At 39.1% G+C, this 566,637-nt stretch overlaps 24 protein-coding genes, 2 long non-coding RNA genes and 2 other non-coding genes across 54 annotated transcripts; 9 read left to right on the top strand and 19 right to left on the bottom strand.

The window, feature by feature from the left end:
* Nucleotides 1-116,738: 116,738 nt before the first annotated feature.
* pou4f1 (POU class 4 homeobox 1) lies at nucleotides 116,739-118,253 on the bottom strand. Its single transcript, XM_026320206.1, has 2 exons — nucleotides 118,131-118,253; nucleotides 116,739-117,722 (listed from the first exon to the last, which is right to left on the bottom strand). The coding sequence occupies exons 1-2, from the start codon at nucleotides 118,251-118,253 to the stop codon at nucleotides 116,739-116,741; spliced, it is 1,107 nt and encodes a 368-aa protein (XP_026175991.1).
* A 910-nt stretch (nucleotides 118,254-119,163) lies between these two features.
* obi1 (ORC ubiquitin ligase 1) lies at nucleotides 119,164-126,914 on the bottom strand. The gene is made up of 6 exons (XM_026320560.1): nucleotides 126,772-126,914; nucleotides 126,445-126,580; nucleotides 123,691-123,782; nucleotides 123,236-123,457; nucleotides 121,875-121,963; nucleotides 119,164-121,577 (listed from the first exon to the last, which is right to left on the bottom strand). The coding sequence occupies exons 1-6, from the start codon at nucleotides 126,841-126,843 to the stop codon at nucleotides 120,215-120,217; spliced, it is 1,974 nt and encodes a 657-aa protein (XP_026176345.1). The 5' UTR covers nucleotides 126,844-126,914; the 3' UTR covers nucleotides 119,164-120,214.
* A 42,925-nt stretch (nucleotides 126,915-169,839) lies between these two features.
* On the bottom strand, nucleotides 169,840-182,096 carry rbm26 (RNA binding motif protein 26). Its single transcript, XM_026320230.2, has 22 exons — nucleotides 181,658-182,096; nucleotides 181,333-181,451; nucleotides 180,517-180,635; nucleotides 180,269-180,360; nucleotides 179,902-180,173; nucleotides 179,326-179,601; nucleotides 178,638-178,880; nucleotides 178,129-178,269; nucleotides 177,897-178,037; nucleotides 177,371-177,479; nucleotides 177,087-177,243; nucleotides 176,035-176,229; nucleotides 174,874-174,975; nucleotides 174,708-174,776; nucleotides 174,523-174,621; nucleotides 174,309-174,383; nucleotides 173,911-174,078; nucleotides 172,509-172,613; nucleotides 172,209-172,412; nucleotides 171,448-171,534; nucleotides 171,153-171,266; nucleotides 169,840-170,515 (listed from the first exon to the last, which is right to left on the bottom strand). Exons 1-22 carry the CDS (start codon nucleotides 181,714-181,716, stop codon nucleotides 170,426-170,428), a joined length of 3,036 nt encoding a protein of 1,011 aa, XP_026176015.1. The 5' UTR covers nucleotides 181,717-182,096; the 3' UTR covers nucleotides 169,840-170,425.
* Nucleotides 182,097-183,396: 1,300 nt separating this feature from the next.
* Nucleotides 183,397-189,387, bottom strand: cyp27c1 (cytochrome P450, family 27, subfamily C, polypeptide 1). Its single transcript, XM_026320080.1, has 9 exons — nucleotides 188,985-189,387; nucleotides 187,259-187,449; nucleotides 186,847-187,046; nucleotides 186,460-186,669; nucleotides 185,827-185,990; nucleotides 184,931-185,097; nucleotides 184,645-184,723; nucleotides 184,245-184,448; nucleotides 183,397-183,719 (listed from the first exon to the last, which is right to left on the bottom strand). The coding sequence occupies exons 1-9, from the start codon at nucleotides 189,261-189,263 to the stop codon at nucleotides 183,597-183,599; spliced, it is 1,617 nt and encodes a 538-aa protein (XP_026175865.1). The 5' UTR covers nucleotides 189,264-189,387; the 3' UTR covers nucleotides 183,397-183,596.
* Nucleotides 189,388-192,717: 3,330 nt separating this feature from the next.
* On the bottom strand, nucleotides 192,718-204,557 carry ercc3 (excision repair cross-complementation group 3). The gene is made up of 15 exons (XM_026320549.1): nucleotides 204,420-204,557; nucleotides 203,778-203,977; nucleotides 203,429-203,665; nucleotides 203,274-203,323; nucleotides 199,730-199,865; nucleotides 199,144-199,305; nucleotides 198,396-198,600; nucleotides 197,973-198,287; nucleotides 197,620-197,804; nucleotides 196,624-196,826; nucleotides 196,440-196,536; nucleotides 195,948-196,065; nucleotides 195,712-195,830; nucleotides 194,915-195,064; nucleotides 192,718-194,818 (listed from the first exon to the last, which is right to left on the bottom strand). The coding sequence occupies exons 1-15, from the start codon at nucleotides 204,445-204,447 to the stop codon at nucleotides 194,672-194,674; spliced, it is 2,352 nt and encodes a 783-aa protein (XP_026176334.1). The 5' UTR covers nucleotides 204,448-204,557; the 3' UTR covers nucleotides 192,718-194,671.
* A 716-nt stretch (nucleotides 204,558-205,273) lies between these two features.
* gpalpp1 (GPALPP motifs containing 1) lies at nucleotides 205,274-208,107 on the top strand. Of its 3 annotated transcripts, XM_026320036.2 has the most exons (8): nucleotides 205,274-205,448; nucleotides 205,585-205,723; nucleotides 205,901-205,990; nucleotides 206,118-206,382; nucleotides 206,566-206,730; nucleotides 206,833-206,934; nucleotides 207,062-207,294; nucleotides 207,447-208,107. In XM_026320036.2, the coding sequence occupies exons 1-7, from the start codon at nucleotides 205,364-205,366 to the stop codon at nucleotides 207,278-207,280; spliced, it is 1,065 nt and encodes a 354-aa protein (XP_026175821.1). In that variant the 5' UTR covers nucleotides 205,274-205,363; the 3' UTR covers nucleotides 207,281-207,294; nucleotides 207,447-208,107. The 3 variants fall into 3 exon arrangements, with proteins under 3 accessions (XP_026175821.1, XP_026175822.1, XP_026175820.1); XM_026320037.1 differs by lacking the exon at nucleotides 207,447-208,107 and having other exon boundaries at nucleotides 205,274-205,445; nucleotides 207,062-207,405; XM_026320035.1 differs by lacking the exon at nucleotides 207,447-208,107 and having other exon boundaries at nucleotides 207,062-207,405.
* A 215-nt stretch (nucleotides 208,108-208,322) lies between these two features.
* gtf2f2a (general transcription factor IIF, polypeptide 2a) lies at nucleotides 208,323-216,467 on the top strand. 2 transcript variants are annotated; one of them, XM_026320282.1, is made up of 9 exons: nucleotides 208,323-208,457; nucleotides 210,145-210,218; nucleotides 210,502-210,526; nucleotides 211,087-211,225; nucleotides 213,286-213,345; nucleotides 214,109-214,190; nucleotides 214,738-214,837; nucleotides 215,214-215,357; nucleotides 215,715-216,467. In XM_026320282.1, exons 1-9 carry the CDS (start codon nucleotides 208,392-208,394, stop codon nucleotides 215,835-215,837), a joined length of 813 nt encoding a protein of 270 aa, XP_026176067.1. In that variant the 5' UTR covers nucleotides 208,323-208,391; the 3' UTR covers nucleotides 215,838-216,467. The 2 variants fall into 2 exon arrangements, with proteins under 2 accessions (XP_026176067.1, XP_026176071.1); XM_026320286.1 differs by lacking the exon at nucleotides 213,286-213,345.
* LOC113138123 (uncharacterized) lies at nucleotides 216,455-219,100 on the bottom strand. Its single transcript, XR_003296426.1, has 4 exons — nucleotides 218,940-219,100; nucleotides 217,789-217,998; nucleotides 217,399-217,480; nucleotides 216,455-216,975 (listed from the first exon to the last, which is right to left on the bottom strand). It is a non-coding gene; the product is annotated as an uncharacterized LOC113138123 (long non-coding RNA).
* LOC113138307 (small nucleolar RNA SNORA31) lies at nucleotides 217,234-217,367 on the bottom strand. Its single transcript, XR_003296437.1, has one exon. It is a non-coding gene; the product is annotated as a small nucleolar RNA SNORA31 (small nucleolar RNA).
* Nucleotides 217,581-217,716, bottom strand: LOC113138308 (small nucleolar RNA SNORA31). The gene has a single exon (XR_003296438.1). It is a non-coding gene; the product is annotated as a small nucleolar RNA SNORA31 (small nucleolar RNA).
* An 820-nt stretch (nucleotides 219,101-219,920) lies between the features above and the next one.
* On the top strand, nucleotides 219,921-249,692 carry LOC113137873 (protein TANC1-like). The gene is made up of 28 exons (XM_026319803.2): nucleotides 219,921-219,996; nucleotides 221,439-221,642; nucleotides 223,314-223,406; nucleotides 224,974-225,104; nucleotides 226,639-226,927; nucleotides 227,612-227,893; nucleotides 232,881-232,997; nucleotides 233,118-233,402; nucleotides 233,966-234,093; nucleotides 235,967-236,198; nucleotides 237,106-237,272; nucleotides 238,602-238,910; nucleotides 240,418-240,618; nucleotides 240,788-240,891; nucleotides 241,005-241,113; nucleotides 241,480-241,602; nucleotides 241,684-241,920; nucleotides 242,181-242,390; nucleotides 242,582-242,663; nucleotides 243,967-244,100; nucleotides 244,200-244,323; nucleotides 244,414-244,589; nucleotides 245,141-245,273; nucleotides 246,077-246,106; nucleotides 246,190-246,281; nucleotides 246,425-246,571; nucleotides 247,564-247,664; nucleotides 247,819-249,692. Exons 1-28 carry the CDS (start codon nucleotides 219,921-219,923, stop codon nucleotides 249,170-249,172), a joined length of 5,670 nt encoding a protein of 1,889 aa, XP_026175588.1. The 3' UTR covers nucleotides 249,173-249,692.
* Nucleotides 249,693-250,578: 886 nt separating this feature from the next.
* On the bottom strand, nucleotides 250,579-260,693 carry wdsub1 (WD repeat, sterile alpha motif and U-box domain containing 1). Of its 5 annotated transcripts, none has more exons than XR_003296418.2 (14): nucleotides 260,511-260,646; nucleotides 259,462-259,873; nucleotides 257,977-258,164; nucleotides 257,291-257,377; nucleotides 257,042-257,135; nucleotides 256,497-256,530; nucleotides 256,341-256,381; nucleotides 254,648-254,754; nucleotides 254,481-254,498; nucleotides 254,027-254,053; nucleotides 253,437-253,616; nucleotides 252,120-252,254; nucleotides 251,743-251,975; nucleotides 250,579-251,592 (listed from the first exon to the last, which is right to left on the bottom strand). XR_003296418.2 is itself a non-coding variant. In XM_026319805.2 (13 exons), exons 2-13 carry the CDS (start codon nucleotides 259,857-259,859, stop codon nucleotides 251,824-251,826), a joined length of 1,461 nt encoding a protein of 486 aa, XP_026175590.1. In that variant the 5' UTR covers nucleotides 259,860-259,873; nucleotides 260,633-260,693; the 3' UTR covers nucleotides 250,579-251,823. The 5 variants fall into 5 exon arrangements, 3 of the variants coding, with proteins under 3 accessions (XP_026175590.1, XP_026175592.1, XP_026175589.1); XR_003296417.2 differs by having other exon boundaries at nucleotides 251,749-251,975; XM_026319805.2 differs by having other exon boundaries at nucleotides 250,579-251,975; nucleotides 260,633-260,693.
* Nucleotides 260,694-261,685: 992 nt separating this feature from the next.
* baz2ba (bromodomain adjacent to zinc finger domain, 2Ba) lies at nucleotides 261,686-324,318 on the bottom strand. 11 transcript variants are annotated; one of them, XM_026320426.2, is made up of 38 exons: nucleotides 324,083-324,318; nucleotides 312,442-312,485; nucleotides 289,773-289,961; nucleotides 285,909-286,100; nucleotides 285,664-285,825; nucleotides 284,942-285,138; nucleotides 284,625-284,831; nucleotides 283,720-284,355; nucleotides 281,257-282,007; nucleotides 280,617-280,886; nucleotides 279,855-279,915; nucleotides 279,609-279,717; nucleotides 278,720-278,821; nucleotides 277,926-278,148; nucleotides 277,482-277,574; nucleotides 276,054-276,115; nucleotides 275,713-275,778; nucleotides 274,970-275,035; nucleotides 274,626-274,670; nucleotides 274,344-274,376; nucleotides 272,428-272,493; nucleotides 271,951-272,091; nucleotides 271,228-271,482; nucleotides 270,613-270,836; nucleotides 270,023-270,097; nucleotides 269,713-269,944; nucleotides 269,553-269,615; nucleotides 269,124-269,268; nucleotides 267,926-268,740; nucleotides 267,543-267,795; nucleotides 267,171-267,326; nucleotides 266,712-266,872; nucleotides 266,255-266,586; nucleotides 265,556-265,691; nucleotides 265,291-265,437; nucleotides 264,334-264,632; nucleotides 263,336-263,479; nucleotides 261,686-263,147 (listed from the first exon to the last, which is right to left on the bottom strand). In XM_026320426.2, the coding sequence occupies exons 3-38, from the start codon at nucleotides 289,957-289,959 to the stop codon at nucleotides 262,991-262,993; spliced, it is 7,263 nt and encodes a 2,420-aa protein (XP_026176211.1). In that variant the 5' UTR covers nucleotides 289,960-289,961; nucleotides 312,442-312,485; nucleotides 324,083-324,318; the 3' UTR covers nucleotides 261,686-262,990. The 11 variants fall into 11 exon arrangements, with proteins under 11 accessions (XP_026176211.1, XP_026176216.1, XP_026176222.1 ...); XM_026320431.2 differs by having other exon boundaries at nucleotides 266,360-266,586; XM_026320437.2 differs by having other exon boundaries at nucleotides 266,360-266,586; nucleotides 274,350-274,376.
* LOC113138189 (uncharacterized) lies at nucleotides 323,254-326,356 on the top strand. Its single transcript, XR_003296430.1, has 3 exons — nucleotides 323,254-323,883; nucleotides 325,651-325,774; nucleotides 326,013-326,356. It is a non-coding gene; the product is annotated as an uncharacterized LOC113138189 (long non-coding RNA).
* An 11,648-nt stretch (nucleotides 326,357-338,004) lies between these two features.
* On the top strand, nucleotides 338,005-346,097 carry marchf7 (membrane-associated ring finger (C3HC4) 7). Its single transcript, XM_026319603.2, has 11 exons — nucleotides 338,005-338,250; nucleotides 339,850-340,049; nucleotides 341,436-341,582; nucleotides 341,733-341,895; nucleotides 342,140-342,337; nucleotides 342,430-343,615; nucleotides 343,922-344,091; nucleotides 344,192-344,295; nucleotides 344,809-344,913; nucleotides 345,188-345,236; nucleotides 345,434-346,097. Exons 2-11 carry the CDS (start codon nucleotides 339,867-339,869, stop codon nucleotides 345,523-345,525), a joined length of 2,397 nt encoding a protein of 798 aa, XP_026175388.1. The 5' UTR covers nucleotides 338,005-338,250; nucleotides 339,850-339,866; the 3' UTR covers nucleotides 345,526-346,097.
* A 425-nt stretch (nucleotides 346,098-346,522) lies between these two features.
* On the bottom strand, nucleotides 346,523-367,625 carry ly75 (lymphocyte antigen 75). The gene is made up of 35 exons (XM_026319602.2): nucleotides 367,376-367,625; nucleotides 365,990-366,358; nucleotides 364,515-364,688; nucleotides 364,172-364,333; nucleotides 363,174-363,293; nucleotides 362,257-362,397; nucleotides 361,491-361,688; nucleotides 361,228-361,388; nucleotides 360,976-361,083; nucleotides 360,318-360,406; nucleotides 359,941-360,110; nucleotides 359,401-359,600; nucleotides 358,734-358,876; nucleotides 358,052-358,130; nucleotides 357,767-357,838; nucleotides 357,010-357,133; nucleotides 356,736-356,771; nucleotides 355,998-356,167; nucleotides 354,722-354,789; nucleotides 354,552-354,628; nucleotides 353,944-354,080; nucleotides 353,488-353,596; nucleotides 353,141-353,301; nucleotides 352,775-352,904; nucleotides 352,199-352,419; nucleotides 351,962-352,124; nucleotides 351,253-351,417; nucleotides 351,040-351,162; nucleotides 350,610-350,795; nucleotides 350,290-350,513; nucleotides 349,921-350,125; nucleotides 349,656-349,817; nucleotides 349,448-349,564; nucleotides 348,707-348,883; nucleotides 346,523-348,073 (listed from the first exon to the last, which is right to left on the bottom strand). The coding sequence occupies exons 1-35, from the start codon at nucleotides 367,446-367,448 to the stop codon at nucleotides 347,898-347,900; spliced, it is 5,190 nt and encodes a 1,729-aa protein (XP_026175387.1). The 5' UTR covers nucleotides 367,449-367,625; the 3' UTR covers nucleotides 346,523-347,897.
* A 674-nt stretch (nucleotides 367,626-368,299) lies between these two features.
* Nucleotides 368,300-391,051, bottom strand: pla2r1 (phospholipase A2 receptor 1). Of its 2 annotated transcripts, XM_026320407.1 has the most exons (30): nucleotides 390,742-391,051; nucleotides 389,293-389,673; nucleotides 389,047-389,220; nucleotides 388,293-388,457; nucleotides 387,820-387,933; nucleotides 386,506-386,655; nucleotides 386,008-386,196; nucleotides 385,738-385,901; nucleotides 384,990-385,100; nucleotides 383,203-383,312; nucleotides 382,678-382,847; nucleotides 382,341-382,549; nucleotides 381,806-381,951; nucleotides 380,961-381,045; nucleotides 380,739-380,874; nucleotides 380,608-380,643; nucleotides 380,164-380,324; nucleotides 378,772-378,836; nucleotides 378,106-378,209; nucleotides 377,882-378,018; nucleotides 376,605-376,722; nucleotides 376,303-376,442; nucleotides 375,888-376,005; nucleotides 374,585-374,814; nucleotides 372,806-372,980; nucleotides 372,547-372,681; nucleotides 372,050-372,172; nucleotides 371,787-371,963; nucleotides 370,972-371,007; nucleotides 368,300-370,778 (listed from the first exon to the last, which is right to left on the bottom strand). In XM_026320407.1, exons 1-30 carry the CDS (start codon nucleotides 390,887-390,889, stop codon nucleotides 370,561-370,563), a joined length of 4,425 nt encoding a protein of 1,474 aa, XP_026176192.1. In that variant the 5' UTR covers nucleotides 390,890-391,051; the 3' UTR covers nucleotides 368,300-370,560. The 2 variants fall into 2 exon arrangements, with proteins under 2 accessions (XP_026176192.1, XP_026176193.1); XM_026320408.1 differs by lacking the exons at nucleotides 368,300-370,778; nucleotides 370,972-371,007; nucleotides 371,787-371,963; nucleotides 372,050-372,172; nucleotides 372,547-372,681 and having other exon boundaries at nucleotides 372,812-372,980; nucleotides 374,566-374,814.
* A 391-nt stretch (nucleotides 391,052-391,442) lies between these two features.
* On the bottom strand, nucleotides 391,443-400,601 carry itgb6 (integrin, beta 6). 4 transcript variants are annotated; one of them, XM_026320337.2, is made up of 16 exons: nucleotides 400,568-400,601; nucleotides 400,386-400,455; nucleotides 399,972-400,051; nucleotides 399,578-399,776; nucleotides 399,235-399,481; nucleotides 398,941-399,106; nucleotides 398,618-398,779; nucleotides 398,327-398,422; nucleotides 397,990-398,079; nucleotides 396,663-396,797; nucleotides 395,432-395,849; nucleotides 395,135-395,357; nucleotides 394,574-394,662; nucleotides 392,501-392,617; nucleotides 392,251-392,417; nucleotides 391,443-391,995 (listed from the first exon to the last, which is right to left on the bottom strand). In XM_026320337.2, the coding sequence occupies exons 2-16, from the start codon at nucleotides 400,438-400,440 to the stop codon at nucleotides 391,897-391,899; spliced, it is 2,343 nt and encodes a 780-aa protein (XP_026176122.1). In that variant the 5' UTR covers nucleotides 400,441-400,455; nucleotides 400,568-400,601; the 3' UTR covers nucleotides 391,443-391,896. The 4 variants fall into 4 exon arrangements, 3 of the variants coding, with proteins under 3 accessions (XP_026176122.1, XP_026176120.1, XP_026176123.1); XM_026320335.2 differs by lacking the exon at nucleotides 400,568-400,601 and having other exon boundaries at nucleotides 400,386-400,541; XR_003296427.2 differs by lacking the exons at nucleotides 391,443-391,995; nucleotides 400,568-400,601 and having other exon boundaries at nucleotides 392,388-392,417; nucleotides 392,501-392,802; nucleotides 400,386-400,541.
* Nucleotides 400,602-409,928: 9,327 nt separating this feature from the next.
* Nucleotides 409,929-423,152, bottom strand: rbms1a (RNA binding motif, single stranded interacting protein 1a). 3 transcript variants are annotated; one of them, XM_026319965.2, is made up of 14 exons: nucleotides 422,705-423,146; nucleotides 420,626-420,768; nucleotides 419,361-419,419; nucleotides 418,065-418,156; nucleotides 416,839-416,996; nucleotides 416,200-416,279; nucleotides 415,985-416,085; nucleotides 415,572-415,621; nucleotides 415,392-415,473; nucleotides 413,985-414,035; nucleotides 413,087-413,188; nucleotides 412,723-412,791; nucleotides 412,407-412,481; nucleotides 409,929-411,841 (listed from the first exon to the last, which is right to left on the bottom strand). In XM_026319965.2, the coding sequence occupies exons 1-13, from the start codon at nucleotides 422,753-422,755 to the stop codon at nucleotides 412,413-412,415; spliced, it is 1,107 nt and encodes a 368-aa protein (XP_026175750.1). In that variant the 5' UTR covers nucleotides 422,756-423,146; the 3' UTR covers nucleotides 409,929-411,841; nucleotides 412,407-412,412. The 3 variants fall into 3 exon arrangements, with proteins under 3 accessions (XP_026175750.1, XP_026175752.1, XP_026175753.1); XM_026319967.2 differs by lacking the exons at nucleotides 409,929-411,841; nucleotides 412,407-412,481; nucleotides 412,723-412,791; nucleotides 413,087-413,188 and adding an exon at nucleotides 413,199-413,659 and having other exon boundaries at nucleotides 422,705-423,152; XM_026319968.2 differs by lacking the exons at nucleotides 409,929-411,841; nucleotides 412,407-412,481; nucleotides 412,723-412,791; nucleotides 413,087-413,188 and adding an exon at nucleotides 413,199-413,656 and having other exon boundaries at nucleotides 422,705-423,152.
* A 5,744-nt stretch (nucleotides 423,153-428,896) lies between these two features.
* On the top strand, nucleotides 428,897-434,623 carry psmd14 (proteasome 26S subunit, non-ATPase 14). The gene is made up of 11 exons (XM_026320439.1): nucleotides 428,897-429,034; nucleotides 429,864-429,919; nucleotides 430,400-430,471; nucleotides 430,569-430,688; nucleotides 431,059-431,129; nucleotides 431,277-431,427; nucleotides 431,582-431,689; nucleotides 432,028-432,102; nucleotides 432,238-432,363; nucleotides 432,802-432,864; nucleotides 433,131-434,623. Exons 2-11 carry the CDS (start codon nucleotides 429,872-429,874, stop codon nucleotides 433,227-433,229), a joined length of 933 nt encoding a protein of 310 aa, XP_026176224.1. The 5' UTR covers nucleotides 428,897-429,034; nucleotides 429,864-429,871; the 3' UTR covers nucleotides 433,230-434,623.
* Nucleotides 434,624-451,766: 17,143 nt separating this feature from the next.
* Nucleotides 451,767-473,785, top strand: fn1b (fibronectin 1b). Of its 2 annotated transcripts, XM_026319622.1 has the most exons (46): nucleotides 451,767-451,998; nucleotides 452,169-452,291; nucleotides 452,448-452,585; nucleotides 452,901-453,032; nucleotides 453,441-453,578; nucleotides 453,664-453,810; nucleotides 453,906-454,094; nucleotides 454,208-454,390; nucleotides 454,969-455,145; nucleotides 456,066-456,221; nucleotides 456,368-456,496; nucleotides 456,618-456,761; nucleotides 457,427-457,548; nucleotides 458,543-458,711; nucleotides 458,798-458,974; nucleotides 459,372-459,500; nucleotides 459,723-459,812; nucleotides 459,914-460,108; nucleotides 460,242-460,520; nucleotides 460,615-460,878; nucleotides 461,005-461,099; nucleotides 461,636-461,804; nucleotides 461,942-462,028; nucleotides 462,241-462,432; nucleotides 463,395-463,673; nucleotides 463,892-464,083; nucleotides 464,221-464,310; nucleotides 464,485-464,751; nucleotides 464,896-465,012; nucleotides 465,103-465,264; nucleotides 465,382-465,537; nucleotides 465,631-465,747; nucleotides 466,340-466,609; nucleotides 466,713-466,900; nucleotides 466,986-467,073; nucleotides 467,170-467,349; nucleotides 467,474-467,563; nucleotides 467,971-468,159; nucleotides 468,346-468,435; nucleotides 468,878-469,323; nucleotides 469,444-469,582; nucleotides 470,097-470,258; nucleotides 470,347-470,472; nucleotides 470,564-470,670; nucleotides 470,792-470,884; nucleotides 473,073-473,785. In XM_026319622.1, exons 1-46 carry the CDS (start codon nucleotides 451,866-451,868, stop codon nucleotides 473,148-473,150), a joined length of 7,383 nt encoding a protein of 2,460 aa, XP_026175407.1. In that variant the 5' UTR covers nucleotides 451,767-451,865; the 3' UTR covers nucleotides 473,151-473,785. The 2 variants fall into 2 exon arrangements, with proteins under 2 accessions (XP_026175407.1, XP_026175408.1); XM_026319623.2 differs by lacking the exon at nucleotides 463,395-463,673 and having other exon boundaries at nucleotides 451,774-451,998.
* Nucleotides 473,786-473,976: 191 nt separating this feature from the next.
* Nucleotides 473,977-481,353, bottom strand: atic (5-aminoimidazole-4-carboxamide ribonucleotide formyltransferase/IMP cyclohydrolase). Its single transcript, XM_026319625.1, has 15 exons — nucleotides 481,194-481,353; nucleotides 480,866-480,992; nucleotides 480,624-480,767; nucleotides 479,914-480,002; nucleotides 479,598-479,749; nucleotides 477,828-477,984; nucleotides 477,478-477,603; nucleotides 477,280-477,387; nucleotides 477,102-477,187; nucleotides 476,928-477,017; nucleotides 476,710-476,835; nucleotides 476,481-476,573; nucleotides 476,209-476,391; nucleotides 474,996-475,151; nucleotides 473,977-474,319 (listed from the first exon to the last, which is right to left on the bottom strand). Exons 1-15 carry the CDS (start codon nucleotides 481,210-481,212, stop codon nucleotides 474,200-474,202), a joined length of 1,776 nt encoding a protein of 591 aa, XP_026175410.1. The 5' UTR covers nucleotides 481,213-481,353; the 3' UTR covers nucleotides 473,977-474,199.
* Nucleotides 481,354-485,703: 4,350 nt separating this feature from the next.
* Nucleotides 485,704-489,684, bottom strand: mnx2b (motor neuron and pancreas homeobox 2b). 2 transcript variants are annotated; one of them, XM_026320254.1, is made up of 3 exons: nucleotides 488,963-489,684; nucleotides 487,350-487,510; nucleotides 485,704-486,120 (listed from the first exon to the last, which is right to left on the bottom strand). In XM_026320254.1, exons 1-3 carry the CDS (start codon nucleotides 489,423-489,425, stop codon nucleotides 485,704-485,706), a joined length of 1,041 nt encoding a protein of 346 aa, XP_026176039.1. In that variant the 5' UTR covers nucleotides 489,426-489,684. The 2 variants fall into 2 exon arrangements, with proteins under 2 accessions (XP_026176039.1, XP_026176040.1); XM_026320255.1 differs by having other exon boundaries at nucleotides 488,993-489,684.
* A 20,423-nt stretch (nucleotides 489,685-510,107) lies between these two features.
* Nucleotides 510,108-516,444, bottom strand: stk16 (serine/threonine kinase 16). The gene is made up of 8 exons (XM_026319773.1): nucleotides 516,329-516,444; nucleotides 515,898-516,022; nucleotides 514,001-514,220; nucleotides 513,781-513,914; nucleotides 513,496-513,583; nucleotides 512,587-512,715; nucleotides 512,314-512,435; nucleotides 510,108-512,071 (listed from the first exon to the last, which is right to left on the bottom strand). Exons 2-8 carry the CDS (start codon nucleotides 515,981-515,983, stop codon nucleotides 511,933-511,935), a joined length of 918 nt encoding a protein of 305 aa, XP_026175558.1. The 5' UTR covers nucleotides 515,984-516,022; nucleotides 516,329-516,444; the 3' UTR covers nucleotides 510,108-511,932.
* Nucleotides 516,426-519,529, top strand: pcnp (PEST proteolytic signal containing nuclear protein). The gene is made up of 5 exons (XM_026319774.2): nucleotides 516,426-516,550; nucleotides 517,085-517,311; nucleotides 517,806-517,880; nucleotides 517,971-518,026; nucleotides 518,213-519,529. The coding sequence occupies exons 1-5, from the start codon at nucleotides 516,505-516,507 to the stop codon at nucleotides 518,322-518,324; spliced, it is 516 nt and encodes a 171-aa protein (XP_026175559.1). The 5' UTR covers nucleotides 516,426-516,504; the 3' UTR covers nucleotides 518,325-519,529.
* On the bottom strand, nucleotides 518,444-526,358 carry LOC113137855 (interleukin-18 receptor accessory protein-like). The gene is made up of 12 exons (XM_026319772.2): nucleotides 526,096-526,358; nucleotides 525,747-525,975; nucleotides 524,474-524,624; nucleotides 524,216-524,384; nucleotides 523,095-523,166; nucleotides 522,519-522,648; nucleotides 522,191-522,345; nucleotides 521,396-521,533; nucleotides 521,073-521,186; nucleotides 520,848-520,991; nucleotides 520,639-520,754; nucleotides 518,444-520,168 (listed from the first exon to the last, which is right to left on the bottom strand). The coding sequence occupies exons 1-12, from the start codon at nucleotides 526,181-526,183 to the stop codon at nucleotides 519,953-519,955; spliced, it is 1,722 nt and encodes a 573-aa protein (XP_026175557.1). The 5' UTR covers nucleotides 526,184-526,358; the 3' UTR covers nucleotides 518,444-519,952.
* A 1,733-nt stretch (nucleotides 526,359-528,091) lies between these two features.
* LOC113138289 (uncharacterized) lies at nucleotides 528,092-544,883 on the bottom strand. Its single transcript, XM_026320608.2, has 19 exons — nucleotides 544,624-544,883; nucleotides 541,184-541,439; nucleotides 540,805-540,976; nucleotides 540,511-540,655; nucleotides 540,365-540,418; nucleotides 540,142-540,265; nucleotides 539,860-540,005; nucleotides 539,540-539,683; nucleotides 539,422-539,489; nucleotides 535,194-535,416; nucleotides 530,937-531,186; nucleotides 530,489-530,666; nucleotides 530,124-530,271; nucleotides 529,982-530,044; nucleotides 529,762-529,885; nucleotides 529,497-529,642; nucleotides 529,132-529,275; nucleotides 528,863-529,015; nucleotides 528,092-528,772 (listed from the first exon to the last, which is right to left on the bottom strand). The coding sequence occupies exons 1-19, from the start codon at nucleotides 544,679-544,681 to the stop codon at nucleotides 528,411-528,413; spliced, it is 2,958 nt and encodes a 985-aa protein (XP_026176393.1). The 5' UTR covers nucleotides 544,682-544,883; the 3' UTR covers nucleotides 528,092-528,410.
* Nucleotides 544,884-544,940: 57 nt separating this feature from the next.
* On the top strand, nucleotides 544,941-556,009 carry LOC113137827 (coiled-coil domain-containing protein 81). Of its 2 annotated transcripts, none has more exons than XM_026319689.2 (16): nucleotides 544,941-545,412; nucleotides 545,531-545,592; nucleotides 545,679-545,832; nucleotides 547,395-547,579; nucleotides 547,684-547,758; nucleotides 547,878-548,049; nucleotides 548,782-548,893; nucleotides 549,317-549,410; nucleotides 550,991-551,137; nucleotides 552,195-552,293; nucleotides 553,019-553,188; nucleotides 553,280-553,358; nucleotides 553,816-553,926; nucleotides 554,470-554,579; nucleotides 554,995-555,120; nucleotides 555,608-556,009. In XM_026319689.2, exons 1-16 carry the CDS (start codon nucleotides 545,334-545,336, stop codon nucleotides 555,744-555,746), a joined length of 1,914 nt encoding a protein of 637 aa, XP_026175474.1. In that variant the 5' UTR covers nucleotides 544,941-545,333; the 3' UTR covers nucleotides 555,747-556,009. The 2 variants fall into 2 exon arrangements, with proteins under 2 accessions (XP_026175474.1, XP_026175472.1); XM_026319687.2 differs by having other exon boundaries at nucleotides 544,943-545,412; nucleotides 548,779-548,893.
* Nucleotides 556,010-566,637: the final 10,628 nt, after the last annotated feature.

Below are 566,637 nucleotides of genomic sequence, written 5' to 3'. Positions count from 1 at the left end.
ATCACAGATTCGATCCCACTTGGAGATCCCACCCTAGATATAAAGGTTGTTTGGTGTGACACCGATGCGCAGCGTGCATGTGCCGTTTATCCGTGCACTCTCACTCCCAGAGCAGAATATCTTGCACTAACTCTGTGTAAACCCATAGGAGGAGTGGTGAAGTACACCACACCGACGCCCCCCACACCCGCCGAGGCTCGTCATTGGACACCGCCCCTCGCATTCGCTGGCGTCGACAACACAGGCAGAAACAGGATTGGCCCGGAGTCACGTCATTTAATACAGACCGGAGGGTTGTCCGCTGTGAGATGCTCTGTGAAGATGCTGCAGGCTGCAGGGACGCTTAACCAAAAACCCTAAGGCTGGAGGGGGAGGATGATGGCGATGATGATGATGAAGCTGCCAGTGCGGCGGATGATAATGTACACACAAAAAAGAAAATTAGAAAAAAAAAGAAACAGAGTGTTTGTCCTCTAGCTTTTACACTGTGAATGATTATGTAAAGGCAGCAGTCATTGGCTCCAAGGGGACGCATCAAACGTATAAACCAACCTGTTAGGCTGTTGTCAGGTAGGCTGCACTAATTGGGCTGGACATAGAAAGACTGAAGCACATACAAACATGCGCTCCAGCGGTTTCCCGGCGATATGACTTGCCCGGAAGAAACACATGCATAAACAATACAAGCCTTGTGTCACAGTCACTAATAATTGCACTCTAGACAGAGAAGCCGTTGTCTAAGCATATTTACGCGGGGCGCATATTCGCGCTCTGTGCGTCACAATTGGCACCCTGCAGCCAGTCATCAGCATTTGTCCGCAGGAAATAACCTTGACAGTTATCCCACACATCAAACTGTACAGCAGCAGGAGGCGCGTGCTCTTTTGCACAATAGGTGAATTGCATTTCTTTTTTTAAGTTTCCTGCCTCGCGCTAGAGTTGTGATGATCTGAGGAGGCTGTGATGTGAATTGCCCACAACCGCAGATGATCTTACTTTACAAGTTTCAAAAGCAAGAAGAGGAGGCTGAACTGTGAAACTGAACCCCAAAATAACACATCACAAGTGCCACGAGGTAGACTAGGAAACAGGAGATTTAAGAAAAAAAAGGGAATCAGACCCGACCATACTTATCCAGCCGCCAATCGACACCCGACTATGGCTTAATTGTAAATCGGTAGTTAACCTTCAATTTCAATCGCGGCTCTCTGCCTATGTGCTGTTGTTGTTGCTGCTGCTGCTGAGAAAGGCGAGCTGTTGAGCTCAAAGGCTGAGTAGCCAGTCACGGTGAACACTGCCATCTAGAGGTAGGCCTTGACAAATGCCTGAACTGAACTGTGAGCCTCAGATCTTCGCAAAATATAACCAACTACACATCTCTGAATCAAGTCTTGATTCTTCCTCTTTGACAACCTTGAGAAGTGGCCACAGAATAAATGACACAACTAGTGAGTCAGTAAGAAGCAAATTGAAGAGACAGCTAAAGTGAGAATAAGCCCAGGTGTTGGCAAACGGTGATGGAAGTGATGCAAAGGACACCAGACCCACACTGGTGAGGTGAGAACTAGGCTGCAAATGTCTCCTGAGAAGCTGGCTTATTGCCTGGTCAGCAGTCCATTAGCACAACCAGCCCGGTGGCCTGACCTTTCTGCCTCTGGATCTAGTCGTCAGTGTCTTTTCCATAGAGAGAGTAGTTAAAGGAGTGATCTGTCACTTCAGTTTAAAGTCTGACACCCTGATGTGGAGGGGAAAGTGACAACATTACTGTCTACAGATAAAACACTTTCTTGCTGTGCTGGCCAGCTGGAGTCATTAGGAACACACTGCTTTCACTTTCTCACTGGGAGTGTGTGTATGTGTGTCTGGGGCTTGTGTGCAAAAATTTTTCTGTTGAGTAGAAATTTCCAATGTTATAGGTCTCTAAGGTGTAAATCATGAAATGAAATACAAAACAGAAAATGCACTTTAAATCTAGAAATCCCCACATCTTCTAAACCCCCATAGATGTATTATAGCCATGTTATGTCATGGATCAGTAAAATCTAATTTACTGCACCTTATACTTAAGGTGAACTGTGAAATATAATGGTCTTTATTTTTGTCGTTATTGATTTATTTTTTTATTTCTACTGTGATTATATGTCATGTGACCTTGACTCAGACCACCCAAAGAGGCTAACAGCTAATGCAGCAACTGCACAGCTGCCAATTCCAAATTTACACTGTCTCTCAGCTTTGTTATCTCCTTATTTAGTCTGTTTCGAAGTGACTGTGGCTAATGTTTCTGCCAGTCAAGTTTCTCACAAGTGATGAATAATGTAGTATGCTAATAAATGCTTTAGGTCTTCTGGTATACATCCTACAGTCTCACATCGAAGAGAGCCTAAGGGAAGGGTTCAAACCTAAGGCCTTATGATTCACCATGTACCAGGTGCAGTCAATCATACTATTCACCTTGGTTTGATTACCACACTGACTTATTGACTCATTCATGCTGTTGGCTTCATGAATAATACAAGGAACAAATATGTTTATCTTTCATGTCCATTAAAGTACAAGGTCAAGCAGGTAATTTATGTTTTTTTTTTTTTTTTTACTTAAACAAGGTCTGAGGGGCTGGTGCCAGAAAATTTAAACGTTTGTTTTGCAACTTTGATACTCAGCCAAGGTGTAGCGAGCGTGGCTGACAGCTGAAGCCAGTGTTAAAAAGCTTTAAGATGCTGCTTGTCTAAGTGCATTATTCCCTTTTCTGAAATAGATATCAACACCTGGCATTTTAATGTGCAAATTTTTCCTTCTACTATATATAAAAAGACAATTTGCTCATGCATTGTAATCAGTGTTATTTCGCGTAGCATTGTGATACTTTTCAAGAACATCAGTGAGAGATTATTGTTGTTACTAGAACATGATGTTTTAAGATTCCCAGTGAGAAAAATCCTTCTTGCTATGAGTATGTTCTCACTGAGAATATTGTTTACAGCTGTAATGGAGGTTTTTAAAATGACAAGTTTTGGTCAGAAGACAGTTCAGTTTTAAAATGTCTCTGGCTCTGGATGCACCGATTATTCTTTAACATAATTGGGGTTATTCTCTGTGAGGCCCTTCACTAGGACAGGTGAGGAAAAAAAACTCTTCAGTGTCAGAAACATACAGTGAGGACATTTTAGAGTGTGACAGCTGTTTGTCTCTTTCCACGGTGTTGCATGTTCAAAACAATACAGTGTAATGCAGTCTGAAGAACTCTATCCAAACCCCTTGTAATATCTAAAAAGAACAACTACAGCTTCTCTTAAAAGAAGCGACAACTGTAATTAATACATGTTTTACTCTTTACTTCCCCTTTCCTGCTATTAGCAGAGGAAAACATGGGGACAATTTTGACAAGAGTTAAATCCTGCTGCTTGTGATACTGCATCACCTTCCAGCTGAGCATTAGCACTTAGAATTGGACCTGTGCAGTAATCTAATCTTTTGAGGTGTTTTATTCAGAACCAAACCTCCTCTGTAGAAAGTGTTATTTACTTTTTCTTTTTCCTTTCTTTCATTGCCTAACTATAACACTGGCACTGCATAAATAGAAAGTAACCACTTTCTATTTCTATGGATTGGCACACTTTTTTTTCATCCCACTGAGTACATTGGTTTTATTTCTCCCTTGTCAATACCACCAAGAAGCAAGTGCAACTGCTGATGAAAATTTAGGCCTCTTCCCTTATAACCCGGTGCAACTTCTCTCAGGAGTGGTAATGGCCCAGTGGATAATTGGCATCACACATGCTGTGGATCTTGAATACTAATCAGAACTTCTAATCATGCAGCTCCACCTTAAAATTGTAGATACATAGGAATCAGTTTGAAAAGGAACTGTTTTTCAGTTCCTTTGAAAGGGATTTCAGTGAAATCTAACTCTGAATTCCCTTGAGGAACTGATGTTACTGTATAGTGCTTGATAAGGTATCAACAACGTACTTTGATATGTTTGGGGACAGAACATTACAGCTGTGAGCTTAGGAGTTAAAATGTAAATGCTTGTTCAAGGTAATTTCTGATTCACCATATGGCAACACATGGTTCCAGCTGAGCTTTTTCTAATTATTGTAAAAAAAAAAAAAACATTTTAAAGACATTTTTCATGCATCCAGCAAATCCTTTACCTGCCTCACAGTTGGCATTTGAGAAGAATAATGGCATTCATAATAATCCTTTGAACACTGATTGACATGTTGTTTGATCAAAGAAGATATCCTTGTGGATTAGAGTTGCAAGATTTCATACATTTTCTGTGACTGTAATTTGCTCTTTCCCTTTGCTTAATGTCTCTCCTCATTTTTACTTCTCCATGACACATTTGAATCACATATGACTTTCCAGACCGTGCACCGAAAAAGGTCAAACATTCCCCACCAATCTCTTTTCTCACTGATGTGAAAACCAGAAGCCTGCCTGTAGTGGCTGAAATGGATCCTGGGCAAAGACCGCTGAGAACCAGGGAAGGGAAAGTTGAGCAAGATTCTTCTCTGCTCAGTGCACAGGCTGATTTGACCTTGTGCAGTATGAATGAAGAGATAGCAAGTTGTAAGATACTTGAAATGCACTCCAACACCAGTGCTTTTTCAGATCCTGTCAAAGTGAGTTGTATTTTTTTGACAGGGACTATGTACCTAAAGTTCATCTTTAAAACAATTCAGAAGAAGCTACTGTATCCCACACTGTTTTGTTGTTTTGTTTTGACTAAGAGGTTGACATAAAGCATAGAATATATATGCAAGACCCCACAAGTCACAGTTTTGAAGTGTTGAAGAAATTTCTACATCAGGCTCCAGTCAAGTGTGAAATATATGACAATTTTATTTAGTGCTAGATGTGCAGCTACAGACCTAGTGAGCATATCTTTTAAGTGTCTTGATCAACATGTGAATGTAGTGCTCATTGGACTCATTTATTTCTAGTAGTAATTACTATGTGTCTCTGGCAGTGAAGCCAGCTCATGACAAGAGGAAAGATGGCAAGAAAATGCCTACATATATACTGAGACTCTAATGTGTCATTCTAAAGGTCAGACTTCTACATGGCAGTTTTTGTCATGCATCAGCCAAGCAGCTCCACATTTGCTAAGAGGATGTGGCTAATGATTCATTTGCACAGACACTGGGCTACTTGACTATTTTGTTCTGCCTAGACATGTAACATAGTTTCTGATAAAATACAGTTAAGTGTGCTACTCTAGTTTTCCACAAAAATGGATTATGTAATTGATACAGGAATATGCTGCAATGAATAAAATTAGGAAAGTTGAAGGATTGTCTTTAAAGACAACTTAGGTATTCATGTAATCAGGAATTTGGTATGTGATCCTTGTGCATTACTGCCATAATATTCCTGAAATTAGGAATGAGTTATTTCAGTTTTTCAATTTCAGTTGCATAAGTAGTATTTTCTTATAGACCTGTATTAAATCACCTAAAGATGGTTGTGTACTTTATCCTTTTTAAATATTAAAGTAATTAATATATAGTTGAATGGATGTATTTTTCCAAAATTGTCATGCAAGTATGGCTTTTCTGACTGTCTGATTTGTCTATACAGTATTTGGCTATAAAGCTTTAAAGCATTAGGCTGGATGTGCTGTACATAACATGTAACATACTGTGTTGGATACATCAAGGCAGATTTAAAGACAATGTTGTTGCAGACTATGGGTTTTAAAGAACCTGTGTTAATGAGCCTAGCATGAGGAAAAATCTGCCCACAGACTACAGTAAAAAGCTCAAGCCTTTTGTGCACCCTGGGTACCACCAAAATAACAGTAATGAACGGCATCTTCTACCAAATGGCTTTAATCACATCCAACAAAGATACAAAGAGAAATAAAACAAACCCCCCTCTGTTGAATTACACTGTCAAAATACTAAGATCACCCTGTAGGTGTGCACCTAAGCGTTTATGTAAAATACACCCACTTATCAGTTTTAATCACTGGTCTACAACAGCAAGTGACTCATTCCCTCAGAATGAGGTGCAATGGATTTGTCCTGTAATTACTAAAGTGAATTCAGATGCTGGGTATGGACAATGCAAAGAAAGAAAGAAATAATATAGTGTTTCTTAAATTTAAAAGAATCATAGTCCTGACCCCGACGTAGAGTCTTTTCATTTTCGTAATACTGCATTCACATCACATTCAACAGTTTCTAACTTGTAAATACCGTTTGAATATAATTACACCAGACTATAGTGTGATTCTTCTTTTTCTGAAAGTGCTGCTATAGCCAAGTTGGTCCTAAATAATATGTCCTTGAAAGGTTTACCTCACCAAAATTATACCTTTATTTAATACTGATTTGGTAAATGCACAGTTTTCTATCCCTACTACTCTGTATATATGACCAACTCCTACTATCATGCAGCCATAGCTCAGCAGTCTACAGGACCTTCAGTCATTTTATCTGTTGTATAATTCAGATAAAGTTGCAATACATTTTTTTGTTCTATGTCTTCCTACATGCTAACAGATACCAGTAATTTAGGTTGGTTGAGGAAATGCCAGAGTGACACTACACATAATTTTGCAGACAACACAAGCTTTTAGCATTCAAATCACTGCCCAGAGGGATAAGGTATTATCAGATGACAACATACAATTTATGTTTAGCAAATGAGACGCAGAAGAGAAAATGTCACTCTCCATGGCTACATTTCAAAAAAAGCACAGATTCAGCTGAGAAAATAGTGTCATGTGTTGTTGTCACTCACTTTGTATGGTGTGATATCGGATGCAGGACTGCCAATAATCATGTCTGCATGGTGAATACAGCAAACCATAACCACTTGAAGGCCCTTTTTCATATGTTCATATACTCTTTTGGTTCTTTGCCCTGAGAGGTGTTGTGAAACATGAATGTTTCTAATTTCATTATAAATACTAGTTAGTTGTAACAGTCAATCTGTTAGAAACGTTGTGGTTGTCATGTCTTGCAAAAACTCATGAGAGACAGCTACAGTATATTTTATGTTTGGTTTTGTTGTATATTTGATTTTTAGTGCCCATAAGTGCTACAATCTATTCTTCTTTCAAAAAAAAGAGCACTGAATATCTCAGCTATCATCCACCATATTTTGCACCGCTCATCCATGTCTGGGTCACTGTGGCAACAGGCTAAACAAGATACTTTTCACTGAAAACCATTTGCTATTTTATCCATAATAGATACTTAAATTTAACTATTACCTCTGGCCTTTAAGGGGCTGCAGCTGGTGAAGAATCACAGGTGCAGAGTGATGCGTTTAATTTCTTTCCTTTCCAGGTTTTTATTCTTCAACCTGGGACAACCAGTGAGACTGCTCTGTGGGGATTCAGAGGAATTTGTGACTGTAATTGTTTCCTAATGTGCTTCCTCTCCCTGCTAATGGAGAATCACATCGTCTAATACGATCTATGGTTTGCACACACCAAGATCAGCAAAATGTAACCACAACTGTTGACTAATGAATTGTGTCATGCCCATAAAACATCCAAAGTAAATTCAAACACAAGACTCCTTTCTTCAGCTGGAATTCAGTCTACTGGCCTTGAACTTGTATTTCTGTATGAGGTATGCCTAGTTCTAGGTATGTAAAAAAAAAAAAATTTAAAAGGCATGGTAAAAATCAAATAGTTGGACCAATTGAAATCCAAGCAGAAATGCTCATGTCAATAGTACCAAATTGCCATTGCAACTGATGATGTAGGCCTTTTCTTTTAAAACCCTTTTGCCAGTGTGACTCCTCTCAAGAGTGTAATGACCCAGTGGATAATTGGCATCACACATGCTATGGATCCTGAATACTAATCAGAGCTTCTAATCATGCAGCTCCACCTTAAAGGTTTAAATACAAATATGGAAAGGAAATGTTCTATTTAAATTTCTTTAAAGGGAATTTTAGTGAAAGTAAAACCTCAAATTCCCTTGAGGAACTGATGTTACTGTATAGTGCTTGATAAGGTATCAACAACGTACTTTGAAATGTTTGGGGATGGAATATTACAGCTGTGAGCTTAGGAGTTAAAATGTAAATGCTTGTTCAAGGTAATTTCTGATTCACCATATGGCAACACATGGTTCCAGCTGAGCTTTTTCTAATTATAGTAAAAACCATTTTAAAGACATTTTTCATGCATCCAGCAAATCCTTTACCTGCCTCACAGTTGTATTTCAGAAGTATAATGGCATTCATAATAATCCTTTGAACAGTGATTGACATGTTGTTTGATCAAAGAAGATATCCTTGTGGATTAGAGTTTCAAGATGCCAAAAGTGCAAAATATCGCTTATAAGCAATGCTTTTACTGTCTTCATACCTTCTCCTGACTGTAATTTGCTTTCTTCCTTTGCTTTCCATCTCTGCTCATTTTTTCTTCTCCCTGACGTGTTTGAATCACATGTCACTTTCCAGACCATGCACCGAAAAAGGTCAAACATTCCCTCCCATTTTCCTTTCTTACTGATGTGAAAGCCAGAAGCCTGGCTGCTGTGGCTGAATTGGGATCCTGCTTAAAGACCCCTGAGAACTAGGGAACAAAAATTGAGAAATAGCTTTTAAATTCCATAGTCAAGTCTGAATGATTTTTCTTTATTGATTGTTCTCTTATTCAGTCTCTCAAAAAGAACAATAATGTGTATTAAGGTTCAAGATGTCCATCTGAAAATACAAAAGCATCTTAAAATATGAAATTATGTCATATTAACTAGATGCACATACTAGATGCACATACACTTAGTGGCTCCTTTATTTGGTTTCAACCGTATGGTTCAGTGCTATCCAGTTCAGCAATTGTCTTTGCAATGCTTATTATGTGTGGTTTTTGGTATGGATGGAAACGTGTAAATTCAGTTATGTGCTTATCAGTGACACTGTAATAATAGGCAGTGTTGTATCATATTGAGAATTTTGTTTGTTTCTTTCTTTCTGCCTCCTTACTGACATCATCATAATGCAGTTCATCACTTTATGGCAGAACAGTTGTATGTAAAAGTAATCCCCTATATCATTCTATTAGTACTTTGAACATTTATGATATCTTATAATCATTAGAAATCCCAGGCAAGACTTCTGTCCTCTTTAGTCCTTATGAACAATATGTACCTCCTATGTTGTAGTGATGGTCATATGCACCACATTTCACAGCAATTTGCACTGTTGCCTCACAGCTAAAAGCTCCAGGTTCAAATCCAATTTCCCAAGCCCCTTTTGTGTGGAGTTTACATGTTCTCCCTGTATCTGTATGGGATATGTCCAGGTACTTCAGCTCCCTTCCACAGTCCAAACACATGACCCTGAAGGATAATAGATGGATGGATGGTGGTACTAGATGAAACATCGGTGGATAACCAGAGCAATTAGATTCATCCTCAATAGGCAATGACTTTATCCAACAGTTGTCAAGATATTTCATTACTGTACTGGACCAACCAACCAAGTGTTAGATTGACACTGCTATGCCTATAACCATGACACTAACTTGGCTAAAAACATGTCCTCTATAGAAAATGTGAACACATTAGACAAGGAAAAATCTTCTGACTGGTCTGGAACACAGCTCTTTAAAAAAAAAAAGTAAAAAAAACAACAGTTATGTGAAAGCCTCAGGCCAGTTATTTTCACTGCAGCTAGAGGAACACTTGTGTAATATTCTCAGAGCTTTCTAATATGCATCAAAATTGTTAGGGAACCTGAAAAAGTTGTTCTTATACTCCAAACTCTATGTAGACAGTAACTATAGATACAACCTTTATTTTCACTTTAGCAGAAACAACTAGAGCAAAATATTAAACTGTAGACAAATTTAGGAATTTAAAGTCTGTTTCAATTGACCTGCTTATTCTCAGTTTATTAGACACATTGGACAGAAGATATTGATACAAGCAGCAATTGCAGGGGCAAGGCAGAAGCCTATCAAGCAGAGTGTGCAGCAAACCAATACAGTGAAGACCTGTCTACCTGTCTCCTGTCTCCTGAGCAGTTCTGATCATGATCGGAGCACTGCAGCATTGATATGGCTCACTTCCCATTCATGCCTTTGCTGCCAACTTTGTCACACCTAAGTGATCCCCAATAAATGACACAAGTGTTTCTGACAGAACTGTTAACACTATTCACTCACCTCGATAAGGAACTGATTACTGTGGACTCTTCAGCTGTCGTGCATTGTGGCTTGTCAGACAATCAATTATTGTAAATACTGCATGCATCTTCAATTCAGAGTAGTTCTGGTAGTAATATTTTTTTTCTCCAACACACTGGTACTTACCTGCAGTAGTAAACCCTAAAGCCTTAATTCTACATATCACGTCTCCAGACCAAGCATATGTGGCTTATGAATGCTGTAATATGTTTGGTAAAAACTGTAGATAACTAGTGGATATAATTTACATTTTTTGTCAGTCACAATTACTCTGTATAAAAGTATATTCAGCCATTTCCTCTTCAGGATCAGAGGAAAGCTATGACAGATGAAGATATTCTCTATGAGCAGCTCATGAAATATGTTGTTCCAGAGGGACTTAATTTTCATGGCATAAGCTTGGAATCTATTATTATAGTTTGACAGTGTAAAGAGAGTACAGACCATTTTCCTCTGGATTGAGCAGAATAAGAGTGGATATCTTTAACTGTGCTGAATGTTGGTGCTCGCTCACAAGTAGTTCATACATGAGTTAGTGTAAAGTCAACATGACATTGCCCTCCATCACAGCATATTCTCCTTATAGCTTATTTGTAGGTTACTGAGGGTTCTTCCAATATATTTCCATACACATGCAATCCAGGCAGAAGAATCAGATAACTGTAGCTAGAAGGTACAAATTTTGGTAGGAGTGCAACACATAGGGACAGACATCTATTCACATTCACACCTACAGGCAAATTGAGAGTCACTAGTCAACCTTAACTGCATGTTTTTGGTCTGTGGGAGTAGCTAACCCACACAGACAATGGGAGAACATGCATTAAACAAGTTGACAACCTTTCTTTATCTTTAACCAACTGCTGTAAGTCTTAAACATAACCATAAAAAAAGTTTAACAGTGCTCTTGTCACTGCGAATACATATTACATTAAGAATGGATATTGTGGTGAAAAACATGTCTTGTCTGACAATAATTTTACTCAGTAGAATGCATTTCTGACTTGTCAAATATGTACAATAATTTAACATTTCCTCATTACATTAATAGATGGTCACAATTAAGTTGCTGTTGCAAGTTATTTAGGCATTGTTAGGAAACCAAAATGTCTGTTTTTATCTGCAATTAATTGTACATTAAAATAGTTTTGGATTAATTCTGTGTTGATTGACTAGTTGATTCATGGAGCAATCATTTCACATCTGCAATCTGGTGAGAAAATGTGAAAATTACATGTTCACATTTACAGTACTGCCCTCTTAATGGGGCGAAGTCAATAGACTAAACATTTTTTTGTGAGTGTGGCGGGGGGGGTAAGTGTTAGTCCAACTCTGTGGTCATTTTTGATACTGATTTCTGTATTAGATTGTATCATAATGAACTTCTAGAGTTTGCTTCGGTAATCAGGTTTTTAATGCCTTCTGGAAGTGTTCCCATCAGGATTCTATGTGTTTTTGCACATAATCACCTAGGTCATGTTAATAACAGTTGCTCTATAGGTTTCAGCCAGATAAACCTGATTGCCGACAATTTTATGTAGCCAAACATTCCCCTGATTCTCCCTCTCATCTCCCTAGACAACAGGTTTACAACACAACAGGACTTCAGAATCAGCAGGGTTAGATTTGGGGTGATCATATGAAGCAAGCTATTCTGTGTGTAATTGTAAGAATAATTTTTTGCACACAGTCTTTGTTTTACACTATGTCAGTTTTTAAAAGGTATACAGGAAATACAGGGTCTGGTCACTGTAATCCAGCATGATGGATCATGCCGCAGGTTCCTGATATTATCAGAATTACAGGGACTAGCCCTAAGGTCTTTGCATTGTTTCTTGGTTCATGGTGCATGTACGGTTTTATGTCTTGGACATCATTCATCCCATTTATGGAACTTCAGGGAAAAGCACTGGTCCATTACAATGTTGACATTGTTAATGCTGTTACTTTAACTAATGGTAATGGCTCATTAACAATCATAGAAAATAAGGTAATCAAAACGAGACGTCCTAATATTGTGAAGAGAAGCTAATCTTATCATTTTTTTAATAGATGGTGTGTCCAAACAGGGGACCAAATACGGTAATTAAAAACATACTATTGTGCTAAGGTTTGTGATAGGATAATAGCCTCTCTATTGTGTTTACGTGCAGATCATGGCAAATCCCCTTATAAATAAACCGCTTTTCCAACAAACCACACCACTGTGCCCCACCGTGATTTTCCATGTATGGAAAGCTTAACTCTGTAACTCTGTGTCTGTAGTGTTTTGGATTTTTCCTCCACAAATTAAATTTGAATTGTTCTACAAGGGGTCAAACATCTTGAAAGAATATATACAACACACCATGAAATTAGACTGCTGTTGGAAAAGGCAGAGGCATACTTAGATACAAATTTCTTATTATAGAAGTGTTTGCTCACAGATCTGTGCTGTGGCTGACTGGTCTGCTGCAATATTGAGCAGACAAACATTCCCCTTTTCATCTTCATGGTACACAACAGGTTTACAAGTGCAGTGATATCCAGCTTTACATGGGTAGATAAAACCTGATAAAAAATGGGTTTTCTAAATATGATTTTAATTTAATGAATGTGTTTTTTACAGTTTTGAATAGAACAAAAATCATAAGAACCATTAACCACTATGTTGATTTGAACTAAACCAAAATAGCACTTAAGAAAACCAAATTTCCATTCTAGATAGAAAACCAACCAAACAAAAAATGTTTTAAGCATACTTCTAAATGTTTTTTGCCTAATATGATTTGGAGGAAACATAATTAACATGTTTTTACACACCATAAAACATGTAGTATGCATGTGGATGACTTAAATGATCATCTTTTTCAAAACCTTGAGTTTAACCATTAATTATACTTTAGTTGCTAAGAGCAGATCTGACCGATAACATACACAGAAAATATGGTTTATCCAACACGTGGAAGACTTTTATATTGCCTTTAGTTGTTAATGTTAATTAGGTTGAATGTAACACAGCATGAGAATTGGCTTTATGTATTTGTGCTATTTGTAGGGGGCAGTTAAAGGCACATTCTGTCCTTCTACATGACCAACAACACTGTCCCAACTCTCTCTAGTTGTGTTTGGACACCACTTTGAACATAGTTTTCACAGCAGCAGAGAGAAGACGTGAAGACAGTGTTTGCGAGGTGCCTTGGAAACTGCCCAAACAGCCTGTGTATGCCAGATCAGTCTTTCCAATACATAGGCCTTACCTGGGCAACCTGCCCAGGCAAATGTGCTCCCAACCAGGAAGATTCTTTTTAATTCAAATTCAAATTTACATCACATAATACTGATCTGGCTGTGCAATGGGGACAAACTTCCTGTGCAACAAGAGTATATACTGTCCCAGATCACCACTGGACTCCAATCATTTAGCTAAGGGCAAGTAATTAATTCACAATTCATAAGAGGATATGATATATGAAGGGCTTATCTACTGAGTTATTACTGTGTCACTGGAGACTACTATCTATCTATCTATCTTTCTATCTATCTATATAATATATATATGTATGAGTCATTTAATTCTGAGCTTCTTCCATGTCATGGAAACTGGAAAACATGCCATCATTACCACTTTATGTAAAAGCACATTTCAGCATGTTAGTGCTGCTGACTACACATGTACAATAATCCTCTAAAACAATTATCAGTTTTCATATGACACCATTACATTAGTTAAATATTAAAAGTCATAAATAAATCTTCAAATGTGCTTGTGCATAAACAAACAGCATTTTGTGCCGAGGTTGATCATTTTGCTTTGATGTGTCATTTTCCAGGCAACACACTTCCCAGGGGTGTCACTATCAGATTTCTGCTCTATGACGGATGTTAATCTTACTTTTGGATTACATTCTAACTTTAGTTACTGTGCACATCACAATTTGTTTTTTTAAGTGTATAAGCTATAGTATAATAAACATATTTCATTAGGCATCATTTCACAAAATTAAATTTAGGTTGTTTTAAAAATTATCTAAATTCTGCTTTATTAAAAATTCTCCAGTTGTTACTGCTATTTAATCATTTACAGTATTTTAACTATTGTCATTCTCTATGTGTAACATTAAGTTGTTTATTTATACGCCATTGGCTTACTGTGTAATTTTAGTTCTTAACTGCGGTTGTTTTACAGGAGACAGATGTAAGAATAACAGAATGGGGGTAAAATGTGCAGTGATAGAGTTTGATGAGGACCCTGAGAGAGCGTTATACAGTCTTTTTATAATTCAAAGTTTATTACCCATTGACTAAAGTGAATGCCTACTCCCATCAAGTAATCATAGTGATAATACATTATTGCAACACTAGTTTGCTGCTGTTCAGATTTTTTTTATTTTGTTTGATGAGGCTAAGCTAGGCAGTCATTTAAAGTCACCTATGACTGAAGATTTTTATTTTCTGTCCTAAATGTGTTCAGTCCAAATCATCAGCTACACAGAGAATCTCTAGTGTGCAGCTCACAGTGATGTCTGTCTCAATTCTGCATCCACTTTTACTTAGCTGGAGTAAAAACAATTAACACTCCATTTGTTGGATCACAGGATTCACCACGAAAAAAGCTGACAGCTATATAAGTAGTTGTACTGAAGTTCAGTTATTGGCTTGGGGAAATGAGCAAAAGAACAGGGTGCACATCACTTGTGGCTGGCTACGTGAAGTGTGGCTAGGACCAGTTTTGGCGGTCCTCCAGTCCTCACTCATACAACAAAAGTCCCTTGTACTTTAAACACACACACACACACATACACATTAGAATTTCCAACCTCATTCTGTGGGAGGATGCTGCCAAAATGACAGCAAGTGTTTTCAGCAATCTACCAGAAGAATTAACACCTGTTTTTTCTTTCTTTAAATGCATTGTGTTCACAAATATTTTCACAACTTTGTAAAATGAATTTCACACATTTAGAAATTCTTGTTCCTAACATCAGAACACAACTAAAAGTTTGCAGAGTGTGGCAGAAACTTAAAGACCTTGATGCACACACTCACGGCATTGAATCTGAAAATTTATTTTACAATTGTGCACATGCAGTCCCTTTGTTCCATTTGTTTCTTTTTTTTTCATCCATTGCATCCAACTCTGTATATGATTCATGGGCCGTTGACAAGCTCCTCCCCTCCAGCTGCAACTCTTCCCACCTCTGATTGTCTGTCAGCCTCAACAAAGGAGCAGGTGCATGACATGTGTTGCAGCACTGAAGTGGAAAAGTAAATATAATGTGGTCTGAGATTTAATATTTGACTGTAATAAGACAGTACTGATCCCTCCAAATTAAATGACACCTACTGAGACCTACAGTAAAGGGGATGTGTGGAGGGGGCTTGTCACTATATGAAATTCTGCTGAGGCCACTGCATGTAGCTTATCTGAAGCACCCAATAAATATACTTTAAATGCATTTCATGAGTGTAACTCAAGCCACTCACACAAAGAGAAACTGACTTTTTTTTCTCTAAACTAAAATCTAATAAATGTCTTTGTAGTAAATCCAACAAGAGCCATGCTAATTCCTTGCCACTGCTAGTATTAAGAAATACATTAAACATACATCTTTAATGTTTAGTGGAGGACAAGGTGAAGCTGAATTGTGACAGAAGGCACTGCTTGTTGCCTTGGAATTAATGGGTTTTCGCTTCTTTTTTTTCTTTTTATTTATTAGTTTATTTGAAACAAACATAAATAGGGTTGTATAAACGGTATATAAATATTATTGTGCCAGTGTTTAATAATTTATCAGTGTAAAGTGTTTTGAGGGGATTTATATAATTCTACTCTGATTAGTCTATTCAAAGTTGAAATTGGATAGTGACAGGAAGCATTGTCTATTTTACAAACGTCCATTTTGGAGCTAGGTGTTCACTGCTGTATGTCAGATGTTGTATATGCAGCGTATGTCTGGATCCAGAAAACTTTTTTTTATAAGGTTGTAGATATTAGATATAAGTCTTCAGTCCTACTAAGTCCTTTGCTCCTTTAAATTCAAATGCTACCACATAAACTTATCGGTTTATCCATGGTATCTAGTATTTATTGTTAACATCCAATGTGTAAAAACATGGATGGTGGGTGCAGTGGTGGACCCTGTGGCTCCCTGCGGGGACTGGTTTCTGCCATATTTCTTGTTCCAGTGCTGAATGCTCATTGACTGTCATGTGTTGTATTTTGCCAGGTGCAGTGATAATTAGCTTGAAGGGAATCACCTCTGTGTTTACTATTTTGTGACTGTCATTGATGAAGCCTCAGCAGCCAACAAAGGTTCGTCTTCTGTGTATAAACTCATTTACATACATTTTGAACATGTAAGCTTATACAACCTTCTTTATGCTATTCAGGCAATTTGTGAATAGTCACTTAGCAGACTCGCACATCCAGTTACAAACTGTTTGACTAAGCATAACTGAAGCTCATAGCAAACACGATGTTGCTAGGGAGTCTACTTGATGCAGGTGAGGTGGGATTTTTCAATTTAGGTAGTGCTCATAATGCAGTACAATATTGTTTTTTAACCACAGACACATTTTCAAAATGATTGCTCACCTACAGTTTTGAATAGTTATCCTGTGTAAGTGAGAAACAGAAACAGAAACAAGAAATAGGCCCTTCTCACTGGGGACATTGGGACTTGTCACAGCAGGAATGTTACTAATAACATTAATGGTTACTCTGTTCTATTCGAGCCCTGACAGTGAGCTAGCATAAACAATATTAGGGCTCTAAAACAGAAATATCCAAAGAGTATTCATACACCATTTATTTTAGCATGTACACCTGTACTGTTCCTACACTAACATGTCAAAATATATTCAATAAAAAAAATGCCTTTGGCCCTGTTGTGTCAGTACAAAGTATTTACAAAGAAGTAAAGATATTTGAACATAAGCAAAAGCTAAAATGGTAAACATTTTGCACAGTGTGTTCATACCCTGTGTTTGAAAATAATATGATGACAATATATATGTACATATGATGAAAATCAGTTCGTATTTATTAATGGCATAATACACATGGGGAAAACATAATGGTCTGTTTCTTTGTTCTTGTGATTAGTCTTGTTAGATAGGTGTGGTTGTTCACTAAAAATAAGTTCATTTATATTTATTCAAACAGATTTCCAGAGACATCATTTGCATGTGTTTCCTCTTTGTTTTTCTTATTGCATTTTGTTTCATTTAAATAATCCTCTACTGGGTTGGCACAATTATGTTTTATCTTTGTTATAGGAGATGACAAATATGACAATAGGAGAAAAAAATGTCTTTTAGAGACCTGAACACCTTTCTAACAGACTGTGGTCAGCTTTCCCTCACTATTTGAACTGTAGCAAATTCTGTAAAAATGGCACAAAGGAAGGATGAAAATAGAAATTGCGTCTCTCTTATATCCCAAGTGTGCTTGTGAAACCAGGACATGACCTCTACATCTGTAGGCCTGTTAAGCTCCTAAAGCTGATATCACCTGTCAGTCTGCTGTTTGCCTAAGCACTGTGTACATAAACACACCTGGCTCAAGATCACACTGAATTCTGATTATAGCCCTCTATCATTTCCTTGGGACTTATTTACCACATCTCCTGATGGTGTGTTAACAGGCTGTAGAGAAATAAAACCTTCTTCCTCCTCGTACTTTTTAATAGCCCACAATCTCCAGAGTCTCCCCGCTGCCGTCACTTTTGTGTTGACCAATTTAGATAGCCTTCTTTTATTTTTTTTCATTTTTTGCACTCATTCTCTTTTGTCTCTCTCAAAGCTAGCAGAAGGATGCCATCGATCTTCATGAGGTTTTGATACACATCGTTTCACCTCCTGCAGTACCTGCTTTATCAGGAGATTGGAGGAGGACGGATGACTGATCAGACTGATATAGCTTCTCTCGCGTTTCAGTGACAACCTCCTCCCTTCTCTTTTCTTATTCTGCTTCATCCTCTTGTTCTTTCTTCTTCTTACCTCCTACAGGGTAATTGAAATTTGAACAGCTTTAGCTCTGTTTGACTCATTTTGACATGATCACACCTTTACTTTTTGTGTATTTCTACTCAATGTTGTTAAGCCACTTGCAGCACATAATTTGAAATATTATTCATGAAGTTGTGGTATCACCTTTATCTGGTTTTTGATTCTCATCATTTTAATACATGTTAAAGCTGTTCAGAAGATCCAGCATCTCTGCTGAAATTAAATTCAGTGCATCATGTGAATGCTGAACAAACCAACCAACCAAATAAGCAAATTTGTTCAACCTTCAAAAGGGGAAATAGCTAAGCCCTTGAGCAGGGAATCAAAAGTCCCATCACTTCCCTACAATATTTCATCTGCAAACAGGTCAACTTGACAAAGGATTTTGTATGAGGATGATTGATTTCCTGGAATGACTCATTTCCTTTATGCAGCTGGTATCAGTGAGTTGATTTTACATTGGAGAAAAGCAAGAGCTTGAAGAGAATAAGATGCATGAAAAGCTCACATGGCAAGTTAACTTGTCAAGAATCCCAAGCAGGGGGTTAACCTTGACTGAATGATCAATAAATCCATAAAAATAAAAATAAGGATATATGTTAAAAACTGGTAGTACCTAATGCAAAAGCCCATCTGACCAATGGAAAAAAAAAATGCCATACATGATCTGATCTACAGTATGTACTGTTATGTACACTGCTGCTGGCAAAAATGAAATGAGCCATTTCTATGACTGATAAACCTTTGCCAAGGCCAAGCAGTAAAAGTTTAAATTACTATAGGACAAGTCCCTCTGTCTATTCTCTCTAGAGGAAAAGCAGTTTCTGCACATTATTTGCATCAAGGCAAACTGCTCCTGCATTATAGAGTGCCATTATAGGTTTTCAGATCATTTTAAAATAACGTAGCCACAATAACACCGAGATGGAGAGAGCAAAAGGAATAGACTGAAAGAAACTGAGAAGAAAATAGAAACCTCTGTAATGGCTATTTCTGAATAAAGCATTTGAAAGTTTGATGATGTCACTTTAACAGTAATGAACAGTACATAGTGTACTAATTAGTGACCCTTAGAAGATGGATTCTGCTATTTCCCATCTTTGTGCTAAACTAAACTAGATTCATATTTAATACAGATGTGAGAGTGGTGTCAATTTTCACATCTAATTTGTAGCAAAAAAGTAAACTTGTATGTGTTGTATGTCAAAATAGTTTTTTGAAATGCTTTTTTATATGTTGAAGCAATGACAAATGTCAAACAATGATTTTTTCCTTATAGCAGGAGATATTAAAACCACTTTGTGTGTAGACCTATAATGAAACTTATGCTGCACAGTTATATTACATTCTGCATGACAAAAGGAAATGGAAAACTTCTTAAGATCCGGGTACGAATTATGTGGGTGTTTGGGGGAGTTTGACAAGTTACGACTTCAACTCTCCCAGAGAAGCTAAAAATAACAATCTAGGGCGTTGAAACATTTACACATTCTTCAAAACTTAAAGTGTATTATCATATTAATGGCCCAAAGAAGCATTTAATACAGTATCACACACCCCTCAAATGGATCATACCATTACTAGTAGGCAGTGTAAGTAGTGCTGTGTGGTTCAGACTCCCTTAAGAGGAGAGCAAAAGTTGTAATTTCAGTCCTGAAGCAAAAGGGTGCTGAATCACAGCAACCTTCATCCCTGTAACACTTATTTTGCAGCTTTTAAGGCAAACGTAGGGTACATTCATTTTAGTTTTATATTCACTTGATGCCATATTTGGAAGCATGGTGGCTCTGTATTTTCCACTCTCAGCTCATAGTCGCTTCACAGCACAGGTTTAAATTTCAGTCCTTGTTCTTACAGTGTGGCATTTACATCTTCTCCCCATGTTTGTGTAAGCTTCTTCCAAGTGCTTTGGTTTTCCAGCTGCACAAACATGGAGTTCAAGTTTAAATGAAATGAATTTAACAGGTGTAACTGGGGGTGTGAATGTGTACACGTGTACTGACTAGTTGGCTGACTAATGCAAACTTTCTGGGTGACAGGTGCACTCTCTACAACATCAGCAGTAAAATAATACAATTTGCATTATCTTAACTTACAATAACTGCCATTTTTGAAACCCGAACCCAAACCAATCCATTCTCACCCATGGTAGGAAATGAATCAGATTATCACAATATTACTTCACCAGCGCCACCATCATCCTGCCCCACAAATATTCAGTGCCTGAAGATGTTTTAATATTACATGCCATCCTTTTGATTTGAATAATTAAAGACCAGACCAGTGATGGCGATGGTTTTCATTCGGCTTATAAGGGAAAACAGCTACATGTAAAGAAGACATTTTTCATTATGTTAAATGTGATTTGATCTAAGACACATTCTCAACGCACTTCAACACTGAGCTATTTTTTGTGTTGTCACAGTGTACTAAAGCAGGCTATTCAGGTACATTTTCAAAGAGTGAAAATAACTTGCCTTGGTCTTTGGGCTGCAGACCAACAGCTCAGAACCTCATGCCTTGTAATAATACTCCTTGCGGTAGCCGTGGTAACTCCATAAAGCATGTATTTTTGTGCAATCAGAGCCTAAACTATAGCTACTCTAAGATATAAATGTCCAGAGCTGACATTACCATTAATGGTAATTTATTCATCTAAGGTTTCCCACTGAGGTAAAGTGATACAGCTGAACTGAGAATAGAAGTTGTTCCCATCCAAAAATATAACAAACATTTTGCACATGGACAAAACATGAAACAGATTGCCTTGATCAGGAACAGTGACTTCCCAGATGGACTGTGCATTAACACAACATGGACAGTTTTTCCCACATTGAATGTGGAAAGGTTACAATAACTGCTACCAAAAATAACAGAGGACAAAGGTATTTTCTCTGGTTAAATTACCAGACATTAATTTTAGGCAGATAGAACAGCAGGTTCTAGCAAATCCACATGTGCACAACAGGAAAAGAGACTGTGTTAAATTAGGAGGATGCTAAATGAAGGATAAGGTCAGAAACAGAAAACCAAAGTGTTGGAAACACTTGGGGAGGAAAGGGAACAAGAAAGGGTGGGGAAGCCAAGCCTTTGCAGGTGGCCCCATCACCACCCAAACGTGTTGGTAATAGCTGCCATTCATTATCAAATGTGCGACTGCCTGGTGCAGGACTGAGTACCCCATCCATCCCTGTCACCTAGTGGCATGTCAATGACAAAACCTTAATTACACCATTAATTAATAGAAAGATTTTTTCCAACGTGCACTCTGTGCCTGATGTTCGTTAAGCCTCCTCCTGAGCGATTGCTCATGCCACAATACCATTTAGCTGACAGACGTACACAGAGAATAAACAAGTCAATGAAATGGCATCCTGAGGAAGGGAGGCCTGAAAAGAACCACAGAGCGCTATTGATTAACAAGATAAGGAGAGAAAGTGGTTGATCTTGTTAGAAACATCATCAATTAAGATAATTCACATCCTTTCAAAATTCCCATTGTTTATTTGACACGCAACAAGAATGTCAAACTGTGCTGGAGAGTAAAGTGTTTCTGAAAGAAGAGAGTTGGCCAGAGCAGGATGAACAACAGAGAAAGAAAAGCTTGATATATATGAAGTCAATAAGGGAGAGATGCACACCAGGCCAAAATACAATAAAAGGTTATATGTGAAGGAAAAAATCGAGGGCCACTAGAGCAACCCTTCAGGCTCTTTACCCAGTTCTGCCCAAGAACTAACCAGCTTCAAAATATTTTCTTATAAGAGCTGTAAAGGGTTCAGCTTCTGCTTTCATCTAAACTGTAGCAAGTCCTATTACAGCTGTGTCCTACAGTTAATTCATGACCACTGACTGTTCAGTGCAGGAATACCTACAGTGCAACATGGAGACTTACATGTCAAACACACTCTGCAATAATGTTACAAAAAGCTTTTCCTTTTAAATCCATGTTAACCTCAAAGATTTTTATATAAATCTACAGTAGAAGATGTTTAAATATCTACAGGATGAGTCACATTTCATCCACTGTTTCAACATATCTTTTTAACCATGTGATGAAAACTGACTGGACAGATAATCTCATACTATTAGTCACTGCACACTTTACACACCACACCATCAAAGAAATATTAAGGTCACAATAGCAATAATGATAAATGTGAGGCAATGCTGTATGACTGCACAGTACTTAGTTTGTCTGACACTATCTCTCACTGCAACAATGGAAAACATTAATGGTCAGTCTCTTTAAAATCTTCATGAAGACATCTCACCTTTGATAAACTCATTCAGAAAAACGAAGCAGCATCAAATTAGCCCTGCCACAGAATCCAGGAGAAAAAGGCAAACAAAACTGAAAAGGCTGAAATGCTTGAAATTGACAGTGGAGTGTAGAGAGTCTGGGTACAGAGCTGTGACCGGTGTCAAGGCCTCATCAGTTACAAAGAAATGGCAGGCCAAAATGCTGAATAAAGCATCAAACTACCTGACTGTGGCAGAGAGGAAAAGAAAATGGCCATGGCTGTGGAGAAAACCCAGCTGCAAGGAGAACAGTGAAATAAAGCAGTTTTACAAAATCAGTTTCACTCCCAAGGAAGGCTGGGTTAAGAGGCAAATTATGAAAAAATTATACAATATTATACACCCGAAAAAGTGCCACAGGCGTCTTTTTATTTATTTTAGAATAGAGTAGTCTTCAGCTGTTAGTTTTGTTTATACATCAGTAGTATCATCCCACCATTAACACCGCTTTCACACCAAAATTAATACTTTGCAGGATAACAGTCAGTATAAGTCAAACGCTTTGTACATCCTCAAACCATCCGGTCCTCCTTTCTATCAGCCTGTGTGCTACAATGGCATTTTCTTGTAATGTTATGTACCAACAAAAAGTGATTGCTTGTCAGAAAATATCAACATAGGTTGTCTTATGTAAAAACTTCCGGTGCTGTCATTTTTATAATAAGGACAGTCCTTAATATGTTCCAGGGTATTTAAAAATGTAACATGGACTTCTGGTTATGAGTACGTACTGGTTTATCTTTTTATTTATCCACAGATATAGATTTATCACTGCTAAAAGATTCAATCCATAAAAATGTATTACATTTTTGAAATGTTGAAGCAGCAGCTCATGTTCTATAGTGAAGTTCAAATTTCTGTCTTTGTCAGCCAACCCCAGCTGACATTGGGTGTGATCATTCAACTGTTAAGTAGTATAGCCAACTGATAAATAGATGTTTACATTGAAATACCAAAACCAAGCAGTGTTAGACCCATGTCAGAACCAGAGCAGAGTGGCAAACCAGTCCAGACGATGTATTCATGCTAAATGTGGGCTCTGGCTATGATCTGAAGAAGGCTGGAGATAGAGTCAAAGATCTAGTCAGTAGTCAGAAAAAAAAGAAAAAAAACATGACATTTGGACATTATGTCCAGATGTCATGTAAACTGGTGCCCTTTAAATAATCAGTTGCACTGACCTGCTTGCATTTGTAGAACATTATCCTTAAGGCTGATAATGGAGTATACTGCCATGTTTGTGTTACATGGATAGATAGGTCCCATCACTATCGTAAAGCATTGCAAAGTCTGTGCTGGACTTGCTCCAGTGAGCACTATTTTGTTCTTAGCTTTTCCTCTGTGCTGCAGTTGATTTACTGCTTTACTGATGTAACAAATGCTCACCGGTATTAAAATAAATTCAAGCTAAGAATGCCACTATAGCTGAAAAGCAAGCCAAGCCTCCCTCATTCAGAGAACTGGATCTTTATTACTGTGTGATCCGCATCATTATTACAATAAGCACACAGGATAATCACACCTCATTAGTTATGTTTGATATTAATGGGGGCAATATAAATAAATTCCCCCTGTGTTTCAAATGGCTAAGCAAGAAAACTCATAGGTCCTTATCTTGCTGCTAATGCAGTCTGGGTAAATGATGGGGCTTTGTGCTGCTAGAGCCTGGGAGAGTGAATACGCAAACATTCTTTATTGATCCTCTGAGTGATTCTGAGCCGAGCGTCTGCACACATGACCGTATGCTGACAGAAACAATCCCAGTCTAACCCTGAATGAACCTATGTATGTTCAGGCTTTCACAGAAGTGGAATCAGAAATATTACAGACATGTTTTATTGATAAAAACAAGCTGTGATGTGTGTATGTGTGTGTCTTTGGTTGTGTGGGCGAATTTTAATTTGGTAGTATTGTTGTGAGGACATTTTGGCCATTCCTCATACCTTCAGAGGGCTCTTTGAGGATCACAAATTGTACAGTAGATTCCATTGGGTTAAGATTAGGTTTAGGGTAAGATTTGAGGATTGTCATTGCGATGCTTAAGGTGAGGGTAAGAGGGTTGGTAATGCGTGACATCAATGAGTGTCTTTACAACTTTAATAAGAACAATGTGTGTGTATGTGTGTGTGTGCTGATATTATTCATGTTTATGCAGTCACATTGTGGGGACTTAGGGTTAGGGTTAGACTTAGTTCAGGGTTAAACTAAGGCTTAAGTGGGAACTTAAGGCTAAGGTTAGGGGTGTTTCTCCAAAAAATCAAAATTTTGAGCAAAAGCAGTGATGAAAACACAGCTGTATGTGCATACGTGTGTGTGTGTGTGTGTGTGTGTGTGCATTTCTATCTTTGCGAGGACCATTTTGAGCCTCATTCTGTCAGAGTGATGATGTTTTGACAAAGCGAAGGCATTTTGTTCAGTCCTCACTTTATCAATTGGTTTTAGGGTTAAAGTTAGATTTAGGTTTGGGGTTAGGGTTAAGGTAAGAATTGGGGTTAGGCATTTAGTTGTGATTAGGCTAAGGGTCTAAGGAATGCATTATGTCAGTGGGTGTGCTCACAAAGATAGAAGTACAAGTGTGTGGTGTGTGTGTTTGTGCACATACAGTATGTGGAACATATGTGCAATGTTGGTAAGGAGAACAAGAGAGCATAGCTGAGAAAAAAAAGGTCATGGTCTGATTCAGTAATAGAATACAGCATGTGTGATGCTGAAATCTGTCAGATCTCCCTACCCGGGCTTACTCTCTGTGTGTCCTGCTTGAAATTTCTGTTTGATTCTTTGCTGGAGAGAAAGGCAGTCATTAATACACTGCAATATCTTCCATGTCCTTTGGTGCTAAGGGAATCCTTTACCGCATCCCTCCTCCAAAGTTATGTAAATCAAAATGTGCATCAAAAGCCATTTGCCACATTAAGCACAGCCTGCAAATATATGTGTACATGCAAGCAACCTTGACAAGCCTAAGACTCCCTGTTGTATTTCTAATTCCCTCAATTCATTTAAAAATCAACCATGCTTAAAAAATGAAGACATAATCAAGCAGCTTGCTTTGAAAATCAATGGTTTTGACTTGTTTACTTATGAATAAGAGAAATGTAATTTTTAAGTCCACCAGAAATTCTCTGTTTCATATTTTCCATCTGAGATATACAGAATAAAATAATAATACAATATTCAAACTACAACACTTGCTGCAGTGCTGTGAATATTCAACACTAGGTCTCCGATTGTCTCAAATAAGTACTAAAAGTATTTTTTATTCTGTCATTTCCAGTGTGAGATCTGTAAGTAAAAACTCCCCATGACATTGACCTTTGGTAAAGTCAGATTCGTACGTGTGTGTCAGAGTTGCTGAGTCTCTGGTTGGCGTGTATCTCCTCTAATATCAACAAAGGACTTTGCTTTAGGGGCTGTGGTGATATTACTTGATAATGAAGAACAAAAAAAATATGTTTTTACTGTTAATGATTTACAGGTTTATGTCTTATAATAACACAGCAAATATTTTGAAGTACTAGAAAAAGTCAGTTCTAGTCTTAATAATAACATTTTAAATTTACAAAGACTAGTTACTATACCAAATTTGCAGAAATAATATTTATTTAGGAAAGCATGGTGCCTTAGTGTTTAGCCCTGTTGTCTCACAGCAAGAAGCTTCCTGGTTCGAAACCCAGCAGGGGCCTTTCTGTGTGGAGTTTGCATGTTCTCCCTGTGCTTGTGTGGGTTTTCTCCAGGTACTCTGGTTTCCTCCCACAGTCCAAAAACATGTATGTCAGGTTGATTGGTGACTCTAAATTGCCCATAGGAGTGAGTGTGAGTTTGTGAGGTTGTTTGTGATTGTGTGGCCCTGTGATGGACTGGATGGATGGATATTTATTTATTAAGCTGACTTCATAGCATTTAAAAGAAAATTTCTCGTCCATGCCACAGTATGACACTGTGACACAACAACAATCATTTACAATATCTAAATTCAATGTCTAGCATGTTATTGTCAGTTTTTATGGCCACTGTAAATGTCCAAATATAACAATATGAAAGTTACCATCCATCCTTTGGAAGATGAATGTACAAAATTTGTTGACCAGCAGGTTTTTTCTCTGTGAAGCGATTTGGGCATAGAAGGGCGGAGCCTAAAGCAGGCAATAAAAATATGGGCAAGTAACTAGAGTGAATAGCTTCAGAGGAAAAGAAATCTGTTTCATTGGATAGAAGTACTTTTTGTGGGTCCCAGCTCATATAGTAGATAGCAATAAAGAAGCTGATGCAGTAGCAAAACAAGCATTAATGGATAAAAAAATTTAGTAGAAATCCCTACAAGTAAAATGCTATAAATTTAAAAAGGCACTGTACCAAGAACAGTGGAAACAGGCAGACATTTATATAAAATACAAAGAAGGTTAGCTTAAATTATAGTGTACATAAAATAGAAAAACATCCACCAGCCCAATGTCTTTCAGAACTCCAGGTCAGTAGGTGGCAGTAGTCACAGTAGCCAATAAACAACACAAGAAGAAGAAGAGCGTTTGCAACTGGGACCTGGATAGGTAAGTGTGGAATGAATTGCAAACTGCAACATATGTTTAGACTAATATTGGTAAATCTGAGGGGAAAATGAAAACAAAGACTAGGTTGTTACCAAATGTTTGGTGAGGACTGTTAGTTTTGGGGTAACATGGTTTGGAGGTAGTGTTAGATAGAACATGCAAGCTAACATGAAGTTGCAGAAGAGGGCTAACTTGTTTGAGTAAAACCTAAGACAGAATAGATACTGGTTGTTTACAAAAGGTGGCAGATAAAGCTTGGATGGGTTATTTGAAGTGTTTGGTGGCTACTTGCTGCCTTTAACAAGTGGAACAGTTCCTATGGTGACAGTTTGTTTAGGTTTGTCATCATGCCTGCAATAAGACTATTCTGGTCACACTTTAAACAAGTGGAAAAAGAAAAATGAAGAGTAGTCTCCTATACTAAAGGTTATTATTTTTTGACCCATCTATCTATGCCAGACTTGCAGTTTTAAATGAATATGACCATGTTGAACACATTTCCCAGTAATCTTAACCAAACTGTTTGCACTGCCTAAATATGACAAAGGCTTTAACTGTTTACACCTAGAGCTCACCCCAGCACAGATTGCTTCTTTCTGTTTAAACTTAAACATAACTTACTCATTTTCATGTTACTAAAGTGAAGTCACCAATGCAATATCTATCTGGTAGCATTTTGCCACAGTCAGTAGGGGGAGAAATCACTTCCTGTTTTCTTTTAACAATAACTACAGTCTGGCCTTAACCAAGCAGATTTTGTGCCTATCTAACTGTACAGAAAACAATGAATATTCTCTGTAGTCTGTTGTAACTTTTAACTTCTTAAATTGGAAAGCACAAAGGATGATATCCCGCTAGTAGGGACATCAGATTAGAAAAGACACCTATAAGCTGTTTTGGAAAGTAATGACAAACTGTGTGTTTTGGTGTTTGGAGGCCTGTTGGAAAATGTGCATTGTTTCTTGATTCTGCAGAACATTCAGTGATGGCAGGGCTGTCTTTATGTTCTGTGTAAAGCTAAGTTATAAACAGAGGATATTTTAAAGGCAATGCAGTGAAAGGATATCTGTAAGAAGCCATTTTATTGCTCAAATGGATTTGTGTGATGGAGAAGACCACTGAAGTGGAGGTGGTTTAACCGCAAGAATTAATATGTACAAAAGGGGCAATACAGGAGAATAGATTGCTGTCACAGTTGGTAATTCCACATCTTGATTGATTGCTGGCGTATTGTATTACTCATACTGAGGTGATTAATCCATCTTTGCATAGTTCAAAGCCTCTGTGACTCTGACTTGTTTGCCTTCCCAGCAATGCTGTCACATGCAATTGTATGTCACTTTGCCCCTGATTCCATTATTCTTATTTTTTATTCATCTTTAAATATCATTACCTTTACTAATATTGGTGAATCTGTGTACACACATTTGTGAGAAAGTGACTGAGTGAGTGAGGGGATGTCTGAATGATATTGACCTTGCATTGTTTACTCAGCCTTACATTTATGCATGAGTTGGCAGTCGCTTATTCCACACTGATAAAAACCGTTTAAATTTTCAGACAGAAAATGAAAGCTGTCATAAATGTACACAATTGAAATTTGTTAAATTAATGAGATGAAAAGAATATGAAAGGGCAGCAGCAGGTAGACCAGATGACGGGGTCAATGGGAGACACTATAAAACTGATTATGATTGATGATGAGAGATCAGAACATTTGTGCAGGCAGAGGAGAAGTAATTGGAAAATTAGTAATCATGGTTAAGTCATTTTGAGCCAAAAAACAAAAAAACATGCATACATTTTATAAAGATTTTAATATTTTGGGTGAAAAATGTTATAATACCACAACAGCAGGCCTTGTCTTTGAATATATAACACATGTTTATTTCCTATATTTTTCTATAAAAATGGTAATAGTCATCATATATCATACATAAATGGAAAAACAGTCAAATGGGAAAGTGTGCACTATACGCTCTGCAATTACATCTGCTCATATCCTGGTAGGCATGTTTTACGATGCAGATTGATTAACAGATGACTTCCCTGACTGTCGATTTTATTTCCTCACAGTATGCCATCCAATAATCTGCAGGTCAGAGTGAATTTTCATAAATAACTCAGTTCAGTATTTTCTAAGAGCATGGCATGATATTACAAATTCCTCCCTAAGATTGTGAAGTTCAAAAAATAATTGGACATTCAGGCAGTCATTTAATGTAATCAGATTCCCGTGGAAATTCTGATATGCTGCATGTTATTGTTTCTGTACACCACTGGCAGTACTGTGAAGACAGAGATTTTTTTTTTAAACTCCTAAAACGGGGGTTCTGAAAAATAATAATTATTATTATTATTTATAAGCTTAAAATGTCTTTTAACTTTCGATCGGTCTAATTATATTCATATTTCTAAAATTCAGAGATCAAATTCTTATTTCTACATACGGTAAAGACAGGAGTCTAAATATAGACTTTAGTGAATATATTTCTCTCTTCAGCCATGAAGCCGCAGGGTCATTAACATAGACTTGGCTTAATTTCTATCTAATTCATTATTCCCAAATGGCAACACATGGTTAAGTGATTTGGCAGGACTTTGCTGCCCAGAGCATGTCCCCCAGTATCTGGAAGAATGTCATGATCACAGCCATTGACAGCAACAGAGGTAATATAAAAATATAAACTCAAAAGGAGTTTAAAGCCGCAGAAAATAAGCCATTCTGAAATAAGCTAAATTAAAATGATAAATTAGCCATCCCTCATACCCAACTCACTTTTGAAGACAACTAAACCACACATATGCATATGCCCAAAAGCTGTGGATAAAGCTGTATTTATAGTTTATAGATTTATCGAATTCCTTTATAAGAGATATTTCAGTTTGCAATTGTGACACCTTTCACATGACAAGACAACACAACAGCTACTCTTTTGAAGCCAACATATGACTGCATCATACAGTATGCTATAATTTAAGTTTGAACACTAACCCTGTGATTTTACTCAAACTTGAATTATAACAGTATTACTTACTAGCCATTTGCAGTGTGTGCACAATGCTTTAATGGCACAAAACAAAGGGCGAACAAAAAAATCTGGATATAGCTATGGTTTGCACAGAAAGAGGATGTATATAGTTTATAAGTCTGATCAGAAGTTGCATGTCCTAATTAGTTGGAATCATTTTATGTGGTATGTGAGATCATCAGGCACTGCTTTTAGTGACGTAAATCATAATTCAGTCGATCAAGAACTTGTTGAACTGAGTGAACATGACAGATTTTACTATACAATACCTGTATATAGTAGGTTTTAGCTGTTATAACTATTGAGGCATGTCTGTCAGTTTTACTCTTCAAAGCACTGTGTGCACGGCAAAAATATAAACCACAGATTTTAAACATTGCAAAAAAAGAAGTAAAATATGTTTCTCTTTCTGTTCTCTGCTGAAGAATCTTATAATCAGGAAAAGTCAAACGAAAGCAAAATGTTTTTAAATGGGATTAAAGACTAGAAGAGTAGAAGCTTGTATATATATATATATATATATATATATATAGTGGTTGGTCATTCCATGGTTTTGGGGCTTTTACTGAAAAAGCAAGTGAGGCCTGAATAAAACCAAAATACTGTGTTGCAATAGTCCAGATGATATATGACACAAGCAAAGGAGAAAATGAGGTGACATAGTATAGAAGGAGAAAATCAACATCAGGGAAAGATGTGAGTGGATGGAGGAGTCATTAAACATTGCATTTCCCCACAGTAAAATAGTATTTAACCCTAGCAATGTGCTTTTCTTCAAACTAACCATATAGTTTTTGTGCTAAAGCAGGTACGCTTTCTTTGTTATTGTAATTGTGAAAACAGTATGGGATGATAACTTAATGCACCTCCTCACACACCACTCAATGATGTGATGACACCTGAAGCAGCTGAAAAAATGTGCAGATTATAGGTTCAGCAGTTTACAACAAAAGACATGTAGGCAAAAGGTGCAGGGTGCCTCTCAATTTAACAAGAATACAAGCAGATGATTTCAAACAGATGCCCAAGAGGCACCCAGTGGATCAGACATGTCAAGACTGAAGTCTTGTGTGCTATGAATGTATCACTTGTCTGGGAGCCCCCTTCTGAATGTATGCAGAGGCCAAATCAGCAGCACTTCTCTTCTACTGAGTGCTCAGCTTAAGCAACTGGAGCATTAGGTGGAATTGAATGAAATTTACTGCTGCGTTAATCAACTCTGTCCCAGCTGACTCAAAATAGTTCCTAACACATACAGTACACTAGTAGCACTGACCTAGAATAAGATACATTCATAAATAGTACCGGTGAATATGCATTGACTAGAAAATATAATATAGAAATATAATGCAGTCTTATGTTTATTAAAATAACTATGACAAATTTACATTGAAAATATCTGCAGAATGTTTATCCTTTTTATTTTCAGCTTCTGGCAACTAAAGCATGATTGAGCTTGAGATGATTGATTGAGATTCTTCAAATAATATCAGGTAAAAATTAGGATTGAGAGGTGGCAACAAAATCAAATTCACAGAACACAAACCCTAAACTCTTAGATTAGATTTTACAGTTCAGTATCTGTCATTTTATTGTAATTGTGTTGTCTTGTCATTCTTACACTGATTTTATAATGCTGTAACTCTTTGTGTGTAAATCTTTGTGTTTTTCCTTTCTAAGTGTGTTAAGACTTTTAGGGAAATGCACTAGAAATAAATGTTAAAGTTATGAGTTATATGAAAGTTAAAGTTAAAATGAACTATATGGGGCTAAAGACAGGTAGCCAGGTACCCACATACAGCAATTAGATCAGTGGCTCATGGTGATTTCCTAAAATGGTCTAAATTCATACAGATTTTTTTAGTGTAGGCCAATACTCTTTAACTGCCTAAAATTACATTAAAAAAATAAAAGTTTCTTACACATCACACAATACTGGAAGCTCAATTTTTACAGTGGACAATGCCTTATTTGTTGTGATGTATTATGACAGTTAGTAGTGGATATAAACCTTCCCTCACATGAAGTGAAGATTTTGCTTTGAAGGCACTGTTCTGTAAAAATGCAGCAGTGTCTAAGTGCACATGGTGTGATGATGCAAAACTTGACCACATGCATAGAAAGAAATGTGCCAATCCCGCACTTTTCTCCTTGTTACTTACCCCTGACCTGTTCTTAAAAAATATAGTCAGCAGCATTTCACTGCCTCTAATGATGTATAATCACAGTGGTTTCCTGCATAATGCCTTCAATGTTGGGAGAGATCATCAAGCACCACTGATATCCAGGGACATTTTGGGCAGATGGTGATACTCTACTTCGCTTAACAGGGAAGACATATTTTTACGCCTCAAAAATAGACCGTTGAATACATTCATATTTGAAACAGAAAGTGATGAATTTGCCTAATTTCCTGCTGATTTTATGCTATACTGCATGTTGAAAATCATGAATGGCTTTGATAGATATTTTCCTTGTGTGCTGTATGTATTCCATCATTTTCCTGAGAGCAGGGAGGGAAAACTATCAAAGTTATTCACATCAATCTTTAAGCTCTTTAGAAAAAAAAAATGGTGAGCAGAGCTGTTTGAAAACTCATATCCATGTTTACTTATGCTCATTTCATTCCGCCTTCTACCCCATTCTGTTTCAAAGCAACTGAAAGCAAAGTAGAGCCACAGTTGAATTCAAATGGAGATGCAATTAAATGCAAAAAGACTGAGAGAAAATGTGAGTATGGGCATGTTTATGCATATCAGACTTCACTGTGTCATTGCAAAGACTTTTGACATACACTGTAGAAGTGATCTGTTTCATCAAATGTATTCTGAAAATTATTGAAATTATTGTCCTGCAAAAGTTTTAAGTAACCAATTGGAAAAAAAAGCACCTAATTTGATCTGTGACATTAAATTTCATGCAAATTACTTTGCAATTTTAATTTGCACTGTATGTTTGTGAGATGGTGAAAATGGCAAACATAAGATAAGGCCAGAAATGCTACATAAAAACAATTTATTCTTGATGGGTCTGTATGAACATAAACACAGCCCAAAGCATATTTCTAGACTAGTACTATTTTTTCTGTTTGACATGCAGTACTACAGTGATTATGCAGTGATTACGTTTGGCCTGTAGCGAGTGACCTACACTAATTACTGTGCATGAACGGATTTTGTGTGGACAGTTGCTGTTGCTCTGTTAATGTGCTGCTCACACTACACCTACTGTGTCACCAGGTTTAAGTCTTCTTAGAACAGTAAATCTAAGCGCTTTGGCCTACGAGTTCACTATTGTGTGATCTAATTTGGTGAGTGCAGCAAAATAATGAGATACAAAGTTACAAGTTAATGGATTATTATTCTTTTAAAAATGTCCACTTTGTACACAAAACTAAATAAAAAATAAATCAAATTATGTGCTTAGGTGCAAGAATGAGCAGTATAAAGTTTGTTTGCTGTTTCAGGTTGGCAGTGCATTAATATGAATTAAGCAGTCAGTGTGTGTTGACTAGCAGCTGTTCTGAGCCCCAAGTGCAATCCCCAAGAAGCACCTCAGTCCCCAACAAGTGCTATCTGCAATGAGGTACATCATAGTGACTTTTAATTTCCCTCTTCACCACATCATATTTGCAGCAGGCCAGGGAAGGGAGAAGAAATAGATCCCCAGATTATTTCCATCTATAATTTCTTATCTGGTGGTGTTCGCTCCTTCTGCCTGTCCTCTGTTCTCTCCTGCAGGCACAGCCCTTTACTCCCTGGGTGTGCCACCAATCTAGAAATTGAATTTGAGGAGAGGAAATTAGAAATGAGGGCATTTTCATTTCAATTTATCTTTCCAATGAGGCAATTTTTGATGTAGAGCCTTACAAGCCTACAATATCGAACTACCATACACTTGATACCCTTCACCTTATAACCTTGTCACCTATACCCTACTGTCATCCTTTAAAACCCCTATACCAGACTCTCCCTGTCTGCTCTCCCACCCTTTTAAAGAGCTCTACCTCTTAAAAACAGTCAATTTCCAAGCCAAAGTGTGCCACCTGCTTTTGGCAGCTGGAAGCCCTGGCAAATGTAGATAAATGAACAGAACCACCTGAGGGATTTTATGAATCTGCTGCTGCTTGGCAGATTTATTTGCTACCCGCCACAGAGAGCTGCACTAGTAAGCACAGATTACGGTCTACAGCACAACTACTCCTGCCCATTCACTCATCCTACCATACAAGTACTCAGAGGTTACTGACCTGTAATTCTTAAGTATTTAAATTTGTGAACTGCAGCCTTGTGTTTTTCTAAGGTATGTCTTCTTCCGCCTTATCATTACAGCTGTATAGCAGAACCAGTAGCACTCTTGGGATGCCATGAATATAATTTGTTTAGTGCTACATCTAAACTTGCATTATCATGCAAACGTGTATTCAAGTTAATCTTATAGAACAGTAATTAGGTGTCTGTTAAATGCACACTCCTCTATACTATACAGTATGTGTCTATGTATGTATAGGTATACAGTGTATTGCCTCAGCCAAATTCATTGTGGCACATTCAGTTTGCTTTCCCATTAATAACTCATAATTTATAACCTAATGATTTGTGTTAGAGATTGGTTTTTGTCCCTCTTTAGGGTAAAATCAGACAGGTTGTAGTGTTACTTTAATGTCTGTCTTGTCAACCCTGTCTTCTAGATATAATCCAGTTATTTTGAGGGAAACATAATTTCTGCCATGCTTTTTTTTTCTTTCTTTCTTTTTTTTTTTAGGAAATGTAGTGCTACATATTCTCTAACACAGAAGATGTTAAGATGTGTAAGTTAGTATACAATATGTAGTAATAGGGTGTGAACTAGGATGAGACGAGAAAATAAGGTTGTAACTTAAATCCACTTGTCACACCTGTTTCACAGGTGCCATCTTATAAAGACAATCATATACTTTGGAGTGAAACTCAACTAAACAGATGTTACAAAGAAATAGCAAAGCCCAACTGAGTGACCAATAAATGGCCTCAGTCACTGACCTCACTGACACACAGGTCTGTGTGCTGGTTTACTTTGCTCATGTTACAAATAGCATTGCATAAAATCACCTATGACAAGTTTAATAATTGATTCTACCTTTTACTGAAAGGTGTTTTGGAGTGCTCAGTTTGAGCTGTAACATATAGCAGTACTCCACCTTACCCCTTCATGACCTCTCTTATGTAAATTAAAATCACTTTCAATTCAAGAGACAACATTGCATTTCAAAATAATTACCTGCTATATTAATTGCAAATTACTGAATATGAATTATGACCATCATGACCTAAGTTAAGTTGTTTTGTGTAAATGTCACTTCATTTTCAGCCTGAATGCTGTTCATTTGTCATCGACTGGCAAAATTACAGTTGAGCTTAAACTAGAATTAGAATAGAAATTTTACACAGAACAAGAAATCAACACTAAAGCAGCTGTCACAACCATTATACAGTACATTTTTAGAAAATACATTGTGCCTTAATTTTGTTCTGTGTCAATATAACATAAACCATTTTTTAATGTAAAAAAAAAATCACAAACATGAGGAATGCACACAAGTATACTGTAGTTTGATTTTATGTCGTAGTATTAAGGAAACAAAATAGTCCCATTGTGTTTTGTCTGCATTAAAAAGGTCAATAAGACCAATTTAGGTTTTACTGTAAACGTCATTTTCATACTTGCCTGCCTAATAATGATGCTATTCATAATTGAGTCTGTAAAAATAAGCAAGATGATGTTCTGAAATTGACCAACCTATATGGAACAGAAATCACTCAGTTTTCCAAAGAGTCTTAAAGTGCCAGTAATTTTGTACTCTGATCACATCATTCATCATCATCAAGTCAAATTCCATATTTTTTTATACAAAGTTTTTAAGAAACCCGAGACCCGAGTTTGTTTGGAATAATGTGTGAACTTGTGTGTTTGTGTGTTTGTGTGGCCTAGTGTGCAAGTGGAGAGAAAAGAGACTGGAGAGAAAAGAGAAAATCGAAGCGAAAATAAAAGTCTTCCAGGACTCTGCTGTTCTGTTAAAATATACTCAAAAATATGATTGTTTACAATTTGCAGTGTACAACATTGGGTCTGTGTGCAAAGGCAAAAACAATAGATCATGAAGAATAAAGCTGTATCCACATGCAAAGCATTACTTTTGATTTCATTCAAAATAAGAGCAAGGTTATGTGGTTCTTTTAAAATATATAGAGTATATTTTCATGTATCTGTGTACATGTAATTTACTCTTACAGTTTTGATGACAGTTTTGTGTACATTTTCATCAAAGCATAAAATGGAATCTTTGCATGATTTTGAGTCTTTGAGTTGAATCTTTACCATAGGAGTTAATACAATCATCTTGAATTACTTCTCATGCCCTTCTCTCCTGCCTTCCAAATTATGGATGTTTTAGTTATGCATTCTGCACGTTAATTCATCCTGTTGTAGGGAAACTATCATACTTGTTGTGTATAAGCCATACTAATTGCTGTTCTGAATATCATATTCACAAACTTATGGCCTTGTTTTCAAATTAGTAGTAACCCCAGCAGTCCACAGACACACAGTTTTTTTCATAGCACACATTCACAATTCACAGTTTGTTGACTTTTGCATGTATGTATATTTTTATATAATACACTGTAATAGTATATATATGTTTATTTATTGAATTACTTGATTTGATCACAGCACAACAGCTGGAATATATTGTCATAGGAAAGTTTCATTCTGCCAGTCTATCATTGCACATATCAGGCTACTACAAAAGTTGAACAGAATTTAATTTTACAGCAATACATGTTTTTTTGGGTTTTTTTTTTTTTTTTTGGTAGACTAGAGATGAACTGACATCCTTCCTTCTCTTATCTTAACACCACAGAAGAAAAGCAAGTTGAGTACATTCCCACTATGTTAAGTGAGCACACTCATGGGATAGCATTTAATATTCTCATTAATTAACTCTATGTTGGAAAGACTTAAACTAATATTGAAGCAGACAGTGGCTGAAGGAATGCCAGACAGTGTCTGCAATAAACTTCTCATTTTACGTTTACCCACCAGTACTGTTTCTGAGTTCATGCACAGAAAGTGTACAGAGTCATTTTGTTAGAAAATATAATTTTACGTGTGTGCCTGCAGACTGTATTAACATTTCACTGAGGATTGGCTTACCATATTCAGTTCGCAAAACAGTGAAATTTAAACCCACTTCATTAATAATCATATCACATTTTAGTTGTTAATAATTTGCCTCCGAATCTGTATCTTATTTGAGAGAAGTTTTTTGCAATTTTTTCAGGAAAAACCTACAAATATGCTTATTTGGAATAGTTTGAAATTTGTTCAATCGTTCTTTACTGTTAAAAGGAAATTTAAATTATTATGTGGTTGGAGTTTTCATTAATGTTGGTAAAACTGACTGGCATGAGTGACTGCTTTTACAAAATATATTCAGCTCACACATCAAAGTTGATGTACAGTCAAAAGAAGAACAGGTAACTCTTGGGTCTCTCTGAGGCACACCGAGAGGTGCAGAGAGTGTCCCAGCAGCTTCAGCTTAATTCTTTTTACTAAGCTATATGTTTTGTTTTTGTAGGCAGATCTATTCTAATAAGCTGTTCTCACATGCATATGATGAAGGGGAAAAGTTTCTCAAGGCAGCAGTCAGCTGCTAATATGAACATAGGAGTTTTGCTTTCTGTATTCACTGTTGACCATTAAAAAAAATCCCTTTCTGTTGTGCTTTTAGTCTAAGTAATGGAGCAAACAATTCACAGTCGTCAGTGTGTGTATTTCATATTTTATCTGAAGCCTCATCACACTTGATTTGATTGACTGAGACTGCTGAAGCCTCAGTATGTTTGCATCAACCAGTACTGGGGGCTTTTGGTCAAATTCGGTCAGTGCACTATAATCTGGTATAGACTTAGGTATAGAGATCTTATGTCTAGAAGTTAAACTTGTCAAATGAAACATATTTATGTATTTAATGATTGTGGATTTTTCATTAAGTTAAAATGAGTAAATGTAATTAAAAAAAGACAAATAAATGCTTATTCCAAACAGAATATCTTTAAATTTAATAAAAATGTTTGGAGAGGATTATTGAGTGAATGTATGCCTTGATTCTGTATTCCCATTTTTTAAATCTTAGAAACTACATTTTCTCTAGTGTGCTGTGTCTGATTAAGCAGTATACTGTCTATTTTCTGGTTTCAGTATGTCGAGTGTCTTTGGCAGCCCAGTGTTATAAGTGGTCAATTTTGAATAAAGCAGAAGTTGCTAAAACATCTTGTTGCTCTATAACTGCACTGTTACCATGGCAATACTTGCACAAATGCAGTATTTCCAGCTATTTATCAGGACACGGGATGTAATGCAACGATCCCTTGTGCCATAATCAAAGACAAGTTTGCACAGACTCAGACATGTTTACCATAGAGAACAGAGGCAGGGCTGCCATGATTCTAGCAGACCATCAATCAAGGAACATGCTTACCGCCTAATTTACATTTAATAGCTAGTGGTAAAAACAAGATTAAATATGTGGCTGTGTGTGTGCATTTTTACAGTTAGGTTCTCTCCCACAGAGAATACTTGCATTTCATCAGCAACTCCATCAGAAAGCTCACAATTATGCTTATCAGCAGTCTGATATCATCCTAAAGATGCTGGGATCCTGCTGTGATAGTTCTGTCAGGGAGACTGGTCGACATGGTGGGAACTATGAATAGAGGAGGTCATGAAGAAACCCTCCATAGCACTAACATAATCTGAGACTTGAGGCACAACGCCATTAATATAACAACTAAAGTATACAAACCTCAAGAACACAGACAAGAGCTGCAGAAATTAACTGTCTAATACAACAAAATGTGGTAAACATTAAAGGAACACAATTGAATACTTAAAGCCACTTCAGAACAACACTATCTTTAAGGAGTGTTCCTGAAGCCCGTCATCAAAGCTGGCTTCGGACACTCACAGTTCAGGCTCCACCACCGTTATTTTTTCCACTCCACTGCTAATTTAGTGATTCATCATATCACATATCAATAATAAACGTTTTTTGATGTTATCTGTTTTAGTTATGTTCTGATACAGGAAAAAGGTCCAAATTGTGAAGTGAAAGTATATTACAAAGGAGTAATGTATGTTTTATTTAATGTTGCCTTTAGAGATGGCCAAAAACAGAGTAGTTGTCTATTATTGCATCATTTCCAGTGAAGACATTTGGCTTCTGTTCAATGGGAAACATGACCACATAAAACAAAGACAAAAGCCAATAACAACACAAGATATTGCTGTTCTTGATCTAGCTGTAGTTAGAGATATATGCTATTGCCTCAGGCCGTGTCCACACTATAACAGTGTTTTCACACACATAACTGCTGCTTTTCAAAAACTGCTCCCCAGAGGAGATAAATGTGAAAATGCTGGACTTGCTCGTCTTAGATGCCCCCATTTATCCAAATATCCACTACACTGCTGCCACCCACACTCACATTTCCCCGGCACTCTTAATGTTTCTGCAGTCTCAGGCTAATCAACTGTAGGCGTAATTAAGGTAACCATGAAGTAACTATAGTACTGAAAATCTTAAAACCCACATGAAATATAAGCCTATTCACCTTAGACTGTACAGTATAATGGTATGGACATTATTAAGAGGCCCAAACTGCTGCATTGCCTTGGATTTTAAGATGATGCAACTATTTGATCAGCAAAATGTTTTGGTGTGGAAACCATAGGCTTCTTGCACTAGCTTGCTTTAGACAACTTTCTCTTTAACTGGTCCAAATCCAGCCTCGGTTTGTACCTCTGATGTACAGTGCTGTTATTATATTTGACTCACAGAGCTACACATCCCATTTTCGAAAACAATAAATAACCTATCATTTAAAAACAATGAGGGATTAGTTAAACATTTGTTTTTAAAATAAAATAATCCTTAAAGACTCATTTGCACATTAGTTTCCTATAAATAAAAAAGGAATAAAAAGTTTAACATCCATTATATTGGTATATATTTATGTTGTTCGTTGTTATATTGTTATTCCTCTGGGCTTCCACACAATATTTTCATCCTCAGCAGGTACAAATTTATTGATTTAAGAATTTGTTGTTTTCAGGTGTTGCTGTGAGGCAAACATCTCTTGGTTGTCCTTTTATAAATCAACCAAATGTGTAAAAGTGGCACCAAAGTATACATACAGGCAGGACGCATTTCCAGATTTGGTGCTAGGTCAAAACTAATGAGGATGAGTGGCCTGATCTTTCAAAGACATCTGTGGGTAATGTTTTTCTAACACAAAATATGCTGTATACAAGGTTCTCTGTTACTACAGTACATGCAGGTGCTGTAATTAAAAGTCGTGTGTTAATTGTATTTAACAGAGCTAATTAACAAACCTGTTTAGCAAAGTTGGTGTTTGCAGATATTAAAACATAGCAAATCATATGTTTCACAAAGTACTATCTCCATTTTCAGTGCAGAGCTTTGATAAATTTACCTTCACTAACTTTATTAGTATGGTTCACCTGAACTCAAAGTTATGTATAATATTTCTTTAATATTCCAGATATAGTTTTAAAAAGCAATGTAGTGCAGTTGTCCATAGTTAATTTAAGCAATTAAGTTCTAACAGAACCACATGTTCTGTTAGAACTTAAATAAACCCAAACAATGAACACTGCTTATGCATGTTTAGATTTTTTTTTCAGTGCCCCAGTTCTCTTGTAACCTTTATGCTGTGGCTTGTGAGTGTATTTAGGTTGTTTAAAGTCATTTTTCCTTTTATATATATGCCCATTCCACTGGACAATTATTCATGGTTCAGTGAAATGTGAGCTACACAGCCTTGAGAGGGAGGAAAATTATCTAAAGGCAAAACACGACCCTGAAAATTCAGAAGCACGAAAACTAGTTTGGTAATTAGATGCTAAATTAGTCCATGTGGACCAATTAAGCAAGACAAGACATGGGGGCTCTGTAATGCTTTGTCAACAGAAATGAAACCAGTACAAGGAGACAGACGGGTTGAGGAGAAACAAGTCTGAATGAGAGACAGAAAAGGGAGGGGAGCATGAGAGCATGTACCCTGATTAAAGGGGAGAAGAGGATCAAAGAGATTTTATTTGGCATGTGTGTGAAGATTAAACAAACCTTTAGAAGAAAAAAGGGTCCCATCATTTCCTGTATTAAGTTTGAATTAAATTTTAATGCAGAAGCATTGCTTGATCTCTTTTACAAATGATCATGCTTTGATTTGGATGCTTAAAATATGGAGTCCTCTAGCCCTGTGCTGGCTTGCTATATGTTATTTACATTTCTTTTTAATCTATTCTTCTCATAACTTGATTGTCCGTTTTGCTTTTTTAAATTTGATTGATATTTAGGGAAATTACAAATAATATAGGTGAAACTGTTTTAATTATCCAAATACTCTCATATAACCCTGCTAGACTAGCCATGTAGACAGTGTTGTTCTCCAGGTTTTCTGAAATGGATAAGGGATTTTTTTGTGCAACAACTGCCAAATTGCATTTTGAAAAACATTCATCAATAACAACAATATGTCTTTCCAGGAAGAATGTTTTATAGTATCTGTAGTTTGTGCCAAAGAGATAGTTCTTTCGAAAACTGTCCACAGTGAGGTTGGTGGATTATTCAGAATCACAAAGGTGCTAATTTAGGAAAGAGGTGTGAGTTTAGAATTTTTTTGCTGCTTAAGGTCAAAGTTGTTAATCTGATGGCCATTACATAGATTGCCTTGAAATCTTTTATTCATGGTCTCAAGAGGATGAATTCTACTAATTTTACTGATTCCTTGACTTTTTAACAATTTTCTCCAATTCAGTGAAATATCTGAATAGTATATTCAGTATATTGCCAGAGTTCATTCATGGTTCCCAAATGATTTTCATAGAAATGCCATGACAACTGCTGTATGGAATGCCCTAAAATTTGTTTCAGGAATTAATGACGCCGTCAATATAAACTCTAATAACTTTTGTGGTCCAATTGTTTCAGTATCATCAGTGAGATCAAAGGATTGTTTTCCCCTAAACTTTAGTTTATAATTAAATACCTGTGAAATGAGTAACATTTCAGTCAGCATCAGTTTAGACATACTAATTAGCAGGCATTAGCATGCAAACATGCTAAATTAAAACGTTAAGCTTTCACTTTTAGCATCTTAGCATGCGGATAGCAGCATTTCACTCAAAGCATCTCAGTGCTTAGTTGCAGCCTAGTGTGACTTTAGACTGTTTGTCTTGTTTAAAACTCTATTTTCACTGCTGCAAGCAAAATAAAAAAAAATCCATTCACACCTACAAATCTTAAAGACAGATTTTTAAAAATGGGAAAATTCAGGCAACCCTATCTTATATTTCACTTCAATTACAGTGTTCTGCAGTAGACCCAAAATAATGAAAAACATGCTACTGCTTAATATTTATATGCCACTGCAGGTAATAAAAGAAAATATTTGGTATACCACAATCACAGCACAAAGCTCTGACCATTTTTTTTTCACTGTCTCTGTTCTATACCACTTCTTTTCATTTGAATACATCAGTGGTGTCATTATTTTCAATATAATCTACTTTGGAATATGCTAAATATTGCTCTTTTATGTGTTTTAAGTTGATCACCTGATATAGTTACATGTCTGCTGCAGACGGCCATAAAACCTTGACTGGCAGGACGTGCAAGCTGTTTTCGTTGTGCTGGTGCCACCTGCAAGAGGAAGATAAGGGTGCTGATGATAACAACCTGTCTGCATTCTGACATTTCTCTGGACACTCAGCAATGAGCTGTTGGCCACAGCCCTGCAGAAAGAAAGGGGAACTGCAATTTAGAAGGAAAAATGGGTCTTTGTCACATGTCTTTTACAGAGAGAGCAAACCACACAAAATTTTAATACCATTTTACAATGGTAGCTACATTGTTGATTTCTCCAAAATGACAATAATACACAGTAAACAAATGATACTGTTTAATCATCCACAGTATATATGAAAAACAATGGGCTGCATGCACAATACATAATAACACATAAAGTTGATTTACAAAATATCACTTACCTCATTCATTTGCATGTTAAACAAGACCCATAAGTAATTACATTGCTCAATTTAATGTAAATATCATTTTAACAAATATCACTATCACACTGTCATTTTAATCAGTAGAAAAGATTTCACTTACACATAATTAGCCACTTTGCGTACATGATACAATTCTTCATGGCCTGTATCAGTGGGAATGATGGCAAGGATCTAGAAAAACCCTGAGGTCAATATCTATCAAATAACAATAAAGGACTACTGGATGTGACAGGTGTCATTATGGACATTGTGAATTCCTCAAGTACAGTATTTTCCTTACCATGTAGTTTAAAATATAACAAGGTCAATTCAGAGCCAAATTCATGCTGTAAAAAGATTCAAGTCTCCTTTTGTTTGTCTGTAACAGGCTGTAGCAATAATCCAACATGCCTGTAAACTACACTGATTGAGATTTTTGTAGCTAGTATTCTGTTGGGTCTTTGGTGTAGGAAAATAAATATGTAAAATGCTTTTCCAGTGTTTCTCACTCTTGACATGAAATAGTCTTAGTAAACATGTATTTGATCTATTTTTGAACTGCCTCAAAGGTGCAGCAGTGCAGCTTAAAATCCACAAGATAAATACAGTTGCATTTCTTTGTTACAGTCGATTTTATGAGTTTTGTTACATTAATCCACGTTTGGGACAGCAGCCCGCAGTGTGCCGGGTGTGGTAAATTATGTGAGCTAGAGGTGTTTACATTATTTAAGGTTTATAGGTCTTGACATTTACAAGGTCAGAATTGCTCAGAAGTATTTCTTGTGGTATTGTGCAGCTTTTGTGATGTTTTATGATCTCAAGTTTTTCTTTCCAAATACAGATACTGTATATTATTGCCTCCTGGAAGTGCCCTTTTAGACTACTGAGAAATCTGATAAATGCATTCATTGGTAGAGCACACATCACACAGTGTCAATTCCAGTGATAACAGGAATATATATATATATATATATATGTGTGTGTGTGTGTGTGTGTGTGTGTGTGTGTGTGTGTGTGTATATATATATATATATATATATATATATATATATATATATATATATATATATATATATAAGAGAGAGAGAGCAGAGATGTTTTCAGTTTGAGTATTGAGACATATCCATACTAAATTATAATAGGCTAATAATAAATAAACTATTTCTTTATCTAGTTTATTTATTTATCTGGAGTCTTTGTCACTGCTATCAGTGTTACCAGATTACACTGCTTGTTATTTAATTTTGTGGCAGGTCTGTGTAGGTCTTGTAAAAGCAACAGGAAGTAGGTTATAGCGGTTTGGTCTCCTTCAGCAGATCAACAGTGGCACCAGTGATACACATAGCTTAGCACGTGGAAGCAATTAAGGTGGGTTGTTGTAAAAGACCTTAGCATTTGTATGCTGAAATTTGTATTAAAAGTGAGTCATTCCAATCTTTTTCTATTTATTTATTTATTTTTGGGCAGTTTCTGGCTTTACTTGATAGAGGAAAGTAGAGAGAGAGAAGAACTGAGAGGAGGAGTGTAACGGGAAACATGTAGTGCATGACAACTGGTCCAGGAGTTGAACCAGCATCCCCACATCCATGGACGGGCACACTAAACACTACACCATACCCAGACCCCAAAGTCATTCCAATCTGAACATACAGGATGCGCCCTACTTTTAGATTCACTGTAATTTATGCTTTGTGATGATGTTCATCGAAAGTAAAACTCTGCATATTCACTTAAAAATCACAGAGAAACCTTTCTTCCCATAACTGCAGAATTTGCCTTAGAATAATCACATTTATTGGTTTTCTTCAGTATCTTCAGTAATTCATTTGCATTGTCAGCACATCCAATGGCAAATAGCAAACAGAAATTTTTCAAAACTATTTTGGCATATTTAATTTTCCAGAACTAAATAGACAGCACTAGCTGCAATTACAACCAGTGCGAAGCCAAAGTAGGCAGGTGAAGGTTTGTGATAATATGATAATATTTGTTCCGTCACTATACCGCAAAAGTACTGCACGGTATGACTGGTAAAGAAAAATGCACACAAATGAGAAAGATGTTTAATCACATGCAGCGACCAGAAGATTGGCACATTTTCCAGTTTTTCTGATATTGACTATTATGATTTTGTCAGGTCCCTGGCATCAACAGAAGGAAGACAAAATGGTTGATGAACAATACAACTTAATGTGACAGGAGGCCACTATACTGAAACCAGATGAGCACCTGCTGAAGAAAGAAGCCAAAGGAACACTGAGGACAGGAGATGGACTAGCAACTGTGCCCTCTGTGGTGGAAGACCTCCAGTCCAGTGGGAAATTATATCCTGTTGGTTGCTAAACACTGTCACCATGAAGCCTTCGTCAAACACTGGTAAGTGAAGCAATCCTGCTTGTCTGTATTAATATAAGGTTCCTGTGCCAGTATTGATGGTCATTTGAATGGTAGTTTGTGGTTTTCTGTCCTTTTGTGACAATGTAACAATATAACCTGCATTATTTATGCAGGGGTGGGCTGAGACAGTAATTCAGTCAGGAATCCGACCCCAACTCAGGCCACTCTGCAAATGCAAACCAATAGGCAGCCAGTTTTGTAGGATAACTTTGTTTGCTGATATAACAGGTTCAGGACTGGTTTTAGATTTGGCCACTATGTTCATCTGGGAGGAAATACAGAACATTTGTGAGCTCAATCCATCAGACTCCAAGCCAGAGACAGAGGCAAATAAACAAAAAGCAAAAATGTCTTCCTTTCCTAAAGATTGGTACGCACAGTTCCTGTGGTTGACTGGCAACAAAGTTAGCAATACAAAGTATTGCATACACTTTAAAGAATGCGGCCAATGCATATTTATGTTGTGTGTATGTTTCTGTGTTTTTCGCTGACTTGGTCATTTGCTGGCCGAACAGCATCTAGTTGTGTCTATGGCATTGGGCCTTTTCTTTTTGATTTTCTCCTCTGTGCCTCCTTTATTTTTCTGCGTGACATGACGATCATCCATTTTGTGTTCTGTCGATTTGTGCTGCTTTTTCGAAAATAGCTGCCTTATGGATTTTCATTTCCAGTTGTGCATTACCCATAAAGGAATAACTCTCACAGTATGACAACATTTTAATTTGTATCTTGTATTGCAAACGGTTCAATCCATGTACAATGTAAGACTATGGGGAGCATGTTTTGTTACTATTAATATTAGCATTAATCAGGGGTAGCATATTTTGATAAACTACTTTCCCTTATCATACTCCCAGTGAAGAATCACTCTACATTACACCACTACTCATTCCATGTACAGTATACTGTTAGAGAAATAATCAACAGGACCACAATATACTAGGCCTCAGGTTAATTGGTCACAAGTCACAAACATCATCATGGATATAAGTTGATCTTTAAGATCAAAGTGCAAAGTACAGTAACACCATATGCTGCTTTCTGAATGAAAGTTTGCTCCATGAAAGAACCCACTTTTAAAGGAGACACATAAAAATGAACTGGAATGTACTAAAATGCATCTTGACAGGCCACAGTGCTTCTTGCTGTCTGTTGGATGGATGCAACAAAATGAGAGCTTTTTTAGTCACATCAGCTCTGTGTTCACAGGAGGAAAGAATTGCTGTCAAAAAAAGAACACTATCCCTACTATCAGACTGGAAGGAAACAATCAACAAGAAAAACATACTGACCAGTGTTAGAGAGCTGTGTCTCAGTGAGACTGTGACTTGTCCAACAGGATAATGACCCAAAACAGACATCTAAAAGCAGCCACAAATAGATCAGAAAAAACACTGGACCATTATGAAGTGGCCTGATATGAATGCTGAACCTAATCCAAATGAACATCTACGGGAAGAACTGAAACTCACAGCTGGGCAAAGTCACCCATCAAACCTGAAAAGACTGAAGCAGTTTGCTCAAGGATGGGCTAGACAACCCGTTGAGAAGTGTGAACTAACATGTCAGTCTTATAAAAAATGGAACAGAGCACGGTGCTTGCACTGGTCTAATATAAGTGGAGAGATATCAGCGTCTGTATTTCTCTAGATAAAGACTGACTAGATTATCTGTCTATCAAGGAGAAAGATGTTGATGACATCCAACACCCTCAGCACTCTGTACAACTGTTCATTTGGTCAGGTATTTTTAGATTTAGTCCTAGTCTATGCTGGTTTTTCTCATATTTACTGTGGTTTACTGTAGTGTTTATTAAAGGTTGTACAATCCAAGTTAAACCCCAAACTAGTCTTCTGCATCAATGCTGTTCCAATTGATGTGACTGCTAAATATGTATGACAGTAAAACTGTGTGTGCTTTAGCAAGAATCGCATGTTTAGCACTTTTAGGACATTTGGGATTACGTCACTGTTTGAAAGAAAGAAAAAAACCCACTTCTTTTTGTGACTGAAGGCAGAACATTTTTCTTTTTAAACTCCATTTTAGTTAAATTGTTTAAATATTTTAGTTTCATGTTGTCTTGTGTTTGTGAAAGGAAAGAAGTTGTTGAGGGATATATTGTGTCACAGTAATGTGTTAAAATTAACACTGCTTTCTAGTTAACACCTAAAGGTATGGAGAGTGGCTTGGAGAAATTTGCATACTCCACTGACTTTGTAACATGACCATGTAGCGTACCATGACTTTGAACTAAATGGCTGAAAAGAGCAGCATGCTGTTCCATAGCACTGGATTTTTTTAAGGATGAAATTAGCCCAGTAGCAGTCCATTATCGTACACAGCATGGAGTACCCATTTTTATTTATTTTTTGTTCAAATATCAGTCAAGGTGACCTTCCTGTTTCATTGGTGTGGTTTCCAGCGTACATGACATCAGTGTAGTAATCTAACGGATGTGGGGTGTCAAGAACAAAAATTGAGCATTGGGGATAATAATCAGGGGTTTTATCTCAGGTAGTGTGTGATATGATGAAAGACAATAGATGCAGAGTCCAGGAGACATCATAGTCAGTGTGGCAGTGGTGGGCGTAGGTTTTACTATGCCCACACAGATTTCAGTGATAGTGGCCACACAGTATAACTGAGGACAGAGCATACAATACAGTGAGAAATACTTTAGGATATTTTTGCTTTCAGTTTGTTAACTTGGGTGCTTAAGCCACATGAGCAAGAAAGTCATTACATTACATCTGAATGAGTACAGACAGAGACGATCTAAAACATAAGATAATAACGCACTGCTGTGAGGAAAATGAATGGTTTGTGATTTGGGAGCTGACCTCACTATACCACAAAGCAGCAGAGAGTAAGCATTGAGCCTATTTGAGCAAGGGTTAGCTGCCAAACACAATATGGTGAAGAAAGGGACTAGGTGTCATAGACATCAAAGGGTGTAGCCAGTGACCACCATCTTTGAAGTGAACGAGGCACCCAGGCACCCTGACTGAAGGTCTCATGCAGGCACTGGACTGTAGCAGGACAGGTACATTTGAACAGGCCAGAGGGTTTCAAAAGATGCGCTGTAGAATTTTAATAGAATCATACATTAGACATTAGATTAATGTATTAGACAATATAAAAACGCTTTTTTTAAAAAAATGGTGCATCAAAGGAGCAGAGGTGATAAAATGAATGGTTATCCATCAGAATTAGTGGTCATGTTGTGTTTCTAAACAAATGAAATACATTGATTTAGTTCATTTTCATTTTGTTTTTATAATCTTGATTTTTTTTTTTACTTTTGTGGTTTAATCACAGTAAAGTTGCCAGTGGTTTTAATATACATGTCATGTTATCAAATCTTTTTATTGAATTTATTTGTTTTCAAGAAAGCCCTTGTGATTGTAGGCTGCACAGAGGAATGAGGACAGCAGAAAATGAACAGAGCAGCACAAAATCTGAATGCCTATTATTTAGACAAAGAAAAAGTCACTTTAGTAGCAAGCATCTATAACATCTCAATAAAATAAATAATAGATATATTTTATTGTTGCAGAATTGCCACTGGTGAATGACTGTTCTCTAAATGGAAAAAAAGTTTAGCATTGGCCAAATGGTACACTTTACTCTGAAGGGTGCACTTCAGTCTGAGTGCATCCCCCACTGTGTGTACAATATATTTCATTAAAAGATAGAAATCCATGCAGGTCAGGGGTTCTATTAAAGCCTCCACTTCCCTGAAGACTAACAACCACATATGGCTTACTTGGAAAATGCAGTTTAGTGCCCACCCACGCTGAAAGAAAGAGGAATTAGGGACCTCGACTACTAATGTAATGCACAATAGCACAGTATGCTACAACTTTACTTCACTTTCCCCTCTTTCCTTGCTTTCTATTTTCATCTGTAGCCATTGCCTGGGAGAGCTCCATGCCATAATGTTACATGTACATACAGGCAAAATTTCTGCAGATGCAACGCATTAGTCATCAGTATATCATCAACTTTCTTGTGGGTGATGTCTGCATTCAGGGTATTTCACCAGTTGGTAGCTCTGTATGTATTTGATATGTCAGTAGCAAAACTGGACAAAGACAAAGATGGACATTTCTCTGTCCTAAACTGACTGACTCCAAGGAGCTTTAAAAACATTTTATGTTTTGTTAAGGCTATAATGAGTTTCTAGCAGATTTTCATCCACATTTTTGTTAATTTAAACCACTTATATTTTTACCACTTCTTTGGAAACCCAGACACATCCTTACTATTTTAAACAATTTTATGAGCTGTTGTTTTAATTCCAGATTTGAAAATTTTTTTTGTACAAAACATTTTTTTAAAAATTCTAGTGAAAATTACAGTAAAGCCTCAAACTAATAAATCCTGTGACTGTGTACAGTTCCTATTATCTCTAACCTCACAGCAGTCTTAGATACTTTTGAAGCAACAAGACAGGGACAGGAAATGAGGGAGACACAGGGAAGGGGGAAATAATTGCCTGCAATCAGTTTATGTCAATATTGGGCCACGTGACTAAAAGGGACAAACCGACAGAAATCACCTACCGATCCAGTGTCTCGCTCCGGTTTCTGGGAGCTTCATGTACTCTTCATGTCACTTTACAGGCAGACTAATACATTTGTTAAATTGACTTTTTCCCAGTGTTAAATTCTTTCTGGAACTGAGAACTTTGTACTTCTTTTGTAAATGAAAACTGTTGATATCCACCACACATCTGCATCTCAGATATTTTTTGTATCTGCAGATTTTGCAATAGTATTCTCTCTTCATAAAAGCCTTTGCCTCATTGCACTAGCTGGCTTTTAAATACTGAATTAGATTCAAAGTTTTATTAGTTGTTTTAAAGCTCTGCATGGTCTTGCACTTATTTACAATACAAACTCCATTAGCCCCTTAGACTCTCCAGGCAAGATATCTTAACTATTCCACAGTCTCATCTATAAAGGGTTGATAAAATCAGACTGAAATAATATGGTGATATATTTTAATATATATTTTAGACAACAAACCCTGCACCTCAGAAATGAAGTAGTAAATGTATCAGTGAGAATGAGTATAAATTAATGATTGTGAGAAGATGTTTGTTTAACATCATTAATGATGATTTTTTTCATAACCAATGCAGTAAATGCTCTTGCAACATATTGTATTTTACCTGATTATCGTTTACCTATTACAACAGTTAAGTTTGATGTAAAACAAAAGTTGATGCTTACAGTGGGTACGGAAAGTATTCAGACCCCTTTAAATTTTTCACTCTTTGTGTCATTGCAGCCATTTGCCAAAATCAAAAAAGTTCATTTTTTATTTCTCATCAATGTACACTCAGCACCCCATCTTGACAGAAAAAAACAGAAATGTAGAAATTTTTGCAAATTTATTAAAAAAGAAAAACTGAAATATCACATGGTCATAAGTATTCAGACCCTGTTCTCAATATTGAGTAGAAGCACCCTTTTGAGCTAGTACAGCCATGAGTCTTCTTGGGAATGATGCAACAAGTTTTTCACACCTGGATTTGGGGATCCTCTGCCATTCTTCCTTGCAGATCCTCTCCAGTTCTGTCAGGTTGGATGGTGAACGTTGGTGGACAGCCATTTTCAGGTCTCTCCAGAGATGCTCAATTGGGTTTAGGTCAGGGCTCTGGCTGGGCCAGTCAAGAACGGTCACAGAGTTGTTCCGAAGCCACTCCTTTGTTATTTTAGCTGTGGGCTTAGGGTCATTGTCCTGTTGAAAGGTGAACCTTTGGCCCAGTCTGAGGTCCTGAGCACTCTGGAAGAGGTTTTTTTCCAGGATATCTCTGTACTTGGCCTCATTCATCTTTCCTTCAATTGCAACCAGTCGTCCTGTCCCTGCAGCTGAAAAACACCCCCACAACATGATGCTCCCACCACCATGTTTCACTGTAGGGATTGTATTTGGCAGGTGATGAGCAGTGCCTGGTTTTCTCCACTCATACCACTTAGAATTAACGCCAAAAAGTTCAATCTTGGTCTCATCAGACCAGAGAATCTTATTTCTCATAGTCTGGGAGTCCTTCATGTGTTTTTTGGCAAACTCTATGCGGGCTTTCATGTGTCTTGCACTGAGAAGAGGCTTCCGTCGGGCCACTCTGCCATAAAGCCCTGACTGGTGGAGGGCTGCAGTGATAGTTGACTTTGTGGAACTTTCTCCCATGTCCCTACTGCATCTCTGGAGCTCAGCCACAGTGATCTTTGGGTTCTTCTTTACCTCTCTCACCAAGGCTCTTCTCCCACGATTGCTCAGTTTGGCTGGACGGCCAGGTCTAGGAAGAGTTCTGGTCGTCCCAAACTTTTTCCATTTGAGGATTATGGAGGCCACTGTGCTCTTAGGAACCTGGAGTGCTGCAGAAATTCTTTTGTAACCTTGGCCAGATCTGTGCCTTGCCACAATTCTGTCTCTGAGCTGCTTGGGCAGTTCCTTCGACCTCATGATTCTCATTTGCTCTGACATGCACTGTGAGCTGTAAGGTCTTATATAGACAGGTGTGTGCCTTTCCTAATCAAGTCCAATCAGTTTAATTAAACACAGCTGGACTCCAATGAAGGAGCAGAACCATCTCAAGGAGGATCAGAAGAAATGGACAGCATGTGAGTTAAATATGAGTGTCACTGCAAAGGGTCTGAATACTTATGACCAACTTTTTTGATTTTGGCAAATGGCTGCAATGACACAAAGAGTGAAAAATTTAAAGGGGTCTGAATACTTTCCGTACCCACTGTATGTAATAGACAATGGTTTCAGACTTTGGCAGTCAGTTTTTACATACTTGAAAGTTAGAATATGTGGCCTTGATTTGCATAGTATGCAAGTATGATCTCTTGCACAGGTTGAGGAGGACATTGTATCTTTAATTTCAGTGAAACTGAAATAACCTTCATTAATATAAAAGAGAACCAGCGTTAGTTTGCCATAGCACATATTGAGTCCCATTTACTTGTATATATGTTTAAGAATTACAATATAAAAGACCACATGCAAACAGAAAAAAACTCTGTGGTGTGTGCAGCACCTGTTCTCTATTGACACAAAAAAAGTGAAATGGGAACAAGAAATATTTATATCTTGAAGCTTGCAAAACAAGGTGTCTGGCAGCACAATGTTTCTTTTATCAGGGCATTAAAACAAGAGGATTCATGACATGGAAAGGACTAATTAAATATATTTGTAAATTCAGTAACATTTGACCCGTGCTGCCAGTTGTCTATTCAAACAAGATGAAAGAAAAACAACAAATTATAATTCTGCTACTGATCCAGACAATTCACACTTTTGACACATTTTCTTACTTGACTAACCATCCAAGATGCTCCACTGTATGTCTCCTTGTAAATTTACAGCTGTCATTATTGAGTTGTGATATTAGGTTTTTCTCGCCTTTGGGATTTTGCATTTGGATTATTTGACTTTTTGTGACTGTGTCTTTTTGATGTGCAAAGCATGCATTTTTTCATTTAAACTCAAATTTTGTAAGCGCAGCATTGAGGTATTTACTGCATTCATGTGGGCTTCATCTTCACACTTTCCATTATTGTTGTGGACTACACAGCGAGTTCTCCAAGTGGGTCTATATCATGGTTCATGGAACAATTTAATAGAGCTTTGCATTTAATAGACTCCTGATCTGCTTGGCTGAGATGTTGCCAGTGCTTTATAGATTTTGTTTTTCTACAGGTTTTCTTTACACAAGGGAGGACAGTTACATTGCAGTCACTTGTAAATATTTTAAGTATAAAGGAAGTATTTCATTTTTTACTTGTTTGGTTACACAGTATGAGAAAGTTTGACAAACGAGTATGAACATTTTTAAAATGAGAGAAATTTAGAACCCATCCAGGGATAGTACTGAATTACCTTGTAAGCTGTCATATGCATGTAATGGCGTTCCTGTCTGAAACATGAGTACATAATATGTTTAGAGCAAATTTACCAGTGGCCTTGAAGAAATATGGATTAGGTCATGTTTACATTCCCACTGATTTAAATGTGGTTTGACATCATGGAAATGGATGTGTTGTTGAAAATTAAGTTATTTTAAAAACACAGGCACAATAACACTATTTCAGCCTCCCAGTTATGTCTCATCCAGTTCCGGACTTCATCAATAGGACCTAAAATGCTGCTCCTAATGTATCTCTAAAACAATTACAGTGTACTCCCAGGTCTAATGAATACAACTTGCAATTTTGGTGCTGTGTTTTCCTTCCTCATTAGTTCAAACCATCTATTAGTCATAATACTTCAGAATTTGAAAAGAATATTCTTGTGACATTTCAAAAGATGGAAATAATACAGCAACTCAAGGTCATAGAGGTGTATACTGTAAATACAGCACACAACATTGTTTGAAATAACAGTGATTACTGAACCAGACAGATTCATAATTTAAAACAGACTTGACACCGATAGCTGACAGTCACACACTTACACCAAAAAGCTGATCTGTGTATGTGATTTTTGTGACTTTAAAATGGCACAAATGTGAATTAATTTCAGTTTGCTTGTTGTCATTCATTGCCACTGTAAACATACAAAGATTCAGCTGCACTACTTTCTCAGACAGGATGCACCAAGCATGTTTTAAATGCTCACAGGGTGATGCTGTGAATAAATAAAAAGGAATTTGCGTTTTCTTCTCAAATTAACAGTTACAAGTCAGAATAGATTCAGAATAGGTTCTCTGCCAGTTTTCAAATGCACTGTATCATTGTTTACCATACTTTAAATGTGTACTTCTGAGTTATTTTAAGCAACCAAAATGCAGGTACACTGTGTGCTACATTAGTTGACTCAGAATTTTATTTTCATTGCACAGGAGAAAGAAAAAACCATGGGAGTTAATAACTGGCTGTTTGGCCCCAGTGTTTGAAACTTACATAAATTGTCCACTTTGCTTAAAGCTCTGGAATCAGCTTTGATGTGTGAATAGGATGACCACTCCTCATGCGCTTTGTTTCTGGGATATCTAGGATCTAAAATCAATAATTTTTCCTACATTATATACACGTCTCAAAAATGTAATTCAGCTGCATTTCTACTTCTTTGAGCAACTATTGAGAGAAAACAGGCTAACCAAGGTTTTTGAGTCAACTGATTTTTTTTTTGTAATTATACAGTGATTTGATTGAATAATCACTCTAGGCAATCTGATTTTCTGAGTAAACAAATGGGTTTATGGCTGAATTTACACAGTCCAGCTTGGCATGCTTAAGTGCTCTTAGTGCCAGATTATAAGTACGTCCTGAGTCACGCATGATAATTACAGACCTTCCTATAAATACTCTTCTGTACCAGTTGTCTCTTATCTTTGCATGTCCTAATTATCATTGATTGATGATCATTTGTGAACACATCTTTTAAGGACTATATTCACTCAGTTATGTGAACCAGACATAAATAAAAAGGTGTCAATGAGTTTCAATCCCCAGGTATTTAGATCAAACGCTTTTGAGAACACACTGGTGACTAATGCATTTTGTACTTGCATATTAATAGAGTAATCTGCATTGCAATCTGGTAACCCTTGTTAATGGCCAAAATACTTTACTTTTTCCAGTTATTGTCTTAATGAAGACAGATGTGTTATGACTGCAGTTCTTGGGTCTCCTTCTGGTGTGATTTCAGCAGAGATACAAGGAGCGCTTTAGGGAAAAAAGAGGGAGGAAGAGAAATGGTCAGATCAACTTCAGAGAGAGAGAGAGAGAGAGCGAGAGAGAGAGACAGTCAGAGACTGATGGAAGGTGAATTTACGATAAGTGCCTTTCTGAACTGAGGGTGTAAATTGTGATCTGCAGTGATACTTCTTTATTATTCCATTGTTTTAAGCCACAGGGTCACACAGACAAAGTCAAAAGAATGAAAATCACTAAAGGCCAGAGCCAGTTTTGCTTCAGTAACACATAAATCCAGAAAATAATGCTTGCAAATGGTTGTCATCTCTTATAAACAAGCAGTTAGAGGTAAATTCCCTCAAATACCTCTCAACTTGTGTTATGTCAACCATTATCTGAATAACAGCTGAGCAATTTGTATTTTAAAGAAAAGAATCCAACCATGAATGCTCGAACAGCATTTCATGGTACCAATTTGTGATAGTCAGTGTATTCAATCCAGGCGTTGTCTGTTTTTTTTTCTTTCTGGAATACACACCCAAGTAAATATTTCCAGATCATTTCTTCCATTTGAGCACTGTATTCCTTGTAAAGCCATTTCAGTATTCCCAACCATTTAGACAAATGTGTTGTTTTTCTCTGGAGTTTGTATGTAAGCACGGCAGTATTAATCACAAATAATTAGACTTTATTGCTCTAGACAGGCCTGCTCTTTCAGAGAGCTGCTTGACCTTCACGTTGATCAGTATATGATACTGTATACATACTGCATTACTCTCATTAATTTGCTAGTTTCCTTCATAAAAAAATGAGTTTCTCCTCATACATTTGGATTTAAAGTTTTGCTGCTCTTGCTTTCTTCTGTCCCTGAATCACAAATATAAATATTGTCAAATCTCTTATTTAGTCACAAGTCAGTTCGTTATTCTGATAAATGTAAAGGTGCAAATTTAAAACGTATGAAAAATTATCACTGAGGGGTTAGGAGCTACAAAAAATGAATAAACATGAAGTTTGAAATGCGGGCTACACTTTGTGGAGGCAAATTACAGAGTAATTTCCTTCCCTGAGGGTTGGGTAATAAAACAGCATGAAATGGGCATACAGCTTTTGCCTATTACCTGAAGCATTTTGGTTATAATAGATCAATGACCTAAACAAAATTAGACTTTACAACTTTTTTAGTTAATGATGAGGAAAAGCTTTGGTCTTGGTGAGTTTAATACAATAGTACAACATTTTGGGAAATATTCTTATTGGCTTTCTGATGATTAGATGAGAAAGCCAATACCAGTATCACATCTGTACAGCAAATGCAACACTACATCTTGCATCTGGTTAGTTTAGATTAGCATGCAGGCTGGAAACATTTGGAACATGATATATGTTTGTTTAATCTGTTTCCAAAACTGAAGTGTAAAAATCACTGTTACAGGGGTCATTTGACATACTGTACAATTTCTTCCAAAACACGTACACATTGGAGCCTCCGGTTGCCTGGGAACTGCTACCAGCCAACAAGTAATCAAACACAAAACCTTGTAAACTGTCATTTTTAAACTTTGATTTAAGCTGGGTACACCCTGGACAGGTCACCAGTCCATCACAGGGCCATATATACAAACAACCACACACACACTCTCACTCATTACTATTAACATCTTAAAATCACCAATCAGTCTAACATGTTTTTAGACTTGGGAGGAAACAGAGAACATGCAAACTCCACACTATTTTGGTGTCAGAATTCAAATAGAAAAGCAAAATGTCAGTCCTCTCATCAAGGCAGGTCCATATGTGCATCTGCTATGCCTCACCCCTTACCCTTTTCCTCATTGGCTAACTCTAATTGTAAGCTTGACCAACTAAGGCAACAAAACAAGTACCAGACAGTCAGAACAACAGTAAATCTTTAAGCCTTTATTATTAAATAAATTGCAAATTTAATAAACAAGCCAAAAAACTTCCAACACATTTAACTCTCAGCAAGGAAGCAAATAATTGCATTTCCAAAAATTACAAATTATTCCCCTGAAAATTAAAAAAGATTGTCAGAACTGAATGCAAATGCATCCATCCACAGCACACCAGCCCCTTTACTCTTTATATGAGATTACATGTTCGTTTAATCCTGTCACAAACTATTTGTTCAGCATTTACATATTATTATTGCATGGTACTATTAGTGCTAATGCAAGAAGTAGGACTGGCTATTATATTTTAAGCCAGAAAAAGGACGATTGGCATTGCTGTCAGGGTCCATCTTTTCAAACTAGTACAACAAGTACATCTTTAACAATCTGAATTCATATCATGTGTTAAAGTTCTTGCATCAGCACCTTGTTACTCTATGCTAAATGAGCTTTCTCAAAATCTGTTGTGGATCTTGGCACATTAAAGCCCTTTAGCTGTTGCAAAAGGAGTGAAATAGATGTTCCATTTTATCTTTTTGTGAAAATGTTGACCATCTGTAATGTTTTTCTTTCCTGTGAAGAAAACAATGAGCTACAGCAAAAGAGTTCAAGTTGGCTTCCTGAAACCCCACCGTTATTTGGGACAGATAATAGTTAAGCTCCTGCTGTGTGATGCTGTGTTCACTAGTGCAACAATACAGGGAACTAACAGTTTTCAGGCATCAGATCAAATTTAAGTGAGAAAGATAGACATGTAATTTGCCTTGCTGCAAAATGAAGTGGATAGTTGTGTTAATACATAAATTAATGTATTTCTGAGCTTCCAGCTTGATAGAAAGGACTACATTAATGAGGGAGATGTTCACAGGGGAAAATGTCACTGCTCACCATGTAAGGCTAAAACTGAGGCAGTATCTTCCAATTTGTGGTTGTGTAGCTTTTGCCTATTCTATTCCCATGTTTGATCATTCAACATGCTGAAGTTAGTTACAGACAAGTATTTTCATTGGCCATTATTCTGCCATTTTTAAAAATTAATTATATTGTGTATGAAGCTGACAATTTGCAGAGCTGAATGTGACAAATGTGTTTTTTGCAACAAAAATATTAATTGTAATAAAAGAAAATCAGCAAATACTCTCATTTGAGAGGCTGCAAACAGAATATTTGGTATTGTTTATTCTTACTTGGAATATAACTGAAATAATTGAGTATCAAAATAGCATCAACTTACTGCTTCAGTTTTAAATATAATTCTATCATTGATAAATGAAAAAAGTAATGTGGAACAGAAAGATGGGAAGAATAAAAGTTACAGTAGTATTATACAAAACGTACCACCTACAATTAAGGCAAATTAATCTCCAACTATATATTTTAAACTTCATATAAAATTAAATCATTTCTATAATTAGGTATGAAATAAGGTAAGGGGACCACATTTTACTTTAAGTATAAAAATTATTTTAGTATTTTTAATTATTTATCCATAATTAAATGCATTTTAAAACTGTTCCCTTTGGTTTTGTTGCCATGATGTTATTCAGTCAAGGCAGGGTACATATTTCACTCTGTAAGCCATAGCATTATTTGACATAATACATTTAAACTAAAGCAGAGGAAATGTGGAAGTATGAAATTTACTGGTTTATGTTTACTGAGGGACTCATTCAAGTGCTTCTGAAGTTAATATCTTGGCTCAATAGCTACTCCAGCTGTATAAGTAAGCCCTATTTTTGACAACCTGGAGATGTTTATTTTATGTATAAAATTGCTATATATGTCTATTGTGTTCATGTATGTGTAATATTACTGTGTCTCCATGCCAAGCCCTGAGGTCCTGGTCCAACTGTGGCTTTCCAAATGAGGGGACCAAACTCATTTTTATAGTTGCTACCACAGAGCTTTGTTTCTTTACTGTTTTGAACACAGACTTTGCATTTAAATATGAATGCACCTATACATCTGTGAGCAACACCTCTTGTGAGCAACCTCTTTTTGTCTCATAAAATTTCTATATAATATTTAAAAATCTTTTAAAATGTTTTCTAGGAAACATAATGTTGGCAATTAATTCACATAAAGTGTTGACATCTGTTGTGTCAATCTTGGGAGTTGTCACAATAGCTATAAATCTTTGATGTTAGTTAGTTAGTTATAGTTACTGTGATAAAAACATAATATGTATATCTTAACTTTGTATAGGCATAACCATAAAAAGCTGAAGTTTTATAGTCCCTACAGCAAAGACAAAAACTAAGGAAGTGTCTGTTTTATTCTTAGTATTGCATTAGAGATGCACATTTTGGCCCAGTGTCTTGTTTATTTTAAATGTAAACAAATACTATCAAAAAGTCACAGTCATTTCTACTTAATTTGAGCTGATCTGTTCATCATTTTATTGCTAAGCCTCTGGTGCACAAAAGAGCACAAAAGCTTTTAACCTTGCAGAAATAAGATGTAAGCTGTGGATAACAGAGCAGCCAGACAGACAGATCCTAAACGGAGGGCCAACATTCCTTGTCCCCGCGTTTAAGGTAAACTGCCTAAAATCCTTTTCAGTACCCTTTCCAGTGATGTGCTGACTTTGAGCATGAAAAAGTGATTTCTAAACAGAAAAACATCTTCTCAGATTCAAAGGGTAGAACTACTCTATCTAGGAAGAGTAGGAAGAACATCTGCTTTGACCTTGTGCAGCATCAAAAAGCCCATAAATATTAAAAAAAAGTCTGTGTCAGATCCTTTGCCCTCAACAGTGCTCAGAAAGGTCATAGCCCAGTTGAGTCTAAATCTGTTTTATAACACCAAAAATGACACCTTGTGTATAGTGTGTAATGTCTCCGCTTGAGCAGTGTTATTATCGTTCTGTGCAAAATACCTCTGTATCACAACAACGCAGGCAATGCAACTGCATTTTAAAACCAGCAAAATTATTGGTGAATAATATACATGTAAAATAAATATTGAGTCAATAGAACATTATATTCTAGTTTCCTGTTGTGCATAATGTATTATTATGTACTCTGAGAAAATGGAGGGAAAGAAAGAGGGTAGTCCCATGCAGCGTATCGACTGTATGGCCATGGAAATATTTATTGCAAGGCTGACTCATAAATCACAAATGTATGTCATCTGTTGTCATGACACGTATACATAAATCCTCCTCTGTTCTATTGCATGAAAGTGTATTTTTCTGTCAAGAAATGTGTGCATTCTAATCTAACACCAGCATGAGGCAAATGCAAGGAGAGAGAAGAGAGGAAACATCTAAGTCCACTGTCAAAACGAGTAAGAGCTAATCAGAATTGATTCTCGTGTAGCAACAACACTCGGGAAATCCATCCATTGATAAACACTTTCTTGAGAAAGTCACGGTGTGGCTCCAGTAGTGGTTTTTCATATCCATTTGTGAAATTGAGCTAGCAATTTATTTCTAATCCAAAAATGGTAGCAATGGGCTAAACACAATAGTGTCTGCATTGCTCTCTCAGTATGATTTATGGGTTTCTGTATATTTCTTTGGCAATAATAAGAAAATACAGCAATAAATCTGGAAATGTCAGGCAATTTTGTTATCACCTTGTTGGAATATCTGAATACATTATCTGCTGGGAGCAGAGGAGAGGAGAAAGCATAAGATTGTTAGTGTCTAGTGAGCAAATTTCAGAATTACTTGTAGGTAGGTAGGTGGGTTTATTTTGGACTCTTGAATGGACAAGCAAGGAAACTTCAATTTGCATTAAATGCACAATTGCATTTTGCAGTATTTTCTGACATTTCATAACTGATCAGTTAATCGAGAAGATAATCTATTTAATAAATTCCATAAAGCTCAACCAATAATGAACAAAAGTGTTGGTTGGTAGATAAATACCCTTTTGTTGTTCAAAGACACAAGGATTGTGTCACAATAACGGGATCTGTTCCTTTGTTCTCAGTACCATCACATGATTATGTATAATTATTGTTTAATTATATAAGTGCAGTTCCCACTGTAGTAACACTGGATAGATGCTGCATTTCATGAAGAGGGACAACTATTTATGAGCTTGCCTTCCTACATTGTACAGTAATCACTTGGGTTAAATACAGCCCACATGCACAGTCTTGTTCCTAGACTTGCTTGTCATCATTGCAAAGGTCATTGAAGCCCCCACCTTGCCATCCCCCACAACCATCCCTCTGTCACTTGCGCTGTATACACACACACACACACACACACACACACACACACACACACACATAAAGAGAACAGAGCACATAAGAAAAGAGGCTGGTATGGAGATCACCAGCTCATTTGTCTCTTTATCAGACTGTGTCTCCCTCTCTCCAGAGGAGGTGTCTGTTTGAAGAATGTGCCACGGTTGGGAGGATGAATTTGCATGATGAACTTGGAATTTATTTATTTATTTTCCATCAGGCAGCACCGCACCATCATCGCCGTTCCTAAAACTGATTTCTATTATACACAGGGCAGCTACAGATTCTTTGTCAGTTAAAAGCAATGTCTTAGATAATGATTGTGCCCCTTAAGCTGTCACACATGGAAAAGCAAAGATTTGTTACACTTCTAGAGAACAATGAAACATAAATTCTCAGCATAACCTTGTAAAGCATCATAGTTTTAGAAGCACTACACATTTGGTTGGCTAGTCACTGGCAGTATTCATAAAATTCAGCAGAAAATCTGAAGAATATAATATGATGTAGTAGGTGAGTGAAATACACGCTGATTACAGCAATCACATTGTTTCACTTTGTCATTTAATAAATGTGTCAAACTTCGACTTTTAAACTAATCATTTCTAATTTGTTTCAATGAAAATGGATATTGTAGATAAAGAAGCTTTATGCAGAGAATTCATTTTCATAGATGTTGGATTGTTTCAACAACAGTCAAGTCCACTTCAAACCTAGAGGGTTATGTATAAAGCTATAAGATAATCTTACGACAAAGAATTACTTTGTCATCACAAGCACAGTTAGAAATTCAGACACATAACTCCAGCTGTATCTGGACTGCCATTTGCAGAAGAAAAAATTATAGCCACTCAGACTGTTTAGTTGACAGCGTGTCCATGTGTGGCCTGCAGGAAGATGAAAAAGGGAGAAGCAGAAAGACGTTTATAAGATTGTTGCACCCATTTGATGAGAACATTGATCTGCACCTTGTTACACAGACACGCTTGAAGAAGTGACAACTACCTGCCTCTTTTTACTGTTGTCATTTTATGGCAGTACTAGAAGTGTCTGCAGCAGGAAAAAAACTGGTGAAATTAACCATTTTTGTTGTTTCTGTAACACCCCACAGATTATTGCCAATTCTTGCTCATCAGTGATGAATATATGTGATAAGCAGAAGGTTGTACCAAGAGTTTTGTGATCATACTACTTGTTGTTTCTGCAGACTAACTTCACTTCAGTCTTGTGTGGATGCATGCTGCTGAAGAGTGACACGGTTTGAACCACTGGGGCACTTTAGCTTTTGAGATTATGAGCTAAAGTCATTTAGTTTCCTTGACAACAGTGTGGAAGTAGCAAATGTGGTGACAGTGCTAGAACCAGAGTTTCTTCTGCTGGAACCAGCCTTTTGTTTTGCTTTTTGTTTAAACTAACTAACTAGAAATTTTAGGTTGTGTTCCAAAAGCCTGGTTAATTTAGCTCACTGACTTTTAGCAGACTTGTAATCCTCAAAGTAAAGGTGCACTTGCTTGTGTATCTTATAAGAAAATGTGGCAGACATCAGTGTCACCTTCTATTGCAGGTGGCCATTTTTCTACACATGCATTTTTAATATTCACTGGACTTGATCTTATAATCTACTTATACAGCCAAGCATCTTTGAGAAAATGTTATATGCATGAAATAAATAAATGGAACTATGCATTTCAGGCTAGTGTTATTGTGTTGTGCTATAGTAAGAAAGAGAAAAGATCCTATAAAGTGGAATGAGAGTGCTCAAAACCATTAGAAAGTGCAAAAACCTTCATTGAACATTTAACCAATTGAGTCCATCACTTTTGCTTTAATCACAGGATAGTTACATGCATTTTTGATTGAGTTACAGCAGAACAACAAACATATAATGTTTCTAGATGTGCCGCTCAGAAAATGAAGATTGTTTAGATATCCACTGTATACCAAATTCATATAGGTAATTTCATTGGAAAAACTTTTAAATTGAATTGGGTTGTGATGACGGGTTTTTCAGTTGTTACTTCACCCAGTGGTTGTATCATTTAACACGGTATATATTAGAGTAATTGCTAAACTATTGGAAGGTAGCAGCATTTCTAGAAACAGATTCAGTTGAAAGAGTAATGTTCTTAGACATCTTTTTTATAGTAGTCATCAATGGGATAAAGACTTTTTGGGGGCTACAAAGATTTTCCAGGACATCTATTTATTGACCACAGCTGAGCTCAACTTCTACCATAATTGCTATGGTTACTTACAGCTTTTCTGTCCAGTGAGAGATTATGACATGCATACTCCATTTCAGTTTTATCTACATGAAGTTGCTAATCTGGTGAAATGATTAGTTTGACTACTCATGTTAGGTGCCCTGATTTATGCTGTTTTTTCCAAGTTCTCTAAAAACTTGTGAATTACAATTTTATAACTAAAGACATTGTCAGAGCTATGAAAATAGTGAGTTTCCCTGTTATATTAAAAAAAACTCATTGGTATAATGTCTATTAAATGCATTTTAGGTTATTCTGTTGCAGTGGAAATACCATGTATCTTTTTACTAAGGTGCCACAAATATTTAGTAGGATTATTTTGGCCCTGCTCCAGTGTAGTCTCTTTTAAGCAAGTTATTAGCCAAGTGGTTAGTGTTGACTGCACTCAGACATGTGGATGTAACTGGTGTGAAGGAACATAGGATGAACAGTTTTTTTCTTTGCTTGTTTTTAACATCCTCTTCATTGTATGTAATTCTTGTTTTATGAGCATGATGTATCTCTGAAATAGGCCAACTGCTGAAAGTATTATACTGCCCAATTAAAGTCTGTATAATAGTGCTGGTGTATTATGTTGCCATAGCCTTGTCAATGTGCATCCAATTTAAAAACAGGGCACACCAAACCTGTGGGTAAGTGAACAAAAGTAGGCTGGATTTAGATTGCACAACATGCGACTTTCAAGTAAATAGCTAATACAATGATTTATGTAAATTCTGTACTTTATGCAAATGTACCTTATTGCCGTTCATGTTCACAGCTGGGTTTGTAATGACATATAGTGTTCTGTTTTCTGCAGTGGACCTGAATAAAAGCTAATCTTAGCACTTACATCCTGTTCATTTTTGTAGGTAATTTCATGAGCCATTTCAAGTATTAAACATACACTGAAAATGTTATCTCTATACCTTCTTGCTCTATACCTGTGACATAATTTAAAGCTTAATAAATGAGTATTCATAGAAATCTATAATTTTATTGCTCCTTGGCCAAACACTGTAGCAGATCCATATGTAACTATTGCCTATTGTTACTGTGACTGTTTCCCTCTGTGCGACACAGCCGTCCCTTTTCAGTTGAACACCTTGTTATCTTGATTGTGTGAACCTGCCCCTAGCTGAAGTCAGCTAAAACATTAATTGGACACAGGAAAAAGTTCACATTCCTTCTAGCCATTCATTGCACACCTTTCTATTATTTATATTCCCTTATGTGAGGAATTCCCTTTGATAGAACTAATCAATGAGCACTTTGAACACTTTCTACCCTAGGAAAGATAGCAAATACAGTATTGAAAGAGCAAGAGAATAGGCAGTATTAAATTCTGTTTGGCTGATGGTACCTGCACGAGCAAACGGGGAAATAAAGGAAATAAAATCTCACTGTATTCAATGTGAAACAGTGTACATGCTGATGTAGACCCCTGCTGAGCTGGATATTTTCAGTATGAGGTAACTTTACAAGGTCCAACTTTTATCAAAGCAACCCTACAATGTTTTACCAAAAAAATGTTCAAGCAAATAAATCAGTGTCAACACACACACACACACACACACACAATATATATATATATATATGTGTGTGTGTGTGTGTGTGTGTGTGTGTGTGTGTGTGTGTGTGTGTGTGTGTCATATATGTTATATATGCCTTAGGAGTCATAGCTCTTGAGTGCTTCTGTTGCTGTCTATCACTACTATCTCCTTCTGATTCTTGTGTACTACTATGATGTGTGGTTGTTTGGCTAGTACCATCCTGTTTGTCAGGATCTGGAAATCCCACAGGATCTTGGCCTTGTTATTTACCACAACTTTGTGAGAAGTCTCCTATTTGGTCTTGGGAGGGTATAGCTCACACTCTGTCCTATCTAGTTTTGTAGACCCCTGCCCCTTTCCACCCTCTTTCCAGTTTATGTACAGTATCTTGGTGTAGGACTTCAGATGGAAGCCTCCATGCAATTGCTTCCAGATCTTCACATTGGCAGCCCCCATGTCCTACTTTGGCCAGTTCACTATGCTGGCAGGCTATTTAATATGTTGATGGCTTGGATTACTGGACTCCCATTGACCTGGTTCTTCAGGACCTGTCTTATCCTTTGGTGGTAGTTGGACAGTGCTGTCTTCCTTGCCTTCTCATTATGGTCCACATGTGACTATAGGATACCAATATTTGTAGATGATCTGTATGTTTGATATGTGAGCCCCTGTTAGTTCTAGTCCATCAGTCTTTACCACCTTGCCTCTTCTTACTATCATCTAGCCACACCTCTCCTGATGACATCCTGATGTCTCACTATAGATCCACATCAGGTAGATCACTGAGACAATGTCCCATTTGTTCTTAGCATGAATCTTGATGTCATCCATGTAGAGGAGAGGGCTGATGGTGTTTGGATGGTACTGTTCTCTTGTAGGAGTCTTTCATGATCCGCTCTGTTCTTGTCTCACCGTTGGAAATCTGTTACTGTGAAGGTAACTGGTTCTTTAGTCAGATGGCACTGGTGTTATTCTCTTTCTCTTATATGTTCTTCCAGTACTGTTCATTTTTGGTGGGTCGGCTCTGACCCAAGACCAAGACAAGATCAGGAGACCAAGATCAGGAGTTTATATATTTATATTCCTGAAATCTGTTCTGACCTCAGAAAACATAGTACAAACCTGAAGTAAGATGTTTACACAGCAGAAGAGTGCATCATTGTCTAGCTGTCACACATAAAAATAACCACAATACCTTAGTACAAAAGTCTGACATGGTGAAAGAGCATTTTCCTTCTCTGACCCATCCTGCTCCTCAGTGTTCCATCTAACTATGGAAAAAATGCAGCAGAAAATGTTCTGAAAAATAAAAACAGGACAATTCCCAATCCAGTTAGTATCATTATTCAGAAATACTTATCTTTTCTGATAAAATCTTGGACCCAAAACGTTGTTTATTTGAAAGCATTTCTCAGCCATTGATACTTTTATGTGGACTGTGGTAACTGAGGATTCAGACTCTCAGTACCATGTTGTGAGTGCAGCCATTAAAAATTCTCTTTTAATATGCTTTACAAATAAAACATTGTGTTCAGTTAGTTTTTGAAGAGTTCCAAGTTTCTGTCTCTTTCTTTCTAGTACTCTCCATCTGATGCAGCCCACACTTATTGATCATCGCACCAAAGCATTCCCTCTCATAGCGCAGCAAGGACAAGAGCTCATGATTTAAGAATTACAACTTAGGTTTAGTTCCAACACATTTCTTTTCACTGCCTTTTATTTTCCTACTGTTCATCAAAGTACTGCAACTGATTGATTGACATTTCTGGGTGATAGCTGTCACTGAACAAATATTAAACAGGTAATCCGCAGGACAAGCTGAATCATGAATAGAGGAGTAAATAAAGACGAAAGTCCTGTCGACCTCTCCCTTGGAGAAAAGTGTAGTACTCTAGTTGCGCATCGAAGTAGCAATTAATTTCTTTAAATAGATATTTTTTTACTACAACTTAGTTTCAAAGTTTTGCCAACTTTTCCAATCTGTTTTGAAAGCATTTTTAACCAAATGATTGTTGAGAAGGGGGAAACTGAATTCACTGCAACAAAGTTGTCAGATAATAAGGCAGGTTGTAAAGTTGTGCAGTTTAGCTAAAGTTATTTGAGGGTTTAACTAAAAGTGAGCATACCCAAAATGTCCAAATTGTAATAATGCCTTCATTGTGCAGTAAAACAAAAACTATAGGCACAGTAGATGCTGAACTAGGATTGCAGTTGGTAAGAATTGTTAGATATTTATTGGCACTTGGGATCATTTTTAGTGTTTGCCTTACATTTCTTTTTAAAAATGAGTTAACTTTGAGGCATGTTTAAATTTTGTCAGATGACCTCTGTCAAATTTCTTATCAGAAGTGTTGCCATGTTCCCAGATCTAGAAAAGCCATTTTGGAAGTACAATGTTATCGTTAGGAAAAATAAATAATGGCTAGAACTACAGAACAAAGACACAATTTCTAATAAATTGGAAATATCCTTTAATAATATTTCAGTATGTTGTAGGTACAGTAATAATGTGATTTATTACAAATGTTGATTACATACAGTAATATGTTTTCACATAGAACTACAGTATTTTTTTCTATGGAAAATGTGCAGATGGACAGGAAGAATGACCTAGACTACACTTAAAGTCTCTAACCTGGGACTACAGCTGAAACCAGTAACAATCTTTAGTAGAACTATCAGGTCATTGTCCCTCACTGGCTTCCCCAGGTGAAACACCCAGACACTTTGATACCACAGTTAGGAAATGTATAAACTTACATTTCTTTATACATGCTTTTGCTTTAAGTGTGAAACATTTGTTTCTGAAGCATAAAACCTGTTTTGTAGCTACAATATGTCAATAAATTCCACTTTTTAAAATAAAGAATAGTGACTAATATGCTATAATGAAATCTTACACCAATCTGAAATAAACTATTGAGTTATATGCTATACGCATTTGTTTTACTCAACATTTTTATTAGATTATTTGTTATTACTACTATTTTTTATTTTGTCCTATAATATGAATTTGTGGCATTAGATGAACAATAAATTTGTGCAGAAACAAACTGAAAATCTTTCAAATAGACAAGTGTTATAAATGTTGTTTTCGTCTCTCAGCGTCTCATGTCTCTCAGCACCACTTCCTCTCTCTCAAGTTAAGAAGCAGATCAGCGAGGACTTCAGGTGGCTTTGCTGTTGTAATCCTCATATTAGTGACACTTCATTTGAGCCCCTCTCACTAATCTCAGGTAGCGGTTACACTTAATGATTCTCCGGTGCCCTCATTCTGCTTAAGTAAATGGGAAAAGGGGAATGAGACAGACAAAGAAACTGACACTGAGGAAGAGAGGGAGAGTGGTGAGATATGTAACCTGCTGGAGTCACTTGGCAGGGAAACAGTGCCATCTCTTGATACTGGTGGGGGAAGATACAATGCAGCAAAGGCACATATTTAAGGACAACTTCTATGCATGTGAATACCTGAAACACACTTATGAATTTTTTACAAAATCTTAACAAATGATAATTTATTCTCAGGCCTCTCTTCTGAAAACAAATTGAAAGAAATGCATAGAAATCACATTCGTCAGCTATAATGGAGCAAAGAAAAAGAGCTGCATATGGCAGAATGAAAATGAGTCACCAGTGAATCTTTTTTAATTGATCAGTCTCTTAGCAAAGCAAAGGCAGAGGGGGAAGGAAAACAAACACTCCAGAAATGTTGATTTGGAACAGACACTTCAGAGAACAGATTAGACTATCTAATTATCATCTTTGCCTTCGGATGATGCCTTTGATGTGAATGTGACTGCCGAGTTTTCCCCCTCACTCTGTAAATAATGAGAATTCTAATTAAGGGATGGAATAATCGCAGAGCTCATGGCCTTGGTTTGCTTGTTATTAGGGACGCTTAAATCCTAGGGGATGGACAGCGGGCATTTAGAAGGGCAGTGTGGGGGGGATGTTTGTTGTGATTTTTTTTCAAGGAATTAGGAGTGTTGGGCGATTTACTGGCAGGCTGGCTTTTATGTTGTCAGTAGCTATGGAAAGAAATGTCAGTCATCTTAGTTATTGAATAAAAACGATGTCGTAGATTCTCAACAAGCCGATTATGCCGGTATAGGAGCTGTGTTTGCACTGTGACTAGGTTTTAAATCTGGATGATGGGAACTTTGTAGTAGAGTTTAGTATTCTCTCTGACCCTACCTCTACTCTACATAATTGGTATATCTTGTTAATATATGCTTAAGGATTATAAATGTAGGGAAATTCAGACTGAAACACTGTTGTGAAATTAAAAAGTATTTCACCACTCAGAGGTTTCATTGGAGACTTCTATTGGCTGGTGAGGGGTTTCAGGTATTTAAATTATTCAGGGTCATTTTACGTTTTATGATGGCAAATTGTGGTAGTGCTGAGATCAAGTAGACCAACTGTACTTTTATAAAAGTATGCTCAATTCTTTATTTTTATGTAGGCTTTTGTAGCTGTTACACTCCATTTACAACAATAATACAACCCCAATTCCATAATCTACATAAAAACAGATTGCAATGATTTGCAAATCTCATAAACCCATATTTTTTTCACAATAGAACGTAGAAAACATATCAAATGTTTAAACAGAAAATGTACCATTGGAAGAAAAAAATAAGGTCATTTTGAAATTGATGGTGGCAACACGTCTTGGCACAGAGGCAACAAAAGGCTGGAAAAGTAAGTGGTCCTAACAAGGAAGAGCTGAGAGAACATCATGCAACTATTTAGGTTAATTAGCAACAGGTCAGTAACATGTTTGTGTACAAAAAGAGCATCTTAGAGAGTCAGAGTCTTTCAGAAGTAAAGGGCAGAGGTTCAGCAATCTGTGAAAAGCTGCATCTACAAACTGTCAAACAATTTCAGAATAATGTTCCTCAATGCAAAATTGCAAAGACTTTAAATATATCATCATCTACAGTACACAATATCATAACAAGAAGCAAAGCAGACCCAGGACTGTTGAGCAGTTAGGATTCTATATCAGGCAAGAATGGGACAACACTCCTTTCCCAAAACACCAGCAACTGGTTTCCTCAGTCCTGAGACGTTTACCGAAGAAGAAGAGGCGATGCTACACTGTGATAAATATGTGTCTGTCCCAACTTTTTTGTTGCTGCCATCAATTTCAAATTTACCTTATTTTTTGTCTTAAAACAGTACATTTTCTGAGTCTAAACATTTGATATGTTTTCTATGTTCTAATGTGAATAAAATATTGATTTATGAGATTTGCAAATGATATATATTTACACAGTGTCCTAACTTTTTTGGAATTGGGGTTGTAAGGAAATATTCTACTTTTTTTCCTCAGCATTTATTTAACAATTGTAGTTACCAATAAATGGGTAAATACCAATTTGATATTCATTTTATGAAGTATAATGATGTGTTTTTACACACTCAATGACTCAGGAGTATATAAATTAGTTCCTATCACATTGACTGACTGAAGAAGCCAAACAATGCCCTGAAACACTCCTACTGAATCATTTGTAATATTTCTTCCACTAATCTATAGACACCTTAATACCATAGAGACTTCAGTGTGAACAGTGCAGTAAATTCATTGACGGGTGGCAAATTTGTTTCCTGCTCTGGTATGTGAATATTTTCATGGTGTGTAACCACATCAGTAATGTTATCCCAATATCAATCAATATACTGTACAGTGCCCTGCGACAGACTGGTGACCTGTCTAGGGTGTACCCCTGCCTTCCACCCGAGAGAGAGCTGGGATAGGCTCCAGCGGATCCCCGTGACCCTGAACAGGAAAAGCGGGTATAGAAGATGGATGGATGGATGGATGGATACTGTACAGTGTCAGGCACCGTTCTGTCCATTGTGAGTACTTTTAATGATAATACTTTAAATGCTTACATTTTTATTGTCGCTGAATGCAGGAAGTATTTTTTGCAGTGTTGTATTAAGGATCTGAAATGTTCTTCCACCAGTACATGGTGGGGGAGGTAGTTGTTAAGTCATATGGAAGTCAACTGAGAGCATTTTGAGCCAAGCACATGAAATGAATGAATTAATGACCTCAACTAAATGAATTAGCTTGAAATCAGTTAAAAGTTCATCGACCCCACATGAACCACGGTGTGTACTGCCAGCAGAGGTTTAAACACCTGATACTTTTCACAAGACGTGCAAATGTCTTAAATGATTCAAGAAAAGTTAAGAAAAAGACCGTATCATTAAAAAGTTTCTTTTCAGCATAACATGTCTTATTTAAGCAGACAGAAAGTACTACTGGAGTGTGAGGAAAAATGTACTAAAAAATAATTCAATTAAACCATAAAATGTTTACTCTTAAGAGTCAGCCAGTGGAGAAATCATTTGTTTTCATCAGGTCTGTTACTGTCCATTCTGTTCATTAGAGCTAGGGTGTTTCAAAAATCTAGAAACCAAAGATCTGATGCCCAAACGTGTGATGCCATCAGCATTTAAAAGCGTTGGAACTGCTCATTTGCATTACTTTGCACAGTAGAAAGCAGAGATTTTGTCTACCTAGTGAACATAACTTAAGCATTATTCAGTGATATGTGCAGAAAAATAAACCCTTGTTCTGATAATGTCAGCGTTGCTGTTTTTGAAATTGCCAGCATCTTATCCAATTTCCAATTAAAACATTAATGATGTGAGTTACAGGTTGAATGTAATGTTAAAGGTTTTGGTTGTACTGATCATGATCACACATCCAGATGCCACAAAGAACAAAAAATGTATCATTACTATTTTTAAACTGCCTTGGCTCATTATTAAAATTGCATCCATCATTAAAATAAGACCATGCTATACCATGCATCTGTATAATAGTATAATATGGCTCTGGTTAAATGAGAATTCATTATATAAGAATCAGTCTTACTTTTATTCAAAACAAACCTGTTGTTGCGATTACCCTGACATTTCGATCTCAGATTATAGAATTAAATGAATAGGATTCTGCTTCTACAAGACTTAAGTATATGTCTCTTATGAAAACATAATTAATGGAGTAGCCAATATTCATGTCAGCTCTGTAGTATGGCAACATAATCTGTATGCGTGTAGCAGCACCTGGTTCGAAGCCTTTTGAGGCTGCCCAACACACTGTGCTGTGCTGTACTGTATGGTTTGTTTTAAGTTACACTTGCAGACCTGTGTGTTTTATTCATGAACTCTTGTTGGTTGTCGCTCATTACACAAGCGATCAACATTCCGTGTTGTTCATGTAGTGTCGTCTTTAACAAGTTGTCTGTTTATGCTACTACATAGCCATCCACAATGCCTGCTTTGCGATGCCACTTCTGAATGCTGCACATGCTGCATTTTGCAGAGTAGTCCTGCTGAAGGAATCAGCAGACGCTATCAAAACTAATAACCTGATTGAATTATTCTGCCACTAAAAGGGATATAAATATATGCAGTATGTATATAGACAATATGTATTTTTCACATAACTGTTTTTAACTTATTGCCATTCTTCTTATTATTACTATTATTATTATGAGTGTTGTGTTCATAGCTTGTTGATTTGAATCCGAATAAGGATTTCTGTTTTTGACATTGCACTAGAAGAATCCAGTGATTAGTGCTACAAATCTTCACCAGAGGTTAGCCTTTGCTGTTCAGACATACTGCTGCAGGCAGCTACTTTTACCAAACTGCACCTAAATGGTTTAGGCCTAACTGACCAACTTACAGTTGATATCAAAGCTAAAAATGTTTCACATTTTATGCTTCAAGGATTCATTTGATTTTTTTTGCTGCTGATGTAAAACATCCAAAAAATGTTTTTGAATGATTGTTTCTATATTACATGTGATCAAACTTAGAAGTAATGTTAATAATAAAAATTACATCAGCAATTCAGCCATGTTTTTGGACCAATTCACTGCAAATGCTGCTTGCTCTGAATTTTACAAATGTCTTGAAATCTGCTTTGAAGACGTAACAACAGTGTTCAGAAAGCTTTTAGTATATTTGTTGTTTTGCTGTGTGATGGAGGAAAACAATTTTGAAGTACTGCAAGTTTTCATTTGGCCCGAGACAGCAACTGCAACAGGCGCCATATATGTGCTGTCACTCTTTTGGTCCTCAAACAATCCAGTGACAGTTCATTCTCTCGGGCAGTTGTCACCTTTGAAGAGGATCCTCATCAAGAGAGAATGTCTCCTCATGGAAGGAAGGTTGTCATTTACAATGCCTATTACTGAGTGGTAAGTCAGTGACACCTGCCAAACTATATGATGAGGTGGTGAACATGGTGTAATTCTACAAGTACCCAGGGGTGCATATGAACAACAGGCTGGACAGGACTAATAACGCATATTGCTCAATGGGTGGCAGGATACTGTCTTTCAAAACTATCACTTCTATCAGTGGTGGCCAACACAGTGTTCTTTGCAGTGGTGTACAATGGAGAAAACAGTGGAGAGAAGGATGTAGGCAGGATCCCTACTAAATGTCTGGAAGAAAAAAAAATGTTTCTAAAGTTTGAAATGGCAGAACTGAAGTCTTCAGCAGAGACTGAGACAAAAACTAAACCAAATTCCTTCCTTAATAATATTTTACACCCCCACTATGGTATAATTTGGCATCTACTTCATGACCCCAATATGTAGCATGAAGATCTCTTGGTGCTCATTTTTTCCACCCACCAACAGATTGCTTAGTTTCTAAATGGCCCTTTTGTCTCTGCAAACTGAGAAGGTGTTGAAACCCGCCGTCTGTACTGACCTGAGATTACTAAATATCTTGGACTGTTCTCTGCATCAAGAGCTCTGCTTTTATTCTCTGTGCATGTTTCTGCATCTAAGACAGCAAAAATCACGATATTATATATTGTGATAATCATGTGAATATGAACATAATGCTGCTTCTGTATATGTATACAGTAAACCAAGTTTTTTCATTTATTATTCTTTTGTGTTATTTACTTTTAATTTTTGCAGACGCAACAGTTTGCAATATTCATATCCAAAAAGGAAAACTTGTTCTCTATCAGTATCTGAGTAAGTGGAAATTGAGTTTAAAATATAGGCTGCATAACATGAGACTTTCTGTGCATTCATATATTATGGCATGCACTTTTACAAACATGTAAGTTCCCTAAATGTTTTGGTGTATTTCTATTTTTCTCTGCCGTGGATGTTTGATTGTTCCCTCAGCCAGAATGCAAAATGATACACATTGTATATATTTATTATGGTGATTTTCCATTGCCCATATGTGTTAATGTTTGTGTGTCTATATGTGTCATCCCTGTGATAGACTGACAACCTGTCCAGGATGTATACCGCCGTTTCTGCTTCTAAGACAGCCCCCCATGACCCTGGACTAGCTACTGGATGATTGGAGGGAGTGTAATATATTCCCCAGCTGGAAACACACATGGCCTACCAGGTATTTTAACTTGTAGCTCATCACCACAAACTGAGGTTTACTGCAAATCCATTTATTTTATAGGACAGTGATTTTAGATTAGAGACAATAATTTGGTGAAGCTGCAATTCACCTGATATATGTTTCTTAGCAGTCAAACTAAATGAGCTGGGAGTTTGACACAAAATGCTATATAAAAGGATTTTTATAAACACTCCTGAGGTGGGATAAGTGCTGTAATTGCAGTCATTTTTGAAAATCTTTGTAAGAAAATGTGGCACAACCATTTTGGTGCTTCTGTCATAAACGATAATTTAATGATGATGCTACAAAGTAACTAAAGTTGGAGTAAATCAGAAATATCATTTTCAATACAATATTTTCCAAAGCAAGAACAGGGTGTCGGTGATTAGAAAGCCATGTCAGAAACTACTGCTGTGAAATTCTGCTGTGGAGTGGTATGACATCACTGAATGGTCAGAACATTTTAAAGACACAGAGTATTTTTAGCTGGAAATTTTAATTGAATTTTGAAGACGATGACTACATCCTTGATAGGATTAGCCATCAAGCCCTCAAAAGATTCATCCATCTTTGTGTCAGCTATCCTCTAGGACATGAGGGCCATGATTGGATAAATGTGGACAAAATGTTACCCGCCCTGTTGTCATTACCAATCCAACATTGGCAAATCTATTTTTACTTCAAATAATGAGGAAGGAAGTTGGTTAATTCCTCCTTGATCCTTCTTGAAAGCCTAGTGGGCCTTTCAGACTGTGTGAAGAGGAAGGGGGACATCTAATGATTTCTTTAATATGAAGTTTAAATATATCTTTTTCAGTCAGACTTTGAAAAAAGTAAAGATGACCAGGTGTGGCTATTATCCTGTCATTCTTTTTGATGTCTTAACTCATACTTATGTTTTTAGGTGTGCTTGTGTGTGTGTGTGTGTGTGTGTGTGTGTGTGTGTGTGTGTGTGTGTGTGTGTGCGTGTGTGTGTGTGTGTGTGTGTGTGTGTTTGCGTGTGTGTTTTGTGGAGTAGTTACTGTAGCTCACTGCAGAAAGAATGTGGAAATATAACAGTTCTTTATTACAGTTTATCTATAATAACAATATGTATATAACCATAGAGTAACATTTCTGGAAAAGCAATTCAGAAATTGCTTATGGAAAAATAACCAGAGACCAATGTTTGTTTTGGGCTGATAATGCAGCCCTGCTGATTAATTTGCACACAGCAGCAAAAGCCCACAAAAGACAGGAGGATGTTGGAACTGTGGACAAATTCATATTGTCTCAGGGTAGATATTGTTATATCAGATAACACTGTGTCCAGTGAGTGGCCTGTCATGTTTTTTTACGGTAGATTTGTATTAGCCAGTGGTGTGTGTGTGTGCGTGCGTGCGTGCGTGTGTGTGTGTGTGTGTGTGGGTAGTTGTTTTCTTAATTGGGTAGAGTAACTAACAGTAACAGTCTGCTGCTACAGTGGTGACTGACTGTACTGCATGTGATAAACTATGGTAACAGACAAACTGACATTTTGACCTGAAGATGGTCGACTAAGAATGAAAGCATCACTAAATTTTCGCAGCTTATCGTGTGGGCAGCATGAACATGATCCCCTTTTTTTCACCAATCTCTCCAATTGCTGATGACACATTTCAGTCTAAAAAAAACTTCACGGTGCCATTTGAGGAAAAAGATAATGGATCGTGATAATGACTTGGACTTATCATCTGGGGCCCATGAATATCTGTACACAGTGTAATGGTAACCTGTCCAATAGTTGCTAAGATATTTCTGTCTGGGCCAAAAAGGCTAACAAGCTGTTATCATCATTTGAAAACCGAGCAGTGTTTACATTCCCTATGATAACCATGAACTCTGAAAAGAAAAGAAAGCACAACAGAGGCACTGGTAGAGAGAGTGAGGCAGATATTATGCATGGTGTCTCCACCCTGCAGGGTGGTAGGGCATATCAAAGGTTGGCTAGACTGCACTGGGCTGTGGTGCAAAGATGTGCCACCCTGCCAGACACACAGATGTAGAGTAATGAGTCACTGTGTACTGGAATTTTGTCAAAAGCTTTTCTCTCTCTTGCCCTGCTCTGCTCTGTCTCTACCTCTCTCACCTTTCTCTTTGCATTGTTTTTCACTCAGTGTTTATACTTTAATTAGACTAGGATTTTAGTTTAATGAATGTTTTCCGGCCTTGTACTTGTTTCTGTTTGAAGAATCGTACTGACACAGTGTTCAGATGAGGACTTGACTCTCACTTGTGCCACATGGTATGAAATAAAGTTTAATAAGGTCAGATTACACAAAGCAGCGGCAAAGGGCAAAATTTGTAAAGGTCACAGTCTGGGGTAGAGAGGTCTCAGCATGCAGCTCAGCAGGGAAAAAGGCAGGATAATATGACAGTGGGTAACAATGGAGAACAAGATCACAAAGTCACTGAAAATGTTGCATTCATTTTAAATTCTTTTCTTCCTTTAAGCCCTGAAGAATTGTTTTAGAGGTCAAGGTCTTTGGCTAAAATAAATTGGCCACATTTTCCTGAAAATATAAGAAACAGCAGAAAAGTGGATCTGAGATCAATTTGACCATAAATATATAACTGACGCAACCAACGCAATCCACCAGCCGTGGCATTTATGGCACTGCAGACATGACAGCGACCGGCTTATACCTTCTTGCTGAAGGTAATTAGTTGGAAAATATCATGTGAGTCAGTATACATATTTACATAAAACAACAGACAGACATAGTTACATAAACATTACTATGAATAATTCAACAATGCTGACTTCAGTGTAATTACAAAAGTCAGCTTAATATCTGCCTCATCCCTCCTCCCCATGTCATTATAGTTTCCTCCTGGAGCTCTTAAACAGGTGTGTTGGTTTGCAGCACACTTTCAACCCAACTATCTTATGGGAGCACAGAAAGTGAAGCAATAAGTCTAATGCTATTAATTTAAAATGTAGCAAGAGATAAGATTTCAGTTCAACATAAAATATCTAAAGACTTTGGGATTTGTGAACACTACACATAAAGGTTTCTCACTGCACAGGGAAGTCCATTCCCTCTCCTCTTCATCAGTCACCATCTGCAGTGTTGTGTACAGTAAAACAATAATGCATAAAATGCACGATCAGTATTCAAGCATGCAGAACCCCTGGTCTCTAATATAATAGACATTTAAAGATTAAAAATAGACTGAAACCAAGATGAAACATCAAGTCTTATTATAACCTACTTTAAAGTGTTTTGTTCTTTTGTTATTAAGATTGATTTGTCAGGTTAAGTAAGAATTTGTAGAACAGTAAAATTCAGAATCTTATGTTGAAGTGTTCAGGTTGACAGTGTGGTTAGAATTTTGAAGGAAATTTACATACATTTTGCCACAGCTATTTGGCTCTACTTCTCAAGTAGTTGATTTCATTACTGTACTGAGAGCAGTTTTTACAACCAGTTATTTAAGTCACATATAATGCAAACATTTACTTAAAATGAAAACTTTTTGTTTTTTTGTCTGTGGTTTGAATATTTGTACGGAATATATTCAGACTTTGGACTACAGACAAATCAATCTAAGTGAAAGAAAGAAAGAAAATTTGTTAATTACAATTCCCTGATCAACAATCATTAGAATGAGTGTTATATTTCATAAAATACATTTATACTTACACAAACCTCTAAATGAAAAAAATGTGATTTTTAGCTCCACTGTTGTCCCTTTTCCCCCCACACTCCACTCACACCTTCCGATCCAACACCAGCTTCAGTCGGAGTTGCAGCACAAGGCTGTGGCCAAACATGTTCCAAACTCAGACACAATGCAATGTGTTATCACCAGCTACAGTGGCATTCGCTGGCTGACTGGGCTGACGTGTGGACCCAGCATGCCTGGATGTGGAGAAGAGATAGGGTGCTCTAATAGAGCCCAGGGCTAAAGGAAAGCATTGTGTGTAGTTAAACCACAGACCCACAATATTGTCTTAGTTATGCATCAGAGAACTGGATGTGTCTTCTTAAATCACCCAATTTCAGCTCCCAATTCCCTCACTCCCTCTCACGTCCTGCCAGTTCTCTTATTTAGTCAAACGTGCAAAGCTATGTGTACAGGCTAAAATAGCGGAGACTGGTGGTTGCTGTCCTACATCCCAATGACTAGTCCTGCTGTTTGTCTTTCAGGTACCCTGATGTAAAAAGGTGGACCAAATAGGCTGATGGGCAGAGTGGAAATGGGATGAAATAGGAAAAGATAAAAGATGGCATAGGGAGAGAGACAGAGGAAATGACTAAGAGATTTTATTTTAATAGCATTTTTTCAGACAGACACAAGCTAATCATTGGAGAGTGTGACTGATTTTGAGTTATCAAATGCTTTATTGTATCAAAATTGATCACATGATGTCCCATCCATCTCTGTACATTCATCTATGGTGAAAGTGGTTGTCGGAAGCACATAATGGACAGATTAGGAGAAAACCTCTGTTCTGGCAACACTCAATATTTCTCCATTAGTGTGGTGGCCTATGGGATTAGACCTTTGCCACACATTAAAAATGTCAATACTGCTAATATTGTTTTTGGAGGTCCTGCACCATCTTAGCGCTACAGTTTGTGTAACCAGATATGTTTGATAAGATCTACCAAGCAGCTTTGACACCGGAGATTGACATGTTCAGTTTAAGACTGGAAGAGTGAGCGATAAAGTGACCAAGGAGCATTTTCCCTCAAAGTAAATCACACTCCGAACACTGGAATGACTACATTTTTATTCATAAAGTATGATAATATCTGAGTTCGCAAAAATGAATTCAATACTACAATATATAAGTATACAGAGACTTCTTGAAGTATTCAACCCCTTCACTTTAATTTTAATTGATTTTAAATGAATATTGCCATATTCCCATCAGTCTACACTCAAGAACCAATAATGTCAAACATTTTTTTACAAATTGAATAAAAATCAAAAACTGAGATCTATAATTTTCAAAAGTTTTCAGACCCTTAATTTGGCAGCAATTACAGCTTTGTCTCTTCCTAAGTCTCTATGCTAGGCCACGCAGACCTGGATTTGAGCTGTTTATTCTATTCTTTGTAGCACATCCTCTCAAGTGTCAGACTAGATCGAAAGCATCTGTCAACCGCAATCTTCAGGTCTGTCCACAGGTCTGTCCAACCTAAGGCTGGGCTTAAGTTGGACCAGACAGGGACAATCAGACTTGTCATGAAGCTGCTGCAGCATTGTCTTGGCTGTATGCTTTAGGTCACTGTTGTGCTTAAAAGTCAAGCTTTGCCCCAGTGTCAGTCGTTACTCTCTTCTCTGGGGTTCACAAGACATAGTGGTTGGAGTTCAGCCCATTGAGTTCAAATTTTGTCTGACCCTTTTTTCTCTGAGGCCTAAATGTTATTTGGCAAATTCAGTCTGGGCTGTCATGTACATTTTACTCAAAATTTATTAAAAAAATTTTTTTTGGTCTGACTGATCAGTGCTGCTGAGACGGTCGTTTTTCCAGCACTTTCTTCATTCTCTGCAGAGGTCTTCTGTGCTTACCAATGAGTTCATGGTCACCTCCTTAGGTCCACTGATCCGTGGTTACTCAGTTTGCCTGTTCAGACACAGTTGTAGAAATTTAGGGAAAATGTAATGATACCTTTTCACCACAAGAGGGCATCATTGCACTTCACACAGGAGCAAAAATCCAACATTTATGTATCAACATTGTACTTGTGCTGCGTTTGTGTTTTGGGAAATTATAATTACCTGAAATGGGTTTACCAGAATTACTGTATGTTATAGATTAATGTGTGAAATTAATGAAGTCAGCAAGAAGATTTTGTAACACAACCTTAACTTTGTTTTTATATATCAGGGCAGAATAAGTTAAGGCCACCAGTGTATATTTTGTCCTGAATTTTCAACTTTCTGTCGTACTGTATGGCCATTCTCTGACAGTGCTAGCTTATGAATAACGTTAGACTAAAGCATAGCCCTCAGCACTGTCCTGTATATAATTTCAGTTGTAAATGAAAACATATACTTGGTTGTGTGAGTATCCTCTTAGTGATGCAGTGCTGAGGTCATATCCATTGGGATGGCCTGGTGGTGTGTGGACAGGATGAGGAATAGAGCCCCACTCTGAGTTAGATAAATACCTTTATCCGCCTTACTAGAGCATTCACCAGGGACAACACAAAGACCAAAATCAGCAATACGTAAACATCAATAATTAAGAAGCCACACTGTGAAACGTGAAGGGAGGGTAGGCTCCTGGACGCTGTGCAAGGTTGCCTCTGAAGTGATCCTAAATGCTGCAAATGTCTCTGAACTTTGTCACACAGGACAAAATGAAGCTGGAAGCATTTTTTTTTTTAACCAAGTGACACAGCTGTAATGTCTGTTGCTTTGTCTTATTTTCTTTATCTCCATCCCCCAAGTGCTCTCGTTCTGTCACTTGTTTCTCTCAGTTTCCCTTTGCTGCTACTATTGAAAGGTTTCTCTCAGACAGCTTGGTGTATTGGGTCAAACCTATCCTATGAACAACTACACTCCATGACCCAACCCTGCCTCAGCCTGAGTCTTATCATTTATTTATGAGAGCCACTATCAGTCCAATCCTGAACTATACAACAGTGATGTCAGTGCATTTTTTTCAGCATGTTTACTGAATGATGCCATCCCTTTGGCCAACAGTAGCTTGGTGAGTGGAAACAAAAATATTATTTTAACCTTCAAAGGTTTGAGAACCTGTCTCAAGAAAGAATGACAGAAAAAAAATCTAGATTTGCTTTGTTGCTCCACATACAATCGGTAAACCTAGAAAAGCTAGGAAAGGATGAAAAGTTTCTAACACACACACACACTTGGTTTAATTGTGGTGAGCCATTGAACAGGATTCAGTCTGCAGGCAGTTTTATTTTGGAAGGAAAAATGGGCTTTGGTGTCATGTTCCTGTAGTGGCTCTGGGATAAGTGGAGGTCTAAGATTTCTTCTAGTGTCACTTTGTCCTTGTGGAGTTTCTATCTCTAGCTCTTTTTTGTTTTTGTTTGTTTGTTTTGTTTCCCTCCCCTATCTTCTAAATGTTTTGCCCAGCAATAAGAATGGCAATTACTTCTATGGACTGCATGGAAGACAAGTTTGTGCTGTGTTGGTCTCCTGAGTGTGCATTGTGCAATTTATGAATAGGTCACTAGGGGGAGAGGTAGAGCTGACACAAGAGACATGAAACAAAGTAGAGGGTGGAAAAAAAGGAAATAGGAGCACCTGAAAGAGAGAAAGGAGCAGACAATTTAACCAAGACTGAAAACGCCTGAGAAGGAAACTCCTTAACTGATATATCAGATAAGTAGTGAAGAAGAAAAATATGAGAGCTGTAGTGGAAAAACATAAAGAGGCAAAAGCAATAGCAAGAAAAATTCTTTGTTGGTCTGTAGTTTTTTGCGTATGCGGGCATGAGAGACTAACCTGTGTTCCCTCCCAGTCATCTTTGGCATCTGGCTCAGCAGTGTATTTCCATTCATGGGGCATGGAGAGAGCAGTGACCTAAGGGAGACCCTGTTATTATCCTCTGTGTCTGTGACAGGCCTGGATAATCAGTCTCACTGGGAATACTAGCGGAGATCTGTGGACGAGTGATTTTGAAAAACCTAATCCTCAATGAAGCACACTCATAGCTCTTGCACTGGTAACTGGAGTGCTCTCAGATGACGCCTTTTTTTTTTTTTTTTTTTTGACACACTCACAGGTCACATTGTGCGTAATCTCTCCCGTATTCTTTTTCTCTTTGTTTATATTGTCTTTTTTTAGATTTAATTAGTAGTAGCCATTGCCTAAATAAATTGTATTTTTGTTTTTCTTTAGCAGAGGCTATATGTTATATAAGCTGTAGAAGTGGGTTAAGGGACAGGGTAAAAATTCACCTATGTTTACATTTCACATTTGGAATGTCAGATTTTCCTCAAATTAAAAAATGTGAATTAATTTAAATTTATTGTACTGCTAATGGGAAGGTTTAATAATTTTCATCAAAACTTTTGCAGGTATACCAAACTAACAGACTAACCTTTCATTCCAGCTGTGTGTGAAACAGCTCCAACAGATTTGGGGTGAAATTCCATCAGATTTTTGAAGAAGAAAAGTTGTGATTTTTAAACCATGTTTCCAATTAGCACAAATCATTGCACATGACATTTCATGTCCTGACAGCATAATGCCACTTTTTTTTCTGAGCATCAATTGAGAATCCTTCTTTTTTTAATATTTTGGGTTTTGCAAAATGATTGTTTGGTAGCATACATCTATGATAAGCAATGCCATGTCACAATACAGTGAGTGTTAGACTTCAGGTAGAAAGCAAAAGGTCAAGGTTAACACACATTTAAGCTTTGAAGTAGGCAAACATACACACATCAGTATGTGCACACAAAAACACAATGGTTCAACATCTCATAAATTTTTCAAATAGGCTTCAGAAGGAAGTCTGATTTGCCAAAACACACACACAAGATGCACACAACACATGAAAAACACTTTTCAGTATCAATTAATGTGTTGCAAATTCTGCTTGCACATGTTTAGCATAATATAAATCACATTATTCTCCTATATTATACATTCTCTGTGCAACAGGAGGCAAAATCTTTCTTTTACTAGCTCCAAAGAGTCATAGGTCAGAGTTTGTGAAGAAATGACTGCATGGACACATTGAAATTTCTGATATCTTGGATACTTGCCCAACTGTGCCATGTAAGATGAGGGGAGCAGCATTCCCACAGGGGGCCAGGGAATCAATTACCACTCTCCTGAGGCAGTGGATTGGCTACCAGGGAATGGCAACATGCTAGACAGCTACATAGTCAGGCTGTCATCATTTGATTTACACATAATCAACTCCTAATTGTATCACATTGGGCCGCAGGTACATGTAATTTAGACTGGAATGTGAATTCACAGGGGCTTTGGCACGCAGAGCTAATGTGTGCCTCTGGTAATGAAGGAGTAGTGAGTGCTTTAATGTGGTTGGCCCTGGTAGTGCTGAGCTGCTACCTGAACACACTCATGGAGGCTTGGGAACTAGACTTTTGTGCTTTGACAGTTTGATTGACAGTGCACATGACTGGCTCCAGAGTTGCCAGTCAATCCGATGCAAGTGTCTTCCGATCAAGAAAAACTTCAAAGGATTGTTTTTTGTTTTTTTTTCCTCTCCTTATATTTTGTTGTGCTATCTGCTCCATGTTGCAACAGTATCCTCTGGACACTGGAAGTTTGCAATGTGAAACTATTCTCTCCAAAGTTTACAGAAAGAAGAATATGTGCAGGTCCTGTAAGGTTACCAGGCATTATGAATTTAATTATGTGACAGTGTGCTCTTACATCAGGTAAGACACAATAAAACATCTCAGCTTTATGAGGATGTTATAATATGTCCTCTTTCTTCAGCATTGTCTAAACTTACTCCAGCTCTGCATCTATGACATCAAAGAGAAGGCAGCAGACTCCCCTGAGCATCAGAACGCAGACATACTGAAAAAATAATCAGGACTGCTCTATTAATCTACTGTGTTACGGCCCTTGATCAATATATATTTTGCTCTTGTTAAACAATAACCATTTATCAAGTCAACCTCACTCTGCAAAGGAATAACCTTTTAAGATGTCAAGAGGAAAAGGGAATTCTGTTTAATATGCAGATTTAAAACATTTATATTTTATATCAGTAAAATACACTTTGAGGCATTACCTAACATTAATTCTAAATGACGTTTTTCCAGATTAAGTGTCGAACAAGTTGGATACATTGGAAGTTTCATGCAGTTATGGCAAATGCAGGGTCCCAGTGTCACAAAGGGGAAGGTGAAATGTTTTGGTTCTCATTGAAATTTAGCAAAGAAAGATCCTCAAGTTACAGTGAAAAAGTATGTGAATCCCTTGGAATCACCTGGTTTTCTGCTTTAATTTGCTCTAAAATGTGGTCTGAATAGTCACAAACACAATGTACTCCAGCTGATAACACACAATTCTTCTTTCCTTTACTGAATTAGGGTTGTCTTCTAAAACTTAGATTTTCTTGCATTTTAAATTTAGATTTTGTTACAGTGAGTCTTTGTGTTGAAAGGCACTAATGTGCCTCTAATATGTGTAGGCCTTGTGAAACACTTTCCTCTTGTTCCCTGGTTATATTATTTCATTCACCTTTTATTCCCTACATTATTTAGAAGATTTTTCTTGTGGCTATAGATGTGGCCCAGACATCTTGTCCATTCTGGTCTTAAAATATCACGTTATTCACGTAACTAGGGTTTGCTATAGTCATTCACTAGGAAAAAATAAAAGCCATAAGTCTCACAATCTTACAGACTCTCTATAAGCATTTAGGCCATGGCCTACTGTATATAAATTCAATCAACTTTTTTCAGGGTTTTACTGCACCCTGTAGGTACACTTGCCAAGTCCTTTTCTCACAAATATGGCATCATTTTACACATTTGTGGACTGAGGAGCCTCTATTAGATCATTGTTTGAAATACCAAGCAATAGTTTTAAAGCTACAGTATATGCAATCCTCTGAATAATCAGTTATGTTTTTTGTACAGAGGTTTTTAATTGTGTGTGTGTGTTGGTGGCAGCACAGGCATTTGTCTTTACCTTTTTCCCTTTGACCAATGACAGTTTATATAAAAACTGAACTCAACAAAACCCAACATTCATGGGAATTCAGCACCAATACAAATGGGCAAAATGCATTCTGCACAATGTTTCAACATTTCTTGTCAAGCCTGCAGTCAAAATCTAACCACTTTGTACTTTATAACTTACAACAGAGCCACAGTGGCGAGCAAGACACAGGCAGGTTTAAAGGATTTATGGCAGTGAATGAATAAATAAATAAAGGTCAGCCATAAGATGCTTAGTTTGGCTAAATGCTCAGTTTAAGCAATTACTGCATGCATATATTCACACTAGATGCAGAAATATGATTTCATTTTAATGAAGCAAACACAGACACAGAAGCACAAACATACAACACCCAGAACAGATCGGGACAGCCAATGGCAGCTCAGAAGCCAAAGGCCATGGCAGCTACAGGTGTAGTTCATTCTTTACTGCCTGACTGAGATGGATCTCAGCAATTTCTGGTGCTAGCATTGCACTAAGTTGAATCTAAATAATTCAAGACCTGGAACGATTTTCAAATTGCTTTTATTTTGAACAAAATACAAAACAGACAATGAAAAAAAGCCTTTTTCCTTTCTTTGTAAGTGCAGAAAGATCCCCTTGTCAGAAAAAAACATTGAAAAACATTTTGTGGTAAATGATTTCATATATCTCTGTAATATAATACACACAGTAGATTCAGTTTTCACAAAATGTAGTACCATTTTTAAAAAAACTGCGTCTTTATTGCTGATATTTTTTTTCCTTTTTCAAAGAACAGTGCAGCAGCTTTGACATTAGTCAGCATTTGTACAGTCCATAGCTGCAGCTTCAGACGAACAAATTTACAAAGCAAGCTGTTTCACACACACACACACACACACACACGCACACACACAACTCCTCCACTTAACAACTCTCCCCCGCTCTGCATTCTTACTCCTGTGTTTTTGCAAAGTAAACAAACATCATTTCGAGTGATTCCTCACAAATCCATCCCTCTGCCTCTGTAGTGTGCTTGAGCCTGCCTCACTGTGCTTGTCAGAAGACGTCCTTTAATCGCTCACTGCCGGCATGTGATGTTCAAGGCCCCCTCCACCTCCCAGCCATCTCCTCTCTTTATCTGTCAATCACAAGTGCTTGAAAAAATAAAGCCCAGATGCCTTTATTTCAAGAGGTGCCTGATCAATATCATCAATCCGTCCCCCTCCCCTGCTTGCACCCCCGCATATTCTTTCTCTTCAATTCTCCCCCACGTTCTCTTTCTTTATTTCTCACTCCCTCTCTCCCTCTCTCTCTCTCTCTATCTCCTCACACTCTTTCTCTCCCTCCCTCTCTCCCTCTCTCCCTCTCTCTCTCTCTCTCTCTCTCTCTCTCTCTCTCTCTCTCTCTCTCTCTCTCTCAGTTGCTGCAGCTGTATCCATTTCCTCCTGGCAAAAAGGGACTTTATGAATAAATGATACTGAATTGCTGAAGGTTCAGATACTAAATAATGAATTTCACCACCAAAAACACAACAACTTCTCCAATCATAAAATAGCTCTCCCCTTCCATATTGATTGTGCTTGTGCAACCAGATGCAGAGAGCACAGTCTGCATCCGTGCAAGGTAGAAGACCATACAGGGCTAAATGTCTAAAATGACAGGGAGCCACCTGCTTTTTAGCTATAGATATTTGATAAGACAATATAACTGCTGGGTGCCTATGGTAGGCACACTTTTTCTGAGCTCCTCTCTCCCTTATGCTGAAGCACTAAGAGCGGAGCTGGTCTGAGGGAGGCGGAGGAGACAAGAAAAAAATCAGAAAACTTTCCTTCACGGGACATTTAAAGTAAGTGCGGTCATCTATTCTGTGCTACAGCAACGTGCGATGCTGTGTGTGTGTGTGTGTGTGTGTGTGTGCGTGCGTGTGTGAGGGTGTGTGTGTGTGTTTGTGAGAAAGTCTAAGTGTGTATGTGTTGTGTTGCGGTTATGTGTGAGAGTGTGAGTGTCTGTGTTGGAGCTCGCTTGAAGGAGAAAGAGTATTGGCTGGTGAGGCCATGATTTTTTTTTTTCCTCAGGTCATAGTTGGTTGAGGTGCAGCAGCAATAGTGAGAGTTGCGCCACACTGCTGAAATTATAGTTTGATTAGCAATCTCAATGTTTTCCTACAATAATAATAATAATATGATGATGAGAAAACAGCTCACAGGGGCAACAGCATGTAAATGGGAATGTGTCTCGGGGGGAGAGTTGGGGTATTGTACAAGAGGTTTTCAAATATTGTGTCCTGTTCTTACCTGTGCATGCGCTCTAATGCCTCCTGATATAAACATACATATATTATATGCTAGGGGAGAGCAATTCAGTTGTAAAGCTCTGTGTGTGTGTGTGTGTGTGTGTGTGTGTGTGTGCGTGCGTGCGTGTGTGCGTGCGTGTGTTTGTAGATGAGCAATCATACATGAATTTTGGTGGAATTATGGTGAAAATGGTGGAAAAGAGGATCTCTGGAATATTAATATTAATCTTCATATTAATCTTTCTATCTGAACTTATTCAAAATAAATTTCTGAAATCTTGACACACACACAAATAAAGAAAATATATTTTTATTTAATCATGACTGAAAATAGAAAACAAAACATTTATGCTATAAAATTACTGGAAAATTGTATTTTTTTTTTGTATTTAACATAAATATCAAGTGAACTACAGCATACTGTCTTGAAGTGAACTACAGCATACAAAAAGGACAAAACCTAAATAGTAAATACAAATTCCTTTTTTCTGTCTTTATTTCTATATATCTGTAATTTTACATTATTGTGATGTTGTTATTTGGCATTATTATATATTGATTTATTCCACTTTTCTATGTATTATTCATTGAAATGCATATACTGATATGTTATACTGTATAGAGGCACATAGTAATGCAGCAAGTCATTGTGGTGAGGGATAAATAATTGATATCTCAATGAATATGCAAATGAGAGAGAGAACAGGGAGGGAAGAGTGTGGTGTGTTCCTGGTACACAGAACTAAACAAAAGGCCCGTGTGATTTCCATCATCCAATTAAGAAATATTACAGCCACTATGTTGGGACTGCAACCGTTTAGAGTTGTTTGGGGTCCTGGATTCAAGTAGCTTTGTGTTGTGCTTTTGGAGAAGCCTTTGAAGTAATTGTGTTCTATATTTCCCCAGATAGGGTTTTTATTTTTACATGGTGAGATACAGTTTAACTCAATAGACAATAATTCAAGGAAGGGTGGGAATTTATTTTAATGAACTTTGGTCTATTAGTATGTAACAGATGGATATTGTATTCACAAATGCACCGTTCATTTAAATAGCATGTGTAGTCATCAAGAATGTTTAAGTATAGTGTAAAGTTTGAAGGCAGAAATGCCTTCTCTCTGCCTCTTGGCTTTACACAGGTGAACACATATATGAATACAGAAGACTCAGGGAGACTAGAGTTCATGCAGCAGGAGCACAGCAACCTTTCAGCGCACTGCTCTGAGAGAAAAAATTAAAATTTGATGTTAATCAAGCAGACTGAGAGCTGAGGATGACAGGTGCTTTCTACTCTACTTACCCCAGTCTCTTTCCATTTGGCATCACTGCTTCAACTCAGAGTTGCCCTTTTTAGCCTCATCAGAAGGAACTTGTTACTCAGTCATTCCATGTTTTAGCAGCATTTATAGTTTTGACCAAAGTGCTTAACTGTGACCGATTCTGGCTCTGTAAAGCTGTAAGAAGAAAATGCAAGCTGTGAATTTTGTGAATTACAGACATGAAAATCTTCAATTAAAAGATGTGCAGTTTACATACTGTACACACATATAAATATATATCCCATATGAAAGATATGTCCAATCTGTACACCTACTAACTCTATTCTTATGATCCCCATACCCTTTACCTTATGTTCAGATTATGGGGTCAACCCCACTTGTCCATGTACTCACACACTCGTATCACCCTCAGGGATCTGGCTCCCAACAGGAGTCACAAGGTTGAGTTGGTCATTATCGTGGTCCTTGACTAAGGCTCAACACAAACCCTGATCCCTAGCACTGGCCTCCTACATTCCCCAGTGAATCCAACATGGAGATAAAGTGTGTTGTGTGTGAGAGAAACAAGGCAAACTACCTGTCCTCTCAAATCAAATATGACCAACATGTTGTGCTTATATCTAACTACAGTAAAATATAACTTCAGTGAAAGAAGCAATTTCCTACAAACTCCATTATGCGGTAATCTATACTTTCTGAACTTCTTGTGCGTTTGTCAGTGATTTATAATGACTGAATACTAGACCAGAAAAAGCGGTAAAAGATGGAGCTTCACTGCATTTTAGAGCCATTTTAAATCTTATTTCCCTGCTTCCTGGGCAAGATCTGAAAAAAAAAAAGATTTCTCCTCCACTCTGTCGAGCCCCTGAATTATTAGGGGCATCAATATCTTTAGCATATTGCCAAGGGCTTCCAGACAGTATCTGCTTTCATTATTAGTGTCAGCTCAATTATAGCTCACACCCAACTGTTTCTCAACATCTAATAGCATCAATCGACAGGGATGGTTGACGAGCTAGCACGCGCGCACACACGCACATTCACACGCGTAACCAATACTTTAATCTGTGTGCGTATGTGCATTTGCACCTCCCATCCAACCGTGTGCTCTGTTGCGTTCTGTCATCTTGCTAATGTACACGGCTGAAAGGAAGCACAGGGCTCATAATGGAGGCCATGTTCTTAGTGGCGATGAGCAGCTGATGCAGCCTGGCCCATTTTCATCAAATATTAATGGCATGGAAAAATACACCCAGACTGAGGCCTCGTCCGCAGCCAAACTGGGGAGGCTGGGGGAAAGAGCAATGGGGAGAAAGTGCAGTGAGTGTGTTTAGAAGTACTGTGTGATGGCCATAATTAGGGCCGCTCCAATTAAAAATTCAAAAGCCCTAGTTTATTTGAGCGCATGAATCTTCCACTCACTGCAGCATTTATTTCCCTTTTACAAAGTATTTTATTTTACAGCATCAATTGAACTGGGTTTTTCTCCCTCCACACTCTTTCCTCTGCCTCATGCTTTCGATTTCTCACTCACTGCCTCTCATGTAAGAGAGCCGTTAAAAGAAGAGGGGAAAGCTGTAATTTAAACATGCTCAGCTTATTTTTCTGGAGACTCTTGTCAGGTCAGGCAAATGATTGTCAGCCATTAAAAAGAGAAAATATCACATGATGAAGACACAAACAATGAATTATAACTGGTGATAATGGCTACTGCACTCAGAGGAGGAATGCATGTGATTACCCCACAAAATGCTGGATTTTAATCCTGAAAATAACAAGAAGCTATGGTGAAGATTAAATCAAAGAATGGTTATTTTTCATGCAGGTTAGTGTTTAACTGGCCCAAACCCAAATTATTCATGATAACAGCCTTTTGTCTTTTCTTTCTTCTGTTCATCCCTGTTCTGTTTAAGCATAAAAGCATCACTGACAGCGCACAGTACAACCTTTGGCATGGAACAAAGCAGATAAAATGTGAGACTTGTGGCCTGTGCTTTGTTTGATTATACAAACAATCGCTTCACCTTTTGTGTCAGCATCACAAGGAGAAATGAGTAATGAATAGCTGTGTGAAAAGAGCTGGGCTTTGGGGAAACACTGACTTCCTTCCTTTTATTTTTACTTATTTATTTAATTATTTTCTTCACTCCTCTATTTGCTCCCTATGTCCTCTTTTTCTCCTCTGAACCACCCTTATGTTTACTATTTTTCACTATTATCTATCTGTCTTCTTTCACCTATGTTCCTCTTCTTCTTCCATATATTGCTCCTCTCTCTCTCTCTCTCTCTTAGACATGCACACATACACAAGACACGCATTTCAGCAGTCTATTCCTCTTTTGAATAACACCTCTTTTATTAGTTTGGGTCTTTTCTCTCTTGCCCGCTTTAAACAGAGAGGGGAGATAGGATTCTAAAGAGCTGCCAGGGGCTCCGTTTGCACAGCACTTTGATGTCGTTGAGATGCTGTGAGAGCAAACACACACACCAGACACACACACACTTGCTAGACACCTCTACATAACCAGACAGAATGCACATATACATAAACATGCATATAGCAGCTGGTGCACCACACATGGAAGTTTCCTTCATTCCTGTCTCCAGGTTTTTGCTGTATCTTTCTGACCCAGGAGCTAAGGTTTGAAAAACATGTCTCTGACCCCACCAGTGCTTGATAATGTAATAATTAGGATAAAATATTTCATCACAGTTTTGGATTTTCTTGTGGAGAATAAATTGGCAGCTTAGATTCTCGTCTGTTATGCTGATAGGTTAAGGAGATTCTATTTATCTTTTCAGACAGAGGTTAAGAGCCCTGGGAAATGGAGGGAATAATCAGAAGTAGGGCCATGTCTTCATTATGTCCAAATGAGGTTTGGAGAGATTGGACAAATATGACACATGCCCATTCAGCACTTCATATTCATGACCCTATTAAAGTGGTCTGGAGTCATTTTCAGAACAAATTTGATCACATCTACTCGAGGCATTGATGCTGAGAAGTGTTATTTGGGCTTGGACAAAATGCACAAATTAACACATATGGATATATGCTCAAGGTGACAGGCACACAGTGATTTTTATGTAAAACCCAGCCTGTATAGCTGTGCTATTGCTTGGTGTTATATAACTCAGTGCCTGCCTCATTACTCTCCAAGTACCAGCGTAAGAAGCAGATCTGTGTGTGTGTGTCTGTGTGTGTGCTGGTCATAGAGCCTCCAACGAACCCTGACTAACAAGCATATGTTAATTAAGTAGGAGATCACAGGCAGGTCATCCAGTGCTCTGTCACTGAAAAAGGAAAGATGCATTACTGGAGGGCATATCCAGGGTGGGGATGGGTGTAATACCACCCTATACCACCATCTCTCTCTCTCTTTCTGGTCTCCTCCTTTTAATTTGTTGTTCCTTTACTTGTTCCTTCAAAAACATCCTTCCCTTTCTTTTTTTAATTACATTGATTAAACTGTCCTTCTCTAACATAAAGCACATATCAAAGGACAGCACAGGAAAGATTTTTTTTATATCATGATTTTCAGATTTTTATTCTCTATAAAAGTAAATCGTATTACATTTTTTGCATTAAAGCATATTTCCAGTATATTATAATTTTATTTTCTGTTATGTTCTGAGAGCACTGTACTCACCAAATTAATTAACATCTTACATTACTGCAGCATTGCTACAGTAAATTTCTGTGAGCTAAAAACCATTTAGATGATCATTGAACAAAGACTATATCACTATCAGATTATGAAAATAACTTTTAACATTTTTATATGTAAAACTGAATGCAAAAATAACAATTAGTAACTGCACAGGAATAAAAGATGCCATCCAATTAATTCCTCTGAAAGTTGCTCAGTGATACCGAAAAAAATTTTATGCTTCTGGATTTCAGATTACCTGGATGTCCCACACACTTTTGTGTTTTTGGGCTCATCGAGCATGTGGCCTCCGTTGTGCCTAGACTTCTGTCTTTCAAGCCGACTGGCATATAGTTAAAAGACAAAGCATCCAGCTGTATGTCTGTGCAGGAGAAGGGCAAATTGAAAATAACATTTGTTTTCTTTTTTGGCAGTGACACTCAGCTGCCCTGGATGACAGACCCACTAACAAATTTAAGGAAAATTGCAATACAATTGTAATACAAAAGTGTACAGAATACATAAAATTAAAAGTAATATATACTGAATGGATTTTCTACATAGTTTTTAAAACTTTCAGATGACTTGTTTCTTTCACATTGTTGTATATTTAAAGTTGTTTGCATTGATCACATCACAGTGTGTCTAAAAAAGACACATTCTTTTACTGTTCACTTTGTTAGACTTGAGACAAGCTAGCACTTTCACCTGTCTCCTTTATTGACAAGAGCTTCCTTCGCATCTTGTAGCTTCTCCCCCCTTTTCCTTCTCTTCCAAAAAAGTTTGACTAACCCTGGAAGTTTGCCTGTAAGTTCTATGATCATATCACTGTTTATTTTCTTGCCTCATCAGGCTTTGTTTTACCTTTTTCACCAATTTATCTTATGAGAACAATTGGATTGATAGCCAAATCTCTGAAAAAAAGAAATTATCCCTTAACAGAGCTCCATTCAGCAGTAACCCTGCACACCAGTGCCAAGATTTTCTCCTTTTGGTTTGTAACCCCCTCCCCCATGGCTTCTTCCTAACTCCCCCTGCTGCTCTTTCCTGTCTCCCTCTCTTGCTCTCTCACACAGCCCTCTACGCTATACCCCCTACCTCCTACCCCACCCCCAGGCCTTGCCCCAGAGCACATTGATTCTGCTGTATACCTAATTACTGCTCATAATCTATTCATTTCACCACCACCAAAGAGGGCAGCAGCTGTCACACAACACACCACTGGGGGACTGGAGGAGGGATACTGGGGCTGCAAACTGTGCTGAGGGTGAGAATTGAAACCTGAAAGAAAGACTAATGGCTTGATGGCAGCAGTGATAACAATCACAAAAAGCTTCATGCTGAACAAGTTTTGCTCAGAATCTAAAAAGATATAAAATTTAGTGTATGATAGAGAAGTTGTTGATGTTTTGGTTTTTGCAGTGCAGGGATGCACTTCAGTTCTTCACTGCTCTCAGTCCGCCACTGAGCAGAATTGTGCTGGGGGGGGGGTAAAGAGTTTTGGTAGTTATAGGTTAGAGGGCTAAAGCACTCAGCGGTGGCTCTTGTTGAATGTGTGTGAGCATTGATAACATAACAAATTTGTACATGTGAGGTAGAATATCAGTAAGAGTTTATGATGTAAAAGTGACGAGGTGAAAATCTGGTACTTCTCTTATCTCTACAGTATTAGTAATTCATTAGGTATAGAGGTTAATGATGTGCAGAGACTTTCCGTGAAATAATTTAATTTGGCATGTTAAAGCTGGATAACAAAAAACAGTTAAGTGTTTCAGACGCTCTGTGTTGGTATGGACAATGTACATCATGTTTACACCATAGAAAAAGTGAGGTGAAAACAACTCAGAAATAATTGCTTATCCAAAGGTTTTTAGTATGTGGTACAGTAAATAAAAGTTAATATGAAAAGTTAGATGAACACCTACGTAAATGTCAGGAACATTTAGTAGGTATAATCTTTTCAGCTGGGTTATTTCCTCCATCAAGTGTTTCCATTCTTTCCACCTCTTTGTACAGTAGTTGTCACCCCTTCACAACAGTCATTCTGGGAAACATACAAAATCATTAGTTCAAATACAGTAGAAATGTGGTTAAAAAAATGGCCACCACAAATGTATAAAATTTTAAAACACAAAAATACATTGAACATCACAGAGTTAAGTCTATCAGCAGAAAGCAACTAACATAGTTTTAAAGAGAACAAGGGACTGGTGTGTTTTTCACTCATTGCTGCATTGATCTGTGCTTTACTTTGTCAAATTATTTTCATGTAATAAGAGAACATATTTACATATTTATGTATAAAAATGGTCCTAAATCCATTTCTATATTATATATATATTATCTATATTATTATATATATATTATCTATATATTCTAATTCAGGAGGAATCTTACTAGAGTTCATTTGTATTGAGTTTAGCTGCTTGCAGCTGTAAGCAGTATATATTGTAAGTGAGACAGGTGATGTCACATTTCAACAGAAGTGCAGTACCTTACAGTACATAGAAAATGTCTGGTCTGCACCTGTTCCTCATACCTAAAAAGTACTGCTCTGTCATACATGTAAGACCTGTAATATGGAGCATGGCACTGCAGAAGTCACAAGGCAACATGGCAAACATACCCACAGAAATGCACCTCTCAGCCCGCCCAGGGGTAATCAGCATCTGTTTGTTTAATCTGCTTAATCTGCTGGTGAGCTCCACTGGGCGTGCCTAATTAGCAAAATTAATTTGTTAAGACATTAGTGTTGTTAGAAATGGCCAAATGAAGCCGCTCTGCTTTATGCTAATGGCACTGTGGATTTGGCTGCCTGTGTTACCTCAATTAGACCCTTCTTTGATATCTGCCTCTATATCTCTCGTTCTGTGTCCCTTCTCTTTCCCTCCCCTTTCATCTTTCCTCTCTCCTCATTATCACTGTCAGATTTCGCTAATCATGAAATACTGCTATTGTATGACAGCAAAGATGGGGCATAGAAGGGAGGGGAGGGGGGGAACCAGGGTCTGAAACTGATAATCATAAAAAACAGGGTATCTGGTTTTCAATTAGGGTGTACACTCTGGAACATCCGCCACTGCTATCACAGTTATCATCACCATTACTGGCATAGTGTGTGCTTGTGTTTGTGTCAGAGCAGGAGCATTTCTTACACTGTGTTGGTGTGGTAATTAGTCTCACATACGTCACACTCCTCACAAGGCTGTTTAAGGGTTAATGAGGCCCCAGCAGCTTCTCCACATGAGCTGGGGGGGATGTATGTGGGTTGGGGTTGGTAGAGGCCTAGCTTCAATAAGAAACCACCCATAGGACTTCCCTTTGAAGTGTCAGAGGGTCCCCCCTTGTTCCGGGTGGCTCCTGTTTCATTTGTCTGAGTGGCAGCATAAAATATAGATGAGCTGCCAGACAACACCAGCTACACACCCCTCCACCAAAATACCCCTCCCTTACACATCATTCTACCCCCACCCTTGACATTATTCACAGATTAACCAACACCTCCCTGTCACCCAATAATGACCTCCCTTTCTCCTCTTAATCTGGCTTTGGAGGGTGATAGTAAAATTAGACACACTAAGTTTTATTAGTAATTTTTTTTTATCCTCACAGCAACAATAAAGGAACCTATTACAACCAGAGGACAAGTCAATGCAAAGTATTATATAAGATAATGTAGCCACAGACAGAGTTTACAATGTGTATTTGTTAGTTTTGCCCTCAGGTAGGGTTTTGTAATGAGTGATAATGCAATAGAAGTGTGAGTGATACTGCAGCCTTGGGGATTTGTAGTTGCGGACTCCATTGTGGCCCCACTGTATTTCATCTTTTCTGGTCCCAGCGGGATGTCCAGTGGTCCATTTGAGCACCATCTCTAGTGAGGAGTGAGCCTCCATCAGCTGTGTCCATAGACAATAAGGGCCATATTGCTCTCTGATAAATTATAACACGGCTGATCAAAAAGAAAATGTTAAATTTACCAACAGTTAACAAATAATGTATTTCCTTTTATTCTGTGGGTTAATGCAAAGAAAACAGTCTTGATCTGTTAGAAAATGTACTGAAATCTTTGCTATTTGAGTTTTTATACCTGTATTTCAATATATATAAAACATATATATAATATAAAATTCAATATATAATATAAGGAGGTTACAGTGAGATATTGCTCTATACATAACAATTTTCTCCACTGCATCTGAATTGTCTTTCACATTTCTGGATAAGCAGTTACACTGAGAAGTCATGTCTATGTTACTTTAATCTTTAATGTCAAACTTCAGAATATTACACTTTATTTTCTGGCAACCTGATGACAAATGAAAATCATGAATGCTCCTCAGTTTTTGCCAAAATTTATTCCACAACTTGACTAATATTCATAAAGTTTAAAACAGTGCAATTCAGTATTAGAAATTGAAATTTAAGTTCACTTGAGTGATTTAAGGAAACTTTAAGAATTGTACAAATTTTATTTTAGCTGTTTATTGTGGATTTTGTCTCTTTAAATTCTTAAAGTGAATGGCTCAGTGGAATCTAGCCACAGTCCCTTGATGTTAATGCTTTTGCTTGTCTGTTTTTCTGAGGGCCTGCATCAATCAAGAGAAAGTTGGAGAAGAGAATTAATATGTCCTCATGATGACAAAATGCATTAGAGACAGGAGGCACCACATTTCATTACAGACTACAGGGACCTCTAATTTCATTCCAGTCCACTTTATGGAAACGACAAAATGTTATTACATTCAGCGGGTGTATCAAACATTACATAGCCACTATTTATTTTCACTTTATTTGCTTAAGTAACACAGGGGCATCTACAGGTAATTGTTTTAAGCTTGAGAGAGTCTCTATACATAATAAATCATCTTTTTTCTCCTCTGATCTCCTGGGAACCAACTTTAAATGGTTTCCTTGGAACAACTTCACTTTTCTCCAGTCACTTTACAAAACTTTCTCATCCCAATTATTTTCCTGTTGGAGCAGGCTATTAAGGAAGCAGGGAGATTACTTTGACCTCTGTCTTACTTCATGTTTGCTTCAAAAGTGGAAATAGATAACTGAGTGGCCTGTCTGTCGACAAGGTCTGTTCTAATTACTGGATGCATTCTTCAAGTGAAACAGGAAAATGGTACTCTACAAGATTAAAGATGGCACAAAGATATTATATATGTAAATAGTCATATTTGAAAAATAGCTCTTGATTTGTTCTATATCATTTATGACAGCTTTTTTGGGGCATCAGGTATTTTTATTTAGTTTAGGTATGAAACAATATAGTGAAATTGCAAAGGAATAATGGGAAATTGATGATTTTTGAGTGGTATCTTTTCAGCAGAATGCACAATAAAAATTAGTCTTGATATGGTTCAGTTATCTCTGATAATAGCTCAGAAAATAGCAACTGAGTGGCAATTACAAACAAGATAACAATTTTGCTTACTTGTTTGAACTTTGAGGAATATATAAGAGCTGACAGGAGGGCTGGGAATAAGAATGAGGAGGGGAAGGGGGGGGGCAATTTTTAATCTTGAAATTATTATATCTGGACTACTGACTCTTCAAGGTTTATCAGATTGCTTTTCCTAATCATTGCACCTTGAGTATGTTTGATCTCCATGATGAACAGATGATTCGTTTTTCATGAAAGCATTCAAGCAAAACGCTCCAACATGAGCTGTGGCGAGACGCTGTTGATTTAGCTGTTTGAGAGGGACCGGCCCCTGTCTACCAAGCACCAGCCTGAGCAGGGGCCCACATGGGAGTAGGGAGGGGTCAGCAGGGTCAAGCCTATGGGTAATGATATATCACCTGCCATATATTTAAGGTTTTGCTAATTTTCTCAATTATGACCATTCCTTTGCCCTGTTGGCCTTGGAAGCAATGAGGCGACAAAATCAATCTGAACTGGGGTATACATTTCTGGCAGGGAAATGACACCGTCCGGATGTTGCAAATCATAGGTGGGCAGCCCAGATGATACCCAGTGTTGACATGCATGATAATGTCACTGTATAATCGAGGAAGGACATAAACCTACCAAAATAGACACAAATGTGATAAAAATGTATACACTACCAGACAAAAATTAGGACACACTCTCTCATTTAGTTGTCCAGACTTTTGACTGGTAGTGTATCTATTAAGTAGTTATTTGTTTAATGTTTATGTTTAAGGAGACGAGCTAGTTTGCAATGCCTTGCTAGATAGGCTTTGAAAATAAATGAAACTCGAATATAAAGATAGATAGCCACAAAAAACAATTACACTAATTGCTTTTTAATTATTGATATGTTTTTGAAAAAGGGTTTTTTTTTATCCTTGCTCTAACTTCTCGGTTGTGAAGATCTTTGTGATCATAAATTGATACAGTAATTTAGGGACTTTAAATGGCTGCTTTGACAAAAAAAAAAAAAACAATTTGAAATTGTTAAGAGACATTCTTCACTATATTCTAATATTTTTGTTTGAACAATTTACAACAAAAACACTCAGAGGATTGACTGATGATGAAGTCCTATAGTGTTCACTTAATACCATAGTAATGGTAAAATTTAGCATTTTAAAGGCTGCAGTTTATTTCATTTTGAGGAATCTCAAAATAGTGAACTACAATACAACAGCTTTACAAGCTGTCACCTCAAAACAAATATCAGTTATTATTACTGTGTTAAAATGTGCAGGGATTTTTATTATTCTAGACACTAGAATTTCCTTGAGCATGATAAATTTCCAATCCACAGTTCTGAGCAAACTCACTGATTTTAATGTGTTGCACAATACTCTCCTCCAATAAACCCCTGTAACCTCTGTAACAAAGCTCTAGTGCTCAGCATCTCAGTATAACAGGGTGACAGCTGTGTGAGTAGAGCGGGGGGAATGAAAAGAAGGTGAAATGGCTTATTTAACCAAGATAGAGCAAGGAACCGGCGGGGGAGGGTGGGTGGGTGGGTGGGTTCAGTTCTCCATCGGTAACTTTGTTCTGCTTGGATAAAGTAGAGAAGACACAGGAAGTCGTGTGCTCACCCCTTTACTCCAAACAGAGCAGTGTGGTGCAGGGTGCACAGCAGGCAGGCCAAAGGTGAAGGCTGTTCATCCCCTGTAGCTTTCACACAGATTAAGTTCTGAGAAACACAAACTGCAGTTAGTGAGTATCATTTAGGCCCCAGCTAATTCCCACAATCTCTGCTTTCTCTTTAATTTTGAAATGTTCATGTCTAAACACTTAGGCTAACTCATAAGTACTTGCAGAACATTTATTAATCAAAACTAATAGTTCTCAGAAATTTATTGCCTGGAATAGTATTTTTAGAATATGTATAATGATTCAGAATGACCAAGAGCTTTATTCTTACTGTAGCCAACATACTGGGAGAAAAGACTTACCGTAAGAAAAGCTTTAGGGACTCTACAAAAATTATTAGATGAGTGGTGGAAGCAATCAATAAGGGAAGAGGAATATGTATTCCTTTTCTCTTTGTTTAAAAGACATCACTGAAATATTTGAATGAGTAGAGAAAAGAAATTTACTGTAGATGGTGGTAGCTCAGGAAATACAGTGGAGCAGGTCATCCACTGAGAGACTGACAGGTCAGTGGTTTGACCCTTGGCTTCTCTAGGCTACATGTGAAAGTGGCCTTGGCAAGACACTGAACCCCCCTTTTGCTTCAGGTGGCTCCTCCATCAGGTTAGGATTGTGTGTGCCACTTCCTGATGGCCAGGACAGCACCTTGCATGGCAGTGCCACTACTGATGGGTGAGCGAGCATGAATGTGTCTGCCGGATGTAAGAAACAAACAAACAAAAAAAAAAAAAAAACATTACTTCTTCAGGGAATAAGTAATGTGTTAACAACAGCTGTTCAGCAGCAATGGAGGTAAATGAAGCCTTGAAAGTTAATACTAACAATTCCTACATGTGTCCCAACTTTTGTTGATTAGTCTGTATAAAAGCAGTGTTGGAACAGACTGTGTTACTACACCCTCTTAAGAAATACTAGGGCAGTATTGTTCTGCAGCAAGTGGTATATACAACCCAAGTGTAAGTCTTTCCTTCAGAAAAACTGCAAAGAGGTGCCAGTGAGTCCAGTTTCCTACACCATCAAAAAGCTCTTGGAAACTGGAGGAAACTGACAGGAAGCAGTCTGGCAGACCCAAAGCCACAACAGCACAGTCTCCAGATTTAAACCCCACTGAGCTGGTTTGGGATGAACTGGATAGAAGGGTGAAAGCAAAGCAACTACAAGTGCAACACATTTCAAGAACTTGCCGAATAATATCTGATATCTGTTGTGGAGAAAATGCCACGAGTGTGTTTGGCAGCTTTGTTCATAATTTTACATAACACTGTGTAGCACAATTTGAGAAATACTGGCACATATTTAAAAGCTATGAGCGATCACACAGAAAACGGTGGTGGTCACAAGGTGGTCAGATAGTATCTTTAGTAATGTTTTTAAAAAGGCATATTTTGCAAAAAAAAGGCCAATATTTCTCAAATTGTGCCAGGGCAATATGTAAAGTTATGAGCACAACTGTATCTTCAAAATTTGGCTACTTTGTGAGTCAAACGTTTTGTTCAAATTTTGTTAAATTAAATGATTCAATTATTATGTCCAAATAATTATATATATAATTTTATATATGTGTATATATATATATATAATTTATATAAAATTATATATATTATATATATATAATTTTAACAAGGTTGCACAGTTAAAAGTGGCCTTGAGATTATTTCAGTCGAGGTGTTTGCAAGGATATTCACCAAAAAGATATGGTTTTTTCTCTACAGGTGAGCACTGGTGGAGTTGCCATTGTTTGCATCATTTCAAAAACTCCTACAGAATACACATTTTTTTGTCAGTATTCAAATAGCAAGTACACAAGAATCAACCTCAAACATGCTGTATATAATGAGGCATAGGTCCAGATTTATTTTCATAGTACTGTCAATTGTTGCACAGGTAGTTTTCTTATAATCAATGTGAGTTTACGATTTGGGTTTAAGTACAGCGTTTCATCTGTGTATTGCTGCCACTGTAACTATACAAATTTATCCTAGCTTGTTCCATTGTCTTTTATTTGCTGTCATACATTGTCTAGACTTCTGTTTTCACCCAGCAGTTGCAGTGCTCATAAAATAAATGCAGTGTTGTTTCAGTTGTTTTTGTGGCGGTGATGGCCTTACATTCAACCTTTTTTTGAATATGTGCAGTTTATATTTGAGATCTCCCATCCTTCTGTGAGTCTAGAGGCTCTCCAGTTGTTTTCATATAAACTTTACTAGGATGAGGAAAAAAAAACTAACAAGCACTTGTCAGTTGCCAACTGTCACTCTCTTGACAAGCCACTCTAGTGGACTTCTCCTCTTATCTTCCCTCTCTCTTACCTTGCAGTCATCTGTAAGAGCACATTTCATTGTATTTGTATGTGTGTACAAGGGGGAATGTGCTTATTCGTGTGCACCTCTACGTGTATGTGTTTGTGCACATGCTTGCCTGCATGCATGTGCCTGTGTGTATACGTGTGTGCTTACATGTGTCAGAAACTCGACATGATCTTGTCTCCGGTGAAGGCCTTGGATCACCCGGCCTTGCTCACTCCAGACTTGACAGTGCAGCTGAACTAATCAATATCTCTGTGCAGTCAAAGGTGGGTTCTGCCATGAGGCCGCGGGGGTGCACTAATTGATGGAAACTCACCGCCGGCTAGCTCCATGCCCTGCGGCGCTGGAAGACGGCAAGCTAGGGCCTTCCACCGAAATGGAAAAGGGAATAGAGAACAGAAAAGGCAGAGATCATAATCAGGAGGGAGAAAGCTGTTTCGTTTTTGTCACTTTTGTCTGTGTACATGTGTGATTTTACATACATGGGACATGCAGCTGTTAGGTGACACATTTTGCTCTGTCAGTTTTTGCCTGACTTTTTTGTCTTGTTCTGAAGGGCATTAATGTTAAACATAACCATGGCCTTTTCATATACAGGTAGCCTATAAAGCCTGAGATGGAATTTTATTGAAATTAGTTATCCCATTTGATTTGCAGTTAATTAGTTTGGTGAGTCACCTTTCTTTAAAGAACTGCTAGCCCATAAGCACAATTACATTAGTGTGCCTGTAAATGTTCAGTTTTACTGTTATGTAACTTAAATCCAGCCATAAAAAAAAACTGAAAAAATATGAAAAATATATAACACAGATATGTATTCATTTTATCATTGACTGAGAATTTCATTTTAGCATGCATTTTAAATGCATAATAGTGTACTTTAACAATGTATTACGATACTATGAGAAGTAAAAGTTGATTCTTTATATACACAATGGTAACTAGTTAATTAGCATAGTCTGTTGTGAGCACCCTTATAAAAGAGAAGAATGTGCCAGCAGTATAGCAGTTATGGACCTTCTGCTGTGGTGTTTCAGAAGCATTGTAGACAGTCTTTTCATTCTCGGTCTTTCTCAGTTGTTCAAGTGACTTTGTAGTCACATAAATTATCACATGCAGAAGAATCACCACTATCAGAGTTTTCAGTCAAGTAGAAAAAAACCTAGAGCATCCCAGGAGAAGAAAAAGATAATTTGAGAGAATACCCACTGACTTGCTTCTTGTTAAGAATATATTGTTATGGTGCAGACTAAGCATGCCATGATAATTACCATTAATAATTAAGTAAGGGGAAATGGTAGAAAGAGCGGCATTCAGTGCTTGCTAAATGTGCCTGAGAGATGCTGAGATGGACAGTCTGGCTAGCTAGCTAATTTGGCTCCTTTTTATGTGGCACTGAAGATTATCTTTATGTTTCCACCCGCTTAGCTTTGGCTCTTATGAAACCTGGGAAGGGAACTTGTAGTGTTTCCTGTCATTGCCATTTATCAGTTGCTTGGTGGTACATATTGATTTGAAAGAGCATCAAAACAACATAAAGTGAAATGCATATGTCAAGCTAAGGAACACTAGACTCATTCATGAATGGGTCTTTAACCTGCCTGTATGAAAAGCACAAATACAACTGTCTTAACTGAAGTTATGTCATCAAAGACATGTCACTGAACGTTTACAGGAAAAACAGGCTAAAAAGAGATCTTAGCTCATGCTATGGCAAGTATCAATCAAATTCTTATTACAATTATGAAATCAATATTTTTTGTAAAGCACATTTACACTTGCACATGCACATTGCAGGCTGTGTCTCTAGAAACAAACAGCAAATCAAGCAAAGCTTTTTCCTTTTAACTTTGTGTTGTGCTGTGTATATTATGCTGACTATTACCTTTCTGGACATCTTGAGACTGAGACAACCTTCATACAGAGCTAGCTGGAGGGAAGTTGTTGGCTGTTGCTTATATATTTGTTAGAAGAAACTTGCCTCTGAAATAGGCCACAGATCTGTTGCAGTCCATCATGCACATGAATAGTGTGATCAGCAAAAACACTGGAAAACCCAGCCCTCAAAACTTACTGCATTATCAAACTGAAGCAATCATGGATTGCTGTACTTTGCATAAACCTTTGAAACAACATAGGCATTGTGTAACTGCACAGAGGAGCAGTGGTTAGTACTGTTGCCTCAGAGGAGGAAGGGTCTGGGTTACAGGCTGTGGCCAATCAGGTTCTTTCTGTGTGGCATTTGTGTTTCCTCCCTGTGTCTGTGAGACAAGCAGGTTATGTTGATTGGTGACTCTAGATTTCTTATAGGTTTGAACGTGAGTGTGAGAATCTCTCACCCAGTGTCACCTGGGACAACCCTGTACAGGGTAATTATTATGGAATAAAGCATCACATACCATGCATTTTACACACCATGGTTATAGGTTCATACATAGGTTTTTAACCACACACAAGTTATAAAATATTGTTAAGCGGCCCTAATGCAGCCTGTGTGTAAAAAACTGGTGAGTGTTCAACAACAAAGAAAGTTCAGAGTGAGTATAGACTGAAAATGAAAATCCCCTGGGAATATGGTGCACTTTCCAAAATGTAAATCAGGCCTTCCCTGAGACACACAGACCTCTCCCTCCCCTGCTGCTCAGAAAGCTTTGCCATTCACCTTTAAACAGCAGAGCAATAATCAATGGAGCATTATTAATGCTGAAATCATTCATGTGCACTCCTGAGGTACCCTGCTGAGTATAAAGCCACTGAAGTCATGCAGCCTATACAGTGGATTGCATTATATACATTACAGGTATACCTGTTAAAGCTGCATATACTGACCTGAGATTGTATTTATCCAAAAGTCATGACATAATTGGTCACCGTCAACTAAAATCTTATATTTTTAAACACTCAAAAACATTATTGTTGACAGTGATCATGAACTATCCACACAGATCAGATCCTCCTGAGGCCTTTGATACCTTCGATCTGTCTTCAGTATCTTCTTTCTCTGCAATTCTCTTAATCCCTGAGGTTTTTCAGCATTGGTATCAAGAATTTCAGTCTTGAGTCAGAAAAGAATCATATATGTATACCTCAATCTTTAATAAGCCATGTTTCCTCACCCTGTTACACACAAGCCCTCACTCCATCCCTCAAAGAGCCTGGTGTGAATTTTTCATAAACCATATCTCTGTTCATGAGCTGTCTCAATACACAGAAGCTTATTCCGTCCATGGAGTACAACCCAATGTATTTATTGGACATTAGAAGAGTGGAGCAGCAGTGCTCTGCAAAAGGAAGAGGAAAGGAACAAGCGTTCTCCTTCATTACAGCAGCCAGAAATAAATCAAACTAATTATGGAGCCACTACAGTATCGAATCCATGGAGGGGAAATGAAATGATCAGAGGCAGGTCACAGCTCAACACAGAGCGAGTTAATGAAAATATTAATTACCTGATGATATATTGGGAATGTGGAACCCCCCCCACCCAGCTCCCCCAGCCCCCCTTCCTCTCAAACCCCCTACCACAGAGAGCATTTGTTTTAATTGAGTAATAATAAGACTGTTACATTTGGCTGAGTCACTTGATTTGAGTGGGTAATTGACCAATAAAGGCCCATGATAGCCAATTATATCCCATGTACCGCTAATTACTTAGTGTCTGACTAACACCAAGAACATTACACTTCTGTGCTGATGGTTATTTTAAAAGTCATAAAATAAAAGCCAAGTGAGTTTACTGAGTGAGTTTGAGACACATGACAGATAAATTAGTTGTTTTAGTAGCTCTCTTTCACTCTATCTCACACACACATATGTGCTACCTCCCACCTAACATTATAGTGTAATTTGCTGTTAATATCAGATTTTCGGCTCATGATCGATTTCCTCTGTGTTTTCATTCTGAATTATTCAGTGGTACACTTTATCTCCTCACCTTCCTCTCTCCCCAGACTGCTACCCCTCTCCCCACCCCTCTGCCATGCCATTTGTCACATTGGTCAATAAGCGGGTGATATTTGGATCCTGACTATGTGGGACAGAGTGACTATAAGGGTGTCAGTGTGAGGGTGGGGGGGGCAGTCAGACAGATAATATTGCACAACAGTCAATCATGGTAATTAGAGGAGGTATCAACAGTAGTCTGGTCTACTGAGGTTTGAGGAAAAGGATGTGATGAAGTTCATGCTATTCTTAGATTCTGTTAATTTTCCCCTTGGTTGAATCAGATCTTCTGCAGACTTGTGCTGAGGATTTCACATCTAGTTAAGATTGCAGAAAGTTGTTTTTCAAAAGGTTAATTCAATATGAGGATCTATTTGTACCAACAGGCTTTTTATTGATGTGCAGGTTGTTGCTTTTATTGACTTACAGACCATGATTTAGGATGTATGCTGCAGGTGAGTGCAATATGGTCACAGTTAATGTCTGCATATTCTGACTACTATGTGAGTTTCTTCCCTCTGAGATTTTTTTGTTTGATTACATGTTAAAATGATCCAGTAGTTCACAAGGAAAAAGCAAATATTTTGTTTTTGATAATCATTTTGTGACTCCATGACCCCTTGGGCTGTGCTGAACCTCAGGCTGTTAATGAAAGGGTAAAGTACAACCAAACCACATATATGAAATGTGTACATGTAAATGTCCCAAAGTAAAACTAAGTATAATAATTGTCTATTGTCTGTTGACAAATGAACAGTCTTAACCTTTACATTTTTACTTGAACAGAAGAAAAAGAGACATTCGTATATATTGCTTGTCAAAAGTGGCAGTTAATGGCAAAATAACTACATTAACTAAAATTTACAAGTCAGTGCTTACTATTTTCCAAGGTGAAGGTTTGGAGGACAAACTGATAATTCATATTGTTAATTTACTAGTTACATTCTAATAATTAAATAAACTGGCATGTAATTATGAAAGTGACATCAAAACGATGTTCTGAAACATTTGCACAGACATTTGCAAAGACATTGCGTATCAATGTGACTGGTGCTCAAGCATACTGTAATTTGTCATCTAAATTTGTCTAGCTCGATGAGGTGATGCGTTCAGTCGACAAACTGGCTGGCTCACAGGGAGTCAGTGAATGAATTTTACATAGTTTGTGGCTTTCCTCCATTCAGAGTGACAGGCTAATCAGTACGGTGTCAAAGTTGACTCTAGCTCCACCTGTCAAAGCTGTCAGTCTTCTGAGGAGCCAATGAGGTCCCCTGAGTAATAAAGTGGAGGGCTGATTTCACACCATGTGACCTGCAAGTGTGAAGTCAGGACACTGAGGACATAACAATCAATGTCAGAACATGTGGTATTGATGAAATCTGTCAGAAATGGCTGGAACTTACATGGGATCCTGCAGGCACTTGGTGGGTGTCTCTGGAGTGTGATCATGATTAATAAACAATGTACTGTGTGATGTAACAGTGATGTAGGGCACCAGCAGCAAATGTCTATTGGCTGAGAAGTCACAGGATCTTAGTGAAGTACCCTGAGGTAAACATCAAACTTTTACCTGCTTGTTTTTATTCCATCAGACTCTGCATTAGATGATCTCACATCATGCTCCATCACCACCCCAGAGGGTGTTTTCATAGAGACTTGAACTCCAACCAGTGCTGCAGCATTTGTCATCTTTAATGTGTGTTGGCTGGTCGATTGGTGACACTCAGGTTGTGTTGCTGATCTAGCAGCTGTGTCATGAGTTGGATCTTCCAGTAAGGGGATCTAGAAGATGATATTCCAGTCTGAGTAACACAAGGATAATAAGCTCACCAAGACACAATCAATGACCAGTAAGCTGAGCTCTCTTTTTGTCTCGCTGTCCCTCTCTCAGACACTTGTTTCCTCTTTCTGTTGAATGCTGTCTGATTTTTCCGGGTTCTTATATACATCCTCCACAGGTCACTGTCATAAATGCTTTGGTTTTATGCTACAGTACAAGAGAACTGGTATTAGGAAATGCTATTGTAGGTATAACTTTGTGGGGACTAGAGGTCTTAGGAATATTAGTAAGCTAAAACAAGACCTCTAACATGTAGACATTTTATTAAAATCACTTTGACCATATTCCTTCAGTTACTTTGGGGTGATATATTAAATTGAAGGCTTTGGTCACGTGGAAGATGAAGTAAAGGGTGGTGTAATTAAGGACAAGCCAGAGTGATTCAGAGCTAAAACTATTTTGATAATTGATTAATTGTGTAAATCATTTTGCAAACAAACTGCTAAAAATGCTAGCATCTTTTTGACCCATGTCATTTGCAACTTGCCATGTTCTGACCTTACATTTATTAACTAGAAATCAAGAAAATCAGTCTTTGTTATAGTCCTACTTAGTCCTACGTAGTAGTTTAAAATTTACTTTAGACTTAAAATAAGTGAAGGATATCAGGCTTGTTTTTCATTAGAGTTTAGGTTCAATGAAAACCTGATGATTGACACATTAGGTTGCAATGCAAGCTTTGGATTTTCAAAAACAGCAGAGTGTAAGAAAACTGTGTGTTTTCCTAACATGGGAGCACAAAAAACTCAAATTGCTATCAATCATCCAATTAGACTTCTGTTATCTTGTTAAATGAGCCATGGGACATTCAAAAGGCACAGCTCAGTGGAGTCTGCATATGGGTTGGCGTGGGAAATGAGAGCAACAGTCTTTGATAGCACTGCTGCTATCATACTACTATTTGCATTGTCCGTGATATTAAAGTGGATAACGGTTCAGACAATAAGGTGTGTATGTATATATATATATATCTATATATATATAGATATATATATATGTGTGTGTGTGTGTGTGTGTGTGTGTGTGTGTGTGTGTGCGCACTTGTGTGATTATCACTTGTGAGTACCAGTTTGAGTTTTGGCAGTGAGGACATTTTTTGACTGGTCACGGGGCTGTTTGAGGGTTGAGACTGCTAGAATTGGTTTAATTCTGCTCAGAATAATGGATGGGGCTATGCGCTTAGTAGTGATGACTAAGGTTAGTCAATGAGTGTCCCCGCAAAGATAGGTATAGGTGTGTGTGTGTGTGTGTGTGTGTGTGTGTGTGTGCGCGCGCGCGCGCGTGTGTAGGACTGCATCAACATTTGTTCCCCTGCATGCTTCTCAGCCCCAGTTCAGCAAATGAGTTGAGCCAACCTTCCTGGGCAGTCTTTCCTCTCTACTCCAACAACTCATGAAATATTTACCGCGCCTCCCAGTAACCTCTCTCTCCATTCCCCCCTCTCTCCCTATTTCCCTCACTCTCTCGCTCTCATGCGGGCTTTCTTTCTGTCATTCCGTCCGATGTTCGCGCGATGAAAACGCGAATGTCCGCCCTGCAGGATTTTAAGAGTGCAAGTTATAACACACACGCACGCACGCACGCACGTACACATGCACACATACACGTCCGCTCTCCACCTCCATTTATACGTAAACGCATAGGCTATACGGCAAATTTTCCCTCCGCGTCGTTTTCGTGATTATTTTTTTTTCAGTCCCATTTGATTTCATCCAGGGCTGGGTGCGCATAGAGTTGGCTGGCTAGATCCAAATTTGACACCCGGCCGATCGGGAGCTGCCGGCTGTTTAATCAACAGTGATGAATATTTGATGGTGTGGCGACGGGCAAACGGTGGCCGACACTCTCCTCATTATCGAAGTCCATGTGTACAGAGAAGATATTCAATATCTACCGATAGGGAGCTGGCCTCTCACAGCCACATGAAATGTGTGTCCTGAACGAAAAACTAGATGTTATATAGTCTGTAAGGCGCTATAAAAGTTTCATTAACCGACGAGAAAAAAATGTGCAATATTAAAGAATATGGTCCCAATGTCTAATTCATAAGAAGTAAACTAAACGTTTAGCATTCAAAATGTAAAAGTAAAAAGCTGTTAATAGTGTTGGGACCTGGGTGTCAACATTTCACAATGGGAAACATCAGTATAATGTAACTTCAAAGATGAAAACTGACATCTGAAGTAGGAACAGGCTGCTGTATATCTGCTGCAGACGTGCGCTCCACATGATCGGTAGAAGGTTGAAACTATAGCGCTGGGAATAAACTAACAAGTGGAAGAGGGCAGGAAGAAATTACCTTTTTATAGCGAAAACATCTAAAATACCCACAAATCGCTTCCTGCCGTCTGTTTAAACACTTCATATGCAAGTTTTAGAAAAACCTCAAAGTCAACGACCATCTTGATCAGACAAAACATTCACGGTTGTAGCAGGAAAATGGGACATTGAAGGAGTTCAGCACCAAGGTCAGCGACAGGGAAAACAACAGCGCCGTCCTGTAAGACCGTCGCCTGCTGTCGCCTGTCTGTCCAGAGGCCTGTTTCATTTCTGACGTTTTTTTTTTTTTTTTTTTTTTTTCAGAATGATGCTCTAAAATAAATATTCCAGCACAACAGAACACACACTGAAGTACCTGTGCTTCATCTAAAGAGGGATTCGCCTGTCCTCGCTCATTATGAGGCTTATTCGAGGCTCGAGGCTCACTGATGTTGCAAACGATTTATGCATTAGTATGAATTGGTGGCATCAAAAGCACGAGGCCAGGAGGCCAACATGTTTTTTGGTTGTTTTTTTTTTTTTCAGCTGGAGCATGAAAAAAATTTAAAATCATCACGTGTTTTTTTACAAAGGAAACATCTGAAGTTAATATACGCAGATTCTTACAACTTTGCTTCTTCTCTGTTCTCGTGTTCACCTGTGGCGTGAGACAATGTCGCTCTACTGTCTAGCATTTAAGTTGATTTTATATATTGGCTACACATCACTGAAGTGATTTGAGAACATAGACATATGTAAACCAATAGTGAATCAGTTTTAACACGTTCAAATACAGGGAAGGTACTGTTGTGTAGTTGCCTAAATATTGACCGAAAACTTGAATTTACACGAGCGCTGAATCTCCTTATATGGTGTCTATCTTTTATCTTGTTTCCGGTCGCGTGCCTCTCTCCTTAGCTGCGCGCGCCTTCTGTCTGCCGCACTTACGGGTAAGGGCGACAGCGAAATGGGTTCAATAGATGGGTTCAAAGAGCACTCCGCCCGGGGCCATGGCGGCTCTAAAGAGGCAAGACTTGGGAAATAAATGACATTTACGTAGGTAGCAAGGCAGATTTTGCATAAAGTGACATTTAGGTGGCAAGGCGTGATTTTTGATGAGGTGAAACATCCCGTGACGACTGTTGTGATGTTTTAGTGCTACACTTTATCAGCTTGGATGTCAAACGGAGCGGGGTACAGGAAACTAGAGGGCTAGAACATAGCCAGCTTTGTTTGAAGATGCCTTCAGATTCCCCTCCATAGTGCACACCAACTGCAAGGACACATAGGGATTAAATTAAGTACACTTTAGAAGAATTCCATGATTGCAGACTGTAGATGTCTTACAGTACAAAAAGATGCTTGAGTTTTCATATCCAGATGTTACAAACTAAGTGCAGCAGGTGCCAAAGGATTAATGCATCATATCAGACACAAAACTGGTGACCACAAACATCCTGTGAGTGATTTTAGGGCTCTGCAGTCACATTAAGAGTCATTTGTGCAATTTCCTTGCTCCAGTCTCTCTGAACAGCTGGCCTTTTGGTTGCAGCTCTTGTTGGCACATTGGCAGTGGATGATGAGAAGCAGGAAGTTTTTAAATCATGTGTGGTGATCAAAATAAAGCAGCAGTGACACTGGGGTTGTTTGAACGCCTCAAGTGTGCGTTCATTTGTGTTCATAAAGTTTAAATTTAGAGTGGACTCTCTAGGACACAGGGAACAGTGAGAATTCATTGGTGCTACATTCTGGATTGCTTACAAAAAAGTTAGAGAAATTAGAAATCTGTAACAGATGGTGAACTTGGACAGTCTTAGTAGTGCAAATAAAAAGCTTTATGAAGGGTTTTGATTTCACAATTTGAAGTGGCACTCTAATATGTGATTGACTGTGCAGGGCTGAACTATTTTAATGAAATTCTATAAAGTACCCAAAATGTCAATTTGGCATTCTACAACCTTCAGCTGTTCAATTAACATGGATGATGGTGTACTCTAATTAAACCTGCTTTTATTTTGTTTGTGCTGCTGTCCAAGACACTTCGCAGTTGGATTTCAACTTCCACCATCAGTCTGTATGTGTGTGTCAAAGGAAAATACACATGTGAAACCACATTTAGCCTTGACTACCTCAAAAGGAAATACTGCATGTTTTGTTAAACCTAAAGGAAATATGTTAACAGTATTTGTTTGGGTGCATGAATTGTTTCATTCTCCATTTTCTCCTCTAGACTAGAAAAACTTCTGTGTGTGCTATAGTTTTTTTTAACAAATGCCACAATAAGATATGTGCTGGCAGACTTTGCTCTGTTTATTATGTGTGTGCTCTATAGAAATATGAATCTAAATGTGCTTTTTGCTATGCAGGCTACCTGCATATCCAACCATACACAGCCATTTTTATCTGTCAGTAGCTACATGACAAGAGGTCAGCCCCTCAAGATCAAATATTTTTCTTACTAAATGACGGATTTATTAGACAAATAAGTTGTTCGTCTGACTCTGAACCCTCTGTGATTGAAATATACCCCTGTGTCAACAGCATCGCCTCTCAAACCGGGTCCCGGGCGATGGAGGGCTGCCACAGCGGATTACTGAGCAAATATAAGTGGGAAATGAGTGCAGATCTGGGGGATCTACCCATCCACATGACATTTCCGTCCACAGGCCAACCTTCGTGTGCATTGTTAGATCAACGGAGCCCTCGATAGGAGCTCTCATTTTTTAAGATACTGCAGAAGTAGAACAATGTCAAAAACAAGTACATAAGCCAATTTTAAAAAATCAGATCAGTATATGTATGTTCTTCGTTTCTTTTGACTTTATCATGTAGTGCTGTAGCCTAATTATAATGATCTAATCCATCTTAACCTGGGCGCCTAACAGCTGCGATTAGGGTAGGCCCACTCCCTTCCGCTCAGAGCTATGGTTAAAAGTCGTGCGCTCGTAAATCTAAGCGCCTGCGTTACCATAACGTGCTATGAAATCATTATTTGGCGACGTGGTGTCAGAGACTCTCTCATCTCGTCTGTCAGGAATCCAATTTCCTTTTATTTACATCCACGGTATAGACTAATTACTCCCCCGACTAGTAGCCTGAAGGAATTAAGTTATGAGACTCTTTGGTAGGCTCCATGATTAATCCATCGCGGCCTATGCAAGGATACGAAGAAGGAAAAAGGAAAGAAGGTGATTAATACAGTCAAGATAGGATCTCAAACATTGTTACATAATAATAACAACAATGATAATAATAATAATAATAATATAATTTGAATTAAAAGGAATTGCTATAGCAAATGTTATGTGATCATAATTTGTAATTTAAGGTCGCTTGCATTGCTTTAAGGTTCAGGTGGGACACCCAAAGCATTATGGGATGGGACTCGAGGAGTTGGGGAGGGGATCATCTAGACAAACAAATAAATAAATAAAAAGAAAGAAAGAAATGAATGAATATAGAGTGAAGGCCCTTTCAGGCCTTCGCTATAAGGATACCTACGATCAGGCGATGCTGTGGCTCACTATTGATAGAGCTCTAAGGGTTATGATATCGGTGAAGTTACTGATGAAATACCCCCCTGATTAATAGAGGACTATGTCGTAACGGGCTGACATATGGTAGGCGAGGCAGCTGGGGACGGTACCTCAGGCATCCCTTACGGCCATTAACATATTAGAGGCTATTGTGCAGGCAGACAGTCCGACTTCATCCGGAGCCCCTGTGCAGAGAGACAGCACCCCAGAGCTGTTTGATATAGGCTTTCAATAATGCATTACTCTTCAATCCGCCAACGGAGCTGTTCGTGGTGCTGAAATTATTGCCATGTGGCGCGTGCGGTGCCGCGCGTGGACAGTGTTCAGTGCCAGCGGTGCCGTGTTTCTCTTGGTAGGTTGTGATAGACAGGGAAACTTTGAAGTCCTGACATATAGATAGATGGATAGATGGATAGATAGATAGATAGATAGATAGATAGATAGATAGATAGATAGATGGATAGATGGATAGATGGATAGATGGATAGATAGATGGATAGATGGATAGATGGATAGATGGATAGATGGATAGATAGATAGATGGATAGATGGATAGATGGATAGATGGATAGATGGAAAGAGGGATGGATGGATACATACATACATACATACATACATACATACATACATACATACATACATAGACAAATAGATACATAGACAAACAGACAGACATAGCCAAAGTGCGCATATACATGCATATACATTAAGGAACACACACTCACTCTTTTGAATAGAAGCTGCCTAGCATCGAAAACATGGAAAAGACGGAGTATATTTGTAAGTTTATTTCTAATCTAAATTAAAAAAACAGTTTTTGATTATGGCAATTAAACAGAAAAGTTTATCTTCGAGACAATTTCTCCACACCAGTCTATGCTGCGGTAAAGTAAATTCTAGTCTGCGTTTTCATGAGTTACTTTGGAGTTTGAGCTGGTTCTAATAATCTTTAGCTCACAATAAAAAACGTTTGGTACTATTTTCTTACAGACTATAAAAAGTAGAGGGTGGAAAGGCATTGTTCTCATCTACGTCTCACATTAGAAAGCAAAGCGATATAGGTTGCTATGCCTATGTTGATAACGTAAAGTTACTGATTAATAAAGTAAGTAAAATCTATCAAAAGGGATTTTACTCACGTTATGGAATCGCTCACTCTTCTGTCCATGTAGCCAAAAGCCAAAGAAAAGCATTAAGAAGCAGCTTTCTCTGCTCTTTAACAGCGTCTTCCTTCATCCGCCTGCTTCCCCTCAAACCCCCGATAGCTGCCTGAAAATATTGCATTTTATATCAGCAAATCCCGATTAATATTGCATTACCTGCATTTAAAATTTATTTTATAAACGGCAACGGAAAGCCCACCAAAAAACTATATATATATATATGTGTGTGTGTGTGTGTGTGTGTGTGTGTGTGGATCTGGTAGTAAGGAGTGAACAGGTGAGGTTTTTTGGATGAGGGTAAAGGTCACATGTTATCATTTAAAAAAAAAACAAATCAACACTTCCCTTTTTTAATTCCCCCCCCCCCTCTCTCCCTCTCTCTCTCTCTCTCTCTCTCTCTCTCTCTGTCTCTCCCCCTCTCTCTCTTTCCTTGTCTCTGGTGTCGACAGGAGTCTCTTTAATGTTGCTGCTGAGTTATTCTGACTGCTGTGAAACTTCATTAAATCTTGATTGTTCAGAGCAAAAGGCGGTACCTTTATCTTAGTCGAGAATTTCAAACATACAGATCAGCCTATCCTGTTTTATGAAGTCTTTAATATGTAGTCATCTCAACCACAACTGAATAATTATCTTTTATTCAGTTTGTACTGTTGTGCCACTTTCATTTTTAACGTTCCTTAAATTATTATTATTGTTATTATTATTATTATTCTGTGTTAATTTTTAAAAAAAGGCAGCAAAGCATTTCTATTTTGAATTGTGACAAACGGACAAACGCTTACACTACTCTTCATTTGACAATAACTTTGACTTGCGTCAAGCTCCCAAATAAAGTATCAGTGAATGTCTATGTGGAAACACGCAAGACAAAACGGTAAATTCGAGTAAGAATAGCCTACCTCATCTAAAGTTAAATAACGCCTCATTTCATATCGGGCACTACATTGCGTTAAACCATTCCGCCGATATTCGCATCAAACCCTTGATAACTGGGTTCAGTTGCCCAAGCACAAACAGAAGAGCAAAGTTTTCTTTCTTCAGTTTATTAGAAGATTGCTGGAACACACCTCCCCGGTGAATTTGGCTTACAGGGTGAATAGTACCAATGAAAGTAAGAGGACAACAGAGGAGAGTGGAGAAGTTGTGAGAGAGGGAAGGAGACAGTGGGACATTTTCCATGATGCACATGTCGCCGCAGTTTTGTAAACATACTTGTGCACAAAAGTAAAATATTACTTACACAACGTTTCCGTAACAATTAACACGACAAACAACGTGATCTTCATGTGAAAACAGGCATTTAACAGTGACTTACACCATCCACAAAATAAGGTCTATCAGTAGACAGCTCTACTGTACGCAGTGATCTTTTCCCAATGCATAGAGTGTTTGCACTGCAAACTCATACACAGAAATTTTCGGTTTTTTTTCAGTGATCTCTCCTTGATGTAGCAGACAAGGCTTCGTGCTCTATTAATGTTTGAAACTTTTTCCTTGTGAAGCCAATGGTGTTGACAGAGCCTAGAATTAATTTCACAGGAGCTCACCTCTGATACGTGATAAAGTGAAGTCTGTATATACAAAACCGTTTTGAAATAACCGATCTATAAACCTAAAGGGTCTTTTGTGCAAATTCAAAATAAATATATCTATAGATGTGACAGCCTAAAGAGGCTAAATTACTGCCCGTGAATTAGGATTTCATGCAGGCCTAAATTTTTTTTCGTTTCTCATAAAAGTTTGCAACTAAATTTGACTTTATAGCAGCCTCCAAATAAGAATAAATTAACAGATGAATAAATAAACGGAATCATGAATTATTCTATACCAACAACGACAAAAATCAAACCAAAAACACACTTCAACAATCAATGAGGTAATTTGTAAATGGCTATACTTCAAATAATAGGCCTATTAGGAGAAAATAACTCGCTATAATATCAAGCAAATTACCCCTTTCCACATGTTTTAAAAGGCAATGTAGACGTCGCTAAACTTTTCCCTCGAAACAACTGAGCGAAATTTGTGTAATCTGTTATTTGCATACTTCACATTCACCGATAACGTGAAAATTAACAAGATATATGAAGCCTCATAAAATGGGTATCTAAAGCCCATTGTGCACCAACGTGGAAAATCGCTGGCGACAAAAGACTGAAAATGGTCTTAGTGTCCCTTGGTCCCCAAATTCAGTCACACAACTTTTTTTCTTTTCTTTGCCCATCAGTGAGCAGCGGAAAATTTCAACCTCTTCTGCTTCTGTCTTTGGTTACAAAACCACACTCGCACCACGTTTTTTTTCAGGTCCAACTTTTCTGCTATAGCTGCTATTTTCTCAGACGACGGTCGAGGCTGTACGGCGAAGTAAGCTTCCAAAGACCTCTTTTCTGGGGCTGCTATCGAGGTCCTCTTGCGTTTCTTTTCCCCTCCGTTGAAAATGTCAGGTTTGCTCATTTTCTCCCTCTGGGCCCCCTCGGCCTCCTCCAGCCAGGCCTGGAGGATAGGTTTGAGCGCAATCATGTTGTTGTGGGAGAGAGTTAACGACTCGAATCGACAAATTGTACTTTGGCTCAGTGATCCCACGCCGGGGATTTTGAGATTAGCCAGAGCGCTGCCCACGTCCGCCTGGGTCACCCCCAGCTTGATCCTCCGCTGCTTGAAGCGCTCCGCGAAAGCCTCCAGCTCCCTTGGGTCTGTGTCCGAGTCATTGATGGAGGGGAGTCCGGTGTTAGTGAGCCCTGGTCCGCCTTGACTCCCCCCGTGGTGGCCCGGTAAGAGCCCGTGGTGGGTGAGAGGCGAGTTCATGCTCATTGCTTGGTGGGAGAGGTGACCCAAGCCGTGCATGTGTGAGTGCGGATGGGCAGAGGAGGTGGAGATGAGTCCTCCGCCGCCACCTCCGCCGCCTCCGCCGCCTCCACCACCTGCCCCGTCGTGTGCGCTGGACATAAGGAGGGACGGCGAGCTGATGTGGTCCATTATGTCCGGGGGCTCCAGGTTCTGGTGGTGGTGATGGTGGTGGTGGTGATGATGATGGGCCAGTGGAACAGTGGATGTCGACGAGCATGGCACTGTGCTCATCGTGTGGTAGGTGGCGTCGGGCTTGAACGGGTGCGTCTTGCCCTGGGACACGGCGATGTCCACTGCCGCCAAAGCCTCGGCCCGGGCCAGCAAGGTCTCATCCAGGCTCGCAAATATGTTACTCTGTAGCTGCAAGGGTGAAAATTAAAAAGGAGAAGAGGGGAAAAAGAAGGGGTGCGAAATGAGAAGGAAAAGTGGAAAAGACAGGGAGACGACAGAAAAAAGAAAAAACACACATAAATGTATCTGTCAGTCGGGACTTTTGGCGACACATAACAGCCGGAGTATTCCTTCAGAAACGGCAAGTCATAAAAATTAATACAAAAACAGTAAAGCCAGGCTTTGCGTGCGCATGCTTTCAACAAGATCAGAGTCTTCGAGTGATTGCCGAGGAATACATGAAAAAAACATTAAGTGCGCGCCTTGGCTGAATGTGCCTTGGAGCACCCCTTGTTATTACGCACAGACAGCGCTCAGCTCTACATGCAGCCTAGGCACGAAAAAGGACAAAGTCTGAGTTTTTTGGGGATAATTTACCTGTGGAGTTTGTAGACAGGCTCTTCTTATAGCTTCCGAGCTAGAATGCAGGGTGGTGTACTTGTGTTCGGGTAAAGAGGGATGCATGGCGAAGTGCGGCTGTTTGCTGTTCATGGACATCATCTTGGCGAGCTTCTCCAATTAAAGTGCACAGGAAAGAAGGGGGGCAAACGGCTACAAGAGCTGGAAAATAGTCATAGACACACACTGATCCTTTGCCTATCCAGTAATGATGCAGTGCAGTTCGCTGTGTAGTGCGCCGAGTGCAGCCTTGAGCCCGGAGATCACAGAGATGCCTGCAGTCTCTCAGACGCACTTATCTGTCTACTGTTTCCCACTGCTGGGGATGAGAGAGGCTCTTACACCTGAGCGCCTCAGATCTCGTCAAGCCCGTGCTCGGCTGCTCTCGCGAGACATAAACTGCCAGAACAGGCTGACAGATAAAAACTGCTCACAGGGCAGGCAGTAACATCTGGAGACTAGACGGCTGCGTTTTCAAGGGTTTACTTCTCTCCATCCAGCCACGGAACCGAGCCGGTCCCAGTGCCTTTAGGCCCTTTTTTTTTAACTTAAAGGCCGTAAGCTGCTTAAGCTATTTAATTTAGCAGCGATACATTTCTACATTTGCAGCAAATAAATACATATGGAATAGATTTCACAATAATGTCAACAAAAATCAGTCAAGCATAGTATTTACGCTACATCGCTACAGAATCTCCACGTAGCCATACCTCAGCGTACTGACTGTTTTCCTGTGGAATCTTTATGAAAGATATGTACAAACTATAGTAGCCTCTATTTGTTGTTGATGTAAAACAGGGACACAGGGAAACAGTGGGCTATTATAGAGACGCATCAGTATGGAAATGCTTCACTTCTATATTTATTTTATTGACTTGAAGTTGTTCACACCTATGTCAACTATTAAAATGAGTAGGTTACAGTTTGCCAGCAGGCTCTGTTCTTGGCCCACTCTCTCTCGTCTTAACCCTTGAAGTAATGAGGCCGCCGTTTTATCATTAAAGCCCATCATCGCCAGATGAGTACTAAACAAATTGATTTAATACACCAGCGTAACCTTGTACACAGTCCTTACCTAAATTAATTAATCCCAATGAATTAACACTTCATTTATTCAAACCACAACGGTTAGCCAATTAAAATTTCATGCAGCGATTAGAGGTATGTGAAATATACATGATATCGTTAAATTTGCATAATAAATAAGGCGCTTTCTGTTTCTGTGTGAGGTCTCTAATGCGTCTGGTTATAGGCTACACCATGCTTTTATCGGCAGGGATAGGCTTCTTCGACTTTTACTGGCTGCAAATTAGTCATTGTTACTGTTTAATGTAATGCAAATCATCAAGAAAAGTAGCATAAAAGAGGGGAATATGGGGAACATTACATTGTCTGATAAATATGAATTCAAAATTCGAATAAAAACCTAAATGTGGAACAATCAGCACAAAGTATTAGGTCAGTATAGCCTATGGTAGCCCATGTAAAGCCTCAACACAGGGTTATTAGATGACCTAAATCATATGAAAACAAAATGCAGAAAAGCTTCACAGATTGCCATTACATTACTATTTTATTTCCTGACACACTCCTACATTGCAGCATTTCATTCAAAATATCATGTTTTTCATGATAGTCATGTTGATCTGCCTTCAGTACTGTCATCATGAAAAGCTTACAATGAGGACCACGTTTATAGAGTAGCCTGAGAACACATACTAGTTGTCTTAAGGTATATCACCAAAAGTGAAGCACTACAGTTTAACAAAGAACCGCACAGAAGTGTTCAGTAATATCACAGATTTAAAGACTGCCCCTAAAAGCCATTTCACTGCCCCTGAGATCTAGTGGACTACACAAAAACTATTTGACAAACTAGCCATATTTTGCCCTCATTTGTACAATATCACAAAAAAATTAGTGACAATTAGCAACACTCAAATATCACATTTGCATATATATTACAAAATGATATGGAGTTTCTAGCCATGTGTCGTCGTGAAGCCTGACCAACAAACAGTGCGTGGTACAATGAGAACGCACAGATTGAGTTTTTAAAACCTTCACATGAGCTTGGAAAGTTTTGTGGGACTGCTTGTGGTAAATGGACTGTGAGACTTTCTCTTTGTTGGCTGGCTGATGTTTAGTACATGTCTCTCTCTTGTGTTCACAGGTTTACCAGTGCAGCTGGAGGAGGAGGAGGAAGTGTTTACATGATCATGGTCTTGGCTTGCTGGACTTGGAGAACCAGAAGGATCAGCCTTATTCTCTTCCAGTGAATCAAACAGCAAATCAAAAGACAGTTCTTCAGGTTGAGAGGGCCCACCACAACCTGCATAGCCAGGCACATGGGCGCCACTCTCCCTACCTGACACCTGCACAGCAAATCTTTCCTCTGTAGAACCTTTTGGAGCCTCATTGTCATTCAAAGTGCTATCTATGTTGTCACGTGAAAGGCAGGTCTTCTGGTCACACTGTATCACAGGTTTGCTTGAAGAGACATCAGGGCAGGTTTGTGGCTCTGGGACAAGAGTGCTGTCCAAGTCTGTGTGAGGAGAAGAAGCCAGGGAGAGCTGTGATCCCCGGCTACTGGAACTCTCTCCATCTAGCATCATGGAGTCCAACTCTGAGATTTTGTCCAGGTATGCTGCATCCATGGAGGCCTCACTGGACATCTGGAATCTATCAGGGTCCTCACCAACAAGACTGGAGGATGTGGATCCTTTAACTGAGCTTTCTTTACTTGGACCTGGGCATAACTGGGCATTAGACTCAAACCTCTGCCAACCGCCCCAGAAGACAGACTTTGAGGGTTCCATGTCAGTATTTGAAGGCAAGCCTTTAGGGAATTTGTCAGCACTGCTGAATTGGTTCTCAGTGGTGCTGCTACTCTTGCCAGGACTGGGAAATTCCTCAAAATCAAGCCTCCTCAGATAAGATGCAGGTTTAAATGCAACTTTCTTTTCACGGATACCAGGGCTTCTCAGTGTCAGGGACTGGAAGGCAGAGGATGGAGTTGTAGGCAAAAAGTCAGAGGAGGTGCTTTCCAAATCCTTATTTTTATGATCTCCAGTCAGAGTCTTATTAAACTCTTTATGATCTGCAGATGGCATGAACAAACTGTGATTTCTAGAAAATGTCTGGCTCTCTGCCTCTGGGTTGCTGCAGATCAGCTGCCTCTCACTGTCACTCAAGCTTCTGATCATCATGTTGATTTTCTGTTGCTGTGTGAGAGCTTCTGATCCGTCTTTGCTACTCCCACCTGCTTCCTGCACTTCAAGAGATCTCTTGTCCGACTTACTGATCCGAGACTCCAGGTGCTCGATGTACTGGTCACTGCGCTCCAGAGCCCTCTTCAAGTGGTCCACATCACGCTCATATTGTTGGATTTTAGCTTCTAGTGCTGCTACTGTATAACGACCAAACCTGGAGAAAGATCATTTCAGTGGGTCACATTTAATGGAGTGACACTTTTTGTTTTAATTGTAATGTGTTGGACCAAGCAAGCATTTGAAAAGAAAGTAAAACCAACATATAAATGAAAATGGTCTCAACTTTGTCTTTTGTAATATCACCTTATAAAGTGGACTGTAACTGCTGCTGGTTTGATGGAGGACAGGAGAACTAAATCATACAAGAATTACTAACTTTAGCAACAGGTCACTGCCTTCAACTTCAGCCAGATGAGTCAGTGTGCGTAATTAACACAAGAAAGATACTTACTTCTGAGGAGATCTGCTCGCCACCTCGGCTTTCAATCTCATTTTCTCTTGAACAAGGTCAAGATTTTGTGAGCGAAGTGCCTTATTTGCCTGAGGATGGTGAAGCAATACATTTGCAGGTATGTTACAAAGACTTCCATGAGTGTAGCAAAAAAAACTCAGTGAAGAATAGTATTTATGCTACAGACACAAGCACACACTACACTGTGCTTCCCATGTGCCTGATCCACTGATTGTGAACATGCAAAAAAGTCTCTGCTTTGAGGACCTATATAACTCATACTAGGGCTGTGCCAAAAATCGAATTTTACGTTGCATCATGACGATAACTTTGCTCGTAACAGCTCATTCTGTCCATGTTTTGACAGAAAGCACAAACAGCCAATGATAATGAAAATAGTGCTGCGCTGGAACAAAGTTAGAGCACATCAGTTAGGTTGACATACACAGCACAAAGCATGGAGGAGCAGCCAGCAGCAGCTCACATGCCAATGTTTGGGCGGCTGTCGCTGTGTAAGCCAGTACTTCAGGAGTGGGAGCCTGATTAAAGAGAAGATGAACAGAACAGAAAATGTTGACAACTCGAGCGTTGGTGTTAATGATGAAAGCACCCAAACAGACACAGCTCAGGGCTCAAATGATGAGTGCACTGTTGAGAGCAAGGGTCTGAGGACTTTAGTAGTGAGGAGATATTTCAGGTATTTAAAGTCCGACAAGAAGCAGAGTAGCATATACTGCAAAACATAGACTTATATTTGACAAGAATGTTCCATTAAAACAACTAATACCACTAACTTTTTTTTAACCACCTAAAGCAGTGCCATCCTCAGGAACACATAAAATGCAAGTCTTTACAGTCCCAGAATTAAGCAAGTGTTGGTGGTCCCTTAAAACAGCAGTGACACTTGCTGCACAGCAGACCTAATTTATTTATTTGAAAGTGACCAAAGACTTTAGTTTCTGTATAATCCTGTAAAAGCTTTAACATTTTAGTTGTAGCTTCACAATATAAGAAGAATTTTGTTTTATTTGGAGTTGACCAAATTTAGTATTCTCCTGTAACACTTTAGACGTTTGACTCTTCAGACTGAAGATTTTAGTTTATTATATATAACTATTTTATTTATTTGAATTACAGTTGTATAATGTTTGCCATGTTCAATTTTTTAGAAGAAAATAATATTTAAATCAGAATTAACCTTATATCTTTAGGAGTAAAAGAACATATAAACCAAATCACTAAAATAGTGATATATATTGATAGACTGATATGAAAAATATTGTTGTGATAAGATTTTTTTTCCATATTGCCCAGCCCTAGTTTATATCAATGTAATGTGTGGATTATTATAGGTTAGATACCTCCTTCAGCTTAACCATGTCCTGCTTTACTTTATCACAAACATCCGTGGCAGCTCGCAGCTTGTTTCTCCATTCTTCCAGGACACAGGGGTCAACCTTTTTGTCACCAGTCTGCACCATATGAATCTCGGAGGGATCCAAAGCAGTCTTCAGCTGAGCCTCCAACCTTTGATTCTTTGTTTTCAGCTCTTCATTTTCTCTGAGAAGCCCTTCAATTTCTTCCTGTTGAAGTGATGTGAAATTGAAAATAGTGTTTAACAATAAACCACAAAACCGTGTCATCGTGGTCTGTTCATTCTGTTGAAACGTAACAAGTTAACAACTACACCATATATTCTAAGAAAACAAAACCTTTTCAAGAGTCTGTTCAAGAGCTTCAACCTGCTTATTACTGCTGTGAAAAGATTTGATAAATCTAAAAATATATAATAAAGCATTGCATGATGAGCCGATACCTCATACTCTCGTAAAAGCAGTTCTCCTCTGGTTTGTCTAAGACATTTCCTCATAGAAGGACTATCACTGAGATCACTGTCATTGGTACCCCCTGCAACAGAAATATGCAAGTACAGCATTAAACACGTGAACACATACCAAAGTAATGCTCTAAGTAAAGTCATTTGGCTTGGATGTTGGTTAAATGATGCATGCACTAGTTATGTTACTATAGAGCTGCTACCCAAAACATGAAATATATCTGCATACTTTGAAATGTTGAGGTGCTGCCCTTTAAAATAAAGGCAAAGGTTGACTCTCAAGCTCACTTGCAGAAAATTGTGTTAGATTTTATGTGCCAAACATAAATCTTAAAGCTTGGCCCTTGTAGCTTTCCCTTTAGTAACATTTAGGATATTTGCTTGTCAGCAGTCTTATCCACAGTTGGATGAGTGAACTGATATCAATTTAGTCGTTTCAGCCCACATGTTTCAAGTTCTATTCACAAACTGGGATTAAACCCTGGCTCTTGATTGATTTTTTATCTCATTATTTTAATCCCACTTGACAAACTTTTGCACTTCAGTGCATTAATGTCTGGGGTGCACAAAAGAAAAAAGTATAGTAGCATAATAAAAATTCTACTAGTAATTTGCTCCTGGGACAGACCACTATTTTTCACTGCACGATTCATTCTCGTGGATGACAGACTGTCTAAAACCAATTAGCCAGAGCTGAACTCCATGCCTGGATTTCAGTGTGTTTCAGTCTTTGGTTATTTGCAAAGAGATCCATTTTGATCATGTCAACAAAAATAGGAAAAAAGCTAATGTACTATTTTGCTTTATATTATTTTCATTAGAAAGGGTTTTCTTGTGGTTATTCTGAAACTATAGTTTTTGCATTTGATATTTTGTCCAAAGATAAAGTTTGGAATATACTTATGCGAGCTCACAAACTAAAACTTTAAATGATTTTGTCTTCAAATGATGCAGCTAAAATTAAGTATCAAAGCAAACTGGAGGTCCTGTAACAGATGTGGTCCCTTTCCCAAGCTAAATATAACCCCAAATAAGACAAGGTAAAGAAGTCTCTTGAATTAAGTCAAACCCTTGCATAATAATTACTCTATAACCCAATCCATATTCAAAACACGTAAAGATAGATTTTAAATATACATTTTGGTAAATTAACAAAAAAAACATTTGTGTACAGCTGTATGCTCATACAGCTTAGCAGGAGCAGGACAGTAAACACACTAGAGCACATGAGGGATGTGTACGTCATCATCACCTTTAATGCTTCATATACGACTATTAATAAAAGACTGTCATGAAGTAAACCATCTTCAAGTGAACTGGAATTGCTATTACTTTGACAAAGAATATCTTTATTTTACCTACCTACTCAACAGTTTGGGGTTTCAGACTACTGGTCAGAAAAAACAAGACAACTGAAGGCATTACCTTGAGCTGGTGAACCTTATAGGCATTTTTCACTATTTTATGACATTCAAAGACAAAACAATTTATTGAGTAAATGAGAAACTGGTGGACTGAATAATGCAATTTTACTTAAAGTAAAAGCTACTCTCATGTTTACTACACTACAATACTACAATGATACAGTCCACTGTCCAACTACATTTAACTTTTAACCCAATAAATGCATATTACTGTTTTTCAGGCCCCAGGCCACACCAAATACAGGAAAAAGAGAAGTTGCCACTTAACCCTCTTGTTGTCTTCGGGTCAAATTGTCCCGAAGACAACAGGAGGACTAAAGAAACTAGAGGTTTGATCAGATTTAACCCTGACCAACATACACTGATTAGCCATAACATTAACAAAGTTGATGTGTTGGATGCAAGAAAAACAGGCAAGTGTAAGGATCTGATTGGCTCTGACCAGGGCCAAAGTGTGGTGGCTAGTCGACTGGGTCAGAGCATCTCCCAAACTAAAGATCTTGCTGGGTGTTCCCAGTCTGCAGTGGTTAGTACCAACCAAAAATTGTCTAAGGAAGTACAAACAGTGAACAGACGACAGGGTCGTGGGTGTCCAAGGCTCACTGATGACGAGGTTAACCTACTGTCAATTAAACTTTCAGATTTCATTTATACTTTTCAAAAAATCCCATTTTGCTTGAGTCTTTGTTTGAAATAATGTACATTGGTCTCTATGAAGAGAAACATTCAGTGATTGTAGTGGTGATATCACAACTACAGTGGGGAGGATGTTGAATTAGCGTAGAAATATGATCTCTAACTTGTCCTCATGATCACAGTTTTTACTGCTTGTTATTGAATGCTGTACAAATGTGTCTCTCTTCCAAAACAGTAGAACTATGAAAGCAAACATTCACAGAAGATGCGCAGTGAGCTGCAGTGACAAGAGTGCCAACCTACGGCTGCAGTGTTAGGCTGGTGGTCCTAATGTTTTGGTCGACCGGTGTATGTACATTTTTAGATTAGATTAGATTAGATTAAAACTTAAAAATGAGAATTTTTCAACTTAATGATTCAGAGCTATTGTTAAAACAAATATTACAACCACCTAACCCTCTCTACTCTCTAGCTTTAACGACGTTTTATTTAACGTTAATCAGTGAGTCGACTGTGACTGCGCAGGCAGATGAAGCCAAACACAACAACATTACTTCTCCTCCACCACTTAGTGTCTGATCTTCGAACAGTGATAGAGTCGAAGACTGATAGTTGAGAGCCATGTTTGGCAGAAACACACACAAACAACACTAGTTTGTAGGGAGCCACTCACCGATGATCTTTCTGCACGGGCTCTCAGCTGTGATGCTGACTCTGCAGGTGGGACACTGGCCGGCTTTCTTCAACCACGTCTCCATGCAGGTCGAGCAGAACACGTGGTGGTTGGCACAAATGACTGGCTGCCTGACCTGCAAACACAGAATAACCACCAGACTGTTTACTGCCTTAGCACTAACCACAGCAAAGCACAATTTGAGCTACAAAGCGACGCTAATGTCTGGATCGGTCGCCTAATGTGAACAGGTAACGTTAACACAACAACGTGTCGGTTACTAGGAAACAGTTTCTCCCGTGTAAACAGAAAAGCAACTGCACTCGCCTTTCCGAGACATATCTGGCAGGAAATCGGCAAAGTCATGGAAAGGGTCGAAGACTGGTAGTTGAGAGCCATGTTTTTGAGGAACAGACACACACACAACACTAGTCCTGAGGAAGTACAAATTTCCCACCATGACCCGCTGCTCTGCGCGCCGAGCGGAACTACGGAGAGACAAAAAGGCCAAAAAGGCCATAGCGCCAACCGTTCAAAACATAGGCTCAGCTTTTTGAGTTTTTGCGATTTTTTTTAAAATTCCGAGTTAGGAAATGGCACTGAGGGAAATAAGGAAACAGATAAAACAAAACATTACCAATAATTGTGCGCCATTTAATGTAAGGTTACCCCTCTATGGCAGATGCATTGTATATCTTATGGAAGCAGAAAAACGTCGTTACAAACAGTCACAAATAATAAATTCTTACCACATAAAGCTGGCTAATGATTTAGCAAAATATAACACAGTTACACACCAAACAGGTAGACCTATCACATGGAGTGACTTGATTTAACCTATTGGAAATGAGATATTTATTGAAGTAGCCACAAACACACAATATAGCCCAGTTAGGCAATGTTTAAAGTGTTGTGCATCATTATCAACTTTTTTACAACTGTAGCCTATATCCATAGAACTTCAATAAGAATGGCGCTCTGACATTTGTACATCACTGTAATTCCAGTACAAATATGACTAGATGACACATTTCCACACCAAAAGTCAGTGCTTCATATTTCCTGGTGGCTGTATGAGAAGTTATAGCCTACAGCTGTCATCCGGAGGTGTGACTCTGGGAGTGTGATTTGCATTATCTTTAAATAAATGTTAAATTTGTACCATTGTAAATTTGTATTTGTAGGAAAAGAAAGTCTGTAAAAAAGTTCCCAAAAGTTTAATATGGTAAAAATAAATATTACACATGCAAATGCACAGTAGCATACAGATGCTTTCTATGTGGGTTAAAATTATCTGTTGTTCGAAAGAAACTGTTTTGTATTACAATGAAATTGTGGCAAAACGTAATCCAGACAGGGACTTACTGAGAAAATCTCACCTTCTGCTCTACATCAGGGAGTGCCCAACAATAACTTGGAAAGTAAGTCATTAACGTAATAGCTTTGGTTTATCATATATTTTTAAATGATAGATTGTGGTCCTATTTTTATTGAAACTTAAAACATAGGAATTACTGCAAAATGACACTTAAATTCCCACCACCAGATTCATTTGTTTAAACTGACTGTACTGAAGCTTGCATGGCAATATTTTGTAGCCTTTGTCTCACATATATAATTTAATTGATAAGAAACAGTGTACTGAGTGATCTAATATTAAAATAACTTCCACTACATATATTTCAAATTACATCTTCACCACAATTTAGTCCAGAGCCATTACTCATATTTAACCAACATGTCCTTTTCGTCATCATGTCTCAGCCCAGGACATCGTCTCAGGAGCTAATAAGATTAGAATTGACTGACTGAGGAATAGGCTTGTACACTGATCCTGATTTAAAAACACCATCACTACTTGGTTGTTTTTTATTGCAATATTAAATGGATCGCAGCCAATCATTTGTTCTCACTCATTTTCATTAACACCATTGGTTTTATGAGAATGTTTAGAGCGCATGATTAATGTGTTTAGGTTAGACAGTTGATTGTATCAATTTACATACTGCAATATTATCTGATGTTTTGTTATCACTATATAAAGAGAATTTATTTAAAAGTAGACAAACATGGAAATATTTTTAGTTACTGTTTCTGTGGATGTTTTGCATTTCAAGCTTTCATTCCAGCTCATATTCATCTCAATATCGCAAATGACTTCAAAGAGTACCTGATATACAGTACAAGATGCTGTCAGAGATGCTTACCAGTGTGCCATGCAAAATCTTCAGTTACATTGTAATTGAAGTGATATATGAATTTGTTATTGGAATGCTTGCTCCAAAATAACCAAAACAATATATATATATATATATATATATATATTTATTTATATACATACCTCTGTCCCTATGAGATTGCATTGCTTTGCAACAGACCAGTCATTAATTGGTGACAGTCAATTAATCACAGCTGGTACAGACGGCTGCATCTATTGATCTTGTCCCAGCACTTATTTTTCATCCCTAAATGACACCGATTGCCAGATTTGACCAGCATGTGTAATGGACAGTGAAGGACCAATGACCCGAGTGTCAGTCTTGTCACTGGCCAGGATCTGGATCCCCTCCCCCATCTTTGGCAAATAGCATCTTTACCATTTAACGTGGAAAGGTTTAGACTGCCCTAAGAGCACAGCAGCGAAATAGTGCGCTCTGGTGCTCAGATGACCTTTTCTGTTTAAGGCTTAATCTCTGACAAATGCTTGCTTTAATTAGCCTGATACCCGCTGCCTTTTCCTGCCACCCCACCCGGTGCTTCTCTCCCAGCTCTGTCTCCAGCTCACTCTCTCTACTTTACTCTGTTTTTGGAAATTCTGAAACATTAGTGTGATCCACATAGAGATGGAATTACAAAATGTAGGACATCTTTTTGAAGTATTGCTCCTCTGTAGGTAAATAATAAGGCAGGTATCATTTTTAAAATATATATCCTTCACAAGTTATTTTATGACTTGTTATTTATAACTTATTATAATAATTTATAACTTAATAATATTATATTTATAACTTGTTATTTTATAACTTATGAAAATAGCCTTACAAGTTTCAAATATTATATTATTGGAAATACAGTATAATACTGAAAAGCAATGTCTTATTTAGACAACATGCTATTTGAAACAAAATACAGAATATTTAGGCATAATCAGCCTTTTTCTTCCACTAATTTCACAAATAGTGAATCTCCAACATTGTTTTAAAGTGTAAAAAAGGAGCAAAGCACAGAGAAAGAGGTAACGTATAGGAGATTAGCCAGTGCACATTAGGAGGTTTGAGATAATGTGCAACAGGAACCTGCCAGTCTAATCTATTGATTAACCGCTATCAGAAACCATAGGGCATGTGCAATTTCAAGAGAATGGTAGGAGGCACAGTTGTTTCAGAAAGAATTTAGACGACTTCACTTTTTTTACACTTTACTGAAATTGATCAATTGCTATTTTAACTATCTACACTCTATAACCCATAATAAAGATTTTAAAACATTCCATTTTTAGGAATTTTGCTAATTTATTTAAAATCAGAAACTGAAATCTCTTAGTTACAAAATACTATGCAATAATTTATGTGTTATCAGTTCAGTACTTTGTTAAAGCCCCTTTGACAGCAGCATCATTTCTGGCCAGATCCTCTCAAGCGCTGACATATTGGACTGGAAACATCTGTGAACTGCCATCTTCAGGTATCTCTACAGATGTTCCATGGAGTCTAAGTCTGGACTTTGGCTGGACCACTCAAGGTCAGGCCAAAGAATATTTTCCTCATCACTCTTTTAAATGCTGTTTGGCAAACTGTAAGTGGGCTGTCATAGTGAGTGGTTTCTGTCCAGCCACTCCGCCATAAAGGCCTGATTGATGGGGTGCTATTGAGATGGTCATTCTTCCAACAAGTCCTTCCATCTTTGTAGAGGACTTCTAAAGCTCTGTAAATGAGACAGTCTGGTTTTTGGTGACCTCTCTTACACAAGTCCCACCTTTCCAGGTTACTCAGTCCCGATGCAGTGTTCTGGTGGTTCTAAACTTCTTCCATTTCACAATTATTGGGTGACTTTGCTCCTGGGAATACTCAAAGCTTTAGAAATTGATTTGTATGTTTGTGCTGATCTATATCTCACCACAATTTTATCACAGAGGTCTACAGAGAATTCCTTGAACTTCATGGCTTAGTTTTTATCGTGAAAAGCTGTTTGAATTGTATATGGAATTGTGTGTGTGTATATATATAGTGTGTGTGTGTGTGTGTGTGTGTGTGTATACATTCCATAAGATGCTCATAAGAAAAAAAAACATTCTAAAGAATGAATGGCAAGATGTAAATGTTACTGATCAACACTGCTGAAATTAAATCCTCTCAAAGGCTCAGCTTCACCCAGAGACTGCAGCAGATCATGGGCATCCCTCCCACTGCAGTGGCAAACACAAGTAAAATAGATGCATGGCTACAAATCCCTGTTTTATTGAAAAGGGGCCTAATTATTAGGATGTAAGTCAGGCTGTGACTGGAGGGCCGTCTCCTTGATGCAGGCCTGGTTTATATTTATCCCCTCCTCTGCAGCTACAGCAGCAGTGCCACCATCACTACCAGCAGTGTGTGGCGCTTTTATTACATTGCCTACAGGCAGGTTCAGCCCTGTCACAGTCACACACACTCATGCATGCACACACATACACACACAGCCTGCAGGACCGGCAGCCAGTTGAGTCCCTCCACAACAGAGTTACCCCACATCCCCATGCAGCCCCACATGGGCCCTTGGGACAGCAGAGGGAGGGAGTGGGTATTATGGTAATACTATAGCCTGCTGCTCCCTTCCCCTCTCCTGCAGCACAGCTGGGAAAGACCATCATTACAAGTATTGTAGCAATCTGTTTAAGAGGAACACATTGGAGAGGTTGGGTGACAGAGCAGGGATGAGTGCTGCATACATAGATCACATAAAATATGATTAAAATGTGTGTGAGGGGACCAGGAATAAAATGCAAAACTTGTTATGAACACCTTATATCAAGTCTACTGTCAAAATGGCCAGCTGTAAATCTATATTTTCCCCTCTTTACTTTTTTATTTTATTAAAGGTTTCTTGTGTTGAGCTGGTCATATCTCAAGACAGGGGGCCTGTGGCACATAAGGAATAAATAGGACATAAAGTACTTGAATCTCTAATGCCTCATATAGCTTTACCAATCTATATTGTAGTGTGTCATGAGCTAGAAATCCATTAGAAAGTAACTGAAATCAAAGAGTCTTGCAATAGTGCAACTCCACTGCTCTTACGGTTACCCTGATTTCATGTGCAGATTCTCCAACTACACTGATGAAATTCAGAAGATATATCTAAGATGCTTGTGTGGTAATTGATACAAAGCTGTGATGTTCAGTGAGAATCTCACATAGTACATGTCTCAATGCTGTTTTAAATACCTGCCTTGCAGTAGATTAATGAATATATATCAAGGAAGTCTGATCAGAATAAACAGCCTACTCCACTATTCTGGTAGCAGATTAGACCTTGACAGAGCGGTCAATCACTCACTGTCAGATGAGGCCTCTCAAAGCCATCCATCTACTTGTCTTGTTTTGGAGCAAAAAAAGCAGGCTGTGATTCAGAGCCTTTCTCCGAGCCCACCACTCAGAGTATTTTTAGAAAACACAGATATCCATTACATCCGTTTTTCCTCCCTGTGCCCTCCTTCTTGTCCTATTTTAGGCTCAGTTTTGAACAGAAAGTTCGATTGATAAAGCAGAGAATCTATAACGGCAGGCACAGAGGTGAAGGGTTATTGAATATTCTGAAGATGAACTATTAAAAATGCATATTATCTCATTATTCCTGCTGCCAAATAACTGGAAACTATATATGCCACAAGACAGAAAGTGATTCTCCTTTTTTCCTTTCCTTGACCTGACAGAGGAGAGAAGAGAGAAGGGAGGGAGGAGAGTGGTCTTTTAAAAACTGCTTCAGTGCTCTAATGTCCCTGAAACCTGAGCCCTTATTGGATTTGAAGGGCATTATAAGACTGGCATCCTCCACCCTCTCTGTTTAAAGGTGAAGATTAAATGTGAGTGTATCACAAGTGTATCACTAAGTGTCCAACAAGAGCAGTGTATGAAACATCATGTTGGTGAATACACATTGACGTTTAATAGCTGTATTAGCTGTATCACATTTTTTTTTATAGAAACAACTACCAAAAGAGGGTTGCTGAAATCCAGCACCCCCCCCCCCCCCACACACACACACACACACACACACACACACACACACACACACACACACACACACCACACCGACCCCGTCATCAGTACCCCAAACACACACAGACACACACAACAAGAGACCTTATTAATTATTTGTAGCCACTTGACTTCATATTGTGCTGCCAGTGGCTTGGTCAAAGATTATAATTACCACTTCCCTGTTTGTATCATTTTCCATCTCCTGTGCTTTTAGTGCAGTATTACTTCTCTTGTCCCTCTCTCTCCCTCTCTTCCTCCCTCTCTCTCGTATACACAAGACCAAAAGTGCAGGCACATCATTTATTGATAAGACAAAAAGAATGTAATGAAATTATCAATGTTCTTGAATTAATTATGAACATGATTAAGAAAGCTAAAATCTCAGGAGCCGGTCTCTCATTACCCATTCACTCTTAGGGATTGCTTTCATTCAGGGAAGGAGAGGCGAAAAAGCCTTCCAGCAGAGCCCACTCCAGCTCAGCCCTTCTCCCTGTGTGCCTGTCCCCTTGTCTCTGCTGCCGGGCTGATTGACCAACCCCTCCGACAGACCGGCTGCCAGCCCACCTGGACGTCTCTCTTGCACCCATGCTTGTAACTGTGATGCAGCCCAGCACAGCTAGCTGCCTCGTGGCCTCTGACGTTTGCGTGGAAAAGAGAGGATGTGCTCACCCTTCCTGTTCTACACCTGTATTCAACCACTGAGGTCTTGACCCTCCTGAAAAAGAAACACTTGAGGTAAGTGAAACTTCTCAGACATTTGACTGTATTTAAACTGCTATTATGAAACAGTTGTCAACTGCACTAAAACTAAATAGGTTTTTTTATTGTTTTTATTTTTTTCTAACTGTTAAATGCTAAATGAACAGGCTCCACTTTTATTCCACTGTATAATAATATTATTAGGGTCATAGAATTAACACCGTCTTAATTTTAATTAACAGAAAAAAATCCAAATAAGATTAACAAAAATACTCACCTTAAGTTGTAACATCACCAGTGGAATGTAAACTGGTTATTGTTGGTTGATAAGAAAAACTAAATTAGTGCCAAATGTGTCCATGCAATATTCTGTTAAAAAAACATATAATACACAAAATATATACATAAGAATTGCATGTTCTTTTCCATTTGTTTGATTATGTTCTATTTTGTTGTTCCACTTACTTCACTGTGGGATTGATGACAGATGAGGTGAACTATACCTCTTGTATCACATAGGCAGGAGTCTCATCTTCCTTTAGATTAGAATAAGAATAATTAGACAAATTCTGTTAAAAGCAAATATATTTGTCAGCCTTTTACCCAAAAAATAAAATAGTAATTTAACATTTTTATACGTTTCAAATATCAAAATTGTCTGTGTCATATTGGTGATTTTGTCTAATGAATCTCTGCTAAAAATGCTATTACTGAGCAATATGTATAATGCCCAATTTGTAGAATGTAACAATATATTCAGTGCACCTGAAACTAATTTTAGTGACTATTTATCCATTTATATTCAGTGAGAGCAATAGAAATGCTCTGCAAAAGCTTCATATCTTTGGTTCAGTCTGCTTTTTTTCTGTTCAGTCACATGGGACAATATATGTGGCAAAACTCCCCAAAGTATTGGGAGTTTCAAACAAAGTCTCAAACCCACTGTCTCTTTCCTTTTCTCTCTTTATAACTGTATTTCTAGCTTTCTCTATACATACACATACTCACAAGCACAGGCCTGCACACACACACACACACACACACACACACACACACACACCCTCACACACACACACACCCTCACACACACACACACGCACACACACACACACACACACACACACACACTCAATCATTCGGTGTAGATACAGAAATATATTGCATTGTTTCACCTCCTAAAGCTCCTACAAGTGGACATGCTGTGTTGATACTAACATCTATGTGGTATTGTACACCTCATTAAGCTTCAAGAATTAAATCTTTAGATAATTAAAAAAAAGGATGCAAAACAATACAACACATTCAGATTTTTGCATCTAGCATTTTTGTCAAATAATATTTGACAGTTGTGTGAACTTCTTAGCATTGTCATGCTTGGCCCTCCTGCTACAGAACGATAAATGTGTAGAGTAATGTCATGCCTTAGCTGCAGCATAAAGAGAAGAAAGGGTTCACTAGAAAACAGAGAAAGAGAGAAAGATCTGAGGGGTTAATGGCAAGCCTCCTGTCCTAGGGATTGATCCAAGTATTGGATCGCACATAAAGCTGCAGTTACTGGATATTACCCTGCCGCTATCGGCCTGCAGTGATGGCCTGGATAAGAAGTGCTTACCAAAGAGGATGCTCCTCCAGGGCAGATACGGTTTCCCAGCCCTTTGGGAACAACAACCACATGGCTGCTGCTTGCTCAGGAAGTTTCTACCTCATCGAGTAAATCCAGGGGTCTTATCAAGTTACTGGCCTACTGAACTGCTCAAAAAATGTTTAAACCTTCTAAGATTTTGCGTGCTGTATATAGGCAGGGCAGTAATTAAATGGCACCTGCTTTTCATAGATAAGAGTGTTGATTATTTGGTTTCTTTGGCTTGTGTTTTATGTTGGATGAAATGGGGCTATCTCAGTTTTAATTCTGAGCAGAATGCAGTTTTATGGATTTTGCTTGGTTAGATTGTAAAGTTGCTTAGTTACTCTAAACAGAATCATAAACTTTACTTTTTGCTTCTTGCACACTTCACTGTACTTGTTTTGACTAATTATTCTAAGTTTCTTAAAAAATTGGAATGCTTTAAGTGACTGTCCTGTCTGTATCTCTTCTGGTTTTACATTGGATCTGTATAGGGGTTGGGTGATTCCAGGTCTGTGCCAAGGTGGGCAGCTCTATGAGCATCTGTTGTATGTCTCTCTGTGGCATTACCCATGAAGCACCTGGCTTATGCCACACGCCAGCAACCAGAGCCCAGATGGCAGCTAAGCAGGCTAATTATTTCAACACAAAACTCTGATGTCCCACACCAGCACTGTGGGGCCACTTTGGCATTCTGTATTTCTCTCTCTAGCTCTGCTGAAGAGGATGTCTGCCATGGCGCTATAAAGATGTCAAGTGGGTAATCATAGTCATAGACAGGCCTCGGTGCAGTGCTTGGCATCCAGATGTAAAGTTGGTCATATGTGGTCTCCTTTAGAGGAACAGAGGCATTTGGCACTAGTAGGTCGGTGTGTTGCCTTTGCCCTCATCATTCATTGATGCAGATGCATGTTCATTACATTCCAGAGTTGACAATCATATATACTTTTGTAAGATCTATTTGTGATCGTCTCATTAATATGTAAAGCAGAAAAATGCTGATTCGTTGTCAACAAGACTTCATAAAAATCTGAACAACATATTCAGATTAGTGTAGCATGTGTTGGTGAAGAGGCCGTCATTTTTCCTCTACTGTGTTTTTAAGATACTGACTGTTATGTAGGGTATTTGTCTACTTTTAGGGAAGGGCTATCTCACTCCTGTTCCTCATTCATTTTGTGTGTCCCCTTGTGGCCATACAGAGGTATTGTGACGTCCTTAGTTGACACACCAAACCAGGAACACTTGCTTGTCTCCTCTCTAGATGTTCAGCTCTAAACTTTTACAGCAACAGCACACTTTAAACAAAGGCCTTAACCAAACTATGTCTGGTAGTCTAATAACTCAACAGTATCATGATCTGGCATCAGAGGTTGCATTTTTTCTGTACATCTACACCAAGGTTGATGAAGTGTTGCCATTAGGGCCCATCTCTAGTATCCACAACTGCATCAGAGGTGGAATTGGCTGTGCTTGATAAAGCTGCCACTTAGAGCAAGGTGCAGGCCCCACAGTGATAACCTACTGACTCCAATATTAAATACTCAGCCACTGGGAAGGACAGCTTACATCTTGATCTATTGCTTCTTCTCTGAGAAAAGTATGGCTTTCTATAGCTGTGTATTTTCTATATTTGTATTTCTAGTAGTTCTGCCGCCGTTTATGTTTTTACATACACACACAACTTGTGACATTAATTTCCTAACTTCAAACATGAAGTAACTTGCAAACAGAATATTTCCACCTGTCAAAATAATCCAGTATACTTTGTTGAACATATGATTTTTAATGAATCTGCACTTCCATTTCACAATTTTAGACTTAAATGAATTTGTGAAATCATATAAAAGATATTTAAACATTTCACATTTTACAACTAATATGAGACAGACATTCACTGCTGTCTAACTCTGACAAAAATACAGCCATACAGACATGAAGTAGACAGAAATCTAATGTTGTGTTTGTAGACAAATTAGCTGAAATAAAGCAATAAAAACCCTAATTTCTCCCAGTACAGTTCTACCTCATCCTTTTATCCTCCTCCTCCTCTTTCCCTCTCCCTAAAGTGTATCCCATCTGCTTTGGGGACCTCTCCCCAGCATGCAGGAGCAGGATAAGCACACCATTTCCCTGTCAATACTTTGCTATTAGCCTCTGCAGATCTATATATCACTGGGCTGTAAGCTATGAGCTGGTGTAGGATATTCTTATCTGAATGGCCGAGGTTGAGGTTCTTTGCCCTGCACTTTGATTTATCCAACCAGTAGGTTAATGAGAGATGGAGCCTGCCTCTTCACTCAAACCCTGAGGGGGTAAAATGTGTGCATGTAAAGAGGTGGAGTGGGCTACAGGATGGTGTCTTAAAATTCTACGAAAATTACTCCAGTTTTCTCAGGAGCTATCAGGAGTAAATATAAAGCAGATTATAAAGACACAAATGTCAACCATAAGAAATTTAAACTGTCCTATTGTAAATGTTTAAAAGCCTGCTTGTCCATTTTAAATCTTACAAAAGGTGAAAGGAATTGTCATACATTTCAAAAAATGTGCTTGTCTGCGTTCTTGTTGAGCATTCAATGATAAGGGGACTTTTACTGCACTTCCTGCTATCATGCCTTTGTGGTATATGTGACAGAAACATTTGCCTAGCAATCAAAACTGGAAACCTTCAAGGCTCACTAAAGAACACGTTATCAATATTTTTTAATTCGTATATTTCTTCCACCACTAAAAACAGCAGGATGTGGGTTCAAATTGAATTAAACACCAGACATTTTTGGACCAAGCTATGAAAGACATGAAATTGTTCTGGCTTCTTGGTAAGCAATATGAATATTTCTCTAAATGTACACATACTCCTCTAGAATGCTGAGTATTTATTCATATGTTTTTTCTGGTGGGAAGTCAGTGAGGGATTACTTTGTTGTATGTCTAAATGACTGGTTGGTTGGAGCACATGCATAGAGGTGATGAACTTCCTGTAAAGTCACCATCAGTTAAAGTGAGGTTGGTGACATTGTGTATCAGACCTATATCTTCCACCAAGGTATAGGAAAGATGTGAGCTGAGAGAAACTGTAGGTAAAAAAGAATAATTTATTTATCTTTTATTTTGGCCTGTCAGATGATCCCTTCATTATGGCAGCTTGCACCATTACTGTAGGTTATGTTTCTTCATATTTATAGACAAAATGCACCATGAGTATAGTAAATGATGATAAAAGACAGTCCTAAAAAGAGATGTGTAGCTTTTGAACACTTCCCTAGATCAGCTGCCTGTTACATCAGTGAGTTTATGACCTGCAGATATTTGGCCTCAATCCAAGAAGAAACTGTCTAATGAGCAAGCTGTGTCAGTGTCTCTTGCAGCTCCCTCTCAACAGCCTGCGTGCACATTTTAGAGTATGTGAGACTGTGTGTTTGTGTGCATGTTTGAAAGCACCTGGAATCTTTATGTTTAAGGCATTTAGCTGTGGGATAGAGAGGGAACTCAGGAACTTACACACAAGCACAACAGGGGGAAGAAAAAACACTGCCAGATAAATGTCCTAGTTAGCTATTACACTGTAGTACATTTTAACAAGAAATCAAACCCCTCCCTTTGCTTACTTTTTACACGCAAACACCATCCATGAAAATATCCAGCATATGGTTGTATGCTTCTAGCTTGTATCCCAAGGCCAGTTTCCCAGCTGGCTCCCTGAGAGAACTGAGAGGAGCAGGAGAAACAGAAGAGCAGAAAGTGATACAGAGGTGTAAAAGGAAAGGAGATGCATACATAGAGAGAGAAAAAAAGAAAGAAGGAACAAGAGATTGATAGAGGTAAAAAGAAAAAGAGGAGAGTAGATGTAGGAGGTGGTCATGTGTCTCACATCCCTCATTGGCCTATGGCAGATATATTTTAGGTTCAGACTGTTAAGTACCTCATAATTAGTTTGCCTGTGAGGCATCAGTCATTATGTATCTGTAGCTGCTAACAAGGCCCTATCAGGAATGACAGCTTTTCTCTGTGATTTACACAGGCTCTTACAATGCACCACAAAATACACTGCATAAATCAGAACAACTCCGACTGAGAGCCCATGTTTTTTTCTCCTAATCATGAACCATACAGTTGAGATTGAAGGTTCAACATTGACCTTAGAGATAGTTTAACCAAAAAAAAAAAAGAAAGAAAGAAAGAAAGAAAGACAGAAAATACACTACTAAATGGACCACAGGAAGATTTTTTGTCAAACCTGATTATATAATTTTTAAAGGCCTGGACATAGGACATAATTTCCAGTCAGAGCTTGCATTGTTCTTTTTTTCCAACAGGTCATATAAAAATACTCCGTCTGTCTTTGTATTGATCAGCCCAGGTACTCCTGGATGTTATCTTCTTCTCAAGGACAGTTTGATCAGACACAGTTAGGTACTGACCTTGAGCCTATTAAGTGACACAAAAAGAGTACAAGAAAGAAGTCCAATAATGATGTTGTCATTATATATTTTATGTAGTACAATCAGTAGTATAACTATATAAATATAAAAAAGGTTGACATATGGTAGATTATTTCATATACACAAGAATTCTTCTCTCTCTCTGAGTGTTTTCACTATTTAAAACCTGTTCAGCATCACCTAAGACATGTGGAGGAGAGAATTCCTTTATAAGAAGAGAAAACTCACAGGGTCTATTAATATGCATGAAGTCTGTTTTTTGCAGGTAGAAAAAGTTTGATTTCATATTTTTGAATCTTTGCTACAAAAGAACAACCCAGATGGATCCAATGTGCATTTTGTGTACAAACTGTTGTACCAAAGATTAAGGTAAAGTACAGTTGAATATCATAGTACAAGATCAGATAGACAAAAAGAATGAGAATACAATTTTTTTTCTGGTAAAGCAAAATATATTGATGTGCCTCTGCAAATAACAAGAAATTAGTTTATTGAACGTAAAAGTGGAACAAACAGAACACAAAATAGTCAGGAGGAGTGTAATTATTTTCTTACAACCTCTAGAATGAGTTCAGACTCTAATTTGGTACAGCTGGGAGCTGAAAGAAGCTGTTTTGCATACTCCTGCTAATAACCCAACAGCCCTGTGGACATGGTTATTCTGATTGCTGCTCTGCATCGTCTCAAGAGTCAATAACTTGCAAAGCAACCTTTCATTCTGTCTTGAAAGGGTTAACATGACTCTTATGCACCACCACCTCAACATCCATCATGTTTCTCTGTAACCAGATCATAGTTTCAATCACAGGGTAGATTAGATAGTAGTCTATTAATCTCCCATATTAAGCAGATCCATTTGTGAAAGCAAACGGCCCAAAGAGGCCATCCTTTCACTTGTTGTCTCTAAATCTGATTATCAAGCAGAACGACATGTTGCTGAGGGTCACAGGAGATATGGATCGTTCCTGCTTACATTTCTACTCTCACTGCTGGGGTGCAAGAATGAGCAATTTTGCGTTCAAGTACTCCAGGGGATCCCCATTGTAGTCACCTAGTACATTGAATAAGCAAAGATAATTGGTAACTGGGGGGACCTGAAACACTATATTTCAGGTCTCCAAACTTGCAGTTCTGAGCAGAGTAAGGTTATGTTTCATTAATAGACAAGGATGACATATTTTGTGTGGGCTGCATGGATGGACAGACCGGCTTTCCAAATGGAAGTCTAAATAAAAGAGTAGAAGTCCAGTCTGTGAATCTGTGCTGTGGTGATGGATACATCTTTCCTTATACTATAATGTAACAGTAGAGGTCAATTAGTAGCAAAATGTAGTTAAAGTAAAGTATCACTTATTGTGCTCATAGGCTATATTTTAATCACTGACTGGTTATTATTGATGTATTAACACAGGACATTATTTTAACAACTTCATATAATATCAAGATGGTTAATCTATATCTTCAGAGTATCATGTTTTGGATCAAATGTTGAGCAAAGAAGTAAACTGGTGGAGTGGAAGTATAAAGCAGAACAAAGTGGAAATAGTCAGGTAAAGCGCTAGTACCTTAAAAACTGCATGGATATATAGTACTGTACTTTTAGTAAATGTGCTTTTAGCCTCTGTATAATAGTGTAATTGTGGAACATTTGAGAACAAAATACTGAAAGAACAAAAATCTAATCACATTTTAAAAAAAAGTTCATCTGGTTCTGGAAGATCACTTAGCAGCCATCGGTGGGGGTGATAGGTAGATAATGATAAAGAATATGCAGATGATGTCACTGGCCTTTATTTAGCCATCTTACCCCATCACACACTGGAAGATAGCATGCCTTAGCACGTTGTCAGGTATCTGGTTTCTCTCTCTGACTTGGCCGGGACAAGGAGGAGGAATATCTGATTACAGCAGGGATCAACAAGGGTGGGGACAGATCTGTTTACTTGGGGAAGTTAATTGATTGGGAGGAAAGCTGGTGAGGGGAGAAAGGAAGACGTGGTGGAAGGGGCAGAGAGATGAGGGTTGTGAGGGTATTGATCATGTGACTGTTCCTGCCATAACCTCTAATATGCTTCTGTGCACCATAATGCCAAATTAGATAGTTTCTTGTAACAATAGCAAAGACAAACATGTGCTCACTGACAGGGCAAGTTGAGGCAATGAATCTTTAAGATTTGGTTTACTCATAAAGAACAGTTTTTACTTTTCTCATTAACACTTTGGCCCCAGTGAAGGTTATGTCACAGATGTATTTTTCTGGACTTGTCAATAATATTTGTATTTATGCACACATTTTATCTAAAACAAATATTCTGAGCATTACTAATCTGAGAAAACTAGCAAAAAATCCCCAGTTGGAACAGAGGTGACTTATTACTGGGATGTTTTTTTCAAATTAATTCATAAACCTTGTGACCACACCCTTAAAACAAGGCAGTTGTCTTTGTCTGTTTGTTGTTGTTGCCTCCTTCATGCGCAGATCTCAGGAGCTTGATACTCTGAGTGGATGTGAGAATGTTCAATTATATAACTTACAGTGGCTCTGCTTCTCTGTTGTTAAAATTCATCTTGGAAGATTATTGTTAATAGATTTACTCTTAGGAAAGATTTTTCTATGGACTTGGACCACTAGGTTGTGTGTGGCTACTATAAAGAAACAAAAATAAGCACAGTCATATGCAGTGTGTCCATCGGGGGAGATAGAGAATTAGATGGAGAGCGGTGGAGTGCAGCCTGCATGCCATCCACTTTGTATTGGATAGACCACATTAATTATTTAACACCAAGGCTGCTAGCTATTATTACAGAAAAACAGTGGACTGCATCTGGACGCTTTCCTCATGTTTGTATGTCAATACACACCTTGCCCTCATGGGCTTACCAACCACTGTGGAGCTCACATCTTAAAACAAGGCCATGCTGAAGAGGTCATATTCACAAAGCATGATGAAAAAACCTTAGTCTGTGTTATAGCATTTAAGTAACAGGTTAATCAGATCAGACACAGTACATCTAAATAAGATAATAAGAAACCAAGCACTTTGTGGTCTGTCTGAATGCCTTGTTCCTGCATTGGAGGCACTACATTGCTCAGTACAAGACATACTCTACATAACAGAGTGAGATACTGGCAGACAGGTGCAGAGCAATAGCGGATGCCTACGAAAAAGAAAAGGGCTGGAGGTGAGGGGTAGTGGTTGTTCAGATTTGTTTGCAGTGCCATTTTTAGTTCTCTCCTCAGTGTCAGCCCTTCCTGCCCAGATGGACATTTTTCTGTTATTCACTCTGAGGTTATGGTTTTAGATTGAGGGCAAAGCCCAGAGCCTGGTGTTTGTTTTGAAAGAATCCATTGTCAATACAGATGCAGCAGAGCTAGGATTGTTTGCAGAGTTAATAGTAGTTTGATGATGTCATTCTCAGTGACCTGAAGACAAATTGACCCCTGTTGTGTGAGTAGTTCTAAAATGCCACCTGCACAATTATGGTTGGAGTGTCCCTGAGCTGTTGTATATAGGGTTTGTTTTATCTGAGCTACACATGCTTACATGCACAGACACACATTGGAACACACACACAAAATGTGTACCGCTACAGTTTAATTTGCTGACCCATAGGTCCACATCTTCTGAAGACATGTTCGTTGAATGTCAGTAGAAATTAGGTTCCCCACAGCGATGATGAAATAATTTATTCATCATGAGTGACTTAAAGCATTTCACCACAAACCTTTTACAGAAATGGTACACGGCTACATGTCTGCACACACTTTCCCATTCCCCATTCTCCCATTTCCCATACCATTTTCTATCATTATTGTTAGAATAATACTAAAAGCATATGAAATAACACATATGGAATACAGCAAACTTTCTACTCTTCAAAGTAGCCACTTTTGTTTTAATAATCAGCTTTGGACTTCACACATATGCTAAGCACCTGTTGGCTGCTTTATCTTCACTCTACAGTCCAAGTCCTCCGCAACTACCTCAATTTGAATAGGCAGGTGACTGGTAAGTAAAATGTTAATGGACTGTTGTTTGTCTTTACTAGAGTATTTAAATAGGGTCAGGGCCTCTAAAGCATGAAATATGCTTGTTTGCTTACGTGTTATTTCATCATTGTGATGCGCTTCCAAATTTCTCTTTGAGGATTAATAAAGTTTATCTTATCTGGTCTTGTACTGTTAATCTACAATGTGAAAAACAACAAAACAAAAGAAAAATATTTAATATTTATCCAAATTTTTGACTTGAATCAATGTACTATCATACATCGATTCTTTATCAGTGATTTTTCTTTTTCGTTTTGTATCAATGGTCTTCAACCCTGGTCCTCAAGAGCTACTGTCCTGCTTGTTTTCCAGATATCCCTGCTCTACCCACTGCTGATTACCTGGATCAGGTGTGTTCAGCCAATCAGAAATCGGACAGGCAGGAGTAGTTGGAAAACCTGCAGGACAGTAGCTCTCAAGGACCAGGGTTGAAGACCACTGGTTATATCATCCATACCATCCATCCCTGCAACATACAGTAACAGATCTATCCTTCAGATGTATTGACTTTTTATCCAAACAACAAACAGCCTTTGCTTGTAATTACACATGCAGAGACAAAAAGAAAAAAGTAAAATACTATATCCATGACAGGGTGACATTGAAGAGCTTTTGTTCTGACTGACCAAATGCTTTGAAGGCTAAAAAATACTGCTTTTTGTTAGTGTGTGTACGTGTGTGTGTTTGGTTGTATGTAGGTCCTTCTGAAACATTTTATGCTGTGGAATGATCACTGTATATTTGCTGAATCCCTCTATCTATGTCTTTAAGGTCCAGGCATCCAGCAGCCTGAGTTTAGCCCATTTAAGACCTGAGTCTGGCTGGGATTCTCTCTTTTTGCACATGAGGTGTGACGTTATTTCACAGGTGAGCTGTGACGTTCTCTGTGCACACATTTATTTCACTGTATCAATCACTATCAGCACAGATATTCTTGTTACATATGTTTTAGGTATGCTTTAATATAACCTTTTTTTTTTGTTTGTTTGCTTTTTTAAAGCATCAAATTAAAATTGTGCAATCTGTTTTTTTCTAAAGAAATGTTTTCTTTTTACAAAATCGCTAGAACAAAGAAATATGTGTTCTTAATATAAAGAATTACACTTGTGTGATTTTTCTATAATATTAACTTTACACATACTACATTATCTCTAATATCATTCCTGTTGAGAATTTGTTTTATTTAATTTCACCAACAAATGTGCAACTTTTTTGTTTTTACATAAATAAATAACACATAAGAATGTTTTCAATTCGGTTGGTTGCAAGAAATGTTTCTGAACCACCTCAAACATCATTTCTGTCCTATAATTTCTTATTATATATCAGCCTGAAATATACAGCAGCATCAATGTACTGTATCAGTAATGAGATAATATCATACAAAATGTCGGCTCGGCCAATTTAGCAATCTAGCTCTTTCTAGTTTCTGAAAACATTTTAGAGAGTTCAGCCCTAATTTTGTTCCATGTCTCGTAAAAAAACTCAAGGTACTAACCAATTTCATTGACTTCTACTACGGCAAACACAAAAAAAGCCAACATAATAGTACATGTGAAAACTGTTGGTTTCTGGACATAGCTTCAGTGGGTTGTAGGTGATTAAGGGGAGAGAGGAGATGGCTGTCAGGAAAATGTTAGATAATTGCACTTTGGCACCTATGTGATATCTTCTTAAACCTTCCTTTCTTCACCTAATCTTTCAAGATTTTTCTTTAAACTGCTTTGTGAACTGGTGTCTGGTGCAAAGAGATCTGGAGACTGAACTATGTGCTCAAAAAACATCTGAATTTGCATCTAACTCTGTTTCATATTACCCTAGTGCTGTCCCTTTTCAGCAAGAAAATGTGCCACTGGGGAAAAAGTACCAGAACTTTAAAGTCACCTTTTTCAACTTGCTTTGTTTTCTTTTTACACATATGAACTTACAAATGAGCAGAGAAGACAACAAACTCCTTTGTCACATCCCTGCCTAAAAGCAATAAAATGCAGCTCGCTGGGCCATTTTTTATCATTTGTTCCTAATAATAACGTAAGAAATCAGTTTACAAGATATCATGTTGAAAAGTTTGAGTACAACACAAGTATTATTTTAATGTTGGTTTAAAGTTTTTATGTACCGGCTGAACTATGCTGAGAGCAAACTGTGTGTCGTGGCTGTAGACGTCACTCAATCATGAATAATAAAAAAAAGAGGATTCCTGTGCATGTGAAATGGCATTGTTCACAGTTTGTGTCACATCAGTGCATGTTTAACTAGGCAAAACAAAGGCTTTTCAATATTTTAGTGCGCAGGGACTGGCAGATTGAGGAGACATTGCTGTACTGCTGTTCTGTCCTGTCTCATCTTCTCCTATCCAGTGTCCTGTCCTCTCCCGTCCTCTGAAGTGCTCTCTCCTTTCCTCTTAGATTACACCACCCTGAAAAAAACACCCTCAGCAGCTTAGCATCTCCATGTCAGACCAATTTTTACACAACGAAGCCAACAAGAATTGACTTACAGCCATCCCTCTTCACTATTTATCACATCTCCATCTGTCCTGTACCACAGGCTATATTACCTTCAGCGTGCAACCCTGTTTAAGCATCCTCCGCTGGGTTTGAATAGTGTGTGCTAAAATGCAGTGTTAATCAAACTCCAAACAGGTACACCAGGGTTTGGGTCTCAAAGGTTCAGTAAAAAAGACTACACTACAGAAATGATTAACAGGGGGGCTATTGAACAGATGTGGAAACAGAGACATGCAAGGAACACAGGAAATTAGAGAGAGGAGATTGTTTGAAGAAGAAGAGGAAGTTTGGTCCTTCATATCTATTAACATTTAAAGTCTTATTTGTAGGTTCAACCCTGTTTCCTAAGAATTACATTCATGTACTAAATTGCAACAGCAAATAGCATTTTGTAGAAAATGTAATTGCAACCAGATTGCATTTTCTATTAACCTAATGAGGCTATGTTTTTAACTTACGTATCGGTAAAATATTCACTAAGAACATATTTGTTTGTCACCAGAATGTCCAAGTTTGGAGTACAATATCCACTTGTAGTGACAATAGAATTATTAAACTTTTTATGGTTATGTTCAGGACTCACAGCACTTGGTTAATGTTAGGGAATGATTGTGGTTTGCTTCAATTCATAAAAAGTTAAAATGGACTGACGCAACACTTTTATTTACAATTAACCAAAACCGTAGTCTTTCACTAATCTTAACCAAAGTGCTTTTGTTTCAGTAACCTAACCACAGATGAGACTGTAGATGCAAAATCAGGTATGATAGTTAGGTCTCTGTGAATCTGCAGGTGTTAATAAACGTACTTCCTGAAAAACATATTTGTTGCGGTTTAGTTGTATATAAAACAATTTCCAGGAGACAGGGTTGGCAGTTAAAGCAGCTTACTTTCTGTGAGACCATCAAGCATTTTTCATATTGTTCAGGGTTTTTGCAGTTGGTGCCTTTGACCACAGCACATATGGGGTCCTCATCTGCTTGAAAGTCTTTGTGTTCCTCTGCTGAGTTAACCACAGAGAAGCTCTTTACTGCTCCCCACAATCCACTTTGTGTCCTTGTGCAGGGACTTGTCTGATTAGGCGTTAGCTAATTAGGTCTGACTAGTGAGGCTTTTAAGTCACATGCCATCATGCATAAGGCCTGGTTAAAAGTTGATGGATGGATGAGATATTAACTGTCAGTAGAAACACTACTGATGGGGCTTTCACTTCCTAGCATAAGTGGACACAGTCTGGGGCAGCAGCTCTCAACCTGTGGGTTGAGCTCCTACAGAAGGGTTGCAAAACACATAAAGCTGATTAATGGGATAGCACACAATCACAAAAATCATTATATGCTACACCAGATAATAGCCACATATTGTATCGATGAAGTATTGAGGATGTACTGCATTTTAAACATTCTGCTGAAGTGTTTTAAATTTTCAAATTTACAAATCAAATCATCTTTCTGACTGTGATTTTTCAGCACAAACTGCCTTAAAATCTGAACTGAAACAGTCTTTGAGTACTGTTGTGTGACGCATCATAAGTGCAAAGTGCCCTCATCAAACAACCACAGAGGGATTCTTCAGTTCTTCTGAGCCAAATCTTCTCACTGGTTGAGTTTTTGCCTACTGATACAGTAACACTACTGTACCAAAGATGGATAAGCAGTTAAAGCAGAGACACAGACATGTGATGAAGGAAAAAGAATAGTCAGATATTAATCGAGGCATTTTAACTTTGTCATGAGAACAGTTGCCAGCTGCAAGGCGCTCTGCTGATGTTTAGCCTGAGGGTGTGACAGACAGAAAGGGATGTTATGCTATCACAGCGTTTGATCACCTGCGTCGTGGGAACACAGGTATCATAGAAAGGCTCGTATCTCTCACAGCTGTTGAGAATCTGTTGTGCGGCTTGTTTAGATATTGGTGTAAATGTGCTATGGGAGATTTAAGTTTGAAGATATAAAGCAAGCTCTTTTTCCTTTAAACCCCTTTCAAAAGTACAGGTCAGAGCAGCTAATAGACAGTTTAGGCAAATAAGCATGTGTGAGTCAACAAGCAAAACATTACCCTCCAAAGCAGTGCAATTGTGTTAACTGTGTGTTAATAGGCATCACAGTACAATTACTTGGTCTGCACATAATGGAGGTCTAATCAATGTATGGATCCTGCCCCCTACTGTCAATGATGAAAATGACATCTATAATCAATTAGTGGGTGTTCACTGTTGAAGGGCTACAACCTGACAAGAAGAAACTACAAAATATTTCTCTTGTTTAAACTATTTTTAGGGGGAAATTTGTTGTCTTGGAACTAAAAATATAGCAAGTACATATATTCCAACACATTTTGGTGTGGAATTTGTTTTTCGAATTTCGGTTTTTATTTTCAATGAGTGTAAACTAGAGTATAATAAGCAGAGAAGGAGTTTTCAATCAAGATTCCCTTCCAATGGTTTTACACTCAGCTTACCCTTGTCATTCCTTCTTTATCTCACAGAGAGAAGCGTTTGGGATCTGTCATGACCGTCTACCTCCTGTTGTATGCAGGGAACACAGCAGCCTCTGCTGGACAAAAATGAAAGTAGCAGAGAGGATAATGAAGCCAACATAACAGAAGTGAGTAACACCTGTCTTATTATCATGGCTCTGGCAAAACTAGATTTCAAAAATGATGAGAGCACTTCAGAAAATGAAATGGCATTTTATTGTCATTACTATATTGCTGCTAAACAGTTATAGATTTTGAAATCGAGCCGCTGACTCTCTGACATCTCATAGGAAATGTTAAAATCCCAAACCTCTGGCATCACATGTCAACAGATAACTAACCAGTGATTTAACTTGAAAAAAAAATCATATTATTGCCTGGGGAAGCATTAAAAAGTATTCCATGATCAATGTATCTGATTAGTTTGCTTTGACAGTACACTGGCAAGCTAATAAGGATGAAGAGATCAATGGAGTGGGTGTCACACTGCCTAGCATTCCTTCTATCTTCAGATAACTACAATGTAAATGACTGGGTACTAAAGAAAACCCTACTGGGACACATACTAAACTCTGCCTGTGCTGCATTGTGCACATGGGAATCTCTACAGACACTTAGCCAGTTCTTAATCAGTAGTGTGCGAAAAATAGGTCCCTATTACACAGCCCTCTTTGAGTCTCTTATCATCATATTTGTCATAGCTGCTTTATTCATTTCCAGATCAGTTTCTTCAGACAGTAAACTTTACAGCACTTGAAGCAAATCCTTGTGGTACAATCCTTATTTTTGCTGATAGTCTCTGAACCTCTTCCTCTTTTACTCTTTTCCCTTCTCTCTCTCCCTCTCTCTCTCTTTCAGGCAGTAAGAGCTATAAGGCCACCAGATGCTCTCCCAGTCTATTTGTCCTGTCCCTTCCACAGACAAACTAATTGCTAAACAAAAGGTGCTGGCGTGTCCTGTCGAGTACCCTTGTAAATGCTTTACAGCCACAGCTCCATTCTCCTCACTAGTTAAGTGCCTAATTACAAAAGGATCACAAAAGAGTCTGATTAGGGCTAAGGGGGAGGAGGAGGAGGTGGCTGTGTTCACACACAGGGCAGCTGGCACAGTTAGTTCAATACAAATGAAGTTCCACTGATGAAATTGGCCAAAGTCATGCAAAGAGCAGATTCTCTGAGATTGTCCAACTAGAGTTAATGTAGTCTATATTGCTCTCTGTTAAGTGTTTGTATTAACTTATGTGCTACAAGTAGAAAGTCTTGGATAAAGAAGTGGTGATCAAACCCTAACGTGATCCTTTTCCACCACAGTGTTGTAGACTCTGTCTGCAACTAGCATCAGTTCCTTTCTCATTGCCTAATTAGCTGATAATATTTTTGATAAAGTGATTAATCATTTCTTTTAGAAAATGTTAGAAAATAACAATAAATGTCCTTCACAATTACCCAGAGCCTAATCAAATTCTAAACTCAGAGATCTGACATACTATCATAAAAGACCTCCATTAAAATATGTAAATCATCCATCCATCCATTATCTATACCCACTTATTCCTAACCAGGGTCACAGGGATCTGCACAGGGAGCCAATCCCAGCTCTCTTTGTGTAAAAGGCAGGGGTACACCCTGGACAGGTCATGTAAATAATTCATTACAAATAAAACTACTCAACATACCAAAGAAACAACCCCTGTGAGTATAGTACTACTGGACTATGATTACTAACACTACTGTTAATCCTTTTAACTGTTCTCTATCTATAATCTATAAAAATTCCCCATGTTTATATTATATTTTATGGGTAACATCATGTAACATAACTAGCACCTAACGCTATCAAGAAGATACAGTGAAGTGAAAAATTTCAATATTTGTCTCTTCACTGTATCAAAGTAGAAGTCAAATGGAATCTTTTAAGAACAAATAACTCAGGTTTGTATTCAAGTACAGTACTTTTAAAATATTCCACCATTGTAAAAACTAAGATCAGCCATTACTTACATTTGAGACATTAAAACCAATTATTTGATGTCATTTTTTAATTAAAAAGAACCTTTTGTCTTTTTTTTTTACACATTAGTCTCCTGTCAATACATTCATCAAATTATGAATCTGCACAATTTATCTAATACAACACCTTGAGCTTTAGAAGTGCAAAACAGTTTAATCAATCTTCAACAGCCTTTGCAAAAACTGCAAAAACCTATGACGTTTTACACAGGTCATAATTGTTGCAGGGCTGTTCTAGTGCTCTAGTGTTCATGTCCTAGGCCTTGTCTTTTTGGAAACAATAATACATAACGTTTTATATATTTTATGTATATACACACATCTAGGTGTGTCATACTTGCCCGTGCATGTGTAAAAATGTGTCTCATCACCTGATGATGTGTTCAAGAACGTGTGTGTGTGTGTGTGTGTATACACTTGAGAGACTGCCTGTGTACAGGCAGAGAAAACAGAGAGCCCCTGACTTCCTATCTTGACAAAGTTGGGTAATTAACGACAGAACCTATTAAAGGGAGAATATTCAGCCAGTGATAAATGGCTTTAATAACAGGGCCATGTTCTCTCTAACAGAGACAGATCCTCCCGCCACCGTCTCCCTGCCCACCAGATAAAACTACCCAGACTCCCATTTCACCACCCTCTTCATCTTGCCTTTTCCCATCAGCAGTGTTGCTTCTTCTCTATTTTCTGTTTGTGTTTTCTTTTTCACTCACTTCTAAAAATTTTTGCGTTTCTCTCAGAGATTCCATCTTTCTGTGAGTCGGCCTGTTTATTTCTACCAGTCATGTCTGTAATTTGAAAAGTTTACTCTAATTATAACAGTATAATCACACAGGCTTCGTTTTTTTTTTTTTCATGTGTACACAAATGCATACTACTTAATAAGCTCCACCTTTTCATCTACCTGCATGAGTGTTTGTGTTATTGTGCATGTTTGTCTTGTAAAACATTGTTAGCCTCTTTGTGTAGGGGCCATGCAAATTGGACAGTTAAGAAGCGCCAGGACCAATTTATGTTCCAATGTAGCCCTTTAACAGGGGCTGTGCTACTGCTTTATGTGTCCTGGTGGGTTTAGGGGCAAGGGCTGACCACAGGGGTCACATTCATCACAGCTCTGTATTGTGAGATTGGTCCAGATGTCTGTCCTCATTAGAACAGGCCACTTGGAGAGTGAAAACATTCAAATGGGTGAGACTTAAGCAGTTACTCGTCCAGTGTACAGAATTGATAATGTAAAAGCATTGCAGGATATTGCAGCTTTATATGTGAAATGAAGATTTCTAAGATTTCTCTGTGCCTTTCATTTTAAAGATTCAATTCACTTAAATTATGAAAATACACATTTTCTCATTCAGCTCTATTAATATCTGATTATGGAGCTAGTTTGGAGATATACATCTTGGAGTTGATAGAATTTCATTTGTGCTGCTCAAAATAATGAAGAATTACACTGTAAAAAATGACAGCATCTCTTTGCATAAACAAAGTGTCACCTTTCACTGTACAGTATTTTGATATGAAATCTTCAAATACAGATATCTAATAATAATCTGTCTTGCTAAATATCACTTTGGCTATTCATTGTTTTCATAATTTGGATGAACCAACACTTAAACCCTCATATTCTGTGTGGGGCCCTCGAGACACTTCACAGCTTAAAAACATACTTGACAGTTTTATCACCTTGATATTTAATAACTCTTCTAGACATTTACTTCAGAGCATGAATTTAAAGTTATGACATGTTTAAGAATTCTGCTACAAAAAATGCTTCAATAAATGTGAAAGCTCAATTTTCAAAAAAGAAAGGATTACTGCATAAATACTTTTCTATATATTGAGTTTTAAAAAGTCCAGCAGAAAAAAAATATAGGGTTAAAAAGATTGCTTTTGCAATTATTATTGTCATTTTTATGCATACAGCAGTGAAAACCTTTGGGAACCAAAGAGTGATGTAGTAAAGCCAATATGAACACAAATGTTAAAAAAGCAGACAATGAAAGATGTGCTTGCCTGTGTGTATTTCACAAAGTCGTAAAGGCCTGGACCACAAGAATGAACAATTCACATTAATTTACTTCCACTTCCTGGACACTTACCCTAACCTAACCTTAACCACAACCACTATTTGCCCAACCCTAACCCTTACCCTAATCCTAACCTTAAGCCAAGTTATCACCCTAACACTCTTGGTCCCCACTATGTGAGTAATACAAGAAGGATGCACATACACATGCAAGCATGTGTACACACAAATTACATGTTAAGCCCTTCTCCTAAATGCCTTCCATGTGCAGCAGACCTTCTCTACAGAAATTGTAGCATCAGGGGCTCTCTCTCACAGGACACATTAAATACACATGAGAGTCTAATTTGGGCCCCCTCATGCAGCAGGCTTGGAGGTAGAAGTCATTGGGGAATGACAGTGCCAGGACCCTGACACTCAGAGTACACACTTGGCAAATTAATAGTGAATGACCAAGACGCAGTTCTGTAACTGGCTGGGACCTCTGCTTCCTTGGAGGCAAAAATGGTCCGTGCTGATTATGCTCATTAAATTTGTTATAGTGATATAATTATGAAAGTATGTCTGCCAAATGCAGGGACTCTTGGTGTGTGGTTAGCTTGCATACTACGGTAAATTGGTATGAATGTTTAATATTTATATGGTTCATGTGACCTTTAAATGAGCCCACGGAGAGTTGACTATGTGTTTTAGTCAGTGGCCTCATTTTACCCAACTTCTCTGGTATTTTAAAAACATTAAACAGCTCTCTTGTGGTCTTTATGTGACTGATAGTCAACTGTTTTGAACAAGATTAGCATAACGGATCATTTTGCTAATTTGTTCTGAACTCAAGCAGGAAAAGGAATTCAACTATATTTCCCATTATAATTAGGTTGATAATAATATTGGGTGAATTATTGCACTTTTGTTATTCGGGAGGAAAGTCTTTCCTCTGCTGAGTGTCAGATGAGATATTAGTGTGGACATAATTCTTATTCTGACAGCAGCATGGTGACTGATATTATTTAAATTACACCTCCTTGGGCAAAGTATTCGGAAATACTTTGCAGCTGGGAATTCATCACAAAATGGTATTGAGAAAATGAGGGACATCAGAGGTTGATTACAATGACAAAAATGTCTTTTTTTTTCAGAGGGAAATGACTAATGTTAACAACAGACTGAGGTGTATGGTACATAGAAAATTGGTTGCCTCTTCCCATATGCCAGGATCCAAATGTATTTCATCCCATCTTATTATTTTATGTAATTCATAGATGCATAAAGAGATGTACAAATTTTGAATCAAAATTCCTTAATGTTGAAGTGAAAAGAAAGTAAACTAAAATCATGACAAATATTAAACACTTGTATTCACACATTCCAAGTCGTCCTTTAATAGAGGCTGTGTGTATATGTCCCTAAGGACGCTGCATTTCTGCTTCATTCTTCTTTACAGAAACTGATCAAGATCTGTCACACGTGACCATGAGTGAAAGGAAATTATCACCTGAATCTGAAGCTCCTCTCAGTGTTATCGTGAGTTTCAGTTCATTATTATTCAACTTTAGTGTTCTGGTTCACATTCACTGCTCCCTCAGGAGTTGGTAGAGACTGAAAACAGAGAGAAAACAGAGTGAATATTGGGAAAACCTCCAGCTTCAGCAGGATAAGCATCTGCTAACAAGTCCATCATATCCACAAAAGGTGATGCTATTTGTATGTTCTAATTGCCTTATTGCCTTTATGTTGTTACTTGCTCCTCAATCACCTTCATTCTGGTCTACCGTCTTGAAGACCATCCCAAAGCTATTTTTCTGGCAGCTACCTGGAGGAGATATGAACTAGGATATACACAAGACCATCCTTCATGGAAAACTTATATGAACTGACACACCCCTTTACCAGAAATCAGTTGGCCACTTCAGATGAAGGATGCTTCCTTGATTACTCTTTCCACACATTTTACTTGCATCTGAAGTGAGAGGAAAAAATGCATGTGAGAGAATGGTAGGCTATGTTATTAAGGGACCTGAGATGAACACTACAGGAACATTTTCTTAATGGCCTATCAGTTATATGTTGTTCAGGCTATGTTGTGTTTTAGTTTTGTATTTACTTTATATTACTGCTACTTTGATGTTAAGGGTCTTTTTTGTTGATGAATTGATAAAAAAAAAGCAACACTAAATAAAATTAAGTCAGTTTTGCAAAACATGAAAACGTTTAAGAGGGATGGAGACAGACAGAGTGATGTGAACTTCAGCAGCCCCCCACTCTCCACTTCTCTGCTTTCTGCTATCCTACGTTGTGACAACTCTGGCCTTTATGCTTGTCACTGTTATGCCTCACGCTTCGCATTTTAACAAGAGCGTCATTAACGTCATCTTGCTGAGCGTTCTCTCGTGGTGACTGACAGCTGTTTTGACACTCTACCTCATCAACTGCACACACACATGCAGTTAGGGAGCTGAATTACAATAATGCAATACTAAAAATGTCAGCAGCTCCATTAAACTTTATTGGTTTTAAAAACCAGTGGCTAAGGGATTTTTTTTATGGTCCACTTCCTTAAATATCTTTCTGTGTGATAGTGCTGTCTAAATTGTATTGTACATTATAAACTTCTACAAGTATATGGCAGCAGTTACATGGGAAATGTGAAGCACACATTCACTCTTTATGGCACACAATTCAATGTAAATTCTTAAGCAGATAATATTTGTGTCCTTGTTTGTGGACTTCTACTGTATACTGTATACACAGATGGGCCATGCTGGCCAAATGTCCGTCTGTCTCATACACAGCAGACCTTTTCTGTTTGCCTTTAAAATGCCAATTTATCTGACACATTCCTCCTCTCAGCATAGAGCTGTACTGCACATTAACTGAACTTTAGCTCCACATTTCTGGCTGTAAAACCACACCTTTTAGTTTGTAATACTGTTCTTTTGCTATGCCATATCCGAAATTACAATGTAATGGTCTGCTGTTAGTTTTTTAACATAAACCTGCCATTCTCCGAGTATTACAGCCACTTGTTAGAAAGGTTTATGTGTCTAGGTAGTTCTGCACTTTTGGTAATAACTGTCCTCAATCTTGTCTCACTGGTCTTTTATGTACCATGTAATTGTAAATCTTCATGACAATACCCACCAATGTATCAGCTGCCCGGCTACAGTATCTCATTACTCCCGACTTTTTGAATTACCCTGTGAAAAATAATGGTGAAACAAGATTGTCATACATTTTCCCTTCAAAACATTCACAAATGGCACAAACTAGGCTTCATCCAATTTCTCCACCATATGTAATGTTTTACTTCGAGGAGAACTCAGATTCCCAAAGTGCCCAAAATGAATAACATTGTGGATTATCATGTAATTATGGGTCTTTCCAAATTCTGATAGGGCAGGAAAATTGAGTTCTGAATATTTCATAATGCATAGTCCTCAACATCTTTGTTGAGGAAATTATTTAGGGATAGCATGCTCATTTGCAGAATGGATAAAGGTTCATCGCAAAGCACCAGAGTGCAGTAATTGGAAATCTTCAGTGATGCAAAGGGTTCATTCAAAGATGAACATGTCTGCTTGATATTTGTGCACTCAGTAAACCATCAATCTTCAGTGAGACACCCAAAAACTATCAATTGCTATCCACAGCCATCAGTCTGGTGCAATATTGTCTATGTGTACCGTATAAAAATCACACTCCTATGACAAATGTGCACTTTTTTCCTACAGATGAGCCAGTGACCACATAGCTGGGACATGGTAACACATGCACAGTTTTTTTGTGATTCTGAATTGAAAACTGAAGCATTTATGAAAACAAGGATGAAAAAAGTACAGGTACAACTACCAGACACCGATGTCAGTATCAAACAACGACCATTATTTCAATACATATCATGAAATAATATCAACATTACCAAGCAAAACAAAACTACCAAACAACTTAAGGTTGGATAAATTACACACTTACATGAACACTCCAACGAGGATGTAAAAGAATAATTTTGTCGCCTCTAGAAAACATATGAAGAAATGCCAGCTTTGAAAAATGTCATCTTTAAAAGGCAAATCTAAATGTCAGAGAGACAGATACTTTACACATAGAGAGCACTGCCTTCTGGGCGTAACACAGAAAGGCGTGAGAATAATATTTTTTTCCCAGTTGAAATGAACTGCAATTACCCAGCATCAAGCATACAAAGCAGTACACCCAGTTTCATACTCGCATAGCCTGGAGAGGATTGTGGTCACTATTCTCAAAATTACTCAAGAAATCTGAGAAAGAAAGAAATGTTTTTTTAAGTATCACAGGAATGTGTTACAGTCTGAAAAACAGTACTCGGGTCACCAACTAGTCTCAGAAACCGGAATGGCTGAATTAATTACCATTTCTTAATTGATGAATACCAAAACATTTTATAACTTTTTATAAATACATTATCATGTCTTTCTATATATTTTATTCTTTTCTGTACAAAATTGTAAATGTTTATTTATGTACAATATTTTTCAACAATTATAACTATTTTAATAATATGCTATATTGTTGTATGTGTATATGTACGCATTATCATACATCAGTATCCACTTACAGAAGCAGATTCTCAACTTGTACAATAAGGTTACTGCATGTGAGTGTTTCTTTAAGCATGCATATGTGTGTGTACTCTGTTTATCTCTGCACATGTGAGAATTTTGCTTCACTGTTGGCATGGGGGTCACGGCTTTTGCTCTAAAGAGAACAGATACAAAGCCCACAATAGGTGTGTCATGTTGTCTTCAAATTTGCTACACACCTTTTGTCCTCCCAGGTCAAATTTACCCATTCTGTTTTGACTGCTTTTAAAGCATGAGGTATAAAATGATCTTCTTAGTGAACTTGTTTCCAACATATTAACATATATTTTACACTTATAGTAGGAAACCATCCATGTCATTTTTAGTTAATTATATGGAAGAAAACCAGTTATCACATATTAACTTTTGAAAATGGGTCAAATTAACCCGAAGACAACAAGAGGGTTAAGTTTTGCATGCTGGTGTATGTCAATCTCATGATGAATCAAAGCGAATATACAACCTTCTTTTGTTCGCAGTTTGTTTTGAAGTTTGGAAAACATCCATACTTAGTCAGTGAGCAATGTAAGTACTGGACTGAGTGACTGATTCAGTCCCATTTTGAAGACCAGTGAGGCTTCTGCAACAACATAGCTGAATGAAAGCAACGGAAAGAAGAGGAGGAAGGAGAAAAGTGAGGTGCAAGCAGAGATGAAGATGGAGGAAGAGATAAAAGAGACAGGAGAGATGGAGTCAGCGGATTGAAAGAGACAAAGATTCACCTATCTGCTCTCTGTTCCTGCTGTCCCAGGTCATGTGGTTTTATATTAATGGATGAGGTCATGTGTCAAGTCAGGAAGAGCCAGCCTTAACTCCGAGACTGGAGGGCACCTTCAACCCACAGGGCATTTAGGTAGCTCTTCAACCCAACAGAGAAGCACCGGGCTCTTCTCTTAGCATGCAAATGAGACAGGAACAAATGTCCCATCACTTCTGGGGCTCCATGTGCCAAAGTGCTTAACACTCTTCCTGTCAACCCCCACACCCACTGCCACCCCACTCCAGCTGCTTCAAAAACCCCTTCTGCCCCTCCCGCGCTATTTTACCCTCCTTCTTATGTTCTTTAAATGAGCTTTCCAACTCCACTTCTTTCTTGCAATTCAATTTTACAAGGCCATTATCCCGGGTGTAATATGGAGGTTAAATATATCGGGGCAGACGTTATGTGAAAATAATTAGTGCTAATGAATAATGCACTCATTCAGCTGATGAAGGATGGTTGTCAGGGTAATAGAGTGCAAGGAGGGGCCCCTCTGACAAATGAAATTAAAATATTTAAACACTGTTTTACGATATTAACGGACCTGCACACTCTTTCCCTCTTACCTACTGACTACATGGACCAGACCGGCCTCTATGTGACATAATAGTTGTGCCATTACTCATGAACATCTGTCTCACCAAAGACAGCGCACAGACACAAGGAGGAAATATCCCTCCACCACACTTTTACAGTACCTTACCACACAGCTAATCACCCCTGCCCTGATAATCACTTTGAGGACATCAGAGACGCCAATCTTATCGATAGCCTCTGTCTGTCAGACAGATCATATTTCCTTTGCTTTATTTATTGCTACTACTCTCATTTGGGCTCTTACGATCTCATTCTGCACCCATCATGTGACAATGAAGGATGTAGGTTTTAAATTGCCAGGTTTACAGCACCCTCCCAGCCAATTGTTCTTTTCAAATCAATAACACTGGACCAAGTGATCTGTGACTGATGAATGAAAAAGCATCAGTACCATTACTTAGGGCTTGATGGTTAGAGGAAAGTGCCTTTGGCAGGGGACAAAAATTACCTAATACAGATTGTTCAGTGCTTCATTGGCAAAACTCCCTATAAGGGACACTTTGGAAACTTGCAACTTAAATTGGCACAGATATTAGTATTCATTCAGAGGGGAACATAAATGTGTGTACCAAATTTCATTACAATCTGACAAGTGGTTGTTGAGACATTTTCAACGGAATGAAGATGAAAAGCCACAGGATCAACAAAATCATTAGAATTCATCTTCTGGATACCATGATTTTTTTTTTTTTTTTTTGCAAAAATATAATGGTAGTCTATCTAATAGTTGTTGAGATATTTCAGTCTAGGCCAGAGTGGACTAACTAATGGGTCACCTTTACCTTTACCTCTTAACTGCAACATCTGTGGAGTATCCATCCAGCATTGTTTCTGCAAAAAAAAAAAAAAAAATTAGATTTGTATAAAGTTTATTTCTTTTATGTGATAATTACCGAAAAGAAAATTCAACAACACTGTGTCTGAGTGAAAGGAAAGATTGAAAATATCAAAACCTAAACAAGGAAAAACAGAGCAACTGGCATAGATTAAATCCAAAGGAAGTCAAATATCAAATCGGATTTCACAGTGTCACAGATCATACATGTCCTTATGAGGCTTATGTTTTCACTGGACAATGGGCTGCTGTAAAAGTACAAACAAAAAAAGGCAGTAGGCACTGAAGAATGCTGCTCATTCCATGGGGCATAGCAGAAGTCAGCCAACACACCACACCAGCCATATCTGACTTGATTTTATTAATCTCATATTTTGCAGATGGGTGCCATATACATTTGACTTGTAAAAGAGACCTAATTATAGGGCCTGTAGTATGCAAGCCACACATCAAACAATAAGTTACAGTGAAAGGCTATGATCTCAGCCTTTCTTTTTTCTCTCCTTCCTTGCCTCTGCACACCAGAAACACTGATTATAACAGGGACATTAAAAGGGAATTACAGCGAAACAATTTACACTTAATGTAGCAGTCATATGAACAGGGAAGAAGGATGGACAAAGATATAGCAGTATTAATAATACATGCTTTAATTAAGCAGCTGGGAATGCATAGAGCAGGATCAAGGCAATGGGAAAGACAGACTGAAATAAGGGGGGTTGATAAGGGGAAAGTAGCTAGTGAAAGACAGCTGAAGGAAAGGAAGTGCAAAAGAGAGACTGAATGACAGGGGTAAAAAAAGGGTAGAAACTGGAGGAGGAGGATCGGAATATGTTGCTGTGGGTTTTCGCGCACTGTGATTCATGGGCAGTAAATATGCAAAGCCTGATGGCCATAAGGCAATCAAAGGAGCGCCACTCATCTACATGTTGCACAGTGGGCTATAATCCATCTGAGGGGCAAGGAATAATGATACCAGGAAGCAGGAATAAGAGCAGGGTCTGTTTATTACCTTAGACAGATCCATAATGCATACAGATGTGAGGGAGGCAAGCAGCAGCCTCTGGTCAGAAAACTCCACTGAAAAGTACAGAGCGCAATATCGTTTTTAGTTTAATGAAAGACAATCTAATTTAAGTACCTATTAAGGCAAAAAGTCTGTTGTCATCTAAAGTTTAAAAACAAGTGCTAGAGCTATAATAATCACTGACAGATCAGAGTGGCCAAAAGCTGAGATTGACACAGAGCGAGAAGGAAGAGGTAATCTGACACCTCAAAGGCTACAGTAAGGTCACCAATAAATTATCTGGGTATTGTAATGTGGATGTGCACTCATGTACAATCAAATGTAAGGTTATAATTTGGTCCAAGTATGCACATAAGACCTAGAGCTGTACAGATAAAACCTACCACTGGCAACAAAGCTGCAGTTTCAACTGTTGGTATCACCGTGTTTACTTTTTTTTTTTTCATAAAGAGACACACATAAACATACAACACACTCTTAAATACAAAGAACGTGCTTTCCTGTCTCCTCACAGAGGACATTAACACCAGGATCCTACTGGTGCTAGAGTAAGTAATAAATTGTGTAGAACATTGATAAACTAATGCAATTACCTGCAGGGCAAGCAAGTCAGCTAATTTAAAGATACCAGGTTTGTTCATGGGGTGGGAGGCTCTGAATAGGCCCCTAGGGTGAACGATGGCGCCTTTATTACATCTGAGAGGTCAGCTTGGTAGCACTGTATTAGGATTGATCTTTTGATCCCTGCCTGGAACCCCCTCATACTGTACCAACCCCATCTGGTTGTGGAAAAAAAACAGCTTATCTCGCACAAAGGGTTAACTCTACCAGCCAGGCGGCCTAATTGAGCACCACACATCTCAGCTACACAGCAGAAACAGGAACCTAGAGGGTCATAACAAGCCAGGCGTGACTTATTCGCATAATAAACCAAGTAGATATCTAAATGAGCCATTGAGTTAGCCAGAGGGAGGGAGGCCATTAGGCCGTGTGGACCATGGGTACATATTTGTATATCTACAATTGCCCTATCATTTGCATATGCGGCCAGCTATAGAAATGTTAGTCAGTGCTTGTACCCAGGGGCCTAACGACACAACTGAACAACTTTGTACTCATTCACAGTATCATAAACAAGTGAAAGCAATATTCATTTTACCCCAAAAACAAAAAGTGATATATATGAAAAATTATTTATGTTATAACAAATAGGTCTGCTACAGGGACATGATAGGAAAATATTTTTTCATTATAAGAACATCTACCAGTCAAATACTGTATAATGACCTGACTGTCCTCTAGTGTGGTACATGTTTTACTCTTATGTTCAGAAGCACATGAAACCTGTCTCTCATCAATATGGACAATTTTAACAGCTATTTTTAGAAAAAGTACAAAAAAATTGTGACATCTGTATGAACTTCACAGATTCATCTGCAAACTAAACAGAAAGTGTAAGCTTAGAGGACAAGTGTAGCACCGGAAGATTTATTCTCTGCTTTTGCTAAGAAATAAATTAAAAGATTGATACCTCTCTCACTCTGCTAAAGTAACTAAATTGAACTGCCAGCACCTCTACAGCACACTGATTACGCACCTGTCTATTACTTGGACTATAACCTGTCTATTACCAGAGTTTCTAACAGAACTACAAACTGTTCCCCTGTTTTTTGTTTTGTTGCTTTGTTTTGTTTTGGGTTTTTTTTGTTTGTTTTTTTTTTACTTTTAAATGCTCACTAAGGTCACAGCTAGTTTTCCCTCTGCTTCCAGTCTTTGTGATAAGTTAACCTTTGTTGGTTGGAGCCTTAAATTTAAGACAGAAAAGAAAGGGGTATATTGATTTACACATTTAATTCTCTGCCTGGTATTTTCCAAAATGTCAAACTATTTCTTACTTGATATAGTACCTTGTTTCTTATCAGTTTTAAAGTGTGTAAATTCAAAAAAATCACTCATTGTGTAAAAGTACAACACAACTTGAGCATGGATCAGTATCAGCAGTGACCCAACAGCACAGCTCTGTTAGAGGGGTTATCCTATACATGTGGTTTTGCTTTCATGTACATGTATTTTCAGTAAGAACTAATAAAGACACTGTATCCTCATGTGTGGGCATTGTTCATGACTGGATTTGTATAGTATGATTCATTAAATCTAAGAATATTTAAATAAAGCTGTAAAATTTGATTTGAATCAAGTATTATCATTTAGGGGTCTTCAGCATAGGAAAATGAGTTTTGATGATATTTTTTTCTGTCTTGAATAAAAAAAAAAAACTTTTATTTGCTAAAGCAACACATGACATCCAGGACAAAATGCATGCATAAAAAATGTCTTTTTGTCTCAATTGCCTGTTATCCTGCATTTGAATTTGTCTCTTATGTTGTTGTCACTAATCAGGAGAGTCTTGTGGCAATGGGTCAAGGGTCAGCCTTTAATGTGACCTCTGACACATAATTAAATTGCCATATTTAACCTCAGTTACAACTTGTCACAGAGCATTGGACTACATGCTGCAAATCACTGTACCAATCAATGGCAGGACAGAGGGCAGTGTCCAGCTGTGTCCAGCAGTGCCTGCACGGAGATTATCTTTAATGAAGTTGAACTCTACACTGATCATGTTAGTGTATAGTCTAATTAGATACTGAATGACGTGCAATGATACACTCATCCTAACAGGGGAAAGAATGGTGCAGATAAAGAGCAACACACATTGTCCAATCACTTGACTTGTCCACTTGAGCCACTGTTTCTGCAAATTTTGATATGAAAAACGGTCACTCCAAATGGATATCAGATGAAAACTACCTCTGTCCATCCTGACTGAACAACAGATTTGCCCACATAAAGATATTCTGACACATACTAAAAAAGGGTGTAAGAGTCAAATCAAGAATGGGTGATTTTGGCTTAGCTGAATCAGTATTGGGGGTCCTGATATTCTACATGTCTGGTCACTGTTACACTGTCATGGCTTACTGGCACACAGGAATATTAATAATGTCAATGTTATCAGTAACGTGTTTTTCTTATTATAACAAGTCAAAATGCTGTCAGTGCTAGAACATGGCTAAGTACATGTACAGCACAAGTACTGCAAATAAAACTACAATAACTGATTTTTTGATGTAATGGTCTTGTTAGCAGATACAGTAGGTGCTTATTTACAAATTGGGCATGTACTAATTAATGTAAGCCTAATGTTCACTCTCAATTAGCTACGTACAGTTTGTGCCAACTCCAGAGAGAAGCATCTGGCTATTTAGTTACTAAAACAACACTAGGTTCACCAGTTAGTCGCTAACTGAGTTTGTCAGCTGTTTGGTGCAGAGCAGGTAGTGTAGAGTGGGTCTTTTTCATTGATAAAATCTTTTGGCTACATTCCCATAAATAGGCACAATCCTAATAATAGAAAATAATAACTAATAATATTAGTTATAAATAATTAGATGCATGTGTAGCATCACGGCTAAAGTTTACTGCTAAGGGTCGCCATATTTCTCGGTGTATATCATTAAGAGCAGGGATGAAATATTCCTAATGTGTATCTGAAAAGGGGCCACTGTGCGTAACGAGTTCTGCTACTTTTGATAGTTGGATATATTTGGATTTAGTCTACTATTGGTACTACTTGTTTGGCACTAGGCTGTTGAACTATTGACATATCTGGTGAGGTACATGTGATATGAGTTAAGCAAAGGAGTTAAAGTGTTTTACTAAGTGTTTTGTCATGGTTTATAAAATATAAATTAGCAAATTACAGTGAACTCAAAGAATTTCTTTTCATTCCAGTCTCATCCAGATTTTCATGTGTACTTAAAATTAGTGAGAAAAAAAAACAACCAATCCTGCAGATTGCACATTAAATAGAGTAATATCGTCCGACTACAAAATGCAACGCAGAGGAAGAAAGGAAGTTAACAAAACTATTGTAAATATATTCTGAAACCACAGAGAAATAGAAAAGATTAAAATCAAAAAGTACAAATTCAGCATGTGCTGACTTCCATTGTTGCTATATTTTCAAATGTAAACAGATCAGGTGCAGCTCTTTGGTTGCAGCATCATAACAGAAAGAGATTTATTGTAATTTATTGGTCCAGAGCAGCTACAGCTTGACTTATTGATGACATTTCGCTAGTAGCAGGGTTAGCTGGGATCTGTGGTCAGCAGACAAGGTTAAAGGCTGCTCTGTTAAGTCACAGCATTATTTCCTGACAAACGGATGATGAAGAAACAGGACTGATTATGTCTTGCAGCCATGTCATAACAAACATTTCTTTTATATACTACTAAGCTTTACTGGTGAAGCTTTACACCGGAGGCTGCCAACCTCACACAGACACTGATTCCACATCAAAAACTGCAGCTGGTGTTACAGGAAAAAAAAATGTCCCCAAAGTCAAATGATCATGAATGACTGTACTGATTATGATTTAGAGGCTGCTAGTTTTGTCTCAAACTGTGCCTTGCTTTGTGGCCAGGGGCCCTGTGTTGTTTAAAGGGTATAAATACTAAATTAATCATGCTCTGGCTCAACATGGTAGGGACTGAAATTTGCTTATGAAGGCCCATGATCACATAAAATATTAATGGTTTTACAGACAACTGGCATTGTAGTGATGGGGGCATGGAGCCTGAAAATGTACAACAGTGTGTTGGGAAGGGTCGCTGTTGATTTGAGATCAGAAAAACCCTTCTTGTATTTTCACCTTAAATAGATAAGCGGCGCACAGCAAGTGACCAGAAAAAGGTTGAATCTTCTATGTGTTATTCTGAAAAAAATGTTTACGCTGTTATTGGCATTAATAGACATGCAGCAATATTTTTGTGCAGTGAAAATGCTGTAATAATAATCAAATGAATCAATACATTAAGCATATAGATATATATATATATATATATATATATCTATATATATATATATATATATAGATATATATATAAAATGTGTATTTTTCTGGTTGCTGCATATCCTGCAGACTTTAAAGAAACACTACAATCATTTTAACTAACAGGCAGCAAATCAACAAGCAAACAAAAGTGAGACTGTAAAACACACATATAAAAAATATACTTTCAGTTGCGCCTTTCATGTCCACACAGAAAACTGAGGGGGGAAAAAAATCAACATTATTACAACTCATTCCAAAATCTCATGCCATTTGTCTCCTTGACACAAATCATAAAGTAACGCTTTGTATAACAGATGACATGGATGCTGTAAAGTTGTTAGTCCATATTTTCTGAGCTCACACAGAGCATATAAACATCCTCTGCCCACTGAGACACAAAGGGAGGCAGACAGAGCCCTCAGACATTCCTGCATGCTAGTCACATCAACAGTGAAGTGGTTGTAGATGGCACAGGGCACAGTCTTAAATTTTCTGTAACACATTTATTTATGTAGCTGTTCTACAAAATGCTACTAAACAATTGTCAGGAAGTGTGGGTATTTGTGTCAATCAAGTGAAAAGCTACAGATTCATGACACTACTATGCAAGTGTGCAGGCAAAACTGCAAAGGTTTGTTTGATCACAAAGGATGCCTGTGTGAGTTTGGTGGCACCACAGTAGGTAAATGAGACGGCTGGAGGGGGCATTTAACGCTCCCACACTGAGACACAGAGGGATGAAGGAGGGTATTTTTGGTGTTGGCGCAGGGGAAAAGGACCTAAATGATTAACAGCAGATATTCTACAAGAGCAAATCTGATTTCTCACAATTATCTCTGCAAGCCTGACAGGCACCAAGGGTGGCCCAGGAACATTGAACTGGTGGACACTGATTGGGTTATTCGTCCTTTCTCATTCAAGGCTGAGAGATGGTGGGAGCTGTACCATGGAGAGCTTCTCTGCAGGTGTAGTATACCAACCTTTTACAGAAAGCAAAATCCCTTTTAACTAAACACCGTGACTTGTGTTCACTTTTGGCTTGAAGAAAGCAAAGGATAGTCAGTAGTAAAGTAAGCTGGCCCAATAAACCCAAATGAACAAATAGGCTTTTTACACAGGAAACATGTTATGTTAGGAAAAACACAGACTCATCACAAATGGTGCACTCTCATTTTTTTTTGGTCTAATACCACTACAAAACTGTAGAAAAACAGGTGGCATAGTTCACTCATTCTGGACACGTTAGCAAGAAGAACAGCGAACATGCTTCAATCCAGTTAAACTGTGAATTTCTCCACATTCCTCAGCCATTTGACAGTGTAACATCGTTTATAGGCACTTACCAAAACTTGTCTTTGTCAGACGTCTCTAGGCAGGTCACTCTGTCCCTGGTGTAGTTAGTAGAAACCCCTGCAGGCTAATGTGTGCTAATGAAAGGTAGGCTTTGATGACTTTTGCTATAAATTGACATGAAAATACTCTTTAGTCTGGCATCACTGGAGCTACAAACAACCCAAAATCCAACACCTCAAAAGACCGTAGTTACACTAGTAGCCTAATCTCTATATATTAGAGAAAAATCTGCTGTGAACAGACAACTGTCTCCTCTTCAAACATAAGACAACACCCACTTTTTCAAACCTAATTTACAATAAAAGTATATGATATTGTTTTTGGATTAATACCATACCATTTCTCTCCAGGGTGCCAAGAACCTCTAAACACATCAAAAACTATAGCAATTGATTGTTGTAAAGAGTGACTCACAAAAACATTTTCACTGATTATTCATTGATGTTCATGTTATACGGGATGGATGATTGATGTTTGTACGATTACACAGCCAAATGTGATATTAGTTACAAACTCCATTATGACATTAACACTGCAAAATTACACTACATAAGTTAACACTGCTGAGTTTCAGATAACCTACTTTCTCAATTAGTTACTCATTACAAGTGATGGGATCCTACATGAAGACATTACCCTTGATCGTTGTTGTACCAGTTTTATGTTACGTCAAGTTTAGCTTTGCCTTTTGCCTGTTGTTGTCACTGTTTTGACTTGGCTCAGCTGGATCTGTGATTTCGGTCACAGTTTCTGGGTTACCTGGTTGCCAGGCCACTGTCAATCAAATATGTGATCAAACCACAGGCACATAGGGCTGATGAAGTGGACCAGCAGAGCTTTTAAAGCTTAGACCCTCAAGAGACTGCTAAAACAGGCAGCTATATCTCAGATTTGGTTTACTTATTCAGTCACCAATGTTTTAATTAATTTCACTAAACATTACAAACATTGTGACTTCATACATAGATGGTCACATAGGATACATTTGCAGCAGGGCTGATCTCTCACAGCCACTTGCTTCACCTATAACTACAGCTGCCATGCTTGCTGTGGGTTAAGCGCTTAAACACCAAGTGGTGGAATGTGCAGTGTGGCATAAACACATTAAAGAGGGGTTCCTTTATGTTAGGTTTTGTGACTGGTCAACACTTAAACAGAGATACAAATATTGAAGTATTATATTAAAAAACACATTTACAGGTCTTTGAGTGAGTAGGTTGCTTTTTGTTATCAATGAAGTGTTAAAAAAAAACACTCCCCAATAAAATCAACTCCCCATCTCTGTGTTCACTGTCGAGTTTGTCATTTATCTGAGTGAACATGACAATTCCTCTTGTGAACATGTATAACGCTAAATGGTCTCCACAGCTTTCTGACCTGAACCGCATCTACATGCCTTTGGTTACGTACTGAATGTTGAGCCTGACAAATAGGGAAAACAGGTACTACATGTGGACTTCAAATAACTGGGCTTAACCAAAAGTAATACAATTTTATACAAATTATACAACCACCAAATCTAAATTTTAATATGTCTTAAATATATTTGTAAATATCTTTAATGAGTTCAAATGAGGCTTTGAAATAAATTAAGGCTGATGGGGAATGTTGATAACTTTGCCATCTTTGTCTGACAGCACTGAACACATGAACACATGAACTCAGTGTAATTCATCTGCTAGTTAGAAAGCATAAGCATTAACACGTTTTACATAAAAGATGTTTTCTCCACAGAGTGAGAGATATGTTACAAAGTGCATGCCATAACTTGTGAATGTTGCCTCAAAAGTCACTGCATGTTATGTTCACAAAAAGCTCCACAGAAATGTCAACTGCTGATTTTATGATTATTAGGCTACACTGTTGTCACATTTAAGTTAGTTTAGATTTGTTTAGATCTGTCGCAACTAACAAAAAAGGAATCTGTGTTTTTTTTTTTTGTTTTGTTTTTTTTGGGCAGCATGGTGGCTGAGTGGTTAGCACTGTTGCCTCACAGCAGGAAGGTCCTGGGTTTGCAACCTGGCCTTTCTGTGTGGAGTTTGCATGTTCTCCCTGTGCTTGTGTGGGTTTTCTCCAGGTACTCTGGTTTCCTCCCACAGTCCAAAAACATGTACGTCAGGTTGATTGGTGACTCTAAATTGCCCATAGGAGTGAGCGTGAGTGTGTAAGGTTGTTTGTCTCTATGTGGCCCTGTGATGGACAGGTGACCTGTCCAGGGTGGACCCCTGCCTTTCACCCAAAGAGAGCTGGGATAGGTTCCAGCAGATCCCTGTGACCCTGGTTAAAGGAATAAGCAGGTATAGATGGTGGTCTATTTTTTTAATGTGACGTTGTACAGCCCACAACGTGCAGCTGAAGCTACAGGCTCACACTCAGCAAGTGGCCATGGGTGCTACTGAAGCTCAGCCTCTCATGATACAGCGTGTCATTAGCCTGGCCAGCAACTCTTTTCCTATTCTATACAAAGAAGTAGTCTGGAATCTCTTCAGTTGAGATTGATTTCCAGGGGATGGGCCAATGGACGCAGAATAAACAAATCAGAGAAACGAACAATATGGCGCAAGCAAAATGAGACCAGCGAATGGTGTGCGATAGTTACCACATGCCCATCGCAGATAGACAGCAGTGACTGGCCCAGCTCTTTATGGCAGGGGTTCCAGACCAACATTCTTTTGATAAGGAGTGGGTCTGGCTAGCCAGGCTACCATGTCATATGTTTTTGATGGATTTCATTTACCCACAGATACAAGACAGCTCAACTTGCAACAGACTATTATCACATACAATAAGCAACATAAAATCTTCAGTCTAGAATTTGTTTAAAAAAAAATACCTTTAATGCAACAGCATTTACTTTGGCACCAAATAGACATGCACAGTAAACACAAGATTACATTCTAAAACGAAGACTCCTGGAGATGGCAGAGCTGTGTCTGGACACTGCTGGCACACCAGTCCTGCAACAAAAAGGACACCAATATTATTGTTGTATTTAGGTCAGTTGTTGGACTGGGCAATAATTTATTCATAATTTAAATTTCTGCAAAAATATACATCTGTAACAGACTATGTCATGTTCTTACCTTTGCATAGCCATCAATGTATTTGTCACACAAGTACCTTAACAATCCAGTATAGATTGTTTTTTTAGGAATACTGCTCTTTAGGGGAAGAGGAAGTTTTTTTGTTGTTTCTTGAAATGGTCTTTTTCTGCTCTTTTAGGTGTTCTTTTTTTTCCTGCCACAGCATTTTTTTTGTTCCATTTCACTTTTTTTGTTTGTTTTTGGCAGGATGTTTTCAGACCATTTCAAATCTTTATTTTTTGTACAATCCAAAGTAAAGTCAAGAACTGAGAAGCCAAGCTTTCATACAAATCAATTAAACCTAGACATAAAATATTTACACATAAGCATTGAAACCAGCCAACCTAATACTATTCTGCAAAAGCTACAGTCTGCCATTCAGTTATTTAACAACAGATGTGTTGTATTCTCAAACAGAGATAAACAAATGTGTCATCTTTCACATGTACAAACTGTTTGTGAACAAAAAAAAAAAAAAAAAAAAATACAGAACTATTTCTACATTAAGAGCAATTTAAAAAGTCACCATTGTTGTATCTGTTATACATTTTAAAAGTAATCAAACTCACACATGGTTCTTCTACCAATTACATGTTTTGGTGGGGGAGGGGGGCCTAGCCAAAGTGAAATGTGCCTTGATGATTTTATAAACAAGCACTGAAATATAAAGTTCCTGGACTGTTGCTTGACTTCCATGCTTGTCTTCCACACCAGTGCAAGCAGGGGACTGATCATCTGCGCCAGGAGCGAGGCTCATTGTCATCTTCCTCCTCATCATCATCCTGCAGCAATGCATCATCACTCAGCGACTCTTCTGGGTACTGACAGGACAAAAAAAACCACACACAGATTAGTCCTCTCTATAGTCAATAAAGGACAATTTAAAGTGGGAAGACATTTTATTTTGAGCATCATCAGCACTCAGAGGTTGAGTCATGGCAACTGGACTTCTACTTGCCATGACTCAACCTCTAGATAACTTCACCTGGACAACTGAGAATCTCCACAGACACTCAACTTGTACTGTGTATTTAAAAGGTCTCAAGAGGCACTAAATGCTCAGCTTCAGAGTATCATACCACAGACAAGCCACCTGCTTAATGAAAGTACAGGTGGCCATGCAAAATCCACATGAACACAATCCTTACTGTTATATGAAATGGCTCCCTCTTGTGTTGCTTAAATGTAACACAAGAAATAGGTATATAATAATATTTACTGCATTTTCTCTGAGAAGATAGACAAATAGCTCCACCACAGAAAATACTTCCCAGAAGATTTTTAAATTAGAATTAAAGTCAGTATTGAAAGAAATAGGACCAATCATACCTAAATTCTCTCCACAAGTCTCAACATCATAACCGAGAACACTCAAATTAAACAGTCCTCATTAGTTACTACAGCTGCTATAAGAGAACAAATACATGGATATCTGCAAAGTGAGACATGTCTACAAACCTCTTCCTCCTCTGGTTCTGCCTCATCAGCAGCTGCAGTACTGAGCATTGTGACAGGCTTATGCCAGGCCAGGCATAATATCTTGTTATTAAATCTTGATCCATGCAGAGCTGCCTAGAGGTCGCAAAAGTACAAAGGGCGGAAGGGGAAAACAAATGAGTCAGTATTGTGAAAATAACAGGCTTAACCACAGCTCTCTGTGCTCCAGCCAAGACACCACAGTACAGCACCACAGTCGCAAAAGTGGAAAACATATTTCAACATGAATGTCAGAAAAAAAAAACCTGTTCATCACCTGTTCTGCCTCTGCTCTCGTCTTGTAAGAGATGACTGCAGACAGATTGTTCTCATCAATCTGACAATCTTCAATCTCTCCAAATTGCTTCAAAATTGGGAACACAACATTTTGGTCACTTTAAAAAACACTCAGTCCAGTGCTATTAAGGATAAACTGTATGTTCTGTCATTGCCAGTACCTAATAAGGTTTTACAAAACAAATCCTGAATGACATATTTCTGTGACTTATTTCTACAAGCTGCATTTAATTCTGCAGCTGCATTATATTATTACATTTGAACTGAGATTACCAACTGGTTCTAGTGTCATAGCTGACAGTATGAATGTATATTTGCACAAAAGCATGTCCACCCTCGATAACTGCAAAAAGTTTGACATTTTGAGTGTGTTTCTAAATCCAACTAGCAGTTTTCAATTTATGATTTTTCCCGTCAGTGGTTTTAGTTACTTTTTGTGATTGTTTAGGAGAGAAAAAAAAAACATAATTCCAGAGAGGGAGTGAGCTAATTATGTGGGTTACTTTTCAATGTACTACTTGTTGGACTTACTATATACAACACAAACTATTTAATTTCTACTTCAAACGGACTCTGGGGTTCAATTCAACTGTATTTATAGTAAATATGTTATGGATGCAACTTAATGGGTAAGCCAACACTGCCTCTTCACAGAGTTCTCTGATCTACCACCTACACCTTATCTATTTGCAATTGTGGAAATCAAATCTCTTTTTCTCAATAATGCAGTTTTGGACTTACAGCAAAATGTGGTAGCAAGTCTACATGATCTGTTTTGGTGAAACCAGAAACCTCCAGTGCTCGTGGTCGATGGTCCACAACTGTGTGCACTGGCACACCTCTTCCCCTTCCTCGCAAGCCCCTTACACGGGCTCTTATACTACCACGGCCACGAGCATGGATCCCTCGGCCTCGTCCAGATGACAGGATACCCCTTTTAGCTGCCTGGGTAAAAAGAGGGGTAGACAGAAGTCAAACTGAGCTCAAATCTTAAGACACATTTAAAATTGGCAGCTGTGCAAGAACCTTTTCAGTCAATACCTCAATTTGCAGCTGGGTATACTTGATCTTCAGCAAAGCAGTGTCTTCTCCAGTCTGTGTCTTCTTGTACAGGTCCAGCTCCGCATCCAGCAGCTCCTTCTGAGCCTGAAAATATTAAGTTACGTCAGGAAAGAGGACACTGCAAGTTAGAAGTAACTGAACTGGATAATATGAAAAATATCAAATCAAGCTAAATTTTACTTTAATTAATTCTGCAGCTGCATTATATTCATATTCATCATATATTCATCTAAAAGTACAGAGTAAAGCTGGTTAAAAACAAACCTTTACCTAAACCAGATGCTGACATACTACTAAGTCAAAGTCAAAAAGCAAAGAAGGGCATGTTGTAGTGTGTTGCTAGGTAAAGAAGTAGTGCCCCCGCTTAAGTGCATTTTGTTCAAGAGCCAGTGATCACCGGCACAATGATAACGAGGCTCCTCACTGGGGCATTACCAGGGTTGTGAGTAGTGATACTAGAACTTTTAAGTGACTTCAGTTAACCTAAATTTCTCCCTACAGAAGCTTAGGTGTATTTCAACATCTAATGCGTAGCTTGCAAAGTACTGCTTTCATTGTAGCTTCCTCAGTAATGGACATGAGAGAATTTAAAGAAAGGTTCATATTTACAACATGGGGATTTGGATTGTGTGGGTAATGTCAACTAACATATATTAGACCTACTCACCAAGAGAGATGACCCACTACAGCCTGCAGTGTAATTAACTGACTTTGCGGTTGTAACAGTCCTTTGCATGTGAGCTAGGTGGACTAACTGGGAAATAGGACCCATCCACAGCTCCACAGCACTAAAGCAACCACCAAGCCGTCCACGATCTGCAGTTCTCCCCTTTGATCAGACTTATAAAATGGCTTAGTAATGTCAGTATAGCAACAAACTTGTAGTTGTAGCTCTCACACCAGTAGTGAAAGCCACTGTTTGTTTTTTAAATATTTGTCCACCTTTATGTTGCATCACAAATGGTCACATCACAAATGGTATTGTCCTGTCGATCTCAAAAGACAAAACTGCCTATACACAAAAGCTTAAAAAGTTGTTGAAGCTTGGTTTCTACCATTCACACATACGATACAAATACAACGATTTTCCGGCAACAGAGTGACATTGTAATTGTGCGTTTGGCTGTTTGATCATCAATGGAAATCAGTATGCTAGTGTCCAGCTTGGAGATGCATCTATCTCCAAGGTGTAAACAGTGATGTGCCACACTGTGATCCAATCATCCAAATGCATTTTAAAACTAAGTCTAGACAATGCTATTTATATATCAACAGTGAGTTACAACCAGTTTTATATCCAAAGCCAGGTAAAAAGCAAAATGAGAATAATCTGACATTAGGTATTTATTATTAAGGGTTTGCCTTGTATGGATAGCAGTACCTGGTTCTTGCTCTTAGTGATGGTTGGCAGGTTGTTGCTGCATGAAGTGCCCTTTATCTCTTCTTGCAGTTTGGTGATGTTCTTGGTTAATGTGCCCAAAGTTTCCATGATCTTGGCTTTATCTTCTGCTTTCATTGTTTTGTTCTTCTCAAGTTTAGATATCAGGAGCTGCAGAAGACAAGCAGAAAGAATATCAAGTTTTTATATGAACCAGTATGATTCAAGATTTAAAATTATGGTGAAAATATAGGTAACTTTGCTCCAAGCTATTTCACAAGTTTTCTTTACATCATGTACTGACATTTAACTTTATATATAAAGGCTGCACAATCTGAAGGCAGACCTGTAACAGTGATATTTAAATGGAGAAGTATGTCACAACTTTACAATTATTTTACCTTCTGTGTTTCAATGTGCTTCTCCAGGATTTCCTGCTTCTTCTTCCTCACATCCTGTTGTAATCTTAGGGCTTCCTGTGAAAGGAGTTATGGGAAATTATTAGGTACTGCCTTCTGTTCTTTGTATGACAATCCAGGTTGCTTGCTTCATCATCCTGTTGTGGCCTCACTTTTTGTTTCTCCACTCTGTCCCACCCTCCCACCCCCCACTCACCTGCTTCTTCTTTAGGGCTTCCTCTGATGTTTTCTGAGCAGTCTTCAAAGCAGCAGGATTGTATACAGTCTTTGTAAGGCCCGTGGATGTTGAAAAGACCTGAAAAGGGTAGAAAAGTGATAGCATACAACACTTGCAATTTGAAAGAGAAAGACCTACTTCCAAAATTACGAACAGCCACCTACTTTTTCAACAGGGGCTGCTGGTTTGGCAGAGAAACCTAAACGGTCCTTCACTGATAGTTTCGAAGGATTCTGCAACAAGAATGGGGGCAGGGGTATGTAATGTTTATACACACCGCTTGCAGATTTTGACAAAAAGCTCACCCCACAACACATGACACACACATACCTGAGAGGCTATGCTGGAATCTTGGGATAGCTCAGAGTCTGCGTGGAGAAGGGGTCCAAGGCGATCTTTGACTGACTGTTTCAGAGAAGTTGCTGAGGGCTGCTGCATGGTAGGACACATTAAACACATTATGCCAGAAATAATGAAGCACATTTTGACATTGTTAAACAGTTTTGATGTTTAGTCTTTCAGCTACTTTGTTTGCCAACTTCCTATACCTTCTAGAATGAGTTACAGCACATTGACATGTACAGACTCAAAATATTTGGCTGTATGCGGCCTGAATCTGTGGCTCTTGACCGTGTTGTGTTGAGTAATTTACATACTTAGCTCTGACTGGACAGATGATTTCTGCTGTTATAAGCTGAAATAAGTACTTCTATGCATGTCTGTCTCTGAGTGCTACTTAACTTTAGTGTAGCTGGGAACTTTTTGAATCTGTTTGAATCTGCTTGATCGGGTGGTGCAAGGCAGCAAAGCCAGGTTACATTCACAATGAATTGCAGCTGCCTCTGGCTCAGCCTTTGGAATTCATGTGTAAACAATATTTAAACACTTTGTGAAAATAGTTCTCTATTCTGTAAGTGGGAGTAGAACTGGTATTAATGCAACAGGGCTTTCCAAGTAACAAAATATGAAGGGCAAAAGAGAACAATGCTGAGGTGCACTATGCCCGGTTCTATAAATGATCAAAAACACCCTTGAGAAGGGTGTTGGGTTTCACACAGCAACAAAGTTGTGAGTGTACTGAATAATGCTCTGTTTATGCTGATACTGCTACTATACAACAGTGAGCCTTGAAAGAAGCATTTTACGTCTCAGGAACTAACATCAAAACCATTATCTTGTATTCTGTGCAGTTTTAATAAAGTCACTGAATCTGTACTGGTGCTGCCCCACAACTATATTATATGGCATTATTTATATTTGTTCAGTTATCCACTTGCACAGGTAAGATAAACCAAAGAACAACAAAATGTTTTGAGAGTCAAAATTCACTACAATCAACTAGTTCGCTTAAGTGCATCTCATTTCAAAATATTTACAATTACTGAAAATTTTGATCTGAGTTAGGCCCAAAACATTTTTTTTGTGTGTGTTAAGAAAAAACATTACCAAACAATATATGTTATGAAAGAAAGTTTTAACATGAGTTGTTACCATGGCTGGCTGTGGCTGAGGCTGCTGCGAATGAGACAGGCCCTGCCCTTGTCCATCACTTCCATCATCTCGAAACCAGTGCACCTTGATGAAGCGGTTGTTAAGAACAGCCTCTGTGCTTTGCATAGCCCGCTTGGCCTCATCTGGAGAGGCAAACTGGATCAGTGCCCCCTCTGGATCATTGTGATATGCCACCTAAAGAGACATAAAAAAATAGTACTTTGCCACTGTTACACAGTTTTAGCACTACTCAGCTCTATTCTACTCAACTCGACTCTTTAGGTCGTTTTTCATTCTGAGTACTGCACGACACAGAAACGTCCTCACCTCCTCGTAGGATCACGGAGTTGTTTTGCAAGTAGCGTTAGCCATTTGCTTCTCTAAAGACAATAATTAAAAAACAAAAGTCGTTTTCTTTTTTTTTTTTTTAAATATCGGGTTTTTGATTCTCGTTGGATGCAATCGGATGTGCCGCTCATGACTCTTCCAATGACACCCCTCCCGGTGGCCCGCAATCTGTTGACGTCACATTTTAATTATCAGCTCAGCTCACTTACAACCTCAGCCGAGCAGGTACTAAAAAAAGGTACCTGTTACCAGGTACTATGCCCTCATGGAAAACAAACAAACCAAAAAAAAAGTCGAGTCGATTACAGCCAAGTAGTGCTAGTGGAAAAGACACTTAACAGTGGTGCACAGGCTGCAAATCCTATTAACACTGGACTATTTACATGAGCTGTAACTGAGTATCATATTGACACAGAAACACCTCTATAATGAATTTATTTTGAGAGATTCTCTTCAGCATTTAAATGGCATGCCTGGCCTTATACACTGAGTTTTAAATGTAATCAACAGAGATCACTGATTAACATTTCCTTATGTGTCAAACTCACTAATAAAGTTAAAACAACTTTATCACAAGTACACAGTGTTTACGGTTAAATACCAATTGTACAGCATCACTGTACAAGGCAATAACTACATATATTACAATTCTACAATCATCAAAGCTGTGACTTTCATATCTACAGTACCATGTAGGGGCTGACCTGCAGATTGACGATGGTGCCGAACTTGCTGAAATGTTCATTGAGTTTGCTGATGTTGTTGAGCTCCGGAGGAATTTGCCGAACCAGCAGCTTGGTGTTAGCAGAGAATGGGGGTCTTTTGTGGTAGCCCTGGTGATTGGGCTTATTAAAGTTGGGCCTGAGAAGAGAAAATTAATTATTAATAAACTCAGCAAGGATGGAAACAGAGGCAGCATGTAACTTTTTCTAAATTATTATGTATAATGTGATATATTTATATATATAACAGAAAAAAGGTGTCCTACTTGTCAAACCAAGGTTTTTTGGATGGAAGACCTCCATCATGGGGGAGAGCTGGTCTCTTCCTCGAATCAGATTCCATAACAATCCTAATACTGTTGTTAGGAATCTTGTCTGGTGAAAGAACAAACACAGAGTCAGTTTTGAGACAATGTTGCGATGTTGTGATGCAACTGCAGGCTACCACTTTTGTCAAAGTACTGTAATGACAAATGTACTGTTAATGAACCTTTTCCCTTTTTAAGAACTTTGTGCAGATTTTCTTTCTATGAATTTTATCCATCCCAATAATACTAAATAAATCTCACTATGCCCTTTGTTGTCTGCCTGCAGAACACTGTTGTGAAGGTGACCTCTTTGGAAAGATAAGATAGACATTTAAGCCTCAATTTTGTTTATTTCAGATTCTCCTTTGAATACTGGTTTTAAAATTTACATAACAGTCATAAAGCAAGTTACTGATAGGACAGAATGAGCATTTTAAAGACAACCTAATCAGAGCTTCAATTGTTCAGGGCATATGAACAGTACCTCTCTGTGGCTGGTCCACCTCCCCCATTGTGAGGCCAATTAGGTTGGGTCTCTGGGCATTGACCCGGTGGCGATACATCGGCCTGGAGGTATTGGTGATGCTGGGAGCCTCAGGATTGTACACATCCGTCTCATAATTGTCTGGTCGACAAAGAAAATATGATTTGAATGTAAAGTAAAACTGACTTACAAAAACTAAATTAAATTCCTTCAAAAGCCACATAGACATTACCAGAAGTGAAAAGTGTTGCTGAGGCTGGGGGAATTGAGGAGCGCATCCCAGATGTGACAATGGTGGGAACAGAGCTGGTGATGGAATTAGGAGGCGCATCCATGCCTGACGGTTGCAGTGGAGGAAGAGGAGGAGGGGGTCCTTTACCAGAGAGAGAGACAGAAAAAAAAAAAAAAGTACAAATGTATACATACAAATCATAACCAATTTTGTAAAGCTTACCTGTGTGGTACTTAGTACCCTTTCTTGCCGTCTACAAGATACTCTTTAAGTCAGCCTCTCAAACAGTCTAGTGTCTACAAACACTGTAGTTTGCTGTATACAAACACTGGGTTTAGTTTATAGCAACAGCTGAACAGGATGCAGGCTTGGACCAAGCTGTTGCCTAGCAACTTAAATCTGAAGATTCTACACGTTTATTACATTTTGATAAGATAAAATTTAAATCCTGTTTATCAATGTTATTAATACTGCCATGGACTTTAGGGAAAAAAATGTCTAATTCCTACCTGCAACAGGTGGAAGACTGGGTGGCAGAGCGCCTGGTGGAGGCACAGGGGGTCGCAGGTTCACAGGTGGGGGGTTCATGAGAGGTGGTGGTGGTGGGAGGCCTGGGGGCGGTGGTGGTTCCACACCTGGGATAGGTGGAGGTTGGAAGGGCAACATACTGGGCAAATTGACATCCTCCACGACTACTGGATCATTTCCATGGTCGAAAGGACACATGTCCCCTCTCATGCAGAAGCCCTTTTCTGGGAAAGACAGCAGCCACATGTAGAATATTAAATACACATAATAACAAGAACAAAACAAAACAAAACAAGTACATCAGAGGGACAGCTCATGTTAGATGTTTTGGAGAAAAAGCCAAGGAAGCCAGATTGAGATGGTTTGGACATGTTCAGAGGAGGGACAGTGAATACATTGGTAAAAGGATGCTGAGGTTAGAGCCGCCAGGAAGGAGGCCTAGAGGAAGACCAAAGAGGAGGTTCTTGGATGTAGTGAAGGTGGACATGAGGATAGTTGGTGTGGATGAGAATGATACAGAGGATAGGGTTGAATGGAGGCAGATGATTCGCTGTGGCGACCCCTGAAGGGAGCAACCGAAAGGAAAAGAAGAAGAAGAACAAAAAAAAAAAAAAAGCCAACCTACTCCTCTATAAAAAAAAAAAAAAAAAAAAAAAAAACTTTTCTTACCATCATAATCACGGCATCGCTTCCTCTGAGGGTGTGGTCCCCTATTAAAAGGACCACGATCCACAGGGTGCTCAGGGCGGAAGTCTGACCAGCTCTCAGTGGTGGTGTTGCTGTGATGATGTGTGGGGGCGATGACTGTAATGGTGCTGCTCAGTGTTGGTACAGGGAAATGTGTAGTGGCTGCGGTGGAGACCAGGGCTGCAGGGTTGTATCCCTCACCACTCTCTGACCGCTCCACTCGATCATGATCATACTTCAACTTCCCAGAATCTCGTTCTGTGCATAGACAAGAATAGCTATGTATAACAGCAGTGTATACAATCTCTAAAATTGTCATTTTCTGTGTTGTCTACGTCTGGTCAACTGTCACTATTAGGATGTGTCTTTTTCAGTGGCTTCTATGTCATTATAAACAATCATAAAATTACATAGAATTTAGAAACAAGAGCAATTAACAATTAGCAATTAACTGCCCTTTCCACAGAAAAAAATGGTTCAAACAGGCAAAAACTGATCCTGCTTATGGTCTGCGCTGACAGCCCTAGATCATTTTAGGCCCATCAAGCAGGTTCTTACCTCTACTCCTACTTCTAGATCGAGTTCTGCTGTGGGACCGGCTTCTGGTACGATCTCTATCCCTATCTCTGTCCCTCTCTCTATCCCGGTCCCTCTCTCGGTCACGGTCTCGGATGCGGTCCTTGCTCCAACTCCGGCTGCGGCTACGACTGTAACTGCGACTGCGGCCTCTCCTACGATTGTAGCGATCGCGGTACGAGTCCCTCCTTGGTGGGTTGCGTTCATATTCCCTCTTCCTAGAACGATCGTCTCTCTTCCGGTCATCTCCCCTCCTAAAATTTGGGAAAACAAAAATTTCATTAGTGAAACATAAGCACAAGCAGAAGAAGAATGTGTTGAACAGACGAAACCAGGCAGATGCACACACCTGCTATCTCTACTGTAACGAGAGCTCGACGGTGGAGGGCTGTGATTTACTCGACGAGAAAACTTCTTTTCTCGTTCTTCTTCTCGATTTGCCTGTATTTAAAAAAAAAAAACAAAAACTAATTATTCATATATTATTGACTAAGGCAGACACAAGACAGAAGTTCACAATATTGTTGTTATATTGTCATATTATATTCTAAACAGCAGCATCATAAGACAGTCAGACAGTCATTCAAAGAAGATTACCTCATCTTTCTTCTGTTCATCCTTCTCAGTTTTGCCCAGAGAAGATAGTTGCTCTGGCTGTGGGAGGTAGCTTTTGTTGTTAACGGCTTCAAACAGCTTGTCCACAAACGGCTGGGTGTCTGAAGGAAGGTAATAGTATAAACCAAGGATAGCCATTAAGTGCAAAGGAAGGTTTTCCATTCCATTCAACAACTAGATGTCAATGATTGAAAAACACATAAGGTTGTTTAAAAACAATTACACTGTCCTGGTTATATTTTCTGAATCCTCAAATTATCTCATAACAACCTCTGAGGCAGCTAAAATATATTTTTAACTTGGGAATTAGTTAAAATGTGTTTTATTATGCACAATGCATTTTTTTCCCTGCAGATGGTCAGAAGAGTCTTTGTGGATTCAGAAAAAGCCATCAGAAAGGTGGTAAACATTTGTAAATGGCTTTAGGGGCTTAACCTATTTACGCATAGGGAATATAAGCAAATCTATAAGCCACACAAACCAATGATGAATTTGCATACTTTTCTTTTCTTTTTTAACTTAAACAAAAAGAATACAATTGTATTTGGTTTTTCACAACAAATATATATATACACATTTCCATTACTTCCAGCTCCAGACAGCAGCACATGCGTTCAGGTGTAAGGAAACAGCACAAAGAAATAAGTAAATAATTGTGTAAATAAATATACAATGATAATGATAGCATTAAATAACATTTGCAAAAGAGAGAAAGAGAAATGAACAAATAAATCGCTCCAGCTGCATACTTCTGAGAGAGATGGCATGAACATTAGTATTGGTCCTAGAGTGGCCTACCTTTCTGAAGAAATACATCCAACTGGTCTATGCACAGAGCTTTAAGTTCCTTCTCACTTTTATCTTTCTTCACCAGAGCAACAACATACTTGGCCAGGGCAGAAGGGTCTGCATCACAGCTGAAGTTGATTGGAAATAAACACCAACATGGAAATTAATCACATTTAAACGCGTGGACAAATTTCTTATAAAAGTACAAATGAAGAATATGACGAATGTGGGGAATAAATGACATTTTGACCCGGGTGCGCTCTGAGTTGGTGCCAACATTGGCTGTGAGTTGAGCAAGCTGCGTGGCTAACAGCTAACAGCTAACGGTACTTACATGGGCTCCAAGGTTTCAGACAGCCATGTTTTCAAGGCATCGAGGTTTTCAATGATCATTTTAGGTCCCGCCGAACTTTCCCCTCCACCACGGCCAGAGTTAGCGTGAGCTGCACTGACTTTACTGAGGTGCTGGTGAAACGAGCCTTTAGCTCGGCGGCGGCGTTAACAACTAGTTAGCTTACTTTAGCTCAACGCGTCAACGCTGGCTAGCTTAGCTTAGCATACGTCTTTCCAGGCCCCAAATGTGCACGATTCCTGAACAACGATAATATATTTAAAAGGGCAAAGGCTTCGACAGCGGACCTACTCTTTCTCACCGTCCAACTAATAAACACTGAAGGTTATAATTGAGTTTTGTCCTTTAAACTTCGAGTGGCTGCACTTAACTTACTACTTTATCCCCTGCACTACCTAACATGCCATGGCGACTATTTACTTCCGCTTATCTCAGTGGCAAAATATCGCGACAGCTTGAGCTACACTATACTGCCCCCACATGTCAGTACCACTCATAGCTAGGTATATATACTACTGAGATCAATGAGTTTAATGAGATTTATTATAAGTAGAATTATGGGTGAGTGTGAATGTAAATACATCTTTTTCTAAAGGGAGACGTTATCAGTAACTATCTATCAGTCAGATGTGGGACTGCATGATGTGTTAAGAAGCCTCAAAGTGTTTTAAAGAGATTCATGGTGTTAGCAGGGACATTGTGTTGCTGTCAAAATGAATTCAAATATCCCACGTCAAGTCAGGAACTTCACTCTCAAAAACTACAGATTTATTTTATTTACTTATCTCTTGTTTTCGGTCATGGCTTGGCATTTATAAATGTTTTGCACTGATGCTTTGTAATGCTGTACTTTGGATGCAGTATAATGCAAATACCAAAATTTTGAAATGATCATGGACAGACACAGACTGAAGAAAAGTCAAAAACCAAAATGAAGAAAGACAGAGATAAATTTCACACTTTACTATGAAATTAGGAAAAGTTGTTTTTATGCATACAAACCACACACTTCTGAGCTGCTTTTTTGTTTTTCAAATTTAATGAAATAATTGAATGACCACTGATGATCAATGATGATACATGGAGCAACATATTCTCCCTCTCAGTAAAATCACCATGTAATTAGCCTGCTGTTCTGTTAAAATACCTCCTTCAGCAGAGTGAGCTGTGTACGTGTGCACACATCATTACAAACATGCAGGTTAAAAGAATGATGTTTGAGTATACAGATTATCGTTCATTTGTCCATCACTATTTTGAGTGAAATGAATAAACAAGCAATGGTTTTACTTAGTACAAATAATATATATACAAAACAGCTTTTGTCTGTACATTATTGCTCCAGTACTATGTTTGTGACCTCCTCACTAACAAAGAGGAAACAGTGAGACACATTTCTTCCCAATCTAAAAGCTCAGTCTCACTTTGATATTTAAAATTTAACATTGGTGGATATATAAAGGGGGCAGCATGGTGGCTGAGTGGTTAGCACTGTTGCCTCACAGCAAGAAGGTCGTTGGTTCGCCTTTCTGTGTTGAGTTTGCATGTTCTCCCTGTGCTTGTGTGGGTTTACTCCGGGTACTCCGGTTTCCTCCCACAGTCCAAAAAACATGCATGTTAGGTTGATTGGTGACTCTAAAATTGCCCGTAGGTGTGAGTGTGTGAGGTTGTCTGTCTTTGTGTGTCTATATGTGGCCCTGCGACAGACTGGTGACCTGTCCAGGGTGTACCCCTGCCTTCCACCCGAGAGAGAGCTGGGATAAGCTCCAGCAGATCCTTGTGACCCTGAACCAGGAAAAGCGGGTATAGAAGATGGATGGATGGATGGATGGATGTATAAAGGTAGTGTATTTGGAAAAAACGCTAATAATGAATCACTGTTTCAAAAACACACAGTACAGTAGACCTCATGGTAAGGAATCTAAGTATAGTTTTCCCTGTCGATGAACTGCAGGTTGACGGGAGCACCAGGGCAGAGCAGGCCATGGGTTTTGGCTTTGACATCAGTAGTGAGAGGAGAAACAATGTGGAATCTCTGAATGAGCTGCATAAGGAGCAAAAGCAGAGATGTCAATCAGTGTATAACTCATTATATTAGTGACACAGTGTCTATTACCACATTTACAAGAGTGTTTGACTAGAAGCTAAATATCTTTATTAGCACTGGTGGACACTGAGCTGTGTGATATGGGATGACAGTCCGATTTCTAATTTTGTGTTAACTGAATGTTTAGGCTTTCGAGCATGGTAACTGAAAAGAGACACAAAATAGACTATGTAACTGGTATTCACTCTTATTCTTCTGTTATCTGTTTTGTATACAAAAAATCATGAAGATCTGAATATGAAAGTTGTTCATGTGGTTTTCATTATTTTTTCTTCATTTTTTCTATTTGTAAATGTATAAACCACATTCTGGATCTGGATTATGTGAATTTATAGTGTCTTCTAGACTTGTAAAAAGTTGTATGTGTGACACAATAAAAAAAACTTCATTCAGCGATAGTAAGTACATATATTTATGGATGTGTTCAATGTTTGAATGCAACACCAAGAGTCAGTGCCCTACCCTTGTGAGAGACAGATGCATCTCTAATTCTGCTATTCTCCTGCCAATGCAGCTCCTGATGCCGTAGCCAAAAGGAATCGAGCCAAAGTTGTCGACGTGATCTGAGTAATCTTTCCGTAACCAGCGGTCAGGACGGAAAGCTGAAGCATCAGTGAAGTTCTCTTCATCCATAGATGTGGAGTAGTGGCACAGGGCCAACTGAGTCTATTAGGTGAGAAAACTGTCAGTTGCATAATGAAAATATGTGGGCTAGTACATGAAACTGCATGAGAGAGACCAAGAGTACTACCAACTCATGTCACATTTTGTAAAGTTTTTGACTGACTCTCACTGTCATGCCTTTCTTAAGAACATACAAACTTTGAAAGACTTGTATCTATATTCTCTCTTTGACTCTTACCCCTTTGGGTATGAGGTATCCACCCACCAGCAAGTCATCCTGGGTAACACGTCCATTGCCTGGAAGAACTGGAAAAAGCCTGCTCCCACACAGGTGTGCACAAAGACTGTTATTCTACAACACTATGTGTTACTGTACTCACAAAGTTCAAATCTAAGCCTAAACTATTATTGAGTTGCTTCTAACACTGCAAGCTAGTGACAGAATATGTGACACATCAACAGCTAAAAAGAGCCATAAAGGAAAGGAAAAAAAAGCTGTAAGAGTATCGATTAACAAAATGCACCTGAGAGTCTCTTTGACCAGAGCTCTGATGAGAGGCAGATGAGAGATATCATCAGCTGAGGCAATCACTCCAGGTCCCAGAGTATTCGTCACCTCTGTAAAGATTTGCTGCTGTATGTGAGGGTGCCGTGCTAACAGGTAGGTAGCCCACGTAAGGGTGAAGGATGTCTACAAAAATAAAAAGGAATATTTAAAAAAATGTTGGAGAGATTCATCTTAGAATATATAGTATATTGTTCTTAAGCTGTTCCATGAAATCTCTTGTAAATGTGATTTTTGATGTTTTGCCAGAGGTTTCATTATAATGTAAAGTTGTGCATGTGTTGGGAGACGACAGAAAAGAGAGAGGGTTATAAGTCCAGGTGCTGAGCAGACGTTCAGCGTTTCACTGCTTTTTTATTCTCCCTCATAATCCTTATCCAATCCTACATAACTGTAAATTGATTACATGTATACAGTGGTGCCGTGTATTATGACAGCATTACATTACTGCCTACACCCTGCCACCAGTTACCTCTCAGCTTTCACCACCTGAACACTTTGTGTTTAATGTCTCGTCACTCTCCATTCCTGAAGAAAATAGTGTGCTCCTTCGCTGTTTCTCTACTTTCACAATGGCCCACACCCCTTTACCATTTCCCACCCATCTTTTAATTTCCCTTTCTTATCAGACATACTCTGACCACTCAAAACAAGTGGTTCAGAAAGGAAAAAAAGACAAATGTCGCAGTGTATGGTTCTAACAGATAGACAAATGTAAAGAAACTAAATCTAAGCAAGAGCAAGTGTTTCAGTGGGATACTACTGTAAAGCCCATAAATCCACCTTCACTGCACATCCACACTCATCAGTTCCATCTCTGCACATACATTTTAACGCTTCTGCATAAACACACACCGTGTCAACCCCCGCCAGCAGCATCTCCGTTACGTTGGCATAGATTTCCTCTATGCTCATCTCCTTGGTAATGAGTAAATGAGTAAGCAGGCCCCCCTTCACCTCTTCTCCCCGCTCCAGCTGCTCCTTAATGTCAGAGAACCTCTTATCAACATGAATAAGACCTAGAATCAAATAGAGAAAAGAGACAAAGATGGGGTGAATGGAAACTCAAAAAAGCAGTAAAAGGACCTCCTAAACCCACAGTCCCATGGAACAGCAATAGAGCAGTACATGCTATTCAACATTCCCTTCTATTGATAATAGACTATTTATCAAAAGTTTGCAAATACTTAAGATCCTTTAGGTCTTTTACACTATACAAGACGAAAGTTTGAAAATTTTGCTCATCCACTGTTTTGTCGTTGTTTCCATTATTTCCTATATTGTAGATTAACATTGAAGAATATGTGAAGACTCTATCAACCTTTTTGGAAGTACAGTACTAAATGTCTGAAATAATCTTTCAGTATGAGTATACTCTAATGACCACAGGCAGACATGATACAAATATAATAAAAAAAGCCTATAAATATGCTAAAAACTATTAATGTGACTTTGATAATCAACAATTACAAGCTATAAACTGCTTACTGAATTTGAAGAGGCCATCCCAGGAGTGACAGAATTCTTCCCAAGGTTTGGGGATGAGAGGTCGGAGCCACTTGGGGATAGCGCCGGCGTACATGGTCATCTTGAAGGAGCTGAACATCAGGTGCAATGCACTGATGTAGTCTTGGGTATTCTTGGGAATCTCATTTTCCAAACAACCTAGTCGGCACTCGTACAAAATAGTTGCCATGCCTGTCAAGACAAAGGCATGAAAGAATCAGACAGAGTTTTAATAATTTGTTGCTGAAAATGGTTTCATATTCATTATTTTATCCAATATTGGTGCGTTTATGTGTGACCATCTGTTTTATTTGGGTCAGATAAAATCCTTAAAATCCTTCCTGCCCAAGTTTCAGTTCCCTCACTAACCTTCCATGGCATATTTGAAGAAGAGGTCATTCATATTTTGGACAGTTGTTCCATCAACCTCCTGGGCTCGCAGATTACAAATTCTTTTTATCAGGTCATCTACCACTTTGTTCACATCGTCAGAGAAGACTGCTACATCACGAGGACGCATGACGAGCTGCCTGAGCACACTCCGCATCTTCAGCCAATCCTCCCCTTCACTGGAAAACAGAAAGCATGAGACAAGGTGAATTGATGGCATTCCAATGCACTGTGTTATTTTGATGCAAGACTTTTACAGACATGGAAATGTAGCCCAAGCACCAAGTTCTATGTTGTGCCCATCGAAATACATGGGATCTAAATTGATTTTCACGTCAAATCCCAAGTCAGTTTTTGTCCAGACCAAAGATAAAGGTGAAAGGGAACTTACGCTGAGATAAGTCCTGTGGAACGACCCCTTAAGTCTCTGTACTCCTTCCAGGAATCCATGTTTCCTCTCTGGGGAGCCGTGCTCTCAGCCCTCAGCACCTGAGCCACTAGGTCACGGTCTGCAATTGAGACCACCAGCTGAGGCCCAAAACGGGACTTGAAAATTTTTCCATACTTCTTGCTGTGCTCCATCTAAAAACCAGTAATGACAAGAGAAACTGTTCTTAATTCATTTGCCTTTAATGGTTTTCACAAATGAGAATATCCAGCAAACATTCCAGCCAAAACATTCCAGCAAACCGGAGAACCTGGAGAAAACCCACACATCCAAAATCCACACAGAAAGGTCCCTGCTGGGTTTCAAAGCAGAAACCTTTTTGCTGTGCAACAGTGTAAACCACTAATCCACCATGCTGCCCCTGACATAACATTACTAAAATAAAAATGTAAAAAAAAAACCATTCACCTACAGCTGTGGGTTCCAGGATTATTGACAAAAGCAAAAAATACTTTAAATATGTGATTTGTTTGTGTCTTGTGGTTTGTAAATTATTAACCAAAATGAAATATTATTCTGACTAGCCACGTGCTTCTACATGTTGACTACAACACTCATGAGGAGTCCTGTTACTGATAATCAATGCAACAGATTTGGCCACATGGCGGCGCTAATGAGGTGATAGTTTCATATCTTACTGACTCAAAGGAACAGTCCTATCAAAAATGTTTCACAGCTCTTGAGTTTTTAGCCAAAAATACAAAATGATCAATAAGTGGCCACGTAAATCAAAATATGACAGCAACAATCTCCTCTACTGGACATATTGAAGCATGTTTCTGGCTGTATGGAAGAAAGTATAATAAAAAGTGAACAGCTATCACACACTAATGGAGACTCTATTTTAACTGAACACTTTCCAGCAAAGCAGTTGTATGTCATCCATGCCAGAGGAACAGACATCTACATTTACAGACAGATATCCGTCATTGTCAGAAACAGTAATTTTCTGATTCTGGAATGTTTATTTATTTATTAATCTGTGATGGACTGGTGACCTGCCTTTCACCCAAGAGAATTGGGATACACTCCAGCAGATCCCTGTGACCCTGGGACTAAGCGGGGAATAGATAAGGGGTGTGTGTGCGTGTGTGTGTGTGTGTGTGTGTGTGTGTGTGTGTGTGTGTGACTATGAGTGTAACTATGTCTGTGTGTAAAATGATGGGGACGTTGCGAAATGTTTAAGAAACGACAAAAAATTAATTTTATACGTATAGAAATATTTGCAACACAAGACAGACTCAGTGATCATCAGACTACTGCACAGGGTAGGTAATAACACTGGTCGGTATTTTTATTGGAAATAAAAATCACAGCAATCTTGCTTATTGGCGCCTAGATCTGACCTCTGTTCCCACTTTCTGGCTTTGAAAGTTTAATCTTATGATAAGAACAATATATATAAATTATCAGTTACATATATACATACAGTTATAATGGAGAAAATGTTTTACTGTTTTATGTCACTTGAAGACTTTTACAAAGCTCATATCAGCGACACAACTCTTGGTGCGCTTTTACGCAACAGCCCGTGCCATTTAATGCACAGGTGGTCTGACGCCGAGAACACGCTGGTCATCTTTGGTGATAAACAAAAGAAATCAGCTTATTTAATTTGTCAAACAAAAGTCGCTAATATACCTGAAAGTGCACAACTTGACACTATTACCTGAATTTCATGAATTCTGCTGAACCCGTCTCTGCAGAAAAACTCGATCAAATTCGACAGGGCGCTGGGTCCAGGCATCTCCTTCAGGGTCTTCATTCTAGGTTTTTCGCCAGAATACGCGGATGTGACCGTGTTGTGGTCTTCTCCAGACGCAGATATGTCATAAGTTTCATTGGATGCTGACTTTTGTAAAGCGCGTAAAACAAACCGCTGCTTATTTAGCCGGTTACATTGAAGATTCTTCCAGCACGATGCCGTGAAACGATTCAGGGCTGCCATTATTTTGGTACTTTTCTGCGTTTCCGGGAAAACAAATATATTTCTCTGAGATTTCTGCAAAGTCTAAAAGTGCTGAGTTCACAAGTGCAAACTCCTTGCAAACACATTCATGCAAGCGCGATTATACTGAAGGGGGGGGGGGGGGGGGGGGACTGGATGGTCCTTCAAACGTTGGCCAGATAACTGTTTGTGGGTGTGGGCGTTTCCTCACGAAGGCTGGTCGGGAAAGGAATGTGTGTACTTTCGTCCAGCCTCTTCCTCATCTCAACTGACATGGGAATCACAACTAATCTACCGCATTATTTCTAGCGCCTTAACCAATAAGCCTCAGGTCTCCTGTGGCCACAAAACAGGGATTAAACCGACACGGGCAGGGTGCCATTCACAGGAAACTGGGTCTTGTGGTGTAGGCGAAGATTGACTGGTCACATTCCACACCCAGCACTTTACTTCCACAAGGCATTGGGCCTCAGTCTATCTAATAGTTTATAATGCTGTATATAACCCATGTGTAGAAGGCTACACTGTGTTATAAACAACACATATTGATGCATCAGCTCAGGAGCAACACATGTCAGATTTGATAGAAATGATGTCTGCTTGTGTAACAAACCTCTGGTGTCAAAGTAGCTTCTAAATTTAATTGCTGAGTTATGTCATTTCCCCAACTTCCTAAACCCTGCTTTGCAAAAATAGTGAGTGAGTGATATGCCCAGAACAAAAACATTGCTGTTTGTCATTTCTGTTCTGATGTCAGGGTTTCTATATGTTTGCCAACATAAATGTAAGACATTTAAGACATGTTTAATCCTATATAATCATGATCCATGTTCATTTCCTGCCTTGTGTCTTTTATTTTGAAATGGTTCCTGAACCTTGGTGTGTCCTTGTATTTCTAGTTTTACTCTTGTCATCCATGTGAATGAGTGAGTCAATGTGTTGTGTATTTAAGCCTGAGCTCCTTTGCTTTCAGTTTGTTGGTCCATTCTGTTGTGTCACCTGGTCGTGTCTCATGTTTTGTTCTTGGATTATTGTTGAAGTGTTTTCTGACATAGACTTGTTATTTGGACTCTGCCCTTGCATACACTTTCTTCAGAGTGTTTATCACGTGCTTGCTCGACTTTTTCTCTATCATCACATATTGCGTGCTGATCCCTAGTGTGTTTCCCTTGACTGTTTTCTTGTTTATTTAATTAAAGAACATTGCTCCTCAGTTACCTGAGTTTGCCTGCATTTGGGTCCCTGTCATCACTAATTCCTGACAATCATACAGTGAAATTTAATCAATCCATTTAATATGTCTCTGTGATGGACTGGTGACCTGTCCAGGGTGTACCCCTGCCTTTCACCCGAGAGAGAGCTGGGATAGGCTCCAGCAGATCCCCGTGACCCTGGCTTTCAGGAAAAAGCGGGTATCGAAGATGGATGGATGAATTTAATATGTCTTTACCATTTTGAATAATGTATATAAAATATCAATGATGAAACAAGCAGAAAAGATAAAATAAGATGTACTTTATTTGTCCCTATCCTCAGGAGATCCAGGGAATAGGGACAAATAAATCACTTCCTGCTCTAGGCTTGTTCTTTGTCAAATGTCCATTCCATTGGTCTCTCCCTTGTTGTTGGCACTTTGACCATTTATACCATTATTCCCTTAATTAGTTTCATTTGTGTCTCACTGGACTCTCCCCAGCTTTATAAACCCCAGTCACTCTTCCTTCAGTGCCAGATTGTCTCACACCACAGAATCTTGTTCACCTGTCCCTGTCCCTGCTTGGATTTATCACTCTGTATTAAGGATAACCTGTCAGCCCACACCCTGCTCCCTTGTTTGTCTGACCCTTGGTCTATCACTGACCTAGCCATCTGTCTTCTCATTACCAGGCCTCCCTCAGTCCCAGTCTCCTCTGGACAGCCTGCCTCAGAGCAAATCTCTTGCCCAATCTCGACTGGTAGAAATCAAGCAAATAAAACCTGACTATCTACAGGTGAATCAACGCTTGTCTCTACTGTAACAGTTTTAACAAAAAGTTGCAGGACTTTTGTAATAAACTACTGTGGTTTTAGCATCCTGTACCTATTATACTGCACACTAATAGATTATATGATTAATGGCAATCCATTTGATAATCATGGAAGTCATTTTATATAAAAATACTAATAATAATGTTTCAGGCTTTTCATTTGGAAGCAGTTGCCATTGCCTTTGTAATTTTTTTTAATAACTTTGGGGTTTGGACTATTGGTTGAACAAAGTGTCACTATCTTCTGGAAAATTATACAAATGAAAAAGCAGGAATGTCCCTAAAAAGCTGTGCACTTTATTTGAATGTTTTCTGTAGCTGAAGGTACACTGAAGTAGTTGCCAAAATGTATGGAAGAATAAGACCATATAATAATAAAGAGCAAAGATAACAATAATAACAACAGTAATAAAATAAAACTATCAGGAAAATTATTAGTTGTAGTAATAGTTGTAGTTCTCTATTAAATGTTAAAAAAACAGCTCCACTGCAGTTAAACAAAAATAGTGTTCATATAATTGGACAGTCCATGCCTTTACCAGCACAAAATATATTTCTTATTTTATTGTTCAATTATTTCAGGGAAAAAAATATATATTAATAACCTTGGTTCAGCATCACAAAATCAGCAGTTCTGCTTTCAAATAAAGTTTTTCAACTTTTCTTCATGTAGCTATCAGCTGCACTGGGAGAAAGCACAACCATAATGGTTAAGGACCTTTATTTTGCCTCAGTGACAGGACTTTTTCACCTTTACTAGGCCCAGTAGCACAGGATAAATGCCTCAGTGCTTATGGCACACATTCATATTTATTTACTTTCCTGTAAGCATCAAAACTTGTGCTCATCATCACCACCGCGAACACACCAGCTCATTTGTAGCTGAACTCTTATTCTGTTGTGGGTGCTTTGGTATTATTTGACTATTTATTCTTTAAATTCAATAACGGTGGAAACTTTGGCCTCCTTACTGCCCTCAGCATTTTTGTACCTCCCTACTCTTGTCTCTTGGACTTGATTCTGCACTTACCAGTCATCTGCCAGAAGCAGGGTGTACAATTTAATGTCTCACCAGTTCCCTAGAGAGTTAAGTGTTTCTGCATAGTTTCTATAAATTATGGAAAAATAGCAAAAAAGCATATTTTAAGGAGCCATTTGCAGACCAGGGGTAATATTAGTGACTAGTGAACAGGGCTTTTAATAGAGGTAAAAACGGCCGAAGTATGGGTGGGCAGAGGTAAAACACTTGTAAATTAATGCAATGCTGCCAAGAATACAAAATGCGGATAAGGTGGCTGGCCCAGGTATAACAACAGCTTCCAAAGCAGATAAACAGGAGCACAGGTTAAGAAGTAAGCAAAGCAGAACACAGGTACGTGCAATTTATGGTATGAGGCAGGTAAAAAAAAAAAAAAAGGGCACTTGGAGCAATGCACAGGGTAGTACAACAAGTTAAACAAGGGGGAGATAATTGATCAGATAACAAATACATGTGTCCAAACACAGATGGACCCAACAGTTCATTTGAAGGTCTGAGTCCAATGGAGAGACAAGATCAGCAACAAAACAGCTGAGCTGAATGCTGGAAAGTTACAAAGGGCACTGCCATTAGAACAACCTGGCAGGGAGTGAGTGCTGACTGATGGCTTTTATGCCAAGTTAATGATTGCACAGATAGGGAACAGATGAATGTGGATAGAGCTGAGACAACAGAGACACCACAGCTTCTTTAATCCACCAACCAGCACAATGAGCAAGACTGCATGCAAAAGAATTAAGGCCTTCTTCTATTTTTTCATGTCCAGCTACACTGGGATACTGCAGACTTTGCTAAATTCATTAATAAAAACACACTTACTGGTCAATCTTTCAGCAAGTTTTCATAATCATCATTGTACGTCACTCTTATACAATGTCTGTTTTTCCATCTATGGGTGTGTATTTCTTTCAAAGGCACAGCATTATTGTTCGCACCAATAAAGGGTGTGTGCATTGGGGTGAGTCCATTGTTGAACCTGGATGAGTCCTGCTTATTCTCTTTTGGCTCTCAGTTTGCTTTTGTAACCATAATACAACCATCAATAAAATACAAGAAAATGACACCATCCCATCTAAGTATAAACCAACTCTTTTGTCCTCCATTTTCTTTTTAATTCTAACAAACATTTTAAACAACTGACTAAGCAAAGACCTTTTCATCATGTTTTCCCCTCTTAATTAGCATGTAATTTTGAATTAACACATCTGCGATATACATGTCACTTGGTTTTATAGATCCATTTTAACAATTAATGCCAATGTTAAGAAAGATGTATTAAAAATAACATTTCAGGGTTTGGAATCTGACTTTGAACTATGAGAATAGAGTGATAGCATTGCTGACTGAAGCATGCTATTTGATCATGTATGGCACATATATACGGCCAGATGGAAAGCCCAAACCTTCTGTTGTAATTAAATATGTAGTCAACAGCATTGCCAGTCCTGGTGGCTTGCCCCTTAGTAAACTGTTTTAATGTTAAAGGCAGGTTAATGGCTCACGTCAATTCATGTCACCATGGATGTATTAATATTATACAAACTTGTTTCACTTTCCTCTACTTCCCTCTACTTTGCATTTACAGGCATGTTAGTGATTTAAAGTTTATTTCAAGTTTCCTCAAAAAAGAAAAAAACAGACTGACATACCAAAGGCATTATTGTTGAGTACACTAACATCCATTTCAACCAGGTTTTACCTTATGGCATAACAACATAAAATGTCAAGACCTTCTTGTGAAATTTTGTTTGTGTGGCCTTTTTTGAAATATAAGCCTTAAAACACAGTAACTCTCACTTCGAAATGAGTGATCTGATCCTTGGCTGCTTAAAGAGCTGAAATTACTTATTTGTTATACTCTAGGAGGCATCCACTCCTATGCCACAGCCTTCAAATGCTGCTGAATTTAGCTGAAATTTCATAAATAAAGTCTAACTTTGTTTCAGCCCACTGCAGTGCAACATAAACAAAAAAAATGGATATGGATGGGTTTTAATGTGCATTTCAACTGCAAATGTCATGTCAACCTGGAGTAGAAACCCAAATTTATCATGTGGGGCAGCCAGGCCCTAAAGTTATTTGTTGCTTTCTTAACAGATGTACTACGCAAACAATTCATTTCAATGATTGTTGCTAGCAGCTACCATGAGGAAGAAATGCACAGTATATCATCATTAGCATCCAATAGTATTCAGTTACAGGTTTATCTTCAGTCGTCAGCTGGACTATCTGAACCTGCTGCTGCTGGTGACCTGGTGTTTAGCCTCTGTATGCATTGCAGTACTGCACTTCCCTTCAACTTTGGCCTATTGCCACTCAGTCCTCTGGTGTCAGAGTCCAACTCAGTGCATCTGCTTTCTGAAGCGCTTGAACAGTGGATGAATGTTCTTGCTTGCTGCAGAGGCTTTGTTGCTTCGGCTCTGATATTCCATGTAGACTGTGTCATCTGCGCCTGACATGGAGCTCATGGTCCCTGCTCGCCTTGAGAACTGATAAGGTAGCAGGAAAATACAGAGGGTGAGAATATTGTAATACAGGACAGCACAATGGTAAATGCAAAGTCCAACTGTGGCTGAAGTCCTCACCTGTAGTCGTGCGCCCACCTCCCCTATCACCACTTCTTCCTCAGCATCCAGGTCTGAAGCAGCTAAGACCTTTTGAAGTAACTGCTGTTGCTCTTCTCTGGTGGAGAACATCAAGTCCTCTTCCTCCATACCTGCCAGCTTTGTGATCACCTGTGAAGGAGGAACATGACAACTTAGAAATATTAGTACAAAGAAAACTCAAGCACAGCTTTGTCTATTTATAAACAATTTCCTCTGTCTCCTAAAGAATTTGTCACAAACACATTTAAAAAACATGTATTCTTTTGTGGCAAAAAGCTAGTTTACATTTGCAAAACAAATGTATTTAGTGGTTCATGCTTTGTTGTTTGTTTTGTCCCTCTAAAGAAAATTAGTACTAGCTGCTGCCATAATTACTCCAGATTCTGGTGTTATTGAGTCTTGGGCCACACTCCATGTGATGGAACCAAATACCACTATTGAATTTATGACATCAAGGCCTAGCTGGTCTGGAGAAAGTCGTTAGGTTATGGCAACTACCAAAAGAAAAAACAATTTACTCTTTTTAATAAAGAAAATCAATATTTATCAAAAGTACGACAGTACTGTTCTCCAATTAAAACTAAATGAAATACATTGTTGGCACATTCAGATTTTGTGTGTAGTGTGATCTAGCCCTACAAGTAATTTTTACAAAAGAGCAAACTTGAACAGGTATGGGCCGTGAGTTCCATGAATGAAATGTACAATCCTGTACATGAGCAGAGTAATATTAGTAGCAAATTTCTAATGGGGTGACACAAAAACTGTAAACACACCTTAAAACTGTATCCCTGGTCCACCAGGAACCTCTGCCTCTTTGTGGAGTAAGCCATCTCCTGGGTGTCCTGGGACACCAGCGAATAGAAGTATGCATTGTACTCCTCTGCTATCATTCCTAAACAGGCACACAGGTGGAATCAGAATAACCCTTTTGTTTGTAGATGGCGGTAGATAAGAATTATGTCTCATAGGAGCAAACAATTGAAATATTATTTTTTATAGACAAATTGACCTTTCTTGGCTCTTAAGACTCTGCCAAGCCTCTGGGCTTCCTGTCTGCGTGATCCACCGTGAGAGGAGATCTGGATCAGAACATTGGCCTCTGGCAAGTCAAATGAGGTGTCTCCAACCTGTTTGGTGACAGAGGTGTAGTATAAATTCACAGAATTGCAATAACACCACTGGGGCAAATGACTCTACTTTTCTCCTACATAAGGTGGAGATAATCAGATTCATATCAAACACTAAAATATCAATAGGAGTGTTGAACTAGTATAATAGATAATGGCTTAATGTCATACTACAATAACCTGAGTTTAAATGATGTGTTAGACAATGATGTAAATGATAGGATATCTAGATACAGTACAGAAAAAAAAAAAAAAAAAAACACAATCCAGCACAATACACAGAGAAGACTGTGGGACTGTGACTTCTCCTGGTCAGTGCATTTAGTTGAATCCATTTTGCATGCAACAGATCTATACTAGATTCTCTGGTTTACCTTGGAGATGAAAATTGTGTTGATCTTGGGGTTGTGTTTGAAGTTCTGTAAAATCTGCATACGTTCCCCCTGAGAGGTTGGACCATAGATGTAAGGCCTAAGGGTGTAATAGAGACAAGTAATGAAAGCCAATGTAAAAACGCAATTCACAGGAGCAATGAAGTTCTTACTGCTCATAACTTACTTGTTAAGGCGAACTGCATATTCCTTCAAGGCAAACACATTGTCAGCAAAGACAATGATCTTGTCATTGCGCCGCTCATGGAATCGAATTAGAAACTGGCAAGCACGGAACTTGTTGGGGTTCATTGTATAAAGCAGGATGCGTTTCTTCGTCTTGATGGCCACGTACTCTCTGTAAAACTCTGGAGACATTGGGCACCACACCTGATGGACAGAAATACATACAGAGTTCAGATGGACTTGGTGTGGTAGAACAGTGGACACAGCGCACATTAAGCAACACTTGACATCCAACATCAACAAAAATAAACTCGGATTAGTTCTATTTGCATCTGCACTCCTGACAGCACTAGATGGACTGATAAAAATAAACCCCTAAAGAACATGAAAAGATACTTTGTCCTTACATTCTTAATTGTACAAAACAATTTCACAGGATTTCTATAATTTAAAAAAAAAAACTCCTTGAATGATTAAAAAACACATAACCTAAAATAGTCTAAAATTCATTAATCCTTACAGTTGACCTTTGAAAAGTAAATGATGCTTGGCTAAAAATTACTAAGCCACATGTCACATGTCATACTCTTTAACAAAGCTTCAAGAGTACAGTGGTGTATTATTATTTATTTTTTAGAACAGCTCCTTGGCATTGATTTTACAAATCTCTGAACTCTACTGGAGAAATGAACACCATTCTACCACAAAATATTCCCTCATTTGGTGTTTTGATGATGGTGGTGGTCTATGAAATGGGCCCCAAATCTATAGGTCTTCAGCTAACTTGAGGTCTCCTCACTGTGAAGACAACAGTTTCTCATACTAATGCCTGATGCTTTTTATTCTCATCAAACTATTCAATGACACCGTATGGAGGCATCTGCATTTGAGATTTGCTAAGATTTTTTTCTTCTGTCACCGGTCTGTATCTAAATCAGAAAATCTGACGTTTATGTGCCTTTATCCCCATTTTCTGATGTAATACTGCAAGCCTCACCTCTGCACACTGGACTTTGGCAATGTAGCCATTGTTCTGCAGTTCCATCCAGTTGGCCTCGTATAACTTTGGCCCAATTAGAAAGTTGAGGTCCACAATCTTGTCATCTTCCCTGACGAGGGTGGCAGTGAGCCCTAGTTTGCAGTGAGCCTGGACAATGGTCAGAACACGACGAAACATCTTGGCTACAGACAAAGCACAGAATTATTTTGTTAGTGTGAAGATTAAGCTTAGTGTCTACTTCATGTGTGGTCATAGCCCACTATATCCCAAAGCACTACTTCAAAATTTTCAAGTTTACACTAAAAGAGACTGTTGAGCTTCTCCAAAACTGATGTACCATAACAGCTCACCAGGAATAGTGTGCACCTCATCCAGGATAATGAGTCCCCACTCCTGGCTCCGCATCCACTCCATGACCCTCTCAGCCTCCCATGAGCGCTTGGTGGTATGACCTAACATAGAGTAGGTGCTGATGGCCACTGAGCATCCAATGGGCTTGTCCTTGGCGTCGGAGGTAAAGCGGCAGATCTGAGAGTCATCGATGGTGGACCACATCTTAAACTGGGCCTTCCACTGCTCCACTGATACAGAGGAGTTACCCAACACAAGGCAACGTTTACGCACTGTGCACGCTGCTGTCACGCCCACCAAAGATTTGCCCGCACCTTGGAAGCAAAGGGAAAATCAAATTTTATTAGAATGAAATATTTTGACGGACTCCTTTCTACTTGTCACTCAATGCTTTCTTGACTGCAGTAAACCAGCTGTCTCACCACAGGGCAGCACGATGACCCCGGAGCGAGCGCGTCCATTCCCAAACATCTTACGTAAACTTTTTTCCTGGTAGGGCCGCAACACAGCAGTGGGCTTCAGGTCTATGTTGATGTCGGGGTTGACCGTATCATTGCGGAAGTCATATTCTGCTAAGAGGGGGTACTCCAGCTGAATACAACGCTTTTGCAGTTCTTCAATCATTTCCTAGACCAGATTGGAAAACATTAAAATAATTTAGAGTAAGACATAGCATCATGTTTTTTATCCATTTCTAATTTTAACATGCATTTTTAGATACATGTCCCATTTTTTAGATAGCCATTTTATTATCTGTACAACAAGAGTGCTGAAGAAATTCTTTCAATCAGCCAGTCAAAAGAAAATTTTGACCATTGCTTTTCAAAATTTTATTTAAATTTCAATCATCAAAGAAATAAGGCGGTATAGGTAATTAATGGATGGATGGATTTCATTCATCAAATTTCATTTATCATGTAGCACAGAGCATTTCCAGGTTCTCAAATGTGAAGATCTACAGCCGTCCCTGTTTTAAATTCTAGTAAATGGAGGTGGGTGACTAAAAAAAAAAAAAAAAATCCACCAAATTGAAGATGTCATCATGGAGTCTGGGCAATTGTGATATGCCATTTTTTATTATTTTTCGCCATAGATCAATATAAAGCATTACAATAATAAAGTAATGTTAAGTATGTTGTAATGAAAAGGAAAAAGAAATTAGATGTGTACCTGTCGAATCTCAAAGGACACAGTCTGTGTCTCCTCCTCCTCCTCCTCCTCTTTATCCATCTGTTCGTAGTAGGTGAAGATGTCTTCAGGAACCTGCTGGTTTGAAACTTGTCCATCAGTGGACTGCTGTGAGGTGGAACTATCTCCAACAGACTTGGAGATCTGTCAAGAGGATACACAAAGAAGCACATTTGTTGTACATATGACCACGAGAACAGTTATATTTCTGATTAACAGGACCAACAAGAAATTCTGGGCTGTTTCTAAATTGAACTCTTCACTGCTTTTGAGTAAGATAGTAGTAGACAGTTGTTACAAATCCTTTAAGGGGCTGATTTGACTGCTCAGTTACTACATCACGAGACATCCTTCCTCACATCACCAATACATCATTAAGAATGTCTACACTAACATATTTTGGGAGGCTGAAGGTTTGACATTTTTGCACCCACTACGGTCCCTACCACATTTGATAGTAAATGAAAACAAACATTTACATTTATAGATTCTTTAAAATTAAAATCATAATAAATAATGCATTATTTTATATATTTAGCTGTAAGCAAAAAAATGGTGTGCATCTCACCGCTGACTTGCTGTGGATGACCTCAGTAATAAGCTCTGTGTCCGTTCCATCTGCAGAACGAAGACGACATTCGCGGATCACACTGTCCTGCAGAAGGCGCTGGATCACATCAGGGAAGGTACTCTCAACAAAATACCTGAGAGGAGATAGTGAGGAAGAATACACACCAGAGTCAAGGCAGATGCACCTTGTTATATTCCACTGCTATTGATCTACTTTTCAATCCACTCTTTACCTTACATATTAAAGAATAGTCTGGGAACAACATCCTAACCCTCATGCTCTTACATCTTGAGCTTGTCACCCCTTTGTTAATGAAAACAGCATGCCAGAATGTAGCATCTACATCAGGGGTGCCCAAGCCATGTTCCTGGAGGAAGCAGGAATCCCAATTCACTTTGTCTTCCCCCACTCCCCCCTCATCTAAATTGGTATCTTCCAGCCTCTGATTGGCTGAAAACACCAGCTCCAGGGTAAGCAATAATCTCAGAAATACAGCAATGCCTAGCTACTAATTACCTTATTATTTCCTATGAAAACAGTATCCATGTAATTATTTTTTTCACATACTGCTTCTGCATTTTGGTTTAGTTTTTATTAAATAAACAACATTGAAAAAAGTTACGTGTTGTTGGTCATCTGAGGTTGTATTTACCTAATTTTAGGACCAAATTATTTTTTTTATTATGTCCTGATACATAACGCTATAACTCATTTATAACTCATACAGGTAAACAAATCTGCTAATACAGTCTTTGATTCTTCACTTAGGGTTAACATGTTACATGGCGTGCTCACCCTAATTAATAGAGAGTGACACCGGCATGTGACAGGGAGGCAAACTTTGTACTGACACTCCAGTCCCTGGCAGTCCACAAAGTAGTTCTTTTATTCTTAACCATGTCGCTCTGATACCTACAGAAGATGATGGTGATCTACCTAACTGCTTTGATTTTTGCTCATGTTCATCTAAACCATATTCTGACCTTTCAGAATCTTCTCTCCCTAATTCTGATTTTGTTTACTATCTGCTCATAGAGAACACAAATTGCCATACACAGGTTGTGCAGTTTGTAATAATTTTTCCATTCACAGTGCCACTCTCCCACCCACCAGGTCAAGTGGCTGAGTTGTATGCACATTTGAGAGCCTTCTTATTTCCTATGGAAACAGTAAGGTATTTTGTAAGAATGCTTCTGGGTGCTTACTTGACTTAGGTTCAGTAAGGGCAAAGAAGGAATTTAAGGTAAGCTGATTAAGGGGGACTAATTGATATGACTGAAGCACACACTTAATAAGATGATCCTGTTTCCCAAGGTAATGTCTTAGCAGAACATGCAGTCCAAGTAGATGCCTGCTCTGTCCTTTGATTCCTAACAGTATTGTTTCTCCTAGTAATGTTGCTCTGAAAGTGCTGTCATGGAAGAGCATAAATTGAGACAATTTAATTATGTAAATATGTAAATAATCTTTGGGTCCACAATGAAGACCATGCTGTGGCTTCTATATATTGGTAATGATGAAGGTAGAACAGTACTCCTATTTAATATTTACTTATGCACTGCACAGACATTTTAAGTGATCTCCCTCCCTCAGCATGCATCTAACTTCAAAATTACATGCAAGCACAGGTGAGCTACATAGCATAAGCACAGCACAGTAGCCAATAATATCACATTTATATGAAGAGAAAGCCCACCAAAACACAAATTAGTAAGCAAGCTTGCAAATCACAAACTTCACATCATGCAAATCAGGACAAAGTTCATTTCTCATAGAAACCATAAGACATTAAAATACCCAAAACCACTTCTTTTGAGATATCTTGAGGTCACCTCCCCTTTAGGGAACTTGACTGTAAAAGTAAGTCACTGACTGCACCATTAAAGGCACTTAGGTAGCTGCCAATAGGAGACCTGTCATTATGATTTCTTTTATCTTGAGCAAAGCACTGGAACCCCCAACTGCTCCCTGGGCACTGCAGCACTGGCTGCCCACTGCTCTGGGTGGGTGTTCATGGTGTGTGTGAGTTCACTGCTGTGTGTATGCAAATAGTGAGTTTTTGTAGATAATGCTTTGTCTTGTTGACATTATGTACATCATTTGGCTATTTAAATAAAAAATAAAAGAAGTATTACATGTGACTCTGCCTCTAACAGGAATGAATGAAGGTAATACACTAAACAATTACAAGGAAAATTACCACTAAGTTTTTTCAAGAAAAATGGGAGAATGTTTTTGGCCTATCTGCTTTGATCAAATAGTCTTTCATACAAGATGCCATCTTGTGGCAGAACCTAGGAGATAACTTCCAGTACTCAGATTAGATGTGAGGATAAACCAGTGTTTCTGTACCAGACTTAGAAATAGAGCTACACATGGACACAAAAGTAATGCACGGTGTCTGTCCCTTGTTGGATTTGTCAAGCAAAAGTTCATTTGATTTACAAGATTTGTCCAACAAGAATTTAATTTAACAACATGCCTCAACTAGCCCTCATGTCACATGTGAACAAAAAAGGGATTATGCTCCAGGATTCTTATACCTAAATTACTGTGAACATTGTGTAATTTGTTAACAACACAGTGCTGGATAAACAGTACAAAGACCTTCGTTTGCACATTCCATGGGCCTTTTGAAGGCCTGTAAATACACATTATTCACATACCAAAATGTGATGGATATGACGATATTCTAGGGTGTATGGTTATGTTCTCAAACTGGATAAAAGGACAGCCTCACAGGAAACCTGACTGCGTCTGTAGCAAAATGTTTGGTAAAAGACCAGCTACTTGGCACAACATCCAACCAGACAAATACATTTGAAAGAAACGCTCTAAAACCCCACTAGTTCAGACTACACCATGTCCTGCTTACTATCAATAAGGCAGTCGAGCATGAGGGTTGTGTTACTTGGACTCACATCTCCCACTGCAAGAAGATACCTTCTCCATCATGCACCACACACCAGCAAGATCTCTCTTCACATTGTGGGTCCTATTCATCATCTCCTACACAGCCTTAGAAGCTTAGATGTTTCATCATTTTTAGGATCGCCCGCCACTAAGTGAAGTATGTTGAAACAACACCAGCACAAAATTTGTAGCCTGGGAGCTATTTCCCAGCCCTTCCTGCTCTTACCTCTAGAGCTTGACACCCATTTGTCATTGTAGACTGTATGCCAGAACATAGCACCTACATACAACTTGACCTCAGTCTTTGTCATTGTAAACTATACACTAGCCTCTAAATACAAAAGTGCACCGACTGATCAAACACTATGTTTATACTGAACATGCGGTCCGCTGTATTAATGTGTTACTGCCATGTTTCATGGGTGGCCTACTTTCTCAGACTCGCTCTCCGTGTCTCTAAGATCACTTTTTTGCTAGCATATCAATAAAAACACCCTACTATAGCAAACTTCTGAACAGAACGTTAGATTACTTCCTCAACAATATGCAGCAGTTTAAGTAGGTTGCTGTAGAGATGACTACTGATGGAAAGATGGTTTGTTTGGAATGGTTGTTGAAATGACCTTACCTATTATGTTTAAGCACCAGCTTCACTTTTCCATAGCTCACTGTGCAGAGCTGAGAGAAGGAGAGGGATTAAATAATATTTTACAGATGACAATATATTTGGTACATTATTAGTTATCTTCACTCTGCCTTAAAATACAACTGACTCTATTAGACCTTAATGAACTGCACGATTCCATCAGGTACAGATGTCTTGCTGAGTTTCTGCAGGTACTCCACAATATCAGAGGTCTGCAGCCCCACACTGACTGCCGCATACAGAGAATAGGCTGTCAACTTGTACTCATGGATGTGGTTAGGTCTGCACACTGGCTCCGCAATGGCCACCAAGAAGTCCTGGGCGTATTTATACACTGGTGAAAAGGCTTCCAGAAAGATATGTCCGTCTGGAGCCTGCAGAAAGAAACAAATGAAATGTGGAAAAAAATAAGAAGTCAAATCCCTTGTAGTACAGGAACAGGACCACCAGTTTTTAATTTGTAATCAACAATCCTAAAAGTCTTACCACCCAGAGGGGACGTGAAGAGTGATCATTCTTTAGCAGCATCTGAACACGATAGTCTTTGGCTCCATACTCGTCCAGCCTTATACTGGACTCATCCACTTGTTTCCCTGCAGCAGCAGGTACGGCCTCCTGAGACTCACTGCCTGCCACTTCTTCTTCATCTTCTTCCTCTTCATAGAAACGCCTTTTGGACTTCTTCTCTGTAAGCCAACATTATGAGTTAAAAATGACAAAGCATTCTTAGGAACAGGCCTGGGAAAATAACTGAATTAGAATATTTAAGGTTTTTAACATATCTTGTGCTATATCAGGTTATACAATGATTGTTTTTAAATGCCACAGATTAGACAATATATAAGAGGAATATCCTCTCTTGAAGACATCTTGTTTTGCTGTCTATTCATGTACTTCAGTCAGAGAACACGAGCCTTTCACCACAACAGTTACCTTAGGCTTTAACAAAACATGGGATAATAACAAGAGGCGTTTAAAGACTGCATGTGAAAAACTAGTGTGAACAGCTTCGAAATCAGTTTCAGTAAAAACACTGATCCAAACATTAGGATTTTTTTCTTTAACTGGTTACTGGACTGACGTTAGCTAGCTAATACTTAAGCTAAATTTAAAATCTAAACAACTCACCCCGGTCTCCTTTATCCTTTTTACCCATTTCAAAAACCTTTAAAATGGTAATAATATATCAAAAATATATCACGTGTCTTCCAGTTATGTCCTCAAATTCACCACGGATGGACTGAGCTGCGGAATGAACAAGTTCCTTCAACAGAGCAACCAAAATAGTACAGGAAACACCTTCCGGCCTCAGCCTTCAAATTAAAATCCTGTTTTCTGATGGAATTAATTGGTGGGAGCCATCTAATTACATTTACTTAGGTACTGTCCTTAAGTACAGTTTGTACCTTAGGCTACAGCATCTACTTTGAGTAATTTCAGAAGAAAATATTGACCACCATATTTTTTCACCAAATATCACAGCTTTGTTTTACTTCCTTCCAATCCTCAATAATTATGCCATAACACCTAAAATAAATCTGGTGACCCTTAGTGACCCTTAGGAGAGGTCTAACTCCATAGGCTGGGACCACTGGACCTTACTAGCTAACTCCTTCCACATCCCATTAACTACAAATGCTGATTTCACACAGATGCATCACCACTAACAATACAATATGACATAGGGGCCGTTTTTTAATCTTGCAGAGTGGCTAAAAAAAACTCTAAAGAAAAGCTCAGTTATTACTCTTATTATTGAATTAAAAGGCATGCTGTATTGAACACAAGTGAAAAAAATTTCATTTGCATCAAATACGTACAAAGTCCTCCATTTTTCTTCATAAATGAATGCAGATGTAAAGCTCAGGACACTGTAATAAAAACACACACCTTGGTGTATTAATTTGGCATCAAAAGCACTTCCTGTTATGCTCAACCATCTTCCGGTAACTTGACGAAACCTCATTGTTTACTTCCTGTGTGAAGGGTCACATTTGAGCCTGTTTGCTGATTATATTGTGAACAAAAAACTCAAACTAAGGCATCGAGTAATAAAACCATCTGCGTCAAATATGTCGAGTGATAAACTAGTCGGACCTGCCTTGCCCCCGATGTTCAGAAAAGAGAACGACGAGGACTCTGACGATGAAAAAGGTTGTAAGTATAAAAACATGTCTTGTTAGAGATAATAGTGACCTCTCTTACTTCAGATACAGTGCTGTATACATCACTAACATTTGTGTAAGGTTGCTTTTCCCGTGTTACTTAATCGTTTTCGACTTTAACTCTGTAGTCGCTGGCCCTGCTTTGCCTCCGGGCTATAAACGGGGAGAACCGTCGAGCTCTTCGGATGAGAGTGAGCAGGAGGTGGCGATCAAAAGAGCCAAGACAAGACACACAGCTGGAGACGCAGCTGGACACACAGCTGCAGAGTATGTTCAGCAGTGGACACCATCTTTCTTAAATTACCGCTTATGGATAAGTAACTACTCTTAAAGTGTGTATAAGTTGTGATTAATGGGTTTACTAATACTAATCCATTATGGTAAATGTATTTACTGCTTTGTTATCATGTATCAATGCAAAAAGTATTTGTCTTTTCTGAACAGGGCGGAGAAGACAAGCATACAAGGTGACGAAGGTTTCTTTGGACCAGCTCTGCCGCCAGGATTTAAGAAACAGCAGAGTTCACCAGAAAGGTTGAGCAAATTAAATTCACTGTATGAGCTCAGGTTAATTATAGGACATAAAGAAATATTTAACCGGCGCTAACAGCATGGATACATGCTTGATTGTAGAAACTGTAAGTTCATACTTTTTCCTTAGGCCCCCTGTGTTGGGACCAGCGTTGCCCCCTGGGTTCTGCAGAGCAGCATACAATGAGGAAGATGATGATGATGATGGTGAAGATGGAGAGGGTCTCCCAGGGCCTGCCTTGCCACCAGGCTACCATGCTGAGCCTTCCAGCAGTGAGGAGGAGGAGGATGAGGATGTGATTGGACCCATGCCAGCCAAAGGGCCTATTCAAGACTCTGTGGCTTTTGACTTTGAGCGCAGAGCACAAAGGATGAAAGAGAAGCTGACAAGAGATGTGAGTGCTTGTTTTTCTCCAGTTTTATCTTCACTATCTGGACTTTACGAAGTCTTTGGTTAATTGGCTGATATTTCAACATGAAAGAATAACATTTCTTATACATTTCTGGTGCTAGGTTGTCCTGTATTTTTCTTCATCTGCAATCTGAATGCATTCACATGTGTATTTCTGTGAAAACAGGAAACTCCTGAGGTGCTGACCAGAGAAACATGGATGACAGAGCTACCACCAGAACTGCAACATATTGGCTTGGGGGCTCGGACATTCAAGAAGAGGTCAGGTCCGGAGAACAAAGATCGCTCTATTTGGACGGATACACCAGTAGACAGGGAGCGCAAGGCCAGGGTAGTTAATGAAAAACAACTTAATTTATATTTATTAATCTTCATTCTTATTAAAGGTCTTGTAGCCTTCGTTGTATTTCATGGGGCTGTTCTTGACCAATAGGAACGCCTTGAGGGAAAGAAGAAGGGTGAAGAGGAGAAAGACAATGTCGCACAAGTCTCCTGCAAGGACTTGGAAATGGCTGAGAAAGTTTCTAAGTACAATGTAAGTTGTGTTACCTCATCATTCTTTTGTCATAACTGTCCCTATATATGAAGAATGTCAGATGTATATTTTGCAAGTGTTCACATTAAACCCAGGACAAAAATTTCTGTTCCTACTCTGTTATCAGGAGTCTAAACGTGCAGAGTCTCTGATGAGTTTGCACACAAAGAAGATGAAGGAAAAAGCAAAGGAGAAGGCTGACACACCTGTGGAGAGGAGACCATTTGATCGGGACTCAGACCTGCAGGTCAATCGCTTTGATGAAGCACAGAAGCAGCGGCTGCTGAAGAAATCTCAGGAACTGAACACACGGTTCTCCCACAGCAAGGACCGAATGTTCCTCTAAGAAATTTTCAAAATGTAAGAATTATATCAGAATGTGTAGACTTCAGGCTAGTCTTGCTGGAAGATTTTTCACACAGACTTTGTACAATATGGACTGTGTTTTTATAGATACTTGTATTACACAAATGATGCATTGAGTTTTTTTTTTTTATGTGTGTGTGGTTTAGGAGAAGCTGAACTGGACTAAACAGGCAAAAAGGCATGGCATGGCATGGCATGGCAGACAGATGTCCTTTTATGCAGGTTCATGTCACTTGCAGGGTGTAATGCTAGAATAAATGTTTCAGGCTGTTATAAAGCTGAAGTCAGTGAAGTTTGCATGTTAGGGCAGTATTAGGGCTGCTGAAATGGAGGCAAACATTTACATTGATAAAACACGCGCACTGATATATGGTTTATCAGGTTACATTTGGACTTTAAATTTAGGTTCATTTGTCCTATTGGACTAAAGTCACATTGTATCACAAACAATAAGTCAGAGGATGACTTGTTTAGTGCACAAACCTGTGAGGTGTCAGTGTGATTGTTACTCATGATTCATTATTGTATATAATGAGTGAAAACATCAGGAAGAATGCTTTTCTTAAACATGACTGCTCGTTGGCCAAATAGATCAACGACAAAACACCTGGCCGTGTAGTATCTCAAATCCAGCTACCAATATAGCCCTTTGAAAAATTGTGATTTATTTGACTTCATGTGAAAACTTTTGGATTGCTGTAAAATGCATTATGCTGTATGTACCCTCTGTATCTTTCAAATGACAAATGCATTTGCAACTGTTTGTTTTTTTAATCTTTGTTGCAGAAAAGAAAGAAAAATAACACACTTTGGAGAGTCGTAAATGTGTTCTCCTAAATGTTGTAGGCTACAGTAGTTATGAGAAACACCAGCACAGAAAGGATGTGTGAAAACTTGAAGAACAATTGAAATGAATATTAAGGGGTTTGTACATATTTTGCTCTGTCACCTTGAACAAACTGACGACGTGTTTATTATATTATTTTTAGTATGCGCTAAACTCGTATGGTCTCTCTGAGTCGCCATACTTCATTGTACGCATGCGCACGTTGATGTCACTGCTAAGCTATCTGAAGCATCGCTTTTAAAACATGTCAGAGAAAGGAGAAGTGGATCTTACCGGCGCCAAGCAGAACATGGGTGTGTGGCTTGTAAAGGTGTGTACGTACCGTTTTATGTAACGCCTTTCAATGCGACACAGGATTAGTTAAACACAACTACAACTATCAGTAATGTAGTTAGCTTCTCCAGCGACAACTGCGATTGAACGAGTCGGTGCGTTGTAGCTAACGTTGGCTAACCTTAGCTAGAGAACCAAATTAAACTACTCAACATAATATACATAAAATGATTTTGGAAAACCAAGGCATTGATTCAAAGAGACTCCACACAAAATAGGCAGCTGAAATCTGGAGAAACGGTTTGCCAGCAGTTTGTAGAGAGAACTAGTTAACTAATAACAGGAGGAGGACACACATGTAAAAACAGCCCTAAAAACCTGCGGCTACCCAAACTGGGCTTTCAGTAAAGCAGCATCCACATCAGGCAGAAAGACAAGGGAACAAGCTGGGACTTGGGATCCACAGAGGAGCATCCTGGTCATTCACTATGTAGCAGGTGTTTAGAGGTGTTTCATCAGATACCAGTTCACTTCAGACCCACCAACACACCGAGATAGAGACGGTTTCATCCTAAAGACTGGACACCAAAACAAAAAAGGAGCAATGTAGTATATGTCACCCAGTGTAGGGAAGACTGCTCAGATCTCTCTTACATTGGAGAAACCAAACAAGCACTTAATAGAGGAAGCAGCTCCTCAGGACCTCCTCCTGTGCACCTCCATTTAAAGGCCACAGGTCACTCATCTGAAGACAGTGATGTTCATATTCTGGACAGAGAAGAGAGATGATTTGAAAGAGGAGTCAGAGAAGCCATACATGTTCAGGTGTAAAAACACTCCCTTAACAGGGGTGGTGGGCTCTGTCTTCAATCTACCAGGCTGCTCTTTCATCTGTTCCCAGGAGGTTAAGGGACTCTTCACATGTCTGGCAGGGGTGTTACACTTTACACCCAGTTTGAACGATTTTGTGGATCAGAGGAGTCACAAGAGTCAAGAATAGATCCTAGCTACCCTCCCTTCTGCTCTCTTCTATTGTGTTCACCTGTCAAGCCTGTTCAGGCTAAGGGATGGAGTGAAACTAACCTGAAAGATAAATGTGAGTTTCCTACCAGCTTTCCCTTAGACTGAAGAAGCCACTTAGATTAGTGGTGAAACGAAAAACTTCAAGTCCAGTGGCCATGACTCAACCGCTAGATAATTTCACCTGGACGACCGAGAATCTCCACAGACTTAACTAAGAACAGTTTGCACAGCCTGGCAAGTGGCTACAACATGTTTTACTAAGGGTGGTGTTTGCTCCCCCTTAATGCGCCCACCTGTACATAATCTTATCTTCCCCCTAAACGCTGAGAGGAGGCGCTACAGGAAACACAGTTTTAAAAGGAGAAATGCATCTTGACTGGTGATCAGCAAAGTTACAATATATGTTTACTGATTGCAAACACCTTTTGAGGGCAGCTAAGAGTCTTTCTATTCTTTACTAAGGATTTTCTCCCATGCTTCTTTGCATGTCAGTTTAAGTTCTGAGATATTTAGACAAAGCATGTTTATTAAGCATGTTCTACTCACAGATGCCGCACCAGTGGCTTGGACACACAGTCAGATTTTTTTAATTCTCTGTTGCAGGAAGTGAACACACATTTATTTTCAGATATAATTATTCACAACCTTGAGTCAATATTGAGAATATTGAAGATAAACTAAACCCATGTGTTTTCATGCAGGTGCCCAAATATCTTTCTCAGCAATGGGCAAAAGCAACTGGCAGAGGCGAGGTCGGGAAACTTCGAATCTGCAAGTATGTGGAAAAACTGAGCATCATTGAAGTAGTTTTTTGTGTCTTTGTGTTTAAGTTAGGTGCTGTCAGTACAGACACAATGTATGTAATAAGCAGAACAGACACATGCATTTGGAGGGGAATGAGGTAAATGAAAATGTGTTCTGATGAAATTATTGCAGGAACTAGTTGCTCATACAAGCACTGTTTTGTTGTTACATCGTAACTAAGATATTTCATTTCACATTTAATGCCTTATGCCAATGATTTCACTCTAGTTTTTCTCTTTATTTTCATCTTCAAGAAAAGGAACCCTCGGAAAACCAGAGGTAAGTCATTTTTGAAAGAAGTAAAGTGCATCCTGGCCAAGGACATGTACCACATATAGTGCAATATTGGGGGTAAAGGTTGTACTCACTTTGTTACAATGTTGATATTGTCCATTTAAGTTAAACCCCTTACAGGAAAAATACTGTCTGACTGTTATGAGCTTGATAAAGGGGTTAAAACTGTTTGAAAAAAATGATTGTGCCTTTTTTAAACATTTTTTAGGGGCCGCTACATCTTAAAGCTCATTATTTTAAAAAGTATCTCACCTTTTTTATTTGTGACTTGTAAATAAATATTGAAACCTTAGTTTTTTTTATTGGGTGGTCAGTCAAAGCCAGCCAAGTGAAGTTTTCCATTTACATTTACAAATTTTTTAATGCACTGTCAGATTCTCTCAATATATTGAGACATTTCTTCTGCAAATACAGTTTTTAACTGGTGTTTGAACAGGTGACTATATGTGTGCATGCCATGTTATACTGCTGTACTGGACAGGGAATAATGACAATAAGATCAGTAAGGGCCCAAAATTAAAAGAGAATGGCACTGCTCTTTACAGGTATCGTTCACTTTGAATGAAGAGCTGACAGTAATTGAGGGTATAGAGGACAAGACAGTATCAGCGCCTCGCGAGCACCCGTTCACCATGCAGTCGGTAGGAGGTCAGATGTTGGCAGTCTTCACCGAGACCTCATCAGGTCAGTTTCTGTTTTCAACTTTTAGCCCAGCAAAAAGCTGCCAAATGTCTGCTTCAAATGTCTCTGCTGCAAGATGGGACACTTGTAACAATCCACGGATGATATTTATTGTAATAATAGTTTACTGGGATGGGAATTATGGGATTATACTAGAGCCCAGATGTGGGTTGTTAGTCATCAGGTTGTCAAAGCGCCCATCCTGCTACTCTTTGTGCAGCTTGTTGTCTTCATGCATAGTCCCTCCCTTGCCCCGTCCGGCTTTTCTGTTTGAACTTGCAGTTTCCCTGGAGTGTGAGTTTGTCCATAGACTATAAATAATGCGTTCAGTAAGTATTCAGACACTTTCACTTTTTACACACTTTGTGCTTACATTCATTTTGGATGGATAAAATTGCCATTTTCCCAGCAACAAAAACATTCAGACTGTTTGAGGTTGCGCTCCAATTTGTGGTCAAGTACATCATGTTTACTGTAGTTATTCGTGAGAGTGTGGAACTTGATTGGAATCCACTTGGGGCAAAATGAATTGATTGGATATAGTTTAGAAAGACACACCTTTGTTTATAACAATGCACAATTCATCCTGCATATCAGGACAAAAACCAAGCCATAGAGTCCAAGGAACTGCCCGTAGACCTCTGGGATAAAGCAGTTGTGAAGAATACACAGTTTCAATCAAGATAGCACTGAGGTGGTTTCAGGACAAGTCTGTCCTTAAGTGGTTCAACCTAAACCCAGACTTAATCCCCATAAAACATCTGTAGAGAGACCTTAAGTAGGCAGTTCACAGACGCTTTCAGCCCAATCCAGCGGAGTTTAAGATGTTCCAGGGAGAATGGGATAAACTGCTTAAAAGTAAAGCTTGCTAGAGGTCTACCCAAGAAGACTCAAATGTGTAACTCCTGCTAAATGAGCTTCTACTATAATACTATAAGTACTAAATTGGGGATCAAATACTTTTATAAATTATAGATTTCAATTTTTTAATTTTAATAAATTTATAACATTTTTTAAGTTTGTCACAAGTTTGTCACAATTGACCTACATTGAGTATAGGGAAAAATGTCAATTTCATCTATTAACATTAAATCCACACCACATAGTGTGAAAAAAGTCAAGGGGTGTGAATAGTTTTTGAAGCCACTATATATAAAATGTACTACAGATAGTGGATAAGTGAATACTCAGTGGAAAACAAAAGTGTGATGTGTGATTCTGTCTCTACGTATAAGGGAATTTTAGTGTTTGACCTGGCAGTGACCTCAGCAGATGGGGTATATGATCAGCCACACTGGTCCCTTTTGAATTCATCTAACTTAGAATAGATGAATATCAACAAAAAACATCGCTGAATTTAGTTGTGCATGGGTTTCTTTGGTTTTAATTTCACCTGCCTCGTCTGCCATGCAATGTAACATTGGTGTTGTGCTGCTGCAGGTGCTAGTGAACATTTGTTACTGTGCTTGCTTTGCGACATCAACTTATCCGTGTAAGTGTGTGTGTGTGTGTTATTTATTTATTTATGGCTGCGCAGTTGAAATTGTAATTATATTTTTAGCCATAGACATTCAGTAAGTAAGACTTGATTTGACCTTTCTTTTTCTAAGAAAACCTGGCTGAGAAAGCAACTTCTTAAAAAAGAAAAAAAAAAGATCAAATGTGTGAAATCATCACACTGTTTAAAACATAGATCAAAAACAGAAAAGACAAAATGAAATATTACTGCTGGAGTTTTACAAAACTGTTAAAATTTTTGTTTTGTAAAATGTTGTTGTTGTTTTTATTGTTTTTATGTGGAAAAAAGTGTTTTTGTGCAGCTCAGTCATGGATGTGTAGTTACGGTGAGATGGAGTGTCTGTGCTCACTTGTTGTAAAGGCATACTTGCTCTGCTCATGCATACACGCGTACCGGTCAGACATTACACCGAGAGGCTCTGTGTGATCAAACGTTTTCGTGTGCGACTAAACCCTGGGTGTGGTTCTTACTGTTCGATCCCCTCCTCCCTCCATCTGCCATCCCTATATTTTCATGTTTACCATCCCTCCCTCCCTTCCTGTAGGCCAGTCAGAAGAGAGATCTGATGGCAGCAGCTCAGGTTCGGGGGCGGGGTCAGGTCCAGGTGAGTCCTCCGTGTCAACAGCAAGAGACAAAGTTGCACCACTGAGGATCAGACTCACTGCGTGTCTTATTTTTTCATGGCGTTTGTAGTATCACATTTGTAAATCATGTACAGTATAAGCATTTGAAGATGCACATATTGGTAAGAAACCTTTGACCTCAGGTAGTGCCCAGTTTTGCCATGATGAAGAACACGGGCCTCTATCTGAACTTAGTTTGCACCAACTTGACTGAATCATGGAAACTGGGGTTATACTGGGCTGAGACTGCTTGAGCACACCAGGAATTTTCTAATACATGTAACTAAGCTAAGATTGTGATGTGATCAAGTTGTATTTCCAGTGATGTGTTGTTTAAGAATTAGGGAATGGTTTTTTTCAATGTGTAGGGAAATGGACAATTGTACTGACTCGAGAGGCTTTTTGCTGCTGTATTTAGATTATGATGTAAAATGATGGCATTTTAGTTTTCTAGTGGAGTTTTAATTGCTCTAACATCTTTCTTTCAACTTTTGGAGAGAACCTGAACTGATCTAGAATGATCAACTTGCAGATGCTTATGTCTGGGGTGTATTTTCTTTCTTTTTCTCAAAACACATTGCCCTGTCATTAATTAATAGGATCCCCTTTCATCCCTTCTCTCTTGCACGCATGCACCCACTCATCTTTCCTTATTAATGAAGTAAAGATGCACTACAAAATGCATCAGGGCATGTGGATTATAAAGATTTCATCAAGTTTTTAATTAACTCTCTTTTTCCGCAGATAAATTAGCCTTGGAGGGAGTAGTAGTGCAGAGAGCAGAGTGCAGACCTGCTGTTAGTGAAAGTTATATGAGGCTGAAGAGGTGGGTATTTTAAAAATGGTGCACTAACAAGTTGGTATGTTAAGAACCTGAACTTGCATTATTGTTGTAATATTAGGGTAGATTACTGTTGGTATTATGTCTGCCATGTATTTATAATCTGTTTAGTCCAGTTTTGTTTACTTCAGTGGCCAACATAAAAATAAAGTTCCCCATTTTCATAAGATATAGATATCCTGGGACAAATAGTCTATATTATACCACCCCTGTATAAAAACTGTATGAGCCAGACTGTAATTTATGTCTACAAGTGTGATTAGTGTGTGATCGTTCCATGTGTATTCATGTTAAATCTTAAGTCTATACTCATATAAATAACTGGGGAATCAGGTATAAATATATAGGATATCTTCAATAATTCCTGATTTCAAGGTTAATTCTTCAAATTCAAATTTTAAAGATGTTTTAATCACGAGTATTTTATTATATTGCATTTAATCATACAGTTATTTCTTTTTAGATTGCTCAGTCTGTATAAGATACCTCATGTATTGCATGTGACAATGAGAACTGCATTACTTTTTAACAGGTTGCAAATTGAAGAGTCCTCCAAGCCAGCGAGGCTGTCGCAACAGCTGGACAAAGCTGTCACTAGCAACTACAGGCCTGTGGCCAACCATGCTTACAATGTAAGAAATACATCTTATACAGGATTGCCTTTTGTTATTATAGTGTTTCACTTATATATTTATATAGTGTTATATTTATATAGAATGTAGCATCCTGCTACAACATAACTTTAAGTTATCATAACAAATAATAACTTTAAAATATTTGGAATAAATGGAAATATTTGCTTGTTGTTATTCAATTACTAGAGATAATGTTTAAATTTCTGCTATTCCATATTGTTTGTTACCTTAGGCATAAATTGTCAATTCTTTTAACATTTGTGTGTACACAATAAGGAAATGAATTGAAAAAGTTCATGGCATTTTTCAGAAAATTACTGGCAGCAATATAACTTGTAATCATGACATACAAAGCCTCTGTGTTTTGCTGCAGCTCGAGTATGAACGGAAAAAGAAAGAGGAGGGTAAAAGAGCCAGAGCGGACAAACAGCAGGTGCTGGATATGTTGTTTTCTGCTTTTGAGAAGCATCAGTACTACAACATCAAAGACCTGGTGGATATCACCAAACAGCCTGTGGTAAGACTGTAAGGCAACGTGAGGGCTGTAGTTACAGCACTGTTTTTGTAAAGTGCCTTGAGATGATTTGTATTGTGATTTGGCGCTATACAAATAAAATTGAATTGTTAATAAGGACTGATTTGAAACCCTACTGTTGGCCCGGGGAACTATATTTACACTACATTTGAAATTTTGTCTAAGGCAAAAAAAAAAAGATTAATTAAGCTTATTTCAGATTGTATCTCACATCTTAAAAGTTGTTATTCCTTATGATGCAACCTTTTTTACTGAATTGATTATATGCAGTACTTGTATAGCGTTGATTCCCACAGAACGAAAAAGTTACATCCATATTTCGCCTTTTTCTTCTCCCAGGGTTACTTGAAGGAAATCTTGCGTGATATTGGCATCTACAATGTAAAGGGAACACACAAGAACACTTGGGAGCTGAAACCTGAGTACCGACATTATCAAGGCGAGGAAAAGACTGACCAGTAGTTTGTGATCCTCTCAGAGCCAAAACATCACCTCGTTATTTGATGTGGATCATTCCCATACTAGCCCTTCGATTGGGGCTGTGGGCTCACTCCAGATTTCTTCACTTCTCAAAACACACCGGATGGTGAGGTCAAGCAAAGGTTGAGTTTTATAGTTTGGGACTTATCTTGTTATCTTGTAGAAGACAGGTACTTGAGGTATTCTGCTCAAGCATGCACTATTTCTTCCTGATATGGTTTCCCTCAGAGCAACAGAACATCCCAGGTAAACTTGGGGTACTTCAATTAGTTGTTCTATGCAGAAGCATAAGACATAGATAACATTGTATGGGACAAGATTCGTTTTGAACTCTGGTTCTTAGCATTCATTGTTTTGTTTTTTTTAAATTTTAAGTATCAATAGGTAATGTAAGTGATGGATAAAATGTCAGAAAGAATGTGACAGGCACAGGTTTTTAAGGACTAATTTTTTAAGACAAATTCACCCTCAATTGACAGTGATGAAACTTTTAAGGCAAACTATTTTTTAAATTTCTGATCCAGGGCTACCCACAGTTTTAGCCTATTTCACTGTTAACTTAAAATCTGTTTTGCATTTTATTGATTTTGCAATAAATGTTTCAATAGAAAAGGTTTAATCTGTCCAAGAACAACAGCTCACAACACATATACAGTACACGTTTTGGCCAATCCTTTGACAGAATCACCCTTTACAGCTCATTTTTAATTACTATTCTGTGACTTTTAATAGTTCAATGGCTCTTTTCAGCCAACATAACTATATACAGATATACTTAAAAGTGGCCCAAAATAATCATGGCTACCCAAGGCAACAATACCAATATTCAACCCCTTTAATCCATTGCAAATCTGGACAGCATTATACAAATCATGGTTAAGATTTCATTATGTAACAGTAAAACTAAGGTCACAAAAATGTTTCAGAAATACATGAATTGTTTCCCCTTTAAAGACAAAACAATATTACGCTACATTATATGTACAGCATGTAGATTGATACTTAGAGTGTATCATGTATAAAACAAATGATGACAAACTGTCAGTGATCAGATGTACCAAACAAATGCATTCCACTGGTTCAGTCTCCATCAGGTGTTAGGAGTGTCTTGCTTATTAACCTGCAAGAAAGTAGTGTTTAAGCAATGCAATGTAAACATTTCATTCACAATTAGTCCTCAAAACATACAATTGTAGCTTCAGATCTCAAGATCTGGTAAGAAAACCACAAAATGCTTTTATAACCAATTCTTGTTCTGTTCTGACTGGACTAGAACACTTCAATGTGCTAATACCCTAGAAAAACTGGTTCCGGGGGGCACTACTGAAGAATATACAGTTACACTAAAACCATTCACCTGTCAAACTAACCGTGGATGACATGTATTCCTCCATTTAATTCTGTGCTGCTATAGAACGTAGCAGCCAGAAAGTGCAAGGAAGACTCAGTTTAGCATCTCTATGCAAACCCAAAAGCCGGTGAAGTCTGCTTCAGGTCTATCAGTGGATGCAAATTGAAATATATCCCAAATTGACATGCTCACCTGCAGTTTTGCCCAAGACTGCTCAACAGGGTCTGTTACAGGTACTACAGTCTGTCTCTGGTTTCATCTCCATATTTAAACCCTACCAACATGAAAATAGAGGAAAATGTTACATTCATGCTCTTTAGAAAATGGCATCTGTAGTGAGTTTTTATATTTATAGACCAGATTTGATTGATTTGATTTGTCATCCCCTCTTCAATCCGAGACGCCATGAAAAAGAGGCGTGCAGAAAGCGCAGGGACATTTATTATTGCATCTGAAATGTTAAAACCCAGGATCTCTCACACCAGAAAGCCCAGGCTGTCAAAGATGCATCTTGTGACCAGGCTAAAACGCTTGATCAGTAAAATGATAACACCTGAAGTATATAGACATATCTTTACATACTTTCACACATGGGTGTGATGCAGATGGTAGCAGTCCTCCTGCTGGCGCTCCTTTCTCAGATTTGTTTTCTTACAGTATTATGCTGCCTGAGTATACTGTGGTGTCAGAGCAGCACAGTCATCAATGGGATATCAGTTATAGCAATGCTCAAACACAGCCATCATCCACCATCTGGCTCATACAGGTGTCCACCAAATGGCTTATGACCTGCTAAGAAAAACATGCAGAAGAATGGTTATTCACCAGTTTCTAACATAACGACACAAACTAACATTACCCCCATGAAAACCTTGAACTCTTAATGCATTTAAAAAAATGTTCCTCCTATGCTGCAACCAGTTTTTATTATGTTAGCTGTGCTGCCTGTTATTTTCCTAAAGAGTCGTTTCGTCTGTAAAACATCAAATTTGAAAAGTGCCTGCTGTAATTTCCATGTCAAAAGATTTATTTACGTGGCTTGTAGTCGTAGATGTACTAATGATTTTAACGTTACTGTTAAAATTATTTAGGAAAACAGTGATCACATTTGTGAAATCTTTACTAGCGTTTATTCACGTTATGAAAATACTTGCAGATTAATTTTCTGTCGATAGATTAATAGTCGCAGCTCGTGTTTTGATTTCCAGGGTAAATTAGAGGTTTATTTAGCTGCTTTGTCCCGGACATTAGCTTAGCCTGCTATTTCTTCAGTCAGCCTAGCTAGCGACGGAAAAACTAACTTTACTGTAACAAACTATATAATACACGACGTAAAAAAAGCACGCAAATAATTTGGTGTCAAGGCAATAACGAAAACATTAGTTGCTCAGGTAGTCGTGAAACTGCTGTGTGGAAACATTCATGTAACGAGTCAGCCTTAACGCTATTCTGGAGGAGAGCATGGCAATGTAACTTGATAGCATTGTAGCATAGCCCAAAAGTGCTAACTAAGGTTACGGTAAATTTTGTATCCCTGTAAAATATGTTCCTCTTCCCAAAAACAAGTTTATCGGTAGCCATTCTCTAATTTACTGTAAACTTGTGTTGGGGTTATTTCTCATGGTATTAACATTATGTTGTATGAAACAGAGACAGTACAAAGCGACTATAGCCATTTTACACGTGTCCAGATATTCTTACAGTAAAACAACAGCTGACGTTAATTAACTTACTCTCATTTCTCTTGCCATGTGCCATATCGCTAATACATTGACAACACACCACGTCGGTAACAGTGATGCTGTTTGACTTTGTATATTGCAGAGGGTTTTCCTTTTCCATCTCTCCCCTATCGATGCTGCTGCTGCTGCTGCTGCTGCTGCTGCTGTACGTACAGTCGGTGAAAGGACCGGAGACGCTTTAACCTCGACGTTAAATAGTCTTGAGCTGCGGCTCATTTTCGCCCCCTTCAGGAAATAGACGGGAAAGTAACAGACGCCGTTGTCCCGCAGTATTAACATGTTTTCATTGCAATTTACAAAAATAATAATAATTGATAATGTTCCCATAACGCACCATATAAGTCAGTTATAAGGAGAAATATAAACTAGGCTTATTCCGCTGTTTCACTGGAAGGATTATTATTATTATTATTATTATTATTATTATTATTATTATTATTAATTTATTTGTTTATATATTTTGTGTAGTGCATGGTAATTTAAAATTAGGCTAATAGACCAAACCCTTTTAAATAGCGTCAAATGTGGACTATTGGAATTTAAGGCAGAGACGCGTACACGACGCGCGCACCCGCTCTTCTTCCATCAGTCTGTGAGGTGACTGAGGAGGGGCAGTACTCCTTAATTGAGCCCCGCAAATTTAAATGCTCTTCTTCCAGCTTCCTGTGGATTTATGTGAAGGCATGCAGGCATCAAAGAAGAACTAAGAACAGGTAACTTTACGATCAATTTTAGGGTGACATTACTTTTTTATGTGAATCAATCTATGTGTACTAATGATTAATGTAAAGAAATCAACGACCAAGACCAATTAGTCATTATGGTCTCAGAAAACACTGATTAGATCTAATTCTCTAGCAGTTGAATTAAGAACCAATGGGCTAATGCTGCCTGAAATAATGTGCTCTTTATTCAAATGAAGATTTTGTTTAGTCTTTCACAGGCAGCAGACAGTGAAGCAACAGCCCAGCTATGTTCAGAGCAGTGTTTGGAAAAAAGAGAGAGGGAGGAGGAAAACACGGAGAAATAAAGAGCCATAGACATTCAGGTAAGGACGAACAACACTGGAGCTGTCTGTGTTACAGACCTGTAGCACACCAATGATAGTTCAATCACACCTTTGGATAAGTATATTGATTGAGCTCAGGCTCACAGTTTATCACAGCTGTAATATACATTTCTTTGTCCCTGATCACAATCATGTATAGTGAGAGGTTTATGTTGTACACACAAGGTCTTGCGTTGTTTGATGGAAATATTCAGGTTCTCTTCTCTTGGGTGATTTAAGTAAAGCCATTTCAATTAGCCTAATTCATCAGCATGTTCTGTCCTTCACACAGTGTCCCGCTGCTTGCATTTTAAGTGTGTCAGGCAAAGTTGGGTTAGGCAAAAATCGTGACCTACTAAAAACAAATTGAATTTCACATGAATTTGTGATGTGGCTATAACTTAATTAGATGAATCTATGCGTGTGATAAATGGGTTGTATCTGCTGAGGGTTTTACAGTCTTCTCACTTTTGAAATGAGAACTAAAAGGTATGCTGAGCACTTTGAACATCTTGCTGTTGAAGTGAAGCGGTTTGTACTTGTCACAGGACCAACTTGTCAACTTGCTGCAGTACGGAGGAGATTTAGGACTGTGCGGCAGAGATAGATGAACATAAGTAGAGCTCAGTGTTAGAGCGACCATGTTGCTTATTAATACTTTATAATGTGCTACTCTGGGTGGAACTGAGAGAAAGATAGAGAACTGTGTCAGTCTCATTAAAATGATATACTATGTTTACTGTACATTGCTATAACTTTGATCCTTTGAAAGATTATCACTTCTTGAAAACTGTTCATTAAAAGTTTTAAGGGAATTAACTTTCTACGCTACAGGAATTATACAACAACATATCATGGATTTATTGAGTAGTGGCCCTCTGAGTCATTGTTTTGCTCATGGCAGTAATACCAGGAAAAAACCGACTCAATTAAGGTAGGAGGAAGTGAATGACTACATTATGCCACAGGGAAAACACTTGCAACCTGGTATAACTAAACAGTGTACTATAAGTGGCAGTTAGGTCTTGTGAGTGAGTGATCACCTGCCTTTGTGAGTTCTCATGCATAGTGTTGAAGACATGGAGTCAGGCTTACTGACTGCAATGAGCATGGACATGAAAATAATTGAAATATTGAATTGAAATTTAAGTGTAGCCTCTTTATTGAGGGTGATCCCATTCCTTTAAATAGATGTTCTAGCATTGCCAACTTTCCATTACCTCATTCAGCCATATGCCTTCAAGACAAGATCTGTTCCCTATATCACTGGCTTATGTGAGACATAGTTTATACTGCTGTTACTGTGATATGTTGTGATATGTTAAAGCTGCTCTACAGCCACAGTTCAGTTGAATCAGCTCTGAAGCTCTTCAAATTTTGCTTCTTTAGTCTTAACGCCCTTATCGATCTTTTCTCTTCACACTCTTGTATTTTCCATGTAGGTGGTGAAATGTACACTCACAGAACCTTGCAGAGAGACAGAGGCAGGCATGCCACACACTTCCAGGAACATGATAGCAGCTGTACTGAAAGCCCAGTAAAACTGATGAGACTGACCAAGGGTGTGTCCATTTCTTTACCATCCTCCCCTCTTCTCCCACGCCCGACCAATATTGTTCCCTCCCAGTCATGCATCAAGTTCCCAGGTGAGTAAAGCTGAAGTGGTAACCACAATAAAAACAAAGCATGATCTCATTAGAAATATCTGAGGATGACAAGAAGGTGTGCATCGGGGAACAGCTGCAAAGACAGGCAAATGCTTTCATGTGTTTGCCTTGATTTAGCAGAGAGCTTCTGTGCGTTCAGCTGTTCCATATATGTGACAGCAAATACAAGTGCATACAGACTGTGCCCCCAGGGTCCAAATCATGTGACAGATTGTCAGAGTAAATGATTGAACAAAATCCCTTAAGGCAAGGAACTCCAGATAGGTAGTTTACTTCTGAGATATTAGTTTGTTACAAATATATAAAAATATTCCATGATTAAAAACAACTAATAGTCTTTTGACAAAGAAAATAAAATTATTACTTAGGGTTCATGTAATAGGTTCTTTAAAACAATATAACACTATATGTGGAAAGAAAAACTTTAATGGCAGGTTTCTCTAAACAACAAACTGCCATATGTATCACATGCTCTGTGCTGTATCCATTGTTATTTGTAACTAAAGTTAACGATGTAATCCACTGTTTAACCCATAAAGGCCCATGGTAACACAGGTTTCACCAACCCTTCAAATGTACTGTAAAGTTCTCTACACTGCTTTATCCTTGACCTTACCTCATGAAGTCCCCAAGTAATATGTACTGACCATCCTGGTGCAGTCATGTGACAGTGTCAGAATTTGTATACCCATGACAGAATTTTAAACACTGGTGTTTGTCACACCTGTGTTGCACTGGGTGCTTGTGCGTTAAACATGTTTTGTAAGTAATAATTTAATAGTCATTTTAGAATGTAATTACGTAAAACATAACACCAATATTCCTGGCACATTTTTAATCGTGTGAAGTCTCATAAGTGATGAACATATGACAAACTCAAGCCTTACCTGAGATGACTCACCCTCAAAAAAAGCACTAGGTGGCAGTGTCTTGCAGAAAATCCAGCCATTAAGAAAAAGGTGCTATTACATCTCATTGCATGCTGCACTGCCTTTTCTTCCCTCAGTACACTGAATGAACACAGCAAGGAAAATGACAACAAGCAAAAATGCATCGTGCCATGGCTTTTGTTTCTTTTTGGTCACACAAAATCAAATATTAAACCACTTGTTAGACTGTTAGACAGGACATTTTTTCTGAGTCTACATATATGATTTAAAAACCAAATAACCTTGAGTACAGAAATTTTCAACTTCGAATTCTGTTTGCAAACATGTCCTTGTTGCGAATGATCTGCAGGCCGAAAAAAGCTGTGCTTCCAAGAACACTCAGATGTTGCATTTATCAAGACACACCCACACACACACACAGATATGAGTGCACCACTGTCACTGCCTTTACACATGCACACACACACAGAATAGCAGGTTTAATATATTATAGATAAATGGCCATGGTACAATAAATATTGTAGTCTTTACATGCATGGCTCACACTCTCAACATAGTGCTATATACTCCTGGGACACAATTCAAATTCTGCACCACAGATCTCATCTGGGGAGACTTAATCTCTCTCTCTCCCTCGCTCTCTCTCTCCCTCTCTCTCACACTTTCTTTCATATCCCTCCCTATCTCCACCCGCATTCTGTCCCTCCCACCCTGCCTGCTCTCCCTCCCTTTCCCTTCTCCCTCTTTGCTGTGGCCGAAGGACGGGTAAAGAAGCTGGATTATGTGGATGGCTCTTCTTGTGCAAGAGACCCTCTTGTCTTTGCCTCGTGCCGTGGCAAGACATACCACAGAGGTGAGAACAGGAGGGTGTGGGTGTGTATTTAGAATCACATCTGTTTTTCCAGGTATTGATCAGTGAAGGTAAATAAGAATGAATGAGGTAGAGGTGAGAGGAGAATGAATGATGACATAAAAGAGAAAGTGAGCATGCATGTGTTTTTTAATTGCATCTACAAAGCGTTGCATTAAGTTTTTCCTTTCAGGTGTATGTAATGACACTGTTGTCTATGTAATGCCCACTGTGTTTTTGAAAGTGGATTTGTTTTATCACAGTTTCTCAGTCTTTGCCCCATCTTCTCTGTGTGTTGTTTGTTCAGTTAAGGTTAGATTAAAGCAATGAGTAGGGAGCAGTGTAAATACCCACATTTCAGCCAGCTTTCTTTGTGTTTCTGACCAGAAGGCTACCCTTAGGCTAACAGATTTTATATGAAGCATCTTCCATCCCGGTTGCCAGGCACCTCTCAGCTTCCCGTTTCCAATAGCAACTGCTAGGTGGTTTGATGAATAGTACTGGACATTCAGTGTGTGTCCTCATGTTACTCCAGATTGGATCTCAGTGCTCTGCTGACTAAATGCAAAGTTTTCTCTCCTCCCCCTCTCTGAAAAACACATCCAACCTTCATACCCATGTTGTCTTCAGTGTTTGTTTTTTTTTGTTTGTTTTGTTTTGTTTTGTTTTGTTTTTTTGTTAAGATGCATTGCGAAAAGAGTATTAACAAAGGCTGAGACACCTTATGGCAAAGAAATGACCAGGCTTGCCTCCAAAAACTGGCCTTGATCCTCTCAAGGCTAGGGTTGTTTGGCATTCAGTTGGGCTGAATGTAAAAATGATGTGATGCAGTACATTTGAAAGGAAAAGAGTGAGCCAGGAAGACAGAATGAGAAAGAATCAGTGGAGGGAGTGCGAAATGAATGTGATGTCTAAATGCACGGAGGAGTGAGCTGTTCTTGTAATCTGTGATGTCCTGTCATTCTGTTTATATGCCTATTCAATATGCATGTTACTCAGCTGATAACAGTACATAGATGATTTGGAAAATGGAGGAATGCTTTGCTTAGCTGATTAAAACACAGAGATGTGAAAACCCCTAAAGCCTTACTATGCAAAGTTGTGCATGGACCTTAGATGAGCTGGGGTGGGAGGTCAAGGCATCAGTGAGGCTTAAACAGTGATAAATGAATGCAGCACATGGCCAGCATCAGCTAGTCTCTCCAGGAGCAACGGCAAAGGCACAGCCAAGGCACTCCCTCTTTCAACACCAAGCTCATTGAAATTCAAAATCCATCACTTAACTGAGAGCACCTGGCAGGCGTGTGCACAGGCAAACTCACAACCTCACACAACCTCTCGCTGCCGCCTCAATCAGGAACTGGAAAGCCAGTGTCCGTGCATTCATAATCAGGGCAGCTGGGGCTGTGCTGACTTGTCGATGCATACATTTCTTGTGGTCCACTAGCGATGCTGCTGGGTGGGAGCCTTACAAGCAGGCTGAGCTGAAATGAGAGTGCAGGTTAGATTGCGCTTTCATTCATTTCATTTGCTTGTTAATCCATGTGTCCTGAATGTGTATGTCTTTCAGATCTCCACGTGGAGCCCCAGCTGGGCTCCTCCCTTTCTACCCAGGAACTGATGACCAGACTATGCTTCTTATTGGAAGAAGCGACACCTGGCCCTGATAACTCTCCTATGGAGGACAGGAAGGAAAAGAAGGTAGGGCAGTATATTGATTTCATGGCCCTTTGCTGTCATGTAGCATAAATATGTCGTGGTTGCTTTATAAAACAGCCATCATTTTTTTAGCCCTGATATTACAGCCAGTGTCTTAGATTCTTTTTTAAATTGTTAACTATTACTTAGTAAAGATTATTTTATTGTTATTTCAAATGTAGCTGTGTCCAAGGAAACACTGTTAAATAAGGTGTGCAATTTGATCATTCGATTCCCTCTTGGAAAATTGGATCAATATTTTGAAACATTATTAGTTGTGTTGTTTTGCTTCTGCAAGGCTGTTTCTATACTCAGTGCCTTATTAGTCTAACCCCTCTGTATGGGAGTTATTGTATGCACTTATGTCTCTCTGTCTCTATGCCTTTGCATTGTTCAGCCTTGGCCCATTTTCTCAGCCTCATTCCACCACCTGAGCTCCAGATTCAGTCAGTTTCACGGAGATAGCGAGGTTCACGTGAGGAATGTGGGTTGTACTGGCTAAGATAGATGAGACTCTGGTATAAAGGGAATACCGGTGAGATGTTTCAACCCTGCTGCCTTGTTCCCCTACCTTCCCTGTGTTGTAGAAATGTTGCATAAATAATGGAGAGTCCTGAAATGCATGTGATCAGACTACAATTTCTTAGAAAACATGTCCATTTATTACCAAAAATGCCCTAAGATGCAATGAAAAGATGTTGATCTCATCTGGACATTTCACATTACTCAGTCTTTATTTGTAAAAGGTCACACATCTTAAAAAATAGAAAAGCCTGGTAATTTAAGTTAAAAAACTCCACCGTAAGAGTCAAGGGTAAATATTATGCATTAAAATATATGTAATATGTATGTGTAACATCCATATGAATAATGTTTTCCTTCTCTTAAGACCAACACAAACTAAAGTCTGAAACACTACAGAAATGGTAAACTGAAACCTCCTAGACAATCTAAACAAAAATTTACTGTACACTTCATAAAAATAGAATTTATTGCAGAATAACAATAGTAAGTGGCAATATATTGTGTAGCCATACTAGTTATTGTATATAAGCCATATATATATTTTTCTTTATACTTGACAAGTGAAGGAAAGAAAAGGCCCTTTATTGATGGATATGACACCACTGAGATGGAGTCATAAATGTTGGAAAAATAATCTTAACCTTTTTCAGCCTGACTTTTGTTTTTGCAATTTTTTACAATATTACCTTCTAGGTTCAAAAATAGAAGCAGCACTCACTCCATATGTAGTTTTAAAAAAGCTCATTCTAAGGTTACGAAAATGCAATTTCACGCTAATGACAACATATTTATTAATGCTATATTCCATTTCTGCTAATAGATCACTCTACATTTTACACATTGTTGCTTTAATATACTACATACTTAAAGTAGCAGAATATCACACAGGTATGTTTCCTTTACCTCTCTGCTATTTCTCTTCTGCAGAGTTGATCAATAATTCCCTCTATCTTTTTATATATCTTAATGTCTTGTCTTTCATCTTCTATGGTCTTTTATCCATATTTTTCAGTGTGATACCTCTGCCCAGGGGGGCAGTCCCAGCTCCACTCTGACGTGCAGCACTTCCTCCCCCTGTTCAGAGAGCCCCTCTTCCACACTGAGCAACAGTGCTGGAGGCCAGCCTTTGCCCCAGCCTTTACCCTTACCTTCAACCCACTGTGGCCTCAGCACCAGCCCCACTGGCACAGCTTCCAGCCCTACCCCTAGTCCTGCTTCTGGATTCATCACTGTTAACAGCCCTGGGCCGCCCTCTCAAAGCCCCACCTCCACACTGGAGAGCAAGGATAGTGGAATCATTGGTAATAGCTGCTACAGTATATCTTTTTTTTTTTTTTAAATGATGTGTATTCATACTGTATGAGTTTGATTGTATTTACACAATATGATGCATGTCCAATACATCAGGTTTATTATGCATCATTAAAAGTAAAAAAGTGAGCTAAAAACATCAGTTCCTTATAGTCAGTGTGAATACTGTACCTCATCACAAATCCCAAATATGTCTGATGCCATACCTCAGTACATAGTGATTGGAAGTTGCAATATCACTTAGCTTTCAGTCATCTTTAAATGTGTACCCCTACCCCACAGCTAGTTTCTCTGTGCCACTTCAGCCTCAAGGCTTCAGCTCCCTCCTGTCAAAACTGGGACACTGCTGTCTTTGTTGCTTATGGGTCTGATTCTCCTAAAATAGGACACATTTTCTCCCTAAATAGAGTTTGTATTTATAGTTAAATACAAAAGGGCAGAGGTTGCATTAAGAACAATAAAACTCATAGATTCATGAGTTGTGAGCATACAGTTGTTTGAACAGTTAGGTGTATGTTATTGACTGAATAAAAGTGATATGTTGAAGTTGAATGCAGTGCTTACAGTAGTTTTGGGTCTTCAGTCAAATTGATCTGATCAAATTAGCTTCTAATTGTCTTTAGAAGTATGATTTTTTTTTTTCATCTACCTTGCCTATTTTTTGTGCTACTCAGCAACCATCACTAGTTCTTCTGAGAATGAGGAGCGCAGCACCTCCAGTGAGGTTCCAACTAAGGATGCAGACCTGGGTGGCGATGCTGGTATAATGGGCCATGCAAGTGAGGATCGCCATCCTGGGCCACCCAGGGACAATCTGACTGCCCAACCAGATGAGGCCTTACCGAGAACTGACATCATGGAGTCCAGGACTCCACCAGCACCAAAAAGGCCTCTTCCACAGCATCATGTAAAGAGTGCCTATTCCCCTGTGATGCCCCGTCCAAATTCAGTGGCAGGTAAGATTACCTTTACATATTTTTTCACTCATTGTTTTAAAATTCAAGGAAAAACTTTGACATTTAGGGTGATACACTTATTTCCTTCCTTACCAAGAGTTTAATGGTGATTGGTACCACTCTAATACCTTTCTGTTCAAAATGAAACTGGAATAAACAGTCCATTGGCTTAGCTTAGCATGAAGTCTGGTTTTACAAGGCTGCCCAAAGGGAACAAAATCCTTCTACCAGCAATTCTAAACCTCAATGATTAACACACTATATTTCCTGAAGTCACCAGCAGAGACTCCAGGAACTCACTGTTCATGGCCAAGAAGAAATCGCACGCATAACCCCCCAGAAAATCACAATGTGTCATTTTTACACTTCCATGTTTGTATGGATTAATTAAATGGGACATAACTTGTTAATTAGGGAGCTAGTGAGTGGGTTGCTAAAGCTTCCATTATACTGTAGATGAAGTAGGTTAATGAGGGTATGAATGTGACAGCTGTTACCCTGATGATTAAGGGATTGATAAATACTGACTGAATGGTGAATTGATTGAATTGATTGTTGACTTGATATTTTCTAACTATTCATCCAATAGAGAGAAAGTATAATTTGCAAGATCTCTGTGATACAGAAATAAAATTTACTGCACCATGTGCTAGAACCCCATTTAACACTAAGGCTGGATGCACAGAGTAAGCAATACAAGTTAAATGTCCTGTGAGGCCTCCAGTTGTCATAAAAATACCCCCTCCCTCTCCAAAAAATACCCCCTCCCTCTCCAGTCACGATCTTTGCAAGTGCACAAGGCTCTTCTTCTTCCCTTAGATGTCAGTTCATTTGTGGTGGGAGCAAAAGAAGAGATTCCCTAAGGAGTGGATTCACAGTAAAGCCTGCCAGTTTCTTCTGTCAGCTGGTGCTTTCATTTAGGGCACTGTTGATGAAATTCAGAGTAGGGACGAAGCGAGCCACATGGTATTGTAGTGGCTAGAATTTTACACCACGTTAATGAAAGATTAGATCATAGAAATGTACATTATGATGTACAACATGCAACAAAATTATGAAAATGTAGTTGTTACAACAATGATAAAAAAAAAAAGGCTACAAATAGGAATATAATGAATGTATTGTATTGTATTTGTATAAACGTGATTTAACATAAACTCTTGAATCCAAGAAAAGGTGTGTTATATAAAATGAAAATGTAACATATAGATTTGACTATGTCAAATAGCAGCATTAAGAGCAGCAGAACTGATGAAGAGAGATGAAATGAACAAAGCTGTTTAGGCTTCATTTTGCACTTACTGACTGCATAAATTCACTAATTGACTAATTGCATAACATTATTTGTAGGCTACAATAGTTGGAGGATTCATCACGTTATGTGACCATGTGTACTGTACATGTTCCTGCACTGTCTGTTCTCATTAACATCCCCATAATAGGAATTAATGCATTAGATTAACATAGCTCAATTTCTCAAATTTCACTGTGAAAATGTTAATTGCTCCAAGCACAGGAGTACAAAAGATAGTCCAAGATATTTCATAGAGCTGATGAGTTACCTGCTTCACCTTAGTGTGCTGAGATTGGGCAAATGTACGGGAGTGTCAGCAGAAAGAATGCCTAAAATGCTCTTATTTTTTCTTTATGAATACATCTGTGGGTGAAGATGTACTACTGATATAATGTTTGCTGATTTCCTTTTCCTTAAATTTGTGAGAGTCAAAGGGGTGTTTTTCTAGGGGTCTAAGATATTAGCAGCTTCTGGAAGGGCTTTATAATCTGAGAGGTCAATGCCTATAAGGGCACTGGAGCATCACATTTTCAGTAATGGGATAAGGCAGGTACACGCTGGAGGGACCATCCTTAAATTCAAGTTAAAGCAACACTTATGCATTTTGTTTTGTCTGTTTATTCGCTTTGGAGGGGGGAGATCAAATGAGACATTGATAACCCTCTTACATCTGTGCACCACCAGTAGACGACTAGCTGAGCTTCGTTTAAAGACCCGAAACAGGGAGAACAGTTCACCTTTCTCTCCAAGGGTAATCAGATCTGCCTACCAGTGCTTCTAAAGCTCACTAATTAACACATTGTATCTGCCAACCTTTATGCAAAAACAACTAACTTTTAGAAAGAGCCATATTAGCAGTTAGCCCCTGTTTAAAGTCTTACAAGATGCTGGCTTCAACATCCATCCATCCATCCATTTTCTATACCCGCTTTTTCCTGAAAGCCAGGGTCATGGGGATCTGCTGGAGCCTATCCCAGCTCTCTCTTGGGTGAAAGGCAGGGGTACACTGGCTTGAACATGATATTTAGAATTTAGATATGATATGGGTGTTGAACTTGTCATCGAATTTTCCATCCGATAGTGAATAAATTGTCAAATTATTGTCATACAGTTGAGATGGTTCTGTAGAATTAATGATTGGTTGCTCATGATTTAGGTGTTCTGAGGCGATGTTATCAGGGATATTATAGGCTTGAGCTAGGGTTCCTGGGTTGACCTGTAAAGTGATGAAGCATTAATAGGGGTTATAGGGTAATCATCTGCACTATCATCAGCAAGGAGCATAAAAGTTGGCAGTGAATATAGGGTAGGTGGTTGTGAACAGGCTCCTGTCAGTCTGGACTGTCAGGGGTGGAGGGATGAGATCTTCTGGTCCCTGTGTCAAACCAGCTAAAGCATGTTTTCACAGTATCGTTGGTCCACTCAGCCATTTGGCCTGGCTGTCTTTAGCCAACAATCTTTCTCATCCCACTCCACACCTCCTTCACACTATTTTTCTGCAGACTGTTCTCCAGCCTCTCACTGTGGATGTTCTTTGAATACTCAGTCCTCTGCTCAGCTCTTGCTCAACAATTATCCAATTTCCTTCATGTCTCCAGTCTTAAAAGCCTTTATCTACCTGTTGATAGGAATTTAATGTTTTTAGAGGTCTGGGGTTTATTATTTGCTTGTCCCCGAGCTATTTTATCAGAATTATGGTGTTCACACTGTAATTGATTTGTGTTGAATCTGTGAGCTGCTCATTGTCCACTGGGTACTTCACAAGGCAGGTTTCATGTGCAGTCCTGTAAATTATATTTTGGCCTCAGCAGCTTTCATTTATGTGCTCTCACTCTCCTTCTGCACCATAATAGACATGCAGTAATGCTTGGTGAACCAGAATGTGATTTTAAGAAGGAGTGATGGTCCAGTTGTGCAATATATAATAATCATGACATTGCAAATTATGGGAGCACATATTTCTGATTTCTCATTACTCATAACTCGTTTACTATCATGTGGCTCATGTTTGACTCTGGAGTGATTTTGGGATTTATCATGGTGCAGGATGTTTAAGGATGGTGCAGGCCAGCATCTCCAGTCTGTGGTGATAATTGCTGCTTTACTGATTAAGCCCATAACAGCTCTGAGATGGACTGTACTCCCTCAGATGCTCTGTGATTACCAGTAACTTCGTTTAACATGATTATAGTAATGTGAGGCCATCATGTGCTGCACCTCCTTGTCTAGTGCATGTTTGACTGGTCTATACAGATGAGTGCAATGTGAGTCCAGACCTTTTTTTTTAGCCCCCCTCGGCAGGGATTAGAGTCAACGGTCATGCCAGATTTTCAGATTTTACAGAGGATTTTTATAATACACAGATAAATGAATGAAATGGACCAGTCTGTGACTGTCATTGAAAACTAACTATTAAAATATCTTTTTCTGTAAAACTCTTTTTTTCCTCCCTTTTTTGTGTTATTATTATATATTTTAGTGCTATTAAGAATGAAATTTTACTCCTGGTGCTTCTGTCTCAGGAGGTAACATATACTTATAAATTTAACTACATTTAGTGCAGAAAAAAATATAGCTTGCCAGGCTATTCTCACTTAGTTTATGGGGTTTGAATTTTAATACTAAACCATGTTCTGTCTTCCCAGGTAAATCCTGGCAATGATTAAATAAAGGAAAACACTGCCAAAATAACAAAGTCAACCAAAAAAAAAAAGACTCTGAAGTTAAATAGACGTAAAACAAATGCAGCTTCACTTAATGTATTCTGTTTTGCCAAAAGTATACTAATTATAATTATCTGTCTTTGCTTTTAGAATGAGCTGTAGGGATGTAGCTCTGCAGTATCATATGTAGAAATATCTTTATGCGTACTGAGCTCTTAAATATGTTTTGTCTACAATCTTTTGTCCAAAAGATTTAAAAAATATGTTTTGTCAAGAAAACCTTAAAAACCCTTTACAGTGCAATAAAATTCAAAACCGCCAGTGTCAACAGCATTAAAAGTTGTAATGTCTCACAAAGATTAAATTGTATGCATAACAGGACGGGTGTATTGGGTTGCATTTGAATGTGCAATGTTTTCAAAACTGTGTTTTACTGTATAATTATACACTATAAAAGTATAAATAGATTAATAGTTTTTTGGCCAAAGACCAAATTTAAAAGCCAACAGTTTGCAAAACTTTTAAGTGTCTTGAAAACAGCAGAAAGTGTGAGTGGGTAAATGGATAGATGTATGTAGGAGTAAACAGCGCTGTTTTTGTTTTTTGCTGTTCTGTACGATATGTTCTTTTTATTTATCATATTATGTCAGGCTTTTTGTGGCTTATTTGGCCATCATTTGACATCTGATACATTTTTGCATTACAGCTGGTGATGTGTTTCTACTGATTATCACAAATTTGGTGGCCTGACGTGTGAGACAGTATGAAACATTTGGTCATTTGAGACTCATGCTAGCTTGAGATTACAGGACTTGATTTGAAGTCTTTTCTTTTCTTTTCTGTCTATCTCTCATCTCTTCAAGGTTATTGAGCATTTATCATTGAGAGCAACAGCTGTTTATGTCTGATGTTACCATGGATACAGTAATTGACTTGAGCAGTGAATTTGACACTTGTGTGGTGTGCATGTGTACCTTTGCACATTTCATGCATCTCTCACACTCACACTCCCGCATTCTCTCTTTTACAGCAACCAGCTCCACCAGACTGGAGGATTTGAACTATCTGGACAACCACAGGGCTGCTGGACACAGAGTCTCCATCCGCAAACACAACACAGCTGGACGCACAAATGATGACTCCAAAGGTATTTTGTGACTTAACCTTGGCGTGAAATAGGTGTGTAAGTACAGCTTTGTGCAGAAACACCTGTAGAACTTAGATATACTGTAGGTCTTCTATAACACTTTTTTCTCAATACATCCAGGGAGATTGGTGCCATTCAAACAAGCTGACATCATGCTAAAACCATTGCTGTTTGAAGTCCCCGGCATCACCACTGAAACCCCTTTTGTTGGTCGGGATTGGCTCTTCACACGTTTGGAGGAGGTACTAAGAAAATCAAGCAGCTGTGAGGGACGCGGTGCTGTCATTGTGGGTAACGCGGGATCCGGCAAGACTGCTATCATCTGGCGGCTGGTGGCGCTCAGCTGTCATGGCATGCGCACACCACAGGGAGGCGTCATTCACAGCCCCAGCTCCTCACCTAAATGTAAGACACGTATTTTTTATTTACAACTGTGTAATTTGTTTTTGTCTCTTTCTCAAACCATTGGTGTAAGAACAGACGCTAGAAGCAGAACTCATACAGTATGCTTCACTAAAGGCAGATTCTTGCAAGTTATTGGAAGAAATATCACTCTCTGGAAAGGAGTTGGTAACTGGGTCACGCACTCTTCTTTCAAGTTCTCCCCTGAGGTTGCTCTGCTGATTGCAGTTGTGTAAGGGGACTGAGGTTGTTGTTTTTCCTTTTCATGAGTGGCACTGGAACTGTTCAGGACAGAAAAAGACAAAGCTATGGCACACAAAATTAAAAAAATTCAGTTTTCAGTACTATTGCATCTATCAGTGTATGTTATCATTTTCCAGGATTACTATTCTGCACTCTTAATGTCATAGTTTCCTGTTTTGTTTACAGATGCACTAACTAAAAGCAGCAGTTTAATTGTGTTTCTTCAAAGACTTCACTACTGACATGTCTGTGTTTACACCTGAGATTTCATCTAATGAGTTTAAATGGCAGCTTTTGTGTTTGTTCCTTTGTGCTCTGTTCAGGTGGGGATAGGCAGGGAAAAGCATCCTCCAAACAGCCTGCTGATTCCCAGCCAAACCACAGTGCTGTTGCAGGAACAAGCGATTGTACAGCACTGAGGAAGGAGGCTGTCAGATGCCTTGCTGCCAAGGTGGCTCAAAACACCCATGTACACCCGTACACACATTTGTATTTCTATACTTTTGAGAACTCTCAATTGCAAAATTCCCTTTCTGCCCCCTAACTCTAATCCTAAAGTAATGGCTCAACATTTCAGACCTGCTTACATGCTGAGCAATTGAACGAGAAGATCAATAGGCTACCGTCTGTACGATATGTTAGTTTATCTTAGCGTAACGATTGGAAACAAGAAAATATGGAGCCTTATTATGTTATATATTGCTTCTTTCAGCTGTACAAATTTCAAAGTGTAAAAACAATAATTGCACCAGACTATTTATCGGCATGGAGGAGTTGCCAGGCAACCAACTGGATACTTAAGAAATTTTAAAGAACTTCGGCACATATCCCTGCAAAAGTAGATTTTTAGGTTTGTCTCTGAACATGTTAAAGTTAGTAATCCATGCATTACACGTTTTCAGTCCTTAAGCTTAGCTAAACTAACCAGCTGGGAATAGCTTCATATTTATTGCACACATATGAGAACAGCATCAATACTGTCAACTAACTCTCTGCATGAATCTAATTAAGCGTATTTACCAGAATGTCGAACAACTTTAACCATCCCAACTACACAACCAGTTCTTATTTATCCTTTTGCTGAGCAGAGTGCCGTCTCACCAGCAGTTCAAACAGACATAAGGAAGAAACTGTATTTACATTATAGTAATGCCACTAGATTTAGCTTCTTGTTACAGCTGTTGATAGTCGCATTTTTCCTGCACTTCTCACACAACATTTGTAAGTACAGTAATGTAATGCAGTGACATAAATTGAGCTGTATGACTGTTACAAGCCTTCACACAATACTAAAGATGGATTAGTTCAGAGAGATAAACACACATCTGTATTGCTCTTTTTTTAAAGACCTATGTGGCACATTTGTGACACAAGATTTTAATGCGAGTGTTCTCTCTTTTTGAGCACATGCATCACACAGATGACATGGAAGCTTCTAAATTTACTAACTTGGCCTCAATAAGAGTTTCCATGGGAACTAGTCAGGCTACTTGTGATGGTGAGGATGTTCGCTCAAAAGTACAATCATTGATAGCGTAACTGTATATGTGGACTACTGATTGTCTAGGCTGTGACCCATATAAAATCTTATACAACCATGATTGAATACTGTTGAAGTTGCATATTTTCCTACAAAAAAACAATTTGCACTTTATACTTGCACCTACAATTTATGGATAACTGCTATTCAATTTCCAGCAATATTTGTTTTTGTACTGTATTGTACAGTTTGGCTCCATTATTGCAAAAATCACCCTTATTATTAGCGATATGTTTATTTCAGAGTTTTGTTTACTATTAAGCTAAACCAATTCAATGTGTTTTAGAGATAGCCTTTTATATGGAATGACTCAGCTACCTCTATGATAACTGCTTTTATGTTTTGATGTATTATATTGTTTATAATGATCTCAGGTTCTGTGATATCAGACTTAGACATAGTTTTTCTCTTGTTTTGATGTTGTTCTTCTGTGCACAGATAATGTGCTCTAAACAGAAATGAACAGTGTCTGAATTAATGCAGTAAAATAGTGTGAATTATTCAGACATTCAGCAACAGGAAATGCAAAATTACTTCAGACCAACTTTCTACTCACCTGAGGCTTCTCCTGTTAGATATACTACTTCCAGTTATTCAAGAAATAGCATGTATGCTGTCCCAATGCAGTTCTGACTGGCATTTACCCACTTTTCTTTTCCCAAACTTTTTCTCCTGTTTCCACCCAGACCATTAACAACTACACAGCTTTTATTTAAGCCAGAATGCAGATATTTTTATCAAGGCAGCAGATTTGCATTTGTTGCCTGCCTGTTTTTCCTACCAGGTGGTAGCGTACCATTTTTGTCAAGCCGATAACACTTACACCTGCCTGGTACCGGAGTTTGTGCACAGTGTCTCCGCCCTGCTGGCCAGAGCACCACAACTTGCCCCATATAGGGAGCTGCTGATACAAGAGCCTCATCTACAAAACACACTCAGCCTACGATCCTGTGTTCAAGACCCCATCACTGCCTTCCGAAAGGGTGTCTTAGAGCCCATAGCCAGTCTGCGCAAGGGTAACACACACACACACACACACACACACACACACACACACACACACACACACACACACACACACACACACACACACACACACACACACACACACAACTTTAAGATAAATTTGATATTCAAATTTAAAGAGCTTTTTAAAGTTTAAAGTAGTATCAGTTTTAAGGTGGAAAACTGTCTGCTTCCCTCACCCTGCAATTAGTGATCTAGCTGCAATCTCCTATGTGAATTAGCGCATTAATGACTTCATGACAAGCCCATAGATTATTTTCCCTAGTTGAGGTCAGTGATTTGAAACACTGTAGAGTGTGAAACAGATGTTAGGTCATTTACTTAGGGAAATTATAAGTGTTATTTTTGCCCCAGTGACTCATGAGCATCCCATAGGATTTCAAGGTCACCAAGTACTCCCGAGAAGGGGTTGAATGCTACGGTGGTATTAGCCAGCTTAGTTTTCACGATACAGTCAGTCAGATAGATTGATGTGTTATTATGGCCAGATCCTCCACAGTCTGAGCAGAGGAGTGTTTTGTCTACTCCATCTCTATTAAGCAGGTTAGAAAAAAATAATGGAGAGCCCTTGTGCCCATGTGTATGAGGCTACGGAGCCCTTACAGGCTTGCAGGGATGCACTGAGCGCTTAAATGATGTGAAACATGATAGATATGACCTGTTTCAAATTATTGACAAACAATGGCTTCTGGTCCCTTTCAGCACAATGTAATTAATATCAGCTGGTGCTTTTTTTCCTACATAGTCTGGCTGGAAAACAAACCTATTTTAAGTCAGGAAAATTTTAGGATAAATTATCACTTGTCTTTTCATAGCCAATCCAATATATGTGCTGTTTTGATGTGCTTTAACCTCTGTTTTTTTTTTTTTTGTCTCTCCTTTCCTCTGTGTATTCAGAGCGGCGACTACCTGAAGAAGACTACATCATATTGGTTGACAGTCTTAATGAGGCAGAATTCCACAAGCCAGACTATGGGGACACTATTGCCACCTTCATAACCAAAATAATCTCTAAATTTCCACTCTGGCTTAAGTTGGTGGTCACAGTCAGAACAGGCCTAGTGGTGAGTGTTTTTTTTCTAACATGAAAGACTTGTGGTCTGTGAACTGCTGCACACCGGTCTTAGATGGCCTGTCAACTCATTTTACACTTAGCATAATTTTGTACTCCTTTCTAGCAGTATCTATCTAGTAGCATGCATCTCAGTACAATGGAGGTGAATGGAATTTGGTCCTCACATTACTGGATTTTACAAACAGATCTTTTTTAATGGTTGCCTGTGGGGAAAATTGGCTGTAAGGCTGACTGGCAGCAGTAGCAGTAGTGTTTCTGGGAAAACACAACTATAGACACAGTCAATACCTCTAGAGGTAAGTAGACTGGGAAAATAGCATTTTCTATTTTGGGTGGACCAACCCTTTAAGTTTCACCTTGCCTCACACTACCCAAATCACGTAGGTAGTCCCAGCACCTATTTCTTTGTTTGAACTCCCTGCACACAGATAGATGTCGTGTTTTTATTGTCGTTGTATAGACACTGTGGCATTTGGCACTGTTGCTCTCTCTAGTCTGATGTATTTTCTCAATCCGGTTGGTAATCCCACCAAACAGTGGACGCATCTGTCCAATTCCAAAGCCAAGTCTCCAAATGCTGCATGGATTATGCCTGAATGGATCGTAATACTACTGGGAGTCTGCTGAGAGTCTGGAGCTTGACAGCCAGCCAGCTGGTTACATAATTGGATTAGTGTTTAGGAATACACAAGACACATTTGGGGTCATTTTCTTCATGATGCATTTGAAGTCAGCAAGCATTAAATACCAACATTTAAAGATGAATAATACAGCTATTAGTCCATCCTCTCAGTGCCCTTGTCCTGATTGGCTCATCATTTACCCATTTTCACCAGAAGGGCTTACTCTTGTATAACAATCTGGATATTTTGCTGATGTGAAAGGGTTAAGAGGAGCACAGTCCCCAGCCACAAGTCAGCTAGTTGATGAACCAAAATGGCATTTTTTGTTAATGAGGAACCAAGGATGTAATAACATGGATTTTTTATCATCAGTCATAGCTGGTTTTAGCCAGTGTTGAGCAGCTAAGGATGGCACAACAGGAGATGAAATGTGGATCTGAGAGATGCCTATGAGCAATGTTAGAGCTTGAGTCATTGTCACACTATTTACTGTACTGTATCCCATGGCTCTGCGTGAGTCAGAGAAAACAGCATCTGAGGAATGGGTCCTGATTTTGGTGTTTTTAATTTGTCCTTAGTTAATGTACCAAAGACATGCTACCTCCAAATCATTAAATATTGAGGCATTGGTGCCTGTGTGTGCTATCAATTTTCTCAGTGTTTCATAAATAATGCATCAGTTTGCTTCTCTGCAGGAAATCACCACCCTTCTTCCCTTCTCTGGCATCTCTCTGGACATCCTACCAGACAGCAGTGATCTGGGAGCTGACCTGAGTGACTACATCCATCACAGAGTCAGCAGCAGCACCCAGGTTGCCACTAACGTCACCACACCAACAGGGTCTGCACCTGATCCACTGCTCCTCAGCAAATTCAGCAGCCACCTGTCAACACGGAGCCATGGCTCCATCCTCTACCTTCAGCTGACCCTGGATCTGTTCCACAAAGGCCACCTGGCTCTGAAAGGAGGAAACTACCTGGTGGTGCCTGTCTCCCTGTCAGAGGTCAGACATGTAGACCACTGATTTGTAACAAAGCAAAAGCAGTATGTGTAGGGGTGTGAAAAAGATTGTCAATAATCAGTAGCTAGTTTGAAAAGATACAAGTGTATGTAAAAAAATTAACATTGTGTAAAAAAAAAAAAAAAATATACATATATATATATATATATATATATATATGTATATATCGTAATATTCGTGTGTGTGTGTGTGTGTGTGTATAAACCAACATGGCACGTTGACAATGCAAGAAAACTAGATAAAAACTTCTAAAACTTCTTAAATAATACTGCCACTAAAACTTCTTAAGTAATAGTAAAATGGTTACCAAACAAAGATAATAATAGTAATGTGTACTGTGGAAAATGCTAGCTGAATTGAAGGATAAATGGTTGAAATGTCTGCCACTTGAAGTAGTTCCATGTAACCTTAATCTAATATATAATTATGATCAAAGGTTGTGGAGTAATATGTGTTTTATTAAGTCCATTCCATTCATTTAGTATGTGAACTATAGAAATAAAACATACATTTTACCTAGAGTGTATTTTTGGACCTGTCCACCACCTCCTCCTCACCTGCACTGCAGTCCAAAGTCTAACACTTAACACTTGTCAGTCATCCTGATGAGCTGTCGGCCGTAAAATGGCATCTCGCCTGAGGCTGAAGCAATCAATGTCCATAAAATCCCCAGACAAGGTACACGGGCAGCAACCATTGTTCAGGCATGTTGTTCACAAAAAAGAGGCAAGGTATACTTTCACAATACCCAGTCAATAACAGACAAAAATGACAAGATCAAGAGACTTTATACAAAGTGCCAAAAATAGTCCACAAGAACTAAAGTAAATGACAGATCTGTTTTCATTTTCTATAATCATCTGTGTAAATAGGACAACAGATGAGCAAGTGTTATTGTGCACACAATACACACGCCTAGAAAGGTGAAGATTTATTGATTGGAGTACAGATGAGGAAAAGCATGCATAAAGCTGCATTAAAGATGTGTAGCCACTGAACAGTAACACTTAAATGAAAACTTAAATGAAAATTTAGTAGAAACTCAAAATGATCCCAAATTGCCAGACTAAGTATAAAATAAAAAATAAATGCTTATATCAATCATATCTAAACATGTCTAGTGTACTGCACCTTTATTTTTTTCATTGTTATTTTTGATGTACAGTTTTAAATGTAGCGTTATATGTTTACTGTCAACTTTTGACATACAGTTGCTGTTAACACCTTACAGATCAATATTCCATGATAGCACTGATACTGAGTTTTTGTGGAACAGAATTTAGGTGTGTGCATTAAACATAAAAATACGTACACAATCACAACCAGGTTTAGCAAATTAATATTTTGAAATGATCTATGTTATGTTTAATGCAAGATATCTTTATTGTTTTAAACACTAACTATATATTTCTGTATCTTTTGGAAAAATGAAAATCTATTACACTATGATAATGAATTTGACGCATGCTAACTTATGAATATCTATTAGGTGTACCTGCTGATGTGTCGTGTGAGCTTTCTGGAAAAAGAGGTCTTTGAACGGGTACTTCCAGTGCTAAATGTGGCACTGGCGTCTCTGCACCCACTGACTGATGAACAAATGTTCAGGGCGCTGAATGCAGGCAGTGTGAGGGGGGAGCTGGAGTGGAAAGATTTCCAGCAGAGATTAGACAGCCTGGCTGGATTCATGGTAAGACTCCGCATGGATGGGTACATAATGATTCAAGCTTTTGTTTGGTTGAAAAGTTGTATTTGTTTTAACTTTGAAGTATATATTTTACATTTTACATCTGGGAATTTAGAGGTAGTCTATCTAGATGGACAATAAGGGACGTTTTCTGCATTGTTTGTGCTTGCAGGTCAGACGCAGGGATGGCACACGTATGCTTTGTCATCCCTCCTTCAGAGAGTGGCTAGTTTGGAGAGCCGATGGAGAGAGCACTGACTTTCTCTGTGACCCCAGGTGAGACTAAAATTCAGTGAGCATACAGTTTGTTGTGACATAGGAAACTATGTAAACACACTATGAAAAAGCAGTTTGGGTTCACGCATGTATGTATGTATGTCTGTCTACAGGAGTGGGCACGCTCTCCTGGCCTTCATGTTCTCAAGACAGGAGGGAAAGCTGAACCGGCAACAGACTATGGAACTGGGACATCACATCCTCAAGGCTCACATATTCAAGGTAACAAGAACTCTGCTCCTATGTTTATAGCTTGTTATGTAGGTTTCTGACCAGAGTTGATTTTACCTAAACCCTCCTAAATCTACACAATACCCAAAATCTTTACATAGACAAGATTCTGCCCCTTACTGCATACTATTGCATAGAAAAAAACACAAAAATAAGACTGAATCCCTGTTCCTACCATCACGCATGCACAATGGCACTATTAATATACACAAACTATGGTACAGTAAATGCTGTTTCATGCATGTTTCATACTCTTTGCATGCTGCTTTATACCCAGGGACACAACTCAAACTGTGCAACACAGATCCCATCTGAGCAGGTTCTCTCTGTATGTGTCTGTCTCTTACACAATCACAGGGTCTGAGTAAGAAGACAGGTGTGTCCTCCAGTGTTCTTCAGGCCATGTGGGTGAACTGCAGCACAGACAGCTTGTCTGCTGCACTGGCCTCCCTAAGGAACCTATATACACCTAACATCAAGGTGACATACATGTACTCTACATACCTTCAAATATATAAACTTATGTGCAGAGATATACTATTCATTACATTTATCCTGTAGGTAAGTCGTCTGTTGATGCTAGGCGGCGCTAGTGTGGCCTGGTGTACAGAGGTGATTGGGCATGCCCCCATCCTGGCGGTCCATGCCCACCTGGGACATGTGGAGATGGTAGCTCTGCTGCTTGAAATGGGTGCTCCTCTAGATGGGACCACTGACAGTGGCATGACGCCCCTGTGTCTGGCTGCTGCTGCAGGACATGCCGAAATTGTCAGCCTCCTCTGCAAGAAAGAGGCCAAGGTCAGTGTCATTTCTTTGCACAATAAAAGAGTAACAAATTTGGGTGTGAAGAGCATAACCAGCATAATGGCCATGGCAGAACACACTGTCTCTCACTACATTTATACCAATGATATCCTGAACGGTCCTGGTTTCAATGTGCAGTTTCAGGATCTATTCTGGGATACAGATGACATAAACAGACCTGATCTAGGCCAGCATATTATGGGCACTGGCCAGCACCAGTGTTCTAAGTCCTTCTGTGTACCCCTCTATGCCAGGTGGGCCACACTGATAAGAGTGGCCAATGTGCGCTGGTCCATGCTGGGCTGAAGGGCCATGCAGAAATCATCAACATCTTGCTGGGCCAGGACTGGGTAGCAGAAATCCCCACTGACCCACAGCAACACCACACCAACGAGACTGTGACTGAGAAAGCACAGGCAGTACAGCAGGCAGTTACAGCTGCAGCTAGTGTGGGACACACACAGGTAGGCATCAGATCAAGGTCTTAATGACAAAAACATTTTTAACATTATACCCAAATTAGTTTTTTTATGTAGAGCATCTCTTGGCTTGATGTAGAGGATTTATTATATTCAGTTTGCTGAAGGTCTGCAGGTGGTTTGCTTTTCTTTCTGCACAGCAAGACAGAGGACTCTAAAATTGTGTTTTCCTGCAGGTGGTGAAGAGCTTGCTGGACTTGAAAGATGAACAGCTGGCAGTGCAGATGGATGCTCACGACTCTCTCTGGGGAGAAACCGGTGCATTTCTCCTATCAGTCAGATAAATTTAGCTTTCTCACCTTTTTCTGTCCATCAGTGTTAATCTAGAGTCAAGTCAATGAATAAATATTATAGCAGCCAGCATACCTGTGTAGATACACAGCAAGCCCTCTGAATGGAGATATTATGGCACACCTCACTGACTAGTTTCAGTATTATGATTTAGGAAGCTCTGCTCGATATGAAATAGTTAGATTTAATTGTAAATAGTTTTTTTTTTTTTTGTTTGTAGCAAAAATAGAGTAATACATTTATCACACAGAACATCTTGTCCGGCTGCATTTGTAGCATCTAAAAGGCATCTGTTATTCAATCGTAATACTTTTACCTCTATCACAGATGTGGTAGTGCAACTTGCAAAATTCTGTTAGGTCCATTTCCTGAAAGCATGTCAGATGAAGGCTGTATCTCTGCCCACAGCACCATTAGACTATAATTCTATTATACAGTCCCCTCCAGTGCTGAGATAGAAAATTTGAAAGCATTAAATGCCCTCTGAAACATTCACCTTTGCATGTGCAGTACTAGGGCTTTGTTTTATGTTCATGTCTGTTGTTAGGATCATTGGATTACTGTGCATTTGCGGAGATGAAACATCCCAGTCAATAACAAATGTTAAATTCTGATTACTGAATCAGAGATTTCTACATCTACTTTCTGCCTAAGACAGTGGTGAATATAGGAGCTTTTGTACTCTTCTACTCTCAATATTCTATTTCATTCAGAAAATGATTTTTGACTGGTTCAGTTTGCATATTTATAGCAGCAGCTTCATTAACCCTATTACTATTCTGTGTAGCTGCCTAAAGTCACCTTAAACAAAACAACTGTTTTTTTTTTGTCTCCTATATAATAATTTTGCTTTAGAGGCAGTTTTATATAATCTGCCCGCTGAACCATGTGGTTGTATAAAGAGGTTCTAAGTTATCTAGTGTCTAGAGTTATGGTTTGGAAATAATTGTATTTTGTGTCTTTTTATTGTTTAGGAAAGCATAGGAAATGAACATGCAGCTGACTTTGAGCAGCTGTGAACCTTACTACTTGTCAAATATCTGGACTTGCAATAAAACAATAAATATTAAAATCTCACCTCAGCAAAACATTACAGTTCAACAAAATAACCAAAGCTGCCACGTCTGTGTTAGAATCAAATAGATTATGGAAATAACTGGCCTTGTTTTTCTCTCCGTTTCTTACTCCTGCTTCTACATCTCTCCCAAATGTGTCAATTACATATTCTTCTCCACCTCGTTGTCTCATCTTTATGCCGACCCTTTGTCAGTGCTGAGCGCGGCAGCAGGGAGAGGGAGAATGGAGATGTGTGCGTTCCTCCTGGAGCGGGGGGCAGGGATAGAGATACCAAACCGCAGAGGAATGGTTCCACTGCTTAGTGCCACCAAACATGGACACACACAGGTGAGGATGGGTCTGGTCACCGGTGCAGGACGTTCTTTATTTTACCACATATGTCTTGTTTTCTCCCATTATTTGAAATGATTTTTCTTCTTTTCCCAGGTTGCAGAGTTGCTGCTTAAGCAAGGTGCAGATATCAATGTCAGCGACAAGCAGGGTCGCAGTGCACTGATGCTGGCTGCCTCTGAGGGTCACCTGAGCGCTGTTGAACTCCTGCTGTCAAAGGGTGAGTCTGCACCTCCTACAGTGATACCCAAGTATGTTTGATGAGAACAATATTTTATGAGAACAATGTTTGCATTGTGTGTGGTCCCAGGTGCTTCTCTGTCCTCTACTGATCAGGAGGGGTTGACTGCACTTAGCTGGGCATGTCAAAAGGGCCAGAAAGGTGTGGTGCAGTTTCTGGTGGAGGAAGGAGCAGACCTGAACCAACCGGACAGACTGGGACGGACTCCTCTTGATCTAGCTGCTCTCAATGGGGATGCAGACACAGTGGGTTTTAAAGATTTTGTCTATATTACATCACGTTGATAATGGAAAAGAAATTACAGAGGTGTGTCTTTATTGGATTAGTCCTCCCAAAAAGATGAATTTCAATTCGTCCTTGCAGCTGAGATTAGATTTAGGAACAAGTGTATACTTGATAAGCTTTAGATATTGTAGTTGGTAAAATTTGATTAGTACAGTACATAATTGTCCCACAACATATTTTAAGCTATTTTAGACAAATGAAATAAACCATAATTACCTAGATAATGATGATAATCATTTGCCCTGTGGCACAGTACATCAGTGTGCAATCAGAATTAATGTGGAGTTTTAAAAAAACTGCCAATCATTATGACTCCCATTCATGTAATCTGATGACCAGCAGGAGATTAATCAAAACTATCTGATGATCACAACTTTTCCAAAGCAGACAGCTTTGTTGCTAATGGGATGAAGCACATTGTGTGTAATCAGACAAACGATGAAAATGTCTTCAGTGCTACAAAGTTAAATGCTACTATAAATATAATATGTTGGTTTCCATGCATGGCCAGGTGCATTACCTGGTGGAACATGGAGCAGTGCTGGAGAGAGCCGACTGCAACAGTGCCAGAGGTTCAGACCGGACAGCTGGCTGCCAGAACCCGGCCCTGGTGGCCTCACTGCTTAAAAAAGGATCCAAGATGGGTAAAAAAAAAAAAAAAAACCCTGTCTATCATAAGAATGCTTTAGTAAATCACACTCCTGTGAACTTTTTATTCAAGAAAAAAATTTCCATAACTCATTTAATATTATATGACACAGTTAAATACCTCTATCCTCATTTAAGAAGCTGCACTGTAGTTAGTAAAGTTGATTTAATAACTCTCTGGCTAAACGTGCTATTCAGAAGTGCATTCATACAATGTTTGTATCTGAAGGCTAACTTCATTTGGATAGGTTTACCTGTATGCTCTGCATTTATATTACTTTAAACACTCAGATGTAGCTAAAACTAATGCACTGTAATACAACAGTTCTGCAATCGTTTCTCTCTTCATGAAGATTCATGAAGTTTACTTTTTCGTGAAACTGTTGTAGGTGTTGATTCAACAATATGTACAACAAAATGAACATACTCCACAGTTTTCTTGTGCCATTAAACTTTACACCTTTCTATAAACACTTTTCTGTATAATGCAGTACAATTCAACAGCAGCACAAACTACATCCTCCAGAATGACAATATAGTTGAATTAAAACATCTCCACAACATTTTAAAGCAAAACCTTCATGAAGAGAAGATTTTCCCCAGGCAGCTGCATTATTCTGTATTCATTTTAGCTATAGGTGCACCTCATAAACTGCCATCTGAGTATACTTGGTTACATCCATACAGTATATTGTTACTTTTCTATTCTGCAGCACCTGCAGGTTCACATCCACTTTTCTAATTCCCTCTTCACCTCTCTCTTCTCCATCCTCGGTTGCTCACCTTCATCGACTGAAAGGCTACAGGACAGCGCCACATGATCGATCAGGTAGATGATTTATGTAAAACACAAGAAAAAGAGACAAGGCAAGATAGATAATAGCAATATAAATATTTTTACCACTCCATCAGGTCACGCTACATGGGCTATGGCTTCATCCAAGCCAGACATTCTCCTCATTCTGCTGCAGAAGCTGATGGAGGAAGGGAACATACTTTACAAGGTATGTTAAGGGAAATGTTATAGACGGTGTGTTTTGAGGATAGAAAAAAACCTTTGAACAGGTTAGTATTTAGTGTATGTGGATTGCTTATGTATGTGGATAATTAGAAATGATCTTCTCCCCCCTTCCTGTGTCTTTCTCAGAAGGGACGTATGAAGGAGGCAGGCCAACGTTATCAGTATGCCCTAAGGAAGCTACCTCGTGAGGGGCAAGGAGAGGAGCTGAAAGGGCTCAAAGACCTGCGGGTCTCCCTCTATCTAAACCTTTCCCGCTGCCGCAGGAAAACCAATGTAAGGCCCACAGTGGGATCAAACTGCTCATGAACGATTTAATACTGGACGGTTTATTAGACATGGAGGGGATGGCAGGAGGGCAGGCGAGGCAATGTATATGGTTCCTTGAGACATAGAATTTATCTGTATCAACATAACATGATAATATCAGTAGCTATACAGATCACTGTAAAAATACCTCTGCTTCTCAGATCTAATTTCATGTCCACCTGGTAAACAGAATGTATGTGTAAGACCTGGAAGCAGGTGGTGACATAATGAATAACTGCGTGCTGTTAGTGCAGAGATAGATGTGTGTGGCCTGCAGCCAGCTTTGGAACCCACCCTGGTGATGACAGACGTCCTAACAGACTGTGTAAAAATGCCATCCTTAGGGTCACTGTGGCCGATGAATAATGGAGCACATAATGTGATGTGATAAGGTCACTCTGGCAGACTGAGCACACACTTTTCCCTTTTGTCTCAACAGGGGGTTATTTACAGTGGATGTGCAAGTAGGCTGGTTAAATCCACATATTATATCAGAACGCAGGCAGTAAGAGAGAGACTACATGATACCATCATTAAACATTCAACACCCATGTTCGCAATCTCACACTAAAGGCTGCCACTTTGGCCTCACTCTCAAGGACAGAATCACAATATGTTCATGCCATACATATTCACCCTGAGAGTGAAGATGAGACAGTGAATACCTGCAGGAAAAACAAGCAGTTCTTCATCTGTATCTCTCCCTCACTTTCTGTTCCTGATCAATAAATGCAGGGTGACTTCTGTTTCATTAAATGGCCTTCGATCTTCAGGTCCATGTTATGAAGATGCAAACATAAACATTTAAACATTTCTTTTACTGGAATAGGCACAGATGTTTTTTTTTTTTTTCACTCGAGACTAGTTACTTACAGAAACCACACACCAATCCAGAGGGATTTTAAATTTTTTTTTTTTTTACTGTGTGCTTTAATGGACTTTTCTACCTGAAAACACAGGATTTTGGCATAGCTGAGGAGTTTGCAACAAAAGCACTGGAACTCAAACCCAGATCTTATGAGGCATATTATGCCAGAGCACGGGCCAAGAGGAGTAGCAGGTACAACAATATTAAATTTCTTCAAAGCAGAATCATTTTGTTCAATAGAAAGTCATTCTTGCGAGAATCAGCAATGCACATGGATGCTACATCTTTGTTGCTGTAAATTCATTGTTTTTAAAGTTCCTTTGTTTGTTTTCTCTGTGCTCTCTAGGCAATTTGCTGCAGCACTGGCAGACCTCCATGAAGCTGCACGACTCTGTCCATCCAACCGGGAGATCCGACGCCTGCTGGCACGGGTAGAGGAGGAATGCAAACATCATCAGAAGATATCCAGCAATAATTCAACACAGGGTTACAACAGGGACCCCCACACCCACCACCATCAAGGCACAGAGGAGGAGACTGACATCTATTCACAGGGAAGTCTAGAGAAGCAAATCCCAGCAGAGCAGACTGATGTAGAGAAGGAGGAGGAGAAGGAGGAAGGTGAAGAGGTGAGCCTGCAATGCGGGAAAAGCTCAGAATTTTGGCCTATGAATCCATATGCTCCAAACAGGACTCTCCCTGGAGGTGTGGCCTTTGGTTTAACAGATCAGGCACCATGTTTTCCTCAAGAGGAGTATGTACAGAACCAACTGTTTGTGGACATGCCTGAGCCAGTGCCTGCTGTCAACAGACAGGCCCAGAACCAGGGCAGCAGGACTCATCATCACTGCCACTCCCTTCAGTCAGGGAGCAGAGTTGGGGGAAGGCCTTTCTCTCTGTGCGGCCCCTCCAGTCCTCTGCCCGGTAGACACATATCCACCTCCCTCAGGCCTGCACCAGTGCTGGGTATCGACATCAGCCCTGGATCAGCCAATGAACACTCTGGACACAGCCCCACTGAGCACTATCACCCCATGTCCCCCAACAGCTCCTCCCCACCTGGACCTCTCCAGATGTACCAGCCCAGATCCTCCAGCTTCTCCAGGGGTTCTGACAGATTCTCCACCCACTCTGTGGCTCTGGATGGCCTGGCTCTTGCATTGGGGTCTGGTATGGAGGTCAGGAGGGAAGGGGGCACGTCAGGCTCAAGGGGCTCTAGCTCCAGCCAGGCCTCCAGTGGAAATCTGTCAGATGGTGGCAGGCAGCAGGTGCTGGATGCCCCATGCCCCCTCAAGAACAGTGGCAGCTTCAAGACAAAACCTGAGATGAAGCCTCGACCTTTCATGGGAGTAATGGACAAAGCAGCACGAGTCCAGGGCCAGCAGACCTCTGGCCTGGGCAGACAGGGACAGGGAGGAGGGGTGGAGAGTTTCAGTATGTCAGTCATGGAGTTCCAAGGGTTGAACAATGAGTTCAAGCGTGCCTCCTTCCAGGAGCAGCTCTCTGGAAGTCAGGCCAGCAGCCAACAGGGCCGAGAGTTTGGAGAACGGCTCTACCAGCGAGATGCCAGAGGCACCACGTCCTCCCAGCTACGCTTCCCAGATGGGAGGCACAGACAGGCGAGCCTAACGAGAGACAACCCAGCTCTCCATATGGCTCCTATCAAACCCAAACGTTCATTTATAGAATCTAACGTCTGAATACAATTTATCAAAGCACATATACAGGCTGTTTTTAACAAACTATGTCACACACAAGGTAGCAAGGGATACTGGTTGGAGAATAGTACCCTTCCCTGAGCCTGTTTTGTTATGCTGCTGCACTGCATTTTCAATCTAGAACCAGTGTTCAACTCAGGCTACTACGCTTTTGCTTACATGTCTACAGCTACACTAGTGTATTCAAGAAAACCAGACATACCTTAAGTGGGGATTTAAAAGAAATAAGTATTACATTGTCTCAACTTTAATTTATTATTTTAAATGTAGAAGGCAGAGAAAGCTTTGTGCACGAATATACAAAACCTCATGCTATTAGTTGCAGAATATGATCATTTCTATCGTTGTGTCTTTAAAAAACATCTATATTTGTACGGTGTACACTATATTTGCAGATTATATATTTCCCTGTAAGTGGTTAACTGTCAGCATTACAGGCTTCAAAAGAAATTACTTTGTGTACTTGAGATTCTTTTTCTTGTTACATTTGATAAAAAATGCACTGTACATGACATAGGTGGAAACTTCTTATCTTAATCTAATATTGAATTGATTGCTTCAATATTCACAGTATGTTATTTATTTTTGCATAGCAGAGAACATATTCATATGAAGTGTTTATTGGTTCATTTGGACACAGAGAGAGCATTTACAAAGTCATGGTTAAAAGACCTTAAGAGACTTCTTACACTGCTGTATGTCCATAGTTGTCCTATACTCTTTTCATTAATACTATGGATTACAGAATGCTACCACATTATTATTGTGGTATAATAAAAATATTAATGGAGTACTGCATTTCTACATCTGCTTTTTCTACAGTATAATCTATAAGATGTTGCATAAGCTTCAGAGTGTGTGTTGAGAGATGAAAGGTCTAGTCCTCAATACAAGCTAACTCATCTGACCTGACACTTAATCAAACCATCAAAGTAAACCAATTGTGCGCCTTGCATATTTGTATAGATATTTGTATATTGTGGAAATGTCTTCATTAGTGTCACTAAATAGTGGTTGTTGCAAACCCTAAACTACCTTGGCAAAGCACTAGAACCCACTGGGTTTGTAAAAAGCTATATCCAGCAATGTCCTGGCCATCTAACCAAAGCAAACATTGTAATGCATTGTAATGTAATTTATCACACTGCAGATCACTAGATATAATCAACAGACTGAAGTGTGAAAAGCTTGTTGCTTATCCAACTTCAACTCAATAGCCTAGTCTGCAGCTCATGCTTTTTATTAATCAATAAATAGTAATTAATAAAATGTGAGAAGTTTTTTTAACTACAGCTTTTAACTACTGCACATCTCAGGTTTTGTCATGAAACTTGTTCAGCTTTGTTTATTTTTTTACCAAGACAAACAGTTGTATGATAAAATTTGGGCAAATTCCATATGTTGTTGATTTTTGTGTAACAAGAAAAGAAGTTAATACAATCCCTGCAGCAAAGATATTAACACTAAACATTTCTTCAAACATTAAATCACTGTTTCACATTTTAATTTGATTAACTTAAATCCTTTGCCAACTGTTAGGCATGTGGGTGGAAAATGGTTTGTGTAGCAGCCAGTGGTACAGCAAAGACTGCACAGATAGCGGGAAGGATGGATTTTATTAAATGTCAATAACTTCTAAATGAAACTGTCAAAGTCAGTCAAGAAAGTGAGAAGAGTTTAGCCTCTATAACAGGACAATGATCCAAAACACACCTCAAAATCAACCTTCCACTACTTTAACAATAGCACGTTTTTAGAATGGCTCTTATTGAATATTATCATAAATCAGTGGTAAGGCAAACTGGGTGAAAATTCCTAATTGCACAATACAAAAAATCTGAGCTGGCTACAAAACATTTGTAAAAGTTGGGAGTATATGCCAGGTGGGTTACTAAGTGTTGACTTTCTGACCAAATCTTTGCACACACCACAATTAGAGGGTTTTTTCTGATTTCTAAGCACATTTTTTATGTCTGTTTGCTTCTTTTCACTTCAAAATTAACAAAATGTGGTATATGTACAGGGGTGCCTTAACTTTTACATACAACTGCATGCAACTCATGTAATGGGAAAAAAAAGCAAAACAGCTGCCTGTGTAAGGTAAGGGCAGTGGGATCACCAGAAAAGATGAACTTAATGAAGATCATGGGATCAAAATGTTATTCATGTGAATTTATAACTTTTTTTTTAAATAAGGAGTGTTCTGGTCATTTTGAATTGTTTTTTTTATGTTATTGTTATGTGGTTTCTCACTAGCAAAGTCTAGAAAGTCTAACATTTGCAAAGCAAAGAAAGCAAGGTATTTTTCCAACCATATCAGAGCTACAAAGTGAATAATAAATCATTCTTCAGATGGCCAAAAGAAGCACTCCACTGGGATGATCACATTGGTCTCTTCTTCTCTGTTGGCCATAAAAACATGATGTAGATATAATATTTTAATTCCTTGCTGTAAGTTCATCTTTATGCTCCCTGGAGTTAAAAAGAAGCTTGACATCGAAAAAAGCCATTTGGTGTGTAAATGTCTCAAACTGAAGAAAATCTAGACAGACCTGTACCTGTAACGTATTCTAGTGTCTCTCTACTTCAGGTGCAACATTTGGGGCAAACAGGGTCAGATGTTCTTTCAGATACTAGTGGCTGGTCTTCCAGCGGCTGATGGCCATCTTCAGGGTGTGGTTAGAGGTGAGCAGAGTCGTCAGTAAGGGCAGGTTTGTCATTGGACTGGAGCGGTTCTTGGTGTTTATCCAACTTTCGATAGCTTCTCTTTCATATGAGTAGCCATCTGTTAAGAAACGTCCAAAACATACCCAAATTACACAAGACAGTTTTGGAGTCTGTGTCTCATGATCAGACACTAACATATTATGTCAGTGTTTTATATCATTCTATGTAAAATGTGACATGGAGAAAAGGTCTGATCATTTACCAGCAGCAATGACTGGTTCCTTCATCAGCTCTCTGGTGATTGGACACAGGAATTCATCAGGAATGCCTGAACACAATGAATCACTCTTCAGCTCCTCCACCTTCCTTAGGAGTTTACTGCGCAGGCCTACTGACTCTACAAACACACACACACATTAACAAACACACACACAACAAAGAGAATATGTAAATGTAGGAAAAAGCTGAATTGATCAAAACACTAACATATAATAATATCAGAGTCAAGGGTTAAAACATCTGCGATTCTTGCGTGTAGCATGTTTCACTCTTGGATGGCAAACATGAGCGTGGGTGAGAGTGAGCATGGTGGAAACAGACCATGTCTTCGGTCCATTTCCGAGTTAAGCACAAAGCAGGCACTCGAGTGCATTTTGTCTGAATGCTGTTGTGTCAGTAACATTTTTCCTCAGAACATGACCGCCACATTTACAGAAGCTTAAAAATGAACGACGGTACAGAATAAAGTCAACACCAGCTAAACACAAAAGGCTTCTGTTTCAGAAGATAATACCTCTGTTCATCATGGTGCTTCTCTAGAGGGAAGCAGCATAACCACCATTGATAAAAACATCTGCTCATGTTTTTCACTGCAGTAGTTAAAACATGTCACCACCGTCTAAGTTAGTTCTACAGAAAAGTTGTCATTCATGCTATGTTACTAAAAACAGAACAATGTGAGCATAAGCTGTCACAGCACAGAAGCTGTGTAAACTGAGGAGTGATTGACAACAAACGTGGGATGGAAATGACGGCATGAATATACGACAAACATTTGCAGACAACATGACGAATACTGTCCTATCTACTAGACTAACATCAACAACATAGCACTCCTACACTTGTCAGAAAAAATATATATATACTTAAAGTCTGATAAAGCATAGTTTCTAAAATACCCCTTTTCAGACCAAGAAGGTCCAATGATATTAGGTGTAATTCCACTTTATATCTTACGGGAAATATTGTTTTGGGGATTGGGTTATGTAAGTGATGAAGTGCTCCAGATTAAAGTCAGAACTGCTGAAGCCCCAGAGCTGACTGCTTTTTCAGTGTAGCCTAATATTATGTAATCTTACTGAGTAAAACCCCCATCAACATTCATTCCTTCACCCTTACTTTAATTTAATGTGCTGCTTTTTATCCATATAAATAGGTACAAAAATCCTAATCCAGAAAGACGTGTTAAACACATAACACTGAGTTAATTTTATATTATACAGTACGTTCAGACAAATGCAAGCATTGGAGCAATGCAAGAATGAGGGACTGAAGAAGTGGCATTGCACTCACTCCTCACCTATGTGCAGCTCTGACGCCAGTGTTTCCTTGGTGAGACTGAGCAGCTCTGTCCCATCTATGTTGTTAGCTCTGAATTTGTCCACCAATCCCCCGAGGCCTTCTTCCACCAGCCACTCTGATACATCCTCCTCTGACCAATCGCTGACCAGCAGCTTCAATCGGCCTGCTGACTTTGTCCCTGAAGGTGAGTCAAAGCAGAACGGTCAGTCTGACAGCTGCAGCACCTTTTAAGAAATGGCTAAATCTAAATGACTTTCTTGGAATCCTGCTGACTAACTATTGATTAGGGGCTGTGGCTATCATGATTTGTATAATCGTATAAATAAAAATCTGCAGGTTCCATCGACATTTTCATTTCATCAAGAAATCAAACTGAAGGGTACAAGGTCCTTACCTTGTACACTGCAGCCAGAGGTTCAAGCTTAATACTATAACAAAATAGGACTTGGCACTCACTGGTAAACACATGACCATTCCCAATTTTATATTATATATAATATTGTATAATAAGTGTGTATTATTGTGTATTATTTATATGCACCCCAGTGTGCCATACTACATGGTAAGGTATAGTTTCTTCCTTTTTACCGTCACTTGATTTCAGAGCAGTCTCTTCTGAAACACAAAAAGCAATAAGTAAAGATTTAGACATGAACACTGTAATTGAAAATTCCAGTAGATTTGCAGCACACAGGAATGAAGAGTCATTGAAGAAAGAAAGCACAACACCTGTGTCCTTCACCCAAGATACACCTAGTTTAACACATCACAACACATGGATAAGATAAAAGCTATGTATACTGTGGTGTAAGTTTCCAATAAGCCTACTAAATCTTTAACTACAGAGCTGTATTTCTTAAAGGCCCCAGGAGAAAAGAATATATAGAGCATCTTAAACATTCATAACACTGGGGAATGAAGACAAAAACAATAAAACCTGAACATGAACAGCTGAATACTGTTTGCTTTTGTTGAATGCCTGTTATTTTTCTTTACTTTCAAATGCCAAAAACACAATATTAGATTTAAAAAGAAAACTAACCAGGCAACGACTTCCCACCTTTCATTGGACACAGAGTGCAGTAAAGGAGACAGAAACAAAAATAGGTTACATTAAAAAAAATACAAAAACAAAAGTAATTAATCATTAATGTAATTAATGTATAGATGTTGGGGTGATGTTTGTGTGTATGATTATGTTTTTCCCACCATGACCACTGCATCCATCCTCCAGTCTCCAGATGTTTACAGTTTTATCCATAGATCCTGTAGCAATTAGTGGTGACGTTGGAGAGAAGGAACATGCTGTCACATACCTGCAGCAGACGACAGTAATCACTAATTGCTGGTTCAACAATGAGACTTAACCTTTGCTATGCAATAACAAAACAAAACAAAACAAAACAAACAAAAAAAAAAGACTCAAAAGGAAGTACTTTACAGGGAATAAGCAACCAAAGGGAAACGCCTAAGTCCTAATTTATAAATTACAAAGCAAGAGAACTGAAGCAAAACTGAAGAGAAAAAATATAAAAGAAAGATGTAAAGACATACCGTAAAAGACAATAGTGATTCTGTGTAGGTCCATTCAAAGCATTCAGAAACAGAAAGTCGCAAAATCTTAGTCCTGAATTTTCTAGCAGTCAAAAGGACCGCTTGAAAATCTGAGGCTGCAGTTCAGCCCTGACATGGTTAAAAAGTGGGCACTGTGGCTTCACACAAGGTCTAAGTATATAGCAGTGATTCTAATATATTCCACCAGACAGCTGATTCAGTGATGACTTAAGGCTGCACTAAGATCTAAATAAGGATTAAAACTGAATTTGCAGTAGATTTAAGAAAGTCGAGTCAACCTTAATGAAGACAGTCTTAAGCTGGATTTCTCTGAAATGTTGATCCTGAAAAGCCAGTTGGCTTCAAACAGCATCTCTAAAACCTCCAACAAGAATTGAGAGAAAGACACACTCTAACCCAACTTCAGGTCTCACATTGTCATACTATCAGTTTGTCTAAAGTCTAATCACTTTCCTGGAGGCCTTTTGTTAAATGTTGCGATTAGCCTTTTGCTTTTATCCACTTTCCCTCAACTTGCCTCATCTATTTCCACTTCATGTAGTGATTTCCTAAAATTACATAAATTTGGCCTAGTGAAAGGAAGTGAGGCTGCTGCATTTCGCTCACAGGTGGTTGGATAGATGTATAAACAGCTTAAAAGTATGATCATTCACCTGTGGATTATATGTACATGTACATGTAGGGGGCAGCAATGTATTGAGAGCAGTCCCACCTTTTTCTAAAAATGCAAAATGCCTGTTGTGTGACCTCACTACATCACAATCTTTTAACAGTACTGTCTGCAGTGATGTCCCTACTGCTGATATTCTGCTGGAAACAAAGGGCTGAATGTTAAAAACTATTCAGTGTAACTTAACTGTTCAGTCTCATCAAATCTGTTGAATTTAGAAAAATAAACTAAATTGATCCAGTAATGTAAAATACACAATCAATCGCTGTGTTTTTGAAGTGTTAGCATTGCAAAGCCTCTGTCCCAAATGTATGGTTATTTAAAAAAGACTGGATTTGTGTATATTCATAAATAAAAGCGTGAACTTCATCACTTCAAAGATTCTGCAAATGTGCAAGTGATGGAGTAAATACAGAAAAAAATGTATTTCACATTTCACAATGTGACATATTTTATTAAACTTTTACTTGTTGTTCTTTTGGACTTTTGCTAATTTACAAATATGTGCAAGGATGTTAAATTACATAATCTAGATATTCTGTCTGGAAAGATGAGAGAACGATGAAAAGTTTATTTGGCACCTTTTATAAATTCATGCTTACATTCAAAAGGAAAAGCAACTAAAACTGAAGAAGCCAGATATAAGTGAATATTTACCTCTCATGCTTGTTCAGTTGGTAAAGTAAAACTGCATTTTCCTGAAAATAGACAAGTGTAGAGAAAAACAAACATGTTATGTTTGGGGTAGTGTTTACTTAAGTCTGTCTTAAGTCTATTACTCCAACATTAATCGGTGAAAGGAGAGGTACTTACAGCATCATAGATTGTAACAGTTTTATCCACAGAGCTGTAGGAAAGTAAAAGACAAAATTGTATCTAATCTGGCAATGTTTTATTAATCATATCATATCACTGACACAATATGTTTAGATCTCCAGTCACTAATCAGAGGAGAAAGCAATCCATGTCTCCCTCCAGTGGCTGCAGCGAGGTACTGCATTCATATTTGTAGGGTGGCCTATATTATTTGTCCACGCAAACAATCTATATCATATGAGTCTCTGATATGATAAAATAAACACAACATGGATGCTGACCTACTTAGAGATTGGTGTAAAATATAAATTTAGAATAACAATTTCCTGCTTATTTTTTGAGGGAGTAAGGCTGGTTAGACATTAAAGAGGCATTTTTTGCATGTTTTAGCCCATCACATACAATTTGTGTAAAAATTTCATAGTTTCTCCTTTCTGGTGACAACTGATTGAAAATGTTCATGAAACCTTCTTGAAAGAAAAAGAAACACTGATCTGGACAGAAGATGGCTGGAAATCAGTAAATCAATCAAAAGATCTTACCCAGACACTAGAAGCTGCCCATCCGAAGAGTATGCACAGGAGAGGACTGGAGCCGACTGGGCAGTTAATGTGTGTAAAAGCTGCATCTTATAAGCTAAAAGAAAAAAAACTGTAGTCAAATTAACCAGCAAAGCATAAGGGAGGATGGTTTTTGGATTAAGGTCAGAGTGTGCTGTGAGTAATGTCACAGTAGTTAAAGAAATTGGGACAGAGAAATATCTTTCAGTTTGTAAAGATATGTCACTTTACCTTCAGGGCTGAACTTGGTAATAGCCCAGATCTTCAGGAGACTGTCTTGTCCACAAGATGCTAAACGAAACTGTACAACTTGACCATCTAAAAGACAAAAACAAAGCAACAAACACTAGTGCACAATAAACACATCACTGACCTTATGCAATCTTTCACAAATTTTATTTAAGACAACCATTAGGAAGATGTTATTACCCGCAAGTGTAAAATTACACTGAGGCCAAACAAATCAGCTGTGCTACACTTGAACGTTTGTCACAAACATCATCATCAACACCACTGGCAGATTATGTCAAACCTTAGAGTCACAGTGATATCACCTCATACACTATAATCTTGATCCTCTATAAGGGATGACTAGTGTTCACTATTTGTTTTAAAACTGTAACAGCATGTACTCTAGCTAGGTTAAATTGATGGTTTATATAAAACCCAACTGATAAAATAGCCGCAAGCAGCAATGTGCAGTAAATTTCGTGAGTTTTCACCCATGGGAACCAGTTCAAAAATGGCAGCGGGAGACAAATAATAATAATAATCATAATACTTGCAGAAACAATAGGGCTTCGCACCACCGGTGCTTGGGCCCTAACCAGTGGGCCAGTCCATTTGCATTTCAGATATGCAAATGGATTTCTTACTTACAGTTTAGTAGTTGATAAATACACAGCAATGGCTCTCACCACTGAGGATTCTGGGAGCAAAGGTGCAACAGGTGACACCCAGGTCATGGGCATTCTTCTCTGCATGGAGCTGGTTCATGCCCAGATCCCATAGACGCAGGTCTCCATAGGTGGAACCCGTCATGAACATCTGGCTGCAGGGGCTGAAGGAGCAGGCTACCATTGTTGTGTCATTAACTGCCCCAGTCCTTCAAAAGCACAACCACCACAGCCACATTTACACTCCACTTTCAAATCAAGTCAGCTTTATTGTTCAAGTAAAATAATACACCATGTGCAGTAATAGCAAACACTAAGGCTTCAGCGTATTTTGTCAACTTTAATGTTCATCTGTTCAAATTGTAAGCCTGCAGGCAACAGACGACGCCATCAAAAATTAAGACAATAAAACTGAAGGTGTCTGTTTTAAAGAATGTGTTAAGTACACAATATTAGCTTACAGCATGTCTACCTTCCATTCAGTGAAATTGAAAACTGGATAATTTTACACTACAGACAGTATTCATGTTACATTGAAAAGAGTTAGTAGTTGAACTGCAGGCAGAAAGTGCACCACCCTCTGCTATGATGCTGCAGTGCACACATCCCCAACTGTCTGCAGCTGTCATTAGAAAACTGTGACCGGTCTGGCCTGATATCATGTTAAAAAGGAGTGATCCTGTTGCAGCTATATATAAACATCCATCCATCCATTTTCTATACCCGCTTATTCCTTAACCAGGGTCACAGGGACCTGCTGGAGCCTATCCCAGCTCTCTTTGGGTGAAAGGCAGGGGTACACCCTGGACAGGTCACCAGTCCATCACAGGGCCACATAGAGACAAACAACCTCACACACTCACACTCACTCCTATGGGCAATTTAGAGTCACCAATCAACCTGACATACATGTTTTTGGACTGTGGGAGGAAACCAGAGTACCTGGAGAAAACCCACACAAGCACAGGGAGAACGTGCAAACTCCACACAGAAAGGCCCCTGCTGGGTTACAAACCCGGGACCTTCTTGCTGTGAGGCAACAGTACTAACCACTAACCCACCGTGCTGCCCAACAGAAATTTATTTTAAAAATAATTGTATAGCTTGCCAACAATGTGTTAGCTGTGGTGACATATCACAGTGGACAGAAGCTACACAGATTCTACTGGACAAGCGACTAACCTGGAGGTTCTAATTAACAATGGAAAAATGTAGGGACAATTCATTACAGGTTATCTGCTGCTTCATTCCTCAGTAAATCGGAATGATTTATTATTTATGATTTATTTATGATTTATTAGAAAATGTAAGAAAATTGTAAACATTTCCCATTGATTTTATAGATAATTATAAGATATTAATTTCATAATGATGTAAAAATACTGGAAATACTCACATTTGAAAAACAGTGAAGATTGTGTATGTCTACTCAAAAATGATTACAACACTCAATTGGTTAATTATTAATCATTTCAGCTCTGGAGAAATGTCATCTTTGCATTTTACCTGCATAGCTGCTTGGACGGGAAATCCCACAGGGCCAAAGTACCATCAGAAGCACCAGACACCAGGTGGACAGAGTCAGGAGAGAGGGCACAAATCCTGACAGGGCTGCGACCAGGATGCTCCAGGACTGCCTCGACCTCACCCGTGACCATGGACCAGACCACCGTGGTTGCATCTGTCGAACACGAGGCGAGGAACTGGCCACAAGAGCTGAAACAGCAGCAGTGGACGCTGTAGCCATGCCCTGACAGCGGTGAGAAAGGCACCTCTGAGAAGTCATGAATGTTATATATCCTGAGAGTTTTATCCCCAGAACATGTGGCTAAGAGTTTGGCTGAGAAGGCACACCAGTTGACATCATCTCGATGGCCTTGTAAAGTGCAAAGCAGAGACGTCATTTGTAGAGGTGCTCCTAAACATCAGAAAATGAGAATGAGACATTCATAATCAGTACACACAGGAAAAGTGGTTCTCTTAATTCCAAAAACACCTGAACCTGGTAACAGGCTCATGAAGACATAATATAAAACTATTCTCTTGTGGACAATTCACCTGTCAGTTTCTGTTTATTCACACACTGTTAAAAATGAAGAGGAAATTAGTACATAACACAACATTTATCCATGATTAGGTCAAAAAGTGCTGTCAGGAAATTTATACCAACTCCCAATTAGGTCTCAAAGCCTAAAAGACGAAGTGCACACATTACTTTGGGTACACAATCACCATGAGAGCTGTGTTAATGTCCCACAGCCTTTAAATATTGAAAAAGCTATATCTTTTTGCTTTCATTCTTCAAGTTCAGTCTTTAGGGAGTCAAAGAAAATAGACTGCAGCAGTATGTGGCTGTAAGAATTGACTGAAGGCTCAGGAAAACAAGCCTTCACAGTTTAATAGATGTTTTGTCTCCTGTTTTTATTTAAAGTAGTAAAACTTCACTCACAGACCTGGAAAACAAACAACTAGCATTTGTATTATTTTAAATAAGCAGCAAAGAAGCCAGACGGACACAAACCCGAGACACAACTTTCTTCGTGTAATTACGTCACCTTTTATTCACCAACGGGCAGAAAACGATGGCGAAACTGCTGAACAAGTAAACCGACGCAGAAAGTAAGATACAATGTAAATGTACCAGCAACTACATGTAAGCACTGCAGCGTCACTTTACCTTTTCCCGTCCTGCTCTCGGCTCAGGTGACTGTTGTTTACTTCCTCATTGAACAGCTGACCGAGACGTAGTGGTACGTCGTCATGACGTAATTGACGCCCGACGTCGAAAAAATGCTCAAATTCTCAATTTCTTAGATCTAAAAATGTGCCTGTTGCAAACTAAGAATATCAGTGGCTGTAAATGCTCTCTCATAGCTATATGTCTATTCATAAATCTTCCGTATAACATACAATATTACTCAAAAACATTTCCTTATAGGTGCCCATTTACAAGAGTATTTGGAAGAAGATTAGATGGGATCTGGCAAATAAACAAACCGCATTAGTATTTCAGGAGTCAAAGTTATTCTATATTAAAACATTACATTGGGTCACCTAAACGTCAGTTGATAATAATGTATCCATACAGCTGCTTTAAAAATATTAATTGTAGAATATTTATTTATGTTAATATTTTGTTTAAATTTATTTTCAGACTTTTATATTCATTTTCTTTTTCACTTCTCTATAATTTTCCATAGATTCTATTATGAATATTTAGTAAATAATGCATGAGGTTTGTATTTTGGGGGGTTTGTATTGTACATCTTTTAAGGTTACTTTTAAAAAGCTGATCGAAGAGATGTTTGAAGTTGTGTAATGTGTAACACCATTCAAAATAAAGTTTTTAAACAAAGAATGTTTTAGGAGTTCTGAAGTCAGAACTTTATAGACTTAAATGCATGACCTATATAACTTTTATATACAACATTAAGTATGACAAATTAGCTACTAAGAGTTCATTTTTCCATATGTACTATTACATGTACTGTTGACTGTCGTGGAATTACTTTTATATTGAAGAAATAATAAAATCAGAATATTTTCAGGCAACTTTCCAATCCCTGCCCCTTTAGTTGTACACTACTATAGAACTGAGATCTTTTCTCATATGTATGCATGTTTTCATCAAAGAAAAAATTATCTGATAATTACAAGATCTGTGTTTTATAATTACAACATGTTTGATCAAAAGCAGTTCTATAGGACAGAATTGAAATAAAACAAGCCGTTTACGTTGAAAAACATCCTTTTAATAGGTCCGTGCCACACACTAGTGAAAAATAAAGCTCCTACAAAAGAATGATACTTTTATTCCACAATATCTTAAATAAAGTAACTTCAAGTACTCTCGACTTGGGTACAAAAAAATCTAGCTGCCTCCATCAGGCCACAACACACAGCAAGGTTCAACACAGTGGTTACAAATGGCCTTAGGTCCTCTGTATTGTGGCAGATTACGAGGAAATGCATCATGGAAGCATAACTGAATGCTTGTTGTTCCTTTTTTCTGCTATGGTGAGGAATGATTTCTGTGTCACTGTCCAACTTTGGAGGCCTTGTTGGATTGAAATCATATAAAAAAATAATATTGTTATAAGAATGAAAACTAAAAACATTAAACATCCCCTACATGCCCCTGTTGGAAGGGTAGGCACTACCAAGATTAAGGATACCACAGTGTTTGCAGAGGATATGTATATACTGTACAAACAATATATATGATAATGCTTTCATCACGTTCACTAAAATAGAATGCTACAATCATTCTAAGGCATAAACAATATCTTAATATTCTTAAACAATTTTTACACATTGTTCCAAACAAGACATAATATTGACATTAATAAACAGTATATACACATGAATAACCATTATCTAACTGTTCCTCTGCTGTTCCTGTAAATAAATGCAGTTTTACAGTTTGAACAAATGAATACAGTCCTCTGATGCCCCAAAGCACTGAACAGTGTAAACAGTAATTTTTTATTTTATTTATTTTTTTTGTCTTGGCTTAGTTTGATATTTGGGAGAAAAAATTATAACACAAAGACACATTCCTTTTTCTTAATTCAAAGCAGTTGAGCTGATTCTTCCTTTTCATAGAAAATGAAGTGGACCTTGATTCATAAATAATTATTACAAAATTAAATACATTCACTATAATACGATTAAATAACAAAAGACTATTTACAAGTAGTGGAAAGTATTCTAGCGCAGACATTTCAGTGACAGTTGAGGATTCATTCAGTGCAGTGTTCTGAGACAGGGAATGGTATTGCACTATGACACCCCATTTTTCTGGGACTCTTTGGGGCTTTTATCCCTGTTGTAATAAATCCAGCGCAACTTATGTAACAACTTTATTTTGTCAAGGTGACATCTCTCTTATGCACATCATGGGTTCTTTATTATGGATCTGACTTCTTCTTCCATCCTGCAAAGCCCCATTCTCCATCAGAAAATACAAATCAAAAGTAAAACCTGGTGCTCCAATGTGAAAAGCTGAGTTTGTGGGGAGAATCTGAATACAGTTTTAGTTTGTTTGTTTCAGAAGCTCAGTCCAGCGCTTCTCAAAGAACTTCCTCATGTTATGACCAGCTCGGCCAATGTCTGAATTGTCTTCATTGAATTTTTCACAGTTATCAAACACCAAGTTGACATCAATGATGAAAGTCTCCAGGTTTTGATACCTGAAAGAAAATGAAAATCTTCAGGTCAAAAACTGCAACATGCACCTGGCACATCACATACTGCAGAGTAACTAAAACTTAATTCTTGACAAAAAAAAAAAAAAAACACTGCTCTGAATTTAAATTCTGTGAAAAAACCCTGACAGCTCTCAGTAGAAAAAGAACAAGGAGAAACAAAGGGAACTCACTGGCTGCTCACAAGCTTCTCACGTATGGTGGAAAAGTCCATCGGTTTTTTGATGACCTTCTTGTAGCCAGGGACCGATTTCAGGTTGACAGGTGTAAGAAAAGGCCATGCATCCTGATGCCGCTCCAACTCAGCAAGGAGTACCCTGTTGAACACAGACATGTATACACACACAGAGACACACACAGAGACACACACACACACGCACACACACACACACACACACACGGTTAGACAAAGACCAAGAGTTTTATTTGTTAGGGAAAAGGCCTTGAATATAACACAGAGGCTTCTTATTTCTTGTTATTTAAAGAAGCGCTAATCAATATTTTTATATGAAGAATACATCATATGTGCCCACCAAGAACTGACTCTGCTGTTCCCCTCAGTTCCACAGTGTTTGTTTGTTTGTTTGGTTCAGGTTTTGGTACACAGTACTACAGATAAAGCTATAAAAACTCCCTGTAAACAAGCTGATCAGCCACAAACAGCAGACAGACAACCAGTGAACATAGCAGAGCATTTAGGAGCTAAAGAGCCACATATTATCCACAGGAGTTGGTGTCTACATGTCTCATGGATATGTAAACAGGCAACTGTTTGCTAAGAAGCTCATCATATCATGGATAATGTCAGTTTTGTGTTTGTTTCTGCTGCCCTCAAGTGGGCAAAAGATAGGTTGAACGGTGTATAAAGTTATTTAAAGTAAAGTAACATCTGTGCTTTTATGAACACGAATAATACCTGACTTTGTGCTTAAAAAAATAACATTCATGTGAGATAATAAAAATGATCATTGGAGTTTCATTTGGAAGCTGGACAAAATTATAAGAGAACCTACAATTTCTGGGTTTCTCTATAACAGAATCTTATTTGCTGATAAAGTAAAAAACACACCAACTCCCTGCAACCCATAGATACAGTCCTATAGTAGATATGGCAAAAAATAGACAAAGAATTTAACAGAAAGACAAGTATGAGCAAGCTGGGGCCACATACCTGCATAATCCCAGGTCCCTGTTGTTGTCTCTTGCCGTCTTGGCTCGCTTCACACACACAGGACTTTCCTGATTAGCTGTTGTCAGAGCGAGTGGACTCTCCTCTGTCTTTCTCTTCCTGCTGGTGTCCTTTGCTCCTTTCTTGGGTGTGCTGCTGGCGCTGGCTGAGTCGTCCTCCGAAACCTCCCCATTACCTGCCTGCTTCCCATTCTTCTTTGCTTCTCCTTTCTTACTGCCTCCCCCACTGGATGCTATTGGTTTGCTTGGAGGCTTTTTGCTTTTGGGAGTTGGACCACTTGCCTGCACAGAGTAAACAAAGTACTGTCTGAGGCCAGGTGCAATCAGAAACAAATAGAATCGTGTCCACTTAAACCTATTAATCATAAATATTGGCCTTTACTAAAATATCAGATCAGTTTATTTTATCTTACACCACCAATATTATTTGGTTTCTTCCTTGACTGCATAAAAACATTACGCAAAACTTGCAATAAAAACAGTGGTTTTCCAGCTTCTGGGTATGAATATAGATGGGGAGTTTTATTCTGACTTAATGGGAGAAATGCCAAATCCATGCAGCAGACAATAAAAGTTAAGAGGAGACATAATAAAACTTTAGGGGAAATGTAAAATACATGCAGATCTCTCCTTGGTTCCTCTCATTGCTACTGTCCACTTTGAGATAATGGTTTTGAAAAGCCACAAAAACAATTAAAAAACAATGTATTTATATTTATTGCATAAATAAAATTCTTCAACAGCTCTAATAAAAAAAAATATCTGTAGTGATTTTAAAAGATAACCTTGTCCTCATAGTCCTTATAGAATGTAGATATTTTGGTAAAGTCCAAAATTACAGTGGTGTGAACACAATAACAACTAAATGAGACAGGATTGATTTTGACTATTCTCCCTAGTGATCCACAGTAGGCAGAAGCATTATAAAAGCAGCTGATACCTTGGATATGCAGGCCGGGCAGTACCAGTCTCCCTCTGGGATACTAGTGATCTTCGGTTTGTGACAGTAAGTGTGGCAGCCTTTGTCACAGCCATCACACAGCAGGAGGAGGTCCTCATTGTCCCCCTTTTTGCACATCTGACAGTACTACAAAAAAAATGCATCCATCAGAATCAAGCAAACACTTCTTAAACAGAGTTAGTTCTAAATGAATGTGTGTGAAATATATTGAGGTTCTGTTTTTTTTTTTTTATCTGCTCCTCACCACTTTCATGATGGACCTCTCCCAGGCAATAGACTTTTGCAGTTGCTGGATACACATGGCCAACTGGGCAGCACTGCGCACTTCACTCAGAGCTTTCCTCCACACCTTCATACCATGGGCCACCTCCTCCTCACCACTGGAAGAAAATGATGAAGGATGATTGGAAGTTAATGAGAAATAAAAGTGCAGTAAACGGTAAACTATTAGTTCATTACTATTAGCCGCCAACAAGACAGCAGACCATAAACAGCTCCAGCTGTGCAGAAACATGAGGATTTGGGGGTGTAGGGTGCTGGGGAGAGGTACACACCGATTTTGCCATGTTAAAGGGAAGTTCATGCAAAAAGAGTGTAGGAGTAAAACCTGTGTAAGTGTATACTGTATAGTGGGAGCTATGAGTATGCCCATAACCAAGGTTACTGATGCACAACACCATGCAGATAACTGCAGAAAAAAAACAAACAATGCCAGTAAACAATGCATGTGCAAGAAATGAAATCGAGTGGAGTCCCCACCAACTCACTCAAAAAACTGCACAAGACCAAAGGGATAAAAAAAATGCAAGCCACCACAAAAACCTGCCATGAAAGCAGCAAAGACCCCCACTTTTTGAGTGATATGGGAAACATAAACCACACACAGAGAGAGGAAAGGCTCTTAGTGGGAGAGTGGGGAGCTTTGGTTGGAGAAATGACCTACCCTTCCCTGTCAGCACTAGTGGATGGGGCGGGGGCAGGGACAGTGACCGTACCCACATTATCCAGCCTGATCTGAATGGTGGTACCTAAGGGGCTCCTCAGGTACCTTCTCTCGATGTTGCGCTCCAGATCAGCCAGACGTGTCACTGCTATGTCCAGCGGGTTGTCCAGGTGACGCATCACCCCGCCCTTCTCCCCCCGCTCATCTGGATGCTCCTTGGAGTCCTTGTCTCCTGTGTTTGCTGACACTGCCGTTGACTTGGTGGTGGGGGGCTTGTGCTCGTAATACACCAGGTCCTCCCGCTCAGATTGAGGGTCCAGGTATGTCCAGCCCTGGGAGTATAAATCATCTGTTCACTCATTTGGCCTTTGAAGACAGCACCTCAGGTGCTCAAACATGTTTCTTACACTACTGACATGTATAGCTGATTCTATGCATTTCAGTGTTTGAATTTTACCTTGACCTGCAGGCTGGCTGCAGTGACCTTTCTCTCCAGTTCCTCTACCTGCTGCAGCATGGCAATGTCCATCTCCATCGCCTGCTCCTCAACACACCAGCCTCGCACCGACTCCACACTGACCTGGCTCTCCTCCAGCTCACGCAGCTCGATCATGGCCACTAGACAGACAAAGCTTAGTCATGAATATACACACAATCACATTCACCGATACAGGTAACCATTAACCACTGCAGTCACAAATATTCATGTTATTGTTATATATTTAATCATAAATAATAGAATGTTAGCAGCATATTCAGAGATGATCAGGGACTAAGCTCCTAAATATAAAATGCATTACAACAAATCTGTATTTTATTACTAGAAAAAGAAATTACTTTCTCCATGCATTTGATCTTATTCAAGAAGCCAAGCAAGATGCAGTGATTATATGCTCAGAAGTACTGACACACTTACCGTCTTTGTGCTTGGTGCAGACCTGGGGGATGATCTCCATGTATTTCTGCATCTGTCTCTGGAGGCCCTTCTCTCTGATACCTCGGATGTGGAGAGCATTGACTAAAGCCCGCAGCTCCTCAATGTCAGACACCCGCCACCACCCTGTCAGCATCTCTGAGACAACGAGCAGAAAAAAGGCATGTAAGCTGAACAAACATCACTGTAAAAACGTCTCATTCAAATATGTTATACCCAAAATAAACTGCATACATCTTGGATTCTTCAAGCAAGTGAAATCTTTTCAGAAAGGTGATTTCATTCAAATAAAAAAAAGACTAAGGTTCACTATACGATCTACTTAAATTTTTCTCAATGTTTTTTGTCACTTACCCTCTGGGATGGGACGAGGCGTGGGGTGATCAAGCGATTTGGGCATTTCCAGGGCAGGGGAGGGCATGGATGGGGTTTTCTCAACGCGAGGTAAAGGGGATTCACTCTTACTGGAGACACTTGCTGCTGTGTTGCCTTCTAAAGAGTGACCCAGCATGGGACTGGGACTGCTACACAGAGGCATGCTGGGACTTATCACGCCACTTGGCCAGCTTCCGAAAGAAACTCCAAGCAGTGAACCACCTGACTTCACCTGGGGTGAAAATTAAAAAAACAAAAGGGTGAGGGATGTGGAGGTAGAGAATAGAAAACAGAGTCACAGCTGACGTGATCTGATACGCAAAAAATACAAGACCTATTTCTATTCCATCCAGCAGTCTCACCTGCAGGGCTGACAGTGGGTAGTTGAGGAGTCCAGCTGGGTGGTGTGGGCTGACAGAGGCAGAGGCAGCAGAAGGGGTGAGAGGCAGGGCAGGGGACGGAGGTGGAGATCTGGGTCTGGCTGGGGTGGAGGATGCCTGAGGAGACATGCGGGGTGCTCCTGGCAGAGTTGTGGTGAGGGAAGAGAGGTCACAGGGATTGCGAGGGAGCAGACTGAACCAGTGTCCACTCCTCTCTGTTAGGACTCTGAGTAGCTGATCGTTGGCTTGAAATGGGAGTTGTGGAGAGGGAGCAGGAGATGACGTTGGAGGAGTGTTCCCTGGGCTTTCACGTGGGGCTGGCAGACATGGAACAGATAGGGAGGTTGTGGCTGGGGGAGGGATATTTGTAGTGTCATTAAAGGTCACCATAGAGGAGGTTGTTGCTACTGCCGGCTCAGCGATATTGCAAATGGGGGAGGATGATTTTACTCTGCTTGTGGCATTAGCAGTGCCCATGGGGCTGCCGTTTTGTCGCACATGGGGGCTCTCCTTCTCCTCCTCCTTCACAGTTTGTTTGCCAGTGTCCTTGTTGACTTCTCGGATTGTGCACCGTTTGGATACACACTCTGGTTGCTGGTAGAAGAGGGTCGGAGAACTTTTCTTCCTCTCATGTTCCTCCTCTTTCTGTTGCTCCAAGCCTTGTGTTCGAATACTCTGCCCATCCAGGTTGGTGGGTTTCTCCTTCCGCAACTCGATCTCCTGAGGTTCCTCCTTGACCCTGACCTCCTCTGCTGCTTTCCTCCTCCTCTGCCGCTCCTCCTCCAGTTCTTCTGGAGCTGCAGGGAAATGAAAGAGACTGTTGACATAGCTGAAAACTCTATTGCTGTAGTAGATATAACAGTGCTGATTGGTCTGTATTATTATTCTATGCTTGCTTTTACAAGATAAGTAGAGCTGTGTTAGAATATTATAGTTTACAGATGGAATCTCAAATTAGTCTTAGAGAATTAAGATAAAGTAAAACATCATCAGCATATTTCACACCACGAAAAATTAGCTCAACATGCAACTGAGGAGGCACACTTACAGCATTACTTCTTTTTTTTTCCTATTCATCAGATCTTTTACTATATTTTTTGATTTCCAGATATTTGAAATGTGCATGAAGCATCATAATATATCAGTACTTTAAATGCAGTGTAGACTGTGTTGTAACTACCTTCACCACTCTCCATGGCTTCAATAAAGACTCCTCCACAGTGGGGCAGTACCCAGTACCGGCGGCGGTAACGGTCCTGACCATACATCATGGAGCGCAAAGAATGGGATATCTCAAATAACTTTCTTCGGGTCTGATGATGTTGCTGCAATGGCACAAAACAGATTCTCTTATTTCCGTAAACACTCATCTGCCACCTAAAGTCCTTTTATAAAAACCATGATACATTAACTATCACATGATATGCTGAAGAGGTTTATTAAGCTAATTAATCCCATCATTCTTCAATGGTCCTATGTTAGTGTGCCTAAAATGTACAAAGCCCATGGTTGTTTTAAATAAACACTGTAACAACTATGCATTCGATGATACACTGTATGTTAATGTCTAATAATTTGCCACATGGGCTGTATATTTTAAAGAACATACCTTAGCTAATTTTTCTATCTGCTTCTCCAACTCCTCGATACTGGTAGCTTGGTCAACGTCATCCTGACATGGCAAAAATAAATAAATAAATAAGAAATTATATTTACCTCAGAGCACAACCCTTCAAGGTAAGCTTTGATAATGAAATTATAATTTGTACCTCATCATATGTCTCCACTTTTTTAACCTTCTTCATATCTTCCTCCTCATCATCTTCTTCCTCTTCTGCTTGGTCATCACTGTCGTCATCATCATCTTCATCATCATCACTGTCTCCGCCCAGCTTCCGCTTGCGTTTGGAGGCAGAGGATGGGGTGCCAACAGACTGGTTTTCTTCCACACCCACACTGGCCTCCCGCTTCCCAGTACGTTTGGCATAAATGGTCCTCAACCTGCATAAAAGCACACAGGTTCAACGTCACAGTACTCAGAGAATTACTTCATACTTTTTAAAGATTGAGAAAACTTACTTCTTTAGTTTTCCCTCCATAATGATTTTGTCTTTCCTCATGTTTGCCATCTGATCTAGGTTCTTGTCAATCTCACTGTGAGAGAAAATAGAATCCTGCCAGTTACATTTATGCGTATGTACATTCATGTTTTTAGTTTTCTCAGAAAGTAATAATAAAAGATACAAGCTCAGGGAGGCTTGCAACTAGCTACAGCTAAAGTAAGAAGTTTAATAAGCCGGTATCCCGGAGCACAAATTAATACTTCCATAATTTCTTTACAATCAAAAGGACAGTATTGCAAATTACTGCTCCCTGCTGCATCTTTATTAAAGCATTTTCCACTGCATCAATAAAACATACCATTTTGGCTGATGAATAATGCTGAATATAACAATTAGTGTTAAATAACAATTGAATATAACAGTTAGTGTTAAATAATATTAATGGCAGATGACACATTTTTTCAGTTTGTGGTTGCTGAATAGGAGTGTTGGTTGTTTAGTTTTTCATTACGTTACTTCAGAGGAAGTAATGTAAACCACTTATAACCAGAAACCTCAACTGTCTGTTGGACAGCGCCATTGTTCAGGTTAACCAGCTGATCCTACCTGATAACAGCTTTGCTGCAGGCCAGCTCATTAGCCAGGAAGCCCAGAATTGAGGCCTTCTGGGCAGGTGTGTGGGCCTGGAAGGCCTTGGTCTTTAGACTGAGGGCCAAAGGAGCCAGTTCTGTATTGGCACAATGGGCTCCCATGTACATCTGTAGCACCTCAGATACATTATCCCTGTTAATGCCGACATTAGTCAGATGGTCACCCAGCATGGTTTTTGTCTGAAGAGGAGGAGAGGATGACAAAGAGGTGAAGTTCATGAACATATCTTGACAAGTTTAAGTCACAAGTTGGACTGTGTTTGTCATTTTATAATTATTAGCTATATAGAACATTGTACATATTAACTTATTCAAAGCAGAGTAAAACATACATAAATTAAAATGTAAAGCGCAAAGCCAAAAATAGAAATATCACAATGTAAAAATCAATCATGTACAGTCCTGAAGTCAAAATAAATAAGAAAATGAATATCAATGCAAACATAATAATTTTAAAGAAAAGTCCCTGTCATATAATAAATCAATGTTAGGTACATTAACTATTAAGAGATTTTCTAAGAATCTACATGCTTTACTAGGCCTACATATTCCGAGTTTTTATCCACCTCACCTTTTGTCCAGGTGGTAAACCAGGATCACAGACTGCCAGAGAAAGCATTTTGACCAAGAGGTCTTGGACGTGACCCATGTTGTCCCCTACATTGAGCAAGCCTTCCTGTAGCATGCCCAGGGTGGGCACATCAACATTCAAATCAAGCCCCAAAACCTTCCCGAAGCCTCGTAGGAACTGCATCAGCATTAGGCAGTCCGACACAGCACGTCCTGGTAGGATGAGTCCAGGAATCCGGGAGAACTCAGGCAGAGGCTGAACAAGGGAAAATTGGTAAGGTTACCATTGTTAACTATGTTTTGCTATTGATGTGTGTGTTACAGTGACAGAAACACATTAAATCCAGTTTGAACTGTACAATTATGATAATACACATCTGTTGACATCTTGATGTATCAAGATGGTGCTTTTCAATTTCTAGTAATGACTGCTACATTAAACAGTACCCTACTTTAACCACTTGGGGGCACACATTTCCACACTTAAAAAAAGTTCATAACTATTTGTAAGTACTGACCCTCAAAAATATGTTTAACTTAGAATATAACAGTAATAACAATAAAGGCAATAATACAAATGATCTGATGGGAAGTTTCATTCTGCTGCTCTAATTCAATATATTTTCAGGCACACAACTCAACTGTCCATGAGTGTGTATGGACTAAAACCTATATTATTATTATTATTGTTAGCACTGACCAGAAGAGGTACTGCTTAAACTACCTTATGATCAGACAAACACATGTCTTCATTTGGCTTCTTCAGTTCCCTTGCTATCTCCAGCTCCAGCCTCCGTTGCTCCAGTTTACGCTCTTTATTCAGCCGCTTCTCATCCCTTTTCTCCTGCCGCAAGCGCTCCCGCTCCTAGAGTCCAAAATTCAAGGGAGCATTAGGGAAGCGAAGTATGTGTGTGTGTGTGCATAAATATGAGGGTGTGTGTGTGAGAAAACAGACAGGAAGGTTTACTTGACTTTGCTGAGCAGTATTAGAATTCAGCCTAATGCTGCTGTGCATTCAAAGGAAAAGTGCTTGAGGCCCAGAATCTTTTGACTTGGTAAGTGTGTAGAAAAAAAAATGAATGGAAGGGAAAAGCGCACAAAAAAGAGAGAAAACAGGAATTCATCCAGGGAATAATGACTTGGGCTCCTTTTATGGAGTGGACTGAGTATTTCTACATTTATTTGTGTGCATATGGGCTACCTCTGCTTTCTTGCGAGCCTCAACAGCCTTCATCAGCATTACATGTTGCCTCCTCCTCTCTCTCTCCTAGAGTGGCAAAAAACAGAAGTTCATTAAGAAGCATGCATTGTACGTATAATACTCAAGGTCGACTAAATTTAGTATGCATTAATGTAAAATTGTGATGCACGGTAGAGGCACCATACTTCAACGGACACAAAACGATGCTTCACGTGTATACAGTTTCACATGTATGGTGGAAGCATAAGTGAAGAGTACAGTAGTACAATGACAACCAAAAAGCAACACATAGATGCGATACAAAGTAGATGTGATGACAGGCTCAAAAAGAGAAGCAGCTGGAATCGGTGACGGTGCCTCTAAACTAAAGCTGACACAAGAAAAGCAACGAAACGCTGGCTGCCAGAAGTCTTCTGAAATGCTATATTAGCATTAAAATTGAAAAATTAGCACTGTAAATGAATAAACTTTTTAATCTAATTACTGAGGGGACAACAAAAAGGGCTAGATGACGGTAAAGAGTAGCTACAAACAGAGCAGTTCAACTTTGTAGGTTTTGTCAGATTAAGCATTAGTACAGTATGTGACTGCTGAGGGTGAGACACCTATGTTCTTTGGTGCATGACACACTGTCTAGTGTAAAAGGGCAAAGGAATCACTAGCGACTATCATTTTATTTGATCTCTTTAGGTTTCCCGTTCCTCCGTATCAGGCTGTCACTGTGATCCACCAGAAAGACACAATTGCCACTATTGGTTATTGCCAAGGACATTTCCAGCTCATAGTGATGAAAATGGGCTGTTTGTGAGGATCGTTTTGTCATTGTGATAAACAAAGGCTGGATGCCAAGCACTCTGATGCAATATTTCTGTGTTCTTACTGGTTTGATTTATCTACAGTGGAAAACTTCAAAAAGGACAAGTTCAAAAAGGACATGAAGCCTGTGGCATTCAGCTTTTTTCCAGCTGTCAAATTCATCAAAAACATTGAATATGTTAAATTGTTAATATGTTAAATGTTAATAAATCAAATGCAATTCAACTGCATGTAACAACTTTAAATACCAGGATTAATTCATGTATCTCAATTTGCCCCCCTTCATTGTATTTTGAGTCAAGGTTGATGCAACAGTCGGCTCAGAGATAGGCAGACCTTCAGATTCAGCTGCGACTGTGTATGAGTGAGAAGGGCTACAAGCAGAACAGCCAGGCCAAAATAAAACACTACACAGAACCACATTTGTCCCCATGGTGGAACTGATTATAGTGTTGTTGTATCATCTATCAGGTCTATTGTCAAGCAAATGTTGTTCTGTACCCTCACCAAACTGGGGTGCAGGGGGGGAATCTTCCTGGAAGTGTCTCCACCATGAAGACAAAATGATTCTCAGTAGCTGTTTTCATTCTTTGTGCAAAGTACAGGAACAGTGAATGACAGAGAGGCTGGGATGGGGCAGGTTAAAGTCCAGCACTCTGTGGACTGCAGAACAGATGCACGGACGAACAGACACAAGCTCAATGTCTGGGCCGAAATCGTCAAGCACTCATGGGTAACACAGGCTACTCCGATACAACAGTTAGACAATGTATGTGATGGATGAAAACTCCTCGAGTGCACTTTTAGACAGTGAGTGTGGATTGGCTAGCAGTCTTTGGAATGCATTCTGAGTAAAAGGGGTAGGATGGGGGAGGGGGGACAGAAGCTGCCTGGCCACCGTGACAGGGTCAGTTGTCCCTCAGGACGAGCAGATGGAGGCAGCATACTGACTCTTTTTTCTTTTTTGTTGGTTTTGCTGGAAAGCCATGCAGAAGAATGTAGTATGACAGCAGCCAGTGCTACACTTAATGCATTGCTATGACAACCATAACACAACCAGTTACACGATGCAGGTGTTAGATGTACAAAAATAAACATACCCATACCATATCTAGTCTATGCCTCTCCAACTCCTGGCAGAGAGAGTTGGCAAAACATTATGGAACAGAAGTAATATCCAATACCAATAAGCATGGGATTTAACAAAGAGAAACACTGAAGAATTTCATTAAACAGATGTTTGGCAATTAACCACAGTTATACAGTATAGACTCACACATAAACACATACACACACACATACACAGCAACAAATTCTTACTGAAGTTTGAGATAAATGGTTTTATTTAGCGGTAACTGTTACGCTCAAGAGTGAATGCCCACCTGGTGTTTGAGAATCTCAGCCTGCTGTCTCCTCAACTCTTTCTCCTTGAAAGGAAGAAAGAGAAGATGAGGGAAAAATCAATATGCTTCCATAGCGCCAATATCATAAAAATCACTACAGACTGATGGAATTCCGCCCATTTCAAAACGCTGCTCTAATTCTATTGCAAGCTACTTCTTAAGTGGAAAAAGCCCAAGATCATGCTACATATGAAAAGTTTTAATCCATCTGCTCACATCATGTATATGTAATGTGAGGGGGAAAGGGTTGCAGATTGAATGCGTATGAATATCATACTAAGTGTCATTTCTCTGTTTCGAGGGTTTCATTAAAACAAACATACCTTTATTCGTTTTTCAGCCTCCAATATTTTGGCATTGGCAGCTTCTTCTTTCTTTTTGCGTTTGGCCTATGAATAAAGATTAAGGTCAAGAATCACAGAGAGACATATATCAATCAGTCTTGGATGAAGGCTTTGCTGCACTTTAACTGATTGTTTGCAGTGTTCTGGTTTGAGCAAAGATTTTATGCTCCTGAATGCCTGTCAAATTTGTAAAACACAGAGAATGAATAATGTATCTCTTTAACACATAATTGTGAAAATGCTGAAGCCTCCCGTTAAGAGTGGCTTGCCAACCGTGTCAACTCAAAATTGATTTAGTCCTGCTAAAACACTTTGAAGCTCCCACAGTATAATTGTGTGCGCCAGCATATGTATGTGTGAATGCATCTTTGCATTTGTGTTTGTGCGTGTGGAAAACAGCACCTTTCTCCCCCCCCACCCCCACTGCCGACCCACTTATGCTAAACTGTTACTGTTGTCTGATGAAAAAAAGACTTTTCTGTCCAATTTAAATAAAGTCTGAAGAGGCAGCAACAGCAATTTTAATATTCAACAGCCGTCAACCAAGACCAATTTAGCATTAGTTCCATGTGGAATTATGCCTAAGAAGACGCAGCTCCCTCCAATGCATGCTGCTGTTCAGTAATGAGCTTTAGGAAGATTAAAACACTATAGACTGAGGGGCTGAAGCTATCCAGGAATGTTCTGCTTAATCAGAGGTGCTATTGGATCAGATTCTGTACCTCCAGAATTTGCTGTGCCCTGAGTTCCTTCTCCATTCGAATCTGCTGAATACGCTTGATCTTTTCCTGTTAAAAAAACATAATCACTTTAATATTTTACACACTGGAAAACATCCTTAGATAAAATCACTTTCCCACCACTCTTTTTCAATTGAGGAGGGAAGTAAGTCACAACAATAAGTTTAATACTCGAAACAATGATGATAATTGAAAAGCAAGCTTTAAAGGCTCACAAAATAACTATTCAGCATTTCCTGCAGTACATACGGACTACGTGTGTCAGGACACTTAGATAAGGAGAGAAGAAATGATTTGTCAGCACACATGTAAGAAAAACCCACCTGCTGCTTGAGAATCTTGATCTGCTCTTTCTGCTTCCTTCTCTCCTCTGCTGCCATGATAGCTACAAGAGTCAAGTCAGTGTTTTATTAGTGTCTATGAAACTTTACCTACAAAAGCTTTATTTATCCAGGAGGTCTCGCTAAGATCAGAATGTATTTTCTGTAAGAGACAAAGAAACTCAGAGAACTAAATCATAACTAAGATTTGTGACTCAGTCACACAAAACAATCATCAAAAAAAAAACAACACAGGCATACTCATTAAAACAAACACTGTGAATATGAGGTATCCCATAGAGGAATGAATGATGCAACTAAAAAAAAATACTGTCATCATCAATATCAAAAGCTTTAGAGTGCAGCATAGTGTTTATTTTTATCAAGCAAGTCATCCACAAGTGAGTTGATTCTTATGCCTGTGGCATATTATTAAACTCGCAACCTGTGCTTTTAGGAATTTAGACAGGGCAGCTTAGACATAGACAGACAGCATTTAGGTCACCAGTGCCACCAAATTCATGACCTTTAGAGAATATATAAGGAATTTTAGTAACTGGAAAATTTGAAAATAAAAATGTATAGTTTTTTTTCTATGTGGATATTTATAAATGCAACATTGAATCTGATGATCTAATGGCAAACAACAAGACTCAGAAGGGTTTTATGTGTAAAAAATGCATCCTCAAATTTATCCTCAATGTAATTAATTCACTATGTGTATGTGTTAGTACAGTACTAGTACAGTTTGCATAACCTCAGGCAATCCCCAAATATTGCACATGGCAATAGATGAGCAAACAATCTAAAATCATGTAATTAATATTCCTGTTTTCAATTTGGTCTTTTATTTGTCATTCTTTTTCTTCTTCTCAGTATTATCATTATTGTACTATTACATTTAATTTTAGTCATTCTTACCATTATTATTACTTGCTGCCTCTATAATCGCTTCTGTCCTAAGTTCTGTTCTTTGAATATAACCTGAAACTATAAACAATAAACAATATAAAAATAGTGATGTAAAAAACTGTCTTCTCTGGTCTAAGGTTGTAGGTGGAATATTTTTATGAATATATAACATGCCTGGTTCTAATTCTGAGTTTCAGGAGGATTAAGCAAACAGTCTTGAGATTTTGATACGATTTTTAGATTCAAATATAGGAATTAAAAAATGCATAACCCTGATTTATGAAACCAGCAACCAGTAATATGGAACTGGGCAAGAAAAATAAACCTAGTGTTTTTAAGTGATGAAAAAAATATGAACATACAAGTGAGTGATTACTAATGATCTATAAACAGTAAGTCTTTTTACTACACACATTTAGATCAAAGTCGTCTGAATCAGCCAAATGACCAAACCAATAACCATCTGTGAAATCCTTACAGTTCTGTGCGCTTGCAAAATACACAAAAAATTGAGTTCACCTTGCTGTTTCCGAGCTTCTTTGGCTGCACGTGCCAGTGCTTGCTTTTCCAGTTTTCTCATCAGTTTCATCTGAGCAGCCTGTCGGGCTATTTCTGCACAAAGTAGGAAGAAAAGCACTGTCACTGTGAAATTTCAAGATAATGCATTCAATAAATGCTGCTGCAGCCAGACACAGAGCTTACTCTTCACCTTTCAGAAAACATAATAAAACATAATAAAAATTTGGATTCACTTAAAAAAAATATCTACATGACTGCCTATGAAGTATTGTAGGGGGATCTAACCAAGTAGCATGTTAAATATTAAGTGGACATGTACATATATTCACAAAATATTAAAACTGTAATCCCTGTTTTGGCCTCTGATAGCTGAATAATGGCTGGTTGATTAATGGCACACACACTTGTAACAAACATATTTCAAGGGTCATTTCCTCTGCTAACCTTGAGCCTCTAGTTTGCGCAGAAGTTTGACCTCACTGGGACTGGGGCCCTCGGGTGCCAGTGGATCGCCCACATTAGGGGGTCGGCCCTTCCTCCGTCGGGAACCTTTGGCACCTTCGCCTGCTAACTGACGTTCTGAATTAGGTGGACGACCCCTACGACCTTCCATGGCCAAAATACGAGGAATGACCTCGTCTTCCTTCAGTAGGCTCCACTGTAAACCCTAGAGAGTGGGGAGAGAGAAAATGAAAAAAGTAGAGATGGAGAGATTAAGAGGGTTCAGAAGAAATGTAATGGTGAATGACTTGTTGACACACATAATTTCATATAACTAAGTGTTCATTAAATTCATTGGCTATCTAGACTCTTATCTGGGTTTATCCAACATAGAAATTTCACATCATTTTTAAAATCCTATATAACAGTGTTTTCTGTAATACTCTGTAGAAAGCTGGCTGACAAGATTAAATAATAATTTGTCAGTTATTAAACAACAGCTAAATATACTAAATAAACTATATAAATATACTGTTTCCAATAATAAACACAAAGTTTATCTCTTTGTATAACAGACACAGAACGTGGCACATATCACTGGTCACCTGTGGAAGTAATGTCAGCTGATTATTGCATTTCTTCATGCACAGTGAGAGGTCTATGAACTAGGACTACTGAGGGTTTGGTTGATTCCTATCCATGCCCTGACAGTGACTGCTGCATGAAGCTTTGCCTGTCACTAGATGAAAAGATGAACAGGGATCAGGGAGAGAAAGAGAGAGATGAAAGGCAGTCACCTGGGGTCCTTCTCTGGCTTCATAGAAGTCACCAACCCTTATCTTTGCACTGAAGCTAAAATTATCACGCGTGATGCCACTTATTCCATTTCTGGATAGATACTACAGAAGAGAAAATAATAATGGCGTTGGTTTAGGCAGGAAAAAAAATGCGAAATTAGCGACATTGAAAAGCAACTGGGAGGCACTAGACTGGGGGAGTCTGCGGTTACATTGTGCATCTGTGCAGTGTTACTAATCATTATAAAAGCCAGGGGACAAAAAAGAGCAAGAGATCTCAGGAGAGAAAAATGGTTCTGACCTTGGGGTGCACAATTCAGGCCCTTTCTTTTTTATCTGTGGCATTGCTAGGCTTTTTACTGCCTGCTGCCTGACTACAGTGAGCCAATGTTACAGAGTAGACAGCTTTTTGTTTGCACGACTACACTCAAAGACAGTTGTGACAATAAGTGTGGTTGAGCTTTTCATGAAAGAAAGATTATACACTATGATATACTGTACAAACAAGGCCGAAGCTGTGCATCCCAAAACTAACCATTAATCATTTTTTGAGGGGGAAGAATAGGTGAAAAAATGTGGCACAAGAAGTGGATCTAAGAAAGCGGGGTGGGGGGGTGGGGCTAGGGACAGATTGCAGCTGGAGCAATATCATAGATAACACACAACAAATCATTATACCCAAGCATTTGTTTGAGCAATGTGGATGAGCAGCATTGGAATTATGACCAAAAACATCTTCCCATAAAAAAATCATATGCCATGCCAACCACAATGATTCTCTGTGTAAGTCTTATTAGAAACTAAATTGCTCATCTGTATGGCTCAAGATATTTGCTTCTGCTGTATCTATGAATGGACATTCAACTGCAGTGCTGTGAGGGTGAGGTACCTTCATCACATCTGGATACTGTCTTAGTTTCTTGCCACACGGGGCGTAGTAGGCAACCTCACCCTGCGGCCTCCCAGCCACTGTTTTGATTCGTGTTTCCCTCCGCCACCTGGGTTTTCAAGAATGAAAAAAATGACACAGTCAAGAAACATTTGTGATCATGCATAGATGTGAGCATGGAAGTGACAAAAACTGGGAGTGGACCCCTTTAAAAGAACCTCCTTTCTCTCAGCCTCTTGTACATACCCCAGCTCCAGAGGTATCATCAATTCCTTCTCATCCATCACCCTCTTCCTCTTTCCTAAGCCTACGGAGAGACAGAGTGCAACCATCAATCTGACAGTACACCACAGCACTGGTAAACCTCACACACATAGCAGCAGCAAGGCACTGTCCCTGAACTTACCAGTAGGCCTACCTGGCATGTACTGTAACATACACAGCAGCATCACAAAGAGCAGCATCACAAAAAGTAAATATGCTCACAATTCTCTAGAGTGCCATATTGCAATCATAAAATTAAAATGTCAAGGGATATAGATATGTACTAGGAGTGAATTTAGCCCACATGGTACTGTCTGATTAACAGTGTTCATCGGAGTAAAGAAAATTACCTGCAGTCGGGGAAAGACTGGAATCTCTGCTTCGAACATTCCAGGCAAGCTACACATATGTCCTATTTTTTCTGTAGATAATCTCTCCGCATTGAAAGAGGGCGGAAATGAACCTTGTTGCTGTGCCAAACAAGTTGTCAGGGCTCTTAGGCATGCCCCTACAGGACCTCAGAGCACCAGTTAGGCCATGACAACTAACTGCCTTGTTCCTTCCTCCCTCCCTAAAAGTAACAATCCCTCTTCACAGTTATCCTAGGATGATGGGAGTATACACTACCTCTAGGCACTATACAATAGCTTTGGCATTAACCAGTATCAAACCGTATTAAACACCCCCCCCCCCCCCCCCACTCTCACTTTACACTTTCTTCATACAGGTTTTTGAACACGTCACCTAATGGAGAGCCTAGGCTGTAGGAGGATGAGCCTGGAGAGCTTTGATAGGCCAAGGCACTGGAGCTGGTGACAATGGTGGGAGTCTTGATGACCTGTAGGTTAAGAGGAGAGCAGCTGGTGGTGGTGTGATTGGTTGAGGTGTTCAGTAGTTCTGGGCCTTTGGTTAGCCTGCGGGGAGTTATCTCCTTCTTAGATGAGCCAGACGGCAGCAGTTTTAGCTCCTTCACTTTCTTCCCCGAGATGTCACTGTCTGAGTTGCTGTCAGACTCTGAAATGGAAAATCAGGAGCTGATAAGGAGATGATAGTTTAAAATAAATGAGGCATTAAATCAATTGACAGTTAAATGAATGATTTTTTTTTTGTATGGCTGTATTTCTGGGATTTCAAATGAATTTCTTAAATGACTGAGGCGTTGGAAAATTATGTTAATTTAAGCTGAAACAATTGGTCACTGTATTGAGTCAATCTGCAGAAACAGCAACTACTTTTTTGGTTATTTCCCCAGGCAAAAATCCAAAACATTGCATAGTCTACCTCCTCTCAGAAACAAAAGAACAACAAGAAACATAATCACAGTTACCCTATTTAATGGTCAGCTCATTAGTTACTTTTACTTCTGTACATCAAAGGTACAAACCAGACAAAGTATCATCTGAGTCCTCTTCATCCTCCTCCTCTTCAAGGTCATCATCTTCATCATCATCATCATCTCCCGAGTCGTCAGATTCTTTGTTAGCGGGGAGACCAGCAGTGGGGTTACATGTCCCAGGGATCCCTACTCCTGGAATACCAACCCCAGGGATACTAACTCCAGGAATGCCAATCCCAGACTCTCCTCCACGAAACAAATCTACTAGAGACTGTACCAAATGGTTCTGAGAGAAGCCCTTCCAGGCAGATAAAGGGTCTGCTTGTTCCTGACCATGTCCCAGCACTGGTGTCTGTCCCTTAACCTTGGGGGTCTTGTTCTTTCTAGATCCATGGCCTGTGGCATGGGGTGAGGTAGTGGGGGGCTGAGACAGAGGCCCAGCCTGAGCAGTTGCTTGGGTCCTGCTCGCCCCTGTGCACAGATTGACAGGCATCGACCCAGCATCCGAGTCACACTGCGGGGACCTTCCTTGAGAGGCAGAGTCTTTGCGAGGTTTGGTGATGAGGGCCAAAGGTGCGTCCTGAGTGGTGCTTTGGATGACTCCATTGGGGTGGTGGGGTTCAGGGAGCCCCAGCAGGGCACTCGAGAGGAAGAGGTTAGAGTGATTGTTCTGGGGTGGAGGAGGCGGAGCAGGTGGCAATGGCGATGAAGACAGAGAAGTCCTCTTGGGAGACTTGTTTGGCCCCTGCTGCTGCTTCTTTTGGTCAGCTGGGAACGACTGCCCCTGGGACATGAGACTCTAAGAATGGAGGAGAAGAGAGGGAGAAAGCAAGGAGAGACAGGGAGTCGGGAGGAGGGAAGAAGAGGCAGAATGGGAGGAACAAAGAAAGGTTAGGAAAAAAATAAGAAAAGAAATGGGACAAAGTGGAGTTGCTCCAGCTGTCAGTTTCCATCACTGCTGATTGTTTGAGCAGGTGACAAAACCACAATGCTGAACACTGGTACAGTTAACTGTGTCTAAGCTCCTTTCTGGGAAACAAAAAGAACATAAGATGCAATAACTAAAGGCATTGTACTCAGCCACGTTTACAAAAAAAAAAAAAACCCAAAAAAACACTGAGTATCTCTCTAAAATCGTAATTACTTGTCTGCACATTTGAAAAGCTCCATCATCATTATCATCATGCAGCAGGGCATGTTTGCCTTTCTTACACTGATGACAAGTTTGGTTCAATCTATGTTTAAGCAAAGGTAGGTTACACTTTTACATTGCACTTTCAACTGGATGTGATATGAAGTGAAACAAATCAATTTCACAGACCATGAAATACAGTAACAGTGCTGAAACCACAGGGGGAATTTAGCTCGTTGTAAACTTCTCTATGCTAGTAAAACAAGAAAGAGGAAATGAATTTCCCAGAATACGCTGATCTCAATAGGTTTAGCTTATTGATTATTGTGCTATCATTCATATTTCATCTAAAGAAATGGAATTTGTCTTGTCAAAAGCAAAGAAAATGTCACTTGTTAAAGGATTTCATCTGAAATTACCAAAAATATAAATAATACAGTAGTACCTGTGGACAGCTATTGTCTGCTTCAAAGCGGTAATGAAAATAAAATAAACCAGTAGAGTACACAGTCCTTAAAAAAACATAACCAACATAAATACTAAATCAAACTGTGAAAATACCACACTACCTTGTACAAATGACTAAGCACTTACTACAAGGCTAGAAGATATCAGAGACAAGTAGTTGTGGAGTGCATGCTTTGTATGTTTTTAGTGTTCAATACACATTAGTAATCGCCCATTTGTACAAATATAGTCATTAACTACCATTGACAAAGACAAAACATTCACTTATCCTAAACTCTTCACTCTCCCCAACAACTATTAACATATCTAAATGTCTTAGATGTCTGGTTGTTTTTCTCCATCCATTCCCAGTGCCCTACAAGTTTACTCAAAAAAAAAGCACTGCTTCCTAAATGAACTGTACAAAACAGAGATTCTCTCTGATGTCCAACTGCAGTTGTAAGAGTTTGCTCAAGGCCATGTTATCATTTTAAAGAGGCCCTTTGAAACATGATACAAAATCCCAGCCTCTTGTGAATGAGGAACTGCAAGAGTCAATGTTATCAATTCATTTTATTATGTTTTTATGAGTGCACAGCTTCACCAGTAACAGTTCTGTATTTGTCTGCAAGCTGCTTGGATGTTGTGTTAAATAAATGTGGCAAACAGCCACCAGATTAAAAGAGGTGCTGGTTACTGTGTGGTAGTGATGAAGAAAAGAAAGCAATATAAATCTAACTGCACACTCAGCTCCAGTGGATAAATTCATTACTGTCAACTTGTTAGGAATAACTGTTCAATACAGCTGACTGTGCAGCTATATTTTTCTTGTCTACTTCACAGTATGTTATCTATATGTGGAGTATTGTGTGTCATTTATGTGAATTAAAAAAAAGAGACATCACTCTGCTGTTGTTATCGGAACGGCTTACCTGTTTGAGTCTAAACTCATTGATCTGCGCAAGTGAAGCTTCCAGCAGTTTCCTTTTGTTGGATTTGGCAGCACCAGGAACAGCATGCTGAGGTGGCTTCAGTGAGGACTTCTGGGAGCTTGTTACAGATGAGGTCAAACCAAATGGTTTTGGGGAGGTAGAAAGGGGGACAGTGGAGCAGGGTGGAGAGGGAACAGAGACGGGCTTAGGAGAAGAGCAGAGGGAGAGTGGCAGGTGCTGCGGGGAGGAGGAGGGCAGTAGTTTGGGAGGTTTGGGAGGTTTGGGAGAGGCATTGCTGGAGAGTGCCTTTGGAGACGTGGTGAGGGCTATAGGGGAGGAAGATGGTGAAGACTCCCTGCGGGGCTGAGTTAGGAGTGCCAGGGGCTTTGAGTTGGCAGCCAGGCCAGTGGACTGAATCACACTGAAGTGTTGCTGTGGCCCTTCTGTCCGGGACCTGGAGCTGTGCAGGGCCATTGGTGAGGTTTGGGACAAGGCAGGGGGGGAGACAGAGCAGGGTAAGGGCACAAGGGTCGGGGGATTGGATGAAACCTTCTGGGCCTGGGTCTCTTTCTTGTCTTGGCACTCCCTAGATAGTGGTCTGTCAATCTTTGCAGTTCCAGTGCTGGGTATTGAAACCTGGGGGAGGAAATAAAGGACTGTTAGAACAAAGAATAGCCTCATGGTATGATAATTTATTTTAATTCATTCAGCATTTTTGGCACTATTTTAGTGAATGAAAGCTCTGGGCACCAAGTGCGATCAAGTGCACTGTGCCCAGAGTGGCCGAGGGCATGTCTGCTTTCCACTCTGGACCTGCACAAAAACAGACCTCTTTGTCTCGGCACGTTATTATTTCAGCTTAACAAAAATGCATGTTCTCTTGATTGTCTAATGTTCTTCTTTACCTTTGTGTTCTTTGTCCGCTTCTCATAGTCAGATAATTCACTATGCTTGTCCTCTTCGTCGTCCTCATCATCATCGTCATCATCTTCTTCATCCTCTGCTAGGTCTTCCAGATCACTGCTGAGGGACCCGTCACTTGAGCTGTCTGAGGATGTTCCTGATTCACTGTTGCTTGCCACAGAAGTGTCTGCTGGCTTCTTTCGTGGCTTCTGAGTTGAAGAGAAAAAAACGAGTGATCTTCACTGCATAATGCGCAGCTTGTGCATTTCATGTGCCGCTTCTTTTCAAACCGAAGAATAAACAAAATGTCAGTACAGACCTTCTCTTTAGGTTTCTGGATCGGCCTTTCCACCAATTCTGCTGGGTTGTTCTTAGGGCTACTACGATGACTATTAGTAGGGTCTGAATTTTTGGTTGGCTTGGCCGATGTCTGAACAGGAGCCGAACTTGCAGAAAAGCTCCCTGATTGTGTGGTTGGAGGACAGACTCCACTACCATTCACTGCCCCATTCATCCCTGGAAACACAAAACAGATCTACTGTTTTACTAATCAGCTTCATCTTTTCCACAAACTTTGCTACACATGATAATGAAATATCTGAAACCGGCTGCACAATTGAATAAGGCTAATAAAATATATTGATTTATACATGTATCTCATCAAACATGCTGGCTGCGTGAGGCACAAGCCCAACATGAGTGGTTTACATAATAAAAGATAAATTAAAAGATACTGTGAAATTAAAAAGAGTGCATGAAACAGAGATTATGAGAGGGAACACAAGGGAAAGAAGAGACAGCGAGCTTGACAGAATCACTAAGTGAGGACTGAAAGTCATTAAATCTGTCCTGAAAAGGAGAAATCTCATCACAGGACAAAGTGGATTTAGGTTGTGGAAGAAGAAGACACAAAGAGGAAGATGGTGGGTGAGGAGAGATAGAGGTTAGGCTATTTATTTTCACTGCAAATTGCTATTACTTCAAAGAGGTTATAGCATAACTGTGAGGATCAATGAATGGGTTTTCTAGATAGTGCTATACCTTTAGGTGGAGCATGGCTATTCTTGCCAGGCAACCTGATCTGGACGGGACTGGCGCTGTGGTTGGGTTGAATGTGAGGGGTGAAGAATGGAGGGAAGCCAATAAAAGAGGGGAGAAAGGCAGCAGCTCCCCTTCCATGGGCTTCAGCAGCTCGCCACCACTCTGTTGAAGAGAAGAGAGGAAAATTAAAAGATACATTCATATTTACCCAATTTCTGCCCAAAAATCAAAACTCCTCATCTTACCAGAGAGGGCTCCTAGCTGGGGGTGAGCAGCAAGAGCAGCTGACATGCCCAGGGAGCCCAGGCCTCCAAACTCAGGCCTGCCTGCTCCGGCAGTGTAGAGGGCTCCGAAGGCTGGGTGGTTGACAAGAGGGAAGGCACTTGACAATGTAGAGCCAATGAAGGGCTGCTCTCCTGCTGCTCCAAACAGACGGCCTGAGATAGATCCAAACCAAGCAGGTTGTGTTCAAATGTTTTCAAATGCAAACCATAACAAATTTAGTGGATAACAACACACTGGCCAGAGATGCAGAGCAACAAGTGAAGATGTGTTCTGTAGTCGTGACAAATTTAATTTTAATATATGCACAATCTTGTCTGTTCCACAAAACACTGCACCGTAAAAACCTGCTTTGGCAGTAAATAGGATGCTGATTTGTTAACACAGATCATGTTTGAGTTTCCTTTCCTTTTTTGTTGATAGTGTTTAGTGTTTAATTGCATTGTGTTGTTTCAAGCAACTGTTCTACTTTCAGATACGGAACAGAGAGTGCTATTTCCCCAGAATAAAAGTTGAATTCCATACAGGATGTAAATTTTGTTTTGAACTCTAATATCTAAAAATACCGATTTAAATTTGCCCATGGTACTTATTTAACAAATCCTTTTTTACATGAAGTGCATGTTGACACTAGTGTATGGTATATGGTATACTCAGCTGGTATGACAGTTGTTTATTGCACCTTCAGCACAACTTGTTTCAATGCTGTTCTGTATATGTTTATTTGTGTAGACCGAGACCATTGTTCTCATATTACCTCTATGAGCCCTTGATCTAAGAATCGACAGGGTATAAAAACTAGATTTAAACAGCTTTTGAAGCTGTCACGTCTTATCCACCTGACCTGAATTAAATACAGAATGACTGTTTTGTTTGTGTAAGAATTACACAACTGGACCTAATTGTCAAAGACAACTGTTTCTGGGCATGACAGATTGTCTAGTGCTTCAGCATGATGCTTATGTCTATACAATGAAACACTCATATTTAATTTACAGAGCATTTTACCATAATCCAATTTCAGCATGGAATTATTTGTACTATGTATAACTGTTGGTATTTCTTCAGTTTAACCTGAGTGTCCAAATACTTCGCACAGTGACAAAGACTAGATATTCCTAGTGAAGTGAAGAAGTGTGTATATAAAGTGTAAAAAGCTAACATCATTCTATCCTTTTGGCATTCAATTTCAGCACAGAAGAATACTTCATCAACATCATCATCGCCTAGCGTTTTCCTGAGCACAATCATTTCTGGCAGGGGCGACTGCCACGTATTACCTCCTCCCAGAGTCAGATGCAATTTGGTGTGAGCATATTTCATGCAAATTCAATTTCTATTCCAGAAAAGGAGAGCAAGCCTGCTTGATGCCTCTGCATAAGCCAGGTAATACACATGCAAAAAAAGTGATGACTGAAGAAAAGGAAAGTGTTGTGCACAATGCAAATGAAAATGTCAAACTGCTATACACTTGCACACACCAGAGAAATGTAAAACAGAGTGACACTAGAGCACAGTGTTTTCTGAACTAATGCCATCAGAGAACTAATTATTCAGGGGCAAACTTGTGCTATACATAATACTTCATGATGAAGAAGACCATTTATTATGTTCATAATTCTACATACACTATTTTAAGTAAGAATCACACTGTTTGTGGTTATGTGGCAAGAAACAAAGCTTTATCAGCATGCCACCAGCAAGAATACAGCCCTTTGTATTGGCTTCAAGGCCCCTCTGTATCACAAGGCAGCAAAATCTGACTTTTGAATGTCATTAGAATATGCTGAATATGTAGAGTCCACCTTGCCAGCGTCAGCTAGTAGATGTGAAAATAAACGACTGCAACTCAACCCCCAGGAAGGCCAGCGACAGCATTCACTTATGTGGTGCCCACCTCTCCCCTGCATACCCCTTTTCTTTCTGTGCAACACAAAGTGACATCTGCAAAAGCCTTTTCAATATTAAAGCAGCTTCCAGAGGGCAAATAATTAAATCTAAAAATGTGAAGCAAGAAAGAAGCATGGGAAAGCCATACCTAGTATTACCTACTCTCTTGCTCACTCTGTGTTTCTGTCTCTCTCTAGATCCCTAGCCCTCTTTCTCATTCTGTTTCAATCCTTCTTCCTCTTTGACAAACTGCACCGCCTGCTTTTTTCATGTTTGGATGCTGCCGAAGGGGGATTAATTTGTTGTTTGTTGCAGTCAATCAAATTTCCACAGACAGATTTAAGTTAATTGCATCCGTGAGTTGATCCCAGAAGGAGAGAGTGCTACAAGCGCCGATCAGCTTTTATTCTCCAAGTGATATCCTCATCAATGACACGCGCACACGCATGCACATACATACACGCACACACAAGCAGAGTCTGTGCTCGTCTTTAAGTTGTTCATTTTTTTTCTTAAGTGTTATTGGCACATTAGCAAAGGGCCTTCAATCAATGCCTGCACAGTCTGTGATGATACTATATCTCTCTGAAATACATAATTACTGATGTTACCTGCTAAGACAGTACACTTGGAATATTCTTGGTGTCTGGTTGAAACCGCTTTTCCTTTTACATTATGATAACTAGATCTGGTTAAGTAAAGGGAATGATTGATTTCTTTAATTTATTGGTATATGTGTATGTATATATGTTTAAGTTACAATCAACACACTGAACAAGGCACTATATGGAATGAAAAACAAATGGCTTTCTTGATTCCCACAAAGAGCAGCAGAACTTCAGAGCTAACAGTCTGCCTCTCAGCATTTCATTTGACGCTCAGTCCAAAATTGCTTATCTAGAAAATCTGAACGCACGTAATGGCACAGAGGGATAAGGGGGATGTATAATGCATAAGGGGAAGATGCTCCTAATGGCTTCTTCTTTGGGGCAACACTTAGGAGATGGAGGACAAAACAAGGTGCTTTATTTTGTGCTCTGCTTCTTCCTCTTCTCGTAACAGAGAGAAAACACAACAATCATGGAGAAAGCTGGATATGCTATTCCACGCTCACTGTAATCATAGTCTCTGTGTGCGTGTGCGTGTGTGTGTGTGTGTGTAGTGGTAGGCCTACAAATAACAGCAAGACATTAAGAGATGAAGAAAAATAGAGTATGAGCAAATGATTCACTCTCACAAGGGATATTTGAAAAATACGAAGATATAAACACACACACATACACAAACTCACACCAAATATACACACTCCTCTTTGCCTAATGGCTTTGACCAATACTTAGAAAGGAGGTTGGTTGCTGGACAGGGCTGACTAGACACTGAGTGGCTGACAAATGTTAAATCATGCAGGCAGAGGCTCTCTCTCTCTCTTGCTCTCTCTCGCTCTCGCTCTTACACACACACACACACACACACACACACACACACACACACACACACACACACACACACACAGTGTCCTGCTGAGCCTGACTCTGAGGCAGCTGGAGCCAGAGAGCTGAAGGTTGTCAGGAGACATGGCGGAGCATGTGTGTGTTTCTCACACAAAAGAGCCCCCTAATTGTTTGGGATTCATTAAAGCAGCAGCTTTTCAATTGCAACCCAAGCTGTCAGGAAAAAAAAATCCTTGTAGTTGGGAGAGAGGTGTATTCACACAGGCTGCAAAATAACTGCATAATTAATACTGGAGGAAACTCATTTTTCATGTTAAAGAAATGAGGACGACTATAAATGCTAGTGAGACATGAAGGTGACCATATTTGGCATCTTTTTATGGTTACATGGAAACTGATTGCAATGTGTGCCGGTATTTTTTTCTCCTGTACACATGGTTTTTGAGATTCAGCAGATTGACAGAGGGAGAAAAAAATGTTTCTTACCAGAGGTGCTGAGGGTGGATCCCAGTGCTGAGGGGCTCGGAGCCAGGCTGCTCTTAGAGAGGGGAGCAGGGGATGACGAAGAGGAAGAAGAGGAGGAGGAGGAGGAGGAGGAAGAGGCCGCAGGGGAGGAGGTGCGAGCAGCAGACAGGGTGGGCGCAGGGGAGGCCAGCCGCTCTCCAGACTCCATATCTGTCAAACACAATCCAATCAGCAGGGTTACAATAGCAAAGCACACCCACCCATATACACACAAACACACACGCTTATGCACACAAGCGCACAAATGCCTACTGTCACACCTAAACAACACGTTAAAGCACACACATGCACGGACAAACACACACACACACATATCTCCTGACACTTTTCCTTTCACATCTCACTTCCCCTGAACAATATTTCTATTTAGCCATGCTCACTGGCTCCCAGCCTCTATTGATTCTATCAGAGGTAGAAAGGAGCATGACATCTTTAAGGACATGACAGTGGAAAACAAAACAAGTTTAATATTTTGAAACAAGAAAATACCAGCACTGTGAATGTGTTCTGCAGTGGGATGTTTGAAACCACAAAAGTTATGTGAACAAAATAAACATTTTTCACTTCTTTTTATAATTCTCGCTCCCTCAAACACGGTGGCACACATGTTCAAACACACACGCTCACACACACATGCACACCTGTGTTTGACAACCAGGATCCCTTTACACCTCCTTGATGAAAAAGAATGTAATTTAAATTTAAGAGCTCTTTGAGGCCTTTAAAGACAACATTGCTCCCTGAGTCCTTTCAGTTGGAAGTAGAAGTAAATGGAGAGGCTTTTAGATGATGGGTGCATTAACCATCACGGTAGCTGTCCATTATCAGTCTCACAGAGTCAACATGCCAGCCATTATCAACCAACTAACAACGTAAACCCTCACAAGAAACATTTGGCCATTCTGCAGCAAATATTTTACTTACATTACTTAAACTTAAATCCCTGTTTGCTTACAACTGAGAACACAACGTGTCTGTGCCCACACAGCTGCTAACTTGTGCAGCCAAATAAATACAAAACAGTGTCAAAACACGAGTTTGAACACACATACGTGGATGCACACTCACACATTTCAACCCCCACTGCGCGCACACACACACACACACACACACACACACACACACAAACACACACACACAGAAAATCACCTCCCCTGTCTATCACATCAACCTGCCTCTTTTTCCTCTCTTCTCCTTTTCCATATCCCTCTGCCTGACACTAATCCAGGACTGAAAATCCCCTTCAAAAGCACAGTTTGCAGATTGTGTTTTACAGGCAGGCTTTGTTATTGTGTCATTACACATAAACAGTCTTTGCCTCCATCTCTCTTTCCTTCCCTCTCTCCTGCCACCCCTCTACCACCCTCCCCCCCCCCTCTCCTCTGCAGTGGGAGCAGAGCCACTGATTAAATCTCTGAGACAAAAGCTGCTATCCTCTGAATATCAAGTATCAGCCTTTCGCCAGGAGCAACACTGACAAGAGAGAGGGAGAGCGGGAGAGGGAGAGCGAGAGGCACGGATGACAAGAAAACCTGCTGCAGTCCACGGGGAGGAGGCTGGTGTGCCACTGGACTTGGGCAGACATCGCTGCCATTGCTGCAGTAAAAAGATAGTGGTTGTGTAATTATGAGCAAGGTCAAAGGTCCTTTGAATGGTCTCTCGTGCAGGGTGAAAAGATGTGGGTTAAAGAGCCAAACTACCAACCCAAACAGCAAATAAATTAATGTTACATATTAATTACAATAATAAATTACTGGCTGGGTGGAGTGAAGTCTTGTAGTGTAATCTTAACGAAAAACTGTTACTTCTCTGCCACATTTTGTTGCATGAATGGCTGTCACACTCTGTGCTCCTTCACCTCAGTTGTCACCTTTTAAATGTCAGGTTAGGGTGAGAAAAAATGCATTCTTTCAGAAGGTAAAAAAAGAATGTTTTTTTCCCTTTGGTTGCTCCTGACAAAAAATGTAAGTATCATTAGAGGAGTGATGAAAACAGAGAAGAGCTGTGGCCCTTCATAATTATCATAATGCACATGAAAACAAAAGGCTCGTGTCTCAGAGGACGAGCAAGCTTATGTGGTGTCAGCTAGTAAGTGAAGCGGATCATTCTCTACCTTTTCAGAGGGAAGGAAAAGCAGAGAAAGAGGGAGAGAAAGAGATAAAGTAGATAGAAAGACTGAGCAGGGAAAGGTAAGCAAGACAATACACTTATTCTGTTGTGGGAAAAAAAACAAGAAACGGAAAGAGTAGAAAAGATGAAGGACAGGTTGTAAACCATTCCTGTCGTTTCTCAATATCTGCACTTAATGCCTCGCCTTGTCAAAACGTGATGATGTGAACAGAATTGATTTCCCCCTAACAAACAACAAAAAAGCAATTCCTCCTTTGCAGAGGTGTAAAGCAGAGCTACCCTCCCCCTCATCTCCTCTCATCTCTCACAATCTCTCAAAGGGCCTCTTTCTGGGATGAGAGACGGAGAGAGAACGGACAGTGGGGAAAAACGACTGCGAGGCAAGTCCATCTTCCTCTGACAACTACAAACCGATCACTTAGAGCAATTAAATCTAATAACAATAATAAGATTGAGCTCAGCAATGTACCACCAAATGCACAGCCACAACAATGATTGCAACAATAATGGAGCGCCAAGGTATTTAAGGATCCAATCCTGACTTAATTATGAGAAATTAAAATGGATTTAGCATCAGAATTAGCTTGATTTTATAGGTAATTAACAACACACCACAGTAGCGGTATAAGGCAAGCGTTATAATCTCCGTGAACGGCTAAATCAATTTGACTTGAACAACACCAACCAATCAACACGGAGCGCTGCAACCAGAAACAGCAGGTCTCGCAGATGCAAGGAGAGGGAGAATTTATGCTAATAGCTGAACTATGATTTATGTGTTCCAGCGCCAGATTCACAGTCACGTCCACAAATACAACACAGCACCCAGCTGTCAACGCATGCAGCTAATAGTGGCTGGATGCAACAGCCCTTCAGGAAATAGTGTAGCTATAAACAGCTCTGTGGTATTATGATTGCATGTGGCCTTCACAGAGGAGCCTTCACGTGTCAGTATGATCTTAAAGGAGGGCAGAGTTGTATAAAGGAGAGACAGAGTGTGTGCCTTTGGTGGTGGTGTAATGGCCTGTGCTGTTTGGTATGTGGTTTTACATCATGCATTTGTTTTGTAGCGTTGTAACCTATGTCTGTGCTTTGTGCATGTAATGGTGTTTGGTTATGCATGCAGCAGTTTTTATAAAAGACTGCCAATACATGTGCCTGTTGAAGTGTGTGTGTATGTGTGTCACAGCCTCAAACTCTTCAACCCCCTGTGTGTCTGCCCCTTTCCTCCTCGCCCCTTCAACACATACACAAAACACACACGTACGCACAGTAACAGATGGCTGATACTAACTGAGATAATCCGCCAACAGAGTCATCAGCATGGATCAGTGGTAATCAGAGTGTGGACACAATGTCTCTTCTCCAGTCGTAATGGAAGGAGCGCCTGGCGCAAGAGAAGGGAAATGCATTATTCCCCATGATTCCCTGACCCCATTCAAAGACACATGGTAGCTCCCAGCTCTCTTCCTTTTTTCCTCCTTACCACAGTTGACAAAGACTCCATCATCACTGCGTTCACAACATTAATTCTCTCCTTTGGATCTCTTACTCCCTGCCTTTTGCTGAGATCTGCAACCGTGCCAGACGCAGACCTCTGTTTAACTGGTGTTCTATTACAAGCAGTGGGAAATGTCAACGTAGCAAGTGGGTCATGACGAAGGTTGTTAGTAAAAGAGAGGATTGGAATGAGTAATTCACCATTAAGGCTCCATATTTAATCAGTTTAAGGGAGTATTTGCTTGTTTTGAAACATGTTTTTTCTGTATCGGTCAAAGCAAATATATTGAGTTTCCAGTAAATAATGGTTATTTCTGAGAACTAATAATACTTTTCTAGTATCCAGAGGCTCCTCCTTTACCAGGTGACAAACAAACTATCGGTCAGTTCTCATGACTCACTCATAAACGAAAGGCATGCTCACGCACACACGCACCCTCACACACACACACACACACACACACACACACGCACGCAGGTGCATTTGTGAAAATGAGATCATTGACACTGACTCTGTATCAGCCAAAACCTCTTTCTGACCTTGTATAGCTGTTGCTCAGACACACTGAGCTTTGCATCGTTTTGTGTGTGCGTGTGTGTTTGTACACAGTATATTCATGTGGGTGTGTGTTTTTGTAGACACGACATGCGCATATGGATGTGGATGTTTGCACTTTGCATGCTTGTTGGCAATGAACACTACTGAGTAAGATCATCTTACTTATGAGCAGAGTGCACACATAGTCTTCATGACCCCTTGTCTACTCCCTTCATCCCTCCCCTCCCTGTACGCACACCGTTTGCCAGGAAATGACATAACCAGGCGTCTTGGCAAAAATTAAGAGATAACCTTTGACCAGAGTCAAACATCAACTCAGAGAAGACTTAAAGAGACAGAATGTACTTTGTGATATTATGCTACAGCACTGGTTGTAAAATTTCAAAGGTCAGAACAGAAACTATATGATTTATTGTACGACAACTGAATAATTTGATTTATAAAACATCTAAAATTTGCTATCCCCAAGGTGATCATAATATTGCTTCTTTTGTCCAATTAACAGTCCAAGTTCTGAAGTTTGTTATCACACTAGACAAACAACTGGCTGAGAAGCTGAAAACAGAATGTTTGTTTTTTTTTAATGGAAAATGACTATTAATCAGCAAATTGTTCCAGCTCTAGTTTATTTGGGCTGCTGCATGACTGTAGCAGTTTATGACACTTTGAAAATAGGCCTTAGTGAAGTAAATTTTATATTTGTGAAATAAAAAGACTATACTGAACCAGTAAATCATGATAGGAAACAGGATATTTGCATAACTGCATAAGTGCTCCATAAATTGACTCTGTATTGTGCCAAAGCCTGAAAGGAGTACAAGGAGACAGCATGCCCCAGTGTGGCCTGTCTAGGTGACAACAGCTAGAGTGACTCAGACCCCTCCCTCTGCTCCTGCCCAGTGACAGATGGCAGAGCAGGGCATGTAGGGGATGGGCACCATCTCTCACCCTGCATCAGCTAGCCTTGGCAGCGGTACTAGCCACAGGTCTTATTACAGCCACACCACTGCCTGCCTGCCTGCCTCCATGTAACACTGGAGCTTACCACACTAGAGCTGTTTACTGCCTGCCAGGGCAAAAAGGTAATGATATGGTCTTGTGTGTTGCAAATGGTAGAGTGTGTCTCTAGCATTGAATAGTTTCCAGATTTTGCTTTCAGTGGTCCCTGTTTTAACACACGCATATGCGAATCCATGTCACTGTAAGAGGCTTTAGCTAAAATATAAACCAAATGGCTTTCCACACGCATTTTGTATATTTTTAAAATGACATGAAATCTGCTCTTGCCAAATGGCTTTATTTGCCTTTATAAGCATACTGTAGATGCCAAAGGCTGGAATCAACACCCCTGCTCGCCACCCGTCACTGCTGGGTTCCCAGTAACAATAATGTGATTTTGGGACATGGTGATGACTCGCTGGAGAGGAATAGGATAGGCTTGTCACTTGTGTTTGATGTCAAACCTATGTGTGACAGAATAGTGTTACTCAGCTCAACCAGACATAGCACTACTCCCATTTCCTGGCCATAAATAGAAGAGAATGAGCTGATAGTGTGTGTGTGTATGTGTGTGTGTGTGTTTGAGAAAGATTGTGTGCTTACAAACACAACCATATGCACATTCTAAGTATCATAAAGTAAGCTCAATGAGAAAATTCCCCATCTCTTACGCTCATTCGCATCTGCATCCAGCCAAAGGTAATTATTCTCCCTATGGTAACCTAGCAGGGACTTCACATCAGAAAACCAGAAGTGTGCATCATGCAATCATCCCTGATGAATCTGCCCTTCTCCCTCTGCTAACCAATTGCACTCATCTGACAGTCTCACAGCTCATTACAGTTTTTCTGCAGACTGAACCAGATCTGCTTGCCACTGGTTGCATGTGTCTACAAGAGTCCATAATGACTTGGGAGCAGGTTGCAGACACAGAATAACAGAATCTCGATGATTCAGAAAATAGCAAATATATATGTGCACATCATGCACACACTCCACACACCAGATGAACTGTAGGCAAAGCAAGTGGTAAGACAGTGCCTGTTAAGGTTAATTACCAATTAGGTTCCAAAATTTACTACTTTACATTTGCTGTAGTACAGTTTTCAGAACAGAACTTCACTGTATGTAACTCAAAGGAAAAAGTCAAACTGATGATTTGCAAAAAACGTACCCTGTGGATGTAAACCTAGAGCTTAGATACTAGGTGCACAACTTGCTTCTCAAAATGCAGCGTAAAAATTTAATAGAATAACTAAAAATTCTCTAGTATTTTACAAGACCTTTGCAGACATTTGCACAATTCTGCAGTACTAAACCAACTGGAAAAGCATTCTGGGTAATGACACTTCCACAGAGATTACCCAGGTTGGTAGCACTACAATACCCCTTAATACAATACTAAGTGCCGCACCAACGCTTTTGTGTTTTGGGTCTAAAAGAAAAAAACATTTACATTACAATTGGTACAGAACACAGGAGTTAAAGCAAAGAGATGCCTAAATCAATTCATTCGTTTCAGATGTTTTGTTTTGGAGTCACCTTCTTTGCATCTCAACAGACACCTGTGTTACAATAATGTTTGTTTTCGTAACCAGAAATCCAAAATAAACTAAGGTGATAAAGGCAATGTTTATATTATCTAACAATGTCTACTACATTAATTTTCTTGCTATTTATATGATGAAAAACTGCATGATCATATTTTAGCAACGAAAGCATGATAACATGAATTCCTAAAATGACAACTCAGCAATAGAACTTTCTTAATATTTATTTTTATAAAAAGAATATAAGTCTAAACACAATCATCCATCCATACATCCATTATCTATACCCGCTTATTCCTATTTAGGGTCACAGGAATCTGCTGGAGCCTATACCAGCTGTCTTCAGGTGAAAGGCAGTGGTACACCCTGGACAGGTCACCAGTCCATCACAGGTACATACAGTCATGTGAACACAAAATGCAGTATCTAAGATAAACCACTGATTCTCATTGCTGAATGTTATTTCCTGTTTAAATCCAAATAAGATACTCCTTATGATGCAAACAGCTTAAATAAATGCAGGAAATACAAAAATACATAGAATTGAATAACAGGAAATAGCATTACTTATCAGGGAATATCCAGGAAAGACAGAGAGAAGATGTGGTAAGAGAGGGGAGGGCAAGAATGAGCTCAGTACTCTAAATATGCATAATGCAAATGACATGCATGTCAAATAGCAAAACAAACTGACAGTGACAGAACAATGGAATAGCCAAAGAGCGGCATGCCTTGCTTGAGTGATCGTTAGAGCCCCATCTGTCCATTTCCATGGGAAGAAACAATTTAGAATCAGTTTTGCTGAACTGAAACTTCACTTGCAGGAGATAACTGATACCACTGTGCAAATGTGACGACATTCAGATAAGTGGTGTGATGGCAGTGATAGCTTATTCATCACTACCAGTTGCAAGAACTTGGTATGATACTGTTCCTGGAGCACATGATGTGTTCTGTCCAACAGAGCAGGATATGTAATACATGTATAATCACACACCTGGAGTTTTACTGCTCTCCCCAGCTATACCAAAGTATCAGTTGCCATGTTCCTTCTTCAGCAGCCAAACTGTCCAGAAAGCAACCATAATATTATTACAGATGTAACTTCTGCAATGCAAAATTCACCATTATGGCCACCTTACACAATACCATGAAACTAAAAACTTTTGGGACATAAAACATATACATATTGATGAGAAAAATGACCATCTGAACAATAGCTACTCATATCACAAGAAAAATTCAGTAGAGTGAAAGAAATTAAGATGTAACTATTTTTGATCATCACATTACCTTATTAAAGTTGTAACAAGGCAATGCACTGCTTTTTTGTCATATATGACAATAAATTAACAATCTCTGAGTTTTAAGTAGTTTGAAAACATCACCTTGGGCATACCACATCCTGTACCAAATGATTAATTGATTAATCAGAAAAATAACTGGCAGATTAATCAATTCTAACAATGATTTTCAGTTGCAGCCCTACTATCAACAGTATTTCAAAAGATCTTGATTAATTACCAGTAAATACTTGTAAAACAACTCCAGATTTTGATTTTGCTATTCTTTTTTGCCCGAGGTCACAGCAATCCCTCAAATCTAATACTGTGCATAGAGTGGGTGAAGTCACTTTTGTTGTACATAGATAAATATAATACAGAATTAAAGGGCTTCATATTATCAATTGAGAGTTTTTGAGTTCTCTAACTTCTGCAACTTGTTATACAGTTGTCAGCCCATTTAGCATTGTTAAACAAAAAGCCTGCCCACAGTGCCGTCAAGATGGTGTGTTTATTATCTCTTTTGCAATCCCTTACCCAAGCACCTTTGTCCCACCCAGCCTTTCCTCTCTCACTCAGCTTTTCGCCCTTTCTATTTTTTCATGCGTCTGTTGAAATCAGCATTTATAACACCCACACATAATAACTTCCGCAACTTCCTTTCTATTCACCAGAAACAGACAAACGCTAAACGGCAAATGGAGGTAAACATGCATTTAATACCTTGTAGTAAACAGAGAATATATTAGGTGGTTACAGTGGCCCACTATGCACAACAGTGTGGATCAGATGAAAGACTTAACAGCTATTGCCTAGTTTCAAAACAACAATCCAGCAACACACACTCTGATGAGAGAAAATCCACCAGCATTAAACTCAATATGTCAATCACTTGTATTCCTCTGTTCAAACGGGTGCATTACTTAATGTTATACATGTGAAAATGACTAGCTGGAAGAGAATAGTGTTGTATTGACAGAAAGGGAGGCAAAGCAGTGGGCAGCCAGCCACTCTGTTCTGCTTCACTGCAACATGGGAGGGAGGCCAGTGTGGACACACACACACGAACGCACGCACGCACGCACGCACGCACACACACACACACAGATGTAAAAAACACACATACATGCACATACACAGACAGGCACACACTTGCACAAATGCACACAATCTTCCTCACTCTCTCTCTCTTTCAGACACACACACACACACACACACACACACACACACACACACACAGTGCAGCAGGTGAGGTGCCAGCACATCACAGCACTGCCATTTTTCAGTGTCTTGCTCAGGGAGAAGCGCTCTGACATTTTATGAAGCACTCTGCAGAAATCAGCAGCTTGTAATGGCGGCTGGACTGTCACTCCTTTCCACTCTTCACACTCTCTCTCTTCCTCACACTGCTTTCAAGATATTATCTCCCTTGATTAGCATAATCTAATCAATTTTACAAAATTGGCGTTTAATTACAAAGGGCAATCTCTTCTTACTCTCTTTAAGCTTTAAATGTCTTCAGTATTTCAAAAAATGGTAAACTAAGACAAGATGTAAAACATCTGAAAGGTTAGAAAATGTTGCTTATCGCACACAAGTGAGAGAAATGACACAGATTGATGGCTATATGATTAAAAACTGCAGAAACTTGGGAAAAATACAAATCAGTGGGGTTCATTTTTAATTTTAGGTTGCTCTGAACATCTTTGACATTATGAATAAAAAAGTTAATAAATGATCCTATACCTTTATTTGGGGTAGTAAAACAATACATTTAGATGCATAAATCTGAAAGCAATTGTTTTCCTAAATCTTCATTTGACCCTTGGAATCATGACTGCTGCACCCAGTAACCTGGAAAAGCCTAATGATTAGAATCACAGCTGTTAAATATGTCCTCTGCATAAAAACGGATCTATAACCATGATAAACTCTCTGGCATGTTGTTGTGCCTGACAAGCCCTCTGTTGAACAATGATTAACAGCTAGTGACTCTGACCACTGCTAGCACATTAACACAGTGTTTACATTTGCCAGCTCCTCACTGAAGCCATTAGTGCTGTAGCTAAACTAACCATTGTCTTTGGAATCTGGGCACCTGGCATCCAATGGGCAAACAATTTACAACAATGGGAAAACTACAACCTACTCTAAACTTTTTCCCCCAAAAGTTTCACTCAGGGCCTGTATGTTTTAAAGTAACTCATAATAGTATGCCCACAGGAAAAAAATATGATTCAACATGAAATATGTGGGAAGTGTCAAGGCCAAATCTCTCAGTGTAGGCTACGCTATAAACCTTAAACTAAGCCGATTTTATTAATGTGACATTAGCATTTGTAATGAGAAAAGAGGAAAAAACCCTTGGGACATCTTTGTACTGTTACAAAAACCACACATAGTCATGCATGCGCATGCCCACGCACACACACACACACATACACAAACACATAAGCCACAATGTCGGGCACTAATTTACATCCATATTACACAAGAATCAGAAAATGCATCCAAAGCACAGAAGAGAGAAAATATTGTATTTGCGTAGGTTTTATAATGAAATATCACAGCTTAGGTTCTGTAAACTTACTGTGACAGTAAATCTGTTCAACCTTTATTGATGAACTGAGCAGTTAATTCCAGACAAATAAAGCCTGGCATTAACTCCCACTCCACTGCTCCAGACAGAAAGGAAGGGAGGAAGACAGTGTCAAGAGCAAATCTTCAAAAGTCTCATCACTTAAATAAAAAAAAAAAAAAAAAAAAAAAAAAAAAACTTTGCAATACACATTTGTGGTACTTCCCGATTCTGACCTTATGTGATGTGTGGTGACGTTTCGTGTTTCTTCTTTGGCAAAACAAGTGTGATGTTGTCGTAACCATCTGTCAGACATTAGCACTACCCTGTTCTGCGTGTCTTTTTTCAGTCTCTACAGCAGTTTAGTAAAGGATCTACAGTACATGTTGATTGGTTGAGCAACTGATTGGCATTCAGAAATGTGCAGCTCAGTATTGACTTCATTTAAAACATACAAAGTATCTTTGGGGCTTGACCAATGGCCCTAAGTGATTAGTGTAACCGTTGTTTGTGTGAGTCAGTGAAGTTAGGAAATTCTGGAGATAAAGCTGAAAGCTTGGATTTTAACCAACAGAGAGATAACACTCAAAAATTGTTTATTTATTCAAGAATGCTCAACTTTCTGGGATAGGAAACACTCATAATACATAAATCTACAATATTATCTAATGACTTCCAATACTATTTTATGTGTGGTTTTATGATTGCACATATCACATAATAAACTATATTTGTATAACCTTTATTTAAAGAGGCAGTCTAATTGGGATCAAGAAAATAACTGACGTTATCTTGACGCCATGTAACTGATGTTCCCATAGATCACAGTATTGAAATGTGGAGTCTTGACGAAATAGTTAAACATAAACATTTGTGTCTACCTACAAGGTTAGCATTTGGATGTTTTATTTTAGATATCTGTTTCTTCAGATAAATAAAGACAAGTTTTTCTATTCGAACGCATATAAAATAAGGAGTGTGGTAAAAAAATAATCATAGCAGTAGTGACATAGCAGTTATAGCAAAAAGAAAATGTGCAACCATTATAAATGTGAATAGTTGAGAGTTATGACAACATAAATTATCTAAAATCTTTTATTTAAAAAAGAAATAAAACGCAAAACAAGGCAACTGAGAACACATTTTAGAAGATATGAGATGTAATCCTCAGTCAGAATTAAATCATAGATGAGGTGAATATTTTTTATCAGCCACGAATACTTCAGGAGACACCAAATCCTATTTATTTGCCATATTTTTCCTCATGAGCATCTAATTGCATGAATAAAATCTGTTACTGAACTATTTGTGTTTTCTGTTTTTATCATGGTATACAAAAAATTGTCTGAAATTGTTATGTAACTTACCAAAAATGCTTACAGCTGGCAAGCAACTAGAGCAAAGACACTGCCACTAGTTTCCCAATGTACGTAATAAATTAACATTTAATGCCTGTTCAGTCTGCAAAAGAAATGATAAGCTGGTCACTATTTACCACCGAGTCATGCACATGTAAAAAAAATATTTGCGCTAAAATTAGTAAAATTAGTTATAAATATGTATTGAATTGCAATATCTTGTGACTGACAGACACACACACACACACACACACACACACACACACAGAGGTAAGGGTGGGGATATTTAAAGGATCAATATTTAAAGAGAATCAACTCAAATAGTTCTCTTAGACTAGACTGTCATGTCAAACTGCACATTTGTACTTGAAGATCTCTGTCAACTCACTGTAATATTTTCAGATTTAATAAGTGCTACAAAAACAACAAGAAATTTAACTGTACAACAGAAATAAAGGATCACTAGGTCTCTGCAAAAACTCTTTGACTAGGCTTAAAATGAGGCCAAGTCAAGGCAATCCACAGTTCAGTGAGCTGAGCTTAAGACCAGAACTGTACAACATGATGCATGCATAATGTTACTTTCACATGGTTTGGTGTTTCTTTCCTTCTGCTCTCTTACTGTGACATCTGATTTAGTGCAGTTCTGAAAAAACAATGGTCCTAAGAGACTGAATGAATGATGTTCACAAAGTAAAAATGTCACCGTCCAGTCCTTGTTATTGTGTCTCTGTCCACATTTTCACTGCCATCAAATGACAAAATGGGAGCAGCATATATTGAGCAACGCATACAGAATGCTGCATCTGCTTGGGTTCTTTTACAGTCAAGTGAAACTTACATTTCAGTTCAAATTTTTACATGGATGGGAAAAAGTTTTTATTCTTTGCACTTGTGACAAAATATGACATTTTTGTCCTTATACACAGGGAAAACGGTCATAAACAAGTATCATAATGGGAAACAGCTTTGCCCTACTATTTTGCTAGTCTCGCCTTTCTGCTGCTCTATACAGAACACGTTTTCTGCCCCCTGTGGGCATATGTAGAAGACCCTTTTAAAAGTCCAGCTGTGCTTTTAAAAGAGTTTGTCACACCAGCAATAGGGTGCTTTGAAATGCTGTGCTCAATATCCACAAAATCGAGCTCATTTTTCTCCTGTGACATGGGCCTATTTCCTGTGTCACCACACTTCCCCCGTATGATTTCATATAAAAAGTCAAAATATTTGAGCCTCCATTGTCAACTGTGTCAAACCCAGCCTTAACATTAATGCACTGCAATCACACTCCCACAGGTGGATACATACGTGACTATAAATACAGACCTACACTGTTACCTATGTTAGCCTGAGCGTCACTGTTGTACCACAATATCATTTCATCGGAATCTAAATCCACTGCCCTATCCTCTGGGTTCTAACACTTCCTTATATTTGAACCAATCACAAAGCTTGCCATCAGCCTGCTTTTGTAATTCGATATTATTTAAGGAGGAACTAAGTAAGGAAAGAATAACAGCTTTGGTTCTATGCGAATGTATGCTTGTGTTTGGTGTATATCTATCTGTGTCTATGTCACAACGAGTAGATTCCTGAAACCAAAGCTGCCTGGGCCTGTTGTTGATAGCCGTGTCTCACCCACTCACTACCCCAGAGGGAGTCAGGACCAAGACCACTGCTCAGGGTCTGTCTGTTCACACACATGAAACACGGGCTTGGATTACACAGGGCTCAAATATGACTCATCTCAAGGAGGGGGTGGAGGATGGCCCCACACACAGACACAGTCACAGACACACACACACACGCACACACACATACACACTGCCCGCAATAACAACTACATCACAGGCTTAGAAAAAGGACCTTGCGGTTCCACACACCTGCCAAAGACAGATGTTAAGAATAAATCAGAAAGAAGCTCAGAGTGAAGAGAAGCTCCACAGTGCCGTAACTCCACTAACTCACTACACAGTACGCTAACTGCAGAGCAAACAGCTGCACATGACAACACACACTAGTGATGAAAGTAACAATAGCATGCATGCACCTGACATGCATACAGAGAGGCAACACCGTAGTGGGAGAGGGAGTATTTTCTGATTTCCGTCTCACAGGCTCCACTTGTATTTTTGTGTTTTCAGCTCTGTTCTGTTGCTGTGTAACCAGCTCCCATCCTCTGGAGCCAAGGATTTTTAAGTGCAATTGTTCTGGAAGAAGCTGAAATTCTCCAATGACAGACAAACAAGTCACAACAAGGCTGAAAGCAGTGTGGGCGGTTTGGAGAGGAAGCTCTTTTTTCCGCTGCTGACTAGGTGAATTTCATGATTTCTTCGTTTAAATATAGCACCACTGGGTTATGAAAAATCAACACCCTCACAAAGCCTGCTCTTTAAGTAGATGTGTTGCACAATAATATACTCAAAAGGCTATTCTGAGGGGCTGTGGCCTCTAAAAGCATAATCTGAACACCAAAATAGCACAATCCTACATCCTGTCAGTCAGTGTGGAAGACTTCCTGGTTCCAGAAACCATGTGTCACAAAAAAGAAAACTCAGATGCATCCACACAAGTGCATATCTTTCGTCTATACTGGCAGCCATTACTGTGGGTATTTTTTGTCACTTGTTTTGTCACTAGTATATTTTTTTAAGCCTTTGTCGTCTAACAGACAGAGAGACAAAGTAGTCTGCAATGGTCTATGTGGCTGTATGGTATGCGTGTGTGTCATAAACAGACACCCTTCACGCTTTGTGGTCCAGAAACAGGATAAAACAGTGAGTTAACCAGCAGCACACTGACATTATCTCTTCTTTGCTGTCCTAGAATGCCAGCCTGCTGTGAAATTCCAAATATGTGATGTCCTGTCACACCACATAATGTGTCTATGTGAGTACATGTGTACGTGTCTGTGTGTGTGTGTGTGTGTGTGTGTGTGTAAAGAAGGTGTAAGTGTGACTTTTGTGCTTTGTCTTTTCAGTTTAAAGGCACTAGACCAAGTGTGAATGTCTTGGACTTAATACTTGATAAATACTTGATATACTAGGGACCATGTGGCTCATAAGGACTATGAAATTATGTCTGTGCCTAAATTCAACAAATCAAATCAAATCAAAGTGCTTAAAAATTAAAAATCTGCAATTAAACTATGACAAATGTGTTGACAAAGACATTTTTGATCCAGGGCAGTTTACTTACATCTGTGCTTACAATCACTGGGTGAAATAAAGCCCAACTCTGGCCCTTGGGATGTTGATGAGTCTAACATCCATGACTCAAGGGGTCAGGCAGCCCATCCAAGCTGAGCATTAGGGGTTAAGGGGGTGAAACCAAGTGTGAAATGTGAGAAGACAAGCCAACATGGTTTCTCAGGCAACAAATAGAAAGGTAACTAACATATCTCTGTGACTGTGAGGAACGCAAGGTATGTTAGGAAGAAAGGCTGTCGCATCATGCATGATTCATATAAGAGCAAGATGTAAAAGGAATTTCAGTGGCTTTCTGAACTGGCTGAGTTTAGACATGTTAATCAGTAATAGCCTGTTGTACTTCAGTCGGGAGGAGTGTGCGTGAACTGGTCTATGTGTGCGCTTCAATGTTTGTGTGTCTCTGGCAAATCCAGCACCACTTGGACTTGAGCTAGTTGAAGCAAGAAAAATCTCCAGACCAAGAGATAATCCATCTGGACCAGTTCCTTACAAAACATATGGAAAAATGCAGACGCTTTTTTTCCTTTTCCGCCCACAATAGCTATTAATATCTCACACAGAACATTTGCTCATGTCCCACTAAAGACTGGAATTCCTGCTGAAACACAGTCATCTTGGAAAGTTAGAACAAGTCAGTCAGGCATTTTCAAACCCTGTATTCTGTGAGTGTGAGATAGTGTAATAATATGATGAGCCCTTAGTCATAACATTAAAAAAAACATATAGACTAATAGGTATGCATTCAATATATTCTTATCTCTCTATCACACACACACAGAAAGACCCAGACATACACACACGCGGATGTAGGTAAACTGAAGTGATGTAATCTGAACCCTCAGACATGACATGACTTATTCTGCTCAAGACATTTAAACAAAGATAGTCTTTCTTTGCTGCTTTGAAAATAATTCACTCCACTATCAATAAGGACCTCTAAATAATCACACCAATCACCTGACAGGAATTGTCCACAGCAGCGCCAAAAACCTGTGTTAAAATGACAGCACTGTAAATTGTTTTAATTATAGCCAACACAGATAATAGCCTGTGGAAACATCAGCCTTTTCTTCTAGTCCTTTGCAAGATCTAAACATACAGTATTCCCTGGAAAATGCAGTTGGTATGTGTGTGTATGCGTGTGTGTATGAGGGTGAATATGTGTGTGCGTATGAATACAATATTCATTTTGCTGCAGGAGGACAATCTATGCATAACAATGAGAGGCGCTAATGAAATCAGCCATCAACCTGCGATACATACATATTAAAGCAGGACCTCAGAGTGTCATTCGCTTAGTGCATCATTTGTTCCCACTCGTTTTTTTCTCTCTGCCACCTGACCTTTAGAGTATGTGCCCCCCTCCTCACTTCTCCACTCTAAAAATAGGAAGCGTACCTGCAGTACTGTGGCATTAGGCATACATGCATATGTGCATGCAGAATTACATGGTCATGACAACAGAATTATGTTGGGACTGATATATGCAGTGAAAGCAGCAAAAATACGCTCCATTGCAATTTGAATACAGACGACTAACACTTGATTGTACAAACTTTAGGACTTAACAGCCTTGTAACAGAAGATGTTCAGCATCACAAATGGTAACTAGTGTCAGAGCTGTACCTTCAGTATAATGTCACATCATCCCAGCTGCCAGGGAACAACGCTCCTCCCTTCACTCTAAGCATGCTTCACAGCTCTGGTCTCTCTGTATCTCCCTCTCTCTCCCTAACCCCCACCCCCACGCTGGCAGGGAAATGGATCCCTCCACCTGACAGTGGCCATTTTGAGCCTTCTCTTCTCTCCTCTTTACTCCTGCTTCCTGGTAAACAATGGGAGAGGGATAATTGATCAAACAGCCAGGGAACCCTATGAGCAGGGGAAGGTCACCGCCCGCCAGCCCAGCTCACTAAGGAGGGGGATGTATGTGTGTCAATTGTGTATGTGCATTTGTCTGTGTGTGTGTGTGTGTGTGTGTGTGTGTGTGTGTGTGTGTGTGTGCATATGCATGCATGTATTCCATCTATGAATGTGTTTTGTGTGTGTTTGTGTGTGTGTGTGTGTATGAGACCAACTGTGAAAAAAATGAGAAGACAGTGGTAAAGACAGAAAGTGGTGTGTGTGTGTGTGTGTGTGTGTGTGTGTGTGTGTGTGTGTGTGTGTGTGTGTGTGTGTGTGTGTGCGTGTGAGTGGGGTGGTTTGGGGTGGGGGTCTCTCTGACGCTCTTGAGCTGCCATTTTTCTTCCCTGACAAAGACTCCATCTGCCACTGAGCCATTTGCTGCCTCCCGAGTCGGCAGAGCATTCTGCACGCCGCGTTCACCTTGATGTCACCTCTACATGGCTCACGCCTTGCTGATGCTGTACACACACACTCTCTCAAACAAACACACACCACTTTTTATTTCTTCTCCTATACGCACAGATATATATGCTCATCGTCTCACACTTACAAACACACTTTCAGTTTATGTCACACATGCTGCCTTTGCACTCCTTCTCACACACACATACACACACATTTTGAATGTGTATGTGTCTAGGCAGTGGCCCTCCCTTTCCTCTGCATGGCTGATATCACTGTGCAACCATCAGCGCTGTGCATTGTGGGAGTGTCTGTTGGGGCAGAGAGACGCGACAGGGGCTGAGGGATTCACACGCCTCTGAAAGACAGCCAGAGGGAGAGAGAGAGAGAGACAGAGAGAGGCAGGAGGGGAGGGAGGCAGAGAAAGAGAGAGAGATACGGAGGGGGCCGGTAACTGGAAATGAGAGATGGCATTTTAAAGAGGAAGCTGAATTTCACCTGCAATTACCGTAGCTCCGGGGCACATGGCTCGGTTAAGAGACATTTCATTCCAAAGCCACTGCATATAGCTGCCGCACTGAGCCCTGAGAGACGCATAAAGAAGGAGGGAGAGACAAAATAGAGCGGTGGAAAACTCTCCTCTGCCCAAGATGGCCCTCAGCAGATGCAGTGATGAAAGAGAGGAGGCAGCCAGGGATGTAACTGGTAAAAGAAACCCAACAGAAAATGCTGAAGAGGAGAGAACAGGAGAAGATAGGAAACGAGGACAGATAAAGAGAAAAAGGGTATCTCATTCAACAGGCCCCAACTCAGCCATCTGCACACCAGACCAGACGGCTGAACTGGGCCTCAGAGAACACACAAACACACCAACACATGCACCTATACACACTGAACAAAGAGCAACTCAAATCCAATAAACACAGGCACTCACACTCTCATGGTTAAGTACAGGGAAAGCTGGATGTGTTTAATGATTAATATCATTCTTAGTATTCGTTGTCCTCTTTCAACGAAACCTCACTCTCTCTTGCTCTTCCTCTCTCTCTCTCTCTTTCAGAACTCCAAATGGAGCCATAATGTCTTCCCTGAGGCTCAATGTCCTGGCTAGTTTCACCAGGCACACTGCTGTGTTTCATAGGAAAAGTGTGACTGCACAAATACAGTAATGAGCTCTCAGTGGGAGCTGGGGGCCTCCTGGCACTGCTAATGGCTCCTCTGGACTGCAGCTGTATCCAGGTTACAACCTGGCCTGACCGACAGGCACTGGGACACACGAGGCCAGTCAGGACGGACTATATTGAGCCACAGGCATGCACTGTAGTCTAGTCAAAACTAGAGTGGATTGTGTGTTCGGTGTGTGGGTGTTTGAAGTAGAAGAGGAGGAAAGAAGGTTAGGGGGCAGGAAGAAGTGGAGAATGTCAAGAGACAAGGGGCCGTGGTAAAGACAAAGACTGAGGAATACAAAAAGTTGAAGAGATTTGGTTTTTCCATAAACATAGCAGACAGATCCAGTAAACCTGGTGGCTCCCATAGGGACACAGCTACAATTGGGCAAGAGTGTTGTGTATATATACAGAGAGGGTGTGTGGTCTGCTTCTTCATGTCTATGAAAGAGTAACACCACAACACTTAGGTCATACACAAAGTGAATGCTGAAAATAATAATAGGTCACTGATAGTTATTTTACAAATAATTACTAACATAGGCATAAGTAGGTTTTAACTTTTAAACCCAATAAACCATGTGATGGATTCATTATTTCAAAGTTAAGTTGTCAAGCACCAAACAAATCTACAGAACTTTTTTGCCAAAATCATATAATAATATATACAATGAGTGTAAATACATTCAACAATAGGTGAAGTGAAAGAAGAGATATTTCGCATAGCCTGAACATGATGCAATTGGTAGATTGGTAGGCAAGTGCAAGTGATGGCAAAGGCCTGATCATCTCCTGTTTTCAGTCAAACAGGAATTAGGGCTAAGTCCAGGGACCTCAAATTGCAATCCCCATCTGTGAGGGCCTAAAAGGTTTGTGATGTATGGGGTTTAAAGGTCTACTTCTAATGTTTCATAAATTACTGCCATGCAATTATGTTACATTATTATTACACCTAAAACTCAGCACTGTGTCCAACATCTCTCCTCTACTACAGCAAACACACACACACACACACACACACACACACACACACACACACACACACACACACACACACACACAGAGTCTGCTCTGGTTGTTGCCCTCTCTGGGAAAGCTCACAGCTTGGGTTCTTTAGCTCCTGTTTTGTCTCGCCCTCCATTCAAAATGGACCCCTCATGACCATGCACATTATCGTCTGGGCAGGAAGCCCCCAAGAAGACTGAGGCTCCCAGGGTGTGAGCAGTGATTCATGGCGCAAGGGTCTATAAAAGAGCAGCCTCGCCCCACGCTGCAGCCCTTCATGGGGACAAGGAGAGCAGAAGCTGTTTGGCAGAAGGGTGAATCAAAAGTCTGGCTAGAGGACTGAACCCTGTTGAGACCACGTGGGCCAAAGGAGGCAGAAGGGGAACGGTTCGTGTTTTCTTGTATGTGTGTGTGTGTGTGTGTGTGTGTGTGTGTGTGTGTGTGTATGTGGAGAGGGGGAGACAGTGACATGGATGGGTAAGCCCAAACTAATGCTGGAGAGTGTCTGCTGAATCTACGCTGCTCCCTATCCCGAGGACAATCTTGCAGGAGCTTTTTAACAATCTTAGCTCCAAGGCAAGTACAAAGTACTAAATGTTTAGGCGTTATCTCTAACACTTCCCCAATCTAACAGAGAACCAGTTTAAAGGGCATTGGGAAAAAGACGCTATGAGAAACAAAGAGGGATCATGAATAAGAACTGAAAAATGATAGTAGTTGCTGGGATTGATGAAACCCTGCTCAGGTTTTTGTGACAGGCTGAGACACTCAAATTTTTTTCCCCTCAGGCTAGAAGGTGTAATTTCCCCTTCCACTGTCACAAGAAGGATGTAAAAAAATTATCTGTAGCTCAATGACTGACTGCTTCTAAGTAATTTATAATACATAACATGCACATCTATCTATCTATCTATATAATGGCATGCCGCTCTGTTGTAACACAGTGGGATGCGGATGGAAATGCTGGCCCCACAGGACACAGCCACACACATACACACACACACACACACACATCACACATACACACTAAGAGCAGACTGCTGTGGGGCTGACGCAAGACTATCTCTGTCTCACGTGTCTCTCCCCTACGGCCGCCCGCTGCTCCTGACCTTCGAGATGTTTTTCTCTCTCCTTCTCCCTCTCCCTTTATTCCTCTCTATTTCACACTCACACAAACGCACGCACACCCTGAGTCACTCACACACACTCCTCCCTTTTCTGCACACCTCCCAGCCACTCAGTATTTTGTCATTAAAAGGCATAGCATTTCAAGCTTGGATCAAGCAGATGGGGCTGTGTAAGCACTGCTGCTCCTTCACACAGCACCTTGGCTTAAGTACTGATAGTCCACATGCATTTCAGCACTCTCTCTTAAATGCATGCACACAAAACACACATGCACATGCACAACTTTCCTGGAACCAGAGACTCAGCCCAGTTGGGCATGGCTGTTTCATGTGGGTACTGTATAGCTCGGCTGTGTAACACCTAGCTGATATAGATGAATACCTTAAGACATGCTCTACGAAACAATAAACAGCACACAGTTTCATCTCTTGATAGAAATAGTATCCTGGATAGTTAATCTTATCCTAATATATTTATTTGCCTTTACTGGAGACTGATGTGTTGTACAATAAAGAGGCAAAACAGAAAACTCACATGAAGTTCATTGGGTTCATAACACATACACACACATGCACACACATGCATACGTGATTGTAATATAATTATATCTCTATGCTATTAGACCTATTTCTCTGGCTTTCTTTCAATTTCTCTCACTTTCAACATTTGCATATTCCTTTGGGTGTTTGAGTTGAGCAGCTTTTTCCTTTTTCTTTCTGTTGTCTTCCAAGCAACAAATGTCAGCTAATTACAGCATAGCTGTTTGGATGAGCTCCATCTTTCCCTGTGCTCTGCTGTGCTGGTTCTCTATGGGGCTGCAGGAAGAGTCATGCAGCCAAGACACCATTTAAGAACACCCAGTGGTGGGGGTTAATCTCAAGGCTACACCCCCTAGAAATTTATTCCCCAAGAGAGTACCCATCAATACTTATCACAAATGATACAACCAGCTCGCACCAAACTGCAGGGGATATAATACATCATTCACAGCCAGAAATGAGGCGGTAACAACTAGACCAGATAGAATCAGGTCTGGTAACACATAAAGGCTAAAGAGCCAGTCACAAGTAAAACATGTACTTCGCTGAACTATGCATTCAGTAAAAACCGTCTTGTAAAAGATCCCATTTGATCTGGTGACACACTTGCAGGCACAAGGCCATCAAGTCAGGCAGGATAGAAAAGTGCAAGTCATTGTCTGTGTGTGGAACAACAAACTGCCACCTTGGAGTGTGCGAAATGAAGCCTTGAGGACGCAGCCGCGCCCCTGAGTACAGCTAGCTCTCACACAGAGACAGAGTGAGAAAACAGGAAAAAAGACAGAAAGGGATGGAGAGAGGAGATTCAAGCTGCACATAGCAATAGACATAAACAACGAAACATAATACAAGATCCTAACCTAGAAGCACTGTTGGGCACTATAAACAACCATTTACATTCACCAGTTGATCTGAACAGATAGCAAACTCGAAGGATGTTTATTAGGCACGTACGTTTCAGACAAATATTCTGATTACAATGGGAGAAATCTAATTAATTGCTTGATTCACTGAATGAACTAAATTTGTAACGTAATCATAACAACTGCTTTTCAAGGGGCTCTTGTTAAATTTAATTGGGGGAGAAAAAAAAAACATTCTCTTTCACCGAATGAATGAAAATCAAATTAGGCCTTTAACTGGAGGAGTCTGCAAGTTTGTTCTGCTGTGCCATAAAAGAAAAAACGTAAAAGCAGAGGTGTGTGACAATATGTATTTTAAAAAGTCACACATCAACTATGCTGTAACATGCCAATAATGCATATATCAGGAGTGAAAAAGAGGAGATGTGAATATTCCTTAGTACACTGTGAACTTACTGTTTAGAGACGTCTCCAGCTCTTTAACATCACTGCTGTAACACCTGGAGAAAAAGCAGAAACAAAAGATCACTATGATTCAGGTTAAAAATACAAACTGAGTCCTAGGAATAAAATGTGTCTACAGTATGTTTTGATTTGTGCAATAGTAAAACGGTTAGATTATATGCAGTATTGTGACAATGTGCTGGAAGTGTTCCTTTTGAGAGCCAGGAGGGGATGAAGTCCTTAAAATTACAGAGATACCAAAGTTACACAGCTTAGTGTATGTGTTGTTCAGACACATCAAACAAGCCACACAGCTGTAGCTACACACACACACACACACACACACAGACACACACATATATACAAAAAGCCTCTTTCTCCCCAAGCCCTTTCTTGCCAAACCTGTTTGTTAGAAATGGATCTAGACACTGGAGCTTTGAGTGTGAGGATATTTTCCCCAAACACAAGACAGTTCTTGCAGAGAACCAAGCCTCACCAGTGTTCTCACGCCCATCTCTCATGCATTGTCTCTAAGGCCCTCCTTTGCTCTTACAGCCTGAGCCTAATCTAAGCGACTCACCATAACAAAACGCCACCCTGCTATGTATATCATACTACACAGACACACAAAGATTTTACAACTGTTATTTCTGAAATTATTATACCAAACTTTGAAGTAGAAGTATTTTCAGCTACACCATTATGGTTAGATGGTATCAGAAAAGAGTACAAACCTCACACACAGCGACAGAGACACAAGGAAACAGTCCTACAGATATTTCCAGACACACAGAAACAACAACAACACACACAGTGTTACAGCGAGTGTGGGTAGCTATCTAACAAGGTTTTGTTGACAGTAAACACATCCATCTGGTCAACAGCAACAGAACCAAGTGTGGTGGATGCTTCCTCGGCAGGGATGTGGTCAACTATTACAATAATAATTTTAATATTTAGGAACCAGATAGTTGTCATTTCACATTAATTCCTATAAATGGTGCTTATTGGAATAACTGCCATAGTAGAAAGAAAATGGCTATATTACAGTTCATGAACCTAACTAATTTTGTCTTTCCAGATGCCCTCCAGTCATGTCAAAGTCTGGGACACAACATGCAATGCACATCTGTCATTAAAGCTCAATTTATCACTGAACAGAAATCACCTAGACCGGCTGTGTTGATAATAACTGCACAGATCGAACTGTAATGGTTCCCTTCGTTATCTATCTACTTACACAGACAGACGGACAACACACATGCGCGGACCATGTGTGCGCGTGCGTGCGCGCGCGCGCACACACACACACACACGCACGCACACACACACACACACACTTTGATAAGTCATTGCAGTGATAATGATAACAGAGAGCCAGGTAGGCTGAATTCATCTTCAGCTTTTTCATAAAGGCCTATTAGTGGATGATTAAAGGATCTCTGCTCATAGGGCTTCAGCACAGAAAACGATTTGCCAGCCATGAGGCAGGTGAATTATACTGGATAAGAAAGCCAGTGCTGTCTGCCATCATTTGCCTGACTGAGAATCCGGCTGTTAGTCTATTAACCTCATTTTACTGTAAGATCTTACCAGTTTTACATCAGTGGTAGATGACAAAATATCATAAAACACACAACTTTATTCCAGTGCCTTATTCAACATCTGCAAAAACCATGTCAGTATGTTACACTGGGGTGACAACTAACAAATATATTCATCATTATTTTCATAATCTGGAGAGCCCTCTACATAGCTATAAGATATTTAGTTAATTGCCATGTAAACAGACAGAACGTCGTCATAACTCAAAAACTGAAACAAGGGAATGTTGCTACTTCATTGATTATCAAAGTAGTGAATTATTTTTCTGTTCATTAGCTAATGAATTTATCAACAAATTGTTTGAGCTCTATATGATACAGAAAAACCTTAAAAATGTCAAAAGGAAGTTTACTGTTACATAAAAGAATATAAAAAATAATAAATCATTACTAGGATTCTACAAATTTTACAAGCAGAAAGGTTTGCCTAAGCATTAATTTAGTGAGAAAACATACATGTAATCATGTTTTTGAAAGTTATTTTAAAGCTTATAAAGTCATACAACACTGTACTGTCCTAAGTTATGGTACTGAATGTATTTTTTGAGTTCCAAACGTAATTATATAATAGTCATCACTTCTTAAATTCCCATCTAATTAACTTTAAAAAACAAACAGAATAACCATCTGAAAGTTACAATTACCTGCATTTACACTGCAGGCATGCTTGCACATAGACAGCGTACAGCCTAACCGTTATGACGTTGCTTTGAATTGTCTTGTTTGGTCTCCCTAATCTCCCCTCCTTGCCTGAGCTACACAGATGTTGACTTTACTTTAGGAGTTGTACAATGACTCTCAGACATCTGCACAGGGTTGAACATGATGGTCTTTTGTAACAGCCACAGAAAGAGAGTGTGGAAAAAAAGGAAGGCAAGTAATCAGGCAAGAGAGAAAGAAAGCAAAATAGAAAGCAAGAAAGAAGCCAGAAAGAAAGGTCATGCCATGTTTCATGTGAGTGTTCTTTACAAAAAAAAACTCTGTTGGTATTTGAGCATGGAAAACAAGTGTACTCTGAAAATACACATATTGAAATTGGCCTAAAATCCCTCGCTTTTTAATATTTGATGCCTTGTTAGAAGAGCAACACTGGTGAGGTGTTTGTCTCTGTTGTCTCTGTTGATCTTTGGGCCTTGTGGGAGTGAGCAAGTGAGACTTGGCCACAGACATTTTCCTGAAGCCCCCAGAACAAAACAGGCAAGTCTTGACAGTCTGTCCGCCACCGAGTCGTCACACAATCAGTTGCAGGAAACCAATCCCTAAATAGCAGTGATTCATCTCTTCATCACACACAATACCAGTACACAGTGCACAAAGAAGCTCTCTGCTCTCTCTCTCTCTCTCTCTCTCTCTCCTTCTTACCCTATCTGTCTCAACCCCTTCCCCCCAATGTGGTCTCTCAGGCTGCTTAAAAATAAGTGCTTCTCCCAGCTTTCTTTGCCCTGTGATTTACTGGCAGTGTTTAACTGCAGGGCAGCATCTTTTATCGTTACATGATCTGGGGCTGAAAGCTGACAAAATGGAATCTCTGTGCAAGTACCATTGTATATGAGTAAGTGTATGTTCAGGGCAAAGTGGGGAGAGGAGGAATAAGGAACTTCTGTGAGAAACGTTTGTCTAAGTGGAGATCAAATCCCCTCACCCTCCCGGTGCTGTGTATGTGTGAATATACTATGTGTGTGTTTGTCATTCTACTAAATGGGTTCTTCCTTGACTTGATGGAGCAAGTGCTATCTCAAGGGAACGGGTTACAGTAGGAAATCGCTTTGAGACTGGTGAAAATCTCAGAACATTAGTGCAATCCATTTGTGAGAGGTAGAATGTATATGAAATACCAGACTCAGTTGTGGCCCTCAGTCATTTTGTCTGTGCCCGTACACACGTTTTTGGGTTGCCATGATAACTCTTTGGACCGCTCAGAGACCACTGCTGCATTAGCCAATGCACTTCCTTTTCTTGCTTTCCTTTGAAAGATAAATTTCATTTCAAAATGCTGTCAGCATGGTCTCACTGGTGACTGTCCACAGGTTCATTTGCAAAAACTGATATCAGTACAGTATGTGACCAGATCATCACCAGTGGATAATCAGACTAGCATAGGCCTGCACAACAGGTTCAGTGTATCATTACAGCCTTGATGATCCATCAAGATGACGTGTGAAGGTCAGGGTAGTCATGACCAACACAGCTGTCACATCTCCTCCCAGAACCCTCTTTGGCTAACCGGCCTTCTCAAATACTCAGCATAAAAAACATGGCCAACTGGAGAGCACTGGGGCCAAGGCCAACAGAACACTCCTATAACCCAGGCTGGGCTTGTATCATGACATGATTACCCTTCGAACTATAACACACAATGGTGAAGAAGAGGTCAATCAGAGCTGGTTTGGTGTATTGACATCATAACTGTGACAAAGAAACAGTTGGCAATGGCATACCCTGAAATGATGTCTATTAGCATTGGCTTTTAAACTTTAATTCAAGACCCAATATAGGCAGAGTTTTAAATGACTATCAGCTCTGTAGCAACAGAGGAAAAGGCTACAGTGGAGCTGTGTAGAAAGCAGATGTGAATCCACTTTGATTTCAATGCCTCTGTGTGTGTGTGTGTGTGTGTGTGTTATGGCCAGTATTTGAAGTACTCTGACAGGTGAGTGATTGAGTGCTTTCATTTCCCTCCAGCGACAACTAGACATGTGCGCACAGACACACACACAGTGCAAGATGGAGAGAAAAGAGAGAGAGAGAGAGAGAGCTGTTGTTTCCTAAAGGATGCAGCTCCTGCCTGCATGCTTAAATTAGCTCTAAATGTTTGGATTACACATGGGAGCTCTCACAGAGGATTTAGCAGCCATAGCCTAGAGTCCAGGCAATGTGTGGATGTTTCCATCTACATCCACACACATACACACACACACACACACACACAAAAACACAAATAGTGTCCTTATAGAGATCGTGAACATATGTCACTCATAAAGATAGATTTTTTTTTCATGTGCATAATTTAGGGTTGGTGTAAATGACAACACATAGCATTCCATTAATCAGGTTTCTGTTGTGTTTTTATGTTACACTTTTTTAAAGAGTGCAGTCTTCTCTTATGCTGGTGGGGGGAGGAAACATTGTGCTAGCAGACAGAGACAAGGGAAGAAAGGAGGTGAAAAAGAGAAGGGGAATGAGGGAGGTCAGCACCCCCAGTCTCAGATAAAGGCCCTCTCCCTCCCTTCTGCCTCGGCTTTCGAAGCCCCTGCCAGGATCGAGAGGCGTCTCACGTTACAGCTGTCTCTCAGTGTCATCGTTCAGAAAGAGAGAGCACAAGCGAGAGCGAGATAGAGAGAGACACAGACAGACAGAAAGGGGGGAAAGTGGGACAATGCCAGACTGAGCAGGCTAGGCTTTCATAGCTGGACATAAGAAAAACAACAACAGCAGCAGGTTCAACTAGATGTGGAAACCCTTGCGGTTTGGCTGCTTGGTTGTATCGTTTTGATAAGTAATGTTAATGCAACATCATTTTTCACTACATTGTGGAAGCGTTTTGAAATCACTGAAATGTGCTTTGACCTTTTCAAGACAAATTATTTTGAAATGCAGTGTGAACAGCGATAGTCAGATCACTTCCTCCACACCACCTAGGACTAACTGAACACTGGCAATTTCCTAAGACAAAAAGTGGGAAATTAATTCTTTAATGCCTTGTTTTGTGCACAGAGAGAAGGGAGAAAGAGAAACACAGTATAGTCAAGCAATATTAATGATGGTAAGACTGTATGCTTAGGGCTTTGGGTGAATAACACCTCTTTACACAGACGTATCCTTTTTAACCCTAAAATGCTAAAAAGAGCAGCTTGTCCCAGGTCCAATAATGACTAATCCAATGACTGCTAGCATGTCAGCCTGCATTGCTAACAAGGTAATACCATGTAGGTCAGTACTAGGTTAAGCTAAATTTAGAGTAAATGACTGTTTCTTTTCTGTAACGGTCAGAAAAAATAAGGAACGGCCATGACTTCTAAATAAAAAGGAAGGAAACTGTGCTGCATATGCAGATTTTTACTTCAAACTGTAGCACACTGAGCTCTGATTGCATTAGTGTGTTTTACATAATGCATGGTTGTGAACAAATACACATGTAGTTATTGCACAGCTCAAAATTGCCTTTGTATTTGCTTTTCTTTTCCTTGTCATTTCTTCTGGTGTTCTGTAGGAGTCAAATATTTAAAATTCTGGCTTAGCTTGGGGCAGGCTTTGCCAACGCAGCTAAAATAAAAAGCCTTTGTGGCAGCAGTGACCAGATTTTAAATGCTGAAGAAGATCAATAAACGGGGGCTGTCGAGGCGCAATCTCATGCATTTGTGTGTGTATGTGTGTCTCGGTGTGTCCTGTCCCTATGCCTATGTTCTGACAGCAAGTATGTGTGTGTGAATGTAGATGTTTGTGTGTGTGTGTGTGTGTGTGTGTGTGTGTGTGTGTGTGTGTGTGTGTGTGTGTGTGTGTGTGTGTCTTAACACCCACTAAGACTCCCAACTCCCAGATCCCAGCTGCCCTCCCTGCTACAAGCTATTCTATACTATCATCAACAACCCCACTGACCCAGGAGGCACATCAATATAGAAACCAATATTATTCCCATTCTCACATCCAAAACCTTCTTCCTATTTCTTTTCCATTCCCAGTATCCTTTTCCCATCTGAGCACAGCCAGCATGAGTGAAACACTAGAGAGACCTATAAATACAGGCCTCCTAACACAGTTCGAGAATGTCAAGGTTTGGTAAACATCAGACTAAATAGCAAGTTTTCCTGACCATATCACCATTTTCATCATCAGGTTCCTACTGAAACAAAAAAAGACTAGCACTAGACAGGAAATGGGGAGAAACGTATTCTTAGGCAAACAAAACCCTTACCATCATGTTTATGCTGTTTCCATTCAGCTCAGTTTAACTAACATTAATATCTGCATTATGTGAAGCCAAAGAACACTGATGTGGTTGCTCTTCTGTAAAAGAAGTGCATTCATAATGCTGCCATGTTTTCAGTTTCTCATTATTCTTATGTTTTTTAAAAGATCACATTAAAAGGATGCTGTCGGCTCACATAAAGCGATAACCTTTGCTCTGCCTTTACCATATGAATATGTGATGTAGACAAAAAAAAAAACGAATTAGAAGGACTTGTATGCATGTGGTTCTATGTCTCCAGAAAACAAGAAGTACATCTGTATTTTCACCTCTTCACTTGTACAAAATAAAAACAGCCCCGAAGTGGAAAAATCATCAGGACCTTTTGAGACTTCATTAAAAGAAACTAGCCTGGACTTTCCAAACAAGGCATCTCTTTGGAGGGAAAAATCAACCTTTTCACCTTGCTGGTGGAAAAACAGCCATCCCAACGAGACAAAGCATGCACAAACAACCTTGACTTTCATCAAGGAAATTCTCACATTGAATGATAAATAGAGGCCCAAGGGACGAACAGCAAAGAAGCAGCTTATCGCCTTTCTCTCCCAAATTTGGCCGCTCTGCTTTCTGTCTCCTGAAAGTCGACATGGGGTGACCAACTTGAACTTTACACTACTTACAGTTTTCTAATTAATCCACCATATGTAATTCACAAAGATATATAGTGAAAGATAATAGTGTTACTGTTAAGTTCGCTTGTTTCTACAACAGGATTCATATGTGCAAAATCTCATTAGCTTAGTTTTCAAAATACAGATGCACTGCTCATTACATAAAGATAAACACAAGCGGACATTTCTGGTCAAAGTAAGTCAAAATATTTGAAAAGGCTCATGTTAAAAGCGGCTGTCACTGAGCATGCACTTTAGACAATTATTTGTGTACCCTGATGATTATCAGTGCATCCAATGAACGCGCAGTGCTACAAAAATAGCAGGGTAACATGAGGTTGGGAAGATCATCTCAGAGCTAACCAACTTTCCAGCTGAGAGGACATTAACCTGTGAGGCCATGTGAACACGTATCAATAAGTGAGCTGCCTGCACTTGTAATACACCACAACAGCAGTGAGACAAGAGAGACACAAGGCAGCACCAATTTGATCTGTAACAATAAAAGACATTATCAACCTAATGTCTAGAAGCTTTTAGGGCTTCTTCTAAAATGCAGCTTCTTCTCAAAGGACCATTAGCCCTTATAGGATTAATGTCTACTTCAAGAACATCTGTTTATGTCCCCAGATTCTTTGTACATTATTTCATTTGTCATTAATGTTTTCTGAGTGTGTCATATGTAAATGGTGACTGAACTGAAGGAAGAAATGAAGAAATGTGATCAGGATTCTGTCTAACATTAGTTCTTGAATCATTTGGTTAACACAGAACAGACGTCTACTTCCTTTCTGAATTTCACAGCTCTGTGTCAGCGCTACATGCAGAGATTTGACAGGGCTCCCAGATGGCCATTATTATTGTTTGTAGGTCTGATTAATCTCTGTCTAAATATAAAATACTGGCAACAACGCCATGAAATATTTAGGTTAGGAGTTATCCACATACTGACTCTTAATCACATGTCTGAATGATTCTAGTAACACAAACATTTTTAACACTAGTTATCAATGTGGTCTATTGCTCTCATGACCAAAACATACACCATTTACATTATACCTTGCCACAGAAAATGTATGTAATACTAAAGCCCAGCTTTTCTGACAACTGAATATTTCTATGGTCATTTTTACCTGATACTGATATGAATCTAAAAAACATGTTTAATATTTGATTTAGTTCTATAACCATGATTCTTAGTAAAAATGCAAACACCTCAAAGACTGATTGACTCACTCATTTCATGGCATACCACTACACAGAAGGTTTCTGTAATAAGCCAGGGGGATGAGCACATTTTTGTTATATTTTGATACAGCATTTACTTTGTTGGAGTTTTTCTACAGCAGGCAAGTCCTTGAATGCCAGCTGTCACACAAATGTGGAACTGAGCTCTACTCAATCATCACAAAAGTTTTTTTTAAAAGCATAAGAACATTTGATTTGTACTGGTTTTCACATGCAACAGAAATAGTGTCTTCTAGCTATACTACAAGTGCACACCTTTGAACTTTAACAGATGAATAACTCGTATAAAGGGATACTGCAATATATTTGAAAGAAAGCACCAACTCATCCTGATGTCTTCATTAATAAATTGTGTATGCCTAATAAATTTCACTTCCCCTCATTTTCAGAAGTACACAAGCCATGGGTTTCCTCAAAAACAAAGCCAGAGTTCCATGTATAATAGTAAAGGATTATGAATAATACAGCCCTGTGTGCACATGGGATTGTCTTCTCAAAAGCTGTCCAAGTTCTGTCAGATTCAGCAACCCCAGACACAGAGCTCGTGAACTTAATTTTACCTAATCAGCTTAGTCAATAGCAACCGTTTGCTGTGACTTTAGCAGACATGCAAATAGGGCTTAACTATGTCTATCCTTAATTCCTGAATGTTCAAGTCAAGCAGAAGTCCTCCTTTATCTCTTCAAAAACAACAGTTCCAATTTGAAAGAGGAAGACATGAAGAGAGAGAGAGCATAAAACTCCAGTCTAGAGTTGATTTTTTTTCTTGGCCTGGCAAGGAGAGACATCTCTGATTTGAGCGTGCTTGAGGTAGCACAGTGTGCTTTCATATCCAATGAACATGGCAAACAAACTCTGACAGATTTGTTCCTCTTTTTTCACTTTTGCTCTTGCTCACTCTCTTTTAAATTATGGGAAAACACACTGCACAAATATATTAGTACTTCTTGTCGGTTTCTATGTTCATCTGCAGCAGTTCCACATACACACAAACGCATGCACAAACACACATATTCAAACAAATCTGTACAAAATGATGCTAACAATAGACAGTTGTAATAGTGGTAGAAAACTGAGAGACACTGTTCCGTTTCAATTCACTGATACCACTAATGGCTTCTTAGCAGCTCCATGAAATCAAGCAGCTGTCATGTAGATGCATCAGCAGTGAGAGGAGGGAGAGCCGTCCCCATAAGGGCAGAGGCACCGCGCCTTCATGTTTGGCTAAACATCTGCTCCTCTGCACTCCAGCTTTGCAGCAATAAACGGGCAAACAAAAGAGGTGGGAGGTGAAATGATCAGATTTTCCATTTCAAAGCATTTGTTTGGTTTGTTTTCATTTCCCCTCCTCTTTTCTCAACTGCTTTGAGGACATGGAGAAGAAAGTGAGATCAAGTTTTAACTGTGAGGGAGAGTGCGAATTCATAAGCTAAAATAACACCTTTTGTAAGATGGATGGCAGAAATTAAACAAGGTCACCATTTTCTAGTCAGTGGGTAATTCTTTCTGGGAAGAGTCCCCTGTCTAAACTGTTGCAAGCCAGTATTACAGCTCAGTCAGGGCTGATTCAGACTGTGTCTGTGTAATGATGAGATTTGCATGTGTGAGGGTGCATGTTTTAAAGGTGTCAATCTGCCAAATCTATCAATCACACATCAGTTACAATTTGTGTAAACAACAGTACACCAATTTACCAATAATAGATTCTTTAAAGGGCAATAAACTGGCTGTACTTTTTACCATGACATAATTGTGCCAAACAACTATGTCATTCAATAATGTCTAATCACTGTTATTTGACAGACTCCAGTTATGTTTTATTTGAACTGTTCTTCCCTTTGCAAATATGATCTTGTAATTAATATCCTCCATTCATTCAGCCATTTACAGTTAGTTGCAAAGATAAACATAAAGCAGAACTGACTAAACGCTGAAATCACAAATCAGCTTGAAAATGATAGAAAATAATAATGCAATACAATACAATACTTTGTACCAAGACAGCACGATGTCCACCTGCCTCTCTAAAAATCACTGACATTACATCACTTTATTTTTCGCCTTTGTTTTTAAACCATCAGTGTGGAGCACAAACTGACCATCTATGAGCTAAAACTGGCTTCAAATCACCCCTGACAATCTAACAAGCAACTTTAAATTTCCTCCTAAAAACCACATACAGGTCCCGTTCCTCCGTGTCATCTTTTTTCTAACAAGCCTAAAACTTTGTTAAAAACTTGCGACAGAAAAAAAAAAACGTGGATCCATTTCCTTTTAAAGTAGCATGTGTGTTTGTGAAAGAGAGCGATGAGGGGAAAGGTAGGGGATCTTTGGGGGGGGGGGTGATTTTAAAATAACCAAGATGGCGAGAGTCTTGTTGTTTTGGAAGGGGCAGAAAAAATGGAGGATATTGTAATATACACAAAGGGATAAATTTCAACAACTCGGCCAAGCGGCTGCTAGCTTGCCTGCATGCCTCTCGGTTTGAGGAAGCGACCGCGATGGCAGCTCCCCCGGCAGGCTGGCCAGCAATACCACTATCAACACTAAAAGCTCAAACTCCGAACCCACTGTGGAAAAACAAATGAATAATATACGTTCAGCCTAATCCGAACCGAAGGGGATATTTATGTTTTTGTCGCTAATTGTTTTATTTTCCGTCGAGGGGACTGTTGAGCTGGATGGGTTTTAACGGACGGACAGCGAGGACCAACGGCAGTCCGCTGTTACCCCCCTGTACGCTGACGGTTACAACATCCAGCACGAAATGCGCACACAAAAGCAACAAAAATCAACATTTACACGATTGTTATAAACGATTGCCTAAACAGTCAACACCACAATCCCTCGAAAAGTTGAATTTGCAACGATTAAACAAGTTATCAAATACAACAGCCTGGGTGATCGCGGCGAGAGAAAAGGAGAGAGGGACACAAAGACGATTCCCACTGTCAGGTCACCGCTCAGAAGAGGAAAAAACACTTCGTTTTTAGCTTTGAGAGGAACAAACTTCGCGGATTTGACCGTACGTAAGGCTGTCTGTGCACGGGATACACCGACTGAATGAATTACATCGTAACACGAAAACAAGAAACTATCTATAAACCACTTTACACAAGCTGGGGGGGGGAAAGCTAAGAAACTAGAAACGAAGCCAGCTCTACGCAGCTCGTCGCTTGTTCTGTGATGGGGGGAAAACAGCGTCAGTGAAATAAAACACTTACCTTTTTTTAGTTTCGACACTTTACTTATTTCCAACGTGGGTTTTTAGTTCAACTAACACTTCGGCTCGGTCTTCTTCTCGCCTCTTTTTTTTCCTTGGTCGGTTTCGGTTATGAAAAAGGTCGGGGACGAGTGATAAAGAAGGGAATTGGGCAGTAATTGAGTCTCGGTGTGTGTGAGTGTGTGTGTTAGTTACTAACAGCAGATTGAAGGAGACTCTTCTCAAGGTTTATTCAGCTCCACTTCAAGGAACCGACCTGACGTCAGCTCACTACTGCCACACAAAGAAAACTTATTATTTGTGCAGCGGCCGTAGTAAAGCCAGGATACACTTAGTGACTGCTCTTACTTCAAATAGCACGGATGTAGCGGTAACTTTATCCATCATGTTGTTTGTGGCGTCTTTAACCGTACACACCTCATGACGATTACCAGTGTAAACAAATAATTATAGCTAAATAAACAGCTGGTAGTTTAACAGCCTTGTCATTTATGTTTTCTCATATGGAAGTCCCAACTTTTATGTCACTTTGATCATTTTTAATTATTCATTGTGATGTCGATTACGGTTTGAAATGCTGATTTAAAAGTGGAATTAAGTGTTTGGGCTACTAGATATGCAACAATTCATTAGTTTATCAGTAAGCTGTTGGTAAATGGTTTATCATTTTAATCAGCTTTCAAGCCAGAAAATAACCTTTTTTCCGAACCTGTCTTGCTTCAAACTCAATACTTTTGGACAGTTTGTTAAATAAAACAAGCAATTTGAATACACCTTGAGCTGGCAGGCGTAGTTCACTAGTTTTTGACATTTATAGACAAATGCACAATCAAGAAAATGATTTTCAGCTTAATCTGTAAAGAAAATTATGAATAGGCTATTAGTTGCAACCCTAGTGTTTACCTTAATGCCTGCATGCAAAGTTTTTAGTCTGGAGCTTGCAGAGGAGCAAAAACTTGTACAGCCCACTTCATATTTTAGGCAACTCTTGATTTTTTCAAAACATATATTATTAGTAGTATTTTTTTGAAATGTGCTATCTGAACCATAGAATTTACCTGGTAATTTAGCTTGTTAAATTACTTAAATAATTCCCCACATATTTGCTGATATATCTTTTAGAGATAGATTGATCTATCTATCTATCTATCTATCTATCTATCTATCTATCTAGTTAAATCCTTGTCTTTTCTCAAAGCTGAGTCACAAAAACAAGTGTCTCATTATTAAGTGCCAAAATGATGGTCCCTCAGAATCGGATACATGATCAAACAAATACAAATCAGCTTCACACAGGTTCTAAGAAGGCATTTACCAAACAAAAACAGAAATGGGACAGATCTACCTCAGGATAGGATCAATACATTGTCTGGCAAAGACTGCCATCTGTGCCTAATTGTATGCTTTACCTCCTCTTCTGAACACACAATAAGCAACAGGCTGAACGCAGGCCCTCTGACCCAGACTGGGTTTCCAGACAGGGGAAGATTATTTCATTCAACTGGAAAACAACAAGGGGGTGGAGTGGAGGGGTGATGATGGGGATTTTTTTTTTTTTTTTTTTTGCAGATGGAGTGGGCAACTGTTCCTATATGCCCCACCCTGATGAGGATGAGGATGGGTCACAGAGCCAGAGCCAACTGGTGTGTCTCTCTTCATGTCACACCACCACTGGTTGTATCCATTTTAACAGGTATTATATGGGATTAACAAACTGTTTACTGTTAGTTTATAGACACCTCATAAATCACACACAAACAATGAACTCATTGTTAGCAGTGTGATGGAGTGTTGGTTTACAGGCACATTCATATTAATGTTTCATAAACATTATAAACGATCATAAATGTATCATGTTCTCTCTCTCTCTCTCTCTCTCTCTGTGCTATACTGTTATGTCACAAAATCCAAATCCTTCATGATTAACCAAGTTTGGAAGATGGGCACAGAACCTCTTATTCATCTTCTGGTGTGCAGTTAAAGCCATTTTATAAGCTTGCTCTCCATGTTTTTTGGTCATTGATTTTTTTCTTCCTGCCCCTTTCCATTACCTGTTGAGATGGGGGATTTGCTCTTCTTCACACACACAAACACACACACATAGAAAATCCTCTCTATCAGTCTCTCTAGCCACTGGCACCCTGGTGTATTTCTCCATCTCCTCCGCCTCTTCTAGCAGGAATGACAGGCCATGAGGAATGACAGTGGCTGTGTTTGTCATACAGTAGCAGCAAGAAGCAAGGATTTTTAATTGCATTGGAGAATCTTCATTAAAGAGAGCACATGGGGGTGGGAATGGGGGAGAGGGCTGCATGGGGTGGCGTCGGGGGGCACTCTGAGCATCGTCATTAGGAGAAGGCACTAGCAGCATAGAAGGGTGGGCCCTCTTTGCATGCACACTGAGAATGCCTGCCGTACTTCGGTCATTTGTAACATAATAAGTGCCAGCACAATGACTGCAATGCGAGAAAGCACACCACAGGGAAGAGAAGGGGGAAGGGAGACAGCATGTCTGTCTAAAAGAGGGACTTTTTTGTCTTGATTAGAAAGTATAATGAGCCACTAAAGAAACAGAAAAAAAGATCTCTCCTGAGACTGATGGAAAACAAATTAATCCGGTGATTTGGATTTAATTATTATTTTTCTATTAGTCCACCATGCAAAGACAGGGACAGCCATCAAAAGCGAGGAGCTGTGCTTGCATTTATTGATTTTTACCCAGACACATTCAGGGAATACAGATTCATCTGTATCTCCTCCCCATACAATCCACTATGTGGGATTCCATTAACACAAGAAGCTTCCAGCAACTCTGAGATGTTTAATTTGAACACCATAAATAGAGCTTAAATAGTGTTCACACACAAAAAGTGGCCTAAGGATGTCTTTTTATACAGTTGAATTAGGCCTCATTTATTGTTGTGTCCTACATAATCAGTATTAAATAAACACCCAATAAATTAAATTAAGACAATGTTCTGCTGTATAGAGTAAGTCAAGCACTATTGTTCTTGTCTGCCTCCAACATCTTAAACTGTGATAATAGTTGAGTTTAATTTCATCTTTTGTTTTGGATAAATGTAAGAACCCTGCAACCAGACTATAATTAGTCTTCCCTTCCATGTTGTATATTTTCTTTTGAATACATCAGTAGTCTTGAACACAATACCTTGTGAGATGTAATGATTTGCAAAGTCAATGGTTTGACCTGCCTGTGTGATTAAAGCACAAGGGACCAATTTGTGGCTGCTATATGTAGAATATTGGCGTTCCTCAAGTAACACTCATATTCTCTCGCTGACATGAAATTCAGCAGTCATGGCATATGAACGCTGTTATTGATTGGTATCCTGCTATCTCTTACTGAAGGTTTGCAATAAATGTAATGGTTTTGAGTGTGTAGACCCAATCACTGATATGCTGAAAGTTGAACTATGCCTATAGTCAAGGGAGAATCCATGTAGCAGTAAAATATTAATTAATCCTTGACATTTAACCCCAGTGATATCTACAGTGAGCATGTTAAGGAAGGTTATAAGTATTTTTGTGACAGAAATGTTCTTAGCCCTCCCTATATTATGTTATGATTCACTGTCAGCATGTGAGAGATAGTCATTTCAATGAATGCATACAAATTTAACCAGATAAAAAGTCATTTAGAAGACTGACCAAATAATGTTTTCCATGCAAGGTTGACTTATAAACTCCTGTATGGTCTAAATGAGTGCACTTGGAGAGTGTTTATTGTGGTGAATGTAACTGAGCAGAACCCTCTGTTGCATGATGTAATACACAGAAGGGAGAAATCATCATAATACCAGAGTAGTAGAGTGAATCATTCGATGATGAGGTACATTCACAGTGTCATTCAGTGAGGAGATGCAGTCTGTGTGCACATGTTGTCAGTGTGTGACCAGAGAGACAGGGAGAGAGAGAATAAAAGAAAGAGAGAGAGAGAGAGAGAGACAGAGGGAATTAGAAGGTTCCTTTTCTGGGAATGAGGAGTCATTTGTGCCAGGAAAGTAGAGAAACAAGTCCTGGCCCTACAGTGATGCATCTCTCCATGAAGAATGAGATCACAAGCAAATGTCACCCCAACCAGAGAAAAGCCAAATGACCTTGAATCAAACAAAAACACATCTTTACCCACATCAGTGTGTACACACACCACACAAAATGTCAGCAGATTTTCCATTTGTTAAATCTGCACCTAAGTGCAGGGCTTTAGCTTAGGTAATCAACCTAGTATTTTCCTTATTCAAGTCCATATAAGTGTCACCCTGGCGGAACCCTGCTGTTAAACACAGCTGACTACAGTTACCTGTGCAGTTTATAATTTAATCAATTTAAGATTAAGTGGTATGAAATTTGCCCCACTCATAGGGCCAATACTAACAGAACAGAAAGAGAAACAGACGCACCCACAAAAAGTGACTGTGAGTATAATTTGTCATTTTCTATATTTTGTGACAGATGAAGTTGAGGGGATTTTTCAAGGGAAATGACTTTCACACTTGAAGGAATTTCAAGCTTCAATGCATTACTTTATCATAGTTTACATGCAACTGGCTTTGATTTCTGTTCATTGCAGGTAGTATAAATCCTTGACACTAGAGGACACTATGATGAAGTGACCATTTTACCAGTAAAACTGAATATTCAGTTCATAATCTCTCTTCTCTGAGCATGATCTTAGTTATCACTACTGTGCAGTTGTAACACCAGTCATGTGGATTTAAAAAAATGTCATAAAACAAGGTTTACAGTCTATTACACATAAAAATACAGACACTGCAGTGTGTACTTATTTTCTTTTTTTTTTTTTTGCTAATATGTATATGTTGTGGGAAATCACTGAGCATCATATACCTTGTATGCAAAAACATGCTTGAATAAAATGTCTGTTTCTGAATAATGCACATCATTACCTGGAAAATAAGAAACATCATTGTTTTATTAATTCCATGGAGGCCCACATTTCTAGTTATCCACTGGTGATTTGTAATCTAAAGGTAAACTACCTTATATGAAATTCCACTCAAACGCTACTCCAGTAGGCTCTGGGTTCTTTGATAGTCATCAGAGATTTAACAGTGTTCAGTTTCTGCAGACAGAATGCTATCTTTTTTTTTTAAGCAGTAACATTGACATGTTTAATTTGGCAGCAAGTTCCATGACAATTTGAATGAAGGAAAGAAATGCTATCATTTACACTGAAAGTGAATCTAAAATTAGCTATGTTTTGTGCTGTGTGATCAGTATTTAATGTGAGCCCCAACTGGAATTTTCATTCATTCACTGAAAACATTTTGTCCCCACTCATGCAACAACAGGAAACTATAAAAAAGACCCAGTATACCATTGGTGTAAATGACACAGTGTTGTGTGTCTTGAACTCAACGGGAATTTTGTAACCCTGTAAAGATTGCAAGAGTCATGTTGAGACAGACAGGACAACAAAATTTTTTTTTTCTTCTTCAGATTATGAAATCAGTTCCTTGCCCGTTGAAGAAATCAACGTTCAGGAAAAGAGAAACTTCTCAAATTTTGGAGGAAATCTTATATTGAAACTTAGTATAGCTAAATAGAAAAGAGGCCCAAGATTTACATGTACATTAGTTTTTTGTTTTTAGGAATAGTAGTTTTTATGCCTTAAAAAGGAAAACTAAATTAAATTGTGCATCTGAACTTGAGTCTGGTATCACTAAAGTAAGAAAACAACTATATGAATGCATTTTATTCCCTGAAATGTATTTGACCTATAGTCATTACCAATATACTGCTCTTATATAAAAATTGCTATTCTTGCCACATACATACATCTATACTGTGATTATACTACAAGGTGATATTCAGCTAAACCAAAATCATTACTCATCAAATTTGACATGTGTTTCATGCACACGTCGTCGCTGTAAGAGCTGCCTGGTTTCAAAACCCACACATAAGCACAAGTGAAACATAGCTTACTTAACACAAAATACCTGTGTTGGATACCATAAGAAATAAACCTTTGAGTACATACATTTGTGTGCAAGGTAAGGTTTTGCCCTCCATGTTGATTTCCATATTTGTTGCCATTCCTATAAAGAAAGCACATCCAATGGAAAATTGATGCTAATACCTTGTATCAAAATGCTACCTAATTATAGCCTTAAAGTCTCATTTAAGTGCGGAAAAAATGTCCACGCATACCGTATGAGCTATTTTCAGACAGAGTATGTCAAGGCCATCAAAAATCCATCTATTGAACAAGCTTTCATATGCATTCTAGCGGTGTGTTTGAACTGCGAACAAGCCCTATGAGCTATTACAAAATGCATGAAAATAGACCCCCTGCCCCCCGCCCCCCACCCTGCAGATATAATATCCAGATACAGAATGTTGGCCAATGACTCTGCTCTTTTTAATCAGCAAATGTATAAAATGAGGCAAACGTTTGGGACAACAGCACTGTGCCGAGGCATCTAATCGTACAGTTCAGTATGGAGAAAAGAGGGATGATTTTTCCCAAAAAATTAACTGTTTGATGCAAAACATTTGAGATGAATGAATGCTTTTTGAACATACTGAAAACTTTATAAAGCTTAAAAATATATAGCTAAGAAATAGCTGGAAGTGAAATGAAAATTATGAATGGCCTTTTCTTTAGTTAAAGATGAGACCTAAACAGAAATGTTTCACGTTTGTATTGACTGTATTAATTAATTTGTTTCCAAAATATGGTAGGATTTTTGGTTAGGTCTCTGTAAGAAAATCTTTTCATTCTTCGGACTAGTAACATCCTTTTTTATCTGCATCATGAGCTGACATTTGCTTCCAAACCTCTTTGGAGAATTTTTTTTAGATTGCTCCATCTAAAATCCCTAAAACAATCTGTTTAATAGATATACTTTCTTACAGCGCCCAACTCCACTTGGAAATCACCAGTTTTCCTTTCAGCTCACTGCTGATATATTGAAACTCAAAACAACAGTTGAAACAACAGCTTGGAGGAATTTGGAGAACTGGTCACAATAAAATAATTAAGGAGTGTTTATTTACCTAAGTCAATTAATAGGCCTTTATTGACATTCTTAACTGGTAGCCTCTCAGATCCTTGTGGGAGTCAGTTCTTTACAGAAGGCAGTTGCACCGGGTACTTTTAAGGCTAGTGCATAACAGTCATTAGAGAAAACTATAGAATATATTATGCGTGTCTTTAGAGTGATAGAAATCTGAAACACTGAAGTGAGAAGGCACTAACAGTCAGCCTGTCACACCTGCGTGTTTGAAAGTTTCATTATTAATAATAGCTGGTAAATGAACCAATGCAGCACAGTGGTGTCAAACTGAACATCATCTCTTGGATGGGACATGCAGTAATTATATAATTCACAGTGATATGACTCTTTGTTAGTACAGTTAAAACTAAATACATGCAAACTCCCTGAAGCAAATTACTATACATTTTAAAAATGATAAATGTGTATAGTGCACTTCTATTAATGTGCATCTATATTAATTTAATAATTGAAATCTAAAATAAATTATTCAACAAGCATGTTGAGCTGGAGTGGTAATACAGCTGACTATTACTGAATAACAATAAATAAAGCATTAAGGTTTGAAGTTAGAAAAAGTAAATAAATATCTTGTTTCCACTGTGGCCTGTGCAGGAAATACATAATTGTTTGTAAGATATAAGTCCACGATTCACCAAAAAAATCATGGTGAGTTAAAACAAGCATTCACAAACCTTTAGCAGACCATTCAAGTAATATATTTACTGAAGAGCATTTAAACAGAGACTAAGGTAGGTCTGTGGGGGTGGTCTTAAGACAGTTTTAAGACTGATGAAAACAGGGTCTGTGTTAATTAATACTGGCAGGCCACTGTTCCTCCCGGCAATGCTCAGGCAGAAATCCTGGTCTGCCCTCAGTGGCGCTTGGTCAAAAATAGGGCACCACACAACACAGTAATGATCACAATGGTGACATCATCTTTGCCTTCAATGTGCTCTCCCCTCAGTGCTCTTCTGAACAAAGAGCAGCAGGCATGCAGGGAGGGAGGCAGATGTCACTTTGTGTCTGGGGAACATTAAGACCAACAAATGTTCTTTGAATCCTTCGAAAAGCCTTTTAGTGGATGTGTGGGGTAAAACACTGCTTCACTAAAAGTCACTAATTGAAAAATGTGATCCTTTTCTTAATGAATCAGGTGTATGATTTTTCATCTTCTCTGTTACAAATGCCTTTATTTACACACTTACACTTATAGAATTTATATTTCTTGATTGTAACAGAAGAAAAGCTATGGGGCGCATAGAACAACTGTAAATAGTTCACACGGTGCTCCTCAAACATGTGACCCAAAGTGTTAACACATGTGGCCTTGCTTTTTCACCAGTGCTACTGATCTATTCAGATGTACGCATCCATGCCTGATTTTTCAAGTAGGCTCATACACATTTTAAATCAACACATAGACAAAAACCTCCCCATTACAAAAGTGGGGAGGTATATACAAATACATTGTCCATCTAGTTACCATGAGATCATCACCAACAATTCACCTCCATGCAACCCATGGAGCAAGCAAAGCAAACAACATGAAAAATTCCCCTGGACAACAACTTATAATAAGTGCTTACTAAGTTCACTCAACTGTGCTGTGTCGCATGTTTGCATCCTTGAATCTTCTGTTTGATTTATGCTCACAACCTTAGTTGGATATTCCTTTCTAGAGGTTTCTCAGAAGGCATAGGCCCTTGGTCTTTGTGCTCTTGAAGACACTGAGCTTGTATTGTAGTTCTCCTATAAACCAGCCTTTGTGGTATTCATGTGTCGCCACTAACAGAGTGAGGGAGGAAGGGAGACAGAGGGAGGGAGACACAGGGAGAGGAAACAGATTCTCAAGACCTGGACAAGCCGTGGGAAAAGAGGGGTCTTGTGGAGGAAAAGCAGAAATGTCTCAGGACATTCCTTTGTGATTACACAGTGCCGGACAAATCCAGACATTCTTGCAGTTATTCAGTTTTAAAGTCCAAGTTAAAGTCAATTTTGGAGCAAGAGTGTAAACATCAACACCTCTACAGTCATATGGTATGAAAGCTTATGTGGAACTTGACAATGTATTTGTCAGCGTTATGGTTATGTGTTTTTTGCAGTTTGATTTTGGTAAACACAGTCCAGCGAGAGAGAATGGTCGACTACTAACTTATTACAATTACACTTTATCATACTCTAGGAAACTGTAATATTGCACCATGCAATTCCATACAGCTGGAACAAATGAACAACAGCTGAGAGAGACAGGTAAGTATCCATCCCATATCCAGAGCACATAAATAGGTTGATTCAAAAGAAGGGCAGGGTGTGCAATTCTCAGGTTACATCCCCATGATCCTAACTGAAAAAGTTAGCTGCCCCCAGTGCATGTTTCTCCCTTGTCACCACTAGCATGAATAAGAAACAGCTCCAAGGAATGCTCTATTATCATCCTATCAGCAGCACTGGGGGAGGAGAGCTTGTAGTCTCTCTTCATGTAGCAGTGTGCAGAATCATGTGTCTTAAGAAAGGGGGTTGGTGGGGGAGTTTGGCCTACAGACCCGCAACTGGATTGAGCAGCCTCCTCCCCAACTCACCAGACCCTGTACTTCCTCATTTGTCTAGGTCATGTGTCCTTTTTGTCAGCAATTAATCTGCAGCACCGCCCTCCTATATTTATCCCTTTCGCTCTGTTTCCCCTTCACCTTCATGTTCTGTTAGCTTGAGTAGATTTACATTTGGTTTGATCACTGTTCGCTGCTGTATACATCCATATACATATGGATGGCTGGGCCTTTTAAGTGTTACACTTTACCAAGCATGATGAGCATCTTGTTGACCTTCACATTATTATGCATCTGCTGTACAACAGTGATACCTCTTCGCTGACCTCTCTGGACCCACACATGCTTAACATGAATTCAGTGTCCTAGTTTTAAATTGTAAATACATTGAACAAACAAACCAAAAAAACAGTAACAGTTATAATGTTTGCAACATGAAAACAAAATGAATAAAAAGTATGTGGTTAAACATCTTTGTTCAATGCTTTCTGAAATATAGTAAATTAGATGTAAGTACAAGTATGCTAATAACATGAATGCTCCTAATCCTGGATTTACTGTGATGATGGGATCTAATCTAATCTAATTAAACCTGTTGAAATTGGTTGTAATTACCTTACCGTAAACAGACACCAAGTTGTGGCATGCAAATAATAGTGCAGCTAAACTGCCCTTTAGAAGAGATACTGGGGCAAAAGTGTGAACTACAGCGCCCCTTAGTGGCTATTAGCTACCTCTAGCTTTCATAATGACGTCAGCCCTGGACACTACTGTATAAAGGCCGTGTGTGTGTGTGTGTGCGTGTGTGTGTGTGTGTGTGTGTGTGTATGTGTGTGTATGTGAGTGGGCTACCTCTGTTGCAGATGATTACAATATCTGTAACTATTTTTCAAGGCTGCAATCTCAGAACAGTCTACTGTGGCTACAGTGTTATTTTCATTAAATAAATAAAGAAAGAAATACATTTATAATGTAATTATATGCACATTTCTTACAAAATCTACATCTGACTTTAAATAAGAGCTACTATATACCGCCCTTTACCTTTTTTTTTTTTTACCCATTTAGATATATCATACAACAAATATTTAAATATTATTGTGAACATTTCATTGGTTGCACATCGAACGTCGAATCCCTCTCTAAATGTATCTATCCACATCTAGCAAGCATGTATCAGTATCTGCATGTAGAGATTCTCAGTCATCCAGGTCATAGTATATCTGAAAGCGTTCAAGCAAGTTCTGGGACCACCTATAGCACTTTTGGATCTATCTCCATGTATCAACTGTCCAATAAAAGTAAAAAAAAGCAAATGTACTCATCTATTATGTATACTGCTGATCTTGTAGAAGGTTGCAGAGGGCTGGAGCCAATCCAGGCTAACACCGTGTGAGAGGCGGGATACAATCTGGACAAGTCACCAGTCTATCACAGAGACAGAGACAACCACTCACATTCCCATCTACAGGCAATTTAGAGTCAGTCAGTCAATCTAACTTGGATGTCTTTGGCCTGTGGGAAAAAGTTGAGTACACAGAGAAAACCCACACAAACATGATGTGAACATGCAAACTCCACAGAGAAACATCCCAAACACTTATCTCCATAATAACACCCAAAAATGCAGACAGTCTTGGTTTTATTTGCCCAGAATTTGAGATATTATCTCTTTCTCCAACCATTTAAATATTGAATGACATTTCATTTGTGCCACTCAAAGCATTGAAAAAGTTTTTTTTTTCTTTTTCCAGGAACAAATAACTGAATAATCCACAGACTTTATAGTGAACACTTTCCATTTAAATGCTTTTTTGGAAGAAATAGTCCCAACAAAGACAGTTCACAGTGTGTTCTGCAGATGATGTTATCACTCTGCTCTAAATCCTTTGTCTTTAGAAGGAATTAGTTGAATTTGTGAAATTATCAGATATGTTTTCTGTGCGACTCTCGCTTATGTATTTGGCATTTGCTCAACAGTGCTGAAAAGCATGTAAGTAGCTGTAAGCCAAGTTTTAACTTATTAATTTTGACTTGTATTTAAGATGTGGGAGGGTTTTTTTCTGAAAATGTAAAAGTGCCATGATGCACATTAAATTAGCAGATTACATGCGCTACTTTTATCAAACTTGAATGAGTGGTGTGTACGAGATATTGCAGATAAAATATTCTTGGAACTTGAATCTAATTAAAAATTCAGCTTTCAAGCAAATACATAAATTTTCAATCTGTTACAATTTCAGTGTTTTAATATATATATATTCAACATTGTAATATAAGTCAGTTGAGGAAAATAGAAATATGAGCAATTCAAACAAAATTTTTGCATCACATGAATTCCATAGTTTGTACATCCACTCTATTCTCACTGAATCCATCACATTTACACTCACATACCAGGCCCATCCCAGATTCCACCATTTTTCATCTTCACATATAGGAAGTTGACTAGCATGAGGTTTACTAATCTAGTCTTCTATAAACATAATAATTACATGTCAAATGACGGAATGCTAGGGGCACTAAAAAAACACTTCTACCTGCAATTTTATTCACGTTATACTGATTGTATAGTTTACCACTATTTCTTTAAAATGATTAAGTGTTGTCCAACTGCAAAAGTGTCCAAATAGAAACACAAATAGATGCCAGTGAAGTTCACTGCAATTATCACTGTCAACCAGTTAGCACACACTTTCATGTGAAGTCTAGGAGTTGTTTTGGATAGCAAAATGCACACAACTTCAGTACTGTCAAAGGCCTGCAATGAGATTGCTATACTCAATTATCCTGTTTTGTATAACTGCACACAGTACTTTCCACTATAGTTTGCAACAACTAATGTCTAAGGGTGAGAGAGACTGACAGCTGTAGACTCAGACTCCTTAACTTTAAGTAAAAACAGAAGTATTATCAAGAACATCCATTCATCCATCATCTATACCCACTTATTCCTAACCAGGGTCACAGGGATCTGCTGGAGCCTATCCCAGCTCTCTTTGGGTGGAAGGCAGGGGTAAACCCTGGACAGGTCACCAGTCCATCACAGGGCCACACAGAGACAAACAACCTCACACACTCACACTCACTCCTATGGGCAATTTAGAGTCACCAATCAACCTGACATACATGTTTTTGGACTGTGGGAGGAAACCAGAGTACCTGGAGTAAACCCACACAAGCACTGGGAGAACATGCAAACTACACACAGAAAGGGCCCTGACAGGTTGCAAACCCAGGGCCTTCTTGCTGTGAGGAAACAGTGCTAACCACTCAGCCAACGTGCTGCCCATTATCAACAACATTTGCCTTCAAATCAAGTAAGTGTTCACTATTCATAACTGCGACATGACCCATTGCTAACATTATTATATTTGTGTTTTACTACTGTTCACCATTTTAATGTTACTGATTTATTTTTTTATTTCATGTTGTCTTGGGTAGTAAGACTAGATCATATTTCAGACTAAGACTGTTACAAATTTTGGAGTGTATTTTTTTTTAAATTTAGTGCTCGGTTCACTGATTGTTTTACCAACATCCCAATTTTACTGACAAAAATAGAGGTAATGACTACAAATCCATTATACATAGAGTATGTTCCAAAGGGTTGACACCTCTTCACCTCTTTTACTGTTAATAATGCTGTCATGTTATGCTGTTTTCATTTTATGAGGCTAGATTATGTGAAAATCATGCACAGAGATCTTTATGAAACAGCTAGTCTGTGTGTGTTTGAGTAACTAAGGAAGCTACTCTGAATTCTTTAAGGGCTTTAGATGTGTACATTCTTATCCACACAATACCATCAGTGAGTCATCTGATCTGTCCCAGATTCATTCTGCAGCATGACAACAACCTAAAACATACAGCCAGTCATATTAATTAAACAATCTTCAGTTACAAGAAGAGCAGGAAGCCCTGCAACAGATGGTAGGCTATAGCCCACATGGATCCCTGATCTCAGCATCATGGAGTCAGTCTGGGATTACATGAGGAGAGAGAAAACAAGCCTGGATCCACAAACTGTGGCAAGTTCTCTAAGATGCTAGGATCGATCTAACTGCCAAGTACCTTCAAATACTGTGCCACTAGTGCACTGATAGGAATGAGTTCCATTTGTAAGGCAAACCAGATGATTTTGTTTTTTTGCATATGTTTTTATATATTAACTAAAACATAAAGACTAGGCTTGTATTGGTATAAATCATATGTCAATCAACAGTGCATCGACACTGACTTATTGTTGGAATTTATCTCCTGACATGAAAATATGACCTGATATTTCTTTTATCAAAGCCACATGGAGGAGCTGTTTGACTTCGCCTGGGTTTTTGTGGGGACATATTAAACATTGTGAATATACTTTTCATCGTGGTGCATTCATCTCTGTTGGCTTAAGTACTCAACAAACGTAGGTGAGTCATATGCACAGAGACCAGGAGACACCTGAAAGCAATCTCCTCCTAACCACTCCCCTGGGTCACTGCATGAAAGTCAGCTGGCCCTGTGTCAACAATAGTCAGAACAGCCGCCGTCGAGCCTGTTGTGCTAATCAAGGAAGATTGAAATAAAAGGTAAGCGTATTGTTTGTATATGTATTTGTGTTAAATTGATCTCCAGCTATTGAAAGAGTCTAAAGGTGAACATTAGTCAACGTTCACACAGGGGCTCAAATCAAATGTCAGGACTTAATGCTAGCTAAGCAGCTAGCCTACAGCTAACTGAGCTGTTAGCTCTGCCGAGTCGTCGCAAAACAAAAGCTGATCTCTTCCATCACCACATGTGAACATACACCAACCACTTCAATATTTAATGACGGCTACCTGACAATGGCAAACACGCACAGTAGAATCTTTTTATCATCTGTCCTTAGCAGTTAGTTAGCATTGTTGTAGCTAACCTACCGCTAACGTTACCGAGCCGTGGCTTGTTTAATGAAACGTTAGCGGTAACGTCGTTAAACGTTTCCTACAGCTCCGTGGTCACGTCAGTTAATTTACTTATCAAACTATTTAACTAACTTACAATTTGATATCAAGGGCACAGTGTGTTTAAGGTGCCACCTCTCTCCATGCTATATGCTGGGAGGTTAGCGTTAGCTCAGTTAAGGGTACGACATCGTTCGTCCACTTATTGTTGTCAGAGTGTTGGACATCACAGTCAACACTGTTTACACCTTTGTGTCGTAAGTAAATAGTCTCTGGACTGCGTTAGACTGGGTCTAGCCCCAAAACCACTGGCACTCACACCTGTCAAGCCTCTGGAGTATTAAGATTGTTTACAACACAGTTCCTCCTTTATCAAAACTTAATTAATTTTGTCTTTACTCGAGACTTCCAAAACCTTCAGGGTGTTTGTTAGTGTTTGTTTGTTCTCCTTCAGAGTGATTTGTTTTGTGTAGTGGGTAAAAACAGTAGCTTTCCTAAATATCTCGTTCTCTTTAGTGGTTGAAGGCTTTAAGAGATGTGTAGGGGGTAAAATATTGGTTACCAGTCTTATTTATTGCTGTTCCTGGCATACTGAGCTATCTTTGACCACAAGTGCCGCAGCTAATGTCACTGGATCCATATTAGTACCTGGGAGTAACTCAGGCTGGACCACCATGTGTCATAAACTCTCCAGTCTCCCTTTCAGGTCTGCTAGGACATTTGACTTTCAGTCAAAACATCTGCACTTTTCTTTAGAGAAAAACAGGAGAACCTTTACTGTTTGATTTAGCATCGCCACTTAATAATTACCTCATTAGTATCAAAGAGCATCGTGCTCACTCGGACGTTCAGCACCCAGTGCTGCTGTTTGCTTCTCAGTAGTGTCATGTTCGTGTGACAGAGATCATAGTCCCAAAGATAGCCACTGTTACTTTCATACCAACTCTAGGAAGCGGTGCGGTGGTAAGTGTTTACAGACCTACCACCACGTGTGCTTAGTCAACAAATCAGACTTGTTAGCACACCACCCTACCAAGCCTTACCACATAACAGACTGAGATTGCAGGACCTTGTTTAAATGTCTGTGCTGTAAGGTGTGGACTTCATGTCCTGTCTTGCCATCGGGTGGGGAATAACTGATGCAGCCATTAACTAATTATGGTCATGGTAGCTCAGCTCGACTATGCAGTTGTATTAGGTTTTAGTCTTTGGTTATGTTATTGTTGAGTTTTATCATCTGGCTAGTTTCAGGGTAATCCGTGATGGACTCCAGGTCTCGCAGACTTCCTTTCTGTCTGTCCAGTTCAAGGTCATCCTACACACCCAGTCAAGCAGTCTCGTCCTCATCACTGGGCTCCAGTATGATGTACAATAGAGAGACAGTGCTGAATAATGACCGCTTCCCAAGAGCATCATCAACTTACAAGGTGGACCAGGACCAACAGGTAGGCTGACAGCAGAGCTTGCAGGCTAATTGCACAGAAATATCTAAAGGCTAGAAAGCACACTTTATTTCACACTGCCCACATTACATGCCTACATGGCAGTTGTTAGTTTATTAGGTATATATAGTTAAAACAAATGCAGTCTAATAATAATTTTGCAATAAATAATCCTGTTCAGTTTTTTGAAAGGGTTTTAATGATGCATTGATTCCACCCTATGGTCCTTTTGGAAGCTGTATTTTGCAGTGTTGTGTGTATTGTTATACACAGACTTTATTTAGCTTCATGGATGTAAATGAGGCAAAAAAAAAAAAGAAATGCCTCTTTGTATAAGTCAGCACAGTTCGGCTGATCTATCTGATTCTGTTCCACTTGGGGCTTTAACCATCTAAATTTCTAGTGTGTTCTAGAGAGGGAATTCAAGTGAGGAGCATGGTACAGTAGCTAACTATCAGTGGTGCAACAGCAGACACTTTGGAGGTCTTTTTATAGGGCAACCTAGATTCTTTGGCACATGTGTATTTCAGTCCTCCTGCTCATCTCAAAAGATAGGGTTACTGTTGGTCTGGGCCCTGTCTCATTTCTGTTTTTTCCAGAAGAGTCTAAACTAAGTATTTAAAAAAAAAAAAACACTCACTAAACATCAGTCCATTTATTATGAAAATGCTGAGATGACCACAAATTTAAGATATCTTCCTAAACTAATGTGTTTATAGGCAACACTGTATTAGTTTTTCTTTTTTTTGTTCATTTTGTATAAACGCAAAAGGGATTGTTGACCAGTTGTGTGTAGAAATGTATTGGTTAGAGGTCTACACTTACTGATCAATAAAGCTGTCCTGTGGCTTGTTCAAAACACACCAACCTGTTGACAGCATGTCTTTACTCCTAAAATATCCACAAAACTGGTCTTTGGAATATTATACATCCATGCTGATGTCAGGTTTTTGCCCACAAAGAACAATTTTCATTATCAGTTTAATCTGCTGAACGTTTAATGCCACTTTGGAGACAAAAAAAAGATAATTCCCATGGATCACATCTTCAAATGTCATGTTTTGTTTACCAGCAGCTGAAAATCCAAGAGATTCATGTTATCATGTGTGACAAAGCAAAACATTAAGTTCTCATGTTCGAGTAGTTATGATGAAAAATATCTAGTTCCAGTAGCTTTAAAAATATGATTACAAAAGTAGTTTGAGAGGCACTTTCTATCAGTTGAGTATTCAACAGTGCAGCTTTAATCAGCTTGTAGCTTCAATAGGTTTTGGCGTATTACTTTTTTTTTTTTTTTTTTTTTTTTTACTGCTTAAAGTGTTCATTACGTATTTGCCCAGATATGAATACTGACTCATGTTAGATGTTTTTCCTTCTCTCCTTTTGAAGAGTTCTCGTTTCCTGACCTCCTCCAGAGACTACAGCAGTTCATCCAGTCGTTCTACCAGCTGGAAGTTGCCCTCTTCTCAGACTTCCTCCAGCAGGTCTTATGATCGCCCATGGGCCGAATCCTCTCTCAGCACCAGGAGCAAACTGGTAGTGAAGATAATCTGTCATTTGTTCATAGCAGCAAAATACAACTTGGTCAAATCAATCTTCTAAAACTTCAAACATTTCAGGGTCAAGGAATGTTGCTCAATGTCATTGCACTATAAGTACAAACTACATCTTCCTTTATTTTCACAGACTGAATCTCAGGGGAGGTTGGGGATGCACTCAGGTCTGTTGAATGCCAGTGATGATGGCGATTCTAAAAGGGCCAAACTGTCGTACAGCAACAGAGGACTGTATTCCAGAACGGCCAGCACTTCAGTTACAAGATCCAGTAATGTGCTAAGCAGTGGCAGAGGTATGTAGTACTAGACTTGTATGTTCTGATGTAGGGAGGTGATTATGCTAACTTTAGATATTTAATAATCAAATGATGATGTAAAGATTTTGGCTAAATGTATGTTTTCACAGTAACAAATAGCTTTTATTGTACCACAGAAATTAATTGGACTTCCTCACCAAATTGGAATAATTCCATTAATCTCTTTTAATTTAGGAAAGGAGACAAATCTCACAACATCTTGTCCACTCTTTCTTAACAGGTACAACTGAAAAGCAAAATGACACATTTGATTCACCGTGGAGCTCATGCCGTTTGCTGTCACGGTCATCGTCATCTTCATCATCTTCCAATTCAAAACCACTGTTGTCCAGGAGAGAGCAGGAGACAAAGAATGAGCCCAGTCACTCAAGTTTAGTTGATAGAAGAATAAGGACCCCTGGTTTGACCCCCTCCTTGTGTAGGCATTTTGCAATATAAACACACATAACCTAAATGTATTGTAACACAGGTCATTCTTAAACAAACTGCTCTCATCTCTCCTCATTTCAGATCAGACAGACAGGGTGGCCTCCACATATGCACAGGGAGCTCGGCCTAAAGAAACTGCCTATGCTCCCTCTTCCATTTCCTCCTCCACTGCTAGAGAAAGCTGCCTAAATCACCACCTTTCATCTTCCACCTCCCACAGGTCTCTGGTGCATGACTTTGGCAACAGAACCACAACCCGTTTCTTGAATGGCTCATCCACTCGCCACTCATCTCAGGAACAAATGGGAAACCCCGAATCCTCAGTAGATATACCCTCCTCTTATTCCTCCCATGCCCCCTGGTATGCCACTCCCCCGACCAGACCAGAGCCCACATTCCTGCCAAGGCTAGTGCCTGAAGGTGGAGAGCCGGAGGGCCGTCGCTCCACGCGACGCCTTTTGTCACGTCTCTTTTCTCGGTGCTCCAGCCAAGACTCTTCTACTGGATCTTCCAGCGTTCGCTCCCTTGACGATGACACTCCATCTACTGGTGGTGAGTCTGTGGACAGCGATGAGGGAGCCAGGATGTCTTGTGTGAGCCCTGACGCTGGAGGGTCAGAGACAACCTTGGGTAGCCTCAGAAATCGTAGAGCAGACCTTGCCACCATCGTGGAAAATGGCAGCAATGGTTATCGTAGTGGCATGGCGCAGTCCAGAACGGCATTGCAGAGAGAGCCTGGCATCCATAGTGGTAATAACACCAGCAGTGGTGGAGGCAGCAGCTCCACCTGGCTTTCTTCCTCCCTCCGCAGCCGCTGCCCTCCCCTCCTCTCTCGCCTCAGAAGACACACTAGGAATGCGAGCACACACTCAGCTGCAGGCTTACAACAAGGCTACAGCCGTCCTCAGCACCACCTGAGAAGGTGGGATGACCCTGAGTACAAAACATCACATGAAGAGGAGGAGGAGGATGATGATGATGATGATGATGATGATGATGATGATCATGGTGATGAGGAGGAGGAGGATGAGGAAGAAGAAGGAGCAGTTGGTCTAGAGGCCTTTGGAGCAGTTCGTCCACGTCAACTTGAGAACGAGACATTACCTGAGCTCGAAGATGTGGCCGAATTTTCGCCACGCCGCAGAGTTGCAGTATATGCAAACATTTCAGTTTCTAGGAGTCCATTGAGTGGAGTTGAAGGTCAGCTGGACAATCGGAAAGATAAGTCCTGTAGGGATGAAGAGAAGCTGCGCAAGATCAAGGAGAGGTAATACGAGTTGATCTCCAACACAATATGCTTTTTTTTTTTTTAAACTTCTTGTCCTTTTAAAAACAATAATTTGTTTAATTTTCAGGTTGCATCTTTTCTGTTAAGAGGGGAAAGGAAACACAGTTTTCCAGTTTCATCAGTGTGTACTTGAAATTGAATCTTTTCTGTCCTTAAGAAAGCTTGGCATTTTCTGAAGTGCCCTCAGTTCTTTTGTCATGAGCTTTGGATATACAGTTATTAAAACTTTTTTTTTTTTTTTTAATGTAGCAACAATAGAACTAATATCCTCTCTTCCTGCTCTAGACTACTTCTAGAGGATTCTGATGAGGAAGAGGGTGACCTGTGTCGAATCTGTCAGATGAGGGAGGAAGTGAAATCCAACCCATTGATTCAGCCTTGCCGTTGTACGGGAAGTCTGCAATATGTCCACCAGGAATGCATCAAGAGATGGCTTCGCTCCAAAATTGGCTCAGGTAAATACAGACATCTGATGTGGCTGTGGCTGCCATCAATTTTACAGGCTATCAAAGTTGATGAATTTTTATCCCCCCCTCCTTACATTTGTTCTCTCAGGAACAAACCTTGAGGCGATCACAACATGTGAACTCTGCAAAGAGAAGCTGCGCTTGAACATAGACAATTTTGACATTCAGGAGTTGTACAGGACACATGTGCAAGTGAGTTATGTCACTGACTGTACTAAGAATATTAATGTGCATCCCTCAAACGCCCTTAATTTAAAACCAAAAATCGATGAACTTGTTTCCTGAAATTGAACAACTTATGCTGATTTTATACATTACATAATTACTTGAACTGTAAACTGATATATCGGTTTGACGTTGACAAAAATGTCATGGCACCAGCATTACCTCATTTTATTGATATCTGGTAATTAACATTTACCAGTTCTGTTTAATTACTGTCCAACAAAAATGGTATATTCAGAACAGGTTTAGAATGTAGTCAAATTTTTTTTTAATTTATTTTTTTAAATTAAAAAATTGACATATTAAAATATATACTTGGGAGCTTTACCTGTGATGTTTAGAAGTATCTCTAGCTGTAAGACAACTTTAATCCTTAAGAAAATTAGTCTAGTTAAGAAACAGTCAAGTTAAAAAGAATTTAAAACAAACATTATTATTGAACATATCATAGCAGCAGTTTGCTTTTGTTTGGTTCTACAGTCGGAGTACGATGAGTTCATCAGCAGCGGTCTATATCTGGTAGTGCTGCTGCATTTCTGTGAACAGAGATTCTCTGATGTTCTGGGAGCTGTTGATGGAGCTGGGGTGAGAAAACTTTCAGACATACACATTCAGACACTTGCTAGATTCACCCATGGAGTTAGTTCAGCACGACAGATCATCTGATTTAACGTGATTGTATTTAGAGATATTACAATGTACAAGGGTTTTTCTGGTATTACATCAGTTATATCCATCTTAGACATTAAACCATAGATCTTCAAGCCAGTGCTGATTTACACTATTTTAAAAATGTTTCAATGTTGACCTGTGGAGGGCATGAAAATTTGAAGAGACAATTCTTCCCTTTCTCACCCAGTTATTCAACCTGGTGAGAATTCTTCATGAACACATGGATAATCTTGAAAGTATGTGGCTCTCCTATGTTTCTGTATTTGTTAAAGGGCAATGCTGATATGTGCAAGTGTGCTTTCATTTTAATTGCCATGTTTAAAGATGCCGTCTTCTCTGTGCATTGAAGTGCACTGTAGATTACTCGCCTGTTTGATTTTATTACTATATTTATTATGTGGCTACAGACTGACTTAATATGTCTGGGTTGCAGTTCCCCATGGGGAAAGTGATGAAGAGGCACAAGACAACAGACCATCTATTGAGTTCTCTGACCTGGATGACGACTTTGAAGAGGAGTACTGATTGTGTGAAAGTAGTGAAATGAGGTGGTGAAACTCCAGGGCTGCTAAATGCCATATGGTAGTTCACCTAGTTTTCACACATGATTTGACTTCATGTTCATCTGAAGTGCAGCAGCAGTGAGTAAGGCAAAGAGTGTACAGACCATGTACAACAGTTGTCCTTTGCTCCGGGTGACTTTTGCATATATGCAAAATTAAAATGAGCGAGAGGTATAAAATGTCTGACACCATTGTATTTGTTTCTGGGAGATTGCACTTTATTCAATTAAAATAAAAATGCAAGTCTTTTTAACTGTTATACCACAAGTGCTTTATTGTCAAAATAAGGCACAATAAGGAATGGTGAAAAGTGTCCAGTTGTACTTATGTTTTTTGAAGATGAATGATTATTGAAGAGAAAATAAGAAGTTGGCTATTTCTTCAGTTATGTTTTCCTCTTTTCCCATTGAGAATGCTTAAAAAAAAAAACAACTTACACCACTGGTAAATTTTCAGTGTTTGAAATCATCTATGTATGTACAAACCTAATTTTGTGCTTTTAATTTTGGGAATAAAGGTTGAATGCAAACTACATTTAGTTTCTATCTATTCTACATTGATTTGCTATTGTCTCATGTTGCTGGGATTAGCTGGAGCTGGAGCCAATACAAGCCAACGATGTGTGAGAGGTGGGGTACACCCTGGACAGATCACCAGTCTATCACAGAGCTGATACAGACAACACTCAGACCTACAGGTAATTTTGTCACCAAGTAGTCTAACATCAATCTGCATGTGTTGGAGTTTTGTGGACTGGGAGAAAGCTGAAGTAACTGGGGGGGGGGGGGGGGGGACACATCCCAGTCTTGAGCAGGATTTAAACCCAGAACCTCCTGCCATGATTACCACTGCACCACTACTATTACTGTGCTAAATGTAAGTATCAAGTGAAGGTGACATACATGCAAGTGGAGTTTCCCTTCACAAAACATGTGACACAAGTACTGACTACATACAGAAGAGATGGAATCAATTTAAGTCATACAAACTGCATATAAAGATAAAGGTTTACTTCACATTGCATGTGTCCAGATAAAAAAGGCTTGGAAGACAGGAAATTTTATTGAAAGGGTACTGTACCTTATTTGAGTTGACAGATCTGTTTGGGAGTGGTGGGGAAACTCTACCATTTGGTTTACAACTAATAATGGGTTATCAAGCTGTAATGAGCCACTTCCACAAAGAAAGAAAAGTTCAGGCTTAACATTCAAACGAGTCAGCTCCTCTTTGGTTAATTTTAACACAAACATCACATATTTATAAACCATTTGCAGCAAACACCAGTGCAATTTCAATATTTTTAAAAACCCTCTAAACCTTACTGTGCCTAAACAGTTTATTTCTCCATAGCATATTAAAGTGCATTCTTGCTCAGTAGTTAAGTGCATAGTAAAGAAGATCTACAAAAATAAAATTATAAACAAGCGTCCACTTCATTTTAACTATGATCCACACTTTTAAAGCCAATTAGTACAATGAAAACTATTTTGCTATTGTTAGCTATTTATAGGTAAACAGAATCTGTAAATAAAAAATTAAAAACCCTATCCAGCGGAGAGTGATTTTCATCCATGTTTGTTTCCAAAAGGTACAGTCCATCTAAAAACACTTCTCGACCTGAATGCAGACAATCTATTGCTGAATTTGTTGAAATCCTAAAAAAAACTAAGCAGCAAAGTTTCTCATCAAACATAGTGAAGCATTTACATAAGATTTACAAACAGTGTTTAATATCTAAAGGAGACATTATCTGGCTATATAACACTTAAAAGTCAAGGAAAACTTAGTTTTACTGTATTTTTAGGCAGACTGTTCTTTTAAAAGTTGATTAATGTATTGGTTTTTTGTTCAACATGTGGAAATCCAACCTTCCAAAGGTGGATAATAATGAATTTGGTATAGACTGTAAAAATGATAAATATAAAACAGTAATTGCACATTTTGTGTGTGATAGTTTGGTGTCATACATTAAGTGCATTACATTAACCATGTAAGCCCAAATGGGAGTGTTAAAACAGCTTTTGTCATGTTGAATACTCCTCTAAATTATTTTACAAAACACATTAAAAACACTGTCAGTGATCAATATTCACCAGATAGAATTAGCCCAGGTGTGTACCACAGGAAAATAATCCAAATTAACAACTTGAATTTCTAGATATTCACAAATCTCAGACAATACGTACAGCTTTCCACAGTTCTAGAAAATGTGCTGGCTTGAGCAGGATAAATAAATAATTTAAAAAGGGGAAAGGCTGCATCTGCTCTTTCTGAAAAGTTCTTAAATGCACACAGGCACATCAATACTCCCTGAGGCTGATTACTTAAGCAAGCTCAGTCAGCATCTGTTATAATACTGGTGGTGTCTGATTCATCAAAGGTCCTCTTGTAGCGGACAGTAGAAGTGAAGTGGGATCTTTTTTTCTTATAGATGATGAAGCCAACAGCCAAAAGGAGAGCGATGAGAAGCACAATGAAAAAACCCAGAGCTACAGGAGAGCCCGCAGACCCTGTGGACCAAAAGTAAGGTTAGCCAGTCATGTTTGAGCTCAAATGCTCTGTAAGACAAAGTCAGTTAAAGAATGTTTCTTTGGGCTGTAACAAAATCATCATTGCTGTCATTTAACTTACAGGACCTTTGATGACCTTTAGATGCTGAGATGAATTCTCAAATATGCTTATTTGCTTTCTTGGCAAGAATTAAATGAGACAACTGGTGCCGCTCTCATATTTGTGAAGAAAATATGAAATGTCAGTGAGAAGCCAGTTAGTTTAGCTTAGTACAAGAGAAATAGGTGAACTGAAGAGGTATGTGGAAAGAAACTACCTTACATTACCTCCAAAGGCCACTAATTCACATTTTTTGTTTAGTCCATTTAAAACCTAAAGAACAAACACAATTCACCAGTTGTTTTTTTTTGTTTGGTTGCCTTGGAACTGATTATCTTTGGACAGAGCCAAACTAGTTGCTTGCGCGTCTTTGTGGTAAGCTGATCTAACGAGCTGAGGATTAGCTCAGCTGCAGATACAAATTAACCATACTGATATGACAGTGGAATCTTATTTTCTCATCTGTCTCTCATGAAGTTAGCGAATGAAGAATTAAAATATAACTATTCCTTGAATGTAGCTGTGATACTCACTTGCTTCAGTTTTGCAGACAACACGACTGTAGCTTGTCTTGCAGTTGACCGAATTCCATTTTCCTTCATCTCCTGACATCATGACGGCACAGAGAGGCTCCCACTTCTTCCCAGTAGCCTCAGACTTCCAGTTCGAATAAACCAGAGCTGAGCCATCCTGCCATGACACAGGCTTACCTGAGAGGAAGAACAAGAAGATGATAATGGTAAAGTCTCAGAAACAAAATATCAACAAGCCCTTTGACGCTGGATAGAATTATCAGAGCTGTTTTTGGGGCTAAAAAAAGCTGTTTGCAGCTGCTAAAAACAATGAGGGCAGTAACAGTGAACCAAACTGTAAAAGCTGCAGGCACCAAAGCCAAAATATCATGAACTGAAAGACAGTGAAATCCCCAGTGACGGAGACTGCAGAGTCAGGGGAATAATTCTTTGTGGGTTTGCCACTGTGAATAATACATGTGACATTACACATTTGATATATTAGTTGTGTGGTTTTAACGACAATCAGCAGAGGATCCTGGTCACGGTCTACAATCTACTGAAGCAAACGTTGGTGACATTTTTCTGTTTGAGTCAGAGTTTGTAGTCTGCTTTCTGCCACAGGCTAAACACTAAACGCAGCCTAATCGCAATGTAGTTTCTCTATTTCTTAACATTTTTATTCTAATACTACTATTACTCAGAGCACTCAGCTAAATCCAAGTTAATAATGTTGCTTCTAATTTAAATAATGGAGTTTACCTTGAGTATTAAGGTTTAGGTCGAGCCATACACGACTTGTGACAAGAGGGTCATCAGACATGTACTTTAAAACAAAGTCATTCTCCTCTTTGGTTTTTATGGTCAGCAGTTGAGCATCTGTCAGAAAGAGAAAAAAAAAAGAACTTGCTGGACTGCTGCCTCAGATGAATATTAATTATAACCTTTCATAAGACAAATCATAACTGACCTATGCTCTGACAGATGCTCTTTGCGTGCTCCATGCTGTAGACACTGTAATTGTAGAAGCTCATGTCGAAGGCGTAACAATGATCTTGATGTTGCACCCACTTGGACATGCCGTTGTTCTGAGGGCAGTGATTGGCCTCTGGGGCAACATGTGGTCTGGCTCCTGATTCATAACAAGACAACGGTCAATGCCACTCCAACACAAAATAAGTCAGAGGTAGCTACATCACTTTTATATAAGTTATATAAAACTGCAGCTGTCTTACTCTGGGAAGCGGTGGTGATGGTGGTGGTGTAACAGATGGCACCATCTACCAATGTATTACAGCTGGTCTTCACCCAGGCTCCGGTGGAGTTTACAAAAACACAACTGGTCTGTTTCATTGAGCTGGAATACTCCTGTGAATCTGTGATGGTGGCTTTGTAGTCAAATGTCGTTCCGTCAGACCATTCATAGGCTGAACCACTAACCTGCACAGGGAGAGAGGTTGCCATGTTAGCAAAATTATCTGGTCCCACCTGGTGAAGAAATCCACATGAGATACATTTGGGATGTGGTCACTGTCTGAAAATCTCAATTATGAGCTAATTTTAAAATATTTTTTGCTCAGACTTTGGTTAAGCAAAATTCTTACATCCTGGTCCGATAGTCCAATCCATAGTGGGAAGCCATCTGTCTTGACAATGAGTTTCACATGTGCGTCGTGCTGGAGGTCATGGATGCTTGCCAGGTGGCCGCCTCGCTGCCCACACTCTTGCAGAGCCTGGTACCAATTCAATTTATGGGTCACAACCTCATAAGTTAAGTTGCCATAATGCTGAAAATCCCTGGATGACCGGTTGTATTCCTGTTTGTTTTCTTAGGAGAGGAGGATTGAGATCAAGATTTTTTTAAACATGAAATATTATCAGACTTGGAAAGTATGAACTATGATGAAAAGTGTGATACACCAACCATTGTCCAGTTTGCAGGTCACAATGGTTTCTTGTTTGAACTCTTGAAATAGCTTTTGATTTGAAATGACAAACCAGGTTCCTTTAACAGTGAGACCAGCCAAGAACGGTCCAGTTACATTAGGTCTCCCCTTTGCCCAGTTGGAATATTGGACATTTGTGCCATCATACCATTTCATCTGGTTATCTACAGGGAAAACAAACTGAATATTAGCCTGGCAGAATACACCCATTAAATAAAATAATAAAAATCTCTATGTGCCAATACAATAACAGTTTTTAATTTCAGGATCTCTGTATTCAATTGAAAAAAAAAAAAAAAAAAAAAACTGAAAACAAATTGACACAAAATTTCATAGAAGTAACTACGTATAGTGACTACCGATACATCTACTAATAAAGATTTATAGTCAAAGTAACAAGATACCAACCGTTGTTATCCATAAACAGCCCCAGCCATACAAACTGGACCAAGTTTTTAAATGGTAAAAGCTGCTGCCTGATAAACTCATTCTCCTCTACACTGCGGACAGTTAGGATGTCTGCTTTTGCATCTGAAAGATAAATGCATCATCACTACCAACATTTCCAACATCTGCAAAACTCCACCTTACTACATGTACCCCATTTTGTAAAATTCTTACGAAGTTTTTTGCAGGTATCGAGAATATGTCCCTGGTTAACGTGTTCCCATCTAGAGGGGACCAGCTGGAAGGCGTAACAGTTGCTCTTGAAGGGGATCCAGTTTGGACCATTGATCTTATGGGGGCACTTTACTGCAACATCCTCTGGTGTGGTGATTATCTCTTCTGTAATTAATAAGCATATTTATTTAGGTACTGTGCTGTAGATAAGTGTTTTCCTTTCTCATGGGGACTTTACATCGACTTACATTAATTTCCTTGAGACTTAACATCTCTCTCCCATGAGGAAGGCCGAGTCACTACAGTGTGAGTGTGTAAACAGGTTTCAAACCCACAGTGTGAGTAACACCAGGCGCACACACACTCACGGCATGGCCTGTGCTGTTTTACAGCCATGCTAAAGAAAACGTTTCTAAATGTCCTCTACAGGACACTCTACATCCTGTTACCACAGAAAACTTACCAGCAGGGCTGTAATTACAAACACTACATCATTCAGCCCCATGGTCTGAACATTTAGAGCTAGATTTGGCACAGGTATAAGCCTATAAGCCCTTTTAAGATTCACACAAGTTCTTTGTCATCATACTGTACAAACACCCCACCCCCTCCCCTGAAAAAAAAGGTTGTTGGCAAAATTTCTGAGTGAATATCCAAAGAGTGAAGTCCCTCAGTTTTCTTGAAAAAAAAAAAAGAAATCCTCTCTCACCATGTGGTTTGTGGCAGATAGCGCCCCCTAGCGTCTCCTCGCACTCGGTGGCTTTCCAGAAGCCATCGGTATCCAGGTAGACACACGAGCCACTGGTGACATCAGAAGACCAGCGGCTGAATACAGTGTGACTGTGGTCTGTCCAGCGATAGTGGATCCCATCCTGAGCACCAAATGAAAGAAAATCAATCTTGGACAAATAATTTATTCAAACAAAGGCTTCTTTGGTGCACTTACATCTTCACTAAAGAGGCCGATCCACATGGGTGTCTGCGCACGGCTCACATGCACAGTGAGGGTGGACTGGATCAAGGTGTCAGCCACACTGGCCAGGCCCATGTTTTTACTACTGCACTGCTCTAAAGCCTCAAACCAAGTGAGATTTTTAGCAAGCAGCATGAAGGTGTGGTTATTGATGTGGAAGGGCTCAGTTGGGACGTGGGGCTCCTCTACTTTATCTGAAATGAGTATTAAAAGAATTTCACCATATGGTTGAAAGAAGAGGTGGATTTTAAAAAAAAACTTTTTCAAAAGCAGAGAGTGAGGTAGGGAATGACATGCACCAAAGGTCCCTGTCCAATCTGAACTGCAGTCCAGAATCTCACCCCCTGGGTGGGCAGCCTCAAAAAAAGATTGAGGTTTAAGTCATGTATTATTTATTACCCTTTTAAATATCTCTTCCAGGGTTACCATATAAGTGTATAGTTAATAAAACCTTAAATCTTATGCCAGATCAAGCAAATAAATTCATTTTCAGTTTGCGATAAAATCTGGATAATTAAGTAGTATTAAGTGGTCGATGTAGTAGTTTACCTGCATAGTGTTGACAAATGCCCAATTGTTGATGTTCTCCGCATAAAGAATAGTCCCAGGTACCCAGCATGGCAGAGTTTGGGTTATTTATCAGAAACACACACAAATCATTGCTTTCTGGATCTAATACCTATGGAATAAAAACACAAACCACAAATTACATTGTGAAATCATACAGTTCTTACACTTCTTCCTTGCCAAAGCCTAGTGCCTACGTTACCCACAACTTTATTACTGACACTTTAACTCCACTAACAAACGACCTGTAGCCCTCAGCCACAACACAATGCAGCTGCAAGTAACATCACATAACAAAAATTGGTGAAGTTCCCCTTTAATGCAAAAAAGAAATGAAGCAGAACTTACATTGATAATTACATTCCTGTGCTTGCCCAGAATCAGGTGGTTGAAGTTGAGATAGTTAACTGGAGACTTGTCCACCCATTCAGGCAAACTGTGGCTGATTTTCAGACCAATCCATATTGTTTGCTTGCCTGTCATTTCTGGCAAAAGCGTGGTGATGAAGTCTAAAATACAAACACATATAGTAAAACCATTTTTTGAGTTTACTATTCCTATTAAAAATCTTTCGTATTTGACCAGCACATATAAGAACATTATAACACAACATATTTTGCATAAACTGCATCATGATAGCTACATTAACAAGCTTGTCTTGTTCATTAAACATCAACCTAAATAATGGTCCTTACCTTGCTCCACCTGATCTGTTATAGTGACAAGGGTTCCTTTCACTGACAGGCATTTCTCATTGGCTTGTTTGGATGTCATAGCTATGCTGTTCTGCATCACTGTGTAGCACTGAAAAAAAACATCACAATCACTTGAGCAATGAGATGAACAGGACCCTTATTCATCTAAGGTCCTATGTTATTGTGCTATAGTGTAGTACTGTCCAGATGTACAGTGAGCACATGCCACATAAAAATTCAGAATTTAGCATCGTCAGACAATTTAAGTGCAGATTATCTCAGTCACTTAGGTAGGAAGACGTTCCTTTAAAGAACATTTATTATTACTCTAATCTCTCATGGCATTAACAGTCTAACATAATCATTCTAGGGTTGCAAGGAAAAGACCACAGCTACAAGAGTCTTTTTTTTTTTAAACTGTCATGCAGTGTCTAAAATGCAGATAAATTCACAGACCTTATTTCTGAACGGTAGAAAGGCTTTTCCACAGGGCAGTCCTCCAGGCTGAGGCTCCAGAGGGTTTATCTCCACTGACGTGATGTTGTGTTTTTCGCACACAAAGGACAACCGCTGTGAGCAACTGCGTTCATGGTCTACAAGTACATATAGAAGAGTAAATTTGCATAGTAATAATGAAAGACTGTAGGTGTGCCTAATATGGATAAAATCAAGTCAGGTGTATAAGAGATTTTTGCTCTTTTAAAAGGAGTGAGATTGGTATTTTCAAATTTTTACTATACCGTTTCATGCTACTCTAGACAACATTCTAAAAGACAAAGTATTTCTATGTTACATAGTTTGAAACAAATGTAATGTAAATGTTGCAAGTTATTCCAATTAAAAAAAAAAAGTAAAAGAAAAAAGTTTACAAAAAGCATCCATAGCTATGTTTATTAGGACTTTTAAACACTACAAAACATATGCAAAGAAATACTAATATATATTGTAACTTATTCAATATGGATGGTTTTCTTTTGCTGATTGATTCAGAAGTTGGTTTTTAAGTCCAAAAAGTCTGGTAAATTTAATGCTCAGTTGTGTTGAAGTATTAAAATGTTACTCACCGGGAAAGATTCTTTCATGATTGATGGAGGTACATCTGCCCAGGAAAACTGAATGATAGACGAACATCTGGGTGTATCTAGAACAAACATTTTTTTTCAGTTAACATACATACATAACACTTTACCACACACAACATGAACAGCATATGAGTGTGTATGAGCTGCCTTACGTCATGGGAAAAGTCCGCCAAGGCTCTCTCAAATCGATCCACCAGTTTTGCCCGGAAGAGCTGGACATCTGTTCAAAATATGTAAGCTTAAGTGCCACATAATAAAATAATTATAGTCAATTTTATTACCACTTGAATGTAGAAAAAAAAACAAAAAAAAAACAGTAATCATAAGGACATTCATCAAGAAAGCAATGAAAAACACTGGAAGGAACAATGGATTGTGAAATTGAATAAATATTTGGTATCATGAAGCATTTAGAATCAGGCTTTAAAATTGATGCAGCAGAGGCAGAGACAAGTTCTATTTTACATTTAAAAAAAAACATTTGCTGGTGAATTCCTGCCACAAAGTTTTTATGACACTGATGTTTGTATATTTTAGTGGTTAGTTTGGAGGCCAAATTAGGTTTCACTTTACATTGTGTATTCCTTTGTATTATCTAGTTCCTATTGTACTGTTTGACTCTTTCCAGCTGTATTCTGTATGAAACACTTTCCATGACCAGAAGCTTGTGGAAAGAATTTTTCCAGTCGCACGCCTCGACAAATCAACTACTGATGCCGGAGGGCAGACAAATATATAAACAGGGCAAACTGCAACAAAACAGACAGATGGAATTCAAGCTTATTGGAATTCTAACTGAAACCACATTTAGTCAATTTGTTTTCAAATACACTGCTAATAGCTTAGTATTTTTACAATGAAGAGGTTTATGGGAAAAAAGCAGCAAAGGTCTTTTTTTGTCTCAGCCAGCCACAGGGGAATGTCATATGTTACACACACCATAGGGAATCAGAGACAAACAGTGTGTTAAAGGTGATTTTGACCACACCAGCACCAGCAGCACAGCCGACAATGAATATTTATTTAGTAACTCATTTAAGAACAAGACGTGTTTGTACTTGTCCAATAAGGGCGAGACTTTGGGAAGGCTAATGTGGGTTGTTGCAGGCTGCTGTCTGACTCAGTGTGACCATCTGCTCTGCCCATGAGACGATGATGTTACTGCTTTATGCAAGATTTGACTGCCTGTTTCAAAATAAATTTTTTTTTTTTACATGGGATTGGGACTGTCAGCTATACTCGACATATAAAGACTTTGGAGGCTGGTAAATGATGTCGTCTTAGCGTTTATAAATCAAAAACACAATAGCACAAGTGTAAGAAATGATGTGCACATTTAAAACCCACATGGTTCTTGTTTAAAAAGGATAGCTGGTTAGTCTGGGTTTGATGGCATAATTGCATGACTATGTACTGTCTGTCACTTACAGTTTTTATGTACTGCTGTATCTTTGATGCAGCATTGGGGCTACGTGGTGTAGCCAGTTTGCTGTCATTCGCATTACAAAAGAGCTGTGCCTCCTCAAAAGTTAGTTTAGGCTCCTCAATAAACCAAAACTCTGCTCCATCTATAAAGATGGACGTCTCATGGTGTCCACCTAAAAGGACAGAACAGACAGAATCAGAAATCAGGAATAAATCAGACACGCATCCTATTACAGATGTTCTGCATTGTGCAAACTTAGAAGATTTATTTAAATCTTTCAAAAAAAGCAATAGCAATATAATTATATCTGGATTCATGTATGGGATTATTGAACAGGACAACAGGCCACCTTACAGTCAGCCTTTGTAATGCATAGCTGTTAATATTTGTTTTAAAAAGCTCAGTTAAAGGATTATCCCACAAATATATTAAATGACCACAATAAGGCACAAAATGACTTTAAATGATGCAACCACATCATTTTGTGTCTCTTTCTTCGCGTCCTATGTAGGAGGAGTTGGAGGACATTTACTTGTCCATGTCCATTGCCTCATAATCTGTTTATGTTTGGACCCAGATAACCAGTAGAAAAGCAACGGATGAATTAATACACAAAGACATGAATTAGAAATTAAACATTTAGATTTTTGCTGAACTTGACACATTATGACTTGCTGAGCTTGCTAGCTATTTATTTCTTTAGCCTTTAAGCACAGATTCTAGAAAGATGGGGTCATTACCAGGATTGTACCAGTCTGGGATCTTTGGTGTTTTTCCTGTTGAAGCATTAACAAAGAAGTGAGTTAGAGGTATAATGTAACCAAAAGCACAATGCACACAAATAAAAGGCTTAGGTTGCATTCCAGGAGATTTATATCTAATGGTTTTAAATCACCTGTGGAGAAATCTCTTTCTTTACTACATTACAAAACATTTACAAAACAAACAAAAAAAAAAAACAATGTTTACTACACACATAAACTACAACACTAGTGCTTATACGCGTAGTCTTACCGCGGGGTATTTGGCAGACCCATTCCAGTCTGGCATCGCAGTGAAATGGTGTTGGGTAGAAAGATATGGGAAGTAAGTCATGGATCAGAAACACAAGCAGGTGTTTCAAAGTGCTCTTCATTGTCTAATGAGGACACACAATTTGCACAAATATGATCAGGAATAAACAAGGAAGAAGTTTCATGCCTGTGGCTTTACAGATCTTGATGCTTCCTTTAGTTTCTGAGAAGAATGTCTCTGTGTTGCCATCACTTACTGACAACTGGTACTACTAAATAAGAGCAAAGATAAGGGTCTGGGGTGGTGAAATAAAAATATTTCTTAAATAGAGGGAAACAGCAGGACAGAATTAACTGGCACTCCTGTGCACTCAAACAAAATATAACACATATATTACAATCACAAAGATCAATAATAATTCACGTGTCTTCGTGATGTGAAAAATAAAGCAGAACCAATTTTTTTTGTCTGGCTATCTTCGGGGGAATTTTGTTTGAAGAAGCATGTAGGAATGAAATGACATGAGCACTTCTCATGACTCCCACAAACAGATGAGCAAATGGCTCAGTCAGTACAGTATGTCACAGCTCAATCTGTACAGTATGCATAAGAAGATCATATAACTCCAACATGAAAAGAAAATGTTGAACAAAATGCATAAAGACAAACTATTAGACTAGGTATTAGAAAACATATAACTGGTTATGGAAATGAAGAATAAATCTCCCTTGAAGTAACATAAATCTACCAAGCCCACCTTGAAAGCAGTGCAGTCCCGACTGTATGCATCATCTTCATGAAAGTCTTGGTGTAAAACATCCAAAGATACCTGTTGTGGTAAAAAGAAATGAATGCAATATGGAGCAGGAAGTCTATCCTAAGCAGACACAGGATGCTTGAGATAAATGAAGGTGCAGTTTCAGCTACAGGATTATGTTCTAGGAAATAAAGTACATTAAAAAAGCAATTTCATCCTGCAAAGACATAACTCCTATTGTTTTGAGGGCTGTGGTTGTAGCACCATACTATATACTCTACTCACAGGTCGCCCATCGCTCCACTGCCAGGAGCGGTCGGCTGGGTTTCTCCTGTTCAGGCCAACCCAGAAGTATCGATCATCACTGCAAAAAAGAGCAAATCACCATCAGTCAGTAAACCTCAAAACCTCCCTTAAACCTTCAGTACACAACTTTTTTCAAGTGCTTTAGAAATATTTTCTCCTGTGACCCACACTCACTGACCGGCCTAGCAGCAGTGCAGACACACTCTCTTCTAAATGTTTTTGAGCAAGGCTTGGTCTTCTAACTGGCAGGTTTTAATTCAGATCAAGAATTTATACTGGTGATACTCAAGAGCTGCAAATTGTAGCTTTAAGTAATGAGGAACCTTAAAAGGATGGTGGCATTTTATACTTAGATATAAAGGCTTAAAATGAACTAAAATGAACTTATCCACTCAGTGAACTAGTGTGGAATGTGAGTCAGAAGATGGTATGTGTTTGTTTTAACGTTCAGGTGAAGTGCAGTATGTTTAAAGATGCTGGACTCCGGACTGATAGTACCAGTCTGATCACAAATGCCCCACTCACCCTCTTTTACATGAATTGTGTGTATAAAGGCAGAAGTGATACTCAAATTTGATTTGCTCATGTCAGAATATTATGAAATAAACAGTAACACAATAAAAAAGGGAAACATACAGTACTTCTGTGTACGTGTGAATACCTGATGGTTTCTCTCATGATGCTGTTCAGGGCCCTCATCTCATCAATATTTGTGAAGCTGGGCAGGCTGGCTCCCAGAGCATGACAGAACCTCTCAGCCTCTGCCCAGGAACGCTTCCTGCTCAGCCTTTCCTCATGAAACACCTAACAAGGTGAAATGACACATCATAAGAGCTGCCAAAGCCATACCAGTAAACTAACAGACCAGAGGAGATTGTAACAACAGCTAATTTAGATGTCAGTTCATGCAATTAAGATACCATAACAATAAGAATGGAAATAACACAAGACAGATCATTGTTTTGGTTGGTCCAGTGCAGATCAGCTTCAGTAAATGCTTACCTTTACCTTATACAACACACCTACAGTATGTCACGGTTTTGCTCTTTTTGCCAAGGTTGGGTTTGTGTTTAGTTCTGAGTCACTGGTGATCTGTTTCTACAGTTTCTAAACGTCCTTTGTAAAATTAATTCCACTGATTTAGCAGCACTGTCTGCCAGACTCACATTAAACAAAATTGATCTTTTTTGTATGCATTCTTCTCACTTGTCAAAACCATGCATCTATTTTACCCACAATGCAACTTGCCTTTGCCAAACATCTATGGCTCTAAATGTGGGAAACGACTACATGACCACAGGGGGTGAAAGACAGTCGCTTGTACACACCTTGTAGCAGTATGTGATGTTGTCTCTGGACACCCATCCATTGGGGCAAGTTTCGTTGAGGTTTGGTTCTGGTTCTGGGGTCGGAGGCGGAGTGAGGTCTTGTCTACAAATGGTGCCAGCCTTAAATATGGTACAGTTCTTCACCTCCCACTTGCCCAGGGGTTGTGCAGTAGAAATGACGGCACAACCTCCATGCTGACCTAGAATACACATGTAAGTTATATACACTGTTAGAAGGATCCTGTCATAATTACACTTCATATAGAAGATTTTTAGAAGTATTTTCTATTTTTAGGTCGTTTAAGGGAGACTTTTCAGATTTTCAACCAGATTCCTATATTTTAAACATTGGGTGTTGAAATACATGACATTTTATTCTGTATTACCTAGTAAATCTGAGGAAAGCCTAGAAGTTCAGAATTACATACAGCACACTATAATACTACATTAACCATAAGTCTTTTGACATGCCTAGTCCAGTCGTTGCTACTGCGGCATTAGGTTATGACAGCAGCTAAAGCAGTGTGCTTTTTTACTAACTTGGTTCAAACCAGCCCCAGTTGGTGTATGTAATGGCGCTCAGGGACCCATTCTGGCTCAGCCAATGGTATTCTCCTGTGTTTTTAATGTCCTGGAGCCCGATCCAAAAATACTGTGGTTGCCTGCTGATCTTCTCTCCAAGCAGGCGACTGATAAAGGCCTGCTCAAACCTGGAAAACACAGTCAAATATGAGTGAATGTTCTTTGTTCACACATAGAAATAACAGATGAAATTGTATAAAAGAAGCAATTAGATATCGCCTATTGAACTCAAAAGTATTCTTATGGGGAGTCAAAAACGAGTGACCTGAGTGAAGGGCAATGTATTTTGTATTTTATGATGGAATAGTAGGGTCAGCATCTGAACAAACTCCTACCTGTTTCTTATAGTGATGTTACATCGATCTTTGAAGGATACTTCTTTGGTGTTAACTTGATAACAGGAGTTGCCGTGTCTCCTCCAGCCCTGAGGGGATTGACTGCAGTGAGCGTTTAAACTACATTTATAATTACAATTAAATGTGAACCAATCTGTCATTTTGGTTTATAATCCCAGTTCTGATAGGTATCCATTCCTCTGCCATGCAGTGCTCTGCAGTTACATCAGTATTCATGTTTCTTTCATCATCACAGTCAACTGACACTCATTTCTACATTCAAATGTGTGTTCATTTCCACCAGTAGGTGCTAGTACAACCACAGATCTGCCTTTAACCATTTTATGACTAAAAAAATAAAGCTGACCAAATGTGAATCTGGCACCGACAGCAAGTAATCCTCAAAATACACCACTGTATGGCCACTTCTTTCTATCTTCTTTGTCACAATTTCATCATTGTTGCTAATGTATACATGCAGGTTTTGCAAAGATGTTGGCGTGGAAGGACAGACATCTCTTCTAAATATACATGTAAATGAACAAATGACCAGTGCAAAGTAAAAGATCAGGGCTATATTAGAGTGAGGTATATTCACAAAGTAATGCAAAACACTGCAGGCTTTACCATGTAGTTGGGTCATGTAAACAATACTTACATCCTCAAAGCGACATCCTGTCTGTGTCACTGATTCATTGACCTGTCCTTTCTTCTGACACATAAAAGGTAGCTTCTGTGTGCAGTTCCCAACCCGCCAGCCATGAGACTGGAGAACAGAGACACATTTTATTGTGCAAGCCTCATATAAACAAACTTCTACACAAGATCACAAAACAGCACACACAAACAGCCCACATAAAAAGGCTGGATACAATAGGTGGGGTCACACAAAAAATGCATACTCCCATACCTCTCCAAAGTAGAAGACACAGCTGGTGTCCTGAGTGGGCTGGACTGGCTCATTTGGGCCCCAGTAGGTGAAAGTGACCGGAGTCTGGTCAATCCACATGAAGTTAGTAGGGTTCATGGTGATACCTTTCAGCCCGATCCATACATCCAATAACTTGCCATCTGATGAATCGTAACACAAATAAGAACATCACAAAATGTTTCAAATCAAATTCAATCACCAAGTAAAATAGTACGTAAAAAACCTAAACATGAAAGATTTACCTGCATGGAAATTTGTGCTGATCAACTCTTTGTGGTCAATGGCGTGGAAGCTGGCCAGGGAGCCTCCTCCCTCCACTTTGTTACAGTGCTGCTGAGCATCTGTGAAGTTTCGAGGCTGGTCCTTCACTAACTTGTAACACCAGCCGTTCCATGGCACCCACTCTCCCTCACACACTGTTTCTGTATATCTGAAAGGGTCTGAAGACAGTGAGCAGGACAGACGGAGGTTGTGAGGGGAGGCGAGGTCATAGATTTCACTAAAATGCCTTTGCAACCTGCACAACGTGTGCCCCTGTCCATTGTTAGACCCTCAGTTTGAATAAAGACAACTTGTTTGATAGGGTGAAAGAAGAGAATAACAAAGGAGGGCTTCACCTCCAGAACAGAAAAACATTGAAGAAAACAAGAGGACGCTGAAAACTCCCTGATTCTAGTTCTCCTCCAAAACAAGTGACTAGATCAGAAGCTTTGTTGTTTAATATAATGACATGGTCGCACAGTCAGTCACCTCATCAATGAAATACTGATTTTTGGATAGACCGCTGTAAAACTTGCTGCAGAAGATAAATTCAAATGACATTGGTGAGTCCCTGAATTTTCCTCTAGTGCCACCATTACATTTGTGCCTTTCAGTGAGTAAAAGAAATCTAGCTCCATAAATTTTACTCATCAGTTTGTGACCATGCACCTGCAAAACATCAGAATATTACAATTATATGATATGATAGGAAGAAATTCAGGCAGATGGGGGCAGCATCTAACCTACCTGTGGTTTCTGTGTGAGATGCGTTGACCCTCTTCTTGCAGACATATGGCAGCTTTTTGTTGCACATCTCAGATTCGAAGTTCTCCTTTGAGTTCAGGACTCCACAGTCTGACTCAAGTAATGTGTAGGTGGGTGGCATTCCTGTCAAACACATTCCCACACACATGAAATAATAAAACTCAAATACTGTACCGACAGAGACGGCAGAGCAAAGGACTGGCATCTACCTATGGGCCTTTTTCTGCAGTCATTTATCAACTGTGTTCTACACAGAGGTTTAATACAAAATAATAAATATAGTGCTGTTAGTTGCAACACTGACAAGCTGTACATAATAGTAACTACAAAGAACTTGTATCGGCAGAAGGCCAGATGACGTTCAGTGTAAGAACAACACCTTCCCTTTGAGAAATAATAAAAAAAAAAAAATAAAAAAAAAAAAACAGCAACCACATTATAATAGCTAGCAGGCTTTATAAAGACTTCCATTCAGTATTATTAATAGGTTATTCAGCAATACTAACAATCCCAGTGCCACACTGTGTCCAATAACTAAGCACAATGACTTTCTTTACAACACTGGCCTCATTGTTTCTCTGACTGACACAGAGTCGTGGAACGGCAGAAACAGCAGCAACTCATAACAGGATGCAGGTTTTGGTGTTTGGTGTGTGTGTTTTTTTTTTTTTTTTTTTTTTTAAACTGGGACAGTGGAGCTTTAAGGCTCCATGTGTTTATATCTCACAATTTATCATCATCAGAGGGAAGCTGCAGAGGGAAGGATGAAAATTTAAAGTGGAACTACTTTTAAAAAAATCTAACACTCACACATTTACACAGTTATACTCAGAAAATGGAGCCAAGATTCAGAGGTAATACAGGGGATAGACGAGAAGAAATAATATAATCATCATTGCCTGTTTCCCAGCGCAGAATGGAGAGCGGAGAGCCATCTGACCACTGCCAACCCTGAGTTGGGTCTAACTGGTGTAAGCCGATCCACATCCGCTCAGGCATTCTCTCCAGGCCGTCTAATACTGCATAATGCAACAATGCAGCACAGGGGACAAGTAACAAACAAGGAAAAAAAAAAAAAAAAAAGAGGTAAGTCTACATTTTATATCTAGAAAAAGAACATAATAAAACATTAACACATATAGAGATAGATACTAAAGTAACTCATGAGGAGAGGAGTAAAGCCCCAACTGTAACAATAAACTGTCAAGAGTCTCAAGTGTGTGCTGGTGCAATCCATGAAAATTCAAAATCCATCAAGAAGTGGCCGCTTTAAATGTCCCTGATGGAAGAACAGTCGGCCTGTTCAAGGGAATCGCTGGTGCACGAGTCACACATTGATGTGGTTTTCAACCAAAACAAATAAGTGACCAAAATGTCACAAATGCAACAAAGCAGCAGAAACAATTGTGCTCTTACACAGCTAACAGTGTTACTGTTAGAACATATGATATTTTGAGCGTAAGCCATGTGATGTTCCAGACATAACGGGTTAGGTAAGGATAATAATCACAAGATGACACTTAATATGTTCCTAAGATCTCACACGTGTACACAAACCCAAATATATGGGATGTTAAAACAGTTTGCTACACACAGAGAGGGGGAAGCAGCTGCTCTCATAATGAAACCATTTCTTTTGAAGTTCTCAATAGCCATTATAAATATTGCTTCTAGGATTGTCACAGGCTAGCTAACATTTTAGAATAGTTTTTATTTGTAGTCATTTTCTTTTAAAATCATTACAATGTAAGACAACATGTTAAGGGTTATAAATCAGGCACCGTTGTCACGTTAGAACATTTTACGTTGATGCTGAATCCAGCAAGACTACTGGTGTTTATGCCATCTTGTCCACAAAAAAGAGAAAGAAAGTGTAGTCGTAATAAGCAAGTCTTACCAGTTTGGGAATGGAGATCATCAGGCTGAGATACACTCAGCAGATCAGCACCCTGACTACGACATGAATGCAAAGCTTCTTGCCAGGTCACTGCAGCATTTGAAACAAACTCATAGCAGAATTCCCCTTCCGGCCCAGCAAACAGAGTCTGGCAACCTTTCTCTGCAACATCAAAGATATAATATGAGTCTGAGTGTGTGTTTGTGTGAATTTTATATATATAAATTTAATTACTGAGAAAAATATACTAAAGTGGTGCTGGAAAATATCCAGCCATATCAAGTAAAAGGTTTTTTAAATAATGAAAGTAATGATGATATTTAAAAAATAAAATACAACATGCCAGGCGTTAGACAGTGTCCTTTCTTTTTGTCTGTGTCATAGTTGGAGGATGTGGCACACCAGGACAGTCCAGGGAAATCAGCATCAGGAAGGCATCCGTGATGCCAGCTGCCATTGTATTTGAAGGGGAACTCACAAGGTTTGCCGTTAGAGTTCCCATTGATGGTGTGGACAACTGCACAGAGGACACATGAGCAAAGAATAAAATAAAAGACCTATTACAAGATCCTGATAAAGACATGTTGAAAGTGAAACTTGACATGTTGTTGCTTCATACACCAAACCACTTCTTTTTTTTTTTTTCAAAATAAACACAAAAATGTCTAAGAGATGTCACTAAAATTAACCCAAAACGAACTAATATGAAAGTAACCACTTTCTTTTGAAACACTGCTAGACAACAAAGGTGAAGAAAAAGAAAGAAAAGCAAACCATGAAGACAGAAGGCATGAAATGATGTAGTGCAGCATTAGTGCAACCGCAAATGATGAGAGACATGTAACACTATTTTCACCCTAAACCTACATCAGAACTAACATATTGGTAAATAAACGTGATGAAGGAGAAACAACATTGTACACTGAGAAAATAAAACATAGATGAAGAAGAAATTTAAATAATTTTGCTGCAGAAAATCAAATCATGAAACGTGACAGTGTGAAGTTATTGTTTCAAAGGCAGAAAGACAGTTACTGATAGTTTCAGTTAAGACGAGCCAAAATGTTCCATTAGAAAAAAAATTATACAGCATATCTGGGTCGTCTGGATACACATTTAAACAAGTTATAATTTTTTAAAATTACTTTTAATTTTTGGATTATTAGCAATAAACAAATTGATTGTAATTGAATTATTCAAAGAAGGGTAACTGTACTTTAATACTATCATAGATCTTACAAATAATAAACAATGCCACACACCTAAAATTATCCCACAGTCAAACATCCACTATCGATTTGTAGAAAATTTCCATGTGTGGGAAATTTTCAGCATACATAACACAGCATACATATTCAAGGTACTATTATTCGTCAAACAAAAAGTGAAACCTTTTAAGTTTCACCACACCATGCAGACCAATTGCACTCACAAGAAGAAGGAATTCCCCAGGTCATTAAAAGATACAGTTTATAGGCTGAAAACTCAAATACTGCACACACATCATCTGATTCAGGGACGGTCAGATGATCAGCCAACCTCCAGTCCAGTCCAGTCCAGCTTAAAAGCTGTTTGGTCATGTGACACAAAAGCTAGCAGAGATAATATGTGGGTGTAATGAAAGCTGGAGTTAATTCACATTTGATTCAGAAAGTGGATCCACTGACAGAATTTAATGTGCTACACTCACCACAAAATGCATTTAACAGTACTTTCATTCTTTGAGTGACAACTTTCTCAAGCATTAGTCTATGATGGACTGCTGAGACCTGTGTAACCATTTTCTCCTTCAGATAAGAGGAAGGAAACCCTACTCACCACTGTATGGCCTCTGGCAGATGTTGTCCTGAGATTCTCCTCTTAGCCAAGTATCACTAGTGTCCCCTTTGGCTACAACATTGCCTTCATTAACTGCCAGGCCCATCTGATAAACAGTGTAAACAACCCCTTCCCGGCAGTGCCAAGACAGGAGGTTGCTGCCACAGTCAACCAGGGACACTCTCTTGGTGGGGACATCCAATGCCAAGCAGAGGGATGTGGCCACATGGAAGAGACGGTGACCTGAGCCCCATTTAAACAGCTGGGACCTGCTGTTTGGGTCACAGGTGGTGAGTCTTAAGTCTGCTGAATCCTCTCTGACCATGCACTTCCCTGTGCTGGAGTGCTGGATGGTGAAGGCATCCTCACCTGTGACAATGGACACAGACAGCAAAAACCTCCATTTAAAAACAAATGCTTGACTAAACTTATTTACACATCTGTATCTGTAGCTTTTATTTGGCACCATTTTATTTCTTTTACCTCTACCTTGTGATGTTTTCTTTCTTACATCATGTGTGTAAGAAAGAATATATAGCCTGTACAAAACACTATAACAAGCTTTTTGTTAGTATCAGGACGTATAAAGGCCTCTGCAATGAACTTCCTGTTTAATATGATTACTGACTTTGTCTTTTTAGGCAAATGCAGGCCAAAAAAACAAAAATATTTGGAACTGAGACTGATTGAAAAGCAAAATCCCAGATAAGTAGTTAAATAATGCAGGATAAATTTCTTTAAAAAAAAAAAAATGTTTGCCAAGTTCAATCAAGGAATATATTAAACTATATATATAGATATGTATATCAAATATAACGCATTACATGCATTTAAATACCTGCTTTCTATATTCTTACTCAAGTACTTTGGTCTTGCCAGTCCACCCACTATTTAAAAATAACTTAGGTAAATAGTTACGGGTGGTTACAGTAAACAGATTCTTACTGTACAGAAAACTATGTACACAGACTTTTCAAAACAAAAACTAAGTCATATTGCAGCTTCGCTGTAGAGTACTAACTGCACAAGTCGGGCTTGTTTACCACCCAATAATGTTGGAAATCCATGTTAATGTGAGAGCTGCGCGCAGATGTTATCACAGGGCACGCACCAAGCTGCAGGGTTATGGACGAGTGTGCAACTCGTTTGTCCTCTCAGGATATAGGGTGGCACCATGCAGCCTCACTGGGGGATGGGAACCTTGTCAAAGCACTAACAAGTTCGCCAACTACTTGTTTTGTAGCTGCCTCCACTTGTTCTGTAGCGTTTACCCTCGGATTAGAGCGGAGTTAATATCCAGCCGAGCTAAGTGCGACTGGCAGAAATGGCCAAGTCATGGCTGCAGACACAGAAACGAAAGTGTCGTAGTTTGCGCTGGTTACTTACCTAAAGCAAAGCAGTTTTCCCAAAGCACAGTCAACAAACAAAGACAGAGTGTGGCTTTGGATGATCTCAGCATGGTCTCGCCAGAGTTTTATTTTCTTGGATTTTGGTTGGGATCATAAAGGATCTGAGCTCCCGGAGGTCAGAGCGCTGAATACAAGGAAATCGATGACTGAGCTACTAAACGAAAGTGTTCAGACAACTAAGCCGACCAACCCACCCCGACTGTCAGCTGAGTTATCCAAGAGTCCCGCTTCGACGACACCGTCATGATAAACACCAGCCACAGCACAACAACAGGCTTCCGGTTTCAGCTGCAAAATAAAGCTGAAACACATGCAGGGCTCTGCTGAGGAGAAATGCAGTGATTAAAAGTTCTGCATGCCAAATATTTATGATGAGTCAGAATTAGTAAGTCAAACAGGCGAAACCACACTATACAATTATATACCATAATATACAAAAGGAATACAATTTAACAATAAGTCAAAAATGATACACAAAGTTGTCCAGCAAATAAATTAGACGCAAAGTCACAACTAGGAAATCTTTTTTTTTTTTTTTTTTAAAAGAAAAAGCAATACAATCCATCCATCATCTATACCCACTTATTCCTAACCAGGGTCACAGGGACCTGCTGGAGCCTATCCCAGCTCTCTTTGGGTGAAAGGCAGGGGTCCACCCTGGACAGGTCACCAGTCCATCACAGGACCACATAGAGACAAACAACCTCACACACTCACACTCACTCCTATGGGCAATTTAGAGTCACCAATCAACCTGACATACATGTTTTTGGACTGTGGGAGGAAACCAGAGTACCTGGAGAAAACCCACACAAGCACAGGGAGAACGTGCAAACTCGACACAAAAGGTTCCTGATGGGCTGCGAACCCAGGTCCCTGTTGGACCTCCAGGACTGTGATGCCCAAATGCAATACTATAAAAAAACATTTCTGACTTTTTAAGAATAAATGAATCTATACATGCATTGGCTCATTTTATAACCACATGACACTATGGACTACAATTAAGAGTATCTGAATGGCAAATTTCATATACTTTTATTTTGAAGGCGAAATTGCTCCTCTTCCGGTTTTTCCCTTGGTTGCAAATTCTAATCTCTATGACGGTGTCCTCCCTTCACTCCCTAATGGTCTGTGTATTTTGTCCAATTACCCACTTCACACGCACTCTGCATTGTACACGTACTTTCCTTTGCCCACCAGCTGCAGGGGCAGTGTAGGCCGCCTTTACAACAGAGCAGTTCAGCTCTGCACAAACAGCAGTTATGATTGTATGTAGGTCTATATTCAGGAGCTGTTTTGAATTATTAATTTGCTTCCTGATCTCAGAGCAACTGTCAATAGTTGCACTTTGCTCTCATTTTTTTATTCATTTATTTTGTTAGTGTTAGTTGCTGCCAAACACCAATGACCAGTCTTGTCTAGGCAATCTAAACAATAATAATGTAAGAAGAAGATAAACATTAGGTGATTATTATTATTATTTACACAATATAAATCTCAGTACTGATTTCACAGAGATTATGTTTGTAGTCCATTTCAGTGAGAAAAGATGCAGTCCCACAGATAATTAGGGAACAGATACTTTTCTCCTTTGAAAATCAGAATGACTTCCTTGACCTAATCACTATATCAGTAATACTATCTTCTCACAGCCCACAGGGACAGTATGTGATCATTTTTTCACAAAATGTTCTTTTACTATCACTTTATTAGACTTTGATAAAAAAAAAAACAAAAAAAAACAATCTCTGTAGTTCGATATGCCTCTTTGAAATGATGCTGAAACACAAACAAGTACACATGCAGTATTTCACTCTCGCCATTCATCCATCCATTATCTATTCCCACTTATTTCTATTTAGGGTCACTAATCCACTGTGCTGCCCACTCTTGCCATATTTATCCAAAAAGAGTAAACAACTGATTCTCAAAAACCTAAGTGAATACAGACAGCAAACAATTAGACATTACTTTGGCAGTTGTGTGAGATATAGGGAAGAGAAGATGTACTAACAGGAAACAGCAAACTATGGCCTGTGGAGAAACTCTGCTGCCCTAATACATCAACAAAGTGAATTAATCGAGGCACTTGAAAGGGAAACAAAAATGATCCACTCAGAATTTCCTCTATTTTTTTCTACTGATCTCTTTCCACACAGCAGGACTTTGTAACAAAACTGAGCCTTTGTGCTATGTATAACATTTACTTCACTTTGAATGTTTGAAAATGTTATCCTTTGATTTGTGGTCCTGCATCTTACAATCTGTCATTTCTTCAACACCTGTACGGTGCAGGACACTCAAACAAACAAGCAAACAAATAAACAAACTATTTACCCCTATTTAAGTACTTTAAGTTTTTTAAAACACAAAGGCAATTGTGCAAAGTATATCTCATAATTTGCTTTGTATCAGCAGAAAACAAGTAAAAAAAGATCTCTTCAATCATTAGTCACCTTAACACATTTCCTGTTAGTTTTGAACATACAAAAAGTGTAAAAAATAAAATACAAAACACAGAAGCAATACTGGCATAGCTGCTGTACCACAGGTACAGCTCCAACAACTCATGGAGGTTAAGTGAAATATACAAAATGACATCAGAAATATCACAATAATAATGTCATCAGTCCCCCTTATTTTTGACAATGACAGTTAGTTTTGACCCTCACAAGTAGACCAAGATTTTCCTTTATTGTTTTTAGTCAAGTAAAACCTGTCTTTATCATTCAAATTATTTTCTATATGATGTTCACCACCACCAACTAATATCCTCACACTGCAGATTTATAACAAACTAAGTTTTCTGCATGTCTTTTAACAGGTTTAAAACTCTCTACTATCCCCTCTTCAGATTCTCAATTATATAAACTTTGTTAGCCAAAGTCCAAACTTTGTTAGTAACTGTGGGCTCCTCAGTGTCAACACAAGAAATGTGCTTCATCTGTATCCTTTGAATTATTTGAGTAAATGAAAACCACGGAGAGAAGCTGGGATCCGTCAAACACATTCTGAACTTTAAGGAATATTTGCCATCTCACCACTGTCCTGAGGAGTCAGCATCACAGCTTTACAGTGTCATGTGGCATTCATACCTGATGGTGAAACTGGACAGAGTACGGGAGGACAACAGCGACCCAAAAAAGGAGTTCTTGAGTGCTATTCTCCTGAAGGCACCTCCAGGTCTGTGATCAGCACGTTTCCATCTGACTCCGTAGCCTGTGAGTTTGTATGTCTGTAATAAGCGTTGCCAAGTGTGGGGAGCCCATGAAAGCGTGTAGAGTTCCTCTTGTACACAAACCACATGGTTACTGCCAGCAGGGCAAAGATCACTACAGCCACCAGCACTGCAGCAGGGATGATACCATGATGTAAACCTGAAATATACAACATGGCAGCTTTTATGACATCAGACGTTTGTCTTAATATGTCAATGATGACTCTTTGAATGCCCACACAGAGCTTCTAGTTGAGCACTGCCTCACAATGTGAAACTGTGTGTTTATGGCTCCTATAGGACACATTCAATTTCTCCAAAAGGTTTAGGGCATTCAAATTAGGATACTTTACCATTAATTGGTTCCACTTTCACCTCAGAGATTACATCTGAAAAAAAGAAGACACACAGGGAGGTTTAATACAACTTATCATATATCATCCTGATTATTCAGGCTATTCTGGAAAACCTACATTACTTTTTACAAGCTCACTGTTAGAAAATATGATTTTGTTCAAAAATGGTGCAGCCACAATGATCATAACCATTAGTGAAAACCTTATTTTTTCCTTATTGTCAATTACCATTGCAAAATGAAATGTGTCACATGTTGGGTGAGCATTTATATGTAAATCAAGTGTTAAATTATGTTCTGATCTATAACTGGGCACCACAGCAAATATCAGGCCATGTAGTCAGTCATACATGGCTTAGCTTTTTGGTACTGGACAATGAGCTTATTGGGGCTTTTATACTGAAAATATTGATGGGAACCAAAACAACAAAGATGCAGAAGAGAAAACTAATGCTGAAATGCTCCATAGAGCTAGAAGGAAACTGCAGCGTCTAAAGGTTCATCACTTCATCACAAGTGAACCCTTTGACATGTAAGTACTCAGATAATCAATTATTAATATAAAATATTGATTATACCTGCTTTAAAGTTTGTGGGTATGATAACTAGAATCACTGTATCTTTAAAAAAAACCTGTCCCAAACTGAAGCATATCCAGAGAGCCTTCATTTTTGTATTCTTACCTCATCTTGTTTGTACTTTATCTTCTTTAATTTTACCATGTAGAACTGTTATGTGAGTAACAGCTACAGGAGACCAACAAATATCCCAACGTGTTGTTCAGCTGAAGCTATGGCCCCAGATTCAACTTACCTGAGGTGATTTTGCAGATGAAGCCAAGCCGCTCGGTGCACCGTGACAGATGCCACACACCATCAACTGCTCTGGTAGTAACACAGGTATCTGTAGTCAGCAGCTTGGAGTTTGGGGCTCTGTTGGCCCAGCTGGTGTAGTCAATAGGTGAACCATCCACCCAGGACAAAGAATCAGCTACAAGCAGAGGCCACAGTCTAATGAAACTGGATTGCAGGGGATTGTGATCATCCGATGGGTATGGAAGAGTGATAGATACTTACTGTCAATGTTGAAGTGCATCCCCAACCACACAGTCTGGTGAAGGAACCCTGATGATAACAGCTGCTCCAGAATAAAACGATTCTCTGTCTCACTCTTAATAGTCAAGACATCTGAGATGTTGACTAGAAAGTGACGGTAGCACAACAGAAAAAATCTGTATTCACTTCTTCGTAGTTTTTTTATTCCAACCTTATGTTTGTATGGTAAAGACAATCTAAAGCTGGCTCAGCTTAGAATAGAGACTGGCTGATTTAACTGTCCTCTTATTTCATGAAAGTGTCATTTTTAAGTAAGACTTCAGCCAGTTTTCCAAAACCTAATACTTTCTAGAGCAGCTCCTACATTTGACCTGCAGGGGGAGCATGCATCCTAGCCAGCAGATTGTGATATTCACCAATTCACTTTTTTTTCCTAATTTTAAATGATATCTTTGTTACCTAGAAAAAAAAAAACACACAGATATTAAAGACTACAATTACAACTTATTAATCCATACCTTTCTGCCTGCAGTGCTCTCTTGATTCTTCAAATGTGAGTTTCTGCACCACAGGCTCAAGGTTGTAACATCCATGTCCAAATTTTACCCACGTAGAGGGACACCCCACCTCATATGGAATAAATGGTTTAAGGCCTGTGAGAAAGAGCAAGGGAAGGGCAAAAAACTGTGTATACTTTATATTCACAATAATATTCTGAGCAGCAAGAGGTGCAGTGTTGAGCACTCAGTTTTCATGTTTCACTGAAAAAGCACTGACTTGGTGGATGAAAATGACACAGGGCCCCTGGTAGCGGAGTTTCACAGTCAGCTGTCTGCCAGCCTCCATTCACGTCCATGTACACACACTCTCCCTCCTCGTAATCGTAATTGGCTAGGTCCCAGTGTGTGTAACCTGTGTCACTGCCATCTGACCACTGATAATTGTTGCCACTCTGTAAGAAAACACAGTCTGTCAAGAGGTTGCAGCTGTGGTGGCAGCAACATACAGAATGCAAGCTATTGCAGAGGTGGATGTCAATTATTTCCCCATATGGACAGTGATCTCTGACATTGATCATCAGCTTATTAGTACAGTAGATCATTAGTACCTGCAGGTTGTAAAAGCAGGTACTGTGTATTGTGTGCTGCGTATGAAACTGCTATGTATTATATTGTATAATTTCACTGGTGATGTTTTTTTTTCTTTCCATATGTGAACTATGTATTTGGTCTAATGAATTTACTGTTTGTTTCAAAGTTTTAGTTAAAAACTAAGAAACAAACTTGAAGAAATCTTCACATTCTCTCAGTCACAATTATTACTCCTGATCATGTCTATTACTAAAATACTAGGTTTGTTTCATAGACACAGCAAATTAGAATATTATTTACATTGTTTCTTAACATAGAAACAAAAAACTCTATGGTTAGTTAGGAATGTGCATGTATCTGAGGGGGATTCCAGTTACTGACTCACCAGAAGTGTCACACACTCAGTGTTCATAGTATAAGGAGTGAGGCACATAATTCAAAGCAGTGGTAATAGTTAATCTATGAAAATATACTATGCTTATTTGTTATAATTGACCGAGGATGGTAACTGCAATAATGAACTGATGGAACAAAAACACTGAAGGCAGTTCATGCAACAGAAATTGAACAAGATCAGGCAAGATCAGAAGCCGTTCTTTCTCTTTTTGCATTAATTTCACTCCATGACTAAGACATTCCACAGGGGCTCAACGATACTTGAATCCAAATGTTTCTTCAAACCTGACAGTAACATATTTTCCTTTATTAAGAAGTAGTTTCAAACTGGTTTGCTCTAGTAAGCTTTCTATGTGTAACTATTACTCAACTTTTCCATTTTCCATTTTAGGCAGGCAATCAAACCTTGTCAGTTGGTGCATTAAAGTTCAGCAGAATAAAACAACACAAAAGCTCACATAACCAAGTCTCCAATCATTTCTCTTGTATTTGTATTCTCTTGTATTTCTCTTCTATTTTACATGAAACTGTCAGTCACCCATTCTGGTTTCAGAAGCCTGATAACATGATAACATAGCAAAAAAAACCAAAGGCATACAAAGAATATTACACTATGAAATTTTAATTTCATCAGTAATTTAGGCTCAGTAACCAGCTAGAAAGGAACAGGTTTGGGAAATATGCTTAAGATAAGAAAACCAGTCCAGTGTCAGTATGTTAAGTATGAAGCTACAGACTTTAGGTAAATCTACCAATAGTGTGAAGGGAAAGTAAAGATTTTTTTCTGACTGCAAAAAAATGCAGTTTGTAAATCTCAAAGAACACATATAAATTTGCACTAATTTCACTCCATGCTTTAGTTTTATCTGACTCCTGAAACCCTGTGCCTTCATATTTACCATACAGACATGAGAGTGGTATGAATCTCCATCTATGTCTTGGTAAAAAAAGTGAGTATAAGCTGTAGAAAGTGGACAGACACACAATGCTGCCTCTCCAACAAACAAACGTATAGTAGACATACACAGTGCAGAGGAATACAGTACATACTGTGTGAGAGGATACATACACCACGCAGTCCAATCCAGTGGGGGAATGCCAATCTGTTGACAAGGACAGTAAGGAAAGCCTGCTGGTAGGCATCTGTAATGCTCACTAGGTCAGAATCATTCTCTCTGCACATGTGCCTCGCGTCGTACCAGCTCATGTTGCCAGATAGAACCTTGTAGTTGTGGCTCCTGTACTCAATTTTGTCAGGGAGAGGGTGGTGATAGGAGTGGGTGGGGGGTTTGGATATATCTGTCACAAAAAAAGGAATAAAGAAGAGTGTGGGAAGAAGGTACAGTACTAATAGGCTGGGACAGAATGGTTCCATCAGTATTTGGGATACTGAGTATGCAAATGATAGCTGAATAGTTTTGGAGTTACTCACTCGCTAAAATTTAACAAATTGATATCACTCTCATGTCTGAGCAGTGAATTACTGGCGTTTTGCTATTATCATGAGGTTGCCAGGCCTATGAAATAATCCTGTGCATAATTACCGGAAGTAGCTTTAACACTATGGTTTGGTTTTTGCGGATTAAACAACAAGATGTTTGTCAATAGGCTGTCTAGGTGCTGATAGCTGAATTCATTTTATCTTTGGAAAGAGCAAACCTAGCTGCTTCTTCCTGGTTCCATTTATGCTACATCTGTTCCTTTGTTGTAGCCTCATATTTACAGGCAGACATGTCAGTGGTATCACTCTTACCATCACAAACAGGTACACTGGCAAAAACTGTTAATTTAAAGTTAACAATCAATTTTATTTTTCATCCAAACTAGAGCAAGGTCATGTGAAAGTTGGGGCCTGGTGTACCCCCACAGATGTGAGTGACCACCCTTACTGGTGTCAATGTTTTTATTTCATTACAGGGAAATATTTCAAGCTGGCATATTTCCCATCAATGGAGCGACTGTGACTTTACGGGCCACGTTATTGTTGCACCCACCACCTCTTTGACCCTTCAACACCTTCCTAAATAAGTATGACTTTTACATTAACATTCATTTCAAACACGTCTCTGAGTCTTTATGGATAGCTGCACAGGGATCTACCTTCTGGTCTTTACACAAAACTGTCACAATGTGAAATGAAATTTTCTCAGACAATATGAAGCTGACATGTCATGAAAGCAACACTTGTCAACTCATGATTTCATTTCAGGAACTTTTTTTTTTGACTTGCAGAAAGAAGAGAACTGTATCAGAGAAAGCTAGACTAGTCTGACAGCAAAAGACACAGACAGATGTGTTGGAAAACAAAGAGGTGATGAAAGGCACATAATGTCAGAGTAAAACCAAAGCTAAAGAAACTGATGAGATCTTACCTTGAGGTTTTTGACAAACAAAGCCATACCCAGTATCGCTACACTTCTCATGATACCAAGTCCCAGTCAGGTGGAAGTTGTGGTTGTTAGACAGAACTGTACACAGTGACTCATCTCCCTGGGAGTTCATAAAAGGCATATCAGTAAAAATACAAAATAAATACAATACACAAAAGCCCATTCACAAAAGCTGATGCTGAGAAAGTGTAGACTGATGTTACTTGCATCAATATTTGATGCATTTAGTGAAATTGTGGGTTGTTAATACAGTCACCTGTAACTGGTCAACAATGTTGTGTTGTGAGTATACTGGTTTTTGCTCAATGTGCCATTGTTCCATTTAAAAACACACAAAACACACATTTTATAACAGATAATAAATTACTACATTTCTAAAGTATTCACAAGAGCTTACAATGAGATAGCTCTTTGGTTCAAGTGGAGACCAGTTGGTGTAGCGGACTGGTTTCCCATTGGTCCATTTCATGGTATCCTCATCCTGTAGACCAATCCACACACCTAGAGAGCTACCCTGGAGCAGCATGGTGATGTAGGCTGCAGTAATGATGGAATGACAAAGGGAAAATAAAAACCCAAATAAAAAAAAGAGAGCTGTAGTCCTCTGTCATGTGCATAACAACAGAGCTAAACAGGAAAACAAAACCAAAGGGATGTTTTCTGATATGTTTGTATAGCCACAGGTCATTTTGCCTCTACCTTGTTCAATTGCATCTTCTATGGTGACCAGTGAGCCTTCAAATGAGGTGCAGATGGACTGGGCATCTATCCAACTCTTTCCCTCCTTCGCACTGCCAGGGAGGTGAAGCAGGAGACACTACCGACAGACACACATACACACATCCCACGCAAAAAAAAATTAATATCACATTGTGAAATGCAAATCATTATTCCTCTCTCACCACCAGGACTCTTCTTTGTGTAGAGGTCAGGATTTAGAATCTAAAAAATCCAAGCATGCAGCAGGCAGTCTAGTGAAACAAGAAACGGACAAGAGTTCAGTAGCTGATTTTATTCACTAACAACAACTCTGCTTGTTACGGTTAAATTACTTGGAAATTAGGTAGCACAAGGCATCAACTTCTTCACTGTCCATGCAGCTGGAAAAGACACTTAAATATATTCTTTAAAACTAGATAAAGAGGGTTGCACTCATGGCCTGGGGGTTAACACATCAACCACAAAGCATTAAACCAAACAAGCCTGCCTGGGGAACTTTGCTTCATGTTGTTCCATCTTTCTCTCACCTCATTTCCTGTCAGCTCTCTCATTAAAGCGTTTAAAAGGTTTTTGTTCTGCATTTTATACTCACAGAGTGAAAAGACAGACATTGGCTCAGGGCTTTCAATTCTGTTTAATATGTAGAATGATGATAGTCTGGCTAAAGATGATTCCAAATCAGTGGGCTGCTACACAGCAATGAATATTTATCTTAACAAGTTACTTTAATATTTACAGTAAATATTTAATAAATACATTAATTTAAGAAAATACTTTTCAGGAGTTTGGATTTGATAAAATATTGGTCATTGAGTTGAGGTGATTTTACAGACTCCCAAAGGAAAATAACCTCTACAAGTGTATCCAAACTAATGTGAACAATGCAGTTATTTATGACAAAGAAAACTCAAATCTGAGATCTAACACCAGATGACTTAAGAGAAGATCAGCTAGTTTTGTTCTCCACTGAGGATGACTCAGCATGAGCCACATCGGTTGGGGGTTGCTCACTTCGAGAACAGTGAACGTAAACACAAACATCCTGCTTGAACCCCAGGGGCAGCTGGGAATTTAGATAAGTGTCTGTTTTTAAACAGATTTCTGGTGGAGAACAGGGTAAATTGAGACACTTTTTTGTAGTTTGCACCAATACAGCAAAATAATACTTCCACAAATGTTCCACAACAGCTCTACAGGGGGAATCATTTGGGAGTGTTTGTGTGTGTGTATGTGTGTTTGTCTGTGTGTGTCCAGACCTTATGTCCAAAGTATAACCATTTCTCCGGACATGCTCCGATGTAGTGCGGCTCCCTGGGAGTCTCCACTAAAGACACAGTCTTTCTTTTGCACACATAACCATGGGGATCACTGCATTTCGTCTTTGACCACTTCCCTGCAAGATACCAGGAAAGCCTCAATGCATTCCAACAAGTATATAATAGATGCCTCAATGCATGTTTCTGCATGTGCATGTGTTTACCTGATGAGGACGACATGGTAACACACCATTCACTTCTGCTCGGGCTATCGCTGTCTTTCCCATCTGCCCAGTTCTCAAGGTTTACCTCCGTCTTGTCACTCCACCTGCAAATAAACACACAAGGGCACTATGGGATTACTCATTTTAAAAAGGAGCCTGTGATAATGGACAAAAACAACATGGAATATGTATTTTATGGCACTTTCATTTGAGGACAGTTACAGTCTCATCACTACACACATTTTATTTTTATTGATAAACTAACATCTTCCCTACATCTGTAAAATTCAGTTTCCACTTAGACACCTCTTCTTTGTAACTGGTTTCTATTTGTACATACATTTAGTTCAAATTTAATTCATTAATTTGCACCTACATAAATGTAGCTTTTTGTTGCTTTCCTCTACTGATCCATTTCACAAAATCTGCAACCTGCATTTGGTTTGACACCATTTTGTCTTGCTCATTATATGTTTTATTAATTCATAAAACCATTGTACCGATGAACTATGCATGAGCGTATGAAATGTATCCACAATGTGTATCATGTTTCATAAGCTATTTATAAAACAATGCTTGCAAATAGTGAAATAGCAGTATTGACAGCTAATAGTAGAGTCAGAGACAGCAACAGTAAATGTTTAAAAAACTCCAAAACATACATACCTGATATCCTCCCCAGGCTCCCTGATTGACAGGCCGATCCACCAGTCAGTCGGACCCAGGGACAGCTGAGGAGTTGCAGTGAAAGTAGCAGAGATAAACAGAATTTTACTTTATTTTTACCCTTTGCAATCCAGTCTTTACTGAGCTGAAAGTTTAGCTTTTCAAGTGACATGATCAGGCATTCAGGTGCTCGCCTTGTCCTGTGCTTCCCCCCTGTTTTCATCGCCTTGTTTTAGACCCTTTATCCCTCACTAGCCTCCACACCACAGAAAAATGTCTTTAGACTGGTCCAAAGGTCTCCTGCCAAATAGCAGCCTTTTCTTGCTCTCTGTGTGTAGGGGCACTCGAGCATGAAACTGTCTGCATATGGGGTACATTTAGCTTTTCAGTGTGTCTGTAAGCACTTCAATTTGTATGAGGAATGAGTGTGTCAATTGTGTCCACTCTTGTTCGTGCATGTGTTTGTTTTTTCACTGTGTGAGCTGATGGCCTAGCAAGCCTGTGATTAAGTATGTCTTGGGCTATGTACTCCCATGTGAAATTGTTCTCTGAAAACAAAACAAAAAAAAATGTTTGATATCCAAAGCATCTGGAATCATTTCAGCATCTGCAATTAAATATTTGTAGGATTTGCACTGGTCACTGGAGCACACAAACCGCTTCACCATGTTAAGGCAGCAATTCTGTGACGCTATATATCTCCTCTGGCCTGGGAACGCCTTGGGCTCCCCCAGTCGGAATTGGAAAACATTGCTGTGGAGAAAAATGTTGGTGCAGCAGATAATAAGGATGGATGGACACTTATGTAATTTCCTCAAATCAACATTTATTTTCATCATACTAAATGATTAGATAACTCCCCAATTTTAAATAAACACAAATATATTTTGACAGTGGTATATAAAATGCTGCCAGTTTTACATTGGAGGCTGTTGTTTTTAAAAGCACTTTATGGTCTTGCACCAGCCTTCTCATCTTATATGCTTCAAATCTGTGATCCAGTACAGTCCTCTGGCACTAATGAGTCTTTTAGTTTTTCCAAAGTTCTGAATGAAAACTTTTGGTGACACAGCTTTTAGCTTTTATTCGCTGAGCAGTAGGAACAATCTGTTTGAGGATCTGCGAGCATTTGAAAGTGCTTTTGTTTTAGGGCTATTATTTATTTTATTTATTAAATTTATTTCATTGTACTCATGCTTTAAACTCTTTTATCCAAATGTTCTTATACTACTTTGTGTGTTGTCTAATCAGACATCTGCAAAGCACTGTGAATACACCTACCTGTATGAAAGGTGATATACTGTACAAATAAAGTTGGTGTGATTGATCAGCAAATATTGACCATGTGACAAAACTGAAATTAAGTATAAATGAGCAGTGGAGGAAACATACCCGCCGCAAGCGCTCCTTGACGAAGTGCAGCTCCTCTCTGGAGTGGATGGAGAGCAGGTATGCTCCCATCATCTGACAGGCCAGGGAGACTGTGTCCCAGTCAAAGTGCTGCTTGGCCAGCAGGTACTCAGCTCCACGGTAAAACACCCAGGGCTCACTCTCTGTGGATGCGAAACACGCACAAATTTTTAGATTTTATGTGGGTCATTTTACCCTTTGCAATCCAGCATTTTCTGCATTATGGATGAAGAACATCTAAGTTAAATGTTTACAGTTAGAAGATGCCTTTTCAGTGCCTTTAGTCTTAATGTGGTCTTGTTTTACCTTGCAGTGGCACATTTTTCCTGGGTTGCTGTGTGTTATATACCCATTAACAATTTCTACAGTGTCACATTCGATGAAAATTCATGTGTCAAAAGCAGCAAAGTTAAGAATTTTACTCACGCTCAGTGTACCAATAGGGTTTTTTCAGCTTATCACCTGCAACAAAGATCATGGATTGGTAGCATCAAATCAAACAGTTTGGTTTTGATAGTTATAAGTTTGTGTGGGCCATGTGACCTGAAGGTGTTTACCTCTGGACACCTTGCAGATCCACTCATGATTGGTATCACAAGGCTGTGGCTTGAGAGTGTTGGTCAGGTCACTGTACACAGCACAGTTCCTCCTGTTATCCTCCTCATTCTTATCTTCTATGAAGGGCGTCACCACCTGCACAAAAACAAACATGAGTCAAAATCATAATGATACAACTGTAAATAAGATAGATTAATTATTGAACATCTCCATGTACTTACAGGAGAGCCATCAGACCACTGCCAGGCTCCGGGATGTCTAGGGTCTCTCTTATTTAAACCCACCCAAAACCAGCGACCCTCTGTTCTAAAAAAAAGAGAGAAGCAGAGCAGAAAACACACTGCAACACGAGTCTTTAATTTTTTGAGATTTGAACTTTGAAAACAGTCAGTAATGTACTTCATCAGCATCCAACTGAAAAACTTTTACAATGAATGAAAATAAACTGTTTGGATTATCTTTAATCTTTTTAGTTGTAGATTTAGACTTAGAAATATAGGCCACTGGTGTGAGATTAGATGTGTTTTAATGTGTGATTTTTTAACCATAACTGTGATATATACATTACAATCAACTGAGGATGGGCAATGTATGTAAAATCTCATCATTGTGCAGGGAACTGAAACTTGACAAAAAAGTGCCGGACAAATCAGGACATTTCATCACACTGATGCAAAAAATCCTGTGAATCCAGGTACTACCAAATTGTCCTGCTTGTTGATGTAAAAGGTTGATAACTATAATTATCTAGCATAACCAGAGACTACAAAGTAATAAATAAACTTGCTAAAAATAACACAACACTTATTAGCTCATAGTGTAAGGCATCATACAGTCCAACCCTAATGCTCACTTGATTCTACACAATAATTAAATTATACGGCATTTCTTAACCTTATGATTTATTATTGTTTGCCTTGAAGAAATGTAATCAACTGTGAAACATTTCAGTAACGAAATTCTGCTCCTGCTGCTCTATGCACATAAAATAAAAACACATCATGTGATGATTTGATGAGTTCCCATAACATTCCTGCACAGACAAGGCCCAGAAAGCTGTACCAACCCTTCAAACATGTTACTGAGAAGATGCTTGACAAACATCTGCTCTTCATAATGATGGAAACTGGCCAGCTGAGCTCCCAGCACCTGGCAGAAGAAGTCGGCTTCCACCCAAGAACGTTTCATCAGGACTTTTTCATCATGGAAGACCTAGCAGAGCACATACTGTGAGATCAGAGCTACAGGCGAAAAGGACAACAAACTGCAGAAATGCAGGACATGAGGCTGTAGTAGGCATCATGGTAGGTATGAATGCAAATAAGTTTGACTGTGTGTGTCAGTGTTACCATAGTGTCCTATCCAGAATGTAACCTTTCTGTAGCTCAGTGTATGCTAGGAAAGGCTATAGTCCCCTGAAGAGGACAGAAAATGGTTGGAATTGTTTGAAGTCTGTTTCTGTCATTGCAGGTAAGTGTCTATTTATGTTTTCTGGACTAATTTTGACCTAAGAATTATTGAAGGTTAAAGAAGAGATGTGAGGATAGAAGACGACACTGAAAACAGATAGTACTATTGACAAAAGAAGAGGATAAGCCAACCTTAAAACAGTGAAGCAGCCCAGAGTGTGATTCCCACCCTGGAGGACAGGGGGCATAGGCGTCGATGTGGTGCTCAGGCAGCTGGACACTGTGGTAACTGCTGATGCTCTGCTTGCACACTGACAAAGCCTTGTAGGATTTGCAGTCTTTCACCTCCCAGTGACCCAGAGCAGGCCCACCTGACATAGCAACACAGCCACCAGCACTGACTGAAAAAAGGAAAAGGAAACGAGAAGATGAAGGAGTTGAAAGGGAGGAGAAGAAACATAAAACCAAACCTATTCAGACTGTACTTATTCAGAAAAACAAAGCACTTTTTTTCCCAACATCTGGCTACCTGGCTGGTGTTTGTTCCAGTTGGTGAAGGTGAGAGGCAGAGAGGAGCCATTGTGAGGAAGCCAACTATACTCTCCTTTCTTTTTCTGGTCCATGAGGCCGATCCAGTAATGCATGCTGCTGTTGGCCCCACTCTCACTCAGCAAACTGTTGACAAATGCCTGCTCAAACCTGCCAGTATTAATTTGAGAGAAGAAGTAAAACGTGAAGGGAAAACAGTTTTTCCTAGAACAGGTAAGAAATAAATAATTTGATAAATTAACTAACTGTCTGCATGTCTTATGTGTTTATTAATAAGAAATAATAATATATATAACATATATAATAATATATGTGTGTGTTCTTTACATTTTTAGCTCTGTAACATCCATCCATCTATACCCCCTTATACCTATTTAGGGTTACGGGGATCTGCTGGAGCCTATCCCAGCTCTCTTTGGGTGAAAGGCAGGGGTACACCCTGGACAGGTCATCAGTCCATCACAGGGAATCTCTTTAACATGATTTATTTAAAAAGTAAAAAAACCTATTTTCCAAAGTAAGAAGAGAATCCTTGCAGTAATATCCCACTGCGTCTTCATAGCTCTGTTCATTGTTGGTCACTGTGTAGCAGGAATGGCCATATCGCTTCCAGCCCTAAAAACAAAAAGAACAAAGAAAAAAAAACATAAAAAGGGTCTATATTGCACAACATGAAAACTTGATCACATCATTTTTTTTTTTTGTTATCAACAAAATGTTTTCATAGCACTGAAGTTACTAAAGATTTTAGATCACTTTCATGCACAGCGTTCTTTTGATCACGCAATTTAAGGTTTTTTAATTCAAGGTTTTTATGCATGCATGGTTCTGGTACAGGCTCCTGAATTTAGACATTAACACTGAACTTCAGTGAAACTCTGATACTGATGTTTGCACATGAAATCACATAAACTAAACTAAAATATGAGGCAACAACTGCCTTATTAGTTAATCCTGAAGGCCCTTTAATGTTGTAGTGCATGTGATGCAAGCATGGTGCATTTCATTAAAGTAATCTGTGTTCAATGCATACAGGATACATATACAATACACAGAGTATGGGAGACAAGAGGTGAGGGGTAGAAAAGTCCCAAGGCACATTGTTATGCATTTGTACATTGATAGCTCTTAACACAAAGTACAGCTGAGGAATGTCACTGGTTCTGCTGGTACACCACTAGTGTTGCTAAAAGCAAATGTTTGTATTTGTCATAGTAAAGCAGAATGCTTTTAGCATGAGCTCCAAAATTCAGGTATCATACTGACACATGCATGTGCCTGTGTTGCTGTGATCTGTGATAGGGGTGTTTTGACAAGTGGTTTCAATTTGCCCCCCCTGTTATGTATCCCATCTACCCCCATCCTTTTTACACTTCCAGAGGCCTGACTAACAATAACATGAACACAGAACTCAGAGCTTTCTTTAAAATGTAAATAACAAACGCTTTTGTACTACTGACTGAGTTTTTTAACGAGAAAACATTATTTCCTGCATTACCTGATTGTACAACACAGTCAATGAAGTGACAAAAGTGGGAAATATAATCTTTCTTTTTAGCTAAAAGTATGCAGGAATGACCAGAGACTGCTTCAGCATGTCCACTGATATTGTGCCTTGAGGGCCATTTTTAGCCTCATGTTCCAGGGTACGAAGTAGCCTGATGACTCAGGAGCCTAACATTCTTGTAAACAGAGTCAAGGAGCAACATGAATACCAGACAATACGTCAGCAGCTGAGTGAATCAGCTCATTGTGCTTATGAAGGGGCAATTAGCTGAGGCGTTGAACTGCAGTAGGCTCTGCCTGGTGCACATCTTGATCTGTATGGCTCTATTGTATCACTGCACAACATGTAATTTGCCTGACTGAGTTAAAAAAAAAAAATCACAATTCTTGGTGAAAATATGCTTATAACTTTTCTGAGATTTAACTGACATCAGCAGTTTTCATGCAAATGGAGTCCCTTACAAAGGAATATATGAATATATAAATACAGTTACTGTCAAACCTTCACTCTGAAACCAATTATCTTTCTCTTTTTTTTAGAAACAAGCTTCATGTCACATTGTTGTTGAAGTTGAATCAGATGTAAAGTGAGAGTTGTGTAATTATTTAACATTACAGACTATGGATTTCCTTTTAACTGCAAGGTTTGGGCAAAGGCTCAGCTACTGTACAAAACGGTGTCACCAGATGGGAGTATTTTAATGTCTTTCTCAGAAACACTTGCTGGCTAGTGAGCACATGAAGACAAGGTTGTGTGTGCTGGAGCTTGTGCATTCATGTTCCTACCTCAGGACATCCCTCATCCCAGGTCACAGGGTGATGAATGGGAATCTGGCTTTCTCTCCTACATACAGCAGGCAATTGCTCATCACATGAGGCTAAAAGCCAGTTACCTTCCTGCGAAAGAGGTTAATGTTTTACTCTCATAAGGACATGACTATAGAATTTACACAAACATGCTAAAGTAATTAGAGCTGACTTGGGCTGTACGATCAATCGTTTTTCAATCTTATCTTGATTCAGACACCTATGCAAGCTCATTTTCAGATGATTCTGGCCCATTTGCAATAGCAGGTGCTCCCCTTTCCACTCTAAGTCACGTTAACCAAGATCAGGTGGTGGATTGTAAAGATCAGGTTGTTACTTTTGACATAATGTAAAAATAGTTCATGAAAAAAATAATAAAGAAAACATTTCACTGCTCAAGAATTGTGAGAGGAGATTGCGATTCAGTTGAAACGGAAAAAAATGACACAATTGGACAATTTAAGTCAACTTACTATTTTGATGTGATAAATGTTTTAGATTTGATAAAGAGCCATTCAGTTATATAGTTCCAGTAACTCAAATCAAATTTCGGGTTATTTTCCCGTAAGTTATAGTAAACTGAATATTTTGGGGTTTTGAACTGCTGGTCAGGTGAAGACATCACCTTAGGCTCTAGAAATAAGTTCACTGTTTCTAAAGTTTTACAGATGAAATAATGACACAGTTATAAGCAGATTAATCATTAATACCAATAATCATTCCCTACCTCCCTGTCTGCTTTGACACAGAGTGTTGCATCTGTCAGGTTGTGTGGGGGGTGATACTGGTGCCACAGGGTGAGGGTTACTGGTGAGCCATCAGACCACTCTACGGTTGGTGATGTAGCCTGTTTCCAAAGACCGATCCACACCTCCACAGTCTCACCAGAAACTGCAAAATATAGGATAGTGCACACGACATTGCATTCACACCCTAAACACATAGTGTGTCTAGAACAAACAGAACATCATTTTATATACTGTTTGATGCTCCTTACAGTTAGCCAGAAGGTTGAGCAGCATTTCCACCTCAGACAGAGAGTGGAGGCTGGTGAGGTTTGCCCCCTGAGAGCCACATGTCTGGGAAGACTCCTCCCAGCTCTCTGCTTCTGACAGTACTCTGTAGCAGAAACCATTATGAGGCCACCAGCCATAACCACACTCTGTATGAATATACTGCCAGTTCTCTGTAAGAGGAAGCGGTATGAGGAGATGAGATGAGAGGAGGAATAATCAGAACAGGATAGACCAGAATAACACATTATTAACAGCATAAACTGACAGCAAACATTCGTTTGGTCTCGTCGCCAACAGCGCAATAGAGATGAAGGTCAACAGTTCATTCTCCAGGTGCAGCGCAGCTGTTGAGGCCGACTGCTAAAAAAGCTTCTTGTACAATTTGCAGGGTGACTCATAATTCATCTCTGCCAATGCAGTCTGCATGTCAGCTGTCAATATGATGTGTGTTTTTCTAATGCATGTGCACATTCTCTCACCCAGGGGCTCGACTCTCCAGGTGTTGTTAGGTGTCTTCTTACAGACGTAAGGCAGAGCAGACTCACAGGAAAGACTGTACCAGTGACCATCGAAGGCTGAGTTGTAGACTCCACACTGACTGTTGTCCTGCAGGGGGCTGGCGGGCAGCGCTGATGGGAGCACAGCAATGGGAGCAGTTCACTGTCTATTTGTGTTTTGTTAACATTGGCTTTACTTCCTCATTACAACCCCAAACAAACTGTTGTCATGTCAGTGTTTGGCAGGTAGATTGATAACCATGTTCACCAAGTTGGTTTAGCACAGATATGCCCTACCCGTGGTCCTCGAGGGGCACTGCCCTACTTGTTTGCCAACTTGCCAATTCATTTTGTCTTGCCCCCAATGCATCCTCATCTGAGATGATATCTCAGATGGTTGAGATGATTCTGAATTAATGAACAGACCTTATCCAGGTAATCAGCAGTGGATGGGGCAGGGATAGTTGGGAAACAAGCAGGGCAGTGGCCCTCGAGTTGGGCACACCTGGTTTAGTGTTTTAGCATGCTAACATTAGCTAATTACCACTAAAGAGGAAGTACAGCTGAAGCTAATGGTAATATAATAAGATTTGCAGGTATCTGGTCATCAACTATTTACCATTTTTGTATGCAGCAGACCAACACTGCCACCTTGAGAGCCATGCTGCCTAACATAGCTAAAAACAAGTGGATGATTCAGTGATACAAACATGTTTTGTCGGATAAAACATTTTCATGGCTGTCTATCCATGATGTTGATGTTATATTTTAGATTTTAGGGCAACTTTTTCGTTTGCATCAGTGAAGCTGTGGAATTTCTGTTCTGATGACAAAGCCTTTCTATGTTAAAACTACAACAAATGTTTGATGGCAGTGACTAAGATCACAATCAACATTTCTTTTTACTTTACCTAAGGAGTTATCGAGAATGCAATGGGTGCAGTGCGGTAACCAGTTTATGTATTATTATTGTAAAGAAGCTGTTGTTAATCATTCAACGCTTGATGCTCTCTCACACCACGTAGCAGAAGAGAAGCTGGTGTGGGTTCTCTTGACTCATAAAATATATTTATATCACAGTTTATGGTTTGTATAGAAAACAATAGCAACCTTCATTTACACTGTGAACACATAACCTTGCACAATGTCTGCACAATTTAATGACAACCTCTTTCTTAGAAAATGCCTATGAGAAACAGAAATATAAATCTGACACACTGTATAGATGCATGTTATAATCTTATGAAAAAGACACTGCACTCTCATTTGACCCTGGAGTTAACAAATAATCAGTACCTGTTGTGAAATTCACTAATGAGAGAGGTGCACCATCAGACCACTGCCACCCCCACCCGTCCCTCAGGTGGTTCAGTCCGATCCAAACCATCACTCCAACACTTGCCAGTCGATCTAACACAAGATACAGTCACATGAATGTTGTACAAATTGTCTGGAAATCATATCTGTTTTCAGTGGAAAATATGTTATTGATAAACTATCAGCTGGCCTAAGATGTCACTGTTCATTACTTGACAATAATCAGGAGTGATATGTATCAATCAAATAAATATGAATATGAATGGGTCAAAACAGCTGGAATGGAAGAACTGCAACAAAACCCAATCTGAAGTAGTATGATTGAAAAAAACCCAAATTATCAAAATTAGATACTAGTATATATGGTACTAGTACTATTTGTTAATGTAGTAGAGGTGGATGTTTCACTCAGCAGCTTTGGACCTTGCGTGTGATTTCTAAAAGGTGCATACCTCTGATGTACCTGTGCTCTGCCAGGCTGGTGATGCTGAGCAGGTTTCCACCCTGAGCCTGGCAGGCTAACAGCGCCTGACTCCACGTTAGGATGGTGTAAAGGTTGAACTGGTAACATGCATGCAGCTCCTGATTCGACTCCCAAAAACGCTCACAACTGGAATCTATGAATGAAATTAAGCAGACACAAATAATGGAAGCGGTGAAACGAGCCAGTATTCATATGCCTCCAGGTGTGTACACTTCAGGTAGGAATGTACGACTCACTGAATCATGGAAATTCTGACACTGTTGTATTTTGGGGGAAGACAATAAGAGGTAGTGTGACATGCAACAGTGGTTCCTGGCTGGAAGTGAACCCGAGACACTGCGATCATAGTAAACTGACTGGTATGTGTCTTGACCACAAGGTTAACAGACGCACCAGGAGAGTTTTTTTTACAATATTTATAGTTTGAACTAGACAAGTCTCTGCAGCACAAATTTTATTGCTCCTAATACACTACATGAGAAAAAGTAAGTCAACACCAAACCATTACATGCTAATGTGATTGCTGAATAAAATTATTATTATATTACTATAACAGCTCCACTCTCCTGGATAGAGTTTGTTTCCACAACATTTTGAAGACTGCCTGTGGGGTTTTCAATTATTCAGCCACAGGATTGCTATTGATGGTGGTTGATAAGGCTTGACAAAGGTCTTGGATGGGGTTGAGTTCTTACTCTGGTGTGTCTGAATGTTGATTTTACCTTGGACCGGACAGAAGCCCCATCTTTCAGCCTCATCATAGCGAGCGGTGGTAGCACACCACTGATGATTGTCCTCAAGTCCCTCAGTCGTGCACTCAAAGTACCATTTGTTGTTGTATTTAAAGGGCAAAGCACATGGCATGCCATGTGCGTTCCCCAACAAAGTGTAGATATCTGCAAATAAAACACACAATGTCAATTTAAAAATAATGTGTCATGGAATAATAGGATATTTTAGGCATTTACCTTCATATGGATAAGAGCAGGGCCCCTCTCTAAGAGTGTTGTACCTTTTCCACTCGTGATAAGAGTTTTTTCTTACTACTACCAAACGTCCGGCCACAGCCACCTTCCACTGGGATGCTCCGTACAGCATGTTTCCATTGCAGCGCCACCACAGCACAGGAAGGGACATGTCACACTCGAACATGCCGAGAGGCTGCGTCGTGTTTGAAATGTTGAGGCCCAGGCACATGCTGGTGCCCAGATTAAAGAGGCGGTGTCGGGAGACCCACTTCCACAGCATGCGACGCGTTGGCCGCCCACAGTACTCCATCACCAGGTTTGAGCGATCCACTGTGATGCAGCGCTTCAGCGGCTCACTCTCCAGGATAAACAGACCCTTTTCTGAGAAGAAAAGCAAGACAAGGAAACGGACATTAGATGTGGGGGGAAGATGGATGGATTTGTCTTGTGTGAGCAAAAAAGGACAGAATAATACCATGGCATACAACCAGCGGACTTCCACACTTTCATATTTCACCTTTTTAGATGTTTCTAAACCCCAAACTAAGCAATATTGAAGCTAGATGAAGGCCTAAGGTGAAAGCATTTGTGGAACTGGATACTCTAAAAATACTGAAGATGTCTACTGAATGTCTGCAAATGGCAGTGAAGAAAAAAGGAGGAATTTACTTAGATACTGGAGAAAAGAAAAGAGAGTAAGTTACTGCATCTAAATTAAATCACATTACTTGTGTTCAATGTGTGTAGTTGGAAAAATGGTTTCAAAAAGGCACATCCCGCATGAGAGGCGGTTCAAATGTTCATGTACCCAGTGGTGTTGTATGAGAAGGTAGATGGAGATCTAATCTGCACAAAATGAGAGCTACTCTTTAAAAAACAGGAACGCAAAAATTAAAAAAGAGAACATCATCAGTTTCCTCCCATAAATGTTTGACATTATTCTTTAACAAACTAACTGAGTTGCAAAACTGTCACACTAACCAGACTGATAACAAACAGCATCTGCATTGTTGCATATTGAGATTTCATGTTCTAAGTTTTCTTTTTTTTTAGGGTTTGATTAACTGATCAACAAAGTGATGAACAATACATGATTTTCTTTGTAAAGATAACTTAAACACTGAAAGGAAAAGCTTTATATTTAGCTGTCCTGTTTCTTTTTGTTTCATAAAAATGGGAGCCTGCAGCAGTGGGGCACAGACTGTGCTGCAGAGGCCACTGGGGAACATGAAGATAAGAATTAGTTTAGTCGCTATGAAATGAATGTCAGGGCAGCATAACGAGAACATTTTGCAGTGATTACTCTGCTTTCCCCATACACTGTTCAGTACAGTTATGTAATTGTCTAACATGTAAGCTGCATAAACAAAATATACTAGAAGGCCTATTGTGGACTTATTTTGCAGAAGGTGATGAAAGCAGCTGCCCTCGGATGATTCAATAACTTACTGTAATACTCCATGAGCTGTTTTTTCTCCAGAACCTCATCGTCCTCTTCGGCTGTACACAGGCAGCTTTTTGCCAACAACACTGTTACACAAATAGCTGCCACAACAGCCGCGGCAGAGTCGATGCAGCGAAACAACACTATTAACATGTCGACAGCAAGATGAATTGTTAAAACGCAAAGGTCCGCACATTCCGAGACTCCCGATCTGAAGAAGGTATTTGGGGCTCGTTGTTTTTCCCTCAAAGAAAAACTTTGGCCGAGTTTAGTTTTTCAGGGGAACAAGCGACGTCACGTCTGACGGAGGAGCTGCTGCTGCTCTCCGGGTCTGGGAGCCGCATTCCTGCCGCTCTGGTCTGTTTTCAATGGGACAAGGCCCTAAACAAACAGATAGATAGATAGATAGATAGATAGATAGATAGATAGATAGATAGATAGATAGATAGATAGATAGAAGAAATATTGCTGTCCATACTAACTTTATGTTGTATTAAATCATATATATCATATATATAATGCTAGAGAACAGGTGAAAATAAAAGTATAAATGTTATGTAATGTTGTATGGCAATAATGGTCCTTGTACCTTATATCCTGAATAACAATATACAACTAGAGGATAGGTGAAAATAAAAGTCTAATATGAAGGAAATCAGGCTGAGTACATATTGCAAGTCAAAATTCAATTTTATTTATGTGCCATGCCAATAAAAAAATCTGTTCTTTAACTTGAAGGCTCAGCCTTGTTATACAATAAAACAACAAACACAATATTAAAAAAAATCATCCACCTGTATATTTACATTCATTAAAATAAAACAGATTTTTGTTCAGTAGTAGACCACCATAGTGTAGACGCCTCCTTTCCAAGCTGCATGTTACAGTAGGCAAAGATTTGTGTAAGTGCATGCAGGATCAAGAAACAGGAAAGTGCAGTGTTTCTACAGTACATCAGCAGTGCACTTTTACAGCAGCAAATTCATCATGTGGTACTGGTCTGTTTGCAGTACTTTCTACTGTCTTGTAACATCTCTGAATCAACACAGAGATTTGTACAAAAACACATTTTAGTACAAGCTTTTCCTTCTCTAACACACACACACACACACACGCACACACACACTCAAATGTTACTTTGCATTGCTTCCAGTTTATCATCAGTAGTGATGCATTGTAATAATCTTTTCTTTCTCTGTGTTTTTATATGTTACATTTTTGAATGTTGACGTTGAGCTTCTGAACAAAGGGTTGGTCCCCTGAAGAAAAGCAAAACGAAAAAAAGCAAAATAAAACACATACAAAAGAAAATCATGAAATTATTGTCACCATCCAGATTTTTTGGAATTACAAAAGACAGCTGTCGTCTAACTCAGTATAAAATAGGCCTATGTTTGAACAGTTTTTGGACAAGAACAGAGGTCTATGGCACAAGAGTATGTTACAATAGGCTTATCACAAAGACAGTCATTGTTGGTGCAATCAAGTCATTTTAAACAACCTCATATTCTTACCGTCTGCCACTTTGCCTTTGCCCTCTCAGCCTCAAACTTGGCCACCTCTTTACGGTCATGGACTGACACCAGCACCTTCCACACACCCACCAGGATCAAACCGATACACACCACAGAAAGGGAGACACCCAGAATAATCATGGGGATGTTGGGAGGCTGTGGACAATCTGGTATAGGACAGAGGATGAGATGGCACCTTCACCACAACTCCTTTTGTTCTACCTGTTTGCTATGTTGTTGTAAAGCTTACCATACAGCTGGAGATTGTAGGCAATGGTCCCAGTTTCACCTCCTACCACATTAAATGAGATCCAGCACTCATTCTCCATCATCATTCTGCACTGCATAGAAGGTGTCTTGTCATAATCTGAGAGGAAACGTGAACATAGATATCCATAAAGAGGGGATGGACCCATCATATATCAGCTTCCCTTTCAACATTGTGCTGTGAATGTAAAACGATATACTCGCCTCTGTTGTGCTGTCAGTGTGATTTCCATATCAGAGGCTACAATCTGGTGTGTGTGTGGACCACACCATTATATTTCACATCTGAAGCATGAAAATCCACTGTGATAATCAGATATACCTCTCAGCTTGCACAAGTATAGCAGGTTTAAAATATTCTCTTCTATAAAGGAGAACACGGTCCTTTAGCTATTCATATGTACTACAATAGCAGTGCCTGTACGACAAGGTAAATAATATGTTCGCCATTGTCCCGTGCTGTCTGAATGGACATGGATGGTGTTGTGTTAGAAAGGAGGGTGCAAGCTTCAGAGAGACGCCTGAGTCAATGAAGGTCAGCATTCCTCCAAATCTCTGATCCATGGAGAAAGGTAGCATGTCGTGTTGATACCACTATCAAAAACACTGGGCCAATAGAACAAACTCAAACAGCAATAAGAATTTACAGGTCAGATTGGTGGTGATGCAAAAAATATGGATTGTAAGCCCAGACACTTTTGCTGTGAGGGCATATCCCTTAAAATGACATACTTACTTTACCACCATATTTTTATATCTTATGCCACTATGTTCATAAAATAACTTGAGCTCCCTATTCCCCATAGATGTATCATATGTTGTTTCTGTAAGTTATTCAGTGATTTCAGTTGATGCCATTGCAACATAAAACCTGCTTGAGATCCTGCTTGGTAATCCTTCACATGAAAGGTCAATGACTCTTTTTTGCTGTCAGTGTTTTTATGATTGTGATGGTGGCAGTTACAAGCAGGGACTGTTTTGTACATTCTTTCTTGTTTCTTTCTCTTCCAAGAAACTCTGACACCCAAGATTGGATGCCAAAATGTCATTCACTCATCACTGCGCAAAAAAATCTAACTGGAATGACAAGTAGTAAAGCAGAATAAAACGTACATGCATTGTGGTTTCATGGTTTCAGCTCCTGTTTTTTGGGCTTATTCGGTTGTGACATTGTGAGAGACATATATATATATATATATATTTTTTTTTTTTTTTTTTTGAGAGATAAAGTCAGAGAGAGATGAAACAACATGCAACAAACATCTGAGACCAGAACTGAACCAGGAGCATTAACCACAGGGCCCCTGGGCAAAGTGAGTCTTAAAAACAATTGCCACCCACAACTGCTTGTGCTGACAATGTGGAGGGAAAAAAACGATTCTCCATGATATCTGTGAGTATCTCAAACAAGTTCCAAGTAGAAAAAAGGTCTGAAAGGTAAAACACTGATGACTAAAAATGTATAGTATGCTCTGGAGTATAGTCATCAATATCGCTGACCAACACTGGATTTGTGAGGCCAATACTAATATCAGTATTTGGGAGCTTAAAAAACACAATCATGATAAGTAACTATTTCAACATAAACAACAATCTGTACATTTTATGTTTTTTTTTTTAATCTTTCTGGTTGGTTATGTTGGTGACACTGCTTTCAAATGACCTCGAAATTAGTTTGTAATTTCTGAACTGCAATTTATTTCTATTTGTTATTTTATCATCTTATCATGTTATCATTCTTCAAATTTCCATTTTCCTGTATGGATCAATTGTGTTTTATTAGACACATATCAACATCAGACTTAAACTGTCAAACATAGAAGTTAAACAGTTTATTTATGATTTTAATGTCTGACTTCTCAAGCCACATTTAGCATATTATGATATATATGGCCATGTTGTGAAATATCCATATTTATGAATTGAGTCATATCCGGGCCTATATGACATAAGCAGATAAGCACTGAGAAAGAAGCAGAAACTGTGATATATTCAGTGATTACTAATTACATATTCTATTTAAAAGCAAACAGGGAAGTTGTTAAGAGTCTTTTACCTGCTGTTGTGTTGATGGTAATTTTAGGCATGCTGCACCTTTGATCACACAGTTCATCTTTATCTTGGAGATGACACTGTACACAGGTCCTGATGTTAAGAAAATGGAGAGAGAAAAGTTTTACTCGGAGATTCTACACCGCTTTTTAGGAGGTTGTGGTTTAATGACACAGTGGGTATAGAGGGATCACAGTGTTGCTGACTTATCACAGTTTTCCCAAGGTTTCACTCATTCTCTATCAACCTTCTCCCCTACGACAGTGGTATCAAATGGCACTAGCCCTGACAGCTGCTTTTCAATGAATAAAGGAAGTCTCTTAGTGCTGTGTTGGGGACATTAGTTGTCTTTTGATGTCACATGGAGGGTGTAGACACATGTGAAGAAGGGGGCTAGAACCTGATATGTCTGAACTGAAAAGAACAGACAAATCAGGTGCACAGGGCAACAACACCTTATATCTTTCATGTAAAGAAACAACAGTTGCAGAGGAGTAGCAGACAAAAACCTCTGCATTATGTTCTTATTCTCCTCTAAAGGCTCATGGCATGATTGTGTTCTCACCTTGCAGAGCTGCAGGCATCTCCACATGTTGGGCATTTCTCACATTTGTCTCCAGATGCTCCAGGTACAGCACAGACACACTGGCCACACTCACATCTCCCCCTGTTGCTGCAGAGAGTGCCATCGTCTGACAGGCACGCTTCAGTGCTGGTGCTGCAGTTACAATACTCCCCTGTCCAACCTCTTTGACAGTGACACTCCCCACAGTCACACACTCCGTGGCCTAAAAACAGAAATTATATCAAACAACAGGCTGACCACAAATATATGTGAATAATACATGCCATTCTTACTCACCTCCACAGAGCTCCCCGTGGAACCGAACACAGGAGTAATTGTTACACTCGCAGTAAGGTCCATAGATCCGGCCGAAGCTAGATGCATGACACTTACATTGTCCACAATAGCATTTCCCTTGACCACTGCATATCTCAGACTCATTGTTAGCTAAGCAGTTACTCAACAAAGCACTCTCCTCATTGCATTCACACTGTGCTCCCTGGAAGCCTGGCTGACACATGCACACGCCACATTGGAAAGTCCCCTGGCCTTCAGTGCACTGGCTGCTGTTTGCTTCAGGAGGCTGTTGGCAGTCACATGAGCAAAGAGACTCCAGCTGTACCTCCAAAATGTCTTGTAAGCCCACTGGTTTGAAGGAGAAGTGCCGAACACCTGACAAGCATCCCGTGAGTGCCACAGTCACATTGAACACTACCTGAGGAGCAAAGAGATCTCATCAAAAGACCAAAACTAAGAATGAATTGTGCAACTAAAGTCTAATACCAACTAATACCAACTGACTCATCTGTGCTTTAGAACTCCACTGTTGCCCAAAAACTATTAAACACACACCACTGAGTTGCACTGGGTGACAGGTTCCTTCATTATGAAGAACATGGGTACTGTAGTTCATTTTAAATCTATCCTACATAAACCATCCTATCAGAAATACTAAAAATGTTGCCCAAAAATGCACAATGTATTTCTGTGAGTAAAATTTAGCAAAATTACTAGAAAATGATTTAGCCTATTTCAATAATGAAATTTTGCATGTGTGAAATTTTTTTACTGAAGAGAGACGAAGATGCTGAGAAAATCAGAAGCTACTGAGAGTCAAACTAATTAATGCATGGTTGGTTTTGGTTATTCTTTACCATTATTGATTAAGGCATATATATGTGTGTGTATATATATATATATATATATATATATATAAATACAAACATTAAGCAAACAAGGAGGTTGTTAGAGTATACACACACACACACACACACACACACACACACACATATATATATATATATATATACACACACACACACATACATATCCTATATCAAACCTATATCAAAAATAGGAAAAACTGTCCATCCACAAAAATTGTTTCATTAAAACCCCAGATATCTACAGTTTACAATTAGATAAGAAAAGAGAATTAAATCCTCTCAGAAGCTGAAACTAGAGCATGTTTTACATATTTGTGTGAAAAAACAATGAAATGATTAATTGGTTGTTTAAAGCAACTGACTGTCTCTCCTGGTTTGATGTTGGCACAGCGCTTTAGATCAGGAAGGACTGTTCCATTTGGGCAAATGGCTGTGAAGGACATCTGTAGCTCCTCTGTGTCTCCAAGGACTTCTAATTCGATCTCTGCACGCAGTTCCTGGAAAAGAGCACATATATATTGCAGCAACATGTATGGAAATGCAATGGGCAACACAGCTTGATAATCAACAGAAAGCTACCCTCTCTAAAATAGCAACAATCACCACAGCCCAACTATTAAATCAATGTAATGGCTTTATGAAGTGTTTTTTCCAGAGCTTTAGGTGTAATTATACTTTCACCCTGCACTGACCTGTATAGTGCAGCGACTGTTTGAAAGCTTCTATCTAATTCTCTCTTTTTTTTGGGTGAGTCATCATCCCAGGTGTGCTGGACTATACAAAGCACCTGAGGGAAGAGTGACAGCTAACCTCAGCTGGTGGACAGCCTGGAGTAACAAACAGACTGTCTGGCTGCTAACAGAGGGTTAACTGCATGTTTCATTAGCTCTGCTGACTGTACTGTTTTCAGTGATGCTACATAGAAGAAAAGAGGGGGTGTTTTTAGGACACATGCAACTGAAGATAGATTAAGGTGAAACTGATTCAGCATACTTAACTGTTATTCATTAATTGCTGTCAGTTGCAGGATATTATACCTATGGTGGCAAAAAATACGAAGCAAATATATCAGGAACTGCAATGATCGACAATCACTGCAATAACAGGAACTATTCTCTTCAGTTTGGCTAATGTGGCAGAGATTCAAAGGGGGTGGCAGAGACCTAACTGAAGTAATTAGAGGACTGCCGCCTCGCCACCAGTCACTGCCGCCTGGGGGGATTTAGAGAAGGACACAGTATGTGAGGTAGACAGACAGACAAAGACAGAGAGTGCGGCGGAAAGATCAAATCGAATTCAGAGGGCCAATGACATCAAAGATCTGGGACAAGTAGAGACTTGCTGTCAAATATGTGATGTGGTGGAGGGAAAAATGTAACGACAGAGGAGAAGAGGAAAAGCAAGAGAATTAAGAGGAATGGAGAATTCAGAGATACTGTGTTTTGCCTGTGATGTAAAAATTAAGTTGTACAGAAGGTTAATTCATGTAGGATTTATGTTCCTGTGTGTTTTGGTTACATCTCTGACTCCAGCCTAAAATATGTTTATGACTAATAACTTTTAATAGAGTTATATAAATAATAATCAAACAGATTTACTGCTTTTAGGATGTAGGTCTTTTCTGTCTTTGCCCTCATCACCAGTGGCTTGCCTATCCATACAACCAAATCACCAGAACAGTTTATTTACTTTGTATGCTGTTACAATCAGTTCCAGGATGTTCCTTGAATCTGTCGCCAGGACTCCAACTGTGGCACCAGGTATGAGATTAGCATAGTTCTACAAGAAAAAAACAGATAAACGACAAGGTCACTGTTTCAAATGTGGGCAAACTTGGTTCATAGTGTCAAAAGAAAAAAGCAGGGAAGAAAAGAGGGCTAGTCCAAACAGGTGGAATGACATACATAAATATGCTAAGCTCAGTAAACACTGTGCTCACACAAACACTTGCATTTTTCACTTCTGTAGTTTGGACTCAATCTACTGGAGATACGTTTACACTTCTGTCCAAAGACGCTGTTGTTACCTTATAATTGTGTTTCTGTTGTTCTGTCACAGCAAATATCAGCAAGATATTGTTCTCCACGACTTTATCAATCAGTTGACCAAGAGTTGGATATTCCTGAAAAAAACGATCAAACGTCAGTGGTTAAATAATGTGAGGCAGTGACGACTCATCACAGCTGACTTTAAAATGACTAATGGAATTACAGTCATAAAACTAAAGCTCTAAATAAAGAAAATGAAATATAATGAACAAGACACTGTAAAAACATGCCAGACCTTCTAAAAAAAAAAACAACCTCTGTGCATTCACCTGCACTGTGGACATAGAGTACTCGTTGTTGACATCCAGGTGACAGTGCCCATCATTGGGAATCACAATGCCGGCCATCTTACTGTCCATCCCAAAGTGTGAGTCAGCATCACTGACAAACACCAGCAAACGCATCGAATCATTCCTCCAGCCAATCTTGTCCTGTCAGGAGAAACATTATTTGGCTCAGCCTCCTTTTTTATAACATCAGCTGATTAAATTAAATTAAATTTTTAAAAAATTAAAAAAAATCTGATAATACAGAATCATGGACTAATGTCTAAGTTTGTTTCTATTTAGAAATTTCGAAAACAAAATCTTACCCCACAAACAGCTGCCTGCATGACAGCATCAAAGCCACACTCAGGCAAGTCGATATTTGCAGACACGCGCTGCATTTTGATTATCTCGTTGAACTTCTCAGTGCTGCTTGTCAGAGACAAGACGTGTTTATAGCCAAACGCTGGCTGGCAGGTTGAATCTGCGCTACTGTAACACACAGAAGTCAAAAACAAAAAAAATTTAAAAATAATCATCTCGGACAGATCAGATGGCACTGTTAAACTAGAGGACATAGCTGAAGTGTCTGATCAGGTTTTAATAATTAATATTAGAACCTGCAAGGATTGGCCAGCTCTTCCTCTGTGATCCTGATGAAAGGCAGAACAGGTTTCTCCACAAAGGAGCCAAAGCCCAAACGAAATTTACTGGTTAGTTTGGCCATTTCTTTAGACAGAGTGGAGCCCAAGTCCTTGATCATCTTCAGATCATCGATCATGGATGCGGACAGGTCCATCAGGTAGTAGATGTCCACAGGATAGTCTTCTGTATGTTGAATCTTTACCTGGAAAGTCACCTGACTGCCTGTGCAAAAACAAGAACCACACCTTATTTTTATCTGAAAATGAGGAACCACTTCTGGAGGCAAATCATCAGTTCAATATGCTTTAGATTGTGCACCAGGTCTCAGCTTGAGGGCCATTTTCTGTGGGGAGATCTGGGTGCTGTTAGCGCTGCCTGTCTTCTTCCCAAGTGGGAGATCCTGGAGGATTTGGCCTTCGGAGACATGGAACTCGACCTGATCCCTGGCACATCCCTTGTCTAGTAAGATATCCAGTGTGTCACATCTTTCGCTGAATGAAAACCAGTCGGTGAAATTCTGAGAGGAAAACATCACACATTGTAGGCTGTTCTGCAATATGCCAGTAATTATTAGTTTTACTGTCTTCAGACGCTTTAACCTCCCAAGCAGCTATTATTCTCTGTTATCCGCTGCCCAAAAAATCCTATATTTTTAAATGTATTATGCTCACCTGCCTACATGTTCTGGTTTCATACATGAAACCCTGCTTACCTCCTGCTTGCACCAGGCACAGTCGGGACTGAGCTGCAGACACTCATCACAAGCCCCAGCTCTGCCAGCGGAACATGAGCCTGCAGCACCCATGAACACAGCGCACAGTCAGAGAGAACATGTCAACACACACCAGCTTCCTGCAACTAGTTAAACATATCAGTGGATTTTAAAAAGTGGGTTTTGAACCTGTCACAAAAGATCCACATTGAGTTTCATTTAGGAAGTAAGTCATTTATATAGATGCATACATTTGATTTGTGCAGTGCAACTACTGATAAAAGCTTTTTCTCAATGAAACAGCAGTCACAAAAAGCAGGGCAGCGTTTGTGACTTGAGAAAGTGTTACTCTTTGCTTTTCACTTTATGAACGTGTTGCCCTTGACTTTTAAGAGGAACAGAACACCAGCTTACCCTCCACGGTGTTGATCCAGTACGGGAGAATCAGGCTCAGCAGTATAAGCCCCATTAGTCCTTGAGGTTACTGGTTGAGAGGAAACAGAAGAAGAATATTTTAAGTTGTCTCATATTTACAGGAGTGAAACATATCCTGCGACATGCCTCCGCTCCTCAGCTAAAAAAAAAAAAACGCGCACACACGGAGGAAAGCGCCGCCGTCCCGCTCTACCTGGACAGAAAGGCAGGAGGAGGAGGAGGAGGATGTGGCTGCGTTTACCTGCGCTGCCTTTTATGTTCACACTTCCGTCCAGGTGAGGTAAGCGAGGCGGGGGCGAAGAGAACTCAAATCCCATTCGTGCTGACAACGCTGAGAGCTAACTGACATGTTTTCCACGCTTATTTGGCTCAGATTGAGTCCACGATCTTTAGGGAGGAAAAAATCAGGGAGGAACGTTTCCCAGATTACAGATGTCCAATACCAGAACAAATGGGAGAACAACAAAAAAAAAAAAAAAAAAAAAAAATACAATAAACGTATTAATAAGCTTGCTGAGGGTGTACGGTTCTTGTTTTTAGATACTTTTACTCCACTGTGTTTCAAAAAGAGACATACTTTTTACTCCACTACCTTCTACTTTTCAGATTTTATTGAACAGCATACAGTGAATTGAAAGCAATAACTATATACATATATAGATATACACAATAAACATGTGTAAAGGCTTGGCTGTGTTCTATGTGAAGTACCTTGTCACTCTGGATTATAGAGAAATAAAGTTTATTTATTTACAGGACTGTTGTGGAGCCCACAATGTTAACAGATCCTTTATAACCTCACTACATTATTGCATCGGTGCAACAGCTTTGAATGAAGACTTGAATTAGGCTACACTCTCATAAAACCTGAACTTTGACCAGAGAGGAATAATGAAGACAGGCCACGCCACCAGCAAATACAGCCTGTATGCCCAGACTACAAAGAGAGAATATATGTTAATCTTTAACAACATAAGAACATGAATCATTGTCTCCCAAGAATATTTTCAGGAAAAACAACCATGCAAACATATCACAATCTGTGAAATATGATCGTGAGTGTGTGCACGCCTGTCTCTGTGTGTATAATACAAGGGAGGGGGTGGAGCTGTGTAGGTGTTGAACCATTGACAGCTGCAGTACAAATATCCATGCTTGTCCCAACTCAGAGGAATCTCACAATTCAGCACCACACCCCTCTGGATCTGGGTGAGTCCCATCTGTTACCCCAAACCCAACCCCACCTCCAGGCCTCTCTTTCTAATCTGTCTCACCCCTCTTCTCTTATCCTCCTCTTTTCTTCATCTCCTCTACTTAGATTTCTGTTTGATCCACCTTACCCAGTAGCAGTCTTGAAGTATGCATCTGTGAAATCTCAATTCATTTATACCCCTTTGTCTTAATTCCTCTCATTTTCTGGCTGCCAGTGTACCTGTGATTTGGTTCTGCTACTCTCCTGTCCTCCTCCGCAGCCTTCATTGCTCGTTGCTTATCATTACTTTCTCAATTTTTCAACACATATCTTAGCATGATGTAATCACACAGCATTTTTTGTAAAATCTCAGGTGATTTTATATCTTGTATAAGAGTCTGATCAACTGGGTTAGATGCTTCAGGTGTAATAAGGTGTCACGGTTGCACCATACTGCTCCCTACATTTTCAGACTTACTGTAAATGTAACAAAATGTTGCTCTTCATGTAGTTCAAATTTTCTCTGCCCAACAAATCTGACAGCAGTGTTTGAGGCCTGTCATGGCATGACTTTTAAAGAGCATCAGTCTCATCAAAATTCTGAAAACCCTAAATTATCCTCCCCTGTGTCTATCTCAGCACCACATGTTTACTATGCATAGAGATGGAGGTAGACAGTTACCCTGCGTTGAGTCAACTCACCTTCAGGGGCATCCTCTGATAACATGCTGCCCAGTCTCAGTCTGTTTTCCTCATCATCAAGTGAAAAATGGAAAGAAATGGAGAAGCATCAGCCCATTACATTGAATCCAGTCGTCGGAGTAACAGTAAACCTATTGTAACAGCGCCCTTTATGAAGCATGGCGCTGGGGTGACCCTGCTGCCCATGCTCCTTGGCTCATGTGTGCTTTTGTGTGTGTGTCTCAAAGTGGTAGAGTGTGTGTGAATACTGGGGGTCATGTGTGGGTGTTTGTGCAAGCTCCAACTTGCCTGTGTGTGTGTGTGCAGGGAGAGGCTGTGATGATAATGAGTGACAGTAACAACTGCAGGCTGTGAGACCTCACAGGAGCTAGATTCTTTATTAAAAGATGACCTGACTGATGTGCTAGAGTTGTGCTTGAGAGGCTAAAGCTGGTACAAACTGTAGCAACAACTGACCCAAAGTAATAGAGTCTTTGATTAGTTTGGATTGTGCGTGTATGCATGTATGTGTGTGTGTGTGTGTGTGTGTGTGTGTGTGTGTGTGTTTGTTCAAGTTCAATTACTTCCTGTAGTGAGGAGGAGGTTGTCAAGAGAAGGAGCACTGGTACTGTAATGCAGCCTTCTTTTTACCCTGGCATGACTGGAATGCAGGTGTAAACACACTGTATATGCATATGTGAGTCCCAGCTCTGTGGAAAACATCCGGGAGTTCTGAGGTGAGTAGCTGAACATCCGGGTAAGCGAATCACTTTTGTCTTGCAGGCGTGTCGTGTTGTGTGTGTTGTGTGGTTCGTCTGCAGACTGGCGGCAGACTAGCTGTGGTTTGGCACACCTGGGAACCGGCTAGACTTTGAACGGTTCACTGGCTGCTGCATTCCGGTGCTGGTCGGGTACCTTTCTGTTTTGACCGGTGTTTGTTGCTATTTCCTGACTTAGCGCTCGTTGGCCTACCGGTTAGCTTAGCTAGCTAGTTAGCTTGCTAACATGGCCTCTCCCTCTCTCTCTCTTTCTTGCTCGGTGTGCCACATGTTTAGTTATTCCTCTGCCTCCTTTAGCGATAATGATACCTGTATTAAGTGTAAGGTTCTGTTAGCCTTGGAGGCGAGGATCACTGATTTGGAAGCGCGGCTCCGCACCTTCGAACAAAAGCCAGCTAGCCTAGCCCCGTTAGCTGGTGTGGAGCCACCGAGCTCAGGGTCTGTTAGCGGTCCAAGGGCAGCTCCGGAGCAGCCCGGAGAATTAGCCTGGGTGACGGTCCGAAGGAAACATACTCCTAAGCAGAAGCCCACGGCTCATCACCTGCCTGTTCACGTTTCTAATAGATTTTCCCCGCTCAGCGACACACCCGCTGAGAAACCGACTCTGATAATTGGCGATTCCATAGTCAGGAACGTGAAAATAGAGACACCAGCGACCATAGTCAAATGTATTCCTGGGGCCAGAGCGGGCGACATCGAGTCAAATCTGAAGCTGCTGGCTAAGGCTAATCGGAAATATGGGAAAATTGTTATTCACGTCGGCAGCAATGACACCCGATTACGCCAATCGGAGGTCACTAAAATTAATGTTGAGTCGGTGTGTAACTTTGCTAAATTAATGTCGGACTCCGTAGTTTTCTCTGGACCCCTCCCCAATCTGACCAGCGATGACATGTTTAGCCGCATGTCGTCGTTCCGTCGCTGGCTGTCTAGGTGGTGTCCAGCAAACGATGTGGGCTTCATAGACAATTGGGCCACTTTCTGGGGAAAACCCGGTCTGATAGCGAGAGATGGCATCCATCCCACTTTGAATGGTGCAGCTCTCATCTCTAGGAATTTGGCCGAGTTTCTTAGCCGACCTAAAGCCTGACAATCCAGGGTGGGGACCGGGATGCAGAGACTCAGTCTAAAACGCTTCTCTGCAGTTTCCTTAGAGCCGCCGCCCCCTTCAAACCACATAGAGACTGTGTCTGCCCCTCGAACATATAAATCAAACAAATCAGAAGTTAACAGAAGAGGAGTTATTCATAAAAACTTAATAAAAATTAAGACCACTCCTCTTATTGAACAGAAAAACAGAACTGTCAAATGTGGATTATTAAATATTAGGTCCCTTTCTTCTAAATCTCTGTTAGTAAATGATTTGATAACTGATCACCAAATTGACCTACTTTATCTTACTGAAACCTGGTTACAGCAGGATGAATATGTCAGTCTGAATGAATCAACCCCCCTCAGTCATAAAAATTATCATGTTCCTCGAAGCACAGGTCGAGGTGGAGGAGTAGCTGCAATCTTCCAGTCAAACTTATTATTAAACTTTCATCCTCAGAACAGTTATAACTCATTTGAGAGCCTCACTCTTAGTCTCTCACATACAAACTGGAAAACACAAAAACCAGTTCTACTAGTCATTGTGTACCGTCCACCTGTCCCTTACTCAGAGTTTTTAACTGAATTCCCTGACTTCCTGTCTGATTTAGTGCTTAGATCAGATAAAGTCATTATAGTGGGAGATTTTAACATTCATGTAGATGTTGAAAATAACAGCCTCAGCATTGCATTTAATTCTATATTAGATTCAATTGGTTTCATTCAAAACGTTAATAAACCCACCCACTGTTTTAATCACACCCTTGATCTTGTTCTGACCTATGGCATCGAAATTGAACATCTAATAATTTTCCCCCCAAATCCTGTTTTGTCAGATCATTCTTTAATAACTTTCGAATTTAAAATGATGGATCATGCAGCGTCTGGAAGAAAATTCCACTACAGCAGATGTTTATCTGACAACGCTGTTAATAAATTTAAGAAAATGATTCCATCTTTATTTACATCTATGCCAAGTATAAACATAATGGAGGGCAGCTGCCTTAATCCTACTCCCTACCAAATTGATCATGTTGTTGACAGCGCTGTAACCTCACTGCGTGAAACGCTTGATTCTGTAGCCCCTCTGAAAAAGAAGTTAGTGATTCAGAGAAGACTAGCCCCATGGTATAATTTACATGTTCGTACCTTAAAGCAGGCATCACGAAGGCTGGAAAGGAAGTGGCGTTCCACAAACTTAGAGGAAATTTTTCTAGCCTGGAAAAACAGTCTACTAACATATAAAAAAGCTCTCCGTAAAGCCAGAACTGCATACTATTCATCACTAATAGAGGAAAATAAGAACAATCCCAGGTTTCTTTTCAGCACTGTAGCCAGGCTGACAAAAAGTCACAGCTCCGTTGAGCCCAGTGTTCCCTTAGCTCTCAGCAGTGATGAATTTATGAGTTTCTTTACAAATAAAATCACAACTATTAGAGATAAAATTCAGCAGATGCTTCCTATACCTGCAATAAATGAATCTTTTACTACAGTAGCTCTTGAATCATCTGTAGGACCTCAGTTATGTTTAGACTGCTTCTCTCCTATAGATCTCTCTGAATTTACATCAGTAGTTGCTTCATCGAAATCATCAACGTGTCTCTTGGACCCCATCCCGACTAGACTGCTTAAAGGCACCCTGCCATTAATGAACTCATCTTTATTGGACTTGGTAAATTTATCTCTAGTATCAGGCTACGTACCACAGGCCTTTAAGACTGCAGTAATCAAACCTTTACTCAAAAAGCCTAGTCTTGATCCAGGTGTCTTGGCTAATTATAGACCAATATCCAACCTGCCATTTATTTCTAAAATCCTAGAAAAAGCTGTTGCTAAGCAGCTATCAGACCACTTACACAGGAATGAACTATTTGAAGATTTCCAATCAGGATTTAGAGCACATCATAGTACAGAAACAGCACTGTTGAAAGTTACCAACGATCTTCTCTTAGCCTCAGATAATGGACTTGTTTCGATACTTGTCCTCCTAGACCTTAGTGCAGCATTCGACACCATTGACCACAACATCTTATTACAGAGACTGGAGCATGTGATTGGTATCAGAGGAACAGCGTTAAAGTGGTTCCAATCCTATTTATCGGACAGATTCCAGTTTGTTCATGTCCATGATGAACCTTCCACACGAACAAAAGTTAGTTATGGAGTTCCACAAGGTTCTGTGCTAGGACCGATTCTGTTCACCCTGTACATGCTTCCTTTAGGATATATCATTAGGAAGCACTCTATTAATTACCACTGCTATGCGGATGACACTCAGTTATATCAATCTATTAAACCTGTTAACACAAACCAGTTAACCAGACTTCAAGCCTGTCTAACTGACATAAAGGCTTGGATGACCAGTAACTTTTTACTTTTAAACTCGGAGAAAACAGAAGTCATTATATTTGGGCCTAAAAATCTCAGAAATAACTTTTCTAAAATTATAGCTACTCTAGATGGCATAGCCCTGGCCTCCAGCACTACTGTAAAAAACCTTGGAGTTATTTTTGACCAGGACATGTCCTTTAACTCACACATAAAACAAATTTCTAGAACTGCATTCTTTCACCTGCGCAACATTTCCAAAATTAGGAACATCCTGTCTCAAAATGATGCAGAAAAACTAGTCCATGCGTTTGTTTCCTCAAGGCTAGATTACTGTAACTCATTACTATCTGGATGTCCTAATATCTTAATAAAAAGCCTCCAATTAATCCAGAATGCCGCAGCCAGAGTCCTGACAGGAACTAGCAGGAGAGATCATATTTCTCCTATATTGGCTTCTCTTCATTGGCTCCCTGTAAAATATAGAATAGAATTTAAAATCCTTCTTCTCACATACAAATCCCTTCATAATCAAGCTCCTTCATACCTTAAAGACCTCATAGTACCATATTATCCCAATAGACCACTTCGCTCTCAGAGTGCAGGCCTACTTGTGGTTCCCAGAGTTCTCAAAAGCAGAATGGGAGGCAGAGCCTTTAGCTATCAAGCTCCTCTCCTGTGGAACCAGCTCTCAGCCTGGGTTCAGGAGGCAGACACTCTCTGTACTTTTAAGGCTAGACTTAAAACCTTCCTCTTTGACAAAGCATATAGTTAGGGCTGGCTTCAGGCAACCCTGAACCATCCCTTAGTTAGTTATGCTGCTATAGGCCTAGACTGCCCAAGGACCATTGGTGCACTGAGCTCCCCTACCCTACCCGCCCCCCCCTCCCCCTTCTCTCCGACCTCATGTATATTCCACCATTGAATGTTACTAACCTTGTGCTCTCTCTCTCCCCTAGTTTGTGCTCTCTCCCTCCCTCTCTCTCTCTCTCTCTCTCTCTGTACCTTCTGCAGGTGTCCCTGGTCCTGGAGCTGTTTATCGCTGATGTGCAGTTACTGGCCCCACCAACTTGCAGTGTCTATTTGTTGTTTATTGTTGCTGTTCTTTTCTCTCTGCTCTATCCACTCACCCCAACCGGTCGAGGCAGATGGCCGCCCAAACTGAGCCCGGTTCTGCTGGAGGTTTTTTTCTTCCGTTAAAGGGAGTTTTTTCCTCTCCACTGTCGCCAAGTGCTTGCTCATAAGGGAATTGTTGGGTTTTTAGTTTTAGTTTTTGTAAAGTGCCTTGAGATGATTTGTATTGTGATTTGGCGCTATACAAATAAAATTGAATTGAATTGAATTGAATGTGAGGAGAAGAAAGCAATAGACTATTAGGTCTACACTATAACAAACTAAAGATTACATAACTCCCAAATCACAATATCTGTCTCAGAGGCCTATACAACAAACACCTGAGGGCAGTAAACAGTATATTTCCCCTTGCATTGTAGTGAAGGGGAAGTGTAAATGGCCAAACTCAGCAGAACTTAGATCCAAAGTGTAGTAAATAAAGGCTCACTTGTTAGTATCTGTGAGGCTGTACTTGGGCTAATTGCTCACCATGCAATAGTAATGCTATAATTGTGCATGTTAATGCTTAGAAGGTTACCATGGTTACCAGGTTGGTTTAGTGTGCTAACATGAAAACATTTTTTTAATCACCACTAGATAAAATGTCAGGAAATCATTGCAGATGCTCTGGGGACCATGGATGTGTCAAATTTCACCACAATTTACCCAATAGTTGTTCATATATTTCAATAAAGAACTACAAACCAGCATCATGGTGGCACTCAATGGTCGGGGTATTAATGCAGTTAATACAATGTATTCTCTTGAGACCATGAATGTCTATTATTATAATTAGTCTCATAGTAGTTGCTTAGAAAAAAATGAAAAAATCAACCTCAGGGCAAGTCAGGTTCACCACATCCTACAGGTTTCATCCACTGGTGATCAAAGTCAAATTTTCCTGTGCTTACAATGAACATTATATATGTGTGTTATTTATAAAAACAACCTTTGAAACTATTTGGAAACTACTGTATGAGGACTAACAAGCAGCGGAATTCAGGAAGCATCCCATGTGTTGAATCACTATGTGAATCACACTAAATGAATGATATTGGATATTCTGTCAGACCCTCTCTTTTAACATCAGTGCCCCGTGTCTGACCTTGGGCTTTCTCAAGGGATCAGTGCCATGTGTCCCCTCAGCTGTGGAGAATTACATGAGAGACTGAGAGTGGCGGACAGGAAGGAGAGAGACTATTTGGCCCTTATCTCATGTTTAAAGGCTTGATGCTCTTACAATAGACATTTGATTGACATGTGTGTGTGCATGGGTAGCATGGGACACATATGTATATTCCTGGGATTGGGGTTGGATGGGTGGTGTGGTGGGTGGTGACAGCGGGTGTGATGGCTAATCTTGCACTCCAGTGGTTTTGATCCACTTGAATGGTAAGACATGGAGACATGGTGCCTTTATGTCTCTGAGATCAGCTACGCTAAATTTGAGCTTAAGAAGGAGATCCGGTGCAGGAGTGAAACTACAAAAGCTGTGGGACTGAAATAGTGCAGGAAAGGGCTGTGGCATAGGCGCATACTTACTCTGATCCATCTTAAACTGCATACCAAAGATCAGATATATTACATTGGAGAAAAAAATATATACAATGAAAATGACAAGCTTTTCTTCTGGCTTCAAAAATGCTGCACTGCTTTGGTTCACAGCACCCTCTGCTGCCTGACTGTGCGATGGCCAAATTAATTGGACAATGATAACTGATCTCCAGTCCATGTTTGTCTAACAGGTGTTTGACTGTTACGACCTGATAGCTAGGCAACATTTGTTGGTTAGATAGTTTTTTCTATCTTTTTGACTTACTTTTGCTATGAGAATATGAATAACTTGTAAGTCATGTCTTTAGGTTTTATCATTTGTTCAAAGAAAGGACACTTTACTAATCTTACAAGATCGGTTTACCCATTATGCATAGTACAGCTTAGTATGTAAATGCATACTGTGATTAATTTCTGGTTTGAGCATTACAAAGTTTTAAATGAGAACCTCTGTCTATGTTATCTTGGCTTGGACATTTTAATCTAATTTTAATTAGATTACAAACTGGGGAGGGTGAGCCTTATCCAAGAAGGCAGCATCTAAAAAATATGTGATGGGTTGTGTTCTGGGAAAATTAAATGCAGAAATACATCAACTTGCTTTTGTAAATATTCACTTACACACCAATATGCAGTAACCCACAGCCAAAATTAGTCTCAATATTGAATATAAAACCTTTATGTGCACAATAGGCATGAAAAGAGTAATAAGATAGTAAGAAAAATAATATAATGAAAATATAGAGGCAAAAAGACCAGTGAATTAAAGAGACAGATGTCATATCTGAGAAAGGAAGAGCCTTTTATTCAGAACTGCTTTTATTCCAATGTTTCAAAGGAGAGCACAGGGAGACTATTGATTGACTATCAATTGAAGGTGAATAGGGAAGCAGTGAGGATAAAATGTACATTTTTTTTCACTTTTTTTTCTAGCAACTAATGTTCAGAATTGGAAGGTACACTCAGTAAAAACCAGGTTACTTTTAGGACTTTCCTACTTTGAGCATTTTCTGCTACAGCAGTGCTGATCGGGAGAATCACTGCAACCACACAGCTTTGACCATAGTAATGTTTTATAGTAATGCTGAGATTTTACATCAGAAATCAGGAATCGAAAGAAAAAAGCAAACAACAGAACTTGCTTTTTTTGGCCCTGAATGCTTCTAATTTACAAGTGTTTTTCATAAACAAGCCAACCTTTGAAATACATGCCTTCAGTCATGTGATTTCAACTTCCATCAAACTCTAATGAAATACTGCTGGTTTTGAAGTACTTCATATTTGATTGTTGCATGTGTTTTTGCAGGAGGCAAGATTTGATTTACTTGTTTGGCTGCTAACTTAACTAAATGCCAGTGTTATTTTTGAAGGGTGTTATTGTAGCAGTGTAACCCAGTATAGTGGCGTTTACTCTTTTTTAAAGGAAAAAGAGAAAAGGTAAGGGGAAGTGGTGAGTCATCTAAGATTTGTCTAGAATGGCAAAGGCAGAAGGATGTACAAAATAAATGCATATAGCCTGCATTCATTAGTTTTAAGCACATTGTAGACCAACAATTTTAAGGAGAAACTAGTAGTTGTCTTACTAACATTAAGAACTAAAGATGAGGCTAAGCACAATGTTGAAAATCTTCGAAAATCAGGAAAGCAGAATTGCTGCATGTGAGTGACAAATGGTAGAAGTCCTATTTAGCCAGCTCCTGAGCGTGGCCTTTGTTCTGTTTCATCCTCTCTGGTGAAAAGGGGCTTTACCTGCAAACCCCATTACACCAGCAGACTCCAGCAGAACCTTGAGGTAGATCACTAGTCAAACTGACCACAAGAGAAAAAAAAAACAAACCCTCTTAAAAGATGTCCATTGGGTGTAAAACTTGTAATTTCATAAAAGTACAGCTATTGCTCCATGCTATATTTAAAAAAAAATAGGAAAGAGAAAAATAAGGAATTACCTTGCACTGAGTTTGTCACTGTTTTTTCTCAGTATTGCTGTGGGACTCTCATTGTCTTTATTGCCACCAGAAGACTAAAAAGCGAAACACTCAATGGAAATCTCCATGATTTCACACACACATTTGAACAATCAGATCGAAATATGACACCTGATCAAGTTCAATGAAAAGATTTTGGATAATGTTTGATGTGACATGTAAGGAAGGCACCTTATCCAATAATAAATTCATTAATTTCCTAATGAAATGGTTGCCCATGTCAGCTGTCAAATGCAGTTGTACATGAATTGATTCTGTATGCTATTCGTTAGCAACCAAAACGAAGCTGTCCTGACACTTTAAACTTCAGTGCAAACAAGGTTTTGCAAGGCTTTTCATATATTACAAATAAAGGAACTAGAAAATCATGGGGGGGGGGCTCTCAATCTCATGCATTTTAATATCACATCATACTGGCAGGGAATGGGGGGGGAGTAAGAGGAAGGGGTCCCTCTGGCATTGTTTGAGAATCCTTGAAAAAAGAGAAAAAGAAGAACATGTTGTTTCTTATCAAAATAAATTTTGTTTTTTTTCTTTTTTAGCCACCTGCTATGAGTCTATTTACGCTGTCCTCATTTTCCACCAAAATGTCAGGGCTGTGCAAAAAAAGTTCATGTATCTGGTCCAATCAAAGAAGGCAGTGGCTGGTATCGCTGTGATGTCATCAGCAACTCCCCACCTGCCCGCTGGCTCACAGAGCAGTGATACAGCCTAAACATAAAGACAGCAAAAGAGTTGGCAGAGACAGCAAACTAATATGAACAGCAATAACAGGATGTAGTAATCTTTGACTTACACAGTGTAAACCAATTTAATAAATGCGGGACATGGTGTAGTACTGTAATACATATTAAACTATTGATATGAAGTTTTATTGTCCCTAATTAAAGTTACCCTCCACTCAAAATGTGTTTTGCTTATTGTTAGTGGATGTTTGAAGATGATCCAATTGTTTTGATAAACAAATTAGAGCAGATATAATTTTTATTTTATTTTTCAGCATCTCGTATAACATGTTTGTTGGTGTTTTAAAAAATGTTTCTGATTGTATTTAGTGCCTTTTTCTAGTAAGGCACTTTGCATAACGGTTTAATTAGCTGTAACTAAACAACCTGGTAACCTTAAATTCAAAAATGTTTTATTAATGGATCACACCTAATCTATAAAGTCTTACTATCTGATTCATTCATATTAATAAAGAAACCTGGACCTTGGTGTTTTATTTTTTTTTTTTAAGTCAGAGGACCATCCAGTACATTCAGAAACTGAAGCACACCTGTAATTACTTGCTGAGCTGACTGTAAGGAGACGAGTTGTTGGAAGAATCCACTTGTTGCGGCGTGCCATTTTCCTGAAAAGAAAAACAATATCTGTCATTTAGAGTGTGATAATAGCTATCCTCACTGCATTACAGTGATATAATTGATAGTTTTAGAGGACCAACACATCAAAATACAACTTGAGATGATAGGAAGGACATGGGCTGTTGTAATTTTCTAAAACAATTATTGTTTTAAATTACTCTATATCATAGTTAGGAGGAGAATCTCTTCAATAAAGAGTTAAATGAGACTAAGACACAGTAAACTCACAGGTGGAGCCTGCATTGGAGGATAATGAGGCATGTAAGATCCTTGGACACCAGGATTGGCAGCAATATACTGTAACATAAGGATTATATTTTTTATTATTATTAAATGACACATGTCATATAGTCAGGCCTTAAAGACTGGCTTGCTATACTGTACATGCATCTTGTGCAACCCAAGTTTATCTATAAAAAACAGACAAACTATAAAATACTGAAAAACTATTCAGGTATATTCACGAGTCTGTGTATACTAATAGAATAAACCAAAACCAATGGTTTGTCCTAATAATTCATGGATTTCTAATAAATCTATAAACACCTATATTTAATGTACGTGATGTAGGATATCCCATAATTCCACTTACCACTCCAGTGTTTCCCAATGACAGCTGACCCATCTGCTGAGTAATCATGGCTGTGGGGTGCAGTGACATGGAGGGATCCCCAGAGGGAGACATTACAACAGCCTGTAATAAAAGACAGCTCAGTTTTTACCACATATCACAAAACAGAGTTCTACAAAATGCAAATGCCACAGAGATGATGTAGTGTTGAATATAAATATAGAATGAGTCAGTGTCTAAAAACTGTGTATATAGGACATACCAGGACCATTATCTGGGAAAAGAATATTTGGTTTGTGGCTTTGTGGTTTAACAAAATGCAAACTAATACACCAACAGCACTATGTGACAATGTATTATCTGTGCTCCTGGGCTACGTTAAAGGATGAAAATATGTAAAAAGTATGACACTGCTTGCTATAGTCTGTCTTCAGATGGAGTATATTCTTTTAAACATGACGTCTTTAGGGAATAGACCGTTTCCTAGTAAACAGTGGGGGAGGGGGAGAGCAGCACAGACACTTGTTCCACTGGAAACCATCTGTTGGAAGAGTCAAAGAGTCACAAGACTGTCTCTGCTTCAGGCATTTCCTGCTGGACCCAGAGAGAGGAGGGCAGTGCCTGAATGTCTTTTTAGTTGTTCCATTTCTCTTTCATACACACTACAACACACGTATACACATTTACATTATGTAAACACATTATGGCTATTTCCCAGAACTCATCTCAGCACATTTGGGGAAGTTTTGGACGCTGCTGGTTTGACTGTGTCAGCAGAACAGTTTGATTAAATTAGCACTCTGAGTTACTGTGAGCTTAGAGCATTAGCTGTAGCGGCTCCACACACCCATTTCCTGTTCACAGAATAGGAGGTGGTGTATGAGTGTATGAAAAAAAGAAAATGCTGCTTTTCCCTTACCGGGTGTTGCATGATATATGGTTGATGTGCCACCCAAGAATGACTCTGTACCTAATGGACGGTCCGACAGGGAGGGAAGCAGAATGAGAGACAGATGGAGAGAAAAAGTTAATGGTGTGCCCTGAATGAAACTAATATGTTACAAACTAACTTTACAACTGCAATATGCAATGCTGTGTAAGTAGACAAAAAATGCACAAATCTCAAAGTGGGTTGGCAACAGAGTATATCCTATCTATCCATCCCATCTTTTTTAGACAACTCTTTCTGCTCAGAAAGACCAACAGTAAGAGCCAGAAAATATCCCAAGCCATCAGCTTTGTAGGGCCAACCTGATTCCTGTCTTGGCATAGTATTGAGGAGCTTTTAAACTATCCCAATGGTCTACAAACAATATCAATTTTCCAGTTCTGCCTCCTGTTCTGAGGGTATGTTTCTTTGATTAGAAGACCATTAAACTTATTCTACCTCTAAATGGTATTCCCAGTTTCAGTCAGCAATTTGCCACCTTTACTGACAGCCTGGGAATCTATTCCCCCTCCTGAGGTGCTCAGTGGTACTGTAGAACTTCATTTGAACCACAGGCTTTTACAACCACTTCCACAATCGTCAACACAGAGAGTATGCATCAGGTGGAAGTGTTATGGATTTTAGCAGCAAAAATTAGACACTAATGAGCGGAGGGAGTTTGATATAAAATTAGGAGCTATCAAGTGGGTAACGCTGGAGGTACTGTAACACTCACACTAGTGAATGAGAGGGTTCTTTGAATATGTTGTTTGGGTGTGTGCAACCTAAATTATGAGCAAGTTCTTTAAAAAAGTTTCACTTACTCTATAATCTTACTTGGAGAAGCCAAGATTTATACTGGAAATAAAGGGGACTGAAGATGATGTCACAACTTGCTGTTGTGTTGTCAAAGGTAAGGCCACACAAAGAGAACATATATAACTTCTTACCCAATCCCCACGTCTCCTACATGTCTACTAGAGCCCAGTGGCAGAGGGCTCTGTTGAAAACCTCTATAATGTGCTGCAGCCTTGTTAAACTAGACTATACAGATTCATTTCTCCTGAGAAAATCTGTGCGGCTTCCAGAAATTGTTGAATCGAAACATATGAATGAAATATTAAGCAACACTGAGCAACTTCATTCCTATGAACCACTAAGTTTAGCGTCATGTTGCATGGCTTTTGGTTAACCAAACACTAAAATATTTTAATCATCAGCCATTGCCCCACAGAGCTGCCAAAGTAACTTAACAAGTCATTTTTTTCCTATGGCATCTGTACAACCCACACATACACCCTACAATACACATACAATACACCCTAACCCACATAAACGCAGCATAGCCTGAAATACAACATAGAGGCAAGAGAAAGGCATGTTTATGTTCTGCAGTACCTGATATGGAGACATATAGGGAGACATCGCAGGCTGTACAGTCATTATCCTGTTTGTCACTGGATATGGAGAAGGATAGTACCTACGAACCAGACAGCATTTCAAAATAAAGCTCAAGAATTACGTGGCTAGTAAAAAGTAAATGATGTCACATACTGCTATGACCTAAGTGTAACTCACCCATTCTGTATTGCTCCTGATGCAGGGTCATAGGTGAGAGTCATTGCACCCTAATGTGAGAAAACAGACAATAATGTGTAATTATTATATGTATTACTACAGGTTTTCTAATACCACATGGATGTAGTCACTATGATAATACTATATCATAACAAGTGAACTCAATATGAAGTAATAATCAGTACATACAGTATGAAAATTAACATTTTATCGGTCACCGTATGAGGGAATAATAAATGTTTTTGCCTGAAATTTTGATTATGAATGTTGACTTTATATTGTCTTATAAGCTCAAGCATACAGGCTGGACATGGTTGTATGCATGACAATAATAAACATGTTATCCATTGCATTAACAAGTAGCATAGAGGGGGCAAACGGTTACAGTCTATTTACAATGATACAATACATACTAGTCTGAGATCCCCTGTCTGTCCATTGGGAACAAATCCGCTGTGGGCATGTTTCTTTCTTTGACTGTCTGCAAACTTACAGAGCAAGGGCTGAGAGGGAGCTGGGGGCAAAGCACACAAATCAACACATTGACACTCTCATCAAAATCAATCACCGTCACTGCCATAGTTGTCATCGGAAAGAAAGTGGACACAAAGGTGAAATTCTTTCCTACCCAGACCTCCTGAAGCCATCTTGATAAACTTCCCATTAAAGTGGGAGATGACTGCATTACACTGGTCTGTTGTGTCCATCCTGACAGTGGAGAAGATAAAACAACAGCCATGAGTCATCATCAGACCACACAGACACGGTCTACAATCAATTAAATGTTCCTTTAACACAAAGAAGCATTGTTAGCCATGACGCAAATTGGAATCGACCCACTTGACTATACTCCTATTTTTAATACTATTTCACACTTTGTCCAGTATAGAGACAGGACATGACTGACTTCAATTGATAAGTTTGACTATAAACCTCAAAGATGCAACTATGAGTCACTAGATTGCAATAAAGTTCACAATCCAGAGATTTTTTTGTGTCAGATATTGTCAAAACACACCATAAGAGCAAAGAATTAATTGAAAATGTTATTTTTAATTTAAAAAAACACTACATTTTAGTTGACTATTATGTTTGAACAGTCATGACATAGTGGTAATGATAAGCACTAGATTACATTATTTGAGAGCTGTTCATTATCTATCACCATAGCTGTGATGAAAGCTATAGGTTTATTCTACAGCTACTTTATAGATGATTCAGCTGAGGAAAAGTTAATGCTCCTTTTTGTCAAACTTCTGTGACTGACCTGGCAAAGCCCACGCCTCGGCTGTTGCCGCTGTAGTCCCGGAGGATCCGTGTGGAAACTACTTGGCCAAAGGGCTGCAGCATGTTCTCCAACTCTTTCTCATCAACAGAAAGAGGCAAGTTGGAAATGTACAGATTTGTGGGGTCCTGCTCTTGCTGCTGCTCACATAACAAGACAGAAAATAAGTATATTGAATACAGTGTGTTTCATAGTGTATTTTGGATGTGGCATCTGACCTGAGATAGACATTAAAATTAGACAGACATTAAAAATAGTCAAACATGTATTAGATACAGATAAAGGCAGTGTTACTCTTTCTTAAATGACAAATAAAACTGATGAAATGTGTTTTTCCTTGGCATGAAACTTGTGGATCAAGACAAGAGACTGGTTATGGGTTAGAGAAAACCTGTTAAATCAACATTAATAAAGCTCTCCTGCACACAAACACACACACACATTAAAACACACTTCCTATGCCCTGTGCAGCAGCTCAGTGCCTCTATGGTCTTCCCTAGAAACAGGAGGAGAGCAGCGTAGCCTAGCTACCACAACACACAAACTGTGTTCAGCCGTGTTTGTTCCAAACTGAGCGGCTACATGCAAGTCTCCAGAGATCGACCCTTCATCAATGAACTCTCGCCTGTGATTTTGAACACAGCAACATAAGCCAGGCTTGGAAGAGGAAGAGACTGGCAGAAACGTTTTGATCCAGACCATTTCCTGTGCCCTCTATGAGACAAATCACAGCTGTGTTACAGAAATACGCTGTTTGCCATCTAAAAATATTTTTGAAAAATGAAAAACTGGTGTTATTTATTGTAAATGAGTCAGAGTAGTACCAGTGGCTCAAAGCATTAGTACTTCCGCAGTAGTGCTTCACTGCTGATATGCCATCAATATGCATGAATAGTAATTCTTAACAATTAGTGACAGAGTAATAATACTGGTAAAAATCTGTACAATGTATACAGAACAACATACATGATGAGTAGAACATGTCACATTGACTGGCAGGTTATTTGGCAGACAGACACACGACATCTGGTTTCTACAGTGAAACTAAATGGGGTCACGAGAAGAACAGCTTGTCAGCTGAGCTCATGTGACCAATCTAATGTCATTCTCCAATACACACCAGACACATGCATGCATTAAAGAAGCACAACCCACAACAAGCTAGACAAATATGCACATGCACACACACATGCCTGCACCAAACTCACCTTGGCCATCTGGGCCTGTATGCCACTGGTTTTCAGAGCATGTACTGCCTTCAAAGCAGCCGCTGGGCTGTCAAAGTCCACAAAACCGTAACCTGTAGTTGGTAGAACAGTATTTACATGAACTGCATGTCACTAATAATAACAACAACCACCCCCTAAGGTACATTTTGTACTAGCACTGGTACTGAGGGATGGATCATATACAGTGACATGTATTGTTTATTATTGCAAAGGTATCAATATATTTTTATATTATCAATCACAATATGCAATCTTGTGGTTTTAATTAACACTACAACACAATTTTAAAAATCAGATTTCTTAATGATTTCTGATATATTTCAAAGGTACAGTTGAATTTTGGGGGAAAATCTACTTATTTGGAGTTAAAAAAGAAAACTGATACCACCCACATACCTTTTGTAAATGTGTAAGTGGAGCCACCAGCTGGTTAGCTTAGCTTAACATAAACAATGGAAATAGAGGAAAACAGCTGGCCTGTCTCTGCCCAAAAATTCCAACCAGCATCTCTGGAGTTCACTAACTAATACTAACAATAACAATAATACACAACCAGTCAAAGGTTTGAACACAGTAGAATACTTAACAAATTTGCCAAAAATAAACCAGACATATTTACTGTTTGTTTTTATGGTGATGGATTACCCAACTCAAGCAAATATCAAGTCACTGCCAATATATTTTCACACACTATTAAAATGAATGGAAATGTATGGAAATTCATTCAGTTATATGGAACATGGTATGATTTTTGAGAAATCACCTGGTGTCCTACAGTTTAGAGCATGTATATGCTGTGTGATACTAAAAACAGTAGCACAGTATTGCCAAAAAATGTATCAGGAGAGTCTTCATACTTAAATGTGGTATGGAGATATGTTTTAATCCTGAAAGAGGATTTAACTTGTACTGTTAAATATACTGGCCAGCATGGGTGGCACTATTTGCCTCACAGCAAGAGGGTTCTGGCCTTTTTGAGTTTGCATGTTCTCCTCATGTCTGCTTTGGTTTTCTCTGGGTGCTCTGAATTCATTGCACAGTCCAAACACATGCAATTTTGTGACTCTAAAGTGCCCCTAGGTGTGACTGTGAGTGTGTGTGTTTGTCTCTATGTGTCAGCCCTGTGACAGACTGGTGATCTGTCCAGGGTGTACCCTGCAACCCTGGATGTACCAGGATAAGCAGTAGATAATGGATGGATGTTAAATATACTTTTTCTAATAGCACAACACTTAACTAGAATGGTGGGTACTGGGAAATAATTACCTTACTAACCTTTACATTTGTTGGTAGTCTTATCCAGAATTGCCTTCGCTGACTGAATCTTGCCATACCTGGGCATACATCAACATACAGATTACCGTCTCTAAAGGATTAATCAGCAAGAGAGAGTGGTGATTGTCTTTTCATGAAAATATCTCTTAATCTCCTAGGACCTCTCATAGCATATTGTCTTGTCATGTTTCTGTGCATCCACTTTAAAGAAACTGAACACAATTACATTCACTCATCATGACAATCTAATGGGATCAAAATTAAAAGAAGACAAGCAGAAAAGCACAATTTACAAAAAGTTAAAAATGTATGATATTCATGGACATCACTGCAGATTTGAGGCACATACTTGACTTGCAAGTGAAGCTGAAGTGAGGAACAAACTGCAAGCTGCTATATAAGCGTACACCATACAGAATGAATGCCTTGCTTACATCACCATTCAGACCTTGTTGCTATGAAAAGCGCTTTCATTTCTGCTTTGTGCTGGCCAAACACCATTGAGGACATGAACAAATACAAGCAAACAGGACACAAACAGCTGTGGCTGCTGCAGGTTACATGGGTGAATGCCTCTTTAAATATGTTTGTGATTCAGAGGGAAAAAAGGAGACAAAACTAATTATGGGATCCACTAGTATACCCATTCAGAGTGAACTCTATAGTATCTGGTATTGAACATGATCACCATGGTGCTCTACATGACTCTGATTTTTGAAATTTCTTCTGTTTAGAATACAATCCTGCTTCTCATGCCACAGGAGAGCTACAGTATGACTTTTCTCTGTGTGTGTTTGTTTATCAAGGTTTGGTGGTTGGAGTATTTTCTGCCAGTGTACACTACGGTTAAACCAGTATGTGCCTGAATATCAACACTGATGTTTTTGCATTAAAACTGCAGATGGTACATATTTCTTTTGTTCTGAAAATAGAAAAATAAATAAATAATAATAATAATTAGCTGCGGATGACTATCTCAGTCACGAGTTCTCTAGTTATTGCCTACAAAGCACATTGAGAGAGCTGTTGTATCAGAGTTAAATTCTTGATGTCCAACCTGAATTTCCCTTCGGGGATGAATAAACTTTATCTTATCTTATCTTACATACTTGGCATAAATATCTTACATAAATAAGACTGATTCTGATTAATTCTCATTAATTTCTTCATATATTCTAGTTATTCAGCATATTTTCCCACAAGTGTGTGTATAACATGGAAGAAACCTACTTTAAAAGAAACAACTTTAAAAACTATATACTCACTGGTGACACAATTTGACCAGGTCCATGTCTGTAGTAGCAGGAGGCAGGCCGCGGATATACAGGTTAGTTTTGCTGAGCTGATCCAGGCCTGTGCTGCTGCTATTGCTGCTGCTGCTGGGACTGGATGGAGTCATAGGGTAGGACTGGACACAGAAAATCCACTGTTAGAAAGTGTATTGCAGCCAGACGGCCTAATGTAAAACTAGGCTAACAGTGAACACAAGACGATCTCATATGTGTAAATACACAGAAGATACAATCAGACTATTTCTTATTGTCCATCCACACATTAATGTAGAATGTACATTTGTACTTTTGAGGATGAGCAGTGCTCATCAATGAGCTACATAGCTGTCAGTTTGCTACACTATGACAGCACTGTGGAAATGCACTTACTGAAGTGCTGCTTTCAAGTGTGAATTTGAGGTACTTGTGCATTTCTATTTCCATTCTTCGTCAACTTTTGACTGCTACACCTATACATTTTAGAGAAAAATATTGTACTTCTTGACTACATTTCTATGACACTCATAGTTACTTTACAACTTCTGGTTGTTACATGAAAATCATATAATAGAACAGTACCTCATTATGAATATTATTACTGTCATTACTTGAAGTATATTGTGTTTGTAATACTTCTCAACAGCAACTAGGTTTGACTTTTACATTTTGTTCACCAATATAACACACTGACATATATTTTATATTATATTGTACGTTGGCCTTCATGTGATTTAATCTGTGTTCACGACATACATCCTAAGTAGCATATCAGAGAGCCACAGTTTTCTTCATTCTTGTGAGCCAAATCATGTCGTGCTGCCCTGCAAACCATTTCCTTCCCCTTACTCATTCATTAAAATAGCTCCAAGCTACCCTAACCCTCTCCAGATCAGATCAAAGACAAAGCATGGCAGAATCACACCATCTGTCCATAAACAAAGCACAATCCACTCCCCAAGCCAAAGCCATGGATACATCTACAGCTATGCCAACCAGAATCCAAGAGATATTCATCCACAGTCATGTGATGGTTAAATGTTCATAGCAGCTATTTCTCGTTACAGATGAGGAATTGATCACTGTGCATCTTGCTAGGCCAGTTATGTGCTCCAGTAAAGGCCTTACATTTTTGTTGGTATACAATTACCATGCTTACTTTTTTGAAACCATCACAGGTTCACATCTGGCTTCTGAGATATATGTCTACTTCATTAGTGAGCAGCTACTGTGGTTGTCTATATTTCACATAGGCATCATCACCTTATAGCAGACTAAACCTCTATTACACCTACACTGAAAACTGCACTTCCCTTCAGGGATTCATGTGTATTCAGCATAATACACAGTACCTTCTAAATATTACAGAAGGCTATAATGTGAAGGATGAATGTTTGGGGCTTAGCTTTCTACCATCAGATGTTAAATTAACAGCTGCCTCTCACCTCTGCGCCTGCTTTCTATTCTCATCTACCACCTAAATCCAAAGGTGTGATGGGACAGTAAAGGGGCACGGCCTTTAATTATGTTTTTGTTCACATGAGAGGTCCAAATGAAGGATGCAGGCAACACAGTTCACTCCAGCACACTGCACATACACTTCATTATACACATTACACTGTGCTCTCTCTCTCTCTCACTTTCTCTCTCTCTTTTTTTCTTGATTCAACCTGAAGGCAATAAATCTATGTACACAAAATGGACTACAATAACCAGCATGCATATTCCCCAGAGTGGGCGAGTGGCTGTGCAAACAAGGTTATATGGACAGAATAATTAAACTCTCGGTTGTAGAGCTATAGATCGGGTCAGCAGCTGGCTTTATCTCACCATGCAGCCTATCAGAGCATCAGCTTTCCCTCTGACAAGTCGTGTCACATCAGTGGATCTATTTTTCTTTTATATTTAATTGAATTCATTTGGTATTAATAGGATTAGATATGAGGCATAGGCTCCAGAAAGCCAGAAAGGGCTTTCCAATGTCATCTGTGGCTGCTGTTATTCCCGCTGTTTATTAAACGCTACCTCAAGTGTAAGCAAACAAGTAAGCAGAAATGATGTGTGTTTTTGACCTACCTGCTTACGATTGGCTGTCTTCAGTGGGTTGCCTGTGTTTGCAAAGATCATCCTGGAGGTTACAGACAGACTGTGTTATATTTTAATTCCCAAAGAACGCAACGAGGAGCCGGAACCCAAATGGTGTAAGGAGCCTAAGAAACAGCCAGTCGGTTTAAATGATCCGCATACTGAACGAGCTGATTAACAGTGATAAAGCCTCGGTGCTGTATAGATATACTGACACATACAGTCAGATGCACACCAGTCGATGGACCAACCCTCTGGTCCGGTTCATTGATCTACGACGTCCTGCTGCAGACCGCTCGGAAGTTCCACCTACTACAGACCAAACCATCTCCTCTCCGCAGGGTGTTTGGCGTCAAATGAAGTGCGTTGTCGTCTCATAAAAATTCACCCTGTGGTTTGTGTTTGTGTGACATAGACACGTCGAGACGTCTGGCGACGGCGGTTAATTTATACGCGCACACAAAAGCGCTTTTCGGGTTGATTTGTTGGCGCATAGTCACTTGGGGTGAACACGCGCCGCCTTTCATGTTGTTGTCGTCCGCACATACCAAGCATTCCTTACCCCCACCTCCTACACACACACACACACACACACACACACACACACACAGTGTATGTTTTAACCTTCTGATTTCACCACTAGAATAATATCTGGGTTAATGGAAAAACAGTTTTTATCAGCAGAAGACAGAAACCGGGCTTAAACTCTTATTTTCCTTCTCATGTTTAGAAGCAAAAATGGCTTCATTAGGCCTATTTGATTTTTACATATGTCTGGCATCAAATGTATTTTTCCCCCTGACTGAAAGAACAACGAGGATTTCTTTTTTTCGTTTCCTCAAGAAGACTCAAAAACAAGATTGCTACATTACTTCCCTCAACGTGCGCCGCATTTAGGAAGCCAAAATACACGATTTTCACATGTAGGTGGGACTTCCGCTAACCACATGTCAAAATAAAAAAAAGTCAAATTTGTATCTATAGTTATACAACATATATTCATTTAAAGTACTCCGATTGGTTACTTAGTAGAATTATTAATAACAGTGCAAAAATGTTACAAGTCGAAGTCCTTCCGTTCAAAATCTAATGTCTTGGCACATATTCACAATAAAACATAACTGAAATACAAAAAGTAGTACTCATTATGCAAAATGGTAAATTTAATGTTAATGTTATATTATTGAATTATAATTATCAATGCATTATTGTGTTCATCACTTTAATGTGGCAACTGGTTAAGATGGAGCTCATATTAACCAGCAGATACCCTTAGACTTCTTTACATAAGTAATTGCTGGATATCTGAATTTCAAATCAAGACATTTTTTATGTATCATTTCAACTATGTACAGTGAATACAGTACAGAGTGAAACAAAACAATGTTCCTCCTGGACTATGGTCCTATATATAACAACGCAAAAAAGCTATACAAGACTGTATAGATGGTACAGAAGATATATGGATCCCACTGATGCTCACTAAATTTTAACAATTACATTCTATTTTGTAATAATAATCTGATTCTGAAAAGAATGAGTAGCCTAACTAAAGTTATCTGACAATTTCCACCATTGTTAGAATTGTTTATTTACTTTGTGTGTAGGCTAAATAAGTCATTAATATTAATAGGCCATATTATATACAGTCAAATTACCTTTATTGTCCTTAAAGGCCATTCAAGGAAGAGTGCTCAGAAGAACAAAACTACAGCTCTCCTATAGCTCAATGTGCCAAAATGGACATAAATAATACAGACACATCACACATGCTTTAACTAGACACAGTGTGGGCGCTAACAGTATGTAAACAATGACCACTTGAGCAACACTAAGAGCTAATAATAGCATTACACACCATGAAATTAATTCTCATAATTAAGTTTACACTGGCTTCTTCAACACACAACTGATTGTGAAAAGGACAGTGGGAGTCCAGAGTAGACCCAAATATAAATAGGATACAAGAATTCCCATTGGGAAAACAGACTATATTGATTTATTTATATGTAATGTAGGCCTAACTAAGCGTTTAGTGATGCCATCAGCTGAGACTGCCTTCGAGATTGGATTTTCTCCAGTAAGAACACCATGGAGAGCTGATGAACATAAAAATGACTTTTATTTTGACATCCTGTTAGTGGAAGTCCCACCCTTGAGTAACAGTCAAATTAATTAACTTACATTTTAGTTCCTTACTCTAAATAGTACTGAAGAAAATTTTATTTTAGTGTATGCATCGTTTTAGGAAACGAAAAAAACACTCCTATTTTCGTTTCCCTGCGGTGGGCAGAAACAGATTTTTAATCCCAGGTAAACATTAAACATCACATAGCTATCCTTATTTTGTTTTCTAAAATATAATAAAATATAAGCAGAAAGTAGAGTATAAGGTGTATTTTTGTTGCTGTCTCTTTTGGTAAAACTAAAAACAAAAATTTTGTTATCTTTGGATTTCTTCTGCTAATATTCTAAGGGTGAAATTACACACACATATATACACACACAAACACACCCTCTTCCGCTTTCTACCCTTCCCCCATCCAACACACTACAGGTCAGAGAATCAGGATGCAATGAAATATAAGCATGAGACTAGGCAGGAGGTTATGATCTCCCCTGTGCACCCAAGAGAGAGTGGATTAATAAATGAGAACAGAGACTGTTTTTGAAATGCAGCCTGTGTCACATATAGGCTAAGCACCATATAGTCTAACCTAGTGCTGTATGTAGCCTAAAGATCATGTAATATATAGGTTTTACATCCATAAACACTGACTACTTTGTGGACCTTATAATAATAAGTATATAATAATACATTCTCTGGTTAATTCAAACTGTTAACGTCAACATATTGGTAGGGAAGCATGCAGTCTATATAATATATGTGGTCCCACAGATGTCCTAGTTTTGTACACAGACAGGGCTTAAATTCTGTAAACACATTCGCCTTCAACATTTATCTAATTACTCATTTTATATTCACAAAAAACACTTAAGGGCTCAAACCAGTGCTTGTCACTAGCAGCCATGCCACTAGAAGTCCTGCTGGAGATTTCTAAAGCGAAGCTAAAGCTAAATCCCATCAGGGTGCAGAGGAGCTCTTAAAGCATCAAATTTCTCTCCCTTATTTCCTCTGCTGGAAGGATTAAGGTTTCATGCTGGTGTTAAAATTTGTGTTCCCATTCCTATTTAAATAATCAGCTGCATATTTGTGTCGATGATTTCCTGTGCTTGTTGTTACCCAGTTTGGTAGGGACTAATTAATAAATCCATCACATCAAACATGTATAAACAGGGGACAAATGAGATTTTATATATGATTTCTATTGATCTGTAGCCATTGGCTCTTTTGACAATATGTTCATGCATGTATATAATCATTACAGAACCTTAGAAATGACTACAACAAATGATCGATCTCTGATCAATTTATCACTCACATCAGATCCAATAATGGTAAAATGTGCAACATTGTCATTATAGGAGAATGTATTCAAACTATATTAGCAATATTCCATAAGATATGAAATAAAACCTGAAGACACTGAATTAAAAGACTAGATTGATTATATATCTTGTTATTGCAGATTAACTAAAATGCCAAATAAGGAAGCCTGTCCTGGTTAGGACCACTGAATATACTGAATTGTGTTGTGGTAGCAGGAGGTCCCATGGGTGTGGAGAGGGAGGGTCTGAGGAATGTGAATGATTATGTGGTCTTTCCACATTCAGCAAAAAAACTGAGAATTTGAAATTCCCTTTGACAACCTTAGCAACACAGCTGACCTGTCTGGCAGCTACATTGCTGGCTGAGATTGTACTAGTTGTTCTGCAGCGCCGACAACCCACTGACTGGAATACATGAAACCAAACAGAGAATCTTTTTCACAGCCCCAGTGATGGTGTGGTCTGGCTCTGAGTTTGTGGCTCCTCTGGGAATAATGAAATGCTTGCATGTTGAAATATGAGAAACCATGCAACCATCACAGCAGTTTTCACTCTCTTTTTATTAAAAGATGAGCCACTGTACATTATCTCACTGTTGTTTTCTGTTAGAATGACACTGGGGGCAAATTCATCATGCATCTTTAGATATAATTGAATTTTAAACATCACAATTATGTCTAATGTTAGTTTTATCATCATTCTCCCAAAAAGTATATGTTGAGCCACTTAATGAAATGCTAAATTGAAATGAAAGCATATTATATTGTATGTAGTTGCTACAAACTGTTTTATTTCTATAGCAGGTACAAAGATAAATAATGTATACTGATAGATTATTATAATAAGTTGTCTAAATAAACAGCTAGAAATCTAATACAAGCAATTATTTGGTGGAGCCAACAGCAAAGAGATCAAGGGCAACAAACTAGAATTGAGTTTGAAAATTAAAAGTATCAAGGTAAAATATTGCCAGAAAACCACTACACTACAAGCTATTGTGAAATTTATTTAATGAAATCCTGGAGAAGACATGAATTATTTATCTATATTTATATATTTGGGGAAACAGCTGTACAATTATCAATTGTATGGCAGCTACATCAACCAAGGCGGGACTGCAAATGGCCAGAGACTCCAGGTTTTAAGGGGCTACAATGGCAAGATTTACTCTGCATTATATGGGATTATAGAATTTAATTAATTACAAACTTACAAGACATATTCACCAAAAAAGTACTATGTATGTTCATACGTACGTCCAGATCCTGTGTCCAAATCTACACTTAAGATCATAATTTTAAGATTATTTTGAACTGCAGTTTATACTGAACATATTCATTGTATTTTATACCATAGTATGTCTGTCTTGTTATTAACACATAGAAGACCTCAGACAGTGTTATGTTATTCATCATAAAATTCACCCACTGCATGGCCACAACCAATTATTTTTTTAAAAATCAATATTGCTTCTCTGACAATTTTCTGGAATAACTGATGTTTCAGTGTAAAAATGCCAGAAATTTGTGAAAGCCTATTCATCAACATGGTCAAATTAATTTCTTGTCAGATCAACAATCGAAAAATGTAGGATGTTGAATTTGCTATGGGCCTAATAGAAAACTGGGAAACCAGTTAATAGCAAAAGCATTATTCTTGCAGTAGTGATATGAAGTCTAATGCCTGTGGCGCCCCCTTGTGTCTTTGTTTTGCAATTGCCAGTTGACCTACAAGGCAACAACATGTTTCCACTAAAAGGATTCATGAGTCGCTGCGGTCCATTTCGGCTCCCGCGACAATTTCTTCTGCTGCACAGGCAATGTCCCGATGCATGGATGTGTCTGAGGGCAGGAGGTCTGTCCCCAATTAAAAAAAGTTTTGTGCCCCAAGCTAGGGTGGAAATCTGTACCTTCTGCTTTTCAAATGAAAAGCATATTGGACACATCGATTGAATGCTGAGTCACCAAATGGACTAAATGAAGAGTTGGGTTTGAAATATTTTCTGACTGTTTTTGTTGTAATTTTGCTTCAACCACAAGAGGGTGCTATGAAAAGTAAATCAGAGATGTTCAATGCATGTGATACGAATTAGTCTTTGATTGGTGAGATATGTCATTATCCAATAGGATGCTTATGACATTCTATACAGAGTGTTTTCATGTGATGTTCTTGTTAAGCCCCTGATGAAGGCAGCAGCTGAAAAGTTGGGCTTTCAACATGTTGGAATAAAGAAGAAGGACAAAGGAAGTCTGTTTGCGGCCTTTCTCCTTCATTTTTGTCTCGAGTTCCTGAATGACCACCACTAGCATAAGTATTGTTGGGTTGAGATACTTCTTATTTGATGTTGGAAAAAGTTTATATTGGAAGAAAGTATGCAAACATACATTGTCATGTGTATAAACATGTATGGTTTACTTTAACATTTTGTTTTGATATTAACCTAGTTTCCGGCCGTGAGATTCTAGACTCTGATAGACATATTTTACAGCATGTTAATAACATCTAGGCTATCTTTAGAAAAAGATGCAACTTTTGATGCAATGACTTTAGCTTAAGAGTAGGCCTTGAGACAATGAATCACATTCAGCGTGCACGTAGTAATACATTGTAAGGTGGGGACATTGTTGTGAAAATCCCTGTTGCTTGGAGTTGGCATTTCTTTAAGAGCCAAAAACACGTTGTGACTGCAATAAACAATATGGCGCACGGTAAGTTTATATAGTCCTGGGGCTTTCACAATAGACGTCATCAGCGCGACGGAAGCAGTTCACGTAAAAGAAGACAATTCTGGCTGATTCATTGTAGCAGCGAGTTTACCAACAGCACAAAGAAAAACATCCTCATTGGAGCATTTGACAGCTTTGACAAAAGGTTAGTGGACATACAGCTCCGACACAAGTAGTAGTTTTCATAAACACGGTAGGATGACTTGGTGTAGACAAATTGTTGCTGCTTTTCTTTTTGCGATATGATAGCGGCTAAGTTAGCATAAGTTAGCTAACAGGCTAACGCTTTTAGTAATGGATATTTAATCTAAAGTAAATGAGCCGAATAAATGAAATGTCACGTAATTTTCAATTCGCCTGTCGCTGCTTTCAGCCAGGACTTGATAAACGACAGTTAAAATCAAAGTTAATTGCGTGTTTATGCTGCTCTTCGTAGCATGTTTGGCTTTCCTCAGCTATGGGTACATTAGCTACCTGACGCTAAGTAGCGACTTGGCTGCTAACTCCAGGATTTCATTGGGTTCCGATATAAGCTAAATACATTTATATATCAGTAATTCAAAGATGTGCGTTAGAGTCGGGTGGGGGGCTCTAAATAGAGAAATTAGAAAATAACAAACAGCTATCTGATAACGTTATTTAACAAGAGCACACTCTTCAGATGTCATGCTCTTAGTCACTTAACTAGTTGATTGTTTATGCTAAAGTGAAGTGATCTATTGAGCTAAGCGGTCTGGGAGAGGCGCTGTTATGTCTGAGGTTTCATCTCCATGGAATTACCTTATGAAATTAGGAATATTTTTGAAATCTTTGTACAGACTTTGGCCAAGACGCTGTTATAATTATTTGTCAGTTTTAATGAAAGACCCATGAAAAATGAAATGTATTTCTCTGATGCCTGGTTATGTTGCTGTTCAGCTGTGTAGTTTGACAGCAGGCTAATGGCTTTTTTTTTGTAACCGACTCACTGACAGATCCTGATATGGACCGGCTGCTGAGGCTCGGAGGAGGAATGCCAGGGCTTGGCCAGGTACCTCAAAAATTAAAGTGTCCATTGTTAGGGAACTAAATGTTTCTACTAATTGGGCAGATGTGAAAGTTTTTATTCTTAACGAAACAACTTTTAACTTTAGATCCAAAAATTACATTTAAACTTTAACATGCTATTGATGATACTTTTTGTATTTCATTAGAAATAAAATTGAAAATGTTAGGCTCACATTGGATGCCTGTAACACCAGTGGGAGCCATAACTGCACCAGTAGTATGCCCTGCTTTTCATACATATTGGGGCACGAATTACTTTACTTGAGCCCCAATGAAGTCTCATATTTTGACACTGAAATGTCATATTCAGTCTTAAGGTTACTTCAGAATTAAAGTATACAAGGGTATAACCCATCAAATTACATGCATAACAACCCTAGACTATAGAAAGGATAAATCTAGGCAAATACTGTATTTGCAAAGCCTAAATAACTGATAAGTAAAGGCTGATTTAACTTTTCAGGGCCCTCCAACAGATGCACCTGCTGTGGACACAGCTGAGCAGGTGTACATCTCCTCTCTCGCCCTACTCAAGGTAATTACACATCATATTCACTAAATATTTTCTTTCGGTGGGTTCATTTGTTAAATAACATCTCTGTGACCTCATCTCTGTTTTAACCATTAATTAGATGCTGAAGCATGGGCGTGCTGGTGTACCCATGGAGGTCATGGGTTTGATGCTGGGAGAGTTTGTTGATGACTACACAGTGCGAGTGATTGATGTTTTTGCCATGCCGCAGTCAGGAACAGTATGTATCGCTTCTAATATTAAGGTTATGTACAGTTGGTGATCAGTGCGGTTGTAGAAAAGATATTTCCATGGCACTGTTATGTCAATTTGGATATTTTCACTATACTGAAGTGAAGAGTCTTATGCAATACATACAATATCTTTACTTTGCATACCTTTTGGTTGGTCTCTGTCAACTGGCTAGCTAAAATGATATATATTCTAATGGGAAATAACATCTACAGGAGCAATGGTAATGTTCCTGTAGCACATCTGGATGAAGCTTTGCTCTGCCTAATGATTTGTTTGGGTCATAGATGGCCTGTTAGTTTCTGTGATGCAAGTAGTTGTGCATGTTCCTGTAACATAGGAGATTTTGTTCTTTGCAGGGTGTGAGTGTTGAAGCAGTGGACCCTGTGTTCCAGGCCAAGATGTTGGACATGCTGAAGCAGACTGGCAGGTAAACCTCTTACACTTATCAGTAGTTGGAATATTTTAAATAATTCCAATGGTCAGATTTAGCCAATAGTGATGGGAAGTTTAGACTAAATGATTTTACCCTCCAAAAATACCCTGAAACATGTCTTCCATCCATGTTGCTCATTAGACCAGAGATGGTGGTGGGGTGGTACCACAGTCACCCTGGTTTTGGCTGCTGGTTGTCTGGCGTGGACATCAACACACAGCAGAGCTTTGAGGCCTTGTCAGAGCGAGCAGTCGCTGTCGTGGTTGACCCTATCCAGAGCGTCAAAGGGAAGGTAAAGAAAATATGGCTGCTGTAGAAGACAATCGTAAATCAGTTGCTCTTGATTAAGTTGCATTTTACAAGATTAGATATTGTTAATCCAGAGTGAATTAGAACAAACTATCATTTGGTAGGTTGTATTTATGTGTGGCTTCTGTCCTCTTCAGGTTGTTATTGATGCCTTCAGATTGATCAATGCTAATATGATGGTGTTGGGTCATGAACCAAGACAAACCACATCCAATCTGGGTCATCTGAACAAGCCCTCCATTCAGGTAAGGCATTTAATTAACTCCTTATGGAGATGGTAGTAGATAGTATTTTTTTTCCCCCCATAATTTACAGAACCAGATAAAACTCAGCTTTCATTGCACAACGCACCATCTCGCAATTAAAGAAAGCACACAACACTGCCATGTGCACTGAATGTGCTTTAATTTGTGTTTTCTGATCCAAACAATAAACTAGTGGAATGTTAAGTCTGAATTGTAGTGGGGTTTTTTTTTTTTCCAAATTAATTAATTTATTTTCACCTGCTAGGATTTTTCAGATCAGCACCTAGAGGTTTTGCATGTTATTTCATGTAGATAACTCACTGTTTCTCATGTTTCAGGCTCTGATTCATGGATTAAACAGGCACTACTACTCCATCACCATTAATTACAGAAAAAATGAGCTGGAGCAAAAGGTTTGTGAACAGTTTCCACACACACACACACACACACACACACACATATACATATATATATATTTTTTTTTTTTTTTACATACAATTTTTAAAAATTATTAATTCAACATGAACAACATGGTTATTGTTCATTAGATGCTGTTGAACCTGCATAAGAAAAGCTGGATGGAGGGTTTGACCCTCCAGGACTACAGTGAGCACTGTAAGCTCAATGAGACAATTGTCAAGGAAATGCTGGAGCTGGCTAAGAACTACAATAAGGTACACCTTTTAGATCTCATTCAACAACCTTTTTTAGCATACCTGGAAAGCACACTATGTTAAATGGAATAAAAGCCTCAAATGGCCTTAAAACAGTATGAAATGGAACAGAGTTTCTAGTGTGCAATAATTAGAGTGAAAATAAAGTACTCTCTTGTTGGCTACCTTTTAACCTTTTATATTGAGGTATTAAGAAAATCAGGATTTGACCCTTGAGTTTAATGAGGCATGTCATACTAATACTGGCTGGTTAAGTAGTGCAAGCAATCAGCCTATATTTCCCTTATATGAATTTCTTGGGGACTTGTATCATCTAAAATGATTTCAGTATTTTCTCTGAACATCTCAAGTGGCAAAAAGTGCTACACAAATATGCACAGCAGGGCTCTTTGAGGTATGTGTCTCTGCAGTACTGAGACACTGTTGTTTCCACCTCAGGCTGTTGAAGAGGAGGACAAAATGACCCCAGAGCAGCTGGCAATCAAGAATGTTGGAAAACAGGTAATAAAAAAATGTTCATACCGTATTTATGAATAGCTATGTTGTAGTATGTGTGTGTGTGTTGCTGTTGCTTAGAGGTCAAGGTTTAAATAAGAGTCAATCTAAATTAGTCTGACTGTGCAGACATGTCAGCACAAGCAGAGAGACATACTTTGTCATTAAGGGTTCCTGAAGATTCTTGTAACCAAAGAATTGACAAAACAAAATGTGTATTTGTGTAAAACATAAATCACATCTAACTTGATTTTTCTATTTTGTTCCTGCAGGATCCTAAGAGGCACTTGGAGGAGCATGTAGATGTTTTAATGACATCCAACATTGTTCAGTGCCTAGCTGCTATGTTGGACACTGTAGTTTTCCAGTGATGGTGCTGTGTTTATAACTGTTAATATTGCAACACTTATTTCCTTTTATATAAAATAAATATATGTAAGAAATGAAGGTATTGGCCTGTGTCTGATCTGAGCTGAACATCATGGGTGGCATCTTATATTTCTCTCCAAGCAGCAAAATGGGTGGTTCTGGCAGTACATGTGTATAGTACAAAAGTGAATACACCTCTGCTCAAGCCTAAGTATCTGAGTGACTGACAGGGACTAAACTGTGGTGTTTAGATGACTGGGTCCTAGTATTTCCCAAACTGCAGGTCTTGTTGGGTGTTCCCAGTCTGCAGTGGTTGGTACTGATCAAAAGTTGTCTAAGGAAGGACAAACAGTGAACAGGGTAATGGGTACCCAGGGCACAGTGATGAGGTTGACCTACAGTAGATTAAATTTGTAAATTTCATTCATGCTTTCCATTTTCCATATTTGAATCTTTGCTAAAATGGTTGAGAAATACTGTGTATTAGGTCTCTGTGAAGAGAAACATTCAGCAGCTATAGTGGTGATATCACAAATGCAGTGGGGAGGCTGTTGAATTAGTCTAAGAAATTGTCTGTAACTTGTCCTCACTTAGTTTTCTCTCCTTTTACATCCATTCTTACTAAACTATTGAAGATGCACAGAAAGCTGCAGAGTGACATGAGAACCAAGCACTGACTCCTGTGTGTCCAGTGTTGGGCAGGTGGTCATAATGTTAAGGCTCTGTTTAAAATCATTGCCACATTGGAAGCTGCTTAACATGTTTTTTGTTCAGTATGTGGGCATACAAACTTGCCTTCATAGTGTCACCTTTTAATATCTCCCCTTAGAGCTCTTTTCCACTCATGCAGCCTTGTATCAGCATGCTCCCATCTCCATGATTCACATTTGGTACTGTACACTGAGTTGATTTTCAAACATGCTGGACCTCATTTGATTTGTCTTAATTTCATCAATATTCTTCAGGCTTGTTTTCATGTTCTTGTTAAAGTTCAGGCTTGCAGTTTTGTACATAATTTTGTTCTTGGATGCTAGACACTTTGATGTTAGATGTGGACTTTTATGTTTTTCCCATTGTCTGAAGTGTTACTGAAATTTTCCAGTTTCCACAAATAATCCTTGTTTCAAATTAGATGCAGATACTTGTCTTTCAATGTTGAGTTTGCAGACACTGAATTGTGCATGGTTTTATTTTTTTGAAGTACCTTCTGTTATGGGTAGTATGGCACTTCCTTTTATACCTCCTAACCATTGCTGCAGCTGTGTTGTATCTTCTGTTCTATATCCTACTGATGCTCATGTACCATTGCTGATCTTTAGAAGTCAAACAAACATGCTTTAATAACCTTGTTCATACTGTTAGCCTCAATTAAAAATCACAGGTGTACTTCAGGGCCCATATTTTCAAAGGAGTCTGCTATTTAAAAAAAAAAAAACAAAAGAAGTTATTGTAAGGTAGTCCACATTTGAATAATTTAATTCATTGACATTGCTCAACTGTGTTCAGGTTTGTTTAATGTAACAAAATTTGAATCATTTAAATTTTATTAGATTTAGTGGATCCACCTGGTAAATACATGTAATAATTTCCTATCCACCAGATGGTGCAAACTTTGCAGGTTACATGAAAAACAAAAACTAGAAGTCAGTATCATGATGGAGTATCTCAAGTGGGTGTTTCATTCCCACTTAAAGATTTTATACCAGTTTAACCACAGTTAAACAGCCTTTTTAAAATTGAGTTTTTTGGAATTTGAAATAACACAGGGTGATGTTCCCACTCTGAAGCTGCTGAGATGACACTATATATGCTGCTTCTGCTAAATGTTTAAAGATCCATGTAGGATTACTTCATTTGTCAGATACAAGGATGAGCAACTTTCTCCCAGTTAAACGGCTGAGTTTTTTTTTGTTGTTTTTTGGCATAATTAGACCTAAGTCAGCATCTGTAATGTACAGTTCTGACATCAAATCCAGATGAGTAATTGACAGTTGGGATATGAAAGAGGAAATTAACCTTTTCAAGTATTTCGAGTGAATTGCGAACATTGGGGATTTTGTAATCTTTATGTTCAAAAGAGAAAGAACATGTGGGATGGTTAAGGCATTAAGCTGACACATAAAACATAATCCTTACATCTGTGGTTTAGTGTCAACAGAAGAACACTGCACAGTTTACAAAACACCTGGATTAACATACTTCGCTATAACACACAGGATCTCAGTCAGAGCGCTGCTTGTATTTCAGTAAAGCTAGTGATTGTGGAGAATGGAGCATATGGTATTTCTCCACCCTGTGCAGTATATATTAACTCGACAGTAATGACACACATGGCTGCCTGCCATTATATTGACCTTAAGGGGTTTTAGAAGACATCTTTTTTTTGTAGTGCACCTCAATCTTTGTAACCTACACAGTAGAAAATTGGCTTTCTCTCACTGTGAAAGTTGGAAGACTGTGAAATGAAATGCTTTCCCACTGGTATTCTGCAAAATGTGAAACTGGGGTAAATCATTTGTCCATATGGTAAATTCATAACCTAAGTTTCCCCCTATCTATATGTCATTTTTGCAGCATTAAAACCGTGTAATAAAACTGTTTTCCAAAGACAGGAGACTTTAGATATTAAGTTTAACTGTCTATAACTGCAGACTGTTTACTGCTGTGGCTCTATCCCCAGAAATGGGTGTCCAAGCTGATTCCAAAGCCCCATTATAACAGCTAAAAGTTTGACGGAATCATTGGAGCTGGATAACAGTTCTGTTCATGTGTGGCTCTGCTAATCAGTGGGTGGACACCACAGAGGAATCCCCTGCTCTCCAAAAACCATCAGTGCATGTTTGATGTTTGCCAAAGATCACCATGACATTTCACAATGGTACTGGGAAAATGTTTAGTGAAGTGATGAAACTAAGGTCAAGTTGTCAACAACCACAGCATTGCATATGGTATGAAAGGGAACTGCATACCAACATGAAAACATCATCCCAGTGTGGAGTGAGCTTTATAATTTGGGGCTGCATTGCAGCCTGTGGGCCTGAACTGAATAATGTTAGGGTGGCGGTCCCCCAGCTGAATCTTAGTAGATGCAGATTGTAAATGTCAAAGTAAGTATATTGAAGCCCAGACCTTAAGTCAATAGAGAGTCGTTCACACTCGACATCCTGAGCTGAAACAGTTCTGTAAGGAGGAATCCTCCAGAATTTCTCTTAATCCTTACTTCCTGTCTGATTTGCAGCTAGTGGAAGTGCTTGCTTTAGGTTTTTGCAGTCAAAGGTTTCATCAGTTATTTTTCCATCAACACTGGACATTTAGTCTGTGTGTTCAAAAAACACAGATATCTATAAAAGGAATTTGCCTAAACATGTTGTTCTTGTCTTTGCGTGTGACTTAGATAAAAGTGAAATATTTTATGCACAAAACCAAAGGCCTTACTTATTCTCTTGCCACTGTAAATGGATGCATTGTTAATTTGGAGCTAAGGAGCTGTCTGTGGGAAAATCTAGGCCCCTGTAAGAATCAATTAGCATGGAGCAAAGAACACAACAATGACATCCCAGTTAAGGTAAAAGTAAATGAAAATAAAAACTGAAGTATGAAAGCTGTTGTTCTTTGTGATGGCGTACAAGTAATGCATGTTTCACAGCTTACATCTAAAGCAGCCTGTTTTAGCTCTTCCTAAAAACTAGGAATTTCTGAAAGCTATCTGCATAAGTGTGTGTGCTCTGGTGTTATATCCACTGTGTGTTTAAAGCACTGAATCATCTATTTTCAGTCTAGTGAGCTGAAATCATGGTGACATTTTCAGACACGGTCTATTGTGTTTGAAAAGTCAGACGATGTCTCACTGAGATAAAGACTCACATGAAACCTGCTGGCATCCTGCTGGTTCAGCCATTTTGGTACACTAACAATAACACAATGTTATCATGTTTGGGCCCAGGTAAGAAACATCACCTCAGAAAAGACCGGTGCAGTACAACTCTGAAACAGATTTTTGCCCAGTCTCTTTCTGAAAGCAGGATTAGATAAGCCTCATGTACAGTATCCTTCCTGCTTTTGGGTTGGGATTAGTGCCAGTCACATAGTATACCACCTGATCAGTTTGGTTGTGACTGGGAAATCACTAGTTAATAAATTAATCATTCATTTTCTTTCCATATTCGCTATATGGAAAACCAAATTTTCTCTAGTTTTTTCACAGCACTTCTTTTCAAAGGAGTGTTGTTCTCCGTTTTCCTTTTGTTGCAAACTCCTTCCAAGCGGATGAGTAAAAAGGGGGGGGGGGTGGCTGTAAACCAGGAAAGGGTTTAATAAATGCCGGTGCTGTTTGGTGTGGCTTGAAAACAGATTTCTCCCATGAGGCTGCGGCAAACTACACAACACTGCCCCACCTCAGTGGACATGAGCCAGAGTCGAGGCTTTTTAAGTACGTGCTCTCACAGATGAACAGTTGAGTGTTATAAAGTAGGAACATCAATGCATGAAAAATGCTAATTTTGTTTAAAGCTGAATCAGTGTTGTGAAATAAAGCAAAGCGGCACAGTATGCTTTCAAAACCATAATGAGCCGCTTGAGAAGGTTTTCTCTGAGAATTTCAGGGTTCGTTCTTGAGTTTGGTAACACGTGTTCCCAAAAGAATCTGACCTCACGGGCGATTTATTGGCTGTTCTGGGGCTATCGATCATATCACATTACTCTTTAGAAGTTGGTGCTCGACTGTTTTGGTCCAAGTTGGAATATGTCAACAACTCTTTAAAGATTGCCTGTACATTTTATACAGGTGTTCTTTGTTCCCAGAAGATGAATCCTAACATGTTTGTTGACCCCCCTGACTTTTCTTCTAGACTGAAATATATCTCAACTGTTGGATGAATTTCTGTCAAATGTAGTACACACATTCCAGCAATGCTCATGATAAATTATTACTTTGGTGATCCTCTGACTTTATTTTTGTTTAGTGGACACTAGCATTTAACTTAAAGCATTACAGATCTGCTGATATGGCTATAGATTCTTAGGCTGGTGAAACAAACTTAGTCCTTGGAAAAACATATGGAAATTTGAACTTTTTCATTTTCATGGCAAACAATATGTGGGGATTAATACCATGTGACATGAATGAAAACTCAAGAACACGTAATAAATAAAACTTCAGGCAGTTGATCTTCTGATTTCTGATCTTCCATCTTTGCAAACTAATCTGGGTGAAAGGCATGTGCCTACTGCACTGCATATGTAAGAAAGTGAATTTTCTCCATAGATTTATAATGTGCTCTGCACATTTTCAGGAGCATTTTTTGGGAGTGATGAGCACAAACCCCAGATTTACTCTCCACAGAGCGTTTTCCCAATCTCAGCTGTAATTCACCTTTTTTCAGTGCCTATTAAAGTGACTGTTCAAGCATTTTAGTGTAATGCAAGCTGCCAGACAGATGTGTTGTATCAGCTTAGAGTCTAACCCCCTTCTTGTGTATCCTGACCCATTAGTCTATGTGTCTTTAACGTGCAATGGTTTTTGCACTCAGCGTATCTCTGCAGCCAAGAACTAAACAGCTCTCTGCACAGCTGGAGGACAGCTTGTACCTACAGAGTTTTCTGGCAAATATTAATGTATACAACATGAATCTTCATGCCTCCTACTATAAGAGGAGTCATGACATCTGGACTGTGTGGAATCTGGTCTGCATTTGCATTAAGCTCTGAATAAACACAAAGTAACAGAAAATACTGGGTCATAGTTTGAACAGTCAGTGAATGTCTAGAGTCAGAGCCAGCCTGCTTCATGCAGCAAAGGCCAAAATAAAAGCCAAAATGAATGGCATAGATGACAAAATAGTCATGCTGCCTCTAGCATACCAGTTCAGACACAATGTACCTGAGGAATTGTATGACTGAATTTATTCCTTAAAAGGAGTGAAAACATTTTACTGGAGCTCTGTTCCCCAGCATACTTCTCTAGATGGTAAATTAGACAGTACACGAGGAACACCATGAGAAGGAACTAGGGGGTATGTTGGTGATTGATATGAAATAAGTATCATCCAGAAATCATTAAATAATTTGGAAAGTTTTTCATCTAGGTTCTAAACATTCCCAGGAGATGAGAAGTTCTCCCTTATTACACAAAAAAGCCTCTGATCTGTGTTTGGTAAAGCGACAGACCATTTCCCTGACCACAGGGTGTGAAAGCCAGTGTGGAGAGTTTGTGTTGGTCATTGTTGTTGTGGCCTCATGAGACTACATGTCCAGTTCTGTCTCCAAACTATTCAGCACAGAAATGATCCATTCATATACTGTCTTTTAAAACTGGCTCTATCTATGCTCTGCTAAGGAGTGTATTCTGTACAGTGTATTGTCTGTATGTAGATTTAAACTAGGGAGTAATCTTGGGCTTTGTCCAGTAAATTTAAGGTCAACATGTTTATTAACTGGTTTCTCTGCAGTGGCATTCTTTGGCAGAGTCTCCATTCTTCAGCGGAAATAGATTAAAGACCCACTCTGCTCACAAGCAACTGAAGATTGAAAAATGGAAATATAATAGAAACATGGACAAAAGGGTCACTTGTTGCCATTTCAGCTCAATATTTTTTGAAAAGCAAAATATTTTCCTGTGCAATAAAATGCAGATTTTTGAAAAGCCAATATGATTGGATGTCCCCCTGAGGATGTGGTAGTGATACATTCCTCTAGTCTTTATTTGTATCCTTTTGTTTGCAGAAGGATTAATGAAGTAATTTGAAATGGTCTGAACCTGAACATGCGCTACCTGTTAGGTTAATGCAGCAGTGTGAGTGGGGAGCTCTTTGTCATTGGGACTGTGTCCAACTGTGTGAAGCTGCTGGGAAAGGAAACGCTGATGAAGACTCCATTTGTTTTCAGACATGTGTAAAAGTGCTTGTGTCCTGCAGGGAAGACCACAGGCCAAAATTCAAACCTGTATCCACACAGGAACCTACCATTTCTTATAATTATATATGAAGTCATTTCTCCCCATGTTTGCCATCTGTGTCTGTGTTATGTAATGCAGCCATATGCTTCTAGTCCACACGAGAGAGTCAAGAGCAAATAATCACAAGAATTTACCAGAAACTCTTATCTTCCAAAGCAAAGATAAACATACCAGGGAAAAGCTTAAAGGTAGGTCTTGAGATATCTGATAGAAAAAGGATTGATGGGGAGGTTATGATGGTGAACAAATAGACAAAGGCTATCTGCATCTGTCCAGAACGTGTCATTTAAAGACCAGTGATGAATTATTCCTTAGTGCTTTTATCATGGCACGAGTTTTTTTGGCAAAGCAGAGATTTTAGACAATAAATGAGCTCACTTTGGCTCCCCCAGAGAGCTGCGCTTTCTGTGTGTCCTTGTGCGAGTTTTCACGATTGAGCCACAGCCTTTACTTCCATGGTTGTGGTACAGTAATGACAGTAACACAGTGCTGTGGTGTTGTCATGTTACTCGTTGCCCAGACTACATTTCCACTTTTCTTGGCATTATGATGTCACTGTCCGCAGTGTTTCCACCACAGCAAAGGGCCTGCGGACATGAAGTGAGTGGGTGTGTGTGAATTTTGTGATGTGCAGTCAGACCTGTTGCGTTTGCATAGAGAAGAGGGTCATGTTGGAACAGAACCACAAAAGAGAGGTGCTGTTTTCATTGGTCTTGTCTGCAGGGAGTCACTGTCTGGGTCAGGGTTATTTATTCATCAGTATGGAACTCTAGCACACATACACACATTGGGAAATATGAATAGTGGGTACTACATAAAAAATTACAGAAATCCTTAATTGAATTTTTAAAAATTTTATTTTATTCAATGTATCACAAAAATCTGGGCCCAGATTATATTTTTCTCCTCAATATAATAATTGTTATACCTGTGGAAATAACCAAGTCAACAGATAAACATGCAACTGTAGTGGTTATTAGATTAGGGTAAATATTCATTTAAATGATACATTTAAGAAATCTGAACATCTTATAGTCCTTAATTTACTGTTATTTCTGTATTAACGTATTACTGTTTTATTTGCAGAATTTGTGTGAATTAGTTTGCAAGTGCTAGCTCACTAGCATTTAAGAGCTCAAACTGTATATACATGTACATGTACAAAAAAGTTGCTTCCAGTGAAGACTTCAAATTTTTTAACTTTAAACTCTTGTCTTCAGTGTTCATCAAAAGCGTGTTTAGTTAGTGTAAATGTGCGGCTACATACAGAGTTTAAAACAGGACGATAGGATATGGATTTATTTTATATGATAATCCTTTGGTATGATAAGACATATCTTTACAATTAATGTTTGTCAAGTATTTTTTATTGCAACAACTGCAGTTTCACTTATATATTTCACTTAAAACCTAAATATACAAAAATCAATTTTCACTTCCCATCTTCATGCATTTTAAGAGTTTTCTTAGTAATTTGACCTCTTCGCAGTGGCATCATAAACCTCCAGACTTCCTCTTTGCCTCTAAGATGCTCACCCATGACCGAAGCATCTCCATAACAAACATAAACCTTCACAGTGACCATGTGATTGTCACTTTTGCAACAGTTACAGTATATTTCAATTGTATTATATATGATCCAAATACTAGCACTTCTGCACTGTTTACTCCAACTATAGTTCAACTTCCATATACTATATCTACATAAATATCCAGAGGGAAGTTTGTTTAACATACAGAGAGGTACTGCAAGGTTAATCACTGATATATTAATTTCTGTATGTGCACTAAATACAGTGGGTACGGAAAGTATTCAGACCCCTTTAAATTTTTCACTCTTTGTGTCATTGCAGCCATTTGCCAAAATCAAAAAAGTTCATTTTATTTCTCATTAATGTACACTCAGCACCCCATCTTGACAGAAAAAAACAGAAATGTAGAAATTTTTGCAAATTTATTAAAAAAGAAAAACTGAAATATCACATGGTCATAAGTATTCAGACCCTTTGCAGTGACACTCATATTTAACTCACATGCTGTCCATTTCTTCTGATCCTCCTTGAGATGGTTCTGCTCCTTCATTGGAGTCCAGCTGTGTTTAATTAAACTGATTGGACTTGATTAGGAAAGGCACACACCTGTCTATATAAGACCTTACAGCTCACAGTGCATGTCAGAGCAAATGAGAATCATGAGGTCGAAGGAACTGACCAAGGAGCTCAGAGACAGAACTGTGGCAAGGCACAGATCTGGCCAAGGTTACAAAAGAATTTCTGCAGCACTCAAGGTTCCTAAGAGCACAGTGGCCTCCATAATCCTCAAATGGAAAAAGTTTGGAACGACCTGAACTCTTCCTAGACCTGGCCGTCCAGCCAAACTGAGCAATCGTGGTAGAAGAGCCTTGGTGAGAGAGGTAAAGAAGAACCCAAAGATCACTGTGGCTGAGCTCCAGAGATGCAGTAAGCAGTAAGTAGATGGGAGAAAGTTCCACAAAGTCAACTATCACTGCAGCCCTCCACCAGTCGGGGCTTTATGGCTGAGTGGCCCGACGGAAGCCTCTCCTCAGTGCAAGACACATGAAAGCCTGCATAGAGTTTGCCAAAAAACACATGAAGGACTCCCAGACTATGAGAAATAAGATTCTCTGGTCTGATGAGACCAAGATTGAACTTTTTGGCGTTAATTCTAAGCGGTATGTGTGGAGAAAACCAGGCACTGCTCATCACCTGCCCAATACAATCCCTACAGTGAAACATGGTGGTGGGAGCATCATGTTGTGGGGGTGTTTTTCAGCTGCAGGGACAGGACGACTGGTTGCAACTGAAGGAAAGATGAATGTGGCCAAGTACAGAGATATCCTGGAAGAAAACCTCTTCCAGAGTGCTCAGGACCTCAGACTGGGCCGAAGGTTCACCTTTCAACAGGACAATGACCCTAAGCCCACAGCTAAAATAACAAAGGAGTGGCTTTGGAACAACTCTGTGACCGTTCTTGACTGGCCCAGCCAGAGCCCTGACCTAAACCCAATTGAGCATCTCTGGAGAGACCTGAAAATGGCTGTCCATAAACGTTCACCATCCAACCTGACAGAACTGGAGAGGATCTGCAAGGAAGAATGGCAGAGGATCCCCAAATCCAGGTGTGAAAAACTTGTTGCATCATTCCCAAGAAGACTCATGGCTGTACTAGCTCAAAAGGGTGCTTCTACTCAATACTGAGCACAGGGTCTGAATACTTATGACCATGTGATATTTCAGTTTTTCTTTTTTAATAAATTTGCAAAAATTTCTACAATTCTGTTTTTTTCTGTCAAGATGGGGTGCTGAGTGTACATTAATGAGAAATAAAATGAACTTTTTTGATTTTGGCAAATGGCTGCAATGACACAAAGAGTGAAAAATTTAAAGGGGTCTGAATACTTTCCGTACCCACTGTACTTCCTGTTTTGTCACAGTCTGCAGTGAGTCGGACAAACACAGTAGAGCCTTAAAAATGTGTGAACACATAAAGATTTCACCTTTAAATAAGTAACTAGCTTGTAGCCTGTTTGAAGTCATCTGCTGGGTTCTTTCAGGGAAGGATGAGCTGTGTAATTATAGGAGGTTTGAAGTGGTGAAGGACATGAAACACAAACATGTACAAACACACATGCATGCACATACACATTACAATGATGTCATGCTTGTGTCTTAGGAGTTTCTGTCATCATCTGTTTAATGGGCTTCAAAGCAGCAGGATGAGACATATTACTGAGGTGACAGTTTGAGTTTTGTCTGACAAATAATTACAAAGTCAGCCGAGATGGATGTGAGGCAGGGGTCAGGGGTTTTTGAGACGGTCTGTTTGATTTGGGTCTCAAATCCTTTGTTATTTTTGCAGCTTCACTCTAGTTCATTGTATACTTTTTCTTGTAAGGTCTGTGCACGTGAGAAATTTCTGTTACTGGCACAACTGTGTAAGGAAACAGTAAGTCACATACCAAACTTTTTTGGTTTCATTACAAGATCATTTTGCTTCCAAGTGTTTACTAGCATGGGTAAACTATAATGGTGCACATATTAACAGGGAAAACTTTGGAAAGGTCCTTTCAGTTAATTCTTAATGTTTTATCCATGTAGAAAAGTATTTTGCTGGGAAATGATGTAATAAGGTTTGTCAGTCTGCCTGTCCACAGACGGTGAGTCATTCTCTCACAGCTAGGTTATGACTTTTTTATGTTGCATTGCCACACAAGTGAGTCATTGCAAATGTGGAGAAGCCATAGTCAAACGATCCCTGGAGTTATTATTATTATTATTACAGTTAATTTACTTTATTCAGCTCAGTGTGATAATTCTTAGATGTTCTTCACTAAACTGTTAATAGTCACGCTATCGGTTCACAGTGTTGTGGTTCTGGAGTTTGGCTTGCTGTGGTAGAGCCAGTAAAACATTCTGGCATTTCCCTCAGAAAACAGTGCTATGGCAAATGGTCTGAGTAGGGCTGCAGTCCGGCTCACACAGAGCCAAATGGTGTTCAGACACAGACCAAAAAAGGCAGTGGAGAGGAGTCTGGGGGCTGGTGAAACGGGAAAGGCAAAGTGGAATGATATCCTCACCCATGTGAGATTATTCTTTGATGATGCAGCTGCGATGCAACTGCCTTCAATTTCACTTTGCCTATAACTGATCATTGCTTCTTAGTCGAATAGACCATACTGGTTGTTTTGTTTTTTTACAGCCAATTAAATGCAAATTATGATTATTAGCTATTAATAGCTACTTTTTGATTTGATAAACATTAAACTAAATAAAGGCTCATAGTGACACGTGAGGGTCTCAGGGTAATATGTGTTGTTCTACTTGAATGTTTTGAATTAATTGCTGAATAAACAAAGTAAAGTACTTCTTGTTCTGCAAGCAGGACGTTTGTCAGAGAGTTACACTTTGTCTTACAGTCTGTTACCCAGAATTTAGGAATACATACAGTAGGTCTAGGGTAAAAGATTTTCAATGTTTTCATAACTGAAAGTGTCTGAAGCTAATAGTGACGGGAAGACAGGACAAACTAAAAATAAAGTATGTTTATGTAGTAGTTTATGCAGTAATGTAAAATGCAGGGGATTTCTAGTTAGAGTATTAATCTCAAGAATGATGTCTTGTAATTGTAAACCTCACAGTTTATACACAGTGATAGTTCAGTACTTATCCTTATCCTGTTGTAAACCAAGGCTTTTTGTTGCAGCCAAGATGGCTTCACACCCAAACCAATTGTTTATGTGCCACATAATCTTTCCCTTACCTTACCTGTACTAGCTTAGTTGGCAGGAGTAGACTTTGTAGAAAATAGTGGCTGCTGAAAGGGTTGGAATATCAGTATTTTATTGTAATTACAGGGCTCATACTTACATACATCAAACATCATCACTTCCCTACCAATGCAGAAGAAACACCATTATATCCATTCTGTAGGCCACTGGTGAAATCATTATGTGGGTGTGAACTGTGACCCAAACTTCGCTCAGAAACAACAGAAGCTTATCCACTGCTGCTCTGTTCCTCCTCCATCATCTTCCCACCTCTGAATCAAACCTCCCCAGGCTGACACAGAGACCAGTGCATCATTTATAGTGGTGGTGTCAAAACAGAATACGAGCATAGAGATACATCTGAAAAAGGTTTTCTGTGGAAGACAGAAGTACTTTAATTCTTGTTTCATGTACAACATCATTCCATTTCCTTGTGCAACATACAAATATTGCCAAGGCTGATAACACAACGTCTCTGTAATTTGTACAGTTGTGAAGTGTTGACTGAGGTGTCTGTGTGTTTCTATGCATGTGTATATTTGTGGAGGTGTCTGACTGTGCTTGTTTATTAAGGGGGCTGTGGAGGTCTGTGCATGAACACTTTCATTATGCTGCTGCACAGACCTGTGGAGCTTTCCCTGTTCATGAATGATACACACTGTGGTTCTTACACTTCCATCTCAAATGACATGGGCTGTTGTTTTTCTGTTGATCATTCATTCCCACCAAACCCTACCATATAAAGTTAATAAAGTCTGTGGGGCTGATTATGCATTTCCCAAACCAGGTTGACTTCACGTGGGATGAGGCAGGTACGCTGTCTCCTCCACACAGGAACCCAGGAGGACTGGCCTGTCTGTGCTGTCTAGACAGGAATGAGTAACAGTGATGCTAACAGACAGGTACATACACTGGTTTGGAAAGTGTATCTACATAGTCAGGATTTGGTTGCAGAAAATAGTTAAATAGTTAGTGGCGATGATTTGAGAAAGGAATAGCAGATTCTTGCTTTGGCAGGGAAATAATTCTGTCTTTGAATACACATTGTCAAAGAGCAGGAAAGTCCTAACAATGAAAAACATAACAGAAATACAGCAAATGACATTTTTTGCTTGCTAGTCTCATAAACCTTCATTTGGCTTCTCTGTGAGGTCAACGCTCTAACAGTCTGCTTCCCATTGTTTGTATTGTTTAAACTTTGAAGTTCCATAAGGCAGGCAGGAGTGTTGTAATGTACACAATGTACTGTGTATTCCAGTACTATTAACATTGTACATACTGTAGATCAGTCAGCCTACTGTGACCTAGAGAAAACAACTTATTCTCTAAAAAAAAAAAATCCATAGTGGAACAGAGCATCATGGAAAACTTATAGTCAGTAGGACGAAATATTTTAAAAACAAGAAAAATACCACACCTCTGCAGTTTGACCACAAAAGGCTTTTACAGCAGAAGGAAATTAATGTATTTAGTTTTTAACAACAACATTGTTATATTTTTCTGTAGGTTTTGTTTGAGTGTTGAGCAGTTTTATTGCCATATTTTTAGACAGTTTTCTGAAGGTCAGTAAAAGTTCTGGCCACTCAAAGCCACTTCATCTGCTTCCTCTAAACACCTTTGAGAACTGCTTGCTCAGTGAGGTGGTGAGGCCTTGCTGCACGTCACACGAACACACCAACAGTGTGAGTAAAAAGGCTGACCAAGGTTGGGGGAGAATGCCTCTTTACGTTGCCGCCTTCGAGGCTTACTGCAAGTCCTTTGGAAATGTGCCCTGTCTGTGTGAATATCGTCACCTTTCCACTGGTGGCCTAATCAGGAATTCATTAATATGATGAATGGCAGCCTCTGTTTTATAAGACAATCAGTCTCAGTTGGCATGACAACAGGAAAAGGCACAGACATTTTCACATTTGTCCCAAATGTCCCAAATGTCTGCGAAGCTCATTTTACAAGACTAACAAAGTGATTATTTTTTCATTTCGGTGGATAAACAAGATGCAGACTTGCTTCCTCTACTTTTCCCATTGCCCCTGTTAAAACCACAGAGAGTCTGGGGAATTAACCCTACGGGAAATGGACAAGTCTCCCTCTCTGCGCTGAGTGAATACAAACCATAGACAGTGTGTGTGAGGCCACAGGTTACGCACACCAAAGGTACATGGTGTACATTTATGCCATGTGCTTTTAATCTGGCCCAATTGTTCTCTGCCTCTCTCCAACAAACACACTGACATGCTGCAGAAATGGAAACACACGTGTGGCACTGTTAAGGTCATGTTTGTTTACATCTCATTCATGGTGTGAAAACACAAAGTTTCCACATCCCTGACTGAAGGAGAAGTGTCAGGAAAGACTGCTGTCCAGGAAATGTCAGCACAGCTAATGTCAGGTTTGACTGGTGGAGGTCTAAACTGTGACCGAACAGAGGACACACAGCTGTCTGCAGAGGTGGCGGGCATAGGTCAGCACTCACAAATCTTAGCAATGGGAGCGTTGCTCTTGGATGAGGATCTGACCTAAAAAAAAAAAGGTCAGAGGTGGAAGAGGTGGGAGACTTTCTCATATTCCAGAAATGAACAAAATGCCTTTTAAAGATTGCTCCTCATCACTGGAGGTCAAACTCAAAGCAGCTTTAACAATGGACCACATGACAGCTTGTATGTGAAACAAGGCATATACGGTGAAATACCTACAGCAAATTATCACCCAACAGCTGGGTGATAGTTGATGAAGTAGTTCTTGACTTGATATGGACTTGATATGGACCCAACAGCCAGTTTGAGATCTGCTTCACAGCTCTTTTGTAGATTAAATGACAGTATTGTCCGATCCCTTTGCTCCTCTTCTTGACTCCTGACACTGAGGCTGGTGTATCTCAGGCCTGTGTGAATGTCTTGCGTGACTAAATATATAATGCGGTTGATGAAGTACCGCCATCAGCAATTCTCACTTGTCAAGTCAAGTCAAACCCTTGTCACTCTGCAAATGGCCCCACCTAATCTGGTTTCCAACGCAACACTATTGTAGCACAGTGTTGTGGAATTTTTGAGAAGTGCTCCATCAGCGTTCATTTCCTCATGGACTGGCTCTGCTCAGCGACCACTTGTCTTTGTCGTCAGCAGCACAGCTGATGCTCTTCACATCCTGTGCAGAAAATTCTGACTGATTCAGAGTTGAGCGATGTCGAGGACCAGCGAGAATGTTAACAACCACAAATTATGTTGCTCAGTCTTTTCAATCTCACTGTAGCTATCTAGAGTACAAACCTTTGCATGAATGTGTGTTATATCGTGTTTTCAGACATATGAGTGTGCAGCTCATTCTGCTGTTTATATTAGTACTGCAGAGCTACAAATGCACAGGCAGCTGGAGAACAGCCAGACACAATCATGATCCCATTGCTGCTCATCTTGCCCTCCGCCCTTCTAGTGCATAAACTAGTCACCTTCCCCTTCAAATTTCTACTTCTCTTTTAAACTCACTTCCCATCCCCCAATCCTCAACTCCCTCCTCCAGTTATTCCATTCAGATGTAGCCATCTGGCTCTCAGTCACCAAACTGTAGATGGGCAGTTTGGTGAAGCCTGGGTGGAGAATCACACATTAAAAACAAGCAGTTCCAGGTTCTGCATGTGTCAAAGCTCGGCACACATCGTAAAAGCCTTTTGTAAATTTCTAAATTGTTGGTATTTCCACACAAACCAGTTTTAACTCTTTGTCAAATGTGCAATGTGGCCCTACACTATAGACATGAGAGAGAGGTTTCAATCTTATGTAACTTTATATAATCTTACTGCTTAATACATACTTTAGTTTTTTAGTTTTCCATGACAGTATTAAAACAGTTTGGATAAACTAATCAGTTCCAGTGAACATTTGTGCTTTTGTTTTTGTCAAATATATATATGTTAGTTGTATTGCAGCCTTTTTAAATAAATCTTGATTAACCTACAGCTTCATTCTGAGGCAAATGCACTAGACAACAAAAAAGACAGATGTGAGTTGTCTAGCTCAACCAAGTTGCAGTGTTGTTCTGAAATGAATGGAAATTATTAGCTGACAGAGGTAATGCCCCACAGTAGTTTCAGTCCCAGTTCTTCAGGTTTATCGATTGAAGGTCTTCACTAAGATAAGCTCTGAAACTTTTAGGGTCAACAAAATATGTCAAAATAACCACTATGGAGATAACTCTTTGTTGAAATATGAATGTTATGTATTGAAAACAGCAACAGTGAGAGAAGAGATGAAGAGAATCACTTTGACATAAGCCAGGCTGCCTTCCAGAGGCTTTGACAGAGACAGCTCATAAATCTGATACTGAGACCTAACAGCCCAGGAAATTAAGTCATACCCCATTCTTGTACGAACTGAATGTCTCTTTTGTTCACAAATATTTATACGTTCTTTTTACAGCAGTTCCTCCCCAATAATTGCATGAGTGCAACTATTGCACAAACATCAGGGAATATTGAAATTAAAAGCTTAAAGTAACACTGAGGATCCTGCACCTTGAAACTGTCCTGTGTTGTGATCCTCCACACTTGCAGTTTCACAACTGGAAAGTATGTACAAGCTGTTTCCACACTGGAGAGATTTGTGACTCAGCTGAACAGACTAAAAAACAAGGATGGTGTGTTTGCTGTTTTCTTCCACCATTTCCCCAAAACCATCTGCTCCCTTGTTTTAAGCTTTAGCCCTCAGGCGCGACTCGTGTCGTGAGCCACGTGACAGGAATTATTAGACCACAGCCTCGAACAGTAGCTGCTCTCCAGACCAAATTCATAAGTGTGGCAGAACCAGCAGCTCATGCACCATGACAGGTCCATGACAACGTGCTGTGGTTGGATTAACTATCCCCCACCCCCCAACAATTATTTGTTGATGATCAACAGATAATTATTATGTGAAATTCTTGGAAATACAATTGATTTGATCTTCAAAAACAGAATGTAAACCTTGATGATTACTGTAAATTACTCTTACCAGCAACCTTTGTCCTCATACCAACAGTCGGATCTGTAGTGGAACCTGGCCTTAAAATGGGATAGTGCAGTGTCTCATATTAAAACAGAAAACGATGTTTGACTGGAAAAGTCATGCAGAATTTGAGTTATAGACCTGAGAGAACGCACTTATGTTTTTTTTCTCTATAACACATAGACACATTTGGCTAAAGCAGACAGATGACAAATGAATAAAGGAAAAACACTGTGATGGATGTAGAGCAGGTGGAGGGAAAAGTGTGTGTGTGGGGTGGGGGGGGGGGGGGGGGGGTGTGAGTGAATAGATAGAGTTTTTGACACTGGTTACAGTAGGTGAACGTTCAGTTGAACGCTTGTCCAACACCTTATCGATCAATGTGGTATCAAACATTGTAAACCAATTTTTACCAGTGGAGATGTTAGAAATAGATGTTAAGCAATGATGATTGTTTTTGAACACATACAGAAAAGCATAATGATGAACGTTTGTCTTGTTTCGCAGTTTGGAGACACTTTCCTCTATTCAGCCCCTGAATGTTTTTGCTCACTGAGGGTGCGGCAAATAGACATACTGTAATAATTAGAACAAATAACCTATGATGTGCAATTAAACCAAATAGTTGCTTGGTGCACTTCAGCCACCATAGATCCCCATAATCATTTCAAAATAAATTTGTTACTCTGTCCAGGTTGTAATCATTATTTACTGTAAACAAATTGCTCCTAAATCTTTTTATAGTTCCTAGCAGACCACATATGCCAATCCGAGAGCTGGAGGACATTTAGGAATTTGGGGAATTAAAAAAGAACACAAATACCATAACCTTATAATTTTGGGACTATAAAACCTGGAGCTGCTTTATTGACTATATCTCGTCAACTTTTCTTTTTATGTTTGCATATGTATTATAAAAAAGATGTATAGGCAGCAAATACACGTTGACTTTTGCAGTGACATCCTGTAAGGTATAGTATTGATTATTGCTTATTATAGAGGTTTGTAGTAATTTCGTGACCCTCTGCGTCACATCTCTTCACCCTGGTGCTATCTCACCTGAGCTTGTTTTTTAAGTCTCTGATTAAAAACAGATTGAGAAGCTCACTCATCTTTGAACCTTGACGCGTTTTCATGTCTTGTGACTTCTTTATTTGAAAGTAAAGTATCGAGTGACGGTATTGCTCACACTCGGGTGGGTCATCCAAGCTCCAGTCAATGCCCTCCCCTTAGGCTGCAGCCAGCGGTGTGTCCGGGTATAAAACCAGTGCGCTCCCCTCTGCTCGCCCTGGTGCACCAGCTCTGAGGAGGCGGACAGTACCGCCTGTAAAAGCAGCAACTGGGAGCTGAGAGTTAAGGGAAGAAAATAGATCTCTCCGATCTAAGCTTTTATTTTAAACTTCTCTTTTTTTTTTCCCACAAAATGTTTGGTAGCCCACTGACGGGGTTGCTGGTTGCGCTGTGCGTAAGCAGCGCAGTCCATGGCTTGCCAAAGAGCAAAAGACACACTGAGCAGCGTCAAGTTTATCCTGAGCTCCACGACGCGCAGTCTCCAGGTTGGTACATCCAGACTGGTTTAAGTTATTCTTGAGTTTTGTTGGGATGTTTTTTTATTTGCATTCTTTGCTCCAATATTTCCTTTGAGATGATCCAAATCGGCCTTAATCATCATTTTACAGTCCAAGTGTTTACTAATCCTTATAATGTAACTGTGTGTGATTTCTAGCTGGCTGTGAGGAAAACGGTCGCTCATACGGACCGAACGAACAGTGGGATAAACCTTACCTTGGTACCACACTGCTGTGCACCTGCAGCGCAGGAGAAATCAAGTGTAAATCTAAACCTGCAGGTCAGTGTAAAAACAACCGGTTTAAGGCAAAAACGGCTTAGCAGACCTGGGTCACTTATAAAGACTTGGGAACAGTCTGAGATATTCACTTCTTCAGTAATTTCTGCGTTATATAATCAGAACCTGTTAACCTTTTGGTGTTTCCGGTGTTCTCAGTGGAGGAGTCCTGTTATGACAAGTACAATGACCGGACATACCGGGTCGGTGAAACCTATGAGAGACCAAAGGATGGGATGATCTGGGACTGCACCTGCATTGGTTCTGGTAGAGGCAAAATCAGCTGTACTACTGCAAGTGAGTTACCAATAAACAACCTCGAGTTTAAAAATACCTTATTATGGAACTGTGAAAAAATATATTTTAAAAATTGCCTATAAATAATTTCAGAATTAAGTGTTTTTTAGATTATACTGGTTTTAAGTGTAATTTAGAAAAGTCTGTTGATAGTCTTGATTCATTAATAGGGACCAAAGTAAAATCATGTTTTACTTGAATTACAGAAGCTGAAAATGAAATTTTGAATGAAGGATATATATCATAGTGTTTGGATAAAGGCATATTGTTACACCAAAGAAATTGGACTAAGCATCAAATCTGTGTCATTCATAGATCGCTGCCATGAAGGTGCGAGGTCATATAAAATCGGGGATGTTTGGCAGAGGCCTCATGACAACCTTGATTCCATGCTGGAGTGTGTGTGCCTGGGAAATGGCAAAGGAGAGTGGACCTGCAAACCTGTGGGTGAGTACTTTGTACCCTGTAAATTTAAAATGTGGACCAACCAGGAGATCATCACTTTCTACCTGAACTCTGGAGTACAGATAAATGTGAAATATGACAACTCAAACATACAAGTTTGTACATGCAGTTGTCACCACACATGTAAACTTATAGCAGGGCCATTTCCCAGAAGCATGACTCTATTTGAAATTGATAAATATTTGACAACAGTCTATGCAAACGAGGTTTTTCTGTGAAAGGGCATGCCTGTCCTCTTTCCCCATTTTACACCACTATTGATTTTCACATGGTTTTTTCTTGTGGAAACATTTGGATGGTTTTAGACATTGTGATTTCAAGCCTCATCCCAAAATACGTTAAATTAAAAAATATATAATAAAGTAAGGTTCTGCTGTGTTTTCTCTGCAGCTGAGCGCTGCTATGACAGTAGTCCTGCGTCATCATATGTTGTGGGCGAGACATGGGAGAAACCCTACCAAGGATGGATGATGCTGGACTGTGCCTGTGTGGGGGAAGGAAGTGGACGCATCACATGCACCTCAATTAGTAAGCAGAATCTGAACATGTACACAAGGACACACATTTAAACATATTAAGTGGCAGCTGCTGATCACTGTTATTCTCCAACCAGATCGTTGCAATGACCAGGAAAACAGAAAGTCCTACCGCATAGGAGACACATGGACTAAGACTGACACAAGTGGTCACGTCCAGCAGTGTCTGTGCTTAGGAAATGGCCGTGGAGAATGGAAGTGTGAACGACACAATGCAGGCCGAAGTGAGACTTAGAATCTAAACTCTAGCTCAAGTTCAGTTTTGCTAGATCTTCTCAGTGTTCACAGCCGTGACATTCACAATTTTCAATGTATACAGCCACAGGTGTTGTCGCAGTGACCAACATCCATCCCCAGTCTCGAATACAACCTGAGATCCCCACAGAAGGACCCTGCCGTGCAGACTCGGGAACCACGTACTACCATGAACAGCGCTGGATCAAAAGCCAGGGCAGCAAGCAGATGCTCTGTACCTGTTTGGGCAATGGAGTGAGCTGTCAGGAATGGGGTAAGTAGAGAAGGGAAGAAAAGATGATTTTGTTTTTGCTGAAAATGAAACTTTATATATCTAAATGAAAAAATCAAACCACTTTTTCACCCTTCTTTCTCCGGTCTGTGCAGAGGCCAGGAACCAAGTATATGGTGGTAACTCTAATGGCCAGCCATGCGTGTTCCCCTTTGTCTTCATGGGGAAGACCTACTACTCCTGCACCTCTGATGGGCGTACAGATGGACAACTGTGGTGCTCAACAACCCCAGACTATGCAAGAGATGAACAGTACTCTTTCTGTACTGAGAAGAATGGTGAGACTGAAGAACGGGCTTGTAAACTTTAGCTTGACCATTTTAGTGCTTTTGCTGTGGTGCTGGGTGCGCCTTTTTATTAAGTAATGGCCAATGCCTGGGCAGTGTCATCCACTGCAGATATAGTGTTGATTATCTCCCAGCTTAGTTTGTAAAACCTGCAGCAGAAGTTGTTTCTCCTTACATGATATTTTTACATTTATTTTAATGAAGAAAACTCACACAGTAATAGAAAGATGGAAGAATGGGCATAAAGAAATGATCGTCATAATGCGAGTCAGAAAGTGTAGCTCCAGTTCATACAGTGGACAAGGTTTTAGTCAAAACATTATCAGTCTCTGTATCACTCGCTGCTCTGCAGAGTACTGACTGTCACACCTGTTACCATGGTAACTGTAATACAACGAAAATGGGAATGACTGTAGCCTCAACATATGCTGTTGGCAAAATACTATGTAAATTATGTAAAATATCAAATCAGCATTTAATTACATATGTTATAGGAGCTGAAATGAAGACATGACATGCTAGTATGATAGAGCTGAACAGCAGCTGTTGTGTCTCCTTCTCATTTCCAGCCATTGTGGCAACACGAGGCGGCAACTCCAAAGGTGCCCTGTGTCACTTCCCCTTCCTCTATAGTGGCCGCAACTACACTGACTGCACTTCTGATGGGCGCCGGGATGGCATGAGGTGGTGCGGTACCACCTACGACTATGATGCAGAGCAGCACTTTGGGTTCTGCCCCATGGCTGGTGAGTGTGCTCTGATTTTTATTTGTTCCACACCATGCAGTTGTTTTGAACATTTTCTGTAAAATAGCCAGTAATGTTTGCAATGATGTGTTTTGGCCATGCCAAAAACCAGTTCCTATTTACGATAGCGCGGTATATTTACTCTGTACCCACAAATGGTTTTATAATATTTAACAGATTTAACAAATAAGATATAAGTTGGAACTAAATAAGGTGGATTTTATATGCATTGGATAGGGCTAGGCTAGCTGTTTTCCTCAGTTTCCAGTCTTTATACTACTTGTACTAGTTGTAGCTTCATATTGTACAGCCATGTGAGTGATATTGCTTTATCCAATAACTCTTTGCAATAAAGTGAAAAAGTGATTTTCTCAAAAAAGTGGACCTATCCCTATTTAAACCTTAGATAACTCCAGAAAAACTATGAGAACTGTGACATCTATCAACTTGCTGATGGCATGTTTCTAAAAATGTGACAACCCTGTGAAAGTTAATACAATTATCAGTTGCTTTCAGCCAATTTATACTGAGCAACCTTGAGTCATACTGCCATATATCTTTACATGCTATACTAATTTACAGTATATTTTTCTTTTGAAGGGCATTTAGTTACGCTGAATGCTTTGTTAATTCATCTTTATCTCATCTTGTTCTCACAGATGATAATCATTTTTAGTTGTAGATAAATTACGACTAACATTTAAAGAAGAGATGGTTTATGGTCATGGGAAAATACTGACTTGTTATTTGAAAGCTATTACATAACATTACATTACAGTCATGGCAACAGCCTGAACTGGACTAATTTCCTGTTTGAACACACATAGATAGCGGCATGTGAATGCATCAAAAACACACTACAAACACACCAAACACATGTGATGTATAATATTTCTTTTGTCCCATCTTTCCTTATGTAGCCCACGAAGAGGTGTGTACCACCAATGATGGAGTAATGCACCGTGTAGGGGACAAGTGGGACAAACGGCATGATGAAATGGGTCATATGATGCAGTGCACATGCCTGGGCAATGGCCGTGGCGAGTGGAGCTGTATTGCTTACTCACAGCTGCGAGGTCAGAGAGCTAACTCCATCTGGACTTGAAACAAAGCTGCTAAAGTCTTTCTGAAGTTGTCTATAATTATTCACAGAAGTTATATAATCTTACATTTTGGCCATAAAATGTGGATTTTTATTTCTCTTTCTCCTTTACATGAACAGATCAGTGTATTGTTGATGGCTTGACCTATGAGGTAAACCAGGAATTTTCCAAGCGTCACGACGAGGGCTACATGATGAACTGCACCTGCTATGGACAGGGACGTGGACGTTGGAAGTGCGATGCAGTCGGTGTGTTCATGACTTATTAGCCCAGGGAGTTAAATACTCAGCCCTTTACAGCTGAGAATACAAACACACCCTCATCTACTTCATCTTAGCAACGCTTGTGTTCTTGTGTTTTCCACAATAGATCAGTGTCAGGAGCCACAAACCAGGGCGTTCTATCAGATTGGAGAGTCATGGGACAAAGTCATCCACAGCGTTCACTACCGCTGTTACTGCTATGGCAATGGCATTGGAGAGATGAGATGTGAACCTCAGCAGACCTACCAAAGTAAGAAAAATTAGTTGTGATCATTTTGGATGGTCTGAGTCTCAATTGAGGTGTGAGACCTTTAATCTTTAACCCCTGCACACTCCAAGATAGCATGTGCTGACTCTCTATACTGACCTGCCCTCGCAAACAGTTAAGACAATTAGTTTCCAATTAGTTTCAGTCATCAAGGCCAAAAAGGAGGAATTTTTTACTGCAATGTGTATTCCACCTTTTTTGTTTTTTGCTACCAATTTTCCAGTGATCACCGACCTAAAAAGTTCGAGTTGCCACTTTTACCAGCGAAGGAGGAAAATATGCTTGTGTGTGCGCAAATCTGGCAGTGTGAAGCTGTATGTGTGTGTGTTCTTGAGGGTACAGAGGCTAGATAAACTCTGATGAATATAGTACTCCTGTGTTATGTCAGCCTGTAAAATGTCAGTAAGTGTTTGAGCTGGTTTAGCACTGGCTGGTGGCTATGGTTCTGTCCCAGAAAGATGAATCGAGCTGACAGAGCTGCATCAAAACTTGCCATATTTCACCCACGCTTTCTCCAGGTAACACTGCTTTATTATATGTCTGACAATGTGTGAGACTTCTTCCCATTGCTAACAGCTTTGTTCATGTCTCTCCTGCACTCTCATTATATCTTCCCCTTATCTTTTCTAAACGTTACAACTCCCTAGGTGGCCACAGACCTGTCCAGGTGATCATCACAGAGGCAGGAAAACAGCCAGACTCTCACCCCATTCAGTGGAACCCCCCTTCCTCTGTTGACATTACCCAGTACGTCCTCAAATGGAGAATTGTGAGTCACTTTTTTGCTTCTTGACTTTCTAAGTGTAAGTGATCTCTTTTTTTTTTCTTTAAAAGGTGTTTTGGAATTTTTGACTGGTAGGATTAGTAAAGATGTTTTTGGTGATTTTGGCAGATGGTTGAGCATGAACAAACAAAGTCATTAGAGGGTGTGTGACCTCCACCCCCACAGACTGCACTTTTAAAATATTCCAAGGAAAATATTCCCACCCTGAGAATTTTTCTCACACATCTTTTTCTTCTACAAGATTTCAAAGACTGACAAGCTGGTTGAAATGTTTATGGAACTTGAATGAAATCCGACAAACTTCCTCTTATGGCGTTTGTACTGCATATTTTAGACAGCAAAGTTATTCAAAGCCCTCATGCTGAAAAGATTTGTAGTTTTCCGACAGGGTGCAGAGCTACTTCTAAAGCAGGATGTGAACCAGATTCCAGTACAAAATAATCCACTGTACAAAGTCCTAATTTTCTGATTACATTTTTATTTCCAATAACTCCTCTTACATTCCATCCATCCATCAATTTCTTCCGCTTATCTGGGGCCGGGTCGCGGGGCAGTAGCCTAAGCAGGGATGCCCAGACTTCCTTCTCCCTGGTCACTTCCTCCAGCTATTCCAGGGGGACACCACGGCCTTCCCAGGCCAGCTGAGAGACATAGTCCCTCCAGCATGTCCTGGGTCTTCCCCGGGGCCACCTCTAACATTTTCGCCTAATGTTTATATTCACGTTTCTGTGCTGTCAAAAAATGTTACGCTGGTCATCAAGAGTTTAGAAATCAGATTATCCAGTTGAGAAAATCACAACTATTTTATTACCGGTATTCATTTATTTATTTGTTTATTTTTGGATCACTTTAAAGTATTCTTGCTCATGTTCACTTAAAAGCTGAGGGTTCACACTTGAGTTGAAGACAGTGGTGAAAAAAAAAATCAGCTTTTGACTTAACACCCATTAATGTATTATCTTTTTACCCATTCTGATAGAAAAATAGCCGTGCCCCATGGAAAGAGGCCACCATCCCTGGCCACATCAACTCCTACACCATTAGTGGGCTACGTCCTGGTGTCACCTATGAAGGTCAGCTGATCAGCATCCTGCATTATGGACGCCGTGAGATTACCCGTTTTGAGTTCACCACTACACATGGTTCTTGTGAGTAGACTTAATCAGAAACATTCTCTCAACACCAAAAACCAGAAGAAATAGGCACGTGAACATGTATCTGTTTGTCCTTTAAGTGGAAACATCGGAAGGAGAGACAACGCAGCCTCTTCCAGTGGTGGATACTTCTGAGTCAGTGACAGAAATCACCTCAAACAGCTTCGTTGTATCCTGGACATCAGCCTCTTCCACCATCTCTGGCTTCAGGGTGGAGTATGAGCTTAGTGAGGAGGGCAGCAAAAGAAAAATTCTGGGTAAGAGCCAAAGACCTTGTTGAAAACTAAAGAACCCCTCACTAATGTCAAATGTCTATTCTTGAATGTATTGATTAACTGCTTTCTCTGTTGTTACTCTGTGGCTTCTATTGCACTTTCGATGAGTTGTTATATTAGTAGCCCACAATTTTCTGGGAAAGAACCAGACAAGTCTGGCTGTATTTGGCTAATCAGGCCAATTAACTCAATTAACTAACAAATCAAGGTAATTGAAAGCTACTGATTAGCATCAGTAGCATCACTGCCCAAAAATGTCTCAGAAATATTAAAAGTCATGACAATATGACAGTAGAGCAAAAGCATACCATACATATATTGTATGTATATATTAGACACTGGGATGTATATTAATTGTTCTGTTTGTCTACTTTTCCAGATGTTCCTCGCACAGCCACCTCTGTCACCATCTCTGATCTCCTGCCAGGACGCAGATACAATGTTAATGTTTATGAACTCCCAGATGGGGGACAGCCAAACCTTATCCTTACTACCTCACAGACTACAGGTAGGAGAAACTCTCTCTTTGCCATGACACTAAGCTCAGCATCATGTAAATTATGTAACTTCCACCCATCCATCCATCTATCCATTTTCTATACCCGCTTATTCCTTAACCAGGGTCACAGGGATCTGCTGGAGCCTATCCCAGCTCGCTTTCGGGTGGAAGGCAATTATGTAACTTTTTTTCAGAAAATATGACAGTTTCCAATGTTTTTCTGTCCCCCAGCTCCTGACACCCCCGCTCAGCATGTTGTCGATGAGGTGGGAGAATCCTCCATCCGTATCACCTGGTCCAGACCTCAGGCTCCTATAACTGGTAAGAATGTACTTTTTGTTTGTGTGTACATGTGATTTAAATTTTAATTCAGGGATCAGTTGTATTCTGGCTGTGTGTAACTGTATGTTTGTGGCCACCAGGTTACCGCGTGGTGTACACACCGTCAGTGGAAGGCAGCAGCACTGAGTTGACCCTGCCAGACTCTGAGACATCAGTGACTCTGGTGGACCTCCGCCCTGGTATTCTGTACAATATCAGCATTTATGCTGTGGAGGACCATCAGGAGAGTAAGCCTTTATTTGTCCAGGTCAACACTGCTGGATCTTCTCTACCAGGTAAACATTTTAAACATATACCATATCAAACATTACTTCAATGCATTACTAGTGGTTAAAAACTCCAGTGGGTACTGCAGTGGTATTCTAACTATATCCCCTTTCAAATCAATCTACCATTTCCTATCCACAGAGGAGGTCTCAGCACCCACAGACCTGCAGTTCTATGAGGTTTCAGATGTGAAAATCACCATCACTTGGACTGGTCCACCCAGTGAGGTGACTGGTTACAGGGTAGCCTTCTCTCCTGTTGGACCTGATGGCACCGACACAAGGCTCCTGTCTCTACCTGTCTCACCCAACGCATATGCTGTTATCACTCACTTGCAGCCGGGCACACTCTACCGCTTCTATATCTATGCCACCAGTGGTGGAGTGGAGAGTGAGCCACTTGTGGGAGAAAAATCAACCAGTAAGTATCACCATGGACAAAGGGACCAAAATTGGACAGATTAAAAAAATTAAAACTTCTCCCTGACATGTGTTATACTTTCTAACCCCTTCAGAACCCGATGCACCCACCAATGTGCGTTTCACTGACCTCGGGCCAGACAGTGCTTTGGTCACCTGGGAGGCTCCCCATGCTGTCATCACTGGCTACCGTCTCTTGCTAAGCATTGGAGGCTCCACTCCCATTGAGAAGAGGATCCCAGGCAGTGTCATCCAGTATACTCTGAGAAATCTCCACCCAGATACCCAGTATATGGCCACCCTGCACTCTGAGCTGGACAGTGAGCTCAGTGAGGGCGTCACTACAGATTTTACTACCGGTTAGTATTAAGAACACCAGTGAAAGATATAGTAATATAATAGAAAGTGATATAGTAATATAATAGTTATATATGTTATATAGTTATAGTATGTATAATTTTTCACTTATTTTGTCTTCTGTCCAGCTCCACAGTTGGGAAATGCTCCTGCTTTTAGCACTGAGGTCACTGATACCTCTATCATCATTACCTGGATACCTGTCCACAGGTTCAGCTACAAGGTAGAAACCTGCTCTAAGCTGCTCTGATCAATAGTTCTGAACTCTCAATGAATCAGATCACAATGTGACAGGAGTTGCTTGTAGTGACAAAACCCCCCAACCCTGCACTTCCCATCAGCACGATGGAATTTAGTTTTATAACCAACAAGTTTACTGTTTTGATTCAGTAAACATTCTCATCAGCTCTGATAAACCCACTCTACACAAGCAAACAAACTAGACTCTGTGAAGAACTCAGTGTTCTGGAGTATTTAGCAGCTAACTGGCTGGATATTTCATTCTGTTGGTGGAGAGTGAAACACCTAAAAGAGAGTGAATATTGGGCTTAAATTCAATTGGTAGCCTTAAACATGGCTCTGAATGTATGATAATGATGTTCTGTGTTTGCTAGATATGTAAATAGGAAAGTTTATGACATCTCTTTGCTTGCTATGTTTGTTGCTATGTCCACATGTGACCAAAAAAATCAAATCATTGTAGATTTAAGTGCACTTCCTAGGTTTCTGATCTCTGCCTATCTTTGCTCTTCTCCCCAGCTGTCGGTGCTCCCCAGCCAGGAAGGCGAGTCTCCCAGAGAAGAGACCTCTGACTCTGGACGTATTTACATCGCTGGTCTGATTCCTGGAACTCAGTACACTTACAGTGTTCAGCCCATCTTTAATGGACGCAACCGTGGAAAACCCATTACCCGCAATGTTGTTACTTGTGTGTATCTAATTAACCTTAAGTTCAGAAAAAAGTCAACTATATCACTGTTCAAATCATTTTGTGTAAGAGGTTACTCTTGCATCATAATCAGGTTTCTCATGTTTGTGTCATGGCCTGCTATTCTCTCCTTGCAGCCCTATCTCCTCCCACTGACCTCAGAGTGAAGTCCAATCCTAACACAGGAGATCTCACTGTCCACTGGGTAGCGTCCAAAACAAAAGGTAAATATTGACTGTACTCCTCGACACACTGCCAGTCTATTCAGTCATGCCAAGTCTAAACCTTGGCCTTTGAACAGTATTTTTTTCATCTGGACAAATGTCTCTTTATGATATTCCCTTGTCATTTCTCACAGTAACTCATAAACTGCAAAAACCTCTTGACATTATAGTCTATCTCCTCAATGTTTGTCCTGTCCACCCACTGTCTACAGGCATTACAGGCTACAGGGTGACAAGCACGCCAACTAATGGCCAGCGAGGAAACTCCCTGGAAGAGTTAGTCAGAGCTGATCAAACCTCGTGTATCCTGGAAAACCTGAATCTGGGAGTGGAGTACAACATCAGTGTCTTCACTACTAAGGACCATATGGAAAGTGTGCCTGTATCCACTATTATCACAACAGGTAAGACCCCAGAAAGGCATTCAAATTGTGAAGTTGCCATTACGAACTGGGTCCAAGTTCAAGAACTAGAGCCAGTAATTAAATAAAAATGTAATCTCCTTTATTTCCACCATAATGAATTCTTCTTCAAGTTAAAACTGAAGCTGGACTGTAACGTATAAATATATTATTTTTTAAAAGTGGCAGTATTTGAAAAACAAAGACAAAGCTGATGATGCCTCAAAGAGTCTTTTCTCAAAGCTGCATTTATGGATTTTTTGGCCACTAAGGGCAGAAAAAAATCAAAACAAGTTGACAGACATCCCTCAGCTGTTATCACCCGTTAAAGTTGTTATTGGTAATTGGTTAGCATAAAAATGCCTTTTTACACATTAACAAGACATAGAGCAGTGCATAGCTTCCTGAAGTATGAAGTCCAGTGCTCATCAGCCTTTAAACTTTGATGCAGTTTCCACCAAATCCTGAGGAAAATCTCTGGGTGCTGAGGTCGTAAAATGCTTCTTTCCAAGCTAGTTGCCAATTTTGTCCATCAGCCATGTGGTGATGGGAAGGTAGCTTACAGTTATTTTACCACACCTTGTTGGTTAAAGAAATCAAAACACTGAGCTAAATGACGCCAAAAAAAGTCTCTCACTCGGTTCCATAATCTTTAATTATTATAACCTATTACTAACATGATGATTGGCTAATCTTGCATGCATGGATATCATGTTTTTTTATTTGGGATGTTTAATGAATAAATGTTTGGAGCATGGCACAACACTAGTATTGCTATAATTATAGTGGGTTCCTGAATGTTTTAAGAATTTGTAATTATTTCTATCTAGCATGGCTATTGCTATAGTCTAGATCTCTGCTTTAATGAGAATCCCTGTTTTGGATATAACCTATTTAATCATTATGGCTTTTGTGTCTGTTTGTCTAACTTTGCTTGCGCTTTGCAACTGGCCCGACACTTTCAGAAATCCCCACACCAAGTCACATTGACTTTGTCGACATTAGTGACACCACCATTGGCCTGCGCTGGAACCCTCTGAAATATACTACCATTATTGGTTACCGGATAACGGTAGTAACATCAGGCGAGAGCTTGCCAATTTTTCAAGATATCGTGGAAGCATCTGCTGGTTATTACACGATTCGTGGGTTGGAGCCAGGCGTGGACTATGACATCAGTATCGTCACTGTTACAGAAGAGGGAGAAAGCGAGCCGACTACATACACAAAGCAAACACAAGCTGGTGATTTAACTCTTTCTCTCCATCAGTGGGAAGGGCTTGGGTTTTGATCTGACAGAAATGACAGAATGAAGGCATATTAACATGTAATGTGTGACATGCTACAGTTAATTTCAGAAATGTATCATGGCAATGATATTTTTTTGCTTATTACACTGTAAATCTAATTGCATTTAAACTTATTTTTCCATGTGTTAGCTTTTAAATCCTCTTTCTTCCAGCCATTCCAGCTCCCACCAACGTGCAGTTTGGAGGGGTGGGTCCTGACCACATTAGGGTGACATGGACAGCCCCCCATGTGTCCACTCCAAGCGACATCTCTCGATATGTTATCCGTTACCACCCTGTAGCCACAGATGATGACATTAAGGAGGTTAATGTTGGTGGAGCCACCAACACTTTCCTGTTGCAGAGTAAGACAACCTTAATACTGTATCTGTTTTAAAGTGTCATAGACAGTGTTGGCTTTAAAGGCAAAAGCTGGTGTTTTTCTTTGCATTGCTTCATGTCAACACACTAATTGTGCACTGATCTCTCCGCTTCTACACAGACCTGTTGCCTAACACTGAGTACCATATCAGTGTTGTAGGTGTGTATGGTGAACGAGAAAGTGAACCAGCCACAGGAACTCAGAGGACGAGTGAGTATGACAGTGGAACAGCGTACATGTTCAGTGTTTTGGTACATGTTTCGTTAAATAAAAAATAAGGCAATATTCACATAAACTGTAACTGACATGACTGATTTTGAATAAATTATTATACTGTATATTTGACTGCTATTAATAATAGTTCATATATGCATTTTCCTCCAGCTCTGGACTCCCCCACTGGCTTGGATTTCTCTGACATTCGCACCAACTCCTTCACCATTCACTGGGTGGCTCCAACTGCTGCTATTACCGGCTACCGCATCCGCTATCAGAAGACAAGTGGTGGGCGGGCCAAGGAGGAGCGGCTGCCCCCGACCAGGAACCACTTCTCTTTGACGGGACTGACACCCGAGACGGAGTACCGGATATATGTATATGCTGTTAACAACAACCAGGAGAGTCAGCCACTGACTGGCACACAGGCCACTAGTGAGTTCCTATAGGCTACTAGCTTTCAGTTCGACGGCTATCTAATTGTTTTCCGTGACATAAGCTGGATCTTGATCATAATTGTTTATTTTAGCTTTTTTATTATAATGTACATCCTTCCTCCCCTCTTCTAATCCTATTCAGTCTCTGATGCTCCCACTGACCTGGAGGTGACATCATCCACCCCTACTAGTATCACCATTCGCTGGGATGCCCCCTCTGTCACAGTGAAGAACTACAGGATCACCTACAGCGGGACAGGTCTGTATGTGTTTTAAGTCAGTCTCCTCTAAACCTGTCTTATTTCAGAATTTAGCACTTTACATTATTTACTTTTTTCTCTCTTTCTAGGTGGTGAGGCTCCTCAAGAGTTCACAATCCCAGGTTCACAGACCACTGCCACCATTACTGGTCTGAAGCCTGGTACTGACTACACGATCACGGTCTACGCTGTTACTGGACGAGGGGACAGCCCTGCCTCCAGCACCCCAGTCTACATCACACACAAAACTGGTACAGCAATGTGAAAAAAAAATACTGTTCTTGGAAAAAAAAAAAAACTAATTGTTGTTGTTGTAATGTGTTGTTAAACTACATGTAATTCTCATAATGTGTCCATCACTCCTATAGATACTAAACCCCCCACTGACATGAAACTGAGTGATATAAGCGACAACGCCATCACAGTGCGATGGTCTCCTGCTCAGGGACCAATCAGAGGCTACAGAATCACAAGTGTCCCTAAGAACGGGCTGGGACCCTCCTATTCTGAGGTGGTGGCCCCTGGTAAGTAGGATGGGGAAAAAAACAAATGTATGTAACTTTATGTTTTGCCAACACTGTCTAGTTAATGAGTCCTCTTCTGCTCTTCTGTTACAGATCAGACAGAGATGACGTTCACAGGCCTGATGCCCACCATTGAATATGTTGTGAGTGTCTATGCCCTGGGCAGTGACGGACAACCCTCTTCCCCACTGGTGGAGAATGCTATCACTGGTTAGTTTGACTCAATTCATTCTAAGAACAGACTCCAGTTAGGGACTGTTGTTACACATGATACAAGTTACTCTCCATCAGTTCTACATGCAGTCAAATCATTAGATTACTGTGCTGTAAGTTTATTCATTCATCTTTATAGAAACCTGTTTCCATAATTCCGTAATATGGGATGACGTAAACATTCCCCAGCTAGATGTCTCCGGGAGTTCATCAGACATTCACAAACAAACACATCATTAAACACATTCTTAGGTGTGCTGGATAATTAGTCCTGTGATCAGAGCACATATAAAAAATATTTGAAGCCATAAAACTGCCAGCAAAAAAGTCTTAGTCACACATACAGTGTAAATCGAAATTCAATGCATTTCTGATCCTTGAGTCTCCTCTGAAACAGTTTGTTGGAAAATGCCAGTACATTATTATGCAGTGGAGCCAATAGAGTTTGCTAACATGCCATCAGTAAAGGTGATCTACAGTGCAGTATGTAGAGGACAAAATGCTAAACAGTTCCAGAAGAGGTCTCAGCTCAAAATGATTACGGGTTTATTTATTCTGAAGCTTTTATTATTATTCTGCTTTCCTGCAGCTATGGATCGTCCCAAAGACTTGACCTTCTCAGACATCGATTCCACCTCTATGCGCATTACTTGGGACAGACCAGATGGCACAGTGACATCATACCGCATCCTATACTCTAGCTCAGAGGAGGGTGAGAGGGAGCTGCATCCAGCACCCAGAGGTGACCAGGATAGTGTGGTGCTGAGAGGCCTTCGTCCGGGGACAGAGTATACAGTTAAAGTCATTGCCCTCCATGGCCGCACAACCAGCACACCATTAGTAGGATCCCAAGCCACAGGTACAAATACTTAAAAAACATCACCACATTCATAACTTAATTTACTAGTTCTATGACTCCAGTGCTAAATGTGTTTTTGCTTGCAACTTTGTCTCTCTCTCAGTAATCCCTGCTCCAACCAACTTGGTGACCTCAGAGGTTGGTCCCTCTTCATTTACTGTTTCATGGCGAGCCCCCAGTGCACGCCTGACAGGTTACCGTGTAGTTGTCAGCCCCAGGAACAACAATGGCCCCACCAAAGAGATGAATGTTGCTCCAGATACTACGCGTGTGGTTGTACCGGGGCTTATGGTAAACAGAGTTCTTATCTCAGTATTTAAATTGGTCTATACAGTCAGAGAATAAATATCAACTTGTCTACTTCTCTGCCCCTAAGGTGGCAACCACATATCAGATTCATGTCTACGCTCTGAAGAACTCTGTCACCAGCAGACCACTGGAGGGAGAAACTACCACACTGGAAGGTAAGTGGCTGCACCATAAATGGATGCATTTCTAGTCATGATTGGTTTTTATCCACTTCTCTCTTTTATGCTGGTTTTCTTTCCTCCTCAATGCAGATATAAGCCCTCCTCGGCGTGTGCGTATCTCTGATGTGAAGGATACTTCTTTCACGCTGACCTGGCGTGCCAAGGTGGAACCTATTACTGGTTTCCACATCGATGCCACACCCTCACATGGTTCACAGCCCACCATCAGCAGGAACATTCCAGGCGACACAACCACCTACACTCTCACAGGTACACCACACTGTCCTGCTAAAGTAGTGGGAAGGTGGAAATGGTTTACTGTTCTAACTTTTGGAAGTGTGATTTTGTTGTTTCCATTTTTCTTCACACTTATTTTTTTGTTTGTTTTTCTAAGGTCTGCAACCAGGCACCTCATACTCAATTAGGCTGTATACTCTGAAGGGCAACACAAGGAGCGACCCATTTACTCTTTTCATTACAACAGGTACAGTTCACATCTATGTCTGATCTTCCTGTTTCTTTGACTGTGTGGGGTGGGGCTGAAAAAAATCTTACCAAACCTCTAACTCTTCATCTCTACTTGAACCTAGAGGCTTGAGTCCCAGGGCTATATTAGCTGCAACTACCATAACTAAGCTGTTGGCTGTAAAGTTGCATGCTGGGTAAATGTAGGTAGTAGGTTTTGATAAGAGGCTATAGAAGAAAAAAATACATATATTTCAAATTCTGCTACATCGGTTATAATTTTTTCAACTGTCCATTGTAAGTCTGACTGTGTTATAGAACTGCTAAGCTAAACTGGTGGTCATCTTTGACAAAGCACAGCTCTAACTCTCTAACATAGACATAACCAACAAACTGCTCTAATATGATTTTTTTTCTTCTTCATAGCTCAACCAGTGGTCCAGGCTCCCACCAATCTCCAGTTCACATCTTTGACACCCACCTCCATCTCATTCACCTGGCAGCCACCTGCCACATCCATCACCGGATACTACGTCACCTATGAGGAGTCAGGGAGAGCACCTCGAGTGCTCACCCCACAGCCCCATGCTGGCCAAAACTACGCCACTATATCTGGTATGTGTTTCTCAACTGGTCAAGTTTTACTATAAACAATGCTGTCACTGAGGATAGTTAGTCATTTTATTCATTTCTATTTTGACTGAAAATTCATATAGGATCCACTGATTAGATCACTGGCTTCCATGTAATCACAAGTCAGGAACAACCTGCTGATTCCGTGATATTTATTCCTCTCCTCAGGCCTGAGACCAGCCACAGAGTACATCATCAAGATCATTGCTGTCCAGAACCAACAAAAGAGTACACCTCTGGTGGGCAAAATCAGGACCCGTGAGTATTTTGACTTTTATTCTGTACTGCAACAACTCTGAGGTAAAAGTGATGCATTTAAGTCATGTAATAAGGTAACACAATTTGAGTTAGTTATGAGTAAACATCTGTGTAGAGATTTGAATGGCCACTCATATCTGCTAAACTGAAGTGAATGTGTTGCTGTAACATCTCAGCGGCCTTAACATAAACTGTGCAGTCTATTAGCTAGAGGCTCATAAAACAATAACATCCTTTTTTATTTTGAATGCCTACAGAAAAGCCATTCAAAAATATTCTTGTTTGTAATACTGCACAATGACAAACTTTGCCATGTAGTACTACTACACCAAAAAGGCTGCATATCTGCCATCTCCTGTTGGCTGAGATAGGTTAAAGCAGCGCTGCATACCTCCCCCTCGTCTAACCTGCTTGTCTCCCTAACCCTGTTTCTCCCGCCCAGAACCAGACTCTTTGCTTCCCCTGCCTCTGCCCCACCTCCCTGGAGATGTTCGTGACAGGCTGGATGTGCCTGAAACTGACTTGAACAACAGAGTCCAAGTAGTGGGCACCAATGGCCAGGATAAGCTTACTGATCATGGCCAACATGTGGAGTACACAGAGTACAACAATAGAGACAACAGATACACTGGGAACAATGGCAACATACAGTTTCCCAATGGGCAAATCCGTGAGCCCCTGGTCTTTGTGCCCCTTCCTGATGCAGAGGGTCGCAGAAAGCCCATTGTGAAGCTGAATGTGCCCATCGGGTCCACGTTTGGTAACGAGACAGGAGTGCCGCAGGAGGCCCAAACTCAGAGCACCATCACCTGGAAGCCTTACAGGCAGAGCAGTGGCTACGTGGTGTCCTGCCATCCTCTCACAAACTTAAATGAGAAGATGTTTGAGGTAAAAAATTTGTTAAATGGCTTCCAGTCCAGTAAAGCATCCTGCCTGAATGTAATTTATCAAATTAGATGAAATCTATTCTTTAGTGCAGACAAACATTGTTTCTCTTTACCTGTCCAGGTGCAACTGCCAGACACAGCCACCACTGCTACCCTAATAGGACTCACCCCTGGAGCGAACTACAATGTGATTGTGGAGGCAGTGTTGGGGGCACTCAGAGAAAAGATCCTAGAGCAGGTCATCACTGCGGGAAACACAAGTAAGTATGCAACAGTAACAAGGCAGGATGAACTACCTCCTACTAACTAATATGGTACACCTATCTGTAGGCTGGTGTGAATATGAAACACCCCCACTTATGTACTCCTTTTCCTCAACTCCCTGCTAGGAAATAAAAGAAACCTCTGGTTGTTTACGTATCTGAAAACCAGATGATACTGAGAGGATTTTATTTTACTTTTTAATATCTATGCAGAACTTTCTCCATGTTTAACTCCAAAAGAGTCAACCATGCTGTAGCTGCAGCCAGTAACATTTATAATAGGCAGATTACATACAATGAAATCTCATTGATAAGGAACCTTCACATATATGATGTACATTAAAGTTGCACTGCTACCATGTTTTTATTAACTTTGGCATTTAATTTAGAAATAAGTAAGTCAACAAGTCATTGTTGAAAAAAACAGTTCCTTCACAAAGGGGCAACAGTTATATGTTGAGGCTAATCATCAAATAACTTGTCTTAACAGTAGTTTTTCCTCATATTTCAGTCCCAGGGGGTGTGCCTTCCACTAAGGACTCATGTTATGATGCCTTTACTGGAACCCACCATGAGGTTGGTGCTGAATGGGAGCGGATGTCTGAGACAGGTTTCAAGCTATGGTGCAGATGCCTGGGTCTGGGTAATGGCCACTTCAGATGTGATTCTTCTAGTGAGTTTTCCATTTTTTACTTCTCCAGTAAATAAGCATTTTTATAATATGAATACATTTCACTTACTGCTATTTTGTCCATGTTTAGAGTGGTGCCATGATAATGGCAACAACTACCGTATTGGAGAAAAGTGGGACCGCCAATCAGAAAATGGTCAGTTAATGACCTGCACTTGTTTGGGAAATGGCAAAGGGGAGTTCAAGTGCGAACCACGTAAGTTTCAGTACCCAATGAAATAATGATTGTTCCAAAATAGCATGGAAGAGCTGCACAACAATTTTAATGTGTACGTGTGCCCACACAGATGAATCCGTGTGTTACGATGATGGAAAAACTTACCATGTGGGCAACCAGTGGCAGAAGGAGTACCTGGGTGCCATCTGCACATGCAGTTGTTTAGGAGGGCAACAGGTTTGTCTCATCAGCCTCCCTGTTTTTGGTTCTGATGTTCAGTGACAGTTAAATTGACTTGTGGTCTGGACTGAACCCAAGCACGTTTAAATATATGCCTGTGTACATTTTGTCTCATCAGGGCTGGCGATGTGATAACTGCCGCAGACCAGGTGCTGATGTTGATGCCAGTCTGCTGCAGCCGGTCCGATATGGAGACAACTCATTACGCAAAGTAATGGAATTGATATAAAGTTGTATTCATTGGTCCAGTTTTAGGTGTAGTGCTGAGTTTCTTATGATTTTTTCCTGGTTAGATATAATGGAACACTGAAACTTAAATTTAGTATTTGAAAGGTTAAACATTTTTGAATGCATAAAATATTGGTTTAAAACTGACAAAAAGGTTCTGGAAAATAATTTTTTAATCAATGTTACAAATCTCCATCTTCCTACTGTAGCTTTGAAACTTGCTTTGAAGACAGTTCACCACCATCTGTTCAGTTTTCAGGTCTTTCCCCACTCAGAAGAGCAGAAATCAATCTCTGAAAGGGGAGGGTTGAATGTCTGCACATTGTAAAAGTTTTAAAACTTTGACGATGAATTTGACAATGAAAAGGATGAAGCAAATTTCATAGTTTAAACACTATTTTCAGTTTTAAATCCTCATTTAATGCATTCAAAAAATAATTTTCAGCCTTCAATTATCTTCTGTGGAGTTGGGTCACGGGGGCAGTAGTCTAAGCAGGGATGCCCAGACTTCCTTCCCTGGACACTTTCTCCAGCTCTTCTGCCGGGGGAGGGGGGGCAACACTGAGGCATTCCCAGATCAGCTGAGAGACATAGTTCCTCCAGTGTGTCCTAGGACTTCCCCGGAGCCTCCTCCTGGTGGCGCATGCCTGCATCACCTCCCCAGGCAGGCACCCAGGTGGCATCCGAAATAGATGCCCAAGCCAGCTCAGCGGAGGAGCAGCGGCTTTACTCCGAGCTCCTCCTGGGTGACTGAGCGCTTCACCCTATTTCTAAGAGAGCACCCTCGTCTACCTGAGGTAGGACCTCTCCCCTGACCTGGAGATGGCAAGCCACCATTTTCCTGTTGAGAACAATGGCCTCAGACTTGGAGGTACTGATTCTCTCACAGCCGCTTCACACTTGATTGCAAACTGCCCCAGTCCATGCTGAAGGCCCTGGCTCAATGGAGCCAACAGGACAACATAATTTGCAAAAAGCAGAGATGAAATCCTGTGGTCCCCAAACTGGCCTCCCTCTAGCCCCTGGATATGCCAAGAAATTCTGTCCATAAAAATAATGAACACAACTGCTGACAAAAGGCAGCCCTGCCAGACTCCGACATGCATTGGGAACAGGTCTGACTTACTGCAGGCAATGCAAACCAAGCCCTGCTCCAGTTATACAGAGAGAGACAGCCTTTAGCAAAGGGCCCTGGACCCCATACTCCTGGAGCACGTCCCACAGGATGTCACGAGGGATGTGGTCGAATGCCTTTTCCAAGTCCACAAAGCACATATGAACTGGTTGGGCAAACTCCCATAAATCCTCGAGCACCCTGTAGAGCGTATAGAGCTGGCCCAGTGTTCCGGGACCGGGATGAAAGCCACATTGTTTCTCCTGGATCCAAGGTTGTACCATTGGCTGGATTCTCCACTCCAGCACCCTGGTATAGACCTTCCCAGGGAGGTTGAGGAGTGTGATCCCTCTATTGTTGGAACACACCCTCCGGTTCCCCTTCTTGAAAAGAGGGACCACCACCCCGGTCTGCTAATTCAAGGATACTGTCCCCAATCGCCACGCAATGTTGCAGAGGTGTGTCATCCATGACAGTCCAAGAACATCCAGAGACTTGAGATTTTGTGGGTGGATCCCATCCACCTCTGGTGCCTTGCCACTGAGGAGCTGCCGAACTATCACAGTGACTTCAGCTTGGGTGGATCAGCCTCTGACTCCTAAGTCTCTCTGCTTCCTCTATGGAAGATGTGTTGGCGGGGTTGAGGAGATCCTTTAAGTATTCCTTCCACCGTCCGACAATATCCCCAATCGAGGTCAGCTGCTCCCCAGCTCCACTGTAAAGTGTTGGCCAGAGCACTGCTTCCCCCTCCTGAGGCACCGGACGGTTCGCCAGAATTTCCTTGAGGCTGACTGATAGTCCTCCTCCATGACCTCACCACGCTAATTTTCACTTTCAGATCCTAGTGTTAGAAATTTTGCTATTGATTTGACTTCATATTTAGACTATTCTAGGTCCCAAGATTGATCATTTGTGGTATAAATTCAGGTTTTTGCAAGACAATCAAATGGATTAAACTGATATTTTTCAAACTTATTTTGGTTATATACATGTGATTAAATATACAAGTCTATATGTAGTCTTACCCCTTCATATCTTTCCAAAACATTTCTTCCAGAATATCCACTGCCCCATCGAGTGTCTCCGACCAGAACTGCTTGCAGATGCAATCGCTCCTCAAAATCCTCGGGAATAAAGGATCAGCTGTCTTGATGTGCGTTGCTCTCTCATCATAGCTGCACTGTCTCACCCTATAGAAGCCTTGCTGTCTGTGACTGAAATGAACTCACTGCTTGATCACTTCCTGACACATTTCGTTAAAGGGCCATGCTGCCCAGTCATTTTCTAAAGTCTTTTCACTGTTGGCTTAAGTCTTTAAATTCATGTTCTGACTCCTGCCAAAACAATTTTCATTATTGTGTAACATTTCCTTCCACATACTTTGTATACTTGCCAAACTGGTTTGTTTCCATTTAAATATTCAGAAAAAGCATTTCTTAATCAAAAAGCAGAAACCATCAGGAAGTAAGCACTGTGTTAAAGAATGTTATGTAGGTTTTTTTTTTTTTTTTTAAATTGTACATGATAATGTGCTTCTATTTTCTGTAGCCCTTCTTGTTCCTGGGGGGTGGCACTGTGTGTGACTGACACTTTCTCAATTCTGTCTTTTTTTAATTTATCTCTTTAATCTCAGTGTGAATGTGACAACAGGGAGGTGAGAATTTGAACGGTTCTATTTTTATACTTTATCTGTACCAAGGTTATTTCTACCTAAAAAAAAAAAAAGCCCATATTTTAATAAAGCTGGAGAGATCCTGAAATCTGACCATATTATGTTTACTTTTGGTAAATAAGGTGGGACAGAAAAGACCATTCATGGCAATCCATCTGAAAAATTAGTCAATTCAGTGACATCTCACTAAGTTCCAACAAGGTCGGCCTGTAGTGGTGCTACAGAAAAAGAGCTGATCAGCAAAGTTACACTGCTAGAGCTGCTAAAAAAAAAACAGAAAATACTCATGAACTGTCATTTACAGTTTATTTGACATTGAAATGTGAGTCACCTAGAACAAACAGTGTGTCACTGATGCTCACAAGTCAGGATTGCAATTAATGTGTTACAAAAACAGTGCACTTGTGCAAACTGGTAGGAATGTTTTGAGTATCAGCAACACTAGAAGACAATTTTGAATCTAATGCAAAATTGTGAATTAACTTTAAACACCTGGAATCATGTTGAGGTTCTCAGTGGTGGAAGAGCCGGATGCTGGTGTGCACCAGAGTGATGCCCTGTTCATTACAGGCGTTAATCACAACCTCGTCAGCAGCGGAGCCTGCCGGAGCAGCGATGTACTCCACACCACTCTATAGAGACACATACAAGGAAACTTTAGTAAAGACAGCTATAAAACTTGTCTGTTTTTAGTGTTAATGAAACTTGTGAACAGGTGACATTTCAGTACACAAAAGATTACAGCACTTGACAGAGTACCAGTGGTGTCACTAGGCATAATCATTTAGAGCTCCAGCCCTTACTATTTTGAGCTCAGTGAATATATTCAGTCCTGTCAATGGTTAACACTAACTTAACACCAGGTAACAAATGCAAGTTGTCCCGAGTTAAGTACAATACTGTACTGTAAGTGAAACTATTTCCCTCCTTTTGAACATTATTTCGTGGCCATGGAAGGACAAACAGACGATTATTTCTCATACAAAAAAATAAATAAATAAATACAACTTTAAGCACCTTGAAAAGAGTAAAGCTAACTGCACAGAGAAAGTACAGTATATTATCTTGATACTTTTCCATAAAGAAACTGGCTGAACAGTGTCCAAGGTGAACTGAAAAAATGTACATAAGACAAAGCAAACAAACCCGTTTTAGATGGTTGTTTAACCTTTGAATGTATGCCTGTAATAACATAAGTAACCTAACCAACTGATGTTCTCCCATAAAAGAAATCGTAAGCACAGTGCAATTTCTCAAAGTTCACGCAGTATGAAGACATGATTTTTTTGAAAGGTGTGTGATATTTACTCGTTTGGCACGATCTATGTTATCTCTGAAGGGGAAGAATGCGTCAGAGCTAACAGCCACAGCCTTCAGGGAGCTGATCCAGTTCTTCTTTTCTGTCTGTGACAGAGGCTCAGGCACGTCTTCATACATCGACATCCAAACTGCCAAGTCCGGGCCCTGTCAACACAAAACATACAATAAAATGCTAAGGTTCTCTCTTTTTGTTTTTTTAACAACTCAAACCTTGCATAATTTATATGACATGACACTGAACATCACACATCACAGTGCAAACCGGTGGGACGTGTGTGTGTGTGTGTGTGTGTGTACTACTGTAGCAACAACTTTAACTGATCAAAGGCATAGTGGAAACCAATAATGCCAAAGCCAACATAGCTAAGCTCTGAGGTGGCAGCTAACCTGATCAGAATAACCAACCAGTGACAACAATACACTACTCATTTATCTTATAAAATACTGTCCGATTCCGTTTATTTAACAAAAACAATAGTTCATCATACTTGTTGCTGACAGAAGCAGAAAAAAAAAAATCAGATTATATTTTTAAAACCACATGGATGTGGATAGAACTACACATAAGTAAATGCACTTCATATATTACTCTTGACAACAATTGTGTTTTTTGGCAGTAAATGTAAACTAATATGTTGTCATGAAAAATAAAATATATAACCAGGTAAGGCACTATCCATCACTATAGTCAAATACTGATCTTACATCCTGTTTTAGTCAGACTGAATAAAGATAAATGATGTAACCTATCCCCAGAATCGACCATAGGTTGACTGACCCCTGGTGGCTGGTTACAGTATGTCATACTACCCTTCCTGTTAGGAGATGGGACACGAGCATTGACGGTGTAATGGTGTGTATTTCTTATGAAACACACACGTTGGTCCACATGTTCCCATTGTTTTGGCTTCAATTTTGCATAGTGGGACAAAGTGGGGAGACATCTTTGTTGCAGTTTATGGTTGTAACAGTGAACCGGATTTCACTATTTCTCTTGTTATCTGAACTCCAGGTGTAGGGTGATAACACACATTTTCTAAGTTTTTTGTATTTTTCTACCTATTTAAATATGAAAGTAGTTGATAAAAACACACTGAAACCCAGTGTCAAAAACTGCTGCTTTTTCTTTTGTTTTTTTAAATAATGAAGATCCTATAAGGTAATTTTGATGTTTTAAAGTGCCTGTTTTTAATTCCCTTACCTCTCCAATGGTGTCACTGACATACTGGTCAATTGCGTTCGCCATCTCCGCACGCTTCACACGGCTTCGAAACTTCATGTCCAGGACACGTGGGTGGTGTCGCAGCCACCAGTTATCAGCTTTGTCACCTGCCAGCCGTGTGCAGTGGATGCGAGACTGCTGACCCGCTCCAATACCAATAACCTGTAAAACACAAATGAGAGAACATACCACTAGTGAAAAACTTGTGGCTCATCTAGATTCCTTTCTCTTTTTAATTTGCCTGCCCTTACCTGTCCATGTTTAGCATAGCAGACAGAGTTGGACTGAGTGTACTTGACAGCGATGGTGGCCACAGTGAGATCACGCACAGCTTCCTCAGAGAGCTGGTGGACACAAAACAAATTGTAGAGCGAACACTTGTAATTATAATAGGATAACACCATTAATGAAAGAATTTTTTTTTAAAAGCTGGATGAGCCCAAAACACATTATGAAAGTCAGAGCACAATAGTAACTCACAGAGCCCTTGGAAACAACATTGCTGAAGAATTCCTTATTGATAAGTGCTCCGTTCCTCTTTTGTTTCAGATAGAGACCAAACAACACTCTGACCTCAGCCTCGTCAGGCTCATAGCCTGGGTCCATCTGGGATAAAGACACATGCGGTCAAGAATAATAAATCAGACTGCAAACCAATTCTGCTCATCCATATATAAAATCTTTGATCAGGCTCTCACCTGAAGCACACAATAGTTGCCATTCTTCTTTTTAGAGAGGATCTTGAGTGCCTCCTCGTTGTAACCTGGAGCAATGATACCATCTGACACCTAATCAAATTAAATCATGGTTATGCAAAATAATGATGCAGTTTAAAAAAAATAATTTATTTATTCTCAGATACATGATTTCACCTCTCTTGATATAATCTTAGCAGTGGGAACATCACACATGTCTGACAGTGCAATAAAATCTCCAAAAGAAGACATTCTGTCTGATCCTGTGGAGGCAGAAAGAGACGATACAGTTACAGTGAACACTAGAGATATAAAGCAGTCCATGTTATCTATTATTTGATTTACTGTTTTTGACCTCTTGCCCTGGCGTAGGCTGTGGCCAGAGGGGTGAGATCCTTCAGCATGTCATGCACCATGCACACTTTGGCTTCTTCCTCAGTCAGAGGAACTCCAACTGCAGCTCCTTTAAAAGAAAGGTAAAAAAATAAGTCATTCTCAGATATAAAGCACTTAGACTGTTGAGAGCATGTCAGCATGTCTTCATTCATCTTACCAGCAGGGCTGACATGTTTGAAGGAGGCAGCAGCAGGCATGCCAAGGGCACCCTTTAACTCTCTGACCAGCTGCCAGGCATTCAGAGCATCACACAGATTGATAAAGCCAGGGGAGCCGTTGACCACTGAGAAACAGAAACATATCTGAATTAATGATGTTTGAGAATCATTTTTGTACTTTTATCAATTTGTATGGAAACTTACATCATCTTTCAAACATTACCTCATCACCACTAATTCCTCCTTGCTTCACACTTTTCAGTCAAAAAAAAACATTGATTTTATTTCCTTTTACTTCGAGTTCTCCAGACGCAGTAATTTGATTCCTCACTGTGTGAGATGCTGCTACCTTTAAGGGGGAGGGCTGGACGCAGGGTGTAGAGTTGTGCGGGTGCTTGGTGTGGGTTCATGCCATAACGCAGAGGCAGCTGAGAAACCCCACGACTGTACTGTCCACGAAAGTAGTCAGATATGGCCTCATCATACTGTGCTGTGTGTGTGAAGGCCTGATAAGGAAAGAACACAAAATACACCTGGGTGAGCGAAAATACGTACAATCCACACTGTATGGACAGTTACATAACTTTGTCCTTCAAGTTCTGCACATTTAACATAAACAGAATTCTCCAAATCTCAACTATGGGTCTTGTGGAGCTGTGCATCCTTGCATGCAGAATGGTTAATCCATCTTTATATCTTTATGCTGATTTTTAGCTTTTATTTTTTTCATGTGCTTGAAACCAAGGACAGCTTATTTAAACAAAGAGCTCCAAAGGATAACAACAGCCACGTGTTTCATGAGGAATAAACCGGTCACCTCGTGCAGCGATCTGGCTCAGTGGTGTGTTTTTTAATAGTTTTTTGGACAACAGTATGGAAAAATAAAGCTCAATAAATAAGCTAAATTAGCTCCAGGATTCCCAGACATTATGGTGAGTACACAAAATTTATTGCTGGTTTTAGTCTGTATGGGATTTTATAGAGGGGGGGAAAAAAAAAAAAAAAAAAAAAAATCAGCTGCCTGATTTTTTACCTCAACATGCGTGACTACAAGGTGAAAGTTCACAGGTCACCGAATGTTAAACTATCACCCAAACAGCTATTTCAAAACCTGTGATAAAAGCCTAGACAGGACTTTGTCTTGTACTGATCTCAAGCTCTAAGCAAACAGAACCTGATCTTTGGAGAACAGCAGCAAATTTTCCTTTTTGTCTGACATGAACAGGCTCCTTGGTGACTATAAAGAGCTGCTTAAACTAAAAATGACATAAATGATATGGTCAAACTGGTTATTGTATTAACTGACTCTTGCCACAGAAGCCTCCAGGCTAAGTTTTAAGCTTTAAGACCATGGCCTGCTCCTGCCTAAACAAAGAGAACAGGAACAGGTCTGGTTAACAGTTGTGTTGAAATACACATGGATGGCCACCATTATTTTCATTTTTAAAATATCAGACAATTATTTCACTGATTACATTATTCTCTGTCTTTAGTCAGAAAATTATTTTTTAAAAAGGGTAAAAGGTTAGCGTATTTATTTATTTTTCCAGACCCACAGTCCAAAAAGTTTTCATACATTTTGAATGGCAAAAATGATTCAGGTGCACAATAAGCCACGTTTTCCATCCTTAAACTATTTTTACACTGTTATGTAGATAGTGCTGGTGCCTTCTTGTTCTGGATTTTGGGTTATGTGTTCAGATGGGGTCAGTCATCCAAATAAAATGTTTACAGATCTCACGCAAACTGATGCAGTAACTTGTGCATCTCACTGAGCAGAGACACTTCCATTTTACCTGATGTCACTCCACACTGACTAAGACACTGCATGAGACCTATGTCTCACTTAAACTCCACCTTTTTTGATGTTTTGGGTGCCATCTCCACACTCACACCACTGGTCTGATGACTGAATGCAGGTCAAAGTCAGTGTGGATGAAATGTTTGTTTTCACATATAAACTCCAGAGAGAAAGCAGAAGATCCAAATGAACTTACTCACATTGAGACAGGAGACATAACCGAGCTCTTTACAAGGCAGCTCTTAGTTCAGGTAATGTCTGCTCTGTGTTCAGTTCGAACCCTGAACTGCAAGTGAGATGGTGAGAACACACACTTACTTTCAGGGCCAGAGACCGGCGGGTTTCCAGGGTCGTATCTTTGTCTCCTGAACTCTCCATCTCCTTGGCAACCAGGAAATAGTCATCAGGATCGCACACAACAGTGACTCGAGCATGGTTCTTGGCCGCTGCTCTCAGCAGAGTCACCCCACCTAAGAAAAAAACAACAAACGTAAAAATGTACACACTGGAAAATAAAAACATTTTCTTTATGAACTGGAGGCAAGAACCTTCTGGCCCTCTGTGTTACAAGCATTAACTTAAGCTTTTTATTTTTTATTTTTTTAAAGAAAATAAAAGCTACAGTTCCACTTACCAATATCAATCTGCTCTACAGCGTCTTCCACCTTAACATCTGGGTTGGAGACAGTCCTCACAAATGGGTAGAGGTTGCACACCACCACTCTGGACAAGAGCAAGCAAAGAAATAAAGTTCATACTTCTGAAAACAACCACACACACATTAGTACAACACATCCACATGATGCTCATACTTTACTCCTTAATGAGTTTTGTTTGCTCATATTATAAAATATCACAGTCGTTCCTCATTATGTGACACTTTATTTTATTAACACATGTCCAAAACACATTTTTAAGTATGTGTGCAATATGAAAAAGCTGAATTTCATTTCTGTAGAGTTTCAGGTATAAGTGTCTATAATTTATCTTCCATGAATCTTCTATCAAATGCTTGTATAACAATCAATATCCAAATCAGTCAAATTATATCTTTCAGCCCTTGATCAAACCTGTTTTTCTTTTAATTTTCCAGTGAAATCTAATCACACTGACCCAAACAAAAGTCACAAGACAGACCCACAGCAGGAGCAGCAGTTTTCCAATTAACCAGCTGCTAAACCAAATTCACGTGGTTCATGGCACAATATGAGTCTGTACTGGAGGTCATTCACGCTCTTTGATTCAGCCTTTGCAGTCACTTCTATATTTCAGCCAGTAATAGATAGTGTTGTACCTCAGACACCGAGACTGTGTGTTTGAATGTTTCCAATAGTTTTCCCTCACCGGACCAGGCTGTAGCCCAGGGTCTCCATGTCTGCGGTGTCAGCGGGGGTCTTCCTGGCCAGGATGCCTCCATGGACCGCAGGATGAAGAGTCTTCACTCTGCCCCCCAACATCTCTGGGTGTCCAGTCAGCTCAGACACATCCCTGAGGCCCAGCAGAGACACTAACAGGTTAGAGACGTCCACCCAAAGGGAGCGAACAAATCCAACTGCGCTGGATTTAAGCTCTTATTGCGCACCCACCTGACAGCCAGTCCAGCGTCGCGCAGGGCTTTGGCTGTGCCACCCGAGGCGACCAGGGACAGTCCCGCACCCACCAGCCGTTTGGCAAAGTCCAGCAGCCCAGTTTTATCCGACACACTCAAAAGTGCTGCGAGGACAGACAGAGGGGACACCTAACAAACCTCTTTACTCACTTTTATTTGAGAAAAACAGAAGTAAATGCGTGTTTTAGCGTCGTAAGACAGACCACGTTAGCTAACGTTAGCCAGTGAACTAGCATCCTGCAGCATGAAAACTTTCTACGGAGGCGTTGAGGATCAATGAAACCTGCAGAAAAACACTTTCTTACCGAGCTCTGAAGAGGCCATGGTCTCAGTCACAGTCTGTCTGGGTTTTCAGGCAGCTTCTTACTCACTTATCGCTCGGTTTAAGCAGCACACACTACACAGCACGGCCGTGGAAGCTGAGACAAACCTACATGCTTCTCATTGCTTCATCCTGTGCTGAGCTCGGCCCGCCCCCGACACAGGAACGACGCACAAAGGCCATGCGCCGCACCAAATGCGCATCGTCCAAGTTACGAAGCAGGGAAAGTTAAAATGGACGCATTCTTGAATGGTCCCAGTGGAGCGTCTTACTGAAAGGACAGTCAAAGACACAGATGGAGCACACAGACAAAACGAAATGACTACAAGCCAAAAATAACCACAAATAAGCAAAGCGAAAAGCTGCGCGTTAATTAGTTGTTTGGTTTTTCAGTGTGGGGTCTGGCTCAGGTGTATCTGTATGTTTGTACTCCTCACATGCTGTTTCATAATCACAAACATCCACATGTCTAAAAAACAAAAAACTGGCTCAATTCAGGCGAAGTGTTTTCTATGATTTTGCCAGAGGATGGCGGTCATGGACTTTTCTTTTAATGATATGTCTACATCAGTTTTATATGTTATATCCAGTGGTAAAAACACTAGAGTGTAAAAATAATCTGTAAGTAAAATCTGACTACTCTTACTTTATTTTCAAATACTTTCAGGTAAAAGTAGGCCTACAAAAGTACCACCATCAAAATCTACTTGAAGTAGCAGAAGTAAAAGTAGTCATTCTGCAGAGCCTCGTACTAATGCATATGATATATTGGATTAGAATTACTGATGCATTGTTGTGTTGCAGCTGGTAACATGAAGCAAATCTCAACTAACATACAATGTCAGTTACTTCACATACTACTGGGTGGCTTGTGAATTTCCTACTAAGGATCAATAAAGTTTTATGATCATGCTGTATTTTGATTTATATATTCAAAAAGTAACTAGTAACAAAGGTTATTAAATAAATGCAGTAGAGTCAAAGTGTGAAATAACATAAAGTGGAAATACCCAAGTACAGTACAGATACTTCAACACTTTATGTAAGCTGGCTACAGTACTTGAGTAAATGTACTTGGTTACTTTCCACCACTAGTAATGTTCATATTTTGTCTTCATATATAAACTGTTTTACATGCTAAACATCAGAGAAATCGGGTTCAGCTGAAAAGTGTGTGCAGAGCTGTGTAAACTTTTGAGTTGCTGGTCGACGAAATCCCAATGAGTTTTGTGCACATTTTATTTTTAGATAATTGACTGAAAACCTGCAGGTCTTTGTTGCTCCTATTATTCACTTTTAAAAAGCTCAAGATAAATAAACAGTGTGATGTGTTTTGTTTTGATGCAGGTTCAGTCTCTTTTTAACTTTGATCAGTAACTGAAGGTTACACTGACACCAAGCATTGAGACAAACATCACTATGTTCATCATTATTGGCAAAAAGGCTTGTAACATACATTTTCTGCAACAATAAATGACGCTCATGAATATGTTCCTCTTGGCCACGGCTTTTCAATAAACTTTATTAGCAAAAACTGTTCCTTTTTCATGCTATAGAACAGTGTTTTAAGTCAGACAGATGTGAATTTATTGGGCACCGTCACTCACTCCCTTACTTGTCCATTAGTTAAGTGACAGGACAGGGCCCAGGAAACCTGCACCAGTACGTGTGATTACATTAAAAGATCACACAATCTGTTCATATTTACGTAATGAGCCCGACATTTTACTGACTGATTAAACTACAGGGTGTAAATATTTTAAGGGGCCCCTGATTTATAATCCAACACAGCAAAAAGAGGCCGATTTATTTGTCTAACTATGAAAATGGGGTTTTCTGGTAACCACTCTGTGTTTGAGGGCCTGACAGACATCTCAGGGGTGACTTGAGTGATTCAATACACAGTGAAACATTTTTATAGAAAGATACAGGCTCACTATTCATTATTGGTTAAAAAAAGAAAGAGGTAGAAAACCGTCAGCACTTTTGTCGGGCCGGCTCTTGAGAAATCTGACAGCATTATCAGCAGTAACTATAATTTACGTGGGGAATATTTAATCAACAAGGCTGGTGTATTCAGACTAAATTAGAAGAGAAACCAAATCAATGACCTCCATATATTGTTCTGCTGGCTTATCAATTAGCTATGATTTTTGTACTGTGTCAGAGGGGCCTGTGTCATAAAACAGGCCAAATGGCATTTGTCATTCAGCTGACAAGTCACACAACTAAATGAGCTCCTATTGATTCACATGATTTTTCATCAGCCAAATTAAAAGCTGCAGTTTATTAGTGGTTCACTCTGCACGTGTGTTAGGTATTCTGGTCTCTGCTATTAAATCAAGTCTAAAAGGGTCAATGAAAACTCCTTATAAGTCCTTCAAGTTAAACATGTAACCGGTGGCATTACTTTGGTGAAGTGAACAAGTTGTTTGATGCTGCTGCCTGGGTTAGAAGCATTAGATTCATTATCCATTATTGAAAGGCCTTAACTTGGTTGGTTGGTTGGTTGGTTAAAGCTAATCTAATATAAACAGCTGCATCTTTTGCAAACAAAGTTGCTCCTGAATGTTTTTCATCATGACTTCTTCATTTCTCTGTTAGTTTATCTAAAGCTGCAAATGCCCCTGAAGCCCCAAAGGCCCTGAGTTTACCCCATTTAATTTATCTGTACATAATTTTAATAATCCTACATTTGCTACAAATTTATTTAGCTCAAGTAGAATATTAACTAAAACAGGTAGTCCATCCTGTGTCCCTGGACTGGGGGGACCATCTGTGAAATTCTAGTTTTAAGGAGTTATTAGTTAGTTGTTTTATACACTTCTTTTAACGTTTGCCCCTTCCAAAGACATTACATCCCTGTTTCTGTTTTTTTCCTCAAGAGGAGGCAGCGTCTGCCCATGCTGGTTGAGACTACATTTAATCGCTAGATAAATATGTGTCTATGGTCTGAAAGGGAGCTAAATGATACCACACTCCATGTCCTCCAGTCTGCACTTGAATCACAGCCCTTACATGGGATGGCCAATAAAATGCCCTGCCAAATTTACACACACACACTCCTCATGCTGTTGCTCTTGGAAATTAAAGTAGGCCTATGTGACATCACCATCATGTTTTTGATTGCTTTACTTCCTCTTCATTAACTTAATTATTTGGCTATCAGTAAACCCCACCAAATAATTAATATCTGAGAGCCTTTGTAATAAATTTAAACTGTAAACTGAGAATTAGAGGCAGTGGGGGCTGAGGGTCTGCCAGCTGCTCTATCCACTGCTTTAGTCCAAACAACCTTAGGATGGATTGCCATGTGATTGGTGTTGGCTAGAGGACTAATCCCAGTGATGTCTGATTTTTCCTTTAGTGTCACTGTAAATTTGAGATTTGTGGTTCTGAGTGAAATTTGTCAACAGCTATTTGATGGTTCCTTTGTCAAAAATCAATCCTTGTAATCTTTGGTGAATGGTGATCCAGACTTTTCTTCTAGCACCACCATCATGACAAAATGTCTTCTCTTATATATATATATATATATATATATATACATACATACATATATATATATTAGCTATTAGCACATATTAGCGGTGAACATCATACCTGTAAAAACATCAACATGTTAGCACTGTCATTTTGAGGATGTTGGCATGCTGGCGGTAGCATTTAGTGCACAATGCATTTGTTGTGGGTATGTGTACTTAAACGGTGTATTTTTTCATCACATTAAAAAAAAATAGCATTAACATTGGTATTTCATGGGGCATACCAGGAACACTGATCTAAATTTAAATATTTTCTCTTTTTGTTTCTTTACTGCTGTAATTTTTATTTCACAGTTAGGCTTACACCACAAACAAATTTCAGTCAAATACATGTATGATTCATCTTTGCAATCATTCAAATAAATTAAATTAATTTACATATAGATGACAAGAAGGAATATCAAGAACAAAAAGAAAAATCACATAAAATGTACAAAAGTTAATGTAATCCACGAGATATTCTGCAACTTGTTTGTGCATGTTTTGAAGCTTGTACAACACCACACAGCTTGATTAACTTTTTGTCCTTGTGACAGTGGAGGTTGCGTGAACTGTACGTTCTCAAACAAGCTGAAAATACAACAGTTCACTTACCATCTTATTTCACATCCTCCATTTGTGTAGCCATGTGTGCTCACTGTGTGACGCTGCAGCTGTTGGCAGATGGACAGTGAAGGTGAATGGCAGATGCATGACAACACATACATTTTTTTCAGCATGCTACAAAATGTAGAGTATTTACAGATGATTTTTATACAGATGGTTTATACAGAACAATCCTTGTGTGTCTGGTATCTGTGTGAACAATTAGTGATTCCAACAAATGCCTAATTGGAACACATGTACACATTCACAGAGCAACCCAGACAAAGATCTTTAGGCTCGGAAACAAATACAGTCAATGTCTCTGTAACACTCAGGAAACCAAACCAGTGGTTTTTTGTCTTCTCACAGTCCTGCCCCAATCTTCCTGTCACCTCCTCCCACTTGCACCCCCTCCAGCTCATCATCAGAGAAAGGGCTGTGGGGATTGTAGCCTACAGTGGTGCCATGCTGCAAGAAGTCCGTGGATCGTGACATCCCAACACCATTAGCTATAGAAATAGGAAAACCATGACGGGCTTCCTCTTCTTCCTCCTCCTCCTCCTCCTCCTCCTCATCTTCCTCTTCTCCATCCTCCAAGTCAAGATCTATCCCTCTGTCGTCTGGATTCGTAGCTTGTCTACTCTCATCAGACTTGTCACTGGCTGTTTTTCCTGCACTGCGTAGTCGCTCTGTCTCAGACTGGGCTGAGCTAGTGGCCTGCTCTTTCGCCTTCCGACTGCGCTTCCACTTCATCCTCCGATTCTGAAACCAGATCTTGACCTGCAGAAAGATTACAGATCCAAGAAACTGTATTCAAGATATGATAACATTTAGGAAATATATTCCAGAGGTTTTCTGAACAAGTGTAAATTCATGTTTTGATACATTTATGATTGGCAGCTCTAAAACAGATGCTATTATGAAAACTCCCAGTACTGTTAGATGTATTATTTTATATAATTTCTCTCTGTGGTTTCTAAAATTCTTTTTTGGTGTCTAGCCTTTATCCCCTCAGTGTTCCCAATGACATCCTAAAGGTGAAAAAAAGTGATTCACTATAACCTTGATGTGAACCTAAAAAAATCCCCAGAGCTTCACTTTTCTTTTCCCATTGACACTAAAGCACTAAGAATGTGTGTTCTTGAGCCATGAACACACAAACCATGAAACTGCCGAATCTCTGGCACAACGCAAAAATAATTTATAATTCACATATCTATTTTAATAGTCATATACGGCATCTACTTGCAACATGTAGAGATAAAAACATAGTTTTATACAATTTTATAACAATAAAGTGGATTCATTTTTTGTAAGACTATCATTATTTATAATCAAATATACGTACTTATAAATCCTAAACACTAGGCAACTAGAAATAAGACATAGGACATAGATATAACAGCAGAACAAGAGTGTATGCATAAGACTCTGTTCATAATTTCTTAGGATATAGACACTTGAAACAGTAATGAAATGACAGAGTGGAGACTAAAATCTTGTGTTTGTTGCACAGTGCTCTTTGATAAACCATATGCAAAATTACACTTCTGCAAGTTGCAGTTTCCCAGAATTAAGGTGTGTTTTAATTTAAGTGTTAGTCACAACACATTAATGGATTAGAATGGCCTTGTCTTAGTTACAGACCATGGTTTGTTTAGAGGTGCCATTTATTTTTGATTTTAGGATGAAATGTTTAACATGTTATTTGTGATTTTATTATCACATTTGTGTTTATTTAATTTTATTCTTTGTTATGGATCTTATGTTGGTTTTCAGGAACTCACTGGCATAACTGCACAGCTCAACCATGACTCTTTAATGATGTTTGAATTCAGTTAGGCATTCCTGATTAAAGAAAAAACTAAATAAGTGAAGCCTTTTACTACAGGTGTCCAAAAATTTTGCATACAAATTTCTTACTGGAGTGTGCTGTGCCTGGCATGTAGCTGCAGTGAAGCAGGGAAGAAAACTGAATAAGAACATTGCCTCATGTTCTGTAAACTTACCTGTGTTTCAGTCAGCATGAGTGAGGTGGCCACTTCAAATCTTTTAGGTCTGGACAGGTACTTGTTGAGTTTGAACTGGTTCTCCAGCTCCAGGAGCTGCTGGCTGGTGAAGGCAGTGCGGGGCCTTCGGCACTTCCCCAACAGACCGGTCTGAGGGCCCGCTGGAGGATGAAGAGCAAAGTTATCAGTGGCTGTAGTGTCATGAAAATGTATGGGTTACATTTATAGTTTACATTTACAGTTTTATGACAACTTATGTAATAAAGACCTTTGTTAATTCATTGTTTTTTAGTTCTCTTTTTATATTTAACACACAATGTCCTAATATTCCTATCTGATAATTCAGCTAAAACTGATTTTGAAACATTTGGCCTTTGAAGAAAAAAAAAGTCTTATATAAGCTGAAACATTTGACTGGACACTTTTAATATATAATACCAAGGACATAGTACATTCAGTATATTTTGTGGGTGGGAACATGCACACATATGCCCACACTCTCTGGCCATCATTAACTATAATAGCTTTCCTGCAGTTTATTGTTGACGAGGGGACACGGCAGAAGCGGGCGCAGGGGCCATAAAAACACAGGCATGCCATTAACTTAATGAAAATTCAATGAAGGCTTTTGGGATTTTATTGATGAACTACAGAACGTTTTAGGTGTTTTGTTTATAGTTTCATAGTCACACAATGACAATTTTCATCGGGTTGGCGTTTATAGAGAAATAAATGAGCCAAAATGAAAATATGACACAGAGATACGCATTAAACCCAGGCCAATGTATTGAACAGGAGAATGTGACTAACACTAAATAAACAAAAACCCCTGGTTAGTGCCTTGAATACAATTTTAAAGTGACTTTGAAGTGTCGCTTTCAAAAATAGGCTGTAAATTATAATTATGCTGTAAAACTAATTTAATACAAGGTGCTTTGAATTAGGAAATCAAGCTATTTCTGTCTGTTTTGAGACTACGCCACCGTGATACCAAACGTTTTCTAGAAAAATTCTGACGCATCAAGCATCAGTATGAAACGTGCTAACCAGTAATTGGCTAAAAAACAAACCACTGTCACAGCTTTGATAGACCTGAAAATGAAAACAAGAAAAAAAAAAAAAAATAGGAAAAAAAAAACATAGGTCTATTTTATTAGTAGTAGACTATAATCATAGAACATTATCAATAATAACAAGAAACAATGACCCTAGTAATAAACATAATACAAACGGAACATATGTCGATATATATTATTTCTATATAATAATAATAACAATACTGGGACGGCGCATTTACTAACACGCATCTCGTCTCTGCAGTTTGTGATCACTCAGGACCATGGTTTGTAAAACACAACAAGCATTTAAAAGAACTACTACTACTACTCCTACTACTACTACTAATAATAATAGTAATAACAACAATAATAATCAGTGTTTGGCCATTTATTTCACAACACCTCAGCTCTACGGTCCTTCAGATGTCAAATAGTTTGGTTTAAACCGCTTTCTTCTTGTAAAAACCGATAATGGAAAACGGTTTAACAAGTGACACTGATTTATTTGTCTTTTATTTGTTAATTCTTCCAGTTTAATCGCCCCTTGAATTGAACTCTGAAATAATCGCATTGGACCATACTTACAGGTGTAATCTGGCAGTCGTGGCATCATCATCCCAGCGCGGATCCAGTGCTCCAGGGGCAGTGACCCCGCTATGGCCGCCGCTTTCAGGTGCTCTGGGTAGGTCTGTGTTAGTTGTGTGAAACTGGTGTATGCAAACGCGGGGTGCTGCCCACCCAACGCCGATAATGGATACATGGGTGCAGGATACATGCCAGGAATTGCTCCCTGGGGCAGCGAGGAGAGTCCTGGATGCGGGAGATTTAGAACACCCGGTTTGGGGATTATTCCGGTCTGAAGTTGTGCGGCCCGCGGGGGCGGGGTTTCCGCACGGCGACAAGAGACCGGGCTGCCCGCGGGGCTGTCGCTGCTCAGCCCGGGGGAGAGATCTCGGTTCCCCCGATTAGTCTCATCAGCGAGCAGGGCGTCAATTCTGAAGTTTTTCGATTTTTCCATAACGACCTCACTCAGGAGAACCGAAGAGTCTTACAGAAATAAATGTGTCAAGCTTGGCGAGGGCGCACCTGTGCCGTGCGTCAGCGAGGTAGACAGCGGAGCCTCAACCAATCGCACTCATAAGGTTCAGGCCGGATCAGCACAGGCTGTATGTCTTTCAAAGAGGCAGCATAATTATCCCGCAACCACCAGTGTTCACAGAAACCAAACTTTAAATGAATGAAGTTCGCGTGTGCGCCCCTAAGCCTGTTTAGCTGAGTCGCACCTACACGTCACTCTGCAACATTGCAGACTTCTGCTACTTAATACTGACTTCAGAAACAGCCCAGAGGTAGGCAACGTGTCTCACCCATCAGCTGTCCTCCACCCCTGCAGGCCGCCGTGAGCTGGGATTGGCTGAAGACTGAGCTACTCTGACGGGCCTCTAATCAGCTAATTACTCGCTCGTTTCTCCCCCCCAGAAAGCATTCAGAGTGAGGTAATGTCCAACCCTTGTCCCGCCTGCAAACACCTTCAACTGCATCAAAGCGCGGAGGTACATTAGAAGATTAGGCAATTGTACTTTCAGTATCTATCTTACTGCCAGCTCCGCATACTCACCACAGATTGCAGCTACCTTGCCATAAACAAAGAATTATATGCACCGCTTTGATTGTCCAAACTAATTATTAGTGCTGCAAACATCCTCCACACCTTAGCGCCAAACACTGGCTGTTTTCATCAGTCCTAATGTTATTGGGTCCCTCTGACTGGTGAAGATAAGGAAAAAAACATTGTATCCACTCCAGTATTTAAATCATTAATATTAATGGCTTGCTTCATTCTCGTACTAAGGCCATACCAATGCCATTAAAGTTTACGATCGGGAATTGCACACAAACCGTATAAAAGTGTAATGACTTGGCAGAAGAGGCTATAAGTTAATTCGTCCTTCCGCTTACTGCGAACTAAAACAGTCTGAAGAGCTGAAAAAGCGGAGGGGAATCATTGGAAGCAGAGTCTGACTTATACTTTCCAACATGCTGCATCAAACCTGGCAGCTGAATTCAGCTACTGTTGGTCCAACCACCTGGTATTTCACTGACAACATTGTAAAAACAACAGACTACAGTATAATACAGTCTGAACACATAGAGGAACTGTGCCGCAGACAATTTGTTACAATCTGAATTAAGACAATGATAGTTGGCGTTTTATGCTGAGGCTTCATGTGAACGACACAAATAAATGAAGGGCCAATACCGAAGCTCGACATGTGAAATAAAGCTGAAAATACTCGATAAACCCTTAAAAAACGTCTAAACGTCTATTGTTAGTTATACCTGGATATTTGTATTATAAACCAGTAAGGTCTGAGTGTTATGGTGGGTAGGCCTAAATAGTGATTGTTTTATTTACATCATTGGCTTCATCAGTTATCTGTTGGCCTAGTCTAAAATACTGGAGACACAGGTCTAATGTGACGCCATCAGATGAGCATTAGACGGCAAAGTTGAAACTACAGATTGAAAATGAATCCACAACAATTCTGACAACTGATCTGAGTTATTTCTTTAATGCAAAACATTCAATGATTATCTCTGCTAACTTATCATGGACTGATAGTTTAGGGACAAACGAATCAAAGTGATTATAAATGAAAATGTTCATTAGTTGCGGCTTTGCGATTGATTCCTCATCCTAGAAATAAACCTGTACTGCCCGGAGAGACCGAGCTGGACATTCACACGCGTGTTCTCCATCACTTCATCTGTGGCCGAACACCTTCAATAACAAACAGCCAGTGCAGACGTCTGCGCTTTACATGTCACAGTGTCACTGTCTAATCTAAACCTCAGCTCAAGCTTCCATCCAAAAACCTCTAAACCGTGTATCTCAGGGAAATGAAATCCTTTCTGCTGATATCAATAAAAAGCTACATGGGGGGATCTTCTGGAGACACGACGAGAGCATGTGCGGGAGCGCGCGTTTAGTTGACCTCCAGAAAATTGGAGCGGCCTTTCAGGTCCGCCCACCTCTTTCCCTCCCTGTCTCCATCACTACTGTGGCTCGACGTCTCTCACCCTCAGCTCTCCATCAGGCAGATTACCGTCTGTCTCCGGCGCTGATATAGAGGTAATTTGCTCCAGGGAAATCAGCGCGGATTTCTACCTGTTTCCCTCAACCTCTCCTCCCGCCAATGCCTTATTTCATTGCTTTTAGGATTTTAAAGTAATTTCAATAGCCAGGCCCGCACAAATGAAACTGAATCAGTGACTGAAAATGTGCCTTTTTCCTCTCACAGCTGGAAACATATGATCTGCACTGCACTGCTGTCACCTGTGTGTGCCAGTAGGCCTGACTCGTCCACGATTAGTCATTTTAAATAATTTATACAGAAGGATGACCCAGAATATCCTAAAATATTCTGGAATATTTGAAAAGGTTATTTAGGTCTGCATCAGACCAGAGCTGAACCACAAAAGCAGACAGGAGCCCCCAAAGTCCCCTACATGCTCACCTCCAGTCTAACTTCTGTCAGTCAGTTGTCAGTTTTCTGTCAGTGATAAATAAATTCAGATAGCCTACTTGTTGGTTTCTGTTGCCTCAAGAAAAAAGGAAACTGTCATGTGTAGTGGGGGGTCAAATTTATTGCTCTGGGGCCCCTCAGGAAGTTAATCCAGCCATGCGTCAGACAAACAACAAAACATTGTGAGGCTGGATCAGAGGATAACATGCCAGGTTAAATAATTCAGAATGATAAAACAAGCAAGAAAAATGTTATTAAGTAAGTAACAAAATTAAATAAAAGTTATAGAGATGCTGATTTCACCTGATTAAAAATATTGTAGGACCTCTATGAGTTAATTTGATTAAGCCCAGCTTTATTTAGGAAAATGTACAACTTAAGCAAAACAAAGTAATTAAGGTATGGAAATCATATTAGGGCCCTGTGCCAGCTGTGTGGTTTCTCTGGCTGGAAATTCTGACTTGCCATGCCCTTAAAACAACGCTGTCACTTACAGCACAAGCTAAGCTCATGTTTTTCACAGCTTCCTGTGAAGTAAAAGTGCAATGAGCTTCCTAGTGAGTTTGCTAATAAAATGCAACCTATTTCCAACATCTAACCTGCGAAATTGTTAAAACTTTTCCTTTAAAATACCAAATGACACACTGAAGACACATGACTCAGGATTTGTTGTTTGATATTACAAAGACATCTGACATGCATTTAGTGATCTGGATCTTCAGTTTGTGAACCACTTTAGTCCAGACTGGGTGGAGTGCCATAACTTTTCACTTTTTATCATCATTCTGTCAAGATTCTGATTTGAGCAGAATGGTTCATGACCAGATAAAATAATATGTTCCCACACTTAACTATTGTAACATCAGCTTATTAACTAGTCAACTGGTTTAACCCAGTTCTGCTGGGGTTTTTTCCTTTTGCTTCACAATTATAAATAGCAGAGATAGTAATGAGATGCTATATTGATCCATTAGGAGGAAACCTTTCAGAGGTCAGGGTGAGCCACAGTGCAGTATGGTGGGGCTGATATGATTTACTGTGATGCTGATAGACTATTCAGCAGCATGCGTGAGGCTCACAACTGACGCAGAAACAACAACAGCAACAAAACACAGCTCATCAGAGGGACCAACTGCAGATAGAAACCTAGTTTAAAGGTTAGTTTCATTTTAGTCAAAGGCCAACCTAAACCTAGGCCAAAACCGCCTTTTCTCTGTCACATATGTCCTCATATGCACATGCCCTTTTGAACACTTGACAGAACTCCCTAAATGCAGTCCACACCACTCAGACCATGAGACGACAATTGGTTCAAAGACGCCGCTGGCCCTTGACGTTAAACTACAAAGCCAGAGTTTATCGACAAGTTACAAGTCAACTCAGCAGTGAATAGGAGTTTATGGAAGCATTAAAGAGCTTATCAGCAATTACAGGTATATTTTTCAATCATTACCACAGCCCTGACACATGCTGACCTGTCTTAAAACTAATCTGGGTGTGTTCTTGAGCTCTCTGTGTGCCCGCCTGGTCAGCAAATTATTGTCTCCCATTGGATCAGTGATTCCCACTGGTTTACTTAATCTATTGATAAGAGCCTTCGAGGTGTTAATGGGTGAGACTAAATAATCTGTGGGATCTGAATAAAGCTTGGACTGATTTTTTGATATAACTGATCAAATAACAATATGTCAACAGACCATAAATGATACATCGATTCATCCCAATTCAACTGGCTTTGATGCAGTCTGTGTGTAAAGTACTGTGATGTTGTTATATTATGGTATGAATGAGGACATTGTACATGCTTTTGAAATGTGATTTAGAGAAAGACCTTTATATGCATTTCCTTTGCTCTGTTTATATTTGATGATTTTTTCAAAATTTACAATGTTACTGAAAAATGTGTGAAGTCAGAGCTACACATTTCTTTATTACTTCTTTATTTTATATTTATTCATAGGACAATGCTGTGGTGCTCAAGGGTTATTTTAGAACTTTGTTATTCAGATGTGCAGTTAGTCTTAATTGGGAATCACCAGCATAATCACTTTTCCTGCAGATTATATTCTGGGTTCCATATTTTCTATGTAACCTGTCTGATAGAGTGGCATTAAGTCATTTTGAATCATTTCATATTTTAGTGGGATTGCACAAGGATGTGGCCAGTTTTCTCCTGGGAGGAAGCATTTTTGTAAGAGCAACTCTGTGAATTCTATAGCTATGAATACTCACAGACCCTCATGGTAAATGTAGTCCTTACTTTCTTTACAACACAAAGTACTCTCAGACCTGCTACAGGTGCACATATCTATATCTGCTCTTCCTCTAAGCTGGTTGTGATACATGTAGCTTTCAGATATGCTGTTGACAAATACTAGTTTTCCCACCAGACCTGGAGAATAACATCCAGACGGTGGCCGTGATGAATGATTCGGTGCACAATGGGCTTTCTGTGAAGTGAAAATTAGCTCTCCCTACTCCTGGTAATTAGACTAATTCCCACAGTGTTAAAGGCAGGCAATAAATCAGCTTGCTTTCTGCCAGACCTTGAGACCAAAATTAATGTTGTCTCATTAAAGAGATAAAGGTAATTTATTAGAGTTTTACTTCTCTTCTTAGTCTCTGTACCCTGTCCCCATCATTTATTAACCAATATTGAGTTTTGCCATATGACATCTAGCGCACTGGATGTGAGTCTCCTTTTGTGTGTCTTTGCTACTTTGGCTCCTTCCCACTCCTCTCTCTCCCATCAGATAAATATCAGGACTTTCACGAGCTGCTGTGGAGAGGAAATACAGCTGTATGCCAAGCCTGAAAGTCATGTCATTTGCCCAAGATGAACTCTTGTGAGAGTTAATGCCCCTTATGAATACATCAACAGGAGCAACAGAGTTTGTTTCTAGTAAATCTGGGTAGGTGGACATGCTCGGCCCAACACCAACCAGACTCACACAGTATAAATTCCACATTGTTAAAGTCATAATTACAAACAGCTAAAAGGGGGGCAAATGATTCACAACAGCCTTGTGTTATAATTCTGACTCAGAGATACAAGGGATTTCTGAAGCTACAGCACCATATCTTCCAGATATATAGACAAACTCCTGGAAACATAGTTGTAAAGCAAGCATCACTGGAGTTTCATCCAAATAATATCCAATATTAACACTAATAAAATTGGTTCATTTAATTTTACAGGAGGTACAATTTGTTTGTGTCCTACTTTGATTTTGAACAAACTAGTCAAAATATATAGGCTACTGTAACACTACAAAAGTAGATAATTAAGCCTATTGCTCTTATTTTTCAACAATGATTAGTAACAAGGCAGAAACAAATCCTTCTATGTCATTGTTAACAAACTACACATTAGTTGTTGAACAAATTCCTAAACCTTATGCAGCTATCTGTGGTCTACAGAAAACAGCAGACTTAGATGGCTACCTGAGATGTTTATTCATTAAAACATTTAATACGAACGTGAATCCTATACTCTGAGATATGTTACAGACGTATCAAGAACAGGAGGAATGTTGACTTCTCCCTAGAATAGTTTCTCATTTGTTTGAAATATTTGTTCAGGGTCTGTGTAACATCTAAATTGGGGAATTCCAACCTTGTAATTCACCAATCTGAATCTCTCAGCTCACCTGTTTGTTTTTTCCACACTGGAAACAAAAGCTTCCTTTCAACATGCCCCAGTCCAGTGTGAGTTTTATGACCATTTAATGGGTCCTTCCATCTAACAGCCCTGTGTTTTATTATCATCCATACAAGGGACCCATTGTGCTTAGACATGGGAGATAGGAGATAAATATACCTTATCAGCCACAAGAAGACATCATTACTTTCACTCTGCTATCTCATTGTGCCTCTCCACCATGCATTATCTGGCCACTTATGAGGATATTCAGAGCCATCATGTGCTTTGAAGATCTCCGCAGGTTTCCTGCTCTCTCTCTTGTCCTCTCTTCAGCAGTTCAACTCAGTTTCAGCTGTATAGTGTTAGAAATAAAGTGTCTTTCAGGGCAATGCGAGCCAAGCTTTGCTGTCTAAAATTACATTTGAATCTTCATCTAATTGCTACTTTAGGGATGAGGATTATTGCTCATGATAGCGTTTCCTGTGCCATGCTTTCTTTGTACTGCCTAATTTAACTGGTAACACTAACCAAAGACTACCAAGGGGAGAAGGACAGATGAGCAGTGAAAGGTAGTGAGAGCAGTGAAACAAAACTGATTTGTTTTTAAATAAATAAAAAAAACACAACAAATAAAGAAAATACCCAAATATTTAAGTTGGTTGACATTGTTTCTCAGTATGTAGCAAGCCCTTTCTTAGCATTTTATTATTTAGTATTACCTGCATTTGAACTTAACTTCTGCTTTTAAAAATTGAGAAAATTACTTTATTTACCAAATCACTTTGGTCCTATTAAAACGATTTTCATGACATTTGGCACATACATTAATCTTCCTTGTAATAACTTGATTCCTTAATTTTTCCTACAGTATCATGTCTAAATTGCCCAACATGTTTTTTTTTTTCTTGTAACTCAATACCTGCTAATTAAACAGCACCAAGGTTGAGGGATGTATAGCACAAAACAACATGCACAAAATGATCATCTATGCAATTTCAGATTTTGGGCTGCACACTTAAAAACTTGGCTCTTTTCTCAGCTGGCAGCTTTAGTCTTGAATGGTCTAGTCTAATTACAAAAACAATGAAGTATACATATACTGCAGTTGACAGTGCTGGTAGCTGCTTTCAAATCAGTACATACACTGCCACATTGTCATTGCTGGGATAATTAGCTCATCATCATAATGCAGTCAATTTTAGTTATCACTATGACCACATATTTAGTTTAGATCTAATCACACACAACAAAGACACTCCACATGCTCACAAAGACGGAGCCAGCAAGAGAAGAGGAGGAAGTGCTTTTTAACAAAATTAAATTTAGATCTTTTTGTTACTTTGAGAAGTTGTTGTGAGCTGTGTGTGATGGATCATACAGATTAGAAAACAAATTCAATCATGTGTAGACTAATCTTTTAAGCCAATGAATCTTTGTAGTAGTGCCACCTTCCATCAGGTAATTTCTGTTAGGACGCAGTCAATATTCCAAAAATTGAAATGAATTGAGCAGTCACTTAACTTTGTCAATAGACTAATGGAACACTGGTAAGATTTGTCAATTTATGAAATTGTGGCAGACGTAAATCACAGCATTGTGGTGTATTTTAATGGCTCTCAATTGATCAAAACATCATCAGAGGTGTGACAAACTATGGTCTGTCAGATGAAGTGACACACCAGACAAAATATCCTTAGTGAGTACCAACAGGCAGATCAATCTATGCAATTCAGCTTATATTTAGTGCATTTGGATGGTGAAACGATGAAATAAAATTAGATCTGTGCAGTGATCTTTTTTGGCATTCAGTAACTTTCTGCATATCACACAATGACGCAATATCAAAGTAATAGTGTCCAGTAGTTTTCCATTTAAACCAAACACTGCTGTGGCCATTTTAATTCTTTAGCCATCACAGCACAATATATTGCACCACTGACCTTGAGGAGACAATGAAAGTTTTTCCAAGTTAAATGGTTTAAATACAATTGTCTCTGCCTCATGCAATCATCTTTTCTATACTCTTTGTTCTTTCTATTTGTTCTATTTACAGCTACAAGGGTAGAGAGGTCAGGGAACTCATCCTTCTCTGTCAGTGTGCTAATTAGTTTGAATAAGCTGCCCCTCCTCCTGAAAAAACTACAAATGCTCAATCTTTATGGTAGCCTAAATCATTTTTAGTCAGTCAGTCTCAAATAACTAGAGGTGGTCAAATTCTCCATCCTGTGTGGATTAAAAATGTGCTTTACAGGAGCCAAACAGTCAAACAGTACAGAGAAGCAAATGTTCTAGATGTAGTAAGATATATAATGCTTTTACAAGTTTAAATCAAAATGACAGTTATAAAATAATAAGTTAGACGTTAAGCAAATATTAAATAATAAGTAGCTGAACCTTCACAATCAGGGTTTGGGTTTCTACACAACAGACCAAACTATTTTAATCTGTTTTCATTTAAAGAAGGTCTTCTCTACTGCAGGGCTCTGAGGGGTCAAACTAAGGTCATCAGTATGCCCCAGCAGACATGCTTGTTAGACGGTCAAACAGTGTGTGAATATACTGCATGTATTCACTTTGGTTGGCTGTATGTTTCAGAATAGATCTGAAAGGTTTTATTATTAATATTTATGTTTCTTTGCAGATCATTTACAGATGAAGTGTGACTTCTGGTATTTAGAATTGTATCCACACTTTCTGCTTATCATCCTCTTTCACTACTGTTCATGTTTGTGATTGTAACTAAATTCAGTCTGCTATTGTATTTGTGGTTGTGATAGTCTTTTGGTGTTTTGTGTTGTACAGCACTTTATAATTTTTGTTTAGAAAAGTGCTATTAAAATTAAATTGTTTATGCAGATCTTTCGTCATCCTCTTACCATAACCCAAAATAATCCTGGGTAAGAAAATTCAACACGTACAATATTTACATAGCTTATTGACATTTGGTTTTGTTCAAATATCCTTAGGAGATCAGTGCTGTTTGTGATATACTATTTGCTCAGTGCACTGACATGTTAAGTTTCAGGAAATGTGCCATACTGGGACTGGCTCTGCATGAGCTAGCTGAAGAATTACCATTTCCATAATTGGCTGTTCTGTCAGAGGTTCTGACAAGCTGAGATGATGAAGCAGTCACTAAGTGATTTGTCTCCTGCCCTGTCTGATACTGTGCCCGACACAAAACATCAGTCTCTAATTAGAACATCTGCTGTTTTCTCTTCTTACACCCTACACTGTACGGTTCTCCTATTTTCTGCAGGCCCCGTCTGCCAACTTAGTCACAGACTTTGTCACAGCAGACATATTGACCAAAGGAAAATAACAGATGATAAAAACACTGACCAGAACCATGAAATTCAATGCTGAAAACTGGCTAAGTGTATAGAAGCCACAGGCAAACCATGGACAGCATATATTTATACATGTATTTGTTTTCTTTCTGATAGTGAGAAGCTTGGTAGAGCCAGTGGGCAATTAACTTAACATTAAGACAATGTCTGTTAAATTTATACACAAACAAAAATTTCAGACAATAATTTATCCATATGCTCAGTACTTCTGTGCCTTGCAACTGTTCCCAAAACTAGGGGAAGTCCCAGTGATTAATTAAAAAGGAGTTAGAGATCTTTGCTGCTAAGGATTACTAACCTGAATGTTCACCATTCACCATTTAACCACAGTTTGGTGCTAAGCAGGTAGTGTTCTAGGCATTTGGGACCTTTTTTCGCTGAAAACTGCTGTGGTCAAAAAACATTATGAGAGTCTGTAATTTTATGGGCTGGAGAAATAAACAATAGGCTGACACATAGTTGAATATAATTTTAAGGCTAATTAAGACGTGTTGGCAAATGTGCATAGGCATCTGAATGTATCTATGCAGCAAAAGGGATTTATGGATAAGCATAGGTAGCTGATGGATGCACGCACACACAGGCACACACAGGCGCACACACACACACACACACACACACACACACACACACACACACACACACCTTATAAATCTCCATTGGCTGTGCAGAGCTTCATGTCCTGTGCACCAATTGGTTGATCCAACTTTCTGTTGGGAGGTTGGAGACAGTGGAAGGTGGAGCAACTACAGGAGAGAAGTGGGGAAATGTAAACTTATAGATTTATTACTTGTCGACTATTCCACTTGTTTTGCGACTTGTTTTCACAAATAAATAGTTTTCCTTGCTAATTTCTGATTCCTACCTTCTTCTATGTTTTCTGTACTCTAACCAGAACATTAATCTTCCCACAAGTATAAATGTAAAGTTGTGATATGTAGAGATGAAAACTTTAAATTCAGCTTTAGAGATGTAGGTGCTAATAGGATAATTTCCTCCAATACTGCAGATCTAGAGCATAATATCTTCTAATCTAACCCTAAGCATGAATGCAGAAACGCATATGTCCCAAATATTCTCACCGTCAACAGGTGTTCTGCCCCTGCATACTGCACCTGAGAGAGGTCCACTAACGTATGATCATTATTCAGTGTATGTCCCATAGCCATGGCTGAAGTTAAATATCTCTCAAAGATCGGCAATATTGTTTAAGGTTGTGCTTTGGGAAAGGCTGCCACATAGAGGTCTGCATATGCTGGTTGGATTTAGGACTTAATGAGTAGAAATATTATTTTTATTTTGTCTGCACCTATCTATATAATCATTATCCATATATCCAATCATTAAAAACATTGTGCAAGCACCCAATAATGTACTCAAAACTCTGAATGCACCATTAATGTCCTTTATCACTGTCCTCTCTGGCTCCCTCTCCAATACCTTTTCCCCTTCTCCCCCTTCCAGAGACTGTGTGCTTGCCCTGACAATTCTGCATTATGGAAATAAATTGTTCCATTAGGTGCATTGTGTTCTGTCATCAGGCCAGCCACACTGAGTTATTAATGGACATGGCCTTCATTTTGATTAAGACTGAAGATTTATGAAAAAAAAACACACTGGTGACATTATCACCCAACATAGCTTCCTTCACTGAGGTGTGTTCAATGTTACAGTCACAGGAAGTGACCTTATAAATGACACCAATCTGGAGGTTATAATTTGACAGATACAGGACAGTTTTCTAATTTTACTACTGGAAGGAGCAATGGTCAGGCTGGCAAAGACTTGCAGTCAGCACACAACTGAAACTGAATGACTGTCCAAACTCCAAGGGGAAATCATTAAAAAAAAAAACAACCTCAAAATGTATTCAAGAATTTAACTTGATTTACATTTGATAGTTTTTGTCTGGAATGTTAAATAAAGCTCTTACCTCTTAAAGCAACAATATGTAACTTTTGCTCACGGTTCCCTCATCTGGTTTAGAAGCGCAGTTACCTGTTACCAGTGTCGTAAATACAGTCGCTATATAAACTTCCCTGTGGGCAGCGCAATACAGGTGAATTTACTGACTAAGCTGACGGACCCAAGCCCGTCCAATATTGATTCGTGTCCGTACACTCGCTTTCTTTTCTTCACTTCGTCTGACAAAACCCTCTTTGGTTCCTTTACTGGCTCTGCCATGGCATTGGTTTTGACTTGTAGTGAACTGTTGGCTAAGTCCACCCAGGCTACAGGTAAAACATTTGACGTATGCCGTAAAGCAGATCGCACTCTTCTGCTGGCAGCAGGTGGGGGGCTGGGTGATCCTACCCGATCATAAAAGTTACATGGTACTGATGTGAGCCCGCTCAGGCTGCGGGTAGTACTGGTCCGGTTAAGACTTGTTCTAGCACTGAAATAATTTTAGAGATATTATTTTAAACTAGTCTAATCGAAAAACTACATAGTGTTGCTTTGAGAGTTTGCAGTCATGCTAACAGCTGCTTGAGGCTGTATCAGTGTTTTAAGGTAAATCAGCTTGCTAACCTGCTTACAAAAACAGCACTAAAATATTGATATTTTAATATTAAGCATGTGTAAAAATATACATTTACTGTCTTAGTTTAGCATGTTAGGGTACTACTATTTGTTAATTAGCAGGAAATTGTAGTTAGAGCTGAGGATAATGGGAATGTCACTAGTTTAGCAGGTATTTGGTAATAAACAGAAGTAACACCTGATGTTACTTAATGGATTTATCCTGATAACATCTAGTATAAGGATGAATGATGGTCTAATGGTGTTTATGAGAACTCATAGGTGGACATCACCTTAAATCTAAGGTGACTAGTTTGAAATTTAGAACCAGCCTTTTCACAAAAAGGCCTTTTGCAAATCTGATGTCACAGTGAGAGTAGTTGTATCAGAAGCGTGTAGGTTACATGCTATTTCAGTATCTTTGTCATTCATTTTGTTAGCATCATACAGACCTTGTTCATTCCCTCTACAGCATAGGTGTATGTGTGTGTGGGTGTGTGTGTGTGTGCATGTACACGTGTGACTGATCCCATTTATTGGGCCAGTTAACCCTTGACAGCAAGAAGTAATATTGCACAGAGGATGCAGGCACTCGCTCTAATTAAATCCACCTACACATACTGCATCCCCTCCTCCTGCAAGAGAGACACTGACCTTCCAACCAAGCCTTCCCCCTGCTCCCTGCTTCTCCCATCACAGCTCAGCAAAGTGACACATGGAAACAGCTGTGAGCTCCAGTATGACTTTATATGTCAATGCTTAACATCACTTCATTTGGTTAAATTAAAAATTCACATATGTTTACATATCGATTCAATTCATATGATCGCGTCAGTGTTCTTTCTGTATAGATGGCAAACTTGGCCCATCAATTGGTTAGTTAACACACACAGTTAAGTTCTACTGACTGTCATGGTACTTTGTGCAGACAAAGGATGAAGCCTAACAAAATGTGTGATCCTCTGACTTTTCCTGTAGCTCTAGTAGTTGTTTTTAGCTTATACTGTAATTCTTCACAACTATTGCATATAGTGCCATGAGATTCAGTGCCGCCATTCATATCTCTGTGATTATGCATTACAACAACTTTGGTGATCTATACTGACTTTTTGCCTAATGTCATCATGAGGTCGAAATGTCATTGTATCCAGGCGTTTGGTATATAACAAAATACAGTCAAACTAATGCCATGTGAACCAATTGAAATGTTAGCATGTTAATGTTAGCACACTAAGATGGTGAAAGGTAAAACATTACATTTGCTAAACATCATCAGCATTGTCAATACCAGCTGTCTGATGTTAGCATTTAGTATGACTGTTCTCACACACTGCCTCACAGAGCCAGTAGCATGACTTTAGGCTTGTTTATTATAATGCTTTATAGCACATGTCTAAATACATACAGATTTATGCTGAACTAGTCTGATAGCGATTAAGACTGTATAATGGTAAAAAGAGTTGACTAGAGCTTTAAGAGTCTACTTGTCTCTTGTGGTAAACTGTGGCCAGAAAAAACAAATTCATTAAAAAACACGGCCACTGTGATCAGCTTGGTAATGCTGTTCCCACTTTGATTTATTTTATTTTATTTATTTTTTGTTCTAATAACTGTATTTGCTTTCCCAGGACTGTTGATCTAATTGACATATGATGATGATGCTTTTCCCCTTTCAACCATGTATGCCTTCACTGAGGTGTTGACTTTATCTAATCCAGGCTGTTTTCAGAATGAGTAGCATATGACCTTAATAATGACTTAAAATAAATGTGGCCTTCCTTCACGTCTTAAGTAATGACAGCAAATGAAGTGGCATTTATATGAATAAGTGTTTGCACTGGCATGAAGGTGTACAGCTCAGTTTTGTGTGGCACGCTGGTTCACAGAAGGGTTAGGAGCATGATAATCTGTCTGGCTGACAGCATCAAAGCGGCTGGCATCATTAATGCAGTCTTAGGCTGAGGCGTAGTCACATTGGCTCCGTCCACTATTTGTGAGGGTTACACATGAACTTGCAAATCTGCATGTAGGCACAAGTACAAAAACATGCACATATTAGAGAAAATCCAACTGTTTAAATATATATAGGTTTTTAAAACTAATGATTAAGTTAATTTTCTGAGTCTATTTAAGTTTGGTCTTATGAATGTATGTATGAAGCACTGCAGCCAGTTCATTAACACAAAGTACAAAGATTAATAACACAAAAATGTTTAAGTATCACAAACAGCACAGATAAATGCAGCATATCAGTTTCTACACATACATCACTGATGTATGACAGCGACACAGGGAAAAGTAGAGAATAAAAGCCTTCTAATTAGTGAATTTATTTCTAACATGTCTAGCTATATCCAAGGCAAACATCAAGTCTTTTAATACAAATATTCCTGATATCTGTATTAAATACAATGCAGACATTTCTCTTCGTTGTATGTTGTTCCCAGTGTCTCAGGCATCAAGTTATGAAGTGAAATTATGTTTATATATATATATATATATATATATATATACCCGGTAGATGAAAAGCCTCTAAAACAAATATCTAATTGCTTTTAAATTTAAGAAGCACATTCAAACACCTAGTTAGTGTATTAATAAAAAGACATCTTGAAGTTTGACATTAGAAAAAGATGAGGATTTTTTTTTGATATGGATGCCTTTCTGACAAATAATGGCTAAAGATGTCAATAATCTCCTGTCCAGGGTGTACCCCTGCCTGTCACCCGCGAGAGAGCTGGGATAGGCTCCAGCAGATCCCTGTGACCCTGGCTTTCAGGAAAAAGCGGGTATAGAAAATGGATGGATGGATGGATGTCAATAATCTGACAATAATTGTTAAGTAAACACTACCAGCAAGTCTCTGATTGTATCTTGGTGTTAAGCAGAGAGTGTCCAGACAGTTCTGGAAAACAGCTGCCTGCCATGGCCAAAATCTGCTGTGTGTGAGTGATGAGAGTGAACCAAAACAGAAAGATTATGGATAGTAAAAAATGGGCTGAAACTATAAAACTGTAGACAAATTCAGGTGATAATTTTCTGCAGTTTTATCACTAGTGACCCCTTCACACTGTCACATTAACATTTGATACATTGTCACTGTAAAATGTTGGTTATAGCTTCTGTCTTTGGTTTAAGCTGCATCTGCTCATGTCTCCTGGCTCCTGTCCAGTGAACGCACCTGTGCAAACACATCTACTTCAGGGACGGCCTCTGGAGATTTTTTCAATAGGTGTTCTTCTAAATGTGTGTAATTAGAAAAACAATTGTTTTTTGCTTCTTCTTTGCAAATTCAAGTGAATGCAAATGTGCTATTATTAATTATTATGCAAAAGTGTAGTAGTGTTTGAAGGTAAGACCAAAATACAAACATGAATAGTTTCAAAAGCAATCTTTCTGGCTTAAATGAATAAATTAATTTCAATTACAACAAACTATAGTTCAAAAGAAAATGCAATGTGGTCGAAGTTTGGTGTGTTATTTTCAAAAATCATTTTTCTGGATGCGCTGAATGTACAAGCAAGTGATTCTTGTAAGTACTGGCAGAAAGGATTTAGTTATTTGCTGCATTTGTAAATCTAATTACATCAAACTGAAGCGATATCAGCATGAGGGTCTGCATGCATGCATATACAGGGCCACGTCAACATCTCATTTGTGTAATGGCTCCACATTTATTGCACCCTAACATGACTGACAGGTGGAAATGATATCACTAAAATTGAAATTGTTGTCCTTCCCACTGCAAAGAGGAAATATCACATCCGAAGCACTGCATATTCTAACAACATGCTATTTTGTACACACACACACACCCGCTTTATTCCTTCTCTCTGCCTTTCATTTTACACTGCCTATAATCTCACAGTGTCACAGCACTATCCAATTGGCATAATTGAGCTGGGTCAGATGATAAAGAGACCTATAACAATCAATGCAGGTGAAATAAAAAACAGCTCCCAGTTATTACTTTTGTCCTTTTCCAACATCAACCGAAGCCCCTCCCCTACACTCACAGACAACACACACACACACACAGATTACATTAAAAGACTGCTGTGATTATTTGAGGGAAAGGTTTGATGTCTTCGAAGGAGGAGTGAAGAGACACGAGGTGAAGACGGCAAAGGAGGAGGAGGCGGTTCAGCAGTATCAGAGCTGAGATAGATGAGATGTGACAGGCTGCCACTCTTCTGAACACCTTCTCATCAGAATGACACAGCTGTCACAGCCCTATTTCAGGAAAATTAAACAGCCTTACGGTAAACCGGCCTTCCTGGAGGGAGGGGCTGGAGGAGAGTGTGTGTGTGTGTGTGTGTGTGTGTAAATGAATAAGCTTGTAGTATGCAGATGGCTTTCTGCGTCTCTCCTCCCTCAATCTGCTCCCCTCCTTCAAACACCATCCTCTCCTTTTGACATGGTAATGGCTCCAAATTGATGAAGGCACTTCACTCATTCAGTGACAACACTACTGGCAAGAGACATAAACACCTCCTCCACGCCTCCTCATCCATCACTCATAAACCCCCTCCTTTCTGCCTGCTTCACATTGGCTGGGCGGGAAATTGTTTAATCAGCTAATTTGCTCTTCTTTGGTCATCATTAATGATGATACCACCTCTGGATTATCTCGTCATCTCCTCCCCTTAATCAGCACTGATGAACTGCTCATCACACTATTAACCTCCTCATGCCTTTGCCAAGCTTAGTAAAGGTTATAGGCCTGTAATTAAAACCAATATGCTGGGCCGCATTTCGTTCTATAATTGGCTTCAGTTGCATTTCTACAATGGCCGAGAGACCTCAACTCTTAAAACAGTGCAAATCCAGAAAACAGACAAACAAAAAGTCTCTTTACAGTAACTCCAAAAGTCACTTCTCAGAAAAGAAAAACAGCAGATAAAGTAAACACAACTGGTATAAAGATATATGCCACAAATACAAAATCAAATAGTTAGGCTACAAATCTGTCATTCTCAGTTTACTCCAGTTTTATTTACTGGATTTTCAGATGTTTTCCTAAATGCTTCCTGTGTATTAAGAATTTTTAAGAATATGTGTTCCTTCCTGAATATTGGGTTGTGTGTCCACTAAACACATACAGTTGTTCATAAGTACACTAGAAATTCAATTTCATGGATTCACAAGTCAGCTTTCTGCTCTGCACAGTCAATCTGAATCTAGGCTACTCTGTTATTACCCAACAACGTGGATCATTCTCCTTCCTCTTATCCTCATCAGTCTTCATTTAGATAGTAGCTAATAAAGATGTAGACCAGTGCTAAAAACTAACAATATGTTAAAGTGCCATAATCAAACTATAATTCCACAGTTTATTGAGCTGATTCAGAGAAGAACAAAAAGTGACTATTTTTTATTTCTTTTACACTTGAATGTTACACTTGAAACGACACAGCTATATCAGTTATGATGAACTTCATTTAAAAATATTGGAAGTGAGATCAGAAATATTTTCTATTGAAGTAATGTATCTCTTGCCAAAGTGAATAAACACTGCCTCAAAGTACAACCTAAGAAACGTGATACTGGTAACAGGACCAGTATTTATACTGGTAGAGGGACACATGAGGTACAATAACTTTCAGTTTAGGGTTAAGAGCAGAAACAAAGGAATCCTTGCTGAGCTGTGATGCCTTTAAAAAAATTTGTAACATCCAACCTGTACTGACCTTATAAGCCAAATAAAAACTATTGATCCTCCCTCCCAAACTCCCACTTTAAAAGACTTATTGTGGAGCTCCATTTCATCTAATCACTTGGCAAAAGAGTCCAGGGTCTAAATAAAGAAAGAATAAATAAAAAGTCTCTGGGCCAACGTGTTGCTCTCACCTTTGCAGATGAAATTACCCGAAAAGCTGTTACAAATCAATATAATCAATGCAATCAGCTAACTGACACAGGCAATCTCCTGCCAGTAAGTAAAATACCCCCGGCGGAGATCTTTCAATCTCTAGTGCCATAATTGCCCCCAAGGGCAACGTTAGGGTGTAGCATTTTGTACACTTAATTAAATTAGTGAGCTCTGTGGACATGGTGGGTTGCCGAGCTCACAGAGAACGGATAGGTCTGGCCCTGTGCCAGTAATTAAGGCAATACCTTTCCTGATTACGCCAATACCCCTTAATGAAGTCATTATGCATTTTAACCCAAACACTTCCATGAATTAATGAGCACAAAGAAAGCTCCTGGAAGGAAAGAATGGCACGATCACGAACACAAGTCATAACTCATCCACTCAACAGGGTAGACGTAATGTCCATATTTCTCCCTCTTTCAGCTGCTGCCAAGGCTAATTTGGACTTGAGTGACAGCAGAAGTTCTCGGTCTGTACACATAAAGCTTTAAAGAAATAGGATCCCTCCTCTGGCAAGCAACAACAGAAACTTTACTAGGCGACTTTACAAGGTCTCAGTGGAATCATATCGGAATTCGTTGTATTTAGAAAACTTTTGTATGGTCATTTTGCACAGATAAGACTACATGCTCACACCTACATGGGGTGCAAACATATGTGTAAAATGATTTAAAGAGACCTAGGAACACTGCAGGGTGGGAGCAGCTCTGCGCTGACCCATAATGCTTTGCTAATTAAATAATTCACTAATTGATTCATCGCCAAATCTATAAAACCTGCAGATGGTTTATGGTGTGAGAGCTAAAGTGTGTTTGTGTTTCAAGACTGGGGTTGGGCTACAATTGAACCACACACACACAGTGCATCCCTTTAACTGAATGACAAGCAAAACACATGAAATTGGTGCTAAAATGTAGGCGAACATTGAGTTGACCTTGTGCTTCTGTTGTATGACATCATTTCAGCCCCTCACAGGCAGATGATAGTGAATATAAAAGGTAGGAACAGTGTGTGTGTGTGTGTGGATATATGCTGAACCCATAAACACAGCTCCATTCTGATCCCAGTCCCAGGGGAGTCTGGGGTTTTTAGGCTGGCCTGAGGAAGAAATCAGCTGAGATTGTTAATTGAAGTGTAATGAATCTTTAGAATGTTTGTGTAGAAAAAGAGCATATGCACTGTAAATATGTGGTAGGTTATGTATACTTTATGACTGGTTATTTATGTATGTGTTGTACCTGTAAAGGGAAAAATCACTTTTGAAAGTAATTGGGAGAGCAATGAAGTGTGACATCTGACTGATCGGAGTGGACATAAGGGTTGTAAATCCAGCTACATGAGAAGTTTGATATTTGTTTTCAAGCATATGTGCACAAATACACGCACAAGCACACAGAGAGATGCAGGCAACAGGCAACAGTCACCAGTACTCAGTACTGTCATATAAATGTTGTGTTTGTGTGCTATGGGAGGTGATTCTGATTGAGTTTATTTGATTAAAAAAAAGCACAGTATTTCTCATTTAATGTCCGCATAATAAAGACGAAACAAAACTCCACCTTTAAATAAATAGATCACATCACTTTACTTAAACCTCACTACTTCAGACCTCAGTTAACACATAAAAATTCACGTTAATGTCACCTTTAGTAGTGTACTTTGCAGGTGTATGTTGCCAAAAGTATGTGGACACCTGTATTTTTCAACATGACAGATGAATCGATAGATTGATAGATACCTTATTCATCCCCCATGGGGGAAATTCAGAATGTGTAATATAAAAAATCCTGCCTGTGCTTCTCTATACTGCATTTCCCTGATTGTTTCAGTGATAGGATAAAAACAGAGAGAATATAAATATAAAATATGAAACACAAAATTCTGCATTCAAAAACAACTTTGAAAGATAACCCCTTTGACTGCACTGCTAAAGCCTCATACTGACTTCAGACACTGAAGTTGCATTAGGAAGGGGTTTTATTCAGGGTATTATGAACAAGATAAATGATAACAGAAAGCAAAACTTGGTTCAATGTTTTGAACCACACACACACCTAACTATTGTTGGACGACAGGTTTGATAAACTGTAAACCTGTCTGTGAAGGCTGGTTAAGCCTTTTGACAGCAAACTGGTAAAATACTTTCTTTCTGGACCACACTGAGGACAGAGGCACCGTCTTGTTAAAATACGAAATAAACTGTTGTCACAGAATTGAGTTCAGGTTAGCCCAAACTATAAAAAACAACTCAAGACCATTATTCCTCTTCCACCAAACTTTACAGTTTGGCATTGTGACTTCAGAGAGTTTGTGTTCTTATCTGCCAAACCAAGATTCATCAGGCTGGTAAATAGTAAATCATGAGTCATCACTTGAGTGTGACATTTTGACTGCTTCAGGGTCCAGTGGTGACATGTTTTATGCCAATCCATCCAACAACTGGCACTGCACGTGGTGAATGTGCAGGCTTAAATGCTGCTGCTCAGCCAATGGGCCATGAGGCTTCTGACTACCTATGCAAGCCTGGGACTAGGTTGCAAGTATTCACAGAGGACCAGTTGTTTTTACATACCTCAGGAGTGCTGTAAGTCTCCCCTGCTCAGTGCTTTACAATGAGTGTATGTATATATATATATATATAAACATATATATGCTGCATATTTCTGGCCATATTGTGTTTTTCAAGGTAAGTAAATATTACAGGTATTTATATACTGATTCACAGACTTTAACTGGCGATTTTTCAATGTATGATGACATTTAATATCACAATTTAAAGACTGTAGAGAGTAATACATGTTAATATTTATTTATCTTTTACTGTGCAGAAAATAAAATATTAAACATAATTTCAACTAAATTGTCCAGAATCAAACAACACTCTCTTAACACTCTTAATATCTGTGAACTTCATCAGTAAACTTAAAAATATTTCTTTACTGAGTGTAAGATAGAAGTAACTAACAATTACACCAAAATTCATACTCACTTGACATATTCAAACCTAGAATAAAAGGTAACATATTTAATCAGTATGTCAATAACCAGTCCAAAAATGAAAATCAAATGTTAAATAAAGGACATTTTTTCACTCTAACATGGTCCAATGTCATTGCAATACAGAGTCACACAAAGATTAATCATGACTTAAATGCCCAAAGATTTTATTTTAAATTTTAGTTTTAAAGGTACCATTTCGGTCTACTAGTAAAGACCATGAGACCCTTTAAAGTTCGGGTGAACCCTGAGAGAATGAAAGTGTGAGATCACATTCATAAATGACAGGAACCCCAGAATAATAGAACACAACGATAACTGGAATGAAAAATATCTGTTTAAAAACACAACACAAAAGAAGGTAAAACAAGGTTAAATTGCAATGGCAAATAAGACAGTGACTTTGACAATGACTTTACAGTTATTAAAACCATTTCTATGTTTATTTTCCATATTTATTGTGTTATGGCAACACCTAAACGTTTCTCCTTGATTTACCAATAGTCCTTTCACACACTAGCAGCTGCACAGACAGAAGCATGGTCAATCACCACATGAATATGCAGAGAAGTGTACTGTGATGGTGGTGGAGCACCTCTGCGTGTTCAAACGCAGCAATGCAGATTAGGAGTGCTGAGTCTTAAATTTTCCCCATCACAGACGTACAATGTGAGTGAAGGTGTGGAGGAAAGCTGAAGGTGAATTTGAACATTGACGATTACAGCACATGTAACCACAAGATGTTATATACAAAACTCAAATTAAGACAGAGAACCAAAGGGAACTGGACCATATTAGTAGGAATGTAATCTGATATGTATTAAAATCAGGAAGTTTCATCCACTGGAAAGTCTGGCAAAGATTTTAAGTTGTTCCTTTTCTTATTACAAAAAACTACAAATTCATGACATATTTCCTTCTTTAAAAGGAATCCTGTAGAAATATGCTTCTTTGCTAATGCAACAATTCACCAGCTGCTTAGCTTAGCTAAGCATGAAGACTGAAAATGGGGAGACAGCTGGCCAGTTAAACAAAAGCTGTCTACCACTATCTCTAAAGCTCACTGGTTAATAAGTTTTGTCTCACTTGTTTAGTCCATGTAAAAACAATAAATAGTGAGGTTTAGAAGTGTTAATAGGGAAGTTTTGTTACCGTCAGACACAACCAGGCTAGTTACAGTATTTCCCAATTTCTAGTCATTATGTTTAACTAGGTCAGCAGGCTGGTGGTTCGAGATTCACATGAGACTGTCTATCCTCTCATGTAACATTTGAGAAGGTTGAACAAGCGTATTTTTATGCAAAGTCACTTTATCATTACAAGAAACTACTGCCAAAGCATCATGTGAAGGGTCAAATGACATGTACTGCCTTTCAGATTCTTTAGCACACTTGGTAAATCTGTGAGGGCTACAAGACTCTGTGATACGCCGGCCAGCTCAGATCATCCAAGTGAAAAGCCGATACTGCTGCCAAGCAAATAGATAGATAGTCTGTACCTATACTTCTACAGTAAAGTCAATAAATAAAAGACTATTTTCAAGGTCAAATAAGAGATGCTAATTTATGTGTGCACAGGTCTTTAAAAGTCCAGCACTCATGCACCATGCCACATCAAACCATGTTGGTTTGGGTGTTGGGGCTGCGACTCTGTAAGTCCTGTACCTGGTCAAGAACCCAGTTGATGGTTGGTCTCTCATGGGGATTTGACACCATAATTGACCTCAGCAGCACCTGCAGGCCTTCCGAGTAACTGGGCACAAAAAAGACACAAATGAGAACAACCTATAATTATAATTGTGTTTATTTTACAAAAAATAAAACAATAGAAAGTGAAGTGAATTCATACACAACAAAAAGAACCGCAACTAAGATTTTAACCCAAATGGTTTCTCATATTCTATGTACTAAGGGTCACACTTCTACTAACTTTGCTGCAGACCAATACTGGCCATTAGCAAATGCAAGAAAAATTTGAGTGAAAGAACATCTGACCTGCAAGACTGTGGGATGGCCACTGGATTCTGGACAGCTAGGGCAACACTGTCCCCCTTCTGAAATACCAGGTCATATGGCCCCTCCAACATCATCATGCAATAAAGCACACAGCCAAGAGACTGGAGGAGTATGGGATACCCGCAACAAATGAGAAAAATTAGATGACCCATAGTAATACTAGCACTTGGTTTCAGAGACTTCCTGAGGTCACTAAAAAAAACAAAATACACAGCATACACATGCCAGAAGAGATGAAAACAGAAGCTTTACCCAGGTGTCAGTACGCTCATCTATAATGCAGTGGCTCTCTACATTGAAGAGTTCTGGGGCCCTGTAGGAAATGGTGCACCGTTGGGCTGCCCAGTCCTGTATAGCCATGGCTTCCCGGGTACCTCTGACCTGAGATAAAGTGAGTTTTATTAAAATGATCACAGGCCAAGAATAATTTGTAGGACATAAAAATTTATATGATAAACCTTTAAAAGCACAGAAACACAAATAAAAAAAGAGCCCTTTCTGGACAAACAGGTGATGCCCCACAATATGCTGCCTATCACTCTTGAAATGTTATCCAAATACACATTATACAACAACATCTGACACTCTCTTCAGTTATGTAAAGTAAACAATCTATGTTAGTAGCACCATAAATAATCAATATCCAGGGTTTCTCATTGTATGTATGTGCATCATTATAAGCAGTTCACTAGCATTATAAATATTAGTCTGCCATCTAGAGGTGGAAATCTGGATTTTCTTCAGACATATGTACAAGGACTTGGAGACTTAGCAGTAAATGATAAGTTGTATTTTGTGGTCAAAACATTTCATACTGCCCCTTTTTCTCTTCACTTGCTTGCACTACTTTGTCCTCATTTTACGAAACCTTTCTTCTACGTACCATAAACCGTCATACACATACAATTACATGAAGATCTGAAATTTCACACTGAAACCTACTCAGGAACATTTAACATTAGAGTTCAATGTTTTAAAGCTTAACTTAGTGTACTGAAATAACTATGGTATGACATGCTTATTCAGCAAAAGTCAACCCTCAACAGCCACAGTGTTTTATTTTTGATGTTCTATACATAAAAGACTGTGGGGATGTGCCTGACCGTATGCTCTAAGGCTGATAAAGTAACAAAGTGATCAAGTCAAACCCCATGCCGTTACCTCAATCCTGGCACGGTTCATAGAGCCGAGGTCCATCAGAACTGGCCTGTCATCCTCATCTAGAAGCACATTGGTGGGCTTTAAATCTCTGTAAAACCATAGCAGACAGATGACATGAGTTCAGATGTCCACAATTCTGTTTAAAATTTCTGTGTTCTGATCAGAGTGCAATCAGAGGACATTTTCCAAAAGCTTATCAAGAAGACACCAGACATAGATGTTACAACCCAAGGCAGCACAGTGTGTGATCCTATGCATGTAAATGCACTATTGGGAAGAGGTTACCTGTGTGCATAGCCCTTTTCATGAATGGCCTTGAGTCCAGAGCAAATACCACGCAAGATATGCAAAATCTGTTTTTCAGGCATCGAGTTCCTCTTGTCTCTTAACTTCTCCAGAACAGACCACAGACTGCCCTTCTGTTCACACAGACACAAAAACATATCAGAATCAGATAATTTCCTTCTTGGTGTTTTTGGTCATGCCAGCTGATGTACCAACTTACTCTAATATAAGGTAGAAGTAACCAGGCTTCACTTTTGCCACCACGATCAACAAAAGTGTGTGCAACCAGGTTCAAGATGTTGGGGTGATTAAACATCTGATGCATCTCCACCTCTGTCTGAGCCTCGTGGCGGCCTTCACGGTCATGGCACAGGATCCTCTTCAAGGCATAGAAGTTTCCATCCTTTACCCCCTCAACCAGATCAACATAACTGAACCCACTAAAAACAGAGGGATCAGAGTTCAGGAGGACCATATCGGTCCAAATTACACTTATGATGTGCCATATTTTTGTTATGGTCCACAAATTTCAAAAAAGACTAACCATCACTGTATTTTCCAGACTATAAGTCACAGCAGAGAATAAGTTGATTTAGCAAAAATGGCTTTAATGAATAGAAAAAACATATATAAGTTGCTTCTGTGTATAAGTTGCATTTCTAATTATACTAATTATAGTCTAAATTAGCCTATGAAAAATGTGGGGTATGTTATGACCCTAGGGGTCATTGTGTGTGTGGTTGTGTGTTGTTGGCTCTCCCCTCCCCATTTCGAGTGTGTGTGTATGTGTGTGTGTGTATCGGATGCTGGAGTGGGCGTGGACTCGAGGACCGTGGATTGGACTTCCGGGATTGGTCCAACACTTCCCGGAAGGACTATAAGAAGCCCACGGTCTGCTGTTCAGGAGAGCTATTCTCCCACCTTTGCCATTCCCAGCTATTTGTTAGAGATTTCGACTTCGAGTGAATTAGTTAGTGATTAGATTTTTGTTTCGATTTTGGTAAGTTTAGTATTGATAGGATTTTCGTTATTTAGATTAGGAATACTTAGATATTTAGGCTACGTTTGTGTTTTGTTTTCTCCTGTTTTGTTTTAGGAGTTTCCAGGCTAGCGACCTGTGATTTTGTGTTATTTCTTTTGATTAGCTATTATAGGGCTGTTTAGTGTTTTTGTTATTTGATCTTTTGTTTGATTGAGATCGTAGGGCTATTGTAGCGTTTCTGTTATTGATTTTCGTTTGTTTGATATCGTAGGGCTCAAGGAGCGTTTTGTTTTGAGTAGGGCTAAATTAGCGTTTTGTTTGCGTTGTACATTCTGTATTGTATTCTGTGTTTAAACAGAATAAATATTCGTGTTAATTGTAATTCGATTATTCGTTCGTGTTTGTTGAGAGTGGAAGAGGTTTGGAGGAAAACTCCACAATCGTGTTACGCTCCGGCAACCCCTAGGCTGGGGCGTAACAGGTAGGAGTTATAGTTTAAGTGAACATAAGCGTTTATACTTTTTCCAATGATATAGTATTATCTTCAACTGAGTCAAGAGTGCCATGTAACTAGTGACTACTTGACAAAATCACTGTAAATATACCCATATAGGTCACTTCTCTATAGAAGTTGCAGGACAAGCCAAAGGAGTAAAAAAGCATGACTTATAATCTGGAAAATGCAGTAAATATTAGTCAATCTCTCAGTACTTTCCAACTTCCCCAGTTATTCTGTGGTTCTCAGCCCCACGCCCATTAGTTTCTACTGGTGACATCAATCTTTTAAGAAGTCAAAATATACTGATCACTTTTAAAAATGTTCCTGTAACATGCAGGTATTACATTTTTTCAAAAATATCTACATATGTGATATTTTTGAAAGATACTATACTATACCAACAGGTTGGTCCATATTTGTAATAATGAAGGAAAATATGACCCAGGGCAATAGTGAGGCTGAGTTTTTGAAGTAACAACAGTGGTCAGGCTAAGATGCTGTGTAATCCTCTACTCATTAATGACTTTGGCCTGTTTATGGAAACGGTTGACAATTATTAAATATAACATAACGATCAGAAATAAATATAATATAAACGTTGTGGATGATCTTAAAACATCCAATATGTTATCTTACCCTTCATCTAGCTTCTGGACAAAGTAATATTTTTTATTGTCAATGATGATGGAAGCACGGGAGCATATGCACAGGGTCTGCCCCATTTTGACTGGAACATTGTTTAACAGCAAGCTTTAAAGGGCCTGAGAGGGAAAAGGACACATATAAAGTTATTTGAAAAATAGATAAAGTGATGCTACATTAACTTACTAAGCATAAATGCCGTGGCAGATATTGCTAAAGAGCAGAAAACACAGGTTAAGACAACAGCTCACACAGCACTTCACCAGAAGCTAACGTGACGTAAAAACAGCCTGATCGTGGCATTTACGGCAATTTTACACATCAACCACAAAAACGAAGCCCTCATAAACAAACTACCTGACACAACAGACTACTAAACACGACGTAACTACGTTACAATCGACGGTGTTTTTCGTTATTCTTACCAGCTAGCTTTGTGTTTACCAATGTACCCTGCTGACATGGCTCTCTTCTTCTTCTTTGGATGTTTTACGGCAACTGGCATCTCGACATTTCTTCTTCTCGCACAAACGTTGGAGGTTTGTTTGGCACAAAGCGCCAGGAGCAGCGCCCCCTGCCGGGACGTTTGAGAAGAGACGTGATGGCGGACTACGAGCATAACAGAAAGGCTCGCACTGACGACGGAGGTGATATTTGAGCTGTTTAACGTCTAAAATATGTTGAGAAATAAGCACTGTTGTCGTTATTTGTTACCTACCCATCAAATCCCCCCATAACTAACGGTAGACGGACGAGACGTGTGTCAAACTTCACTAATCTAACGTTACCCAAGTATCCTTGGCTAGCTAACGCTAACGCGAAGTAACACGTTAGATTGTGTTAGCGATACCTGTTTACGTGTGGAAATTAAACTGGCTCTAACTACTGTGCTAAAATTACTGCTAGTGTTAACAAGGTAACAAAGAAAATAGTTGTTGCTCTCTTGTTAGCTTGCTAACATTGCGTTAGCCTGGCTAATGTTCAACTAGCTAACCTGAGCTAGTTGGCGCAGTTTATTACAGTATCAATGGGTAACGTTAATATTACTTGCTCTGAGTTAACGTTAACTGTTAATGTTATATGTAGTTTTTAAGACACAGTAAGTTAAATGGTAGGGGTTGGCTTAGAAACAGAAACAGACAACAGTTGTTCACCTTGGTGAGTTGTCTTGCCTCAAGCAGGGCCGCTGGAGGAGGGAGGCAGAGTGAAAACTAAGCCTGTCTCTTGTAGCACGGTGGGAGGAGAAGGGACCACAGTCAAACGTAAATCCCAGCAGCTCGCTCTTGAAGATGAAGAGGAGTTCACAGCAGATCCACCAGCCCCCTGCAAAGTCTCCAAAATAGGCTTTAGCATGAGCAGTCAGATGGGGAAGAAGGCGAACCCCATATCAATCAAACTAGGAGCAACAGTGAGTGTGTAACAATGTGCATAACTGCCTTGGATAACTCTGTGAAAACGTTATATGTACACTGCTATTTGTAACTGTAGTAATGACCCTGAAATCACAAACTAGTATGACATTGACGTTACAGCAGTTTAAAAGTTATATGGGGACATATGAATCTCCTGGATGTGTGCATAAATAACGTTAGATTCATAAAACAACACGGCGCTCACACATTGCCTGGAGAGGTCCAGAAATAAGATTAACTTTATTAAGGGAAATTCAGGAAATTCATCTTGATGCAGGGAAAAACATATTTTTTGAATGTTACTGTCATTGTGAATGGTGTTGGAACAAATAGAAATGATAGCACTGATCAAGTTATCATCAAAGTCATTAAAATTACTAGATATAAGGCTCTACTTCTGCACTTTATAAAAACAGACATTAGATGTGATGATAAAAGGTTGTGTGGTTTATTTTGTTTCTCTAAATCTTGTATTCCCAATCTGTTATAGAAACCAAAAGAACCTGTACCATCACTTCCCCCTAAAAAGCCAGGACTGGCATCTGTTTTTAATGAAGATGATGATGTAAGTGTGTATGCACACAGTAATGTCATAGTTGTCTAAATCCATAAATAACAAACGGAGAGATATGGACTGTATCTTTCTGTTATACAGAGTGAACCTGAGGAGATGCCTCCAGAGGCAAAGATGCGGATGAAGAACATTGGAAGGTATATATGTATATATATATATATATGCACATATAGTACATGATGTACTTTTTAATGGTTTCCTCAGCTTCTTATATTAAAACCTTGAACTTTCAAATCGTGTAAATGGATTGCTACATCGCACATTGAGTTCACATTTATCTAATGTGTTTCTGTTTGGGAGTGATTGGTCCATTATCTTTTTAGGGAGACACCAACATCTGCAGGACCCAATTCCTTCAACAAGGGCAAGCAAGGCTTCTCTGATCATCAAAAACTTTGGGAGAGGAAGCTCAAGGCCCAAGCAGACAAATCATAAATTATTACCACAGCTTTTGTCACTCGTGTGACCTTGTATGGCTTAAACCATGTCAAAGATAAATGTATCTATGAAGGCTCTAATGATTCCTCACTGTAGTCAGTTTTGACAACCTCTCAGCTCTTCAGACATTCAGTGAAGAGTACTTTGAGCATTCTTTGATACTTATATAATAGTCTGACTGAACTCATGTTTACTTGCACCACTACCAGCTGACGTTAACTACAGTAGGAATAGAGAGTACCAAATCTCTCAGATGAGAGGTGCAGAATGAAGTCATGAATGGAAGGGACAAATAAAAAATCCAGAATATTGTTTAAACTGTGTAAAATTTATACAGTTGCTTTTGGCTGGCTAATGAGAAAAATCTGTCATTTTAGAGCCTCCATGTGCCATTTATGATGAACATGTTTCTATCAGAAGCTGGTGAGATATGATCCCGAGCAAGCTCTTCATGTTGGTTGTCTTATATTTGTGTAAAAATGTACATACAAGTGTGATGTTTTATTTTAAAGTCCAGAAATGGGAGTGTGAGTTTGGGTGTTATGTTAATGTGTGTGTTGCAGAGGAACTGCAGAGGAACTGGGACATAAAGATGTGCAGATGGCGTGTTTAGTTTCATTTAGTTTTTCAACATTAAATGTGCAACCCTTTTTTTTTAATTTACCAATTGTGCCACATCATAGACTATCATTTGTATGAGTTTATGTTTTGTTTTATGTTGGTTTAAACTATGTACCAGTATTTCTAGTTTTTCTTATTCAACAATCTGAAAAGCAGATGTGGGTTTGTTATTTATCTTCACAAGTGAAGGACGGAAAATATGTTTTTAGTTGACAACTGTGTGAAGAAATGGATACCAAGGTGCTGGTAACAGTCTCTAAATGGTTAAAATATAGGTTTCCAATGATCAGACATGTTTACGAACTTTGCTACTTAGACACCAAGAAGATGACAGTTTAGTGGCCCAGTTCCTTTACTTTGGATAACTTTGGAACCTTGATTACTTCTGTGCCTGAAACAGTTTAGAAAATCCCCTTAAACAAAAATCTAAACAAAAGTTCTTCTGTGTATTATCTAAATGTGCAAACAGTTGCAAAAATGAAGTACATGTTGAATTTTGAATTACTGCTATACCCTGTTTTATCAAACAGAACTCTCAAATACATTATTACAAGGCAGTGAAATAAACATTTTCAACAGTACATATTGTCATAAATTTATTGTTGGCATGTAGACAGTAAACTATACCTCATAAGGTTACTGTAATTTAATAGATGTAGAGTTTAATGCTAAATGAAAAACATAAATTTTTAAAAACTTTTATGGTTTTATTAATGTAATATGAATTCTTTTTGTAATTTATCTTTTTAATACTTGTAGAGTTGGTAGGTACCAGCTGTTTTGCATTGAACTGAAAATGTATTTTTTGCACTAAAGGTGACACACTTTTCCCCACATTTGAAAATGACACTGATTTGGCACCCTTACTAACATGAAGCTTTCTCATTTGTTCATTCATGTCTAGCTAGCATTTGTGTAAAGGTTGAATCACTAAACAATGCAATAATATTAGCTATGTTTCTTCATCATAAAGTAAATATGCTATATATTATTTAGGAAAAACATTACTCATGACAGTATGAGGACATAGCCTTCCTCAAAGACCTCCAGAAGTTGTAAGAGGCTCTTACAGGTTTGTCTGAGGTCCAATCCAGACTGGGTAGCACCTTCAAGGCTCTTTGGACCAGTGTTGGCAAACTAGGGTCTGACTCGATGAGGGATGCTGAGGCTTTACTGGTCCATATTAACAGGAGTTTTAGGTCACATTTTTGCAGCAAAGCCTGAAGGAATGGTCCAAGGAGAAAAACAGTATTAATTGTAATTTTCTAAGTTACACTCATCAGGGCTTGAACTTGGGGATATTAGTGTTTTGGAATGTGGCTGTGAATTGTGGTTTATGATAAGTTTCACTGTGACAGTGATTGTCATACTATCCACTCAACTACTAGTTTCAGTTTAAGTTAAGCAATAAAATGAAACTAGGGTGGATATTTCAGAAATGTATTCAGGATGTGTGTCGCTGGGATCTCAAGGCCAGAGTTAGTTGTGTAAGGATTTAAATTCTTGGCAATATGAAACAATATTTATTAAATTCGGGCTTAATCCCACTGATTGATGGTCTTTGGTTGATGGCTTGTGTGTTTGAGCTCTTTCCCTGTTAAAGTGACATGAATATGGGCATGAACTGTATTTTCAAGAAGGAAACTTGTGATTACATTAACTCCAAGATGGCATGAAATGTAGGTTTTACCTGGATTCCTGATTCCAGTACAAACACAGCATTGCTGTTGCAGAGGTAGTCAGCTGATAGCACACAGATAAGCATCCGACTTCTCTGTATTGCAAGAACCACATCATTTGCATATGCTGCAAAACAAAGTAGAAATGATCAGGAATCTTTGTGGAGAACACAAAGACAGACAGACAGACACACACACAACTAAGTTCTAATCTTCACACCTCCACCAGGAAGCACATCCCTCTCCAGCAGACAGAGGCGATACCCCCACTGGTCTTCTAACACATGGGGTATCAGCATTTCGAGTGGTCTCTGGCTGGCTTTACCCTCGTCAGTGTGCAGTGGGTTCAAGCTGGATAGACATGCTGCCAGTACAATAATTTACTTTACCACTGTAGGTACATGCATATGAAATACAGAAAAAGGCAATAAATATGGTGGCCTACCTTCCTCATCAATGTCAGGTCCTGAACAGGAGCAAGGGGTCACAGCTCCATCTTCCTCTGCTGACTGTGGTGGGCTCCAAACGTATGACAGAAGCGCATCAAACTCTTTCTCATCTGATTGGTGTCATTAGACGTTAAAAACAATGGATTAAGGTTCTATCATCATTTTTTAATTAGTTTATTAATGGAATGCTTTAAACAAATTGCATCTTGATGTTCTGGCAGAGATACATCTAGAAAATGGCATAGTGTAAACAGGAGCATGCTCAAGAGAGTGCATGAAGGCTAAGTTTGCCTTTATATGTGTGTGTCTGCTTTCTGACCTCCATCATGTTTTCCATTTTGAAAGTGGGATCTGTAGATAAGCTGTAGTTCCAGCCATTTCACATGCAAAATGATTCCCAGCCCAGCTACCAGCACCAAAGATACAATGGGATATCCAACCAGTGATGGCCATTTTACTAAAATCAAATTTTAAATATGAATATTAGACTGCTTTACATTTTTAAAGTGCCAAGAATTTACTGAGAGCAGTGAAATGTAATTGCAACAGACACTCCCCTTTTTAATTTGCTTTCTGCTCTCCCTCACCACTTCTCACTTTGGCTGTTTGCCATATGGTGATAGAGGCTTAGTGTACATTAGATTTCTTTTAAATAGTCATCTGTTATGGTTGAAAATGGCACAGATCAGAGCAGCGAGACTGGACCAGTAACACTACGTTGCAGGAAATAAAGCCAAAACTGAAAGGCTGAAAGCACTAAAATGCACTGTAGTGCTGATCAGCACTGCAGAGTGCAATGATAAATCCCTGTGGGTTCTTTAATACGTGGGATCAATTTCACATTAAATATAAGCAGTTGAACCACTGTAAATATAAAAAGTAGGTACAGCTTTAAATGAAACCGAATGTTCCAAACTAACCATTGGCATTAGTCAGTGGATATAACTGTGTGACCATGGGAGTTTTGTCAATGGCTAGAGATATCTATTTTGCAGTGTTACCACTGAAAGTTGATGATTCATATAGAATTATTTGAACTGTAATATAACAATATCAATGATAAAATATGGTATGAATAAAACACACATGAAGGTAATGGTATAAACTATAGTACCTTTAATTCTCCTTTTGAGTCTGATAGTGACTTTGCTGTTTCCAACAATATTGCTGGCAATACAGGAATACGTGTGGTTCAAGTGTTGTGGCGTCACCTTTTTAATAATGGCTCTCTGTGTGAGCGCAAACTCGGCCATTATCATGCTGCTCTGCCTGAAACGAGAAATATATTTTAGGTGCTTTGCATCCTAAAACTTATCACACAATCTCAGCAGAATCATCATGTTTGCATCCTTGAATTTTGCAAAATCCTAAAGATTAGACACTGACACTGCACAATGAGACAAAGCAAACAAATACTGTCAAAGTAAACAACAGTCACTCACTGGGGCTTCTCCATGGATAGCAGAGTCATATTCTCCATGTTTCCACCATAATTCATGTACCACCTCACCTCTGCAGAAATCTTTATCTCAAAAGGAAAGTATACCTCACAGTTCAAAGTGTGAGACTGATCTAAAATGAGTAGAACACATGGCTGTTATAATCTAACCCTTAATGTCCTGATAAGAGTGTTAACATCCTATGTGGTTTTATATTGTGGAAAATAGACAAGCTTGTCATTCAAAGATGTAAGCATTATGTCATTATTAGAGCTGTTTCAGATATACGTAAGCTATAGCAAAAAATGTACAATTAACACGTCATCCTTGGAATGACATGGTTAGTAGTTTTGAAAGGTACCCTAGCCAAATGAAAAATAACTTTAAGTAGACAAAGACTTATTTTTAACTACTGATTAACAAAGAACCTCTGACCTTTTTTTGAACATGTGCAGGCTGATTATAAGGGAAACAGTTTTGACGATGTTGAGTAACAACCATTTGGAACTATGGAATTCACTAGTTATTAACCCTTATAATTATAGGATTATATCATATTATATATTAGAATACACTTACCAAGCTCTACTTCCTCAGTCATATTGGCATCAGGATACACAATCCTGGGATGGTAAGTTGCGTTGTAATGTGCTGTTTGAGCATGAGAAGAATGGCTACATATTCAGTCTATGTTTCAAAAAGTTTACTGTGCATCTGGTAAAACATGCAGTACACACTGTATACTGCGCTCTACTTGAACACACATAAAAAAGCATGTTTCTAATGGCTGTACACTGCTGGCAACTTCTATTTGTAAAACCTGAGTAAAGAAAAATGACTTTATTGACCAGCAACTCGAGCATATTTCCCTACCTCAGGTCCCTGTGACAAGAACAAGCATTTAAAGTGGAGAGAAACAAACATTTCGAAAGTAGCTCTGATGTGGTTGTGATGTCTTCCTTTTATCATGGGGGTTAAGAGAAAGACAAATGCAAAGGCAAAGACTCTGTAATCTTTGTCACCCAAACAATGTCTTCAATCTTGATTCAAGAAGGGTCTAAGATCAGAGGGTGCTGTATGCTATACAGACTGTGAAGCCCTTGAGGCAAACTGGTGATTTTAGGTTTGTAAATAACCAACCTGAATCTCAGGCTTGGATTTTATGGTGCACAGTGTGAAAGCTGCACTGGCATCAAGCAGCACTAAAACTGATGTTTTACCAGGGTCAGTATTGAGATAAATGTCATTTAATCAGTGGAGTCCCTCGTGAGGCCACCTAAAGTTGATTGCCCCCTAGTGGCTAGTTTCAACATAGCTCATAAACACAGACCCCTCCATGCTACCAGATGGGACATGAGCTAAACTAAAAGTTCAAAGTTTTAATGAAATATTTTTTTGGCAAATTTAGTAAGTTCTAAGGAATGGTAGATAATAAAATAAATAAAATTGTAATTTTGGAGGATCCAGGCTGTCATTCTTTATAATGCAATTAAAAAAAATCTCTTTTCCGAGCTTTTGGAAAAATGCTTTATAGACAGTCAATGTGCATTTTCATTCATATGAGCCATTGCTAGCTGCTAGCACAGCTACTAACTCTCACTGATGTTCACCTGGCTTTGAGTAAACTGACTACAAATTTTTCTCAGCAAACCATAACATCTGTGAGGCTGTACTGAGACACACACATTGATAGCACTTACGTATGACTGTGATGGTAACAGCCCTCCTGAAAGTCCATGTGACTCCTTGTTCAATTATTTGTCTGTCACAGAAATAGACACCAGCATCAGAGTCCATGACTTGGCAGAGATGTAACAGCCCATTTTTATCACAGGAGGCTCTACGCTGCTCAGACACAGCTCTGCTACCCTGTAAGAAACCACACTAGTCTGAAAATTTGCTTTGATTATCACATTTCCATTGTGAAATGAATAATCCTGTTCATGTGTGAACATCACCTTGTACCAAGTGACGTGTGTGTTGTTGCTACAAGTACGACCTGGGCAGGGGATTTCCCCACCTCTAGCGTTGAGCAGCATTTTCCAGCTCTCCTCAGGATGGAAACATCCCAGACTGCTTTTCTCCACCACCTGTAGATAGAAAAAGTTGCTGCCAATGGACAGCAGAGACATAAACACTTAATAGAAGCTCATGCTGCCGTGTCATTCATTTTCTTCATCATAAATAGTTGGCAATTAAAAAAAACATCCATTTCCTAGCTTTACCAGCTTGCCTGTGCATCAGTGTTTTTGTGCATTACTGCTACTATAACTCAATGGACTATTAAGAAACTATCGACAGGTCCTTAAATCACATTAACTCTTCACTGTCCTTGTAATTTTAATGTTGAATTCTATTCATTGTTTTTTCTCAGTGGTATCGTTTTCCTTACCTTCCTTTGTTAAATTAGGTGCTTTTTCCTGCTGTTCTATTTTGAAAAATCTAAATATTGCGAGATGTCAAAACTCATTACATTTAAGACAAAAAAAAGACTTTTTTACAAAAACATTACCTTGTGACTACTGTAGCCTGTTGACTTGAAAACATAACAAAAACATGAAAACATGTGATCAGGTCATGGGAGACAGAAATGAACCTAACTCCAAAGAAAGCTGGAGAACTTGGAGAAAACCCACTGAAATATGTGGAGAACATGCAAACTCCACACAGAAAGGCCCCAGGTTGACAAGGATTCAAACTCTGAACCTTCTTGTGAAGAGACAGTGCTAACCACCACCCCTCCATTCCACCGAAGAATAAAAACATTAAAGAGAACTGAATTAATTGAAACCGCCTAGGACTGAACAGACTTACGACTGTTTCCACCAAACTCTGCAAATTTGTAGTCTGTAACATTTAGGAAGGAGCACACACCTTACGACTCAATAAACGCTGCTGACAATGCATTTGATGACTGTATATATCTACACAGATCCATTCAATTCTGTTGTGCATCTTAGTCAAATCAAACATCTAGTTACAATTATGGTGTGTCCAAAATGGGCATGCAAGTGTTAAAGCAGATAAAAAATGTGAAAATTTGATTATATTATAAATTACTTAAAAACGCATATACTTGTATTCTGGTAATTGCACACATTGTTTTGAGCTCACAGAATTTTAACTAATTTATATGCCGTAGTTAAAGTTTCTGTTACAGGAGTATTGAACATTAGGAGCAAGCATTAACAAGCATTAGCTGAGGTAATGATAAGAGACCTGATTATTTACCCTGTGAGGTCACTGTATGTTCCAGTATGTTTTGCTTCAGCTGAAAAATCTTTGTCACACTCAAACGATGGGCCATCATGTCCTTCTCTGCTGTCTCCAGTCCTGGACCACACCATCTTCATGTGCCCGGTCACATATTTCATGCATGGCAGTCGAAAGATTTCCCCCTTCACAGCTCTGTAGTATAGACGGGTAGTATCCTTCTGAAGACCTATCGATTTTACAGTTGCTACAGTAGAAAAATGAGATGATATTTACATCCATGCATTCTTTTAAACACATACATACATTCAAAAGTACAGTCTTTCAGCTGCAATACTGAAATACAATTTGTATTGAAAGTAAATACCAATTCCTTTCTTTTGGTTGTTTCTCACACAGCATCCCTCCAAGAAAATGGGAAATACTAAAAATAACAGAAAGTATCCAGTTTGCATCCTGCGTCTCTAAATCAGCAGAAATTGTTTGATGCTTTCAGTCATGATGCTGATGAAATCTTCTTTACATCTTAAGGTTTTCACTCGTACATGACCAACTAGAAATGTTTGTCATCTTCTCTGGGGTGGTAACACTTGTGATGAAATCTTTCTCACAGGACATTCAGATGTAATCGTGCAGTTTCCTGTTGAGTTGTGTTTAACATCGGTTTCACTGGAAACTGGTGTAACTGTGTTCCTGTAAGTTCTTAGCCACATCCTATGTGAACAGTAGATAAGCATGTTATGTATAATTTACATAATCTTGCTTCAATTTATAATTTTGCATAAATATACTAAATTCTAGTAGGCTACACTGACAACAAAATGAAAAGAAATATACACAGAACTGCAAGACATTCTTATTAATATAGTAAAGTATTTCCCAGCATATTTCCCCTGCGTAACCCATGGTAAGTAGGGTAGCTAAACCTGCATGTGGCAGTTAAGACCCCAATTTTCTGGGCCACACCTACACCTGCAGTGGCCTGGTTTCTAATGCCAGTATACAGGGTATATTCACTGCTACTGTGCTCTCATCTCCTTCACTGTGAAATTAAGCAATATGAGATTGAACATGCTCAGCTTTTACTAAAGCTTGTTTGTCTGTTTTGAGTATTTGCCACATCTGTATAAAATCAAGAAACCACCATTTGAAAAATTTGATAATACTGTGATAAATCTACCACTATTATGATAAGCTGCATATGTAATGGAGGAACAGAAAGCCTGAGGTGTAAGCAGAACCTCAGGAACCACATTGGCATCAGTGTTCTTGCGCCTCTGTGACTCAAGAGCCAAATCTTCAGTGGGGATATTATATATTCATAACAGGGTTCATGTTTACTGCTGATATGGATAGGTGAGATAGATGTAGGTGTAGCTGAACGATTGGCAGGAACAGAAACTGACATAAAAAACTGGCCTTGAAACAGAAAAAGGAGTGGACTTAGGCTCAGTCATGGACATGGGCTCTAAGAGGATATGGACTCTGGTATTTTAGGAGACTCAGATGTGGCAGGAGATTTGGAATGCCTTGAAGCTGGCGAAGCAAGAGCAGAGACCTTGACTATCACATACCCTGGTGGCAACACCTCCTTTAGGACTTGGTGGAAGAAATCTGAAGCAGGAATGGAAAGGGATTACAGTGAACGGTGTGGAGCTGGCTGTAGAGCTGGCTGCGGTTCATGGAGGTGGTGTCTTCTCTGAGACTTGAATAGGAAGGGTAGACGACTCGGCTCAGAGGAGGCGTTGCAGAAAGCTTCTCGTGGGAGGCAGGGGGTAAGCAGGGTTGTGGCACTAGAGAGTTATGCGGCCTGACTGAGGTTGTTGGAGCACAGCATGGCTGGTCCCGGAACCTGGATACATGGCATGGCAGGGCATGGGGTACTGAGACTGGAAACACCTGTGTGGGTGTTTCTCTCTCAGAAATAATGAAACACCCAGAGTCAACATTATCCACACAGGCAGGGAAAACCAAGGAAGTTGCCTGGGCCTTGAGCTCAGCCCAAATTGTGCTGCTTGACTCAGACGAGCCATGATGGGCTGTGGTTTGGGGCCAACCTGTGGAGAAGGCTGAGGCTGTGAAAAGGAAGTTCATGGGAGTAAAGATTAGATTACATAATGCAAAAATTTGGGACTCAACCAAAAAATAGCTGAATACTGAATTGCCAAGGTACGCTCGCTATGGGTGAACCCTCAGACCTCATTAGGAATACATGAGACACAACACATAGAAATACAACAATCAATTCAATTAGACAATTTGTGTGGAGCACTTTAAACCAAATGAGCATTAAAAAAGATATTTAGGAGACATATCTAAATTAATATAAAAAAACAATGGTCAGAGTTCTATGTGCAGACAAAAAATGACAGCCAATCAAACAGCTGATATTTATTTGGACTTATAGCGCTTCTCTGCAATCAATAGAAAACACAGCTTGTGTGTTCAAAAAGCAATTTAAGCAAATATTTCCACAGAAGACATACATATGCATGATGGTATGCATAATAATTACTTAGTGAACAGTTCTGAACAGTATGGAAATATAAAACAGGAATTTCTATTCATGAGCCATTATGACAAAAAGCACCACCACTACAACCGTAATTACAACAAACAAATGACAATGTATTGGCTAATGTAATAAGAAGAAAGCAGTTATTTCTGGCTTGTGTAAACATTTTACTCAGAGGTAACATCCTGGATTGTCTGAGGTAAAAGGCTCTTTTTTGTTGCATGCTCTGGAGCACGTAGGTAATAGCGTAGCTGCTTGAAGAAGGTGGATGAGGGGGTCATGGAGCTGGTGCCCTTCCAGGTGACACAGTGTCTAACCTCAGTCAGAACCTGTAAGACCTCTGGTAATGAACCTGATGTTGACACTTCTGTGGTGTCAGTTTTGATGAAAACCAAGCAAGTCTGCCGCTCCACAAGGGCAGCATGAATGGCATTCAATAGACCAGACCCTGGACTAGCATCTGGAAAGCTGGGAACCAAAACCACCGTCCGGCTCTGCTCTATGCAGTCTAAAACTGCTTCTGCTACAGCTGCAACCAACCAGAGGTCAGATTATAGATTATACACACTTCAATATTTTTTTAGATAGATTTTCAACAGAGTACATCTTAAATATGTACCTTCCCCTGGTATAACGTTGCGATCAAAAAGACAGAGGTTGTAACCATAAACCTCTTCCAAAATGCTCTCCAGTGATTTTCTGTCATGGTCATTTAGTCCTGCATCTGTGTCACTCTCATAATACATCAAAAAGGCATCATAGCGTTTTCCATCTAAAGAAATGACAAAAACAGCTGTCACTACTGTTACATTGTCAATGTTTCACAGATAGTGTGTATATATACTTCTTAAGCATAAGTTGTTAAATTAAAAAAAAAAAGACCCTTACCTGAGGTGCTTCTATGGCAGCCAACAGTGTCTCTTAGGAAAAGAGTGACTGGAATTTTAAATTTTACATAGATAATTACTGTCACAGTCATGACCAGCACAAAGCACACAACGCTAACAGCCAGGGAAATATAAGAAGGGCGAGCTGTGGAGAAAATCAAATTATTATATAATTGTTTAAACATGTAATCATTGCAATAAAATTAAAGATCACTTGAATGTGTGGCTGAAGTATATTGACAAAAATATTTTTCAGTATATTACAATGTTTTTTTCACCAAAAGATTACTGACTATTCAAAAATATTACTGACAAAAAAAAAAAAAAATAAATAAAAAAAATCTTAAATCAGACAACTGGGCATACCATTTTGGGCCAGGCTGATGTTGACAAAAATCGGGTTTTGGGAATTAGATTCCAGTTTACAGGTGTAATTTTTTGAAAGATCGTCCTCTGATACTTTTCTGAAGACCAGAGATACTGTTGTCTTTATTCCGTCACCGTTTTCCTCCCTTGAAAAGAAGTGAAATAATTGAGGAGGATTAAGAAAGACAAGCTACTGTAATGTGAATTGATTGGCTGTGTATAGTTTTTGTACTTCCAAACCTGGCTGTGTATGTGCAGTGCTTACTGTGTAGAATTGTAGTAAACTGGTAAGCTGTTGTTTGTTTCGACAAATACGGTCTCACTTAACCAGAAAACCCCATCAAACTCTGAATACATAACAGCTTTACAATCAATCACCACAGTTGAGCCTAGAAAAAAAAGAGTTTATACAATATTTAAAAGTAGTCATTTAGAAAGGTAGTAAATGTTTGATAGTATATCAGCAACACAACATTGACGCTTACCCAGATCTACATTAAATACATCTCCGTCACGCGGTGAAGTGATAACTGCTGTTTTTTCATTATCTGTGCAACAAAAGAATGTGTCACATTTTTTAGACATTTAATTCTGCATGAGGACATGATGAAAAAATGTTTTCCCCACCTTTTGGCCTGACATGCAGTTCCATTATATAGCTTGTGTTATATAGTTGACCATGGTGCAGGTAAGATCTGGTACAGATATAGACACCATGGTCCTTCTGTTCAACCACTGAGAAGTAAACAGATTTTTTTGGCAATGACTCTCCCTCCTGCAAGATGAAAAGTTGGATTTGTAGGCATGTAGTGAATGTAAATCAGCAAAATACAGTCACCCCCCCCCCCCCCACACTGTGGTGTACTTTGAAAAATAAAGTAAAAATATACAAATCAAAATGGTCAGAAATCTCAACCAGAAGGCTCAGCAATTTTCAATTATAAAACCAATTTTCATTCACACTAACCCAAAAATCTGCTGTGTATAATTACCTTGTGCCATACAATGCTGTTGAAGGTGATATCTGGTATAGGAATATTTTCTCCAGGACATTGCATTGTGCATGCTTCTTGTGCGTAGCATATCTGAGAATAGCTGCTCCTCTTTCTGATTTCTCTGGTCTGTGTTGTGTACACTGTCAGCCTGAACCACGATTGGCTGCTGGAATTCCTATCAATGTCATTAAAGAAAACATTTTATATTAAAGTTGAAGTTTTCACTTTGAAGTCACATCATGAAGTTGAATGTGTCCTGTATGTCAAGAAAGCCTACAGTGTATCACAAATAAGTGACACAGTTTTTGAAAAGATATTATACCACTGTTTTAGCCTTACCATATTATGAAGTTAAATATCGCCTGCATCATAGGGAAACTTATCATTTTAAGATATTAAGCTCTACAACAAAGCCAGGATCACTGGTGTCCTGACTGGACTTTACCTCAGAGAGCATGAATAATTCCCCTGATGGTTCACTGATGCACTAAAAATCACAAGACTCCTCTCGTGAACCAGCACACTCATCTGCTCAACTGATGACATGTTGGTCAGAGCCATTTCCTGGTTGGTGTAATTGGTCCAGATCATTTTGGCATCGCCAGTATGATTGCACTCTGTAAAGTGAGGGCATTGCAGCACCACCATCTCTCCTTCCTTAACATACAGCTCCTTGGGCGTCAGAGGATGGACACCTGCAAAACAGTTTTGCAAATTTACTTTTGCTGATGGGATAAGCTTACCTGTAACAAATTTATCAAAATATTATTGTGATATTGTATCACACAAACACGTGGCCAGTTACAACCAGGACCAGTGAAATACCAGCAGCCTCCCTTATGGTTGAAGTGTGTATCATCGGCAACTGGCTGCCCAGACCTCTGGGGAAACTGCACTGATGAAATTCAAAGTATGCACAGAATTATCATCTATTAGTACCAGTATCAGCATTGATTAGTTGTTTGGAATATAACCAATTTAAACAGACTGTTACCATGCAACCTAAAAAAAAAAACAGACTCCACAGATCTACAATCAGGTAAATGACATACTGTACATAAATTATTCACCTGATTTCATTTTCATATTAATATGTTTTCTTTTTTCTTTACCTGCTGACTTAGCACTAAGTTAACTACTTACTAAGTAACTGGGTGTCCAGTTGGTGGATACCATGAATCTGTTTGATGCGTTATGTCTATGACCACATGACATTTTTTTGAAAGTCAAGTCACAGTTGGGAATGATATTTAACTCATTAGACATTTCTTTAATGTCATTGCACTAAATGAATAACATTTAAAAAGTCTAAGTCCCATATCAGGAGTTCCAAGTCACTTTCTGTGTGACTATTGTATGACGTCCTGCCCAATGATGGTAAGGGAAACACTTTGATGAGCAAAATAGTTAGATGCTTAGTTGTAATCCCTTGATGCTGTTTTGTTGTTAATATTAATTAAAAAAATGGAGAGGTATATTAAAATAAGATAAGGAAATTCCAAAATGCTACAGCAGCAAAAAAGAAAATCACAGCAATAATGCAAAAAATAACAGTAAAGGTATATACGATAAAACTATAATTAAACATAAAGAACTGTTGTGGAAAAACCCGTTGGATGAGCAATAAAGAGAGTGCAGACAGATTGTCTTTTCAGAATATATTTCTTGCAAGAAAGGAGCAAAACAGAATAGAACACAACTGATCATAATCCTCCCCAGTTGTTCAGCTCCTATTAGGCTGAGCCCTCTACTTATACAGACATGCAAAGTAAATGCAAATAATCATTCACATAATCAGATAATTAAGTCTGTACTCCCCTATTGTTCTACAAAGTGATTCCCTAATAAGGCTATATTCTAAAACTCTATATTCTCATTCGACAGTTAACCCTCCATCCTGGGCGTGCTCTCTTACACTTGTCCCTTCCTCACACCCAGTGTCCTAAGGAACCTTTCTCCCAGATACTCCTCACCAGCATCCTTGAGAACACTGTGTCCCTTAGTGTCAGACTATACTAGGTCAGGAAGAACAAAAACATCAGATATGATTATGAAAAACACATGAGCCTTGGTAAACTTTATGAATCAACCTATACATGAAAACCTGTGAAACCTGAAAAACCAAGAATACAGTAAGAAACAATAAAAATCATAATCAGTAAGAATAATCAATCATTAAAACTTATTTTTCCATTACAGAACATATAAAAATTGTAGGATATATTGCACTCTAGATTAGTTAAATATTAATGCCAATTAATAAACAGTTTACTGTTGTTGACCAATTAGACAATTCCTTCAGTTTGGGGTGTATTCACAAGTTAACTGGCTGCAGCATCTAGAGTTTAAAGGAAAAAGGAAAATCATGTTCTTATTAGGTCATTTGGCACTGATATTAAAGATAATGTTATAATAGCTTTTTTTACAGGATTAAAAAATATGAAAAATGTGAAAACAGAAAATAAAGTTGCAACAAAATATCAATTGAGAGATTAAATAAGTAGTAAAGGGAAGGAAAATAAATAGTAAAATAAACCAATATATCATTTTACAGGCTAATTGCATGAATGGCTATAGAGGTCCAGAGACACTTAAAAACTAAAAGAAGCATGTTAAAATCAGTTCTAAAAGACAGCCTGTGCAAAGATTTAAGAACGTGTGTGACGCAACGCCACTTGGTTCAGTTTAAGCAAATAACCCATTCTGTGTTTTCCATTAGGGGATATCAAGGAGTTCCAGCAGCAGAGTAAAAATTACAATAAATATAACATAATTAGAATATGATGAAGTGCACAAGATAAAAATAACAGTGCTACTACTAATAATAAAGGATATGCACATATATAGTGAGATCTGTGACATTTGTGCAACGTTCAGATAGTGGTGTCAACGAGGCAGCCAGAGTAGTCGCATGTGTGACTGTGTTCCTAGATAGGCCAGATAAACACCATTACAATAACCCACTGTCAGCAAAATATGTGACTGTTGTGAAAACAGTGGGGGTTTTTAACCACTTCCTTTTTTTCATTTTGGTGGCTGTCAGTCTTGTGATTTGAATGTGAAGGAAAACGAGTTGATTTTTTGGAAATCAGCATTTGAAAAATAAAAAGTATTTCAAATATTAGCTGCCTGTATGCAATATTTCCATAATGTGTCACTCTTGTGATGAATAAACAGCAACAGAATCAAGTTTGCAGCAGACAGGACCATAATGGAAATAAACCAAATTAACTTTCAATGCTTTTGTACCATGTCATTTTTCATTTTAGAGTAATGATCAGCGATAAACAGTAACTGGTAGAATTACTTCAGTACTCAAGTGCAATATACCTTATTAGAGTCAGATTCAAATAAATAATACAGAACATAAACTCTAAATAGATTATGATATATTGTTTATTAAAAGATAAATCTTTATTGATCTCCATACGAAGCATCACAAGCTAGTCAGCAAAGTATAAAATACACCTAATTAACACCACCATTATTGGCTGCACCATGTGATGTGCACATTGTTGTGGCGAAAAAAGCCACTACTTAGGATCATATGATTTCCATACGCGTCAGAAAAAAGCGAGATGCAATTCTGTTTCAAATGATTCATTTAAGGAAAAGTCCAGATACATCCAATATCCAATACATCACTTAAATACAGAAACTAAAGGAGCATTGTGCATTAATAATGAACTGTTTTCATTTATGGTCCTAAATAAAGACTGAAAATATACACAATGAAACTCAAAACTATAAACTCTATTTTTAAATATCCATTATGGCTCTTACACACATTTCAATTATACTTCTGTAATATAATATATGCATTACTTTGCTTTAGTTTTGGTATGTTTTACTGCTAATGCAACTTTTACTTAAACTGTAGTGCTTTTTTAAGCACAATTTAGTTGTTTATTATTTTATTGTAGGTTTGTGTGTGTGTCACCATGAACATTACTCTGTTCATGGTGACAAGGGGTTGCAAATAGATCACTTCATTTTAAGGTGTGATGCTCTTTAGAGTAGGTCTTTTATATATTATTGTACTTCGAATAAAGTCATCTCTCAAGAGACAGAGATTGAAATAAACAGCAGATCCTAGTCCTGCTATAAAACAGATTCAGTGATGACATAAGCAGTGTTTTCAGTTGACAGCTTATTCAGTTGACAGCTTATTCAGAAATCTTACAACTAAGTGTGTGGGATTCCCAGTGATTATATTGGTCTTTATCTGTAAAACCAGTGGAATTTCCTTGTAAGAACAATGTAGTTCAAATGCTTATATTTCCACTGAACAGATGCAGTGTGTACGACTTTCCACAGACAAATCTCACACATACTACTGTAACCACTTTTAGAAAACAATGTTTACAGCCTGGTAACATTACATACCTTAAGCCATGATCACACAAACCATAAAGCAGCTGACAGAGTTACCAACAGCAGCAGCAGTAAAGCAGCTATAACTGATTCATTTACAATAGGGATAACTAACTGTGAATGATGTAGCGGTGAAATTATAATCCTTAGATTAAGTAACATTTATAATTTTTTGTTCAGTCTTTGCATTGTTATTTTTAGTGAGACTAATAATAATAATAATAAGTGAGTCTCGTCTTGGATTCAGTCTGTGATTATTTCTTGTTTTAAGCAGACTATACATTTTGAACTTAACGCTTAATTCTCACCCTTTAACACATTATCTTACCTGTCAATGACTTAAGGCAGAAACCGAGAACGATCACAAGTACTTTCAGCATCATGACAGCCTGCAGCACCGCACACCACACATTTACCAGGTCCTCAAAAAGCTGCCAAACAGATCTGAGATGCAGAATCACCGCTGTGCGTTTCCCAGCCCTGTCAAATCCGACTGCATGAAGTAAAAGTGAAAGATAAGGAAGAGCGTCACGTTGTCGCTGCAACGTCGGCTATGGGTTATACCCACAAGATGCATCACGATGAAGCAGGCGATCATCGTGGAACCGAGAAAACACCCGTGGCGGAAAGTCAGGCATGAACGAGGCATCGTTATGGTGTGGAAAGTGGCACTGAAACCCGCTTCACTGGTGTCACATCAGCTCCAGCTAATATATATCTATATATATTCTCAAAGCAGAAGCAGGACATTTGAATCAGCAGTCTTATATAATATACCACTTATCCCTCTCAAAAGGTGAGCTAGAGTCACCAGTCTACCAGAGGACCGACATACAGAGACAGTCATTCACACCTATGGATCCATTTCTTTGGAGTGTGTGTGTGTGTGTGGGGGGGGGGGGGTCTCAAATTAAGGTCACAGTAATTTAACTACCCATCTCTCTCTTGACAGGCAAACTAGTCCAGTCTCTGGGATTAAAGCAGCCCAGGCCTTTGGCAGCTGAGCAAGCACAGAGAAACTAAGTAAAAGCAGAGGAGGTTGAGATTAAACTATAGAAGCCAGTAGACAACAGCAGTGAGCCTTCAATCTTGCAGCAGAAATAAATTGGTTTTACAGTTTCTGTAAATGCAAGCACAATAAGAGGAGTGGAACATCTTTTTAAATATGTGAAACTTTTTATTTATAAAGTGATGAGAGTAGTAATACCATCATTTAAAAGACACTGAAAGTAAATTCCTGCATTCAAAATTGTACATAATTGAAAGTACAGTGGCATTAGGCTATAGGCTAATTGTAGTACCAGTACTAAAAGTAAGGTGTTAAACATTACTCTGTTCATGGTGACAAGGGGTTGCAAATAGATCACTTCATTTTAAGGTGTGATGCTCTTTAGAGTAGGTCTTTTATATATTATTGTACTTCGAATAAAGTCATCTCTCAAGAGACAGAGATTGAAATAAACAGCAGATCCTAGTCCTGCTATAAAACAGATTCAGTGATGACATAAGCAGTGTTTTCAGTTGACAGCTTATTCAGTTGACAGCTTATTCAGAAATCTTACAACTAAGTGTGTGGGATTCCCAGTGATTATATTGGTCTTTATCTGTAAAACCAGTGGAATTTCCTTGTAAGAACAATGTAGTTCAAATGCTTATATTTCCACTGAACAGATGCAGTGTGTACGACTTTCCACAGACAAATCTCACACATACTACTGTAACCACTTTTAGAAAACAATGTTTACAGCCTGATAACATTACATACCTTAAGCCATGATCACACAAACCATAAAGCAGCTGACAGAGTTACCAACAGCAGCAGCAGTAAAGCAGCTATAACTGATTCATTTACAATAGGGATAACTAACTGTGAATGATGTAGCGGTGAAATTATCATCCTTAGATTAAGTAACATTTATAATTTTTTGTTCAGTCTTTGCATTGTTATTTTTAGTGAGACTTATAATAATAATAATAATAATAATAGAATATAATTTGAAATTCCGTGAATACATTGGTAAAAGGATGCTGAGGTTAGAGCTGCCAAGAACGAGGCCTAGAGGAAGACCAAGGAGGAGGTTCTTGGATGTAGTGAAGGAGGACATGAGGATAGTTGGTGTGGGTGAGGAGGCTACAGAGGATAGGGTTGAATGGAGGCAGATGATTCGCTGTGGCGACCCCTGAAAGGAGCAGCCGAAAGGAAAAGAAGAAGACATTGCACTCAGTAAGTCTGTATGTGCAGTCACCAAAGCTAAGCCAGTTTCTGGATTGTCAGTTAGTTCCCCCATGGTACTATGTCTTGTTTTTTTATTTTGGCATGTTTATAAATAAAATGTGTGTTGGAATAGAGCTAACAGCTGAATGAACGTAACCTACATAACTAATGTAACACATTTTGCCCGACACTATACTATACTAATTCACCCCGCACACCACACATTTCCTTTACTTTAAATTAGAGATGTTAAAAACCAGCAAACTTAGGGTGGTTCACGAATTACAGGAAATGCTGCATAGATGTCACTGAGGTTAACACCAACTGCATGTCAAAACAACAACAGTTTTCTGTCATTTCTAATCAGCAGATAATTTTCTTCTGGTTCACCCCAGTTACAAAGCTCAAAAACTCAGTGGCCTTGCAGGTGTACCAGCCACTTTAGTGCCAAATGTTATGACAATAAAAGGCCATAAAATCTACGTCAAGGTTTCAGTGTTGTCCAGTTTTTGTAGATGACCCCAATCAGGCACACCTGCAGCTTCTCATCCGGCCTGTTTCTTACAGAAGCAGGACTATACTTTCTGTCTAAACAAGATGCAGAAAAACTTGTTCATGCATTTATCTTCAGTAGGTTAGATTACTGTAATGGCTTGTTTACAGGTCTTAGCAAGTCAATCAGGCAGCTGCAGCTAATCCAGAATGCTGCTGCCAGAGTCCTTACAAACACCAAGAAACTGGACCATATCACACCAGTTCTCAGATCACTACACTGGCTTCCCGTTAGTCAAAGGATAGATTTTAAAATCTTATTGCTAGTTTATAAAGCACTAAATGGTTGTGGACCAAAATATATTCAAGATGTATTAGTTCCCTATGAGGTTTCCAGACCCCTCAGGTCATCTGGGACAGGTCTACTGTGTGTCCCAGAACCAGAACCAAACAAAGTGAAGCAGCATTCAGTTACTATGTTCCTCACTTGTGGAACAAACTTCCTGAACACCTGAGGTCTGCTCAAACTGTCAGCTCATTCAAATCAGGACTGAAAACAGTGTTTACTGCTGCCTTAAAATAATTGTTTATCCTTATTTTCTTAATGTGCTTTTATGTCTTATTTTAATTTACTTTATTTGATTTAAATTTATTTTATGTTACATGTCTTTGTTTTTAAATGCCCTTTTCAATGCTTTTAATGTAATTATATGCCTTGTAAAGCACTTTGAATTGCGTAGTGTATGAATGGTGCTATACAAATAAATTTGCCTTTGCCTATACACTATTTCACTTTCCCAATTCTGTGATGATAATGTAGCTACATTAGGTCAGCGTTATATCACTTGAGTAATTGGTTATTCATTTTAACTTTGGCTGGTTTGTGGTGTCTCTGGAAAATAAGGAAACGGTCACGCCTAGCAGAGGTCTGCAGTAGCCCAGGGAGTTGCTGACAACATGATAGTGAAACATAATTTAGGAAAATGTAAAGAATGTACTGCAATTACACATGCTAATTTCATATTGTTAAAATCAATAACCTAATGCAGGATCAAAAGTACCCGTCCAAACAGAACATAAAAGTGAAATTTTTTAAATTCAGCTCTGTGAAATCCCAGCACCTCAAGTTTTTTATTTTTCAACTGATTAAACTTTTTCACTGAAAAATATTTGAAATATCACAAAAGGAAACATTTAGCATAAATAGCAATAATAATTTTGAAAAAAATTAATAATTAAAAAAAACTATAATTATTTCCATGTTTTCAATTTCAATTTAGCTGGTTTGGTGTCAGGGTCCTGGTATTGTGTATAATGGCTCACTGCCCAACCAAGAGTTAATTAGAGTGTGGAGTGATGGAAATGTAGTGAAGGGGCTTATCAGTGCAGGCACCACTACACTAAGACACTTAGCTATCGCCCATTGCAGTGGGAGATAAAATACAAACATCATGGGAATGGACAACATCATAATAGTGAGTAGCTTCATTAAGAGTATATTTATACAGCTATTTTTTGATATTGTGATTCGCAAAATATTGCTACATACTCTAAATCTAAAATATTTAGCAAAATACAAATCAATAAAACAATGACAATTATATTACAGATTTAAACACAAATTCTTTGTTATAAATAAATATTAAAAATGCTGTCAACTACCAGTAAAAGGCTCATTTTTGTTGCATGGTGTGGAGCAGGTAGGTAATAGCTTAGCTGCTTGAAGAAGGTGGATGAGGGGGTGATGGAGCTGGGTCCTTTCAGGTGACACAGTCTCCTTTTAATGCATCAAAAAGGTATCGTAGCACTTTCCATCTAATGATACAACATACAGTCACTGCCTTGTTACTGGTGTCACACAGTCACAAATCCGACTGTTCATTGCCAGACTATTTAAAAAGTGGATACTGGTGGAGGCTGAAACAACACAGACGCCTTAAACGAAAAGACAAAAATACGGATCCTACCTGAATCCCCTCTACGGAAACCAAGAGTGTCTCTTAGGAAACTTGCGATGTCAATTTTAAACTTCACACAGACAATTACTGTTACAGCTATCACCACCAAGATGCCCACAATGCTGAGAGTTGGGGTCAGGGAGACAGGATGAGCTGCAGGGAAATAATGGAGAGATTACTCTAAACATTAATAAAACTCATTCAAGTAGGAGATATGACATGTTGAAATGTACCATTTGAATGCTATGGTAGTGTATTGGACACAGTGCAGGTAATAATCACATCCAATAGCATTGCCAGGACTGTGTATATCTTTCTGTCTTACATACATTTTTGGCTCAGGGTGATGGTGGCGAACCTTGGGAATTCAGATGCAGATTCCAGTTTACATGTGTAACATTTTAATAGATCCTCCTCTGACACTTTTTTGAAAATCAGAGATGCCGTCATCTTTATGTGGTCAGGATTACCTTCCCTAAAAGAAAGAGAAGGGCAGAGGAAGATCCAGAAGCACAGCTGTTAGTGTACATTATATGTATGTTTGTGTTGAAAGACTTTGTGGTATTTGTGCTTCCAAACTCAGTTGTGAGAGCTGATACCAATGTGTTTACCATGTAGAATTGTAGAAAACTGGTAAGCTGTCATTTGTTTCTACGAATGATGTGTTGCTTAACCAGAAAATCTCATCAAAGTCTGTATACATAACAGCTTTACAATCAATCACCAGAGTTGAGCCTAAAAAGCAGAATCGACACAGACTATAATTAGTTTAATTTCAAAGATACAGTCAAGTATAGTATGTATATGTACCTACAAAATAACACGGAAACTCACCTAAATCTACATAAAACACATCACCGTTGTGTGGTGAAATTATCACTGATTGCCCTGAGCAACAAAAGCAAAAACATGTACAACTTTTTAAAAGACATATCAAAGTTCATGAAAAAACACATTGAAAGTTTGTTTGTTTTTCTTACCTTTCGACTTGACATCAAGTTTCACTCTTAAGGTGATGTTATATATTTGACCTTGATACAGGTAAGCTCTGGTACAGGTGTAGACACCAGAGTCGCTCTTTTCCACGCTTGAGAAGTAACCTTCTTTTGGCAACGACTCTCCCTCCCACAAGATGAAAAATTTAAATGATTCTTTCAGCATGATGGGAATGGATACTAGTCTTTAGGTTTGCAAATTACAATAAAAACAAGTCATAAATGATGCACAACAGAGATTCGCTGCATTCACAATTACAATCTGCTGTGTAAAATTACCTTGAACCATGTAATTCCGTTGCTGGTGATATGTGGGATTTTTATATGAGGGCATTTCAACTTGCAGAACTCTTGTGTGTAACAAGTTGTTAAGTCCTCGATCTTCTCGTTATACTTTCTGGACTGTTTTGAATATACTGTTAAAGTGAACCAGTGCTGATTGCTGGCATTCCTGTCATCACATTAAAGAAAACATTAATAAGAAGATTTCATGTTTAGATTGTAAAACATAAATTTACCTCTTAGTCAATGTGCCATTTCAAAATCCACAAAAAACTGCTAAACATCAGCACTAGCACTAGCACTGTTTAGCTCAAAACATTTCTGTAAAATACTATAAATAGGCTCAAAGAGTTATTATAAGAATGTTTGCCCTCACCCCAGAGAGCATGAGTAATTTCCCTGATGGGTCACTGATGCACTGAGAATCACAAGACTCCTCCCATAAACAAGCACATCCATATTCCACTGCTCCAAAGATGCCGTATTGTTGGCCACAAACATTTCTTGGGTTGTGTACCTGGTCCAGATCAGTTCGGTATCACCATGATGATTTAGTGTGTCTTGAGGGCACTGCAGCACCACCATCTCCCCTGCCTTGACAAATCTCTTGCTGGAGCTCAGAGGACACACACCTGCAAGAATGAATGTGAGAAATTTTAAATGATTTAAGTGTGTAAAAATACAACATCAACTTGCTTATAGGTGTTGTGAATAAAATGGCAAAAATATAGTGTATGCTCAAAATGCTGCTGATGCTGAATATGGCTGGTTAGTTGTGTAATCAAAATAGAGCATATTTTACTGCATTGTCAACTAATTACAGATTTGCTTCGATTCTGAATGTATTTTATTTTTTTGGCTGAGTTAGACATCTTTGACATGTCCCTGCTGAAAATTAGGTATACAAACTCCACTGTACAGTAACAGGAGAAACAGGAGGAACAGGCCTTGCATAAGACTGGCCATGTCCAAAATCACTCCTTTTTCACATCTAAATTCATTTAAACACTACTAAATCTCTCATCAAACAATGCTGTCAGCTGAGTAGTTAATAGTTTCTATTACAGAAATCCTGTCTCCTGGCACTTTTACTGCACCACAATTACGTGGTAGCTATTTGTCTTCTGATTTTCTTCTAAAAGGAAGCTCTGACTCAAAAACCTAAAATCTGCCTTGTTTCTGTCACATGGCATATCTTTAGGCATAACAACCCAAACATTTAGTAACAGTGCTTTTTTTTTTTACCAGGAATATTACAATACACTAACAATGGTGGAAGCAGTACACAGATTGCAGTGTGGTACAATGATTTTATAAGTCCATTAATTTGCTCTACCTATATCACATCTTCATCAGTGCTTCTCATCAGTATGAAACAATAATTCCTAATGATGTACTATAGAGTTGAATTGACCAACCTGACCTGGAGCAGGATCAGTGGCATGTATCATTTTAGCTTAATTCATTTCCAATTATGAAACAAAGCGCTTCTTCACTTCTTATCTGTTGTGGTTAGAAGCAGCTAAATGGTTTACTGCAGATAGCAGTGACTGAAATTGACTAAATCATCCTCTGATGCACACAATCCATAATCACATCAATGTCACTGAAGATTATGAATGTGTAGCATCTCCTAAGATCCATCTAAAACCCTTCTTGAAGGCACCAAATCTAATGTGTTTCAGCTTTTTTTAAATGACCTGAATTCTTTGATTTTGCATTGAAATGTTGGATAATTTTAGGTACATCATGGGTTCAAGACAGTTTCATTCAAACCATAAGAGAAGTGTGGAGTCTTTAGTGCAATCAGTGGGCATCAGTGATGCATACTTCCAAAATTTGTCCAAACTGTGCACAATATGTTGCTAAAAATAAAGCCTAGAACAAGATTAGCCTATTTATAGTTTCCTCAATGCTTGGAATTTTTTGTTTGTTTTTTGAGTCAAATTTGAGCATTTAATGATTATTTCACTAAGACATATTTGTAAATATTTACATTTTATTGTCTATTCTTGTATGAACTATTGTCTTTCTATTTTAGTTTCATCTACTCATTATCTACTCATATACTCTTTGTATAACATTGTTTTATATTTATTTTTAAGGTGTCTGTATAGCTAATACAACAAAATATGAATTGCAGGTAAATATTAAGACACTTGGCTTGTATAATGTTTTTGGGAAGGCCTCTGTCTTTGGTTTCTCTTTGTGAACTCCCTCACAAAACCTCACTATCTAGTCATAATTAGGAAGTAATAAGGAAATGTTTACTCAGTATGATGCATCACTACTTCAGAGGACACATAAAGTGGAAGCAATGGCCAGACAATAATGAAGAAACCACTGAGGAGCTATTCCAACTTCCTCCCACAGTCCAAAGACATGCAGGTTGGGGTTAGGCAGTGACTCCAAATTGCCTTTAGGTGTGAATGTGAGGGCTTGTCTGTCTCTATATGTCAACCTTGTGACAGACAGGTGATCTGTCCAGGATGTACCCCACCTCTCACCCAGCGTCAGCTGGGATTGGCTCCAGCACCCTTGCCCCCCTGCGACCCTGGATGGAGTAAGAGACGCTGTAGATAGGCTAATGGATAGATAAGCTCATTGTATTTTTAATGTCAAATCTCCATCTAAAACGTAACACCTGTGAAGAACAGTAAAAAAAAAGTATGCTGCTTCCCATTTCAATGCAGTAAAGTTATTGAAACATGTCAGGACTCGAAAAACTATTATAACTGTCAGGACTCGAAAAACTATTATAAGGTTCGGACCAAACAGATGCACCCACACTGGTACTAGATACTTAACACGAGGCTTTATTACAGAATGAGGAAAAAACCAAAACTACAAGTTAGGAGGGAAACGGTCTAGGTCGGAAGCACAAGGACATGAGACATAAACATGACATCGGGAACCAGGGCACGAGGGATACATGAAAACATGAACAGAGAACAAGGGCACCAGGAGACACAGTCGGAGGGATCCGGGTCACACACACTTATTAAGGGAGACGCACCAGATCAACACACACCGACACAAGAACATGAAAGATTAGGAAGGGAGCATGAAGGGTCTAGACCACAAGACACAAGGACATGAGCAGGGAGTCAAGGCTTGAGGGAATCTGGGTCACACACACACAAATTTGGGAGACGCACCAGATCACACAAACATTAGGACAAGAGAGACGGGGGTCGGAACATGAAACACAGGGACAAGAAACATGACCGGAGGCAGAACACACAAAGAGGAGACAGGAGAAGGGAATGGGAAATAAACTGAAAGAGACAAATACTTAACTTAAAACCCGAGGAACAAAAGGCAGTCCATAAACCAAACAAGACTAACGAGAACTCAAACACTGTCTCGGCAGTACATGAAATCATAAGTAGAAGTTCATCGCAGTTAACAGCAGACAACCCGGCAACAAGACAAAGAACAAACCAAGGTATATAAAGACAGGGGACAAAACAAGGCACAGGTGAAAACACTCAACCAAATTAGACTACATAAAGAAACAGAAATAATCCACAACCAGTTCCTGTCAGGATCCTTCAAAATAAGAAACAGGAAGTCGATTGAACATGGATCCTGACAGAAACATAATACGGAAACAGGTTACCCTGGGGTTACCCAGGTTACCCCAGGTTACCCATTTTTTGGAAAGCCAAAAAATGTTTTAAGTACCTCGGTTAGGTACTAGGTCTAAAGTTTCCACTTTAAAATGTGAATATTTATACAGGCTGGAATCACTTGTTTCATCCACAGTTACCATCTATTGGGCCTATATACAATAATAAGCGGATATTCACTTACCGGTCAATAATGTGAGGACGCAGAGCAAAAGGGCCAGAAGTTTTTTCGCCATCATCATGATAACACGTCTCACTGAGCATCCAGAACAGTAATGTCTTCTCAGAGACGCGTCTCCTGGAGATTACAGACGGACAACGGCTCATTCAAGGAAATCAGATTTAACTGGTAGTGAAAATGAAACAGAAAGGGGCGCCGTGACATAAACACGCTTCGTCAGTTAAATAATCTGGGCTGGCCCAGTTTCAGTTTTAGATTTGAGGGGGCCGCCAGATTAGGGGCGTCAGGAAGGTCAGATTGTGTCAATCACATATTCCCCTCCCACCAGTGGGACTTCAACCAGGAATAGGAGAAAGAGGAAGAAAACTCAGCGAACTATTTCCAATAACTACTTAACGTTATACCCTAGAAATGAAATGAACCGTTCAGTTTTCCATATAACTTTCGAGTGTTTTAATGACAGCTACAGGATGAAATTTGAACTCATCAACTCTCCTGTGTTGTGGTTTCGCGTCATCCCGCAATGACACCGGCATGCGACTCACCACTGCGCTCTGGAAACCCAGCTCGGTGCGTCCTCTGCGGGGGTGCATCGCTATAGGCAACTGCGACTCACCCTTATCTGTGGTATTTTCAACCAGACGGAGAGTGGAAGGAAATCGGGCGAGCTGTAAGCTTCACCCTGTGAGCGCTTTTCCACGGGTTTAACAGAGATGACTGACATACTCCGGCTGGTGTCAAGAGCGGCGGACAGACGGACTTTCCCTACGCTCTCCCAGCTCTCTGAAAACGGTCGGAAATAAACTTTTTCTTCAGCTGTATTGTCATAAACTTTTCATTTCAGCCATTTATCCACTGCTGAGTGAGCATGTGTGCTAGTCATGACCCCTCAATGTGTAATATTTTTCAGATATTGAATCTATTTGGGCTGATGTATCTGCCTACATTGAACGACAGATGACCCTGCAGAAGGTCAGCCTATCTATCTATCTATCTATCTATCTATCTATCTATCTATCTATCTATCGATTAATTGACTGACTGATCCTGTGTAATAGGGGGTTCACCTGGCAGGACTAGGGACTTTTACCTTCTCTCAGCAGAAGCTGGAGCTAGGAAACAAGTTCACAATAATTCAAAGACCCATCTTCCTCCTGGCTGGAAAACTGGCCCAGTCTCTGGGTTTAAAGCAGGCCAGGCCACTGGCTGCAGGTGAGCAGCAAATTTTAAGACATTTTTAAAAATAAAATAATAATGTACACAATATGAATATACACTGTGCTTCAGTATGTAGGTTATATATACACTGTATCACACATGAATAGTTCATTAAGTGATATCGTTATGTGTTCTGGGAAATTATACTTCACTGTTTAACATCTTTAACTTCTGTTGATTGCACTGTGGTCAACAGCTCTCGGTGGGGTTTTTATCAGCAGTTTAATGTTCTTAGAATTACACTTTAGCTTTCTTGTTAGAAAGCTGATACCACTCTCACACCTGTATGGTAACTATGAAGCTACAATCAGCAGTAGCCTATGTCACAGCAAAGAGCTTATCTGAAAGAGTATTTCATGGTGGAGTCCGATAACTGGAATCTTGTTGTCACCATGAAGTTGCCAGGCACCTAAGAGAAACACTAAGATGTCACTGCAAATAACCTCCTGCAAAACCACATGTTCTATAATTGTTTAAACATTTTTCGTAAAACGTAAATGACAGAAAACTAAAACAGCTGGTCTAGCTGTCTAAAGTTTACAAAATCGACACACTGGCATCTCAAAATTTTATTAATTAAGTTAAGTTATTACCCTTATTAGTCCCACAATGGGGAAATTCCATTACCACCCAATGTGCACACACAGCAGTGAACACACACCCGGAGCAATTTAACTAACATGTCATATTGTTTTGTTTAAAAATGAAATGTGATTTGATCAGGACCAGTTCATCAGAGACTTAAGGGAGTTAAAGCTAAGTCAGTAAGTAACGTGCAGTATCAGTCTTCACACATTTTGACAAGAATGAAAATAACTCTACCATGTCAAGCTCCTTTAATCAGTCTCTGGAGTTGAGCTGAGGTGATAAGAACAGAGCTTGTTATCATGTGCATTTTCAGTTTGGTTAGAATAAACCTAATAACTTTACCACCTTCTGAGCATATATTACACAACAAACTAATTGATTTCAGCAGAGTGCTGCCACATGGATAAAACATAAATCAGGAAGTTTAAAGGTAGGCCTACTCTACTTCTCAGGTCTAGTGAGATTCAAAACAAAGTGACACCATAAGCTGCTCCTTTCCGCTCTTTGTCCGCCCCATCATGTCCTGTTTCCTAACTACAGCGTTAACTATGGATGCCTGGTTGCAACAACCTGTGCAGGTAGACTTTTATATATACATATTTGTAAATAATTAATTGAACAATGTCCAGAGTTAATTTGGCAATCTAGTAAAACATTCTTGTACTGTTAACATTACACAAAGTTCAAATCTTTCCCAAAATTAAAATCATATTAATTCAATACAAATGTTAGGTTGTCAGTTTTAGCAAAACAAAAACAAGCTTTGGATACTTACACATCAAGGAGGGAGAATGCCACATCTGAATCTCGATAGGAGGCAGGGGAGACTTACTTATGGACACAGGGTAGAAAAGCTGGAATAACCCACTGATCTATGCACTTACATTTATTCATTAAGAATTTTGTTCTAAAATTGTGATGGACACATGAACCAAAGAACAATATGTTTTTGTATGTGTCCCTTGCAGCAACACACCTACCAGTGGTGCAGCTAAACTTTGCAGCTGTGTCGCAGGAGACTCCTTTCAGTCGAGACATAGTGGAGGGCTGCATTAGAGAAACTCTTCTGCTTCTCTTTAGAGCTTTGGCCTCAGAGCAAAACATATTCATCACGTTCCAGGGAATTGGAGTTCTGTCCTTTAAGCACAACAAGGTGGTTCAGCAGCTTGTGCTGCAGTTCTCACACTGTGATTCACATTGTGGGCTATTTCAGCTGGTTTCCCATTAAATCTAATCTCATTTTACATACTTCAAAAGGTGCGAATGAAGTTCAATAGAGACTTTATTAATGCCATGGATGGAACTGGCAGGCTGCTGTTAGCGTTTAATAATGTGAGTATAAAGAAGTGTAGAAGTACTGTGTGTGAAGTGTATGTGTGTTTGCATGTTACAATAAATCTACAGTACATTTACAGTATAGGCATTGATACGGTTTATTCTTGCCTCCCTAGAGACCTGGCAGCAGTGTCTCTTTACTGTCTGGTGGACTGTCCAGGCTTCAGAGGCCCCAGACTGCCAATGTCATCACTCTGCCAGCAGTCTACTCTCCTCAGCCAGACAGCAAAGCCACTGACAAAGACGGATGGTGCTTGTCACTAGAGCTAGACCAGAGGAATGTAGAAGGTGAAAAAGGCTTGACAATTAGGTTTAAGACTTATTAGCACTTTAATAAATGGAAGTGAAATAATGACTAAAATCTACACATTTTCAAATCTCTTATCAATGTTCTGGAAAGATAGAAGCCATTAAGACCAACAGTGAGGCAGCGCTTGAGCTGCATTAGCTGTAGAAGTTGAAATAAATATGGTATGGCACAAAAAAGTTTAATTCTCATTTATCACATAGGAAATGTGTACTAATTTCTATATGGAACATTAGTAATTTTGGCTTTTCTTTGCTTATTTTATTTCTTGTTGAACCAAAAATGAAATTGCAAATTAGTTTGGTATAGTCTGAAAGGAGTGGGAAACAGTCAGCTGGACTCCATCCCTGGTTAACAAAAATCACCTAGTGGCATCTCTAAATGTACTAATTAACACATTATGTCATGTTTGTTTAATTTATCCAAAAAACTAGGCATAGATGTTGCAATATGCAGTTGCATGCACATTCATGTGATTTCCCAAAAATGTTAAATTACTCCTTTACGTGTTGTGATTGCTTTTGAAGGTGTACTGGTTACTCCTGTAGTGTGAGATGTAGTACTCATTCACATTATATGAAATTGGTTTGGAGAACCATAGGAAATGTTTTTAGAATGGATAGGTCTTTGCTAATAGTGAAAGCTTCGGTGGACAAGGCAGTTATGTTTAGAAACAGTAAACCTATGCTGAGCATTGTGTGTCTCTACAGAAGCTCCCCAACAGAGAGAATCTAAATCCCACCAGACACTGCAGTCTGCCAAGATGAAAGCTGTCAACCTGCCTGATGAATTGAACCCAAACCCTCCTGTGGAGGCCAACGACAAGTACTACACACAAAGACACAAAAATACAGACACACAGCACGCACACTCTATGGAGAGTTTCAGTTTGCAGTAGAGCTGTTGTTTTCAGGTAGATGAGTCAGAGAGCTGACAGCTCAGTGGTGGCCTTACATTGTTACTACCCAGAGGCAGTTTCCAGCTCCATTAATGATGCACAACTATCTGGGGGACAGATTCCTCTACTGTCACCGTCAGCTTCCACCCTCTTGAACACCCCACAGCCGGGAAGGGTCACATTGAAAAACTCTTCACAACTGAAAATGGTGTAACAAGCAGAGGAAAGACTGCCCTCAAGATCATTTTAATTGCATTATGACAGAGTACAACGACAGTGCAAGTAGGGGAGTTGTTCTCTTTCATGTACAGTCTACAGTACAGCAGTAAACAATCCTTTTCCACTGCCAGGCCCAACACCTTGAGCTCACCACCAGAGGTCGGCCCCAAACTGGAGGAATCTCCTGTGAATATTAGCTGCTCTGACCATGCCCGTGCTGGACAGGTGAGTGTGTACTTTCATGTGTCTGTGTACTGTAGGTTCTAAGTGTAGATGTAATCCATCCATCCACCCATTATCTATACCTGCTTAGTCCTAATTGGGGTCATGAGGATCTGCTGGAGCCTGTGTAGATGTAATCTGTTTTTTTTTATTTAATTAGTTATACTCTGATGGAGGGGCAGCATGGTGGCTGAGTGGTTAGCACTGTTGCCTCACAGCAAGAAGGTCGTGGGTTCGCATCCCTTTCCCCCGCACCCCAGCCTTTCTGTGTGGAGTTTGCATGTTCTCCCTGTGCTTGTGTGGGTTTACTCCGGGTACTCCGGTTTCCTCCCACAGTCTAAAAACATGTATGTCAGGTTGATTGGTGACTCTAAATTGCCCATAGGAGTGAGTGTGAGTGTGTGAGGTTGTTTGTCTCTATGTGGCCCTGTGATGGACTGGTGACCTGTCCAGGGTGTACCCCTGCCTTCCACCCGAGAGAGAGCTGGGATAGGCTCCAGCAGATCCCAGTGACCCTGAGCCAGGAAAAGCGGGTATAGAAAATGGATGGATGGATACTCTGATGGACTGGTGACCTGTCCAGGGTGTACCCCTGCCTTTCACCCAAAGAGAGCTGGAATAGGCTCCAGCTGATCCCTGTGACCCTAAATTGGAATTAGTGGTGTGGAATGCAGAAGCACCCATGTGGACTTCATATAAGATAAAGGAAGTAACTGGCCTTAGCTTGCTCAGTGACCACCGCCCAGAACACATAAAAGACAAAAGGGAATAACAACTCCATATATGGTAATAGACTAAATTCCTTTTGGTGGAAAAGTACTGGTATGGTGGTCACCAGCTTTATACAGGCTATAGGTTACACCTATAGGTTACACCCTGCTGTCAGGGTGTGAGCTGATCTCCGTCTCTGTACTTTTATAATAAACCGGTGTGCCGATTCCTAACTTCCACTCCGTCCTCTTTTATCCCTCCATTAATGAACTCGGGTGAAGGTCACAAGGTCTGACTTTTCAACAGTGGGTATAGATGATGAATGGATGAATGAATGGATAGTTAGTTATTTGGATTGATTTCAAGGGGGTTTTGGGTGTAACTTTCACATCTGAAAATAAAATATAAGCACAATACTTTAATAACAATGGATCTACTGACCACGTGTAAAGTGAAAAGCCACAGATATTTTTCACCAGATGCTGCAGTGTTGAGCTGCAGCAATTTCAGAAAAAAAGCTCAAAAATCCAATGTGACGTAGTAAACAGCAGACAGCCTAAGTTGGAAACTAGCTGGTGAATGAGTGAAGAGTGGAACATTTAACAGCTTAAGAGCCAGATATTTCCCAGGAAGTGGTTGAAAATAAAACAGATCTAGAAGGAAGGCTTTGTCAGGAAGACAGAAACTTCAAATGAATGATAATGTTGCTTTGTGATTGTTGGATGTGTAAATAACCAACGATCTGTGAGCCTGTTTGCCACATGTATTATTGCATGTTTAAGTTCTTTGTATTTGAAAGTGAGGTAAAATATACATAATTAGCATTACTAATTCAATGTAGTAAAATTCTTAATTTTGCCTTGCCTTTGTAGGAGCTATGCTACTTGTGTATGCAGCGAGCCCAAAGAAATGTCCCAGTGTACCTGAGGGAGCAGCAGCAGGCAGAGGAAAAAGTTCAAGAGAAGCTGTTACTGCTTAAAGAACAACAGAGAGACAAGCAGTACATGGTGGAAGAGCAGGTGAGCATGAGATTAACAACAATAAACAATAAATATACCTTGCATGAGCAAATCTACTGTCAGCAATGCAAACAACTTCAAACTGCCAATGCAAACATGCTGACCCATAGCAGGTACAAAGGCTACCATGATAACCATCATCAACATACCTGGATTTGTATTGATTTTTAACCAGGGTCACGGGGATCTGCTGGAGCCTATCCCTGATCTCCTTCAGGTGGTAGGCAGGGGTACACCCTGGACAGGACACCAGTCCATCACAGGGCCACATAGAGACACAAACAACCTCACACACTCACTCCTTGATTTGTCCACCTGACATACATGTTTTTGGACTGTGGGAGGAAACCAGAGTACCTGGAGTAAACCCACACAAGCACAGGGAGAACATGCAAACTCCACACAGAAAGGCCAGGTGGCGAACCCAGGACCTTCTTGCTGTGAGGCAACAGTGCTAACCACTTACCCCCGTGCTGCCCGTGTAATACTTATCAACATTCAATATTCAGTACTGTTTGCTGCAGGTTACCTGTGAGTTTGTGGATTTGTAAGTGCTTTGGGGATGTTTTTGTTGTTTGCTGTCAAAGAAAAAAAACACAAAAACACACAAAAATAAACATAAAAATACGCAGATTAAAGAATAAGAAACTGTTAAGTTATCCACAGTCAGATGACTAAGGTAAAACTCAAACTAAAGGTCAAAATAATGTCAAAGCAGCAAAAACCTATAGTATGAAAGGAAAAAAGAGGAAGAAAAAAAGAGCTCAGCAGTTGAGGAGTTAAGGGCGGTTCCAGACTGGCTGGGGCCAGCGAGTTGTGGAGCCTGAAAAGCCAACATCCTGTTTCCAGCACTGGGAAAGAAGTGTGGGGCATTCGGGAAATTATAATTCAAAATGAAACTACTTTTAAATGCCTTACACATTGTTATTACCAAAATTATTAGTTCAGTAACAGATCAGTCTATAACAGATCAGAATGTCCCTTATTCTCTTCTGAGTTTACATTTTACCTTGGTGAGTATGATGAACATGTCATGCTCTGTGTGTTTATTTCACAGGCGAAACTGAGGGAGCAACGTCAGCATGCAAAGCAAGTTGCTACATTCAACCAGCAAATGTCAGAGCAGAAAGAGAAGACTTACACTCCTCTATACCCTGTGAGTAACCCTGGTTCTCTTGCAGCAGGTGAAGTTTACATGCAAATATAATCGAAAACAGATGTTACCCATACTTACCCAGGACTGAAAGACACATTTAACATTTAACGTCTCTGCCCTAATACAACAGAACATTTAATGCTTGTGTCTGTTTACAGCACATCCAAACAAACACACACTTTTAGTAGAGATGTCAATGATCAAAATCTGATTTCATGCTGCACACGTTGTAAGTATTTTTCTGCACAACCGCAGTGAAAAGTAAAAGGAGTTACCTTCCCAAAGAGCAGAAGTCATGCAACCTGTGAGCATCTCAGTCTGGTTTGTCTTTCCTGTTGTAATAGTCCCTACAAAATTTAGATGATCCAGCAATCAAAAAATGAAGGGAAATGTTGTTTTGTTGACCAGTCGTTGTTAGTTTTAACCTCTGTGGCAAATAAACTGCATTTCTTGTGACTCTTTCACAATAAAGGTTTCCCTGTGCAACAGTAGGAGTATTAACTTAGCACAGCTTTAATACTGATGTGGGAGGGTCAATAGTAAACAGTAATATAATAAATATAGTTAAAGGTTTAAATGATAATTTCAGGAAAAAATGCTGAGCCAAGTATAAAAAAAAGGTTTGAGTTCATAAAAATCTGAAGAAATATTACTTTTAACACATTAAGTTGCACTTTTTAGTGTAACAATGATTTAAAATTCAGTGTTTTCTCTGGGCTGCTTAGACTTCGTTCATCTTCCCTTCCCGGCCGCTCACTCCTGCCAGGAAGATTCAGCAGCATCGCTACATGAATGATCTTCAGAGCCAGATAGAGAGCCAGCGGCAACACAAGACTCAGGACCAACAGAATCACCTTCTCATGGAGTGTCTGGGCCAGGTCCAGCTGCTGCAGGAGTGAGTCTGTAACACAGCCCTGCTCAGTCATCTCAAATAATCGTAGGTTGTGGTAATTAGTGTGTCAAATGGTATATTGTTTGTGCCTTAGGATAGCTTTGCAGAAGGCTCAGCAGCTCCAGCAGAAACATGAGAGAACTAAGCATTACAAGAGCGCTCTGGATATTCAGGCAAGAATATACTTCACAGATTCACAAGGATCAGTTTCAGACTTGACTAATGATGCTGTTGAAATAATTTAGGCACTCTGTGTTCCTCTCTGACTGTGCTGATTTCTGCAAAATCTCAGTATCATCATGAGATTGTGACTGTCCAAATGTGCTGCTTAACATAAATCATTTAATAACAGATCTTCCACAGTGCTGAGGGCTGAACACACATCAAGATACTGATTGTCTTTTGTGTGCTGTCACAGGAAAAAAAAAAGTTCTATGTTTAACATTAAAGCTTTAGGCTACATTAGCTCCCACTAACATCTGTTTGAGGGAACTGTTGACAGTTGCATTGTGGGTAACACAGATGACAGTTTTTCTTAAGGAAGAAGAATGCAAGGAATTAAAAAAACATGGTGCCATGGTCTGTGTTATGACAATCTTTCCAGTCAAACGAGTCTGTTCTGTGCTTTAGGTGAGAGATAAAAAGTACTCCCACCCCCCGGAGAGCCTGCCTGACAACTCTGGGCTCAACCACTGTGAGACAGCAAACAGCAACGTAAAGAGCCGCGAGAGGGCACAGAAGGTTACCTCTGTTTCCTATTGCTGCCATAAACCAGGCCTTTTGGTTTGGTTCTCATGCAGATATCAGTCATACCTTATACTTTATCAACTATATCTTAACTAGACAGTCTCTATATTGTTCAGAGATAGTCATTTAAAGAAGCAATACTCAGTGTCAAAGTACTCTAAAATAGGTAAAAGGCTTGCATTCATAATTTGATATAAGTAAAAGAACAAAAAGCAAAAAGTAGTAAAAGTATCTAAAGTAAAAGTATTAAGTCAGGTAGAATTTGCTGATCCTATGAAAATACATCTAAAGGAATAAAAACTATATTCACTATACTTATTTAAATGTTTATTTTTAGTATCATAAAATGTAAATACTCAAGTAAAATACAAGAAAACTGTTGTAGTGATAAAGACATGTGAGCTTAGTAATGTTTCACTTGAGCATTTTTTTGGCTGACAGGCCTACAACAAATATTCACAGATCTGTTACAGCATGTCCTGTTTTACATAGTCCAATAGTTGTTGGAGTGATATTTATTTTTGTATATCCTGGCAGCTCTTCCAGGTTAATTTTAGTGCTGCCACTCAGAGGAAGAAGGAAGAACTGCACAGCCTCCAGACACAGCTGGAGCAAGAAAGGGAAATGCTCAAACACATTAAAATGGAGTAAGTAAAGAGTAAAGGGAAGTGACAGAAATAGAGGGAAGAGGGAATGGATTTAGAAAAAATAAAATTATGCTAAAAACTAAAGCAAAAAGGTCCACGACTAAGATGCAGAGAGGGGAACAACAATCACTGAGAGAGAATATTACAGCCTACCTTAGCTGATGTTATACTGTCAGGTGTTATTAATAGAAGACTATGGAATCTGACAGGGCTTGACCACTCATGAATTTCATTCATACAAAAGTGAAATTGGAAGTTCAAGACAAGTGATGAATGTCAAGTGAGTTTGACCTGGACCAGGATCTTTTCTTCATCTCGCAAAAGTGCTGTTGTACAACTGATGTGTTCATGAAGTTCATTGTTTTTCTGTGGAACATGTGCTAGTTTGTCCCTCTGAAGTATGATTTGGCTCCAGGGTAATATTGGACCGCATTAATCGCTTTGAGAAAAAGCGGGACATCAGTAGGTCATTAGAGGACGAATGGAGACGTAGCGTGAAGCAGAAACACCAACGAGAGGAAGAGGAGAGACGATTCTTGAGGTGTGTGGAAGGACAATCTTTTTGAGTCGCTATTAGCCATCCACTGATCTATGCACTTACATTTATTCTTAAACTCAAGTTGATAATAGGTTGCCTATATGTTCTGTCATGGTTCCATCCTCCTGGTGAGTTTTCGGTCTCTACCTAGTTCTGAGGGAAATGCTATAAAGAAAACACTAATTACAAGCACTTTCTGCATCCAAGGGGAACTGACCTCTTTGTGATGTTCCACTGTTTTGGGGGGAAGATCTGATTGAAATTTCAAACTCTGCACACTTTGCACATTTTATTCTGTCCTGATTTCTGCTATGCAAAGAATAATAACACTTCTGTTATGTCTCTCAGAATTCCTCTAATTATGATAAAAGTAAAATGATGCACCTTGTTACTCCCTTGGCTAAAAGATGCCCACAGCAATCACAGAGAGATGGCATATTTTTCTGATGATTCATTCCTTCCTTCTTCTATCCTCTCTCCTGGTGGTCAGGTCTGCTGGTCAGCTTTTGGTAGATAAGCTTACCCAGTACAAGCGCTGCCACCAGTGTAAGAAGAGGACCACCAACTGTGGAGAGACCAACATCTGGAAAGACTCTTATTATCTTTCTGGCTCACAGTTCATGATCTAATGAACACTGTAGATTACAGAAGCGCTAACAGCCTAAAAAAAAATACCTCAGTCCTTTTAACCCATCATGTGACTCATTAAAGATTCAAACTCTAAGTTAATTATTGGGTGTTACAGTACACAGTATGCACTGTTTCTGTTTTAATGTGAGATTGTTCCTTTCTTGTTCTTGTTCCTCTCCTGAAGTAGTATTTGAGTTCATGCTTGTAGTACTTAATATGGTTGTTAGTTGGTATGTTTTTGGAATAAACAAATAAATCTCTACTCATTTGGTTTGGTTCAGGAGCCTGGAGTGTTAATGTGAATCTGTGTATTTTTGGAGACAAGTTGGCAGAAACTAACCACTAAATACCTACAGTGGGTAGCATTCGGGGAGAAGTTAATGCATTTAATTACTTTGTTAACGTGGCTTACTGACAATTCAGAACACATATGACAAACACTTGAGTGCAGTCTACATATACTAGGTTAGGCCATGTTATCATCTTATGTGCAGGTTTGCTTAGGGTTATGTTTTGATTGGCTATTAACATAAAGACATCTTTAGATTTTCAAAAGATTATACTTTGAAAATTAAAATTTTGCCTCTTTTTTATGGATCTAGAACAGTGACAGTTGAACTATGGTACTGAAAAACAAACACTTGGCACTGAAAATATAATGAGAACAGAAAAATAAAACATTTGCATTGAAACATTTGTGCTGAAAAGAAAAATATTGACATTGAAAATAATTCAAATCTTCTCGGTTTTTGTTGATATAAGTTTTCTTTTAATGCCAAGACTGGACAGAGAAGAACACAACACAAATTACTGTAAGTCATTGTTAGTTGAAAACTAAACTTAGTGGACCAATTAGAAAAGTGTGAAAAATACAACAAGCATGAAAAAGGTATGTCTCTCTGATATGGAAAGATGTGTTTGTGCAATGGAGCATTACTTTAGATGATAAATGGTGTGTTGCAGGGTCACAACAACATTCTTCTGGCAGTAGGCCCAGTTCTATGAAAGCAGAACTCCCTTAATGAACTCATGGAGGCATGTGAAGGTCTTTGCACTGGAACAGATGCATAATAAACTGCCCCCACAGATTGATTACTTTACTGACAGATTGTGTCTATGCATAAACATATGTGAAAATCTGTGGATGCATGGTTGTTGTCATGCATATACTCTGTGGTGGTACTGAAACATAACTCTGACATTAGTCAGAAAATATTAATGTGATCCAGAAGAGGATCCACCCTGAAATGTAGCTACAAACACTGATTTCTTAAGCAATTTTATAAGCAGATATATCATTGAGTGCTGTCCTATAAATTTATAGATTATTGCTGAAGATCTACTCCAGGTCACTGGAGAACTTCGAATACACTACTCTCCACATGCACTGTATAAATACTGTATCTGTGCCAGACTGCAGATCTGATTCAAATTCTGTGAAAAATTCCTCAAGAATAGATACCACTGTCAAACACAAACGGTACTCATTAGACTCTCCTCTGCCTCAAGTGATTGTGTGAGTCTGTGTATGAACCACCCATCTCCTGCAAAGTCTTGTGGTGGGTTGTATTAGTGACTTAGCAAGTCCTTGTTAGACCTCCCCTTAGGTGATGTTCCAATACTCTGAAAACTCCAGTGGAACCTGTGTGACATTGACCTTTGAAGAACTGGGGGAGTAAGTGAACAAGTAGTTCATGTATTATTAGCTGATCAGTTCATCTCCACAATGCAAGTCAGAACAAAATGCAAATGCATTGTTATAGAATTATTTATGAATGAATGATTGAGGCAGAACTATTAGAAGGATTGCCATGAAAAGAGGCATAGCTATACACTGTCCCCAGATGATAAATCCCAATGACTATGGTGATCACATAACTTTTTCTTTTGTGCCGCCAGCAAAGATTTCTCTTATTCACTGAAAAACATCAACAGGTAACCACTAGACAGACTTGACACCACATTATGTACAGACATCTGTTTCCCCCCAAACTCTGGTGATCCACTGACTTTTACTTTAACTCCCTTCAGACTTCACTGAGTACCACCAGTGTCAGCCAGCCTAAAGTCCAGTGTTTCTAAACCTTCATGCTGCAGATTTTTCAACATCAGCTAAAGACATTTTCATGTTATGATATATCCTGATATGTCATTCAGCTAGACTGAATTAAAACTTACTGAGGTGACATTATTGCAACATTAGTGCTGAATATGAATGAATGCCATCCAGGTTTGTCTTGCAGACACCTCTTCTCTTGATTGCTAATAAACAAGATATCATTCTTTATGTGACAAGCCAAATCTTGTGACTGCAGGTGAGACCAAAGTCTAATGAGTAATTCAGAGGTTTGATCTCACAGTTTACAGTTTAACAAAGGTTCTTTGTTGCTCTTTAATAATGCTATTTCTAACATGGATTATTTTCTCTCTGGGTGGTTTCTTGGATGATGATGATAATAATGATGAGGATTTAGGACTTAGAATCAAAGTGTGGTGACTGAGCACTGGTTGGGTAATGGACTCATTGTTGTCTTTGGAGCATATTGTGGACTTATTAAAGGGTGGAGGACACTGCCTCATGGGGCATCTATGCTCCCCTGTGAGAAGCAGACAGCAGGAGACCAGTGACAACATGCTTTATGGAGTTTGTCATGCACATGACTGATAATCAGAGGAGGAGGTTATATGAGGCTGAGCAATTTTATTCCACAACAGCGCAAACGTGTCCACATATACTGTATATGGTTCAAATGTGAACTTATTTCCCCTGGAGAAAATTTTTGCAATGTGTGAAATTAAAGAAACTTGTGTTCACTATGAACATCCGCTTCCCCTATGTCTATCTCTCTCCTTTCAGTGTGTGTGTGTGTGTGTGTTTCCAGATTCCCAGCCTACCAAATCTAATAGATATAGTTTTACTGGCAAGCAGACTGTGGTTGGCTTTTTGACAGCTAACGTCCAAGCTTGATTTCAGATCCAGATGTTCCCTCCCTGCCTACAAGCCATCCCACAATGACCAGAGAACTAACCCCATAAACCAAACATTGTGGCTGGGCTGTGTCACTGTATGACAATTTACACATGTTCAAGAGTGTGCCCTGAGAGAAACTAATAGGCAATGACATTTTATTTACGCAATATGGTTGAAATTAATTAAATAAACATAGAAGTTCTTCCCACAATTAGTTTTGACAGTATTAAACTGAATAATTTTCATGGGCTGAAGAAGGGGGATAAGGGAAGGGGGAGAAGGGTATAAAGTCAAAAAATGTACTAAAGATGCACTACTCAGCTGTAATTTTAAAGGGGATGCTAGTAGCAATGAACCTCCAGAAAATAACTCTGCAGTTCCCGTCAGCTACATAGAGTGCTTTAGCACCTCTCAGCTCTTTGTTTTACAACTTACCACTGAGCCTCATTTCAACAAAATAACAAGCAACTTAATGTAAAGTGAATAAATGATAAAAAAGTTAGCCTTGAGTGTATAGTTGAACTGTATAAAATTGGAGCTATTTATTGATAAAACTTACTGCTGTGGGACATGACCCAATAAGAAGCTATCAGTAAAGAATTTTTCTCAATGATAAAAAAAAAAGAGCGACTAAAATGTGAGAAAAATTATATTTATCATCAAAGGCGAGATTTGTAATTGTAATTTTAGCATTTCTGAGAACAAAAGGGGTTTCCTGAGATAAAACAAGTGCAGGCCAGAGCTGAGAAACAACCACGCCTGCTCCCACAGCCCCTTGAACTGTCTTACATATGTACACATGAGTGCGCACACAATCACTTTGTTTCACACAAACAATACATGCACTACCAGAGGTCAACTCATGTCACGCACCGCGTGTTAGAAACCCATTTCCTAAAAAAATCTACTTCTCCTGTGTGAAATCCCTTCTTTTCCTGTTCCTCTTCTGATTATAACGTACAACCTAATGGTTCACACCCAAATAACCTCAGTACATACACATACACACTGCGAAAGGGCCAACCAAGTGATTTGGACAAAACTTTAGACTACAGGTCCTGCCTCATTCCCCCTTTCTCCCTTTTTCATAATCTGCATCCTTTGCTCTTTATTTCACATTTTTCTCCGACCACCCTTGCTGTTTTCCTTTCCTTCTGCTTCTCCTCCCACTTCTCCACTTGCTGGACCTTTTCGGCTTGATTAATTTTCTTCTATATTTTTTCTTTTCCTCCTCTTCCACTTCTTCGTCTTCCTTTCATATTCGCTAGTTTGCACATCCCAACCTGGGGTTCATGCCCACTTTAAAACAACATGTTTTCAGTTATACATGTAAAGACAGCTGCTGCATGGAGCCCAACTTGGCAGCAAAACAGGGAGATTAGTATGAATTAGTATGTGTGAGTGTGTTGTGGTTTGTGGTAGAATGCCGTTAAATTGCTCCATTCAGCCTAGTGCATTAGAAACTAATTCAACCTTACAGTTGCTTCACAGCCTTTACACTTTTACATAATGTCTTCCATACTGAGCTGTAGAAAAATATGTTCCAAAGCTTCTCAAACAGAGATGAGCAGCCAAAATCGTGCATGGCATGTTCTTTTAGAGTTGAAAAGGAGCAGGTGTAATTTGCAATTCAAGCTCCTCTAAAGTAAAATTTGTGTAATTTTTCAGTTGTGTGTCTGTGCATACCATATACAGTGGGTACGGAAAGTATTCAGACCCCTTTAAATTTTTCACTCTTTGTGTCATTGCAGCCATTTGCCAAAATCAAAAAAGTTCATTTTATTTCTCATTAATGTACACTCAGCACCCCATCTTGACAGAAAAAAACAGAAATGTAGAAATTTTTGCAAGTTTATTAAAAAAGAAAAACTGAAATATCACATGGTCATAAGTATTCAGACCCTGTGCTCAGTATTGAGTAGAAGCACCCTTTTGAGCTAGTACAGCCATGAGTCTTCTTGAGAATGATGCAACAAGTTTTTCACACCTGGATTTGGGGATCCTCTGCCATTCTTCCTTGCAGATCCTCTCCAGTTCTGTCAGGTTGGATGGTGAACGTTGGTGGACAGCCATTTTCAGGTCTCTCCAGAGATGCTCAATTGGGTTTAGGTCAGGACTCTGGCTGGACCAGTCAAGAACAGTCACAGAGTTGTTCTGATGCCACTCCTTTGTTATTTTAGTTGTGTGCTTAGGGTCATTGTCCTGTTGAAAGGTGAACCTTCGGCCCAGTCTGAGGTCCTGAGCACTCTGGAAGAGGTTTTCTTCCAGGATATCTTTGTACTTGGCCGCATTCATCTTTCCTTCAATTGCAACCAGTCGTCCTGTCCCTGCAGCTGAAAAACACCCCCACAACATGATGCTCCCACCACCATGTTTCACTGTAGGGATTGTATTGGGCAGGTGATGAGCAGTGCCTGGTTTTCTCCACACATACCGCTTCGAATTAACGCCAAAAAGTTCAATCTTGGTCTCATCAGACCAGAGAATCTTATTTCTCATAGTCTGGGAGTCCTTCATGTGGTTTTTGGCAAACTCTATGCAGGCTTTCATGTGTCTTGCACTGAGGAGAGGCTTCCGTCGGGCCACTCTGCCATAAAGCCCCGACTGGTGGAGGGCTGCAGTGATAGTTGACTTTGTGGAACTTTCTCCCATCTCCCTACTGCATCTCTGGAGCTCAGCCACAGTGACCTTTGGGTTCTTCTTTACCTCTCTCACCAAGGCTCTTCTCCCACGATTGCTCAGTTTGGCTGGATGGCCAGGTCTAGGAAGAGTTCTGGTCGTCCCAAACTTTTTCCATTTGAGGATTATGGAGGCCACTGTGCTCTTAGGAACCTTGAGTGCTGCAGAAATTCTTTTGTAACCTTGGCCAGATCTGTGCCTTGCCACAATTCTGTCTCTGAGCTCCTAGGGCAGTTCCTTCGACCTCATGATTCTCATTTGCTCTGACATGCACTGTGAGCTGTAAGGTCTTATATAGACAGGTGTGTGCCTTTCCTAATCAAGTCCAATCAGTTTAATTAAACACAGCTGGACTCCAATGAAGGAGCAGAACCATCTCAAGGAGGATCAGAAGAAATGGACAGCATGTGAGTTAAATATGAGTGTCACTGCAAAGGGTCTGAATACTTATGACCATGTGCTATTTCAGTTTTTCTTTTTTAATAAATTTGCAAAAATTTCTACATTTCTGTTTTTTTCTGTCAAGATGGGGTGCTGAGTGTACATTAATGAGAAATAAAATGAACTTTTTTGATTTTGGCAAATGGCTGCAATGACACAAAGAGTGAAAAATTTAAAGGGGTCTGAATACTTTCCGTACCCACTGTATGTGCATCTACATGTTATGTTTGTGCTTTGCTGTCTCATGCCTGTTTATGGTCAAACTATGCTGGCAGGGTCAGTGGACATGGGAAGAATCAAGAGAGTGATTGAATGATGGAGAGAAAAAAGGGGAGAAAGAAAAAAGCTAACTATCTGCAGTATAGTTGCTATGTATCACCTAAAAACAGCTGTTTCAGATTTGTCATGCCCCCCTAATTTACATGATAAAAGCCAGTCTTTAAATATAAAGCTCACACTGTTCATCTTCCTGCAGACGTCTAAGGATCTAAGCCACCTTAGAAGATCTCTACCCTTTATTTAAATTGTACATTTGTGTTAAGTGACCAGTCCAACTTTTTTGTCTAGGTGTACATAGAAATATTTGTAGTCTACTACCACTTCAGTGTCCACACTATAGATGATAACTGGATAAGGACTGGGGTTAGACCTTCTAAAATCTACTACCATCTCCTTGGTTTTAGAGGTGTTCAGTAAGAAGCCGTTTTTGTGAGTCCGGTTACTGAAGGATTTTATCAAGCCTGTGTACTCCTCTTCCCTTCCAATCCGAATACATACAACAATAGCAATATCATCAGAATACTTCTAAATATGTCAGTACTCAGAATTATACTTGAAGTCTGTGTATGTAAGTCTGTGTGTTTATAGTGTGTAGCGGAATAGAGCCAACACAGTCCCTGTGGAGCTGCTGTACTGCTCAAAATGTACTAGAGATGTAGCTCCCCAGCCTGACTGACTGTGACCTTTCTGTCAGGTAATCTGTGATCCAGGAAACAAAGGAGGTGTCCACCCTCATATCTTTGAGATTGCCCCTAAGGATGATTGGTTGTATCGTATTGAATGAACTTGAAAAGTTAAATAACATAATCCTCATATAGCTTCCAGGTTCTTCCAGATGAGACTAAACATTAACACCAAAAGCTATTTTGTAAAACAGTACATGCACGCGCACGCGCACACACACACACACACACACACACAGTGAGTCACAGTCCCCGTGTCATCACCTGTTCATCTACTACTTACTGCATCTGCACTTGTTCTGCATCCATTAATAACTGAGGCAGAGGGTGCCTCCTGATATTGTGAAAAAACAGGCCCCAGTGAGCTGCAGTTTCAGGTTCAATCTGACAGCACAAGGTGGAAAGATTTTTTAATACAATAGTTTGGCAGATAACAGGGGTAGGGAAGAGCCTCTCGAGAGTTTAGTATGATCCAGCTGCAGGCAGATCATGGTCAGGGTATTGCAGCAGAATGACTGATTACTGCTGCTCTGCACGGACACAAGCAACACATTGGTTGTGTTTGTGGGTGTCTGTGTTGGAATAGCTTTCAGTATAATATCTCGAGTCTTAATTGCCTGCTGGTAATAAGTGGAGTCTTGACAGATGTGAACAGCTGGGAATGAAGGGAAAAACAAAGAGAGATAATGCTGACAACATGCCAAACCAAACAGTGAAACAAATGTGTGTATTGTGTACCTATACTTGCAAGGACTTACTCTTGATGGGCTGCAGAAGACATTTTCAGTTGTGAGCACTTACTGCAGTTCCCCTTAGCTCTATGGAGCATTTTGCTGTCTTTCAGTGCCTTGTTTTGATTTTATGGAGAGTTTTGTAGGTTAGACTTAGGCAAGTACACATTGCATATATTTACTAGGGCTGTCAATCGATTAAAATATTTAATCACGATACGATACGTTAACTTGTGATTAATTGCAACTTAATCACACATATTAATCTGTTCTAAATGTACCTAAATTAATACTTTTCAAGTTTTTAATACTCTAATCAACATGGGCATGGACAAACATGGATGCAAATATATGTTTATCATTAGTGAAACTACCCTAAACATACAGCATAAAGAACATAGATATGTTTCGAAGACAGTAGATATGTTTTTCAAAGAACTGGTTCATGTCTATTAAACACATGGAAAAAAGAACAGAAAAAATACAAGTTCCCATGATTTCTCTTTCTTTGCACTGAACCAGTTGCTCAGACAAGCCTGTTTACATTTTCAGATGACAGGGCAGCTCACTTTTTCTAAACAACATGCCCTGACAGTGAAAACAATCTTTCACAAGGTATGGATGTGGCAGGTGTTGCTAAGTATCTGCAGACATTGTTTTGTAAATGAATTTACCATTCAGACCATTTGTTTGCTGCTGCTCTCTTTAATGTCTATGGCTGCATTTTCCATTTCTCCTACGATGGGCTAGGCCCCGGGTCAAACAGGAAACGCACGCTGCGTTAATAAAATTAGTGCCGTTAAAATGAGTTTGTGTTAACGCGTTAATTTTGACAGCCCTAATATTTACACAAGAAATACATTTTAATATACTCTGTTATCACAGCTGTCTCTAAGCCAGACTGTATGACATTGTGAGGACGTTTTAACCAGATCTAAGGGCTTTTTGAGGGCTCTGACTTCTTCCATTATAATTAGGAACAGGGTAAGCATTGGGGTTAGGCTCTTAGTTGTGATGGTTAGGGTTTGAGTCAGGGCCTAGGGAATGCATTATGTCAGTAAATGTCTTCACAGTTACAGAAAGACGCAAGTGTGTGTGTTGCATACTGCAGCTCAGGACTGAGATCAGCATGTAACATACCATAATTACTCTTGGACAAGAAGTTGAGCTAAACTGGCTGCAGGCCATATCCTGCTGTATAGCCCCTGATACAAGCTGCATATAGTCAATATTACAACACTTCAACATTAGCTTGAGATTACAGTGAAAACCCTTCGTCAACTGCATCCCCATTTCAAAAACATTTCACTCACAGATCCTTGGAAGAGATATTGCATTACATCTGTATTCTACTGAGAAACAAACTCTTAGTCAAAAACTCTGCCTTACAGTTCATTTTTATATGTGAAGTATTTTGCTAGTGGAGAAACTCCTCTTGCAGTTAAACAAGAACTGTAACAAACTTTAAATGTAACAGCATAGGAAGGTTCATTTAATGTTTCCAAGGAAACTATTTGATTCAATGTTCTTGCTCAAACACACATTGGTATTTGTAAATATTTTATATGTATCAGACACAATAGATGGAACAAACTACACAGGGCACAGACAGGAAAAAGAAAATACCCTGAACATAAGACTGACTGGAGAGGGTGACGCTGTATGAAATAGCATAATAACACTGGAACAATATTCCCACTGTCATAAACAACATGGAAAACCCCTTTGTTAGAATGACGCAGCGATATCCCTCCTGCTGTGAACACACCCCTTCCCACACGGATGCTCTCATTAACCTGAAATTCTCTACACTTCCTGCAGGTCAGTGGTCATGCCCTGGATATGGGTTACTATAGCAACTGTTGTTTTGTGGGAGCAAGGGTGTCTGGGTGCAGAGAGCAATCAAATGATGGCTGCAGTGAAACGCCTGTGGCGGACATACACTAACTTGTCTTCTAACAAATACAGTGGATTTATTTAAATAAAGTTCATTCAGTTCACATTACCTGAATTTCTAATGGTAAATTTAGGCCCAAGTTGTCTTCCTTTCCAGAGCATATACTCCACCTTTAAACCAGCAAACTCTTTCACATGAAGCTGAGGAAAAGAGCTGTAAAACAATTGAAGTCTACAGCCATATGAGTAGTTGTAAGGTTGTACTTATGACTTATAACATACTGTAAATATTATTACATGCTTACAAGCGCAATGCTAGCATGTTTATGCTTAACTGGTATAATGCAAACCATGCTCACTGTCTTAAAGGTGCAGTGTAAAATGTGAAAAATTTAGCAGCATCTAGTGGTAAGACTGAAGAATGCAAGCTTCTTTTAAAGGAGTGGGCAGCTGTGGTCACCATAAATAAAGTGAATTATCTTGTCCACAACAAATTTGAAAGTGAAAAAAGTCATTTCCTTCCAAACTGCGAGGTCATGTAAACGTTTCATACATAAACCTTGTGCTCCCTCTCTCTCTGTTCTCTCTCTCTGTACCTTCTGCAGGTGTCCCTGGTCCTGGAGCTGTATATTGCTGATGTGCAGTTACTGGCCCCACCAACCTGCAGTGTCTATTTGTTGTTTATTGTTGCTGTTCTTTTCTCTCTCCTCTATCCACTCACCCCAACCGGTCGAGGCAGATGGCCGCCCAAACTGAGCCCGGTTCTGCTGGAGGTTTTTCTTCCGTTAAAGGGAGTTTTTCCTCTCCACTGTCACCAAGTGTTTGTTCATAAGGGATTTGTTGGGTTTTTAGTTTTAGTTTTGATTTGTATTGTGATTTGCTATACAAATAAAATTGAATTGAATTGAATTGAATAAAATTTTAGAAATAGAATAGCAGTGCTGAAAAATCATGCAAATAGAGGGAGAAGTTGAGCAGATCAGTAGCTCAATGACCTGGAAGTGACTCACAGATCCCAGATTTCAACCCATTATTAACATTATCCATACCTCCCACAGACACACTTGAATATGAGAAACTGGCACATAACAGGAAGCCTGTAGCCTAACAGTCCTTGTCCTGATGGTGTTTTGGGTTATCTGAGTCACACAGATGAGACTAACACTGTCCCTGCAGCAAATATTATTACAATGTCTCCTGCACACCAGAT

The sequence above is a fragment of the Mastacembelus armatus genome, chromosome 3 (assembly GCF_900324485.2).
Source record: "Mastacembelus armatus chromosome 3, fMasArm1.2, whole genome shotgun sequence".
Taxonomy (NCBI): Eukaryota; Metazoa; Chordata; class Actinopteri; order Synbranchiformes; family Mastacembelidae; genus Mastacembelus; species Mastacembelus armatus.
The sequence above is the reverse complement of the archived record's forward strand: the minus strand, read 5'-3'. Positions and strand labels throughout refer to the sequence as shown.

What these genes read in the sequence shown, in the direction of transcription:
- pou4f1 (XM_026320206.1), bottom strand. Translation starts at nt 118,253, where the DNA reads ATGATGTCCATGAACAGCAAACAGCCGCACTTCGCCATGCATCCCTCT. An exon ending in CCTGTCTACAAACTCCACAG is followed by an intron (nt 117,723 to 118,130) that starts GTAAATTATCCC and finishes TCACCCTTGCAG; the next exon opens with CTACAGAGTAACATATTTGC.
- obi1 (XM_026320560.1), bottom strand. Translation starts at nt 126,843, where the DNA reads ATGGCTCTCAACTACCAGTCTTCGACCCTTTCCATGACTTTGCCGATT. An exon ending in GCCAGATATGTCTCGGAAAG is followed by an intron (nt 126,581 to 126,771) that starts GCGAGTGCAGTT and finishes CTGTGTTTGCAG; the next exon opens with GTCAGGCAGCCAGTCATTTG. An exon ending in CCCGTGCAGAAAGATCATCG is followed by an intron (nt 123,783 to 126,444) that starts GTGAGTGGCTCC and finishes TTTCTGTTGCAG; the next exon opens with GGGGTACCAATGACAGTGAT.
- rbm26 (XM_026320230.2), bottom strand. Translation starts at nt 181,716, where the DNA reads ATGATCATTGAAAACCTCGATGCCTTGAAAACATGGCTGTCTGAAACC. An exon ending in CGTTACAGTAGAGATAGCAG is followed by an intron (nt 180,174 to 180,268) that starts GTGTGTGCATCT and finishes CCCAAATTTTAG; the next exon opens with GAGGGGAGATGACCGGAAGA. An exon ending in CAGAACCAGAGGAGGAAGAG is followed by an intron (nt 170,516 to 171,152) that starts GTTTGTAGACAT and finishes TTGTCCTGTCAG; the next exon opens with TACCCAGAAGAGTCGCTGAG.
- cyp27c1 (XM_026320080.1), bottom strand. Translation starts at nt 189,263, where the DNA reads ATGGCAGCCCTGAATCGTTTCACGGCATCGTGCTGGAAGAATCTTCAA. An exon ending in CTGGTCAAAGAGACTCTCAG is followed by an intron (nt 184,724 to 184,930) that starts GTGCATTTTGTT and finishes GTGTGGGAGCAG; the next exon opens with GCTTTTTCCAGTTCTTCCAG. An exon ending in GATACCTCATACCCAAAGGG is followed by an intron (nt 184,449 to 184,644) that starts GTAAGAGTCAAA and finishes CTCACCTAATAG; the next exon opens with ACTCAGTTGGCCCTGTGCCA.
- ercc3 (XM_026320549.1), bottom strand. Translation starts at nt 204,447, where the DNA reads ATGGGTAAAAAGGATAAAGGAGACCGGG. An exon ending in GAATCGTGCAGTTCATTAAG is followed by an intron (nt 203,324 to 203,428) that starts GTCTAATAGAGT and finishes TCCTTCTCTCAG; the next exon opens with CTCTGCACAGTGAGCTATGG. An exon ending in TATGCAGTTCGCCTTAACAA is followed by an intron (nt 196,537 to 196,623) that starts GTAAGTTATGAG and finishes TTACACCCTTAG; the next exon opens with GCCTTACATCTATGGTCCAA.
- gpalpp1 (XM_026320036.2), top strand. Translation starts at nt 205,364, where the DNA reads ATGTCGAGTGATAAACTAGTCGGACCTGCCTTGCCCCCGATGTTCAGA. An exon ending in CAGCAGAGTTCACCAGAAAG is followed by an intron (nt 205,991 to 206,117) that starts GTTGAGCAAATT and finishes CTTTTTCCTTAG; the next exon opens with GCCCCCTGTGTTGGGACCAG. An exon ending in ACAGGGAGCGCAAGGCCAGG is followed by an intron (nt 206,731 to 206,832) that starts GTAGTTAATGAA and finishes CTTGACCAATAG; the next exon opens with GAACGCCTTGAGGGAAAGAA.
- gtf2f2a (XM_026320282.1), top strand. Translation starts at nt 208,392, where the DNA reads ATGTCAGAGAAAGGAGAAGTGGATCTTACCGGCGCCAAGCAGAACATG. An exon ending in GGGAAACTTCGAATCTGCAA is followed by an intron (nt 210,219 to 210,501) that starts GTATGTGGAAAA and finishes TTCATCTTCAAG; the next exon opens with AAAAGGAACCCTCGGAAAAC. An exon ending in TGGCCAACCATGCTTACAAT is followed by an intron (nt 214,838 to 215,213) that starts GTAAGAAATACA and finishes GTTTTGCTGCAG; the next exon opens with CTCGAGTATGAACGGAAAAA.
- LOC113137873 (XM_026319803.2), top strand. Translation starts at nt 219,921, where the DNA reads ATGTTCAGAGCAGTGTTTGGAAAAAAGAGAGAGGGAGGAGGAAAACAC. An exon ending in TCAAGGCTCACATATTCAAG is followed by an intron (nt 241,114 to 241,479) that starts GTAACAAGAACT and finishes ACACAATCACAG; the next exon opens with GGTCTGAGTAAGAAGACAGG. An exon ending in CGGGCCAAGAGGAGTAGCAG is followed by an intron (nt 247,665 to 247,818) that starts GTACAACAATAT and finishes TGTGCTCTCTAG; the next exon opens with GCAATTTGCTGCAGCACTGG.
- wdsub1 (XM_026319805.2), bottom strand. Translation starts at nt 259,859, where the DNA reads ATGACGTCTCTGCTTTGCACTTTACAAGGCCATCGAGATGATGTCAAC. An exon ending in CTGTTACAATCTATGATGCT is followed by an intron (nt 256,382 to 256,496) that starts GTAAGTACCTCT and finishes GTCTATTTTCAG; the next exon opens with GAAAATGCAGTTTTACTTTA. An exon ending in CAACTGAACAAGCATGAGAG is followed by an intron (nt 254,755 to 256,340) that starts GTAAATATTCAC and finishes CGTCTGCTGCAG; the next exon opens with GTATGTGACAGCATGTTCCT.
- baz2ba (XM_026320426.2), bottom strand. Translation starts at nt 289,959, where the DNA reads ATGGAGTCTGGAGAGCGGCTGGCCTCCCCTGCGCCCACCCTGTCTGCT. An exon ending in AGCCATGGAGAGTGGTGAAG is followed by an intron (nt 268,741 to 269,123) that starts GTAGTTACAACA and finishes ATTTCCCTGCAG; the next exon opens with CTCCAGAAGAACTGGAGGAG. An exon ending in GCCCGGCCTGCATATCCAAG is followed by an intron (nt 264,633 to 265,290) that starts GTATCAGCTGCT and finishes TACTCTGTGCAG; the next exon opens with GCAAGTGGTCCAACTCCCAA.
- marchf7 (XM_026319603.2), top strand. Translation starts at nt 339,867, where the DNA reads ATGGACTCCAGGTCTCGCAGACTTCCTTTCTGTCTGTCCAGTTCAAGG. An exon ending in TGTGCTAAGCAGTGGCAGAG is followed by an intron (nt 341,896 to 342,139) that starts GTATGTAGTACT and finishes CTTTCTTAACAG; the next exon opens with GTACAACTGAAAAGCAAAAT. An exon ending in ACACATGGATAATCTTGAAA is followed by an intron (nt 345,237 to 345,433) that starts GTATGTGGCTCT and finishes TCTGGGTTGCAG; the next exon opens with TTCCCCATGGGGAAAGTGAT.
- ly75 (XM_026319602.2), bottom strand. Translation starts at nt 367,448, where the DNA reads ATGCTGAGATCATCCAAAGCCACACTCTGTCTTTGTTTGTTGACTGTG. An exon ending in CCCAGACTGGTACAATCCTG is followed by an intron (nt 356,168 to 356,735) that starts GTAATGACCCCA and finishes CTGTCCTTTTAG; the next exon opens with GTGGACACCATGAGACGTCC. An exon ending in CCTAAACCTTAATACTCAAG is followed by an intron (nt 348,884 to 349,447) that starts GTAAACTCCATT and finishes TCTTCCTCTCAG; the next exon opens with GTAAGCCTGTGTCATGGCAG.
- pla2r1 (XM_026320407.1), bottom strand. Translation starts at nt 390,889, where the DNA reads ATGTTAATAGTGTTGTTTCGCTGCATCGACTCTGCCGCGGCTGTTGTG. An exon ending in GATCTGCAAGGTGTCCAGAG is followed by an intron (nt 380,644 to 380,738) that starts GTAAACACCTTC and finishes TCTTTGTTGCAG; the next exon opens with GTGATAAGCTGAAAAAACCC. An exon ending in GAGCCTGGGGAGGATATCAG is followed by an intron (nt 378,210 to 378,771) that starts GTATGTATGTTT and finishes GTTTATTTGCAG; the next exon opens with GTGGAGTGACAAGACGGAGG.
- itgb6 (XM_026320337.2), bottom strand. Translation starts at nt 400,440, where the DNA reads ATGGGGCTTATACTGCTGAGCCTGATTCTCCCGTACTGGATCAACACC. An exon ending in GAGCTGGCCAATCCTTGCAG is followed by an intron (nt 399,107 to 399,234) that starts GTTCTAATATTA and finishes TGTGTGTTACAG; the next exon opens with TAGCGCAGATTCAACCTGCC. An exon ending in TACCATCAACACAACAGCAG is followed by an intron (nt 392,618 to 394,573) that starts GTAAAAGACTCT and finishes GTTTCCTCTCAG; the next exon opens with ATTATGACAAGACACCTTCT.
- rbms1a (XM_026319965.2), bottom strand. Translation starts at nt 422,755, where the DNA reads ATGATCTTTGCAAACACAGGCAACCCACTGAAGACAGCCAATCGTAAG. An exon ending in CGAGGCGTGGGCTTTGCCAG is followed by an intron (nt 416,280 to 416,838) that starts GTCAGTCACAGA and finishes CTCCACTGTCAG; the next exon opens with GATGGACACAACAGACCAGT. An exon ending in GATGGCTTCAGGAGGTCTGG is followed by an intron (nt 416,086 to 416,199) that starts GTAGGAAAGAAT and finishes CTTTGCCCCCAG; the next exon opens with CTCCCTCTCAGCCCTTGCTC.
- psmd14 (XM_026320439.1), top strand. Translation starts at nt 429,872, where the DNA reads ATGGACCGGCTGCTGAGGCTCGGAGGAGGAATGCCAGGGCTTGGCCAG. An exon ending in TCCAGAGCGTCAAAGGGAAG is followed by an intron (nt 431,428 to 431,581) that starts GTAAAGAAAATA and finishes TGTCCTCTTCAG; the next exon opens with GTTGTTATTGATGCCTTCAG. An exon ending in TCAAGAATGTTGGAAAACAG is followed by an intron (nt 432,865 to 433,130) that starts GTAATAAAAAAA and finishes TTGTTCCTGCAG; the next exon opens with GATCCTAAGAGGCACTTGGA.
- fn1b (XM_026319622.1), top strand. Translation starts at nt 451,866, where the DNA reads ATGTTTGGTAGCCCACTGACGGGGTTGCTGGTTGCGCTGTGCGTAAGC. An exon ending in CCACGACGCGCAGTCTCCAG is followed by an intron (nt 451,999 to 452,168) that starts GTTGGTACATCC and finishes TGTGATTTCTAG; the next exon opens with CTGGCTGTGAGGAAAACGGT. An exon ending in CATCACATGCACCTCAATTA is followed by an intron (nt 453,579 to 453,663) that starts GTAAGCAGAATC and finishes TTCTCCAACCAG; the next exon opens with ATCGTTGCAATGACCAGGAA.
- atic (XM_026319625.1), bottom strand. An exon ending in TCCAGCCCTCCCCCTTAAAG is followed by an intron (nt 477,604 to 477,827) that starts GTAGCAGCATCT and finishes TCTGTTTCTCAG; the next exon opens with TGGTCAACGGCTCCCCTGGC. An exon ending in GCTATGCTAAACATGGACAG is followed by an intron (nt 476,392 to 476,480) that starts GTAAGGGCAGGC and finishes TGTGTTTTACAG; the next exon opens with GTTATTGGTATTGGAGCGGG.
- mnx2b (XM_026320254.1), bottom strand. Translation starts at nt 489,425, where the DNA reads ATGGAAAAATCGAAAAACTTCAGAATTGACGCCCTGCTCGCTGATGAG. An exon ending in TCCAATGCGATTATTTCAGA is followed by an intron (nt 487,511 to 488,962) that starts GTTCAATTCAAG and finishes TTCATCCTCCAG; the next exon opens with CGGGCCCTCAGACCGGTCTG. An exon ending in TCATGCTGACTGAAACACAG is followed by an intron (nt 486,121 to 487,349) that starts GTAAGTTTACAG and finishes ATCTTTCTGCAG; the next exon opens with GTCAAGATCTGGTTTCAGAA.
- stk16 (XM_026319773.1), bottom strand. Translation starts at nt 515,983, where the DNA reads ATGGGGCAGACCCTGTGCATATGCTCCCGTGCTTCCATCATCATTGAC. An exon ending in TGAACCGTGCCAGGATTGAG is followed by an intron (nt 512,716 to 513,495) that starts GTAACGGCATGG and finishes ACTTTATCTCAG; the next exon opens with GTCAGAGGTACCCGGGAAGC. An exon ending in ATGAGCGTACTGACACCTGG is followed by an intron (nt 512,436 to 512,586) that starts GTAAAGCTTCTG and finishes ATACTCCTCCAG; the next exon opens with TCTCTTGGCTGTGTGCTTTA.
- pcnp (XM_026319774.2), top strand. Translation starts at nt 516,505, where the DNA reads ATGGCGGACTACGAGCATAACAGAAAGGCTCGCACTGACGACGGAG. An exon ending in GGCTCGCACTGACGACGGAG is followed by an intron (nt 516,551 to 517,084) that starts GTGATATTTGAG and finishes TGCCTCAAGCAG; the next exon opens with GGCCGCTGGAGGAGGGAGGC. An exon ending in TTTTTAATGAAGATGATGAT is followed by an intron (nt 517,881 to 517,970) that starts GTAAGTGTGTAT and finishes TCTGTTATACAG; the next exon opens with AGTGAACCTGAGGAGATGCC.
- LOC113137855 (XM_026319772.2), bottom strand. Translation starts at nt 526,183, where the DNA reads ATGCAAACTGGATACTTTCTGTTATTTTTAGTATTTCCCATTTTCTTG. An exon ending in CAACCAAAAGAAAGGAATTG is followed by an intron (nt 525,976 to 526,095) that starts GTATTTACTTTC and finishes TTTCTACTGTAG; the next exon opens with CAACTGTAAAATCGATAGGT. An exon ending in GGATGTGCTTCCTGGTGGAG is followed by an intron (nt 520,755 to 520,847) that starts GTGTGAAGATTA and finishes TTTGTTTTGCAG; the next exon opens with CATATGCAAATGATGTGGTT.
- LOC113138289 (XM_026320608.2), bottom strand. Translation starts at nt 544,681, where the DNA reads ATGATGATGGCGAAAAAACTTCTGGCCCTTTTGCTCTGCGTCCTCACA. An exon ending in AATTACTCATGCTCTCTGGG is followed by an intron (nt 540,977 to 541,183) that starts GTGAGGGCAAAC and finishes ATGTGATGACAG; the next exon opens with GAATGCCAGCAATCAGCACT. An exon ending in CTGCCATAGAAGCACCTCAG is followed by an intron (nt 529,016 to 529,131) that starts GTAAGGGTCTTT and finishes TCATTTCTTTAG; the next exon opens with ATGGAAAACGCTATGATGCC.
- LOC113137827 (XM_026319687.2), top strand. Translation starts at nt 545,334, where the DNA reads ATGACTGACATACTCCGGCTGGTGTCAAGAGCGGCGGACAGACGGACT. An exon ending in GGCCAGGCCACTGGCTGCAG is followed by an intron (nt 545,833 to 547,394) that starts GTGAGCAGCAAA and finishes TGTCCCTTGCAG; the next exon opens with CAACACACCTACCAGTGGTG. An exon ending in GAGGAGAGACGATTCTTGAG is followed by an intron (nt 555,121 to 555,607) that starts GTGTGTGGAAGG and finishes CCTGGTGGTCAG; the next exon opens with GTCTGCTGGTCAGCTTTTGG.